The sequence below is a fragment of the Megalobrama amblycephala genome, linkage group LG5 (genome assembly GCF_018812025.1).
Source record: "Megalobrama amblycephala isolate DHTTF-2021 linkage group LG5, ASM1881202v1, whole genome shotgun sequence".
NCBI lineage: Eukaryota > Metazoa > Chordata > Actinopteri > Cypriniformes > Xenocyprididae > Megalobrama > Megalobrama amblycephala.
Window position 1 is genome coordinate 17884428 of NC_063048.1, and position 576716 is coordinate 18461143.

The 576716-nt window shown below is 37.5% G+C and overlaps 24 protein-coding genes and 2 long non-coding RNA genes across 54 annotated transcripts in view; 15 read left to right on the forward strand and 11 right to left on the reverse strand.

Moving 5' to 3' along the window:
- Positions 1-356: 356 nt before the first annotated feature.
- Positions 357-21306, forward strand: fbxo34 (F-box protein 34). 3 transcript variants are annotated; one of them, XM_048190940.1, is made up of 3 exons: positions 359-616; positions 10167-10320; positions 18121-21306. In XM_048190940.1, the coding sequence occupies exons 2-3, from the start codon at positions 10229-10231 to the stop codon at positions 20219-20221; spliced, it is 2193 nt and encodes a 730-aa protein (XP_048046897.1). In that variant the 5' UTR covers positions 359-616; positions 10167-10228; the 3' UTR covers positions 20222-21306. The 3 variants fall into 3 exon arrangements, with proteins under 3 accessions (XP_048046899.1, XP_048046897.1, XP_048046898.1); XM_048190941.1 differs by lacking the exon at positions 359-616 and adding an exon at positions 7366-7518; XM_048190942.1 differs by lacking the exon at positions 10167-10320 and having other exon boundaries at positions 357-616.
- Positions 21307-22228: 922 nt separating this feature from the next.
- atg14 (autophagy related 14) lies at positions 22229-30588 on the reverse strand. The gene is made up of 10 exons (XM_048190943.1): positions 30126-30588; positions 29300-29362; positions 29173-29215; positions 28993-29074; positions 28566-28803; positions 25837-26069; positions 24918-25035; positions 24683-24773; positions 24515-24600; positions 22229-23262 (listed from the first exon to the last, which is right to left on the reverse strand). The coding sequence occupies exons 1-10, from the start codon at positions 30416-30418 to the stop codon at positions 22965-22967; spliced, it is 1545 nt and encodes a 514-aa protein (XP_048046900.1). The 5' UTR covers positions 30419-30588; the 3' UTR covers positions 22229-22964.
- Positions 30589-30911: 323 nt separating this feature from the next.
- On the reverse strand, positions 30912-33685 carry tbpl2 (TATA box binding protein like 2). 2 transcript variants are annotated; one of them, XM_048190949.1, is made up of 7 exons: positions 33396-33685; positions 32649-33004; positions 32283-32370; positions 31965-32056; positions 31652-31819; positions 31450-31544; positions 30912-31342 (listed from the first exon to the last, which is right to left on the reverse strand). In XM_048190949.1, the coding sequence occupies exons 1-7, from the start codon at positions 33441-33443 to the stop codon at positions 31266-31268; spliced, it is 924 nt and encodes a 307-aa protein (XP_048046906.1). In that variant the 5' UTR covers positions 33444-33685; the 3' UTR covers positions 30912-31265. The 2 variants fall into 2 exon arrangements, with proteins under 2 accessions (XP_048046906.1, XP_048046904.1); XM_048190947.1 differs by having other exon boundaries at positions 31652-31822.
- A 62-nt stretch (positions 33686-33747) lies between these two features.
- On the forward strand, positions 33748-50622 carry jmjd7 (jumonji domain containing 7). The gene is made up of 8 exons (XM_048190946.1): positions 33748-34022; positions 35043-35196; positions 35284-35537; positions 35656-35712; positions 36309-36404; positions 36536-36612; positions 36734-36893; positions 49583-50622. Exons 1-8 carry the CDS (start codon positions 33974-33976, stop codon positions 49669-49671), a joined length of 936 nt encoding a protein of 311 aa, XP_048046903.1. The 5' UTR covers positions 33748-33973; the 3' UTR covers positions 49672-50622.
- An 880-nt stretch (positions 50623-51502) lies between these two features.
- On the reverse strand, positions 51503-104223 carry mapkbp1 (mitogen-activated protein kinase binding protein 1). 5 transcript variants are annotated; one of them, XM_048190934.1, is made up of 31 exons: positions 103766-104223; positions 100039-100130; positions 84297-84359; positions 83305-83362; positions 79374-79544; positions 78971-79108; positions 78610-78792; positions 78111-78128; positions 74999-75159; positions 73872-74061; positions 72001-72138; positions 70461-70645; positions 70144-70235; positions 66196-66321; positions 66040-66110; positions 63616-63737; positions 60538-60613; positions 60322-60433; positions 60139-60202; positions 59912-60034; positions 59682-59827; positions 59459-59505; positions 59123-59350; positions 57835-57959; positions 57281-57420; positions 56991-57176; positions 56826-56901; positions 56423-56712; positions 54147-55193; positions 52748-52833; positions 51503-52618 (listed from the first exon to the last, which is right to left on the reverse strand). In XM_048190934.1, the coding sequence occupies exons 1-31, from the start codon at positions 103877-103879 to the stop codon at positions 52364-52366; spliced, it is 4923 nt and encodes a 1640-aa protein (XP_048046891.1). In that variant the 5' UTR covers positions 103880-104223; the 3' UTR covers positions 51503-52363. The 5 variants fall into 5 exon arrangements, with proteins under 5 accessions (XP_048046891.1, XP_048046890.1, XP_048046893.1 ...); XM_048190933.1 differs by having other exon boundaries at positions 59123-59353; XM_048190936.1 differs by having other exon boundaries at positions 54321-55193; positions 59123-59353; positions 103766-104222.
- Positions 104224-104416: 193 nt separating this feature from the next.
- Positions 104417-107324, reverse strand: LOC125268618 (type-1 angiotensin II receptor). Of its 2 annotated transcripts, none has more exons than XM_048190944.1 (2): positions 106942-107324; positions 104417-106768 (listed from the first exon to the last, which is right to left on the reverse strand). In XM_048190944.1, exon 2 carries the CDS (start codon positions 106752-106754, stop codon positions 105639-105641), a length of 1116 nt encoding a protein of 371 aa, XP_048046901.1. In that variant the 5' UTR covers positions 106755-106768; positions 106942-107324; the 3' UTR covers positions 104417-105638. The 2 variants fall into 2 exon arrangements, with proteins under 2 accessions (XP_048046901.1, XP_048046902.1); XM_048190945.1 differs by having other exon boundaries at positions 105971-106109; positions 106231-107324.
- Positions 107325-108042: 718 nt separating this feature from the next.
- mgaa (MAX dimerization protein MGA a) lies at positions 108043-132544 on the reverse strand. Of its 6 annotated transcripts, none has more exons than XM_048190930.1 (25): positions 132363-132544; positions 124028-125180; positions 122049-123876; positions 121457-121529; positions 121247-121357; positions 121023-121142; positions 120833-120925; positions 120075-120709; positions 119628-119922; positions 119239-119429; positions 118932-119036; positions 118808-118844; positions 117638-118056; positions 116874-117096; positions 116417-116725; positions 115282-115602; positions 113952-114739; positions 113683-113843; positions 113446-113485; positions 113178-113297; positions 112980-113091; positions 110375-110902; positions 110155-110280; positions 109938-110060; positions 108043-109817 (listed from the first exon to the last, which is right to left on the reverse strand). In XM_048190930.1, exons 2-25 carry the CDS (start codon positions 125113-125115, stop codon positions 108940-108942), a joined length of 8724 nt encoding a protein of 2907 aa, XP_048046887.1. In that variant the 5' UTR covers positions 125116-125180; positions 132363-132544; the 3' UTR covers positions 108043-108939. The 6 variants fall into 6 exon arrangements, with proteins under 6 accessions (XP_048046887.1, XP_048046886.1, XP_048046888.1 ...); XM_048190929.1 differs by having other exon boundaries at positions 113440-113485; positions 122049-123873; positions 132363-132543; XM_048190931.1 differs by having other exon boundaries at positions 113440-113485; positions 116498-116725; positions 132363-132543.
- A 1029-nt stretch (positions 132545-133573) lies between these two features.
- tyro3 (TYRO3 protein tyrosine kinase) lies at positions 133574-162839 on the reverse strand. The gene is made up of 19 exons (XM_048190938.1): positions 162515-162839; positions 159175-159358; positions 153381-153481; positions 153107-153277; positions 150289-150375; positions 149970-150085; positions 149195-149375; positions 146655-146797; positions 142749-142887; positions 142415-142541; positions 141991-142085; positions 141794-141889; positions 140036-140116; positions 139828-139920; positions 139515-139636; positions 139293-139402; positions 138966-139125; positions 138279-138415; positions 133574-135502 (listed from the first exon to the last, which is right to left on the reverse strand). The coding sequence occupies exons 1-19, from the start codon at positions 162570-162572 to the stop codon at positions 135082-135084; spliced, it is 2622 nt and encodes an 873-aa protein (XP_048046895.1). The 5' UTR covers positions 162573-162839; the 3' UTR covers positions 133574-135081.
- Positions 162840-163313: 474 nt separating this feature from the next.
- On the forward strand, positions 163314-255926 carry mipol1 (mirror-image polydactyly 1). Its single transcript, XM_048190950.1, has 14 exons — positions 163314-163465; positions 173958-174049; positions 192010-192094; positions 192756-192835; positions 197165-197378; positions 198683-198815; positions 201953-202058; positions 206069-206198; positions 210503-210536; positions 215778-215948; positions 220529-220636; positions 232644-232735; positions 247489-247671; positions 255309-255926. The coding sequence occupies exons 2-14, from the start codon at positions 174004-174006 to the stop codon at positions 255373-255375; spliced, it is 1449 nt and encodes a 482-aa protein (XP_048046907.1). The 5' UTR covers positions 163314-163465; positions 173958-174003; the 3' UTR covers positions 255376-255926.
- A 4400-nt stretch (positions 255927-260326) lies between these two features.
- Positions 260327-263030, reverse strand: foxa1 (forkhead box A1). Its single transcript, XM_048190951.1, has 2 exons — positions 262760-263030; positions 260327-261990 (listed from the first exon to the last, which is right to left on the reverse strand). The coding sequence occupies exons 1-2, from the start codon at positions 262829-262831 to the stop codon at positions 260776-260778; spliced, it is 1287 nt and encodes a 428-aa protein (XP_048046908.1). The 5' UTR covers positions 262832-263030; the 3' UTR covers positions 260327-260775.
- A 1880-nt stretch (positions 263031-264910) lies between these two features.
- Positions 264911-315394, forward strand: ttc6 (tetratricopeptide repeat domain 6). Of its 5 annotated transcripts, none has more exons than XM_048190954.1 (32): positions 264911-265042; positions 265589-266490; positions 271817-271999; positions 272167-272297; positions 274994-275173; positions 275368-275527; positions 276862-276966; positions 277485-277592; positions 278053-278142; positions 278418-278809; positions 279056-279521; positions 279739-279868; positions 280897-281072; positions 282309-282445; positions 283536-283705; positions 285173-285293; positions 285546-285699; positions 285864-285946; positions 287386-287462; positions 287691-287848; positions 292135-292269; positions 292511-292660; positions 292771-292911; positions 293015-293128; positions 293314-293433; positions 293914-293987; positions 295518-295728; positions 298868-299020; positions 300621-300794; positions 300906-301131; positions 313652-313778; positions 315194-315394. In XM_048190954.1, exons 2-32 carry the CDS (start codon positions 265768-265770, stop codon positions 315228-315230), a joined length of 5406 nt encoding a protein of 1801 aa, XP_048046911.1. In that variant the 5' UTR covers positions 264911-265042; positions 265589-265767; the 3' UTR covers positions 315231-315394. The 5 variants fall into 5 exon arrangements, with proteins under 5 accessions (XP_048046911.1, XP_048046909.1, XP_048046910.1 ...); XM_048190952.1 differs by having other exon boundaries at positions 264912-265042; positions 292484-292660; XM_048190953.1 differs by having other exon boundaries at positions 264912-265042; positions 285549-285699; positions 292484-292660.
- Positions 315395-318845: 3451 nt separating this feature from the next.
- On the forward strand, positions 318846-320737 carry sstr1a (somatostatin receptor 1a). Its single transcript, XM_048190287.1, has one exon. The coding sequence runs from the start codon at positions 319117-319119 to the stop codon at positions 320341-320343; it is 1227 nt and encodes a 408-aa protein (XP_048046244.1). The 5' UTR covers positions 318846-319116; the 3' UTR covers positions 320344-320737.
- A 4961-nt stretch (positions 320738-325698) lies between these two features.
- clec14a (C-type lectin domain containing 14A) lies at positions 325699-327850 on the reverse strand. The gene has a single exon (XM_048190958.1). The coding sequence runs from the start codon at positions 327497-327499 to the stop codon at positions 326438-326440; it is 1062 nt and encodes a 353-aa protein (XP_048046915.1). The 5' UTR covers positions 327500-327850; the 3' UTR covers positions 325699-326437.
- Positions 327851-386759: 58909 nt separating this feature from the next.
- Positions 386760-420602, reverse strand: sec23a (Sec23 homolog A, coat complex II component). Of its 2 annotated transcripts, none has more exons than XM_048190964.1 (20): positions 420459-420602; positions 419049-419284; positions 418811-418868; positions 417603-417689; positions 417271-417507; positions 417065-417144; positions 413775-413919; positions 412329-412487; positions 411706-411821; positions 411287-411410; positions 411072-411152; positions 410883-410972; positions 398406-398512; positions 396372-396525; positions 396187-396264; positions 395937-396098; positions 393047-393133; positions 392173-392328; positions 387214-387279; positions 386760-387053 (listed from the first exon to the last, which is right to left on the reverse strand). In XM_048190964.1, the coding sequence occupies exons 2-20, from the start codon at positions 419267-419269 to the stop codon at positions 386964-386966; spliced, it is 2298 nt and encodes a 765-aa protein (XP_048046921.1). In that variant the 5' UTR covers positions 419270-419284; positions 420459-420602; the 3' UTR covers positions 386760-386963. The 2 variants fall into 2 exon arrangements, with proteins under 2 accessions (XP_048046921.1, XP_048046922.1); XM_048190965.1 differs by having other exon boundaries at positions 419049-419300; positions 420459-420560.
- Positions 398524-407783, forward strand: LOC125268631 (adenosine receptor A3). Its single transcript, XM_048190972.1, has 3 exons — positions 398524-401797; positions 403699-403852; positions 406979-407783. Exons 1-3 carry the CDS (start codon positions 401104-401106, stop codon positions 407172-407174), a joined length of 1044 nt encoding a protein of 347 aa, XP_048046929.1. The 5' UTR covers positions 398524-401103; the 3' UTR covers positions 407175-407783.
- A 765-nt stretch (positions 420603-421367) lies between the features above and the next one.
- Positions 421368-426705, reverse strand: srp54 (signal recognition particle 54). Of its 3 annotated transcripts, none has more exons than XM_048190966.1 (17): positions 426603-426705; positions 426087-426206; positions 425844-425945; positions 425670-425761; positions 425500-425584; positions 425225-425329; positions 425036-425102; positions 424884-424941; positions 424642-424792; positions 424385-424533; positions 424198-424298; positions 423989-424075; positions 423795-423868; positions 423596-423704; positions 422452-422622; positions 422243-422338; positions 421368-422053 (listed from the first exon to the last, which is right to left on the reverse strand). In XM_048190966.1, exons 3-17 carry the CDS (start codon positions 425919-425921, stop codon positions 421962-421964), a joined length of 1515 nt encoding a protein of 504 aa, XP_048046923.1. In that variant the 5' UTR covers positions 425922-425945; positions 426087-426206; positions 426603-426705; the 3' UTR covers positions 421368-421961. The 3 variants fall into 3 exon arrangements, with proteins under 3 accessions (XP_048046923.1, XP_048046924.1, XP_048046925.1); XM_048190967.1 differs by having other exon boundaries at positions 426087-426202; positions 426603-426703; XM_048190968.1 differs by lacking the exon at positions 426603-426705 and adding an exon at positions 426426-426538.
- A 150-nt stretch (positions 426706-426855) lies between these two features.
- On the forward strand, positions 426856-432042 carry zgc:109986 (uncharacterized protein LOC553566 homolog). The gene is made up of 8 exons (XM_048190969.1): positions 426856-427299; positions 429626-429747; positions 429832-429970; positions 430067-430188; positions 430428-430538; positions 430625-430731; positions 431127-431226; positions 431358-432042. The coding sequence occupies exons 1-8, from the start codon at positions 427203-427205 to the stop codon at positions 431478-431480; spliced, it is 921 nt and encodes a 306-aa protein (XP_048046926.1). The 5' UTR covers positions 426856-427202; the 3' UTR covers positions 431481-432042.
- Positions 432043-432271: 229 nt separating this feature from the next.
- baz1a (bromodomain adjacent to zinc finger domain, 1A) lies at positions 432272-456999 on the forward strand. 4 transcript variants are annotated; one of them, XM_048190960.1, is made up of 28 exons: positions 432272-432386; positions 432825-432966; positions 434466-434744; positions 438605-438757; positions 438885-438986; positions 439121-439208; positions 439352-439486; positions 439660-439720; positions 439842-439996; positions 441233-441328; positions 444743-444881; positions 445026-445172; positions 445463-445558; positions 445658-445882; positions 446090-446255; positions 446340-446444; positions 446553-446644; positions 446811-447356; positions 447527-447690; positions 447816-447958; positions 448062-448210; positions 448436-448516; positions 450278-450525; positions 451152-451342; positions 451462-451796; positions 454390-454562; positions 454757-454844; positions 455968-456999. In XM_048190960.1, the coding sequence occupies exons 1-28, from the start codon at positions 432341-432343 to the stop codon at positions 456138-456140; spliced, it is 4518 nt and encodes a 1505-aa protein (XP_048046917.1). In that variant the 5' UTR covers positions 432272-432340; the 3' UTR covers positions 456141-456999. The 4 variants fall into 4 exon arrangements, with proteins under 4 accessions (XP_048046917.1, XP_048046918.1, XP_048046916.1 ...); XM_048190961.1 differs by having other exon boundaries at positions 438608-438757; positions 454387-454562; XM_048190959.1 differs by having other exon boundaries at positions 432273-432386; positions 454387-454562.
- A 432-nt stretch (positions 457000-457431) lies between these two features.
- Positions 457432-462309, forward strand: cfl2 (cofilin 2 (muscle)). The gene is made up of 4 exons (XM_048190970.1): positions 457432-457590; positions 459312-459619; positions 459968-460044; positions 461303-462309. Exons 1-4 carry the CDS (start codon positions 457588-457590, stop codon positions 461413-461415), a joined length of 501 nt encoding a protein of 166 aa, XP_048046927.1. The 5' UTR covers positions 457432-457587; the 3' UTR covers positions 461416-462309.
- Positions 462310-468690: 6381 nt separating this feature from the next.
- snx6 (sorting nexin 6) lies at positions 468691-482431 on the forward strand. Its single transcript, XM_048190253.1, has 15 exons — positions 468691-468696; positions 470614-470742; positions 470878-470928; positions 472290-472394; positions 472531-472641; positions 473882-474003; positions 474098-474221; positions 474616-474711; positions 475640-475745; positions 476558-476633; positions 476730-476769; positions 477956-478042; positions 478349-478508; positions 481400-481485; positions 481571-482431. The coding sequence occupies exons 1-15, from the start codon at positions 468691-468693 to the stop codon at positions 481622-481624; spliced, it is 1353 nt and encodes a 450-aa protein (XP_048046210.1). The 3' UTR covers positions 481625-482431.
- Positions 482432-482722: 291 nt separating this feature from the next.
- LOC125268632 (e2f-associated phosphoprotein) lies at positions 482723-488110 on the forward strand. 2 transcript variants are annotated; one of them, XM_048190974.1, is made up of 6 exons: positions 482723-482918; positions 483151-483335; positions 483418-483525; positions 487053-487167; positions 487237-487362; positions 487470-488110. In XM_048190974.1, exons 1-6 carry the CDS (start codon positions 482848-482850, stop codon positions 487786-487788), a joined length of 924 nt encoding a protein of 307 aa, XP_048046931.1. In that variant the 5' UTR covers positions 482723-482847; the 3' UTR covers positions 487789-488110. The 2 variants fall into 2 exon arrangements, with proteins under 2 accessions (XP_048046931.1, XP_048046930.1); XM_048190973.1 differs by having other exon boundaries at positions 482724-482918; positions 483412-483525.
- A 269-nt stretch (positions 488111-488379) lies between these two features.
- On the forward strand, positions 488380-490124 carry sptssa (serine palmitoyltransferase, small subunit A). Its single transcript, XM_048190975.1, has 2 exons — positions 488380-488542; positions 489395-490124. The coding sequence occupies exons 1-2, from the start codon at positions 488440-488442 to the stop codon at positions 489496-489498; spliced, it is 207 nt and encodes a 68-aa protein (XP_048046932.1). The 5' UTR covers positions 488380-488439; the 3' UTR covers positions 489499-490124.
- Positions 490125-495180: 5056 nt separating this feature from the next.
- On the forward strand, positions 495181-505131 carry egln3 (egl-9 family hypoxia-inducible factor 3). Of its 2 annotated transcripts, none has more exons than XM_048190976.1 (5): positions 495181-495800; positions 503618-503737; positions 503869-504005; positions 504091-504164; positions 504263-505131. In XM_048190976.1, the coding sequence occupies exons 1-5, from the start codon at positions 495279-495281 to the stop codon at positions 504289-504291; spliced, it is 882 nt and encodes a 293-aa protein (XP_048046933.1). In that variant the 5' UTR covers positions 495181-495278; the 3' UTR covers positions 504292-505131. The 2 variants fall into 2 exon arrangements, with proteins under 2 accessions (XP_048046933.1, XP_048046934.1); XM_048190977.1 differs by lacking the exon at positions 495181-495800 and adding an exon at positions 497854-498933.
- Positions 505132-513740: 8609 nt separating this feature from the next.
- On the forward strand, positions 513741-524831 carry LOC125268635. Of its 2 annotated transcripts, none has more exons than XR_007184937.1 (7): positions 513741-514033; positions 517427-517800; positions 518017-518111; positions 518285-518335; positions 518988-519253; positions 519418-519572; positions 520059-524831. It is a non-coding gene; the product is annotated as an uncharacterized LOC125268635 (long non-coding RNA). The 2 variants fall into 2 exon arrangements; XR_007184938.1 differs by having other exon boundaries at positions 513741-513899.
- A 116-nt stretch (positions 524832-524947) lies between these two features.
- On the forward strand, positions 524948-528046 carry LOC125268638. The gene is made up of 3 exons (XR_007184939.1): positions 524948-526649; positions 526978-527204; positions 527567-528046. It is a non-coding gene; the product is annotated as an uncharacterized LOC125268638 (long non-coding RNA).
- Positions 528047-528605: 559 nt separating this feature from the next.
- LOC125268636 (neuronal PAS domain-containing protein 3) overlaps positions 528606-576716 on the reverse strand; it is a 359515-nt gene continuing 311404 nt past the window's right edge. For 2 of the 3 annotated variants that reach the window (XM_048190978.1, XM_048190980.1), the window contains exons 7-12: positions 545866-545984; positions 541862-542055; positions 540256-540362; positions 534748-534895; positions 534287-534402; positions 528606-533167 (exon numbers count right to left, since the gene is read on the reverse strand). In XM_048190978.1, the coding sequence (XP_048046935.1) occupies positions 531771-533167; positions 534287-534402; positions 534748-534895; positions 540256-540362; positions 541862-542055; positions 545866-545984 (2081 nt within the window). In that variant the 3' untranslated portion in view covers positions 528606-531770. The remainder of the gene's footprint in view (positions 533168-534286; positions 534403-534747; positions 534896-540255; positions 540363-541861; positions 542056-545865; positions 545985-576716) is intronic. The other variant, XM_048190979.1, reaches the window with a different exon arrangement.

Consider the following 576716-nt stretch of genomic DNA (forward strand, 5'->3'; position numbering starts at 1 on the left):
TGGCCAAATAATATGTCCACACAATTTGGCATGTTTCATGCTAACAATATATGTATATATATATGTTTGTACTGTATGCATTTTCTTTTTAATTTTAGCCCAAAATAGTGAAATGGTATGCCTCAATAGTTTATTTTACTATTTTGGGTTACTATTACAATAAAAACGTGTAAGTGATTAAACAAACAATAGCCTACAAATATATTCCAATCTATTCTTGAAAATCAGAATGATTACAAAAATCTTTAAAATCATCCTATTGGACAGAAAAGTTAATGGTAATATGCAAATATGTTATTAACTTAACGCAGTAGAATGTAAAAATGTATAGGCCTACATTGTTGTGCCCATCCCAAGCAGGGTGGGTGCGTGCACGCCCGCTAGCGTGTCTTCATGCGCGTTCTCGTAATATATGAGGCAGTGCCCGCTGCGCGCTCACCTGATCTGATCACACAGAGACATGAAGCGTTGAGTCCTGAAGGACACACGACTTAAAATAATGACAAGATGAGATGAATTCACTCCAGTAAAGACAGAAGAACAAGGCGACGAAGAGTTTCCCCCTCAGCAAGTGAATTCACCTCTCCATTTCGACTTTTATTCTATTTGTCCTCAGGTCAGTTTTTATTCTTCTATTTCTCCATGTTTGGCTTATTGCTCCTACGTGTCAGTCATAAATACCTCTATCTGTGGCGTTGCTAGAGTTTATATGGATTTATTTTGCATCTAAAGTGTTTTAAATGTAGCATTTATTCTGTGTTTTTTCCTGTTGGCTCGGTTTGGCATATGCTGAGCGGAACTAGCATTTAAACACCCCCAAAACAGGACATGCATCCTTAATGGAATCTAAATTACTTATTTTTGATCATTTATCGATTATGCATGTGTATTTAAGTGCATATAATCGTTTAAGTACTCCTATTTTTCTTTCTTTTAGAGAGCAAATGCATGTGATGGCGTTTCTGTCAGTTAGCTTTAGTGCTAATGAGGAAAGACGCAGTAATATCACTTTTATTGTTATGTTATATTTCTATTCTTGTTTATTGAGTTATATGTATTTATTTGTCAGTGCCGTCTTTTTAAAAGGGTGTAAATAAGTGCAAAGTACTCATGTTTATCTCGTGGTCCCTAATGAATAACTTTGTTGACGACTTTTTGTTTTTGGTGCAATGACAAGTTCCTAGTTTAGGTGGTTCTGTTTTCTAGAATATTTATTTTCATTTAACTTTAATGCTTGTTTTTATTGATTTACTTAAGTGTATCTTACGTTTTAGAGCTGTAAGCTAATTCAGATGTACAGAATTACAGTGTTTTTGGTGGATTTCATTCAGTCACATTTGGAATGACTTTATGACACTTGAAGTCTTTCAGATGTCATGCAAATGAGAATTTAGGCAAACATGCTGAACTAGACCCATCATAAGCCCTATTATAAGGGTATAGTCCACACAACAATATGTTAATTGTGAGGATATGATTCTATGACTTCTGAAGAGATCCTTCTCATCTACTTGCTGTCATTTAATCCAGACACAGACATCATGGTGTCCATGTGCATTAGTTGACCTGAGAAAACATGGTAAGTTATTGGATGCGAAGCAGCAAAGAACATATAATGTTTAACTACTTAATTAGCTATCTGAACTTTGCCCCTGTGTAAGGTGTTGATACAAGCATCTCAGTCTTTCTTGATGCAGAAATTGTTTATTCAATTTTACCATATATTTTAAATAAATTAGTTTGCTAATGCATTGTTTGTCTATAAGTAAAAGTTTTTTTTTTTTTTTTTTTTTCTATGTAGGCATTGGTTATCAGGCACTAAGAAATAATCTTTACTGAAACTGGTCAAACAAAAATAATATTGTTCAATTTTTTATTTTTTTTGTAGTTGGTGCAAGTCTGCTTTCCTGAAGACATGCTTGTAGCCAAATTTTGATCTGAAGCCTGGCCTGTTTTTAACAGCTCAGTTGTTCCTAACATTGGGCTGATCTGCAAGCCTTGTTTTTCCATAATGGGGGAGGTGGAATGAGCATTTTGGAGCTCTACAGTTTTGGTAATTGCAGATCAGGAGTGCAAAGAGTGGCTTTTATCTTTTGCTGGTCAGCTGTTATGCGGCATGTCAAAACCAGGCCATACGTCCCGTTATAGACGTGATAAATGTCCTCACAGTTATTTGTCAGATGATGTGGTGACGGTGGGGTAGTTTTGTTTGTGGTCGCAGCAATTTTCTGCTATCATTTTGTTATCTGGAAGACCATGTTTTTCAGATTCACGTGCATTTACTTTTTCAGGTTATTTTATTTTAGATGGATCAGTGAGGTCAAGGTCTCACCAATGTTTTATCTTCTAGAAGGTTTTTAAATCTAGATTTCAGTCATATCTTAGAGAACAACTTGAGTTGCAGAATACCCTGTGAAGTTGTTGTAAAGCAAACATACATTTTTCAATACACAATCCAGAAAGTCCAACACCAACCTGACCTAAATGGCTCTGATGCGTTATTTTGATGCAAAGCACGCCATAATTGTATAGTGGTGACTTGCAAATTAAGTTTTTAATGTTATTTTAGTTATGCCACAGAAATCTAGCATACAGTCTCAGACCACGTCTAATTGAGTAGTTGATTCCCACCAAACCAAACAAGAAGTTGGTTTATTTGGCAAGTAAAAGTATTGATTTAAGCAACTGGTGTCATGTTGAAACATGCAGAATTGCAGCAGTAGCCCTCCTTTGGTGTTTTTCTGTCTGCCTAATGCAATGCAGTGAGAATATACCTAGTTAAGTGAACACTTCATAAAGCACAATTGAGCACAGCCACCTGTTTGAATGCAATGAACCACTTGCAAGGGAAGTCTGACAACTGGACTGCTTACACAGCTTAAGAACCTGTTTGGTCACTTGGCCTGGAGTCATGTGGCATGCTAAAGGGAAGTGTGAAGCAGAAAGGTGTACCTTACCTCACTCTGCAAACCACTGAAGGCTTTTATACAAACCTCTCACAGGGAAGAAATACTCAGCAGGTTGGGACAAGCTTTTGTCTTGAACATAGGCAGGTCTGCAGAATAGTATGTGGTTGTTTCTTTTCGAACTGGGGTTTAGTGTGTTTTTCATCAAGCGTGAAATGCTTTGAAGTATTTGTGTGGCAAAATTTTGAGCTGCGGCCGACACACACTGCATTATTCGGGTGGCACGTGAAATCCAGAGCCTTTGTTTTTCACAATTAATAATGCAGTCTTAATGCATGCAGTTTTCCTGTCTACCTCTGACCAAGTCTTTTTGTTCTTGTTTGACATAACGATTTTGCCTAATGTTTATGGGTGGAAATGAACAATAGGGATGTATAAAATTCAGCTAGTCTGTGGCTTGCCTGAATGACTAATGTACTGAATAATAGGGCAAAGGAAAAAGTCTACTTAAACAAGCTGACCTCACTTGGTTAGTCTTGTAATGGATAATGTTGTATTAGTCATTCAAAATGTATTGGACAGTCACTAGAGATAGAATTTCTATCAGATGGAAATATGATGTATATGCTGATACATTATCATTGAAAAGTTTGTGGCTTTTTTAAAAAGAAATTAATACTTTTATTCCGAAAGCACACATCAGATTTATCAAAAGTGACAGTAAAGACAATAAGAAGATTTCTTTTTCAAAAGTTCTGTTCGTTTGAACTTTCTATTCATCAGTGAATGCTGAAGAAAATGTATTATGTTTTTTTTCTGCAAACATTTGATAATAATCGGAAATGTTTCTTGAGCAGCAAATCAGCATATTAGAATGATTTCTGAAGGATCACGTGACACAGAAGACTGCAGTAATGATGCTGAAAATTCAGCTTTGCCAACACAGGAATAAATTACATTTTAAAATGTGTTAAAATAGAAGTTGTTTTAAATTTGTAATAATATTTCACAACTGTATAGTTTATGTAAAAATAGTCTTATAAAGTTGTCATATTTGACTCATCCTTCATACACAAGCTCACATCAACACAACTTTTCGTGCATGCTGAACTCACATTTCCATTTCACAGGGAGTGACTCAATGCAGATGGTCTGTCGATTTCCACTAAGAACATTAGCGTAGTTGGCACACCTTCTTAATGAGATCATACGGCTGTGTTCACATGTCTGCTCATTACAGACGTTTATGACATCGACTGATTTAATAGGAGAGCGAGAGAGAAGACAGATAGCAGTTATAACGACAACAGATTTGTTTTGGAAAGCCTATTGCACAAGGTGTGCTCAACCTATCAGGTTTCTGCTGGCGAAGAGTTCAAAGGCCTGGTTTTGTCTGAGGTCATGCAGTGGACCTTGTGTATATTGGTGCTGTATTTTTATGCTGCCTGTGCTTGATGGTTACGTTGGGTTGGGCTGTTGATATGCTTGTTGACCTGACCTAACTATTCCTAGTATGGTGTCAGAATAGCAGCGTAGTATTTGGCAACAGGACGCTTCCACATGCACACACCCTTATTGTGGACGGCCCCTCAAAGTGCCACAGAAGCAATTACAGAGCATGTGTGAACTTCTATCAAGATGTGAAATTCAGAGCTGGGGCTGTTGGGTAATCGGAAGCTTTACAGCTAGTTGTTGATGTGTTCATTAGGGACTTTGAGGCAGATTGATGTCTTATTTTTTGTTATCTAGCTGAACAGTATAGATTCAGTATCTTACAATTATATTTCTAAGTATATTGACTGTTGAATGTGGACATACAAGTCTGACTATTGACATCTAACCTAATCATTTATTGAATTTAAACATCAGCATATCAATATATCAACCATATATCTGGATCAGCAGTCAAAACAACAGTGGACCGAGAGGGCAGAGATAATCACAAGCTTGTTTGTGACCCAAGAACGTGCAGGAAGGCAACTTAAGAAGGCAAATCGTTGCACAATAGCACCACAACCCATCTGCAGCTCAGTTATGGGAAAGAAAACTCCCTAGTGCTTTGATCTGAAAGAGGTCCAAATCAAATATTAAAGCAGATTCAGTCTATATGCCAAGTGCATTAAAATATACATTGACTCCCTTTGCTGGATTTGAAATAGAAAACCACAGTTACTTCAATGTTTTTGAAGAAGGGAAGTTGAAGAACTAGAGGGAAGTGAACCTCAGTCTGCTGAAAGTGAAATGTACTTAGATGTGCTAAATCTTAGGACAACAACATCAGTGCACTCTAGTGTTGTCAAAAATATTGATATTTCGATATGTATCAATACTGAAACCATACATTTGACAGTATTTTACAGTAAAATAAAATGTGTGATGTTAAACTGTTAAGTTTTTCACCATACATGCCATGGTAAGGTAACTTAGTTAACCATTAACATGTTTTTGCTGTAGCTGTATTTTTCTGTAAATATTACAAACATTTACAGTGTAGTTTTAAAGACCTCCTGTGGTGAAAATCAAGTTTTTAATGTTGTTCATATTGTCTATGTGGTGTTTTTAATATGCTTTAAGACAAACCATGTGCAAATTCATAAGTCAACACCATTGCAGAGTATTTTCTCTTTAAAACGGCAGTCATCTAAAGACCGCGGGTTTGAAATCGCTGGTGTTTCTGACGTCACAAACTACCTTGTAACCAATTAAGCCAACGTGCCGGCGGGCTTTAGCATATCATTAACTGACCGTGGAAGGGAGTTTTAAAAGGTTATCCCGGTATATATTTTTTTTAATATGAAAAATCGGGTAGATTTAGCAATTTGACGGGTGTATGATGTATATCACCATGTTATGATGAACTATATGCCTTTCTCCACTGACGTTCGGAGTTGTTCAAAGTCAGAAGACAGCTGACTGACTTGTGAATGTGAACATGGTTTGTGTAACATTAGCAACACATTATTAGCCGTTTGATAACATAGTCAAGCAAAACGCTAATCATATTAATTACTGTTATGTGTCCGACTTTGTAAAAAAACGATACCAATGTGCAGTGTTTACCTCAGTAAGTTGAGCGAGTGGATCTCTGAGCTTGTGCGAGTGAGTGGAGGCGGGGCTAATTAGCATATTTATAGATCCTTGTATATTAAATGAGGCAAGGGTATAGAGTTACATTGAAGCTATTTTAAGGTATTAAGAATTTTTTTTGTAGTTTTGGTGATCAAAGATGAGTTTTAAGGGATAAAATTGTCTACGGGGGACTTTAAGTCCTTGCACTTGATTGTTTTGGTTGTTTTTTTAATTAATTTTATAACATTTATTTGTAAGTTTTGAGACAGTGCAGAAAGAATAGTACATTTTTCAATTCATATTTATTTATTTGAATAGAATTGCACTTTTTACAACACTAGTATGTATACTGTGCTTAGTATGTGAATTATCTGTATGCACAGAATCGCTGGATGACTACTTTTGCCTGCATGAAATACTGTATCCCTCAGCGCTCAAGTTGACTATTTAATTTCATGTGTTATGAATGCACTGGAACTATTATCAAGAGCAGTTAAATATCTTGATATTTACTTTGTTTAACCTGCAAAATATTTGTAATTTGGAAATTTTAAAATGATTAAATCGCTAATTTAAGCACGCATTGTAAATGAGGTCATGTTACTCCAGTGTAACATGCTACGGTTTGGAATGTTTAACACTGCATAATGCATACTCTTTTGCATATCATTTTTGAAAAATATTTGGCAGTATATTTTGCAGTGTGCAGTAGTTTAGAGTTGACATGACTATACCATGTACCTTTATCCCTTTTAGTTTGGACTTAATGCTCCAAGACACTTTTGACAAACTCAAAGGCTCCTCTGTTTGAGAGCAGCTGAAAATTCTTGGGTTCATACCATGAGAGGTGCGTGGTTCTTTGATTTATGCTCTTATGTTTTACAGCGTCCGAGATCTGGAAAGATCTATGAAAGCTATTGTAGCAGCTGGTCTGTTTTAGATGGTCTGGAAATGGCATTGTGTAAGCTTAGCAGCCGCCCCACCTCTCCTTTTGAATGAGTGCCATTGTTTTTGGAAAATCTCAGGCAAGTTCAGGTAAAGGAAGTGTGATATGAGAAGTTCTCTGGCCTTTAAAGGACATTGTATGTGCGTTGTGCAGTTATGTGTGTGTGTGTGTGTGTGTGTGTTTTATTTTACTGACTGTTTGTCTTGCATTTTGTTTTACTTGCATCACTGCTTGTAAAGTTTGAGGTGTGTTCACACAGATTCTGCACTCAGTCCCCAATCTTCAGCGAAGATCCAAAAGTATTGATTATCTTTGCCATTTATAGGCATGCAGGGATCTTGAATAGCCCATTGGCTCCTTATCAGACCTGCGTTTATTTCCTTCGGCAGGCGCACACGTGCTTGTAAGCAGAGCCCTCCTGTCCCGGCCAATCACAGCTGCTTAGGTGAAATTCTGGAGGGTGTCAGTCAGACCAATAAAACCACGTGCTGTGCTGAAGACTGTGTACATACTGTCCTCTGTAATGGAATACTGTGCAAATGTCGTACCAGAGGAATTTACAATGCATTGACTTATATTCCAATATCTTGGATGAATGTGAGTAAAACTTTTTTTTTTTTTTTTTTTTTTTTAAATATAAAAAAAATTATACTTAAGAGAGAGACTTCTTGCTATCTGTTAGGCAGTTGCTCATTTTTGGATCTGCCTCAGGAGTTACATGAACATGAGTATTCGGAACACAAGGATAGAAAGAGGAAATGAAGTTATCTCTGCTTTGTTTTGGTTTCTCTATTGAGACTATGTAATCTTGTCCACTGGTGAGCTCAGCCAGTGTCCGTTTTATTAGCCAGTGTTTCGTTGAGGACTTGTGTATGGGACATGGGGATACTGTTTTTCCAGGCTTATCTGCTCTTCATGGGTGAAGTATCTCTTTGAAAACAAACTGCTTGGCTGCTTTTCTAGCCCCTGGAGAGGGAATGGGCACAAGAGATGCGGAGCCATGTGTTCCCTTCAGCATGTTCACGTGCACGTTTCTATGCCATTTTATTTTCTGTTTTCAGATGAGATTGTTCATCACAATCATTAGAACATACTATTATAGGCTTACTGCAGCAAGTATCTATCTGTCTATCTATCTGTCTATTGTAAAATTGTTTTAAATCTGAACAAATTTTTGACAAAATGGTGCTGTGACCCAGTTTTTTACCAATTCAGGTTATTAAAGCTTCTTCCCATCAATTTTCCCTATCTCTTATGTAGGTTTCTGTGTCTCTCTTTGTGATAGCCTAGTTATTTTTGAATTACAGCCTCACAAGTGGTTACTGCACACTGCATAGGTTATTTAACCCCTTAGCGTTCCTGTAAAATTTGCCTAAAATGTCCAAAAAAAGGCATATCCAAAGTAAATTGCATGTTGTTCTTGAACCATTTGGAGTATATGCATGGTTTTGGTCTCTTTTGAAAGGTATGTACCGCGGGTGGTACAGTGGAACACTAACAAGTTAAGGTAAACTGTGGTCACACTAGGCTTTGAGCACAATTACTTCACACAGTCAACAGGTCAATCTGAGATACTTTGATATAGGTTTGTCACGGTACCAATATTTAGTAGTTGGTATCAATAGCAGTCAAATTTCACGGTTCTCTGTACCAATTTTGTTACCATAGCAAAAACTATTGTAACTTTTTAATTTTAATATTAAAATATTAAACATTTTTAAATTTAAGATTTTTTATATTTAACTATTTTCAGTTTAGCTGCAGCTGCTAAAAATCTGCCTATACTGCACAGTAAATGTCTTATTTACATCATCTTCATACTTTGTTGGTTATAACAAAATTACTTGAGAGCAAACTCTGAACAAATTCTGGCAAATTTGAGTGGATTCTGACTAACTTAAACGCCTCTGATTGGCAATTGTGTTCATGCACTCAACAAAAATGTCTGATTGGCTACAATGCACAACGTTGCAGAAATGCATTGTAAATAGAAACTTTTGATGCTCTTCACAGAGCAATCACACAAATGCACACAGGAGCATTTGAAAGCGGATGCCTATCAGCGGGTACCAGATGGACTTGGTACTCTATACTACCAGTACTGCAGAAAGGCTGGTATCATTACTTTTTTCAAATTTAAGTATTGACTTTGTACTGAAGTACCGGTACTTTTACTTCTGGCCTTCGATGACTGTGGCTTAATGCTTTTTGACATTAAATACTCTATAATTGGCTTAAGGCCCCATAATGCATCACAGCCATAACCACTCCATCTCATTGGAATGTATGTTTCATGTTCTGTTGAGGCACAGTATTTGTAGCCATTTCAGGTGGTTAGAATTACCACTACAAAATGGTACTAGAGAACATATAGGGCATGTTTTGTTGACCACTAATCGGTGTGCAGACCTTTTAAAACCTAAAGTGGTCATTTAATGTTTACATGTACAGCATATTGCTGCTAGCTATCAAAAATCAGCTCATAAAAACCACATGATGCAAGAAAACGTGTGCGTCAGATTTTGAAATCGTTAATGTTTTCTCCGATATTGCCATTAAAATAGACAATAAATCAACCCAGGTAATTGACATTAAATCAATGTGTGCAGATTGGGTTTTGCTAAAGCTGTTTATATGACCTACACGGTTAAGAATAATCAGTGTAAGATTATGCATATAAACGCATTTCACGTTGCATTTATATATTTTTTTTTCTTTTTTTTTTTTTTAAAGCAGATGCTAAAAAAAGTGAATTAAGTGACAAATTAGGAATACTACAACAACAGCTTTACAAACCTACAAACAAAAGGACACAATATGAGACATGCTGCACTAAAAGGTTCCAGAACTGCTTAGAAAAGTCCCAAATATGAGCTAGTACAGAGTTGTATGCAAGACACTGAGACCACAGAAAGATAACTGAGAGGGGGTAAACAGTAAGTGTTTTAATAGTTAACAGTGAGTCATGTGCTCACGGAAGAGTCTTTAGAAGCTTCCTGGTAGAGAGTTCTTCAGCTGTTCTAATGGATGCTTTTACAACTGATAGAACTGTGCAAACTAATAAAAAAATATGCAATAAATTAACTATGCAATAAATTAACTATGCAATAAAAAAATTATAGCCTAGTTGGTAGTAAGTTTATACTATAGGGAACTTCAAAACGGTCCTTATATAGACTTTGTACATGTGTATTAAGGTTAAAGACAAGCTGTTCTCAATTTTGTCCATCAATGTTGTTTTGCAGTGAGGCTGGAGTCCTGAGCTCTTCTGTTGGGAGACATCGCTCGTACTGGAGGGAGGAGCCTAATGCCTCAGAAATGTGAAACTATCAGTTACTGCAACCCCACCCCTTACCGGGAACCACGGTTACGAGCCTCCAATCCACCATCAGTCTGGAGGTAATTAGTACTTACTGCACTCAAGTCTATACATGACATCACACATTTTGAGGATAATTTGATGGCAATTCACTCACTTACATTTGTTTAGACAAGTTGAATCCACTTTGGTTTCTGCTGTTCATTTCCAGAAAAACAACATAAACTCTCTTTCATCTTTTCATCATCATCACGGATGTCAACCTCCATCAGGGGCGTTTTTCATTATTTTGTTTGGACACGACAGCCAACATCAGCACTCAGTGAAATGTTTTCATAACAACAACTTTGAAGACGTTTAGAACTTGTAGATTGAATTTTGTGCTGAGCAGTGGCAGAACTGTTAGTACACATTGAGCCATGGTTCTCATGGTGACGATTTCCAGTCCCATTCTCTTCTCATCTGTCTTGCTGTGGCAATCAAGCGTTGCTTTTATCATATTGTGCTGTCCAGAGGGTGGAGAAAAACAAGCTGTCAATTATGCATTTAGCTTCACAAAAAAGTGAGATCCTGTTCGCATTTCACCTATATTTACCTCTCTGTTGTCTGGTCTCGCTAAGCTACGACTACATGAGCTATAGACTGTGGCAACACATGTGGTGAAGTGTGCAGACCCAGATGCTCAGCCTTTTCCTTGGGAAGAACACAGTGTTACAACATAATTGGAGCAAAGTAGTCTTCATAATCGTGACCTCATCCTTGTTCACTTTTTTCCCCTCAATCAGTTGAACAGGCCCTCTGGTAGGCCCATGATAGAGGAAGTCATGAGCGTTTAGAAGAAGAGAGCAAACAAATCTCCTGTTAACTGAAGCAGTGTGCTTATTCCAGTATGAGCTCACGTCATCCTTTTACATTACTCATTCCTCATTCTGATGTTTTGCTTTTCACTAGTGGGTATTTGTTTTCTTTTTACATAATGCTGTTGTGCTTTTTTGCCCTTAAATTATCATTAGCTCACACATGTGTTTTGGCCCATGGTCTTAAGGAAACTCTGAGTTGTGAGTGCGTTGAGGGCAAGGACTGGGCGGCAGCTGTATGTTGTTGCCAGGTTGTGTAATGAGTAAAAATCAGCGTTTGAGCGCCAGATAGGGGCTGGCGTGCCTCCAGAGTAATCATACTCCTGTCCAGCAATGGTGCTGCAGTGTGTTTCAGTGCAAACTGGGAGGTTCTTTGGAGATTTTGAAGTAATCAGTATAGTGCTACAGTCTCTTTTATGTGGTATTTTGTCATCCATCCATCATAAATTCAAATTGGATCTTTAACCTTTATCATTTCATGAACAAAGAGGGGAAGCTAGCTAACAAAATCCATTAGCTTTGTATTTAAATGGTTACATTTAATCAAACTACCTTGTTTTTTTTTTTTTTTTTTTTTTTTTTTTACTTCTGTTCAGATCTGATCTTCCATCTGTTGAATTTTTGTACCTCTAAAGTCAATCTTCTAGATTTGAGCTTTGCTAGATGTGTGTGTGTGTGTGTGTGTGTGTGTGTGTGTGTGTGTATATATATATATATATATATATATATATATATATATATATATATATATATATATATATTAGGGCTGTCAATTGATTAAAAATTTTAATCTAATTAATTACATACTCCTAATTAATCGCATACATAATTTTTTGCTGTGAAAGTATTAAATATTTCAATTCAATTGAATCAATGTTTTTCCTGGGTCAAAAATGGTCTTCGGTGGTGATAGACATGGTCATCCACACAAACAGTAAAAAGTGCCCTACCCACGTGATCTGCGAGCCCGATACTGACAATAAAGTACACGTCACTCTCACTGTAATTCTTTCTTGCCCTCTTTGCAAAAAAAAAAAAGTGAATTTTAAAAAAAAAAAGTGATTTTATAGCTTTGTAAGAGAAGATGCTTTTTTGCTAAACCTGAAAAGTAATAAAAAGTAGCATTTAGAAGTTACATTAACTAATAATATAATTTTCTACCATATACAATTGAATGCACCTAGCTAACAACAACTTGTTTTGTTCTGGTTTCACCTCACTCCAGTCTAAATTAACTGATTTTATAGGTAGGCCTAATTTACTACACATTGTCATTTAAATAACCTGAAAATATTGTGGATTATTAAGGCAAATTTTACTAACCACTCTTGCTAAATGGGGTAAGCACACTTATGTTCTCATTTCAGAGTTGTTCGAGTAAATGATTCATTATAGACAGATCATTATGGACAGATCAGTTGTTGTCATGATTCATTAAAATGAATCTGTTCAAATGAGTCATTAGGTCGCGAATTGAACATTAGCGGGCGTTGACGCGTTGCGTGCGAATCACGACTTATTAGGACATCGCAAAAGATTTGTCAACACAAAACACTTCACCACTGGATAGGATTCTCTTTTTGTTTACTGAAAGTGTGGTTTATGTCAGCTGCACGTGCAGGACGCCTGTCAGAGAAGATGAGGTGACGTTCTTTTGAGCACTATTCACACCCAGCGGTTATTCAGGAAAAACGCCTCGTAAAATATGGATTCGGTCTTACGAACTTTTAGCATTGTGTCAGTTGATTTAGATTATTATGTGTGAGGTAGAGAGAGTGCAAAGACGGTGCTTACTTTGAAGACAAAGAGAGCTTGCGCGCACAAGAACGGCTCCAGGTTCAAAGGTCAATACGGAATGGATTAATCTGCGTTATTTTTTTTAACGCGTTATTTTTTTTCTCAGATTAATTAATCGAAATTAATGCGTTTTGACAGCCCTAAAAAAAAAATAATAATAAATATATATATATATATGCACACAGTGCTAGCAAAGCTCAAATCTAGAAGATTCACTTTAGAAGTACAAAAATTCAACATGAATTTTGAACATTGTATGTGTATGTTTATGTGTATGTATGTATGTGTGTATGTATGTGTGTGTGTATATATATATTTTCAATCACAGGAGCAAGTCTGTGACCAATAGACATCACCAGACTCTTGCTTTCACACTTTGAAATGCTTTTCCAGGCATTTAATAAAACCATTTTCAACGTTGCTTGTTTTAGGGAGTTTCTGCCTTTTTAGTCTTTTTTTCAGCTGGTGAATTGCTTGTTCAATAGGGTTTAAATATGTAGATTTGGCCAATCTAAGACCCAGAATTTCTTTACCATGATAATCTCCTTGATTGAGTTGACAGTACTAGTGTTTTGGGTCATTGTCCTGTTGTCATATGAAGCATTTCCCAGTGAGTCTGGTGGCATTTTCTTGAATACTGGTAGGAAAGATTATTTTATACACTTATCAATTCATTCTTCTGCTGCCATCAAATGAAAATTGAATTTACCTCGGCATAGTTAGAGTTCTGTACATGGAAATTACATACAGTGAGTCTCAAACAGTGAGTCTCTTTCCTCCTCCTTATGTAAATTTGATTTTTGCAAAAGACCTCTGAAGAACAGGCGAATCTCAACATAACACTGACTGTGACTTAACAGTCGGGATCGTTAATATGTACGCCCCTAACTTTTACATATACCATCCATGTTCAAGGCATTAGACAAGCCAGTATTAACGTCTGGAGCTGCACAGCTGAATCATCAGACTAGGTAAGCAAGCAAGAACAATAGCGAAAAATGGCAGACGGAGCAATAACTGACATGATCCATGATATCATGATATTTTTAGTGATATTTGTCTTTCTAAATGTTTCGCTAGCATGTTGCTAATGTACTGTTAAATGTGGTTAAAGTTACCATTGTTTCTTACTGTATTCACGGAGACAATAACCATGTTGTTATTTTCATTTTTTAAACGATTGCAGTCTGTATAATTCATAAACACAACTTCATTCTTTATAAATCTCTCCAACAGTGTGTAATATTAGCTTTAGCCCCGTTAGCATACTATCAAACTCATTCAGAATCAAATGTAAACATCCAAATAAATACTATACTTACATGATCTGATATGCTGCATGATGAACACTTTGTAAAGATCCTTTTTTCAGGGTTATATTAGCTGTGTGAACTTGATTTATGCAATGTATTATAGAGTTGCGAGCTTGGGGGCGGGGAGCGCATTTAAAGGGGACACGCACAGTATCGCCGCATTTTTAATTATGTCCCAAAATAGGCATTTAAAAAATTGAAAAATAAAAAATCTATAGGGTATTTTGAGCTGAAACTTCAGACACATTCAGGGGACACCTTAGACTTACATTACATCTTGTGAAAAATGGTTCTAGGCAGTGTTAATTTTGACAGCAAATTTTGATTTAGTTTTAGTCAGTCTTATGACTAAAATGCCATTTAGTTTTAGTCATCGGAAATTGTTTTAGTTTTAGTCGACTAAATCTACAGTAGATTTGGTCGACTAAAAGATAATTGTTAAATTTTCATGCATTAAGCATTTCTCTAACAATACACAGATCCTGTACACTGATATAGGTACATCTGATATTCTCCAAACTGTTTATGTTCACCCAACTGTACTTTGCTCCCCAAAGTAGGCGGTTTTTGACCGTTCAAGTGCAAAAAGACACAAAAGATCAAAATTCAGTACTTTTCAGGGATTGACACACTTTTCATTGAGGTACTATTATAGTTTTCGTTTAAAATTTTTATTAGATTTGATTTTTAGTTTTTCTGCTTTCATTGTAATTTTAGTTAAAAGTTTTAGTATTTTTTGTGTTTGTCTTTTTAGTTTTTGCTTTTTATTTTAATACCTCAGGTTAAGCTAAAGCTTAGAAACTAGATGAAATAAAATAAGTTTACTTTTTTATATATATTTTTTTTTATTTCAGTTAACATTTGTCAAGTAATTAAGATTTCTTTGGTTTTAGGTTTAGTTAACTATAATAACCCTTATACTTATATTGTAAAATATATTGTATAATGTGTCAGATAATGTTCTTAGTCTTTCCTTCCTGTGACAGAAGATACAGTAGTTTACTATGAATTAAATAGAAATTAAATTAAATACAGTTTGTGTAAACAAAACAACAATAATGTCCAGGAAAAAAAAATTATAAACCATCCCGAAATACACCGTGACTCTTATTCTGAAATGTCTGTAGCAGGCTGCTCATGAGGGTGATAAATATGCATTCTTACAACCTCCTAAAACATACTACCATATACACATTATGTAGTAAACATTGTCATAATTCATCAACATTAGCTTATAAGCAATCGCTTGCCATAAATGTGCCCTATTCATTAATTGCGAAGCAGTCTGAAATGCTGCAGCTGCACGAGCCTCTAGAGCGCGCAACAGCGCCGCGTTCCCCGCGGTTAGATCAGCACATTACACTTTAAATCGTCCACACAGGACAGCAGTCCTGACTGGATATCTTCCCAAATCGTCCCTCTCTTTCATTTTCATCTCGTTTTTATTTGTTGACGAAAATTAGAGTAGATTTTAGTCATTCAAAACGCATTTTTGTTTAGTCGTCATCTCGTTTTCGTCCGTAAAATGTCGTTGACGACAATTATGACGCAAATTATTCATCAACGAAATTAACACTGGTTCTAGGGCACCTTTAAGTCATCAATAAAGATGAATGAGCCTGTTCCAGAGGCAGACATGCATGCCCATGACATGACACTACCTCCACCTTGCTTTCCAGATGAGGTTGTATGCCTTGGGTCATCTGGAGTTTCTTTTTTTTTCTCCAAACTTTTGCTTTCCCACTTTGATAAAGGTTAATATTTGTCTCATCTCACCATAAAACTCTGTGCAAATTCAAATTGGCTCTTATTTTTGGTACTGATCAGATGTTTGCTCTTGCTGTGTAAGCCTCTGTAATTCTTTTGGTGAAGTCTCCTACGAACAGCAGATTGTGAGACCATCAATCCAGCTTTCTGGAGGTTGCTGGTGATTTTTACTAAGTTATTTTAGAGTTTTTTTTTTTTTTTTTTTCTTTTTTTTTCTTCCCTCTCCCCCCTCAAAGCCCTTATCATTTGTCTATCATCAACTGCTGTTGATTTTCTCAGCTGACCTGGTCGTTGTCAGTTGCTGAAGCTTGCCAGTGGTATCTATCTTTATCAGGACATCTCCAGATTGAAATCCTATTGAACAAGCAATTCACCACCTGAAGAGGAGACTAAAGGCAGAAACTCCCCAAAACAATCAATCAATCATTGAAAATGGCTGCATCAAAGGCCTGGAAAAGCATTTCAAAGAGTGAAAGCAAGAGTCTGGTGATGTTTATGGGTCACAGACTCGTTCCTGTGATTGCTTGCAAGGGATTTACAGCTAAATATAAGCTTTTACACTTTTACATTTGCTTTAAGTTAAACCGTCCCAATACTTATGCTCACATTAGGCAGAGGGATGATGCTCTAAAAGTGCTGTACTTCTTAGTTGGTAAAACATTTTGTGTTGAAACAGTCAATAATAAAATGTGACATTCTGTACTTCTGCCTCATATTAATCTTTTAATCATATTTATAGATGTCTTGACACCATAGCTAACAGAGCAATTTTGTCTTTACTGTTCCAATACTTATGGAGGGCACTGTATATTGGTAAGAACAGGAAGTCCAAGACAGGGTTGTACCAGGAAATGTGAGTGTCCTCATATCCATGGACAATCAAAGCCACTCTTGACTTGTTGTCCCACTTTTTATCCAAGACACCAGCTCAACCACATGATCCTGACCTTACAGATTGGCCTCTCCTGCTGTTTTCCACAAAGAAAGGTTGGCACAGGAGGAGATGTGCTGGGCTATGCAAGCTTTCCAAGGACACACCAAAATGGTATTCTCTCTTCTCAGTGGACATGACACTTTCCATGTTTGCCATCCAATAAATGGCTGCAAGTGCAACCCACATACCTCCCCCCTTTTTGAGCAAACCGGCCACCTCCCATTCTCTGGCTCTGAAGTAACTGTCCACACTGTCTGAATGCCATCCCATGTTGTCACGTGAGAAACCCTAGTACCACTTTATCAGGTCTAAATCTGCAGTGGAAGAATGCCTTATATGCACTTGTGTCTTTGAGAGTTCAGTCCTCCCACACATAGATATTGGTGGTGCTGCAGGCTTGTTTGTAGGGCAGCTGTGTCAGCTGAGTGCTTGTGTTAGAGCCCAGCTGTGTCTGGACCTGGGTGGCTCTGCTCCCATTATGTCAGCCTAAGGGCCAGAGGGAACAGCTAGTCCTTGTGCTCATTGTGAAACTACTTCTGCTGGAGAATTTATTTGCCATTTTTGCATGTTTTACACAAATGGGATCATCTGACCCAAACACATTCATAAGAACCTGCTGCACTGACTTTTGAACAAATTTCCTTTTTCTAGAATTATTTTATTTTGCATTATTTTTACAGCTTATGTGCTTGAACGAAATGCACTGTTGTAATGTTATGAATTGGGCACATTAAAATACTTTTTGGTATTGAGTTTGTTTCATTGACTAGAGATATGCATCTTAAAAAAATAGTTCAGTGGTTCCCAACCCTGGTCCTGGAATACCCCCAGTACTGCACATTTTGTATGTCTTCCTAATTAAACACAGAATATGCTGTGTTTTTGTCCATACAGGGAAAACATGTAGTGACCATATACTGTCAAGTCTACCTTAATAGTACCTGACTACCTTAATAGTAGTCTCTTCAACTTGGCCCATACTTTAAGTCTTCTGGATATGATAACTTTTTGTAGTTTGTATGAATGGACTGAAGTTCTACTGGACTGAAATATTCCTTTAAGATTTATGTGCTTCCTTGAAATAGTAAAAAGTATTTTTTTCTTGTTCAAAAGTTTAAGAATTTATCTTTCTTTCCATTTCTCTTTTATCTGCCATTTATTGGAACACCTTGGATTTGTTTTGAAATTCTTTTTTTTATCCTTTTTGTTTAGGTTTACCACTATGCACCTCAAGCCATACCCCAAACCACAAGATAAAGAGATACATCGGGAATCTGTGCACGATGGAACAAGAGGCCTCCATGCCGACCAGCAGGGAGTGCTCAGGAAAGAGTGGGGCATTCGCCAGTCGTGTGGCCTCATGGGCTCACCTGGCAACGGCACAGCCAACCGGTGTCCCCTCAGTGTCATTTCCCCCAACACCCTCCGATGTAACACCAACAGTGGGAGCAATGCGCCAACTAGAGTTAATGGAGCCTGTAAGAGCAGAGCATCCTCTGTCACAACATTTACTAGTTCTTTAGTTCTGCTCTCACATTCGACTGGTTTGGAGAATGAAGGCTCACTTAGGATCTACCAAGGAGAGGATGCAGAGGGATCTTTGGATATATGGGCTGTCATTAAACCTGGGAACACAAAAGAGAAAATTGCCATTTTTGCAGCTCAGAAGTGCAGCAACACTTGCAATAGTGTTATTGATAACACCTCAACACCTCAAGAAACAGAAGCCATTGCTCCAGAGCTGCGGACTGTCTCTGTGAAAAACAAGGGCTGCTGGGATGGTGACTGGTCTGTGGCTAAGCGCAGGAGGAGGTCTGGAAACCCGGACAAATCGAAAAGTGTAGAACCTCCTTTACCAAAACCTGAAATACAGAAAGTGTCTCAACAAGAGGCCCTCAATGAGTACATCAGTCCATGCCATGAAGTTGCAGAGGATGTTGTCAGGATGGAGGGAGAAGAGGATGAAAAGATTCTCTCTGTAGTGGAGATGGTGGCATATTTGGAGCAAAGAGCCAGCGACCTGCAGGTTAGCTCCAAACCCCCATCCTTACGAAGCACCAGCAGCATCACTTTGTCCAAAGTTGGATCCATCCCTCAGCCTGCAGAGCAGCAGTCCAAGGTTGCAGAACAGCTGGAGGTGCAGGAGGAGGAAGGGGAGTCTGTTCGAGTTCTGGATATGGTGGCCAAGTTGGAGTCGCAGTGCCTGAGCAGACAAAGTCTGCGGGAAGGTGGAGGAGACCTCTCTCGAAGCAACAGCTTACAGAGGAAGGTGGGACGTGTCCTTCTAGCAGGGTCAGAACCTTACCCACTGCCATCACAGCCAGTGTCACCTTCTGTCCCTCATGACTGTAGAGCTGAGACTGTCCCACAGGAATTGGGTAGTGATTTAGACAATCTGCATTCCCCATCTAAGACCCTTGAGTCTACAGAGACCTTGCAGTGTGGACTTAATAACTCCGCCCCCAAGGAAGAAGAAAGTTCTTGTATTGCAAGACGGGAAACTAGCACAGCTCTTGAGATGGTAAATAATCTGCAGTCCTTGCCAAAGGATGCCAGTTCAGAGTGCAACGAGGAACCGCTACCAGGCATGTTGTTTTTTGCCAAATCTTCTCCTCCGCCTCAAGAGGACCAGAACCTACCCTCCTCATCTAAGAGCAGATCTCAGAACAAAGAGCCTTCTCACATCAAGGACCTTGAGCCTTCTGTGGGCACTTCAGTGACTTTCAGAGAGGAGAGTAAAGATGGACTTGTGGGTGAGCAAAATCAAAACATTGAGGAGATAAAGGGAGTAGAGACTTTCATAGTTAGTCAGGATCCTGTGCCTTTTCCATCACGCCGCCTAGTGTCTCATGATTTCTTAGAAACTCGCTTCAAGATCCAGCTACTTTTGGAGCCTCAGCAGTACATGGCTTTCCTGCCTCACCACATCATTGTAAAGATCTTCTGTTTGCTGCCTACCGAGAGCTTGGCTGCCCTCAAGTGCACCTGCCATTACTTTAAATTTATCATTGAGAGTTATGGTGTACGGCCAGCAGACTCTCGTTGGGTTAGTGATCCACGCTACAAAGACGATCCTTGCAAGCAGTGCAAGAAGCGGTATGACCGTGGTGATGTTTCGCTCTGCCGTTGGCATCATAAGCCCTACTGCCAGGCACTACCATATGGCCCGGGCTACTGGATGTGCTGCCGCAGATCTCACAAAGACACACCTGGATGCAATGTGGGACTTCATGACAACCGCTGGGTCCCTGCCTTTCATAGCATCAACATGCCAATTTACAAGAAAAACAAGGACACTGACGAGGACTCATAGTGTGCCAGAAAGACACAGGAAGTGTGCATTTATGTGAGAGTAACTAGTTTGAATGGGCTATGTTTTCTGTGCCTGTGTGTTGCCAATGAGCATGTGCGCTTTTGATGTATAGTGCTTACAACCAGGTTGCTGAAACTAACAAGAAATTGCTGGGTCGCTGTACTTCTACTCTGCCAACCAATCAGCAGTTCCCTTGTCTCAAACCCTCCTCAGGTCCTTAATGTTGGTCTGCACTTTAACCTTTTAAGATTGAATTTTGCAGAGTTCTATCTGGGTACTGCTTGATGATTTTTACTTCAAGTAAGCATTAATGACTAACTTATTTTCTCAATCCACCCACCATTCTTTTTCTGTTCTTCATCACACACTCTGGCACTTCCTGCACTGATGTTGACGTAGCCTTGCAATATTAAAAAAATTTGAGCTTTAATCTCCCAGTGTACTTGCAAACATGAACTCATTGGCCAGTAGGGAAACTTTCAGCGAGGTCACAGTGAGTTATTGATATTTGCTCTCTTTCCCCATCTTCCATTATCATCTCTTAGTATCTCTAACAAGTCCTGGGAAATTAGGTGGTGCAATGGCTTCACGACTTGATGGGATTGACTTTTTGAGATTGTTCTGAGCCCAGATGTTTACATTGTACATAGCACAGAATCCTATAAATCATAATGGTGATGAATGATGGCACGAGTGTGACGAAATGCATTTAATCTTAATATGGGGTAAAACGCCTTGTTCATTTTATGCTAACTTTGTGTATATAGATATCTATATGAAATTGTCACTCTTGTTCTGCAGTGGGTCTCTTCTGATAAACTCCTGTGAACAGGTAGTGCATATTCTTCTCAATTTTTAAGTATTGATATGTATGATGTATTGTTTCTTGACTGGAAACATTTGAATGTGGGAAGAGTTTCTCCATCTTGACAGTAACTAACTGAACACCATCTGAAAAAAGAGAAAAATTAATTGCAGTATACTGTTTTCCAAAGTGTGTCAGATTTTTAAAAATTATTAACGACATTGCTGTGCTCTGCCTGTTAAGGCATTTTACTTCAATAAAGTATATCTTGAATTTGTAACCCATTTTCTGCTCTCCTTTTTTTACTTGTATGTTTACACAGTTTGAATCCACAAACTACCTTACGCAGTATGCTTGTATTAGCCAGTTAATTTATGGCTTTCTTTTAGATTAGTGTAAACGCTGATTAATTGGAAGTTGATAGGCATTCCTTATGGACAGATGGTAGAACATGTGAACTTACAGTATATTGCAAATTTTGTACATTAAACTATAAAAATGCACATCAATTTAATTTCCAAACTTTGAATCTATTCTTTACATTTATTAGCTTTCATTTTGGATTTTGCCTTTAAATGCATATTTGTGAGTGAAAGATGATGGACAATAAAAAACCTGCAGATATTTGTTGGTTTTCCATGGAGGAAAAAGTTGGTTAAGCCTTGTATCTTAGTTAGCTGGCAGTAAACTTTGAGTTTGTAAAAATCGCAAATATGGTCTGAATTGGTAATGATGGTACTGGGATTTTTTTTTAAGTGACACATACTTATGCATATTGCTATGAATTGCAGCATCACACTAAAGTTACCAATGCCATATTTGAAATAATCTATGCACAGATATGGTCTCGATACAGTGGCCACTATGAGGGGCTGGCCCATTTATTTGTAGAATAAAACATCAGATGTGACTCGAGTCTTCATATTTTGTGAAAAGTCCATCACGCTTAGTATTTTGTCTAAAGTATTAATTTCTTTAGTATTTGGTGCATCTCTTTCTTCTGTCATTTTTAAATGTATAAATATGTAGATCATTGAAACTATTCAAGGTAAAGAATGTTGTGAAAAGGTTTAAAATGCATTCATTCATACTTTGTCTTTTGCTTTGCATGTCTCGAAGAAGACATTGTACTGAGGCCAAATACATCTGTAACGTATGAAGTTTTCAAAGTCTGTATAAACAGGAATAATGCTTCATTTCTATTGCATTTCAGAGAGGTATTCAGTTTAATAATTGAGGGCATCTGCTAATACAAATAAAACATTTCTAAAATGAAACTGAGTAAATATGCTTTTTTTTTTTACTCAAGATGGTGAAAAAATAAACCTGTACATAAATCCTAAGAGCAAAATAGACAGCCAGCCTCTCCTCCACTGCAACTATGCAAGATATTTATGCCCAATGCAGCTTGCAGTGTTTGAGGAAATTTAAAGAGAAAAAAAAAAACAATTCATAAAATACAATTCCTTTTGTAAATGATCTAATAAAACAAGACACCAATATTTGCCACTCTCTCAGACAAGCAACATTTATACAGTAAGGTTCTTTGAAGAGCTGGTGAGAAGGTGCAATCCATCATTTAAACTCTAAAAGCACAGTCAAGTCTGTCCAACGATGCTTTGAATGTATGATTTTTTTGCACCGATTCACAAAAATATTTGGCAATTTACACTGGATAAAGTTGACTGGTGTATACAGTATGTGAGCTACAAAAGATCAAAAATGTAAAAGTAGTTCCATCCTGCAATAAAACCACACAAAAAAAGTTCTGAGGAACACATGCTTCACTCTGGTTTCTACCACACATTTATTATGAGCAGTCAGATGAAAAATTCCCTTTATTTCCCTCAACAGGCCAGTTGGCATAAGTGAGGGTGACAGTAATGGGGTGTTTGCATAGTTACAGCCCGGTCTAACCACCCCCATATCCACCAGATCTCAGCGCTGCCCGGTGTAGGCGCGGAACCAGGATGTGACGGAGGCGGCCGCGGAGGAGATCATGCCCCCTGCATTGCCAACTGGCTGGGATGCCTGCATGCCGCTCTGCGAAAGATCCATAGGCTGAGAGGGGATGTCACAGAAGCGAGGGCTTGGAACCGTCTCCCAGTCTGTGCCCAAGTCTGTTTCTTCATCTGTCACTGCCTCGTCTCCGCTCTCCTCCACAGGTCCAGCCTCCTCTGGCTCCACAAACTCCATAGAGTCTTCCAAGTCAGCACTCACCTCAAACGGCCCAGTTCTGTGCAGTGAACAAGAGTGAGAAAAGCTGACATACACTCAAACACACAATTTTCAGCAGCCATTACTCCAGTAATTAGTAGCAGTTTTTTCATCCAAAGTTGCGAATTTTACTTGTCGCATGAAACATTTACAAATAAAACAGCGTTTCCATCCCATGTGTTCAAGAGAACAAAATCGGCACTTCCTGAGAAATTGGTGAAAAATTTCTGTAATAAAAACAGAAGTTGTCGCAATTGAGAAACTAGCTCTTTTTTCCTCGATCTTGCGCCTCAGAGGAAGCAGATGAAATGCTGTCATGTTATCTTGTGTTTGGAAATGTAATCATGTGAGGACTTTGACTCAGGCGTTTCAGAATATAAAACCAACATTTGAGATGCCATGTGATGTGATTGGTCTCCTGGTTAGTCCAGTTATCCAATCACATCCTCTGTTGAGAAAGTCACATTGACAGAGTTTTTTGTTGCACATCGAGGGATTTATTCAGTAAATGCGTAGTTTATGCGCATGTCTTACAACCCATTCACACGGATACGCGTTAAGCTGTATACATACAAATTTTCAATCATAACGGCGTTTCATCCAGACGGATCTAGTGTTTTGAGAGCCTGAAACCACTATTTTTTGAAACCGGGTCCCAGAGTAGATAAATCTGAAAACGACACCTTTACGTTTTCATGTGTACAGCCAATCTGTATATTTTGTGAAACGATGATGCCATCACCCCACGTCTTGACCCCTTGACTCGCATGCTCCAAGTCTTCTTCTCTGTTTTTAGTGTATCTCTGTGGCAGAATTACAGCACCACATACTGGTCTGGCATGTATACTACATCGTTTTGAGTTGGTTTCAGTGGTTTCGTGTGTATGCAGACATTTCCTGAGACAAAGCCATGTTTACAGAATTTTTTAGAACAAGGAAGAAAAAAAGAGATTGAATAGGGAAAGCTCTGGCTTTGTGTGGATGTGGCCTTAGTGGATAAAAAAAAAAAAAATGCATCATGTTATTTATGAACAGTTTTAGAATTTATGTGCATCTTGGTATTTCCATCGAGCGGAAAACTTAGTTAAAAAAAAAAAAAAAGTAGTACTGACCCTAAATGTTTAAACAGTAGTGAATAAAAAAAAAAACATTCAGCAGCAAATAATTAGGGTGGGACCTGATTTTATCTATTAGAATTTAATCATGAAATGTGGGCTATAAAATACATGGACATTGTTCTCACTAAGAAAGAGGCCAATGTAATTTCTGACCTGCCGAGGTTCTTGTTTGCTGGAGACACTAGAAACATGATATTCCTCAAAGTGTGGTGAGGATGAAGCAGCTCACTGTCAACGTGCTGAGAAGAGAGTATAAACATGAGGTTTGTGCAGAATATGACTTCTAAGATCATAGTGTTCTCAGTTTGGAGAAGAATTTACCTGTGAGAAGCAGAGGTGCAGGATGTTAGTGTTGAGTTTGTTTACGGCACGGGTGAATCGGTAGCGAGTCAGATTATCGCCGCAGAACTCACTGCAGAGAAAACAAAACAGAATACAGGACTCGTCAGTCATCTCTGAACTGAACAACCCTAAAAAGGAAACGTAAATACTGAAGATTTTCCTGTCACGTTCTTGTATAAAAATACAGGTTTGACAATAAATATGTGGCTGTAACCTGTTGCACAACTTTTTCGGAAGGTTGACGTCCAGAATATGAGACAGGATATTGACGAGCTGTGTAGCATAACAGAGGGCGGCACTGATGGTGTGTGCCGGGTTGATGTGGTCCAGCTCTACAAAAAAAATAAATAAATAAAAGGAAAAACTATAAAAACTAAAACTTACAATTTTTCCTTTCATAAAATAACTTCTATGTCAGATATAAGCATGCCAAAAATAGTGAGTTGACTTATGAGATGAAATAACTGTTTAGCCGCTTACATTTTTATTATTCGAATACTCAAAAGGCTGCGATTCAATTAAATAATTATATGCCCTGCAGGTTTAATATATGTATATGTGCATTAATTATTTACAAGTGTGTAGGCTACGGGCTCTGTACACAGTAAACGTTGTTCCACACTTTTGAACTGTTATCATTTAGGCCTTACATGCGTGGAGCTTATAATGCAATGTGCGCCATTTCATCAAATGTGTAAGGTAAATCATTTATAAACCTACGCCAACACAGGAGAATACATCAATATGTTTCTAAATATGAGAACTGTTCATCGCGACTTCAAAATAAAAGTTTAAACCCTCGCTCTGAGTTTGTATGTTTTGATGCCCACATGTTCTTGTTCAATGCATTTTTTAATGTAATTTTAAAGGCTATTGTTTGCTTAGGTCTATTTTTATTACCACAAAAATACAAAAAAATTGACTGGATTACCAAAATAACCATTAGTGACAGCCCTAATTTGGTTGGTTGGTGTTTTAACACCACACCACCCAAGGAACAAGTTAAAAAGCTGAAGAAAAAAATATATTAAAGTTTGCTTTTGATAAAAACTGTTAAATAGAGCATTGGGATTTCTTCAAAAGTGTTTGTGAAATAACAGAGATGTGACAGTGATGATCTGTGAATTCTGTACCTGGCCCCTGGTTTCCACTCTTCTCCTCCACCCAGCTGTAATAGGCGGAGCAGTCTCCATTACTGGGAAGTGTGACGTGTGGCCCAGTGATACTGATGCTCGTCTCTCCGTTCTGATCGTCCCAGATCCAGCGGCCTGAGTGATAGGTGGTTCGCCTCGCCTCTGCGAGTTCACTGACAGTGCTGGAGGTCAGAGCAAGGTCATACTCGGCCACGACTGGATCTGCTGGGTCCCTGAAGGATACAAACACGTGAGATGATGACATATTCAAAAACTGGCCTGACAAGTTATTTATCTATGTCAAGTGATATTGCTCCAGGGACACTGTAATTAGCTTACTGAGTGAAATAAAGTGTCTGATTCAAATGACACATTCATAAACGAGAAGTCAGTATAATTATTTGAGGTTATGGTGGATAAATCAGGTAGAAACAAATATACACCACTGTTGAAAAGTTTAGGGTCAGTTTTGAGGGCCTAAACATGCACGAAAACTCATGAAACTTGGCACACGTGTCAGAAGTGGTGAAAATTTACGTCTGTTATGGGTCTCTGAATTAGTCAAGGCAAAATGGCTCGATAGCGCCACCTACAAAATTTCAATGAAGTGTCCCTCATGCTATGTTTCACGTACAGGTATGAAATACGGTACACACATCTAACAACTCAATCCCTACAAAATAGTCTGGGGAAAAATCTGAAAACCAACAGGAAGTCAGATATTTTTAATTAACTTTGCAAAATTTGTGTAGTTTTTGCCATTTCCACATGTTGTACTTTAACAAACTCCTCCTAAAGCTTTAATCAGATCAAGATCATATATGGTCAGCCTAATCTAAAGGCCTTTACGACATTAAATTGTGAAGATCTAGAGTTTTCGTTGAAGGGCGTGACCGTGGTGGCCTGAGAAAATCGAATGTTTCGCCAATGAAAGAGAAAGCTGTTATAACTCAGACATACAATGTCCGATCTGCCCCAGACTTCACATGTGTGATAAGAGTCCTGGCCTAAAGACATCTACTTGACAATATTCAGTTAGTCATAGTGCCACCTGCTGGCAACAGGAAATGGCATGCTTTACATTGTAATTCAGTCCCAGAAACACATTTCAATATGCCACAAAGCACCAAACATACTAGAAACGTTAAATCATGAAAAAACATGGCTAAGTGCTAATGTATGCGATTAACGCCATGAAACAGGAAGTTGTTGTTGTAACTCAGACATACAATGTCTGATCTGCCACAAACTTCACATGTGTGATAGTAGTCCTGGCCTGAAGACATCTACATGGCAATATTCAGTTACGGTCAAAGGACCACCTGTTGGCAGCAGGAAGTGTGGCACTTTCATATGACTTTGCCATATTTCTCCTGTATTTACTTGCTTACATGCATGTCGACCACTATTCACTGTTTTGCTAAGGCCACCGAGTGGCGGTGAGCTCGGGTGCGAGGGCCCTTTCATCGCTGCTTGCAGCTTTAATTTTTTAATGTTTCTGAAAAGAGTATCTTGTGCTCACCAAGACTTCATTTATTTGTTTAAAATACAGTAAAAATAGTAAAACTGTGAAATATTAGTACAATTTAAAAGAACTGTTATCTATTTAAATGTTTTAAAATGTCATTTATTCCTGTGATCTCAAAGCATATTTTCAGCATCATTACTCCAGGCTTCAGTGTCACATGATCCTTCAGAAATCATGCTAATATGCTGATATATAAAATATAATTTTTTGTAACAATGTAAATGTCTTTACAGTCACTTTTGAACAATTTATTGCATCCTGGCAGAATAATATTATTTATTTAAATTTAAAGTATTAACTTATTAAAAGTAGTAATTCCTTTAAAAAAATCAAAATCAAACTGACCCCGATTTTTTAAACATTACTGTATTATTTGCTGGTGTTTTGGTGATTGCAATCACAAAACTTTATTCCTAGATGTTCTGCACAGGACACATTTTAAAGCCACCATCAATTAGGGATGTCACGATAAAGAAATGTACACATCGGTATTACCACTTACACCGGCTTTTGAATTCGTGATCACGTGTACTCTGTGTACAGGCCTATAATTTGCGGGCATCAAGGAGCCACTATCAATATGCGGGGTATTGAAATCAATTTTGAATGCGCGTTCGCTATTCTGTGTATAGGGAGCAGCAGTACTGATCGCATATTTTACAAGATAATATATTCACATGCAGGATCAGCTGTGCACCAAATCCTCTGCCATTGTCTTATCACATTAAGAGAGTGAGACTGATAAGTTAAATCTGACTCCTGCTGCACTCTGCAGCTCATGCTGTATGGAGCAGAACAGCTGATTTCAGTTTATATTTGTAAGGTCTAGAGCTGACCTCGACTAAAAATATTTCTTGTTGACTAGTAGTTCCAGAGACCGAGATGGCAGATATCGCATCCTGATTGACAGCAGGGGCGGTGCCATGGTGGCCAAGTAATGTAATCAGTGTATAGCCGAACACTGTGTAACACCGCTAACACCGACTACCGCAGAAAGCCTATCATTAATCTGAAGACTGTAGGCAGCAAAATTATGCTGTCCTACTAGTTTACTTGTTTTGGCCAAAATCTAAGGTAGTATTGACTATTCCAGACTGCACTGCAACAAGCTCAGCTAAAATATTCAACCACACGTATTATATGTTTATGCATATATTTTGATGTTCATTAGGGTATTTGTGCTTATCTGATCTGCTCTGACCTGCTGCCCTGCTTCTCCTCCTGGATGTTGAAGATGTGAGTGGTGAGCTCCAGGATGTGCTCTCTCCGCACCTCAGCCAGGGCCTCCAGCCTACCCTGCAGCTCTTTGGATCTCTTATCCAGGAGATCGCCCAGACGTTGGTTGTGCCGCTTAATTTTGTCCCTCTTTTCCTGATGTCGGCTGGCTCTGCGCTGCAGTCGCTGCCCTTCCTCCTGGGAACGCAACAACAGCTCCCTGCCTGAAGTGACGAAATGGTCACAGAAATGATATCAAACAACACTACCATTTTTTTTAATTTTAAATTATTCTGCTTTTTACTACTTAAAGGACAATCAAGAGAGAACTCACAAATGAGTACCACAGCTCAATGTGATTTATGCATGTTTACACACTTCTATCATGGGATCATTTTTGTTGTGATACTCACCACTCTTGACTTCTTCATTGCTAGTGCAGATGGCCTCTTTGAGTTGTTGGATTTTCATCTTGCATGACATGATTTTCCACCTCTATGATAAACAAAATTCACAGCAATAATGATGAGAAATATCTCAAAAACAGGTTTGTATCTTGTATAATTTTTTAACACATGAACAAAAATACTTACAAGTTGGTCTGCCTCTACTTTTTTGTCCATGGCTTCGATGACTCTAAAAAAAAAAAAAAGGAAAATTCAGACTCAGTATTATCAATGTACAATGTTGATCGTGCATCACATGATGCTGGTATAATACCTCTGCTGAAGATTCTCCTTTTCATTTTTGAGCTTCTGGAGTCTTTCAAGCTTTTCTGAATACCTGTTGGCAGAAATACAATAAATACAGTGAGAACTTGTGAGAATACAGAGTTTTACACAACAGGGAAATTAATCATACACACACACACACACACACACATACATATAGATATATAATGTGTATATATATATATATATATATATATATATATATATATATATATATATATAATGTGTATATATATATATATATATATATATATATATATAATGTGTATATATATATATATATATATATATATATATATATATACACACACACACACACACACATTATATATATACACAATACACATATTGCGCCGCACGCATAAGTTAATGATGATATTGTCAGATTTGGTAACATGACTCAGCTAAACCTAGGTCAACACATTTGGGATGTCAAATATTGCTACAATATTTCTTCACAAAACTTATATAAGCCATGACAACACTTTTAATTATGGATTTAAAACATTTAAATAGCCACGCATTTGAAATCTGACAAGAAATGAAAGAGACAGCTGAAACGTGAACCTCTTTGTTGTCTGATAGTTTGTTTACAAATTAGCAGTTAGCATGTTAGCAAACTAGGGCCATGAATTAGCAAAATACTATCACAAGAATCTTCACAGAACTCATATTAACCCCGAAAACACTTAAAATCAAGGGGGTGTGCTTAAATAAAATAAAAAGATGCGAAACGGATAATACTGAAAAATGCTAGCAAGCTAAACTGTATTAGCAAACAGCGTAAATAAGAGAAAAAACTCATTAAAACACACCTCTCCGGATTTCTCCCGTCAAAATACACGAAATCCCCGTTCTGAATGCAACGGGCGCAGGTCAGTCTGCGTCTGGCGGTGTTGCAGAGCGGACATCTCTCCACGGCAACAAAGAGCCCCTCTGCATCATCCAGCGCCTCCACCATCACCGCGGCAGCAGCGCTGGCGCACGCCGGTTGAAGGTGCCGCTGAGGCGGATGGGGTCGGGCGGGCGCCCGGGCCTCTGATCCAGACTCTGGATACTCTTCACCAGGCCCCGAAGGCCGGGGTTCGCCTGTTAAGGGACAAGCCATGACGATACAGGCTCTATGAAGACCAAACGCCTCTTAGAAACGTTCACTGTGAGATTTACATGATTTGTGGTTGAAAATATTAAAATAAAAAGTAGTTCTGATCCTGAGATCTCTATGACTAGCGGTGTGTGATGGCTGTCTGCCCCTCGCACCATGTGACGTATGTTTGTGTTTGTGCTGTCACGTGTGTGGTGGTGGGTTTCCTTAGAAAAATTTACCATGGTAACCATACTTATCTAAAATGTTTCTTGAGCACAAAAGCAGCACATTAAAATGATTTCTGAAGGATTGTGTGACTGAAGAGTAATGGTGGCTGAAAATTCAGCTTTGTCATCACAAGAATAATTACAATTTAAAATATATTAATAAAGAGCTATTTTAAATTGTAATAATATTTCACAATATTACTATTTTTACTGTATTTTTGATCAAATAAATGCAGCCTCTGTGAGTATAAGATACTCTTTCAAAAACACTAAAATGCACATATGCATAGTATGCAAAAGAGAAATGTTCAAAGTTTATTTACCTGCATCAGCAAGTATCAGTTCAACATGTACAAGAGGGACAAAACATAGTCATAAACGAAGTGGATACTTAGTGTCTCCATTTGAGAATCTGAATTTTAACAAAACATTTACACTTTAGGATGTTCTGTTATCTCAGCAACCCTCACTAATGCAGACATTACAAAGTAAACATAAAGGGAGTAAAAAAAGTGCAATAACAAAAGTTTGATTCAATTATTGCATTCAAACCTTTCAAATACCACTAACACATGGATACAAAGCACATCATTATAGACAAATATTCACATGCAGCAGGTTTCCGTGTAAGTGCGGTGTTTCTACTGCTTCCTGAACCCTTTCAGGATGGGATAAATATTTTCAAAGGCTTCATAGATCTCTGAGCGCTCTTTTGCACCTAAAATCATAACAACATAAGATAGTTTCACAAAATTTCAATGCAATGTTTTTAGGATTGCACTAAGTTAGATTATACTAGAGAATAAGACTATATCTCAACTATACCTGTGAGCACAACTTTTCCTGATACAAAAATCAGCAGCACAATACGTGGCTTCACCATGCGATATATCAAACCAGGAAACAACTCCGGCTCGTAGCTGGAGGGATAAAATAGTTGACAGCGGTTAAAGACGAGGTAGTTAAGTCATATAATATTGTGGACCTGTATCAATCATACTCATTTATGATAGATGCCTGTTCAGACCTGCTGAACTGCTGGTGAGTGAGGACCAGGCCTTCTAAGCGTATAGGAAAGCAGACATCACAACTTCCAACCATGTTTTGGATCTTGAAGTCAAGGAATTTGGCAGGAAAACCAAGTTTCTGTACCACCCGGGCATATTTCCGTGCAGCAAGGCGAGATTGCTCCTCACTGCTTGGAAAGATAAACAAAGGAAAGGCAAATATAGAGTAAAAGACACATGTAAGAATATTTCTGAGCTAAGTTTATCTGTTTTACAGTCGTGCTACCCTAATGCATCATAGTTAAGAGTTTTGAATATATATATTATGTATACCTCTTGGCCCCAGTGCAGACCATTTTTCCAGAGCTGAAAATGAGAGCAGTAGTTCTTGGGTCACGGATCCTCATTATAACTGCAGCAAAGCGCTATATATAGCAAAATTTGGAGTTATGATAGTGAAAATACCAGAGACGGAAATAGTTCACCCAAAAATGAAAATTCTGTCTTTTTTTACCCATCCTTCTGTCAACAGAGTAAACAACGACTTTACAATTTGCAGGAACTATTCCGTTAAGAAAGCTACATAATGTTTGTCTATGATTTAATACAGTTCTATACAGTGTTGTATAAAATTAACCAGTAGAAATGTACCTTTGGGTTGTATTCAGCGTTTCGAGCTTGAAGTGCAATGGATTTGAGATCCAGAGGACAAGCAAGATTCACTGTTGACACAATATTCCTGTGTATAATCAAAAACAGGTTTGGACATATAGACTGGCATGGTCAACAGATGCATTTCTCACAGAAAACTATGATCTGGTTTTTCAGAAGTAATCACTCTTTACTTGTGCAAAGGATTCTATTGAATGGTACAGACATTTGTTTTGGTGAAATTATGGAGTCAAAATAATTTACAGCCTGCAACATTTGGAAAAAGCGCTAGGCCTATATGATGCCGTAAGATGTTACAAAGAATCTCAGATACACACTCCATATTTTCCCTATAAAATATCTTACTGTAATTGTGGGATGATGCCTGAACTCTCTGTCACTGGGGTCATGGGGGTCATAGGAGTCATGGGAGTCATCGGGAGATTGAACTGTGAGGGGTTTTTGGCAGAATTACTGGCGTCAGTATCTGCCTCTGTTGATTCTCTCTGTGGACAGTCGGTGTAAACGCCACTGTCCTCATTAATGCTGACATTCTCAGGCTGTGGCGGCTCATCTTGAGTGCTCAGTTCATCAGGTAAGAAGCTCAGGTCCAAGTCCTCAGTAAGATCTTTCTCCTGAGAAGTTAAAGAGGACAGGAAAGAGGAATCCTGGAGCTGTGGAGCTGGACCCAGATCCCCCTCAAAGATGTAATCAGATGAACCCTTGGGAGAACAAAAACAAGTGAGAAAAAATACATTAATGGCTTCTATAAGGTCCCTATTGTTAGGGAGGACCAACATTCCAATTTTAAAAAATTACAAGGATAGATATTTTTATCACATTTATTAAAACAATATATTAATTACTCAACTTAAATGTATAACTAGCATAGCAATATTTAGTTTGTCTATTTATTTGTGTAGCAACATATCACATGTATTTATTACTGTATTTTTTGTGTCTTTTTCCTTATTTATAATTACCTTATGTATCTTATAAGAGCCTGTGCATTATAATAGACTTGAATGTATCTCGATAATATTGATTTATTGATTTTCAGCTAACAAAGACTCACCTTACACAAGCATTTTAGCATTTCATTTTATAACTTACAACAATAGTCTGGTCAAAGTAATTTTCGAGGGCTGCCTCCTCATCCATGTTCCTTATGGTCCATTGGAAGACAACGGATTTACATGAAGTAAAGTTTCCCAGTGTTTCTGTACCTGTGGATGTGATCTAATTGGCATCAAGTGTGAAGCTACTCAGAGGCGTGACAAATCATGTCATCAAACCAAAGGAGTTCTTTCTAGTATGCTCAAATAAAATATTTTTTGTAATAAAACATACTAATTTGCTGGCCTTTAGCGCTAACAAAATATAACAACTTGAAAATAAAAAAATATTTTCATGCAATGCAGTCTCCGGACAGTAGAGGGAGACAGACACAACGCTGTAAACAGTCACTTACGCGCATGAGCGGAAGACGAATGTTATTATAACAACTGTTAAACATGTGAGGTGTGCACGAGCTGTCACAAATCATTTAATAGTTCAATGTGTAGTTTTTCGTATATAGATACTTTGGCATGCATGGAAGAAAAGTATATTATGAGTATTTTAAGCTGACGGAGACTTGTGAAAAATCAACAGTTAATATATTGGTTCCATAGAAACATGTGGATAGGGTTATGGATGCAGTTAAAGAATGCTTGAGGGATTTTCCTAAAGAAGCTCGGGGTGAGTTCATTGGCTGTCTATTATTGACAACCGAACGCATTTAATATATAGCCATATATATCCATATAATCACGCCGACAGGTAGGTAGATAGATAGATAGATAGATAGATAGATAGATAGATAGATAGATAGATAGATAGATAGATAGATAGATAGATAGATAGATAGATAGATTTACATGCAGTAGAAAATTTACACACTATTCATTTACAGAATATAACGTTACACAAAAATTTTTGTTGCACCAAAATAAATCTTTTTTTTTTACACAGGGCTTTTCAATGCCACTGACCCCAAAATGTGATTATTTGCATGAGGGTCCCCCATCCTAAAATTTTAAATATGGCTATATATATATATATATATATATATATATATATATATATATATATATATATATATATATATAAGTTAGATGCATTTTATTAATGTATTTATTTTTATTAAGATATACATTTATTATTTAAATTTATTATTATTATTATTATTTATTATTTAAATCATATTTCATTCGTTTAAAGCAAGTTTTATTGTAATCTATTTATTTACCAAGTTTAATCTTTTATTTATTTATTTTACATTGATTTTCTTATTTTTATTTATTTAAATGAAATTTTATTTATTTTAATCAAATATTTTGTTTATATAATTATTTATTTTGTTTAAATGAAATCTTATTTAAATTTATTATAGTCAAATGTTTTAATTTATTACTTAAATCCAGTTTTATTTATTTCAATGAATTTATTTTAATCTAATGTATTAATTTATTATTTATTTTACTTAAATAAACTTTTACTTATTTATTTTTATTCATTTTTTACACTGCTTTTCTCTAAACTTTTCTACTCCCTTGTTACCCCCCCAGTTTGAAAACCCCTGATTTAACATAAAAAAAAATTTTGTGCAAAATCAGTTTTTAACCCAGAATACTCCAAAACATAAGCAATAGGCCTACTTCTTTGTTGAAAGGCTTGTAATGACTTATCAGTGATATCGTTATGTCTTTTCTCCCTTAGAGCTTTATCTTAACGATGCAGTGCCATACCTGGATGGGCCCCTCTCCCCACTTCAGTTTTATCGTGACTGGATTGGCCCCAACAAGCCCTGCATCATTCGCAACGCCTTCAGTGATTGGCCAGCTTTATCTAAATGGAACACCACATATCTCAGGTGAGCCAATCAGATGATCAGATCTAACATTTAAACACTATGGCCTGAAAATGTTTCTGTGCAACTTTTCTTTTCATATTTGTGTAGAGAGAAAGTGGGCTCCAAAGTCATCAGTGTGGCCGTCACTCCAAACGGATATGCAGATGCCGTAAACGGGAATCGCTTTGTGATGCCAGAGGAGCGTCAGATGTCCTTCACCTCTCTGCTGGATATCGTAGAAGGGAAGGTGAAGAGCAGTGGTGTGTTTTACGTTCAGAAGCAATGCTCAAATCTGACTGAGGAGTTACCGGAGCTGAAGGGAGATGTAAAGACTCACATTGACTGGATGAGTGAAGCTCTTGGTATGTCCACACATTTTACATTAAGTTTTTACCTGGAGAATGGTTGGAGAATAGCAAAATATTGAAATGTGGATTCTGAAATTATTACTGTTGGGTTTTTTTTTGTTGTTGTTTTCAGGAAAAAGGCCTGATGCTGTAAATTTCTGGCTTGGGGAGGAAAGTGCTGTCACATCAAGTGAGTTTGTCTTCAATTGTTCATAAACATAAAATATTGTAAACTTTAAACCAGTGGTTCTCAACCAGGAGGCCTTAGCAACCTTCTAAACGAGCCTCAGGATGAAATAATTTATATAGATTAAAATAAGACAAACAAGCATTAAAATTTGCCAAAACAATAAATCTTATTTTAATTTACCTCCTCAACAACTGTTCTTGTGTTCCACGGATTTGAAAATACTGGATATACTAATTTTAAAAAGTGTGTTTTCTAGACCTAGAAAAGTCATGTAAATTAATAAGATCTTAAAAATGCCATTGGCATTTTAATAATAAGCTCTAAAATATTTTATCGTGTAGGAATTTTTAAAAATTCTAATCCTTAATCCTTATCCAGTAAATAAGAAAATGACTAGAAAAGTCATGCAAACTCATTGTTTTAAAAGAAGCAGGAACCTTAAAACTTCTGGAATCTTTAAAGAAAAAAAAAAGCTAGGAGAGCCTTTGAATATTGTTGTAGACAGTAAATCTAAGTAAATCTAAATCACTGCTTTAACAATTTAACAATGTATGTACCCTTTTTTGTTAGTGAACACAGTTTTGTTTTATCTGTAGTGCATAAAGATCATTATGAGAATCTATACTGCGTGATCTCTGGGCAGAAAGAGTTTATTTTACTTCCTCCGACTGATAGACCTTTCATACCGTATGGTAAGGAGTCGTTTCTCTATCCCAATCTTTAATTTTGCTTGCTTAGCTTAACATTTCCTTAACATGCTTTAAGGAAATGGCCTCATGGCTCTGCCTCTGTCTATTGGCATTGTTTTATTTTCTCCTTATAGAGCTCTACCAGTCAGCAACATACAGACAGAAAGAAGATAACACCTTTGAAATAGTGGATGAGGAAGATTCAGTCAAAGTATTTAAGATTATTAAAATTAAACTATTAAAATTGAATTCTATATTTTTCTATTAATTTCTATAATTAAAAAATGTATATTTTTTGCAATATTTTTCCACATCTCTTATATCTCTTTCAGGTGCCCTGGATCCCTCTAGACCCCTTGAACCCAGATTATGAGCGATATCCCTCCTACAGGCTGGCTAAACCTCTGCACTGCACTGTGAAAGCTGGAGAAATGCTGTACCTGCCCTCCCTGTGGTTCCACCACGTGCGACAGTCTCACGGCTGCATAGCGGGTTGGTGATGTGACTGCTAACAAGAATAACTTGTAAAGATGTACCAAAATGAAAATTCTGGTCCGAAACCGAAAATTCAGGATGCATTTGGCCGAAAATGAATAATAAATGAATAATCAATAAATTAATCAAACTTATCCAATTATCAATACTCAAATAGCCTTGTAGAAATAGCTTTAGAATTGTTTCTACTCCAGTTTGTTGCTGAAATATTCATATTTAAACTTCAATAAACTGTAATAACTTGTTTTCATTACAGATTTATTCAAATATACATTAAAGGGAACCTATTATGCCCCGTTTTACAAGATGTAAAATAAGTCTCTGAAATAACTCCCGAGAGTGTGTATGTGAAGTTTTAGCTCAAAATACCGGACAGATAATTTTTTATAGTGTGTTAAAATTGCCACTTTTTGGGGTTGAGCAAAAACGCGCCGTTTCAGTGTGGTCCCTTTAAATACAAATGAGTACAACTTAAAAAAATCTGTCATGTCTCATGTAATCGCTCAATGTGTTTCAACCGCGGAAATACGTCAATAAAACAGATTGTAAAAAATGTCACATTTACCATAGTATTTAGCTCAGAAAATCCGTTCAGTGTCCAAAAAATTGTTAGTCAGCTGCAAAAATGAACTTATAGAGGAGCATTTTGCTAAATATATGCACTAGAGGCTATATCCCTTATTTGTACTTAACATGAATGTTTGAATAAATCCATTTTATGACGGCCACCATTTAAATGTTTAAAGGTGCCCTAGAATCAAAAATTGAATTTACCTTGGCATAGTTGAATAACAAGAGTTCAGTACGTGGAAATGACATACAGTGAGTCTCAAACACCATTGTTTCCTCCTTCTTGTGTAAATCTCATTTGTTTAAAAGACCTCCTAAGAACAGGCGAATCTCAACATAACACCGACTGTTACGTAACAGTCGGGCTCATTAATATGTCCGCCCCCAATATTTGCATATGTCAGCCCATGTTCAAGGCATTAGACAAGGGCAGGACGTCTGGATGTGCACAGCTGAATCATCAGACTATAGTTAAGCAAGCAAGAACAATAGCGAAAAATGGCAGATGGAGTGATAATAACTGACATGATCCATGATTACATGATATTTTTAGTGATATTTGTGAATTGTCTTTCTAAATGTTTCGTTAGCATGTTGCTAATGTACTGTTAAATGTGGTTAAAGTTACCATCATTTCTTACTGTATTCACAGAGACAAGAGAGCCGTTGCTATTTTCATTTTTAAACACTTGCAGTCTGTATAATTCATAAACACAACTTCATTCTTTATAAATCTCTCCAACAGTGTGTAATATTTTGTAAAAACTGGTTCTAGGGCATCTTTAATGAAGGGAATGTTAGATGTTTATGAAAGAAAACATTTAGCCTACTTAACCTTATAGGCCCCAATTTAATCAATATTGAATCGAAGGTAATCAAATCAAAATCAAATTGCAAGCTGCTGAATCGAAATCGAATCCAATTGTGAAATTTGTGTCAATGCCCAGCCCTAGTGTCAAAAATATATATATAATATATAAAAATATATAATATAATATATAACATTTTAGTTTGTACACATCACCTTTTTAACCTCTTTTGAGTTTGCAGGTATGTAACCAAAAAAAAAAAAAAAAAATGTTTTTTTGGCTTTAACCCCTGCAAATATATAAAGACCTTATGCCTTTTCGGGTGATGGTTCATAAACTGGTGAACTTTATATCCGTAAATCAACTCCGATTAACTGTAATAAAGTGCTCTCACCTTCATTACTGCCATATCCAGTATCACTCTAGAGACTATAAGCTGGATCACTAACAGTTTACTGATCTATCCTTGAGTAACACATTTTTACTCAACACAACCTCTGTTTTGTATTGTCTATTTGTATTGACATTAGCTCACAAAGCAGTCCGGTGTGAAATGATTCGCGCAGACTTTAGTTGAGGGAGCAGTTTCTTTGAAAACAAAATTAATCCACCTCATCTGGATAAGATTTAGGGAGTAAATGGAGAGAGCTATGTGGATTAATACATCCAGCTATAGAACACCTAAAACACTTGGGAGACATTCTCGTTAGTGCAGTAATGGCGGACTGTGTAAACTCGCTCAGGGCGGTTCTATGTTAAAAAGGCAGTGCCTGTTGTGGTGCTCATGTGTACAGCATCAGTCAATACTGAGTCGGCATTCTGACGTAGAACCCGGAAGTGCTGCACTGTGTTTACAATATAAACAGCATAGGAGATAGCAGGGAAGACAAAAAATTGTTGAATAAAGTTGTTATTTTTGTTTTTTGCGCACAAAGCTTATTCTCATCGCTTCATAACATTAAGGTTGAACCACTGTAGTCACATAGACTATGATGTCTTTACTACCTTTCTGGGCCTTGAAATTGGTTATGACGTTGCTGTCTATAGAGAGGTCAGAAAGCTCTCTGATTTCATCAAAAATATCTTAACTTGTGTTACGAAGATGAACGAAGGTCTTATGGGTTTGGAACGACATGAGGGTGAGTAATTAATGACAGAAATTTCATTTTAGGTGAACTAACCATTTAAGTAAAAATATATATAATATATAAAATGCTCTTCTCTACAGTTATTTTTTTCTAGCTAACTAATGACTTTATGGACATTGAATAGTTTTACTGAGGTAAATGTAAAGTTAAGTTACATATAGCTTGTATAGCCTACAAGATGTTTTATTGACCTCTTTCCCTGGTTGAAACACAGATTGAGCGATTACATGAGACAGGATTCATTTCAGTAAGTTGTACTTTACCTTTTAACAGTCCTTCTGATGTTGATTTATGTTTATTTGGTGCTGTAATTAGTAGTAAAGAAGAAGAGATGATCAGTTCACGTGCCACTTGAACTGAGGTTCTACAGTGGTCTTTCATGCAGTATAAAAAAGCGCCAAAATGTTTGAAATTTGTAATAAATTGACAGAATTTTAGTTGAGACTTTTCTTCATATTAAAAGTTACAAAGCACAAAGATTTCTGCGATTATTGGATGGCAGGCCTGCTAAATGTTTAGTTCTCTCTTAAGTTTTCTTCACGCATCAGCAGAAACGTCTCAGGTTAACCCTGGTTCCTCAGGTTAACGTTCGACGTACGTCAGTAGTGACCGACGAATTGGGATATCGCTAGAGAGCCCCTATCAGCTTCGAGAAAACTAAAACAAGCCAATGGACATTGGTGTGCGATATTTGCATAACGCACCCCTCCCCAAACCGGGGCATATAAAAGGGGGAGGAGATGCAATCGCACTCTGTCTTTCGCTTCGGAGCCAGCGTTGGTGTCCTACGGCTGAGAAGATCTTCAAACAAAAAGAAAACAGCACTCTTACCGTGTTTGGCGCGACGACATTGCAGCGAGTCCACGAGCTTCCGGGTCCGGGCGGCAACATCGGCTGTGAGACAGCGTTCCGCTGTAATTCCAACTGAGTTTGGTCTGCGATTTGGCCGGGTCCCGTGTGTGTTTTCCACACTCTCGTGACACTCCCTGTGTGTCTCATTCACAAAAGAGCTGTGATTCCCCCTCTATCAGACTTTACAGACGAACCCTGCATCTGGGGAGATAGCATTTCGTCTGTGCGCTACTGGATGTGGTCGTTCCCTGGTCCCTGCTGATGGGCACAATCGCTGCATCACGTGCTTGGGCGTTCAGCACGCTGAGGCAGCGTTTGTAGATGGTTCATGTTCTCATTGTGGGAACATGACTATCGCGGTGCTGAGGTCGAGACTTTCGTTCCTTGGTTCTCAGGGAGCGGGGGTCCCCTCCCCTATGCCCCGTGCGGCCGTTTTCTCTGGCCCCGGTCGGAGTGACGGTTCGTCGGCATGTAGGCAGGGTGACTTTAGGATCACGCGGGCCCCTGCCACCTCTTCAGCACCGCAGCCAGTGGTGTTACCGCCGTGCCGGGCCCTTTTCGGAGCGTGCGGTACTGTCCTTCGGTGCACCTGCGGAGGATCAGATGTCGATCACGGTATCGGAAGGCGAGCAGGAGTCCTCGGGAGAGGATGACTCGGCTGAGCCCCCGTCTCAAGGGGCGGCGGCTGTGGCCGAGTCGGATCCTGAGTTGATGGCTGTGCTTTCCCGGGCAGCCGAGAGCGTCGGGCTCGTGTGGAACCCTCCACCCTGTCCCGGCCCCTCTCGGCTTGACGATTGGTACCTCGGGGCGGGCCGCACTGGTCCTCAACGTCCCGCTCCGATGCCTTTCTTCCCGGAGGTGCACGACGAGGTGACCAGGTCTTGGCGGACGCCGTATAGTGTTCGTTCGAGACCAGGGCCCTCGTCCGCCTTCCCCACCCTGGATGGCGGAGAGGCTAAAGGCTATACGGGGATCCCTCCAGTCGAACGGTCTGTAGCGATGCAGTTGTGCCCTACGGCCGCCGGCTGGCGTGGAGAACCGCGCCTTCCGTCCCGAGCCTGTAAGTTTTCTTCCTCTCTGACGGAGAAGGCTTACAGAGCTTGTGGGCAGGCCGCCTCCGCCCTGCATGCCATGGCCCTTTTGCAAGTATACCAAGCAAAAGCGTTATCGGAAATGCCGCAGGGTGGTCTTGACCAACATCTGCTGGGGGAGTTGCGTGCTGCCACCGATCTCACTCTCCGGGCGATTAAAGTGACAGCATGCTCCGTTGGTCAAGCGATGGCTACTATGGTAGTCCAGCAGCGCCATCTATGGCTAAACCTGGCTGACATGAGGGAGACCGATAAATATCGGTTCCTGGACTCCCCCGTGTCCCAGGCTGGCCTTTTCGGCGACGCAGTGGAGAGCTTCGCCCAACAGTTCTCTGCTGCCCAGAAGCAGGCTGAGGCGATAAAACATGTCCTGCCCCGCCGGCGGCGCAACCTCAGCCTGCTCGTCGCCGAGGGTGCCCGCCCGCATCGTCCTCCGCCCCTGCTAAGTTGGCCAAGCAGCAGCCTCCACCAGCCAAACAGCAGGGAGCCGGTGCCGGACGTGGCGCCCTGCCCGCTCAAGCCAAGCCAGGTGGCAAGAGGTCGAGGAAGTCGCGATCCTGAATCTCCTCCACTCCCGGGGGAGGGCCGGGAGAAACTTGTTGTGTCTGACCCGCCGCTGGCTCTCCGGAGTCCAGCGGTACCCACCTTTTCACAGAAAGAGCTGTTTCCCTTCCTTCCTCCAGGTCACAAGAGGGCGCGGTTGTCAGGACCCGGGGTCCTGCCTCGGTGTCCGCAGCCCCCTCTCATTTCGCCAGTGGGGGGCGCCCCGATGGTGCAGGCCGTACCACGTGTACCGTCTCCCATTGGTGCTGTCACCCCGCAGAGTCTGACTCCACTTCGGGCCGCTGTGCCGCCCGAGTCGAGCCTCAGTACTCTGCCTCGCTGCCCCACTCCCGGTGTGCCTGTGGTGCCTTTGGTCCCGCTCGTTCGGTGTCTGGAAGCCTGGCTAGCGCTTCCCAGCCCGTCCCGCTGGCTCATCCGTACTATCAGGCTCGGCTATGCGATTCAGTTCGCCCGCCGTCCCCCGGTGTTCAGAGGTGTCCACTACACTCAGGTGTCACTGGACAGCGCTCCTGTTCTTCGGGCGGAGATTGCTGTCCTCCTGGCGAAGGATGCAATCGAGCCGGTCCCTCCAGCTGATATGAAGTCAGGGTTCTACAGTCCCTACTTCATTGTACCGAAGAAAGGAGGTGGGTTGCGGCCAATCTTGGATCTGCGAGTCCTGAATCGGTCCCTTCACAGGCTGCCGTTCAAGATGTTGACGCAGAAACGCATTTTTCAATGCATCCGTCCCCAAGATTGGTTCGCAGCGATAGACCTGAAGGACGCGTACTTTCATGTCTCGATTCTGCCTCGTCACAGACCCTTCCTATGGTTTGCGTTCGAGGGACGGGCATATCAGTACAAAGTCCTGCCCTTTGGGCTGGCCCTGTCCCCCCGTGTCTTTACGAAGGTTGCGGAGGCGGCCATTGTTCCCCTCAAGGAACAAGGTGTTCGTATTCTCAACTATCTCGACGACTGGCTTATTCTAGCCAGCTCGCGAGAGCAGTTGTGCGAACACAGGGATCTGGTGTTGGCACACCTCAGCCGGTTGGGTCTTCGGGTCAACTGGGACAAGAGCAAACTCTCCCCCGGGCAGAGGATCTCTTATCTCGGTATGGAACTGGACTCGGTCGCCCTGACTGCGCAACTCACCAAGGAGCGCATCCAGTCGGTGTTGAACTGCCTGAGTACGCTCAAGTGCAGGACAGCGGCCCCACTGAAAATGTTTCAGAGGCTCCTGGGGCATATGGCATCCGCAGCCGCAGTCACGCCGCTCGGATTGCTTCATATGAGGCCGCTCCAACACTGGCTCCACGGCCGGGTCCTGAGATGGGCGTGGCAACGCGGCACGTTCCGTGTTCCTGTGACACTGAGCTGCCGCCGTGCCCTCACTCGATGGTCAGACCCCTCGTTCCTGCGGGCGGGAGTTCCCCTCGAACAGGTGTCCAGGCATGCTGTGGTCCACACAGACGCCTCGACCTCAGGGTGGGGCGCCACGTACAACGGGCATGCAGCTTTGGGTCTTTGGACGGGGCCTCAGCTGCATTGGCATATCAATTGCCTCGAGTTGCTGGCAGTTCGTCTTGCGCTGGGCCGCTTCAAGGAGCTGTTGACAGGCAAGCACGTTCTAGTCCGCTCAGACAACATCGCGACCGTAGCGTACATCAACCATCAGGGTGGTCTACGCTCCCGCCGCATGTCGCAACTTGCCCGCCATCTCTTGTTATGGAGTCAGAAGCATCTGAGGTCGCTTCGTGCCATTCATGTCCCAGGTGTGCTCAACCGTGCAGCCGACGAGCTCTCACGGCAGCCTCCACTTGCGGGCGAATGGAGACTCCATCCCCAGGTGGTCCAACTGATTTGGCGTTACTTCGGCGAGGTTCAGATAGATCTGTTTGCCTCCCAGGAGAATGCTCAGTGCCAGTGGTTCTATTCCCTGACCGCAGGTACTCTCGGCACAGATGTGCTGGCACACAGTTGGCCCCGGGGTCTTCGCAAATATGCGTTTTCCCCAGTGAGCCTTCTTGCACAACTCTTGTGCAAAGTCAGGGAGGATGGGGAGCAGGTCTTGTTGGTGGCCCCTTATTGGCCCACCCGGACATGGTTTTCGGACCTGATGCTCCTCATGACAGCCCCTCCTTGGCCGATTCCTCTGAGGAAGGATGTTCTGACTCAGAGAGGGGGCACCCTGTGGCACCCGCGTCCTGACATGTGGAACCTCCACGTGTGGTCCCTGGACGGGATGCGGAGGTTCTAAGTGATCTCCCGCAAGCGGTTGTAGACACTATCACTTCCGCTAGAGCTCCTTCCACTAGGAGCCTCTATGCGTTGAAGTGGAACCTGTTCGTTGAATGGTGTTCTTCTCACCGAGAAGACCCCCGATCATGCTCGGTCAGATCCGTGCTTTCCTTCCTGCAAGAGGGCCTGGAGCGAAGGCTGTCTCCCTCCACCCTCAAAGTGTATGTTGCCGCCATTGCCGCACATCACGATGCAGTTGATGGGAAGTCCTTGGGGAAGCACGATCTGGTCATCAGGTTCCTGAGGGGAGCGAGGAGACTGAATCCGCCTCGTCCCCCCTCCATACCCTCTTGGGATCTCACCTTAGTTCTTTCATCCCTTCGGCGTCATCCCTTCGAGCCCTTGCAATCAGTCGAGTTAAAAGTACTGTCCCTTAAGACCATCCTCCTGGTTGCATTGGCCTCGGTCAAGAGGGTAGGGGACCTGCACGCATTTTCGGTCGACGAATCGTGCCTGGAATTCGGGCCTGGGGATTCTCACGTCATCCTGAGACCTCGGCCTGGATATGTGCCCAAGGTTCCTACCACTCCCTTCAGAGATCAGGTAGTGAACCTGCAAGCGCTGTCTTCGGAGGAGGCAGACCCAGCCCTGGTTTCGCTCTGTCCAGTTCGCGCTCTGCACGTTTACGTGGATAGAACTCGAAGCTTCAGGACCTCAGATCAGCTCTTTGTCTGTTACGGAGGCCAGCAGAAAGGAAAGGCTGTCTCCAAGCAGAGGATGGCCCACTGGATTGTGGATGCCATCGCCCTGGCTTATGATTCCCAGGGCGTGCCTTGCCCGTTCGGGTTGAGAGCCCACTCCACCAGAGGAGTGGCCTTTTCCTGGGCGTTGGCTCATGGCGCCTCGCTGACAGATATCTGTAGAGCTGCGGGCTGGGCGACACCCAACACGTTTGCTAGGTTTTATTGCTTACGTGTGGAACCGGTTTCTTCCCGTGTACTCGCTTCCACTAGCCGGTAGACGCGTTGAACCTGTTCTATGTGTCGGCTTGCAATGCCATTCCCGCCCTCTGGGCTGGATACGTGCATCTTTGACTCCAGTCGTGTTCCCCGATCGGTGAACCCTGTCGAGTTCCTCCGCCTCCCCCTTCGGCTCGGACATTGCGGAGTGTCTGATGCCAGACCAACATCCATCTTCGATGTTGTCTGTTGGTTGGGTTCCATATGTTGCAATCCCTCTAAGTGAGTGATTCCATATGTGTGTTGTCCACGGTTACTCCCTACGGTGAGCCCATGTCTTTCCCTTAGCAGAGTTTCTGCTGTCACCTGTCAGATGAGTCTCCCCCTACTCAGGTGGAGCCATCCCAGGGACTCGTATGCGTTCTGCCCTTTGGGCCAGGCCATATGTTCCACGTAAATTCCTTCCCCACTGGGTGGGTAGTGGCTCCGCAGAGTCCCCTACGGGTTCGCTTCCCCAGTGTAGTCTAGTTTACTTAGTGGGTATATCGGAACAGCAGTAGACTTCCCGGCGTAAGCTCGCCCCCTTCTCCGTCCCCTTGGTGCGACGGGCGGCTAGAGCCTGCGCTGGGCACTGGAAGGGGTTTCGTAACTGTGGCGTTTTATTTGGGATCCCAATTCGTCGGTCACTACTGACGTACGTCGAACGTGACCGACTGAAAGGGAACGTCTCGGTTACGTATGTAACCCTCGTTCCCTGAAGGAGGGAACGGAGACGTACGTCCCGTCGCCACAGTTTCTGTACCCTCGCTGCAGTGCGGACACCAGTTGTCTCCTCAGCAAAAAACAGAGTGCGATTGCATCTCCTCCCTCTTTTATATGCCCCGGTTTGGGGAGGGGTGCGTTATGCAAATATCGCACGCCAATGTCCATTGGCTTGTTTTAGTTTTCTCGAAGCTGATAGGGGCTCTCTAGCGATATCCCAATTCGTCAGTCACTACTGACGTACGTCTCCGTTCCCTCCTTCAGGGAACGAGGGTTACATACGTAACCGAGACGTTCCCTGAGATGGGGAATAAGGCACAGCATCATGGAGTTGACGCTATGGGGATGCCCTCAGTGTCACCGATATCTGAACATATGTAACAAACAAGGCAGTCTTATTGGCTGACGGCAATCCATGACGTATATAAGAGGGCACCTGAAAAATATGTCATCAACTCTTTTGTCTGAAGGAAACGTGCAGGCAAACCCAATGCATGGCAATGAGACACCGTGTCTCTTCCCCTTTCTCAAATAGGGTTCAAGCGTTGGTTAGAAAAATACTATGAAGCCATAAAGCCACATACAAGCCACAGTTTCCTAGTATTTTTATAACCAATGCTAGATCCATAACTAAAAAAATGGATCAACTGAAGCTACAGGTAGCAACGAACATGTTCGTTAAGGAACAGGGTCAATTCCAACGTCAAACAGGGCAATAGGGCTGGGGCAGTCTGACCACTTGTCCCTGCTCCTAATTCCGGCATATCCCAGGATTGTTAAAACATTGCCTGAAGATGCCTCATCAGCTGCAGGATTGTTTTGAAAGTACGAACTGGGATGTTTTTGAACACCAGGACCTGGAGTATACTGCAGCTGTCCTGGGCTACATTAAGTATTACATGGATATTGTCACCGTGGACTGGTCTATCCCAACCGGAAGCCCTGGATGACAGTAGAAGTCCAGTGCCTGCTCAGGGACAGGGACACTGCTTTCAGGTCTGGTGATCAGGCACAATACAGCACTGCCAGAGCCAACTGAAAAGAGGCATCAGAGAGGCCAAAGCTGCTCACAGGAAGAAAAATTGAGGACCACTTTCACAGTAACAACATGAGGCAGGTATGGGAAGGGGCTTCAGCACATTACCAACCACAAATCCAGTAACCTCTCAGTTGCTGACGATGATGCATCACTAGCGGAAGAGTTGAACCATTTCTTTGCCCGTTTTGAGGTGCAGCCTCAAAATCTTCATTGTGGAGGAGCAAGAGGTGACGTGACGTGACGTTGCCAAGTATGGTGTCCCATACTCAGAATTTGTGCTCTGCATTTCGCCCATCCAAATGCACACACACAGTAGTGAACACACACTCGCCGTGAACATACACCCAGAACAGTGGGCAGCTATTTTTTTGCTGTGGCACCCTGGGAACAATTGAAGGTTAGGTGCCTTGCTCAAGGGCACTTCAGTTGTGGGTAATGAGAGTGAAAGAGAGCTCTGTTCATTCACTTTCCCACCTACATTTCCTGCCAGTACTAAGACTCAGACCCACAACCTTCGGATTACAAGTCCGACTCTCTAACCATTAGGCCACAACTGCCAACTGCACAACTGTGAGGCACACACTGAGGGCGGTGAATCCGAGGAAGGCTGCAGGACCCGAGTAACTGGATGGGCCAGCAGGTGGGACAGAGTTCTACCCTGTCTGAAATCCTCATTTATAGTCCCACTGAAAAAAAAGAAAAAAAAAAGGCCAAGTTAGCAGTCTAAATGATTACCGCCCGTTGGCACTGACAACCATTATTATGAAGTGTTTTGAGAAACTGGTCTGGAGTCATTTCTTTGATCACCTTCTACCCATATTCGACACAGACCTGTTTGCATATAGATCAAATAGATCTACAGAGGATGCCATAGCCACAGCTCTTCACACTGCTCTGATCCACCTGGAGCAGCAGGGGAGCTATGTTAGACTTTAGCTCTGCATTTATTACCATCCTCCCCCATAGACTGATGACCAAGCTGGCAGACTTGGTACTATCCCACTCCATTTGCCTCTGGATAAAGGACTTCTTATCAGATCACTCCCATAGGGTCAGAGTAGGCCCTTACATCACCTCAGCCTTAACACTTGCTCCCCTCAGGGATTTGTGCTGAGCCCTCTACTCTACACCCTCTATACTCATGACTGCATTCCCACACACTCCAGCAATGCCATCAAGTTTGCTGATGACATCACTGTTGTGGGATGCATCTCGAAGGGGGATAAGTCTGCATATCAGGACGAGGTGTCTGTGTGGTGTGTAGACAATAACTTGGTCCTTAACACCACCAAGACCAAAGAGCTGATCATAGACTACAGGAGGAATAAAACAGTTATTCAGCCCTTACTCATTAGCGTGGACTGTGTGGAGAGTGTTTCAGACTTTCAGACTTTCATTTTCAGAGGGTTTCTAGGCGTCCACATTGAGAAGGATCTGACCTGGAGTGCTAATACCACATCACTAATAAAGAAGGCAGACTTTACTTCCTTAGGATCCTCAGGAAAGAACCATCTGACAAAAAACTGCTTGTATCTTTTTACTGATGCTCCATAGAGAGCATACTAATATACAGTATATAGTTGTGGTTTAGTAGCTGCAGAGTAGCATTATTAATTTCTTTGTATACAAGAAAACAATGACAAAGGCATTCAGTTAAATTAAATTCGGAGAACCGGGGTTATAGACGTTCCCTATCAAAGTGGAACTTCGATGTGGCGTCATAGAATTGACACTATGGGGAACCAATACCCACTCTGCTATGCTGAGGGAGTGCCTGCCTCGCTAGATTTTAGATTTTCAGACCGTAGTGGACATAAAATAACCTGACTCTACAAATCAATCAGTTAGAGTCAAGGTGGGTCAACCTCCAGGGCGCAAGAAAAAAAAAGTGACTCCTAGACTTAGTGGAGCCACTTCCTAAGCTTAACTTCTCTAATAGCCAGAGAAGTTGTTTCCACTTCCATGCTATCCAAGGAAGTAGCTCGCCTACAAGCTCAGATCTACCACTACTTCTAAGGGGGAGAATATAGCCTTCGCTTCATCTAAGGGATGAAAAGACATGAGGAGCATAGAGCAAAGGCTCTTGCCATCTCAACTCAATCCCTCAGGAAACCGCAAGGGAGCTAAAGCTTACTTTGATGAAAATCTTCTCCAGGATGTACTCTTCGAGACTTTTTATATACTTTAAAGGGTTAGTTCACCCAAAAATGAAAATTCTATCATAAATTACTCACCCTCATGTCATTCCACACCCATCATTAATTACTCACCCTCATGTCATTCCACACCCATAAGACCTTCGTTCCTCTTTGGAACACAAATTAAGATATTTTTGATGAAATCCGAGAAGTATATGACTCGTCCATAGACAGCAATTTAACCACCACTTTCAAGGCCCAGAAAGGTACTAAAGACATTGTGAAAACAGTTGACATGACTGCAGTGGTTTAACCTTAATTTTTAATAATCTTAAGTTTGTGACATCATGGACTGCTGTCAGCCAATAAGATTGCTGTTTCGGTCACTGATTTGGGCTCTCCAAAACCAATTTTCGGTAGCCAAAATTTCGGTGCATCCTTACTTGCATATTCTGTTTTGTACTTTTCTTATGGTTACAAATATGATGTAAATCATGAATGACAATGATTTTTAACATGCTCTTTTTGTCTTGGCAGTGAATTTCTGGTATGACATGGAATTTGATATTAAGTACAATTACTTCCAACTGGTGGAATCCATGACAAAAGCTGTGGGATCACTATGAGACTGTTATCACATATTATGTCCTGTTCAAAGGTGAAGATTTGGTTAATATATTAAAATATCAACAGCTGGTGGCTTTACATGTGAAGATTCAAAGACTTCATGAGATGTGCAAGTATATTTTTTAAGTGATATGGAATAAATATCGCAAGAAACAATGCTATTTCCCATGTAATAAATACAGTTTTATTTGTTTGACTTCTCTGAGAAAGAGATTTCAGTTGATAGATTGTATAAACACTGAGAATAGAAACACTTGACTTCAGTTTGGAGTAAAAGGTAAGACAAAGTCACAAGTTTCCAAAAAGAAACAGAAACTACTGGTCCATCTGTAATCCTAGACTACGTCTTGATCAATTGGCCATATGTTACATGAAAGCAGAGCTGGTCACCACAGAGATAGCGCAAAAAGCTGAAGGTTTGCATGATTGTTCATGAGCAGCAGGTCAAGCATGCAACCATGCGAGCCAACCCTAAATTCTTCCCTAAAAACCGTTCTTCATGCATATGTAGTGTATTCATGCCGATTCTCACATAGTGCTTTTGTAACTGATGCAGTCCTACTGTACGGTTTTCACTTCTGCTATATCACTGAAGCCCTCTAGCTAGCTAAATCAAGTCTGTTTGGGCTTACGTTATCATTTTTATGTCATGCATTTTCAGTCTCTTAAAGCCATAGCACTTATGAGATGGCAAATGAGAGCTTTTGTTGCATACCAAATGGGTTTTAATGAATCTATTTTACTACACGACTGCCAGTGCAATCTGCCGTTGGTAAGATAGGGTGTATATACCTTTTTTTGGTCTACAATGAGTACAAATTTGCATTGTTTTTGTTTAATTGCATTTTGCATCTTTTGTTGTTAATAAATTTGTACCAACAATCCTCAAAAGAATGTGAGAGGGGTGGAACTAAGCAACAAGTCAATAAATAGAATTTATGCATCTCAGACACCAGGCAAGTTGCAGCTGTACTGAACTAGTTGCAGTGTTGATTTAAGCTGGGTGTACACAGTGCAAATTTTTTATCTGTTTTTCTTTCTTTCTTTTTGTCAGACTGTACAGTATGACCCCAGTTAAATCCTGTATAAAAGGCAATGGTGACTGTGACCACCTGTATCTTATGTCATGCTGTATGATATGCATCTTTGGTCATGACTGATGGCATTGACTGGGTGTTTACATTATCAATCATGTCTCATTCTGACATTTTCATTCACAAAGAGCATGTCATGCTAATTGATCATAGATTCAGTTTTGCTCTTCGACAAAAATAATCTTTTTAAGATCCCAAAATTGTACAGTGGGCACCTAGCTTTTGTGTGCAATCTGTTTCAGTAGGAGAACTGGACACAATAAAATATGTGCTGGTCCATCTACAGTATAGAAGTTACAGTACACTTAACATTACAATGCCATAATTTGAATTAAAGGTTTCAATATTATTATGTAAAAGAAGAACTGTTTCTACCAGAGGTAAGAGAGGCAATACCTTAACCTAGTTAGCAAGGGATTGTGGATTACAGAATGTTTTGTTTAGCTCTTGGGGAAATGAGAGCACATCACATGACAATAAAAAATACCTTTAAGAAGTCATCACCGGAAAGCAATATGTAAAATGCATTTCATTTCAGGACAAGGATATTTTCAAAACCAAACTTATGGAAAATCTGTAAACCTTTCTCATAATTTGTGCACAAAAGTACTTTTTCTATATACTTGGCTATTGCATCTCCATTAGTGTCACCAGAATGGTCAATTCAGTTCAGTGCTTTTATGGCAGTTTTGTTTCTGTTACCATTTGCAACCTGGAATGAATCAATCACTGATCATTTTGATATATAACCTGCTTGAATTACAAATGCCGGATTTATTCCTTAAAACAAATTGCTGGTCAAGATTAAGGCACCCGTATCCATGAGAAAGTTACCATTCAAGTACAAAAAAGTCCTGCAAATAATACAAAATCATCCTTCAAATTTCCTCATTTTTTCCTCTGGCACCCATCTGACCCTGCTGGGTATCAGGACATTGACACTGTACAACAAACAAACGTTGAAGAGCCTCTGTGCAACTCATTGACCTATCACATGATAATAATAAATATGCACCCCAAAGTCCCAATTCAACTTTAGAGTATCAGCACAAACACAAAATACAGTATAAAAATCATTCCATAATAAAAGGTAAAAGTGTGACAAATATGCATTGCTAAGACTTCCAGGGATACCGGTCCCTTTGAAGTAGAGCATTGAGAATTTTTTAAAATATCAAGCACTATGTTCAAATACATAATGCTTGCCGGAAATTCCTCACAACAACAGTTAATTTTCTCTGTAACTGTTTTAGTTTAAAATATGACAGAATACTGTATCCATATAAAACTGCTTATTTGTCTTTAAGACGGTGACCAAATTGCTGTACCATGCAGTCAACAAACCATGTAATCAATTACTGTCCTTGATGATGTTTAGGTCTTTCAAAAGTTACCATGGTGAAAACATCGGGATACGTTTTTAGTAGCAGGACACAAAGAGGTGAGAAAAATCAGGGGTGTGTTCCTGCCATAGTAGCATGCTAAACAGGGAGGTAGGATAGTGGCATTTCTTTTCAATCTCTTTATTAAAAGCTCCCCACTATCTAAAACAGTCTCATGGCTTGGTATCCTGTTGCAGCCACGGCGCACAGAGTAGTCAGATTTTGTTGTCCATCCTCTTTTCTACCGCACTGAGCAGCAATTTGGAGTACTGCTCTAGAAGGGCTAATGTCCTGTCGTCGCCCAATGTTGCATTACTGTTAGCCAACATGGGGACTGTGCAAGTGCTAGGCGGTCTTGAAGGAGTGCATGGTGGCAGACAATTCAGCTCATCTCTCATTGCCTGAAATGCTTCGGCCAGCACACATATCATTTCCTGCTGCTCTTCACTGGAGTTGGTGGAGTTGCTTAGCTACAGGAACGCACACACATATGTAAAGTTAGAGTCAAGTCAGCCGCAAAAAACAGTTTAGGCAGACGTGTGGGCTGAAGTGCAGCCTACTCTACAATTACATGTGAATGTGACCTAATGATAACCTACCATTTTGTAGAGGTGGGAGGCTCTTTTAAAACTGCTCTGCAGTTCATTGGCAACCAGCCTACAAGAATCCACACTGAGAGATGTGTCTGCAGAAGAGAAACCGAACTCTGTTAGAGTCATACTGTGTCTTAACATGAGCCTCACAACAAAACAATCCAATATTGACTGAACATACAAAAAAGTGAAACTGAGAAGTATAAAGCATTGATAATGATTTAGAGAAGTGGTACTCAGCACAAAGTGATTTACAGAAGTATGAAATGGATTAACATAATTTGATTTTCCTGGAACAACATTCCGATTATTAACCAACAACAGCCCTAACTCTAACATTAAAACTGGAGGAAAATGATTGATCTTAAGAAAATTGTTGCAGGACCTTATCCTAAAGATCAGAGGTTAATGACTGGTTGGTAGGAATGTTGTTCCAGGTCAAATATTTCTCTAGGAGAGTCACTTTCTTGCAGCTTTTAACTCCAAGTCCAACCTTAATTCTAAAAACCTTGATTAATAGGTTCTGGTGTGTTTAACTAGGGTTGTAGCTAAACACTAAAGGAAGTCCAATCTTGCTCCTGGAGGGCCACTTTCCAACAGAATTTAGGTCTAGCCCTAATTAAACACACCTGAAACAGCTAATCAAAGTCTTCAAGATCCCTAAAAACATCCAGGCATATTTAATAGAGCTAAACTTTGCAGAAAAGTGGCCTTCCAGGAGATTGGATAAACCCTTGTCCTAACCTAATCCTAATTCTACCCTAAAATCAGAGGACAATGATCAGTTGATAGGAATGTTGTTCCTGGCCATAAATATAAAGTCCAACCTTAATTCAAAAGACCTTGATTAACAGGTTCTTGTGTGTTTAACTAGGGTTGTAGCTAAACACTAAAGGAAGTCCAATCTTGTTCCTGGAGGGCCACTTTCCAACAGAATTTAGGACTAGTCCTAATTACACACACCCAATCAAAGTCTTCAAGATCCCGAAAAATGTCCAGGCAGGTTTAATAGAGCTAAACTCTGCAGAAAAGTGGCCTTCCAGGAGATTGGATAAACCCTTATCCTAACCTAATCCTAATTCTACCCTAAAATCAGAGGAAAATGATCAGTTGATAGGAATGTTGTTCCTGGCCATAAATATAAAATCAGAGGGCAATAATTTAGCTGGTAGGAATGTTGTTGCATCAAAGGATGTTAATCCAGGAAGCTTCTACTTGTGTAAATTATGTTAAACCTTTACACTATGAATTACAGTTGATGCTTTAAGGATCATCCATGTATTTGGTTTACTAAAGAATGTTTTACCAAGTAAAATAAATGTGTTAACTTGGCCCATAAACTGGTTGAGTACCACTTGTTTAGAAGATGGATGTTACAGCAAGTGTTAGTAAGGGCATGCCTCACCCTGCAGGTGGTATTGATTAATGGATGGAGAAGGTGAAGAGGAGATGAAAGAAGTGATGGAGGAGGAGGAGGAGGATGAGAGAGGCCAGAGCCCTTTGGTAAACAAGTGTTTAGACAGCCCAAGCCGTAGCAGAATGGAAGATGGAACGAGGGAAGACTGATGTCCCAGCAAACCTGAGTCTTGGGCTCCTGAGGAAGACTGAAGAAGACTTGGGCTGCACTGGCTCATGGGAGAGCCCTCAGCCTCAGGGGTATCCTCTTTTCTTGGCTCTGTGTGCGAGTGAAGTTCCGCTTCTGTTAAGTTCTTGGTCTGGCTGGGAATAAGTACCATATTGAGTTCAATCTGTTCTGGGTTTTCAGATGGGCTCAAACAAACAGCTGTGACCGGCTGTACGATGCTGTTGGGCAGGTGAACTGCTCCAGGAAGCGAAGAGGGAGTTGTTGGGGTTCTACTCAAGGACTCCTTTTCCTTTTGTACAAGTTTGGGGCTCTTGCTGCTTGGCGAGAGGGAAGATAAGAAGGGTTTATCTGGAAGAGGATTGGGAATGTCTATATGGAGAAGGGGTCGAGCACTGCCAGTCAGTTTGATCTGGAGACCTTTAGAGGAAGAGTTTCCAGTTGAGCCAGCACTCAGTGTGGGTACGACTGCTGCATGGGGCATGAAGGGGCCTGGAAATGGGGATGTCGAAGTATTAAAGGAAGACACCTGGGTAACAGGAGTGGTGGGCTTGCTCTGGGAGGAGCTCCGAGGGTTGGAATAGTCAGAACCTGAGCTCCGGCGTGGTTCTGAAGATCCTGTGTCTTCTCCTAGTTCCACATTCAAGTTGTCACCCATGGAAACGGAGCGGGAAATCTTGGCCATGGAGCTAGTGGTAGGACTCATGTACGAACGGGATTTGGACTTGGTAGGTGTAGTGATGTCCTTGGGCAGGGTAGTGGTAGGGCTGGTGAGTGAGACAGAGGGAAGGGAACGCCGTGGTCTTTCAGAGGTCTGGGGCTGTGGGTGGACTTCCTTAGAAGGACGACTGGATGTCTGGACAATGTCAGCTGATCAGAAGAGGGAGGGTGCAGGTGATTAATGTGAGAAAAGAAGAATCTCCAAGTTATTCTTCATTTAGCAGACACTTGAAAAATGATAGCAGTTTCAACTTAAGGCTGAAAAACACTACAAGGCTTTTAAAATTTGAACAGATTTTAAAACACTATGCCACATACACTTGCCGACTTTTTAAATAGTAACAAAGAAAAACTGAGCATCATATACTAAACCACAATATGGCCATGAAAACAATATGGCCTGGTTTCACAGACAGGGTTTAGATTAAGCCAGGATTTAGGCCTTAGCTTAATTAGGACCTTTAAGTAGCTTTTATAGACATGCCTTGGGAAAAAAGTATTACAGGTGTGCATTTTGAGACAAAACAATGGCACTGATATATTTTACGATATGTCAGTGCAAGTTGCTTTCAGTTAAAACAGCTCAAACATGCATTTTAGTCTGGGACTAAGCTTAAACGGGGTCAGGTGTTCTAAAATCTGCTCAAAATAATGCCCATCATACACTGAGATTTTCTGTAAAATCTTTCAACTGCGACTAGAAGTGTTGACTCCTCCAGACTGCAAATAAGGGCAAAAATCTAAGCAAAAGTCTTGCAGGGTTTTCCAGCTTTTAGGGTTATGCACCTTTCTCAAGGGCACAATGGTAGTATGAATATTAGTACTCATTTTTGGTCTAGCTAATAACTTGTTTGGAAATAATTAAGACGTGCACTTTTGGTAATGTAAATTGAAACTTTTCAAAGAGTGTTTCTAAGACCTAGGGCCTCATTTCATTCTAAAAGTGTACATAAAAGTGGATTTTGTGTCCTTAAATGTGTATATCAAATGTGAGTTTAAAATCATTCTATTCACTTAATTACTTTTCTCACACCAGAAAAAAAAGATTTTGTACGTGTTTTCCATACGTTGCGTACATATTTACAGCAAGTTTATTTTTATAAATCCCGATATGTGTATGGAAAATTGCGTATGCATATGCCCATTTTGTGCATACGCAACCATTATAAATGAGGCCCCTGGACCTTTTAAAAGATTTTTCTTTTTTGTGCACACTCTTATATGTCATTAACCAATGAATCACCCAACTAGATTATCTTTAGATTATCTAGATTATCACAAAGCGACTTTCAGTACACTTTTACAGGGACAGATCCCCTTGAGCAACTAATACAAAACAATATTCTATAATCTGTAGCTTAGGTTCATGGATGCTTTACCCTCTGAGGAGATGTTGTGGATAGATTGAGCTTTCCTCATGCCTGCAGAACTGTTGTGACTTGCAGCAGCTTTTGCTACGGGGCTGATCAGTCTGCGGGAGTCCATGATGGGTGTGCGTTTCTTCTGGATTAAACGCTGACCTGTTGTCCTTTCAGAACCCTGGGATTCCTGCTGTTTGCTTGGACTCTTATTCTCCATGAGGGGCCGTACCTCTGAGATAAGGGGCCGCACCACTCCACTGGTGGTTTTACTGTCACTGCATTTGTTTAAGGGGAATAAAAATGGAGTTCTAGAGAAAAAAATAAATAAAAAAAATGGAAGATCAATGTCATGTTTTTCCTCTCAGAAGTCCAAATGTCATAGGGAATAGAAGTCAGGGTTAAAAGAGATTTGTTCACTTACCTGCTAGTGGAGTTCTGAGAAAGGAACTTTGATGACATGCTGTCAGAGATATTTGAAGGTACTCTGGTGGGACTTGCTGCCAAAAAAAAAAAAAAAGTATGAGAACTCATACATACAATAAAAAAAAGTGTGTTAAGCAAATTGTGAACATGACAAACACCCTACCAGGGTTGTTGAGGTCTGAAAGGTTTGCAAAATGCTTCTTGAGAAAGGCCTCCTGGTCTGGGGTCTCAGGTACAGGAGTTTGAACCTCATTCTTCCTCAAGCTGTCCTCCTCTTCCTCATCAAGGTCTTCCATATCCAGTTCTGAAGAGTTTCCATCTACACTCAGTGGCTCAGTGGGCTCAGAGTCTACAACGAACACAAATAAATTTTTGCTCAGTTTTCTTATTAAGGACCCATTGCATCTACTGCATTTAAAAATTAACTGTGCAAGTCTTTTTATTTTTTTCTACCTTCTCCAGGGTGCTCGGGGCTAGAGAGACGACTGCTGGAATACTCCATAGAGCAGGCACTGTCTGGACTCTGCTTCTCAGGACAAGAGTTCACTTTAGCACATCTCACTCCATGGGGCAACTTTTTCACCTGATACTCACTATGTACAAATAAAGAGAAGGGAGCGGACAGACATTTGAGGATCATCTCAACAGGGATGATATGATATATCATCGTATGCATTTGAACTGCACAATTAAAGGAATACGCCACCTAAACATTGAAATTCTGCTATCAGTTATTTACCCTCATGTTGTTTGAAAAATTCGAACTTCGGTAGAACATAAAAGAAGATCTTTTGAGAAATGTCTCAGCATTTTTTTTTTTTTCCATACAATGAGGTGTCAACAGACTCCAATATTTTTGTTTTAAACTTCTTCAAAAAGGAGAAAGAAAGTAATACAGATTTGGAATTACATTATTGAGTAAATGATCGCAGAATTTTCATTTTTGTGTGGAAAAGACTGTGACTCATACAATGGTGAGAATTTTTTTTTTTTTTTTTTAAACTGACCTGCCGGCAAGACTGATTTGATCTTCACATCCCTCAGGATACAGCACCTCTGTCTCTGGAGTTTGAGGAGACAGCTGAATGTAATGAGGATGTGTTTGTCCTCCTGGTCCATTATCTTCAGGTACCTAAAGAAAATATACACAAGTCAAAAAGGTACAGAACAGACAGCTCTGCATTGATAAACACACAAATAAATAGTTTATGGCATTGATTTCAGAGCTGTTTTGATTCTCATTTGACGCATATCTTCTGTGTTGTCTCTAAAACATGTCACAGAGACTATGGCAAAATTCTACTGAGTTTTTACTTTGCTGCATGCCAGTTTATTATTGTTGCATGCAAAAAGTGCACTGTTTTTGGTCATTTTAAATGGCACAGTGGAGCAGTGGAATATATATTTATGCTGATTTATGTCCAAGTCTGGCTCTGTGAGACTATATTGGACATAAAATGGTTAGTTCCTGTCCTTGATTCTGATAGCTGTGTTTTATTCATGATAAAACATGTCTATGACCGCTTCATCCAACGATTCTGTGTATCACTACACAACACCCTTAGCAACCACTCTTAGCAACGTAAACTGTATTTTCTCAATTGATATTGTTCATTGAAACGTACTGTAATATGTAGAGGAGTATTATGAGAAAGAGATTGAGTGAGCGAGTTTATTACCTGCATTTAGATTTAGCATTTTCCTTCAGGTCAGTCCTATGTTCATAATAAAAAATCTGTTTAAATGTCCAATGTATTATCTTGTCCTTTTAACAGTTAAGGGGTTTTCCCGTGACTGACAGCTCTAATCAAAGAATTTGTCAGTTGCATCTTGTTCCGTGTTCACATGTAAAACTTTCAATGTAAACGTCTTCGCTACTGATTGACACATTCATAAACACAGTCTTTGCCATCATCTAATGCCATAATAATTTAAATTCTGTTGCTGTTTACGGTCAGGGACTATTTTTTCGGGCGCAAGGAAGGCTTTTAGTGACAGTTTACTTAATGAAAGTTGCATTGATACATATTTTTAGCTTTAATATCTGTATTGTGTGGTAACCGTTTTATAAAAGCAATAAGGTACTCGAGGTTAGTGCTGTATCGTGAATAAGTCACAGCTAAAGCGGCTGCAGGGGTAACATCACCCTTCAGCCGTGACTTATTCATGATACAGTACAGCCTCGAGTACCTTATTGCTTACTTATATCACATTACAAGATACATGTGTGTATGTTTTGTTTATTTTCATATAAAGCTATAACTAAGGTATTCTTTGAAGACTTCTGTATCTCACCCATGCAGCTAGGGTCTGAAGACTGATGGTGCTGCTCAGTTCCTGGTTCCTAGGCAGTGGAAGATCTTTATGTACATCATGAGTTTTGCTGGGGAAGTGGGGCATGGCAAAAGACTCCAGCTGCCTCAGGTCCAGCATGGACTTCACCTTCAGATCCATACTGCCCATTCGCCTGGACCAGCGCCGCCTTGGTCGCGGACCTGAACCCTCATGTTCACAACTGTTGGATTGCTGAGAAGAGAGAAAAAAGTGTGTTAAAGAACAGCATGGGGAAGAATTAAACCAAATGAGAGAATCAAAGTTAAAATGATATGAACTTGTCATAGACTTTCTTACCTTCTTCATGTGGGAATTGAGAGTATTGCGCTTTTCTTCAGATGATCCTTGTAAGAGAAACAAACAGTAATATTAGAAGCTCTCAAAGCTTAAAATAAACATTAGGAAGAAGTCTCGCCCAATAAAATCACACAACGTGATCCAACCCAACCCAAAAGAGCCGGATATAATGTAACAAGCCAAACCAGTTTAGTACGATGCTGGAGAATGTCAGATGCATTACCTGTCTCTTCGCCAGTACTGCTACCCGATGACATGTGAGGGAACATCTCATCTTCATCCTCAATGCCCTCCTCTTCCTCCACATCTTTGTCACTATCAGATGACATGGTGCCAATGACTGGGGCACTGTGGATTTCTTTCCTTGTGCTGACACAAAAAAGCACATTATAAAATCACAGTTTTGAGTTGTGTAATTGCAAAAACAACTAATGGGTGTGATTTGTTTTATACCTAAGTGTGTGTTGTTTATTTGGAGGGGTCTTCTGAACAGGTTTGCTGTTCTGTTTCAGATCTGAAAGCCGTTGTCTCATTTTGATGGTCAACTCAGGACAGAGACGCCATACAAAGATGCAGCTGAAAACACACACCAACAGACATGTTTAACATTGTAATATGGTGAACAAAATTAAGTCAAAAATGGATTCTTCGTATGAGAAACATAATTTCAGAACACCTACCTGTCTCCTGACACAGATATCAGATGTTTACAGTCATTAGTAAACTTCATTCCTGTTACAATCTCTAAAAGAGGACAATAAACACAATGCTTAGACTTGATTTCAGGGTATAAATGTTATTCTAAAAAGTTTAAAACATTTTAGTTGCATAATCTCACATGCAGCACTTTTGAAGGATCTTACCAGAGTGGCCAAACATGGTGGCTACACATTCTCCAGTGTAGAAGTCAAAGATGCTGATGTTTTTGTCTGAGCAGCTTGTGGCCACATAGAGACCAGAGGGATCTGTCTGAACCTAATAAACACATTCAGATGGATCAATAACTGTATGACTGAGAGCAAAAGCAGCATCTGAACTAATATTAAGCCTAATAATCTCTTAATTCAGGGTCTGCCTACCTTGATAAGGGTCCCGTCCTCCCCCTGGGATCCCTTGTAGACCTTCTTCTGTTTGCCATTGCAGATGTTAAAGATCCTGCAATAAACAAAAATCAGAAACCTTCATGACTGCGACAATCGCCTCAGGGTCAGAAAGAGGGTAAAATGTAAAGGTAAATTACATCAACTACATAACCGTTTAATTTTGGAGTTAGTAGGATTTTTATTTAGGAAATGAATACTTTTTTTTTTTTTTTGGCCTTATGCATTTATTAGATAAAGCCATGTAGGCAAGGCAGGAAGCAATGGGAGGAGGAGAGAGGGGAACAGGATCGGGAAAGGACCTCATGCTGCCTGAAGCGTTACTGCGCTGCATGTTGGAGCCACAAGCATTAAACTGATCAAAAGTGACAGTAAAAACATAACAAAAGATTTCTATTTCAAATAAATGCTATTCTTTTAAACCTTCTATTCATTAAAGAATCCTGAAGAAAAAAAATGCATAACGGTTTTCCCAAAATTTGAAGCAGCAACTGTTTTCAACATTGGTATGGTGACAATAAAAAAAATATTTATTGTGCAGCAAATCAGCATATTAGATTGATTTTTGAAGGATCATGTGACACTGAAGACTGAAGTAATGATTCAGAAAATTCAGCTTTGATCAAAGGAATAAATTATTTATAAAAATAAATTAACTGAAAACAATTTTTTAAAACTGTAACAATATTTACCATATTACGGTTATAAAGGGTTAGTTCACCCAAAAATTAAAATTCAGTCATTAATTACTCACCCTCGTGTTGTTCCACATCCGTAAGACCTTCATTCATCTTCAGAACACAAATTAAGATATTTTTGATGAAATCCGATGGCTCAGTGAGGCCTCCATTGCCAGCAAGTACAGTGGTTCAACTTTATTATTATGAAGCGACGAGAATACTTTTTGTGCACCAAAAAAACAAAATAATGACTTTATTCAACAATATCTAGTGATGGGAGATTTCAAAACACTGCTTCATGAAGCTGTGAAGCTTTACGAATCTTTTGTTTCGAATCAGTGGTTCGGAGCATGTATCAAACTGCCAAAGTCACACGAACCATTGAAATTTTGAAACACTTATGACGTAACGAAGCCTCGTTTGCTGAAATCATGTGACTTTGGCGCTCCAAACCACTGATTCGAAACAAAAGATTTGTAAAGCTTTGAAGTTTCATGAAGCAGTGTTTTGAAATCGACCATCCCTAGATATTGTTGAATAAAGTCGTTATTTTGTTTTTCGGCGCGCAAAAAGTATTCTCATCACTTCATTGAACCACTGTAGTCACATGAACTGTTTTAAATATGTTTAAGTACTTTTCTGGGCATCAGAAAGTGTTAATTATCTTGCTGTCAATGCAGGCCTCACTGAGCCATTGGATTTTATCAAAAATATCTTAATTTGTGTTCTGAAGATGAACGAAGGTCTTACGGGTGTGGAACGACATGAGGGTGAGTAATAAATGACTGAATTTTCATTTTTGGATGAACTAACCATTTAACTGCATTTTTGATCAAATAAATGCAGCCTTGGTGAGCAGAAAACCATTTCAAAAAGCTTACTGATCCCAAGCTTTTGAAAGGTAGTATAATGATTGGATTGGTTGAGATAGTCTTTATTTTCCCCCTTTCTTTCTCAGTCACCTGGGGGCGCTATGGCGTCATGCCTCCTACTGCCATTCCTTACAGCAGTTCAAACAAGGCCCTGCCAGCTTTGGGAGGAGCATAACCAATGAACCCCTTAGGCTTCACATGACTTAAACGAGGGAAAAAAAAGAGTCTGTGCCCATTAGAGGCATTGAAAACCCAGAATGAGCTCCAGTAAACAGCCCTACAGCACTGACTATTGACTCTATTGATATATTTGTATAGGTCAGGCCACCTTCTTTTAAAATCATTCATTGCCACTGCACCAAAACAGCACAGAAAGAAGCTGCTTCCAGTGAGAATGAGACAAAGGCACTAAATGGTCAGCTGTATTAGACACGACATTCCTGGCATTTTTCTTGCCCACAGTGCAGAATGAATTTGCGACCGTAGTTTGAATGAACAAAGGAAAACAGTTGCAAGTCATGCGCTGTGTTGGTTCCTTCCTAATGTTGCCCTTTTGTGTGGGACGGCAAAGTGAGTCTTACAAAACACAATGAGGAAAAGAGTGCCAATGTTGTAGAATAAATTGCAAAATTTGAAAATGACAAAGTCAGCAGTAGGGCAAATCTCACAAAACTGACAAGAACATGTCCGGCTTATTTCTCACACACACAAATAATAATTATATTTATGAATGAGTTCCATATATAAGAAAAAAATTAAATGTAAGAAAATTGCTTTGTATTATTACAAAATGATATTATTAAAATTTAAGAAAAATGAAAATGTAAGAAAATTGTTTTCTATTTTAATATATTTTTACAAAGAAGCCATTACTCCAGTCTTCAGGGTCACATGATCCTTCAGATATGACATAAAATATGACCTGGACATGTTTTTGTGACAGTCGCCCTCTAAAATAATCACAGGATGAGACAATCAGATTGCATCTAATGATTTTGGCAGGTCATGTGTCTCAGACAGTACAGACAGGCTGCCTCAGTGTGTGTTTGTGTGAGTGTGTGTCTGCATGTTTGTGCGCGTCTGCATGTTTGTGCGCACATGGTCTACAACATGCTAAATGCGAGTGGATTAACCAGTCGAGCCTCTAATTCCTTCCTACTGTACAAACACATGAGTGATAATCTGCTAACGCTGTGAGCCTGGCTACAGGTGACTGTAACACCCAGTCAGATGAGGTCCATACAAACATCACACCTGCCTATACAGTCATACCCTCATAAATGAGTCAAAACACGGTGAAAACACAGGAATCAAAACACAGTATTTATAGATACAAAAACACATGGGCGCAGTGATACCAACACATTAGCAAAATAATTTCTTGGAAGACACGCTTAACTAGCAGATGAACAAAAGAACAGGATACTACTATTACTAGTACTATTACCACTACTAATATACAAATTATTGCAAAAAATCAGGAACAGAAATACAAGAAAACAAACCTGATGCTGCGATCCTGACAGCCAATAACAGAATACTTCCTTGTGGGGTCGATGTCCATGTCATACAGGGTAGTCTTCCTCACTATGTGATGAGTACGTGTGAATGCTGTTCCCTCCTCTGTCTGTTTTGGGGTGTTTTATAATTAGTTCAGCAAGGAAAACTGATATAAGCCCTACATATCAGTTGTGTATACACCGCATTCCAAATTATTATGCAAGTGACATATCAGTAAGATTTCAGTAGAATCAACATTCAGATTTTAGTTTTTCTAAGAAAATGTTTGTTTGTTTATTTATCCATGCCTTTTTAGATAACTGGTATCAATCTCAGACAAAATAATTTGCCAGGTCTATGGAAACCCTACTTAGAGGTTGTTCCACATTATTAAGGAAGTCACAGTTCTCATGCAATATGGGGAGGAAGAAAGATCTTTCTGAAGATGAAAAGCATGAAATGGTGCAATGTTGTGCAAAAGGCATGAAAACAACTAATATTGTGTGAAAACTGAATGGAGATTATCGAATTATTATAAGATTTGTGAGTGATTTAGAGCACAGTCGAATTCGGTCAGATAAAGGCTTATTAATGAAAGTTCCTGTCAAAAAAATGTATTGTATTAAAAGGGCAGCTATAAAAAAGCCAGTGTTGAGCAGCAAATAGGTATTTGAAGCTGCTGGTGTCTCTGGAGTCTCAAGAAGCTCTCCATGCAGGCTGGCAGTTGTGCGTAAAAAAAAAAAACACTTTAGAATTCTGTTCTGTTGTTAAAGGTGCCGTAGAATGTCTTTTCAAACGATCTAATATAAGTCTAAGGTGTCCCCTGAATGTGTCTGTGAAGTTTCAGCTCAAAATACCCCATAGATTTTTTTTTTAATTAATTTTTTTAACTGCCTATTTTGGGGCATCATTAACTATGCGCCGATTCAGGCTGCGTGGCCCCTTTAAATCTCTCGCTCCCCACCCCCGAGCGCTCGACTATAAGTAGAGTTATACAGTGCATAAACAAAGTTCACACAGCTAATATAACCCTCAAATGGATCTTTACAAGATGTTCGTCATGCACACTGCATGCATGGATCGCATCATGTGAGTATGGTATTTATTTGGATATTTACATTTGATTCTGAATGAGTTTGATGGTGCTCCGTGGCTAAAGCTAACATTACACACTGATGGAGAGATTTATAAAGAATGAAGTTGTGTTTATGAATTATACAGACTGCAAGTGTTTAAAAAATGAAAATAGCTACGGCTCTTGTCTCCGTGAATACAGTAAGAAACAATGGTAACTTTAACCACATTTAACAGTCATTAGCAACATGCTAACGAAACATTTAGAAAGACAGTTTACAAATATCACTAAAAATATCATGTAATCATGGATCATGTCAGTTAATATTGCTCCATCTGCCATTTTTCGCTATTGTCCTTGCTTGCTTACCTAGTCTGATGATTCTGCTGTGCACAGATCCAGACGTTGATACTGACTGCCCTTGTCTAATACCTTGAACATGAGCTGGCATATGCAAATATTGGGGGCGTACATATTAATGATCCCGACTGTTATGTAACGTTGAGATTCGCCTGTTCTTCTGAGGTCTTTTAAACAAATGAGATTTATATAAGAAAGAGGAAACAATGGAGTTTGAAACTCAATGTATGTCTTTTCCATGTACTGAACTCTTGTTATTCAACTATGCCGAGGTAAATTCAATTTTTGATTCTAGGGCACCTTTAATGAAATCTTACACAGGAACAAATGAGTAATGCAATATTAATACTCTTCTAACTATTATTAACTAACAAGAAATTATGATTATGAAATAAGTAATAGCGCTCAGTTGAATGAGGTCAGAATAAAGTGCTTGTTGTTTAACACTTAATCACTGGCCGTTGGTATCTCATTTGCAGGAGGGTGTTAAGTGCTTGTGTGTCTATTTTAAATCAGGTGTTCTTTGAAACACTGGCAACATTTTCTTTAGGCCTGAGGAATCTGACAGCTTTGACTCAGGACCTTGCTTCATCCTCACTGAAAGATCGGATAAGAACAAAACTTGAACTGAATTGAGCTGAATAATGACATTACTGTCTTCAGCAGAGCTGCTTATCGCTGGACTGAACTTTTTATAATGAATGAACTTTACACAGTTATTGACATGAACTGAATCAACACTGAATTGATCTGAATAATGACACTATTATATTTCTATCAAGTTTACATCATTGATTCTGTTACCTTCCTGTTAATACTGTGAAGCTGCTTTGAAACAATTTCTATTTAAAAAGTGCTATAAAAATAAAGGTGACTTGACTTCTGACCAATGAGGGAAATGGTACTTTTTTAATATTAGAGAAGGCCAATAAAAACAGCAGAATTATTGTAAAGAATAAACATCTAAATATGACCAAATGAGTTTGAATCTCACCTTCTGTGCCGTGCGGAAGTAAATGCTCTTATCTGCACCACAACTGATCATTCTGACTTTCCCTTCGTTAGCTAAAAAACAAGCAAAGATGTCACACATGAACACTCCCAGCATTTGTTGTCAAATAAAACTAAAGCTAACCCATGGCGATCTCACCAGCGAATCGGACAGCAGTGATAGAGGAAGAGTGTTCATCCAGTGTTTGCAGGAGGCCGTAATCCTGATCCGCATCCAGAACGTGGATCAGTCTGTCTCTGCTGGCGGTGGCCAACAGCTTCAGCCCTAAAGACACACAGAGTAAAAGATATTGTTCTAACATGGTACTTTTTTTTTTTTTTTCTACCTTATTTACAGTATCATGTAAATACCATTGTACACTACTGTTCAAAAGTTTGGGGCCAATAAGATTTTTTTTTAAAGAAATTAATACTTTGATTCAGTAAGGATGCAATAAATTGATTAAAAGTGACAATACATCTTTTTTAATGTCACAGATTCTATTCTATTTCATATAAATTATGTTTTTATCAATTTACCATCCATCAGATAATCCTGAAAAAAATGCATCACCGTTTCCACAAAAATATGAAGCAGCTCTACTGTTTTCATCACTGATAATAATAAAAAATGTTTCTAGAGCACCAAATCAGCATATTAGAATGATTTCGGAAGGATCATGTGACACTGAAGACTGGAGTAATGAAGTAATAATAAAATATGTCACAAAAAATAAACAGTTATTTTAAATTGTAATAATATTTCACAATATTACAGTTTTTACTGTATTTTTGATCAAATAAATCCAGTCTTGGTGAACAAAACATTCATAAAATCCTAGTCATGTACATGAACATGGTGTTCATTTAACACCATAAGCCATTATATATCATCTGACACAATCACCAGTATTCCCTCAGTACATTTCTGTAAGAATATACCAGCAGAACCACAATTCTGAAAAAGTTTGAAATCCAGTGAACACTTGTGCTGTGCTTCTGGGTTTGTTCTCACACTTATCACACCACAAGCTGATTCAGTAACACAGCGTGTTCATGTGTGACTTCACACAGCGAAGAAAAGAATGCAAATGCCTCCCAAAGTGTGAGAACAGAACATGATATGTTTCTGCAATGCTAAGCAGAACAAACGAGCCAGATTGTGTCGAAATAAGCGTTCATCTCCATCAAGAGATTCCCTTTCTGAAAGCTCTTAATATTTTAACTGCATCAAAGCAGAAACAAATGATAATGTGATGTTTTTCACAGTAAAAGCTGATCAACTAGTGAGAACTCCAGATCCTCACAGACCATTTAGAACAGAGCAGGTCTCATTTGCTCACCGCTGCAATTTTTTTTTGAAGTGCATGTTGAACAGGTAAAGTAACCAAAAGAGCAAATCTACAGAAGACACAGATAGCCTGATGGAGAGATACTGCATCTGGAATGCAGATTAGGCCATTTATAAGTTTCCTGAAATAACAATGCTAATGTTTAGTGCATTTGCACAATATAAGGTTTCAAATTTGGACTAATATCTCAGAATCCACACAAAAGAAAGATTTCGGCAAAATTCAAGGAGAAGTCTGCACATGCACATTCTTCTATTTGCTTTTCCTAATCACAATTGATTGTTATCACATTTTTGGCTTGTTATAGGCAGTGGGATCAATGGACCTTTAAACAGAGGACCCTATCAGCGTCATGAGAGAGCAGGAGAAGAAAGAAAGTAAGAAGGCGAGATTGTGTACCTCTATGTGTGTTCTAGCAGATGTTCTGTTTCTCATCGAGCTGTACTAATTGTCTGGCCTTGAGCCTGATATAAACCACCAGCTAAGGCAACAAATGCTCAGCACAACTTCACACTGAACTGCACTTAACAGAGCATGATAATAACTCTCAATGTGTCTGCCCTAAACCCCCGGCCCTGAAATAGAGCCTCAAGAGCTTTAAGGAACCAGAGAGAATTACACTATTCTAGTTAGTGGTGGTTAGAGGCAAGGTTTTCAACATAACAGACAAGAATAAGGGTGAAAATTCCCTTGGAGTTACATTAAAGGAGGGACAAAAGCATCAATGTTATTGTTAACTAAAACTATGGCTATTATTTATTGAAATATAGCTAATAATAAACTACCTGAAGTAAAATAAGTTTTAGTCGAAGTATTAAAATTATTAAAACTGATATAACCAAAATTTAGAATTTCTGAAACCTTGAACATTTCATTCATTAATACAGTTTATTCACTATAGTTTAAAAAAATGGTAATAAAATATGACAAGATCTCAGAGTTAAACTGCGTCAGAATTTTTTTTTATCTTTAATCTGTCAGATAACATGTAAAGTAAAAGTTTTTTTTTTTTTTTTTTTGATGATTAGAGTCTTTTATCTGAAAAGAGGACTTTCGACCACTGTTCACTGTCCAGTTCTTTTTCTCCTTAGCCCAGGTAAGATGCTTCTGACGTTGTTTCTGTTTCAGAAGTGGCTTGGTAGTCCTTTTCCTGAAGATGTCTGAGTGTGGTGACTCTTGATGCGCTGACTCCGGCTTCATTCTACTCATTGTGAAGCTCTCCCAAGTGTCTGAATCGGCTTTACTTGACAGTATTCTCAAGCTTGTGGTCATCCCTGTTGCTTGTGCACCTTTGCCTACCAAATTTCTTCCTTCTAGTCAACTTTGCATTTAATATGCTTTGATACATCACTCTGTAAACAGCCACCACATTCAGTAATGACCATCTGTGACTTACTCTCTTTGTGGAGGGTGTCAATGATTGTCTCCTGGACCATTGCCAAGTCAGCAGTCTTCCCCATTAGTGTGGTTTCAAAGAACAAGAGATACCCGGAATTTATACTGTAGGGATGGTCATTTAATGAAACTCAAACGTAAATATTCTAATATTTTGAGATACTGGATTTTGGACTTTCATTAGCTATACACTCTAATCAACAAATAAAAAAAATAAAAAAACTTTACATATAGGGAATCTAGTATAAATGAAAGTTTCATTTTTTTAAATAATTTACAATAAAAAAAAAATGAACTTTTTCACAATATTCTAATTATATGACCAGCACCTGTATAGTGTCCTGCACCCACTAGTAAAAATATACCAAAAATATAAAAAATGTCAGAATAATTTTTGGTTTGACTGTATGTTTTTTAAATAAAAACATTTTAAGTTAAAAAATAAACAAGCTATTTAAAAAAAATAAAAGCACAACAAAATTACTAAAACTAAAATTAAAATGACAACTGAAAACATAAAAATAAAAGCTAAATATTATATTAATAAATACTATTAAAAATACATAATCACAATGGTAATACCATGGTATTCTATTTATACCATATCACTGTACCATGGTACCGCTAGAGTTTTTTGTAAATGCCGGCAGTTTCCAAAGTATATTATCATGTTTTGGATCAACTATTGTTTAGTCAACTATTTATGGTATGTCAATTTCCTCTAACAATGTGACATCAGCATCAACTCTCTTGAATGGCCACCCGTCTTTATTTCCTTTGAAATTTTCTGAAAACAAATATTTTGGGTTATTTAAAACTGAAGCAATATCAAGAGCATCTGTGGCATGTTGTCGATTACCACAGAAAATAGGTGCATTGATAGTTGCATATTTTGAATGTTTACGCACTGTGCTGTTTCCCTGCATACTGCTAATGCATGTTTTTTGTTTTTGTATGAACTGAAGCATGAGAAATTATTTTCTCTGGTAACCGGCAGCATGTCACAGATGCTTAAAGACTGACAGAGCTTAAAGCCGAATTCTGCGTCACTAGCATCGCCAAAGGAATCAAGCTAACAAATGACTTGCTTTTTGTTGTCACTTCACATTAAGTTGGGACAGGAGACGGTATATTAACACAGAAAATATGAATTCAAGTCTTTAAACACTTTAAACACTATCTTTAAAACGCTGCTTGTGGCATATGTGTGAAGTGGTGACTCCAAGGTTACGAAGCATCTGCTGAGCATCTGAGCTGGATCAGCACTTCCTGTTTACTGGGGTATTAAGCAGCACCTTAATGCAGGATCTAATCGGCTACAGACAAATAAAGAAAACACCCTCTGCGTTCTCACCACTCACCGGTCTCAGGTTTGGAGTACTCCAGACACAGGATCTCAGAGTCATGGGCCTGAACATCCATAATTTCCTCCATGCTCTCCAAATCATGGATTCTGGAAGACACAAGTAGTTTAATGAGCGTCTGATTGGCAAAAACATTTTCTGAAGAAAAGTACATTGCAAATATTTTTATACTGCATTATATACAGTCTTCATAGAAAGTGTAACACATTTTTCCCACATGACTGGGGACAAACGCACATTGGATGAATCTCAGAGGATCAATTAACTAAAATCAATTAGTGTAGAAGTGTTAAGCAGACATGTGAAAAACAGACCTCAGTGTTCCATTGCGGTCCCCTGATGCCAGGTGCAACCCGTCTGGGCTCACGCACATGGTCCTAATGCCCGTCCGGTTCTCTGAGGTCTGTGGGTCGACCTTCTCAGAGTTACTGGAGATTGTACAGTCCGTGTCCAGCAGGGTTGAGGTGTTGCTGTCCATATAAATGACCTTCTGAAGGTCCTTTAGTGGTGAAAAAAATGATAATCTGTGACTTGTTCATTTCATTTATACAGATACAGAAACTAGTTCACCCAAACATGAAAATTTTGCCATCATTTACTCACCCTCAAGATGTTCCAAACCTGTATGAGTTTCTTTCATCTGTTGAACGCAAAAGATGATATTTCAAAGAACACAGTTGACGGTAGCCATTGACTTCCAGAGTATTTTCTTTCCTACTATGGAAGTCAATGGCTACCGTTTGATTACCAACATTCTTAAAAATATCTTCTTTTGTGTTCAACAGAACAAAGAAGGGTTTGGAACAACCTAAGGGTGAGTAAATGATGACAGAATTTTCATTTTTTGGGTGAACTATCCCTTTAAGTCACTTGAAATGCATGAATATTGATTGTTATACCAGATCATATACTAAAGTATCTAAGCAAGTGGCATCCCCAAATTTGGTGTCTCAGAACTAAATGAACTTTTCTGTTCTGTTTTTGCAATTATTTTAACCAACTTCCACCAATGTTTGACAATGATAAAGCCATTTTAATTTCGAACAGTATTAAATAAATATGCTTTGAAAAGTGTACTTGTTTTATCTTTCTTTAAAATGAATGCTATTTGAAATGATTTTTTGGTTCACACTTTAGTTTGAGGAACACATATTCACTATTAACTACAGCTTTTGCCTCAGTACACTTCTAATTCACTGCTTATTAATAGTAAGTAAGGTAGTTGTTGTAGTGGTTAAGTTTAGGTATAGGGTCGGATTAAGGGATGTAGAATATGGTCATCCAGAATAAGGCATTAATATGTGTTTTATAAGAACTAATAAACAGCCAATTTGCTAGTAATAAGTAGCAAGCTAATAAGTGACTAGTTAATAGTGAGAATTTGGTCCCCAAACTAAAGTGTTACCATACTTTGCTAACTAATGCAATTTGAAGTGTGGATTAAATGCCTAAATGACTTTTGAGGCTATAGTAGCTAAAGTTTCCATAAGTCAGATGCTTGTTTTTCCAAAGAAAATACAGTATTGGTCAAAAGTTTGGGGCTCATTTGGTGCTCAAGAAACATTTCTTATTATTATCAATGTTGAAATCAGTTGTGCTGCTTAATATTTTGCGGAAACATTTTTTTAGGATTCTTCTATGAATAGAAAGCTCAAAAGAACAGCATTTATCTGAAATAGAAATCCTATTATAAATGTCTTTACTGTCACTTTTCATCAATTTAATGTGTCTGTGCTGAATAAAAGTAATTATTTCTTTCACAAAATAATTGTACCCCAAACTTTTGAACAGTAAGAACATCTAAAAGACACTCTAGGTTAGATTTGTTTCAAGTCTTGAGTTTACAAATCTCACATTGCTGATGACGTTTCGGCTGAGGGTGGTGTTCTGAGCGTCTGTGTTCCATAAACGGATAGTATTGTCAGAAGAACAGCTGAGGAACGATCCGGGACACAAACGCGGCTGCTCTCCATCCCTTGTCTCTGGGTACACCTGCAGGACAAAGTAAGGAGATGTGATTCAACCTGACAAAACATTCAGCAATACAATCACACAAACTCATACATACTGTACAAACACATACAGGTGTGTTTACTCTAGTGTGGCATTCAAAATCATACAAGAAGGATTTTGCACTGGGCGTCATCACAGATCCTCTTTATGCATACAGAGAATTTCCTTCTAAATGACACACAGGCACTATACAGTACATTCTAATATAAGGACAACAGTAATTTGTTTAACAAAATAATGTGTCTTTGATATTTCTATTATGTAACAACTGTTCGTGCAAAAGTAATAAGGCATTTTGCCTCATATTTTGAATATAGTTATGGTTGAAGCCGTCTATCACATATCGTGCATCAAAACCCTTTAACAGACACTATATACACTATATTTCAGTTTCTTGTTGATTGAATATTCAGGCCTGTACTTGTAGACATATTTCAGGAACTTTGATGAGATCACAAAATGCCAGACAACTAAAGACAGACACAACAAACCAAAAGGGAAGTCACTGTCATGAATCTTGTGATCCGATTTGAGCATACAGTCCATGACACCGCTTGAAAATACAGTATACGATGTATGTTGACAAATCCCTCAGGATTTTAAAACGCATGTAGTCTGTCACAATGAACTAAAACTCATTAAAATATTTTTTGTCTGGTACAATAAAAGTGCAAACATATAACACATAAAACAAATGTATAGTGGGTGGGTTTTCATTAATACAATACCTTGTATTCACATCAGGCCACACAAAAATAATACAAAAACATGAGGCTCAAATACAAAAGACCTGCCTCACATTATTTCAGCAGCCAATATGTCAACACACAACACAATCAAAGGAAAAAAAGACAAAAACATGTAACCATACACACCAGTCAGAAGTCTGGATACACTTGACTGAATTTTCTCATAATCATAAAAGCCTTTTGATCTAGTTCTTCTAGTTAAAATGCTTGAAATTAGTTTTGTAGGTAAATATAAATTGCACCTATATATGAATAGTTTTTACAAAACTGAAAACTCTTATTTAATAGTTACTAATACTATTTTGTTTTTGTATTTTATATTTTATTGATTTTATATTTCATTATTTTACCTTATATGTTGTATTTTATATATTATTTTATTTTGTATTTCATTTTATATTTCATTTATCTTATTTTTATTTTATATTTTATTTTTATTTTAAAATATATTTTATATTTTTGATTTTATCTTTTATTTTATATTTTTGATTATTTTATATTTTATTTTATATTTTTGATTATTTTATTTTCTTTTTTATTTGATTATTTTTATTTTTTATTTTATTTTTTTATTTTATATTTTTGTTTATTTTATGTTATATTCTATTTTATATTTTTGATTATTTAATTTTATTTTTATATTTTTGATTATTTAATTGAATTTTATATTTTTGATTATTTAATTGAATTTTATATTTTTGATTATTTAATTGAATTTTATATTTTTGATTATTTAATTGAATTTTATATTTTTGATTATATTATATAATATTCTTAATTTAATTTAATTTAATTTAATTTAATTTAATTTAATTTAATTTAATTTAATTTAATTTAATTTAATTTAATTTAATTTAATTTAATTTAATTTAATTTAATTTAATTTAATTTAATTTAATTTAATTCACCTGATCAGTACTGGCTTTCGGTCACAGCCTTGCATGAATTTATCTTATTCCTCACCTCCACGCTCCATACGCATGCCGAATGGTAGAGGGCTGAGTAAACCTTGCCCACTTTACGAAGATCACGTACATCCCACACATACAGACTGTGATCGTTGTAGACGCAGGACAGCCATCGGTTTGTGGGGTCATAGGATACGGCCACTGCGTCAGGATAGCGGACGTTTTCCTTGTAGGCGAAGAGGTGGCTGTGGAGACATCATGATGGATTAGTGGGACAGTAAAGACAGCTGTACCGCGGGGTCACAAAAGGTCTTCTGGAAGTGTCACGAGAAACTTTTTCCAAGCAGAACCCACACTTAGACCACCGCTATTTATTGCCAATTATAAAGAGACAGCCAGAATGACTGTGTGCATTCTGGGAGTGGTGTGTCTGCTGGAATGCTTTGGTCAGTTTTTTGATGGTACATTTGTTCATGATTGAAGTCATTATTTACACATATGTTAATGAGGGACGCATCAATTTTGTAAACAAGATCAGCATTTCCATCAAGATCAAATGCCCTGCATTTACAGACAAAAAAACCAAAACCTCAGAAAAAAAGTGGTAAGAATTGTTACTAAAAATATTACAGTAGCCTCAAAAAGACAGACACATCTCAGCGTCTTCCTGAACAATATAATATATAATAGAGGTCAACAGCCATGTCTCTGCCTTGCAGCAGTGTCTGCATATTTATGAGCGGTGGACTAAGAGGTCTTGTGTGTGTGTGACAGTTTGGAAGGAAAGCAGGGAATGCTAAACAGATGTCAATGGCTAAGCTGTTTCATCTACACTACATGAATCCACTCTGAATCTTAAAACAGACTGAGATTTCAGGATGGTTTCAGGGTATTTGCATATGTATGATGCTACACACCAGACAGCAGCTCATCCACAATAGAAAAATCTCTGGAGATTTCCAAGTGAAAACATTCATCCTGCTGTTTAACTTTTGACAAAGGGATTTTACAAAGTTATATCCCTAATTCTGAGCAATCACAAAGTATTTTGGTGGTTTCACTGGTATTAGATGTTGATACCATTATACAGTATATGGTACTTCAAGTGTAGTGCAAATATATTGATAAAATTAGACTAATTTTTAGTTATTTAAATGTACTCACTAATGTGGCTCATCTTACCTGGCCTCAGTAACCGTGGCGATGTCTGTGCCCAGGCTGTGAGGGTGAGGCAGCGTACAGATAAAGTGCAGGTCAGTGGGGCTGAACGCTCTCACGGTACCGTCAGCACAACCGCAGAAGATCAAATCCTCGCTGACAGACAGAGATGTGGCCATACTAGTCTGAGAGAGAGAGAAATGAGGAAATTGATTTGAATAACAGTGAAATCCCAGTGAAGCAAGTCATCACTGGGCCCACACAAAATTTATTATTTATTTTTAAATATTTAAATGTATTATTATTACTATTACATTTTTTTGCATTGATTGTGGGGGAAGAAAAAATCTGCAGAAATTATCAAATCTGAAATGATGTGACTATCCAAAGGCATATTTGCCATGTGGGCAAAGTTGCTACCAAGTATGTTTGGAGAATTTTAACATGGGAAAAAATGAGAGCTCTGTGCATTAAATTGAGATGTCTCATTATGTTCCAGTGATAATTGCATGGAAATGCACAGTCCGCAGACCGCAAATAAAAGCTGATGAGACATAAAACATAAAAGTTTTATGAAACAGGCGGCATAAAGAGATGAAAAAAAAAAAAAAGTGTCCCAGAATGCTCATTTGTGTGTTTTTCCATCAGCTGTTAAATGTTCCTGATTAGATAAATCTAATATGGGATTGTAAGAGCCTTTTTCACAGACATATAATTTAATTTACAGAGATAAGGTATGGACAGGGGAGGGTATTTGCTAAAATAAGCTTTACGTCGAGAGAACAAAGTTCATTTTTAGATAATCAAGTCATAACTCGGGGTCTTGTAGTTGATAAACTGCTGGACAGAGAGGCTTTTGTATCCTCTATTATCCTCCCTGTATCCCTTTCTTTCTGGCACTCTTCTGACTCTTTCTTGTTTCTCTGTGCAGTGGGCACAAGGGTCGCCACAAAAGCAGAATTGTGCAGCACCCACCTGCTCTCGCCATGACCCATTTTCACAGTTTCAGAGGAATCAAATTGATCTCATATCAGCTCTAAATCATGTGTTCGCATTCACAACACGACTGCCTAGTTCTCATGGTTTTCTGAAGGTCTTCTGAAATACCAATTTGCCTTTTCTTCTCTTTCATGAGATACAACAGATCTTTTTTCAATAGACATAACTACTTTATCTTATGCGGTTTCATTTTAAGGCAGAGTAATAGAATTAAGTAAATTAAAACAATGGAATGTTGGTACAGTCAAAACAAAATGTATTCAGACACCTTGAACATTTCATTCATTAAAGGTGATAGAGAGGATTTTTTCGTCGACTGAGAATCCAAAGACTGTTACTGAGTTTTTGAAATGAGCGCATGCATAAGAACAACCCCCATCCTTCACAGCTCATTTCAAGAAAACGCCTCCCAAAACTCGTGCACGAGTATCGGAACACGAGTGTTTACCACCGGCATTCGCTGTGTTGTGTTAGTGGATTCATTATGTTGGACTCACCGCAGGTAACTCAATCTGCTGTTGTTATTCCTGTCTCCTGACAAAAACATTGCATGCGTCGCCTGTAGAGTGTGGAAAGTTACTGGAGCGCGCAGCTGTGCGCGTCTCTCACAAGGAACGTCACGGCAGTGATTGACAAGCCAGAGGGCCAATCGTTTACGCGATGATCGCGTAAACGATTGGCTGATGTTTTTAAGGCCCTACCTCGTGCACAGATGATGTATATTAATATTATTACTTTCAGTGCACCTAATAAATAGTCTTTTATCAGTTAGTAAAGACAGTTTCAAGTAATATTGCAAAAATGTATAAAACAAAACATCCTCTTTAACACCTTTAATTCAGTTTATTCACAGTAGTTAAAAAAAAGATCTCAGAGTTAAACTGTGTCAGAAAACATTTATCTTAATTATGTCAGATAACACTTAAGCAAAACATGGTCAGGTCAAAGTGTCTGAATAATTTTTGGTTCCAAATTTTTATCAATTTTAATGGTCGTTGAAGAATTGTTGGGTATTATATTTCACTTACAAAAATGAACTATTGTGTTCTGCACCCACTAGTAAAAATATATCAAAAATGTCTGAATAATTTTTGGATTGACTGTATATTAATATCTTGGGTGATTTATAGTAAATCATATACTGCAAAAAAATATATATAAATATTATTCAATACTCCTTCAAAATACAGTTAAATAAATAATGAATACTAATGACTAATACTTAATTAAAATAATTAAATACATAATTATAACAATTAATATTGATACAACACAATATAAAAACTAATAAAATACAGTAGAGGCCAAAAGTGATGTCCGGCTTAGGAAGAGTAACATCTTCACCCTGTATTCAAGTATTATTAAAAATTGTTAAATATTTTGTAAGCATATTGTGTAGTTGTGCTTGGAATCAATTGTTTTATTTGTGATAACACAATGAAACATGGCAAATTGTGCGGACATAATTTTTGGCCAGGCTTTCATACAAAGAAATTATGAACACATGCAAGAGCGAGAGAGAGCCAACAAAATATTAATAATGGATTATGTTGTAGTCAATGCCTGCTTTTCATGTGAGCTTTTGTTTTTCTACTCTTTTTTTTATTATTATTTTGCATAGTAAATTAAAACCTGTAGCTGTAAATGATTATGTCAGATAAATACTTTAACCAAGTTTAGTCTTTTATTTTTCCTTATATTTAAAATATTTTAAACAAATATTTTAATATATTGATACTGAACCATTATATTTTTATGGTTTAATCGAACTTGTAGGGTCATTAAAAAGAGATCACTTTTGGCCACTACTGTATACTGAAATCAATATATAAAAATATTAAATAATAATTATACACACACACACAAAATATGCAGTGAATATAGCAAATGATGGGTATGTAAAATTCAATAAGTGTTTTGTGAGCAGTGATTCTGTGTGGGCCTGGTCATACATAATGCTTTGAAATGCTTGAAATGCTTTGTCGGAGATTAGAGTGATAACTGGCAAGTGAAGACAAAAGGGTCAAACATTCAATGTACAGGTGAGCATGACTGACAGCAGCACTGTGACATGTCGTTCAATGAGTTTTACAATGAGACGTGACAGCTGAACCCGCAGCACTGATGTGAAACTTACTGCGAAACTGTCATTTTTCTGGACAGTGTGAGAGGAGAAGCAGAACAGACTAATATTAGACGACAACAGCAGCAGAATTGTTAATTAACACACTCTCGCTTAACAACAGAGAGCTTAAAAACACCTTGTGTACACAAGGGCCTTGATATCAGAGAAAGAAAACAGCTTAAAGCGGAAAAAACAAAACACACAGACAAGGAAACCTAAACAAAGTTCATTAAGAGTTAAAAAATGTGCTCATTCCAGAAGCCATTTCAATCAGAAATGTCACAATAGGGAAGAAAAGACTACTGCAGCTTCAGTTTCATGCTGACTTTAAAATGTGAATTTATTTCAAATAAAGTTAGAGATAAAATTGGTAAAAAATCAACTCTTTTAAGAAGATTTTGGATGCCATATATACTTTTTGAACCAAAATATTGAGCTGTATTGCACATACTGACTCATGCATATTTGTGACAGATTACAAAATCAACCAATCAGCATCCTCGTCACTCACCCTGAGCTCCACCCACTTGTCCAGCATTCTTTTGTCGTTGAACTCACAGAGCAGCCCAGAGGAAGTGATACAGAAGGTACTTTTCGCCTTCCGGCCCTTTCCACAGGCCACATCGCTGAAGAAATTATTCCGCAGCTCTCCAAGAAGACCAGAGCGGCCTGATAATGGTACTGTGGCATTCACCTGAGAGAGATGACATTTATGAGACATTCATCTAAGACCTGGCCGATATTTAGTATTGTATGAACTGGGTGATGACAAATTGAGACTTTGAGCTAGAATGGCAGGCAGAAAGAGCTACTGTAACTACTGTATTTGGTAGAGATAAGGCTAGTGGTCATCTGCCAGGTTAGACATGTACCTTGGATGACTTGGTGTGGTCAAGGTACCAGAACTTCACATGTCTGTTCCCAGCTGTAACAAAGTATGAGCTGTCATCTGAGAAAGACACAGCCATGACTTTACTGGACACCTTGTTGGCGGCAACCACAACATTTTTCTGAAAGACAAAAAGACAAATATTCAATTTAAAACAAATTTTATGCTATGATTTATGAATTTTCTATTCTTTTTTTTTAGGAAATTGGTTGATTAAAGTGCAACAATCATAAGGGGAATCAGAGTTTGCAAGGTGGAACTACATTAATACTATTCTTTAACCTTCACGAAAAGCAAATCTAGTTATCCAAACAACAGATATGATATAATAAACTAAATGAAAGCCATCTTGAGTGTTTTATGACTGTATAAATATTGCTAGCCACCTTCCAGGCCCAGACGTTGACGATCATGTCGTGCTGGTAACCCACGCTGACGATATATTTACTATTGGGGGAGAAAGCCACACATGCCACGCCGTATTTATGTTCCTGCAACTCCGCCACCTGTGTCCTCTCTGCCACATCCCAGACACGCACTGCTGGCATATGACCGCTCTAGAGAGAGAGAGAGAGAGATTATAATTTATGAGAGTTGTCAGCAAGTATCACTCTACACAAACTTAAAGGGTTAGTTCACCCAAAAATGAAAAGTCTGTCATTAATTACTCACCCTCATGTTGTTCCACACCCGTTAGACCATTCATGTGAGTACAGTGGTTCAACCTTAATGTTATTAAGCAATGAGAATACTTTTTATGTGCCAAAAAAAAAAAAAAAGGACTTTATTCAACAATATCTAGAGATGGGTGATTTCAAAACACTGCTTCATGAAAAAATATTTAGTTTCGAATCAGTGGTTTTCTGTTTGAAAGTGTAAATTAACTTGCTCTCAATGCAGGCCTCACTGAGCCATTGGATTTCATCAAAAATATCTTAATTTGTTTTCAGAAGATGAACTAAGGTCTTATGGGTGTGGAACGACATGAGGGTGAGTAATAAATGACAGAATTTTAATTTTTGAGTGAACTAACCCTTTAATACAAAAGCAATATATACCAGATGAAGAACCACAAAAATTGTATATTAGAATGCCTTTTAAAAATTTGGGACTAGTACGATTTTTTTAAAGAAATGCATTAAATTGATCAAAAGTGACAGTAAAGACATTTATACGGTTACAAAAAGATTACCATTTCAAATACATTTCAAATAAGTTCTTTTAAACTTTCTACTAAAAGAATCCTAGAAAAAATGTTGCATGGTTTCCACAAAAACGTTAAGCAAATCAGCATATTAGAATGATTTCTGAAGGATCATGTGACTGAAGACTGGAGTAATGATGCTGAAAATTCAGCTTCGCATCACAGGAATAAATTACATTTTAAAATATTTTAAAATAGAAAACAGTTATTTTAAATAGTAATAACATTTCACAATATTACTGCGTTTACAGTATTTTATGATCAAAGCCTTGGTGAGGAGAAGAGACTTCTTTCAATATATAATACATTTCCTTGACTTTTCCAGGCCTGAAAAAACACCACTCCCTGTTTTCTATGACTGGGAACCTTGGATTTTTATTTTGATGTATTGCAAACATGTATTTGAGAGCACCTTTCCATTTTGTGCAATGCTTGTTTGTGCAACACATTAAGAACTCGCTAACAGAGATGTCGAGACAGGTTAGTTTAATCCCACGTTACACAACTCCGATCAAGACAGATCATGCATCGCAAACAAGGAGGAATAAACGAAGAGCCATTCTGATTAATCTTACACAACATCCTGCTTTAATACACAACTGTTCATCAACGTCCGATCAACATTCAGTACTGTTGGAGCTTCAGAGTGAGAATGTGGGGATCAGAGGTCAAACCACAGTTAGCAGACACATTCTGATTCCAGAGTGTTTCTGTATCTTGCTTCAGGCACACTTTCTTTCTCTTTCTCCCTACATGCTCTTTTCTTTGCCCTTTCTTGGCGCTCTCGCTTTCACCTTTTTATGACAGCAGACACAGTCTGTGTGCAGGTTGGCATGGTGCCACCGGTTGCCATGGCAGCCGGTAAGCACAAACTCACATCACTTTCACATGCTGGAGTAAGAAACTCCTCTCAAATGGAAAGGATTACTTTTTTTGCACACACACACACACACACACACACACACACACACACACACACAAAAATGTACTCAAACTACACAAACAAATCACCCGTCCACATGATTTAGTGGATTAGAGAAGCAGACAGGATGTGTGTTCATGTTCAGCCTTCCAAACAAAGTCCAAACAGCTCTGGTCAGCATTCACACTACTGTTTCCATTCATTAGTGTCATGCCAGCTGAGCAAAACTATGGACACTTCATCAATGCACATTATTCTTGAGGGATAGTTCACCCAAAAATTTAAATTCTGTCATAATTTAATCACCTTCATGTCATTTCTTGACTTTCTTTCTTTTGTAGAACATAAAAGAAGATATTTTGCAGAATATCTCAGTGTTTTTTTGTCCATACAGTAGAAGCCAAAGGTCACCAATATTGTTTGGATATTAATGTTCCTCAAAATATCTTCTTTTGTGTTACACAGAAGAAAGAAAGTCAGGAAATGAAGACGGATCCTCATTAGGAAAAAAAAAGTTTTCATAGTGGCTAAAGTAGTATACATGTAAGCAATAAGGTATGAGGCTGTGCTAAGGCAATGAGGAAGGGCGTTGTTAGGCACGACGCGAAGCAATCCTTCAGCCGTGACTTATTCACGATACAGCACTAGCCTCGAGTACCTTATTGCTTTTATAAAACGGTTACCACACAATACAAATATTAAAGCTAAAAATATGTATCAATGCAACTTTCATGAAGTAAACTTTCACTAAAAGCCCTCCTTCCGCCGGAAAAAATAGTCCTTGACCGTGAACAGCAACAGAAGTTACATTATTACACCATTAGATGGCGACAAAGACTGTCTTTATGAGTGTGTCAGTCAGTAGCGAAAACTTTTTTATTGAAAAGACTGAATTGTTGTGAACACGGAACAAGATGCAACTGACAAATGCTTTGACTAGTGCTGTCAGTCACGGGAAAACCCCTTAACTGTTAAAAGGACAAGATAATACATCGGACATTTAAACAGATTTTTTATTATGAACAGGACTGACCTGAAGGACAATGCTAAATCTGAATGCAGGTAATAAATTCACTCGCTCACTCGATCTCTTTCTCACAATACTCTTCTAGTTCTACATAATACTGTAAGCTTCAATTCAGTTTACGTTGCTAAGAGTGGTTGCTAAGGGTGTTGTGTAGTGATACACAGAACCGTTGGGTGAAGCGGTCATAGTCGTGTTTTATCGTGAATAAAACACAGCTATTGACCAATCAGAATCAAGAACAGGACACTAACCGTTTTATAAAGTATAATAATTTTATTATATATTATAGTAAAATAATTTTGAGATTGCATTTACTACAAGATTTTTAGCTGAATAATAAATACTTTACAACTAAAGCAAAACTACAAATATGTACATTGACTAAAGAAATCTTCCTGACTTTTCCATGATTGTTTCAAAGGCCTGGAAAATTACATTTTTGAAATTCCCTGATAAACCTGTAACACACAATTTCATTATATTAAATATTAATATTGATATTAAATATTAATATCAATAATATCAAACCAATTGCCTAAATGATTCAATCAAATCCAAATAGATAAAATCAACATCTACATTTATTCCTTCTAATATTCTGTTTAACTTATTACTATACCAGATTACAGATGTTAAATGTGTTGCCAATTACCTTTGTATGATGTCTTTAAACCAAATAAAGTAATTTTAATACTTTTTCTAAATACTGTTATTATTATGTTATGTTGTGCTTTTTTGCTGTTACTTTTTGTTTCGATTAGTTTTATTCTGAAGGTTGTAATACTTTGTGTCTGTGTTTCATTTCAAGTTGAACATATCTTGCATGCATTTGCATGATATATATTCCAGGCAAGACAACAAATCCCTCCTAATCCAAACGTTAGTGCTGCAGAATTGCGGAAGAGAAAGCAATAGTCATCACATTTGTCTGTTCTTGACTCCACTGTGACAACAGACAAATGACACTGATAGTTAGTCATTAGGATTGCAGCACACTGTACACTTCACAGGCCTGAAGGTGCAAGATACAGACTTTTATTTTCATACAGACCGGCTACATCAGCTTTATCTAAATATGATATACTGCTCCAGAGCTCCTGACTTCCTACTAGATCATGTGATGTAACCACAAAGCACAGATATATTTAGGAACTGAATACTCACCTCGCCTGTGACCACATATTTGCCATCAGGAGAGAAGGAGAGCGTAGTGATGGTCTTCCTGTGAAATGAGAGAGTGGACGGAAGTATTTAAGACAATGTTAAAGTGCATGTATCCTGCTAGTTCAGAGGCTTCCTCTCTGTCTGTTCACCTATTGCTTATTATATGTCTGAGAAGCCCGACCAGCCAGACACTACAACATTTGCTCAACCATGAGCAAAGAGTTTGAGACAAGACTATCTGTTCGGTTGTTGTGTTCATTATTTTACGATGAAATCAAAATGGACAACTGCCATTTTTATGGAATATTGCAGTATTTATTATAAATTATTTATCAATGCACATCATTATTGTTTTCATAATCTTTAATCAAAATAACTTCTTATTGCAGCGACACCTCTTCTCTTCTCTGATGACATGTTTAATGTTGCGAGGGCGGGGCAACCTGTCGCTCACATGAGATCGGCCAATGGCAAACCACAACCATCCAATCAATTCTCCATGGACAAAATCAAGTCCTTCCCTAAATTTTTTCTTGTCCGAGATGCCATTTCACATGGATATTCATCACGATAGGAAAAGAAAAGACTATTGCAACTTCCATTTCACGCTGTTCACACAGAACACGTTTTTCCATTCCACTGCACTTTTCCATTGTTTTTGTTTTTCAACATAAACAGGCGCTAGACAGACGTCTTTAACCATTGCGCTCATGTCTTTTGCGGCATCTTGCGCATTACGCGACATTCTAAAAAATGTGATGCTCAAGCTAAAAGAAGATCAACAAAAAAAAATCTAGACCTTTTTTTCTTTCATTCTACTGACCTGCATCTTGCTGTTTTTCTGTTCTGTGTGAACCAGCCCTTTAAGCACTTTACTATACTTTGATAGACATCGCCGGAATGAATGTGCTAGTACACTAGAGGAGCTAATGAACCATAGAAGGTGACATTTATCCATGTTGTTTTTGGTTACAGAAGTATGAAAGTCTCACCTGGAGCTATTGAGGATATGATGTTGTTTGTTTTTCTTAGGGTTCAGTAGCACCACCACACACCTATAAAACAACACAAAGAAAGAGTCAAATAGTCATTAAATTACACTTTCTAATCCAAAACAATATACTTAACATTTTACAGTGGTGATTGACATGCATTTGAGTCTTACTCAATGACAACCTTTGGGTTAGCAGCTCAGATCTTTGACCACTAACCCAGAAGCATTTTCACTACATATATCAGAGTAGTGTTTTCTACTACCTAAATTCAGAACAAGAAAAAACCTGCATGAGTGCACAAATCAGACTAATTTAAATGATTTTACAAGCCAAAGTGTAACAATCCTAGCATCATATCCGTCTTTTAACTCAGTCAGAGCAGTTACCATGATAGTACCATGGTATTCTTAGAAGTACCTTGGAGTTCTATGTATTGTAAATATCATGGTTTATGTTTCTGTTAAACATTCAGTAGGAGTATTATATGTATCAATGCTCCAAGGTATTACCATCTGATATGTAAGTGTACTATGGTACTTAGTACAGTATTTAATGTGCTTTTTGGGGTTTTGTGTTGGTTGTTGAGCTAGTCCTGTTTGTTTTTCTTCTCCCAAATACAGGAACAATCCTTTTCAAAGAATAAAAAACAAACACAAGCCTTTTGCAAACTTTTAAATAGGAGTACAGTAGAGTTGGTCCTATAAAGACTGTCTGAGACAATGCCAGGTGGGGGAAATGACCTGCTGTATTGCAGACAGAAAAGGAAGGCATTGAGACAAACAGAACACAAAGGAAATACGTCAATGACCACTGCAAAATCCTTAATATTTGGGGAATAGAACACTTTTATGAAGTATATGCTAGCCCTTTGCAGGTCTGTAGTACAGAATAACAAGTAAAAAACTGCAAAGACACACATTTTCTCATAAATAAATAACTAAATAAATAAAATGCTGAAGTCCCTATACTGAAGGTAAAATGCTGATACAGAGACATTAAGTGCTTAAACCAGTTTTCATAAAAATAAAAACACCTGCCACGCATTTCCACGAGACAACCTCCTTCAGATACACTAATTGCAATAAAAAAAAGAAAAATAATAATAAATTATATAAAATGTAACAATGTCAGATTATAATATATAAGTTGTATTAGGTCTGGGTAAAAATATTGATTTCTCAATTTAATCGATTCTCATTTTTACGAACCGATACTGATTTAACATCCTCTCTTCCGCTTTAATACCAGTTACAGCGTGAAATAAACATGAATAAACATCTGAAGGTATGTTAAAAGATACAGTACAACTTACCAAAATCCAGCTTGTAAACAATGTCACGTAAAGTCACATTTACCTCAGAAAAACATATTCAGTGACCATAAACTCATTAGTCAGCTAGAAAAATGAACTCTAGAAAGCAGCATTCTGATAAATATATGCACTGTTAGATATTCATTATATTATATTATATTATATTACAATATTTTATATATTTTTAATGTTCTTCAATATTTAATGCATGTTTGAATAAATCAGTTATGACAGCCACGATTTAAATGTTTATATTTCAAAAAAACGAATTGGAGTAGAAATATGATTATGTAATTCTTAACTTTATTTATTCTAAAAAAAAATCATTGAGTGTAATTTAAGCGTTTGTATATAAATAAGTTAATTTAACCTTTAATATTATTATAGTAGTGACTCCCTGACTCCCATGTGTAGTTTACAGCATTAGTTGAGAGATTTTTTCCTCTAGAAAATTTGCCATGTACTGTATATGATATACTACATCCAAAATAATCGATATTGAATCGAAATCGGAATCGAATTGCAAGCATGTGAATGGAAATCGAATTGTGAAAATTGTGTCAATACCCAGCCCTAATTTTTATATAGCATACATAAATAATTATATATACATTTATTAAATCTTCATATTTTTTATATATATTAGAATTTATACTTACAATGCAGGTTACACACACATTTTTAAGGCTCATGACATTAAACAAGACAGATATTCAAGTGTTTTATTTGAGATACTTAGTAGAACGTAAACAGGATATCCTAAATCACACCTATATTCCGCTTTGTTTTGTCAAAAGTCAAAGTCATATCACAGGGGTTCTTACCAACAGAAATTCCACTTGAATTTCATTATTTTACATTCTTTAACTTTGTTGCCATCAAGAATTTCAGATTCTCCGCTAAACGTCAGCTGACAGTTTCACATGTTGCTCAGGAAGTGGGGGATTCTTAGACAGAATAAACTAATGTGCAAAGCGCTCCAGGCTTTACATCCTTTACATCAAACGTCTGCTGTGGCGAAACTACATCTTTGGAGTAAAGGTCTCTTCCCTGGCTGAGGTCCAGCTCTATAGGTCAATTTAAAAACCACACACACACACACACACAGATCCAAATGCACTGCTAGAGCCTTTCTTTTGATGTCAGTAGCAGAGATGAGCGAGACAAAGCCACACAAGCACTCAGTCTCCCTCGACCACAAGAAGAGCTGCGTTTGGAATCCGTCAAGTCAAAGCCTCCCTGTCGTCCAGCTCTGTGCTTTACGAGAACGTCTAAGAAGAGAGGGACAGAACAGATGAGCTCATGCTTCAATAGCACATTACTCATGTCTCCATAAACCACTGATGCCAGAAGCAGGCAAAAGAGAGAAGGAGCGGACCTTCATTGTTGGCAAGTAATACCATTAATGGATCTCCTACACTATATATAAGCTAAACTGCTGATGGGATTGACAGGGCTCGGATCAATGACTATGCAAGCCTGTTGTAAGAGTCTACGGCTCATCCCATTACAAAGATAAGCTGATATGAATCAGTGCACAATCAGCAAATATGCCTGACCTTGTATTTACACATCATGTGACCACACACACACCATTCACTCATGAACCACACTCAGACCTTTTATTGACCTCAATATTGGCTAAAGTTTTCCAAAACAGCTTTCTGGGAAACATAATTGTTTAGAAAATACCAGGTTGCTGTAAAGAGCACTTCAAAAGGAAGTGCTTTAACAGCATTACTTTTTATTAATCACGTTTAATGGTCTGTTTCTATATACAGTTATACATTTTTTAATTGTATAAATTAGCATGAGTACATGTTTTTAAACACTATATTTTTACAAAATTTCTTAATCTTTTTTAATGGATGGAAAGTCTGAACTATTTTGAGGTACTAGTTTGCTGCACGCTATGAATTATTGTGTTATATTGAGGTCAATTTTATATTTAGCTGCCATAAATGCCACTTCTTCCAAGACTCTTTTCAACAGGGCGAGCAGGATGGTGTTTTTCCACAACACTTGTATTGGAAAACAAGGTTACACTAAGTCGAGCCAGCAAATGAACCTTAACAAGAGAACATCAAATTTAATCTGCTAACACACCACCAAGGCACTGATTTGTGCCTAATAAGTCTTGCGACATGATTCTGTTTTCAGAAATAAACCACAAAAGCACCCAAAGCACAGCCTGTTTTTACAGATATCAGAAGGGAAACTCTAAAAATAATTCAGTGCTTATGTTATGAGATGATGTAGGATAAACATCATTGTTTGAGTTGGTATAAAGAAAGCTTGTATTGAACCGACAGTGTTATTTTGTATTATTTATATACTATTACAGTATTTATTAATATTTTGAATTGATTTATTTTTAAATTTTCATTTTAGTTTAAGTAGTTTTATGTGCTTTTGTCATTTTTTATATATTATTTTAAAATATTTTTATTTAGTTTTAATTTATTTTTCATTTCTGTTTTAATTTTAGTCATTTTTTTGAAAATAGGCTCATTTTCCAACTCCCCTAGAGTTAAACAGTTGAGTTTTACCGTTTTCGAATCCATTCAGCCGATCTCTGGGTCTGGCGGTACCACTTTTAGCATAGCTTAGCATAGTTCATTGAATCTGATTAGACCGTTAGCATCTCGCTCAAAAATGACCAAAGAGTTTCAATATTTTTCCTATTTAAAACTTGACTCTTCTGTAGTTACATCGTGTAATAAGACCGACTGAAAATAAAAAAGTTGCGATTTTTTTGGCCGATATGGCTAGGAACTATACTATAGCGTGCCTTGCAACCATGGAGACATTTGTGAGAGGCGTTGCATAATATCATTGAGCCTGCTGCATCGATGGTACGGCAGCAAAGTTCCTTGATTATTACGCCGGAATGAGAGTACAGTTCCTAGCCATATCGGCCTAGAAAATCGCAACTTTTTATTTTCAGTCGGTCTTAGTACACGATGTAACTACAGAAGAGTCAAGTTTTAAATAGGAAAAATATTGAAACTCTTTGGTCATTTTTGAGCGAGATGCTAACGGTCTAATCAGATTCAATGAACTATGCTAAGCTATGCTAAAAGTGGTACCGCCAGACCCGGAGATCGGCTGAATGGATTCGAAAACGGTAAAACTCAACTGTTTAACTCTAGGGGAGTTGGAAAATTAGCTATTTTCAAAAAAAAGTGGAATGTTCCTTTAAGGCAACATTTATACATTTATTTTATAAACATTTAGAAAGTTTTTCACACTTATATTTTATTTTAAATTCAGCTTTATTTCAACTTTATTTCAGCTTTATATCAATGACCACCTAGTTTAGTTTTAGTTAAAATAAAAACATTAATCCATTGTTCACTCAGTCAAAACTGGTTAAATCTGTACTTTAACCAGAAAACAATCACAATCAATCGATCTTTGAAAGGACATTTTACTCAGTGAGCATCTAGATACATTTTCACCACCAGAATCAACAACTGAAACGAAAACAATATTTGTGTGCCAATTTTTTTTTTTTTTTTTTAATTGTAATGAGAGCTGCATGTTCCCTCTGGCACACATTTCAACACAGACTCTCCTCCAGATCTCCTCCCGAGAGCCTGCATAGGGAAAATCATTGCAGGGCTGAACTAGGATAATAATGCAGTTTCTATCCGGTGAGCAAAGCTAGAGGAGAAATGAGGGCAGAATGCCCAAACTCTCGGTTATCTACTCAAATGTGACAAAGATTCACCACACAGAGCCAATGAGAAGATTCATGTTACTCTATACACAACATGTTCATGTCTCACCACACTATTTACAGTAGATCCATCACTGCACAGTTGATGGATAGAGCTAAACTGAAATTTCTACAGAATGTGAATGTCATTGTATTATTTCAAACATAAAAACTTGACAAACTTCATGAGAACAGCTCTGCAATGAGGAAGTTTACTTGAACCATGAGATAAACAAGCAATCCTCATGCCTCTTACGTGTGCATGTATTGGCTGTTGTGGCACTTGGAAGGGCCCACATGTGCCATCGTGTGCTCTGTGCAGCCCGGAAAAGGCTGATCCAGCTCATTATCTCACCTAGCAGGGAATCAAATAAGCCAAGTCGAGTGTAGCAGTGCATGAATTGAACAAATGATTACACACTCCACTGATGTTAGGCTACCAACCCTCTATAATGCAGTTCTCCATATCATACCTAATCATGATAGAGCAACTTAACATTTTGGTAGCACCGTGTTAATCAATAAAGAGCAAACTACACATGAATATCCAAAATAATTAGATAATATTCAAAGCTTGCTGTTAAGTACTTTAAAACACTGCAATAGAGCAACAACTTATAAAGTAGATGTTTTTAAAGTGGTACTTTCTTAGGCAAAACTCACCATTACTTGGGTATGGTGCAACACTTGGGAGTGTTGCAATGCATTTTTCTAGGCGTTCTGTGTGTTTATTAGTGTGCTGCTAGGCTGTTGCTACAGTGTTTTGGGTGGTTTCTAGGGTGTTGCTTACTGGTCCAAGTTAAAAGTTCCAATTTCTATTGTATTCTGGGGCCAGATTCACAAAAATCTTCTTAAGAAGTTACAACATTTTCAAGAATTTCAACAATTCTAAGAAGTTCACAAGGATGTTCCTAAGTAAAATTCTTAAATTTCTCATATTTTCTAAAGAACACGCATTCTCATTTTTTTTTTTCTTAATTAGAAATTTAAAGGCTTTAGTGTTATCTGATTGGTGGTTCTTGCCGAACTCATGCACACCACTAGTAATATTAGTTTGTATTCTTTGTAGTGTTATGTGGGAATGCTTAATATTTGAAAACAACAACAACAACAACAACTTAAGTTCAAAGTTTTAACTAAATTGTCATATACAATATGCTAGTGCAAGTATATAACAATCAGCACAAACTTTGACCTGTGGAGGGCAGTAATACACTTAGCAGCATCTACACTGCTGTAATTCTAATAGAGAAGAAGAAGAAGAAGAAGAGAGCTAGTTCAAGATGAGCATTTATGGTTAAAATGTATATTTTTTTTCGGGGTTTTTTTTCGAAAATGACAGATCGTTTTGCTAGATAAGACCCTTATTCCTCGTCTGGTATCGTTTAAAGCCCTTTGAAGCTGCACTGAAACTGTAATTTTGACCTTCAACCGTTTGGGGCCAACTGAAGTCCACTATAAGGAGAATATTCCTGGAATGTTTTCATAAAAAAAACCTTCATTACTTTTCGACTGAAGAAAGAAAGACATCTTGGATGACATGGGGGTGAGTAAATTATCAGGAAATTTTTATTTGAAAGTGGACTAATCCTTTAACTCCTTAAGTTAGAATATAAGAACACAGCATGTAAGAAGGATTTTATTCTTAAGAATTTATTGTAAAAACTGGCCCATATATATATATATATATATATATATATATATATATATATATATATATATATATATATATATATATATATATATATATATATATGACAGGTTACAATATATATATATGACAGGTTACAATATATATATATGACAGGTTACAATATATATATATGACAGGTTACAGTACGTGAGGTTTTTAACAAACTCCTAAACGTAAAGAAGAGCAAGCATTACTAACTAGCATTTCAGTTAAAAGACATGTTCAACAGGTTCTAGTGTGCTGATTAAATATCTGAGTCAGCATTACTATGAACAGCATCAAGTCTGATTGGTGGAAAAAACAGCAAAAGACTGTCAACTCATTCAAGCTGTAGTATGGCAGAGGTTAAAGATAAACAGATCTTAAACAGCTTGTGTTATGATCTCTCAGGTTTCACAACTGTTCTGCATGTAGACATTTTTGTGTACGTCTCTCTCTGTGTACATGTGTATGCATGTGTCTTTGTGAGGACTGGTTTGAGTTTTAGACCATAGGAGTTAAGACAAAGAGAGTAAAGCGAGGACATTTTGGCCTTTCTGAGACCCCTTTAAAGGCCTGTTTGAGGGTCAAGGCTTGGTTTTAAGTATATTTTTATAATTAGGTTAAGGGTAGGTTTAGGATAAGGGTTTGGGTTTGACACTTAGTTGTGATGGGTAGGGTTAGGGTAAGGAGCTACAGATTGCAATGCGTCAATGAATGTCCTCACAAAGTGTGTGTTTGTGTGTGTGTGTGCACATATGTGTGTGTACAAGCGTTCAAGACGAGGCAGATCAAATGTTGTGGCCAGTACATAAGGACAGTTGTAGTCTTGCTCCATCTGGTGAGTGGGATAAAACAGAGACAGGTGGTGAGGCACACACACAACATCACTCCCTATCATAATCAAAGACTTCCAGGAGTATTGCTTTCCAAGACCGAGCCCAGCCATAAGTCTGGCTATTAGCAGGACCTCCCCATTGATCCAGGGCTGTTCACTCCTCAGCTCCAGACAGATGGTGACCAAGATGCCCTAATCCTGTGCGTCTGGGCGCAGCAGTCAGCACGCTTTCAGATGGCAGAGGATTATTCACTGTAGGGATGACCTGGTACTATGCTGTGCTTAGGCAACCTTCCTACTTATCTGTTCTGTGCCACCATCGTCACCAACCGGAATTGCAATATTAAGGATAAATAAAACGAACAAATACTGAAATACTTGCAAACAAAAAAAGTTGCATAAATTTCAGTTATATATATATATATATATATATATATATATATATATATATATATATATATATATATATATATATATATATATATATATATATATATAGCCTATGTAGTATAATACATTTTACATACATATAAAATAAAATATATATAGCCATGGCCAAAAGTGATGTCTGGCCTAGAAAACATATTCACCCTTCAAAAATGTGTTATATATAATTTATTGGTAACGCAATGAAAACATGACAAATTGTGTGGACCTCATTTTTGGACAGGAATTATGAATATTTTTTATAGTAACACTTTATATATATATAGTATAGTATAGTATAGTATAGTATAGTATAGTATAGTATAGTATAGTATAGTATAGTAACTCACATATATATTATATATACTGTCAAACCAAAAATTATTCAGACATTTTTTTATATTTTTGGTTTATTTTTACTAGTGGATGCAGGACATTTATGTAAGTGAGAATAGCAAATAAAGTAAACTGTGACATATTATACCCAAAAATTCTTCATACAGTGGACTACCAGTAAAAAAAGATAAAAATTTGGGACCAAAAATTATTCAGACTCTTTGACCTGACCATTTTGCTTAAGTGTTATCTGACATAATTAAGATAATTTTTTTCTGACACAGTTTAGATCTGTGTTTAGATCACAGTTTAGATATTTTAATATTATATTATATATATATATATATATATATATATATATATATATATATATATATATATATATATATATATATATATATATATATAAATGTGTGTATGTGTAATAAATAAATAAATAATAATAATAAAAAAAAAATATATATATATATATATATATATATATATATATATTATATATATATATATATATAAATAAATGTGTGTATGTGTAATAAATAAATAATAATAATAAAAAAAAAAAAATATATTTTTTTTTTGTTTTTTTTTATTATTATTATTTATTTATTTATTACACATACACACATTTTTTTTAAAGTGAAACATTCCTTTATGTTTGCTGTGGTACACTTTTACATCAAATATTGCTTCTTTATGTTGTGTTTAATTTGTAAAAAATAGCCTTCCATAAATAGTCGTTAAAGTGACCATGATCTGTATACGTCACTAACAACCTTGTGGAAGAGACGGGTAGTAAAGGGATTCCACTGTTTGCTTTCGTATAGACTGGTCCTGCAAATAGCATTCCCTTTCCGCAGTGACCTTCAAGGGAGTTAAATTGATGGCTAGAGAGAATGCATTGACTCTATGTGTGTGTGTATGTTGCATATTATGCTTGTACTTTTATGCAAAATATTATGTTCTCTAATGACTTACAGCAGTACGCAAAGAAAATGTGACATAAATTCAGTTCAAATGAATGAATTCAGTTCTCATCTGTACACAAGCAGCCAACAGGGTGTACAACACAACAATGATTTTCAACTATTGTCCACAAAGGCTTTTTCAAGTACATGACAGCAGACTCAGAGTAAAAATGATACTTTTAATCTATCCAAACATGATCTCCAGCATGAGTGGTTTCTACTTGTTTTGTATTCCCGCGGGTGTCTTTAGATTGCGGCTCTCCTCTCGGAGCGCGAGATGTCATTAGAGAGTGTGTGTGTGGAGCAGGAGAGCCTCACGACCGCTGAATACTGCAATGCAGCAGAGAGAAAGACCACACATACCACAGCAATGCTGCTAAACTTACCTCTATTCCTACAACCTTCCTTTATTTTTTCACTCCCCCCATGTCACTCTTTCCTGCTTCCCTTACATCCGTCATTCTCTTTTCTTTCATTTCTCCTCATTGCATTGCTCTGTTCAGCTCTACTGACCCACTTTACCGCAGCGCACAAGGGCGAGAGACTGTGACACACATTTTCATGCATCTATGATTAACACAGAAGGCCGTTTATTCATTACGCTCATATCTATTCTACAGTGACCGCCGCATTACACCAGAACTCATTTATCATTCAAACACTCAAATACAGTTCGCTCATGTTCCTACATGAAGAAATAGATACATTAGCACAGGGTGCCCTATTATTAATAAATGATCTTGCAGATTTGCAATAAATTGTTCTGTTTACTTCAGTACGTGTGTTCCATACATAAACATGATTCTAATCTCATTTGTTTTTGGTTGTGCCTGTGATTACACAGTATTGAAAGCTAAACTGAGAGACTCAATGCATGCTAAAACACAACAGGTGCAACCATAGCTTCCTCTGGATCTCCAAGAAAAATGTTGAGAAATGAAAAAGACGTGTCAGTTAGCTTGCATTGTCTCTTTCTGGTTTTTCCTGTTTTTTTCTGGCTTTGTGACTTTGAAGACTCCATCCTGAAGCACACAAACTATTCACTCACCCCTCAGAATAACACTGACATTATACTGTTCAACAATTCCTAATAAGGAGTTTTACAGTATTTCACCTCAAGACAAAGAGTAAAAACATTGTAAGAATCATGACAATGTTTAAATAGGCTCATGGAATGATTCCATGTGTGTCTTTCTCCCCACAAAGATAGTAATACCAGTACTTTTTGACCTTGTGGGGACATTTTTTGGTCCCCACGATGAAAGCAGCTTATAAATCATGCTACATTTTTTCCTTTTTTCTTTTTTAATGTAAAAACGCAGAACGTTTTCTGTGAGGGTTGTGATTAGGGGTAGTGTTAAGGCCCCGATATACTTCAAACAAAGTTCTTTTTCGTTCTTAGGGGTAAAACAAAGTTCGAAATGTGTGAGCTGCGATATACTGTAATCGAACATCTGACGCCGCCCACACTGCTGAGAGCGACGTTTAGATGAATATGTAAATATGTGCCGTGCACTTTCTTCTCAGTAACAAAATAAACACAACAAAATGAGAAAACAGCAAGCATTTTTTATAGAAAGCATAAGAAAAGCGTCTGAATATAACAACATGGGCATGTTAGCACGAGCTCTGCAAATTAGCACTTTATTCAACAGAATTCGTTTATTCGCTTAAAATTAAGCAGCTTTAGAGTATCAAACAAATTACAACTTCGTTTTGTACTATAAAGCGGCTATCCAGTGTGTTCATGTTTTCACCCGCGGAGATCTTACCTCAACGAACTCAAACACTCGAAATGAGTCAAAGAAGCGTTCCACGTGAGTGAAGGCGGAGCCTCGGTGCACACCTCCTATTACGTTATCGTCACTGACCAATGGTAGTACGAAGGTGTTTTGCAGCTAGAGCGAACTTTTCCTGCAAGTTCGCTTTGGCAAACCGTTTCGAACTTCCAAAAAGAACAGAAAACGAACATCATTTTAGGCCTGATTTTGTTCGAAATTACATCACATCAGTTCGTTCTTCGATTTCGTTTGAAGTATATCGGGGACTTTAGGGTTAGGATATAAAATACACAGTTTTGTACAGTATAAAAATCATTATGTCTATGGAAAGTCTCCACAAAACATGAAAACCCAACACGTGTGTGTGGTCTTGTTAAACCCTACATTATGAGGACAAAATGTTCCCACAAAGATGGCAATATCCAAAATCCTTGTCCTTGTGGGGACATTTTCTGGTCCCCATGAGGAAAAAAGCTTATAAATCATACTAAGTGATGTTTTTTGAAAATGTAAAAACGCATAAAGTTTTCTGTTATGGGTATGATTTAGGGGTTGGGTTATGGTTAGGGGATACAATATACAGTTTGAACAGCATAAAAATCAGCAAGTTTCTAACATTAGATAAAAAAAATAAAATCAGCACATTACCAGTGTGAATTTTCCGAGATCAAACCGAAATCATTCAGGTAGAACCAGAGTGTCCTAAACTAGTCCTCGCACAAATGTGCTCATCTAGGTAAAATTAATGAAAACAGAACAGCTCCCTGCAGAAAGCTTCATCTTTAATTAATTTAAGTTACAGTCCAGATGGAGTTAAATGCTCTTTAGACCTGAAATTACATTCAGATTTCACCATCGGGTTGGTTCCTTTTTATTTACAGGAGCTACATATAAATGTATGTGCACATGCACTCGATTAAACTGCAGCACCATAAAACTCAACCTCAGATAACCTCACATTTGTTTACAGCATCGGCACAGTCTTCAAACAATAAAAACGCATTTCATTCCCATCTTAGAAAACTGGCTTGGTTTCTAATATACATGTGGGGTCTGTCTATCTGTGACAGCTGCATAAGTCTGCGCTAATTTTCCAACCTATAGCAAGCCAAGACATCTGCACCAAATGCTCGCTTGGCTCAATCAAACTGCTGACCTAGCATAGGGTGGAGTTTGTTATGGGAGCTGTGTTAGCCTTAAAAATAAGAAGAGAACTTCTACTTTCCTACTGCAGTCAATTGATTGCAGATAGTAGTACAGTTTGTTCAATATGTTATACTGTCTTAAGGTTATAGCCAGGTCATGTTTAATTTTTCATAACCCATGTTTTTTTTAAACAGGTCATTGACGAATAAGGTTTTTAAAAGTGTAAAAAACATAATGGATATAATTAATTTTGAAGTTTTATTCAGTGTTAACAATGCGATTATGTGGTTTTTATAATCAATTAACACTGCTTTTGTCATTTTTTACAAGATGGACAAAATTTGTCACCAAAAAAGTCATTCGGTTTAACCAAAATTTGGTTTTACCGAATGACACTTTTGGTTATACTGAATTATGATATTTTTTCAAACAATGCTAACAGGCTGATATCTAGATAACTAGCTAGTTAGCTTGCTAGCTAGCAAATAAAAATACAATCAAACCTTTTATATTTAGTACAAGTTTTTAAAATATTACAACATTTTCCATGTTTTATAGTGGTTGTACCGAATGACCTGATGTTTCGGGACATGTGTATGAGCAAGTGAAAACATGAATTTTTCAAATAGTTAAAAGAAAGTTTGTTACTTTGCTTCACCTTTGCAGGTGTCTGAATGATGCCACATCCTTGTCACATGATTTTGACTGCATGACTCGCTCCAAAATGGTCCCTTTATATTGGTTACTCCGAATTACATCAACGAAATTCATTTTTCCGGACATTCTTTCAAAAACAAAGCCACAACTTCTACACAATTTTAATACCATGTTGATATATGATGTTATAAAATCATGCCATTTATTTCATTTTAAGATATTTTAATCACAACTGAAATGGCTGTATTGGCCTATGTTCGGTTAAACCGAATGACCCTTCAAAATCTGTAAAATACCTTTATATGTAGCAAAAAATAATTAAAAACCTTTTGGATTCAATAAAAGAGATCTAGTTGTACCTTACATATTTTGGATGTCATCTCTTTGTTTATTATTATTATTAAGGCCTTTGGACAAAAAAAAAAAAAAAGACCCGTCACATCATTGATGAATTGTATTTTCAATGTTTCATCAGCTGAATGATCAACACCCAGAGATAAAACAATACGACATACTGAATGAATTATACTTCTATCCCTGACAGCCTTGTGAATGAGGCGATGGAAATGTGGTTATGGATATTGAAGATGCATAGCAACAATTTTACCTTGATTCTAGGATTGGCCACCAAATAAACTCTAGAGGCAAAATATGAAATCAAAATGAACAGTATAAATGCATGTTCCTGGTCCTGGGCCCACTAAGACATTTTATGAAGCAAATTTAAACATCATTTCACAACGGTCTATGACGTAAAAGAAAATAATTGATTGTGGCCTTCCAGCTACTAAGAGAATCAATCAAAATTGCCAAACACACTCAGAAATATTGGTATTATAGCTATATGCTACCGTTCAAAATGCTGGAATCTAAGATTTTGTTCAAATTATTCTAATATGATGATTTGGTACTCAGGAAACATTTCTAATTATTATCAATGCTGAAAACAGTTGTACTACATAATAGTTTTGTGGAAACCTTCATATCCGTTTTCCATGAGTCTAAAATAAAAAGTTCGAAAGAACAGCATTTACTTGAAATATAAATCTTTTGTGACAATATAAATGTTTTTACTGTCATCTTTTATTACTTTTGATTTTAATTTCTTTCAAAATAAAAATCTTAACTATAGTGTATACTTATACAGTATATTGATTACTTAATTTCCAAACTTTTCCTCCCCATTAGGAGGAAGACATGTTATGGCAACAGAGAATTAGGAATTTAGTTCAGAGCACTAGAGCTTAACAAGTTAATCAGATTACAAGCACCATGTGATAGGAAGAGGAAGGTTTTTCTCCTTTATATACATAGACAGCATTGCTAAAGTAACACTGACTATAGCTTGGTTGAGTAAAGCTTTGGAACTAGGAAAGCTCAATTATGGCAAAAAACATAATCATGAATTATGTTTGGTCAATATTATTTGAAACAATGTTTGGTGGGCGATATGATAAAAGTTTCGATTATCTTGTTTTCATAATTGTAGGAAGCCAAAAATCGAAAATCAATTACAATTAATCTCACAGCCCTATTTGGACCTGTAAACTATTCTATTTTAATATCAGTTTTATCAGATAGTCTTGATAATGTGTTCTGCCTTTGATGACCTCACAAAAAATACTCTGGAACTGTAAAGTGATTGTATCAAAAGGTAATGGCACTCTTATTCCATGAAACTGTATAAGCCTTATTCATACAACATGGCATTAACATGGTATTTCAAACAATACTGGGGTATTGCTATGGGAAAAAAAATGTCTTTGTGAGTGGAATAATGCCGGTGTGTTTTGCGATAAATCACAAAGCCAGGTGCACATTTCCAGAAAAAAAATCTGCCAAAGGAATTTTTATTTTTGGCCACTGCCCTAATTCAATCCATTTGGAAGGCAAAAAATATCCAAAAATGAAGCTACATTTGTGATTTGGAGAGAGAACTCAGCACCTACAGGATGTTTTGAGAGCTGAATTGTTTCTGTAAAATGCTAGACTAGCCCTCAGTAGATTATAGGCCGTATCTGAAGCACACACTCAAAATCTTCTTTCAGATTCAGAACTTCCTGTTTGTAACCACACCTAATTTCCCTCAGAGAACACTCATTTGTTATCAGACTGTTATCTCTTCCCTGTAGTCTCTTGTTCGCCAACAGGAAATTCCTCCATTAGTCTTCCTGAACGAAGATATTCACATCGAGATCGAGTCAACTAGATCATCCATTGTGAAGGCCTCACCAACACGACAGCCAGTAGCTCAGTTCCTCAACAAACCGTCCATACCGGCGTGATGAATACGATCCTCAACTGGATGGAACTGAAATAAATACTCAGACTTATGATAGCAACCTGATTTGTAACAAAGCACTGTTCGCCAGAGGAGAACTGGCCCCCCGACTAAGCCTGGTTTCTCCCAAGGTTTTTTTCTCCATTTTAACACCTATTTGCCACTTGTTTGCCACCTGATGTCACCTATTGGAGTTTGGGTTCCTTGCCGCTGTCACCTTTGGCTTGCTTAGTTGGGGACACTTGACATTTGACTTGACATTTGTTATTCAACAGTATTCTTGACATTTATTCAACAGTGCTTTGATCTGCCTGCATTGACACTATTCTTTAAGACCTGCTGTGCAGCCAAAATTATGTACCAGTTATCAATGTAAAGCTGCTTTGACACAATCTGCATTGTAAAAAGCGCTACATAAATAAAGGTGACTTGACTTGACATGACTTATTAAGCTCGGTCTTTAGCAATGTGCTAGAAAACTAACCACCTTCATGTGACTACCTCCAAGGTGAGATCTGACTCATCAGAGATCATCATTCTATCGACTACATTCACCTAGTTATTTAAGCATGCGTCACATAAAACTACTAAAAATGTTACTCACCCGGCTGGGTAGGCAAGGAGTCCTGAGTGTGGATCACACGCCAAAGCACGACTCCCAGCGGAAGTGATTCCCAGAACTTTCTCCAACGTCACCTGTGGAATTACATGGACAATGAGGAATAACAAAACTTATGATGTGCACTACAAGATCCTTAAAGTTACAAAGAGTCTTTAATGTCACAAAGTGTGAAATAATAACGCAGTCTCACGGGAACTATTTACGAATTCTAATCATCATTTATTAACCCTCAAATTGTTGATGGGCATCACTGACTTACCTTATAGTATTTTTTTTCCCATACTATGGAAGTCAATGGGGCCCCATCAACTGTTTGGTTACCCATTTTTTCAAAATTTCTTCTTTTTGTTCAGCAGAAGAAGAAATTCACACAAGTTTGGAACAACTTGGGGGTGAGTAAACGATGACAGAATTTTCATTTTTGGGTGAACTGTCCCTTTAAGTAGAGCTGAACTGCTCAAACTCAAAGAAAACATTGATTGAGGCAAAAGAACTAACTCAAATATAAAATGCACAAATCTGCAAACAGGCCATGTATAGTTTCAATAGCATTTCCTAAGGCTGCACGATTGTGTCAAAAATCATAATTGTTGATTATTTCCTTGAAATTGTAATTGTGATTATTAATTACGATTATCATAATTTACATTGAATGATGATTTGAATAGCTTTATACCACTCTTTGAAGCAACTTCATGCCAAATTTTTTATGAAAATAAACTGAAAACACTCTTCCTGAAAAACTTTTATTGCTTTTCTATATAGCATTTAGCCTCAAATGCCAACTGTACATTGGTTTGGTTTCTTTAAATAAAAAAGGTAAAAATATGCATGGTATTATAATGTTATACTAAAATTAAAACTATGGAAAAAAACCCTTAAGATAACCTAGAAAGAAAAAAAAACATCTCAAGCATACAGAATGACGTAAGTGAATTTTTTTTTTTAATTGCGCCTTTGAACAATTACATAATTGTGGTATCCGTAATTGTAATCACGATTAGAAATGTGATTAATTAAGCACCCCTAGCATTTTCATTATACTGTCCAATCTGTCCATGTTACAGTACAACTGCATAAGCACTGAGTCATGTATAACACGTTTAAAATGCAATTATTTGGTGAAACAGCCTGCAATTACACAAAGTTGTTGCTATTGTTATTAAAGATCGCATAATATATATACACACGACGAACACATAATAACATAATTCTAACAAAAAACAATGAGGTACGCACATGTGTTTTCAACATTTTAAGTGCAATACCACATGAAACCCGGCTTACTGAACATCTGTACCTGTCTGTTCAACATCTGATACCTTTATTCTGTGCATTACAATCTTTGTCAGACCAACTCTTCAAAGCAAGCATGGTCACATGATCCAAGCAGAGAACACTCTCTCACATCAATCAAAGGCCACTTTAAGTACAGGTCACTGGAGAAATGAGAGGAACAACACCTGGTTTATGAAGTGGTCTCCTCTAATTCTGCCATTTTAGACCATCTTAGACCACTTCCCCACTATATCGGTGTTCTTTCCATTTATTGATGTTTTATCGCTCAAAAATGCAGGTTTCAAGAAATCCATTAGCCGAAGTTAGCATTTAGACTTCAGATGCTACGCATGTACATTCTTTATCCTGTAAGCTGAATGTAGCCCCTACTACAATTTTTGCTGAACATGCCAATATAAAAACTGTAATTGAGGTTGTTGCTTTGATTTATCATCTTTCCAAAGATGTTTTGACAGACCTCCATATATCCACTGTCTATTGGTGCCTTGGAGTCCTGGAACAACGGAAAAAGAGCTAGTTTTCAAATTCATGCTGTTTCTAAGCCATTTCTCATTCAGCATCTCTCACGGGAATTTCTGAACCAACGGCTGTGTCATGCACTTTTCCAGAAACTTTCTTGCAATCGCTGTATGTAGAATCCTCAGAGAATGGCAAAGTCCTTGAGCCAGAAGTCAATGAACTGCATAGCACCTGGAGGGATGGCTTTGATTTTGATGCAGCAAGTAAACCTTAGAAAACAGAACCTAGTCTAAGAGCTGAACTGATATATAGTCTTAAACAAAGCTTAGATCCCTTTGTCTGGCCCTGTACACCAGAGATTCCTCAACTGCTTTAGGCAGAGAGAGACAGATCTGCTCTTTTATACAGAACAAAGGCACCTTGACAGAGTCTTTTGCATAGCACTTAAATGGTAGTACACGATATTGTCTCTGGAGCAGTGATCACCACACACTTCGACAGTACCAATCCAATTTTTTTAAATATGAATTGCATGAAATGGATGCAAGTAGGGCTGTTAAATTGCGGAGAGTGTCTTCTCTGATCAATGCAATATTAAATTAGTCTTTTTAATATTACAGTGCTTTGCAACCATTCAGTAACCATAAATGCTTAAAATGGCTTATTATATTCTGGTCCTTCAATACACTTCGAGTTCCTCATTTATTTTAAGAGTGTGAGATTTTCTCACAAAATTTATCACTGGCCAAGCAATAAGCATACATCTGATCACTTAGGGAGGTAATAGCACATCTCTCCTCCACAAACCGCACAGTCTGAGGTATTGTTCCATTCTGTAGCACAAACCGTGAAGTTTAATATGTAAGTCAGGGGCATAATTCTAAAGTTGGGCAATAATACTACCTTAGCCAAGACTATGAATACCACAATGCAGACTAGTGAAACATTCCATATAGACATGGATTCGGTTACCGAAAATGTGCTAGTGTGAACATCAGTGTGTAATTTATGAGCAACAAATCATATGCAGCTGAGGTCTTAGAGTTATTCAAGGCAGTTGCAACAATCATACGGTCACAGGGACTCCTGTGTATGAAAGGGAAGTACAGTCACCCAAGGGTCTGCAGCAGTAAACAGGCAATCTGAATGGAATGCAAGAGTCAAGGATGACTACTCTGATACAATAATAGTTACAGTTACAATAACAAGAGCAAAAGAACAGTTCGCAGATTTACAGCAGAACTGCAGGCTGTGAGGCCACATATATCTATACTGCTCTAAATAAGGATGCATGTTTGAAGAATAAAAAATATATCGTATGCATTTCATACTTATATGTAGGAGATGCATGCGTACATACATACAAAGTGTTTTGTTTGAAACAAAGACGTGTTTAGAGTTTGAGTTGGTAAACCTATAAGTATCTAAATCCATTCTATAAACCCTGTTATATCCTATCCTAGTGCATTATATTCACACAACATACAATTTACCATTGCTTGAAAATATGATTATATTATTTAAGAAAGTGGGTCCTAATCTCCAAACTAAAAAAGCAACCAATATTATATTATATAATAGACTGTTTAAAACAGAGTATATCCTAATGCATATTTGTGCAATTTATTACAAATGCTTAAAAATTAATTACTACTACATTATATTATTGTGCATTATATTTTCCTTCCAAGGGATTACAATGATTTGTGACAAGTGGCAAATATAGGTCAGTGCATTTACAGCTTTCTTGCTGTTGCATTGTACCGACAGAGCCACAGTATGCCTTTGTAAAGTTTACATAACAAACCCTGGAAAGAATCTGACATATTAGTATCACTGTCGCCTTGCATTAAACTGCAGAAAATCACAGCGATACATGATGATACATTTACAGGCAACTGCAGATACAGATTCCATACATGCTTCATGTCATACAGTAAATGCACTGTACCTTATTACTGAGATTCTCTTTGTTGTTCCCAGCTTTACTTCTTCTCAATTTGATGGAAGGCGATCGGAGCAGATTTTTAAGCCTACTTTTGATAGTTGTATTTTCCACTGACATCTTGATTTGGTGTGCTGTTGAACCAACGTTTCCAACAAACAAACAAACGGTGGGGGAGCTGAAAGCCCTTCGCTCTACAGTCACAGCTGATAATCAATTAAACGATACGCGTTTAAAGTAAGCCATGGTCTGATCATAGCCTTTTATTTCATATACTAAACCAATCCACCGGAACCGTCATCGCGATGCGCTATAGGAGCTTTAAATCCAGTGCGGTAGTCCTGCCGGTGAGAGACGCGCTCCTCACTAACGTCCATTTGTTAAAATGGACCATGTTTCGTGTCTAGAGTCAGCAGTTTGACGGTCTGAAAGCTCCGCGAATCACCTCCAGCCGTGATACCTTCACCGGTACGGTGTGTATATTTACAAATCCTACTACTGTAAAGGCCAAGCTCATGAATATTAATCACAGAACGCGAGTCTGTTCAGTCACTTTTATGATTGGCTAAAACGCTGACGTCTGGAGGCGGACACTCTAGGCCACTGGCCAATTAACGGCTCCTGCTATGGGGGATTGCTTGACTTCTGAATATTAAAGAGATGACGTGTTGATACCCCGGGAAAACGCGTGCTTGACCTAATTAATATTAAGGTAAGCCTTAGCCATAGTATACATTAAATACACATAATACGCATGGCATGACTACTAGGCGGATTATACTGCACAAATGGGCAGTTGTGTGACACTGCAGTGTTTCTCTAAGGTGTAGACAATTCGTTTACCTAAGGTTACCTAAAGTGTTTATTTTGATGTTTGCAGATAATAGGACAAATATTAGAAAAGAAAATTGTAGCATTATCTTAATATCCCCCAGATGGAAAATCCAGTTTAAGATAACTGCTTTGTGGAACCTGGGCAAGCCCAAATAAACCAGTAACAAACCTACTAACTAACTAACGTGTATCTGCTGGTCATACCATACACCGGGCAGATTTGCATTTTACAGCATTGGTTCCAATGTAAACTCTGCATGACTGCAATTCTCGAGTCTAAACTTAATGTCATTCTGTGATATCAATGTATCTTTCCATGCGTATGTATAAAATCTAATATAATTTTCCATGTAACGTTACTTTGAAAGAAAGACAACCACCCCGGCATGGTGAACAATGAAGGGTATTGGCGACAAATACGATTTATGACGAAGAACAAATTCAGCATGCTGTGCCATTCTGACTGAAAATAGCAGTAATTGAATGACAAAAGCAACTGTTTAAAATTAGATTCATCACTTCATCACCTAAACCTTTGTTGTAAATAAAAAGTATCAAATGTTCACTTAAAGATAATTGGTTAAAGTGTTAACGCATTAATTGGACTGGGATATGGCTGTTGTATACTTTTTTCCCCTACATCAAGTCTGCCATCTAGTGATGCCAAGAAGTACCTTAGGATTTACTTTAGTTCTTTTTCTTTCTTTTTTTTTGCATTCAACTGTAAGCTCAACCTGACTAGCACAATACATGGAGAACTTTAGAACAATTTCAATTTAGGTATAACTCATTTGACATTTGAAACAGTGAGTCAGACATAAGTAGAGACCAGATAGTTGATTTCCTTGCTTTGCCACAAAGTAGTCATAGACCTTTTATTTATAACGAGCTACATCAGTATTAAAGATATCAGACCTACCCCCAATGCTAATGCTGTTACAACACAAGAAACACAAGTTATGGAAGACAATCACATCAAATACATCAACACACAATTGTGCAACTACATATATTTTTCATGTTTTTACTATTTAGCATTTTTTTTTTATGTTCTGTTTTTGGAATCACCATGAAGTTGGATCACACTGGTAGGTTCTTCTGAAGGCCCTCCCAAATCTTGTTTCTTTCCTGCCGGTAAGAACTTTCTAGCCCAGTTTGCCAACACAGCCATAGAAGGCAGTTCACCATGTCTCTGCTGCATGAGGAAAATTAAAGGATCAAGACATGCATTGAGACAGTACAGTATTTGAGAGGCTTCGGAGAGCAGGTTGACCACCCATGCAGCCCAGCAAGCATTTTTGCAGTGATCCAAGTTGAAGAAAATGATACAGGCAATGATGTGAAGCAGCTGCCCTGGCACCCAACACACCAGGAAGTTGGCAATGAAAACGGCAATCAGCCAGATGGTCTTGTCCAGTCCTTGCATGTTGCCTGAGCCCCACTGCTGCCTTGACTGCTTCATCCGGGAAATGATCTTCACATAGGCGGGAATGATGAGAAGCAGTGGGACAGAAACCTGAATGGAATAGTAGGACATGAGATTGTAGGTTGCTTCAGTGGTCCTAAACTTACTGATCACCACCGCTCCACACACATGGATGCCATCTTTCCTGACAGAGTAGAAAATGTTAGGATACCTGAAGTAGATGAGAAGGCCAGTTATGGCCCAGAGTAGAATCGAAACCAGTGCACTGTTCCGAGGGGTGCGGATCATTCGGGACTCCAGAGGAAAGACAATGGCAAGGAAGCGGTCGATGCTTATGGTGCAGATGAACATGGTACTAGATGTCAACCCGACAAAGTATAGGATTTTCACCACAAAGCAGAGCGAACGGCCAATTTTCCAGTGGTAGTCAGAGCTAATGTAGATAGCCCAGGGTCCCATAGAGGCCAAATAGGCAAGGTCACACAGAGCTAGGTTCAGTACACCAACAGACCCAATACTCCAAGGCTGGGACGGCCGCAGGCAAGACCACACGCTCCAGAGATTTCCAATTGTTCCAAGGATGGAAAGCACGTAAAAGACAAGAGGTATGAAGTTGGAGGCATATTTGCGGTTGGTGGGACAGTCCATGTATGGAACCAAAGGAAGGGCCAGATCATCTGAGTAGGTGCAGTTCTTTGTCCAATCCCAGTAAGAACTGTTGTTTATTGCCGACATTTCTTATGCTAGGTCTATATTCCATTTAAAAGAAAGAGGCAAAATTAGTTGTCTGCCACTTGTAAATAATCATTCTTAACTTCCCAGCACCATTTTGGTCTGGATGCTCAACTCAAAAAATACCATTTCAGTCTCATCTCATACAACATGTTAAGCAAATGTACATTAAAGAATGAATAGATCTTACCTTGACAAGGCTGAAAGAGGTTTGATTGCACCTCTTAGTCAACTGCTGTATATCAACCCTGATCCCTCCTGGAAATGGATACGTACTTGCTCTTGGGAGTGGCAAGGTTAAAACCATTAGTTGATAATTATTCTGCAATTCTCAAAAGTCTGTATCAAATGCCAAATTAAATGCTTTGGAGTCTTTAAGGTGTTTTTAGACAAGACACTGATGCTTCGACCTGGGCTGTTTCCCCCAAAAGCGTTGTAAGCCTAAACAGATCATATTAATATTTTGAGATTGCGGGCATTTGCTGATAACCATGCCCATGTGTGTGTATTCTAACTTGAGCATGTTCATTTACATTTCATTTGTATTAAACATCACAATTTTTATAAAAAAAATTTTTTTTTTAATTCTACAAAAAACATTTTTGACTAAGCCATCAAAAAAGAATATACATCTTCAGTTTCTTTAAATGAACGACAATGCCCAGAATCATTCATGTAAATGGAATAATTAAAACGTTCACTTTCACACATTTTGTGCACATTTTTATTGATTGAAAAAAGACTTAAAAAGACATATCCATCTTTTTTTTTTTTTTACAAAGAAGGCAAGAGAACACTGATTTATAGCATATAAAAATACATATTTTAACAGACTGTTCACAGACTAACAGAGGGGATACATTTTTACATATGTACAATAGCCAAGAAATGTTGTACAAGCCAATATACAGACTTTAAACAAGCTAACTAATTTACAAAATAAACCAGTGTAAAATAAAATATACACAAGAAGATACTCAAGGAACAACAAGACATTGCATCTCTTGAATATGAAGCCTTTTAACTTTCCTATGTAGTTTTTCCTTTACCTGTCTTATCTAAAATCTAGAGCAAAACAATTGCATAGTGATAACTAAATATCAAACTGAGGGATCTCTTAAAGTTAACCACCTCACTGGATATGACACAATAGCGTTAAAACCCTTTGAAATGCTTACATTGTTAATTATGTTGCTGTAGAAGTGGGAAATATGGTGAAGTAAGAGTAAGTTCACAACTAAACATTCAAAAGCCATAAACTGACTGTACTCAAACCTCACTGATTACTTTATATTTAAAAAAAAAAAAAGAAAGAAAGAAAAAGAAAAATGGGGGTGGGGTGGGGGAGTACACTATATCCTTTATTTCTAAGTTCCTAATGCTATTGCTATAGGTGTACTATTCCCTAAAACAAGAAACCATTCTACGCCCCAATATGCATATAGAAGAACCTTTTGAAAAGGCACTCAACATATAATCTAGCATTTCTGTAAACAAGAACATAGACTGTTTGTACATCTATTATTGCCTTAACATGCATTCATGTAATATGCCTAATAGACAGTGGTTTAGGTTTCAGTGAGATGCAAAGACAATGACATTTGTGTAATCTCATTAGCAGATAAACTCGCAGATGAAACGGCTTTACTGTTAAAAGTCACTGGGCAGATTTAATTACTCCTAAAAAGGTCACCGGAAAACTGCCCTAATCATCCCACAAAATCCCCAGCGCAAACAATTACAATCAGGTTGACCTTCATGGTGTTAAGGGAGAAACAATCCTATGTTTAAAGATCAAGTAAACTATTTATTTTAATATTTTAATGAACTCCAATGGAAAAGAAACCACATGCTCCAATATGGAGGTTAGGATGAGTTAACAGCATCTTGCACAGCTATTTCCACAAAGAGTGGACACAATTGCTAGCAAAATCAAACAGAGAATCTTACTGGTCAAGTAGGTTGAGTAATGAAAAGCAACAAAAAAAAAAAAAAAAAAAAAAAAAAAAGTCAAATCAACAAAATGTCTTTGGATATACCAGAGGCACAACAGGTGGTGCACACGACAGCAGGACTTACACAGCAAACAAAAAATAAATACATTAAAAAAAACAAACAAAAAAAAACCTTCTGTACATAAACATGTTAAATGTGAGCAGCAACTGTACCTGATTCATTGACTGGTAGATCACATTTGTGGTCCATGAACATCTTGCTCATTTGAGTCCGGTTTGGAAACTGAAGAGCCAGTCACCTTATTCACAACAACATCTTGAGGCTTTAACCCTAGAGGAACCAGTTTAGGCATAGGCCGCCATGCCACATTGGTCCCCTCATTGGTAGATTGACCCGATGCAGCTTCACATGCAGTTTTCATGTGCAAAAGAGGGGGCGGAGTAGGAGCATCATCTTTAACAGTGCACATAGGGGCATTCGGACTCTCAATGTTTGTTGATGGTGCAACTCCAGATTCGGATGAAACCGAAGGTGAATCTGACCCAAAGATGACTTTTACCAAGTCATCCACTTTGGGTGGGATATCAATTTCATCTTTAGAGTCTGGAGACATCAGATCTTCATCCAGAGTTAGGAACAAGGGACTGAGAGCACGTTCATCATCTGCCTGCTTGTCGGAGCATGGCTGTACCTCGCTTGGCATGACAATTTTCTGATCTTCGTCTTCATTACTCAGCTGCTGGCTAAGAAGAACAAGTTCATCAAGCAAAGACAACAGATTTTCATCCTCAGGATCGTTGCTGTCATCTGGACCCTTCTTCTCCAGTCCTTCTTGGGTGGACGAAGTAACAGATGCACTAACCTCATCTCCTTCTTCAAGCTGTTTGGGGAGATCCTTGGTTTGAGGCTCATCAACAACCACCCTTTCCTCCAAATTAGGAATTTCAACTTCAGAGCAATTCTGCTGATTCTCCACAGGTGCAGTGACAAATACTGGTGGTGCCTGGACAAAAGATGTTTGTTCCACAACTTTCTGTGGTATTACCAGATTCTCCACCGGTGGAACCAGAGAAATAACATTGGTGATGTTTGGAAGGTTGGCAGAATCCACTGAAAATTATGCATTGTAAATAAAAAATTATCCATATGAATATCACTGAACAATGTAGGTAACTTGTTAAAAAATTCCGATTCAATATATATGAGACAATATCAGCTGAGGTAACTCACCTTGAGTGTTAATATTAACAGGACTGTTTGTAATTTTGATAAACTGAGGCTGCAATACTGGAAGAGGATTTTTCATTCCAAGCGGGTGAGATATTGCAGGAACTATGGAGACAGATGCTACACCTAGTTAAAAAAAAACAAAAAACACAAATGCTTATCTAATCACTTACTTTCTATATGACATTTTGAAACATCATTGACCTGTTCAGAGACAAACCTGGTGTGGATGATTGCTGTGTCCCTACTGAGGTGATGCCAATCGGTTGAAGTGGGTTGTTTATGGTTATGATTTGATTGCATGGAACCATGGTATTCATCAGAGGGAACACTTGAGGCATACACACTGAACAAAACAAAACAGACATCAAAATTATGAACCTCCAAAAATCAGCTTCATCCAAGTCAAGTTATCATAAATGTTTTCTTCTTGGACTAACCGTTAGTTAAAAGAGGCTCTTTGACCGGAGATCCTTGTATCACCTGGGATGAAGCACGGGACAGAATGTTTGGCCGCATTCTTTCACGTGGTACTAGGGAACGTTTTACAGGACTTGGGACAGAGACAGGTTTCTTTAGTGGACTGGAATTAAGGGATGGCTGAGTAGGTTTAGACATGCTACCTTGCTCTTTAACCTGAGTTTTAAGGGTGTTTTTGCTACTATCAAGGCCTGTAGGTTTTGAGGTTGGTGCGGATTTCAAAACACTTTCAGTCACTTTCAGTTTTTTAATACTTAAGTCTATCGGTTTGGAGGGAGAATTGGTTGGTTTTGGAACATCTTTTACTTTGCTCTGGGGTGACAAACCTTTCCGTTTACTATTAAGATTAACTTTAGGTTTGGGTTTAGATTTGGACGTTGCCTGGTTAAGCTGGGACTTCATCTCTTTTGCTTTAGCTTGGGCCTCCAGGGCTTTTTGTTTAGAAATAATTTCATTAAGCTTCTGGCTGATGGACTCTGTACTCTTGTCTGTGGACAAAAAGAGATACAACCGGTGTTAGCAAAACAGATGTTCACACATTCAAATTATTTCATTTTATATAAAAATCTATCAATGAATCATCCACACAACTCCTTGTATATACTATAAGCATGTGCCTGGGAATAAATAGAAACAAATAGTCTAATGAAAATAAATAGATAAATCCCACTGCAATAGCTTGAAAGTCATATTTTAATGCAACATTTAGGTTATGCGACCTTCATCAGTATGGTTGCATGTATGGCTGTTGAGATAATTAAATAACCACCTGATCAAGGTTATTTGATCTAACCGTGGTTGTCTGCAACAATTGCCGATTATTGCACCCTTTTATACGGCACAAGAGTCATAGACTAAAAGAAATAGACAAGCACCAAATTAGATTTTTGTGCACTAAATTCAAAGTCATTTTGTGCACTAAATTCAAAGTCATCTGAAGCCATTCCATAGCTTAATGTGAGGGACAAAAGAATATTTACATTGTTAAATTAAAGTTCACGGAAACTTGACTTCCCTCCGCTGTGGCCGTCAATCATACTCCGTTTAAGCATTCAACCTGAGCAGCACGTTCAGTTACGACAGTCAGCACTAGTGTCAAAATAATGATATTTCGATATGTATCGATACTGAAATATCTCAAAAGTTCCAATACTCCTTTTCTGCAGTACTGATACACCAATACCAGCTGTATGTTCTCGCTCTCTCTTCTCTCCAATGGCGAATTGACACACAACTGCCTTCTGTAACTCACTCATCTCATTCGCTCAAGTTGAATTGGTGTTAAAGGGTCTGAATTTCAGCATGGGTTTGCGGGTATTGCGCATAATTTTACCCATTCCAAAATATCTGTATGGCAGTATATATGGGAGTTTTCTCCATGGCATCAAAAATGGTATTGAATATTTTTCAACATATCGTATCGAAATTCCAGTATCGTAACAACACTAGTCATATATAATATATATCCCCATTATAATAATTGATCTGTATTATACTATGCCCCTTTATAAACAGCTGAGGATTTGCATAAAATTAATTTATTTTGCTGGAGTTTATTGCTGTTGCTAAACAATGCCATACTCATTACTGTGTCTGTATTATCACACAACAAGGACTACGAATTGGCATCACACACAATATCTAGAATTTAAAACTGTGAAGAAACAAATGGTCAATAAACTGTTGGATAGATACACTAGGATTTTGGCGCTCAACATCTCTTCTCTCTGTGCCGTAATTTTCAATGTGCAGTGTGATTTTCGAGTGCCATTTTTGTCCCATAGCCTATATAACAAATGCAATACTGATTTTATACAACAGTTCAATAAATTATAAGTTAATATTGTGTTATTTTAGACACAATATTGTCTATTTTGTTCAATTTTGCCTAATGAAAATGTAAAGACAAAGCAGAACTGTTCGTCTCCACAAAATGCACACCAGTGTTTCACTCCTGAATATGCATTGTGAACGAACCGAGTGAAACCATGATTCAGTGGACCATTCATAAAAGACTTGTTGGACTTGAAGCGGCACTACACAGACCAATCGGTGTATGACATCAAAGTACAACCATAGCGATTCAAAAACTGTCTGCTCTGTAATCGCTCTCCGTACTTTGATGTCATACAGCGATTGGTCTGTGCAGCACCGCTTCAAGTCCAACAAGCCTGAAGAGAACCATTTAAATTAAAATTCAGTCATCATTTACTCAACCTCATGTTTCAAGTTTTGTTAAAAAAAATTCTATGTTGAATTGAATAAAATATTTCTTTCTGAAGCTACTTTTTGTAATGTCTATTTGATGCTTTACACAATAATGCCTTTAAATCAAATCAAATAAATTAAATTGTGATTAATTAGATTAATTAATCGCCACATCATGTAATTAATCAGATTAAAAATTTTAAGTGCTTGACAGCCCTAATTAAAAATATGATTTGCAAGTGTGTGGGATTATTATATTTAATTAAAACTATGTTGCTGATCTGTATGTATGTATAAAAATGTATATATGCTTGGATGTATAAAAAAATAATTACACAGTCTGAAAGAATGCCTTACCACACAGTAGTGAAAGTGTCTGTAGGTAACGCTCCCTCTTAATTCGCAGCTTCTCTCTACTTATTACTAAGTGGTCCTCCTGCTTAACCAGAGACTCTATCTCTTTTTGAGCCTTGAAATAAGAAAAAGTGTCAGAACAGTAAAACAATATTTTCAGTGCAATTACAAGCATAAACTGTAGCAAAACCAACAACAAACCTTTGTGAGGATGCTCATTCTAGAAGCTTCAAGATTCTCTGAGGTTTTTCCTAGTGTTGCCTGAAGTTTAAGAAACAACTCTTTGAGTGTGTGGCGCCTCTTTCGCTCCAGCCTCACTCTCTGCACAAAGTAGTTATATAATACAATGCATGAAATTTAACAACTATGTTACACATGTATGTTACAAAAATACATAGAAAGGGTTGGGTCAGTCATTTGAAAAAAAAAATTGTACATATGAAATGGAGAGGATAGAACTTACCCTGACCTTCACTTCCAAACTTTCATCATGAATGTGCTTCTGGTTACTGCAAGAGAAAAATGTTTTTAAAAAACAAAAGATTTTGTAGATTTTTGACAGGAACCGGTTAATTTTCTTAGGCAAAGTATATATTTCCAGATGCTTTCATAGTATATATGCAGATCAGATCAAATACCAATACAAAACATCAAATAATGCAAACTAAACTTCCACATAATCAGACATCAACCAGGTGTTTGTTACCTTTTATGTTGATTCCGTCTTATTGCAGATGCCCTAAATTTTGCGATACTGTTTTCCTCTGCAGACTCAACGGTCTCAATATCAACCACCACCTCTGCAAAATCTTTCATCTCAGAGTCCAAACCATCTGTCTCCTCCATCCTCTCCCCTTTATCAGAACCCTGGAATACAGCAAAAATATCTAGCCTGAACAAGCAATACAACAGTTTCATGAGCTACACAAATTCAGTCAGAAAAGGTGAAAAGAATAAATTATATGAAGCCCTTACACTCAAACTATATGTATCGTCTCCGTCATCATCACTGTACAGGTCAGAGTCATCGGTTAATTCTGTTACATCTGAACCAATCTCCTCTTCTTCGGGATCTGGTGCTTTGTCAAAATCTGTTTTTTTCACATTGGGATTATCTCTGTTACCAGTTTCAGCCAAACTTAAATGTTTTAGTGCTCCATGCTCATTATGTGAAGGGGCTGAATCATCTCCAGAAAACTGCCTGCATTTTGGAGAGGTGGCAACAGAAGATAAATGCTCCGATACATTTGGTGTTACGCGTTCAGAATCATCACAGCTATTTTGTTTAGCAGGATCCATCTCAGACTGCTTATGGACCTGACCAATTGGCCCCTCTGTTGAAAGTGAGCTAACAGAAACTGTGGTCTCAGACTTAGTGGAGTCTTTGTTCAGTAGTGTTGAACTTGCATTTTTTAACAATGTACAGCCACTCTGCGAGAGGATGGGGGAGGAAGTTGGATTGATAATTCCAGTGTCTTGGACAGAATTTGGTGAGAGAATTCTTAATGTGCAAGTGCCAGATTGTCCCAGAAAACCTGGGACAACTTTAAGGGTAGAAGGAAGGCTGCCCAATGAGACTGACTTGGATGTAGTGAGTGTGACTGGCTTGCCACTCATAGATGAAGATGTAGAGACTGGTACAGTGACAGTAGGCTTTGTCTGCATTTGTGTTGTTGGGCTGGAAGATGTGACTATGGTGGCGCTGCCACCCTGAGGCTTTTTCAGAGTGACTGAAGCTGGTGCGTGCAAACGAATAAAGGTTGCTGTGGGAAAAACAGAAGCATAATTAATATTTTGTCTTTTAGGGATAAGAACAAATTTGTTTTGCCATTTTTCTAAAGTTTATCAACTCTTCACCAAATCTGAGTAAAATAATCATTAAGACCATGCTGCACAAAAATGACCACATGGAACACTGGTTGCCAGCAAAACACTAATAAAATGAAACTATGAATTTAAATGGTATTTTGACAACACTTGAAAATTGTGTGACCATGCCTTAAGGATCCCTGTGAAGTCTTGGGACTGCACCCCCTATTAGAACACAATGGCTAAATGTGCTCATATGCTGTTTTAAATTCAATGGAATTTAATTTATATCCTTTGTACTAAACATGATACAAAGTAATGTAGATGACATGAATTTCCCAAAGTCAGCCATAATTCTTGTCTGCAACTCTGCTATTTTATCCACTGGGGTGCTCAGCACAAATAAGAAAAGCTAATATATAGTTAGTTATATTTTTTATATCTATATTTATTGGTTTTCCTGAACCAGTTAATATGGTATTCCAGAACCACTTACGCTGGCCTTGAGATAGGAGGTTGGGTTTGATGGCTTTAATTTGACTTAGAGGCACCAACTGCATGAGTTGGCCATTAGGATTACGGTACAATGTGTTTCCATCAGCAGTCTTCACCACCTGAAGAAGCATCTTTTGGCCTGGGGTCTGTGGGGGGCGAGTCTGTGTGACGGGACGAGTCTGTGCGACAGGCTTTGTAATCCGAGGACCACTATTGGGGAGGCCTGTATTACGGGACATAACTGTAATCAAAACAGTCTTTTTCCCCGGAGTAGTCGATCCTGGTGAAGAGACAGTAGTTTTTGGCGTTAGACCAGACCCACCTGAAAATAGGGAAAAGATTCATTATGGCAAATTAATCAATCAACTTAGTGGCTTGGTGAAATAATTCAAGGACAATGTGAAGCATATAAAGCCAATAAACACAAAGCACCAAACTAGCACATAATTAAAGAGAATGATGATGGTGACAGATTATGTTCACAATAGCTAACTGCTAATATTACTATGTAGTATAAGGAACATTCACACTGACATTGATTAAATTGCTGTATTCCCATTGGCAGCTGGCACATTATGTCACTGTGCATTTACTTAAAGTTGAACAATGCTCACCTGCATCGCAAATGGTCTTTGATGCTTATATGGCCACAAATTGCCAGTTCATTTAAAATGTTTGACCTCTGGTTGTTTTGAACATAATTTAATCTGTCTATATTTAACAATTACCATAAATTTTACAAAGCTAAATCCAGAGAAGTCTTCACCACTGTAAACATAGTGTCACACATCTTTACATCTTGGTCTGCAAAAAGGACAGCTCTAACAAAATATAATGTGCAATGTCAAAATCAATGATGGTGAAGCTTATTAAATAATAATTAATAAGCGCATGGAAGATTTACAACCTACAATAATAGCCACAGTCACAAATGATGATAATGGGAAGGGTACACAAAACAGGAAGGTGAAAGTAATTCAGAATCTTTCTTTGAAGCAACAGCAAGCTCTAAAATCACAAGAACAAACCCACATGAAGGCCAAGCATGTTAAATTCACCCAGTAGATGCATGGCCAAGGGTTTGTTGGAGAGGGAAGCACAGACACACAATGGCAAACCAAGGAAGCCAGGCTTACCCAGAGGCAGGCTGGGTGAATTATTGAGAATGGTGATGGCAGGGGCTTGGACTTTTGATACAGTGGGAAAACTGGCGCTACCTGTGGAATCTGAAGGCTCAGACACCTGGGTTATCAAGCCTGCTTTAAGAGGAGAAAGAGCAACCCCAGGAGCACTAGCCTCTCTGCCAATCATCAACATGGAGGAGGGGATGACAATTTTTGGAACAGAAGGCTGTAAGTGCGAGTTGCTAGTGTCGGACTGATTTTGAGAGTTGATGTGGTTGACCACAAACTGGGTGAAGACCTTTCCCACTGGGGGCTTGGTCACTGTGCAAAAAACAAATTAAGGAGCAGGTTAAATCTGCCACTTAAGTTATGCACTGCTTAATAATACACTGGACGTCAGTTATTGGGTTCAATAACCTTGAGAGCAAAAGGTCTGGAGCTGAACACCGCAAACCTTTCCTTGACTTACCTACAGACTTGATGATGGGTGTGGTTGTAGTAGTAGACGTGCTGGTAACTGTGGTTACTGTGGCAACAGTAGAAACTGGAACTGATGTGATAGAGGCTTTTGTAATAGTCGATGTTGTTGGACATATTCTCCCTGTGATGTAAGCTGCTAGTCTGTTGGCAGGATGCAAAGCTCCCATCTGCCCCAGCTCTAACTTGGCTTGTGGGTATGGCTTTCCATTGACCTGTGAGAACAATTGATCACAAGTTTTAAAGGACCTTTCCTAACTTCATTCAAAAATAATCACACCTTAAATAATAAAGACATGTCTTACACAGGCGGCACTTCAAGCACTCTTAAAGTCAACAAAAATGATGTTGGAAACTCATTTTAGTTCTGTATTGTGTTTAATGAAGAAAAAAAAAAAAAAAGTAGGACGAGATTTGTTGAGAATTGATATAACTGAAAAGGGAGCATTCCATTAAGAATGGAGCCCAAACTGAATGCAAGTTACCACTGCATTCAGTTATTATTTACTGCCCATGCAACTGATGTGAAGTCAGATTTAAAAAAAAAAAAAAAAAAAAAAAAAAAAGAGTAATTTCAGGTGGTATAACATTAATAAACCTTGATGAAAACATTAGAATTACATGCACTGATTAAATGTGCAGAAACGTAAATGAAATAGGGTCAATTATCATGTTGAGTTTACTTTAAATTAGTTGTATGATATTTTGTATTCCTAAATACACCTAAATGGTTTCGGCAAGTAATTGCACACATACCATTATTCGTCCTGGGGTATCGGGTGCTTTTTTCTCAGCCTTGAGCAAGCCTGCAGGGCAACACCTGGAGAGGAAGGGCAAACCTTTCACCTCACTCTTCTCTACATGCTTTTTCAGCTCAGCTTCATTTTGCGTAACCTTCTTATCTTCCGTTTTCTTCTCTGCAGGTCTCGATATGGTGACTTTGTATGTATCGACAGAACCATCCTCTGTCTCTTTTAGAGTCTTGGAGACTGGCTCAATAAAGTACTTGCCAATCCAGAAAGGGTGCTTCAAACGATCCTGAGCCATGTGCTCACACACTATGCGCATAATGTAATTTCTGACGTCTGTACTGGCCCAACTGCATTCAGATATGATCTCAAGCCGCTTGGCAGGGCCAGACAAATTAAGAGGTACAAGCTCACCCTCCTCAATATCTGTGAGCAAAAGGGAAAAGATGGGGATTTCAATTAAGGACCAGCTTTATAAAATATTTTAAAGTCCTTTGAACTTGACAATATGTTGTTTAGCAATAAACTATGATTGCACCAGGCATTAAAACCATTCCAAACCCATAAGACTTCTGTTCAACTTCGGAACAAAAATGAAGTTCAGATTTTAATTAAATCTGAGAGCTTTCAGTCCCTCCATTGGCAGCATATGCAACTACCACTTTTAAGACCCAGAAAGGTAGTAAAGACGTCATAAAATTAATCCATGTGACTACAGTGGTTTAACCTCAATTTTATGAAGCGAGGCAAATGAAACAAAAACAAAAAAATAAAAATAACTTACCACTTTATTTACAAAATATTAATCTCCAACATGTTCAAAAGAGCACCACAGCATATGCATGCTGTGTTGTCGCGAGAGCAGATGTTGCGTGAACGCATGCTGGAGATGAGTATTTTGTAAATAAAGTGGTAATTTTTTTTTGTATAAACAAAAGACTCGTGCTGCTTCATAAAATTGTCTTTACTGCCTTTCTGGGTCTTGAAAGTGGTAGTTGCATAGGCTGTCAATGGAGGGACCGAAAGCTCTCAGATTTCATTAAAAATATCTTCATTTGTGTTCCGAAGATGAATGAATGTCTTAAAGGTTTGGAACAACATGAGGGTGAGTAATTAATGACAGAATTTTAATTTTTGGGTAAACCCTATAACTACTGATCAGTAAAGTAAAACTGACCTTGTGTAGAGACCTGTGAGATGTGGTGTTGGTCAACCTGCCAAAAGTAGAAGAATGTACAGTGTAAACTTTGTCACTTTGTCTTAACCAAAAAATATGCCATGCTTCATGTAGGCAATCTCACCGTTTTTTGTTTGTCATGACACCCGGAGTAAAACGGTCGTGAACGGGCACATGTCAGTGTGCTCTCCACATTGTCATTAATCATATTCAAATTTTTCTCTTCCACCTGAATAGAGAGGAAATATTTAAAGATATCCAAGTCTACACATCAATGAATTTATGAAACTACACTGACATGGAACATGACAAGCATTCGATAACGAAAAAAAAAAAAACTTGCACATGCAATAAAAACCCTATTAAAGCATGTTTAATTAACTGTGATTAGATGTTATATCTGCAATGTATTCTAGAACTATGAGTCTCACCATTTTTTGTTTTAAAGGACTTAAAAAGCTTTCCAGGTCATTTTGAAGCTCTTGAGACAAGAGTGCTGGAGATGGAGTTCTTGCAGGAGGAGGAGAGAAAAGAGCCTCTGAATCAGAAACTTCTCTTTTTCGATCCCATAAAGTACTCACACGCTTGGCCGGTTCAGGTGCTGTCTCCGGATCTGTCAGAACTGAAGGAGATGGGCAAGGTAATTCAATTTTATCTTCATAACTCCTTTCTCAATAAAAAATGTTTCAAAGGAGTTTTTCAAGCAATACATGCATATTGGAAAGATACAGTAATATTACAATAAAATAATAATAGTGGTCAAATGCTAGTTATAACAATGGTACAGCTATTGCAATAAATTGCCACTGAATAGACTGACCATAAGTTTTTCTCTTTTTGTTTTTCTTCTTCCATTTGGCCTTGATCTCCTCTGACACTCCCTGAGATTCAGGCTCCTCTGCAATACTTTCTTCCTGTTTGGGGGTCTTCAGCGCAACAACTTTGCGTCGCAAACAGCTACAGCCCAACATGCACTGCGGTTTTCCACAGTGATGATGTCTTCTTAAGTGTACCAGACTGGCACACACGCAGCCAAGCCTACAAAATACATTCAGGCAGGGTGGTGCACGTCGTCTTATAATTCTGATGGCATCAGGGTTTCCTTTTGATACCCCCTTAAAACCAGGAAAAGAGATGAAGAACATAAGATGTCTTAGAGAACATTATCCCATAATTAAATTCTGTTGTTATTGACAATCACTACAAAACCCAATATCTGTCCTAACAAACTAGTGTGTAGTAAGATGATCCTTATTATGACTTGTACCTCAGCAGTCACAAGAGTGGCTAGTGCAATTGCTGCTCTTTCTTCTGTAATATAGGTACGATGTTTGCCTTCCCACACTGCTCCATCTTCCACATCCATCAGCTTTACCAGAGTCTTAGGCAAACCTGTACTACGTCCACCTGTGCAGTTTGATGGTGCAGAGCTAGAATCTTCAACCATGGGACTCTTATTAGAGGTTACCATTGCAGCAGTTTCTACAGCAAGCTTTTCAGGACTCTTGGATTCCTTCTTATTTTTATATTTCTTGCTCTGTTGTGTTTTTTTCAAGGACAAAACAGGTTTGTTCACACTGAACACTGGTTTTATTTGCTTTTTTGTACATGACTTTAAAGGTTTTTTGGATTGATTTCCCTCTTTGGACTTCAATGTTGGCTTGACTTTTTTGGATGTTGTGGATAAGGTAGCAGGTACTTGTTTCTTAAGTACACTATCCAGGGTACGAACATAACTAGTGCTCTTAGTGGGCAGCTCGTATGCTACAGGCGTAGTATCAGTCTGTGATAAGTTAGCAGCTCGTTCGTCAATCAGTTTGCCCTCGCTAGCCAGGTACTCATCCAACATGTCACTACAAAATGCAGAGAGATTCTTTTGCCCTGCATCTGTGCTTGACACGCCTGCAAATAAAATGTAATGCAAAATCACATTCTTTTAGCAGCAGTATCATAACATTTCAAATTACACTTAATATAATATCAAGGATTATATTCTTGAACTGAAATACTGAGAAAATAGTTTACCTTCTGTAAGGGATCCTGATCCAGCAAACTTATCTCTCCAACCTTTAATTTTGGTAAAGTCAGTAGTTTTCCCTGTCCTTGAAACAAACTGGACTACAGAGAAAAAAATGCATTAATTACAATGAAAACCTGAATCATCATTTAGGCATTATGTATATACTTATTGTTTGTAATTATTAAGATCTGTTACCTTGAGATGATGCTGAACTTCCTTCGGGTGAGAGAACAGATGGGGGTATGGGTAACTGCACACCCAGATATTGCAGGTCAATTTCCAGGTTGAGGTCAAGCAGATTCAATTTCAATCCAACTATAAAGAAAAAAAAACATTATTGTAATGTTGTACATTGTATTGTTATATAACTGTCAGATTAATAGAGAATTCAAAAAAAAAAAAAAAAAAAAATCAAAAACCTTCTTGCAGCACTGGATGAATGACCTGTCTGTGCTTCATGACTTTCAGATCACGTAAAAGGGTTTTCTCTAGCACCTCAATATTTTCCAGTATATTTTCATCACTTCCACCTGTTTGGAGCAAATAAATAAATAAATAAATCCACAACACTGTAAGTGATTTTAAAGTGGTTCTTAAACATTAACCATGGTGAGTTGTTCAATTCTTACCATCTGGATTCTGTGTGGTTTTTTGTGCCATCTCCGTTTTGGCATCATCTCCAAGGTGAATCTCAAGAGCTTTCTATTTCAGGATTAAGGTGTTCAGAATGTCACAAGGATGTAATTGTCATAACTATATAGATAGTGTTCTGTAGATGTTACATACACCAGGTCAATAATAAAACAGTTTCAAAAATTTTAAAGTAGTAAAGCAAAGCAAAGCAAATAACACAAAAGTAGTCCATTAATTAAAATGAGCTATAATCTAAATGAGCTAAAATTCTTCTAAAGCCAATCAAAAAATTGTGAGAAGAGCAGACCATTTTTACTGAAAACTTCCCATTCACAGTCAAACCCAAATACATTCAATTATTGAATTCGTATATTCAAATATAGCATATATTGAAGACAAATTCACTTGATGTCAAGAGCAACCATTTACAAGAAAACAGGAGGAAATTACTTAATTGAAATAAAGGTTGGTGTAACCATCATATGGATGTTGTGGAATAAGGGCGAGTAAAAACTAAATTTTAATTTTTTCATTTCCTTCAAAGTTTACTTTCTACATTGTAATGTTACCAGACACGCTTTATGTTACCTTTGACACGAAGGAGACAAACAACTGGCCTTCGACATCCTCCAGGCTGGGCTGCATTGGAACAGGTACAGGTCCTTCAAACACCTCATCATCTTCACTGAACTTCAATTTTCCTATTTTTTTCTGTTTTGCCTTTGACTTCTTGAAAGTGCTTCCATGAAATGATTGTTTAGTTGGTTCAGGAACAATGAGATCAGAAACCGTGGTCTCATAACTAACAGCTGACTGCAAGTCATTAAGAGGCCCTGATCTATCAGAGAATTGACTTTGAGAGAACAAGTCAATTGCTCCTCTGGGATCTTCTGACACATCCAAGACACTTGGTGACAATGATTCTCTAGAAGTTACAATAGCATCCAGTGGGCTTTCTGGAACAAAATCATTGATCTTTCTGTGAGGCACAGGATTGTCATTGAATAGACCTAGTGGGAAAAGATCAGGAGAGGAAGAAGCTGTGCAATTTAACAATCTTTCTGGAAATGAATCAAGGGTCTTTCTAGGAGGTACAGGTCTTTCACAGAATAGACTTGGTGGAAATGGGTCAGGAGAAGAAGGAGCTGGGCTGGGTAAGGAGAAGGCTGGGGAAGATGGGTCATCTAATGGCAAGGAAAGGGATTCTTCATGAGTGCACAGAGTGTGTGGAGGGACTTCTTCAGAAAAAAGCTCAGGACAAGAGCCCTTGGAACTGTTTAGGAGGCTACCAGAAATGGATGCACTCTCAGCAACATCAGGCACTGAGGCAAGTTCCTGATAAGGAACATTGTCATTGTCTGTACTAGATGGTACATCTAAAACAGGTGTAGTAACAGAGGGGACAATTGGTGTGACATCAAAGTCATTGTTAACTCCAGGTGTAGTAGGTGTACAAGTGTCATGTACAGTGTGACATGTAAAGAGAGATGAAATGTCTGACTGAGACCCGAGTGTGTTGTCAAGATCTGGCACAGAAACAGCATTAGGGTTATGGAACACACTAAACATACTGTCAGGTGTTGGGTCAGAATCAGGTCTGGAGGGAGAGGTAGTGTTGGGGGCACTGAATGGATCACTGCCAACTGGGGAAGGTGAAAATCCATCAGATAATTGTGTTTCTGCTGGTACAGGGGATGCAGTTGCTGGAGATAACGCAGTGGCCAGAGATGTAATGTTGACTGCATCTATTGTTGATGTAACTTTTTGGGATAATGAGGCAAGTACTGGATGTGAATCTAAGTTAGTAGTGGTAACACAAGGGGAGGAAGACATCAAGGCAGATGATCTTTCAGGGATTAAGAAAGGTTCACATGACTTTGAGTCTAAGGATGAGCTGGGAGTGTCAGATTTTGGTGTAGTGGGTCTTGTCTTAGACTTTCTTTGTTTAAGAAACTGAGCAAGGAGAGGTAGGGGTACACGTTCAGGCCGCTTATGTGGTAAGGTTTTCTTCGTGTTTGATTCAGACTTGGCCTCAGTGTCCAGAGAAGAAAGGGTCTCCATCCCCTTTTCATTCATGTAAGGTACATTTTGGTCACTGGACAGTAATGTAATCTTGTCAGCTTTGTGTTCATCTATTTCTGATTTAGTCTCATCTGTTTCTAATAACTCGGTTTTTGAGGGTGTGTCTGTGCTTTTACTGTGAATGTCACCTACCACAGTTTCATCTTTACTAACAACTTGTAATAATTTTCCTGTTTTGGATGATATGTCCATCACCTCATTTTGTTCACTTGTGCAAGATGTTTGCAAGACCACACCATTTTTCTTGATATTCTCAAGTGATAACCTTTTGACTTTCACATGAGCACCTTTAATGAAGTCTGAAAATGCCAACGATGATGGGCGTTTCTTGCTGCTGTCAGAAAAAGGATAAGAAAACAGAAAAAATGTTACATTTGTCAAAATTGCCAAATATGTTTGAGTATGTTGCATAGAATTTGTAAATCTAATTCAAACTAAAGCAACATTTTGCTTCTGTTTGGCAAATTTATGTTAACTCTACTTACCAGAAACTTTGAACATCTGTGTCTACATTAGGAGCATCACCATTTACAACTTTCTTTTCTCCATTTGTAGGGCTGGGAATGTTCTGATCCTTATTGACCTTTACAGCAGCATTTCTCTTCATAAACAGAGTTTTCAAATTATTCAAGGTTGTCATCTCCCTGCTTAGCTTGAGTTCACTCTCAGGTTCCTCAGTGGACATTCCATTCTTCGCCTTAGATGACCGGGCATTGACTGCATCCTCCCTGAAACCTTTGGCAAAGGGGTTGTAGTCAATTTTGAGCTGGGTGATGCGAAGGTTTTGATAGGCTGTAACTGCAAAGAACTCTGTCTGTGAAAAACTCAGAGTTGTAACATTGGGTCTGTCAACTTGGATGTCTTCAGCAGCTTTGTCTGCAGGTATGACATGAAGTCGAGGAAGGTATCGGTGCATTGAGTGCAAAATAATATGGTCCTCTTGGTCCAAATTGTTGCAAAGTTTCAGTCTGTAAAATGAAACAGGGTACTGCATCCAGTGTAGGCCAGTAGCAGGGGATTCTGGGTGTACAAATAAACGAGAAACATGAGGCTCAGCCTTCCCATTGGGTTCCCATCCTTTCCCACTCCATTTGTACCTGTGGTTATCAACTGGAACAATATCCATTGCCAGCATGTAACTCTGGAAAGGTTCCATTCCAGAGAGACGAAAGCGGCAATAGGGGAACATTCTACGGCCTTGTTTGGTCAGAATCATCTCAGTCTGACACCTATAAAACTCATTCCACATACTGTTGTTGTCCAGTGTAACAGTGATGCCCTTACATCTAGCATCTGCTGGCAAGTGGTCTGACTGTGAGCTGCTGTTGATGTCTGTAAATGTGGAAGATGACGGATGGATGCCTGTTACAGCAGAGCCGATTGAAGATTTCACCATTTTATTTGCCTCACTAATTGCCATCAGACTGCCCTGGTCTTTCCCGGGATCCCCAGACTGCAACTGTTTCAGGACAACAAAGATGGAAGATGGAGTAGTTGTAGGAGAAGCCAGTGTTGGGGCAGTCATGCCCTCTTCATGAAGCACCATTGCACCCTGCTTCTTTGTTTCTGCCATGGGGGTTAAGAAGTCATCTGGATAGCTTCTGACCCTCTCACCTCAGGGTATTTCAGGTCTACATCCTTAAAAAAACAAGACATACACAACATGGCATGGTCAAATCACGTTTGACAGCTAGCAACTGTAAAGCTTAACATTTAAATATGTTATAAACCGTTTTTGTGTGTTAGTCACTAGATTACTCAACTACTAGTTAGTTGCATCCCTGCGTGGCCTCTATGCATAAACTTGTCAACAATTTAATTCCAGAAATGCTGTCAAACTGTTTACACCTTGCTGGAGAATTGTCTCAATTAGAAGTGTGGTGTGTATGATGCTTTGTGGACTACATACATCAAGTGGTTGTCCATCATAGGCCTCTTAGCATTGCATAAGCCTCAAAGTTATACTTGTGAGGACATCCATGTAAGTCCTAAACAAATTATTTTCTGGACATACTGAATAAGCGGTATTCAACTGTGCTCCTGGAAGGCCACCTTGCAGCACAGTTTAGTCTTAAACTCTTCAAGGCTTCATGAGACTTGAAAATTACAGGCAGGTCAAGGATTGGAACTTTGCATGAAGATGGCCATTCAAGAGCAGTGTTGAGTACCTGTCATAAACAGTCTACCTCCACCTCTGGCACTGTAAAGAACAAATGGTAAATGAAAAGCCTTGGTGTTTGGTTGAACTGTAAACATACGAAGGTACATGCAGAATTTACAAGAAAAATGTCATGGTACCTTGAACACAAGTTACACAAGTACATGGCAACAAAAGAATGACTTGTGTTATCCAATCACAAGTGGTCAGGACTAAATAGAGATGGAAAACTTTTTGTGACTGGATCACTGAAAATATGCGCAAGTAGTCAAAAATGCAGGTGACCACATCTCAATTATAGCGGAAACTCTATCTGTCCTGAATGCATTGTGGATTGCAGTGAAGCACTACCTACTAAAACTAACATGATCAATTTAGGATGCTTTGTGACAAACAAATTGCAGCTGTCCTCATCTTTTTCATTTGCTTTCTTTCCCTCTTGCTCGTAAGCACTGCATTTAAAGCTCCCGCAAAACTGATGCGGAACGCTGTGGGGTGTGTGTCGTGACGAAATCTGAACACAAGTGGTTACAGGAGATGTATCTGAAATGTTAATACCAAGTGGAAATGGTAATGCCTCTCAACCAACCACTTGTGATTAGATCACTGAACATGCATATTAATGGCAGGTGGAAACGGGGCCTTTGAGCAACATTCACAAACAGCATGTCATCCCAAGGGTTCAGTGACTGTATTGTAAAAAAATAAAAAATAAAATAATAATAAATAAATATATATATATATATATATATATATATATATATATATATATATATATATATATATATATATATATATAAATAATAAATATTATTAATGAATTTTTTTTATTTTTTTCTGTTTTGTGTAATACATATAGTAATATATATATAGACGCATATACAAAACATGTAAACCTTTGAATCAAAAATGTCATGACCTTACCCACCCCAAAATTGACTAGTTAAACCAACAATGGTAATAATTTAGTATTTAGTAATTTATAATTAAGTCCTGTGGTCTCTGTTAAGAGTATACATGTGCAATGCACACTGAATAGAAGAGTAGGAGTAATAGGATGTATGCTATAAACAAGGAAACCTTTTTGGAAACAATAATTATTCATAAAATTCCACTTGGCGCCACCAGTCGCATCATCTTAAAAATAAAGCAATAGTATTCTGGGATAAAATGCTTTAATAGTCAGCTATAACAATGTCGTATCTGTATTTTATGTTGTCAACAGTGGAGTTAAAAGAAACAAAAGATAAAATATTAATCAGGTACAAAAGAGTACTATTGGCTTTAATGTATAATGTAATAAAACTGTCTCAAATTAGGAATAAAAAAGCAACTACTACAGTGAAGAGAATTTTTTTGCTTTATTTTTTTGTCTTGGTACGTACCTCGGTTTTGAAGTCACGGTTCGGTACGGGTTCCGTACAGCAGGTGAGGAAAAAACTAAACATAAAATTACTTCTTTTTTATTAAACAGTGGATTACTGAACAAATTTTTGTCTCTGTCTTTAAATATATTAAATTAAAACTAAAAGTTTCTTAAGGATACAAAAATTATCTCTGCTAATGCTATAAACTATGTAGGGAGCCCTTACTTGAACATTATGCTACTATAGTATTTAACAACTGAGCCCAAACTATAATTCAATTGCTTTATTTTTAGATATAATAACACTCAAATGTTGTTGTATGCAAACATGTTGCACATAAGGCAGTTTTTGCATTAACTTCTAAATCTAATTATAAAATTATGTTTTACTCCAATTCGTTGTTGAAATATAATCATTTATACAAAGTGGCTGTCATTTTCACAACATATTTATTTGATTAAATAATCAAGACATCACTAACAGGTTAAGTAAAATATAATGAATATATAGGCTAATATAGTGCATATATTAAGCAAGAGTTCATTTCTCTGGTAAACTAACAAGCTGTGGACACTGATTGGCTTTTCTAAGGTAAATGCTACATGATATTGTTTACAAGCCGCTATATTGCGATTTCTTTCCGCGGTTAAAACACTGATTGAGCAATTACACGAGATATTACCGTTTCAGTAAGTCTTGTATCTTTCAACATACGTTCAGATGTTCAATCTGTAACCACTATTAAAGAGGAAGAGATGACTTGCGCTCCACGTTGACGGATGAACTGAGGCGCCCCTAACAGTGATCTGTCACACCATATCAAAGCACATCAAAACGGCATTTTCTTTGAATTTGAAGGATAACACTTTGTTTCTTATCGAATGTAACCAAACGCAGAGCTTATTGCGATTATTGGTAGTTAATGGTTGTAAGGCTATAATGCTTTATTCGTTGTACTGTTTTCGTCTTATTCACCTGTCTTTGTCCATTGTCGCAATTCATCGGGAAACCGAAGTGTTCCCAAACAGGAGACCTTAATGTTGCAACGTAATGCATTCAGTACACACGTGCACCATACCGAAAGCCCTGTACCGAAACGGTTCGGTAGGACTATGTGAACTGTTACACCTCCAATTAACTGTGGTTTGTAAGTAGTTACTTCAAAGGTAGAAAAATATATGCTATAACTTTTGAGTTTCTAAGCTACTTTAGTGATAAATCACAGGACAGCGTTGATGAGTTTCTACGCTCCTCTCTGTGCGTGCAATATTCACATGATGTGCGAGCTACTGTCTATATGAGTGTGTGCCACAAGGCATCAGAGCATGAGAATGTCCAAACTGGGCAAGCCTTGTGAGGACGCAAGCAAAAGTGATCACACTTTGGGGCACGCGCGCTGTCTGTGTGTTGACTCAGTGTGTGTTGAGTTCGTCTCTGTGTTGCTTCCATGCCACTGACTGGACGGGGTGGAGTCACGTGATTACACATGCAGTAGTATGTTCTTAAAGGGAAAGTATTAACATGATTAAAAAAATGAAATAACTGACATGGGAAAATTATGTTAGTTAGAGGTTCTGAATTTAGGTTTCAATTACATTTCGATTAATCGTCCAGCCCTATCATGTACTACATAGTGCCAAATAGAAAGTGTTAAAAGGTGCATTCACGCCATGTTGTAATTGCCGCAATTACGAAATGTCAACTTGTAAAAAGCATTCACATCTTTGTACAGCTCGTGAGATGGGAATTTTCTGAGCGCTCCTACCTGTACCACGTGACCGCTTTACCACCTGACTGCTGCAGATTCATTTAGGCGTTGATAGTGTTGCCAAAGAAATCCATAATCCCAGGCTGTGTTTAACTCCACTTTTAGACATACAATCACGAACTTCCCCTTCCCCTCAGGGGAATCCCCGCCACCACTTTGAAGTGCAATCAACTTCGTCAAGTGGACGAGGTAAGTTTATTTAGACAGACCCTCGACCCCCTCGATTTTGACAAGGGGAGCGAGTCAACTCAATATGTACACTTCAGGCAGATCCATAGAAAACAACGCAAACATGATGGTGACGTTACAGCAGATTGTGCTTAATTTACCCCCACACCACACAACTCTAGTGTATGATATTGTAGTTATATTGACATTTTACCGCATAATACTTGTAGCTCCTAGCCTGACTTCGTCATACTCATATTCTAGGCAGAATGTGAGTCTGATACTGCTCCATTGCACTTGAATTATGGGGCGTGTCTTAACCGAACCAGTAAAAAAAAAAAACTCTGCACTCAATTGGATAGACCTACAACCAATCAGAGCAACGCTGTAAGTGACGTATGTTGAACTTGTACTTGTACGAATCCCGTTGGAAGGACGGCAAACACATCTTTCCCATTGACAAATGCCTTGATTGCGGTTCTTTTTACGTCTTTTAAAATTAATGCGCTGTCGATTTCTTTTATTACAGACGTGATAGCGGAATCTAAACATCTTACTTCTCCAGCTGCAGTCATCGTTGGTAAAAAAACAATTCAACCCAAGCGCTCTTTGATGACGTGGGTGGTTACGTAACCGCAGATAGCCTGTCCATCATCGATTAAAACCCGCCCTGGCAATTTGATTGGCTCGGCCTTCTGGGAGCCGAGCATAATTACTCCACAATGGATCGAGTCCAGACCGAACTTCCCTTCCAAAAAATGTTGTGGGCGGGGTTCGGGCTGGCATCCAGGCTATGTAGCTCCCTTAAGCTGACTGTTATAGTTTAATGTATTATCATTTTTGTTTTATAATTTCTTATATTTTCTCCAATAACCCAAGCGTACAGCATACATACGAGCCTATGGAATGGTGCGTAAAACATATTCATAAAGGAAAAACAATTTCAAATAATAAATCAGCTTCATCGCTGATTCCAAGCAATCAAGGGCTTTTGCCGTTCCATTTAAACACATTGCAAGGGTTCTGCCAGTAGTGGGCATTCGTGCAACATAAACAATGGCATACCTCAGAGTGAACAAGATGGAGGGAAGTTTGCGAGGGAAGGGTATAAAAGCTGGACTTAAACAGCCCCAATCGGAGGATGTGAACAGCGCTGAATAGAGCATCAAGTGTTGTCATCTTGAGACTACGGTAATTGCGAAATGGCGTGAATGCAGCAAATATTTTCCTTGTCAACTGATCTTAACTCGTGAGACAATACGCTCTATGCAACAAAACACCTTTTATTAGGCTACTTACATGACTCAAATCTTCATCCCATGTGAGCATTATTTAAATATTTTCTATAGAACTCTCCTGAGCGCCTTCCAAGGTTGGCGTCACACTACACGTTACATTTATATGCATACATGGAAAAGCATAAACGCAAGCAAATACAAATTAGTTTCATCTTTTGATGAAACTTCTGTGTATTTGCTTGCATTTATGCTTTTCCGATTCTGCTTTTTAACATTTGGTGCATTATTAAATACATATGATTTACAATTTAACAAATATAAAGTTAAAGCTGCTGTCCGTAACTTTTTTTTGTGTTCAAAATTTACAAAAATTATATGAGAATGTACAACATGAATCCATTTTCCAAACTGTGTTTTTGTCTTACCCTGAATCATTATGGTACATAGGGCTGGGCGGTATATCGCATGCGATTGTCACGCGCATTTCGTCAGTAAAGCCGGTTCCCTGATTACCGCTAAATCGCCATCACCTGCTTTCAAATGGAGCGGCATTTAATAGACAGAGCCGTAGTTCACCGACAAGCTATGCAATATCGCGTTCATTATCGAAGGCGATTCATCTGCGAAATGCGCGTGACAATTGCATGCGATATATCACCCAGCCCTAATGGTACACTTATAATAAGTGTTTATATTCTGACTATTTCAGGCCGCCACAGAGTATCACAGTAACTGCGTGACTCGCAATAGACATACACAGAGAAAAGAAGCTCTGGCTACAATGTTCTTACGCAAGACATGTGCAGTTCTGTTTATTAACCGCTAGAGGGCCAAAAATCGCGGACTGCAGCTTTAATAATAATAAAAGTTTTTATTTATAAACAGGAGCACTAGAATGAGATGACAAGTTCGAAATAATGGTGCGCTTAAGTCCTCCTGGGAAGTTCTTATTTACGACGTAAGGTGCGTTCAAGTCACTTTCATTGGAGTAAGATGGCGGCGTCACATCTCTTAAATAACTACACAAAAATACAGCAAGGTTTTCAACTCTACTTCTAGAAAATGAAGAACACAGAACGTGTATCAGGTATGTTTTGCTTTTTTGTTTTTGATTAATTTGTGAAGCTACTATAAGCTTCATCACATATTATAGTTATATTACAATGCTATAATATATTTTTTGCAGGCAATTAGTTTACTTCGTTGTAAACAGAAAAGCCTGACAATATCACTGCTAAATACCTTTAAGTGTTGTGGTATTCCGCCATGTTTCTCACTGACACGCCCCCAAATCGTAAACATCGGGGCTTAAAGAAAATCGCAAGCCTCCCACTTGTCTTTACGACATTGTGATGGCGTTCATGTGCGTTGAACTCGTAAATACGATCTTTCCGACATGACTTGAACTCACCATAATACCTTATGCTTAAAGACTAGTGTGGCTGCTACATAACAATCTACATAACCCATTACAATAACTCAATTTATGTTCCTACGAAGATGCAATTAAGACACAAAAACAGTTAAATAATTTAGAGTGTTGTTTTTGCAACGTCTAATGCATAAAATAAATATAATAAATAAAAATATGCATGTCAACGCCATGACCACATGCTTTTGAAAAAAAAACAAATATAATCATTAATACACACATACGATGATAATAATAAAAGCTAAATAACTTGAAGAATAACGTCAAACGCATTTGTAACGCGACATGCGCATGAATACCGAAAAGGCTCACAAGCTACTTGTTCACTATAACAACACTACTAGACTGCCTATTTTACCTAATTCACAGGTGAGGAAACGTGGCAACCACCGGCGTGCATAAATGTTATTTGTCCATTCAAAGTCAAGAAATGGAGTTTCAGTCACCTTTTGTGTAACGGGCGTCGAGTTATATTCGTCGATGGCGCATGTCTCTAATAGGCCTGAGACCTAAAAGTTGGCGCGGATGGCGCGTGCACGTCGAAACATCTCGAATGGCGGGCGAATCTGATGAAAGCACGCTGAGAGAGGGTCTGCTCTGGCCACGAAGTAACAACGAAAAACACCCTTGTTCCGCAAAGTTTTTCGATTACTTTAACAAACACAGCTGCATCCGGATTAGACTGTTACCTTTTGTCAATATGTAATGCATATTATGCATATTCTCTCTCCTGTCTTCGTTAATGTTGTTTTTTTCTCTCTCCCTTCTCACATTATTACACCGTGCGTCTCACCCTCCGAGGTTTACGTGCGTGCGGTTACGTCAGCACGTCGCCACTCAAAACATTGCACGCATTCCCTTGTGTGACTTTAGTGCGCAGGCGCAGCTTCTGACTGATGAGGCTCGTTGGTTGTACCGCGCATGCGTTTACTTAACGCCTTTGTTTACGTCATGGGCAATGGCTACCTCGATTCGTGCTGCGTCGGTTTTTATTCGAATGACGTATATCGTAAAGAAAAAAGAGTCGTTGCGTAAAATGCTTTCTTTTGCGTTTGATTTGAAGCGAGGCGGCACGAATGCGATGATTCATCATAGATTCATCAATTTCGAGACAAAGGGAGTTTTGTTCATGGGGATGCCAAACCCTTTCCTTCAGTGCACTGCTGTCAAATCCTTTATTTATTACAATGCTACGTTTGTCTGACGGTACTTGTTTTTCTTTCTCAGTGGAGAGGCAATTGTAAAATGGTTGAAGGGGTTTAACAAAACCCAATAATAACAAGGCATGTTACATGTCCTGTGTCTATTTCTTTTTTGTCTATGTCTCCTGGCTATTTATGTACAGTACATTTTAGGATTTTGCTGACCTGGACAGCTAGTATTTGGTGCATTGCAGCAGGAAAAAGAAAAAAAAAAAAACGTTGCTTATGAAATTTCACTAATACTAATGTGAAAAAGTAACAGTGTCTAATTACTGGACAAACTGACATTCAATTCAGTAGGCTCTGATTAAGATAATTTTCAGTAGCTCCAATTAGAAGTGTTTCCAAAGTATGATTTCATTATTAATAATTTACACTTGCGTAGCATATTTTGCCTTACAGTGGACATGATTCAAAGAGCAATTTTGTAAGGTTACACTTTATTTAAGGTGTCTTTTTTACACTGCAATTATACATTTAAGTACTGAGTAATATTAAGTAACTACATGTACTTACTAAAGGCTTAGCTGCATGTAATTATGCATAATTTATAGTTATTACTGGAATAACTACATGTAACAATGAATAACACTAAAATAAAGAGTTACCTTTTGTAAATATGTAATATTTTTGACATAACATGCTGCTACCTTTCATTTGGTCCTCAGTGAGCCACAATAAACTTCAACTCTGATGAATTTTGGGTCTAGAATATATATTTATTTACAGTTTCTGAAAATGGAATACAATTCTACAAGTTCACAGTTGTAAGCACCACACAAATGATCAACATATAGAACTTAGACATGACTATTTCTGTGCAGCATTCTCACATTACATTAAGGGCATTGTTTGAACTCTGTATGGCTCTAATCATAATAAAACCATTTTAGCATTTTAATCAGTCTCTGATTCTGTTGTAATTAACTGGAATAAAATTTAATCTTCATGGCATGTATTTCATATGCTAACATCATCTTCTTTTCCCTATTTTATTGTTTTGAGATAAGCAGACAGCCCTCTTTACAAGGGTTAATAATACTGAATGATGTGTCAGATTTATCCACAACACATGGCAATATTTGCTACGTGGTCTAGTTTCAGCCATCCACTGATGAAGTAAAATACAAAAGCTACTGATTTAAAAAACAAACACTGAAGATATCATTCAAACAACTCATTAACAGGTTCAAAAACAATTAGCAAAAACAAGCTTTCATTCTGTGCTGCAATGCTTGCTGCTGTCTGGAGAAATCATAACAGCATAAGACAAATGAAACTTGCACATAATAAAACCTAAAGTCCCTTGATATCCCATCTTCAGAATGCTCTAATGAAGGTTTGCTGTACAGGTAAATGTAATATTCTGGTTTAAATGCAACAACTGCAGAAAATAATTTTGACTCACCCCCACAAAACAAAACATGTTGACAGTAACATGCTTATAATGGAGGTTTAATAATACAAATGTTCTATGTAAACTAAGAGTCAAAATTATTATCTATGGCAATTTTGTCTGTATTATTATACAGCAGTGATACTGGCAAATCTTTCAGGGGTTCCCTGCTGCAAAAACACTGCTCCATAAAAATAATTTAGCAATCATACAGCTTGCACAGTTTAATCTGTATTTAACCCGGAACATTCATTTAAGTACAAGTATGAAACCATCAGTCTGAGCTTATGTCATAGTATGCATTATAAATCCAATGGAATTTCTTCATGCAATGTAACAAATGTGCAGAAACTGTTATAAAACAAAGGCACCGCATATGTTGATATGATTGACACTTAACAAGTAAAAAAAAAAAAAACACAAATAATGCCGACAGGATACCAACAAAGACACATATTTGCACAAGGATGTACAATAACATTTTACACTTCATTAATCATAGATCTGACTCTAAACATTGTATTTGTTGAAACACTGGCTTTGCTACAGTCATAATTAATAATTACCATTGAAATAAACTTGTCAAATCATGTTTCTAAAAGTATTAACAGCTGATTGTGTCAACGTCATGCCTCAAGAGTTAGCATAGATAACAGTTCTTTGTGTTAAGTATTATTCCTGGAATTTCACCAGTAAAATGACTCAGGAATGTTTTTACGGACTCATTGTTCTTTTACAAGAGTCTTTACAACTTGTGCAATCATATTACCTACGAGATTATGTAAGCATGGGGAAAAGTAACAACAAAAATCACACATTAATAATGATGTCCTCTTCCTCGTCCCTGATATCTTCCGACAGACCATCATCAGAGTGTCTGCTCTCTTCATCAATACCGCTGGCGTGTGGGCCGATGATGTACCGGTAGTCTCCACCAATAGCAAAAGCAGCTCCTGATGACACCATTAGCCAGTCCTTTTCGTCTTCCTCTATTCCTGCACACTGCCACGGTACGCCCCAAGAGGGATCCTCACTACTACGGGTCCCAACATCAGCCCCTGGCCCAGAGGCCTGTTCTCCATCCTCGTCCTCCAGGTTCACATACAGCAACGGCTCTTTTACAGGAGCTGGATTCAGCTTCGCCCACAAGAGCTCCAATTGGTCAATGAGGTGTTGGAAACTAGGACGACACTTTGGGACAGGAGACCAACAGCTGTGCATGATTTCATAACTGGAAGTGAGAAAAGACGGAAAAGATTTTCAAATAGCAGAATGAATCTTTAAAATTGGTGCGGTTTTAAAGGATTAGTTCACTTCAGAATGAAAATTACCCCAAGCTTTACTTACCCTCAAGCCATCCTAGGTGTATATGACTTTCTTCTTTCTGATGAACACAATCTGAGTTATATTAATAAATATCCTGACGCATCCAAGCTTTACAATGGCAGTGAATGGGACCAACGAGTATGAAGCTCAAGCAAGTGCATCCATCATAAACGTACTCCACACGGCTCCGGAGGGTTAATAAAGGCCTTCTAAAGTGAAGCGATGTGCTTGTGTAAGGAAAATATCCATATTTAACAAGTTATAAAGTAAAATATCTAGCTACCGCCAGACCGCCTTCCATATTCTATATTTTCGAAGAAAGTGTAAAACTCTCGCAGTTCAAAACTACATCCTTCGCCTTTCACATTCATATCACGAAAAATGTTTTTTCATAAGTTGAATAAGGAAGGCAGTCAGGCGGAACTAGATATTTTACTTTATATCTGGATATTTTTCTTACACAAACGCAGCTTTATTTACATATGTTTATGATGGATGGACACACTTTCTTGAGCCTCAAAGTCGATGGTCCCGTTTACTGCCATTACAAAGCTTGGATGCGTCAGGATATTTATTAAAATATCTCCGATTGTGTTCATCAGAAAGAAAGAAAGTCATATACACCTAGGATGGCTTGAGGGTGAGTAAAGCTTGGGGTAATTTTCAATTTGAAGTGAACTAATCCTTTAAAGAGCCTATTGATGCATTAAATCGAACAAAAGTGACAGTAAAGATGTTTAAATTACAAAAGATGTCTATTTTAAATAAATGCTGTTCTTTTGATCTTCCTATTCATCAAAGAATCCTGAAAAACAATATTGATTTTTCAATATTGATAATAATCAGAAATGTTTCTTGAGCAGTAAAACATTAGAATGATTTCTGAAGGATCAGGTGACACTGAAGACTGGAGTAATGATGCTGAAAATTCACCTTTGGCATCACAGGAATAAATTGCATTTTAAAATATACAGTAAATGTCAAAAGTTTGAAAACTACAGTTTTTTAATGTTTTTGAAAGAAACAGACTTGGTGAGCAAAAACAGAAAAAATTAATGTTTCCAAAGTTTTGACATACTGTATTAAATTAAAAAAGTTATTTGAAAAAGACAAATTATAATATTTAACAACTGTACTGTTTTTGCTATATATTTACTGTATTTTCTGTATCAAATTGATGAAATAAAAGCCTTGCATTCTTCTAAATTATTGTATTTAAGAGGTTTTATATTACAAACCCGATTCCAAAAAAGTTGGGCCACTGTACAAATTGTGAATAAAAATAGAATGCAATGATGTGGAAGTTTCAAATTTCAATATTTTATTCAGAATACAACATAGATGACATATCAAATGTTTAAACTGAAAAAAATGTATAATTTTAAGGGAAAAATAAGTTGATTTTAAATTTCATGGCATCAACACATCTCAAAAAAGTTGGGACAAGGCCATGTTTACCACTGTGTGGCATCCCCTCTTCTTTTTATAACAGTCTGCAAACATCTGGGGACTGAGGAGACAAGTTGCTCAAGTTTAGGAATAGGAATGTTCTTCTAGTTGCTCAACTGTCTTATGTCTTCTTTGTCGCATCTTCCTCTTTATGATGTGCCAAATGTTTTCTATGGGTGAAAGGAACTTGGAACTTGGATATACCTTTCAGCATTGATGGTGCCTTTCCAGATGTGTAAGCTGCCCATGCCACACGCACTCATGCAACCCCATACCATCAGAGATGCAGGCTTCTGAACTGAGCGCTGATAACAACTTGGGTTGTCCTTGTCCTCTTTAGTCCGGATGACATGGCATCCCAGTTTTCCAAAAAGAACTTAAAATTTTGATTCGTCTGACCACAGAACAGTTTTCCACTTTGCCACAGTCCATTTTAAATGAGAAAACGCCTGCGCTTCTGGATCATGTTTAGATATGGCTTCTTTTTTGACCTATAGAGTTTTAGCCGGCAACAGCGAATGGCACAGTGGACTGTGTTCACCGACAATGTTTTCTGGAAGTATTCCTGAGCCCATGTTGTGATTTCCATTACAGTAGCATTCTTGTACGTGATGCAGTGCCGTCTAAGGGCCCGAAGATCACGGGCATCCAGTATGGTTTTCCGGCCTTGACCCTTATGCACAGAGATTGTTCCAGATTCTCTGAATCTTTGGATGATATTATGCACTGTAGATGATGATAACTTCAAACTCTTTGCAATTTTTCTCTGAGAAACTCCTTTCTGATTTTGCTCCACTATTTTTCACCGCAGCATTGGGGGAATTGGTGATCCTCTGCCCATCTTGACTTCTGAGAGACACTGCCACTCTGAGAGGCTCTTTTTATACCCAATCATGTTGCCAATTGACCTAATAAGTTGAAAATTGGTCCTCCAGCTGTTCCTTATATGTACATTTCACTTTTCCGGCCCTTTTATTGCTACCTGTCCTAACTTTTTTGGAATGTGTAGCTCTCATGAAATCCAAAATGAGCCAATATTTGGCATGACATTTCAAAATGTCTCACTTTCAACATTTGATATGTTATCTATATTCTATTGTGAATAAAATATAAGTTTATGAGATTTGTAAATTATTGCATTCCTTTTTTATTCACAATTTGTACAGTGTCCCAACTTTTTTTGGAATCGGGTTTGTATATTTTATAAAAACAATACAACAATTAAAACTTACATGTCACCAGGGCAATCCGGAGGCTGCTTGAGTCTTTCTCCTTTGATAAGATATTCGTAGATTTCTGAGTTCTCCACCCCTGGGTAAGGCGTTTGACCTCTAGTCATGATCTCCCACATGGTCACACCAAATGCCCACTTAAAAAACAAACAACCCATCAGTACCAGGCACAGTAAACACCTTACCAGACTATGAAGGGCTATTTACAGTAGTAAACCCAGTAAAGAAATGATAAGCATTTCTGTTTTCAGATATTGTGTGATTTATATGTAGTTCATTATTCCATGACTCTCTGGAATACTAGATTCTGTTTGATCATTTTGTTGTCAAATATTTTTATATAATGACCTCTAAGCTGTCTAACTGACTGTCCCGATTTCAAGAAACTGGTTGTTCCCACATAGCTGTGCTATGTATCTCTATGTATCTTTTGTATCTCTAATTAAACTATGTGGTCTTGTTCTTCTTTCATAATAAAATGATTTCAATTCAAATCAATATGTCACATCAATTTATTTATTGAGTAAATAACCATGTTGCTTCCCAGTGGAGTCTGGCTCACCCTATCAGGGTTTATTCTGCAATAATGATAAGATTAGTGTACATTATCCATTACTTACAGTACATTACATTTTCTCACCAAGTAATATTAAAGAAATAATGTAAAAGACAAATGGTTTTCATTACCACATCACTCTGTGTTGTGTAGACATTGTCTGCAAGGCTTTCTAAAGCGATCCACTTTACAGGCAACTTAGAGACAGACCCTTGTCTATAGTAGTCGCCGCTGTAGATTTTCTTTGAGAGACCAAAATCTGCTACACACACACTCATGTTTTCATTCAGCCTAAAATGAAAGATGCATTTGAGGGGAAATATTTTACTGCTGCTAGAGAGTTTTTGGTCAATTATCAATGTAAAAGGTTATTCATCATTTGTATAGGTTATATGCCCATTTAATATGATGAGTAAATCATGTTTCTTTTTACATAGAGCTGACTGAAAAAAACTCACATGCAGTTGCGAGCAGCCAAATCCCGATGGATGATGTTTTTGTTGCTCAGATACTCCATCCCTCGAGCAATATCCAGCATGAACTGGATAAGAATTTGCTGAGAGAGGGTCTAAAAATAAAATAAGAGACAACTTCAGAACATCTACAAACATTTACATGGAGAAATGGACCAAATAAATCTGAAATACAGTTGCTATGTGAGCGTGTGAAGAAAAACATACAAATGGCTCATCTCCGAAGCGTGACATGAGAAGAAATGTATGTAGATCTCCATGTTTCATAAAGGGCAGGATCACCATAGGAACAGGTAACCGCTGCTGGGCTCTCCTGTGTAGACTCACACCTGTGGGAGTGAATTCACAACCATGCTGAAGTAACATCTTCTAGTGAGTCCTGCTTGATAATATCCATGTCAAAATGGAAAGGACTTTGGTGATTAGCCTTGATGTGAATTTGCCCTATATGTTAAAGCAAATAGATGCTGAATCAAAGGCCCAGCAAGGAAAATTAACCAATTAACCAAGGTCCACTAACCAATAAGCGGAATGACATTGGGATGATGGAAGTCTTTCATATAGGCAGCCTCCTTCAGACATTGCTCAATGTCACTGGATGAGTTAATGTCAGCTGTAGGAGCACATAGAGAGATGCATCAATGCACAGAAACAATGACAACACCAATATCATAGTCTACAAACATCCAACTGCTCATTAAACTATAATCATTTTAGATTATACTTACTTTTTAGGACTTTCACAGCAACCTTCTGCCCAGAGTTATTCTCTGATTTGAGAAAAGCTTCTCTCACAGAGCCAAACTCACCTAGAAAACAATATTCTTATTTTGACAGCAATGAATATAGTTTTTAAACATAAAATCTACATTGCCTGTGACCCCTGCCTACAATGATGAGCCAAAACACCATGGCCAGTTATGGCCAGTTACAGGTGAAGCAAATACCATTGATCATCTCCTAACAAGGCCACATTTTCTGGATAGATTAGATGGTAAGTAAAAAAATCAGTTCTCGTAATCAACGTGTTGGATGCAGATGAAATGGGCAGGAATAAATATCTGAGCAACTTTGACAAGGGCCAAACCGTTATGGCAAGGCGACTAGGTCAGAGTTTCTCTGAAACGACAAGGCTTGTGGATTCCTTCCGGTCAGCAGTGGTGAGAATTGACCAACAGTGGTCCGAAGAGGGACAAACCACAAACCGGTGACAGGGTTTTAGGTGCCCAGAGCTCATCGATGCATGAGGGCAACGAAGGCTATCCTGTCTGGTTTGAACCGACAGAAGGTTTACTGTGTCACACAAAATTTTAATAATGGTTATGGCAAAGACTAAGAATAACACAAGACGCGTCACTCGCCATTCATTATTATGAATGGGAGAAAGTGCAAAGGGCAATATGGCGGAATTATTCCCGCCTTCTAAACAAGAGCCAATCACCAATTGGTAAAGTCATCGCATCACCGCAGTGACCGTTAGAAGCTCCGTTCCTATAGAAACAATCAGACGCGCGCCTCCGAAATGAGACACAAGAGATGTGCATTTAGGACTGCGCATATGTATTAGCTTGATCCAGCCTGGAAAATACATTTTTTTTGTCATGAATCAAGCATTTAGTAACAAAATGTATGTGAGGCAGTTCTTGTCAGATTTCATTGGTGATTTCAAATATGAAATTTAATCGAAAGCTTGGCAAAAAGCTTTGGAGAGTTTGATGTTTCCCCATTCAAAGAGATAGGAGCTGCACTTACATGCCCATGAAGTGTTTCAAAGATGGCCGCCAAGTGAAATGACTGGTCTTAAAGGGACTTTGGTTATGGGAGGAATGAGTCACAACATACAGTGTATCGCACTCTGCTGTGTATGGGGCTGTAGCCGCAGACCAACCAGAGTGCCTGTGATGATCCCCTGTCCACTGCCGAAAGCACCTACAATGGGAGCATCGGAACTGGACCTTGGAAGCAGTGGAACAAGGTTACCTGGTCCGCTGAGTCCTGTTTTCTGGGTCTGGCCATTCATGTGGACGTAAATTTGACACATGCCACCTACCTAAAAATTTGTTACATGACAAATGTGTTCCCTGGTGGAAGTGGCCTTTTTAAGCAGGATAATGCACGTTGCTACACTGAACACATTGTTCAGGAATGGTTGAGGAACAATCCAACTGAGCATCTGTGGGATGTCCTGAACAAGTTTGAACCATGACGATTTCACCTAGTAACCGACGGGACTTTTACAGGACTTAGGATCTAGACACCTTCAAGGGTTTATAGAGTCCATACCTCGGCACTGTTTTGACACGGAGGACCAACAGCATTGGCAGGTGGTCATAATGTTTTGGCTCATCTGTGTGTGTTTGTGTATATATATAAATATATATTTATAAATGAACAGAAATCTCACTGTATCACTGGACCTCTGAAGAGTGAAATAGGTCTTGTCCTAATAAAAAGAGACTAAAATGAGCATCCAAGTCATAATGTACCTTTTCCAAGCATTCGTCCCAGAGTTAAGAGCCTTTCGGAGATGAGAACATCCTGTAACTTGGCCTTCAAATCACTGCTGATTCCTAGACTGTCCACTAGAGGGATACAGAGTCAAAATTCTTCATTTCCTGTAAAACAAGTACTGTAGGATGTCAAAGTTGGTGCAGTCATGCGTGGCAGCAACATGTTCACTTACATGTGGATTCGGGGAGCTCAGGGAACTGCCTGTTGAAGGACCTGGCAGCTGTAAAGGAAACTGGTACTTCTGTCCCTGGAGCTGTGAATGCAGACCTGCAAACGAATCAAAACATGACAAAATTACCCATATTTCACTGTTTTAAAAGACATTTTGGAAATGCATTTTAACCAAACTGCCCAACAAAAGCAAAACGCACAAATTCCATCATGACTGGATCTGAAAAAATGGATTTAAAGTTCTTGGACTATAAACTGGATGTCCAATTTTCTTTGATTTTGAGCATAGTTGATCCAAACTTGTCTGTGAAAGAACAGATTCACAGTCTAAGACACCAGATTTCAGGCTTATTTCAGACACAATGTGTAGTTACTGCATTTTGGACAGCTAATATGGTGTAATAATGTAAAAAGTAAAAACATACCCAAATTGGGTCTCTTTGCCTCTGTTGCGTACCAGTACAATCAAAAGGAGTCCCACTAGGGTGGCCACAAGAAGGCCGAAAAGCAGCCCCACCCACATGTGGCCCCTCTGGGTCTGTGCCTGTGTGGCTGAAAGGACACAACAAGAGTGTTAATCACCACTTCTGCTCAAAAGTGCCTGAAGCTATGCCATTTATGCATAATGAGCAGCAATTGAACACACACTGGCTCTCAGTGTGCTGAACTATGTGAAAATGTAGTCACAAAAAAAGCTGCAGTGACTGCAGAAATCCTGATTTTAAAAGGCAGGTGCACAGACAATGAGAGTGGACAAACCTGACATGGGCATCACAAGAACAGGCTGACTCCATGGGCCACATCCTGTCTTTGTGCACGCTGCAACCTGGAAGGTGGCATTAAAGAATCGCCCTGCACCCGAGAGATGGGCAAAGTTGTCCTTAAACAGTAAGGGATCCTATAGATACAGAAATCAAAATGTGCATGAAGGTTAAGGGTGGGTAGTGCAGCTATTAAATGTCCTGAAAAAGAAGAACCAATGGCCTTTAGCACCATTGACATCAAAACCTGGCACGTATATCCTTTTTTATCATATAAAGTTTTACTATTATCAATAACAAGAAAAAGATGAATAATTATTTATATGATCTAGCATATTTCAAGTCAAACTGCATTTATTTATAAATAAAAAAAAATGCATGTATTCATTCAATACAAATAATTTTAAAGCATCTTCACAGTAATAATCTGGAACTGTTAAAGCCCGTTCACACCAAGGACAATAACTGTAATGATAACAATAACTACGTTTTAATAATCATTCTAATTCTATGAGAATAGTGGGGTCCAAAACACAACTGTAATGATAATGACACAGGAGAAAGATTCAGTTGAAATCACTTTCAAAATGATTTTTATTCCCAGCTGATGGACAATAAAAACATTGACAGCCAATCAGAATCCATCCTGCTTAAAAAAGCTTGAGTTTTTAAAGGTGCCATCGAACGTTTTTTTACAAGATGTAATATAAGTCTAAGGTGTCCCCTGAATGTGTCTGTGAAGTTTCAGCTCAAAATACCCATTAGATTTTTAAAAAAAATTTTAACTGCCTATTTTGGGGCATAATTAGAAATGCGCCGATTCAGGCTGCGGCTCCTTTAATTGCTCGCGCTCTCCACCCCCTCCCGAGCTCTCGACTCTATCATTGCATAAACAAAGTTCACACAGCTAATATAACCCTCAAAATGGATCTTTACAAAGTGTTCGTCATGCATGCTGCATGCATACATCGGATTATGTAAGTATAGTATTTATTTGAATGTTTACATTTGATTCTGAATGAGTTTGAGGCTGTGCTCCGTGGCTAACAGCTAATGCTACACTGTTGGAGAGATTTATAAAGAATGAAGTTGTGTTTATGAATTATACAGACTGTGTTTAATAATGAAAATAGCGATGGCTCTTGTCTCCGTGAATACAGTAAGAAACGATGGTAACTTTAACCACATTTAACAGTACATTAGCAACATGCTAACGAAACATTTAGAAAGACAATTTACAAATATCACTAAAAATATCATGATAACATGGATCATGTCAGTTATTATTGCTCCATCTGCCATTTTTCGCTATTGTTCTTGCTTGCTTACCTAGTCTGATGATTCAGCTGTGCACAGATCCAGACGTTAATACTGCCTGCCCTTGTGTAATGCCTTGAACATGAGCTGGCATTTGCAAATATTGGGGTCATACATATTAATGATCCCGACTGTTACGTAACAGTTGGTGTTATGTTGAGATTCGCCTGTTCTTCGGAGGTCTTTTAAACAAATGAGATTTATATAAGAAGAAGGAAACAATGATGTTTGAGACTCACTGTATGTCATTTCCACAGAGGTGGGTAGAGTATCCAAAAACTGTACTCAAGTAAAAGTACAAGTACTTATAGAAATATTTACTCAAAGTAAAAGTGAAAGTAATAATCCTAATAGTTACTTGAGTAAGAGTAAAAAAGTATCCAATAAAAATCTTACTCAAGTAGCTCGTTACTAGTTACTTTTATTATATATAGGCTATATATATATATATATATATATATATATATATACACAATAGCATGTTATTATTTAATGTTTATTATTTAAATATTTAATTTATTATCATAATTAGATATCTTTGCAACAAACAAACATAGAAGAGATAAGCATTATTTCTAGCATCTGTAACCCTAATGTATCGTTACTATATTAATAACGTATACAGCTAACGTTACATTTTAAAGAAGAGAGAAAACTCTTTACATGTGCTCGTGCTCATATCTGAACATGACACAAACAATGATCAAATACACATTGACGGATCTTCTTCGGTCTGTTCTCCAAAATGTAATCAAATGTATATTTCAGCAGGCGCGTGTAACTCAGTGTTGCCAGACGTACGATAATTATCGTATTTGTACGATAATTTTGACCTCTGTACGATGTACGATCAATAATGAAAAAAATCCCATAATGTACGATAATTTCAGTATTTTGTGACACTTCAAATGATGGTCCTTATAATCGGTTCATTGATCTAGCTGTGTGGATCCTCTACATCATGGTTGTAAGGAGAACGTGAACTTTGTTACGCATGTCTTCCATCTCATCTCATGTTACATCTTCTCGGCCAATAATCGTGGAGAATGACTCTCTCTCACGAGCACAAGTTAACGTTCCTGCCGCGGCGCTTAGGTCAGTTGTTTCTCACTAAGGTACGCCAAATTATTTATGTATTGTGGTAATTTGCAGGTCATGTCAAAAAGTTGTTGGTCTATAGATAAAGCTGTATTCTGTACATTTGACTCGTCATGTCACCTTTATTTATTTATACAGCGCTTTTTACAATGCAGATTGTGTCAAAGTATAGCTTTACAGAGATAAAGGGAACATCATTTTGGTTGTACAGCAGCTAAAATAGTGTGATTGTCCAGCTTAAGTTAGTTCAGTATTGATTCTTTCCGTTATAAAAATCATTAGTTATTAATTTAGTTCATTTACCTATACTAAAAAGTCATGTACGATAATTTTCTTCCAAATACGATAATTTTGAGCTTCTGGTACGATAATTGGACATTTCCAATCTGGCAACACTGGTGTAACTGCTTAACTGTGTCAACGCAAAGCGTTCATTTTCAAGACGAACAGGTCGCTGGCGCCGCCATTGCGCAATAGTATATGTATAAATTAATGTATAAATTAAGATATATGCCCATAAAAACGGTAAAGAAATACTACATACTTTTGTTATAGTGACGTAATAATCTGTTTGGTTGTAAAATGTCGGCTATTGGCTGTATCAAGAAGTAAAATCAAATGAAATCGATAGGCCTACCTGTGGAATTGTTCACAGACAGCATACGCAGCTCAACTAATAATGATCTTCATCGCTGGCAAACAATTGGATGCATTTGCAGATTTGCTTTTAATTGACTGTAGGTCCACTGCCACTTCATCCGCTCCGAGTGAGAAACCGCTTCAAACGATTCAGCGCGTGCAGGAACTGAACAAATCATTCAAACTGATTCGCGAATCAATTTAGACAGCTTTACCAACTTGTTTGATCAAGTCTTTAAACAGAATCGACTCAAAAGAGTGATTCATTTGTGAATGGGGCATCGTTCATGAAAAAAGAGACAGCGCGCATGGAATAAACTACGCATTTCTTAACATTTACAGTATTGAATTAAAATAAAGTAACGAGAGGACCGTTGCCCATTGTAGCGAAGTAAAAGTACAGATTTTTCATTACAAATATACTCAAGTTAAAGTAAAAGTACCCACATTTTAATCTACTCTAAAAAGTACAAATTTTCCAAAAAACTACTCAAGTACATGTAACGAAGTAAATGTACTTCGTTACTACCCACCTCTGCATTTCCATGTACTGAACTCTTGTTATTTAACTATGCCAAGATAAATTCAATTTTTAATTCTAGGGCACCTTTAAAGTTACAGATGACAAATCTGCAGCATGTGCTTAAAATAAACTGAACATTGTTGTTCTTGCTGTGAACAGGCCTTTAAATGTTCCAAAATTCATCAATCAAGAAACAACTTAATTTTCAGCTGTAAAGCAGCTCTACAGAAGACAATAATGTCATTATCCAGCTCAATACAGATTCAGATCAGTACAGTGTCAGTGTTGCAAAATTTTCACTTTGTGTCTTCCTTTATAATGATGTACCTGATTCTCTCCTGCATGGTTCCACTGCACTTTATATGCCAGTAACTTTCCACGAAGCTCCTCCTGTTCCAGTGCCGCCCAGGACAGAGTGAGCTGCTCCTCACTGAGTTCAAAGGTAAAGTTCTTTGGAGCTGCTGATGGTGCTGTGTACGAAAGGTACGAAAGATACGAAAACAGTAAAAAAGGGAGCATACAGGGGGTTAATTGCCACCGTACAGACAAAAGTATGAGTCAAACGCCTCTGCGTGACAATAAATGATGTCATAGCCAGGCCCAGATGGAATTTGTTCACATTTTCTCCACTGATTTGGAGGACAAAAGTCCTCTGGAATTTGTGGAATGGATTTTAAGTGGAAAGGAGAGTAATATACTTTTATTTATAGTGGATAAAAATGAAAAACAAAATGAAGCACCAGTAAATCAAATCCATCTAAAATAGTTCCATTGACTGCTTTGGCCAGTAGGTGGCAGCATATTAGACTCTGTATGTGGCAGCAGTGCATTGATATGGATTGGGGACACGCACAATGGCGCATTGTACCACTCAGCTTGGAATCTACTGGACTGCAGCCAGTGCTACTAGTTTACAAACATGCAAACAAGGTCAACTTCAGAAACCCCTTCTGCTCCTCAAACCCATCCACCAGCTCCTCCCTTTCCAAACCCCCTTGCCCTAGGCATCTGGCCAGAACCAGCTCTCTGGGCTGTTTGTTTACTTCCAACCCACCAAAACGTTGGTTAGAACGGCAAACTGTTTTATTTCCAATGGAATGTTAAAAACGTTAATCACTCATAACTGACCATCTCAGAACTTTGAACTACCACAGTTTGGAATTAAATGTGTCAGCTTCAATTAGCCCTCCTTGATCCAAACCTAGTAATTTAGTGATGTATGCAGCAACCATGTTGTAGAGAACTTTAAGCTTCCTTTGAGATGGATCTGAATTCTACAAACACTTCCTTCCTTCCTTCCTTCCTTCCTCTCTTTTTTGTACCTCAACACTCTTCATACAGACACATAGTATGTGATGACCAGATCAAATTTCACATGAAAATCAAAAGAAAAATAAAGAAAAAATATTGGTAACACCTTATTCCGATAGTCCACTTCACCACATTCTACTAACTACAAGTAACTTTTCAAATGCATGTCAACTACCAGTTGTTAAAGGGTTAGTTCACCCAAAAATGAAAATTCCGTCATTAAGTACTCACCCTCATGTCGTTCAACACCCGTAAGACCTTTGTTCATCTTCCCAACAAAAATTAAGATATTTTTGATGAAATCCGAGAGCTCTATGACTCCTCAATAGACAGTAATTTAACAAACACTGTCAAGGTCCAGAAATTTACTCACCCCCATGTCATCCAAGATGTTCATGTCTTTCTCTCTTCAGTCGAAAAGAAATGAAGGTTTTTCAGGAAAACATTCCAGGATTATTCTCCTTACAGTGGATTTCAATGGCTACCAACAGGTTGAAGGTCAAAATTACAGTTTCAGTGCAGCTTTAAGGGCTTTAAACGATACCAGATGAGTAATAAGGGTCTTATCTAGCAAATCGATCGGTCATTTTCGAAAAAAATACAACCGTTTATGCTTTATAAACAAAATATCGCCTTGAACGTACTTTCCGCTTCCGCATTCTTCATAACGCTTACGCTGAATGTCCTACGCCTTCCCTATTCAAGTTACGGAAAAAAACGAAACTGGCGCCAAGGCGATATTTTGTTTATAAAGCATAAACGGTTGTATTTTTTACGAAAATGACCGATCGATTCGCTAGATAAGACCCTTATTACTCATCTGGTATCGTTTAAAGCCCTTGAAGCTGCACTGAAACTGTAATTTTGACCTTCAATCTGTTGGTAGCCATTGAAATCCACTGTAAGGAGAAAAATTCTGGAATGTTTTCCTCAAAAACCTTCATTTCTTTTCGACTGAAGAGAGAAAGACATGAACATCTTGGATGACATGGGGGTGAGTAAATTTATCAGGAAAAGTGTATTTAAAAGTGGACTAATCTAATGCCAGAATATTCATTTTTGGGTGAACAAACTCTTTAAAGTATTAGTAGACTGTCTGCTTAATATCTGCTAACTACTTATTTTGATGCTCCCCAACAGACATTCTACTGACTATAAGTAACTTTGCAAGTACATGCCAACTAATTCTACTCTCCAAGAAATATTTTAATAATTAAAAAACATTTTGATCAAATTCCCTGATATTTCCAGGTTTTCAATGTCTGTGGGTACCTTACCATTCTGTAACTCAAACAGTAAAGCATGAAACTAGTTATGCCAAGGTCGTGGGTTCGATTCCCAGAGAATGCAAGAGCTGATAAAATGTTTACTTTGAATACAATGTAAGCTGCTTTGGATAGAAGTGTCTGCATGAATGCAAATGCAAGCGTCTGTAATTTCTTCAGCAGAAATGCTGTTCGAGCTAAAAAGCCATTTATGTTAATTTGACTAATTTAACATTAGAAAGAAACAGCATGCATGTATAACATCATTATCTTATCTAATGTTTCACATACCTGCCTCTGGAGTGTGAAAGTCCACCCAGGGAGAGAAGGGGGATGAGCCCACCTCATTATCACACCGGATTCTCACACTGTAATTCGAGTAACTGCTGAGCCCACCAAACACATGCTGGAAGGGAGGAACTACAACATCCAGATCAGGAAGTTTTAACTTCTTTCCAGATCCCTTTGACACCTAGAAATGGATTAAAGTGAGATATTAATTTACATGATTGATTAATTAAGTTTATATATATTATATGTATATTTTTCTATGTATATTGTGTAATATACAGCTATGGAAAAAATTAAGAGACCACTTAACATTGATTTCTGAACTTGGACTATAACTATATAGATAGATAGATATAGATATCTATATATACCTACATAGACACATATATATATATATATATACACATTACAATTATTATACACATATCCACACACATTATTTACACATATAATACTTGCTCGAAAGGGAGTGGAAAGAAGTAAAACTTACTTAATCCCACCACCATGCAAAATGTTATCTCAAGAGAGAAGTGAGACTGGTTTGTTTTTACAGATGGTCTGTCTAAAAGTAGTTCATACAACTTTCTGTTATGTTACACAGGAAGAGGAAAGTCATACGGGTTTGGAATGACAAGAGGGTGAACAAATGATTTTCATTTTGGGGTGAACTATTCCTCTAACAACCAAGCACAAAGACTGTACGGCCATAGGAAGAACATGAGGACATGAACAGAAAAAGGCATGCGATAATGTCAAACACTATGGTATACTCTACCTGTATAGTGCAGGTGGAAAGCTGTGAGTGCCCAGTGAAACCTGGATTCCATGTTACGGTTATATTAGGATCAGACACATGATGTACCTTGACATCCCGGGGGGAATCGGGACGTACTGCGCATAACAATCACATTTAAAGAAAAACATTAGAACAACAACATATATTTATATTCTCTCTGCAAGCAGCCTTTTATGTTTGTATTTGAATGGATGCCTGTTTATGATGGAATACTGCCAAAACAAAAAGCAACAATTAATTTTGAATTTTGTATGCAATTACACTGAAAGTAATAAAAAAACACTGCGGTATGTCTCACCTTTAATGTGGACTGTGCCTGTGCGTGACACGGAGATGCCTCGAGTGTTCTTGGCCTCACAGTAAAACTTTATACTGTCATTTACACCTGGTTGAGCAAATGGGAAATCATTCACTGAATCACTGTTGTCAGGTACTGAATATCTCAAAATATGTTTGCAAAAATGCATATTAAATGGGTGTCAAGAACATGACTCATTCCTCATGTCTCAACTCGTCTCATGATCAAGGACATGGCAGCTGTGACATTGTTGTACATAATGACAGAGCTATCTGTCCTCTGTAAACTGCTCGGAACGAACCACGGCCCAGTTTCAACTCTGAGTGAGTCACAAACTCGTTTTTGCTAAAGGTGCAAGTGGCTGATAATAGTCTTACACAAACATAATGACTAAATGATTTCTAAGCATAGGCTGTTAAAATGGAAAGTTTACTTTACTGGGCTTTACCACACTAGCGGTATTGATTACTATAATGCATTCCCTCACAGAGCAATAGATCCAGTTACAAAATGTAAAGGCAGGGTGGGAAACTGGCCTTGACATTATCCACTAACAGGAGGCTTTTTCTCCACAAGAACATGAGAAATTTAAACATATCAGACACCTCTTACATATCAAAATGTATTTTCTTTAAAAAGGTATTTTGTTGGTTCTGTCAAAAAAATGTAAAAGTTTAAGAAAATCACTATATATGAGAGCTACCAAAAATATTCACAAAGTCACCATGTTGCTAAAAGTCTCTCACAACTTTGTAAAATGTAATATTACACTATATTTACATGTAAGCACAAACTTGCCCCACTGGAAACATTACGTAGTTCACTGATTTACAAAGTCGCTAAACCCACTGAATGCAACCAGTGACTCTGTTCTAAATTTTATCTGCCTAATCTCACAGAAGATCTGAAAGAGGATATATGAATCTTAGATGTTTCACATGATGTTTCATAATGTGATTAATATATTACTGAATCATTAAAGGGTTAGTTCACCCAAAAATGAAAATTCTGTCATTTATTACTCACGCTCATGCCGTTCCACACCCGTAAGACCTTCATTAATCTTCGGAACACAAATTAAGATATTTTAGTTGAAATCCGATAGCTCCGTGAGGCCTCCATAGGGAGCAATGACACTTCCTCTCTCAAGATCCATAAAGGTACTAAACACATATTTAAATCGGTTCATGTGAGTACAGTGGTTCAATATTAATGTTATAAAGCGTCGAGAATATTTTTGGTGCGAGAGAGGAAGTGTCATTGCTCCCTATGGAGGCATCACGGAGCCATCGGATTTCAACTAAAATGTCTTAATTTGTGTTCTGAAGATTAACGAAGGTCTTACGGGTGTGGAATGACATGAGGGTGAGTAATAAATGACAGAATTTTCATTTTTGGGTGAACTAATCCTTTAACTGTCTGGTGTTATGAGCAAACACACTTTCATGGAATATGCAAAATACTGTAGGAGAGTTTTCAGAGCACTATTGGGGAGTAACTGGAAAAGCTCGAAACGTTTTAGACCCTGTTAATACCTGCATTGGTCTGGTCCACTTGTGCATCTTATGCATCAAATGTGTATACAGGGCCTTCTAAAACATGTATATGTATTAGCTGGACTAAAAATACCTAAACCTAAATATTTTAGCCTGATTTGAGCAATTGATTTAAACATACAGTATGCTTTATGATGCAACAGAAATGGTAAACAGTTTTGAAGATTTTAGGAGCTGCATGACTAGAAAGGCTACCTTGTGGGTGTTGACCCTAAAAAATTTACATAAACCCTGCCCCCGAGTACATGCAACAAAGGGGGTGAGGCCATGTTGAGCTGCTTTAGAGAAGAGGAAGAGTTGTTGTAGTAGAGTGTTGTTGCCATGCCATCATTTTACACTGGACTGCTTCACAAATGAGGGTCAATTCAATGCTGGATTTGCACAAAAGATTAACATGTTGTCACATGCTAGTCGATGAGTTGAATCAACTCCACAGCAACTACATAAATTTATCCATTAACAATTCAGAAACATCCAGATGCATTCTAAAAGTTGTAACTTCTTCCTGAGTTTCTCCATCAGTGTCCCACTCCGGTTTGAACATGTAAGGCTGAACACCGTTACTGACAATCCTCGTTTTGGCTGTGAGATTGTTTAGCAACCAAAGCATAAGCTGTTAAAGCTCCGCCCTCTTCTGGAAAGGGGGCCGGGAACAGCAGCTCATTTGCATTTAAAGGGACACACAGTGTGTTTTTGCTCACACCCAAATAGGGGCAAATTTGACAAGCTATAATAAATGATCTGTGGGTTATTTTAAGCTGAAACTACACAGACACATTCTGGGAACACCAGAGACTTATATTACATCTTGTAAAAGGAGCATTACATAACACATTAGGTCAGTAGGCGGAGAGTAGGCGGTCTGTTTGGCAGTTCGAACATATTCGACCACATGAGCATATACACTATGAAAACAATCTGGTCAAATGCGTTTTCGACTACCTCTGGAAGTAGTCGAAAGTGGTCAAGCTCAAAATGTTTAAGACCCCATGTACATCGGTATTTAGCATTGTCCACTTGTGATTCGATCGACCAAAACAGATCTTAATACCAGGTGTAAACAGGGCTTTACATTCCTGGCATCTTTACAACACTATGTTGTGTGTCCCACCGGTTAATCAAAAGTTCTATGCACACTTGAGGTCTTCACATCCACTTGAACACTTGGGCCAAATACTGGAAATATGTCATGTAAGTAGACAAGTGGTCAAGTACAAAGACCGCAAGTGTGAGTATTGGGACAGGCCCTTGGTGTCTCTCACCTTTAACAAAGAGAACTGAGGGGGAGGGTGTGAAATCACCCTTCTGTTCGTCTCCCAGCCACCACAACACCTCCACAGGTTCTGGAGGACCTGAGGCAGCACACGTCAGGTTGAAGGGTTCCCCTGCAAATGTAGCTACATCCTCGGGTTCCACCACAAAATGAGGCACACCTAAAAAATATGAGCAGTAAAAGGCAAAAAGGAACATTAAAGGAATAAGATATAATCTGAGAAATACAGTACTTGAAGGATTCAGAAGATGTAAATGACATACCTTCCACTGTAATCCAAGCAGGCTCAGAGGAAATGATTGTGCCGTGATATTCAACTTCACACCAGTACTTCCCGGCATCTTGTTGCTGCACAGATTTAACACTGAAGACAAACACTCAGATTAGACACTCTTCAAAGGGTTAAATCAACCACAAATGAAAATTGTGTCATTTACACATCATGTTGACGGAAACCAAAATAACATTTATTCACCGACAGTGTTGAGGGTAATGCATTACAAGTAACATAAGTTACATAATCAGATTTTTTTCAAGTAACTAGTAAAGTAACACATCACTTTTAAATCAACAAAATACCTCACATCTGTCCTGTTTAACTCCTGGATGATGAGCTCCTTAAATGCCCTGATCTTTAATGGGGAGTGTTGCTCAACTCGTCTCTACAGAATCCCCCACAGGCACTCAAGAGTGTTAATTGATTGAGTGCAATACATGTCCACAGAAGGTTTTTCACCTCGGGAGAATGCATATCCTCATTGTCATGTTGAAAAAATGCCCAACAATGCAGGGAATGAAGAAAGGGAAACATCTTCTGTTTCAAGTTTTATATTAAATTACACAGTGGTGTGGGGATTCATGACAGCACTGATAAAGCACAACTCCCTCACACCTTCAGCACTCATACATTCCTATATAAGAGCTTTACTACCACTGAACTTTACTGTGGGAACCAGGCACTTCTCACTGTACTCCTCCTCTAGCAACACCATAACATTTTGGATGCTGTTAGATCCAAAATGATTGATTTGGTCTCATAAGACCAGAGTATTGATTCCCAGAATCTATATTTTGTAAATATGGGCTTTGGAAATGGCTAACTGACTTTATTGTGCTTTGGCTACAGTAGGTAGTTCCAGTGAGAACAACAACCATGCATGTCATTTCTGCAGGCTGCATCTTACTCTGTGAGATAAACAGTCACTCTTTTCATAGCTTTTGCTGGCTCTGAGACACTCTCTTGGTATTTCCCCTGCTCTTTGTGTAGCAAAAAAAAATCCCTCATCACTAAATGAAAGCTTAAAATGAAGGCCTGATTATTTCGGGGGCCTTGTCACAAGTCCATTGTTTTTGAATTTCTGTGTTACTTTTGCTATATTTTCACACTTAAAACAATGATTTGGATTTGGTAATCCTCTTGTACCACTGTCCTCTTTTGTGCTAAGAAATAAGTCTCCTGACAGTTCTCTCCCAAGTGCTTTCATTGTTGTCAGCATTAAGTCTGAGAATGATTCAGTGGGCTATATAACACTATTTGTCAAGAAATGACTTCTCTTTAAATGTGTTGGTCCAACATACTTACCTGTTGAACAAACATTGCCTTAAACTTACACCAGAACATTTTTTTTTTTTCGTTTTATTTAGTAACTTAAGAGGGTTTACTCATTTTTGCTACAAAACATTTTATCACCTTGATAAGAAAATCTTATTTTCCTGAATAATTTTGACATGCTTCTTTGGTAATTGATTAAGCAGACTTACAATTGATTAAGCAGACCCTAACATGTCTTCTAAGTAATTGAGTAATTGCTGACTTTCAGAAGTTTCAGAGGGGGTGTACTCATTTATGCTGTGCACTGTACATTCGCAACATTCACATTGTTACTGAATTAAACTGAGCTGAATAATGATGATTGTCTTTTTAGAGCTGAAATTTTAGTGCTTTCAAAACTGAAAAACCTTACAACATTATTACTGTGATTTTCCTGTTTATTACCGTGGTGCTGCTTTGAAACACTCTGTATTTGTATAAAGTGCTATATAAACAAATGTGATTTGACTTGACATGACAGACTTAGAAAAGTAGCAAATCCCACAACTTTGTCTAATAATGATCATGGAATAATGCCACATCAGTCTCAAAGTTTTACAACTAGAGAGCCAGTCAGTCTAAGAGTGCTGAGATTTATGTAGACAAAGGTCAATTGCGCAAACAACGGCATGAATTGCATTCACATAAAAGAAAAGCATGACGTATACATTTGTTTACAACTATGACACGCACCAAGGGAAACTAGACATTTATAGATTATGCTGGCAGAATGGCATTCAGCAAGGAAACGTGACATCTATAATTCACTAAGCCAGTTTCTCGCTCTACTGTTTGTTATCCTCTTTAGCCTAATCTTACAGCAAGCAGCACTTTCAAATTTCCATCCAAACTGTGTTTAGTCTAAAACTGGCCTAAATCTGCATCTAGGAAACAGGCAACTGGACTGCGTCATGACACGTGCAAAAGATTATCAGCCCTGACAGCATTCAGTAAAGCAAGCTCATGTTACTAATATCTGCATTATTGCATTACCTGCAGCTGCAGCAGTAAATGATCTCCAAAGGTTGCTATATTATCACACTGTTTGTGAGCTTTAGTTTTATATATTTTGATTTATATTGCCTGTATTTATCTGTATTTATGTATCGTGACCTTTATGTAAATGCAGTTTTAAGTGTCTTTACTGTCACTTTTGATCAAATTAATGCATCCCTGTTGAATAAAGCATTTTTACTGCCCCCAAACTTTTGAATGGTATCCTAAACTATCCTGGTTAAGTTCAGGAATAGAAAAACAAGAGCCTGGCACACTGTTTGCTCACAAAACATAGTATTCTCAACCAATTTCATATTGTGCTCAAGAATGAACTTATAAATGTTTGAAAATAATCTTGTATAACTCTGAAGGTCAGAGATTGGCTACAGTAACAGACATCTTAGACTTGATAAAAAAGTCCTTGATAAAGTGTATTCATCTTTCTTTGTGTCTTTTACCATACAGACAGTAATGAACGTGATAATATGATTTTGGAGTTACAGTGGTATCCAACAAAAAAGCACAAACAACTGTTCTGGTGTTCTAGCTCTGCGCCCACACTGTGATAATAAAAAATTATACTGATGGAGACAATGGCCTCAAGGCCACATTCTTGTGACAACTGGACAAACTCCCTTTTAGACAAAAAGTGTAAAAGACAAAGATTTTTTGTTTACTTGCCCGAGCCAAAATATTCTACCCACAAATCTCTTATGATATCATGTGTCTATATGGCTCCAGCCCCTACTTTAAATGTATGGTAGGCAATTTTTTTATAAACACTTTTTTGTTATAATGGTTGAAACTCTCTTCACATCCTGAGAGCAATCAATAATAGAAGTGGTCTAAATATTAAAACATTTACATACGGTGCCCTCCACAGATATTGGCACACTTAGTAAATATGTGCAAAGGCGGCTGTGAAAATAAATCTTCATTGTTTATCCTTTTGATCTTTCATTCAAAAAATGCAAAAAATTCTAACCTTTCATTAAAGTAAAACAATTGAAAGTGGGGGGAAACTCACATTATGAAATAAATGATTTTCTCCAATACACATCGGCCACAATTATTGGCACCCCAAGAAATTCTTATGAGTAAAATATATCTGAAGTATATTCCCATTTTATACATTCCCATATATTAAAATTTTTTAGCACACCAGGGTGACTAGGAGCATGAAATTGTCCAGCCATGACTTCCTGTTCCACAGGAATATAAAAATGAGGAAACACAAAGGCCAAATTCCCGTAATCATTCATCACAATGAGTAAAACCAAAGAATATAGCTCTGATGTGCAAAAGATTGTTGAGCTTCACAAAATAGAAAATGGCTATAAGAAAAAAGCTAAAGCATTGAAAATCCCCATTTCCACTATCAGGGCAATAATTAAGAAGTTCCAATCAACTAAAGATGTTACAAATCTGCCTGGAAGAGGACACGTCTAAATCGTCCTAATGCGCGGTGAGGAGGAGAGTTTGAGTGGCCAAAGACTCTCCAAGGATCACAGCTGGAGAATTGCAGAGATTAGTTGAGTCTTGAGTCTCAGAAAGCCAAAAAATAATAATTAAACAGCACCTACATCCCCACAAGTTGTTCGGGAGGGTTTCAAGAACAATCCTCTTCGCTCATCCAGAAACAATCTCCAGCATATTCAGCTGTCAGACAAGACTGGAACTTCAAATGGGACTGGCTTCTATGGTCAGATGAAACTAAAAAAAGAGCTTTTTGGCAGCAAACCCACCAGATGGATTTGGTGCACACATGGATAAAAAGTACCCCATGGCCACAGTTAAATACACTGCTGGATCTTTAATGTTGTGGGCCTATTTTTTCTGCTGGAGGTCCTGGACATCTTGTTCAGATACATGGCATCATGGATTCTATCAAATACCAACAGATAAAAAAACAAAACCTGATTGCTTCTGCTAGAAATCGTATAATGGATTGGATCTTCCATCAGGACAATGATCCAAAACAAACATCAAAACCAACACAAAAATGTGTCACTGAGCACAAAATGAAGCTTCTGCCATTGCCATCCCAGTCCCCTGACCTGAACCCTAAAGAAAATGAGTGGAGTGAACTGAAGAGAAGCACCACCAACATGGAGCTGGAATCTGAAGGATCTGGAGAGATTCTGCATGAAGGAATGGTCTCTGATCTCTTGTCAGGTGTTCTCCAAACTCATCAGGCATTATAGAAGAAGACTTAGAGCTGTTATCTTGGGAAAGGGACATTGCAATAATTGGGTGCCAATAATTGTGGCCAGTCTGAACTAGAGAAAAACATTTATTTCATAATGTGAGTTTCCCCCCCACTTTCAATTGTTTTACTTTAATGAAAGGTTAGAATTTTGTGAATTTTTGAATGAAAGATCAAAAGGATAAACAATGAAGATTTATTTTCACAGCCACCCTTGTTCATATTTACTAAGGATGCCAATATTTGTGGAGGGCACCGTATATCTTCTGTGGAAGTCTCAGGACAAAAAATGCTTCGTCCAATCATTGCATTCGGTCCGAATACGATGTTCTACCTGCCTGTCAGCATAAGTATTTCCATACCTCTGCGCACCCTACTCGCACAGACATCACACGTCATCAGCTTGTTCTGTAAGGCTATGCAGAAATGTGGACAGTCACCGAGCGCCGCAAACGAACAGCAGACACTTTTTACAGTTCCTTCTTAACCAAAACAACAAGTTTATGCTGCGTTCACACCATGTAGTAACCATAGTTACAAGATGGCAATATGTGACATTCTACCCAGAGCTGTTCATGTCCTCAGACTCGGATGCATTTCTGTCAACACTATCAACGCCCAAATGAATCTGCAGCAGTCAGGTGGTATAAGTAAGAGCTCTGCAAGTTGTTCACATTTATTAATATTATAATGTTAAGTGCTTTGAGACATGAGGTAATTTAATGCTGTCGCTCACCTTGTGACACTTTGCAGACTCTGCTGTGTGCGGTCAAAAGTTTTGGAGGAGGTGTGGCTTTGGAAAGCGCTCTGAAGGGAGGGGGATCTCATGCTTTCAAAGCTAGCTTGCTATTGCTAGCCTCTTTGAAATTGCCTACCCTACCTTTAATGTACATCTATGGGATTTTTAATCTGTTTTATTGCCTGCCTGGCATGAAAAGCCTGACCACTTGGCTGTTGGCACACCTTACCTCAACAAGACATACATTATGTGTGTTATGTGTTTAGCTCCCTAACACTACTTTGAGAAACAGTAGTAAAAATGGCGCTTGCCTCAGTAAACAACCTTGATAATTGCTATCAAATCTGAGATTTGGCATATCATATGAATATGTTCAAATCAGTTTCAACATCCCCTTCATATTGTCTGATGTCTCAGTTCTTTCCTGCAAACAGTTTTGTTTCATTTCTGACCACTGACAAAAACAACGCTGAACAACATCAGGGACAGGGATCAGGGTTCAGTTCCAGGTTCACACCATCCTACCTGTGGAAGGTCTCCCAGTGATGTGCATCTAGTGTGATGTACATCTGATCAGCACTGTAGATCTTCTCTCCATCCTTCATCCAGATGATCTCTGGTTCACTCAAACCCTCAAAGGCACAGCCCAGACGAGCCATGTTACCCTGAGTCACCGTTTGGTTGGAAGGGTTTTTGGTGAACCGTACCCCTAGAGAACACACAGTTTGACCAGGGTGACCACATGGTAATTGCTCTGTTGCAGGACAGTGAATGTGATTTTGCAGGACAATTGAGGACACTTGTGAGAGATAAATTTATTACTATTATACTATGTAAATATTGATTTACATTAGTTGGAAAGCCTATTTGCCATCACGGTGGATGATAATGTTTTAAATGGTCAATAAGCTTTGTTTGTGTAGCTGTTCTTAATGAATTTCCACACTGGTTCTTGTGCTCCATTCACACAGTCGGCATCAGTAGGAAAATCCTAAAAATCCTTTAAGAATGCGTTGGTTGGTTATTTTTCCCGCTCTAGCCGTCTCATGATGGCTGTGCAAATGTGTTTTTAAACAGCAATTACATTTTTAGTATTATATTTCCTATTTTGGTATTGTAATTTCAGGGAAGAATATAAATTGAAATGCCGGACACTGCTTATGCGATGCGAGACAACGCTCCTAATTTCGGTGGTCATCCTAAGATATAAGAGTCTAACAGTTTGTTATGGGTCATTCTGTGAACTTCTTGTGTTTTTTGTTTAAGTTTGCATGCCTGTAACTCAAGTATTTAAAGGGATAGTTCACCCAAAAATGAAAATTAAGTCATTTACTCACCCTCAAGTTGTTCCAAACCTGTATTCAATTCTTTGTTCTGCTGTACACAAAGAAAGATTTTTGGAAGAATGTTTTTAACCGAGCAGATTTCGCCCACCATTGACTAGCGTAGTAAAAAATAAAAAATACTATGGCAGTCAATGGTGGGCGAGATCTGCTTGGTTACAAACATTCTTCCAAATATCTTTCTTTGTGTACATACAGCAGAACAAAGGAATGTATACAGGTTTGGAACAACTTGAGGGTGAGTAAATGATGACTGAATTTTCATTTTTGGGTGAACTATCCCTTTAAGGGCCTGTTTACACCTGATCACTTCCTGCGGCTTCTCTGATCGACTACCTATCCGATCGTGACAAGACCAGGTATAAATGCACTCGGAAACGAAAATTTAAATCCAATTACTCAAATCACTTTAGGACCTGGTCTGAGACTAGAATAAATGCATCTGGTTGTTGAAACCACATATGTACATTTTTATCCTCCCAAAATGTAAAAAAATAACATAAATGTATGAGAGTGTGTTATAGGCAATATGACGTTATAGCTAGATATGACAGCCCTACTGTAACACATCGCTGCAGATGAGAAGCTGAGTATCTCTTCAGCAAGCCAACGTGCAAAATGCCACAAATGAAACTTGCAAGTAAGTCGCAGATGCTCAAAACACAATCACCTTCATAAAAGTAGTGAGACTAAATGATCTTATCAGTGCTGATGCCGCTCTCTCTCCTATAGTGGTCTTTGATCTTGAAATTATCTGATGACAGGTCAAAACCCAAATGTGGGTAATTTTGCATACAGCTGATACTGTATTCTTTTCAAGAATATCTGAAGAACAAATAATGTTGAAACTACAAATGTATCTCATTTTTCTATCAACACTATTGCCAATTGAATGGAACATTCCTGTCTGAGTGCCATAAATAATTTATTTTTCCAAAGTTTGCATGCGTGCATATCTAAAAGTATTAAAGATATTTAATATTGATATCCTTTAAAAATAAATATATCCTTCTAGATTGTCAGTCTTAAAAAACTGTCCTTTTGGCATCTTCATTTTCTTCTTATCTTTTTTTTATGGCCCTATATGGTTCAATCCCATAGATATGGTGATCACAATGCGGTAACGTAGTTACGATACTGCGTATTTCAACAGCTTTAGAAGCTGTTAAAAATAACAAAATCTCTTCTTCTAAATATCCCTGAAACTGACTCAAATATAAATTCTTATACAAACACTTTTGAGAGCAAGTTAATGTGCCTCAGCTTGACCACTTCAGTGGATTTTTGGTACTCAGACAGGTATGGTCTAGGGCTAGGCAATTGTTTTGAGACAGGGAAAAATATACATGTCTAGTTTCAACATTATTTGTTCTTCAGCGGTTCCTCTTTGAAAGAAAAAAAAAAGTATCAGCTGTATGAAAAGTAACCCACGTTTGATTTGTGACCACTGCAAATGTGTACAATTTACTCTGAGAGTCATACTGAGATCCCAATATCTCTGGAATTGAATGAGCCATATAGGCAGGGCAATACATTAACTTTTTTTTGCACACAGCACTGGTGCTAGAGGTTGAAAGTTTTGTAGCACAGGCCACACAACTGTAGCACAAGTATAAGACATCTGTTACCATCTATGAAAACAATATATGAATTATGCATCTCTAAAATCACTATCAGACATTTGGACAAAAAAAAATTGGAAAAAGTTTCATATTTTCATTCAACGAGCTTTTGTGCCCTTTTCTAAGACATCTATTGTACTGGGACCATTTCTGGCATCTCTGTCAGTGTGGCGCTCTGATTGTGGACAGCAGACGTCATGCATGCTGCAGATGCCTGAAAGATCTACTGTGACACACAGCTGGCCAGAACATCTGCATCAAACATCACATTCATTTCCTAGGAAAGAGGTAAATGAGGAAACGACAGTGTCCTGTTTATGATGTAACTCAACCATCAATAAAGTAGCATATCTATCTATCTATCTATCACAAATGACAGTGATTCAATCAGCAGTAACAGACTAATAGAGGCTCATAATGGCTGCTTGTTTAGCAGTTATTTTAATGAAAGTCTAAAAGTTTCTTTGGTTAACTAAGCTTACAATACAATACCTCTTTAATTTAACTGAAAAGAAGTTTTCAAATTCTTTCTCTGCCCACAATCCAGTGGTTAGAATATTAAAACAACATTATTTTATCACACTCGACCACAATAACAAAACCAGAGGTGCTGAACTGGTTTAAACACGTTCAGGCAATACGTTACAGGTTTTTACTCTATAATGACAAATCCCGTCAATCCTCAGCATTTCATAAAAATTAGGTCTTAGGTTATAAAAGTGTATTATTAGAACTTTCTGCTTCTGTTAATAGTAAACGTCCCATATATTTACATTTACACCGGTGTTTATCTTGAAACATTGTGTCCACGTCACATTAGCACTGATGAGTTTAATGAATCCCTGCGTTTAGCACCGAGATTAAATCACAACCTCTGCGATTACAATTAAATAAACTTACCGTGAATTCCCTCACTGAAGTGTAGTAAAAAGAGCAGAATCCACAGAAAAAAACCCATTATAACATCTTCTGTTAAAGAGTTATCTCCTTCACCTTAGGCAAGTTTGACCAGCGGTGATTAATAAATTAACTAGGTGTTCGTAAATCCCATTTTATTCATAGACTTCACAGGAGCTTCAACTTCAGAATCACCCTCTTGCATTTACTTCATCATATTTCCATAGTTAAACCGGTAAAAGTGGCATTCATCTCATTGTTTTGATAAATCCTCACGGAGTTCGTGAGAACGCGGCGATCATCGCTCAAGTAGCTCGATTCAGAAAAACAGTAGCAAACAGCTGAGGAGTCCTAGAGTCGGGAATAAGCGCCCCCTGTAGGTCACGTGGCGCAACTACACTTTATTTCAGCACAAAACCTCACATTGTAATTTACAGCAGGGGGTTTCAAACTTTTTTTTAAGCTAAATGCATGTATTTACATGTATATTATATTATATTATAAATATGGCATGCTTTTTGTTAAATAATTGTTTTTTTATACTGACTATTTTTATATTAGTATTTTACGTATTGTAGTAAAAGCTAAATAAATAAATAAACGGATAGATAGATAGATAGATAGATAGATAGATAGATAGATAGATAGATAGATAGATAGATAGATAGATAGATAGATAGATAGATAGATAGATAGATAGATAGATAGATAGATAGATAGATAGATAGATAGATAGATAGATAGATTAAAGTTAAAGTTCCATAAAGGTATCATGGTTTATGTTAAGCAGCGGTGAGTGGCCTCTAGTGGTCAAACGCAGCACTGTCTGTCACGGTGGGCCGGAATGAAGCTTGACTGCGCACACTGTAGTAGGAAGTTCCCCTCCAAAACTTTTAGGAAACATTCCTGTTCGACCAGCACCAAATGAATGCCCACCCTATAACGCTTATCATGGTAAGTCCGAAGACGGTCCATCTTTCAATGACAACTCCTATCGATGTCTCATTGCATTATTATTTATTCTTTCACTGAATGACTAATGAAGTTGAACATAAAGCCAATGTTTGTGTTTTGACGCGAGTTTAGGAGGTATTTAGAAAGCAAGGTGAAGGCACTACGCTTGACTAGTTACAGTACGTCTTGCCTTTTCTTGAGATGGTAGTTTGAAAGACACCGGTTTTAGTCAAGTGTTAGCCTACGTTGTTACAAGTATAGGCTACTCGTGCGTTGCAGTTTTGATGGATTTAAGGGCTGTGTATCAACACTTAGTGCGCTGCCTAACTAGACAGCAGTTTTCGGCACTTGCTTGGTAATATTATTGTATTGTTCTTTGTATGGGTCAGTGACATGGAACTCATTTTGTCTGAATTAAAAAAAAATATATATATATATATATATATATTGTATATTTTTTATTTATTTGTAAATAAAATGCAATTATTTAAAATATATATTTTGTAAAATATGAATGTAATTTTGTTTAATTTATTATTTATATAAATATACTGAACATATTTCATTTAAAAATATTATTTGAAAATCCTTTATCCACTAAATCAATCTCACTGTGATCATTGTTACACCTTTATGACCATGCCAAGGTTTTAATACCACATTTTTATGAAAATGGCACATTGAGAAATGTTTCAAAAGTTAAAAAAGCAGTCTCAGACATCCTTGTTTATCATTGACCCAAGTAACCAAATGATTATCATCATAAATTAATACACCATGCATGGTATTTATTTAGATGGTTCATTGATGTCCTTCAAATAACACCATGACATTAACATGCTAAATGAAGTATGGTGTAGGGCCTCTTTTTGTGGTCAATACACCATCAGTTTGTCTTGGGAATGACAGATTAAAGTCCTGCACAGTGGCCAGCGGGATTTTGAGCCATTCCTCTTCCAGAACAGTGCCAGGTCACTATGTGATGCTGGTGGAGGAAAACTTTCTGACTTGCTCCTCCATAACACCCCAAAATGGCTCAAAAATATTTAGAACTGGTGACTTTGAAGGCCATTGGAGATGAACTTCTCTTTCATGTTCATCAAACCATTCTGTCACAAGTCTTGCTGTGTGTATTGGTGCATTATCACGCTGATACATGGCACCCCCTTCAGGGTACAATGTTTGAACCATTAGGTGCTCATGGTCCTCCAGAATGGTTTGGTAGTCCTTGGCAGTGGCACACCCATCAAGTGCAGTAGGGAGTGCCATGATATTGCAGCCCAAACCATCATTGATCCACCCCTGCGCTTCACGCAGGGCAGCAACAGTCTGGGTGTTAAGCCTCTTTGGGGCTTCTCCACACCGTAACTCCCACATATGTGGGGAAGACAGTGAAAGTGGACTTATCAGAGACAGTACATGTTTCACATTGTCCACAGCCCAAGATTTGCTCTGTTGGCACCATTGAAACCAACATTTTGCCACCTTAGAATAATAAAGTTCTTTCTGCATTCTGAGCAGTTTCGAGATATTGAGCTTCAAAGTTTTTGCTTTCCATTCGACTTTGTAGATAGAACCTTTTTGTTTTCTAAATAAAAAGTCCCAAAATGTACACAACTTTAAAATAAAATCATATAATGTGAATAAATTGTCAAAAAATAAGAATATGTGAATAACTCAATTTTGTAAAATGTCAGATAGAACATTATAATTCCAAGGTGCTGATTCAGCATTGGCACAAGTGACTAAAGGTTTGACTATATAGCAGCCCGACCGTGACTGTTGACTCTGCGAAGTTTTTGAAGGTGCACATTTAATTCTGCAGTGAATTGGGCAGCTGTGGTTTTGTAAATTTTTTGGATATAATCTGGGTTAGTACCTGGACATCCCTTTCAGACAGCTTCTTCTTGCATCGACAGTTACTCCTGTTGGATGTGGTTTTTAGACACAGCCATTGTCTTCTCACATGGATCATGTTGCATGTGCATGCATGGGATGTGCAAGCTGAGATGAAGTATACGGTGTCCTGTCAGAAAACGCCGGCTTTCTACACACACTAACACATACATGAATATCAGAAGCATGGCACGGGATGTTCAGTGTGCACTTCAGAGGGCAAAACACAAAATATCATCTTTGGAGAATGAGCTGTCTATAAAGTGAGTATGATGGCATATCAGTTATTAACCAGTTACATTGATGGATGTGCATAGTGACACATAGCGCAAATATCTGTGAGGTGGCAGAAACGTATTGCTCCTGGGGTTTAGATTTTATTTTAGTACATTTATTGTGCATTTAGCAAGGTGTCTGTAGTGTATGGAACAATGTTAGTTGACAGAAATTGAATGCCACACTTTGTTAATGTCAGCTGATAGCCACTGTCTTGTCTCCTATACCTCTTTGTAACATTTAGGTTTGTCAGGTAGACAGTTAAAAGTTAAAAGACAGTTTTATTTGTTTGTGTATGCTTTCTTCAGATGAATTTATAATGTTTAGGTGGTTGTAAGAAAGTCTTCCTAAATCTGGTTAAGGAAAACAGTGGTACAATTTGAACTGTGACTATTTTATTAGATATAAAATATCAAAAATCAAACAAATGGAGTCTACAAACAACTGATGCTAGAGCTTTCTTCTCTTCACATTCACACAGGTGTCCTAGCAGAGTATCCACAGATGTAGTTTATAACATTAACTGTGTGCTTGTGCTATCTTTCTTTAAGGCCATACACCACAGGTGAACAGGGTAAACATTTTAACTATGACCATACTTTCCCCAAATGATTAATTAATAATTAAATAAAATAAAATAATTATGGAACATTAAGACATTTGTTTTGCATTACAAGTTTTTTTTAAATGTTGTGTTTAAATACGCAAATGTGGCATTGTTTCATTAAATATGCACCAATTTGCATAAATGTCCATTACAGAAATATTCAAAGTTCTTGTTTCATTTTGTTGACACACTATATGTACAAAAGTATTAGGACATACCTCTTAATTATTGAATTCAGGTGTTTCAATCAGGCCCATCGCCATAGGTGTATAAAATCAAGCACCTACCCATGCAGTCTGCATTACATTTTTGTGGGAACAAAATGGGTTGTTCTGAAGAGTTCAGTGTATTTAAGCATAGTACTGTGATAGGATGCCACCTTTGCAATAAGTGTGTCTATAATAATAAGTTTGTGAAATTTAATCTCTGCTAGATATTGCACTATCAACTGTATGTGGTATTATTGGAAAGTGGAAATGTTTAGGAACAGCAGCAACTCAGCCCTGAAGCAGAAGATTACTTAAAGTCACAGAGCCGGGTCACCAAGTGCTGAGGCGCAAGGTGCTTTAAAGTTGCCAACACTCTGCTGATTCCATAGCTGAAGTGTTTCAAACTTCCTCTGGCATTAATAAGCACAAAAACTGTGTGGCAGGAACTTTATGGAATAGGTTTTCATGGCTGAGCAGCTGCATGCAAGCCTCACAGTGTTGTAGAGCACGTCCGTTTCGCCCAGTGCCTAATTATATGAGACCTGACACCTAGTTGTTTTTCCTGAGACCTGAAGCCTTTGGCTGTGTCTGAAATCACCCCCTATACCCTCATTCACAATTCTCTACACTAGTCCACTTGAGGGAGTGAATGAAAATGAGTGAGCAAATTCGGGTACTGAGTGCGCCAGAAGGGCTGCCACTTTTGCATAGTTTGGCAGCTCCAGTAGTAAGATGAAAAGATTTATCTTGAACTCTGTCATGGAATCTATGTATAAACCAAAATTAAACAATTAAAAAGGAATTTTTAACCGTATGATATTACACTGTAGCCACATTGGACCAGTGGTTTGGAGGTGGGATGGATGGGTGGATGGATGGATGGATAGATGGATGGATGGAGAGCTACATTGGATCAGCGGTTTGGAGAATGGATGGATGGATGATTCAGCTGTGGGTGCCATCTTCTGGTCAGATTATTATACAAAGAAAATGGAAGCAATCAATGTCTTCAGGAGAGGGCCTGGCCAAAACAACAAACACTAACTTCTAAGAGGGGAACTAAATGACCTATACATGCAAAAGAAAAGAAATCAACAACAAAGGTTTCCCTCTACTTCCTAACTAATCAAAAAACAGGGATAGTTTTTCAAAAGAAAATGGCACCCTCTCCCTACAGCTTCCAGTAAAACAATTAACATATGATAGATAAGCTGACAAGTGTCGGGCCAAATGGTTTTCATTGCGTAACCGTTCCATTAGGTGTCGATCCGGGCCAGCTGGTACGGTAACGGTTTCATTTTCCACTCTGGGGCTGATAACAGCCGCTCTTTGAAATGTAATACAAAAGCATCAGTTGTTGCCTTAGTAACGCAACGCTTTACTGATGATATGAGATGTAAATAACGACGCGTTATGGAGGATGATCAGATATTTCTTTTTATTTTATTATTAATTTGTGTTTACTTCACTCAAATAGAGCGCTTAGCCAGCTACAGAGAAACTGGTAGCCAGGCAACGTGGCGACGTCACTTCACGGATTCTACTAGCATGATTCAGAACCGTGCTGAGAATTCCAAGCCCACTTTGTAATTGCAACGTGCCATGCAAGGCTCCAGTGGAAACACAACTGGAACCGTTCCTTACCATTCTAAGAAACATTCAGCCAGATGGTGGAAAAACGGCTATAGATACAATACCTTTTACTACCATAATAATAGTCAAAAGAAGTATTACTATACCTGATTGAAAATACTACAGCACTGTTTAGCCACACTCCTTACAAGCATCAGCTGTAGTAGAGACAGAAAGCACATGGCAAAAAACACATCAACACAGGGTAAAATACTCATCCCAAAACATATATGCATATTATAAGTCCCCAGGACGTAACACCCCCACCACTAAGAATACAAACTAGGGTTTGTAGTAAAATACTTTTACGCTTACCATTTAGGCTACATTAGGAAAGAAAGGTACAAGGGACAAAGAGAGAACACCTTCTCTTTATACTCTAGAGTCTAGAGAGCATCCGCCATAACATTTTCAGTGCCCTTCTTGTGTCAAATATCCAGATTATATTCCTGGACAGTGAGAGACATCTGTAACAATCGCTGATTGGAACCTGACATTCAGGAAAGGAATACCAAAGGGTTATGGTCAGTGTACCAATTATAGGATTAGACCTACTCCCCAAGTACACATCAGAATTTTGAAGCACAAGCAACAGTGCCATGATGTTCAATATGGTACTCATCCTCCTGAAGTAGAACCGTGCAGCTCTCTTAGCGCGTCAACTTGTAGTCTGAAAGGCATTTTATAATTTGGAGCAGAGAGAACAGGAGCATGGCAGAGGCAGTTGGCAGCATCAAATGCTAGTTAACAGTCATTGGTCCATAAAAACCTTCTATTTGTACTAAGGAGGTCTGTAAGAGGAGAGACTAGGGCAGAAGAATTGAGACAGACACCTTGATAATACCCACTCACACCTAGGAAACATCTAAATTCTCGCTTGTTACAGGGTACAGGGAATTCATGGCTGAAATGACATGGCTGAAATTTTAGCCTCAACAGGTTTAACCACTCCCTGACCTACCTGCTTATCTAAGTATGTAACAACTCATTTTGCAAACTCACATTTGGCAAGATTTAATGTCAAGGAAGGAGCAGTTAGGCATTTCAAAACCTTTTCAAGGGTCTTCACGTGATCTGTCCAGTTATCTGAAAATACCACAATATCATTCACAGTTTGGCACATACAACAGTTTCTTATGCATCATACGCTGAAAATTAGCAGGCCGTTTTGCATCCCAAAAGCTAAAGGACCTTATTGTGTAGGAAGCTATAGGGGGTGACAAACGCAGAAATTTCAGATGCATGTTGGGTGAGGGGCACCTGCCAAAAACCCTTTAGCAGATCTAATTTTATAACATACTTCCTAAAACCAATTGTATCTGCGTAGTCCTCCATTCTGGGAAGGTGGAAAGAGTCAGGTTTCATTATATTGTTGACCTTCCAATAATCAGTGCTAAACCGATAGGTATTATCAGGTTTTATGGACAAGCAAGCAGGTCCAAGGACTCTGGTGCCACATATGCTCAACCTCTTTCTACATTATCACATGCTTCTGTGGATTCACCAACATCAATGTCATGAATGCACAGTTGTTCTACTTGGCACATCACTAAATAAGGTAGTGAAAGCACAGAGTAAGCTGGTTAAGCCTTTAGACTGTTCATTAGTCAGATGAGAAAGAAAATGTGGCAGATCTTGCAGTATAACAGAATTAGGGTAGAAAAAAATGGAACATCTCTGCTCATCAAGCCATCTTCCTCTAGGGGGTCTGCATCCACTTTGGAGTGAGATCTGTCTACATAGGCCTTAAGACTGTTTACATGACATACAAAGCTTTTACATTTTCGGTCAAAAGTAATGACAAGAAAGTTTGACATTTAACTTTGTTTTGATCCAATAAGGAAAATTTTGCATGTGTAATATAGAACCAGGAGTCGGAAGAACCAAGACAATTTCCAGGACGAAAGTCTTTTTACAGACTTTTTATTGAAATGACCCTTCATCTATGTCTGAGCAGTAGACAGATGTGATGTAATTATCGACAGGTACGGGTTTAGAATTCTGATTCAGTAATTGTTTACTTAGCAGATTTAGTGGGCCATGAACTGTGTGGTCAACACAAGTTCAGCAGGGCTTAGGACGAGGGATTCTTGCACAGACTCTATTATTGCAAACATCAGGAAAGGAGGACCCAGTCTTTCGCAGTTTCCACACAGTAGCGATGCAGCAAGGTTTTGAGAGTTTGATGGAATCGAGTGCACCTTGGCATTCAGGGTGATATCCAGAATTTGAGCAGTTCCTTTACCACAACCTCAGCTTTCAACATGCATAATGGAACAGCCTCAGGGAAACAAGTCACAGTGCTCATGATGGTCAAAATGTATTGGTGTCCTGATTTAGCCTTGGGCAACACAATCAACAATTAAAGGGATAATTCACACAAAAATAAAATTTGCTGGTCATTTGCTCACCCTCAGGCCATCCAAGATGTAGGTGTCTTTTTTTCTTCAGTTCTTTTTCTAAAGAAGATTTTTAGCTGAAACTGTAGTCCTTTATATAATTCAAATCAATGGCTACCGTCACTTTGAGGGCCTAAAAAAACCTGTCAAAACAAAATTAATACCCGTGGCTCCTGACGACTCATTGAGGTCTTATGAAACGAAATGATCGTTCTGTGCAAGAAACTGATCTTTATTTACAACATTATTACCTGTAATCTACAGCCTCGGCAAACTGTCCTGACCGTGTTCCACTGTAAATAATGTTCAGTTTCTTGCACAAACCAATCATTTAGCTTTATAAGCCCTCACTGTACCATCATAAGCCATGGGAATTCATTTTGTTTTGTCTGTACATGTTTTTTTTTTTTTTTTTTGACTCTCAAAGTGATGATAGCGATTGACTTGCATTATATGAATCAGCAAGGACCACAGTTTCAGCCAACTGCCAACAACCAACTGACAATCGTGTATGACACTGCTGACTTAAGACCAGGCCAAAAAAGTATTTAGTAATGTGGTGGTAGGTTTTTGTTATACCAACATGTCCACATAATGCATTTTCATGGTCAAGTTTTAAGACACCGCTGACTTAAGACCAGGCCAAAAAAGTACTTAGTAATGTGGTGGTAGGTTTTTGTTATACCAACATGTCCACATAATGCATTTTCATGGTCAAGTTTTAAGACTTGTTGTTGATAGCCAGCAGGCAAGACAATCTGCTGCAATTCCTGCCATCCTAACTCTTCTTGGGGTTAGAATGGGGGGACTCTCACAGTGCATTATGGGTATTCTCTAGCCGTTGAGCATACATCAGTTATACTCTCTCTATTGCGGTGCATTGTGGGATTGAATGAGTGCACTCGATAACATCCTCTATGGTTTCGGACACCACTACAAATGGCTGTTCCCTCAAATAGTGCCCCTATTTAAAGGATTAGTTCACTTCTGAATGAACATTTCCGGATAATTTACTCACCCCCTTGTCATCAAAGATGTTTCTTTCTTTCTTCAGCTGAAAAGAAATTAAGTTTCAGTGCCGCTTCAAAGGCGATCCCAGACGAGGAATAAGGGTCTTGTCTAGCGAAACAATCGGCCATTTTTAGAAAAATATATAAAAATCTATATATTTTTTAACCACAGATGCTCATCTTGCACTGCTCTGCGATGCGCCACACATTACGTTGAAAGGTCACGCATGATGTAGGCTGAAGTACCGCGGTAGGGCGAAAAACTTCAAAATCGTCCGATATCATTGTTTTGCCCTTTTTTTTTGTAAAGAGCGTTTGGCTTAATCTTTGCACGTTTGCTTTGTAGACACTGGATCGGTACTTCCGCCTACATCGTGCATGACCTTTGTAATGTGATTACGTCATACATGCGGATCACAGAGCTAGTGCAAGATGAGCATTTGTGGTTAAAAAGTATATAAATTTTGTTGTTTTTTAGAAAATGACCAATCGTTTCACTAGTTAAAACCCTTATTCCTAGTCTGGGATTGTGTACAGCCCTTTGAAGCTGCACTGAAACTGCAATTTGGACCTTCTACCCGGTGAACCCCACTGAAGTCCACTATATGGAGAAGAATCCTGGAATGTTTTTCTCAAAAACCTTAATTTCTTTTCAACTGAAGAGAGAAAGACATAAACATCTTGGATGACATGGGGACGAGTAAATTATCAGGAAATTTTCACTCAGAAGTGAACTAATCCTTTAAGGGTATAGGGGGCTATTTCATACACAGCCTTTCAGTCTGAGGTGCCATTTCATCAATGGCCAAAGCCTTTTAGTCTGAGGCATGATGCCTTTTTGTCATATGACTGAGGTCTGAGGATGTACTAAAACGTACACAGGACAGATGGCATGTTGAAAGAACTTATCGAAATCTGGTGTTTCAAGTGCAGAAAGACATCAATAAAACAGCTTGTAAACAATGTCACGAAACATTACATTTACTTTGGAAAGTCATTCAGTGTCCATAAATTCGATAGTTAGCAAGAAAAATGAACTATAGAGAGGAGTGTTTTGCTAAATATATGCACTATATTGTATATTCATTGTATATGATTGACAGTTAGCATACGGTTTGGATCGGTTTGGTATGGTTCTGTTCTGGGCAAGAACTCCCTGTGCATCCATGCAGCCTAGCATGGATACGAGCAGGGAGAGCAGCAATAACACCCCTAGTGTAAACCAAATAGAGCCAACATAATGTATTGCAATTTGCAGATATCATTAATGTTCAATAATTAATGTATACATAATTTGAGAAATTAGTCTGATTCAAATGGGAATAGGAAGGCCAAATCCTGACTGGACAAGAGGAGGAGCTGGGGATGGAGGAGGGTAATTAGCTCCTGAGTAACGCGATAACTGCTGATAATATTGATGGACCTTATATATAGATGCTGTGATAGGCGTTTTATTCCTATAGATGTGAATCAGCTGAGAATCAGCTGATGCGAGCTTGACTGACATGACCTGCCAGAACTAACGCTACACTTGATTGTATTTTACAGTAGAAACATAATTGTCATTTTTAATAACATAATTGTTAAAAAGTTATTACTAAACACATTATTATAAAAAATGTCCTTATGTTCCTTAAATAGCCTATACATGTCCATTAATTTTAACCATTAATATTATAGTAACTGGGAATACATACTTCAATTAATCAATATAGAATAGAACTGAATCGAAATCAGAATTTAATTGAAACACAAGCTTGTGGAATCGAAATCAAAATCTAATCGAATCATGAAATTTGTGTCAATACCCAACCCTAACTTCCATATACATAAATGTATGTATTTAATACCCCTCCGCCTACGTTATACACAAGACCTAGAAATAAAAGGAAATCATAGGAACTCTAATCTGTGGTATTAGACTTGTTTTATTAGTCATTGCTTTTTTTAAGTAAGGTTTACTTACTGGATTTTACAGTGTGGGTATGTTTTGTTTGGACATGGGCTGTTTTCACAGTCCTGTTTTGTCAGGGTCTTTGTGTATTTTTGCCAATTTCCAGCTTATCTGCATAAATAACTGCATGCTAAGACACACATTGAAACCCATGCCATCATATTTCTGATCATATAAGGTCACTGTAGTAATCATCACACAGTAACCCTGTGCTTTGGAGAAATAACATCAGAGTTGTAGAAACTCCATTCATTATGAATAGCAGTTACTTTGATGTTTTTGCAGTAAGGAAAGTAATTGTTGGGTTGGTCATACACACATGCACACACACACACAGCTTTTGGTGTGTAATCCCTGAGCTCATGAGGACATTGCAGAAAAGATTAGTCTAACCCACACTGAGAACTTGTAAACATATGACCAGAACCCACTCAACAGTGATCTCAAGTACTTGATTTGAAGAATAACAGTAAAGAGTTATTGATACATGTCCTCTGTTCGTTTTAAAGGGAGAGCTGCTCAGAGAGTGAGGAGGAGCTGCATCAGCTGTCATGGATGCATAAACAAGAACTGAAGGATTCACTGGTTGATATGTACAAAGGTGAGTAACAGAATGCTGTCCTTTGTGTGACTTTTTGGTTTTTGTTGTGGTTGAATCTCAGTAATTGACTGAATTTGAGAATATAATGGAACAAATTCTTTATTTGTTTTTGATAAGTTAACTATAAAATTGGGAGACCAATATATTCACACCACTGGAGGACAGTGCGTTCTTAACTCTGGGCACTAGAGGGCATCCTTATCATATCAGATGGTCGTGAACAGTGTCTTCACTGCTTAGTGCTGTGGTGTTTATTCATTATATTAGCCTTAAATATTGCAATTAGTATTTATTGACAAGTATCAAAGTCTCCTAAGAAATACATATATTTGGATGGTCAACTTTAAAAAGCTTTAAAATTTTAAGTAAAGCCTGCAAATTACAGGCAATATGATGCTTTTTTTTTTTTTTTTTGCCTTATTCATATTTGCATGATACATGATAAATACTATATACTGTATTAACATGGTACCCTGTATGAAGAACGTTTTGATTTTTGTTGTTGATTCTTGCATGCATATGAACATCTACATCACTTTGTACATGGTTCTACACTACTGTTCAAAAGTTAGGGGTCAGTAATATTTTTTTTAAATAAGTTAATGTTTCTATTCAGCAAAGACGCATTAAATTGATTTATAATGTTAAAAAAGATTTTTTAAATGTGTTCTTTTGAAATGTCTTATTATCAAAGAATCCTGAAAAAATGGCTCGCAAAAACATCAAGAAATGTTTTTGAGCAGCAAATCAACATATTAGAATGATTTCTGAAGGATCATGTGACACTGAAGATGATGATTCAGCTTTGTCATCACAGGAATAAATTACATTTTTAAATACCTTAACTGTCACCCTTCTTTTTTAGCATAGACTTGAAGATGCACTATCCAAACTTAAATGGTTGTAATTCACGAATGCTTCATGAATAAGGACCTATGGTCTCTTTTAAAAAAAAAGACACTCAGCAGATTATTGCTGAAAGCACTAAAAAGAAAGTAAAGTGTAAAAAAGTTATACAAGTTTAAAGCAAAATGTAAAATACAGAAGTATAAAGCAAATGTTCTGTACTAAAACACATTTTTATTTTATACAAAATATATTTTACAAAATGATCTTTACTCTTAAAAAAAAAAAAAAATCAAAGCCATTATGTCTACCCAAGTTGTGTTCCAAATTTGAAGTCGATATCACAAAAATGTAAGTTTCTATGAGATTTTGTTTAGGCGCTGTATAAAATAGCCACCAGGTGTCACCCACATTCCATTGGATATTTTAATGCATTCTCCTGTTAAAAATTAATACATTTCTGTCACAATATAACTTCTGTCTACACACACACACAAAAACAAAATCACCAAATACAGAACATTGAGTCTCAGACCTTTCCAACAATAGATTTAACTGTCAAGATTAGAAAAACGTTTGATTAAAAACAGTGCAGTAAATTTTGTAATATGAAACATGACACCGCCCACTAGGGGGAGCCCGCTAAAAGGAATTTAAATACCGTTTCCATTTTAAGGAAGTGTCTGTTTTCAAAATTTTCACAGAATGAATACTGAGGGTGTAAGCTTTCAAAAATGATTCCTAATTTATGATGAATAATAAAATATGTTATGAGGGAAAAAGGGCAAACACAAAAAGCATCACTAGCTAGCTGGATACTGACAGTTGAGGGGTTAAAATAGAAAACAGTTGTTTGAAAATGTAATAATATTTCAGAATATTGCCGTTTTTACTGTATTTTTGATCAAATAAATGCAGCCTTGGTGAGTTTAAGAGATTTCTTTCAAAAACATTTAAAAATCATGCCAACCCCAAACTTTTGAATGTCGATGGAAATGTTATACTTTGTATGTATATGGTTATGATAAGGTTATGATATGGTTATGATAAGGCTCATTTGTTATGTAGTGACATTGCTTCCTTTTTATGTTTTGCATTGGTCCTGTCTAGTCTCTGTCTGTATAGTCTAATCTATTTATATATGGTGGAGATCTTTCACCGATGCTCTTATGAGCATAAGTCACTCACTCTCAAACACTGTAAAGGCTGCCAATGAGGTTCGATCATTTATAGCATGACCTCTGCGTGGCTTGTTTGTTTTTTAGAGTTAATGCCAGGCTAGCTGTTTCTCTGATGTGCTGACACATCCTGCCGTAGAAGAGCCCAACCCAAAGCGTTACATCCTAGTAATGGGTGGAGGCCAAGACCTGGAACAGGATCTACTTAGCATGTATCCTGATATCTCAGACACCAAGTGTGTGTACATGTTCGCCTGTGGGTATATGGCTGCATGCCTGATTTTATGGGTTGTGTGTTTTTTGTTCACAGCCATTATGTCTGCCAATCACAAATACAAGCACATATTATACAATCATTAATATGATCTGTCGGGGGGTTTTTTGTGTGAAGTTTTGCATTGCAATCACTTGTGTTGAAGCCATTTACTTCCTTTTCAGTGTCAGAAAAGCATGAAGCATTGAACACACACAATGTATGCTTTCAGCTAGCTTAAATGTTTGTTTATTTTAAGGTTATTATCCTTTACAACAGAGAAAGTGTGTCCACCGGAGATCCAAGTGGCGGTTAGCCGACATCAACATGACAATGTGCATGTCTCTCTAAAACAAGAAGCACATTGCTGATTCAATTCCATTTACATAAGTGTTTATGACACTTAATATGACACTTAAGTATATTTCAATCATGAATATGAACATGATTAGCAATATCAGTACTGTTTATTATAGCATGTTTGTGAGAGTAGTATTGCTTTTAGAGAATAGAACAGTTCTATAAGAGTCAACAAATTATGTAAAAATGTATCATCTTTTATTGGAAAATTAAACAACACTTTATTAAACTTTGATAATTGGCTTAATCTTTTAAACTGAGAACTTACATAAGCATATGAGAGTTAAATTAGATAACAGACAGGGACTCGTCTCAAGATCACTCATTTAACAATTTATTTATTGCCAAAAGTATGAAAAGAAAAAGATCAGTCGAGAATAGAAAGTTACTGAAAATATTCAAATCAGGAATGTCAGAATCAGAATGCGTAATTCGTACATAAAAATGTCCATCAAAACCAACACTTGACAAGATTTTCACTAACCTGGTGAAGTTTTTCCCTGATTATTATGATTCAGTTTCAACGAGTGAAGAGCAAATTTAAGCTCACATGCGTTATGCATTATGCACGTTATTTTCTCTGACAGGCAGCATGTTGAAGCCGCTCAGGCCGCCATTTTCTCCGTCTTACCGCGATAATCAAAACATCCGGTAGTGTGGGTTTTCCAGGTGATGCGTGCACTTGTTGGACCTCTGCTTTTCGTAAATGACCATGTATTGTGCGTGTTATGTTTGACAGACATCTATGTTGTGATATTCAAATGATGTGGATTTAAAAACGGATGGATTGTAGGGTAATAATTATTTACTTAGCTGACAAGTTTTCAGTGAAGTGATTAATGGCCATGACTGTGTCCATGTTTATAGTTCTAATATTCCAACCGACAGCCAGTCTAAGATTTTTAACGTGTGTGAGGGATGAACTATGTTCGATTTTTGGGGTAATTATAAAACGTGCTGGAGACATTCAAAATGCTTTTTGAAAAAGGTAATATAAGGATATTTTGCTAATTTTTGCTCTGCCAGTGAAAGTAACGTTATGTTGTGAATTATAAAATTGTAATTATTTTTAGTGAACACTGACAATCGGAGTGGGACAAATAGGAAGGACTAAATATGTGAAAGCCATCAATCCAATTATTTTTTAAATTGTCATTAAATAAACGTTAATATTGGTTTGTAAACGTGATATTTCTTTAGAAGGACTATCAGACTCAGGTAGATTTGATGTATTGTAGCAGACTGGGTTAAAAACAACCCAAGTTGGGTTGAAAATGAACAAACCCAGTGAATGGGTTGTTTTAACCCAGCGGTTGGGTTAAATGTTTGCCCAACCTGCTGGGTAGTTTTATTTAACTCAACTATTGTTTAAAAAGTACTGTATTGCTTGCTTAAAATGAACCCAAAATAAGTTGGAAATTAACATTTATTAATATGTTTAATAAATGAACATTTATTAATTAAGTTTAATGAATAATAATTAAACAATAAACATTTATTAAATTGCTTATTAATAAATGTTCACCTTTTGATTATTACTGCTGCCTCTAGTTATATGTCTGATTTTTAATTTCCAACCTATTTTGGGTTCATATTTTGGGTTTAAGCCAGCCATATAATAATTTTTAAATAATAGTTGGGGTTAAATTAAACTGCCCAGCACGTTGGTCAAACATTTAACCCTATCACTGGGTTTGTCTATTTTCAACCCAACTTGGGTTATTTTTAACCCAGCATTTTTAAGAGTGTAGTTTAAGAGTGCCCAAATATTAAATAATTTTAAACAGGCTTATTTATTTACTATTTTTACATTAATTGGATGGATATGCAAGATGATTATAATAAGTGTTATGCATGGCTTCTTGAGAAGTTTTGACATTTTTCATGGCCAATAATTTTTTCAAATGTCAACAATTGTATACATCTTATTTGCCATAATTTCTCTATCAGTATCAGCCATTGAATATATGATAGTTGTTCAAATTTCTGATTGTTTTTATAGTGGCGTGGAACAGCAATATAAGGGTGAATGCACATCTTTGACCCTAAATTGAATTTAACGCCAGTGAGACGGTGTTTCTCTTGTGTCTGTTTCCCTGCTGATTTTATTTGTCTGTCGTAGTTTGGGATAAGCTGACTGCTGTAGGCTGGGTCGTGTTATTACAACTGAGATGGTGGATTGTTTTCTTGCATGGGTAAACTGTCCTTTTGCAGTCCAAATTCAAAGCACACACGCCAAGTCCATCATAACAAACACGCTAAGTTCCCTATGGAGTTGAATTGGCCTTCCCTACAAGAGCAGAAATAGTCTCAACAAGCTTTGTTCTTAGCAGGTGGATCGACCTTTGACATAACCCGTCACGCCGCCCTCCCCCTATGCGTCCGTCCAGGCAGGAAACATACTATTTGGTCCCATCAACTCAGCTCTGTTTACGGCGGTACAGTGTGGTCCTCCTCGGCTTTTCCGACAGCCACCCACCCTGATATCACGTCTCACTCCCTCTCCGCCGTGCTTGGCTTCACGGTGAGCAGGAGGCGCTTTGGCGACCCCTTTGCGGCTTCCTTGTGGGTCCCATTGAAGTTCAAAATCCCTAGAATGGAGTGCCGTGTGGCCTAACAGGCTTGTCTGCTCCCTAAGTGGGTGGTCCACCAGTGACAGAGGGATTCCTCAGGGCTCTGTCCTCCTCTTTTGTGTCTCTGTGTTGGTTTAAGGAATAGACCTAGGATGGGCACTGCTTAACTGTGGAAGCCTGGTTACTGTGATCTGAAACCAAACAAACCTAGTAGAAAGGCCAACGCACTCACAAACATACAAAGACTCAAGCTATAAAACCCAACGAGAGGTTGGCATCTCTTGAAAGGTTCGCGAAATGAGGAATTTTCGTAGATGTTTGGGTCAATTTAATGAAAACATGTCCAGGTCATATTTTACTTCAAAATCAAAAGATAAAATATGAAATAATATTTTGCATGAAGACCATTAGAATTGTTTGCATTGTGACTTAATAAGCAAGTCTTATAATTGTTAAAATTCTTTCAAAATTCCCTATAATGTAATAGATGTAAACATTTTATCTATTTATTTATTGTCATCTTCATTACATTCTCATTGTAGTATATTAAATAATAGGGCTGTAACGATACTCTCATGTCACGATTCGATACATATCACGATATGATATTGTGATACTTCAAGACATATGGTAAAAGGTTAACAAAAAAATGGATTGTTGATTAAAATGCTAAATTCGGTCTTACATTGGGGGTGGAAATTAATAGGCTTGGTCTTGGTGCTGGTAATCCAAAGCACAGGACCATGTTGATACCAGAATAAAAATATTCATGATTCTAAATCTGAAAATACAGAATTATTTTAGACAAATATGCAAAGTAAATAAAGTAAAGGGTTAGGGTTAGGCATTTGGCATTTGGCATTTTCAGGACCCACAAATATTCCCCAATTGCATTATTATACATTATATTCAACATTATATATAGTTTAATGTAGTACTGACACTAAAACTCTGTAAACTTGATTTTTTTTCTCACACAGTAATTTTCATTTTGTGTGAACTATACACAATACAGATTGTCACTATCCAAGATTGTTGCATTTTTGTGTTGCGATATATTGTGAAAATATATTGTTACATCCCTAGTAAATAGTAAATACTGTAAAAATGGCTGTAAGAAAAGTATTTTTTATTTAAATCAGCATAAATTGCTCTATAACAATGTCATAATGTAAAAATGCTTGACAATTTACATAATATATAATTGTAGTTTTGTATTACAGTTTGGGAGAAAATGTGCTTATCTGTCATTAAATGTCACAAAGCAAAAGAATTAATGGTCATTTTCTTTATACTAAACATATTTTCTTTTTTGATTTTATTCTTAGATAATATATTTTCTTATTTTTTACTTTTGATTTGGGGGAGAGAAATACGTCAGATCTCAAATCTGTTCTCAACAGATTTTGTGAGATTCTTCCATTTGTGTGTGTGTGTGTGTGTGTGTGTGTGTGCGTGTGTGTGTGTGTGTTCAATGATTTTATACTATCCCTTCAAGATTGTATTGCACTTGATTTACTTGCATGTCAAAACATTTTAAACTGTTAAAGAAACTGTTAAAATCTCTATAGAAATGAAATAGTTTTAACATTTATAACAAGTTTTTGCTGAATTTGAATTTTAATATGAAGATCGTCAGGCTTATTTGAACTTTTATAATCTGCGTTACCTCTGGTATCTGTTTTATAATCTGTGTCGGCAAGTAAATATTTTGGCCCCTCATTTTAAAGTCTTATTTATGAAATAATCTAATTATGTTAGGGGCTCTGATGATCCATAAACTCTTAAGAGTTGTACTGATTTCAGACTGACGCTCGTATGTTGCTAACACTCCTACCACCCAGTTGCGAGCAGGATTCCAGACGACCTAGTGATGGCCCATGAAGCAGAGAGGAAAACAAACAAGGCTTACTTTGCTGTGAACCACAGATGCTTGGGAACTGTTTGAACAGGGAGCAATTTAAACGGTCACTCCTGTGGCCTGTGTTCAAACATCAAGTGGTAATGAGGACGGAGTGCCTGGTCCTGTTGCCCTGGCCTCCCCTCGGCTTTTCAACACATTCACGCTCTCAAAAGAGGCCGACCGAACAATGACGGGACACTTTCACAGACTGGCATTTTTACTGCTTTTTTACGCACTTGTATTTTGGGAATGTTTAGACAAACCTGTGACAAATACTCAGTGGGCATATGATTGGCACTTGGAGAATTTATTAAGAGAGCGGGACCAGTGGATTGAAATTCTTTTGAATAGTTCACCCAAAAATGAAAATTCTGTCATCATTTACTCACCCTCAAGTTGTTCCAAACCTGTATGAATTTCTTGCTTTTGCTGAAGACAAAAGATGATGTTTTGAAGAATATAGGTAACCAAACAGTTTATGGGACTACTATGAAAGTCAGTGGGGCCCATCAACTTTTTGGTTACTGACATTCTTCAAAATATCTTCTTTTGTGTTCAGCAGAAGAAAGAAACTCATACAGGTTTGGAACAACTTGAGGGTGAGTAAATGATGACAGAATTTTCATTTTTGGGTGAACTATCCTGCTTTAAATCTAAAATTGCTTTGCTCCCCTATACTCTCTCGCAGATTTCTGAAGAATTACGAGGCCTGTCGTTAACATAATTCTTTATTTCTTGCATGTTTGTCTATTCATTATTTAGTCAAATTTGATAATATTTTCAGCTGCTAATAAGAGTATAGAGCTCTGACTAATTTTCCCTCAAGATCAGCACAGAAAAGGTCAAAAATACACATTCCATGTGGGCCTAGCCGTGGGTTAGTGAAGCATATTCCTCTTTGTGCTAAGTTCTTAATAACTCGTTCGTTAGAGAAGAGCATCATTGGCGTAGATTTGATCTAAGCACATGTACGTGAGCATGTATTCGAGAAGAGACAGTCATGTGATTCCTCTATTGTACATCAGCTGCTCTGTAAATATTTGCAGTGATGTACATCCCTGAACACACAATACCTCCCACAAGCCTCTCCGCATGTGTCCCACAGTAGCACCGACGTCGCCCAAGTGCCTGTGATATCCGAATATCACTCATTTATATGAACTTTGTTTGTTCCCCAATGTCCTCCAGTTAGAAAAGAACCCTGGAATGTCCTGGAGTGTTTTCTCACTTCAGTCTCCCGCTGTTTAAAGCCGGTTTGTTTGAAGGACAGGTCGAAACCGCGAGCATCACTCATCCTTAAGGGTGAAAAAAAGAGAAAGGCTGTGTTTGGATTTGACGCTTCTGCATTGCCCAAAGTTGAGCTTTGCAGTTCGTGTTGGAGAAAGGATTTCCTGAACAAAGGAAGATGTGTTTGTTGAGGATCCTCGAACCACTAGCTATGTGTGTGTTTTAGCGCCGGGCGCTGAGGTGACATGCACAGCAATCACAACGGATTTTGTAGCCCTTTCAATGTTGCTTTGAAAAAGCAGGGTTAAATTTTGACTTAATAGGAACATTTTTTTCATTGATGGATGTTTAGGGAAATTATGGGAATATTTGTGATGTCATTAAAAGGATAGAAGCATCTGAGTAGTTTGCCAGAACTTGTTAACAAAAATTACAATGGAAAAGCTTCCACTAAAACATCTAGTTACTATAGCTATTTTTACTAATGTTTAGCCACGATGACTTAATATTGATCTCCTGCAAACAATCTAAGAAACTTTTTACAGTGCTAATAATAGCCTATGAGCTTTTTAATAGCAAATGCTACATATTGAAGGTTAGCATTTCTGTTAGTATGTCCAAGCAGATATGATTATTGGCCAATATGTGACCCTGGACCACAAAACCAGTCATAAGTCGCACGGGTATATTTGTAGCGGGAGCCAACAATACATTGTATGGGTCAAAATTATTGATTTTTCATTTATGCCAAAAATCATTAGGATATTAGATAAAGATCATGTTCCATGAAGATATTTTGTAAATTTCGGACCGTAAATATATCAAAAATTTATTTTTGTGAGTGGATATGCATTGCTAAGTACTTCATTTGGACAACTTTTAAGGTGATTTTCTCAATATTTAGATTGTTTTGCACCCTCAGATTCCAGATTTTCAATAGTTGCATCTCGGCCAAATATTGTCATATCCTAACATAACCATACATCAGTGGAAAGCTTATTTATTCAGATGATGTATAAATTTAAATTTCAAAAAAGTGACCCTTATGACTGGTTTTGTGGTCCAGGGTCACATATGATAACTTAAAAGAAGCAAAATATGATCTTATTTATCCATCTGACTGGTTTATTAGCTCATAATACTATTATATTTTGGTGGATGTATGGTTAACAAGGTAAATTAAATGCCTTGATAGTGAAGCCATTATGTACTTCAGCATTAGTTTAAGTTGAAAACATTGATAAAAGTAAAAAATATCTCCTAGTTAATAAAAATTCTGTCTGTAACTGTAGATATGGATGATATATAGATATTGTAGCGCATAATGTGCAAAACATGCAAAACTTGCAAAAAAGGAATATATAACAGGTTATTACTTTTTTTAATTATTATTTATCCAGTGTTATTATTCATAGCAATTGTATTCATTCTAAGGAGACAGTAACAAATGTACAAAGACAAGCTGTCCCATCTATTCATTTTTATTGGAGAATGGCTGTAAGATAATGAGTCGAAACTTGCGCAGCTTTCAGTAGAAACGACACGGAGTCGAGAAGGCGAAACACTTGGCCGGAATGTCTTTCATAAGACAGCTGACCTTGAGTTGACTCTTTCCCTGAGCCCCACCTCTCCTGTTTGGCGTCTCTTCGATGAGTAATAACAGCTTCACGGCTGGTGACGCCACCTTGCACTAGTTTCACAATCTTTCATGCCACAATAAGGCATTGTTTTCTTTATGTTTCTGTGCCCAAGTTAAAATGCTTTTAAACTCGTATGTGGAAAGGAATGCAGTTGAAGTGTTTTGTTTTGTTTTGATCGGCGCATGAGCAAGGGTGGTGACAAATGAAATATTAATATTTTTATCATGACACACAGAACACCTCTGCAGGAAAGACATGCATCCTTTCTTCAGATCTTTGATTTCAAAGAAATATTGAGGGAAAACATCAGTTAAAAAACGTGAATTGAGTTGCCTTTTTGTGCTCCAGAACTGTGAGTGTGTAACAGTGTTTGAAATATGAGCGAAACCTTCCTTTGCTCGCATATCGACTGCATTAAGCTCATCCTTAAATAACTCTGTTCTCCCTCCCAAATGTTAGCCAATGCAAATCTCAGCTTAGTCCATATTTACACAGCCAATTTTGAGGTTACATTCAGCAGATGAATTATCCAATCGCTGAAATATTCACTCTTGACATCGAATTGTAGAATTGAAATAAAATGTGCTGTTTGTCTAAGTGCTTACAAATACAGACCTTTTAAAATTAATTTTTGATGAATAACTGTGACAACCTTACTTTGTCAGCAAATCATGCTGTCGAAAGCTGCAAAATTTGCTCCAGGTGGATTGAAATGAATCATTTTCTAAATAATGAAAGCATTGGCGTAAAACCAATGTTTAAGAGAAGTACTGGTACAAATATTTAATCTTACGCTGAGTTTAGTGAACCCCTGAACTTTTGGTTGTTTGAAATATAGGAATTAAATTAAGAGGTTATTGGTAGTGGTAGTACAACTGAGACAAAACCAGCATTCTGTGGTGTGAGTGGGTGATTGAGGTTGGAGGTCAAGGGTCAGTTCGTGAATATAAAGCATGCATGAAAGTAAATTTTCACTATTTCCAAATTTGATATGAATAATACAACTTTGATTTCCTTTTCTAACTCATTCTTTTGTTAACATGATATGAGCAATAACACTGCATTCACCATTGCAATGCACAGAATTGTAGGATGAAACCTATAAGAGATGATATTTTAACACTATTTTTAAGAAGTCTTCAATGACGGAATATATAAAATAGTCTTTTATTCAAATGAAAGTCATAAAATGCAAAAGAATCCAGGTGCATTTTGAAACGTTTTAACTAATCATCTTGTAATGAATGTCACTTCAGTTCTACTTTCTGAGTATGAATTATCATATCCAGTAAAAGACAGAACAATATAATGCAAGTGCTGTGAAAGGCTTTGCCACAAACTCGCTGATATCGCAAATTAGCTTTTCACCTCAAAGAGAAAAATTGTCACGTTTTAATATTGTATTTTTTTCAGTGTATCTTATGCAATGATTGCAAATAGTATTTGAGTGAAGCCTTGATGCTAAATTGAATTGTTTTTGGCGTGAATCATATCGCTCGTGTCATAACTGATAATTGACAGGATCAATCACACAATACAGAGCATTCAGGGTTTATCCTCTTGCACATCTTGGGGGGCATTTTGCCCGCTTTTATTCATTCAAAAGCAGTGCTGGCTGTTTAAAGGCACTTTTGGGGTGGGGGACGCGCTTTCTTTATTCCTAGCATGGCTCACGCTTCTCTCGCACCCAAATTAGCTGGATATGGGGAAATTGAGGCACTCATCCTGGCAGATTTGGAGGGTCATTTCTCCTCCCCCGTTAATGCAGGAGGATCAGTGAATCGCGGCCTGATAGACGCCGCCGAGGACGGATCCATCAGAGAGATCTGAGATGCTAGCGCTAGCTCATTCCCACAGGCTCAATTCAATTATCACTGCGTCTGCTCTGAGAATGAGCTTTACGCCCGTCCTGCTTCACAGATCCCACTCTCCCTGCTAGACGTCTTCATCATCTAAGAAACATAAGGCCTACCTGGAGAATTTTCAAGTAATGCGAGGAATTATGCTTTGATTTGAGAGACTGTGTAATTATAGACCTTCAATAAAGTGACATTGATGGTCCTGTAGGATTTTTAATGTGTTATTTTGATGAGTTAATCTTTTAACTCACCACCTGGCAGTAGATTGTTCAGAGGGAATAGTTTTACAAAACTATTATATACATATCTCCAGTAAAATCTGGATGGGTTGACAAAGTCTCATTCATTTTTTTGAACTAAAATGTTTTGTTTTTGTCGCCGGAGGTGATGATGTAACTGAATACAAGTAACCTTTCCAAGTAGGGCACAATCTTTTTGATTTATAGCCCATTTGAGTGGGTTTGTTTGCTGAAGGTCCAACAAGCTCAGTCTAAACCCCCTCAAGTTTTATCTTTGATCAGTATTGGTTAATCATCTACTTGAGCCAATCAATATTTTTAGTTAAGAGTTCCACAAGTTAAGAATTGTTGAGTAATTTTTATTTTGGGATTTCAGCTAAATATGAAATCAGAGTACAAAGTTGGTTTTTGTTAACTTCACTCTCAGCATCCAGCAGGTGCATTTGAAGAATCATTAACTTTTATTTGTACTGTCTGAATTGTAAATATATAGTTATGATTTGTATAGTGTATTTGTATTATGGTCTTGGTCTAGATTCAAAGACTGACATTCTGCAAATAGATAAAAATGACTATTAAGTATAAATAAACATTTTTTTTTATATATATATATATATATATATATATATATATATATATATATATATATATATATATATATATTACAGCAGGGTTCAGAAGTCTGAGACCACACTGAAAAGCAGCCATTAAAAAATATAATTTTTAACAAAAAAAAACAAAGACATAAAATAATTGTTGAGTTTGTGTTTAACTCTAATGCAATATTCCTAATACTAAGACGTTCTTAAAATCATGTTAATTTTTTCAACACAACTTTTCACCCAAATGTTTATGCTAATTTTATTCTGAAAAAAAAAGCCTTTTTATTATTTGTTAAATGAAAGCATTTTCAGTTGTGGCCTCAGATTGGCCTTTTGAATCCCAATTCGTATAGTTTGACTTATAAGTTTAACTTTATACGTTTTAAAAATGAAGTCGTTTTTTTTGTCTCCATTCCCGTTCGCTCAGTTGCAGATATGTTTGAGTCAGAAACAGTTTTCACTAATCGGCATGAACAGTTGGAAAATGGAAAATAAACGCCAGCCCTCCAGTGAGATAGAATCAGTCTACAGTACATGTAACTGATTGACAAAAAACAGTTTCTATTGTTAATATCTGTCAGCGAGTCAATAAAATCTTTTGATCCAGGAAAAGTCAAGACCATTCAAAGCTTCACGACAGCCCATGACAATCACATTACACGACGGGGTGCTCCCAGGTGCTTGTGCACACCTCCCCATATAAAAGAGCCTGTTTATCCATATCAAATCAGTTCATGTCTGCCTTTTTCATGCTGTACAATTAAACCTGCTTTAAGACTCTCTCCACATTAATGTCCGTATCAAAATTCATAAAGAATCGGTAAGACGAGAATCCTGAGCTCGTAGATTCGCAGGGATTTCGCATGAAGCCCGTTTAATCAGGATAACACTGTTATTAATATTCATAAAGTCAGCTGGAATACAAATGACAGCCTGAAGAATCTGGAAACTTTTTGCGGAGGAAATGCATTAAATGCAGCTTAAAAAATTAATGGAATTTAGTTTATATTAGAGGGAAACGCCAACCCCCCCTCATCGAGCGATTGAAATTGGGCTTAGACATTTCTTTTTGAAGAATTCCATCTTTGACAGACATCAAAGGCATTTTCAATGAATGCGACGCATGAATGGTCATTTAAAAGGATTTAAAGACATTACACTGCAATAATTGTACATGAATAATAAGTAGCCCACCGAGGCAATTAGCTTAAAGTCTACAAGACAGGAAAATGAAGATCACTGAGCGACAGCAAAGGACAAATTGAAATGAGAAAAGTTTGAAGGAAGGATAAAGTGGCTTTAAGTGGCAAATGCTGTTTTGTAAGATTTGAGCCGTCTTTTACATTTGATGCCTGCCTCTAACCTATTAATGTTTCTTTATTTACTCATGTTTTATCCCTGTGAAGGAATATTGATGAAATATTACGTTATCTGAAGGAAACGATAGTCCTCTTTTGTATCTTTTTCACGTTTCTAGAGAGTTGACTGATATGTTTTTAAACTACTCTAATGGGCACACAGTCATAGACTATTACATTGTATTTGACACAGACACACACACAGACACACGTGTTGGGTTTCCATGTTTTATACGGTCTTTCCACAAACATAATGATACTGTTCAAACTGTATATTCTATCCCTCAACCCTAACCATACCCCTACACACAGAATGCATTTTTAAAAAAACATAATTTTGTCTGATTATAAGGTGTTTTCCTCATGGGGACCAAAAAAAAGTCCATTTTATTCCCATAACAGAGGGAATACCAGGACTACACACACACACATATATAATATTTTTAAGCTGAATCGTTTATTTATCCACTTTTATCATCACAAAATAGAATTGCAGAAATAATCTTCCTCTATAAACACTCACTATGTCTGCTGCCATTGGCCCCGCCCTAACCTCACACCATTGGTTTACTTGAGACAGTGATACAGTGTGCCACAGTATTTACATTTTTTAGTTTCTGTAATATTTTAACATTCAAAAAATCACCCAAATTCAATCAGTGGCCTTAAACTCAGCTTTGGCTACTTTTAACTGTTTAACCATATCAAGTTTGTGATTTGGTAATCATTTGAGCTTGTTGAAATAGCATCTTTATTCAGAGGCATAAACTATCATTTGATTTGTATCAGATCCTCATCTAGCCGTAGTGCCACTGTTTATACACAATGACTGGATATTGGCTTCATTGTAGCACGTTAAACTCTGCAAGATTTGGCGTGAATGTAATTTTCGGCACTGCCCTGTGAGCACCAAGGCTAATAGCTCATTAATCTATCATGAAACTCCTGCAGATTATGTAGAAAATGTAGATGCGATGCTAATTCACCATCTGGAGCGTCAGCCGCAAAGAAACAGGCCTCCTATTGCACTCAGCACAATTCAAACTTTCATTAAGCCGGAACGAGCTCTTCCCTGTTTTTCAATATCGGATTATTGGATAGTATCAGTTTCATTAAGTTTCTTGGGGGTGATTCTCTCAGGGAATGGTGTCAATCAATGAATCGGTCCAAATTTATTTGGTAAAGTGATCTTTTCGGAGAACTGTTTAACGTGTCTCGCTGAAAATTACGTGAACATCAAAAGGTCAGGTTTGTATGCTTTGTGTTGTTTTTTTCTCCTTTCTGTCTTTTCCAAAGCTGCTTTCTCTTGTTAGTGTTAAAGGATTACCAGGCGTCTTAGCCATACCTACTATCTTTAGTCTTTCTTCATCCTCGTCCTCCTCTCTTTCTCTGTGAAAGTGCGGTGCGCGGGGCCAGCTCCCGCTCAGAGTCTATCACTGAGATTAATGGAGCCCTGTGGTGTTTGGCACAAAAAGCCAGTTGTCCGTTCACGCCTGACTGTGTCTGAGCTGAATAGCGTGTGAGCGGTGTGAGCTGTGTGTGCTGGCTTACAGCGCGGGGATAACGTTCCACTGGCATCTGCCCCAGGGGTCACCCCCACCCGCCTCGCGCACAACCTCCCAAGAGCACTCACTTTTTATGTCTTCTTAGCTCTCTTCTGCCAACTTTCTCTCATGCTGTCCGTCATCCGCTATATCGTTTTCGTGACCTTCTTTTCCTTTTCCCAAGAAACTGATCATCGTTTGTCTTGTGCTATACCATCTTTAAAGGTTCCAGGAAATAAAATCGCTAGATTTGTGGATTTCTTTTGTGTTCATTTATATGCTTTGATAGTGTACTCTTAAACGTTGATAAAGTGAACCTTTTGCCGTGTACTCTTGGAAAAAAAAGGTTCAGTGGGGTTCTATATAGAACACCAGGGTTCTTAACTCAATTTTAAAGAACGCTTTATGCCAAAAAGTTTCTATATAAAGAGAAATGTATTAAATGATTGTATAATACGTTCATTTTGTATTTTCTAGTGATAAAGTATGATTACAACTGCTTAATTCAGACTTTAATTTATTAAAACTAAATCCATAAAATGATTATACTTCAAGCACTTGACAGAATTTTTTTCCCTTTAGTGGCAGTGTTTCTCTTCCAGGAAAACAGTCCAAAAATATTAAACCTGCACTCATGGGCATGTCCAAATTTTTGTCTAATCTTGTCCAAGTTGCTTTCAATATAGCAAGTATAGTAAATCATGGTTCACTGATACGATGTAAACTAAAGCCTGTTGGGCATTTTAAAAAGCATATTTCGAGATGTGTTTTGCCACCACTTGCCATCAACCACACAGTAAAATTGTGAAATATTATTACAGTTTAGTCCTGTGACCAAAGCTGAATTTTCAGCATCATTGCTCCAGTCTTCAGTGTCACACGATCCTTCAGAAATCATTCTAATATGCTGATTTGGTGCTCAAGAAACATTCATTATTATTATCAATGTTGAAAACTGTGATACATTTTTTTTTTCAGGATTCTTTGATGAAAAGTAAGATTAAAAAAAGAGCAGCATTTATTTGAAATAGAAATCGTTGTATTATCAAAGTCTTTAATGTCACTTTTGATCTATTTAATGTGTCCTTGTTGAATAAAATTATGAATTTCTTTAAACATAAAAGATCTTACTAAACCCAAAGGTAGTGTGCATCAAAACAGGAAACAAAAACAGTGTCCATCAAGTTATTTCCTAAGCTCTTTTAGTAAGACATTATGAGAGCAGATGTGTGGAGTACAAAATGTTTCGATCCAGAATTTCTAACAATCTTTCCAAGCCAAGATGCAGGATTCCAATTGAAAATATTAGGTAATTTTTACATTTCATTGGATATGGTAAATGTCTGGGAAACTGATTTTTTTTGGTAGGTTATGTTAAGCTCGAAAATATTGCTTTGGCTAGAAATTGCTCTTTGTGAGTGTTTTTTATTTTATTTTATGTATATATTTATTTTTTGTTTGTGGAAAATCCTAGTGTTTTGGGAAGTTGGAACCCTTGAGAATACATTTGTTTTCCTTACCTTTTCTACAAAGTTATTCCCAAAAAATAACCAACCAGGAAACGTACAGTAACACAAGGGAAACATTCTGCATTTTGCTGGGTTCAGTCCAACTGTTTCTTGAAGATGTTCTGCACTCATTTGGTTTGTAAATGTGACGCCACAAAGCACCTGCGGTTGACAGAAGTGAAATTGTTAGTGTTAACGTCTGTAAGCCCTCGGTGTGTGTGTTGTGTTAAGAAGTTCTTGTCTCAGATGCTCCACCACTAGAGGGTAGCTCTCCACCACGGCTCCTACCGCCAGCGAGCAACAGGCTCTGCCGTTTGAATGTCAGCGTTCCTGCTAATTGCCTCCTGTCTGTTTGTTGCTTGCTTATGAATTAGCTTCCGTTCACGGAACTAAATTATCCACCATTATTTAATTACACCTGAGTAGATGACGCTTTAATTGGCGGTTCCTGACTAGGATCTGATATGGCTTGAGCTGTATTAAATGGCTGTTTACTTTTCTGATAGCGAAAAGCATTAAAACGATTGCATGGTGGGATTACGCTTTGTTAATTGCCCGCGTTCATTAGTCCTCCATAAACTGCGAGGTAAAGCACTGGTACACAGTGGATGAGATAAAGACAAAGTCTTAAAGCATAATTTCACACGGCAAATTAAAAGCCGCCTGTCTTGTTTTGCTGCCTCTACTCCAGAGGTTATTAAAGATTGCTCTCCACCAAGCACCCCGAGATCATATTGACAGGCTGTAATTAATACTAACCTTTCTAAGTCTAATGGAAAAGAAGTGAGCTCGAGCCTGTGATGAAAAGCATTTTTTTTTTTTTTTTTTTTCAGCAGTGAAATTAATCATATCCCTTCTATATATTTCCAGCTAATCCTAAAGTCAATGAAGAACTGAAACAAAGGCTGCCGTCCCCTGTAAAGCACCATTGTTCAGAGACCACACCACAACTTGGGTAAAGATGCCTTCCTCGGCTCATTTTACAGTGTTTGTCAATGGCTTTCTTCCACATGTTACAATTAAGGACGATTTTTTAATATGTGCGAAATGTTTATCAGTGTACATTGCAGGCGATGATTACACGCTGTAATATCTTTGCAGAGATGTGTTTTCTAAATCCAAAACGGTGTTACAATATTTAAAAATCGGCTGCTACTTTAGTTTGTTCATCTTTAGTGCAACACAAATGTAAATTGATTACAGGTGCAATGTTTGCAAGTTTAATGTGCATTGGAAGATTTTATGTTAATTATTTTAAAGCAATTCAGTACTGAATTGGCTCTCGTGTTTAAGTTTATGGCTGTGTTTGTAAAACTTGACTTGTAAAAAGAGTTAACTCTGTCCTCTTTGGAGTCAGAACTCTTGAAGGTCTTTGATATTTGCTTCATGTCCTAGCTTTACTCAGCGCTTTGAAACAAAACATGCAGGTCCTTCAAAGCAGTGTCATTGATGTACAGTTTGTCAATATCCTGTACCTGTCTTCACCTGAGAGTGTCAGACAAAGCGTCACACAATGCACTGCTGTTACAGTAGATATTCAAGGAGACGAGCAAAAAAAAGTGGGTTGATTTTATATATTTGTTTTGCATGTTCATCATTTTCACATCTGTTTTCAGATCCTCTATAGGAGAAACTACCTCAGCTACATCCCAATGTCAGAGTTTATCAAAAGCCCTGGAAGAAAAACTCATACAAGGTAATACATTATAATTGGTGTACATGATAATTGCATTTCAATCACAAGTCATAACAAAAATAAATCACATTGTCATTTCGCTGTTATAAGACTCTTTGTAAATGCCAATATCTTGCTTTGTCTGTTTACTATGTAGATATTAGTGTCACAACCATTTCTTGTCAGACTGTGTCTGTTTTCATGACTAAAGGCTTTCCGAGGCCTAAATGCTCTATACAATGCATTAACGGTTTATATGTTATTTATTTATTTATCTACGTAAACATTTATTTACATTATTCTATAATGCCGGGCCGCTGCATAATAACTTTACCTAGGCCATAACGCTGTGGAAGAGCCACTATTTAGATAGACTGGTTGGAATGACAATGAGAGATAAACAGAGTATTTACCAACCCTTCACCAGACGCTCCTGATATGCAAATTTATTCTGCCTCACTGCTCAAATATACATTTGGGCTGTTGGTGAAACACTTCAATCTTTTTGCAGGCGGTTAATCAGCCTGTGTTTGATTATTAGTGACAGACATTAGTAAGATGGCACGAGACTGTTGGAAGTTGTATTCTTTAATCAGGAGTGAATGGAGCAAATGGCCATACAAGTGTTCTCTCCTCCTGTCTGGTCATTTTTTTTGCCCCATTTATCACGTAAAATGTATTTTTATAGTGTTGTGCACAATTCAGAATTGAGTTGAGAATACCTTTTAAATTGCAATTATGTTTCTGAACTTGAATTGAGGCAGTAAGCAGGAAGCAGAATTCAAATTTGCATTTAAGCAAGTAGAATTACATTTTTTAAAACATAATTCATTTTTTAGTCAATGTTAATTGATTTTTAATTATTGATTTATTTCATTAACATTTATTTTATGGTCCCCTGCAACTGGAAAAATGCTCCAATTTACCCCAAAGTCTTTAAAATGGAGGCAAAAATCTTATAAGATGGAACAGCCAAGATATCTGTTCTTGCCCATTTTGTTGTAATTTGGGACAAATGTACATAATTTGTTGTATGGCTATATTGCGATATTGGTATATTACAATTCAGTAAATTCCTCTTTCTGTCATTCCAGTTCAGCCTCATTTGGCCAATTCAAATTCACGCTCGTGAATCGTATGGGAGCCGGTTCTTCAGTTCTGAATTTGCTCTTAGTGTTGAGTTTAAAACGAGAGTCCTTTCTCACTTGGTTCCCATAGGAAATGGGCCTTTACTTTGCACGCTTAGATTAAAAGCCCCGCTCACCCCATTTGTGAGGGAAATGGCGCTTTAAACACACATTCTCAGGGGCAGTTACCTTTGTGAGAGACACCCAGAGAGGGAGATAAAATTAAAGAAGTAACCCAGGTTAGGGAACAATGTATCCAAAAGTCGCATATTTGCAGTGTGACAAAGGGCTCCTATAAGTGTGTTTGGCGTTATTATTCATGGTTTGAATTTGGTGTTTGCACGGGTGAGTCTTACGGGGAATACTAATAACTGTCTCCAGCAATCCTGAGAGCAGAGCCCTAGCAACAAAGCCATGAGGCAGACCTCCCTGATCTCGACTTCAAAACCTGACCTTTCGCTAAATAATTGTGGCGGCTAAGCTGGAGCTTTTTGGACATCGTGGTCGCAAGACTCGAGCATCACAACGCATTTATTAACACAGAATGATTTCCCCCTTTTTTGATGCTTTTGATTTAACCGCTCCGTGTTTGAGTTTTGCTCAATTTGAATTGCATTGATGTTGAACTGATTTATGTATATTTTATAATCGCAGGACAGCCACACTGCTTTTTTTGTGTAGCACTTGACCCTGTGCATGCATACTATCTGTTTAATTTGCTTGTACTGTGTAATTTTTTTTCATGCTATAATGAAACCATTTGTTGGTCGATTCCGCTAAAGTGTAAACATTTTGGCTTTGTGGCGTTATCAAAACATTGTTCTGTTTGTTGAACATCCCGACCAGCCCAACCCAGCAACACTGACTCAACCAATGGCGTGAGTTTGGGGGCTGTTTGGCAGACCAATGGCAGACATGGGGTGTGTTCAGGAAACCTGTTTGAAAGACATTATTATTTGTACATAATGCAAATTGATGCAGAAATTACACATTTCACCTTTTGATGTAACACCCTCTGCTTCTCACATTACAATTTCAAGTCTGTATCTTGACCAGTTTTGCCTTCACAAATTTGCACTCGTTTAAAATGTCTCCGATACAAGGGCCGTCGCTCTTCAGTTTTGATCACAAACAACCCGGGGTACATACAGCTTTCCCTGAGGAGCAGAGCCCCGCTTCAGAAAAGCTGCCAAAGAGACAGGCCTCTGTGTTTGCCTCTCTGCCTGCATCTCTGGCCCTGAGCGCTACAGAAACATTGACAGAAGACCTCGTTTCCCCCTCCTGCCAGTCACTCGGCATGGATCGCCACATTCCCTCATGAAAGACGGCCAGACCTAGTTTCCTTTTCAGAGAGCTGACGCAAACCAACCAACAGAGCTGCCTTTCAAACCGTCAGACTGTAATCTCACAGCAGAAGAATGGAAGTCTTATATGTTATGGTTGCAACGTCTTTCTTGTGGGTTTTCCTTTTCGTTTAGCTTCTAAAGCTTTTTCTGGATGCTAAAATAATTTTTTCTTTAATATGCAGAGTCAGATGATTTCTCTGAATGGTGTGTTTTGAGCATCCAATCATTGATTCAACCAATAGCATTAGTTTGGGCCGGGATTATCTGTTTTGTCCACCAATGACAAGTGGAAACCTGTTTGAAAACAATCACTATTTTTGCACTAGGTTGTAATTGTGTTGGATATAAGAAGTGTTGGAAGGAATTGTTCTCCCAAAAATGAAAATTCTACTATTATTTACTTGCCTTGTTCCAAATCTCTGCTCTTTTCCTCACAATGAAAGTCAGTAGTCACCAGAGTCTGTTAAGATCCAAAAATAAATAAAAGCTCCATAATATCTAAGTCATTTGTTTGAGAAAAAGCTGAAATTTAAGTAGATTTCTTTTCTCATTGATAAACACGCATGTTTGTGTATTCAAATATAGCGAGTCAAAAATGATCACACCAGATTTGAAGTCATAGACCCCAAATGTCATTTGTTCTCATGTGTCTCAACCAATCACAGCATGCCGTATTTAAATCTGTGAATTAAAGTGTTAGTTCACCCAAAAATGAAAATTCTGTCATTAATTACTCACCCTCATGTCGTTCCACACCCTTAAGACCTTCGTTCATCTTCGGAACACAAATTAAAATATTTTTGATTAAAATTCAATGGCTCAGTGAGGCCTGTATTGCCAGCAAGATCATTTCAATGCCCAGAAAGGTACTAAAGACATATTTAAAACAGTTCATGTGACTACAGTGGTTCAACCTTAATATTATAAAGCGATGAGAATATTTTTTGTGTGCCAAAAAAAATAAAATAACAACTTTATTCAACAATATCTAGTGATGGGTGATCTTAAAATACTGCTTCATGAAGCTTCGCGGCTTTACGAATCTTTTGTTTCGAATCAGTGGTTCGGAGCGCATATCAAACTGCCAAAGTCACGTGAAATATTGAAATTTCGAAACACTTATGACGTAACGTTTACTGAAATCACGTGATTTTGGTGCTTCGAAACAAATGATTCGTAAAGCTTCATGAAACAGTGTTTTGAAATTGCCTATCACTTGATATTGTTGAAGTCGTTATTTTGTTTTTTTGCCGCACGGAAAGTATTCTCGTCGCTTTATAAAATTAAGGTTGAACCACTGTAGTCACATGAACTGTTTTAAAAAAGTCTTTAATAGCTTTCTGGGCATTGAAAAAGGAAATGATCTTGCTGGTAATGCAAGCCTCACTGAGCCATCGGATTTTATCAAAAATATCATTTGTGTTCTGAAGATGTATGGAACGACATGAGGGTGAGTAATTAATGACAGAATTTTCATTTTTGGGTGAACTAACCCTTTAATAAATAAGCAAACAAGGTTTGAGAGCAATGGCAGTAGTGAAGATTTTCAGTGAATGACGACTTAAATTTCAAATTCTTTATAAATGTTGCATTATAAATCAAATGCACTTATATTATCTACTTTTCATTGCAGAAATGAAAAATGTTAAAACAAAATAATCAGTTAGAAATGAAGACATACTTTGCATCCCTCTTTGCATCCTCCTGTGATATTACATAGCACGCCAAATCAATAGTCATCACAGTCCAAATTTGGTAATAATATGGTGCAATAGTCTAGTGGACTACTTTAATGATGCATTACAGCACCTGCTGGTATTACTAAAGTTATTACTCTGTGCTGTTGTGGTTCTTTCTTACTCTGTTTTTCTGTGCAGTATCTAAGACTCCCAGGCCCAGAGAAGGTTTGACGCCCAGACCCCCTCCACCTCCACCCGTGCCAGGCCCAGTTGCAGCTGAAGTGAGAATCATGGAGGAGGAGAGACGGTCTCCTCAGAGACCTGCAGCACAGCAGGAGCAGGATATTAACGAGACAGCCAGCAATCCGGTCCACGCACCTCACGTCAGCAGGGCAGGGTCTGCCACGCTCAGGTCAGGAGAAGAGAGAGACTGTAGCTGTCATGTGTACACACACGAGCACAGTCGGTTACACTGAAGCGTAATCTAAATCGAATTATTTGCACTGAAAAGTTCATTCTTAGTTTAGTTTGCTGCTTTCTCATCCTCAGCCTTTGTTTTTTTACTTTTTACATTTTTTTAAAACTGTTTTCTTGAGTTGATTTTATTTTTTTCTGTTGGATTGAAACAATTCTCCAATGGCTACAATTGGCTATGTTCAGAAATACTATGCAGTATTTGTTTTTTTGTTTTTGTTTTTTTTTAATATTTGTAAAACAGAATGCAATAATAAATGTTGTCATGTGATCTCACTACTTTTAATATTTAATTCTAGTAATAAATAGTTATAAATAAATTATGTATACAATTAATAAAATAGTATTGCATATGTAAAGCGCTTTGAGTACCCAGAAAAGCGCTATATAAATGTAACAAATTATTATTATAATTATAATTATTATTCTATTTATTATAACAGTTTTTTATAACAGTATATATATATATATATATATATATTTGCATATTTATTTCTTATTTTAATATTTACAAGTTATTTTTATTCTATTTTATGTAAAAATGCCTTCACTTTTGGCAAGCTATTCAAATAATAAGTTTAGACATGAAAAAAAATTGTCATTCTTGAAATTGTCAAATGACGTACATGGCATTTTGGGACACATTACACCATGTAGTGTGTTCTTCTGTATTGCACACATTTTTACAAAAGTAGTAGGTCATCGAACTGTTCCATGTGTGCAAAAAATATGTATTCATGCACAGTATTTTTATTGTATGTTCATATCTTTTAAAATAGTTGGTAGCATCCATTGCAAACATATCCTCTATGCAACAGTTTTGAGTACTGTTGAGAAGGCCTTTATAGAATGTGTATATAGCAGTAATATTCACTTTTAGCACTGTTGTCCATTATAAGATGATTTTAATTATGTCACAGCGTGAATCGTCCTGTGATAAATATAGATTTCAATGCATTTTCTTCGCCTCCTTAATAAGAACTGAATCGAATTCCTGGCTACAAGAGGGAAGTAATTTACCCTGCAACACAGTGCAGTAATACTTTAATATTACCTTAAAGGTCAACTGTATGATTTGACTAATATCTCAAAGTAAATAAGTCACAGTAATATTCTTGAAAGTGGGAGACCGCATCCCTTGTGTATTTGATAATTGCATGTCAGAATGTGATTCATTTTTTTGTTGCCCGTTTGGGAGTCTAATATAAGAGCGTTTCTAATGAACTTTTGTCTTTTCTGAAGGCATGCTCATGAGGACCAGGGAAATTCCAAAGTTACCAGTGACTCCAAAAAGCCAGTGCCAGTTCTTGATAAAGAGAAAAACATTGCCTTCCTCTTGAAGGAGCTGGATTCTCTTAGAGTCCTCAATAAGAAGGTGAATTCACACATTAAGAAGTTCTTAAAGTCAGTCACTCTGTGCCTAAATAGTGCTTCACCAAGGCTGAATTTTTACTTGAGTTGATTTGGAAACTGTTTTGTAATTTGCTCGTCCATTTAGAGACAAGACTAGCTGTCCTTCTTTGATTGGTGGCATTTGCTTCACGATTGTAGGTAGTGCAGTACTTGAAAAATGATTAATGAAAGTGTTTAATAACCAAATTCCCAGTGGAGTTAGTGCTTACTTCTATATTGCAATGGCAGGACTTGATTTAATCCATCAGGAATTGATTGCATTGTAAAAAGTTCTTGCTATATGTCAGGTGACCATGGTTGGAGGGGAAGCTAAAAGGGCAGAAGACCTCTAGTAAACTGCATTTTATTCTGCATTATATTCTTGCTGCATCATTGTCCTTTCAGAAACATCAGCAATAGGGCTAGAGCCATGAAATGTTATTAGTGTCTGTGGCATGTCTGCACCCATCTGGAGTTTGAGGGGCCGGAGAGGGGGGAGACCCTCTTAAACAGCTGTAATTGATGTCCCTGGTTTGCAAGTAGTTGTGACTCCTGACAGAGGGGCAGGAACATGTCCCAAGAGTGTGTTTTTGCTGGCAGTGATCTGAGAGAGCCCTTTGAGGACTCTGGCCTAACCCCATCATGTTTTCAGAGTCCGGGAGGACAAAAACAATCGGGATGAAAATATTTAAGACAGGAGGTTAAATCTATCATTCAGATGCTCGTAAAATATCACTCACCAATCCAGATTTACAGCCAAGACGCAAGAGTTCCTCTTTTTTTTTATTTAAGACATCCTGAATTATATGATGTAGTGGTACAAATACAAAAGCTTGACAGTGGTTATGAAGTTGTGGTTGACTGATATTAGCTTTTCAATAAATGCTGGGTGGCCAGTGGGTGAAACAGTGCATATATATATATATATATATATATATATATATATATATATATATATATATATATATATAGGGCTTGACATTAACTTTTTGCTCACCAGCCACTGTGGCTAGTGGTTTCCCAATGTTACTAGCCACTAAGCATTTTTACTGGCCACAATTTTGACATCAAAACCATTGGGCAAACTGCCATATAGATATTTGTAATATTTTCTCACAATTTGGCAGCAGGTATATTAGGCTGCTGTCACTTTAAAATATAATGTATTTCTGTGATGCAAAGCGTCTGAACATTCCTACCTCTAGGGCATTTCATATAGGCTACTATATTTGTTATATTATAGAGCCTAAATGTTAATGTGCAGTTGACAAACTATACATCATTAACCCTCAGGGGTCTGAGGATTTTTGGGGCCCTGGAGAAGTTTTGACATGCCCTGACATTTGTGCTTTTTTCAGTTTTTCATAAACATATTAATGACAAAAGTGTCATTACACTGTATTCAGCACAAACTAGGCTACAATAATATGTGAGGAACATGTATGTACATGTTTGTGTTTTTGAAGGAATAACGTTTATGCGTGGTTATTGAAAAAACAAAAAACTCACTGAGTCACTGAAATAAGGCCAAAAAAAATATATTAAAACTGTGTTCACAAGACTTCTGGGTATTAGAGGTTGTAGACTAGAGTTTTTGCTTCAGAATGAAAACAATAGAGAGATTTAAATTTTCGAAGACACTTTTTGTCAAGAAACACAGTATGCGTGGAGGCGTGAATAATCATGAATAATGGGTGATTCTCACCTGAGAAGACAAAAGAATCGCATAATAATGACCTGAAATGACTTGCATATTAATGAGGCCTTTCAGTCAGGTAAGCTGTGAAAAAACCCTCTGTGATCATGCTAATAACAGGATTAAAGTCCACTCAGGACAAAAAAAAAAACATGATTTTTGTGATCTCATGCATGCACGTATTATTGCACATGATATGAAGAAAATTTTGTATAGGCCTATGTTAAATTAAAGTACCAGTCAAAAAATTTAACACATTGCCATTTTAATGTTTTTAAAAGAAGTCTCAAGTCTCTAACCAAATAATGGTTTTCTATTTTAATATACTTTAAACAGTTAAATACACACAAAATAATTTCAAAATGCCGGTCTTGGCGAGTATTCATGTAAAAACAGTGAGTTATATTTTAAATGAACACAAACAGTTGAGAAATAAAACGCATTTGTAACAGTATAATGGATCCATGCTTCAGGTCTTAAGAACAAGAAGCAGTGAAAAATAATTCAATTTATTCCTGAAACAGGGGAGCTTACTATATATATATATATATTATTCTGTCTAAATGTTACAATTTTTTTTGTTTCATTTTTAAAGCGTACATTTTGTTTTTTCAAATTCTGCCATAACATATACTTACATTTATTTGATAAATGTAATAGATGTAAATGTAATAGTTCACAATATATAAGTGGGCTTTATTTCCTCTGCCATTCTAAAGTTTGTGGCCAGTGTTTTGAAGAAATTAATACTTTTTTTAATTCAGCAAGGATGGATTAAATTGATCAAATGTGACAGTAAAATATTTACATTATTACAAAAGTTTTGTGTTTTAAATGAATGCTGTTCTTTTGAACTTGCCATTCATCAATTTGTAATTCACTATGGATAAAAGCATCTGCAAAATGAACAAATGTAAATGTAATAAATGTCATCAAAGAATCTTGGGGGGAAAAAAAACTGACAGTTTCCACAAAGATGTTAAGCAACACAACTTTTTCAACATTGATAATAATACGAAATGTTTCTTGAGCATCAAATCATCATATTACAATTATTTCTGAAGAACCATGTGACTCTGAAGACTGGAGTAATGATGCTGAAAATTCTGCTTATAAATAGAAAACTTTTTCAACAACAACCAAAAAAAAACTAAAATAACTTGCCAATCCCAGACTTTTGAACAGTGGTATATGTTTTAATTTCAGGGTAAGATATGACCTGAAATGTTCTGCAGTTTCATTATTATTACTATTTTTATTTTTTATTTTTTTTATTTTTTTTGGTAAACACAAACAAAACTGCAATTTCTGATTACCTACTAAGCAGGTACATTGTTTGTTTATTTTGGTTGACCTCATAAATGGGACAAGGCTAAACTCAGACACATGTGACTCAGTTATCCTGTTTTTTTGTGTATCTTTAGCTCCAGGACAAGTTGGCGCTGAAGGAGAAAGAGTTGGAAACCAAGCTACTGGACTCTCAGCTACAGGAGGCCGAGCTGGAGGCACGAGCCAGCGAGAGAGCAGCAGGTAGGATGAAGAGATGGATAGATGACTGGTTGGAGGGAATAAAGAATAAGTAGACTTGTTTAATATGGCAGACAATCAAACCTTTTTATGTGAGGTTTTACATTGCATAGATCTCAAAAAGCAAATGTCTGACCTTCCAACATAGTCGAAAGATAAACACTTTTAATTAATTAGTTAGTACATGTCAGGAGAACCCGAGAAAAGCACACTTTGACATTTGTAAACATAAACCAATATGTCTAACATAAAGCGCCCTCATTAGGAGTGATCATTCCTCTCTCTAACTGATTATTTTGTCAATGAAATCTACACGCTCCTCACCTTTGCTGAACAAATATTTAAATTTAGCCGATATTCACTTTTCGTTTGATCTTAACTAGCTAAAAAGCGCCATTTCACAGTTTGTTAATTAAATGAAAATACTTGACACGTGACATATATGACACAATTAGGCAGCCAAATTGTTTGTTTAATAAGGCGATGATAATGCATGTATTCGCCACACTCATTTCAATATGATTTGTATGGTTCGGGTTGGAGATGTTTAATCAGCAAATTCTAGCAATATTGATTTGCTTTGTGAACTTTGTAGTGGCTTAGTGTGGGAATGACTGTTTATCGTGCAGGAAAAAATTGATGCGATTTGATGGATAACAGTGCCGCTTTCGGTGGGATTAGAGATGGTGGTAAGGACCGTTTGGTAATGCCAAAATCCTGTGGATTTTACCAAATTGTCTCCTTGATTCTTAAATTTGGTGCAGGTCAGGTTGGCTGCGTGAATTAAAATCAGAGGTTTGATTAAACCTCTCTCATTTGGAGACTACTGTGTTTTTTTCATTAGTTTGTAAATTCCTTCATTTATTAATTTCTTTGTACCTTCATTGTTTGTTCGTTTGTTATTGTGATCATTCCTATATGTGTCCTCTGTCCATTTTAATTCATTAATTCCTTTGTTTGTTCATCCATTTAGTCATTTATATTCGCAATATTGCTTTGAAAATTGGCTCATGCATCATTATGTTTGTTAGTTCATTTCATTTATGTTATTTGCACATTTATTCTTTCGTTCATTGTGTTTGTTCGTATATTTGCTAGTTGTCTTTGTTCATAATAATGCTTTGGAAATGCTCATGGATCATTTTGCTCATTAGTTCACATTTGTTCATCCATTTGTTTGTTTGTTTGTTCGATTAGTCATTTAGATTTGTTAGCAGTCAGTATTGCTTTGACAGGTCTATTCATTCATTCATTCATTCATTCATTGTGTGTTTCATTCATTCATTCATTCATTCATTCATTCATTCATTCATTCATTCATCATACGTTCCATTCATTCATTCATTCGGTTTTTTATTTTGTTCATTCATTCATTCATTCATTCATTCAGTCATTCATTAGTTTTGTTTATTCATTCATTCATTCATTTGTGGTGTGTTCATTCATTCACTCACTCATTCACTGTGTTCGTTCATTCATTCATTCATTAGTTTTGTTCATTCATTCTTTCATTCATTAGTTTTGTTCATTCATTCCTTCATTTGTTGTGTTCGTTCATTCATTCATTTGTGATGTATTCATTCATTCATTCATTTGGTGTGTTCATTCATTCATTCGTTACGTGTTCATTCATTCATTCGTGGTTTTCATTCATTCGCTGTGTGTTCGTTCGTTTGTTTTTTATTCATTCATTCATTCGTGGTGTGTTCATTCATTCATTCATTCATTCATTCGCTGTGAGTTCGTTCGTTCATTCATTTGTTCGTTGTCTTCATTCATACATTCATTCATTCGTGGTGTGTTCATTCATTCATTCATTCATTCGCTGTGAGTTCGTTCGTTCATTCATTTGTTCGTTGTCTTCATTCATACATTCATTCATTCATTCGTGGTGTGTTCATTCATTCATTCATTCATTCGCTGTGAGTTCGTTCGTTCATTAATTCGTTTTTTGTCTTTGAACGAAATTTAGTCATTTATTCATTTCAGTTATATTTGCTAGCGATCTTTGTCTCTATTGCTGCTTGGAGATTCTGCCATCAGTATGCCCTTGGACCTTTTTTGTTCGTTCATCGTTCATTCGTGGTGTGTTCATTCATTCATTCATTCATTTGCTGTCTGTGTGTTTATTTCTTCATTCATTCATTATGTTCATTCATTCTTTCATTCATTTGCTGTGTGTTCGTTCATTCATTCGTTACGTGTTCATTCATTCATTCATTCATTCATTCATTCGTGGTGTTTATTCATTCATCTCACTGTGAGTTCATTCGTTCATTAATTCGTTCCTTGTCTTCATTCATACATTCATTCATTCATTAATTCGTGGTGTGTTCATTCATTCATTCATTCGCTGTGTGTTCGTTCGTTCATTCATTCATTCATTAATTCGTTACGTGTTCATTCATTTATTCGTGGTGTGTTCATTCATTCATTCGCTGTGAGTTTGTTCGTTCGTTCATTCATTCGTTCCTTGTCTTCATTCATACATTCATTCATTCGTTACGTGTTCATTCATTCATTCGTGGTGTGTTCATTCATTCATTCATTCGCTGTGTGTTCGTTCATTCATTCATTCATTCATTCGTTACGTGTACATTCATTCATTCGTTGTGTGTTCGTTCGTTCGTTTTTTCATTCATTCATTCATTCATTCATTCATTCATTCATTCGTGGTGTGTTCATTCATTCATTCGCTGTGAGTTCATTCGTTCATTCATTCGTTCCTTGTCTTCATTCATACATTCATTCAATAATTTGTGGTGAGTTTATTCATTCATTCATTCATTTGCTGTGAGTTTGTTCGTTCATTCGTTCGTTGTCTTCATTCATTCATTCATTCGTGGTGTGTTCATTCATTCATTCATTCATTCACTGTGTGTTTGTTTGTTTGTTCATTCATTTATGTTCATTCATTCTTTCATTCATTTGCTGTGTGTTCGTTCATTCATTCATTCATTCATTCGTGGTGTGTTCATTCATTCATTTATTCATTCACTGTGTGTTTGTTTGTTTGTTCATTCATTCGTTATGTTCATTCATTCTTTCATTCATTTGCTGTGTGTTCGTTAATTCATTCATTCATTCGTGATGTGTTCATTCATTCATTCATTCGCTGTGTGTTCGTTTGTTTGTTCATTTATTGGTTATGTTCATTCATTCTTTCATTCATTTGCTGTGTGTTCATTCATTCATTCATTTATTCATTCATTTTGTGTTCATTTATTCATTCAATCATGCATTCAATCATTCATTAATTCATTCATTGGTTGTAACTTGTGTGCGTGTGTTCGTTTATTCATTCAGTCAGTCATTTATTCATTTCAGTTATATTTGCTAGCGATCTTTGTCTCTATTGCTGCTTGGAGATTCTGCCGTCAGTATGCCTTGGACCTTTTTTGTTCGTTCATCGTTAGTTCATTCATATTTTCGTTCATTTGCTTGTTTGTTCGTTCATTAGTTCATTCATACATTCACTAGGGGCCTTCATTTCCAATATTGTTTTGGAAATGCATATGTCAGCACGCATGTGGACCCTCTGAGGCCTGCAGGTCAAACACAGTCATGTTTGTCCTCCTATATGAGGATATTTTTCTGATGGTTTCTGACATCCATGAGCCTGGCGTAATTGCTCACTGTTCCCGTACAATGTTGATAAACCAGAGTGTTTCCATGCTGAAATTTCATAAATAAAATGTCTCCACAGTCTCCAAGAGCCTGGAACTCTGACTTCAGGGTGTTGCTGCTGTTTTTATTGCTCTGGGCACTCATGCACACATACACACACACACACACACACACACACACACACATACACACACACACACCTCCCCAGGGGAAACTGTCTTCTCAAAATAAGGCTCACTTAGAGTTATTAATACTTATGCCATAGTGTTTCAACTGCAATAACCTCTTTCCCGAGGAGCTTAGCCTTGTTATTGTGCAGCTGGAGCTCTGGAGTGCAATACCAGAATAATAACCTCTCTCTCTCTCTCTCTTTCTCTCTCTCTCAGCGTTAGTCGAGGAAATCTATAAGGCTCAGAGGGAGAGAGACCAGGCTGTGATGGCCAGACTGCGTCTGGCTAACGAGGAGAGGGATGAAGCTTTACTTCGGGCCAAGAAGCTTCAGGAGGCGACGCTGGAGTATGTGTTGTTCAAACCTCTTCCAAAACAGAGCCTTAGTTCAAACTACACACATGCTACTCTAATCATTCCTGTTCTCTCAAAGGAGCTCCTCACATAATGAAAATCGATAATTTCGATTTGCAATTTCACACGGTCACGTGCCATCATACTCAAATTAGGCAGATATCTCATTGGGCCTTATTTATATAACACAAGCAGAATGAATTGCTGTGTAAATTGTTTGTGAAAATGAGTCTTTTCACTTTGACGTGAATATTATATATGTAAAAATGTTTTTGTTTTTTTACAAACAATTTACAGACATATTTGTTATGTGAATGAAACCTATTATTTGTTAAAGCCATGGCCTAGTGGTCTAGACATGTTGAGGTCTGGTGCTTAATAGGGCTGGGCATAATGTTTATTGACATTTTTCAGCTAATATTCTATATGTCTTCATACCGTTCAAAAGTTTGGGATAAGTACGTTTTTTTTTTTGTTTTTTTTTTGTTTTTTAGAATTTAATACTTTTATTCTACAAGTACACATTAAATCAACTGTAAAGACTTTTACATTGTTTCAGAAATGTTTCTTGAACATCAAATCAGCATATTAGAATGATTTTCAAAGGAACATGTGTCACTAAAGACTGTCACTGATGCAGAAAATTCAACTTTGCATCACAGTGATAAATTACATTTTAAAATATATTCAAATAGAAAACATTTATTTTAAATTGTAATAATACTTCACAATATTACAGTTTTTACTGTATTTTTGATCAAATAGATGCAGCCTTGATCAACATAAGACACTTTAAAAAAACAACAAAAAAAAAACAACAACAACATAAAGACCCCAAATTTTTGAATGGTAGTGTAAAAGCATGTAATTTGCATTTATGTATTTGTCTGGCACTTATACACAAAGTGACTTTCATTGCATTCAAGGTAAACATTTTATCAGTTCATCCATTCCTTGGTAATTGATCCCATGACCTGGTGTTGCTAGCGCTATGCTTTACTGTTTGAAAGCTATTTTGAATGGTGACATAAACAATTTTTTAACCAGTTCAGTGAAAATGATACTGTACTTTGAAAATCTTATACTGAAAATAAATGAAACCTCACAAAGTTTTAATTACAATTAAAATATCTATTGTAGTGCTTTCCTAATGACAGACAAAAGGTGTGGTATTTAAAAAATGTAATGCCTGTGAAATCTTTGCAAAATTGTACGGTGTCAGAATGAAATAATATTGAATATATTACCCAGCCCTAGTGCTATACAGTCAGTTTGATATATCTCGACGCATCTGATTTTTCCTCTTATTGCTCTCTCTTTGGTATCTATTTATAAAAGTAATGAAAAGGCATTATATTTGGTGACATTATGATAATACAGAAAAGTAGTATGCCTGCTAAACTTTTTTTAATTACATATTTTCAACTCATCAATGATAAATAACTCAAAAGCATACATTTTATGATCCAGAAGTTTCCATGAGGTGATAAACGGACAGCCTCAGGTTTTGTTTCCACACATCTTTCTTTTAAAGGCAGTGGATTTAAGGGTTTGAGAAGCATGCGAGGCATGCGGCTTTACTAACCATTGCGATGGGAAGCTGCTTTGTTCTTCCTGCTAGAGGACAAGCTGAATGAACAGACAAGGGTTTGAGGGGAAATCAAATATCGACTGGTTTGGAAATATATCAGAGAGGTGTGACATTTCTTAAGAGTCCTAGTTCTGGCTTGTCAGTCAGAAGTTCCACTGTATAGGAAATCAATCCTGTGCTTTAGACCTGCGGATGTTTACCGTTTACCACCCCGCCTGCTGGGTTATAATTAATATGATCTTCTTCCTTGTATGTTTAACTGCTGCTGTTGTTTGATAATAGGCCTTTCAAAGCGAATATTGCCCTGTGCCCTCCAGGGGATGGGAGAAATTATGTCCTGTTTAATACCGGTTGTGCTTTTAAAAAAATAGCTTTGTTGACGTCAATGTTTATGAGTACCTAACAACTAGTATTTTTTACATTTATTTACCAATGAATTTTTGTACTTCTTTATTGCTTGACGTCCTTTTCCAGAGGTATTCGTCACCTTACACCCTGTTTAATATTTCAGTCGGCCTCATGATTTATTGATAGTTCTCTCAAACAAACCGCAATTATTGAAAGGCATGAAATGCATTTTCCGGATCTCTTCAAAATCTAATTATAAAATCGCGTCCCTCTCTTAGCTGCTTTCAAGGGCTCCATTCTGGCCCCTCTCTCAAAAAAAATGATAATTGATAGCCAAGTGGAATCCCATTATCTTTTGGAGAATATGGACGCACGTGTTCTAAGCCCTTATTTTCGGAGGTCACTCTTGGGTCCATTGTGTGAATGAGTATGTACCTTTATAATGGATGGAGATCCATGTAATGCCTTTGTAAATGAGTTGAGGGGTTGTTGTTTTTTTCTGCCTGGTGGCTGAGGGAGGAATTTGATTTGCTCTTAAAGGAGCATCGCACCAGTGGGGTCTGCAAGAGTAGGAAGAACGGATTTCTGTAGTTCGTCTGCTTTCTTTCTCAATACACCTACTGAAACTATGACTGTACGAATATACAGTGCGACCTATTTTGTATTTACATATACCATTCCAAAATTTCGGGTCATTATGATTTTTTATTTTTTTTATTAATACATGGATGTATTACATTGATTAAAAGTGACAGTAAAGAAATTTATAATGTTACAAAATATTCTGTTTTTAAATTCATGTGATCCATGTTGGCAAAATGAGTCGGAATGCGCACAGGCTAATTACGAGCTACAGGCAAATCGAGTCACGTTTTTTGAGATGAGTACCTTTCCTTTGACCATGAAAAATGCACGTTTTTCTCTGCTCGCTTCACCACTCGCGCTTCCCCTCAGCACAAGTTTGGCATTGTTTTAAAGTGCAGCATTCCAACTTTGTAGATGTCGCGTGATCCCGATATGCACATATAAACAGAATTACATCAGCTACTTCAAAATATTGAAGTAAAATATTGAAAGGTTGAATACATATTTTTCCTAGATATTTGGTTTTGACAAGGTGTGTTTGCCAAATTAGGTGTTATTAACTGGAATTTTAAGGTATGGTAGGTGATTTTGTTTTGGAACCTTGAGAAAACTCGATTTTTCTCAAAATTGACTTTGCTGACTCTTTCGACTTCAAACAGGTGTAGCTCATTCATTTGTTCTCTGATTCCAACAACATTTTGAAAGTTTTTTAATAGATTGTGAAAATAACATTAACTCATTTTTGAACATTTGCTCATTGCGACTCATTTTGCATACACAGGTCACAAATGCTGTTTCTTTTCAACTTTCTATTCATCAAATAATTTTAAATAAAGGTATTATGGTTTCCAAAAAATATTAAGCAATGATGCTGAAAATTCAGTTTGGCCAACACAGGAATAAATTACATTTTAATATATATTAAAATAGAAAGTAGTTATTTTAAATTATAATAATATTTAACAATATTATTGTTTTACTGTATTTTTAATCAAATACATGCAGCCTTAATGAGCATAAAAAGCATTAAATATTTTCAAAAACTTACTGAGCATTGAATGGTAGTGTATATATACTTAATTTGTTTATTATTATATTTAGAGTTTTTCTAATTAAATGTTTAATTTTAAACATTTAAAATCCTACAGCTTTTTGTTTATTTCCAGATTTTAATGTGTGATCTCAGACCTTTGGAACTCACAGTATATATTTCATACATTTATTGCAAAACCTCAAGATTTTACTTGCCATGCCATTGATCTACATTAGCCATGAGCAAATCTTTGTGACTGTGCATTTGTTATAGAGGTCCATATGAAAAACCTTCAAAATCATAAATATTTCCACCAGTTTGTGACCCATGTGTCTCCAGGCTTTTGGCTCCATAATTATTGTTGTCTTTGCCTTTATAAAGATGCTCATGGCAGGTGTGGCACAAAAGGTTCAGGCCTAATCCGCCTCTCCGTTTCCCCACACATATGAACAATTGATCCCAATAGTCATATAAAGTAGTAAACATTAATAACTTAACAATTCGCTGTCAGTTTTGAGCAGAATGGGCATTACAGTGGAATAACAGCACAAGCGGGTGGCACTTTTAATATCTCTGAGTGTGTCTTCTGCTTTCATACCAAAACCCACAGAATGCAATTACTGGATTTGGGAAGTGATCTCATTTTGCAGAGTGACATAAAGGAAACTCAAGGAAGCTCACTACATTTCATTTCTCTATTTCTCTCACACACATTTTTTCTCTCTCTCCATCTCTCTCTAGGCTGGAGAATATTAAACCTGAAGAAAGTGATGTGGTAAGCCTTCCTCACTGGAGAATTTCATCTCTGATTGTTCTGTGTACCCTTTTTGTCCGACTGTCTTAAATGAAAAAACAGCCACAGGAAAGGCTTGTTTTGATGCTTACTCTGATTTCTTAATTTTTGGCACATCTATTGCACATTAACATGAATGATACCTTAAATCATGTGGCTTAAGAGTGGTTTTCTAGTACTTTTCTAAGCAATGAGACGTACAGACGTGGATAAAATTGTTGATACCCTTGATAAATATGAACAAAACAAAAAAATGAAAATAAATCTGTTCGTTAATCCTTTTAGATTTTTTTTTTTAAATTCACAAAATTCTAACCTTTCATTGAAGTATAATCATTTATAATGAGGGTAAATCTCATTATGAAATAAATGTTTTTCTCTAATACACGTTGGACACAATTAACGGTACCCTCAATACTTTTTGCAACCTCCTTTTGCCAAGATAAAAGCTCTGAGTCTATAATGCCTGATGAGTTTGGAGAACACCTGACAAGAGATCAGAGACCATTCCTTCATGCAGAATCTCTCCAGATCCTTCAGATTCCAGCTCCATGTTGGTGCTTCTTCTCTTCAGTTCAGTTCAGTTCACATTTTGTGTTCAGTGACACATTTTTGTGTTGGTTTTGATGTTTGTTTTGGATCATTGTCCTGATGGAAGATCCTAATAGAAGCGGTCAGGTTTTGATTTTTTATCTGTTGGTATTTGATAGAATCCATGATGCCATGTATCTGAACAAGATGTCCAGGACCTCCAGTAGAAAAATAGGCCCACAACATTAAAGATCCAGCAGTATATTTAACCGTGGGCATGGGGTGTTTTTTATCCATGTGTGCACCAAACCCATCTGGTGGGTTTGCTGCCAAAAAGCTCTTTTTTTTTAGTTTTTAGACCATAGAAGCCGGTCCAGTTTGAAGTTCCTGTCGTGTCTGACAGCTGAATATGCTGGAGATTGTTTCTGGATGAGAGCAGAGGATTTTTCTTGAAATCCTCCTGAACAACTTGTGGGGATGTAGGTGCTGTTTAATTATTTTTTTAGGCTTTCTGAGACTCAAGACTCAACTAATCTCTGCAATTCTCCAGCTGTGATCCTTGGAGAGTCTTTGGCCACTCAAACTCTCCTCCTCACCGCGCATTAGGACGATTTAGACGTGTCCTCTTCCAGGCAGATTTGTAACATTTTTAGTTGATTGAAACTTCTTAATTATTGCCTTGATAGTGGAAATGTGGATTTTCAATGCTTTAGCTATTTTCTTACAGCCATTTTCTATTTTGTTAAGCTCAACAATCTTTTACTCATTGTGATGAATGATTAAGGGAATTTGGCCTTTGTGTTTCCTCATGTTTATACTCCTGTAGAACAGGAAGTCATGGCTGGACAATTTCATGTTTATGATCACCCTGGTGTGATAAAAATGTAAATATGGATGGGAATATACTTCAGAGGTATTTTACTTGAGTATTTCTAAGGGTACCTTTAATTGTGTCCAACGTGTATGAGAGGAAAACATTTATTTCATAATGAAATTTACCCATTTTAAATTCTTATACTTTAATGAAAATGATAGATTTTTGTGAGTTTTTGAAATAAAAGATCTACAGGATTAACGATGAACATTTATTTTCACAGGCTTTTTTGTTCATATTTACCAAGGGTTCCAACAATTTTGTCCACGTCTGTATGATATTTACCTGGTGGACAGTAAAATGATCAAAACATACATTGAAATGTGCTTCTATTGACAGTGCTTTACTAACAACTGCTCAACGTTAACATTTCCAGTCACTGATAACTAATGGACATGAAAATAGCGAATAAGCCGTTATTGCTATCTGTTTCTTGTTCACAGTTGTGAGATTGCAAAACATTGCTGTAGTTATTACTATGTCAACCATTGCGATTTCAGAGTTGTGATTCACTGTACCGCATAAGACACCCCAGGTAAACAGGGTAAAAAATTAACTAATAGATATCACTATACTTCCCCAGTTGATTGATTATATTAAGAATTGCAACCATTTTTTATATTACAAGTTTTCTGAAATGTAATGTTTAAATATGCAAATGAGGCATTATCTGATTAAATATGTACTAATTTGTATACATCAACTCTCAACATTGGATAAAGCCAGGTTCAAAATTCTTCTTTTCTTTTTTTCGACATATTAGAGTCAAAAATTTTTACTGAGGGGATTTTGGATATCTCTATTTATCACTCCATAAATTAAAAAATACTGTCAACAGCCAGAAAAAAAAAATATATATATATATATATATATATATGTATATATAAAATCAGGCAAATTATATATGAACAAACCCCTCTGTAAAAACTTCAGATAATAGATAAGAATAAAACTATAAAGTTTGGTGTAGGAAAAAAACAGCGTTTTTGCCTGTAGTGTCTCACCTTTAACCCAGTAAAGCCTACTGTATTATATTTGATACGCACATTTTTGCTAACATTTTACAATAAGTTCTATTTTTTTTAACGTTACTTAATGCATTAACTAACATAAACTAACAATGAACAATATATTTATTAACCTTTGTTAATGTTAGTTAATGAAAATGTTAATGATCATGTTAGTTCACACACAGTGCATTAACTAATGTGAACAGATACAGTTAACAGAACTTAGGATAATAAAAATCAGAAATGTTGAGATTAACATTAACTAAGATTAATAAATGCTGTAGAAGTATTGTTCATTCTTAGTTCATGGTAACTAATGTAGTTAACACATAAAACCTTATTATAAAGTGTTCAAATTTCTAAGATCTCAAAATCAACATGATCAAAACTTTGATGTAAAGCCTGTTGTGCACAATCTACTACATGCCTTCTGTCGTCTGATTGATAGTTTATACTTATATTTATACTAATTTTACTAATTTAGTAAAATTAGTAAAATTCAAAAACATCCCCTATAAGGTTTAACGTGACTTTCTGCTGCAAAATCTTTACTGATTTTTATAAAATAAAAAATAAATAATAAAGAATAAAGTAAAGAATAATTTTAATATTGTTAGTAATTATCTAGCTATTATCTTTTTTTTTTTTTTCTTTTTTTTTTTTAGAAAAATCATGTTAAATGTATCAACAGAGCTGGGTAGATTTACTTACAAATTGTAGTCAGTTACTGATTGTAGTTAGTAATGTAATCCATTACATTACACATTACATTATATTAAGGTATAAATTACATTATAAGGTAATGGGTAATATAATTCAATCAAATATTTTTGATTACTTTTTTGAAAATAAAAACAATAAAAATAAAACTCTTACTAAAAAAGAAAAAAATTATTTGTTTACCTGCATGTCATGTGACCATTAACCAACATCAGAGTACTGTGAACTTAATCTATTCATTCATTCATTCATTCATTCATTCATATTGACCTGCCTTATTAGCTTAAATACATCAAGTAAATATATTAGGTCAAAGATGTTCAGCTGACAAAAATTTGGTGGAATCCCTGCATTGCATGTAAATACGAATTGACATGAATTTTAATGTGTTTGAAAGACAAAAGCCTTCCAAAGGCAGTAATGCATAGCGATATGACTTGCTGAATGATGTTTTGTCAGGAGATGATTAGATATGCACTGTTGCAATGTTGCGAAACCACTTTTTAAAAGTGAAATGATTTGTGTAAATCCAGTGATAAAAATGCTGTGTGTCTCTCAGTTTTCATTGACAGGCACATCAGTGAAGTATGAATAAATTAGTGCCATTGTGAGAATAAAATGTAATCAATAAAAAAGTAACTGTAGTCAGTATTTTAAAACATAATACAATCTAATTACAAGTCATTCATTTTTGGAATCTGATTACGTAATCCAGATTACATGTAATCAGTTACTATCCAGCACTGTATATTAAATATGAGCCATCAGGCTTGTATTGCATTGCATTACAAATCCTTCATGGCGAAAGATTCGGAAAGGAAGACTGCCATCGGTAATGATAAAGTCAACGAGGGTGCTAGTAGTTCTCAAACTCAATTACAGCAGCAGACTCTGACATTATGCTTCCAAAAATCTGAGGTTTGGCCAACAAATTCAAATGAACATATGTTTGTTGAGACTGGCATGTCCACTAGACTGTGTGATTCGATAGCCTTTAAAAGTTTTAATGCTGCTCTAGACCGCAGATTCATCACTCCCAGTGCTGAACGGATCAATTCCTTAATTACTGAGGAATACTGAGAGAGACCTGCAAAGTCACTATATGTGTAGATGGATGGAGCAAAAAAGGTTTGACTGCTTCGTTTTTTGGGTATCTCTGCATGTTTTTACAATTGCCCATCGAATCAATCGCAGCATGCTTTGCTAAATTTGCGTCGCATTTGCCATCCACACACCGGAGAAGAAATAGCCAATTGTATCAAAAGCACCCTGGACAAATAGGGTATACCAGAGAGCAAAATATTGCTCATTGTAACGGATAATGGCTCAAACATGATCAAAGCCGTGGAGCTTCTAAAAAAAGCACACAGCGACAGCACAGAAGTGGCACAGTATGATGCTTCGGATAACGTGGATTCTGCTGAATATGACTCAGACTCAAACCCTTGTTATTTTTATCAAGAGTTAACTGTAAACTGTGCAAACATTACATTTTGCTGAAAATAAATGTCTTGCTTTGCTTTCTTTGGTCGACACTGGAAGTGTTCTGTTAGCTGCTAATCTATAATTACTAAAACTATAACTGAAACTAAATAAAATAAAAACTAAATAGAAATGTGTTTGCAAAATAAAAACTAAACTAAAACTAACAAAACCATTCATGAAACTAACTAAAACTAAACTTAAATTTAAAGCAAAATTGAAAACGATATTAAAATAAAAACTAATTTAAAAAAGCAAAACTATAATAACCTTGGTGTGAACTTTGTTTATGCTGTTTAAGGTAAGCGCGAGCTCGGGGGCGGGGAGTACGAGAATTTAAAGGGGCCGCAGCCTGAATCGGCGCATATTTAATGATGCCCCAAAATAGGCAGTTAAAAAAATTAATAAAAATAAATCTAGGGGGTATTTTGAGCTGAAACTTCACAGACACATTCAGGGGACACCTTAGACTTATATTACATCTTTTGAAAACGCGTTCTACGGCACCTTTAAGTGATAAAATTATTGACTACAGGGGAACTTTAATTTGCAATCAAATGATATTTAAAAATGCTATTTGTGATTTTATTTGTATGTTCTGGTCAGGACCTGGAAGAGCTATTGAACAGGGTTAACAGTGCGGACTCTGCCCTCGCTATCGAACAGAGCGGGGCGGCCATCATCGAACAGATCCAGAGGGCCAGAGAGCGTCGCTCCCAGATCACCTCCGAGGAGATGAAAGCCGTCATAGAGGAAAGAGACACTGCTTTAACCAGGGTACAAACCTACGACACACACAGTACATGCTAAGGGTCAATCCTAACACACACCAGCCCTAAACACTCCACTCACAGTAGTTGTGTACCAAGCCAGAAACCTTTACACCATAGAAAAAAATCAAATACAACTCTCTAAATATTGACTATCTCTCCTCCTCCTGCGTTTTAACTCCTCTGCAAGATGACTTTGATTATTGGTCTATTAAAGCACATACATCAGTGTTTATTCACAGATCCTGCACTGATTTAAGAATCAACACACCAGCTACCTAATTCACATGTAGGGACAAATATTGCTGCATAACCTCAAATATTTGGTATATCGTTCCTACACACATAATTCAATCAAATGAAAACAAACAAGCAGGTAGCTAAATATTGACATCCAGATATTCAGCTTCATCATAGAGTTCAAGTGTGGGGCAGTGGATGTATTTGCTGGGATTTCTTTGTTGATAAATGCTGCCTACATTTCATAATTGCAGTTATATAATGTGCTTGAGTTCATTATTTGCACACGAAATTGTATCTAATGGTCATTCCCGGTGTTGTTTTGGGTCATTGGGTACTGTGTGTTGTAACTTTAATCAGGTGTGATGGTACAGGTCATCGAGGCCTTTCTGACTATTTGATTTCCCAGACTTGTGACACTCAGAAATGACTGTAATCAGTCTTAATGGATATGAGGTGGTTTTTGGAAAGTGATAACACTCTTTTATTTTGTCAAAAATAAGGGTGATTCTGGCAATAAAGAAAAAAAATTCAGTGTAGATAAGCGTAAAGAGTAAAGATGGAAACTCTTCATGTGATTGAAAATTCATCTGTGTAGGTGGTTGCAAGGTATAATCTGCTCTAATATTTCTATGATTCTTTTTCATGATTCTTTGATGGATAAAAGGTTCCAAAAAATGTTCTTATTTGAAATAGAATCTTTTGTAACATTATAAATGTCTTTACTGTCACTTTTGATCTATTTAATGCATCCTTGATAAATTAACTTCTTACAGACTTATAGACCTTAAAGGGTTAGTTCTCCCAAAAATTAAAATTCTGTCATTAATTACTCACCCTCATGTCGTTCCACACCCGTAAGACCTTCTTTCATCTTTAGAACACAAATTAAGGTATTTTTGATAAAATCCGACGGCTCAGTGAGGCCTCCATTGCCAGCAAGATGATGCCCAGAAAGCTACTACAGTTATATTTAAAACAGTTCGTGTGACTACAGTGGTTCAACCTTAATGTTATGAAGCGACGAGAATACTTTTAGTGCAGCAAAAAAACTAAATAACGACTTTATTCAACAATATCTAGTGATGGGTGATTTCAAAACACTGCTTCATGAATCTTTACGAATCTTTTGTTTCGAATCAGTGGTTTGGAGCGTGTATCAAAAGGTATCAAATTGCCAAAGTCACATGTTTTCAGTAAACGAGGCTAATAAACAATAAACAGTAAATTTCAAAACACTTATGATGTGACGAAGCCTTGTTTACTGAAATCATGTGACTTTGGCAGTTTGATACATACTCCGAACCTCTTATTCGTAACAAAAGATTCGTAAAGCTTTTTTGAAATCAACCATCACTAGATATTGTTGAATAAAGTCGTTATTTCGTTTTTTTTGGCACACAAAAAACATTTTTTGTTCATATTGTAAATGTACTTGTATAGCTCAGATTCTTCTGATCGACTGAGTGCTTTATTGTAGGTAGGCCAGATTCATAAAATAAATCCTGTCGTGCAGATAAATGCAGCTGGAAAGCCAGTGAAAGCTCGACCATGACAACCTGTGTCAACTTCTCTGAAATGAACAGAAGGTCAGGTGTCACTCTTCTAACTCCACCCAAAACCCACCAGAACATGGCTGCGAAACGTCTCCTAGAAGGTTTTTCATTGGGGCCAAAAACCTGAATCTGTGGGGCAATTTCAGAAGTAAGTTGCAAACCCACGCCTAATCCCTTTGAGACGGGAATGGGTCCTCTCTCTATCCTCAAGGATATCTCCCTCCCCTGCCGTTCCACCCATCTCTCTCCTCATCTCGTAGGGATTAGAGCCCGGCTGCAGGCAGAGGGCCGCCACATCCCTTTGGCCTGCCAGAATATGAAAAGCTGGATAAGTGCTGGAGGAAATAAATCTTATTCTTACTTCCTTCCTCTCCTCACAGTTAACGCAGAGAATAAGATCTGCTTCGTTATGTCCCTGTGCTGGGCGCTTATTGAATTTCTCTTGATCTTGATAGAGTGCTGATGTTAAAGTGAGAGAGGAAATTGAGTCGCATCTCGTGGTGAATTAGGGTTGGCTGATTGTCTTGAGAGACCTTATTCCGCTGAATTTTTTTTTTCTTTTTCACTCGTAGAACATACTATCACGTGGTTCAGACCTCTTATTTCTACTCTTGTGTTGTTGTGCTGTTTAATATTATCGTCTGAGACTTTGATTGGTGGATTAAAAAGTTAAAATAGGTTAATGTGTCTGTTCCTACGCACCATTTCGCCTCGGTTATTTTTGGGCCGCTGACGGCAATGTTGGCCTTTTGCGTCACCGCAGAGGTGCATTCTGATTAAAATACGTTTCCCCCTAAAAGACATCTGCTGCCCGAGAACCATAACTCAGGCTGACACTAAAGAGAAGCTGTGTGTTTTGTCTGGACGGCAGCGGTATTATTTTAGTCTGCAGAGGAAAGAGACGGGAGTGGGGTCGGTGGCTGAGAGGCTTGTTTGCGCGGGCGCTACTCTTTGAGACTGCTGAATGTTGAAACATTGGGTCTTGTCAGGCCGTGAGGATGGTTTACATTCCTGGTAAGTGTCCGTCGATCCTGGAATGTGCACATGGAGAGGAGCACATATGGACTGGTAGAAAACAAGCCTGCCTACAATAATACCCACCAGAGAGCTGGTCACTTCGGTGTATGTTTAAAGCGCCTGTCTGTCTCTCAGTATGTCTGTCTGAAAGTCAGCCGGAGATTCTTGTGTATGGGAAAATGAGGAGAGGACATGGGCTTTGTGGATAGGGAATTATGTATTGGCACTATTTATAATAGTATTTGTAATAGTTTTAGAATTTAATTGTATTTGAGAGCAAAGTGTACCATTACCACTAGTTGAGCCACTTTACCCCAAATTATGTTAAACCATTTTTTTATATAAAAAGCCTCTTAAAAACAAAAATAAATAAAATTGTGTGTGTACTTCATATACACACAAACACACACACACACACACACACACACACACATATGTATGTATGTATGTGTATTTTTAAATTTTTTTTATATAAATTTGTTTTAACATTAATTTTAATTGTATAACCATTTCTTTTGGTATGTTTACTATGTTGAGCCACTGACACAGTTTACCCCCAAGCCCTGTAGCTGTTATTTTTGGGAAAATGCATAATTTAATAATTTCTTAGACAAATAATAATTAACATGGTTATAAATATTATTTTTGATTATTCGTTTATGTAAATTATAATTATTTACATTCATTTAATTTATTATTTTTAATTATTTTTTTTTTAGATTATCTTTACTTTGTTACATTTACTATTAGCAGAAAAAATGCTCAATTTAACTTTTTTTTTTTACATTTCAAAATTAGCTTAACATTTTTGTAGTTTATTTATTATTTTTTTATTTTTTGCTAAATTTGTTTGACTTATAATTAATTTTACCTGTATAACATTTACTTTGATTTGCAAAAATAAATAAATAAATAAATAAATAAATAATGGGGAGAAAAAAAAAAGAAAAAAAAACTTTTTTTGGCATTTCTCAAACACAAGCAGTCATTGTGATGGAAATTTTCCAAATATATGAATGCTATTGAGTTACTGAAGTGGCTGAAACTACTTCTCTTTTCACTGTATGGACGATCCACAGCGCACATATTTTTCTTCATAAAAGAAAGTGATTTTATATTTGAAATATACCACAAATGAGTCTGTCCCTCCAGGGATCACAGACACAAACGGAGAGTAATATCAGCAAGTGTGTGCTGAGGTTCTTACAGTAAATATAGTCATAACTGTGAATGTAGGTTTATACCCTGCAGAGATTTCACCTCTCATCGAACAGGCTTACATACACATTATTTTTTCTTGTTGCAGTGCAGCTGGTTTTCACAGGGTTCTTGAGCCAACTTTAATGCAAATATTGTTTAAACGCTTTCAAAAACATTATAATCATATTTGTGCACCAGTGTTTGCACTTTAAATGATTTTGTCAATGAAATGACCCCTATTCCTCATAAAACAATTAAATATATACCATAAGATTGTAAGAATGTAAATTACAGTCAGTTGTTTGGAATGTAAACATAATATACTATAATGCATCGAGGAAATTTCTGGGAGACATCTGATTTTCATGTGTAGATGTGTTTAAACCTACAGTACAGAAACAGAACAGTGAAAGTGACCGGGTAGGATCACCATTTGCATATTTGACATAGTTTTGGCTTGTTTGGTTAATGCAAGAACCAAATGTAAAAGCAGGCATCTTATTGCTGGTCTAATCATCTGGAAAATTGTGATTTAATGCATTCAAGTGATCCCGCTTCTTTCTCTCTTCCCCAGTGCAAGCGTCTGGAACAAGAACTTCTTCGTGTGAAAGAGCCATGCCTTAATTCTGAAAACAGCACCCGCCACCTGGCCGCCCCAAACAACCGGGAACGAGCGAGCAAGGTAAAGCGCACACACACCTCCCACGTGGAAAAAAGCCTCTGGAAATGAATGACACAAGCCCTCGGGTTAGCCCGCGCTAGCTTTCACAGAAAGCACACATTTTCTGAAACACACTAGGGGTGTTTGCCAACAACACCATCCTCGAATCCGTCCTTCACCGTATGTGCAGTCCCCCGTACATGCACACGGATGCCCCCGGACCCTTTATCAGCCCGTCATTACACTCTCCACTGTATCATTCATTAACTTCTATTTGCTCTCTGCTGCTCTTGTTTTCCAGCGATTTGCAGCGATAGACTGGCGGCCGCAGGTGTCTGTTTGACAGGGTTTTAGGATGACACAGGCTGGTCAGTGTGCTGCGATGCCTCGCTGCGGGTCTGTCAGGGAGACGCAGGGCAAACACGGGCCTATTTGATTTGCTGTATTTATCTGATGCAGCCAGAGCCCTTGAGTTTAATGCAGAGTGCTGTAAAAGGGCCGTCATTAGATAGAGCTAAGTAAACATGCACTGAGAGAGACTTGGGCGAGCAGGGGGACTGATTTCAGCAGGGGTGCTGAGTCAGGGTCAGACCTTTACGATACAAACACACTGACTAACCTGCATCTTAACTGAATATATTAACGCACTAACTGTGTTTGTTGTAATCATCCACTTAACCTCATTACCCAGTGCAGTTGTCAAATATAAATGCACACACAATCAAACTATCAAAAAAGGTTACATCACATTTAATTGTCTAACAACTGATGTTTGAATTAGTTATTGTTGTTGCTTGTATTATTTTATGAATTACTTAATTTATTCCTAAAGATAAAAGTTAAATTACCTTTAACCTTTAATTACCTTTAAAAAAAAAAAAAAAAAAAAAATCAGCCCTGATTTTAAAAAGTGGTTCATGGAAATGTTTCAAATACTTATTTATTTAGGCTTTTTCTAGGCCAGTAATCACTTTCTTTGATGGTGTAGTCATATGATCAACATTTGCTGTCGGATTCACAGAAACAAACCAATGTTGAGGGGCAAAACTGATGATAATGATACTCCAGTTTCATGATATCATAGTTGTGAGGAGTAACAAATAGATACTGGATTGTTTGTATTTAGATGTGATGATGTGGATTGATTCAACTGTGCCACATGGCAACGATTACCATTAGATAAGAAAGAGAATGATTATTTATAATTTGGTTAAAAAGTCCAGTCTGTCTCCAGGCAAAGCTTTCTGACGATTTCAAAAAAATTATATTTCACATTTAAGATGGTTCGGCTGATGGCTTATTAAGAAATATATTAAATTTTGTTATTAATGTAGCACTTGGTTTTTCTATAAATCCCCTTAATTATAGATTGACTCCTGGGATTATAGAGCGGGGTTTTTAATTTAAAACGAAATGGGAACAGCTGTCGTAAAATTAGTCAACAGTGCCAGGAACATATCCACAAAACAATTTAAAAATGAACAGGACTTCCACTTATCGATTGACATTTTACTTTTAAGAAAGCCGGAGAAAATCTTCAGGGTGAAAAAAGAGTTGAGTTTAAGATGATGAGCAAAGACGTTTCCTTCTGAAATCTTTATATTTAGCTTTTAGCTCACACTAACTTTCAGGGATTTCATTTGGATGATTAATTTCTAGGTTTTTAATCGACAGACTCTTTAGAGAACGTTAACCAGTGTGCTTTTTATCATGGAAGATAATGATGAAAGATAGGCCAGTTGTTTTTCTTTTTCTTTTCCTTTTCAATTAAGATGGAAATTAGGGGCGTATTTAGAGTTTGTTGTCATTTCATCATCATATTTCACCAGAATAGCAAAGCACCTGCAAAGTGTTTTTTGGCTCATGACTTTTGTCAGTTGACAGCACCCCGGGCTATTCCTTATCCTATCTCTTCAGTCTCTTCTCATTTTCACCTCAGCATATGTAAAAGAACCTGTCCAACGACCATCTAAGAGCTTTATTGTGGGTCAGGCTTTGCTGTCTTTGTGGTCACCAATTGCCCGCAGTAAAAAATGAACTACAATACAGCCCCTATAACAAAAACAGACTAAAAAATGTCTAATAAAATTATAATGCAGACAGAAGGTGTGTATAAGGGTGTGTATGTTTAAGGTGCAATAATTATCAAGCACACATTTAATCTGTTTGCATCCTTACCCCTTGTATGTGTATTTACTAGTTACTTTATCTAATTTGACTATCACATCGCATTTTACTGTTTAAATCTATTCTGCAGAACTCCTCAGATTCTTCCCTCTAAATTTGGCATATGACATGCAAAATATGTCTGTCAACCCCATCTGGACCCTTCGTTTAAGAAGAATACAGTGGGTACGGAAAGTATTCAGACCCCCTTAAATTTTTCACTCTTTGTTATATTGCAGAATATTGCTAAAATCATTTAAGTTCATTTTTTTTCCTCATTAATGTACACACAGCACCCCATATTGACAGAAAAACCCAGAATTGTTGACATTTTTGCAGATTTATTAAAAAAGAAAAACTGAAATATCACATGGTCCTAAGTATTTAGACCCTTTGCTGTGACACTCATATATTTAACTCAGGTGCTGTCCATTTCTTCTGATCATCCTTGAGATGGTTCTACACCTTCATTTGAGTCCAGCTGTGTTTGATTATACTGATTGGACTTGATTAGGAAAGCCACACACCTGTCTATAACGGTCTTAACTTTACAGCTCACAGTGCATGTCAGAGCCTGCCTGAAGAGCTCAATGACAGAATTGTGGCAAGGCACAGATCTGGCCAATGTTGGTGAGAAATAAGATTCTCTGGTCTGATGAGACCAAGACAGAACTTTTTGGCCTTAATTCTAAGCGGTATGTGTGGAGAAAACCAGGCACTGCTCATCACCTGTCCAATACAGTCCCAACAGTGAAGCATGGTGGTGGCAGCATCATGCTGTGGGGGTGTTTTTCAGCTGCAGGGACAGGACGACTGGTTGCAATCGAGGGAAAGATGAATGCGGTCAAGTACAGGGATATCCTGGACGAAAACCTTCTCCAGAGTGCTTAGGACCTCAGACTGGGCCGAAGGTTTACCTTCCAACAAGATAATGACCCTAAGCACAGCTAAAATAACGAAGGAGTGGCTTCACAACAACTCCATGACTGTTCTTGAATGGCCCAGCCAGAGCCCTGACTTAAACCCAATTGAGCATTTCTGGAGAGACCTAAAAATGGCTGTCCACCAACGTTTACCATCCAACCTGACAGAACTGGAGAGGATCTGCAAGGAGTAATGGCAGAGGATCCCCAAATCTAGGTGTGAAAAACTTGTTGCATCTTTCCCAAAAAGACTCATGGCTGTATTAGATCAAAAGGGTGCTTCTACTAAATACTGAGTAAAGGGTCTGAATACTTAGGACCATGTGATATTTCAGTTTTTCTTTTTTAATAAATCTGCAAAAATGTCAACAATTCTGTGTTTTTCTGTCAATATGTGGTGCTGTGTGTACATTAATGAGGGAAAAAAATGAACTTAAATTATTTTAGCAAATGGCTGCAATATAACAAAGAGTGAAAAATTTAAGGGGGTCTGAATACTTTCCGTACCCACTGTATGTTAATGGGAAATCTTGACTATAATGTAAAATGTGTGTGAAAGCAGGTTTGTGTGAAACAATTTTATTATAATTTCATGAGAAGAAAAGCAAAACCTTTTTGGGAATGTCCTGATAGGAAACAAGGTTAATTTAAGGGACAAAGACTGTTAAACATTTCAGTTAGTCTGCAATATTTTTAAAATAAGCTTACATTAAAATAATAGAGATGCATGTATATGTGCGTTTGTTGGCTGGTTTTAATTTGAAGCATGCAAGTCCCTCTAAATGCTGAGTGGGGGATGTGGACGGGATCACGGGGGCCGTTGTGGAGAGCTCTGCCCTTGCTCTGAACCACCTGTGTTTGCTCTGCAGCTTTTCTCTATGCATTGACAGCAGCGAAGTGATCTCACACGCCTGCTCCTGCCCCCATCACTCTTTTGGCCTTCATTGTTTTATCCAGACCTCACCTTTAACTTCTTCTGCAGGGCCCATGCTGATTTCATCTCAGGGTTGTTATTTTTCCATATTTGTACTAGTGCTGTCAAATCGATTAATCGCAATTAATCGCATCTAACATAAAAGTTTGTGCTTACATAATATATGTGTATATATATATTATTTTATTTACATATATTTTATATGTCTTGTGTGTGTATATACATATACACATATATTGATACACATGTATATACACACACTCGGATTATGTAAACACAAACTTATATGTTAGATGCAATTAATCGTGAGTAATCGATTTGACAGCACTATTCGACCCACATGAACCAACGGATTGCTTCTGGCGGCCCTGCACGAGCTCACGGTGTCATCTGTGGGCCAGGGATCATGTTAGCCAGGGTTCAAAGCCTCAAATGCGTTAAAACGGTGTTACACTGCAGTTGCCTGGTAACTTTTTTTATGAATTTTGACAATGCATTGTTGTGAGAATGTGATATGGCATAGTGCAATATTAGTCCATCTTTCCACATTTGTAATGTCAACAAAGAGAAGCGTTTAAAGGTTAGTTCACCCAAAAATTAAAATTTGTTACTCACCCTCACGTAGTTTCACACCTGTAAGACCTTCGTTCATCTTCAGAACACAAATTAAGATATTTTTGATGAAATTCGAGAGCTTTCTGACTCTTCCATATACAGCAATTTAACCACCACATTCAAGGTCCAGAAAGGTACTAAAGACATCGTTAAATAGTCCATGTGACTGCAGTGGTTCAACCTTAATTTTATGAAGCAACGAGAATACTTTTTGTGCACAAAAACAAGACAAAAAGAATTTCTTCAACAATTTCTTCTCTCCCATGTCGGTCTCCTACGCAGTTGATGTAGTGAACGCAGTGAAGGCTTCCGTGTTTACGACTGAACGCAGGCTCAGTATTGGCTGACGCTGCGCATGTGAGCATCACGACGCATGTGTGTGATGCTGACGCAGGAGCCGGCGAATAATGAGTCTGCATTCTGACATAGAACACGGAAGTTCTGCACTGCGTTCACTGCATCAACTGCGTAGGAGCCTGACATGGGAGAGAAGAAATTTCTTAATTTCTTAAAATATCTTAATATGTGTTCTGAAGATGAACAAAGGTCTTACGGGTTTGGAATGACATGAGGGTGAGTACTTAATGACAGAATTTTCATTTTGTTCTGTAAAATGAAATAATAATGATTAATAACTAACCCATAAGCAGATCATATGGAAACGTACACATGACATTGGACAAATTCATACTGATTAGTCACCAATTCGCCAAAATGTAAAATAGTTTTGGCATGAGAGTGTGTTGGGCCCTCGTATATAAGCTGATATGTGCCTCTTTTATGATTCTTTTATGGTGCTTTTTTGACTTTGCTAGTCAATATTTATTGTACACTTTCGTCCTTTTGAAAAGTTCTGCAACATTCTGCAAAAATTTCCTTTTGTGTTCCACAGAAGAAATAAATTAATTCCATTTTGGAATGAGATGAGGATGAGTAAATGACAAAATTTTCCTTAAAATGTTCCTTCAACTGATTTTCTGATTTAGGAGCCATGGCCTAACAGCACACAAGTTGTAGACACATTGAGCCTTGGTGCTCATGCATTAAAATCTGACCTGCATCATGTCCTGATTCTGTTCCACCTCTAATAAATGATGGTGGGTCCTCATAAAGATTGCATAACATTTCTTTCAGGGTGTCCAATCCTTTGGGTTTGGGTTTTAGTTGTACAAGGTGTGAGTCTTACTGGCGATTTAAAGCCAGGGGCATCAGCTCTGCTGTTTTGTGCTGTGTGAGAGATTTATGAGTGTGTTCTGCGGAGGAGGGATCTCATGTATTTGGGCTTTTTGTTGTCAATGCGAGGAGTCTTTTGTCTCTGACCTGTAGAGCTGAATATGTTTGACCAAACATAATCGGGTGAAACAGGCCCGGAAATAGAAAAGGGGTGCGTGCATTTCACTGGATTAGTCCATATAATGAAATGGCTGTTGAGTCCAGTTCACATTTGTGTTACATGGGAAAAGAGTTTAATCTTTCACAACAATTAAATGTTTGCTTAACAGTTTAGCAGGAACTTTTATGCATTAATTAGATGTTAGTCAGAAAAGTGAATTCTAGAGATGTGATTATAATCTGACAGCAAACAGAAGAGTATATTTTACACAAGTGTTCTTAAAGAAGTACACTTTAGCATACATTTAAAAAGATTACTTATTACTGAAATAATATGCTTTAAAAGAATATAAGTGTGAACTAACTAACAACTCTATTGTAAACTGAAATATACTTTAATGTAGTTTTTATTGAAACTTGTATGTCATGTATTTAAATATATTTGTAACTCCACGTTTGTAATGATGAAGTTGCAACTTAGTACATTTAAAATATATTAACTTTATATATAATATCAAACAGCACACAGATAAGGTCCATTCACACCAAGGACTAACTATATAGTTCTAATTGTATAGTTAAAATTGTTCTGAATATAAAAGAATAGCAGAGTCCACACCACAACTATAACGATAACAGCACAGAGAAATTATATTGTTATATTGCTTATCTTTATAGTTATTGTTCTTGGTGTAAACGGGCCTTTATAATCAAGTTATCGAACTGTTATAATTAAGTACTTTAGTACTTTAACCCTCTGGGGTCTTAGGCTGATTTGGGGTCCTGGAGTAGTTTTGACATGCCCTGACATTTGTGCTTTTTTCAGTTGCTTATAAACATATTAATGACAAAAGTGTCATTACACTGTATTCAGCAGAAACTAGGCTACAATAATATGAAATCAACAAGTATATACATGTTTGTATTTTTGAGAGAATTATGTATATGCTTGTTTTTTTTTAAAAACTAAAAAAATAAGTCACTGAAATAAGGCCTAAAAACACATACTAAACATTTTTGCACATAATCTTTCATATAATTGTGCTTTAATATATTAGTCACCAATCAAAATACAGTAAGTGTACTTCTTTAAAGCATGACAAATTTAAAATTTACTTAAAAGTAAAACTTTTAATTTGAAATTATTACAAAGTGCAGTTTTTAATAGTGTACTTAAGTGTGTTAAGAGGCACAGTGTGAAAGTGTCTCTTTAAGTACATCTAGTGGCCTTTTCATTAGTATTATTTTTAGGGATATATATCAGCCACAATATCGGTATCGGCCGATATATGTTCATTTTTAAAGTTATCGTTATCGATCCAAATTTGGCCAATACTGTATATATTAAAGCCAATAAATAATGGATTAGTTCCTTCAGCTGAGACACTTCAGATGCGCACTGTTCGCAATGTTGATTTTGAATTGCTTGAAATATAATTGAAATCACTTAAAAAAGAAAGTGCAAGTCTGTCATAAAGGCTACATAAAATTATAACAAGAACATTGTGTGCTTGGGACATGGCTTTTAATGGTGAGACTTTTGTTTTTGTAATCAGGCTGTCAAAAATTATATAAAAATTTGGATTTACATTTATCGGCCAATATATCGGTTATCGGCTTTCAAATATAAAGAATTATCGTATCGGCCAAAATTTTCATATCGGTGCATCCCTAATTATATTTTCTACAAATAATACTTCCGTTTTTCAAAAAATCTACTTTTAAGATTTGAATTACACTACAAGTGCACATTCAGTACAGTTAAGTGCACTTCTTTTTCACATGTTGTTACTGTACCTTTAAGACTGTACATTTTATATTGAAAATAGTGGTATAGTTCACATTGTTGTCCATCAGGGCAGGCCGCCGATGTGCTGAATACAGACTTGGGTTTAAAATGTAAATTTGGGCGGTCATATGTTAATGTGATTATTGCCATGTTGTCATAACCATGATGATTTAACCCATTTTTGCAGCTTAGATTTCATAAATGGTCTGAATAGACTGCTTTGTGAATCTTATAGAATATTTATTTCAATAAAGCAAGAAAAATCCTGTTTTCTAACATTTTGCACAACCACTTAGAAGAGCCAGCGTTCTGTGACCTCTGACATGATACGGGCCGTGATGCTTTAAATGAGCTTCAGTCAGCGACGGAGCGGACTGTGACACCGCTGATAACCTCCATCACATCCTCCTCTCCCCACTGGGTCAGAAAGGCCACGACCAGCCCACCTCTGCCCCACCAAACGCTCGCTCATAAAGGTCAAGGCTGCGACCCTCCTTTGCAGGGCTTAATCTCAACAGGTTAACACGTTACTCTGGGAACCTAATTTGGATAATATTGTAATGAATGCTGATAAAATACATAAGATTAAAAGAATTGCGCTTTGAAGTCGAGCTCCCCTCCCTGTTGGAGAAAAGTACATATTGACTTTAGAGGTTTGAGGCTTTTTGATGTTCTCTTTGACTTGTGAGACCTGCACTCCAGTAATTAGAATGATTGGGGCCGCACCAGCGGAAGCTGCATGTGCTTATGGGTAAAAGTGTTTTGGGGATTTAAATGCATCGGCGTTTGAGTCATAGGCTGGTTTCCGTTGCAGCCATGTGTCGTGGTAAGAAAGCACGCAGACATATCTATAGCATGCAAAGATTTTATTTGCATTTGCGTCTTTAGCCTGCAGTTGAAGATTTTTTATCGCAGCCCGCATCAGAGGCGTATAACGGTTCACTGTGCCCACGTTGCATTGAAGCATTGCTGGTTGATCTTAGTATAAAAGAAACTACCATCCAGTGCATCTTGATAAGATTCTGCTCGATGTCAAATAGGTGCCTCATAGAAGCATTCAGTAAGATGAAACCTTTAAAACTTTATCACAGTTTCCGATACACCCCAAAGATAAGGCACGGACAGCATTCCTGTGTTTCTGAAGTAAACTGTTGAAATTTCAAGCCTATCAACGACACACCTCATTTAACATACCCCAGAATATAGCAAAAGTCAATCATCTCTAGAGCTTATGATAACTCCAAATCTTGCATTCATTTAAATGAATAGTTCAACAAAGAAATATAAATATTGTAATTATTTACTCACCATTATGTCATTCCAAACCTGCATGTCTTTATTCTGTCAAACACAAAAGGAGACTCTTTGATGAATGTGCTCTATATTTCAGGTTTTCTGAAGTTGTCTGAAGAACAGACCATAATTTACCTCAAAATCTAAGGGGGGCAGGATAATACGGGTGAGGGGGCGAATTTTAATGAGGAAATAGAGTGGACTATTTTTTTTTTTTCTTTTTTTTAAATCACAATTGCCAAGTGCATAGGCTTTCTAGCATTAATATTAGGCTGCTATAGAACATTTATAATTGGCACATTTCACATATTAACCTACAAACTTCCCCTGCCACAAAGTAGTAGGCTAAATGTATGATGATTTTTTTTTTTTCATGTTTGAAGGGCTAGATAGATTGGTCATAGTTATTTGATTATTTTAGTGTATTGTTATTGTTTGTCAACAGTTGTTCTGGATGTTCAAACTTACCATAAAGTTATGCATCTGTTAAACCAGTCACAATAAGTGTGTTACGTTACTTAGTTAAGCTGTCGCAATGAGCGTGTGTTTTATAGTAGAGCAGACGCAAGCAATTACTTTTGGTGGTGGTGATGGTATCATGGTAACTTGTCTGTATTCATGGTAAAACTGCTGATATTGTGTATCTAAGACATATAATATCTGGTGATCTAAAACATATTTCATGATATCAATGAGTCGAATTTTCAAATATGTTGGCCTTTTGTTGTTTTATGTAAAATTATTCACTGCTCAGTATTTGCTCAGTAGCTTTTAGTTCCATAATTGTATGGTTTGTTTATGGTCCGACAAATACATGAATTGGGCACGTAATTGAAATCAGTGTTGGGGAAAGTTGCTTTTAAAAGTAATGCATTACAATATTGAGTTACTCCCTAAAAAGGTAACTAATTGTGTTACTTAGTTACTTTTTATGAAAAGTAATACGATACATTACTTTTACGTTACTTTTTCTCACCTGGGCTGGGCTTGCTTGTTTGTTTTTTAATAACAGCAAAAAAGTTCTATTTTTGGCTAATGTAAATGCCCTTTTACACCAAAAGTGAAATGAATAAGCCTCAGGCTGAAAGAAAAGCATATTTACGGCTGTACAGTAGAGGCCGCAGCTCAAACAAACCTTTCAGCTGCCATTCTGGATCACAGAAGAATAAGATACAGGAGATTAAAGTTCAACACTTATTTCTAAATCTAATCTACAGTAATTTTTGCTTATTAGTATGGTTAAATTAGATTATTGAAGGTCAGCAGCAAAGACATTGGTTAATAAAGTGAGATTAAATACATAAAGTATATTTGTGTCATTTAATATAGTTAATTATTACAGGTTTGCCTAAAATTCTGAGATTGTATTTCAATGTTTTTATTCATTTTGAGGAATACTGAATGTTTTCGTGCAAGTGAGATGAGTAAATGCACGTTCACATTTGGTCTAGAACTACAATAACCATTATGTTCACACAGCGCACACAACTCCTCTGCACTTTATTTCTCTCAACATGGGGACAGGAGAGCTGTCAGTCAATAAATGTGAAAAAGTAACTTGCATTATTTATTTGAAAAAGTAGATATTTTGTTGTAAAATGACAAAGTAATGTGTTAATGAGTTACTTGAAAAAGTAATCTGATTACATAACTCAAGTTACTTGTAATGGGTTATCCCAACACTGGTTGAAATTGTTAGTAAATTTAAAAAACAATTATGAAATAAAATTACAAAGAAACAGCAAGTAACACATTAAATTAAACATGAACTATTGAAGTATAAAAACTGTAATAGTGTTTTCTTGTAAAAAAGTACTCCAATAATCTTTTATTTACAACTTTGAAAAATCATTTTTGCGTGAACAGTTTCTTTAAAAAAGGGCATGTTGAACCTTCATCATTCTCTTTTAAACCACTCTTTTCCTCTCTGTTTATCTCTCCCCAACTCTCCCTGTCTTTGTCCTCTGTCTGTCTCTCGGGAGTATATTGCAGGACTTTACAGTAGCGCAGGTTGTCATGTTTGTTTAGACAGTCTCCATTGTGTCTGTCTCCTTACCCAGCTGTTGAAAGGATGAGCCCATCAATACATCTGTTTCAACGGCAGGTCATTAGCAAGGGCTTTATTGTGCCACAGGTTTAGGCACTGAGAGGTAGGGGACCGTGTTTACCCGCCCTTCCCCGCACCCACCGGCTCAGGGATCCCTCGGTCTTATGACACACCGCTGCTGAGTAGGTGCTGAGTTAGAAGACAATAGAGTCAATTGGATCCCCCTCAGAGTGAGTTTCTCCTTGTGTGCACACAAACTAATAAATGAAGTTCAGTTGGAGTTCAGATGGTTATCTGTCTGACATTGGCGATAAATAAAAGCTCATTAAATCTTTAGACCTGTAAGCTCTACATAAAAGTAGAAGGAAGACCTTATACTGTAGAAGAAGACCATTTATGTTAATGTTCACCATAGAGCTCGCATGGCAATACTGTTATGAATTGCATTTCAGACACAGTTTGTGTGGAATTGAGCTTGCATAGCTTGCTTTCGCTCTCACATACTGATGAAAGCACAGTGCATGTGCCATTTTCTGTTTATCTGGTTTGATTCCTTGCTGTTAAAACAATTTAGTGTTTTTTTTTTTTTTTTTTTTTTATCAGCCAGGTCAATAACTTGTCAAATATTCAGACGTTTTTTGGACTCAGCACTGGCAAAAAAATTGTTCACTTGGCTAATTAATTTTAATAGTTTCCTAGTTTTACTAGTTTTACTAAAATATTTTTTGTGAATAATTATGTATTAAATTATTTTTGTTGTCTTTTCATTTTTTTTATTAGTATTTCTATTGTTGTTTTTTATTTTTATTTTTAAATTTAGTTATTATCTCCTCGTGGAATTATTTGTGCTTCTTGGAGGTTCCATACATGAACAGTGTGTTGTAAGAGAGCTTTATATGATCTGACATGCATTTCTTCAATCTCTACAGCTTGAGGAGGAGCTTCAGGAAGCCCAGAGAGAACGAGATAAAGCCCTGGTGCTCAGTCACACACTGGAAGAAGAGCTACAAACCTTACGCAGGTATCACAAGTGAACCACCTCACCTTACACTTCACAGTAACAACTCCTTAAATGACTCATTTGATGCATTTTACAGTTTGAGTTGTGGAGGAGCATGAACTTGCTTTGACATGCCTTAAGTGTTTAGTGAACTTGCAGATAAACAGAGGTGCAAGACGAGGTGTTCTGAAGTATTGTAATAATTCAGGTTATGGATAATATGTTGATGTCAGTGCAGGAATTAAGGGAAAACCTTTGCATTACATTCCAATGAGGCAGGCTTTGTATTAGAGGTGGTCCAGTCCATCAACACTGGATTCTGGAGGTTTATGCATGTCACAAAACCGTAGTTTCATATAGCCAGACCAGTTTATTCCCAGAAGTGTTCATTGTTGCAGCCTGGGATCTTATAAAGGTTTTGCAGACTTTGAAGCTACTTGTACCGTTGTTCTCCTAGGCACATTAGTCAGTAGTATAAAAACCATGATATACTCACAGACAAGTTCTTTTTCCTTCTTCACTTAGGGGTAAAAAGATGTTTGAAATACCTGAGCAGCAGTATACTGTTATCGAACATCCTGACACTGTCCACGCTGCTGAGAATGGCATTTAGATGAATATGTAAATATGTGCTGCATGCTTTCCTCTCAATAACAAAATTTAAAAAACAACAAAAAATATAGCTACGAGCAGCAATTATCAGGGTTCAAGCACATTTAGGGCCAGGTTTACTAAACGGGGCAAATTAGCATGAAAGCGCAATTCCACAAATGCACCGATGGGAGTGGCAAGTTTTGCGTGCAATCTACTTTTTCTCCTTAGCCCAGGTAAGACACTTCTGACGTTGTCTTTGGTTCAGAAGTGGCTTGGAACGTGGAATGTGACAGTTGTAGTCCATTTCCTGAAGACGTCTGTGTGTGGTGGCTCTTGATGCACTGACTCCAGCTTCAATCCACTCCTTTTTAAGCTCTCCTAAGTTCTTAAATCGGCTTTGCCTGACAATCTTCTCAAGCCTGCGGTCATTCCTTTCACTTGTACACCTTCTCCTACCACACTTTTTCCTCCCAGTCAACTTTCCATGAATATGTTTTGGCACAGCACTCTGCGAACAGTCAGCTCTTTCAGCAGTGACCCTCTGTGGCTTACCCTCATTGTAGAGGGTCTTGATGATCGTCTTCTGGACAACTGTCAAGTCAGCAGACTTCCCCATGACTGCTGTTGGGATTACTGACCTAAACCCAGTATTTATACCCTGAGAATGGTAATTTAATAGAACTTGAAATTAAATATTCTAATAATTTGAGATACTGATTTTTTGATTTTGATGAGCAGCAAGCTGTAATCATCAAAATGAAAACAAAAAAGCCTGGAAATATTTTGCTTTGTCTAATAAATCTACAATATATTTAAGGTTTATTTTTTGAATTAAATTACAGAAGAAAAAATTTTTTTTTCATGATATTCTAATTTATTTAGATGCACCTGTAGGCCTAATATCATTTGCCAAGCCATGTTGACCTCTGTGTGTGTGTGTGTGTGTGTGTGTGTGTGTGTGTGTGTGTGTGTGTGTGTGTGTGTGTGTGTGTATATATATGTGCTAACAAATGATATGTTCAGATAATGTCTTCCTCTGGCATTCCAAAGAAGTTAATATGAGTGGAAAATATATTCTCCCTTCTGCCACATACTCTCTGTGCCACGCAGCCATGTCGCAAAATGGGTTAAGACATGCTTTTTTTGGGCGTTAAATAATGGCACAAATACCAGTAAATTGACGAGCGCAAAGATTAGTAAATCACATTGCGTGATTCATTTAAATACTCTCCTCCCATAAATTTTGCGTCTGAAAGAGAAACTCCTACAAATGCATATGCTGTAAGGTCAGCCGCAAAAACAACTCAGCCCATGCCTTTTCAGCACTAATTTTGCACTGCGTGTCTTTAGTAAATCCCGACAGTAGTTTTTTAACTCCAAAAGAGGGTTTGCGCTGGTGCAAGCTGTTAGTAAATCTGGCCCTAAGGCCTTTACGCACATGCATAAAAAGGTATTATGTTTTAATTAGCAAGCATGTAACCATCTTGATCATAGATGTAAAAGACCATTTACAGCAAATACAGGCAATTTACCATAGAAAATATATAGTTTTTAAAGGATTAGTCCACTTTCAAATAAAGTGTTCCTGATAATTTACTCACCCCCATGTCATCCAACATGTTCATGTCTTTCTTTCTTCAGTCGAAAAGAAATTAAGGTTTTTGATGAAAACATTCCAGAATAATCTTCTTATAGTGGACTTCAATGGGCTCCAAATGGTTGAAGGTCAAAATTAGTTTCAGTGCAGCTTCAAAGGGCTTTAAACGATACCAGACAAGGAATAACGATCGGTCATTTTCTAAAAAAAATACAAATGTATATGCTTTATAAACACAAATGATCGCCTTGCAAGTGCTTCCACTTTCCGTGTTCTTAAGCTGTATGTCCTACTCCTTCCCTATTCAACTTACGGAACGAACGTGGCACCAGTTCCGTTTTTTCCGTAAGTAGAATAGGAAAGCGTCAGACATACAGCGTAATCTTTTTGAATAATACGGAAAGCGGAAGCACTTGCAAGGCGATCATTTGTGTTTTGTGTCAGATATTATATGTGCGTACCCAAACTTTGTCCTCCTGCATGTGCACTCGTGAATTTAGAATTGTCTTCTGTCAAGGATGTAATATTGCCAGAAGCACAACATTATAGTGTGGGCAGTGGGCACCCACCGGCAGAAAAAAAATAATCTACCAAGTTTGCCAGCGAATGTAAATCAGTATTCACATAGCATAATAGTAGTAAATTTATCTGTCTCACACATGTCCCGCATTGTCCCGCAAAAACACATCTATTGTCCTGCAACAGATCAATAGCCAGGTGGTCACCCTACCGATCGTTGGCGAACATGTTTTTTGACTGGACATGTGTCAGTGTCCTCATAGACAGTCATGGCACCTTGGACGAAGACACTGCATGACAGTTTTCAAGTCGATCGGACTAACGGTGAAGTTCCTGTTATAGTGCCACCAAGTGGCCAGTCGCCTCATCCTTTTTCACAAGACCACGGAATGAGCTCTTACATAGGTGTGCTGAGTTTGGTGAAAATATCTCATTCCGTTCATGAGTTATAGCCATTAAAAGTGGCTCCACCCACTTTGAACGTTTTTTGATAACTATTGACAATCAGACTCCAGAGAATCTTGCTGCACTGGTTTGGTTCCAATCGGGTCAAAAAATTCAAAATACCTGAAAATTTCACCAACACCTAATGGTTTAGGAGTTATGAACAATTTGTACTTTTGACCGCTGTAGTGCCCCTGCCAGGCCGATCTGGGCAAGACTTGGTGACAAGGCATGCCCCACTCTGCGCTTGAACCCCTAACGACAGCGGTGAGAAAACAGCAGTTAAGAAAGCATCTCATCATAGTAATGTGGGAATGTTTGCACAAGCTCTGCAATTCAGCCCTCCCCTCATGTCACATTTATTTATATAGCACTTTATACAGTAGATTGCTTTAAATCAAGCAGTCGTACACAATAAAACATGAAAAACAGTGTCAGTTAGAAGTACAAATTCAGTTTCTAGTAAAAAGCAATTCTCCAATGTGTTCATGTTCATACTCATGTCTGACTTCGACGGACTGAACAAAAGAAACCGAGGAATATTTCCATGTCTAAGAAGGCAGAGCCTTAGAGCCACACACCCACCTATTATGTCATTACCATGGACCAATGGTAGTATGAAAGTATTCACCACCCCAAATGAACTTCGTTTTGGCCTGATTTTGTTGAAAATGATGTCATACCTGTTTGTTCTTTGATTTTGCTTGAGGTATATCAGGGCCTTAAAACTTCTTTTACCTGTTGAACTCCTTCTTTTGGTTGTTTATTTGAGAATTAGCTGTAGAATGGCTGGAATGTTGATGAGGTGGTTTTTAATCGCAAAACTTGCATAATTAAAAAAGATCCTTTTTGCATGTCACTCTTCAAACTTAACATCTTGTGCTTCTGATTGAAGCAGAAAGCATGCATCGTGCATGTCCATCTTACACATTATGAACATTGAAACTGGCTTTTATGTGTTTTGTTTGCTTTGTCCAGGGAAAAATAAATCGCTCGAGTTGAGTGCAGTGAGTCATTAGATTACCACAAACTCATGTTCTCAAGGATTGGAGCGTTCGTGTAGTTATGATCTCGAGCCATGTCTCCTGCAGACGCTGTCAGAGGTCTGTCCACATTGAGACTCTCGTAGCTGTTTTGCTAGAGCGCAAAAGCCTCCAGAGTTACCGACCACAAACGTTTCAGCACCACCTAACATCTGATTGTTTTGGCCTGTGAGTTGAACTCTGTGCTTATTTAAGGTTTTATTCAAAATGATAGTCAGGGTCTTAAATAACCAAACCAAACTGTTCCCAGTGGTCGTGATGGACTACCGCAGACCCGCCCTCCCCGGTTCTTGTCTTCCTGCCAGAGGGCTTGTTTGCTTTACTTGGGGTTTATCTGTCAGTGAGGACGGCTTTGATAGATGATATGGAGTAAATACATTTGGCTCATAAACTGGTCGTGCTGGTTAAGTGAGCTGCGTCCGGTTTCATCGAGATGTACATCCGTGTGTATCAAGTACTTTCCATTTGCATTTGTCACATCTTATTAGATCCCCTTCGCATCTCATTGTGCATGATTTCATGTTTGTGTTTCACTCCAAAAGGGTTTTACCCCCTGATCATGCCGTAGGAGAACTTTCAGCAGCAATTTAAAAAAAGGTTCACGTAGGTTTAGTTCATTACAGCATTTATTAATCTAACTTAATGTTAATTAATACATATACATTTTTAACATTCAAATAAATTAACATTAGTCAATGTTTTATGGACAAACATGAATTACCAATGATCAATTGTAGATTTCTGTTTAAAAGTTTAGATTTGTTAAGATTTTTAATGTTGTCTCTTCTGCTCACCAAGGCTGCGTTTATGTAATGAAAGATACAGTAAAAAAGTAATATTGTAAAATATTTTTACAATTTAAACAATACATTTTCTAGTTTAATACATTTTAATACATTTTCAAGAAAAAAATCTTCTTATTATCAATGTTGAAAACAGTTGTGCTGCTTAATAATTGTGTGGAAACCGGATTAATTGAGAAATAGAAAGCATTAGCTTGAAATGGAAATCGTTTTTAACATTATAAATGTCTTTACTGTCATTTTTATTGAATTTAATGCATCCTTGCTGAATAAAAGAATTAAATTCTTTATAAAATCTACAAAATATATAAATACTGTATTGTTTATTGCTAATTCATGATACCTAATGCATTAACTAACATGAACAAAATGAACCATAAAGTGCTACCAAATGTTTTTAAGGTCCACAAAGAACTATTCTCTAATTCTTTAGAAATTATCCGGAAACTAATTTGCTTATCTGAATAATCTGTTAATGTTCTGAGGAACTTTTTAATCTCCAAAGAATCAAACATACCGCGTTTGGTGTGTATATGGTGCTCAACTACGGGATCTACAAACCTTTCTCAGTTTGGTGCTATACACTCCCAAACTCACTTCATCTGAGAAGAGAGTTCTCACTCTTGTAGTCTTTTCTGTCTGTCCCAGCAGGAGAAGGAGAAGGAACACATTGTATTTCCCCAGACAATCTGCATTGTGTGAGCATCAGGGTGTCCAGTGCTGGTCTGCAGCCCCTGCCAATGTGGTTTCAGCGCTGAACCTTTAAAAGGAGAATCCTCCAGGCCCAACAAAGGCCAGAGTATGGCTGCGTGTGTTTGCTCTCAGGATTGCCCGACCACCTCCATTGTGTCTTTTAGGATAACAGACAGTCTATGTCACATGAAAGGGCAGTGAACAGATGAGAGAGAGAGAATGGGGTGGTAGAAAAAAAATGTCTGCGGTGTGAACCTCGGGCTCTGATAGAACAGGCTCCGAATAGTGCAACGCTCCCTGCTGATAAAGAGAAACACTTAGGCAATTTTGTTCACTTGGGGTGGGTTGTTTTAATAGGTTATCATTGGCCGGCCGGTGAAGGAGAGGTTAGACTGTGAGTTTAAGGTGCTTTGTTTGAGCGTCAGCCAGGAAGGAGGCAGCGCTGTATAGACGTGTATTAACACCACAGGTCCCCATACGACCCAACTCCCCAGTGATCGCTCATTATCACACATGCTAACAGCTCGACCTGTCAACAGCTCAATAGTCATTAGCAGATACAACGTACACATACATGAGCTCTCTTTTCCAATACTATACTTCAAGCCAAAGAGCTCAAATCCAATTTTTTTTTTTTTTTTGGGAGGTTGTTCACATGACCTTTTAAATGTGACCCACTGGTCTGAATAGCCAAATGAATGGTCCTAAACTGACCTGTATACATAAAAACAACTTACTTTGATATGTTCATCAAAACATCAACACAAAAATCAACACATTTCATAATATCATTTAATATGATATATTATTTATGAAGTTAGAAGAAATTCATAAATCAATCTTACATCTATGGATTTGCATTAACATGAACATTACCTCCTATTGTTAATGCAAATATGTATTACATTATATACTTTTATATGGTCATATATTATAAAATATTTTTATAGTGTATTTTATATTTTCTTGTATATTTTGTAGCATTTTTTATCATTAAAAATTATAAATATTTATTACAAATATATATAAGTGTTTACATATATATATATATATATATATATATATATATGTATGTATATGTATGTGTGTAATGTTTGTAATTTATTCCTATGATAGCTAAGGGGAATTTTCAGCATCAGATCCTTCAGAAATCATTCTATGCTGATTTGCTAAATATTAGAAACCTTTTTATTATCATTATCAGTGTTGAAAACGGTTAATATTAACTTAATTATACTTAATATTACTTAAAGGTGCCCTAGAATGAAAAATTGAATTTATCTTGGCATAGTTAAATAACAAGAGTTCAGTACATGGAAATGACATACAGTGAGTCTCAAACTCCATTGTTTCCTCCTTCTTATATAAATCTCATTTGTTTAAAAGACCTCCGGAAAACAGGCGAATCTCAGTCGAGATCATTAATATGTACGACCCCAATATTTGCATATGCCAGCTCATGTTCAAGGCATTACACAAGGGCAGCCAGTAACGTCTGGATCTGTGCACAGCTGAATCATCAGACTAGGTAAGCCAGCAAGGACAATAGCAAAAAATAGCAGATGGAGCAATAATAACTGACATGATCCATGATAACATGATATTTTTAGTGATATTTGTAAATTGTCTTTCTAAATGTTTCGTTAGCATGTTGCTAATGCACTGTTAAATGTGGTTAAAGTTACCATTGTTTATTACTGTATTCACGGAGACAAGACTGTCATTATTTTTCATTTTTAAACACTTGCAGTCTGTATAATGCATAAACACTAAACTTCATTCTTTATAAATCTCTCCATCAGTGTGTAATGTTAGCTTTAGCCACGGAGCACCATCAAACTCATTCAGAATCAAATGTAAACATCCAAATAAATACTATACTCACATGATCCGACACATGCATGCAGCATGCATGACGAACATCTTGTAAAGATCCATTTGAGGGTTATATTAGCTGTGTGAACTTTGTTTATGCACTGTATTATAGTCGAGAGCTTGCGGGGTGGGAGCGTGAGATTTAAAGGGGCCGCACCCTGAATTGGTGCATAGGTAATGATGCCCCAAAATAGGCAGTTAAAAAAATTTATTTAAAATAATCTATGGAGTATTTTGAGCTGAAACTTCACAGACACATTCAGGGGACACCTTAGACTTATATTATATCTTGTGAAAGAACGTTCTACGGCACCTTTAATGTTTTTGTGGAAACACTAATATTTTTTTCAGGATGATTTGATGAATAGAAAGTTAAAAAAAACAGCGTTTATTTGAAATAGAATTCATAAATTTACAGTCTTTACAGTCTTTTTGATCAATTTAATCCTTCACTGCAGAATACAAGTATTAATTTATTTTAAAAAAAGAAAAACTGTCCCCAAACATTTGAACGGTGTACGTACATGTATAAAAAATGATTTGTGCCACATTCTACTGCGGAGTCTCTCTTTCATTTTGTTATTTGATATTTATGTTTATTATTAACTTTATATACTGTATGAGGTAACATAGTAGCAAGTTGTCTGATCTTTACAGAGATTTCTAATCATTCATCTCTCAGCAAACTGATTATTTATCAGTGGCATTTATTTCCATTCTTCTTATGTTTTCCCCCTTTTCATTCAAACCCCCGCCGATTGGGCTGAAATTACTTATTTCTAAGAAATCCTTGGATGTTGATAACACCAGTAGTTATGCCACATTGCTAGATGGAAACTTTGAATTTATGTGATATTTATAACGCCTGTGGCATTAACAGACTTTATCCCCAAAACAGAGCAAACTGCAGCCGCTGCATTAGCCGTCTTCGCCGTTCTGTGCAGCAAAATACATTTTGTAGATTGCATAGAACCCCTCCTGGCAAGCAGTGGCTCCTTTATCCAAACGCACAGCAGCGTTCCTGCCCAGGCTCAGTGCAAGAAATTCTCTTTTTTCATTAAGGAATGATCACAACTTTGGTGTTTTTGTTCTCCATTGGGTGTGGTCTCATATTTTTGTATTCTATTGAAGGAACAAGAGGTGTAGAAACTACCAAGGCCTTTATCAGCAGCTGTCAGCATGAGTGATTGGTGTAAGGAATGGTTGACGGTGGGATGTGGTCGGTAGTTAGTTTATATCCACTACAGGTTGCCATAGACACCTGTCAGTAGAATGTCTGTCTCTGTCTTGGCTGCGGTCTCTATGTACTTTTTTGCCTGTAGATAAATGCTCTTTATTAAAAGGGTATTTTACATTTCCCATCTGATAGCATTTTGTGGCAGTGTTAATGTTTAACTGGCCTGTAGAGTTAGAGGACAGGTTCGTTGGGATCCCTCCCCTGTGATCAGGTATCTTACGGTTCTGGTTAATGTTTAACATTACTGCTCGGATTGCCTGTCTGGCGGCCTTTATAACTAGAGCAACACACACTGTGTTAAACGAGCAGCATACTGTGTTTGGTTGAATAAATTGAATAGATTTTAATGGAATTTACAAGTATTTATTTGATTAGTCACTATTACTTTTGCTCATACACTGTAAAAAAAAAAAAAGAAGTTGTTTGTTAAAGTTGTTAATAAAACAAAGATTACTTAAGTACATTTTACAATTTCAGTCTTTTTACTTCATAATTTCATGTTTAATTCAATGTGTTACTTGCCATTTGTTTATAAATAATTGATTTAAATTTGTAAAAAATACTAGCAATTTTTGAGCGAAACTTTTTCTGCACCATTCTTTTAGTGTACTTAAGATTTCTGATATAAACAAACCCCTAACCTTGTGAATGAAAACTCAAAATTGTGACTTATTCAGACTGATTTTCACCGGACAGTAAAACAACTAAAAAATAATCTTAAATTGAAGGTGTGATCTGATCCATTTCATTGAGACTTTTGATTTGAGGCAATAAACAACCACGTAGAATTGGCCTAGCAACCACCTACACCACCTTACCTACTACAGAGCAACACCCTAGCAACCACCCTCAATATTCTAGAATCATGGCGGTGAGTAGAGCTGCTCGATTCTAGATAAAATGAGAATCACGATTTTTTTGGTTTCATATAGAGATCACGATTCTCCCACAATTCTGAATATAAAGCTAAACAAAAATAACATGTAATGTACTATATAGGTTCTGACAAAATATGAATTGCTGGACTCTAATTGCTGGAAAAATGTTTAATTAATTTGAATGAATTATTTAAAAAAATAAAAGGTTTTGAATGAATTAAATGACTCATTAATACTTGTTTCATTACTGGATGAATCAGTGTTTTTTGAACGAATCTTTTGAATGAATGATTCAATGACAAATGCATTTTTTAACAGTCACTTATCGCCACCTGGCGTAAGATGTAATTGATACAACTGATGTAATTGTTATTTGAAGCGCCAAGTTCGTTTCAAAAGGTAGTTTGCTCTATTTTGATCACTAGACATCAGTGTTTATATCCTAACTTTAAACTTATATTTCAGTACTTATGTGATAATTTGAATATTTGTAACAGAAATAACTACTGCTCTCTCTGGCTCAGCGGTAGCACGAACACAGATTTGAATGTTCCGGTATGATTTTGTCAACGGTTTAAAAGACGGCGGATTAATCATTGTCATTGTTAAAATAAGATTGCATGGGTGTTTGAATCGAGATCGCGATCTTTTTCCGATTAATCGTGCAGCTCTTACGGCGAGTTCTGCATGTGCAAGCAACACACATTTTTTGGTACTTTGGAAGTATTTCAGTTTTATTGAACTTCTTGTAGGAAGGCTGACTCTTATCAACAGACGGCCCTTGAGTTGTGTTTTTAACTAATATAACAAGTGTTGGGAGTAACGCATTACAAGTAATGTGAGTTGCGAAATAAGATTATTTTTTTCAAGAAACAAGTAAAGTAACATGTTACTTTTAAATTTACAGTAAAATATTTGAGTTACTTTTTCAAATAAGTAACGCAAGTTACTTTGTTTCACAGCTCTCCTGTCCCTATGATGAGAGAAATGATGCTGATGTGCGCTGTGTAAACATGATGCTTATTGTAGTTCTAAAAATGTGAGCATGAATTTACTCATCTCACTTGCACAACAACAGATTCAAAGTTCCACAAAATGAAGAAAAACAGTGAAATGCAAACTCAGAATATTATGTAAACCTGTAATAATTAAATTTGTTCAATAACACAAATATACTTTATGTATTTAATCTCACTTTATTAACCAATGTCTTTGCTGCTCACCTTCGATGATTCAGTTCAACCATATACAATAAGCAAAAATGACTTCAGATAAACATCACATTTGTGTTTCAAGTAAGAGTGTGAACTTTCTTCTCCTATGTCATATCACTTTTAGTGTGAAAGGGCCTGTTTTTGTCATTATAAAACAAACAAGCAAGCCCAGCCCAGGTGGAAAAAGAGTTAATGCAAAAGTACCATAACGCTTTACTCGAGTAACTCAATATTGAATATAACAAAGTAAAAGGCATGTTGTATCATCACACATAATTTCACACATCCATCACACCTTCTATTCAGTAAACTGAGACAGGTTGAGTTTATGTGGTTATTTATGGAACTCCATCATACTGGCATCTCAGTTCCTCTGATCGGGGCAGGAACGTCATATATCCAACTATAATGATTCTCATAAAGTGGTGGACAGGATGGAAAGCCGTGTAGCGGAGAACCGGTTGTGTGTGTGAAGGGGTAGGCGGGCTCAGATAAGATAATCCATAGTGTGGCAATGCTTCTCTGCCCTTGTTTGTCACTGTCATTGGACCTTTGTACCCAATATGTTTGCATTTAATTAAACAAAGCACACAACTTTACATCACTTTCTCGACCATCAATAACGCATCAGAATTGATTACCTCCTGCCTTAAAAACAGAAAGAAAAAAAATAAAGGAAGAACCTGACATGGAAGAACTAATTAGCAAGACTGAATGAGTAATATGACTGTAGGGCAACAGCACACACGCACATTGGCTAAGCTAAAAGACAAAAGCTACTGCCAATCAATCATGATGTCTCTGTCACTACAGCATATGCCGGCATGCGAGCCAGACAGACGTTTTGTTCTGTCGGCTAATCGGGGCATTGTACCAAAAGCATTGTTTCCCTAGCTAATATGAATGCCCACTTAATAGCGCTGTGGTTTTCTGTATGTCTGTGGTCGCAGGTGAGCGCGGTGTACCTGTCTGCATTATAAAAGCCATTCATCTTGTTTCTGCTTGAATGAAAAGGGGAGCAGGTGTCATTATTTAGACCTGATATTGACATCCCCCTGCTCTCCGTGTCATATTAAAGCATATTATTCCTCTGCAGTTTGTTGACAGCTGTTTTTAAGCACAGAAAATTATATCTGTCTTGCGACTTGTGGAGGCGAGGCGAAATTACTTTTCGTTTGACGGACAATCAAATCTCCTAGATGTACAGTAGCAGCCAAGGAAGTCTATAATACCTGGAGAAAGTTGTCTGGTAGCATTTCCATTCATCACAATGGCAATTGTTTGGCTGGCAAATGCAGCTCTGAAAGCACACAACCCGCATGCTGCCATCTTTGGCGTAAAAGTTCTGGGCATTTTTTTTGGTGTGTGTTTATGTGTGCACAATCACCTGAACCATAAATGATATGGCGGGCAACAATCTACCTTTGTGGTGGCATTGTTTTGCACAGGCAAGCACCGTTATATTTTCATTAGGTAATGTTTATTCCTCAAAACGTCTCTCTTCTCAAGAAGTTGGTTTGTTTTTATGTTAGCTTAATGTGGCATTTCAATATTGACAGGTTTGTGGGAGCTCAGGGTTTCCTTGGCACAATCTACACTCATGTCTGTTAGCTAGACTGATTTGTATCTCTCATCCTCTACCTCCACCCCTCCGTTTTTAGTTTGACCTTCGTTATTTCACGCCTTGTTGAAAAACACCTGTCTGAATTTCACCTCCAGTTGGATGCAGCGCTGTGAGAGCGCTAATGTATTCCGCTGACATTCCGAGGAATTATTAGCCCCAGATATTGTTTCTTGTACTGACATTCCGTTTTGAATATTAGATGTGTCTGTTGATATAGAGTTAGGATTCCACACCTCCAGGTAAACTGCTTTCTGTGTCTGGGTCAAGTTTCATGCTTGTGTTAGAAATTTGACCATTGGCATTTCTTCTCCTGCTTTATGAAACATGAGCTTGATGCTACACCGTCACTCAGCCGTTATATTGTTCTTGTAATTTTGATGATTGTCTTTCCCGAAGAACTATTGAAGTTTGTGATGGATAACAAAGATATGTAGTTATTTCTTTTTTATATGGATTAAAATTGTTATTACCTGGAAGTAAACACTCGCAAATTCAGTTAATATTAGTTAACTTAATATTATTTAATGCATAAACAATCAAACTATTTTGCCCCTGCATTTGTAAGAATGTTTGTTTTGTTGATAAAATGTAGATGAATCATTTATTTTACTGTTTATGGTTTAAGTTAAAGCTTGGCCTATGCATAATCTGTGCACTTTTTCACATTTTTTACACTAAGTGCAGGGGAAATTGTGCAGAATTCTGCTTAAAGGGATAGTTCACCCCAAAATGAAAATTACCCCATGATTTACTCACCCTCAAGCCATCCTAGGTGTATATGACTATCTTCTTTCAAACACAATCGGAGATATATTTAAAAATATCCTTAGTCCTCCAAGGTTCATAATGGCTGTGAATTGGGGCCCAAATTTTGAAGACAAAAAAATGCACCCATTCATGAAAAAATTAATCCATACGACTCCAGGGGGTTAATAAAGGCCTTCTGAAGTGAACCGATTGTGTTTGTCTGAAAGAAGATAGTCATATACACCTAGGATGGCTTGAGGGTGAGGAAATCATGGGATAATTTTCATTTTTGAGTGAACTATCCCTTTAAAGGGGCTATACTGTGTGTAGGAACCAGAAACCCTTGTTATTAGCGACACCGGTGGCCATTAATTGAACTGCAGCCAGCAGCTTATTGCTCGTGCTCGCACTCATGAACGCGTAAGGACTGAACGTGATTCAGTGCCCCTATATGCTCACTTTTCTGTTCTTCGCTTAGTAAAAAGAAGTTAGAAATACCTTTGATGTACAACCCAACACCATCCACGCTGCTGAGAGCGACGTTTAGATGAAAATGTAAATATGTGCTGCGCATTTCCTTTTCAATAACATAAAATCTGATCATAGTGTATGATCAGATGCTTTCTTACCTGCTGTTTTCTCACCTCTGTGTGTATATATATATATATATATATATATACTAAAGTTAAAAAAGTGAAATCATAATGAACCACCTCTTTAACTATTGAACAGAAAAATATCTTTTTTATATATACAGTGAAAATTAAAATTATTATATACAGTGGCTTCTACTGCAGCAACTTCCATTTTTCTTAGTGATATTTAGCGCCAGTTTATGAGGAAGTGATGATTTTGTTCTCTTCGACTCACTGGATGGAAACAGTGCTTTATTCGGAAATGTTTTATGCGTTATTTCAAATTTGCACACAAGTTAAATTAGCAACTTTGGATGGATATTTTTGATTATAAAGTATATTTGAGACTATAGACTATATAAATCTGGCTATGTGAGACTTTGAATTAACCCCTTTTCTTTGCATGACACATTGACATTACAGTACAGAATGGCTCTTTCAGCATTTTCCTGAACATTGTATAAGCATTCGTTTCATGTGTCAGGTGTAAACGTTACATCCTTTTGATTTTCCTGGCAAAAAAATCCAGAGTCCTTAAACATAAAAGTCAGTCTACAGGCTTTCATAGACAACCTAGGAAATCGGAGAAGGTTTTGTTTTTTAAGTTTCATTACAAGCTGTACACACATTGGCAATACAAAAAGCATTTAATACATGAAATTTCTTACATTTAGCCCCTTTAATGTATTTAAATATGATATACTGTTATTAATAAGTAAAAGCAAATAAGCCATTTTATATTGTTATGAAGCAGCAAAAATGTTTCGAAATGCAATTATGATAATAAAAAACAAATATTCAAATTATTTTTTTTCAATACTGACATAAAGTGTGCTAATTACATTTGTCAAAACTGTTTTTGTGTTTTCAGTGTGCTGCAGCATCAGGCTGATGAGACCTGTACGGACAGTCCAGCCACTTCAAACCAAAGCCAGAGTCAGATTCAGCCCCTGCTGTACCGTCTGCAGCAGCTGACATCAGAGCATCAGAGCACTCAGACCCAACTGTGTCTGGCGCAGGAGAGAGAGAAGGAGGCCAATGAGAAAGTTCAGAGGTACAGACATGTGCACTGCTGGTCACAAGGTTTATATATATATAAATGATATTCTTTGTATTCTATTCTCTGAATTTTTTTTAATTGTAATAATATTTCCCAATATTACCGTTTTAATTAATTTTTGATCAAATAAAAGCCTTAATTATTCCTAAAATCTTTTTTTAATTGATTTATTTTGATTTGGGTTCTTCACTCAAGAATTTTGTACTAACCCTTTATTAGTTCCAAGTTCCAAACTTGTATGACTTTCTTTTGTGAAACAGAAAAAGAGATGTTATGCAGTATGTTCATGCTGCTCTTTTCCACAGTGACAGTGAATAAAGAGATGCTGTCAAATGACAAAAAAAAGTTCCATAAAAGGATTACAAAAATAGTCTATAAGAGTCATGCTATGTCCAAAGTCCACATGACTCATTTGGGCTTGTTTATGGTACTTCTTTTATTCTTTTTGGTCATCTTTTGGCAAGGCCATAACCATGTCTTGAACATTTGGGGCGGGCCAAAGTTTTGTTGTTGTTGTTGTTGTTATTTTGAGGGGGGGGGGGGGTAAATATGTCAAAAATGTAAATTAAAAAAAATCTTGTGTCGTCGCATTCTGTTATCAATGACATCATTTAATGTTAGCATACTTTCAATTCAGAATGGAGAAATTCAAAAAAAAAAGTTGAGTAGTTTGCATCACTTTATGTTACTGTGGGTCGTTAAGCATATCCATCATAAAACAGTTGTCATATATTAAATGTTTAGCTACATATATCTTAACACTGTAAAAACTACAAGCATCGCATTGGAATTCACACTTGTCTTCAGTGAACTGTAAGCCCCGCCTGCTTTGATCTGATTGGCTATCATTTTGACACTGAAGAGTGCTGTTAGACCGCTGTTATATACAAGTATAAAAACTGGTTGTCTGGTAGATATTCTCTCTCTCTCTCTCCCTCTTGTCTCACTCACATGGGGGGCTCCCCACGCAAAGCAAACACAAGCCGGCCTGCTGATCTATTTACATGATGAATTAACCAAATGGGGGTGGAGATGCTGAGCTGAGGGGGTGCTCAAAACACAGAGAGAACCCCCCACCACCCCATCACAATGAGAGAACTTTAGTGCACTGTTTACACATGCCGCTCTGAAGGGTTTCCATTTTCAGAGGAAAGATCACACAGCCTCTGCTGCATGACATGAAACTCCAAATACCACAATGCACTTTGCTTTGACCTGTGCTACTGTCCTCGCCTAGACAGCAAGTGTGTGTCAGGGTAGCTTGTTTGTGTATATCCCTGACCAAGTGGCATCCACAGTGCAAGGTTCAGCAGTGTGAGTCACTACTGAGTACAGCATTGAGTCGAACTGCTCATTTCACCCCTGTGCAGGGCTACTGGAAGAGTCTCTGTGTAGTATTACTGGAAGTTAACAAGTTCCCTGTATTCTGAGAATCGGCATGTTATTTATTGCTTGAGGCCCTGACTTAGTGCCAAATCATTTCTTAAAGGAATAGTTCACCCAAAAATGAACTTTCTTTCATCATTTATTCACCCTCATGACTTTATTTCTTCTGTGGAACACAAAAGAAGATATTTTGAAGAATGTTGGACCCCATTGACTTTAATTGCATGGGCAAAAACATTTTTCTTTTTAGTAGTTAAAGGGGTGGTTTATTATGATTTCACTTTTTTTTAACTTTAGTTAGTGTGTAATGTTGCTGTTTGAGCACAAACAACATCTGCAAAGTTACAACACTCAAAGTTCAAAGCAAAGGGAGATATTTTCTTTTAAAGAATTCTCTGTTTAAGGACTACAACAAACGGCTGGTAGGGACTACAATGAGCTTCTTACCCGGGTTAGTGACATCATTAACCCTAAAATTTACATAAACCCTGCCCCTGAGAACACGCAACAAATGGGTGAGGCCATGTTATTGCAATACAGTATGTAACACAAATGCAATAGCATGTCATAAAAGCAAGATGCAAACATAAGTTATAACCGTAATTAAACTCAACTATACCTGTTCTGTCTTCATGCAGCATATATTCTCTGGCTCTGCAAGCATCTTGCAACAGTTCCCACATGAGCGATTTATAGATTATCATGACAGAATATGCTAATCAATGACTTTAAGATAGTTAACTCCACATCAGCTTCATAAATTCATCAACTAACCATTCAGAAACGTCCTGTTGCATTCTATGAGTTGTCACTTCTTCTTGAGTCTCTCCATCATTGTCCGACTCCGGTTTGAACATAAAAGGCTGAACAGTTCCTGACATTTTCATTGAGTCTGCGTGAGCTAATCGGCGCTGCTAACACTATGTGCTAACACAGCTCTTGAAACCCCGCCCTCTTCTTAAGAGCAGCAGCTCATTTGCATTTAAAGGGACACACACAAAAATGGAGCGTTTTTGCTCACCCTCAAAAAGTGACAAATTTAACATGCTATAAAAATTATCTGTGGGGTATTTTGAGCTAAAACTTCACATAAACACTCTGGGGACATCAGAGACTTATTTTACATCTTGTAAAAATGGCATTATACCACCCCTTGAAACAGCTTTTTGAACTACATGAGAGTGAGTAAATGACAGAATTTTCATTTTTGGTTGAACCGTCCATTATTTTCTCCACCCCCTGTTGTTTCAAAACTGTATAGGCTACCGTTGTTTTTGTATTGGATATACAATATTTATATATTATATAGGAAACTGTTTTTGTACAAGTGCAGTTTAAAGTGACCATCACTGTAAAGCTCCAAAAACAGCATCATAAAAGTAGTCCATATGACTTGTGTGCCATATTCCAAGACTCTTCTGCAGCTATGCAATAATATTTTTTATTAGCAACTGAAAGAAAATGAAGCATTATTTTTTTCAGAGTGAAAAAAAAAAATCACGGACATTGAAATGCCATTGGTTCTCACGTGTGTCACAAACAAAAACAGCATTTCTGAATATGAGCAATGGAGAAGAAGATTTGAGAGCTTCAGCATTAAAGGTGCTAAAGAGGATGTTTTGTTTTATACATTTTTGCAGTATTACTTGAAACTGTCTTTAATAACTGATAAAAGAATATTTATTAGGTGCACTGAAAGGAATAATATTAAAGGTCCCGTTTTTAATGTTTTTTTGAAGCTTTGATTGTGTTTATAGTGTGCAATATAACATGTGTTCATGTTTCGCGTGTAAAAAAAACACAGTATTTTTCACATAATTTACTTATCTGTATACCGCTGTTTCCACTGTCATAAAAACGGGCTGATGACTTCCTTGTTCTATGAAGTCCCTCCTTCAGAAATACGTAACGTGTTCTGATTGTGCCAGCGGTTCCTGTGTTGTGATTCGACAGCAGTTTAGCGCTCCTTGCCCGGAAAGGTCACGCCTCTTACCATAACGTGGAGATGCACGCGCTCAGTGTTATTGTAAACATGTCTTTAATTTTACCCTATCAATTTGAGCCGGAATCAGACCCGGTGATTGGACTGCGGGATGAAAATAACAGCGTTTCGATGACATGGCGACAAACACACTCTACAAACGCAACTCTTGTGTATTCCTGTGGGCGGAGGTTAGTCAAAAAACTGTTTTAGTGACGTCATTAAAGAAGGAAGTAGAGGGATGTAGTCCAAACTGGCCATTCGATGTAGGCGACTTCTGTTAAATAAAATATCTCGCTTGGCATTGAACTTTGAGCTTTAAAATTTTACAGATTTTATTTATACTCTAACAACAACATTACACACTAACTAAAGTTTGAAACATGGGATCACAAAGAACGGGACCTTTAATATACATCATCTGTGCACGAGGTAGGGCCTTAAAAACATCAGCCAATCGTTTACGCTATCATCGCGTAAGCGATTGGCCCTCTGGCTTGTTAATCACTGCCATTACGTTCCTTGTGCGAGACGTGCGCGGCTGCGCGCTCCAGTAACTTTCCACACTCCACAGGCGCCGCATGCAATGTTTTTGTCAGGAGACAGGAGTAACAACTGCACATTGAGTTACCTGCGCTGAGTCCGACATAATGAATCCACTAACACGACACAGCGAGTGCCGGTGGTAAACACTCGTGTTCCAATACTCGTGCACGAGTTTTGGGAGGCGTTCCCTCGAAATGAGCTGTGAAGGAGGGGGGTTGTTCTTACGCATGCGCTCATTTCAAAAACTCACTAACAGTCTTTGGTTTCTCAGTCGACGAAAAGATCCTCTTTAGCACCTTTAAGCAAGGTTTTAACATCAAGAATTCAGTCCGTTCATCACACAAAGCTATCATATGACTCCAAAACACTTTCAATTTTAGCGTACAAATCGTGTGGACTATTTTTCTGATGCTTTCTGGTGGTTTTTGTCTATCTAAGAGCTTGATAGCTATGTACACTGTCAGAAAAAAAATGTGCAAAATATTGCTGTTGAACAGCTTGGCACTGAGGCAGTATCTTTAAACGGACAACTTTGTACCTTATCTACCCCTAAAAGGTGCATATTATTACATTAGAGTAGTAATATATACCCTTATGGTACTACAGTGAACCATTTAGAGGAACATAAGGTACAAAGATGTCCCTTTGAGGGTACTGCTCCAGTTACAAGCCCTAAAGGTACAATATTTGCACATTTTTTCTGAAAGTGTATGACTTGTTGTATATAAAACAATATGAAGATTATTCATTATTCATTAAGTCCTCCTTTTGAGTTCCAAGACAAAAAAAAGTATAATTAAATTTATGGGGTGAGTAAATGTGACAGAATTTGGAATCCTCGCAAGGTGATGGTTAGGTCAAGGTGACTGCTATTTTTTCTTATAGAGCAAAGGATAACATGAGTGTGAGCATCTACGTGCGTGCATGACGGGGATTGTCCGCAGTAGGTCGGTCACACCTGACCGCTAGCTGACATTCAGATGGATGCCCTGCACTCACCAGGCTCCGGGCGGCCTGTGGGAAGCCGTTCTGACGTGGGCCTCGTCGCATGGCTGTGAGAAGAATGCAGGGGTGATGCGATCGGCCTCCAGGCTCCCACAGCGCGGCGAACCGGGGAGGAGGAAGCCCAGCGCCGGCCCAGAATGTGGCACCTGAGTGCCGTTCCTGCAGGCCCATTGACGGAGGAGCTGAGCTGAATGTCTAATGACCTGCTGAATCAAATTTGGCCATGAGAAGCACACAAAGGACCTTTTCATTGGCCCGACGGCCCACAAATGGGCTGCGGCTTGTGTGTCCCATCATGCTGCAGTCTCGCAGGCTCTTCTGTCTGGCACAGCGAGGGCTGACCCTCCTCAGCGGCCTTTTTTTTTTTTTTGTGCCGTTCTGCTTCCTGTGCAATCTATAGTTGCTGGAGTTTTACGCGAGATCTTATAGTGTTTTGTGTTAGGGTTTTTGTCAGGCATTGTCACGGGATAATTATAGATTATAAACAGGATCTTCTTTTGCATTGAAACATGAATATGTTGTCGTGCCATACATAAAACGTGCTGTTGTTTAGAATTTATGCACGGCTGCTGTTTACTCTGTGTTATTTGAGCTGGAATTGTTGGTTTTGCGACTCCGTGAATTCTTAATCGGGATTTGCGCTTTTGCCGGCTCTTCCCTCGCGTGTATGTTTGGGTTTACGGCCACTCTCTGCAAACAGTGTTCACCAAATCCTCCCCAGCCCGCAGGCACACCTTGGAGATCCTGCCACGGAAAGGCAGACCTGTTAATTGTGCAAACATGACAGGGAGGCTAATGAATATATTTAAAACGCTAAAAATTTGCACACAAGGGGGAAAGGTGTTTCCGTGCATGTTTATGGAGGCGAGAGAGAGAGAGAGACAGTCTTGTGGTGTCTGTCTGCATGTTTGTGTGTTTTGGGGGGAAGTGGGTTGCGTGTGTGTGATATGAAGGCTGTTTGCTTGTATATGTTTATATGCTCGTGTGCGTGGCCTGTTCATTTAGCAACAATGACCTTTTATAAATATTAGTCTGCTGTTTTGAACCATCCCCTCCCCCTCGTCTTCCCCCCTTTCCCTCCAACGTGACGCATTTCTCTCGGCCACAGAGCGCCTCTGAGAAATACATATGGTCCTGCGGCTGCTCTTCAATCTCTCTGTACGGGAAAACAGGTGGAGACTTCGGCAGGAGCAAGGCTTGGGTCAGACCACTCCCATATGCTCACTTGATAAGACTGAGAAACCTCAGTAGACAATACTAGCACTGGGTATGCCAAGCACATCTTATCAGCAATGCTGTGAAAGCTCTGATAGAGCTGGGCTGTTTTTAGTGCCCGCTTTGTTGCTGTAAGCCTGCTTGAACTCAATTTTATTGTGAATACCTAACTCTTTTTTATTTGAAAATGCTTGGATTTAACAATCCTGAGCTCTCTACAACCTACTACTATTGTCGTGCATGATGTTTATTTATTTAATTAATTAATTTCATTTTTAACTTCCAAGTCTGATTTTCAGATCACTGAGTAAATACTGAAAAATTGGCTCTGAATATTATTGAGAATAGAAAAAAGAGAATGTAAAAAATCGAGTTAATTTATGCTTTGTACAAAATAAATTGGCGAAATTGAAAATCATGCATTCAGTTTTCATTTTGTCTGTCACTTTTAATTTGAGATTTGCTTACATGTAAATGATTTTTAAAGCATTTTAATCATATATATATATATATATATATATATATATATATATATATATATATATATATATATATATATATATATATATAGAAGTATATGATTTTTTTATAATACTCAAGCTACATGAAATAATTTTTTAATCAACTTAATATATATATATATATAATTATAAATTAAAAGTTGATCTAATCATTTTGAGAAATGTAACCGAGTTTCAATTTATTATTATTTAAATGAAAAGCTCTGATTTCATTTATTATTATCATTATTATTATTATTATTACAACACAAAAACAAACAAACACACACACAGACACACACACACACACACACACACACACACACACACACACACATATATATATATATATATATATATATATAATGTGATTTTTTTAGAATACTCCAGATACATGAAATAATTTAAAAATCAACTTTTATTTATATATATTTTTATATCTTAAATTAAAAGTTAATTTAAGTATATAAATTAAAAGGTCTGATTTAATTTATTATTATTATTAACACATAATTTTCCCATATTATCACATCATTTTAAGCAATGTCAAAGATTCTGAAGAGTGTCTTTTTGGAGCAGAACCAGCATTTGTTTGGCTGGAGAGAAGCAGGTCTGCTTTCATTCCCCATTATTCATTTGCTCCCAAAGAATCCCTTCACCCATCTAGATCTCCCTCCATTTCCACAGAGTCTCTGGGATCATCACCCTCATAAGCACAGGTTTACTCACCCCGACCAATCACATGACACCACACATGGGCTTCTGTTTGCCGGAGTAAAGGCAGGCGGATATTTGGAGGATTTGGGCATTGACACCAGCATGGATGTCTCACCCACTTTAAGAAGTGTCTACATCCATTCTCCGTATTTTCCGTTCCTCCAAGAGCACCCTTGTGTGAGGAGAAAACAGCTAAGAGCTGGCCTGCATTTGTCTTGCTCTTCTTTCATTTACACAATCACTTATTTTTGCTTTCCCTCTCTCTGTTTTTCCTTTCTCAGGTTGGAGCGGTTGGTGGAAGTGTTACGGAAGAAAGTGGGCACTGGCAGTGTCCGAAAAGTCATCTGACTGGCCGTCGGGCGACCCGAGCAGACGGCCACATCTGGTGACCAGGCTGCAGCGTTTAACTCTGAGCAAACAGCCGAAGCCTGGCCTGGGCAAACAGAAGGCTGGAAGTGGCGTTCTTTCTCTCAGCCCTGTTCTCATTCCAGCCCATGCTCAGAAACGGCATCGTAAATGTTTAACCACTTTCTCTCTGCAGTCACCAATGAAACTACTGCTGCCAGTAGTTTTTCTACTACTCCAAAGGTTTTCTTTCTTCTCCTCTTACTTACAGTATGACGCTAAGTCTGGTTAAACAAGGGAAATTTGATTGGACAATTACTTTGTGAGGAACTGAGACTTTTTTTTTCCTCCATATAAAGCCAGCTATTTTTGGACCAAGCTGGGATTTTTTTTTTTATTATTGAATTTGTTGACAGACTATATATTTTACATTTTCCCAAATTAATAAAGGGAGTTAAAACAACATACAGTGTATCAGTCAACACAATCTGTATTTATGTTCATGAAAGCTTGTTCAGTGTTATTTAATAATAAATTGCTTTTGTGCTTATCAATTAGTGGTTTTAGATATATTGAACATAGAAAGTATCAAATAAAACCCTAAAATGTATTAAAAATAATCAAATCAAGCTGTGCAGAATATGTGACCCTGCACCACAAAACCAGTCATAAGTCGCACAGGTATATTTGTAGCAATAGCCAACAATACATTTTATGGGTCAAAATTAACGATTTTTCTTTTATGCCAAAAATCATTAGGATATTAAGAAAAGATCATGTTCCATGAAGATATTTTGTAAATTTCCAACCGTAAATATAGCAAAAATGTATTTTTGTGAGTGGATATGCATTGCTAAGGACTTCATCTGGATAAATTTAAAGGTGATTTTCTCAATATTTAGATTTTTTTTTTTTTTTGCACCTTCAGATTACAGATTTTGTATGTCGGCCAAATATTGTCATATCCTAACAAACCATACATCAATGGAAAGCTTATCCAACTTTCAGATGATGTATAAATCTCAATTTAAAAAAAAAAAGTACCCTTATGACTGGTTTTGTGGTCACTAATTATTAATAATTATTAAAATTAATAATTTAAAACACCCTTATTTATTTAATTTTTTATTCTTTAATTGAATTCATTTGAAACGAGTCTCTTTTGACAAATATCAGTCTAAACTGTTTTTTTTGTTTTTTTCATATTAAAACTACATAATCATGTCTAAACATAACTATTTAATCAAACCTGTAAATAATGCTCTTTTTAATTCAAGCTGAATATCCTAAATGTTTTTGAACATTTGGAGTTATTTTTTACTTTTAATACTTTTTAATATGTTCTTTGTTTATTGTAAACACCAATTCAATTCATAGCCTGACATTTTTTTGTATAAAAAAAAACAACACCACAAAAATACACAAAATCAGATATATTGTGGGGATTTCAGGTATACTTAAATGTAATGTATATTTAAAAACTATATACTAAAATACCTACATATATTTTTATTTTAAAAAAGCCTGATGATTCTTTGAATTCTTAAAAAAGTGTTGTGAGTGTTTAATGGGGAGTGCTTTGCATGCTGATAATTTACAAACATAAAATGGGCCAAAGAGATCTGTCGACCTTTACCAACGACTAGATACCCCAAACAATTATATAAGCATGGTTTATGTTGCCTTTCCCTGTCCGTCCTTCAGCAGAGCTGTTCTTCAAGCCTGATCGATTATGTACTCAGAAATATGTTAGATGCAGCAGTGAATAAAGAAAGGGCTGTTTAGGCCAGACGTGCCGCTGAGTGTCCCTCCCCTCAAATAAACGCCCGACACCAGGACAAGCTTGTCGATTTTCCTCCTATAGGTTACCGTGGAGATGGCACAACCTGGGTGTCCCCACACACATCCCTATGGAAAACACTTGCCCTTTGATGCTGCAACTTTTTTTTCTCGAGACGAAAACTTTTGTTTTGAGATGTGCATTCTTAAATGATTTGTTTGAGGTGTGCATGTTTTAAATGACTTGTTTGATATGTGGGTGTGGAGGCTCGAGTCTGTGTTTATCGTGGCATGTGGAGTGAAATACCCCATTACCACCCCCAAATTCAGTGTGCGTGATCATCGACTTACAAAAAAACTTTTATACGCTTTAATTAAAACCGTGTTTCGGCTGCACATATTGAATGACCCTCAGAGAAAAGCACCACTGATCCGGTTGCTATAACGACACCAAATATTTCAAGCTCTTTCTTTTTCTCTGTCTCTGCTTCTAGTCTTTTCATAGTAGCTGTTTATTTATACAAATATAGTTAGTTTCTATGGGACATTTTTATTTTTCCCATGCAGGTTCTAATCAAGCTGATAAACGTGTGTTGGGTTTACTGTTAAAACGATGCATTATTGAATTGGATAACCTTCAAATTGACTATGCTAAATAACTTTGTGGTTAATAATATATAAATATTCATTTAGGCCAGTGTGCGATTTCATAATACCCCAATTAATCTTCTTATTTGCTATCATAATCCTTTTAAGTGAAATTGCAAATGAAAGCTTTTTCTTTTTGCATTATTCGTTCAATTTTGTTTATTCTTAAAACTTTTAAATGCCCTTCGAATAATACTTAATATAGGCTATATATAAACATAAACAAGAAATGCATTATTGCGTCCGCCCAGTGAAACTCCAAAGAAACCAACTGGCTGTTTCTCTCCAAATCCCCTGCTGTAGAATAATGAAGACACAAAACACGGAACACCGCGCGAGGGGAGCGCGAGACCACCAACCTGACATGGTCGATGCATATTAGAGGGGCACAAAGCTCTAATAAACTTCTCCCGTATCATTTTTAATGGAAAAGCAGCTGCTTCTAAAGCTGATGTCGGATAGAGATCTCTCCCTCTTCTCTCTCGCCCTTTGAAAGCCCCTTTCTTTCGTGTGTGTGTGATTCTGAAGGGGTATTGCTTTGCTCTTTTCGTTGGCCAAGCACAATTGTGTTATTGGAGATAATTAATTCAATCCCCATCAGAAGGTATTAGGAGCGCCTTGGCCCTGTAGTGCTTTTCCAAACTCAGAATGAAAAGAGGGAGAAGAAAGGTCTACGGGTAGACCCGCTGATGGGCGCTTTGAACTAAAGGGCCGTGCGTATTGTTGTCGAAATTTTGCTCCATAAGGCTGAAGAAAGCGCCAGAGCTTTTGATGGGGCAACGAGAAATGCCACATAAGTTTGAACACTGCCTGCTGATCGCATATGTTATGCCTTCGTGAAGTCTGGCTCGTTTAAAGACGTGCACTAATTGTGTTATATAGAAATAAAACCTGCGAATGTAATCGCCCTCTACAATCACCGCGCCAATTACAAACAATAAAATTCCCAGGCAAATATCTGAATTAGCCTATACATGTCAATATTTAAAATATATGATTATATGAGAAATAAATGAGCAGTTCGAATGCATTCGTTAGGAGGTTTTCTCACAAAACGTGTTAAATATTTGTAAACAATTGGTTTGTTCTTGGATTGTCAAGACCGCACAATTAACGACGCTTCAGTTTCATTATCATCAGCTTTTTGTTGACGTAAGTCGACCATTTCGAGTCATAAAGATTTATAAAATATTTAAACAAAACAATGTTTCCGATAAAGCATTTGATTGAGAACCAAATATACATAATCAGATTTCACCTGGTGTAACGGCTGCGACATTTGAACTCGATAATGGCGCGAAGTTTCTTTAAATGATGTAGATCATCAAGCATAATGAGTTCAATAAAATTATTAGAATGAATTGTATAATGTTTTACATTTGTATTTTATTTAGGCTATAGTTTTATGTGAATTTGTATTTCAGTTAATCAAGCCCATAAACCCCACATGTTTTATTTGTTATGTGTAAGCAGGTAAACTCTGTTAGATATTTACACATTTTTTTTTAGTTAATAGCTTAAAATATTAAGCACTCAGTTTTATAATGCACTTATCGTGCGCATGAGAGAATATAATTTAGATTATATCATAAACATGCTATTAAATCTGATTCTTTCTTTTTTTTCATCGCAAAATATTGGATCGTTCCCATGCATGAAAAAATATTTTATTTTCTAATGCATATATTAGGCTACAAATTTCAGTATCGATTATTGCAGTTATTTACTTTACCATCTTTTATTAGGCTAAATATCTTTATCGCGAGCTGTAATTCAATATCAGATAAATCGACCGCGTCGGACCTTAATTTTAGAAAAACAATGTGGTCTTAATTTTTTTTAATTCGAATTAAAAATAAAAGGCGCAAATATAAGCTATATAACTTTCTTTTATATAGGCTGCACATATCGAGATTTCTCAAGCCTGAAGTCAATTATCCATTTTATTTACGCATCGGGGGGGAATTACAAGATAATTAAATGAATTTCACGGCTACTCAGCCAAAATGCGTGTATACAAAATACCATGATCAAAGTCAAATCTGTTCAGGTTCACGTGCCCATCATGTAGGTTACGCTCCACAAAAAGATGATTTGGCCTCTCTATGATATTGTTTAAAATCCCATTTAAAACGAGATCGGATCTTTTATGAAGCGAGTCTTTGAGGCTGCGCGTGTGTTAGACTTGGATTTTCTCTTGGTCTTTTACCAACATCAAGTCAAAACCAGACGGGCTCAGCCAAAAGCTGGCTTTGAGAGCAGACAGCCTATATTAAAGAATTTAATTCGATTAAAAATCGCATCTATTTCTATTTTATTTCAGGTTCTATTGAAGTTATTTAGCATTATTCTTGCTTGGACATAAAATAATGCAAAGAAAAAATGAAAATAATGAAATAAATCTGGTATTCTTACATAGCTATATAAATCTAGATTTAATCAATAGTCTTTGAATAATTGCAAATAATGTCACTAAGAAAAATGCATACATGAACCTCTTTGTATAAAAATGTCACAAACGTTTTGCTTGATTAAGAAATACATATTTTATTCACAATGCATTTCCACCTTGGATTAATTTATTTCAATACAAGATTGGGAAGTGTTTTTTGTCAAAACGAGGTAAGTAAACCCCAAAAATAATGAGTAAAATGACAACATTCAAATACATCTGCAACAGACAGGGGCTTCGCTTTTATACCAGCAACAAGACCAAAGTTGACCTTCATTCGTGCACGTTGTAACACAATGGGGAACTACAAGTTTGGGGGATCACAACAAGTATTTTACAAGCTCAAAATGATTTAAATACACTAGCAATGATTTATAACTGGGATATACAATAATTGGAAACACTTTACAATATTTTATTATACACATACACATTTTGTTATATTTTAAAGTAACAGTTCTTTTGCACCAGGTGCATGCAAAAAATAAAATAAAGTTTTTTTAATCCCCCCAGTCGGCAACTGACTAAGATGTATTAAGAACAGGCCTGGAATACACACCTTGGTAGTAAGAGGCCTCTAAAGCCGAAGGGTCCATGCTGGCTCTCCCGGCCATGGGCAAGCTGGAAGACATCCCTGAGCCATAGGAGGAATATTGCAACGCTTGTTCATAGGCTTTCAATTCCAGTTTATGCTGTTGCTCTGAAGAGGACATTAAATTATTAATGGAAAACGGGTGGTTGAAGGAGTAATGGGGGTCTCCTTTGAGGTGCAGCTGGGGTTCGTGGGCCATAGAGTGCAGCGAGGACAGGGACGTGGACACGGGGTGCACCTGTGGGCCGGTGCTCTTCAGTTCAGAGTTGGCGGTGCTACCGCTCCTGTGGTCCAAACTGGGAGGACTGGACGACTGGTTCGAGGAGGTTATGGAGCTGGAGTCCATATGCACTGGTTTGCTGCTGGTGCTGTCGCTGGCCGGTGAGCCAGAGCCGCTCGACTGGTCTCTCTTTCCGTCTGACCTCTTTCCATCGGGCAACTTTTTGTCGCATTTAAAGCGCTTCTGTCTTCGCAGGTAACAGCCATTCTCAAACATATTCCCAGAATCAGGATGCAGAGTCCAGTAGGAGCCTTTTCCCGGCTTATCGGGTGACCTGGACACTTTGACGAAGCAGTCATTGAAAGACAACGAGTGTCTGATGGAGTTCTGCCACCTTTGCTGGTTCTGACGGTAGTAGGGGAACAGGTCCATTATCCACTGGTAAATCTCACTTAAGGTAAGCATTTTGCTGGGTGCCTGCTGGATAGCCATTGTGATGAGGGAGATGTAGGAGTAGGGTGGTTTGGCGTGCGGGTAACTTCTCCTGAAAGTCTTGTTGTCTCTAGCCCGGTTCAGGTTGGGCTGCGCGTATGTCATGGAGCTCATGGTGGGGCTCATGCTGGAGTACGGGTTCAGCGCGTTCATGGAGCTGTGCTGAGCCGTCATGGCGTTCAGGTTGGACGGGCTGAGCGCGGTGCCCATGGTCGACACGCCGCCGCTCATCCCGTTCATGGCGCCGGTGGCGCCCGGGGGCATCCCGGCCATGGTGCCCGGGCTCAGTCCGGCACTCAGCGCTGGGTTCGCATAAGACATGTTAAAAGAACTGGAAGTCATATTCCCACTGGTGGACATGCTCATGTAACTGTTCATATTATTCATGGAGCTCAGCCCAGCGTTCATGCTGCTGTTCGTCATGGGAGAATAGACCTGAAAGAAAGAAATCCTGGCTTTTAGTGCTGTAATATATCTGTATTCAGCACTTTTATTAACATAGAATGTCATTTTGCATATTTTCTCCAAGATAATAATGTATTTTTTTTAAAATCGTTATAGTTATGTTAGTTATCGTTAACCGATTTAGTATTAAATTTCAGGTAAGACCATTAAAAATTGTGAAAACATACATTTTATTTTTTTTAATCTAGATGTAGCCTACTGCAACTAGTAATGTTTTTTTTTTAAATAACGAAATATTTAATGTGCATTTGCTGATGCACGTGACAGTAGAAATAGAAACGAACAGTTTTATTGCGTTTCATTTAATTAAATGTAAGTTTGCAATATTGAACGAGACAAAACAGAGAATCTTGAAATGGAAATATGTGACATATATACATAATCGATAATAAATTGAATAAGTTATATTCAATTAATAATAAATCAAATAGTTATATTATTTATAAACGAATAAAATTAGTATATTTCATAAACACTTACAATATCAGACTATTGTGACTATTGTCACTTGCAGTGGCATCACTACTGCCACCAAGTGGGTTAATCAATGGCTGATATTTTTATCAGCTTCAGACACAATTCTGTAGAATACATATTTTACATTTAATTCCTCCATTTTAAAAGTGGTTTGTAGCGTAAGCCTCGTTTTCAATCTGTTGATGCATCATTCACGTGCATGCAGCTACAAACTTTCTGACTATTCCCGCAGCTCAGAGTGGCAGTAATAATTGTCTCTCACCTCTTGTGCATCATTATAGTAGCTGCTCCAGTCTGGAGTTTCGTGTCCTTCCATTTTCACTGCGCCCAACATTATGGTGGAAATCCGCAGCTCGTGCACATGCAGTTCGCAGACTCACAGCGCGTGTGTGTGAGTGTGTATGTGTGTGTGTGTGTGTGTCCTGGCACCGCGCGCAGTCACTGGTGGGATGTTGTGCGTGGCTTTGGGTAAAGTGAGGAAATGTTGGGACCGAACTCGAGATCTTCCCCTGCCTGTTACGTAGAACACGGTACAGCCCACTTTCTATGTCTCATTTGCCTGGATCTCTCTCCTTCTTCCAGGAACACGTCTACTCTGCTGTTTTTAAATAGGAATGACCCGTGTGTTTTATTGCACAATACTATTATCAGTAAAAAGGTTAAAAAACGAATAATATTTTCATTTTAACACTATTGGAATAAACACATAATATTGAATATCCGAAACATTTTTGGCACATTGTATTTTTTTTTTTTTTTTTAATGTATTTTGATTTTAAATCTAAACATTTTAAATTATTTAAGCATTTTTATTAAATTATTATATATATATTTTTCAAAATAAGGGTACTTTATAGCTTTAATTAAGGAATCCAGCATTATAATGTTATATAATTTAAGACACAAGTGTACTTTAATTATGAATTCAGATGAAGTAACACGTTTCAGGACATTTGAACTCATAAGAAAATATAATACAATACAGTATAATGTATGTTAAGGTAATATAGTATATTAGATGTATAAAACTTGTAAAACATTAAGTTTATAATAGGTACTTTATAAGCTAATATATTTCAATAATTTTAGAAAACATTATAATGTTAACATCATGTTCATACAAAACATATGAATCATGACATTTAGGCCTATTTGAATATACATAAATCCATAATGATCTGTTGTAACATTAATTTATGTTATTCATGAGCGTTAGTAATAGTGAGTTGCAATGCGTTTACATTTAAAGTAATTACATTTTAACAATACATTTATTCATTATAATCCATAGAATGTTCTTACAAAATTCTTACCAAAAGAATGGGTGTGTGTATATTTAAATATCTGAAAAAATATGAATTCTAACATAACTAGGCCTGTTTAAATAGTTTATAAATACTTCATCAAATCATGTAATGTGTTACAATGTATGTTTGTATAGGAAAAGTGGTACCAAAACAACACAAGCTTCACAGGATAGCAGATGAAATATTTCTAACTTAATAACTTTGGAGCCTATTAATTTTGGCACTGAATCCATGGTGTTTAGGAAGGAAGTGGAAACCCCACCATCTCCCTCCTTTTATTTCTCAGATGAACAAGAGATCAGATTTCCCACTGTACACCTGCTAATGAGCGAATGACAGCCCTGATCATCCACTTACAGCGGATTATCTCCAGTGATCTCTCACACCATTAGAGCACAGATCGATTCCTCACAGGACGGAATGAAATGGCCCTTGAAGCGAAGAACATTAGACCATGTCAAAGCCCCCATGAGACAGACAGAGAGAGAGAGAGAGAGGGAGGGAGCGAGAGGAGCATGACTGTCTTGTCAGTAGTAATGCGTGCTTTATAAAATAATATGTAATGCTTGATTTAACAAAGTGCATTGCATTAGATATTAAATGTTATGCTATAGGCATAAATCCTTTTTTTGTGCAGCAATTTTGTGTTCTTATTAAAAGAATAAGGCATGGTTCTTTGGAGATAACAGGTATGATCAAATATGTCTTTCTTAAGAATTAGAGAATAAAAAGTACTTTTGGGGATTTTAAAAGGTTTTTATGTAATCAGAATGTAAAACCATTTTGATTCTAATTGGAACCTTTATTTTGAATGTACATTTAATCTGTTAAATCCTTTTTTTCCTGTCTGTTCTGTGATTTTGTGTAAATAGAAAGGCATCTTTGCATCATAGCTCACCATTTCAGTTTTTGTTCTGCAAATCTGAACATTTGAGTGGTTGAAGGGTGTTTATTGGCGTTCTGGCAGCCAGTCAGTGCTATATGCGTAAAAATGCATGCATGGAAAAAATAATAATTATTAACATCAAGATAATAATCTACTTGATCATGATCTTCTTATTTCTATGTGCAGATTTTCACTGGCAGCTCTGGCACGCGCATAGGGACGGCCGGTTGCTAGGAGACGCTGCTTGGCGTTTCCCTGTTTGAGTTTCTGAGGTAAAAAGCTGCAGTTATTTTTCAGCAAAGACCACTTTTAGTTGAAGTGGATTTTCAGGCGCGAATACATTAATGAAAAGGTAAGATACTTTTAAAGAATACTTTTTAAATGATTTATTAAGATTTGTTGTGTCACAGCACGAAAAAAGCAACTTTTGAGCAAGCAGGCTAGCTGGCTAACTATAGTATAGCGTTTATAGCTTTTTGAACTGTAAAACTGCAGTTTCTATTTCTTCGAAACTATTATTTATACATTGTTGTTTTCATAAGTAGCGCAAGCTTGTGAAGAGAATGTATATTGATTATTTCATGGAAGTGAGAAAAGAAAATGAGGATAAATAATAAAACATTACAAAATTAAATTAACCTATTGCATAGCTAGAACTGAACAAAGACTGTTGAACAAAATCATGTAAAAACTATTTTGAAAAATATTTTGCAGATATAACGTTAGCTCTTTTACCAGTCCTCACACAAATGTTATTGTTACATTTTATGAAATTAGACAAAACGTGTTTATTAAACAATATGAAACACATTTGTTTAAAAAAAATCATATAATATGATTTCTGTCTATTTAATAAATGTAATTGTTCATCATCCTTTTTGTTTTCCAATATGTAAAGCGCCCGTGAATCCAATCAGGACACAAGACTTCTTCCTTACCTTGCCAGGTGAGCCCTGTCATCACAGATTTACCTCCCATCTTGACAGAACCCAGCTGTGTTGAGTCTCAAATAGACTTTCACTTTCCTCTCCTCTGCAAACTGCCCCCTAAATCCATGTCTCAACAAAGACCAACAAAATGAGCCGGGGTCAGAGCGCAAGCCCAAACATTTCCTCCATAGACAACTCAGTGAACACAATGGCTCTTCCAAAACTTAAAGCCAGGCATGGGATTGTCAGAAAGCCCGTCATAGCCTCTCTCGCAGGGACCACCAAAGCAGTATCCTTGTCCCAAAGGCCACAACCTCCTGCTAAGCCCAGATCAGAGCGGCCCTTATCAGCAGGTGGATCTTACAAACTTTGCACACTTGCTCAGCAGGTCTCAGGTGAGGAGAAGAAAACCTCCAGCACTCATCAGTGCACTATCTTTGGAGGACAGAACCGGCTGGACTCGGGCAGCTCTAATGGCAATGAGGCATCAAGCTCTGTGAATTCAACACAGAATGGGCATAGAAGAGTGCAGAGAGGAAAGACTGAAAAAGTCTGGGAGCCGCATAAGCATCAAACTCTCTCCAAACACAGCAGCTCCCAGAGTTACACCAGCAGCGCTGGCTCCAGCACCATCCAAAGTGTTAAATCCACCTCTGAGCTGCTGGAGGAAGCCAGACTTATTGCTGGACTCGAGCAGCCAGATGAGGTTGACCAGCAGAGGGCACCAAATAAGAGCTTGGCAGACACATTAGTGATGGAAAGTGGGCACATACCTGTTGTTGAGGATGACAGTAGTGCAACTTTCTTTGACCAAGCAATGATACATTCTATGGAAAGAGAACCTGGAAACAACTGCAGCTCTGATGATGAGGTTAGCTTTTTATTTTATTTTATTTTATTTTATTTTATTTTGAATATTAGACAGCTGATGATGAGGTTAGTGGTTCATTTTATATTTTATTTTATTTTATTAGTTTATTATTTTTATTTTATTGTATATTTAATTTTATTTGTTTATTAGTATTTTATTTTATATGAAAAGAGAAGTTGGACACAGCTGCTTTATTATTTTCTTTTATTAGTTTATTATTTGGGCAAAGCAATGAAGGTGCGTAGGCACCTATTTTATCAGTTAGTCATCTTTGTCTTCAACATCATCTTCTTCTTCTGCTCTTGAGTCTATGGCAGCCCATAGAACCGCTTGTGGGAAAATGATTAAATTTGGCACACAGATAGAGGACACTCTGAACATTAACCACAGCAAAATGAACTCCACCAACAGTCCTAACTGGCACTTACATTTATGCTAATAACTTTTCAACCGTATGAGCTATAAACATTATTTTTCCCTCAAGACGATTCGATTGCACCCTCTGACGTAATTTTCTGTCATGAAAATTTTTCCGCCATTTTGAATTTTCCAAAAAACCTACTTTTTCAAACTCGTCCTAGATGGTTTGTCCGATTTTCACCAAAATTGGTTCAGATCATCTTCAGACCATGGTGGCAAAAAGTTCTCAAAAGATTTTTGATAAACCTTCTTGAGTAACAAGTGAATGAATTTGACTGGCATGTCAAATCGGATGCAAGTCCATATCTCCACAACACTTTAGCGTATCGAGACGAGTCTTGGTACATGTCATCACAAGCATGACTTTAGGCAATTTGCAGTGTTTTGGCACAGTGCCACCAGGAGATATGAAAATGGCTATTTTTGCTTATAACTTATGAACAATTTGCCCAAAAACCATTAAAATTGGTCTCTTTTGATTCAGTGCAGCATACAGAGTTGAACAATACCCAATTTTTCCATATCTGCCCTTTTGGGTGTCATCCATTTTGAGTCTTGTTATAAAATGCTGTATTAGAGTATTGCTATGAAACTCAGTATGGGTCATCGGGATCATACCCTGAATGTACTCAAAGGGCCCTATCATATACCCGGCGCAATGTGACGCCAGGCATGACGCAAGTGTTTTTCCTACTTTCAGCCCGATGCAGTTATCATGTTGTTTAAACAGCAAATGCATTTGCGCCCATTTGTGTGCCCATGGGCCTGCTGTGCTGAAAACAAGGTGTGTTCAGGCGCATTGTTGGCACGTTGCTATTTTGAGCCAACTGAAACCTGGTCTAAAGTCAATGGCGCAATATTTTATTTATTTATTTTTTTAAGGAGCACGTTAGTAATATGCGGCTATAGGCGGGTGCACAATGCGCGTACACTCTGCTTATTACACACACAAACATGCCACATATTAAAAATAAAAGGATTACAATGTAAAATATTATTATTGTGTGCATAAAGATAAAAATGCTTTGGTGGAATCTGACTTGTCCTGTAAATGGTCTGCTTGTGCCTCGCGCACGAGCAGATCCGTTTCCTCGCTAGAGAAGCATTCAGTTTTTCCACTTGCAAATTCCACCATGTAAATAGCGAATCCGCCATGGCGCGAATGAAACTGGTTTTAAAGGGAATGGGAGATGAGACTCTGATTATGGTTTATTTCACGTTATGCTCAAAAAACACCCATTACTCATTAAGAGAATAGGGAAAACCCTTATAGACCATTTTAGCCTGGCGCGCCGACCATTTTCCCTGTCGTTAAAGTGTCATGAAACCCCAAAACACTTTTTTTGAGATGTAAACAGATTTGTATAGGCTGCACATCATTGAAAACACTAAAGGTACTCATTAATGTTATTCATAAGTGAAAAATAGTTATTTTTGCATTTTTCAGAGCCATTTCTGTCTTTCCGGTTTGAAAAGCTGAGTCAGAGCAACGTCACAAAATCTGACGTCATCGTGTACTTTCGGCCCAAGTATGGGCATGGTCGAACATGCTGACGTAGACCGTTTCGAGCGATTCTCGACTTATATTTATGACATAAAGCTCATTTAATCCAATCACTGCGCTGTAGTATGCATAAGATTATAATTGCGGTATTATGCATGAGGAAGTATCACTTCTCTCACCTAGGTCTCTTGTCATTCAGAGACATATTGTTGGTGTTCGTTTCCTCAGTGCTACAACACAATGTGTTTTCCTGCGAAGCGACCAGAGCAGAGGTTTGTGTGCATGTGGATTGTTTTGCTGTAATCTACTAATGGAAAATATGTTCGCATGAAACCGCATTACAGCAGAGAATTCAAATGTCACAAAAGTGCGGCTCATTCACCTCTGCCTGCTCTAGCTGCATTCACGCGAGCCATGTGTATGTTTCCCTCAGCACAGTAAGCACATGAGTGTTGTTTGTATTTTGCTCGCGATGCAGTCAGAACTGGAGTTTGAATACGAACACATGAAAAATACGTTATGCTATACACGCGGAGCGCGCATATGATCGGTTTCAGCGCGGAGCTTCGCGTTGTTTAACAACACTAGCCTCGTGCCACATAGCTCATATCTGTGTTTAAAGTTTTTATTTCACCCATTCTCCTGCACCAAACATGAACCAGCACGGTGTATGCACACATATTTCATCAAGTCTTCTTCAAATGAATTATATGTGCAAACTGGACACTGATACAGTGGTATAGCATCTGAACGCGACGACACGTTTATTCTAATAGACAAAAGACTGATTTTGAGACTGCAGTGCTCGTAAACGTAATCAAAGTAGCCTATTATTAGCCCTATTAAATATTCTTTCGCATTTCTCCCTTGTGCTTGGGAGTTTGTTGTCATTTTCTCAGTGCTCATATATTCATTATTCTGTATAATGAGTGTGTTCTTTGTCTTTGCTTCATTGGTTGTTCTCTCCCCTCTTCTCTCCCTCTACACTCCCAATTTTCCAGAGCTTTACACGCCCGTTTTAACGGACTATTCTGAGCTTTGAGGTGTGAACGACCAGGGTAAAACGGGGGTTTCATGACCCTTTAAACTAGCAAAAGTGGACAAGCCCTAAGTGTGTTTGTGCCGTGCGCTTAAGACCATGTGCTTAGATTGTTAAAGGGTTAGTTCACCCAAAAATGAAAATGGCTGATTTCTAAACACTGCGAATCATGATTCAGATCACGTGTCAAACTGCCAAACTGCCAAACTGCTGAAATCATGTGACTTTGGCGCTCCGAACCGCTGATTCAACACACTGATTCATAACGCTCCGAAGCTTCATGAAGCAGTGTTTTGAAATCGGCCATCGCTGTATAAGTCCTTATTTTGTTTTTTGTGCCACACCAAAAATTTCCTCGTCGCTTTATAATATTAATATTGAACCACTGTACTCACATGAACTGATTTAAATATGTTTTTAGTACATTAATGGATCTTGAGAGAGGAAATGTCATTGCTGGCTATGCAGGCCTCGCTGAGCCATTGGATTTCAACAAAAATCTTAATCTTAAGATCTTAATTTGCGTTCTGAAGATTAACAAAGGTCTTATGGGTGTGGAACGGCATGAGGGTGAGTAATAAATGACATTATTTTCATTTTTTGGTGAACTAACCCTTTAAAATAGGGGCCAAAAAGTTTTGAGACACCTTGTGGTCAAAAATTATAATGAAATTTAAAAAAAAATGCTAATAGCTTTTAATTAATTTTGCCTATTTTAATGAAACTAGTCTTGATAGATTCCTCGGGTCATACAGAGAACAATACCAATTGTGCCATATTCAGTAGAAATTTTGTCCGGCATTTTGCATTTAGTTGAAAAAGCAACTTTTTCGAACTCCTCCTAGACTGCTGGTCTGAATTTTACCAAAACCGGCCATCATGAGACCAAGTTGGCAAAATGTTATTAAAAGCTTTTTAATTGACCAAACGGTTCTCAAATATGGCATGATTTTGAGGCTGTAATTCTGCAATGCTTTGGCATATTGGCACTAAACTTTGTACAGTATGTGTCATTGTCACCTTAAATCCAAAGTATACTTCATTCGTACATGCACAGTTGAACGCATAGGCGTTCAACGCATGTGCAGTTTTGAGCAATCTCTTCATGAGTTACAACCCATGTAAACATCTTTGTATTCTTTCATGCTAGAGTTGTACAAATGAGGGTACTTTCTAACCTCTATGCACAATCTCTCATCTATGTAGGCGTCCAGTTGTCGCTGTAGCTTGCATGTGTTCCAGTCTGTTCTGATTATGCAGTTTTTCTTTGACTACCTTGTGAATCGACGCCCCCCAGGGCACGGCTACCATCTTGTGGATAACAAATGTGCACATGTGACCTGTGCGAACAAAGTACACGCAGTTACAAAAATCCAGCGGTGCGGGTACAGTATGCGCGTATTCTTCTGATGATGAAATTCGCGTCACGTGAAGTATACTTTGGGCTTTACTCTGACCACACCACATCAATTTGGTGACAGCACCACTTATTGGTCAAAAGTGATAAGCAATTAAATCATATTACTAGTGATCAGCCGTTTTGACTAAAATCAGCTAAAAATGTCTTGAATTACTTATTGTTGCAGTTGGACTGATGCTCCCAGCCATGACTCATCATGCCATTTTTGTGCTTGGCCCCTTAATTGCTGCTTGCAGCTATAGTTTTATATTATATTATTTATTTATTGTTGTTATTTATGTGTTATTTTATCTTATTATATATAGAAAGAGAAACTGGACAGCTCTGGTGATGAGGTTAGCTGTTTTTTATGTTTTATTTAAATGTGTAATATAATGACATTGCCAAACAAATTAAATTCAGAAATAACTAAATTTCAGTTGTTGGTTCCCCTTTCAACTTTAACTATAAACATACCTTTTCACATCCACAAAGTGTAACAGTATTTTTTGCCTTCATTCTGAACAGCATATTTTGTGTCTAATGAAATAACATTCATACATTTTTAAATGTGGCTTAAGTGTCCAAATACTTCTTGGGGACACTGCATGCAATATGTCAATGTACAGAGATATACTATGCAAGATTACCCAAACTGCTTAAGGACAGTGTCAGTTTGCAAAGCATAAATCTTTCATATGAATCACTGTGATTAAAGCACAACAAGTATAACATAACAGTAAAAAATTCTAAGGGTAGCTGTCTGCTTCAGAAACCCTGAGGGCAACAAAAGAGTAACACAATTGTTTGCTTTTCAAGGTGAGCTTGTGGCGACAATATTTTGTTAATCTCGTTGCAGTGGGGAAATTTTTTAGCATTTCCTGTTTGTACATTTTGATGGGTAAAGTGATAGGCTTGGAATGACAACGGTCTTAACTGAATGCTCATGTGTATTTTCCTTCAGGGGCCAACTCAAAGGGAAACCTCTGTACAACACGTCTGTGTGCCAAAAGAGAAATGTTCCTCAAGACCAATGTGCCATCCACCTGTGTCATCTGGTGTCTACAAGATGGCTGAGTCAGTTTTACAGAAGGATTCTGAGTTTGGCTCCAATGGTCGAGGTTCACTCAATGATCTGTTATCCCAGGTAAACTTACTACACACTACTAGATAAAAGTTTGCTTTCAAAGAACTTTTTGACAATTATGCATGAGCAAAAGTACTGATGTTTAATGTATTAGATTAAATACATTAAATTTTCCTACAATTCTTTTAATAGAAACTAATTTGTATTTTTATATATATATTTTTAAGGTGACCAAAGAAGATATAATAATGGCCCGTGGACATAGCTTGACTCCGATTCAGAGAGCGGAAAGGACATCCCATCAGACCAAAACCATTCAAGGCCTTTCACTACTTGCAACCTGGACACCTAAAAAAGAGTAGCCTATAAAAAATCTTAAATATTTTGTGATATACAGTGGCCTAAAAAGTATTTGGACACTCAAGCCATACTTAAATTGTATGCATTTAAATGCATTAAATAACAAATTGTCAAAACAAAACAAAAAAAGCCCACGATTTTTAGTGTATTTATGAAGTCAGTTTCACATATTCAAACATATTCCACTAACATTTCACAAACACAAAGTGTCCAAGACTTTTTTGTTCTATATTGCATCTTTTCACACCTAACAAGTTTATTTTTTGTGAAAGTGTGTTTATGCTATCCCTTGCGAAAAAGATGTACACTTTAGTATACTTTTAAGAAGAGTACTTGTTTCAGAAATATTATACTTTTATATTCGGTTCACACAAAGTACATTATATTAATATTTTCTGACCCTTAATAGCATGTTATATGCCATTAAATGAAAATGTGTTATAGTTAAAATTTATATTAAATGCAATTAGTTGACCTAAATAATGCTGTTAATCAACACATTTAAATAAGCATACTTCTTTAAAGCACGAAAAAAGATTATACACTTTAAAGTAAAATTTTTAATCTTTAATGCACTTTTAAAGTAAAACAAATTGAAAGTAAACTTTTTTTGCAGTTTTTAGAATCAATCAATCATGAAAGTGTACTCTCTTTAAGTACACTTAAGTGGAATTCTATTTCATTAACATTATAATATGTAAGTATACTTTTTAAAAATATATAAGTGCACATTCAATACAATTAAGCACACTTCTTTTTTTTTATATTTTGACACTTCAGGTTTGCTCTGTTTTGTATCTAATGCAATGACATTCAGACATTTTTAAGTAAGGCGTCAATGTCCAAATACTTTTGAGGCTGCTGTATACTTCATTTTATGAATTATGCCACTAAGGTTCACTAATCTATGTGTTGATATATTGGCATGTTCCACTTGCTATCAGCATGTCAATCTTTCAACGCGTCACTAGTGGAAGGGCGCAGAGGGTGGCCTTGGACGCAAATGATCATCTAGTTTCACACTACCTGAGAAGAGCGTCCAAAGCTTGTCATCAGCTTCCCCTCAGCCCTATTTAGGGAGCAGTAACACAGCGAGTAATTGCCCGTCACTTACTCAACTCATCTGTGCTGCGGGTCTGTCTGGAGCCAGCGCACCCACGCATCCCTCCTCCCAACCTCTCCAGCACTCACCTGAGAGCTGATAACGCAAGATTTACTACCTGTGCGGCTGGACCTGCGCCACTCCCTCACTCTTGAAAAAGGGCCTTTTAATTACTAGCTTTTTCCAGTCACGAGGGTCACTGAAAGGTTCCTGTTGGATGCGGTTGAGAGGGTTTATATGAGAGCCGCCTGCCTACGGGGCAGATGGATAGCGGGGCAGGTTGAAGGTTCCTCCTTACGGTTCAGGAATGTTTCTTTTCAGTGCAGGCAGGGCCAGTGACTTTGGTGTGACCTTCGAAGTCTTTCGATGAGGCTTAACCGTGCCAGAGTGGGGTGATAAATCTAGCTTGTCACAGGCCATAGTGAACGAAACGTACGCAATAAATTGGCGCTGTCAGTGGAGCCGTGGGGACGTGGGTGGCGGAGGGCCTCTCCTGCCTGTCTGCAGTTTGGGGAACATAAAGGGCCCACACACAAAGTCAGTTCTGAGGTCGTTTCTCCCGCTGTCTACAGTTCAAACAGTGGTGTGAAGTTATGGCAGAGACGATCTGTGCAAATAGACTGACTCGTCATCTTTTTATGGCAGAACATAGGGCCCATATCACATTGAGTTGGCACCCAAAATGGTTTAAGTTTAAGGTCCAAGAAATGTTCCCGTGAGACCCTAATATTAGATTGAATGACGTTTCAGTAATGAAAATGAATTTATTTATATTGGGTCATGGAACAAAATATCAGGCCTTTAAATACATATTGGAACCTTGAAACCATTAATTACACTGAGACTTTTGAGCAAGCAAGCATCATTTGATATATACAATGGTGTCTAAAATTCTGAGACCACTAATGGAAATGCGTATATTTTGTTTTTTTTTTTTTTTTTTTTTTTTTTTTTTTTTTAATTATTTGGATACAGAAACCATAAGATGCCATGCAATATTAATGTCTGTCTTGTTTTCTTCTAATCACATGATCATGATTCTCATGATCTCAACACTCAAGTGTACATAACTCACTATTCTCTCGTCAGCCACAAACCATGATATATGTTCGGGGTCTGTAAGATATTTTTCTGCTTTTGAAAAGTATCTAATGCTTACCAATAAGTCTCTTATGCTTATTTGACCAAAAATACAGCAAAAATGGTAATGTTATGAATTTTTGTTTTACAATTTAAAGTTACTGTTTTCTATTTGAATATATCTTAAAATGCAATTTATTCCTGTGATGGCAAAGCTGAATTTTCAGCATCATTGCTCCAGTCTTCAGTCACAATGTCCTTCAGAAATCATTCTAATATGATGATTTGGTGCAGAAAAAAACCTTTCTTATTATTACCATTATCAATGTTGAAAACACCGTTTCTTAATATTTAAATATAAATATCTTTATTGTCACTTCAACTGAATGCATCCCTGCTGAAAAAAAAATATATTTAAAAAATACAGTAGTAAAGCATGGCCTCTTAGGGTTTCTGTATTTTGAAGAAAATCAAATAATTGTTTCCACTCTACTTGTTTGTTCTGTCCACAGTGCTGAAGGGTATAAAACCATCCACCATTTGTGTACCACTCCTGCCAGTCAAGTCGTGCCTGTTGAGCTCCAGCTTGCTTCTAGAATCTGTCACACTCAAAACCCGATCACTGCAACAGCACAGTTTAACCAGCAGAGGGCAGCACTTGGACATATATCTGTACATCCTGACGTACAGAGGTATAATCTGCCTGGCTCTTGATGTTTCTTTTAGAGTGATTCTTATTAAAGCTCATTGATTATAAATTCAGGTCACCATTCATGACTCTTTCAAGCTCTCTACCTGTCTGAGTCACTCTAAAGATATATTTCCATTCCTAATATGATATTTTCAGATGTGATGACACATCATTAATGCTGTATACTCATTGTAGGCTGGTGTGTGAAGGTGTTTCTGTTGATTCTACTGGGGTTTCAGCACAGACAGACTGTGTTTCCCACATTCCTAAACAGACGTCAGATACTCTGGAGGACTGGCAGAGAATAGCGGAGTATTACGTGGAGAGACCAAGGATTATGATGTGTGGACATGCTGTAAGAAAGATCTTTTGTTTTATGACTCACTGTCGGTGACGTTCAATAAAGTGACTAATGCGTGACACTGACAACTAGATCTGGTTAAAACCAGAGCTGTGTTTTTAAGGAAGTTCATGCAAAACATATGCTGTGGTTTATGATTTATGAAAGATATTTATTATATTTATCACATTATTAAATATGTAATAAATGTTTAGTTAAAACTGACTTTTTAAGTCTTCAACCTTCCTTGGATAGTTTTTATATAAAACTATAAAACGGTTTTAAACAGTTGTTTATGTTCTTTCAAACTTATTAGAAGATATTAAAGGGTTAGTTCACCCAAAAATCATTTATTACTTACCCTCATGCCGTTCCACACCCGTAAGACCTTCGTTAATCTTTGGAACACAAATTAAGATATTTTAGTTGAAATCCGATGGCTCCGTGAGGCCTTCATAGAGAGCAATGACACTTCCTCTCTCAAGATCCATAAAGGTACTAAAAACAAATTTAAATCGGTTCATGTGAGTACAGTGGTTCAATATTAATATTATAAAGCGACGAGAATATTTTTGGAGCGCCAAAAAAAAACTAAATAACGACTTATTTAGTGATGATGGCCGATTTCAAAACACTGCTTCAGGAAGCATCGGAGCACAAATGAATCAGTGTATCGAATCATGATTCAGATCGCGTGTCAAATTGCCAATGGCTGAAATCACGTGACTTCGGCGCTCCGAACAGCAGATTCGATACACTGATTAATTTGTGCTCTGAATCTTCCTGAAGCAGTGTTTTGAAATAGTCCATCACTAAATAAGTCGTTATTTTGTTTTTTTTGGCGCTCCAAAAATATTCTCGTCACTTAATAATATTAATATTGAGCCACTGTACTCACATGAACCGATTTAAATATGTTTTTAGTACCTTTATGGATCTTGAGAGAGGAAATGTCATTGCTCCCTATGGAGGCCTCACGGAGCCATTGGATTTCAACTAAAATATCTTAATTTGTGCTCTGAAGATTAACGAAGGTCTTACAGGTGTGGAATGGCATGAGGGTAAGTAATAAATAACAGAATTTTCATTTTTGGGTGAACTAACCCTTTAAAATCAAATTATACCCAATTTATCCCAGGGTACTGGAAATATTCTGTCACTAGATGGCATTAGACACACATTATTTTTAGAATTAACAGATGAATTAAAGGTTTTTGTATTTTTTATTGTTCAAGCTCTAATTTGTCCTGGGTTATTAAATGTAGACTGTTGTATAAATTTCACATTAGTCCCTTGAATTATTTGATTTTAAACAGCCCCTTCCAACATCCAATTATTTTTTCTCATAGGCAACACTGTGTCCCAGTGAGCTCAGAATGTTCTGGAACCCTGCACCTCCTAAATTCATCTGTGCCCCCTGTGTTATGAAAGACACACTTTTCCCCAAATACCAGGTACAGCAGCACCATTAACAGATGTATGTGTGCTTTCTTGTCAGTATGCTGGGACTTTTAACAGCACCTTTTTTCTGAGAAATCACTGTATGCCTCCCCCTATCCGCTTCCTGCATTTACACTGTAGGCTTCTGTATTCAGAGAAGATCCCAGAGCAGCTCTGTCTGTACACTAACAACGATACATGCTTTCTCTGTTATTATCTTAGATTTGTATACAGTTCTTGTAAGTGCATAATATAAGAGAAATGAGCTAAAGCGCTTGAGCCTTGTCAAGAGTTTAAGTAAAATTATGAGCACGACTTGCATAGTAATGCCTGTAATTCACATGAATTAGCTATTAATACTATCTCAAAGATATTTCCTTTGAGCTTGCTCATGCTGGGAATATTAAATTCCTTATGTTACCTTCTGATCTGGAAAAATACTAGCATAAAAGTGAGTTCCAATGTGATACAGTTTTATGCTATTAAGTCAGTACTGTAGCCCCCATTTTCTTATTACATTTTGTGTCCTCAGATAACTCAGCCAGACCTGTGCAAAGAGAATCTGTTGAATCTGATGGACGAGCATAATGTGGTCAAGTCAGTTAGCCATGTGATGAATGCAGAAAAGGTTACTTCTAAGGTCTGTTTATTTAAATAATCTTAAATTACTTCGTCTAAGGTTTGTCCTATTCCTGTATTTTGCAATACTTATATCTGTGATAAAACAACATATCCATGAAGCTCTTTATGAACATGTTATTCTGAAAAATATATACAGTATCTATTTTATTATAGTGTTTCTGTGTATTATTATAATGCATGCATAATATTTAGCAAATGCATACATAATTTTATATACATAATGCATACATAAGAATTAGAAAAATATTTAAATTAGTTTTTAATGCAGTATAGAAGGTCACACTGCATAACGCTGCTGTCTGCTTGAAATGTCAATGCTTCATATTTATCTTCTTACATACTAAAAAGGAAAGAAGTTGTTACTTTGCATTCATGTCACTTACTCCAGTGAGTTCTCAAGAGAGTTTTATGAATAAAATTGTGTTAGACATTGTCTAAAAATTTGGCCTTGTCCCCAGGAAAATGTCTCGCCTATTAAGTGTAAGTCTGTGGCAGACTTCAGATCAACAGCCTCACCAACTCCCTCTGGGTTCATCTCAACAGAACAGGTTAAAAACCTTTTCCAGTTTTTTTGTTGGAGAGTTATTATGAATTCCTAGTACTTTTTATTGGTTAGCCTTTTCTATTTTAATGTAAAGCTAGAGTCTCTTTTTGGACTAATGCAAATTTCAGTTTCTACTTGTAACAGAACCTTTTTAAAGTTTTGTTCTGTGTGTATATTATTTAAAGTACCTAAAACAGTTCAGTCTTTTAACTGTAATAATTGCATACAGAAACCAGTGCAACCAGAATTTCACCTCTTGTAATATCTTGTCTCCCCTAGGGGTTTCAGACCAGACGGCCCCATTCTGCCCCGCACTTAACCCCAGATCTTGAGCCCTGTCTTCAGCTTCTGTCTGACTTCACCAGCCTTTCCCAGGAGCTGGAGCATGTGTGGTGGCAGTGGCCGCAGAACACAATCTGTGCAGCTCTGGCCGGAGAATTCCCATCCAATGCCAAACAGGCAAAGCCCCAGGAGGTTCACACAGTGCCCAACTCATCAGAGCAGCCCCGCCAGATCCCAAAAGTTCACAGGAGGAACCCACACAAAGGCAAAAATAGGGCAAGCGTGTCCTGTTCCAAACGTAGGGTCATGAAGAGAGGAAAGACACACAGCTCTGTCAAGACAGCATACGTTTGGAAAAAACTGAGAGAGCCACCACAGACACTAACAAGGTTTTGTTATTTTTGTTATTGAAGCATATTTTTAAATGAATAGAATTCCGAAACAAGACCAAAACATGAAATTGCATTTAAACCAATGATAAAATAGTCTTTCACAGCATTTTGTGATGCAATGCATCTTGTGTCTCATAAATATTCTAGAAGGAACAGTTTTGTACATCATCTTTCTTGACCTTTTTAAGTCTGTTGTGTTGTTTGCATTAATAATGTGTTTATCTTTCTTTTATTTTCTAAAAGGAGTGAGTCTCTGTGTCAGTTACCATGTGAGTACAAAACTTCTAAAGGGCAAGTTTCACCCTTCCTCTGCCTCAGTCTGCCTATGCTCCTAGATTTTGAGAGCTTTGCCACAGATCGTGGTGGAATACCTGACATCACATCACCCAGAGAGTGGGTTAGAGACATATGGGGCACCTGGTTTGACGAGGTCTTTCCTCCTCTGGAAAATGTCCAGAGTACAGGCTCTCTCCCTGCTGGTCTGGAGGAGAACCGGCTTCCACAAGACAAGATCCAGGATCTGGACAAAGTGGATGTGTCTGAGGTTTTGGATGAAGGTCTCACTTTAGGGAATGTGAAGCTTGAAGTGGCCAAGCTGACCCAAACTTTGACTGAACTTGGAAACCACGGTGCCTTTGACCTGTGTCGACGTGGAGCACTTTATATCAAACTTGGTTATCTCAACCAGGCCCTTGAAGATCTCAATGCTGTAAGACTTTTTTTTTTTGCTTTTTTATTAGCAATACATGCTAAGGTAAACATCACTAATACTGTTGCTTATAAGATATTATTCAGTGTTTGTTCATTATGGTTCATTTCAGAAATCATTATCCAAATCAGAACAGAACATTCTACAAATGCAACCTGATTTTCTGCTTAGTTTATTGTGTGCTAATGATTGATCTGTTGTTTTTCTGTTTTTAAAGGCCATCTCCCTGGAGCCCCATTTACTGGATGCCTACTGGCACAGACACAGCATCTACCTGCAGAGAAACGACCCCGATAGAGCTCTGGACGATCTAAACGTCATCGTTAAGAACAACAAGAATCATGCAGGTGTGTGCATGAGTCCACTTTCATTACCAGACAGCAGGAGAGACAAGATACTGATGCAATACTCGTGAATGCTGTCTGACCTCTGTATTGGGCAAAACAGAACCTGTACGGCTGAAGGGCACATATCAAAACAAGATAATAATAATAATATGGCTACATTCACATTGTCAGCTTTTGGAATTCACAACCGCATTTACTTGCAGGTGAGTCTTGAAAAGCTCTGTTAACATAGCAACTTACAGTAGCGTCTCAAATGCTGTCTGTGTCAACGTGCAATGGGATTCAAATCTGTATTCTCTTACCAGTAACCATAACGACAGTGACCAAAGATCAAAGATGGCGATGTCCATGAAACTGAAAAGTTTTAGCACATTTGACACATCCAATTGAGCCACCAGTTTATCCATCAAATCTTCATTAAACAACAGCAGTTTTTATATCAGCATAGAACACAGAACTGACGGGACCAGCTCTTTTGGAGAACAATGACTAGACCTAAAACTGTCAGGTTACACACAGCTTATATCTCCATTACTGTAAGTTACCGAAACCACACAGGAAAACCCACAAAATACAGTAAGACATGTGTTTGTGTAACACAGAGTGGCTTTCTTTCACTGTATGAGGTGACAGACAACTAGTTGTCCAGTCTGGTTCCATTCACACAGCATGGGTTCACCGATAATTTGGTTGTAAGACCTGATGATTTACAGGTATGATTTAGATTATAGAATGCAGTTGTCACTTCCGTAAATAACTGAACTGTGTGTGAACGTAACCGTATTAAGGACTCAAATACAGGACTGACAGTCGTATTCTGCTGCTTTGTGAACATGGCCTATAAATGAGCATTAATAGAAATGCTTGTTCAGTAGCAAAAGCCTACAATTAGTCAATCTGTTTAATAGTAAAGGTCAGAAAGGGGATGTAAAATGGCCATGTAAAAGTAAATTATTATATTTGTGGTGCACAAAACTTTCTTCAGAACAAAGTGTAGAAGTTAATGACTAATGCCAATTGTGTTCCAGACGCCTTCATGTCTAGAGCAGAAATCTACAAACAAAGAGGGGAAACTGCACTGGCTGCATTCAGCTACACCCAAGCTATCAAAGTCAAGCCAGATGATGCAGAGATCTACTTTAAAAGGGCAAAGATGTATGAGAAGATGGGCGAGATACTGCTGGCCATGGAGGACTACTCCAAAGTGAGCCCTATGAAACAATACAAATATATTTTAATTTACTGAAAGAAAAATCAGCGCTTGCAAGGTGATGATAATAGACCAATCGCAATTAAGTATGCAAATATTACTGACATTATTTACTTCCAGGAATATTAATCAAAGGGGTCATCTAATGAGGAATTACATTTTCCTTGATCTTCAGAGATAAGAGTTTATTTATGAAAATATACTGTAACTTTCAAAAGTCAAAACTTCTCTAAACTCTCCTAAGACCACGTATTGAAAAACAACAATGAATCGGAGTTTCAGGTTTTTTTTTTTTTATGTTTTATTAATTATTTTTTTTATTTGTTATGCTTTTTATTTTCTGACATGTAAAGCACATACAGTATTTAAAAGGTACTGTACAAATTAAATATATCAAATAATAACTATTATTATTATCATTATTATTATTAACATGTATTATCATATCATTCTCAAGCATCAGAAGAAATACAGCTAAGAGTTAATGTTGAACAGTTGTTCCTGGCTGTGTGTAGCACCTGCATATCCTTTTTGCAGTTGGATTTTGCCAGTTTATGCAGCACAAATTTCAGCATGAATTGTTTTGTGAACCTGACAAAAAGTGATACATGCTTCGCAAAAAAACTGTTTTTGAAGGATGGGAGAGTTAATAATCATTCTGTGCGAGAGAACTGCAAAGTTCAGCTTCTCATTTCACATGTGAAGGGGATGTTTCTTAAAAGCACAGCAGCAAAAATAAGCTGCTTAATGGTCCATTTAATTCTAGGGTTCAGAGAGAAGGTGGGAAATGGTTTTTAAAAAACTGAACTGACTTCTTTTTGGCTAAAAAAAAAAGCATTTGAATGGACTGCACATTATTTGTGTTTCAGGCGCTGTAAGAAGGCTTTCTTAATTATTGTATGCACATTTTAGGGGCTATAATTGTCTTGTTTTAGTTTTGGTGAACAAAATTAGTCAGTTTTATAGTCAGCAGGTGCATCATGCACTCTAAATATAATATATATATATATATATATATTTATTATATATATTAATATTCTATATATATATATATATATATATATATATATATATATATATATATATATATATATACAAGAGATTTGTTTGAATTCACAAATGAGTGCTGACAATGTGGATTATAGAAAATAGCTGCATAATTATTGCCTCAATGATTGCAGTATACATGGCACATGTAAGATTTCAAAATAAATCCTTTTTGACCACCAGACCTTCACCATCGACTCAACAAGGACAGATGCAATGATGGCTCATGGAATACAGTATTTCAACAGCTCCAAATGGATGGTGGCCCTGGAAGACTTCACCTTAATACTAAAGCAAGAACCTGGGAATGCTATAGCAAGGTCAGTAAAATTATGAGGATTATATACCCCATTCAGTATGCTCAAAGTGTAAGTTCACCGATTTTCACAAGTTTCATTTCGAAGGTTCATCCCCCGGAGGTCGCATTCGAAGGTTGCATACACCACAGCTCATCAAGCATTACCCAAAATAAAACAAATACATTTTCTTTTCAAATTACTTTCCAAATTTATAAATAATTTTCTTTCATTTAACTATTGTGAGAGCGCAACGACGCTGCCGTGAACTTGTTGGCATAGCAACGTGATACTTCCTGTTTCCTTTCCTGCCCGTGTATCCTACGAAGGACGTCTCTTTTAATTCTGGTTAAGGACACTCCGTATACCACATCCTTCACTGGATGCGTCCTCTGGAGGATGCAGCCTTCAATATTAAATGAAATGAGACACTGCTAAAGTACAAGTTTGGCACCGCAGTGCAGACCAAGGTTTCATAACCCTGGATAAAAAGCGATACTATCCTCGCTTCTGAATTACAAGTGTGAAACGTTCCTTTACCCAGGGTTTAAAGCAGTTGTTTAGAATGACGATAACGCAGGATTAAGCACAGTGTGAAAAGCCATAATGGTTTTTCAGATTGTACGTTGTGGTATTCTCTTCATATTTATGATTCTTTGCAGCCTTTATCCACTGCCTACAATGCACTGAAAACCAAAAGTAACTCACTCCCACTAAACGTTAACTCTTTGAATTCTTGCACTTGGGAACAAGACAGGTCAACACCATTGTGACTAAAAGTTTACTAAGAAGTATTTTGTGAGCAGACTGGGAGTGGCCTTAGTTGGCAACATGCCCAGTGCATTATGGGTGTTGAAGTTTTCCTACCTATTTGGAAAATAGAAAGACAACAGCCCTTTTTCTCTCTTTTCCCTAGTCAGGTAGCACTGATTTCATTTTTTTTTTAAATCTTTTTTTTTTGGCCTTTCTACCACATAGGCAGCCAAGTTAAATTAAAAACCCATTTTGCCAGTGGTTAATTACCCCTTTAATGTTTGTTTTCCACTAAATATAATTAGCTACAATACATCTATGTTGATTTGTAAATCCAATTATATTTTTTCACTCAATGCAGAACATACAGAGGAAGGATCTATTCCAAGCTGGGTCAGTTTGAGAAGTCTATTGAGGACTTTTCTCTGGCTGTGCACTGGGATCCCAGTGATTGGTTGGCGTTTTACCACAGAGGCTGTCTGCTGAGGGAGATAATGCCTGAGATGGCCTTAAAGGATCTCAGCACATCTGGTAATGCACATGCTTGATATAACACATGAAAATTTTAGTTCTTTCACAGTTTCTCTATATAAAGATACCTTGCCAACATGAGAGCCTTGATGAAAACTGACATCCATAGGCATTTTTAAGTAAACTGCTGAGGTCTGACACTTTATGTTGAGAACACAGTAGGAAAGGCAATATTACAAATAGTACACTTTACTGATGTTACACATGGGTGTTTTTCTTTATTTTTTGTTTTTTTAGGAAGCCCATAGGAAAGAAAAAGTCAGAAACAAGATCTCTCAGTTGTTTCTTCTAAACAGCAATGAGATTGTGTCTGCTTCTCAGTATCTTCTCAGTAATTTCATGTAACTTCTAGAACTGCAAAACAAAATGTCTCAAAATGTGCTCAGATTTGGCGTGATATGAAGTTTGCATTCAAAAGTCAGAGATTTTAATACGAACATAAACATTTCACACCACAGTTTTCTGAACTATGCCATTCAGATCAATTTTATATTGCTGAACTCATACTGTATGTCAACAGTTTGTTTCCTAAGGCCTTTTTTTAGCTTAGATTTCATAAATAGTCCGGGGAGGGAAATCCTGTTTTTTATGTCTTTAATCTAAATCTTTAAATGAAACCGTTCTGCACACAATTAAACATGATCAGTGTGGCCATCTCATCACAGACAGCTGCATCTGTTGAATCAGGTAATATGAGGATGTTAATATCACTACTCAGCCAGGAGAACAAATAAGAGCCATCCAATCTTATCTTGTATGATTTTGGCAACTGTAATCTGCTGCTTTGATCTCTGAAGCTTACAGGAATATTTTCTCACTATTGTCTCCTACAAACTGAACAGCTTCATCAGTAAAGACTTTCACACTGCCCACCTAAGCACCATGGTGCAGTGTAACAGGAGCGTAGGCATGACTAGAGTTTCGGCACCAAGCCTACTTTTGCGACACATACCATGCAGAAAATACTTTGCAGAAAATGCACTTTAAGTCAATTTATCAACATATTCTTTTGCAGTATATGAAGCAATATAAAATATTGGAGCAAACCAGTCAACCAGTCAACCAGTTCCACATGTTGACAAACTTTGGATTCCATTCCATGTGGATTAATGACCATTTTAAAGTAAATGCAATTTTAATGTAATGTTCATTAAGCTTGTAATAAATTGCAATGTAAAACTCCAGAACTATTTCATATTTTATTGCAGTTATTAAAAGAAATACTCAAAGACTTTTTTTGTGTATAGAGCCATGCAGCACTCAATTCAGCACTTTGAAATACTGTATTACAATAACTACACTGCAATTTATTGGCAGACACTTTGAAAGATAATGAATGCGGTACATTTGAGATCCTCAGAGACCATATGGCTCCATATATATGCCAGAACTTTATGCTAAGAAGTCAGAAAAAATCCAGATCATCTCATTAGCCATGTTTTATCTATATATGTATGTGTGTCATAGTTCTGATCAATGACAGCGCAGAAAACCTGAGTGCGTTCCTGCACCGCGGTCTGGTCTACACGGCACTCCGGGACTGGCGGCAGGCTATGGCTGACTTTGAAGTTGTGATTAAACTTGACAGGTGATGTCCCAGCCTCCTCCACTCTGCGACGAAAAGACCTTCATTTTCTTTTGTTGAACGAGTGTACCAAAGGCAGGCCATAGTTGAGGATAAGTTTACTGAAGCTTGAAACTCTTTGAAACTCACTTTTCAAAAGATTTTTTCTTTGTAAAATGTGACAGTCTCTGAGCAGCCATGAGTTAAGCTAAAATCAATGAAATTGTATCTGAGTCATCATCTCTCCTCTCTGTGTGCACCTCTCTAATGTCACAGCAGAACTGCGGCTGTTGCCCATGTCAGTTTGGGACTGATCTGCATGCTGAAGATGAACCGAAATTATGAGGCCATCAAAAGATTCAGTAATGCATTGAAAGCAGACCCCACCCATGTAAAAGCCTATGTATGCCGAGCCAGAGCCTATTACAACGTAAGGGGATGTTGAATGATTTGAAGTGCCACATAAAAAAGATGAATAAATGTTTTATCAGTGTATTCATTTTAAAATAAAAAAGCATCACTGTTACTATTGTGCATAGTTGTGGTTATAGCCCTAGTAATTTTGTAAACTAGTAAACTTGTATTTTTCCACAGGTGAATAATCTGAGTAGAGCGGTGAAGGATTTGACTCAAGCCATACATATGAAGCCAGATGCTTATGATCTGCACATCATGAGGTTATTTGGACAGGTTATTTTGCAAAACTTTGCATGACCTTGAATATTTTATTTCTCTTAGTTCTTGAGTTTGCTGCTTGGTTCTTAGAGATTAAAAACCTAATATGCTTCCTCTCTAGGTCTTAATTAATCTAATGCAAGGATGTGAAGGATAGAAATACAATTTGTTCAATAGGCTGTAATGTTAACTGATAATGTCTTTTCAAAAAAATACAAAAATAAAAAGGAAACCATGGGCTGTGGAAATTAGACATGAAAACCTTCTGTCCCTCAAAACCTTGTTTCCTTTTGTGTCAATTTAAAAATCTAACATTGACTTGGTCCATGGCAACAGGCCCTTATTGCTTTTAAATATCTGGGTAACACTTTATTTTACAGTGTCTTTGCTACACATGTTACATGGACTTGCAGTAAAAAGAATAAATCATACATAATTAAAAGCAACTAACTCTAAACCAAACCCTATTCCTGACCCTAACCCTATAGTAAGTACGTTGTTAATTAATATTTGTCAGTGCTTAACTGGGTGAGACTTTAGACATTCTATTATCTATAAGTAACTTTGTGACTACATGCCAATTTAAGCCGGGTGCACACTGTGCGATTTTGGCTACAATTTGGTCATCTGAGACAAATTTTGAGAATCCTAAAAGATTCCTGTAATCCTAGGCTAAAATCTGTAGTCTTTCATTGCTAGTTTGACATGTTCACCGACAGCCGAAAATTAAACAAATTTTTCCTCCAACGAAATTTGGCACACAGTCCTGCAGTGTGACTTTTCCTACAACAAACATCAAAATGTCTTCGTTTTTCAAAACAAGCCGTGATCAAAATTAACGCTAGAGATGTCTTTGTTAGCCACCATTTCAGTCCTGTGTGTAATGCAGCTCACAGTCACCGAACATGCGTGGGTTGATGATGCAAAACTCCGGACGAGTTTTCATGTGCTTTTCCGTTTTTTTGACTGTCGTACTGTCTGACATAAATGACAGCTTAGATCCCACAGTGTGACATGAGGATCATGTTCATACAGTCTGACAAGCAACAATCGTAAAGGACTGTTATAAATCACACAGTGTGCACCCGGCTTTACTCTCAGTATTAGTTATAAAGTATTAGTTGACTGTCTGCTTAATATCTGCTTGCTTAATATCTGTCTGCTTAATATCTACTTTATTTTGATGGTCCCCAACAGTACATCAACTTATTCTGGTAACCTGAACCCTAACACCTAACCCTAACCTAACAGTCTACTACAGTCTACAAATACTCTAATGAGAGTTAGTTGACATGTAGTTGCAAAGTTACTTTTCAGTAGAATGTCTAAAGTGGACCATCGAAATAAAGTGTACCCCTTAATTGTATAATTACACTGTAATAAAGTGTAGACAATATCTGATATAGAGAAAAGATGTTTACTCTTTTCTATCCTTTTTTAGAGGAAAGTACTTGTATGAAATGAATCAATTTGACCTGGCTACCCTCTGCATAAGGTATGCAGCGGAAATGAAAACAGGTAATGATGATCTTATGTTAATTTCACTCTAAAGCAAATTGCAAGCATACTTTAAGTTCCTGAAATATCTCAGCTCTTATCTCTGCCCATCATTTAATGAGCATCATTAAATCATGTTAGGCCACCTGGCTCAACTGAGGGTGAAGTAAACCTTGCAGGGAAATGTGGTTTATGTTGCCATAACAACAACTAGACCAAGCTGTAAACCTCTCCTCCTTTCCTTCACAGCTCTGGTTTTATCACCGGTCCAGCAAGCTGCCATCCAATCGTTCCTGGGGAATGATGCCAATGCCATTGTCTGTCTCGAGGAAGCGGTCGATACATGCCCTTCTCTTCCACACCTCATTCTTCTAGGGAGGATGCTGATGAGGGAATACAGGTTCACAGTGAGTCAGAGACCTGTGCAGGGTGTATCTCAGTCATGGCAGAACTAAGCCAGCAAAACATCAAACAAACTTCTCCAAAGACACCAACACTCAAGTGATTATTAATAATACTATTTTTAGCAATTTTAGAAGTACACTAAAGGCTCCCGTATACTTCAAACAAAGTTCTTTTTTGTTCTTCTTTTAGGGGTAAAACGAAGTTCGAAATGTGTGACCAGCGATGTACTGTAAACGAACATCTGACGCCACCCACACTGCTGAGATCGACGGTTAGATGAATTTGTAAATATGTGCCATGCACTTCCTTCTCAGTAACAAAATAAACACAACAAAAATGAGAAAACAGCATGCATTTTTTATAAAAGGCATCAGAAAAGCGTCTGATCATAACAGCATGGGCATTTTAGCACGAGCTCTGCAAATTAGCACTCCAGACACGTCACGTCTTCATATAGCACTTTATTCAATAGATTGATTAAAATCAAGCAGCTTTACAGTATTAAACATGAAAAACAGTGTTAGTGCCTCATTTTTTTACAAGCACAACTTCATTTTGTACTATAAAGCGGCTATCCAGTGTGTTCATGTTTTCACCTGCGGAGCTCTTACCTCGACGAACTCAAACACACGAAATGAGTTAAAGACACGTTCCACACGAGTGAAGGCGGAGCCTCAGCACACACCTCCTATTACGTTATCGTCACTGACCAATGGTAGTACGAAGGTGTTTTGCAGCTGGAGCGAACTTTTCCTGAAAGTTCGCTTTGGCAAGCCGTTTCGAACTTCCAAAAAGAACACAAAACGAACTTCATTTTGGCCTGATTTTGTTCGAAAAGACGTCACATCAGTTCGTTCTTCGATTTCGTTTGAAGTATACCGGGGCCTTAAAGTGATAAACTAGAGGCTGTGCATTATAGTTATATACAATACCATTCAAACTTTTGGAGTCAGTTCAAATTTTTTTATGCTCACCAAGGCTGCATATATTTGATGAGAAATACTGTAAAACAGTAATTTTGTGAAATATCATTGCAATTTAAAATAACTGATTTATTCCTGTGATGGGAAACTGAATTCAGCATCATTACTCCAGACTTCAGTGTCACATGATCCTTCAGAAATCATTTTAATATGCTGGATTGCTGTCTCATGTGTTTGGGTTGTACCTATGCTGAGTCAGCTTTCGTGGATGGTGCATGTTCTCATTGCGAGAACATGACCATGGGGATGTTGTGGTCACACTTTCTTTCTTATATAGGGAGAAAGTCACCTCAGTTGCTCCTTGTCCTGATCCTTCTGTCACTGGCAGCAAGCACTGAAGGTGATCTGGGGATGACAATGGAAGCATTCCCCCCAGGTGAATCCCCACAAGCCTCCCATTCCTTGGCACGTTTCTTCTGCCTGGCCAAGTTTCCAGATGAGTTTGATGGCTCACGTGAGGGTGAGCTTAATTTCTCATTCGGGGCTCGAGAGGATGATGAGTTCTCAATCGCAGCATTGGAGGGTGGTCTTATGCCTTCTGATTCTGAAGACTCAGCTGGGTCCCCGCCATCTGGTATGGTTGCCCAGTTTGAGGCTGATGCTGAGTTGGCAGCCATGCTTGCCCAGTACGCCGCGGACATTGGACTTGAGTGGATCCCTTCACCGTGCCTTGAATGCTTGCGGTTGAATGATTGGTTCCTGGGCTTGGAGTGCAGTTCACAGCCTTCCTGGAAGTGCATAAGTAGCTCACAGAGGCGTGGAAGGCACTACATGGTGACGGTGGTGTATATAAACCGCCAACCACCAAAATTTGCTCCCTTGTGCAAATATGCATTTCTCTCAGTGAGCCTGATTACACAGATACTGTGCAAGGTCAGGAAGGATGGAGAACAAGTCTTACTTGTTGCACTGTACTGGCCTCTCAGAGCGCACTCTCCTCATACAAGCCATTACCTGGTGGATTCCCCTGAGATAGGACCTTCTTTCTCAGGGACAGGGCAGAATTTGGCACCCGCGCCTGGTCCCTTTGGGACCATAGCGGCACATCACAATCCATTGGACAGTAAGTCCCTAAGGAAGCACAAGCTGATTATCAGTTTCCTCAGAGGCGCAGGGAGAGAAAAATCCTCAAGGTTATGCCTTATTCCCTCTTGGGATCTTTCTGTAGTTTTGCTGGGCCTACATAGAGCCCCTTTTGAGCCCCTAGAGTCAGCTGAGTTTAGTGCCCTCTCTTTGAAGACAGTCCTACTGACTGCACTCACTTCCATCGAGAAGGGTTAGGAACCTGCAGGCATTCTCTGTTAGTAAAACGTACCTTGAGTTCTTTCCAGCATGCTCTCACGTAATCCCAGACCTAATCGAGACCCAGGCCGGGCTACAGTATGTGCCCAAAGTTCCCACTACTCCATTTAGGGATCAATTGGTGAACTTGCAAGCGCTGCCTTGTGACAAGGCAGACCCAGCCTTATCGTTGCTGTGTCCAGTGAGCCCTGTGTGTTTACTTGGACCACATAGAGAGCTTCAGGTGCTCTGAGCAGCTCTTTGTCTACTTTGGATGATGGAAGGGGAAGGCTGTCTCTGAACAGAGGATTGCTCATTGGATTGTGGATGCAATTTCTTTGGCATTCCAGGCCCAGGATGTGCTGTGCCCCCCAGGACTGCAAGCACACTCCACCAGGAGTGTTGCATCCTCCTGGGCATTAGCGAACAGTGCCTGTCTAGCAGACATCTGTAGAGCAGCAGGCTAGGCTACACCCATTACCTTTGCAATGTTTTACAACCTCTGGGTTGAACCAGTTTCGTCCTGTGTGTTGAGTACGAACAGATAAACTACAGGCAGCTGGCTGGGTATATTGCTTGCACAAAGTCCCTTTCCTCTCCTTGAGGTGATAATGTGCACTTATTGGTCCATATGAGTTCCCCACTCTCAGTAAACCCTGGACGCCCTTCTAGCCTTCAGCATTTATCAAGTCAAAGTCGGCGGAGGAGTTCGCTACCAGACCCAGTATTCCTGGTATGCCCCTTTTCAGATGAGCCCTTGTACTTGGGCTAAGTGCTTCATATGTGCTGATTGCCTGATGATAATCCCATATGATGTATTCTCCACTGTTCAGTTTCCCCGTTGGTAAACCCTTTGTCTTCCCCTAGAAAGAACCTTGCTCCACAAGTCACTATGCTGCTTACATGGGGCACTGGGAGGGTAACGACATAGCGAGTGCACTTGTAACCAGACACACAGTAGCTAGCCAACATCTGCACTGCCAAACCTCGTAAAACAGTTCAGTCAGTTGTGGCATTTTCCATAGGGGACCCCTAGTTTCATCAGATTGACACAATTTCAAAGTGACTGACATATAGTCTTGGTTACTAACCTCCGTTTCCTTTATGGATGGAACAAGACATTGTGTCCCTCCTGCCACAATGCTGAACTACCTGCTGAAATGGCCAGGAGACTGTCTCTGCTCCTCAGCACAAACCTGAATGAGTGGACGCCCACCATCTCCTTTTATACCCATATGCCTGGGGGAGTGGCATTTGCAAATTTCACTCGCCAGTTTTCATTGGCATTTTCTGTAATATCAGAGGTGTTTTGGGGCTCCCAACTGCGACCTCTAGTGCCATCACATCAACACAATGTCTCATTCCCTCTATCAGGGAACAGAGGTTACAAAAAAAAACAAGACGTTTTTTGTTTGTTTGTTTTTTACAATAAAAACATATTTTGTAAGATTATAAATGTCTTTACGGTCACTTTTCATCAGATTAGATTAACTACTGAATATTTTAATTTATTTTATGAAAAAATATGTATTTTATGAAAAAAAAATGTTTTTTAATGTTGTCTCTTGCCTAGCTGTTTCCTGTTTACAGTTGCCAAGCAATATTTCTATTTTATTGCTTTATAGCAACTTGTCATATTAGAGAATTTAAAAGAAATGCGGTGTGTGTGCAATAGCTATTTCATCTTTTGTCTTGCTGAACTATTTTAAAATTGAATGTGTAAGCTCATTATTCCTGTAGCTCAAACACTCGAGCATGGCACTAGCAATGCCAACGTCATCAGTTCAATTCTACTGGAATGCATGAAATTATAAAATGTATACCTTGAATGCAGTGCAAGTCGCTTTTGCATAAAAGCGTTTGCTAAATGCATACAGTAAATGTAAATGCAAAAGTCAGTATTATCTTTCAGCATTCTATAACTTCCATTACCTCTGATGAAGTATCTTTTTGTCCCTTAGTAGGCAGTATTGTAATCTTTCAATGCTGCAAGTTTTCCAGGGTTTATATTGTGTCATACACAGGAAGCAGTAGAGAGTTTCAGAAAGGCCCTGTCGCTTCTGGGTACCAATAAAACTAAACTCAAAACTGCACAAGAGGCTGCGGAGGTCTTCTATCATATCGGCGTGTGCTACATGACACAAATGCTTTTGTTACAGGTAATAAATTGAACAATAAAATCAACATTAAAACAATTAAAAAATGTACCCTATTCACTTTCTTAATACACATTATTATCTGTGATTCCCATCCAAAAACAATAACGGAGAAGTAGCATTTCATCAGATTCTAAAGATGTGATCATTACAAACGAAACAGATGGAATCACAACCATGTCTGTCACTATTCTCTCATCACCTTTTTTTAATGTAGGAGAGTGAAGACTCTCTCCTCCTCCAGGCTTTGGATGCTTTTAACAGTGCTGTGAGAATGAACCCAGACCATGCTGAGGCTCTCCATCAGAGAGGCCTGTGCCGCGTGCATCTACGAGACTTCACAGGTGTTCAGGACTTTAACAGAGCACTCCAAATCAACCCCAACCTCTATCAGGTACACCTTGATTCAAGCTTAATGCTTGGTCTGTCTGAACTGATAATGCATCATCATATTCCAATGTTCAGATTTAAAACATGTTTTTTTCTTTTCTGTTTTTCTCCAAGGTGCATCTAAGCCGAGCTGCCCTTTATGGGGCTGAAGGACGATATGCAAAGGCTGTACTCGACTGTAATGAAGCTATCAGGATCCAGCCCAAGTGTGTCAGAGCATACTTGTATAAAGGAGCTCTTAAATTCTATTTGAAAGTTAGTAAAAATAGTACGATTTTGAGCGTAATTATCTCTCGCTTGAGGCTGATGCTCTCTGTGAAATTTGAGAGAAATGTTGCACATTTATCATCTTTTTTAGGCATACAAGAGTGCAGTGGAGGATCTGACAATGGCAATCCATGTTGACAGTACCTGTTCATTTGCTTATTACAACCGCGCCGTATGTTTTCAGGAGCTGCGGGATTATGAGCTGGTGACGTTGTTTCTTTTCATGTCCCTACTTTTCATCTGCTTTTTCAAATCAGCATTGTATGCGGGATCATATATACAGAAACGTATACAAATGCAGGATGTCTTTTCATCACAATTGCACTTCTGCATTTGCATTTTCTGCATATTTATTCTCGTCCTCCGCATTACTTCTCTTTAATCTTCAAGGCTCTCAGAGACTACAGCATTACGCTGCTCTTGGACTATAAGAAGGAGCTTGAGCTCAGAGTGTTGATAAACCGTGGCCTTCTCTATGTGGAGCTGAATGACTATAGCAGTGCCCTTCAGGTAGGTCAGAGTTATAAAGAAAAAGAAGCATTGATTGCATCAGGCCTCTGAATCTCAATAATCTGTTTGTCTGAAGGATTTTGAAAGCACAGTCAATGAATCATGTGTGAGGTTTTTCTTATTTCTGTATTTCTTTTCAAAGCCAACATGAAATACCATTTGCAACATATTTTTATATCTATAATTAGAATATTTTCAAATGAAACAAAAAAAAGTATGGCAGGACATGATTTTATCCACTGGGAATTGGATTGTCAGAGTATGAAGCGGTGGTTGGAGAGGATAATTTGGAATAATATGGACTGTTGAACAATAAGACCAAGAATAGGTTTTAATAAAGGAATTAGAGTACATTTTGTGTTATATTGACTTTAATAACATTATCATTGAAGCATTAGTAGTAATATAATATTAGTAGTAGTATTATATTTTATAGTGTGTGAAAAATGCTTTAGTAAACATTATTGTGTTTTGTTGTAGGATTTTAAGGCAGCAGCACAGAACCGACCAGAGGATGTAATAATTCACCAAGCACTAGGAGTTATTCACCACAGGTGTGCATTTATTTTTTAGTTATTATTGAGTATGATATTCACAATGCTAAATTGCCAAGCTTAAGTTGAGAACCATTTTCACTCAGCAGTCAGATTATAATATCTGCTCCACAGCATGTTAAACGTCTATTGTGTTTAAAATAAAAAATCAAGGTTTTGAGCCCTCTGAGACTCCATCATGGCAGTTCATGTGGTTTTCTTCACTGAGAATTTCTGAGAACTAACAATTCATTGAATTTAGATAAGTTGTTATTCTGCTCTTTATAGTGAGATGTTGAATGCACCACTGTAAAGAGGTGATTTATATAGTATTGATCTGTATGCGGTCATATTGTGGAAAATCAATTTTTTGACTTTAAAATTATGTTAATGTAAACTTGCAAAAAGGCACAACTGAAAGTATGGCTAAATTATGGCAGCTTTTGACACAAGAAGCTTGGAATATACACACTAACATTCAAAAGTTTGGGGTCAGTAAGATTTGTTAATGTTTTGTGTGGAAAAACAAGTGTGAAATGTGAAAGACGTCTTTTTTGCTCAACAAGGCTGCATTTATTTCAAATATTTAAATCCCAAATACAGTGAAAAAAGTGATATTGCGATATACAGTGATAACTAAGTTAGTTCTATTTAAATATATTTTAAAACGTAATTTATTCCTGTGATGCAAAGCTGAATTTTCAGCATCATTACTCCAGTCTTCAGTGTCACATGATCCTTCAGAAATCATTCTAATATGCTGATTTAGTGCTCAAGAAACATTTTTATTATCATAATTAAAAATAGTTCTTTAAATAAAATCTTATGGGCCCCAAACTGTGGAACAGTAGTGTATAAGAGGAAAATGATACAAATGTACTATATGACCCCTTTATTATTAAATCAAAAGAACTTGTCAGATGAGAAAAAAAATATTTTTCTTCTCATTGCATTTGAGTGGAAGAACACTCTAAGTACTACAACATTTATTGGTGTCCTGAAACCTCATATATTTATGAATAGTTATTGATGCTCTCTGTGAACTCTTCCAGTTATTGTGCAGATCTGCTTTTAAATGGTGCATTCAGAGCATTATTGTTATTGATTAACACTCAAAAGTTGCAGTGCTTCCAGAAAGCATTTAGACCTACTTTTATCAGAGTAACAGCCTATGACAGATAGGACATCTCATCTCTCTACAGGGACTATAAAATATAAAATATCTTAGTAGCTCACTGACAAGACACAGTGCTCTCTGAACTGTCATTTACAAAAGAACTGAATGTTTTCAGATCCATAGGAGTCAACATTTGCTCATTTTCATTGACTTAAAGAAGCACTCTCTAATAAATGGCTTATCAGAAGATCACTACAGAAAAGTGATCTCTTTTAAGGTGTGACTTCTGGTGAATTCAAGCTATTAGCAAGGTCATTTTTACAGACTGTTCAAGACAAAGTTCTTATTTAAACAGACAACTAATGTTCATGTGCAAACAGAATTAGGACACATCATTAAAGTGTAATAATCTACTTCCTTTCTCTGTTTTTAAGGCTCGGCCAGTTACAAGAAGCTGTGGATGCTTACAGCGAAGCTATAAGACTTGATCCCCTCCTGCAGGATTCTCATGTGGGTAGAGGCAAAGTTTTCATGGATTATGGGCACAATCACACCAGGAAACAAGCCCAGAGGGACTTCCTCTCAGCCCTGCATCTCAATCCACTCTGCTTGAGTGCCCGCATTAGCCTGGCATACAACTTACAGGTAGCATAAAAATAATTGCCTTGTTTCTTTTTATTTCTCACAGGTTGATTTTTCATAGCTTAACTGACTTAAACTCAGAAGTTCCCAACTGTTTCATTTAAGTATCTAGTTTTATTCAGCCTCCCCCTTAACATCCTTAGGAGAAATAAAAAAGTAAAATAAAAAAATAAAAATGAACTTGGATAGCATAGCTTTGATAATTTGGTCTTGGGAGAATTTGTGATCACTGAATTTTGACTGCAGACTTTCATATCCTGGCATATCTGAGCACAGTTGTAATCTCCTCTGAATCTTTAGAGGAGACACATGCAAGATTACTGTTTTTTCCATCAGGAGAAACATCTAAGAAGCAGGAGATTTAAAGGTGCCCTAGAACATTTTTTACAAGATGTAATATAAGTCTAAGGTGTCCCCTGAATGTGTCTGTGAAGTTTCAGTTCAAAATACCCCATAGATTTTTTTTTATTAATTCTTTTAACTGCAGATTTCGGGGCATTATTAGAAATGCGCCGAATCAGGCTGCTGCCCCTTTAATTGCTCGCGCTCCCCACCCCCGAGCTCTCGACTCTATATACATTGCATAAACAAAGTTCACACAGCTAATATAACCCTCAAAATGGATCTTTACAAAGTGTTCGTCATGCATGCTGCATGCATGCATCGGATCATGTAAGTATAGTATTTATTTGGATGTTTACATTTGATTCTGAACGAGTTTGAGGCTGTGCTCAGTGACTAACGGCTAAAGCTAACATTACACACTGTTGGAGAGATTTATAAAGAATGAAGTTGTGTTTATGAATTATACAGACTGTGTTTAATAATGAAAATAGCGATGGCTCTCTTGTCTCCATGAATACAGTAATAAATGATGGTAACTTTAACCACATTTAACAATACATTAGCAACATGCTAACGAAACATTTAGAAAGACAATTTACAAATATCACTAAAAATATCATGTTATCATGGATCATGTCAGTTATTATTGCTCCATCTGCCATTTTTCGCTATTGTCTGCTTGCTTACCTAGTCTGATGATTCAGCTGTGCACAGATCCAGACGTTAATACTGGCTGCCCTTGTGTAATGCCTTGAACATGAGCTGGCATATGCAAATATTGGGGGCGTACATATTAATGATCCCTACTGTTACATAACAGTCGGTGTTATGTTGAGATTCGCCTGTTTTTTCGGAGGTCTTTTAAACAAATGAGATTTATATAAGAAGGAGGAAACAATGGAGTTTGAGACTCACTGTATGTCATTTCCATGTACTGAACTCTTGTTATTCAACTATGCCAAGGTCAATTCAATTTTCCATTCTACGGCACCTTTGAGCAGTCTCCTTTTAGCCTCATTGATGTCTATGTGACACAACTGAGATAGTAGAAGGATTTTATTTGTTATTCTTGTTTCCTGTGGGCAACATAAAACATTTGCATGGTGCTGCTAATGCATCATAAAATGCATATGTTGCAGCTGTATTTAGTTGTGTGCAAAGATCAGGCATTAATATTTGAAGAGTTCATTTGCAAAAACTGTTAACTCCATTTTTATTAATTCTCACAAATCATGTTTTTTTTTATTATGCATTCCAAGTAATATCAATCAAACTGCAGTTGGGTTGTTTTGATTAAGTAATAGTAACTCAAAAAATACAGGTAAATTAAAAAATTAAATTTCATTGAAAGTATGTTTTTATATATATGAAAGGTTTGTTTTTTAGCAAAAGCAGATAACTCCTCATTTCATGTTTCAGACTTAAACAAAATCCAAGTAATTGCTTTGTAATTGCATTTAAAACACACTCAAACACACGTTTGCCCACACACACTAATAGATCCACACACACACACGCATCCACTTACTGTGCGCACACACACTCACACACACACACGCATCCACACACGCAAAAGGACAACCAAGGTTTCAACATGTAAGTCGTGTATGGTGTACAAGGACTTACAGGAGTCGAAAGTATAAATCCTCAATCACTTTTAGTCAGCTTTGACAAAACTTCACTCAGCTTGAAGTGACTAGAAGCCTTGTCACCTGACCTTAATACTGTGTGCTGATTCGCTAAAACGGACTTATCAGTTCCTGTACAAAAACAACAAGGGCGCTTGTCTGTTTCTACTGTAAAACGTGAATTTGCGATGCCTGACAGTGGACAATACCGGCTTTTCTGACAAAACGGATTTAGGGTTCAGAACGTGTTATATATGTGGAGAATAACGCACAGCAGTATATAGTTATAGTTTTTTTTAAAAAGTGGCGTTTATCGGTTTTTGCAAATAAACTCTTCATTTGTAATCTCAGATGCAGCGATATCCTCTACTCACCAATTATTATGATGGATGACATGGGCATGTCATGTTATCTTATGTTTCTGAAACTGAAATCTTGGTCTGTTCTGTCTGTTGCCTATTTTAATTTCACGTCATTCATAAATCACTTTATTATAAAATGTTGGCTCGTAATACACTTAATAATTTCAGTGGGCAACCGGTGGGTCCAAAATATGCCTATTATAAGAAGAAAACTGAATCACAAGAAAGTAATCATAACTGACAATACTTTTTGTTGTTGTTGTTGTTGTTGTTGTTTTGTTTTTGTTTTTTTTACAAAACCATTAGTTATTTTTAAAATGTATTAGTTGCAGAACTATTCAAATATTTTGCACAATCATTCTTGTTGGTCTATGGTTGCTTGGTAAATGCTAACATCTGTAACCTTGGAAATCTTAATCTCTACAAGTCTCCTGGGGCACAGCTTCACTTCTATTCAATTTCACACAAAAGAATAATTTTGTTTGACTTATCTGGCATGTTTGGTATCTTTAATCTGTATGCACTGTCTCTGACTTTGTTGTTCAATTCTTGTTTTAAAAGCAAACCTTTCTCTTTTAAATGTGGAAGTACTAATGGCTGATGCCCAGAGACAAACCACAGAACAGTAGGTTAACATTAGGAAATAAACAAGGATATATCTGATTCCTTTTGGTATTCATCCTAGCCCTCATTATCTGTGTCTCTCCCTCCGAGAGAGAGAGTGAACGGTATCTTGCAGACAGCCTGTTGCCGCTTGAGTCTATTGATTTTCACTAAGCCATGTCAATATCTTGTCCTCTGTGGCAGGTTTTGGGATTCTTCCAGAGAGCCTGGAATCAGTTCACTGTGGCTATAGAGGTGAACCCTAAAAACTGGGCTGCGTATGAAGGCAGAGCTGTCACCTGCCTACAGATGGACAACATGTTTGCAGCCCTGCAGGATATAAACTGTGCTATAAAGGTTGTTTTGGAAAATGGTTTATTCCTCTTCTTAATTTTTTAATTCTTTTATATATATATATATATATATATATATATATATATATATATCTTTTCATTATCTTCACATGAAAAGATATAATAAAATACTTACAAAAATGTGAGGGGTGTACTCACTTCTGTGAGATACTATATATATATATATATATATATATATATATCTCACAGAAGTGAGTACACCCCTCGCATTTTTGTAAATATTTTATTATATCTTTTCATGTGACAACACTGAAGAAATGACACTTTGCTACAATGTAAAGTAGTGACTGTACAGCTTGTATAACATTGTAAATTTGTTGTCCCCTCAAAATAACTCAACACACAACCATTAATGTCTAAACCGCTAGCCACAAAAGTGAGTACACCCCTAAGTGAAAATGTCCAAATTGGGCCCAAAGTGTCAATATTTTGTGTGGCCACCATTATTTTACAGCACTGCCTTAACCCTCTTGGGCATGGAGTTCATCAGAGCTTCACAGTTTGCCACTGGAGTCCTCTTCCACTCCTCCATGACGACATCACAGAGTTGGTGGATATTAGAGATCTTGCGCTCCTCCACCTTCCGTTTGAGGATGCCCCACAGATGCTCAATAGGGTTTAGATCTGGAGACATGCTTGGCCAGTCCATCACCTTTACCCTCAGCTTCTTTAGCAAGGCAGTGGTCGTCTTGGAGGTGTGTTTGGGGTCGTTATCATGTTGGAATACTGCCCTGCGGCTTCAGTATGTCACAGTACATGTTGGCATTCATGGTTCCCTCAATGAACTGTAGCTCCCCAGTGCCGGCAGCACTCATGCAGCCCCAGACCATGACACTCACACCACCATGCTTGACTGTATGCAAGACACATTTGTCTTTGTACTCCTCACCTGGTTGCCGCCACACACACTTGACACCATCTGAACCAAATAAGTTTATCTTGGTCTCATCAGACCACAGGACATGGTTCCAGTAATCCTCTGCAGCAATGCTGGCAGCACTCATACATCTATTTCCCAAACACAACCTCTGGATATGACGCTGAGTATGTGCACTCAACTTCTTTGGTCGACCATGCCGAGGCCTGTTCTGAGTGGAACCTGTCCTGTTAAACCACTGTATAGTCTTGGCCACCATGCTGCAGCTCAGTTTCAGGGTCTTGGCAATCTTCTTATAGCCTACGCCATCTTTATGTAGAGCAACAATTCTTTTTTTCAGATCCTCAGAGAGTTCTTTGCCATGAGGTGCCATGTTGAACTTCCAGTGACCAGTATTAGAGAGTGAGAGTGATAACACCAAATTTAACACACATGCTCCCCATTCACACCTGAGACCTTGTAACACTAACAAGTCACATGACACCGGGGAGAGAAAATGGCTAATTGAGCCCAATTTGGACATTTTCACTTAGGGGTGTACTCACTTTTGTGGTCAGCGGTTTAGACATTAATGGCTGTGTGTTGAGTTATTTTGAGGGGACAGCAAATATATATATATATATATATATATATATATATATATATATATAGGGTATATATTTATTTCTTTAATACTTTCCTTTTTTTTTTTTTTTTACATTTTTAGTGTAACCCTCTCGCAGAACAGCTCTTCACAAACCGAGGTCTGATCCAACAGTTCATAGGGGATAAATCTAGTGCCATGAAGGACTACCAGACCGCTATCAGTCTCAACCCGGGATATGCCCTTGCTTACTTCAATGCTGCCAACCTGTTCTTTTACAACGGACAGTTTGAGAAGGTAAAACCAGAGGCAGTTCACTACTGACACACTATTCTCTCTAGACTTTAGGCGAGAGCTACTAAGATATTTAGTGAGACTGTTTTGTTTCATTTTCTTTCTGGGACACAGGCATGTGAGTTTTATAGCCGAGCTTTTGAGCTGGACCCCTCAGATGAGTCTGCCATCCTGAACCGAGCCATCACTCACGCTCTGCTGCGAAAGGTCCCGGAATCCCTGCAGGATTTTAATGAGGCTCTCTGCCTCAACCCGTTGTCTGCACATGCCTACTTTAACAGAGCCAACCTGTACTGCTCTCTCCAACAGTTCCAATCAGCCGAGAGGGACCTTACACAAGGTGAGCTGTAGGAGGTTGAATTCACTGCCACTTTTTATTAAAGGGGCCATATTCTACAATCCTACACCATTATGTACCCTGAAGTACACTTAATGCTCTGATATAGGCCTACTTCAAGTGAAATTGAAGAATGAACTGGTGTGATAGTTTCAAACAAAAGGGCAAAACTAAGTTTGTTTAGTTAGAAACAGCTTTCCAAAGTAAACTTTCAGGAAAAGTTCGCTACAGATGGTAAACACCTTCGATTGCAATTACATAATTGGTAGGTGTGGCTCTGAGGCTCCACCTTCTTTCACTTGGAAATCTTATCCAGTTCAGTTCTTATGTTCAGTCGAGGTCAAATGCAAGTAAAAATGCAAGTCAAAACATGAACACACTGGAGAGCCTCTTTATTGTAACATTAATGTTTTGTCCCACTCCTGCCCACAAAAGCCCGCATATAAAAGTATGCATTGGTTTTTTTCAATACATTCCATGAAATAGTTTCCAGTTAGGCCGCCTAGCAACAACCTGCACATCCCAGTTTAATTGCTCCCAATAAATTATTTGTTATTAAAACATCTACATTCACAAACCACTGTTAATTTTAAAGGTCCCGTTCTTTGTGATCCCATGTTTCAAACTTTAGTTAGTGTGTAATGTTGTTGTTAGAGTATAAATAAAATCTGTAAAATTTTAAAGCTCAAAGTTCAATGCCAAGCGAGATATTTTATTTAACAGAAGTCGCCTACATCGAACAGCCAGTTTGGACTACATCCCTCTACTTCCTTCTTTAATGACGTCACTAAAACAGTTTTTTGACTAACCTCCGCCCACAGGAATACACAAGAGTTGCGTTTGTAGAGTGCGTTTGTCGCCATGTCGTCGAAACGCTGTTATTTTCATCCCGCAGTCCAATCACCGGGTCTGATTCCGGCTCAAATTGATAGGGTAAAATAAAAGACATGTTTACAATAACACTGAGCGCGTGCATCTCCACGTTATGGTAAGAGGCGTGACCTTTCCGGGCAAGATCCGCTAAACTGCTGTCGAATCACAACACAGGAACCGCTGGCACAATCAGAACTCGTTACGTATTTCTGAAGGAGGGACTTCATTGAACAAGGAAGTCATCAGCCCGTTTTTATGACAGTGGAAACAGCGGTATACAGATAAGTAAATTATGTGAAAAATACTGTGTTTTTTTTACACGCGAAACATGAACACATGTTATATTGCACACTATAAACACAATCAGAGCTTCAAAAAAAACACGAAAAACGGGACCTTTAAAAGAAAAGCAAGCATTGGTACTGTATGCGTGATTTGGCATGGCATACAGTGTGCACAGAATGCTCCCTTTATAAACACAAAAAAGCTGTCACTCATTTTAGTTAATTGCGATCTCAAAAAGCTACAATATAATATGAAGCTGTCTACACGTTCAAGAAATCAACATATATGTTCGTGATTGGCTACATTGTTCAATGCTACAAAAAACCTTTGATGGTCTCCAGAGTGCAAACACAGACACGTACTGGATTGCTTGCTAAATGTTTCGCCAGTATGCTATTATTACAGAGAAAACTGATCCTAGACCAGCAGTTATGGGCAGATTTTCCCTCTAAAAGCAATCAGAAGCAGGAGGCAGGGGAAGGCTAGCTTACACATGCTCTGCCTATGCTTGTGCTTGTAATTTGTTTTTATTTTATTTTAGTTCTTGTTGCTTTGTGCAATAGATGAATAACAATTTATTTGTTTGCTATCTTCATTTCATTCTCCCGCAACCCGCACATACGACTGTCTTACTGCCCATGCCCGCACTCGGCCAAATCTTGTCTGCACTGCACTCCGTTGTATCGAGTCCCGCTGTAGTCCTGCAGGAGTGCAGGTGTTTACTTTATAGTAGAAATTGAAGTTGTAATTAAAAATTGAAAGCGACATTGACACTTTTTTCATGTTTAATACTGTAAAAGGTGCTTGTTTATATAAATAAACGTGACATGACTTGAACTAAATGTTGAATTGCAGAGCTTGTGCAAACATATCCACATGGTTATGATCAGATTCTTTCTTAATTGCTGTCTTTTTTGCTGTGTTTATTTTGTTACTGAGAGGAAAGCGTGCAGCACATATTTACATATTCATCTAAATGCCACTTTCAGCAGCGTGGGCAGGATGTTCACTAACAGTATACTGCTGCTGTGAGTATATCGGGGCCTTTATAATGTCAGAAAAGGATTCTTACACCAAAAACTAGTTTCACATTACAATTTTCCATGCATTTTTGACCAATAGTATGAAACAGAACATTTCTTTGCAGAGACAAAAAATAATCCAACTTATAAAATTTATTTAGGCTTATGTTTTTAATCATATTTTATTTGTATTTCAAACTGACTTGGAAATGGTAACCTTATACCAACTAACTAGTTCACAGATATCGCTGTGCTGGGTGTTTCTCATTACTCCATGAATACTGAAGGTCACATTAATCTTGTAGCATGTCAAGAGAAAGTGGGTCCAAAAGCTAAACTACAGCATATCTTGTGTTTCGTTATACTTTATTTTAAGGTGTCATTGTTACAGTGTAATTATATATTTATGTACAGGGTAATATTAAATAACAACATGTACTTACTATAAGGTTAGGGTAGGATAAGGATTTGGTTGAGGTTTAGTAGCATGTAATTATGCATCATTTACTGTTATTACTACATGTTACATATGTAACAAGGACACTGTAAAATAAAGTATTACCTGTGTTTCTTGATTTTCTTGATGTATGTGGAAAAATACAATTATGTTCCAACTTTGAAACGTCCTGAAATGAATATGCCAATAATGATTCATCGCTTTACAGGGAGATTTTTACATCAGGCCACATTTCAAAGTCATCTGCACTTAATTACTTTTGATAACACAGACTGATATCTCTGTGGAGGGCTTTTGTCAAGATGATGAATGGAGGGCTGGTGTAAAGATAGCAAAGTCGTCTTTATCCTCAACTAATCCAGACAATCATACACGTGCTAGTCTCAGTCTCGTACAGCACACCATCAGACCTCCCACATGTCTGTTTGATGCAAATTGCACACAAAAAAAACAAGTGCTGACTGACATTGTCAGCTGTAGTTTGATTGGCTGGCTTTACTAATATATACAGTAGTGGCCAAAAGTGATGTCCTGAAGGGAATGTTTACACAATATTTGCTTTTAATGACACTTCAGGTTCTATTAAACAATCAAAATATGAGAAGTATGTTATTGGGAAGAAGAACACACTACATTTGGTTAAGGTATTAAAATGACAAAATTATTTGACAAAAAAGGGCAAATTTCAGCATAATCATTTATGGGTTTTATTGTATTTGTCATGATTGATCACGGGAAGCAAATGCGAGTTAACATGTTTTATTAACAAGAAGAGAGATGGAACACAGTCACTGAATGGGCAGGCCTCTGGTGACGCAGGGATTGAGATGATCGGCTGGTGGTGCGTGGTGGTGACGAGGAGTGTTGATGAGAAGTAAATCCAAGGTCCGGACATGGAACTGGAGACGACACGACTGGAACTCCGAGCAGGAACAGGACGAGACAACACAGCACAGGACACCAAACAACAATCTGACAGGGAAGATGAGAATGAGGTGAGCTTATAAAGGGTAAGTGAATGAGCAGCAGCTGGTGAAGTGATGAGTGGCAGCTGGATCCACTGATGAGCCACGTGGCCTGGACACACCTACAAACACACACACACATACACGCCCACCGCTGTCACAACACAGAACACGCGACAAGAGGGAAACAATGCCTCTGCGAACCGTGACAGTACCCCTCCTCCTAGGAACGCCTCCTGGCGTTCCCCGACTCCCTTACCTGTCGATTGTAATCATCGATAAGGGTGTGATCCAGAATGTCTCTGGCAGGTACCCAACTCCTCTCCTCCGGACCGTAACCTTCCCAGTCCACCAAGTACTGGAATCCGCGTCCCCTCCGCCTTGAGTCCAGAGTACGGTTGACCGAATAAGATGGTTCCCCATCTACAAGTCGCGGCGGTGGGGGAACCGGGACTGGCGGATTAATATTGGAATGAAACACGGGCTTAATTTTAGAAACATGGAAGACGGGATGAATCCTCCTGTACGCCGGAGGAAGTTTGAGGCGGACTGCCACCGGACTAATGATCTTGGTGACGGTAAACAGACCAATAAATTTGGGAGCAAGTTTATTAGAGACGGATCGGAGAGGAATATTCTTGGTAGAAAGCCACACTTTTTGACCAACAACGTATACGGGAGGCTTTGACCGGTGGCGATCGGCCTTGGCCTTGGTGCGCTCCCTCACTTGGAGAAGAGTCTCTCGGGCTCTCGCCCAAGTGCGGTGACACCTCTGGACAAAGGCGTGAGCAGAGGGGACCGCAACCTCGGATTCCAGACTAGGAAAAATAGATGGCTGGTAACCTACACTACACTCAAACGGTGATAGGCCCGTGGACGACACTGGTAATGTATTGTGGGCGTACTCCACCATTGAAAGTTGCTGGCTCCAGGAGGAAGGATTCTTAGAGACTAAACATCGCAATGTTCGCTCCAAATCTTGATTGGCTCTCTCAGTTTGACCATTGCTCTGGGGATGAAACCCTGAGGATAAACTGACAGTCGCCCCCAGCAATCTACAAAACTCTTGCCAAAATTTTGACACAAATTGGGGTCCCCTGTCGGAAACCATGTCCATCGGGAGGCCATGAAGCCGAAAGACGTGGTCAACGACTATAACCGCTGTCTCCTTGGCTGATGGTAATTTGGGCAAGGGGATGAAATGAGCCGCCTTCGAGAATCGGTCCACTACGGTCAAAACAACCGTGTACCCCTGGGAGGGTGGGAGGGCGGTGATAAAATCTAGCGAGATGTGGGACCAGGGTCTCGAAGGGACTGGCAGTGTTTGGAGCAACCCATCCGGGGAACGATTGGAAGTCTTACCAACGGCACAAACTGAGCAAGCCAACACAAGATCACGGACGTCCTGAGCCATAAGAGGCCACCAGAATCGTTGCTTGACTAGAAATTTAGTGCGTTTAACTCCTGGATGACACGCTACATTAGAACAATGACCCCACTGGATGACCATGGACCGTAATCCCTCCGGCACAAATAAGCGGTTTGGTGGACACCTGGGCGGGGGCGTTACCCCTTCTAAGGCCGTCTTGACCCTCGATTCGACCTCCCATGTGAGTGTGGAGACCACTAATGTCTCCGGTAAAATGCACTCGGGAGTAGACGGGCGTTCTGAATGATCAAAAATGCGTGATAAAGAATTGGGTTTGATGTTTTTAGAACCCGGGCGATACGAGAGAGTAAAGTCAAAACGTCCGAAAAAAAGTGCCCACCGAGCCTGCCTGGAGTTCAATCTTTTGGCAGTCCTAATATATTCCAAATTCTTATGATCGGTCCATACAATAAAAGGCACCCCTGAACCCTCTAACCAGTGGCGCCATTCCTCTAAGGCCAACTTGACTGCCAGCAACTCCTAGTTCCCAATGTCGTAGTTACGTTCGGCAGGAGATAAACTATGGGAAAAAAAACGTGCACGGGTGCATCTTATCATCTGCGGGAGAACGCTGGGATAACACTGCACCTACCCCCACCTCTGATGCGTCGACCTCCACCACAAACTGCCGTGATGGATCAGGGGCAACGAGAATGGGCGCTGAAACGAAGCAACCCTTCAGTTTGGCAAACACAGCCTCAGCTGTGTCTGACCACCTGAACGTAGTTTTGGGGGAGGTCAAGGCAATCAGAGGCACGGCTAGTTGGCTGAAATTGCAAATGAAACGCCGGTAAAAATTGGCGAACCCCAGAAACCTCTGTAGGGCCTTACGGGAATCTGGACTTGGCCAATCCACCATAGCCTTAACCTTCTCAGGATCCATGCGCACTCCCTCAGTCGACACGATGTACCCTAGGAAAGGAAAAGACTGTGCATGAAAAACGCATTTCTCCGCCTTGACAAAAAGCCCATTCACTAGCAACCTCTGAAGCACTCGTCGAACGTGCTGCACATGCTCCTGGAGAGATGAAGAAAAAATCAATATGTCGTCCAGGTAGACATATATGAATTGATCGACCATATCTCGCAGCACGTCGTTGACGAGTGCCTGGAAGACCGCTGGGGAGTTGGAAAGCCCGAACGGCATAACCAAATATTCAAAGTGCCCCCTAGGGGTGTTAAAAGCAGTCTTCCATTCATCCCCCTCCCTGATGCGGACCAAATGATAAGCTTTCCTTAAATCCAATTTTGTGAAAATAGATGCTCCCTGCAACCTCTCGAAAGCTGAAGACATTAACGGCAAAGGATATGTATTCTTTACCGTTATGTTGTTCAACCCCCGGTAGTCAATACAAGGTCGCAGAGATCCATCCTTCTTACCCACAAAAAAGAATCCCGCCCCCGCTGGAGAAGAGGAAGGGCGGATGAACCCCGTTGCCAGTGAATCAGAAATATATTTCTCCATAGCCTCCCTTTCCGGAACAGAAAGTGAATATAACTTGCCTTTAGGCGGAGATTTACCTGTCAATAAGTCTATGGCACAGTCATAGGGATGGTGCGGAGGGAGAGAAGCAGCCCTAGACTTACTGAACACCTCCTTCAGGTCAAGGTACTCAGCGGGCACGTTAGACAGATCCACTGCTTCCTCCTGTAAAACAGAACCAGAAACAGACAAACATGCAGAGACAAGACAAGACTCATGACACTCCTTGCTCCAGGCCACAATGGAATTCTGGATCCAGTCTACCCGGGGGTTGTGTTTGGTGAGCCAGGGGTGACCAAGGACGATGGGTGTGAGGGGAGAATCAAAAATCAGGAAAGAGGTGAGTTCAGAGTGGTTTCCGGAGGTGATGAGTGTGATGTCTTCGGTGCTGTATGAGATGGTGGGAGACTCTGTCCGTTGAGGGCGTGCACAGCAATTCTGTTGGTGAGTGGCTTGAAGGGGATGTGGAGTTTTATTGCAAGTGATTTGTCCAGAAAATTACCTTCAGCCCCGGAGTCCAACAGTGCTCTGCAGTCGTGCGTGTGGTTCGACCATCTCAATCTAACCGGGAGGAGCGTAGATGTTGATGAGGTCTTCTCGGCGGAGATCCCACCCGACAGTAGCCTCATACTTACTGTCGGGCTTGCCCTTTTACGGGCAGTTGTACGCAAAATGGCCAGCTCCGCCACAATATAAACAAAGTCCCTGGGATCTCCGCCTTTCCCTCTCCTCCCGGGAAAGCCGAGCTCGACCCACCTGCATGGGCTCGTGATCTTGGACCGGGCTGACCGTGTCCCCGCCGCTGGATCGCGGACCTTCCATTCCGCTAACGCCTCTATGGGCAGGAATCCTCTGCTTGACCCCAAATCGATAAGTCCGTTGAGTGTAGTCGGAAGATCCAGCACGTAGATTTCCCTCTGGACACGGTCAGCCAACCCATGCAGGAACATGTTCCACTGTGCCTCCTCGTTCCAGTGACACTCAGCCGCTAACGTGCGAAATTCGATGGAAAAGTCAGACACCGACTTCTCTCCTTGACGTAATTCCGCCAGTAACCTGGCGGCTTCTCTCCCAGCGACCGACCGGTCGAATACCTGTTTCATCTCCGCGGAGAGTGACTGGAATGAGGCGCAGCATGGATCTTGATTCTCCCACACCGCCGTCCCCCAAAGAGAAGCCTTCCCAGTGAGTAGGGTGAGTACGAACGCCACCTTGCTTCGCTCTGTATTGAAAGTTCGAGGCTGTAATGCAAAATGCATAGCACATCGAGTTAGAAAAGCTCTGCAAAAGTTTGGTTCACCTGAGTATGATTCAGGCACCGGAAGACGAGGTTAGGGACTGGCTGCGTCCTCAGATGTAGGGGGAAGGACGGCCGGTGTGGGCGGCGCAGCGGGACCCTGAAGAAGCTGGAACTGCTGGGTGAGCTCGGACACCTGCGCCACCAAAGCCTGAACCGCTCGCCCGGTCTCGTTCAAATTCTTCTCCTGAGAATCCATTCTGTGAATACTACTGTTGATAAATTCCTCCAACGCTGTATGCAGGCTGCTCGCTGCTTCCATACCTTGGTCAGATCGTTCTGTCATGATTGATCACAGGAAGCAAATGCAAGTTAACACGTTTTATTAACAAGAAGAGAGATGGAACACAGTCACTGAACGGGCAGGCCTCTGGTGACGCAGGGATTGAGATGATCGGCTGGTGGTTCGTGGTGGTGACGAGGAGTGTTGATGAGAAGTAAATCCAAGGTCCGGACATAGAACGAGAACACGAAGAAAACCGAACTGGAACTGGAGACGACACGACTGGAACTCCGAGCAGGAACAGGACGAGACAACACAGCACAGGACACCAAACAACGATCTGACAGGGAAGATGAGAATGAGGTGAGCTTATAAAGGGTAAGTGAATGAGCAGCAGCTGGTGAAGTGATGAGTGGCAGCTGGATCCACTGATGAGCCACGTGGCCTGGACACACCTACAAACACACACACATACACGCCCACCGCTGTCACAACACAGAACACGCGACAAGAAGGAAACAATGCCTCCGCGAACCGTGACAGTATTATGCAAAAAAGGAAAACAAAAAGTTCACATAGAAAAACAAGAAGTTCACAGGAAATAAAGAATACATTGACTGTAATGTAATCATTTTTTAATATGTTGTTGGTTCTCCCTTGTTTTTGATTTCAGCAGCTTTTCTCCTGGACATTGATTCAGTAAACTTTGCTCATGTGTCATGCTTAACTTCTTTTCAATCCTCCTTACATTCTTACCAAAGTTGAGCTTCATTGGAAGACCTGCATGACTGTCACAATTCAGGTTTATAATTTCACAAAAGTTTTCAGTGGCTTTATTGTCAGGGAACTGAGGAGTCCACTTAAAGACTTCAAATGCTGAGCATGAACATTGTGTGCAACTTTGTTGCATGCGCGGTGTGTTTGGGATTGTTATAATGTTGGAAAATACACATTTGATCTCCAATACTTGGCTATATTTTGTTTAGCAGGATATTGGTCCAGTTTCAATGTGCCAGAAACTTTGAGGTTCTTCCAATACCTGCTGAAGACATGTGTCCCAATACCATTATGTTTCCCCTGCTGTGCTTAATGGCACAATGCATGCATTTGATATTAAAACACTCCAGCTGTCTCCTACGAACATACCTGAGACCATCCAGTGCTAGGATGTTAAATGGCAAGCTTTAGCTTTTTTCTTATAGCCATTTTCTATTTTGTGAAGCTCAACAATCTTTTGCTGCACATCAGAACTATATTCTTTTTACTTATATTCGTTTACTCATTGTGATGAATGATTAAGGGAATTTGGCCTTTGTGTTTATCCATATTTGTAATCCTGTGGAACAGGAAGTCATGGCTGCACAATTTCATGCTCCTAGTCACACAATTATTGGCACCCAATTTACACCAGGTGCTAAAAAATTTAAATATGAATGGGAATATACTAGGGCTGGGCGATATATCGCATGCGATTGTCACGTGCATTTCGTCAGTAAAGCCGGTTCCCTGATTACCGCTAAATCGCCATCACCTGCTTTCAAATGGAGCACCATTTAATAGACAGAGCCGTAGTTCACTGACAAGCTACGCAATATTGCGTTCATTATCGAAGGTGATTCATCTGCGATATTGCGTAGCTTGTCAGTGATCTACGGTTCTGTCTATTAAATGGCGTTCCATTTGAAAGCAGGTGATGGCGATTTAGCCATAAACAACATTAAAAACTTGATTTTCAGACAGAAGACAGTTTTCCCAGGTTGGACATCAGTTTTGGCCGCTACTGTATATATATATTGGGTAAAGCCAGCCAATCAGACTACTGTAACACCTGTACAATATCCGTCTTAGTCAACCAACTTTGGAATTTTCAGAATGCTTTTAGCCTGCTGAACTGTGCATGTAAATCACGTATCGGCTCCAGCCGGTCTAAGAGAGATGGGCACTTTGGCATTTTTGTGGACCTGCTGAGGTTAAACAGAGAACCCAAGTCCCCCGTTATGGGGACTTCAAAAGCATCACCCCCTTGTGTATTAAGGACCATGCGGCCCCAGGCATTCCAGCCAAACCCCAATATACATCACACATGCACACACAGAGACACACTCACAAATATGCTTATAGATTGTATGTACAGTTATTCTCAAAATATGACTGTGCCAGAATGTACCGTCGTGTATGTCAAGTGCATGTATGTATCCCTAGTGTAGTCGACTGTAGTCGTGCTAGTGTTATTTCTAACGATAAAACTTATAAAAAAAGCTATAACTTCTCTTGTGTGCCTTTCCCACCTGACAAGTTTGGTTTCTTTGTAAAGCTCTCTTTATGCCTTATTCGACAATGTATGTCACATTACTGTAAAATGCATTGTTCTATTTTTAATGGTACTTTGGAGAAAATACACTCCGATCTGAGGCTTCATAAATTATGCAAATCGAGCCACAAGACAAGACAAAGAAAGTTTTGCCCGGCAGGATTGCCCACGGATCTATTGGCTGTTTCACCCAAGGAGGCGTGTTGGCTTGTTTTTCCATAAAAGACAACAACACGGAATTTTTCCTTTGTCTCTCTCGATTGTCTCTCGATTGTCCCTGAATTGTCCATCACCCTCTCGTGCACAGACGTCTCAGGCGACCGCGCTTCCATCACGCGCTCATCTTCTTTCGGGATCACCATCTCCGGCTAAACGAACTTTCAAGTCCTCAGTTCAAATCTTCCCGCGGAAATGGAAGAAGCCAACGAACAGCAGCAGCACTGAACCATCACCTGTATCTTTTGAAACTCAGCACATACAAATGCAAGGACCGTTTCTCGCGATACATCTAACACGATCTAATGAAACTGATTTCTCTGCTGGCTCTCAAGGACTGTTAGTAAGTTTTGCTACTTGTCTTCTCTCTTTCCCTTTCTTTACTTTCGCTTCTGTATATATGTATATCCTCTGTGTATATTTAGCCGTATAACCTGTCGATCCGGCACCATTGCTTTACACTTTGATGCTATAATAGGAGTTTATTCTCATGCCCAGAGAATAACATTCCTTTTATAATAGTCTGTGAGAAAACTAACAGTTTGCCGGACAAACTTGGATAGTTTCTCTAAACAACTATTAAACTAGAACTGATCATATATGTAATTGATTATAATTCATTGTAATTGATTCACAATATATGTGCATAATTCCCTCTTGGGTCGATATATGTATCATAATTAATCATAAGGCTTTATGATTTATTATATTCATATATTTCACCCATAAATGGATTAAATACTTGTAATATTGCTAGAGATTCGTTACACTACATCTGATGATGCAGGCAGTGTGTGTGTGTGTGTGTGTGTGTGTGTGTGTTTGTTTGTGCGTGCACTTGTGTTTGTATATGCACATATACCGTTTCAAAGTTTGGTGATGTTCAAAAGTTTAGGGAATAATATCTTTTCCCATCAGTCACTGTGGAAAAAAACAAAGCAAACAGTGGCTGGTCAGTTAGACCAGGCAGTTATTGGCCTAAACAAGCTGTATTGTAGAACAGACTTTAGTGAAAGTCCAAAGACTCACTACATGACACTGTATGTGTGCAATCATTACTCACTCTGAGAGTATGTGTGTGAGGCAGATGGATGCTTTCAGCACACACCTTCACACATGAGAGGACCAGAGCAGGATGGGTTTGACCACATGGCTGCCTGAGGGAAAAAAAACAAAAAAAAACAATGAAAACAAATGCAGCAACCCTGTCCCTTTACTTCTGTATAACAAGAGACAGGTGGTTACTATGGTTACAGTGTAAACCAATTATAGATTTTCTCTTGGCAGGCTGCATATTTATGATGTCGAACGCAAGGATGTGCAAGCATTTCTGATATGAAAAACCAGAGGTTCTTAGAGTCCGTTCCTAATTCCCTCTGCCTGCGGCTGAAGCAGGTGGGATATTAGGAAACAGATGGCCCTTGGTATCTAATGAGTATGTTTTCTGTGAATGGAGTAATCACTTGCTATTCCTGCGTCCTGTTTCAAACAATCTAATTTACTTAGCTGTAAATAGACACATTGAACACTTATCACGTAAGCCCTAAAAATGAGTTTTTATAGATTATCTCACTCGAATCAAGGCCTTTGAAGCAAAAGAACATCTGTAAAGGTACCAGCCGAGTGATGGTAATTTATTCAAATGAAGATGGAAAATTGCTCGCAAATTGTCCCTCTTGTGTGAACTAAAAAGTAGATGTCCTCTTATTTGCTCTCTTTTGCTCTCGCAGCCTGATGTTTCAGTCTTGAATAAGCACTGTGTGTTGTTTGTTAGCCTAATATTAATGTCAGTCTCTGCATGAGAAGAATAAAGCTGAGAGACAGTGAACAAAGCTGTTGTGGTGAAGACAACACAAAAAATGGTACACCTCAGTATAAATAGGAGACAGATTGATAAATGCCGGAGAAGGTGAGAGTGACATTTTGCTCTAACACATATGTGTATGTGTGTGTTTCTTGAAGCTCTGATGCTGCAGCCTGGAGATGCTCTTCTCTATAAACTTAGGGCTGATATCCGGGGTCGTCTGGGGTGGACAGAGCAGGCGCTGGAGGACTACAGGACTGCAGTGGAGCTTCAGGACTCGGAATCGTAAATTCTTAGTTTATTCAAATGAGCTAAAGAAACACATGTATGGTCTTAATTTAATTGCATGCAATCAGTTTAAATTTGTAAAATGAGAATTTGTTGAAACTACATGAAATAATATTGGCCCTAACTGAATGTGTAGAAATCCATCATCCAGCCATATTATAATACTCTGCTACATTAAAACATAATTCTTTCTTTCTTTCTTTCTTTCTTTTGTACTCCAGAGAAATATCAATAGTAAATGTTAGGTAAAAAGACAAAATAATAGTAATGTTTTAATTTTTTTTTTTTTTGGTATGAAATTAATTTAATAATTTAATTTGTAGCTGATTTCAAGTATAAGACAACATCATGTTTTTGTTGAATAGGCTTATTTTCATTGCATTAAAAATATTACCCAATTTCATAAATATTTTACTTTTTTGAGTTAATAAGGCATTTACATTTATTGCTGCAGAAAATAGAACTTTAACCCCAGTTTTATGCAGAAAATATGCAGAAAATAGAAATCTCTTATGCAAGGTTGCATTTATTTGATCAAAAATTCAGTAAAAAATTATAATATTCTGAAATAGTCTTCAGTGTCACATGATCCTTCAGAAATCATTCTAATATATTGATTTGGTGCTCAAGAAAAGTATTAATTATGCTTAACCTCGGGTTATCATCGTTCTAAACACCACTAGTAACTACTAGTAACCACTAGTAGCATCACTTTTTACCCGGGGTTATTAGCACCGCTTTTGCAGTGTTAACCCCGCATTGCAGTGCCAAACTTGTACAGTGTACAGTGTGAAATGATACAGTGTTAGAATGTTACAGCCAGACACTTAGCACTGTGTTCTCATATTTGCCTGCTTTGGACAGTCACAGAAACTGCGCATTATGTAAACAGTAAATTCAGTGTTTGTGAGGAAAAATGTCAAATGCTACAGAAAATGCAACAATTTAAGGGAAGAAGAGACCGTTTCATTCTTACCTTTATAGTCCGCAATGTCCATTCAGTATAAACTCAATAGTACAGTCAGCAATATGAAGATGAGCAATGCTAACGCTATGTAAACAGATCGCATTCTGCGTTTATCCAAATAAGAACGTTAACCCGGGGTTTGGGAATGTACAATGCGAAACTTATGAATATCCAGGATTAATTGTTAACCCTGGGTAAATTATAAGCAGTGTGAAACGTGAAGCGAGATAAACCAGGATTCCATTTACCCGGGGTTTAGAATGACCCAGGGTTAACTATTTAAACTGTGAAAAGCCTTATTTATTATTAAGTATTCATTTCTTTAAAAAAAAATCTTTTGAGTGGTAGTGTATGCATTTCCTGATGGCATAAAAATAATATTGTTGTAAGATGTATGTAAGCTTAGGTTTTAGACTGCTTTTCATTTTGTTTTCTGTCAACCAAGGACTAAAGTACCTGCAGATTCTCATTCACCTCAGTAGCAGATGGCCAGCTGGTTCATGCAGCTCAGATGTACACCTTCATGGACTTCATGCAGTTCTGGTCACTGGTGAAACATCTACTATAATATAATGATTTTTTTGGTGATTTATACGTTTTTTGCGAATACTTTCATTTAATCAGAATACATGCTATTTTGAATGATCATCAATGGAGTGAGAAGCTTTTTTCCTTCAAGAGTTTGAGTGGAGTATGTACATTCAGAAGTTTGACTAAATTGATAGCAGAAGTTTAATACTTTCTGTTTAGAACAAACTCTAACTAGAATTCTACATATTTATTAAGTGACAAACAATGCGAAACAATGAATAATCAGTTGATTTAATTCACTAACTATAGTTAAATCAAAGTTCTAACTAATTAATGTCCTGACAGCCAGAGCCCAAACAGCTGTATTTATTTACCTGAATTCTGAAATCCTATTTGAAGCATTCAGGTCACCTTAAATGACACTCAGCAGAAACACTGGTCTTAACTAGATGGAAAGAAAGAAACACCTGCTGAATGATCTGGCTCCTCTCCAGTTCAGAGAGAGAGAGATCGAGAGTGGCTCAGAGAGAAGAGTGTGAAGACAGCCATCTGCTCTTCACATGTTGTGCTCTGACTGGGCTCATTACATTTCAAGGACAACACAAGTCTCCATCTGTGAGGAAAAAAATTGGGTATCACTCAAATTCTGACAAGTGTTTCAGATTTTTGCTATTCTTGTATCCTATTTTCAAGGTATGAGCATTTTGAAATGGAGCGTCCTGGGGGTGAAGAGGGTAAAATTGAAGCGTGAAATGGTTATTTAGGTCTGACATATCTTAACGGGTGTCTTGCTTTATGAATAGAATCTAGTCGACCATTTTACTTTCAAGCAGCATCAATGTTTTCTTACAGATCAGACAGGTGACAAATTATGTTCCTCATTTGTAAGTCACTTTGGATAAAAGCATCTACTAAATTAGTAAATATAAATGTTTACTCACAGCTGATTATTAAACATTATCCTACCATTGAAAAATTGACTAGCTCCTCTTAAAGTTAGCTCCACCAAATTAGGCATCTTTAATGCAATGCAAACATTATTGTTTTCAAGGACTAAAAGCTTGTTTATGCAAATATACACCATCGGCTTACCTTCTTCCCATAGTGCATCCTGGTGCCATGTGTTACCCAGGTAAGCCACACACACACACCCGGCCATCCATGTGATGTAAAAGAATATGTGATTCATCAGACCAGGCCACCTTCTTCCATTGCTCCATGGTACAGTTCTGATGCTCACGTGCCCACTGTTGCCACTTTTGGCAGTGGACATGGTGGACTGACTGGTCTGCGGCTATGCAGCCCCATACGCCACAAACTGTGAAGCACTGTGTATTCCGACACTTTTCTGTCAGAATCAGAATTTGAGCTACAGTAGCTCGTCTGTTGGATCGGACCACACGGGCCAGCCTTCGCTCCCCACGTGCATCAATGAGCCTTGGCCGCCCATGACCCTGTCGCTGGTTCACCACGGTTCCTTCCTTGGACCACTTTTGATAGTTACGGACCACTGCAGACTAGGAACACCCCACAAGAGCTGCAGTTTTGGAGATGCTCTGACCCAGTCGTCTAGCCATCAAAATTTGGCCCTTGTCAAACTCGCTCAAATCCTTACGCTTGCCAATTTTTCACATTTCTAACACATTAACTTTGAGGACAAAATCTTCACTTGCTGCCTAATATATCCCACCCACTAACAGGTGCCGTGATGAAGAGATTAATCAGTGTTATTCCCTTCACCTGTCAGTGCTCAAAATGTTATGCCTGATTGGTATATAATCACATGACAGCAACTCAATGCATTTAGACATGTAAACATGGTCAAGACAATCATGCTGAATTTCAAACTGAGCATCAGAATGGGAAAGAAAGGTGATTTAAGTGACTTTGAACATGGCATGGTTGTTGGTGCCATGCAGGCTGGTCGGAGTATTTCAGAAATTACTGATCTACTGGGATTTCCATGCACAACCATCTGTTTACACAGAATGGTATGAAAAAAAGTGCTAGAGGTCAGAGGAGAATGGCCAGATTGGTTCGAGCTGATAGAAAGGCAACAGTAACTCAAATAACCACTCCTTTACAACCGGGTATGCAGAAAGAAGAACATCTCTGAACTCACAACATGTCGAACCTTGAAGCAGATGGGCTCCAGCAGCAGACAGAAGACCACACCAGGTGCCACTCCTGTCAGCTAAGAACAGGAAACTGAAGCTACAGTTTGCACAGGCACACCAAAATTGGACAGAAAGATTGGAAAATGCTGCCTGGTCTAATGTGTCGATTTCTGTTGTGACATTCAGGTGGTGGGGTCAGAATTTGCTTTGTATCAATGTTTCAGGCTGGTGGTGGAGGTGTAATAGTGTGGGGGATATTTTCTTGGCACACTTTGGGCCTCTTAGTACCAATTGAGCAATGTTTAAGTGTCACAGCCTACCTGAATATTGTTGCTGACCATGTCCATCCCGACAGTGTACCCATCTACTTCCAGCAGAATAACACGCCATGTTACAAAGCTCAAATAATTTTAAACTGGTTTCTTGAACATGACAATGAGTTCATTATACTCAAATGGCCTCCACAGTCACCAGATCTCAGTCCAATAGAGCAACTTTGGGATGTGGTGGAATGGGAGATTCGCAATGTGTCAATGTGGACCAAAACCTCTGAAGAATGTTTCCAGCATATTGTTGAATCTATGCCACCAAGAATTAGGGCAGTTCTGAAGACAAAAGAGGGTCCAACCCAGTACTAGCAAGGTGTACCTGATAAAGTGGTTAGTTGAGTGTATGTGTGGTGTGTATTATAACTATATATATATTGGAATGTTTGTTTAAATAAAAGTGTCATATATTTAATACTTCTAAATGTAATATGGATCTGAAACCTGTTTTCCCCCTATAGTTCCTCTAAAGCATTCGATTTTGCTGCAGCTGGATTACTTTCTTTAGGTTTGGATCTATCACTAGGTGGTGCCAGAAATAAGCACAGATAAGCTTCCTCTTCACACTCATGGTTGCTTTGTTGTTATTGTAAGGCATTGTGCAGTATAGGAAAAGTACATGTATAGACTATGGCAACAATCACAAAAGACGCCCATATCAGGGTTCACTTGAATAACTCCAGACTCAAAATACTGAGCCTTTCAATTGTTCAGTGGACATTTTGCAAAACCTCTTTCTTTGTCATAGCATGAACATGTTTTATTCAATTTTGGAAGAAAAAGGCATGAAGACAAGCTATGAATTTTAAACAACTTTGTGTGGAAACTAAGCCTTCCTGTTTTCTTGACACCTTAGACTGCAGTAAATGTTCTGTTTGTCTGTGTGACTGTATATGCACAGTTTGGTTTCTAATAAATATTATCCTAAACATAAATATACACAATTATTTCTAGAGTTCTCTTAGCAGTTCCATTACATTGTTGAGGACATGACAAGTCAAGAGATCTCCTTCTCAGACCAAAAAGGTCAGTTTCATGTTTTATTTTTTCCACATTTGGGGAAAAAAACAACAACAACGCAAGAAAATAAAAGAACAAAAGTTCTTCCCAAATATACTAATAAGCGTTCACGATATCAGAGTGCTGTTTTAAGTCAACATATGCAACAGGCAAGACCAAAGATGGTTTGAATTGCTTTATTTGATAGACCTATTGAAAGTGATTGTTTTTTTATCATTTTGTAATTATATGGACATTGAAAAGAAGGTCTAGATGTCGTCAGGAAACTATTTTTGTTTCTCAGACACGCTCTCAAACAAATTAGGACCCGATGGCGTCATGTTTCACGTGTGACGTCTGTGAATGTGATGCATGTGGATGTGGAGTAACTGTCCATGGTGCTGAAACCGCCGCAGCGTCGGGATGCGCGTTCCGGAGTCGCGAAGCATCAATGTGCGCATCTTTTGAGCTCGTATTTCTATACTTTCTATCCAGAGCAGACTCAAAACTGTGTCGGAATGCTGCCCAACGACACCTTCAAGAACCTGGAGGATGGTTTATATCTGTTAAACTCCTCTAGCAACGAGACGCATAACGGGGATTCTCACGGCAGCAGCGCGATCTTCATCTCCTTCATCTATTCCGTGGTGTGTCTGATTGGACTCTGTGGGAACTCGATGGTGATTTATGTGATCTTTAGGTATGCAAAGATGAAAACTGCGACGAACATCTACATTTTGAACTTGGCAATTGCGGATGAGTTACTCATGTTAAGTGTGCCCTTTTTGGTTACCTCTTCTTTACTTCACCACTGGCCCTTTGGTTCGCTTCTGTGTCGTTTGGTTTTAAGTGTTGATGCCATTAACATGTTCACCAGCATCTATTGTCTCACCGTGTTGAGTATTGATCGCTACATCTCCGTGGTGCATCCCATCAAAGCTGCCCGGTACCGGAGACCCACCATCGCCAAAATGGTCAACTTAGGGGTCTGGATGTTCTCCATCCTGGTCATCCTACCCATCATAATCTTCTCCACCACTGCACCCAACTCTGACGGATCGGTGGCTTGCAACATGCAGATGCCTGAGCCCGAGCGTCAGTGGATGGCTGTATTTGTGATATACGCCTTTCTGATGGGCTTTCTCTTTCCTGTCATTGCCATATGCATGTGCTACATCCTCATCATAGTGAAGATGCGGGTGGTCGCGTTGAAAGCGGGCTGGCAGCAGCGCAAAAAGTCCGAGAGGAAGATCACACTGATGGTGATGATGGTGGTGACAGTGTTTGTGATCTGCTGGATGCCTTTTCACATAGTGCAGCTGGTTAGCGTGTTCGTCCAGCAGCACAACGCCACTCTAAGTCAGCTGGCTGTGATTTTGGGATATGCCAACAGCTGTGCCAACCCCATCCTTTACGGATTCCTGTCGGACAACTTCAGACGCTCCTTCCAGAGGATTTTGTGCCTCCGATGGTGGGAAAACGCCACGGAGGAGCCCATAGATTACTATGCCACGGCTCTGAAGAGTCGAGGATACAGCGTGGATGACTTTCAGCCGGACAATCTGGAATCGGACAGCACGTACAGGAATGGCACATGCACATCCAGAACTACAACTATGTAGGACTTGATATTGCAGCATAAAACTTTCGTTATCTGTTGTCATTGCTGTATGTGTTTGTTTGCTGAGATGTGTTGGTTAGACTTTATAATAACTTTCATTATGGATTAATAGATCGTATAATGCTTAATCAGAAGTTAATGTGCATTCGACTAGTCACATTTGTTGCCTAAATATGAATGCGCATGAAATTTCTGTTAAACATTATATGAATTTTAAATAACTTATTAATGAAAGATATTAGAAAGTGTGTCGATATCGAAGTAATGTGTGACGTTAAAGGGTTAGTTCACCCAAAAATGAAAATGCTGCCATTAATTACTCACCCTCAAGTTTCACACATCTTCGGAACACAAATTAAGTTATTTTTGATGAAATACGAGATGTATATGACTCGTCCACAGACAGGAATATCATCAACACTTTCAAGGTGCAGAAAGGTACTAAAGACATCGTTAAAACAGTCTACGTGACTACAGTGGTTCAACCTTAATTTTATGAAGCGATGAAAATACTTTTTTGTGCGCAAAAACAAACAAAAGTAACGACTTTATTCAACAATATCTTCTCTTCTGTGTCATTCTCATTTGTTGTTTATGTCCAGCGCCTCTAGGTTCTGCGTCAGAATGAGTACCTCAGGGTTTATGAGTTAGCATTTTAGGACTTCCGGTTTCTTCGCCCCAAAGTCTATGGGTTTTTTGAATGGGTTTTTGCTAAATCGCCTGAAATAAGGTCTGTGGTTAACAAAGCCTCTAAATATTTTCATGTTTTGATCTATGACATAAAACACACTGGTTATAACCCGCTTGTGATTTTTTAAAACTTTTATTGTGTCTTAAAAACGCTAACAAATTGCTAAAAGGGACTACTTCCTTTGGTGGGAACTTTAGACATCATGACAAACAGGACATTTGGACAGCATTTCTCATGAAAAAGTGGATAAGTATTCATACACAGCACAGATCATAATCAGCGAGTATGTTTTTAAATAAAGTTGTTTTTAAATACAGTTTGAGGAAGCTTGGTGGTGGTGACGTTGATCCACAACCATGATGTGCTGTAGTCCGTTTATAGCCTACTGTTAGCTTTTTATATCTGACGACTTTATTTAGGGTTCAAAATGTATAAATGTTGTGTTAACTTGTAAAGATTATCTTGATAGACAAAACGTGTAAGTGCCATAACCCTTTGTTAAACACAGAGCTTATTTTCTGCGAATTTCCAAAAGTCTTTGGGAAAAATGCATAGGCTTTCAACCGCTAACTTCCGGGTTGGCCTACAAAATCACATCATCTATGAGGTACTCTATTGGCCGGCACCTGCGTCAACATCACATGAATGCGTCGTGCTGCTCATGTGATCAGCTTTGGCCAATACTGAGCCAGCATTCAGATGTAAACACGGAAGCCTTCGCTGTGCTTACTGCATCACCTGCACAAGGATAATGACAGGGAAGAGAAGAGATTGTTGAATAATATCATTATTTTTGTTTTGTTTTTGCTCAAAAATATTCTTGTCGCTTTATAAAATTAAGGTTGAACCACTGTAGTAACGTAATTAATGACAGAATTAATTATTTTTGGGATTAACTAACCCTTTAAGATTAAAAGAAAGAACAGAAAGAACAAAACAAAACAAAAAAGAAAAGAAATATCCACAGCCAAATATTTAATGTTATTTTTAAATAGAATAAAACGGGGGGAAATTTTTTCACTCTCAGTGTATTGTGCTAAAAACCTGATTTGTATTTTCTGAAAGATACTTGTGTTCGCAAAACAGGAACAAAAAAATGCTAGAGTTTTCTGTTTTTCTGTTTTGGTTCTGTGAAATTAAATGAAATCAGATCCGCTTCGCTTTGTCATGACTCTCAGCCAAATTACGTATGCAAATATATGAAAGAAAGAAGATCAATCAAAATACAGTATGTAAAAATGACGCCACCGCAGTCAGTGAAGTTTTGAGTGGCACAGTCAGTGTTGGTCAGTGAATGTTTTTCAACATTTAATGTTAATTTTTTTGTTACATAAGTGTTGTTACCAAAAAAAAATGAGTCTGAACTTTTTTATATGGCACAGGTTGAATTAATTGAAGAAATTCAATTCTATTTCAAGTGAAAGCGTTGTGTGAGAAGGTTTTGAAAGTTCATTAAATCTAAATGTTATGTGTTTGACTGTAAGCCTGATCCTGACAGATGAAGGTGAGATATCAATCTGATCTGAAGCCAGTGATAAACGTTTTCATTGACTGCTGTACTTCTGTGTTTGTGCCTCTGAAGGGAATATGTCTAATACAAGGCTGATCTATGGCTAATCCATTCATTTCACCCAGAATGTGTATATTTATTCATTTATACTTTTGAATTGTGAAATATTAACAAAAACTCTTACACAATCATATTTTATGCAAAAAGGTGATATACTTAAACATGTTTCGGTAACACTTTACAATACGGGTGCACTAATGTGCATTAATTCATGCTTAACTAATGCACAGATAATCATGTGTTAATGTATGACTCACTAAACCATTAATTAATGATTACTGCATCAGCAACTAATAAAGAGTCTATCTGATTAATAGATTAAGTAATATATGAATTGTTATTAATTAAATGTGTCATAATTTATTAATTCCTTAATAACATATTTTATTAACTAATAGTCTAAGTTAATGTGTTAATTACCACCATAATGGGTTGAAGCCATGTATTTCAACTTCAAATTATCTGCTTTAATTAATCATTAGCTAATGATTTGCAAATGCATCATTATGTTATGACTTTACTTGTTGAGGCACATGACTATTAGCTAATTAAGTAATATGTCATTATGGTTTTGACATCCACACTAAGCCATGGATTTCAATTTCCAACCATCTACAACCGTGATTCCACTGTACCAGATGAACTGCTGATTCAAAGGCAGAACACTGAGAACATGCAGCCAGGCACTGCTATTTCAAAACAACGTTTCAAGGCCAGACGAAGAGAATAGAAACCATTATAATCAGTAATAGTGATACTACACTGGATACAGGACGACGCTACATGACAAACAAAATGCTACTTCTGTTATGAAGGACAAATGGACTTGCAATGGTCTGTCACATGACTCGATAATGATCGTGTCCAGTTTAAACACAGTGTAACAGTGGTCAGTAGTTCAGATTCTGGTGTGCTGATATTTGTGTGCAGCCCAACCCATCCTTTAAACACGTTATCTGACATTATACTCACTGCATGTGCAACTGTCAAAACCTATTAATTACATATTACTTAACAATTAGTTAATAGTCATGTGCCTCAACAAGTAAAGTCATAACATAATGATACATTTTCAAATCATTAGTTAATGATTAAAGCAGACAACTGAAAGTTGAAGTATATGGCTTCAACCCATTGGGGTAGTTAACACATTAATTTACACTATTAGTTAATAAAATATGTTAAGAAATTAATACATTATGACACATTTAATTAATAACAATTCATTTATTACTTAATATATTAATCAGATAGACCAGGGGTCTCAAACTCAAATTGGCGGAGGGCCGTTGCTGTGATTGACACCTCATAGGAGGGCCATATTAACATTCAAGCGTAAGAAAGCGCAACATTTCAGAAAATTTACTTTCCTTTGCATTATTTCTCATTTACTTCAAATTTCATTAGGCCTACTAAAATATTTTTATACCTATACTATAAATATTGTATTTACCATACTAAATGTAAACAGCAGTGTCTCTCTCATTGTTACAGAGTGTAATATAATTATATAATACTATTACTAATATAATACTGCTAATATACTAATATAATACTATTAATTGCAATAGTCTGGTGCAACTTCTCACATCCAACAAGGTGCATGGAATAAAAAAATTAGTAATTTAGGAACAAAACCAGCAACACTTGTGGCGTGGAGGGGTCAGAAATAAACAAAAAACTGGAGCTATATATCAACTTTATTTTGCCAAAAAATAAAAATCTCTCATTGTTACATGCATTATTAGTTTTTAACATCTAGTGGAAGTATTTTCCCTTACTTTATGTTAGCTTAAATAACATTAAAATCTTGCACTGAACAATACTGTACTGAACAAATACAATCCCTGAATACATTTGTACACTTCTGTTTCTTGACAGACACCTGCAGCGCTTCTGCTCACACAGCTGAGACACATTTTATCAAGATGCCGTTTGAGCATCGGTAACGTTTAATAGTTGCATCGGACGCATTTCGGTGGTTTAAATCGACGCTCGTGACTTAAAGTCGAGTGCTTTTACCGTAATTTAAGCCGCGCACACACTTATTAGGCAAACGCGCTCATAATAGAAGCGATGAGGTTGAGAACGCAGCTCATGGTTGCATAGCAACGACAGACGCCACTGGAGCGAAAGCGCTTTGGAAAGGAGGAGAACGCGGCGCGGCCGCTTATGTGAATGCCCCCATAGAACGGCGACTTTTTCTTTGCATATCAGACAGGTAGCAGCTAGAGAATAATCATAATAATTTAGCGGCCGGATTATGTTTTATTTTTGAGATCAGTTGCGGGCCGGGTAGAGGGGGAGGGCGGGCCATAACTAGACTCTTTATTAGTTGCTGATGCAGTATTCATTAATTAATGGTTTAGTTCTTCATGAGTCATACATTAACACATGATTATCTGTGCATTAGTTAAGCATGAATTATTGCATATTAGTGCACCCGTATTGTAAAGTGTTACCCATGTTTCACCTTTTCAAAAATCTGAATTATTGTAGCCTATTTTCTTGTTCAAGTTGCACTCAATATTTTTTAAAAAATAATTATAAAATATATTTTAAATTATTTAAAAATACTTTTGCATGATGACAAAAAAATTAAAAAAAATGTGTGTGTGTGTGTGTGTGTGTATATATATATATATATATATATATATATCAAATATCAAAGTTGTCCTAAGAAGTTGTCCTAACAAGGTTTTAGGACAACTTTGATTAACTTTTTTGATTTGACAACATTTGACTACTATATATATATATATATATATATATATATATATATATATATATATATATATATATATATATATATTACACACACACATACACTGGGTGCTCATTTAAAGCTGCTGTAATTGATTTCACAGCCCCTAGCGGCACTAAACGGAATTGGAAATAGTAACTTGACTGAGCTGAACTCACACCAGAGGCACGCCAGGGGACGGATTCTTTTTTTTTTTTTTTTTTTTTTTTTTTTTGCCGTTTACAGGCAGTCACAGAAAACATGTGATCTCTCAGGACACCTATTTCAGTGATATCTATCAGGTAATAGAGACACTTACGTGTGGTATTCAAAAAAAAAAAGAAGACATCCATTTACAGCAGCTTAAACATCCGTCTTTATGTACAGTATATAACTCTTAAAAAGGTACATAAAACTTTCATGTTGTGAAACAACAGAAATATTTAATTAGAAAACAAATCCAATGACAGTTTTATCACAATATCTTCGGTAACACTTAAAAGTTTCCATTTGTTGACCTGACAAATACTTCTAAAGCATTTATTCATCGTGGTTAATGTTAATTTTAACATTTAAAATCCAAAGTTGTATTTGTTGAATTTTTTTCAATGAACCTGGGCTAACATGAACTAACAACAAATTTTTTATTAACTAACATTAACAAACCTATAAATACTGGAACAAATGTATTGCTCATCTTTAGTTCAAGTTAGTTAACACGTTAACTAATGTTACTAATAGGACCTCATTGTAAAGTGTTACCACATCTTCTACAGTTCTAACATCTCCACATAGGTACTAAATATCAGCAAAGAAAGAGTAAACAATACGCTTCTCGATCTAATTACATACGATTTGGCCTAGATAGGATTTTCAAAACCACATCGGCATAAAGACCCTGATTTCAACCATGAGAGTAAAACAGACAAATGACAAATGAAATTCAAAGGCAGTAATAATTACACAGCGCTCCTGTGACTCTAGACCTCACACTCGAAAGTTCTGAGAGAAGAATATCATCCAGTAAGCACCCTCTGTAGTCTGGATGTGTCACATTGAATTATCTCTCACATTTGCACAGTCTCTCCCAGTTAGGTTTCCTCTTTTTCATTCACTTTCTCCATGGAGCTGGATCCATTCAGAGCCACAGCCTCCGCCTTCCTCTGGGCCAGATTTCTGGACCTCCTCCTTAGGCAGCCTTTCACGATGGCCGCTACGATCACCAGCAGAACGATGAAAATCAGCAGCGCTATAATCGCAGGTACTATGATATTTGAAACGTCTCCAGCGCTCTCTTCAATGTGTACATCTGTATCATTCATTCTGACATCATCAGGCAGAGACGTAGGTTTAGTTAGCACAGATTTGCCTGTGTTAACGTTTGGTTTAACAGGGGTAAGATCAGTGGTGGGTGGCTTTGATCCATCACATGGTTTGGATTCTTCACATTTGTTTACAACCACACAGTTTCCGGACGAGTCTCTCCTGTAGCCTTTTTTGCACTCCTGGCAGAGTTGCGATATATTCATGTTTTCGTTGCCGACCACAGTCCAAACTAGATCTTTTGAGCATGTCAAAGTGAAATTGGCACCAGAACTGCAAACAATTTCACATGTGAACGGATCATTGAATTGCTGGAATATGTCATGTGTGCCAGATATGTTTGGTCGAGGGCACTTCGCCTCAACGTTTCGTTTGCAAATGAAAGGATGTTTCTGTGTGCAGCTGGAATCCATAAACCCACTGCTTGTTACACCAGAGGCACCATATTCCACTGAAAGCAGCCCACAACGAGCGCTTGTGCAAGTTTGTGAAGGCTCTGTCTTCCACTTAGTAACGTCAGACTGAATGGTGTTGTCCACCGTCCATTTGAATCCTTTAAGAGGCAAATCTGGTTGAACACAGGTACCTATATCCTTCTTTAGTCCAATCCAGAATGAATTGGCAGTTTTGTTATTCTTGTCCCAGATTGTTTTCAGAATCTTTTCCATTTCCTCTGCATTCGGAATGTTGGTCAGGAAACTTCCAGGTAGGCAATCATTCTCAGCATCTATGAATGAGCGTTTGTTCAAATGAACAGTGTAGGATGATTCAGGCAAGCAACATGCCATGTTGAGAAAGCTCAGAAGATATAATCCTGTCCAGAATTCCATGTCTAGCTCTCCCTGTGCTCTGCCTGAATGCTTGCTGGCTGGAACTAAATGACAATGTCTGCTTTTTTCCCTGGCTTTCTTAGCTGCCCCCGTGAGGTCCTCCCAAGACAACAAGCACAGGAAGTCTGTTCAGCCTTGATACAGCCATTTACTTCCTCTTGGGTGGTGGTGCTGCCGAAGCAAAACAATCGCAACTATGAACAAAATCGGTTGCTGGTGAAACTAAAGCTTCCATAATACTCAATCCCACTGCCAAACTCCCACAGCAGAGTGATAGATGAGCTCAGACCAACAGGAAAAATCTATGTTCCTTGGCACAAGTCTGATAAACCGTTCATTCATCCACACCCATCACCATCCTGAGGGTTTTCGGTTTCAATACCTTGGAAACATCTTTGCTGTTTGTGCCACATAAAGATAAGTTTAACATTGGACAAGGACTTTTCCCATTTGTTTTACTTGTTTATTGTGTCTGAAACAGGATCCTTTAACAAAACAAAAAAAAACAAAAAATTCCCGGAAGCATTGCTCATTGCATTAGGGAATGCTCTTTACAGTAGTACTATACCTTTGTTTACATGTCACACTCAACACTTTCATATTCAAATGTGTGTTGATTGACCTCAGCGTGTGTTTTCATGGGCTCACATGGGACTAATGCTGTGTTGAATGTCCCATGACTAATACTGTATTATTCTGTCCTTCTAACAAGCCGCTTCATGAGAGACCAGCAGATGCTTCCTGGAGGAAATGTCAATGAATAGCAGGAAGTGAGGTTGCAGGAGCACTTGATTTTCTGTTACCAGTATTCCAAGACAGAGCAAAGAACAAGAAGTTGAAATAAAGGTGATACAGGTGTTTTGGGGGGGCCAATGAGATATGAGAAGGGGCCAAGCACCACAGAGGCAGAATGAGAAGCTAAAAATCAAGGCAGGGAGCATCAGACCAACAGCAAAAATGAGTAAAATCATTTTAAGCAAAATTGTTGAAAGCTCATAAATCACTTGTAATGTGGCATAATTGATTATTACTTTTTACCAATACATTTTACTAAAATGTCAAATCGTTTCAGAGATACAGCCTCAGATGCAGTTTGCCGGTTTTGTCTATTGACACTAAATCCATAATTATTTTCCATCATGGGCTGAAGATGATCTATTATAATAATTTTTATTATAATAGGCATGCTGCACCAAATCTAAAGAGACCAGTCTCGTGATTTTTGGTCAAAACTGTTCAAAAGTTATAAGCAAAAGTTAGAAAAAGTAGTTTTTTTAAGAAAATCTAAATGGCGGACAGGAAGTTTGACTGACTATGGCAAAATTGGTATCTATGTTCTCGGCATGACTCTATCAAGTTTTCCATGGTGGAAAGTGGCATTGGCTTGTTCACACACAGAATGCGTTTTTGCTTTGAAAAACGCAAAACACGGGCAGGAATGGGGAAAAAATGCAAGGTCTCGAGACACATTTTTTAACAGTTGAACTGATTATAACTTGAGCACCGCGTTTTTAGAATGGCGTGCCATGCGTGAAACGCTGCGAAAGACGCGAGTGCAACGTTCACACACATCTGTCCATGTGTTTACATAGAAAAACAATGGAAAAGTAACACATTCAAGTGGAAAAATGTGTTCTGTGTGAACGGCCCCATAGGGAGCCAAGGAGTTATTAGCATAAATGTGAGTGCAAATTTGGACAGTTGGTGGCGCTAGATGGATCGAGTTATAGACTCCAAAATTGCTGTGGTTAATGATGAGACTGTCCGCTATCTGTGTGCCAAATTTCTCAACTTTTTACCATACCATGGGCTGTCATAGATTCAAGAGTGGAATAATAATAATAATAACACTAACAGATACAATAGGAGCCTATGCACCTTCTGTGCTTGGCCCATTTAAATAATAACAATAATTTATCTCAATAATAATAATAATAATAATAAAACTAAAATTATACATTTATATACAGTACAGTCCAAAAGTTTGGAACCATTAAGATTTTTAATGTTTTTAAAAGAAGTTTTGTCTGTTCACCAAGGCTACATTTATTTAATTAAAAATACAGTAAAAAACAGTAATATTGTGAAATATTATTACAATTTAAAATAACTGTTTTCTATTTGAATATATTTCATTAAGTAATTTATTCCTGTGATGGCAAAGCTGAATTTTCAGCATCATTACTCCAGTCTTCAGTGTCACATGATCCTTCAGAAATCATTCTAATATGCTGATCTGCTGCTCAAGAAACATTTAATGTGTACAATTGTACAAAATATTTGTGTACATTATTTTTTTCAGGATTATTTGATGAATAGAAAGTTCAAAAGAACAGTGTTTATCTGAAATCTAATCTTTTGTAACATTATAAATGTCTTTACTGCCACTTTTGATTGATTTAATGCATCCTTGCTGAATAAAAGTATTCATTTCTTTAATTTCTTTTCAAAAAAATAAAAATAAAAATTCTTACTGACCCCAAACTTTTGAACGGTAGTGTATAATGCTACAGAAGCTTTGTATTTCAGATAAATGCTGTTCTTTTGAACTTTCTATTCATCAAGGAATCCTGAAAAAAAAAGTACACAACTGTTTTCAACATTGAAAATAATCATAAATGTTTATTGAGCAGCAAATCAGCATATTAGAATGATTTCTGAAGGATCATGTGACACTGAAGACTGGAGTAACGATGCTGAAAATTACTTTGTCAAATATATTTAAATAGTACACAGTTATTTTAAATTGTAATACTATTTCACAATATTACTGTTTTTTACTGTATTTTTAATTAAATAAATGTAGCCTTGGTGAGCAGACGAAACTTCTTTTAGAAACATTAAAAATCTTAGTGGTTCCAAACTTTTGGACTGTACTGTATATATATTCATTCATATTTATTTTTCGAATTTCTTAAGATCATAGTTCTGAGTTATTCTTGATATTTTTTTCTATTCATATTTTTTTAAACTTAGTCTCAGCCTAACAATGTTCTCACAGAAAATTTGTTATACAATACAGCACTGTTCTTTAGTAGGTGGTATGTGTGTATTTATAAAAACATAAATTTCACATGCTCTAGTACTGAATTCCTCCTACGGCACATCTTGAAGGAAGACAGCTAGTGAGTCATGATTTAAATAAAAGTGGGTTTGAAAGATACAGCCCATGGCAATATTGAATGCCAAGAAATGCTAAACTGTTAACTAAAAAAAAGATGCTTGAACTTCATCAGCTCCAGACAGCTTACATCACAACAACCTTGCAGACATGAACAACTTAGTTTTCATTGCTGGTTAGCACTGACCTATTTGGTGGATCAGCATTGCCATGCTGTTAAACAGCTGGTGAGGCTATCACTCTGCTATAAGCAGTCCAGCACCAAAAACACAACTCATGCTGTTCTTTTGAACAGGAAACTGCCTCCTACATCAGCTAATACAAGCACCTGACCTGATTGACTTGACCGGTCTAATTCATCTCACCAGAAGCACATACGTAATCAAGCACATGAATAATGCTGATATGCTGTATAGAAAGATGTCAGCGTGACACATATTGTAGGTAGGACAAAATAGCTGACTTAGTCATTGCATATTTTAGATACAGACTGTCTACTATCTTGTGTACAATCTCAGTGGCAAGTCAGCCCTGTGCCCATATGCAAATTTATTTTTAACTGGCCCGAAACAACAGGTGCAACGAAGAGGCATTTATAGATGTTCAGTGAAGCATATCAGGAAAGTACCACAAACACATTGCTTCGCAAAGCACATTTATATCCCATTATTTTCATCCAAGTAGCCTGATAAATACATATTCTCTGTCAAATAACAGGCCGTCTTTCCTTCGCATTCAAATCTTTGTACAATACATTCTGCGGGTCATACAGAATTTTATGTTTTTCCACCTCAACGATGAGACGAGTGTCATCCATGTCACCTTGTTTTTGAATAGGTTGGTTTAGGTCCGCCTGTCACGTCATTGCCTGCTGGGATGCGAGTTTCCCTCCAACGATGGGGAAAAACATATCTTGATCGCATTATGCAAGTAAACACTGTTCATTTTTTTTAAATAAAATAATTGTTTTGAAATGATACAACTGAACTGTGAAATTGAAATGTTTCCTTTTGGCATGAATAAAGCTTGTTGCTGGCATGGCATTAAATCTTTGAAAAAAAAATTAATAATAATTCTTTATGTAATGTACTAAATATACAAAGTAGTTTAAATGTGCATAATTTCCTTTTTTTTTTTTTACAATTTCAGGTCAATCCGTGTTCATTTTGCCCACACACAATTGCAGCACAGCAAAAATAGACTCGGTACGTAAACGATCGCTGCACTGCTGCAGACGCACCACTCCTGGAACGCAATGACGGACCGCAACCGCGTGCAGTGTGAGCGCTCTAATCCGTTAACATGTGTGCATAAAAAAATACGCAACGCATACGCACTGCAGACGGATTATGCGTGAAACAGGCGTAACGACAGAGGGAAACGACGCATAGCAACGACATGGAAGACGACACATAGTCATGACACATGCAGCATTGACACGCAAGACGACAAAGTCAAACGACAAGGACCGATGACAGGAGTAAGCGGAGACGACACATAGCATAGACGGACAGCATGTCGACATAATTTTGGCACAAATGGAACCTCATAGCCGTCCACATCCAACCCAAGAGCAGTTATCGCCGGGAGTTTGATTGACAAGCGATCAAACCAATCATAACACAGAATCCGCAATTTTGTCCGACAAAGCAGTCAGGAGTTGGAAGATAACCTCAGTGGACTTGAACTTGAAAAATGGTGTGTATTGATGTCTTTCCGCGTTTGAAACAACATTCCTTCTCATGTTCATTCATGTTTATTTGTTGCTATTAATTAACCAGTAGGAAGAGATGATCGGTTCACGAGCCGCTTGAGCTGAGGCGTTACAGCATCTGTTGCGACACATTTAAGAGCCACAAAATGGCTTTTATTCTTCGAATTTCTTAAAAAATTACACAATTTGAAAGCTGGGACTTTGTTTATGATAAGTAACCTGCTCTGTCTTGTCTGTCGACGTGTTGTCAGTGTCCTCTTTGCTCGGCAATGTATTATTTGCTCGGTCATCTATTATTACTTCTTATATGTTCACATTTGGTTATTTCTAGCATGAAAAACATTGTAAAAAAAATATTGTAACACCTGAGACTGTAGCTTCATGATCGTAATTCTGCACTGCTCTTGATTTTAAAGGCTGTTTAAGACTCATCGTGTTTATTGTATCAGCTCTGTGTGAGAATTAGATCAGTGTTCTCACAGAAAATCTGTTACACAATACAGCACTGTTCAGTAGTAGGAGGGAAAAGAGCCAGTTTAGTCACTGCACAATTACACAAGCTGTCTACCTCCAATGTGTGCAATGTCAGGCCAAGACCACGAAAAATCCAGAAACTCTATGTAAGTACTTGCATGCAAATGCACAGCCAGCGCTTTGCAGGCATGTAGTCCTGTTGTACATTCTATGTTCTTTTGTTTTATGAGCAGTAACACACCTTAACAGTCAACTGACCGCAGAAGAGTTTGCATTCATGCCAGGTCTAGTGCCTACGGAAGCCCTAAACGGCCATGGATTTTTTTTTTCCTATCTTGTTTTCTCGTGATCTCGAGATAACAAAAGTTGTTTTCTAGTGATCACGACTTAATTTTCTCGTGATCTCGAGATAACAATAGTTGTTTTCTCGTGATCACGACTTATTTTTCTCGTGATCTCGAGATAACAATAGTTGTTTTCTCGTGATCACGACTTAATTTTCTCGTGATCTCGAGATAACAAAAGTTTTGTCGTGATCACGACTTAAATCTCTGCTCTAAATTACACAAATATGCCAACAGGCGGCAGTATATTACCAAATATAACTGGTGATGCGCTGTAAATATCCACTTTACTGTATTAGTTCATATTGACTCAGATTGTATGAGTTTCGGACAGAGATAGTTTTCGTGATCGCTTTATTTTGTGCAGTATTGTGCCTTAAGTGATTAACTTAACTGTTAAATGACTGATTATAATTATTTTGCTTGAAAGTGTATCTGTTATCGTTCTGACTAGTTGCATGACTCACCACAGTTTCACAACCGCTATAGTTCGGTGTGATACTAAACTTATTGCTTATTAAAACTAATTTTGATGTCACCGTATAGCCTATTCTGTTTGAACCTTATTGTGTATCTTTAAGACGCTATTTGAATCATCACAGTTTCAGTGTTCGTTTACCTAAATATGTCACTCAGTGTATATTGATAAGAAATATGATTTATAGCCTTTTCATTTAATTCAGTGATAGTGTGTAACCTATTGTATTTTCTACATTTCTTTGTAGGAAACAACACACATACACATAAACACGCTTCTCAAACAGCATCCCAATAATGTTTTAGCCTATATCAACTGGATTAAAGTTTTTTTGTTTTGTTTTTTGGAAATCTGGAGTATGCACCTCTTTTTAATGGAAGATAGGTGGAAGACAGTTTAACGCACATGATATCACAGCCTATCCTACATGACGAATAAAAATAACAAACACATTATGTAATATATATATTTTTTAAATGAGTACGGAAAATAAAGTTGGTTTAATCTAAAAGGTTTTAGAATTATAGAATAATCTGGCATCTTTCTGAAGGCACTCTGCCTGCGCTTGAGATGCTCTGTTGAATATTATGTTAATTACACAAACAATATGTTCAGCATACATTGATTGAACAGTGATTGATTAGCCTATATGTATTTATTTATTGTAAACTTTATTATTAAGTGAAGTAAACATTTAGCTCAGCTGAAATATCCGCAAGATATAAGAGCGCATGATTTATCCGTCGATCAGATGCGCGTCAAAGTTGTGTTCGTTACTATAGCAACAGTAGAATCCGGGTACAGTGTGTTTCAGAATCAATCATTGTAAAAAGAACTTTTATGTCATGATCACGACAAAACACCTTTTGTTATCTCGAGATCACGAGAAAATTAAGTCGTGATCACGAGAAAACAACTTTTGTTATCTCGAGATCACGAGAAAAATAAGTCGTGATCACGAGAAAACAACTTTTGTTATCTCAAGATCACGAGAAAATAAGTCGTGATCACGAGAAAATAAGTCGTGATCACGAGAAAACAAGATAGAAAAAAAATAATAATCCATGGCCGTTTAGGGCTTTCGTAAGTGCCCCATATGGCAGGACTAAGAATGCAGTGCATTATAAATTCTGACAATTTTTAATATTAAATAAAATAGAGTACGCAACATTCTGCCTGTGTGCACTAAAATGTGAAGCACTAATGTGAGACTAGTCTATAGCAATTCTCTTTCATTTGAGCAATTAAACAATTGCAGCACTCCTAATGGACTGACTAATAACTTTTCTTTAAAATGCATTCAACCACTTTGAGTTTTAATGTCAAAAGCTTTTACAAGCAGATTTACAAGTTAGATGAGGGCATCTTAGGAAGCCAGTACAGTGCAGCACTAATCTTTGGCAATTTAGAGCTGTCACTCAAACACATTTCCTTCATGATTCAAAAACAGCTTTTTAAATAGTCCCACTGGACATACACAGCTTGTTTTAATGGTTCCATGTAAAAGAGTCTTAAAGGTGGCATAGAACGTCTTTTCAAAAGATGTAATATAAGTCTAAGGTGTCCCCTGAATGTGTCTGTGAAGTTTCAGCTCAAAATACCCCATAGATTTTTTTTTTATTAATTTTTTTAACTGCCTATTTTGGGGCATCATTAACTATGCGCCGATTCAGACTGCGCGGCACCTTTAAATCTCTCGCTCCCTGCCCCCTGAGCTCTCGACTATAAGTGCAGATATACAGTGCATAAACAAAGTTCACACAGCTAATATAACCCCCAAATGGATCTTTACAAGATGTTCGCCATGCATGCTGCAAGCATGGATCGGATCATGTGAGTATAGTATTTATTTGGATGTTTACATTTGATTCTGAATGAGTTTGATAGTGCTCCGTGGCTAAAGCTAACATTACACACTGTTGGAGAGATTTATAAAGAATGAAGATGTGTTTATGAATTATACAGACTGCAAGTGTTTAAAAATGAAAATAACGACAGTCTTGTCTCCGTGAATACAGTAATAAATGATGGTAACTTTAACCACATTTAACAGTACATAAGCAACATGCTAACGAAACATTTAGAAAGACAATTTACAAATATCACTAAAAATATCATGATAACATGGATCATGTCAGTTATTATTGCTCCTTCTACCATTTTTCGCTATTGTTCTTGCTTGCTTACCTAGTCTGTTGATTCAGCTGTGCACAGATCCAGACGTTAATACTGGCTGCCCTTGTGTAATGCCTTGAACATGGGCTGGCATATGCAAATATTGGGGGCGTACATATTAATGAGCCTGACTGTTACGTAACAGTCGATGTTATGTTGAGATTCACCTGTTTTCAGGAGGTCTTTTAAACAAATGAGATTTACATAAGGAGGAATCTATGGAATTATGCAGACCAAGATAAAGATGTGCTTTAGTTTCTTTTAAAGATGGAAATCAAAAGCAAATTTGTGTATCATGATACACCTTCACTGGTGAAACCCTGTGGTCTCATTATAGGTCCACCAAAATCCCTTCCAAGGTTTGATGTTTGATCAGCTGAACGGCCTTGCATTTCACTGTTTTCTAGTTAGACTGGGAAAAAGACTAACATTTCCAAGACAGAATTTGATTTCTGAGCTTCAACAGGATTCAGGCACATGTAGGTAAGAAAAGAAAAAAAGAAAACACAAATAGATATTTCTCCTAAATTGACCATTCACCGGGAGTTTGATTGACAAGCGATCTAACCAATCAGAAAGCCGAATCCGCCATTTTGTCCGACAAAGCAGTCAGGAGTTAGAAGAATAACCTCGGTGGACTTGAACTTGAAAAACGGTGTGTACTGATGTCTTTCCGCGTTTGAAACAACATTCCTTCTCATGTTCATTCATGTTTTTTTGATGCTATTAATTAACTAGTAAGAAGAGATGATCGGTTTACGAGCCTCTTGAGCTGAGGCGTTACAGCAATCTGTCAGGACTACGGTCACGACACATTAAAGAGCCACAAAACGGTTTTTATTGTTTGAATTTCTTAAAAAAAACCGACACAGTTTAAAAGCTGGAACTTTGTTTAATATCATAAGTAACCTGCTTTGTCTTGTCTGTCGACATGTTGTCAGTGTCACTGACTTTGCTCTGCAATGTATTTTTCACTGCGTGTGGCGTGACAGCGCCATGGCTTGTCGGACAAAGCAACAGTAACTAAGGGGGGGCGGGTCTTTGTGAAGGGTCAATTGCATTGAATTACATTAAAAGTAAATTAGTATAGAGTTTATAATCTCACGTCTTTTCTAGCGTTTCATAATATCTCAAAATGTTCTCAGAAATGCGTAGATAAAGTCTGCAATTAATAGTCAGAGATCTCAATATATGAACACATTTTATCACCTAGTTCTAGCTATAATTTTTACTTACTGTGTGTTATCAGTTTACACATTTTAGTCAAATATCCATATCTCACAAGGGTTTTCCCCAGTCTATTCTATTCTATTCTATTCTATTCTATTCTATTCTATTCTATTCTATTATGTTTTTCTTTGTAATTCTTTTTTACTTGTTTGTTTGTTTTTTGTTTATATATACATTTTTAAAATGTTCTATTTTATTTATTATGCATCATATTTATAAAATTATTTTATCCCTTCTATTTTTTTTTTCTTTTGATATGTTAATGTATGGTCATTTCTATAACCTGTAAATCAAACAGCATGAGATTGTTGCTTCATGAACAATTCTGAATTGCTCTTGATGCCTGATGATTGTGGGATCTTAGACACAGTTGGTAGTTCACTAAATCATAACTGAAAAAATCCATAAACTTGCCTTAAGGCACCCACCCACTACAAGATAATCAGTTTTCCCCTATAGTTTTAAGGGTTAGTTCACCCAAAAATTAAAATTCTGTCATTAATTACTCACCCTCATGTCGTTCTACACATGTAAGACCTTCGTTCATCTTCGGAACACAAATTAAGATATTTTTGATGAAATCCGATGGCTCAGTGAGGCTTCCGAGCAATGTCACCGAGCCTCTCAAGATCCAGAAAGCTACTAAAAACATATTTAAAACAGTTCATGTGACAACAGTGGTTCAACTTTAATATTATAAAGTTACGAGAATACTGTTTGTGTGCCAAAAAAAACTAAATAATGACTTTTCAACAATATCTAATGATGGCCGATTTCAAAACACTGCTTTGAATTTTTTGTTTCGAATCAGTGGTTCAGAGCGCCAAAGTCACATGATTTCAGACTCACTGACTCACATGAACTGTTTTAAATATGTTTTTATTAGCTTTCTGGATCTTAAGAGGTTCGGTGACATTGCTGGCAATGGAGGCCTTTATTTTATTTTTGGGTGAACTAACGCTTCATGTACTCACCCTCATGTTGTCCCAAACCCGTAAGAGCTTCGTTCATCTTTGGAACACAAATTAAGATATTTTTGATGAAATCCTAGGGTTTCTGAAGCACACATAGGCAGCAACGTCATTGCACTTTCTGAGATCCAGGAAGGTATTAAAACATAGCTAAAATAGTCAATGTGACTACAGTGGTTTAATCTTAATGTTATGAAGTGACAAGAATACTTTTTGTGCAGTTGACGTAGTAAACGCAGTTGAATGCTTCCGTGTTTATGTCAGAACGCGACATCAATAAAAAAAGTTATTTTTTTTTTTTATTTTATCTTTTACATCCTTCAAACTTTGCTTCTGAATATCAGTAGTAAACATATTAAACTTCAATGTGGAATAGCTAATCACCACTCATTTATTCTTTATTATGTTTGAAATGGCCCTGTAATTGGCTCAGCTTGTACAGGCAACAGCGTCCAGTTGCGCGTCTGTGAAGATGTGAATCTATGAGTCTTGACCCGCCTGAGTTAATTAAAGCAATATCCAAGCTAATGGGAGACCACACTGTCAGTTCATATTATCATAACACATGAATAAAATATGGTGACATTTACTGACCTCACCACAAGAGAGAAAAGCATTGAATAAACAGACACATTGTCACCAGACTTCATGAAATAGTGTGTATTGCATGTAACTAGTGCAAACACACTCCAGTGGTAGAGCAGAGTGAGAAGCAATTGCGACTTAAGGTCCTGTCTGGTTTGTCATTATAAGTGTTTTTGTCTTACAGGAGTGTTTTGGTTCCTCAGGAGCATCTATGTTCACCCTTTTATGGATTTAAAGATTTTATTTAGCAATCTGTATGATTAAAATCATTCATGTCTCCCTTTTCTTCTTTTGAAGCAAGAGAGGTTGACAGCCCTAACACTAAGTGATTGACAGCAATGTATTGATACTAGCTTCAGTGATAGACAGCAAAGCGTACGCTTCTGTCATCCTTGCCAAGTACATTGACAACCAGTTGTCGATTGTGGTTCAGTTCAGCGCGTAACCAAAAAGACCTTTTTAAAATTCAGAAAGGAAAGTTCAACACTCTTTCTTAAAGCTGCAGTCTGTAAGTTTTGCCTCTTTATCGCCATCTCTGTTTGAAACCTGCAATTGCAGTTAGTTGCAGAATTATCAACTTTACGTGGGTTGTGCATCGGCACGACTCCTCAGCGTGGATTAATCTAATGTTTTGAGGTGAATATGTGGCTGTCAGTCAACACACCAGTGTGGATATTCACTGTATGTCCAAAATAATGAGTTTCACCGGAAAATGTCATCTCATCTGAACAAGTAAGTAACATGTCTACCACATTTGTTCTGACCAAAAAAGAGTTTTACTTAGCTCATATCTCGTGAAACTGTGCGAATCATTATTATTGTTATACTTTGTTCTCAGATTGTTAATGTTAACAACATTGCGTCACTATGTGTATTTAGTATGTACTTTTCAAATGTCTGAACTATTCAAATGTCTTACCTGTCCAGCAGAAAAAAAGCAATCTCTGCATCCGTTTTAAACCTGTTCAAAACACAAAGTTCATGCCACCTTTCAAAAGCCCTGCGGATATTTATTCTTGCATTCAGATGTAGAACCTGGAAGTGCTGGACAACGTTGCAGAATGGCACAGAACAGAAGTGATTGTTGAAAAAAATCATTATTTTTGTTTTGTTTTGTTTTTGCGCACAAAAAGTATTCTCGTCGCTTCATAGAATTAAGGCTGAACCACTGCAGTCACGTCAACCATTTTAACAATGTTTTTAGTACCTTTCTGGACCTTGAATGTTGTTAAATTGCTACTGAAGAGTCATACAGCTATCAGATTTTATCAAAAATATCTTAATTTGTGTTCCAAAGATGAACAAAGGTCTTATGGGTGTGGGATGCGATGAGGGTGAGTAATTAATGACAGAATTGAACCACTTCATTTACAGATGATTACAGTGAATTTCAGTTTTCAGTGTGCAATTTAAAAGGAAAAGGAAAAATAAAATTGAATAGTTCAGAGAGATAAATGAACTTTGTTTTCTCATGCAGAAAGACCAACAACTTGGACAGCGGAAGATTTGATACAAAATCTTGCAGATAATTCATGAGCCATCCCTGACATCTTTCCCACAGAGGTTTGTGGATTTAATTTGTTGTTTTCTCTGTGAAGTCTGTGTCTTATCTCAGCATGCTAAGTGATGATTTGTTTCTGCACCAGAATTTGTTTTTACGAATTGCTTCTCACTGCATAAACGTTACTTTGTTCTGCAGCTGTGAAGCTTGTGTTCAGGTTGTGCTGATTGTTTTGATATTTGAGGGAAGTGGGAAATTTCCTGACCCTGGCCAGGGTGTAGATCCTGCTGTTTATCCGAACAAACCTTGTCTCCTCGTGGCAAATTGCAACTATAATTGCAGCGGAAGAGATAACAAATCTGAGCTTCAATAAATCTTAATGCTTGCATGTTAAAGGGCCACAGGAAAAGTGTTCAAGCCCAGGGGCTTGATATTTCCACTTAATGCAAAGGAACCTCCACTGCCACTGAGATCACTAGCTTCCGTGTAACCGAAAAGTCTGCAAAATGCACAGTTTTGAAATACCGCTATTTATAGCATCTCAACTCCACAAGGATTAAGGCTGCTTATTTAATTAAAGTTCAGTGCCTTGCTTCTTTCCCTCTGAGTCAGTGTTTGCTAGGTGAACAGAGGGCTAGATGAGATGATGGAGTAGCGCCATAAACCATTATCAGAGCACAGAATCTTGATATTTACTTTGATTAACATCCTCCTTCAAAATCCCATCTCGTTGCAATTTATTGTCCCAATCTTCTGATTTCAGTGGAGGATGTGGGTCAAAGCGGAAATGAATGTCAAAAACTGTAATAATGAAGGTATAGAGAGGAAACTGATTTTGTCTCGCTCTCTTTTGAAAGGCTTTTGCTGATTTTGCTTTCAGTGTTTTTCACACATGCTTCAAAGCAGATTCATGTATGCCAATGGCAATAAACAACCTTTATTTATAAAAGGTTAGTTCACCCAAAAATGAAAAGTCTGTCATTAATTACTCACCCTCATGTCGTTCCAAACCCGTAAGACTTTCGTTCATCTTCGGAACACAAATTAAGATATTTTTGATGAAATCCGAGAGGTACTTGACTTGTTCATAGACAGCAATATAACCGACACTTTCAGTGCCCAGAAAGGTACTAAAGATATTAAAACAGTTCATGTGACTGCAGTGGTTCAACCTTAATTTTATGAAGCGACAAGAATACTTTTTGTGCGCAAAAACAAAACAAAAATTACAACTTTATTCAATAATATCTTCTCTTCTGTGTCATTCTCATACGTTGTTTACGTCCAGCAGTTCTAGGTTCTGACTCATTATTGGCCGGCTCCTGCATCAGCATCACATGAATGTGTTGTGCTGCTCACGAGGATTCCGGAAGAGAATACAATGCTGAATTAAAGCTGCAAGCAGCGATGAAAGGGCCCTCGCACCCGGGCTCACCGCCACCCTTTGGCCTCAGGAAAACAGTGAACAGTGGGCAACATGCATGTAAGCGAGTGAATACAGGAGAATTATGCCAAAGTCATTTCGAAATGCCACACTTCCTGCTGTCAACAGATGGCGCTTTGACCGTAACTGAATATTGCTATGTTGATGTCTTCAGGCCAGGACTTTTATCGAACATGTGAAGTTTGGAGCAGATTGGACATTGTATGCCTGAGTTACAACAACTTCCTGTTTCTTTAGTGACGTTAATCGCATAAATTAGCACTCAGCCAAGTGCTGCATGATTTAACGTGTTTCTAGCATGTTTGGTACTTCGTGGCATAATGAAATGTGAATCTGGTAGTGAATTACAGTGTAAAGCATGTTATTTCCTGTTGCCAGCAGGTGGTGCTATGGCTAACTGAATATTGGCATATAGATGTCTTTAGGCCAGGACGCTTATCACACATGTGAAGTTTGGAGCAGATCAGACATAGTATGCCTGAGTTACAACAGCTTCCTCTTTCATGGCGAAACATCAGACTTTGTCAGGCCACCACGGACACGCCCTTCACCGAAAACTCAAGATCTTTGATATTTATCATTGCTAAGGTCTTAAGATTAGACATTTGATGTTGATCTGGTTAAATCTCTATGAGGAGTTAATCACAGTGTAAAACATGTCATTTCCTGTTGCCTGCAGGTGGCGCTATGATTGTAACTGAATATTGTTATGAAGATGTCTTCAGGTCAGGACTCTAATAAAACATGTGAAGTTTGGGGCAGATCAGACATTGTATGCCCGAGTTACAACAACTTCCTGTTTCATGGTGAAACATCGAACTTTGCCAGGCCGCCACGGACACGCCTTTCAGCGAAAACTCTAGATCTTCGCAATTTAACGTCACAATGGCCTTTAGATTAGACTGACCAAATATGATGTTGATCTGATTAAAGCTCTAGGAGGAGTTCATTAAAATACAACGTCTGGAAATGGCAAAAACTGCACAAATTTTGCAAAGAAAATTCAAAATATCTGACTTCCTGTTGGTTTTCAGATTTCACTCCAAGAGACTTTTTTGTAGGTATTGGGCTGTTAGATGTGTGTACCAAATTTCATACCTGTACTTGAAACGTAGTTTTAGGGCACTTCCTTGAACTTTTTTAGGTGGCGCTATCGAGCCATTTTGCCACACTTAATTCTGAAACCCATATCAGACGTACATTTTCACCACTTCTGACGCATCTGCAAAGTTTCATGAGTTTTCGAGTATGTTTCGGCCCTCAAAAAAGTGATTCACCTTACATGGCGAAACATCAGACTTTGTCGGTCACCACGGACACGCCCTTCAACGAAAACTCAAGATCTTTGCAATTTAACATCTCAAAGGCCTTAAGATTAGACTGGCCATATATGATGTTGATCTGGTTTAATCTCTATGAGGAGTTAATCACAGTGTAAAACATGTCATTTCCTGTTGCCCCCAGGTGGCGCTATGACTGTAACTGAATATTGTCATATAGATGTCTTCAGGTCAGGACTTTGCCAGGCTGCCACGAACACGCCTTTCAGCGAAAACTCTAGATCTTCGCAATTTAACATCTCAAAGGCCTTTAGATTAGACTGACCAAATATGATGTTGATCTGATTAAAGCTCTAGGAGGAGTTCGTTAAAGTACAACATGTGGAAATGGCAAAAACTGCCAAAATTTTGTAGAGAAAATTCAAAATATCTCACTTCCTGTTGGGTTTACAAACTTTGCACCCAGGGACTTTTTTGTAGGTATTGGGCTGTTACATCTGTCTACCGAATTTCATAACTGTACGTGAAACGTAGCACGAAGGGCGCTTATTTGAAATTTTGTAGGTGGCGCTATCGAGCCATTTTGCCACACCTAATTCTGAAACCCATATCAGATGTAAATTTTCACCACTTCTGACACGTGTGCAAAGTTTCATGAGTTTTTGAGAACGTTTAGGCCCTCAAAAATGCGATTCATTTTGGAGAAGAAGAATAATTGGCTGAGCAATTCCAATAGGGTCCTCACACCATCGGTGCTCGGGCCCTAATAAAGTCATAGTTTTTGTTATTTTTGGACCAAAATGTATTTTCGATGCTTCAAAAACTTCTAACTAACCCACTGATGTCACATGGACTACTTTGATGATGTTTGTGTTACCTTTCTGGACATGGACAGTGCACCGTACATACATTTTCAATGGAGGGACAGAAAGCTCTCGGACTAAATCTAAAATATCTTAAACTGTGTTCCGAAGATAAACGAAGGTCTTACGGGTTTGGAACGACATGAGGGTGAGTCATTAATGACATCATTTTCATTTTTGGGTGAACTAACCCTTTAAACTATCATTTTAGCTTTTTGGGTGTGAATGAAAGCATTGAATAGTTAAACTCTGCAAGGAAACCTTGAAAACCCATTTTCAGTGCTGCTCAACAAGAAAATGGCACATTTTGACTGAAAATATGTTTCACTTGAGGTTCAGACACATTCATTTTTGATTTATTTAATAATCTTACATTTCTTTGTGCAGTTGTTTTACTGCATTTTAAAAGCACAGCAGTGTACTACATTACCATGAACCTGATGGACATAATTAGTGTGTCGTCCTGTAAATGTCACTCATTTCAACTATTGTTTAATTTCAGTATTATACTCTAAAACCTCTTAATCTTTGTGTTTAACTCGTCAGTCCTGAGTACAGGTTGGTAAGGTTTCTATAAAGAAAGGTATTCAGGCTCTTGAAAGGATAGGAATGTTTTAACAGGTAAATGGCAGGTTAAAAGTGACTCTATGATAGAGACATTTTATTATAAAATTCGCTTTTAATATGTCTGTGTTTGTGCACCCTTGTGCATGAAACATCTGCATTTGCGTTCAGTCAGCAAATGACACAAACAAAAGAGAAAAATAGTTATGTATTAAGAGAATTGTATCTTCAAAGTGGAAAAATGTTCATGATTAAAGAGCAATAAATAAATAAACTGTCAAATTTACTAAAATAAAATAAAATTGGCAGCTCTTGTGAATCTTGTTGCACATTCTTTGGCTTTCATGAGTTCTTTTTCCTAGTCCATCAAAAACTAATTTAGACAAATCTTAATATGCTGATATTACATTTGCATAGACAGAATTGGTTTTCATGACTAGTTTTGTATTTCATAATTGTTTTGCTGTTTACTTCTTGCAGATAAACTCTGAAGTGGCTGGTGACACTCCCCCCCCAGTGCAATAAGGGTGGAAATGTAATGAGAAAGATGATAAATGGAAACATTAAAGGGATTTTGTTCTGCTGAACACAAAGGAAGATATTTTAAAGAATGTCAGATCAGTAGGAAAAAAAATTACTATGGTAGTTAATGAAGGGGTGAGATCTGACATTCTTTCAAATATCTTCCTTTGTGTTCAGCAGAACAAAGAAATTTTACCAGTTTGGAACAACTTGAGGGTGGTTAAATGATGACAAAATTTTCATTTTTGCGTGAACTATCCTTTAACTTTGTATTATGTTACTTTTTGTTGCTTCATATGGGTTTGAGAGCAAGGACAGATGCTGCAAAAGAAATGTGACAATGACATTTAAACATTATTTGGTTAAAGGTAATGCATTCAAGCAAATGGGAAAAAGAGATGAGGAAAATATGCATGTATGAATTTTGTGCAATTGCATAACTGTCATTCTTAAAACGAACTGCAAAAGGTGAACTTTTTAGTCTGTGAGCAAATGTTTCTTTTGTTCCTCTGTGAAACATCCTCATTACGTTGTCAGACAACTGTGCAACTGCTAGGAAAAAAAAGCTATTCCTTTGTGTAGTACAGATGTTTAATTGACCTCAGGCATTTAAAGGACTGAATTCTCGTGATCATTTATATATATTTAAAGCTTGTCCTGCATAATTAAGAATGGTTGTGTTTGTAAATGAACTGCTGATGTGAGACTACAAGTTGATAACAATGAAGAATAATCCAGTATCCCTGCAGCCTCAAGTGCTTCCCATCTGCATACATTTGACCTCCTGCACTCACACACACACACACACACACACACACACGAAAACAAATTAACAAAGGAATGCAGTAAATTAATGCTTAAAGCAATTGCAATTTCAAATGAATTAACTGGTGACCAAACGGAAGCAAGTGACAATATTGTTGTGACAATATTTAGTGCATTTGTGTGTGAGAGGAATGGCTGTAGGCAAAAGTGGATGTTGTTACTATTCTGAAGTTAATGAGAAAATAAACAGTTTGTCAAATATAATCTGTGGCATCTCTGCTCAATTAAACACTGCAGATCATTATTTCATCATAAATGTAACTAAATATTGTGAGGTTTTTGCTTAAAAAAATAAACTCAAGGTACATTTATAGACAGTACTGTACGTGTGTGTGTGTGTGTGTAATATATATATATATATATATATATATATATATATATATATATATATATATATATATATATATATATATATATATATTATACATAATACAGTACAGTCCAAAAGTTTGGAACCACTAAGATTTTTAATGTTTTTAAAAGAAGTTTCGTCTGCTCACCAAGGCTACATTTATTTAATTAAAAATACAGTAAAAAACAGTAATATTGTGAAATATTATTACAATTTAAAATAACTGTGTACTATTTAAATATATTTGACAAAGTAATTTATTCCTGTGATGCAAAGCTGAATTTTCAGCATCGTTACTCCAGTCTTCAGTGTCACATGATCCTTCAGAAATCATTCTAATATGCTGATTTGCTGCTCAATAAACATTTATGATTATTTTCAATGTTGAAAACAGTTGTGTACTTTTTTTTTCAGGATTCCTTGATGAATAGAAAGTTCAAAAGAACAGCATTTATCTGAAATACAAAGCTTCTGTAGCATTATACACTACCGTTCAAAAGTTTGGGGTCAGTAAGAATTTTTATTTTTATTTTTTTGAAAAGAAATTAAAGAAATGAATACTTTTATTCAGCAAGGATGCATTAAATCAATCAAAAGTGGCAGTAAAGACATTTATAATGTTACAAAAGATTAGATTTCAGATAAACACTGTTCTTTTGAACTTTCTATTCATCAAATAATCCTGAAAAAAAAAGTACACAACTGTTTTCAACATTGAAAATAATCATAAATGTTTATTGAGCAGCAAATCAGCAGAAGCATCATTAGAATGATTTCTGAAGGATCATGTGACACTGAAGACTGGAGTAACGATGCTGAAAATATATATAATATATAATATATATCTTATGCTCTCGATACTTTATTTGATAAAATAATACTGTATTACAATGTTGTGAAATATTAAAATAACTGTGTTCTATATTTGAAATGTATTTGAAATGTATTTTAAAATGTAATTTATTCCTTTGATGGCAAAGCTGAATCATTATTCCATTCTTCAGTCACATTATCCTTCAGAAATCATTCTAATATGCTGATTTGATAAAATAGAAAACAGTTTAAAAAAAATAAATAAAAAAATGTAATAATATCTCTCAATATTATCACAATAACCTCTCCCTCTCAGTATTGATCAGTCCTTTTCTCCAAGTGATGCTAATGGATTTTCTTGCCTTTTAAGTCTGCTTAATGGTAACTTCATTCATTGCGCTCCATCTCAAGGTAAATCAGACCTGATCCTCATGCTGAAGCTTCTATTCTTCTGGAAGTTTGGATGAGAAGAAATGGACTACTCTTTTATTAAAACGCTGCTTTTGGATTAATCATATGGATTTTCCTCAAGTTATTCAGCGCTGTCATATAGGCCTACCTAAAATGCTGGTCCTTTTCAGCAGCAGAATAAAACAAAGAACACGACTGGAGCAAAATAATAAATATTGGTTTTTCAGATCCTAGAGAAAGAGAGAGAAAAAGCTGCTCTTTCATTACCATAAGACTTAATTGAGTTCTGGCTGCAAATTTGTTTCATGTCATTTTGGATATCAACTTAGTTTCAGGTGTTTCTCCAAAATTCTTTGGGAGAAATAAAAAAATAATACTGACACAAATAATGAGTTAAAGATAAACAGTCAAAACAATTAAGTACTGAACAATATAAATTGTTGCAACGCTATCTCGCGACCAATTCATATGTATTTTAAGAGGTGGCTAATTCGTACAAATTCATATGATTTGTCTAAACCCCAGTGACGGGTAGGTTTAGGGGCGGAGTTAGGGGTAGGTCATTTGTATGAATTCATACGAATTTAAAATACATACGAAAAGTTTTTTTGCTAAATCGTACTTAGCCACCTCGCAAAATACATACGAATTGGTCATGATATAGCATTACAACAACAATTTATATTGTTCAGTACTTAGATAATTGTTATGACTCTTTATCTTTAACTCATTATTTGTGTTTGTATATGTGCAGCCACCTTGTAAAATACATATGAATTTTGGTAAGATTGGGTTGGTTGTTCAGCATGTTCTCAGAAGATTCAGTTGACATACTGTAAAAGTATAAAGTATGAGTATGGAAAATGAATATGCATGCAGCTCTGATCATTTGTGATTTGTAAAGAAGTGCTCATATTAAGATCTTTGACTTCTGATTGGTGACTTTGGTAACTTTGCAAATGTGAGCACGTTTTGAGACAATAATGACTGTTGAAATTTCTTCTGAAACTCTAGAGGAGACACATTTCTGGAGACTTTTTCTCTGGAAATTATTTATATAAGAGGCTAAAAGTCTTCATTTGCTCCTGTGAAACTGTTGGGATATTAAAAAGTCTCTGTTGTTTTTCATTTCCTACTGGTCATGAATCTGAAACACCCCCTTCCATTCGGCTCTTGTGTTCCTTGAGTGCTCCAGCTTTAATGGCAGATGTCATGGTTGATAAGACTTATCTCTAAAGTGCTTCTGTCAGCCACTGTTGCTCCAGTCACATTCTGGATGCTATTTTCCTTTACGATTATTAAATTAAAGCAGAAATTACTGGTGTTGTGGTGTGGTTGAACGGGTGGCTGGAGGCACTAAATGTCACTAAACAACTTTGCAAGAAGTAATTTTCTAAGGCAGAAGAACCTTGACTTGAGCCTCAACTTAAAATACATGCTATTTGTATAGGAAAATTAATTGTAAAGTATTGCTGTAACTATGCAGATAAGGATTATTTAAACCTGAATTCAGGATATTATTACCATGTTAGTTAATGCCTAAAATAAGTTTTTTTATTATTATTATTATTGGTTATTACATTTAAATGTGAATTCTTATTTCCCCTATTTACATCCATATACCTTTAACATAACGTAAAACACTTTTAAATAGCCAAAATACTTCTGAAATAAATCTTGAGTCAAACTTTATTAATTCAGGGTCACTTAGAATGAAAATGATGCTTAAAATTATTGATTGGCTCTAGTTTTCAAGATATGCTACTGGCTCATTATACAACCCTTGACTTGGAAATGGAGGATAAGTTAGTAATACAGGGAATGGGATCTCAATTCAAACCAGAAATGGCTAAAATACATCTTTGACTGGATCTATGAATAAATCTGGGTTAGGACACTACTTGGTTTTTAGGCAAAACAATGAATGATGCAATCTGAAGCTGGTACTGTGTCATAATTACATCGTGATATTCCTAATAGCCATGGATGATGCAATTATAATGAAGCTTACATCACTTTGCTGAACAAACTGCCCTATATCAGCTTTAGAAATCATACAGCAGGGGTGCAAAACTCAGTCCCTGGAGAGCCACAGCCCTGCAGAGTTTAGTTCCAACCTGCTTCAACACACATACCTGTAGTTTTCAAATAAGCCTGATTAGCTGGATCCGGTGTGTTTCATTACGGTTGAAGCTAAACTCTGCAGGGCAGTGGCCCTCCAGGAACCGAGTTTTGCACCCGATGTGCAAACTGCTGCAAATGAAACAAAGCTCAGAGTTACATCCAACACACATTGGTCTTCATTAAAAGTTGTGACACTAAATGATCTTACCAGCGCTGATGCCGCTCTCGCTCTAGTTGCAGTCTTTGATCTTGAAATTTGCAGATGATAAACAAAATGAAGCTCATATCTTTCACTGATGTGAACTCTGTTAAATTTGCATATAGCGTGGGAATTAAAGATTATATTTATATCTGTTTACATAGGCCAAGCTATATCCAATCAGTAAAAACGCATGAAAGGTTTAAAATAGGCCCATTGGAAATCTGTTCTTCAAAGTCTAATTTAAACCTGAAAACAAACAAATTAAAGAATTTTGACACACTTAAAACAAATTTGATGAAAAATTGCTTCAGAAATATGTAAGGTTCTACTTATATGTTGGCCATTGTCAATATTTAAAATATGTTTGAGTATTTATACAGTACAAGCCTAAAAATGGCACTTCATGACAAAAAGGTTGCTGACCCCTGATCTACACAATATACATTAAATATCTTGGAAACAGTAGCCAATCAGTTGTTTTAATTGTCATATTTGAATTCAGAACATTAATATACATAAGAAATAACACATTTTATCTCTGAAGCAGACAGCTTCTAAAAAAACAAAAAAAAACACTGCAGACCAGTGTAATTTAATAACACTGTTAAATATAATCTTTAGTAAATCTTTTAATAAATGTCTTCTTTTTTTTAATACTGTACATTATAACATTTTTGTGATAATTACATTTAATGATTTTATTTTTTATCTATTGTGACAAAATAATACGAATACATTTTCAGCCATTTATCAGTTATTGGCCATAACATGAGAGTAATTATTGATTTATGGATTTTAATATCAGTGCATCCCTATAAATCATCTTTTCTCAACACTTCCAGTGTGGAACTTGTTTTGCATGATTGGTCAGTTTAGTAAATATTTTGGCAGATTTGTTTGACGTCTTCACCTTGTTCGTGTACAAAAAGCTGCATCATTGGTGTTGAATCAGCAGAAAACGCTCACACACATCTATTACCAAGGTGACTCTGTGCTTTAGGGCCTTGTATCTGTGTCCACTGGGCAGTAATGAAGGCCATAACTCCAAATTACCCCCAAAGGTCATCTGTCAGGTGACCGGCAGAAGTGCTTTCACACAGCTCAAAGCTCTTCACTCTGTCCACTGATCAATACTGAGTCAATTCTGTCCCAATGTCTGAATGAGTGTGTTCAGAATGTATTATGAACAATATCCCACCCTTTACTGACTGCACTTAGCTGGGCCAGTAACCCAGTGCTGGGTTTTACAAGATGTTTTATTAAAGGTGACACTCCATGAATATTAATACGATGTGACTTTGGCAGAACTAGTATAGGAGAAATGGGATAGGAGGAAAAGGCAGATAAAATGAAGGATGATGTATTACACAGTGCCAGCGTCCATTCACCACCATGGCACAGAGAGAGGCTGGACCGTCCCACCCTTCCATTTATCCCGATTAAAATCCTTCCACCTTCCCTGTCCTTTTATCTGTCACCTTTGTTGATTGCACTGGGCTTCGAATGCTAATGTGATCCGTATTTGGAATGCTGATGTAATCCATATGTTAGCCGCTGCAACACTGCAGTGTACGCCTTTGCTGTTAAGTAATGCAGTGTAAAGCAGTGTGTCTTTGCATGAGTCTCTGGGGGGGCTCAATAAATCTGGCCCACTGAATCAGCTCTATTACATTTGGTATTTACGAAGTCAATCTTTAATCTGGAGAAATGCTCATTTATTTTCTCCACATAGGCATTTTCTTCAGTAAAGAGCTCTGAGAGGAATCACATTACTTTTGAAGCAAAAAGTTTCCAGGGTTTCCAGGGATTCTAGGGCTCAAAGTTTCCAGAGAAAAATGTCCAAGGTAAAGGATTATGTATTGAACCAATTATGTATCTGAATCTTAAATTATGATACTGTAACAAAGTTCATTGATAAGGGAAGAAGGAGGCGGGAACCGGTGAACATTAAGCATAACTTTTGATGACAAAATAAACAAACAACAAAACGAAAATGAAGCAGCAGTCCCTCACAGACGACTGATGGAGAAACTAAAACAAAAACAACAAAGTCCAGGCCTGGTCCTCTGTTTTCTTGCACTGTCGTCACTCCTCCGTTTATCCTTCTGGAGCTCCTCTGTGGGACTTGAGACTGGTGTATCAAGCAGGTGATGCTCATTAACACTCACGCCGCCGGCCTCGCTCCGTTCCCAAGACTGCTTGCCACATAACCCTATCGCACTTCGCAGGCCAGGGGACATCCACGAGACTGCGCTCTAGAGATGAGCAGAGTCCTGCACGAGTCCTGTTTGATGACCTGAACCTGCACCCACAGTAATTACAAACCTGATTCCAAAAAAGTTGGGACACTGTACAAATTGTGAATAAAAACAGAATGCAATGATGTGGAAGTTTTAAATTTCAATATTTTAATCAGAATACAACATATATGACATATCAAATGTTTAAACTGAGAAAATGTATAATTTTAAAGGCAACATAAGTTGATTTTAAATTTCATGGCTTCAACACGTCTCAAAAAAGTTGGGACAAGGCCATGTTTACCACTGTGTGGCATCCCCTCTTCTTTTTATAACAGTCTGCAAACGTCTGGGGACTGAGGAGACAAGTTGCTCAAATTTAGGAATAGGAATGTTGTCCCATTCTTGTCAAATACAGGCTTCTAGTTGCTCAACTGTCTTAGGTCTTCTTTGTCGTATCTTCCTCTTTATGATGCGCCAAATGTTTTCTTTGGGTGAAAGATCTGGACTGCAGGCTGGCCATTTCAGTGCCCGGATCCTTCTTCTACGCAGCCATGATGTTGTAATTGATGCAGTATGTGGTCTGGCATTGTAATATTGGAAAATGCAAGGTCTTCCCTGAAAGAGACGACGTCTGGATGGGAGCATATGTTGTTCTAGAACTTGGATATACCTTTCAGCATTGATGGTGCCTTTCCAGATGTGTAAGCTGCCCATGCCACACGCACTCATGCAACCCCATACCATCAGAGATGCAGGCTTCTGAACTGAGCGCTGATAACAACTTGGGTTGTCCTTGTCCTCTTTAGTACGGATGACATGGCGTCCCAGTTTTCCAAAAAGAACTTCATATTTTGATTCGTCTGACCACAGAACAGTTTTCCACTTTGCCACAGTCCATTTTAAATGAGCCTTGGCCCAGAGAAAATGCCTGCGCTTCTGGATCATGTTTAGATATGGCTTCTTTTTTGACCTATAGAGTTTCAGCCTGCAACTGCGAATGGCACGGTGGATTGTGTTCACCGACAATGTTTTCTGAAAGTATTCCTAAGCCCATTTTGTGATTTCCATTACAGTAGCATTCCTGTATGTGATGCAGTGCCGTCTAAGGACCCGAAGATCACAGGCATCCAGTATGGTTTTCCGGCCTTGACCCTTACGCACAGAGATTGTTCCAGATTCTCTGAATCTTTGGATGATATTATGCATTGTAGATGATGATAACTTCAAACTCTTTGCAATTTTTCTCTGAGAAACTCCTTTCTGATATTGCTCCACTATTTTTCGCCGCAGCATTGGGGGAATTGGTGATCATCTTGACTTCTGAGAGACACTGCCACTCTGAGAGGCTCTTTTTATACCCAATCATGTTGCCAGTTGACCTAATAAGTTGCAAATTGGTCCTCCAGCTGTTCCTTATATGTACATTTAACTTTTCCGGTCTCTTATTGCTACCTGTCCCAACTTTTTTGGAATGTGTAGCTCTCATGAAATCCAAAATGAGCCAATATTTGGCATGACATTTCAAATTGTCTAACTTTCAACATTTGATATGTTATCTATATTCTATTGTGAATAAAATATAAGTTTATGAGATTCGTAAATTATTGCATTCCTTTTTTATTCACAATTTGTATAGTGTCCCAACTTTTTTGGAATCGGGTTTGTAACACCCGACCTGATATCCGACAGAAACACTAATTTTAGTCCGTGACCGACCTGACCTGACCCGACCCGACCCGTTTGACGTATAAACCGTGATCCGAACTGCACCCGCATTAAACGTCCTACATGAGGTAAACAAAAATCTTTTTCTCATGTAGCCTTACACAAGCAATAAAACCAACATTAGGCATTCTGAATCAATGCAATTAATTAAACATTGCATTAAACAACACAAGTAAATTAATAGAACAAATAATGTTTTAGTAGGCCTAATTAACTGTACGCTTAAAGCTAGTAAATATTTTAGCAGATTCACTCTGCATTTAAACACGGTTGTCTCTTCTGAAACTCAGCAGTGTTTACCGGGCCACTGGTCCTTTTGGCAGCAGCACGAAAAATAGGCTGAAACTTTTTTTCAAATTGTGAATATATTAAATACATAAAGCAAGCAAAGCACGCTCCCTTTAATATAATCACTATAGCTTTCAATCAGATGCAGCACAATTGGCTACAATACTCAGCGCTGCAAATCTTGCTGTAATTAGAAGCCTTTAATGGTCTTCATAAAAACGGGACCATTTGAAAACAGCTGTCAAACGCACAGAATTTAGTTGAAATAGTCTTGGCTATTGGACCCGCAGTCTGGCCGTGCCTACTGCGTGTCCGACCCGGACCACATCCGGCACGTAAATATTTTTCCACCTGTTACAACAAATATTAGCGGGTCACCTGACGGTTCGCTCCTTACTCCTCCACCTCCTGGCAGACAATGATGGCTCCTTCGGCTATGGGTGCCTGGCAGCGAGCTCCCCATTCCCTCGCTCTGCCTGCTCTTCCCCATCATGGCAGATGACAGCAAGTCTGGCCTCCAGCGAATGGCGGCAACTCCTCCGTCCTCCCTCCTCCCTCCAGCCACCCCTCCTCGACCCAGGAGCACAGCAGCAAGCTCTCCGCCCCACCTGTTGCTAAATCACTCCAGCACGGGCAGTCACTGGCGGACACGCTCCTCCGTGTTGCCCGACCTCCTCAGCACCGTGATCTCCCTCAGCCACGAGGGCTCTGTGACAGCAAGTCACTCCTTTCTCCAGGGTTTCGGCACCAATGTAACATAGTTTGTGTTCAGGGAAGAAGGAGGCAGGAACCGGCAAATATTCATAGTAACATTTAATGACAAAATAAACAAACAACAAAATGAAGAGTATAGTGGCAGCCCCTCACAGACAACTGCCACATATAAACATAATAAAACACAACATAAAGTCTAGGCCTGGTCCTCTTTCATCTTCCACTGTCGTCGCTCCTACTTTTATCCCTCCGGAACTCCTCTGTGGGACTCGAGACCGGTGTGCTGTGCAGGTAAAGCCATTACCATACACATCAGCACAGGTGGCAGAACTAATGGCACTCATGTGAGCTTGTGAACTCTCAAAAGGTAAAATTGTGACAATTTACACTAATAAAGTGTAACTAATAAACACTAATACACTAATAAACCAATAACCCATTCTGATCTGATAGGGGCTTTAATTAATGCTGTGCAGCTGCCGAGCAATGTGGCCATAGACAAAGTGAAAGGGTATGCAAAAGAAGATTAAGAGGAAGTAAGAGGTAATCAATTGTAAAGGAAGCTGCTAAAAATCATGCATGAAGACAATTGAACATGGGAAGTTGCTGTGATGGCACATGTGACTAATTTGCCTGATATTGATATCAAAATATTGCTGAGTTAACCTACAGAGGCTGACTTAAAATATTCGGCCTTAGAAGGCTGTCAGCCAGACAAACGGAATTATCACACACTCTGAATGGAAGGTGGCCTTGCCAAAAATAATGCTTGTGCTGCTTATACGTCGTTATTATGGTCTCTCACATACAAGTGCTGCAAGGACAGCACAAGCAATCAATGCTTTATACTGTATAGCAGATGTGCACAAGACAACCAAATTAGTCTTAAACTCATGTTTAATCTGTGCAAAGACTAACATCCATCGACCCATTCAGCCTTACCATTTCCAGAGGCTCCATTCCAACATCTACAATTAGATTTTATGCACATGCTGCCTGTTCAAAATAGTAAATATTTTTTAGTGATTGTTGACAGATTCACAAAGCAACACCCAGATTAACTAGCAGAGCAGACATATCGGGGGTAAAGGAGCTGGTTGCATTACCTTCATACACTATATTGCCAAAAGTATTGGGACACCCCTCCAAATCATTGAATTCAGGTGTTACAATCACTTCCATGGCCACAGGTGTACAAAATCTCAGTGAATTCAAGCATGGTACCGTGATAGGTTGCCACCTGTGCAATAAGTCCATTCATGAAATTTCCTCACTACTAAATATTCCACGCTAAACTGTTAGTGGTATCATAACAAAGTGAAAGCCATTGGGAACAACAGCAACTCAGCCACGAAGTGGTAGGCCACGTAATATCACAGAGCGGGGTCAGCACATGCTGAGGCACACATTGTGCAGAAGTCGCCAACTTTCTGCAGAGTCAATATCTACAGACCTCCAAACTTTGTGTGGCCTTCAGAGTAGCTCAAGAACAGTGCATAGAGAGTTTCCATGGCCGAGCAGCTGCATCCAAGCCTTACATCACCAAGTGCAATGCAAAGCCACTGGACTCTAGAGCAGTGGAGACGTGTTCTCTGCAGTGATGAATCACACTTCTCTGTCTGGCAATCCGATGGACGAGTCTGGGTTTGGCGGTTGCCAGGAGAACGGTACTTGCCTGACTGCATTGTACCAAGTGTAAAGTTTGGTGAAGGGGGATTATGGTGTGGGGTTGTTTTTCAGGGGTTGGGCTTGTCCCCTTAGATCCAGTGAAAGGAACTCTTAATGCTTCAGCATACCAAGACATTTTGGACAATTTCATGCTCCCAACTTTGTGGGAACAGTTTTGGGATGGCCCCTTCCTGTTCCAACATGACTGGGCACCAGTGCACAAAGCAAGGTCCATAAAGACATGGATGAGCGAGTTTGGTGTGGAGGAACTTGACTGGCCTGCACAGTGTCCTGACCTCATCCCGATAGAACACCTTTGGGATGAATTAGAGCGGAGACTGTGAGCCAGACCTTCTTGCCAACATCACTGCCTGACCTCACAAATGCACTTCTAGAAGAATGGTCATAAAAATTCCCATGAACACACTCCTAAACCTTGTGGAAAGCCATCCCAGAAGAGTTGAGGCTGTTATAGCTGCAAAGGATGGGCCAACTCCATATTAAACCCTACAGATTAAGAATGGGATGTCATTAAAGTTCATGTGCACGTAAAGGCAGGTGTCCCAAAACTTTTGGCAATATAGTGTATGTGAGCTGATTAGTTGATCTGGACCAAGACAATGACACCATTGAGGAGATTACGAAACCAAGGAAAGGCTCAAAATAAAGAATGGTTAAAAACACTTAAAATACAGCCATAGCAAATTTTCATTGTGTAACTTCTGTGGCCTTGTATAATTTCTTTACATTATGTTGGACACACCCATAGACAAAACAAGAACTATTCCTTGGACACACAAAAACACTCACATGCAAACAGGAACTCAAGACGCGCACATACATTTGTGTCACGGAATGTAGTTTTAAGAGTTTTTAGGTGAGAATGATTTCAGTGCCGGTTACATTGTATATATATCCAATGTATCCAATATCCAATATAACCAATGGAACAAAATTCACCGAATGTTGAACTTCTTAAGAGTGCGCTGTTACAGCTTGTGAGGATGATAATTCGCTGCTCTAGTAAGCTGCACTTGCCTTAGTCCTTAGTCAATTGAGAAAACGAAAGAGACTGAATGCTGATCTGATGTTGCTATTACTCTCGAGACTCAGCCTACGTCACTATGTGACTTTTTTGGTAGCCTATATTATCTCAACCTATCTAGCTGGCACAGTGATAATCCAAAAGTGCTTAAGCACCATTTCTGGCAGTAAGGAGGAATGAAACAGAACATTAATTCTGTCAGTTTATTCAAAAATGCTGATTCATTCAGGAATGAAACAAGTTTTTAAACAAGTAAAAAACAAGTAAAGTAACAAGCAGCTAAACCGACATGCAATGTGGCGCTGTGTGTTGATGCCAAATCTGATTCTTAACTTCATATAGATCAGTGCATTGACCAGCGCCGATGCCTATCATGAAGTCCCCTTGAAAGGATGTTACGACAAAGATATCACTTTCATCAGTGGATGTGGACATGGCAAACTGATTCATGTTCACGTTCACAAATTTATGACTTGACCTAGGGAATGAAAGCTATAACAGATGCAGGCATTGCACAAGCTTTCTCTCTCTCTCTCTCTCTCTCTCTCTCTCTCTCTCAATTCAATTCAATTCAATTCAATTGAGCTTTATTGGCATGACTGTGGGATGGCACAATGTAACAAACATGTAACAAGTTATACAGGTATAGATAAATAAATAAAAATCTCTCTCTCTTTCTCTCTCTCTCTCTCTCTCTCTCTCTCATAATACTCTCCTCAGTAATGATCTATTAACAGTAATACTGTAATTACTAAGTAAAACAGTAATAACTTCACTGAAGCAGCTCAAGGCATTGTTGCTAGTTCTAAAGCAACGTTTTAGAATTAGTAACAGAGGCTTGTACACATCTGTTTAACTATCAACGGCAGCTTTGAATTAGTTTTTTTTAAGATTCTGTGGTTGATTCTTTTTTAGCAGCCTTCAAACTGTTGTGTATAAGCATTATTACACTCGCTGTCTTGTGATATGGTTCTATATCAGCACGGCTGTAATATACAGTCATCTCTCACTCCTCTATGATTTTGCATACTGAAACGTTTAATTTGGATGTTCGTCTGACATTTCTTTTAAATGTTATTGTTTCAGAATTTCCAGAGAACATTCAAAAGTAACGTTTCCATAATGTTTGTGATAAAATGGAATGTTCCCTTAAAAGAGTGGTTGATTATGTTTTCACTTTTTTAACTTAGTGTGTAATGTTGCTTTTAGAGCATAAACAACATCTGCAAAGTTAGGACGGTCAAAGCTCAAAACAAAGGGAGATATTTTCTTTTAAAGAAATAGTTTTTTAAGGACTACAACGACTGACATCACTAACCCAAAAATTTACATATACCCTTCCCCCAAGAACACGCAACAAAGGGGTGAGGCCAACACAAATGCAATAGCATGTCATAAAAGCATGATGACAACAAGTTATAACCATAATTAAATTAAACTATACCTGTTCTCTCTTCATGCAACATATATTCTCTGGCTCTACAGGGATTTTACAACAGTTCCCACAACAGCGATTTATAGATTATCATGACAGAATATGCTAATCAATGACTTTAAGATAGTTAACTCCACATCAGCTTCATAAATTCATCAACTAACCATTCAGAAACGTCCTGTTGCATTCTATGAGTTGTCACTTCTTCTTGAGTCTCTCCATCATTGTCCGACTCCGGTTTGAACATAAAAGGCTGAACAGTTTCTGACATTTTCAGTGAGTCTGCGTGAGGTAATCGGAGCTGCTAACATTCTTGAAACCCCGCCCTCTTCTTGGGAGCATTTGCATTTAAAGGGACACACACAAAAACATTTTTGCTCACCCTCAAAAAGTGACAAATTTAACATGCTATTAAAAAATTATCTATGGGGTATTTTGAGCTAAAATGTCACATACACACTCTGGGGACATCAGAGACTTATTTTATCTTGTAAAAGTAGCATTATATGAACCATTTAACATTTTTAAAACTTTTTAAAAAACTGGACATAGCACATTTGGAATTAACGTTATCCTAACTTAATGGAGCATTATCACAACGTTACGATGTTAGCTGGGCACTCGACTTTTCTTTGAAATCATTTGTGAAATTTATTAGCATTTTCTATATATAATGTGATAACATTGTAAACCAAAACCACTCACAATCCATATAACCAAGCACCAAATGTGCTAAAATAGCACAGCCTATTTACACAGGTGAGGTTTATTATGAGAGACTATACCAAACTATATGGTAATACAACATTTTTTATGCAAAAGAGATGTTTGTGTACATAGCCTAGTGACCGTGGAAGCAGTAATTCATCAAATGATGATTAAGGAAGGAACAGAATAAGTTTTTCCTGTAATAGGGTTCATAATCTGCTTTGCATTTATGCTGCTGATGATCTTGGGATGTTAGTGCACAACATTCTTTTTTTTTTTTTTTTTTTCTTTTCCTGTGTCCTCGTAATCTTTAATCAAAGTAACTCCCCTCCTGCTTGCAACGACATCTCTTCTTTACTCTGATGACACGTTTACTGGCCTGAGGGCAGGACAACCTGTCACTCACATGAGATCGACCAATAGCAAACCATAACCATTTAATCAATTCCAGACAGACTAAAGTCCCGCCCTTCAGTTTTCCTTGTTCGAGAAGCTGTTTCACTCATATATACATCACAATTGTGAAGAAAAGGCTATTGCAACTTTCATTTTATGGCGTCTTTAAAATACTGTCTAGTCAAGATAGGCAGCTCACTAGATTTGGGAAGCTATGAAACGTTCATTTTCAGCTATCAGCACTGAATCATATATATAATCATGCTGGCTTTTGACAGTTTCTTTCATGCACCGCACAATTAAGAGACAAAAGAACATCCAGACATTATTCCTACAAAAGGGTGACAGCAACGGTCTAGAAAAAAAAAAAAAAAACTGGCACATCTATCAATATAATTAACATAAGGTGCTCCTCTACACAGTCAACATTGTCTTTAGAAGGATATGCTAGACAGAGTTGTAGACTTGTGGCACTTGATGCTGCAAGGTGATGGTTTTGCCATCATGTCATTCCTGTTAAATGTGGATAATTAACTGAAGTTCATGTTTGCTGCTCAGCCTGTCATTAGTTCATTAACCTCACACTATATTTGGAATATAGTTCAGCAGTGATTGACAGTTATAGCTGAGCTCTGCTGCCCTAATTGCATTTCCAGCAATGGCAAATAACTCACCTGTCCTCAGAGAGCATTGTACAAAGAACCAAAGGCACAAGATTAAGACTCTGTCTTTATAGTCTCTCATTGTAATTTACTTGTTTAGGCTGGGGAACTGGGTTTTTTTTATTAGTAAAAAAATCTCTTGCACATCAGTGACAAATAAACACAACCCTTCTTAAATCTCCAGCTCTAAACTCTGCATGAAGTAAACAGGTTTGTGGGGATATAAAGCAATAAGCCACAAGAGACTACGTGTTACTGTGATTTCACCACGGTTAAGGGCTGTTGTTAGGCACCATGTGAAGCAGAACACCTTCTTAACTAGTAAAATCACAGTAGCGCACAGCCTCTCACGACCTAGCAATAGCAATAAACAATTCAACTGATTAAGTGTTTTCAGCAAGCAATATAGTTCATTAGCGTAACTATATTCTGTTTACGATTTCCAAGCAAATTTAATTTAGATCTGGAACGATCCGTTTGTGATCTGTTTTTATCACCACACGAATGTGTTTCTGTGACCTTCATGCAACATTGCCATAGCGTGTTTAGTTAAAGGGACAGTCCTCTTTTAGAATCATTGGGTTAAAGGAGTTAACCCAAAGTTTATTTGATTTCAGCATTTTTTCAGTTAACAATAACAACACTGAAACAGGCTGTGAGCATCATGAGTTGATGCCGACAATCTTATGGTTATCACCTCAAATCTTTAAACGCTATATACACTATACCCAGTTCACTAAATAAGACATATTCAACATATTCCATGTCATATTCCATGTCTTTTTATGATCTTTCTGTCATGTCCTGAAGAGTGTTTCAACACACAGGTAAACACTCCCTTCCCCCAGTGGTTTATCAGCCTAGCGATGAACTCTACACCCCTCGTCGTCCTTCACACCCTCACATTTACACACACTCACACCCACACACTCAGAATAAAGGCTTGTCGACTGCGTTCACACACACAGACTGCTGAGAGGTATAGTGTGGATTAATGCTCACTCAGTAATGTTAGCATCCCACAACTGATCGTAATCACATTTGGCATGTGTGAAATTTCAGTTGCCTGGTTAACCGCCCACATAGTCTCTCCCAAAATGATTTGTCATGGAGCACATATGAAAAACACTGCCTGTGGAAAAACAACAAATATAAGGCAGAAGATTCAACTGCTTTTGTATTGAAGTCTCTATTGTAAGAAGAATCTGAAACGGAACAAAAATAAATAAATGTATTCATTTAAATAATTTAGTTGCAGTCATCACTATTACTATTGCTTGTTTCTTTACTATTGCTTTGTTTTATTGCTGCCTTCTTACTTATAAGCCTTCTTTCTTTTACTGTTATTCACTGTCTATTACAGTACAGTGACTACAGCTTGAAAGGGCATCATCAATATTGATGACATTTTAGCAACAGGGTGCCAATGTTAAATTATTACTTATTGCTCTGATGAACTTCCATTTTAGAAGTTTTTTCATAACTGTCTATTTTGGTTTACTTGATTTTGGCCCTCTGCTGTGCATGAAATTATCTATTAGCAGATAAAAAAAACATTTCGGCGAAAATTCATTATATTAATCAAAGCAATAGTAAAGACTTTTGTAATGTTACAAAAGATTTGTATTTCAAATAAGTGCTGTTCTTTTCAACTTTCTATTCATCAAAGAATCCTGAAAAAATGTATCATGGTTTCCACAAAAATATTAAGCAGCACAGCTGTTTTAAACATTGATAATAAAAATGTTTCTTGAGCAGCAAATCAACATATTAGAATGATTTCTGAAGGACTTCTTTAAAAAAACATTTAAAAATCATATGAACGTGTCGGTGTGTGTTTAAAATGTCAATATGAGTAAATAATGATAGAATTTTGATGTTTTAGTAAACCATTTTTTTTACCAAGCAAAATCATCAGATGCATATTGCTGTTCTATCTAGAGCATACTGAAAACTGGGAATATAAGCCATCCCTCAGATCCAGACTGTGATCATTTTTCTGCCAGATTATTTATAGACACTGACTCAGGGTTTCCAAAATAAGATGGAATGGGTTGATAAAACCTCATCATTACACTAAACAGTACTGTGGAAGTATCTAATGGTAACACCATGGTATCTTGATATTTACCATGGTATTGAATGATTCTTTTAGTCATGTATTGTGATATTTAAAATACATGGTACTCTAAAGTATTTCAGATGAACATAGTAATACCATGGTACTTTTTATGGCTTTTTGTGCTAATGAGCTTGTGCAATGCATGTTATCTGATATGAAACAGTAGAAGTAGAAACCTACAATGTCATTTTGATCTTCTCAAATAACATTCTCATAACATTATTGATGTCCATCTATTTCCGGTGAAGAAAGAAATGATTTGTTACTGCAGCAGTAAATAATGATTTGTCCCAATGGCTGTAGGAATGTACGACACCAGAATGACCCCTGAACTGAGGCCATATTTTTAATGACAATTTTCACCATTGGATTCAGAGAAACTGTGAGTAGTTAACAGAGAAAAACACTGGATCTTTGGAATTAATTGCCATATCTTTTGTAGTTAACGGTCAGCCAGATTAGAGTATCTGTAAATTAGATGTGTTGCTTTATATCTGTAGCTGATTGCAGAGGGTTTTTCTGTGAATATGCAAGAGCAATGTTTCTGGGTGTTTTCATATAAGCATTTCCTTCGATAACAATAATAAAGGTGACATCCTTGCATGAGGTCTTGGCACTCTGAAACACTCTTTGAAAACTTTAAATTGCATCGCCATGCTCGATTTCTTGATGTCCAATCAAGTGCTTTCCTTTGGCCGATGCATTCAAGACTTTCTTTGCCTGATTTTATTTGTGCTGTCAGGTCAGGCTTCCAATTGCCTCCAGCTAAACCGTTGGCTTAACACGTTTCTGAATGGTGTCGTAACACTTGTGGTGTTATTTTTGATTTGTGTTAGATCAACTGAGTAGGAGATGTGTTATTGCTCTTAGTCTGAGCAAACAAAAATGTGAGGCTCTTTATGGATTTTTGCTTATTATTAGATGTCAGTTTAGGTTTTTCGCTGTAAACCTTGAGTTGAATTAACTCAAAACATTTGAGGAAACATGTTCCTCTAAATTCAGAGTGTTTTGTCATCAGGTTCACCTAATGAGATCATCTTTAGACATTTAAGTTATCTTTTAAAGTTAGAAAATTTGTAATTAAAAACTAAAACATTAGTTATGTTTCCATCCATCTATTTTTATGCACATTTTGGGATATCACATGTAAAACCCTGGATGGAAATGCCAAGATGGTCATAAATTCTAAAAATGCACATAAAAAAACCTATGTGCTGTAACACTGGTTTTGTTCATGTCTTTTCATGTCCACCATGCCAGAGTCTCGTCATGTCATGCTTGTCACATCATGCCTCTCACGTCAGAGCTAGGCCATTCACAAACTGTTTATGCCCCATGTCATGGCCACTGAGGCCAGTCATGGGCTTTCTATGCCAGAAGGACTGCACTGGTGGTTCCCATCTCCATTGGCCCCACCACAGCCACCTGATCATCCATGGTGTGATCCTTCACCCCATGGCCCAGGTCTGCAATTGCTTCATGGTCCAGGCCTGCCATTTCTCCATGATTCAGGCCTGCTACCGGTCCATTATCCAGGTCCACCACTGTTCCAAGGTCCAGGTCTACCACTGTTCCATGGTCCAGGTCCTCCACTGTTTCACAGTCCAGGTCCACCACTGATCCATGGTCCAGGTGTGCCAGTGTTCCACAGTAAAGGTCCACCACTGTTCCACGGTCCAGGTCCACCACTGTTCCACGGTCCAGGTCTACCACTGTTCCACGGTCCAGGTCCACCACTGCTCCATGGTCCAGGTGTGCCACTGTTCCATGGTAAAGGTCCACCACTGTTCCACGGTCCAGGTCCACCACTGTTCCACTGTCCAGGTCCACCACTACTCCACGGTCCAGGTCCACCACTGTTCCACGGTCCAGGTCTACCACTGCTCCACGGTCCAGGTCTACCAATGTTCCAAGGTCTAGGTCTACCACTGTTCCATGGTCCCGTCCACCACTGTTCCATGGTCCAGGTCCACCACTACTCCACGGTCCAGGCCCACCACTGCTCCATGGTCCAGGTCCTCCACTGTTCCACGGTCCAGGTCTACCACTACTCCACAGTCCCGTCCACCACTGTTCCATGGTCCAGGTCCACCACTAATCCACGGTCCAGGTCCACCACTGTTTCACAGTCCAGGTCCACCACTGATCCATGGTCCATGTGTGCCACTGTTACATGGTAAAGGTCCACCACTGTTCCATGGTAAAGGTCTACCACTGCTCCACAGTCCAGGTCCACCACTCTTCTATGGTCCAGGCCCGCCACTGTTCCATGTTCCAGTCCTGTCAATGCTCCACAGTCCAGGCCTCACTGTGCTCATTGATCCAGGCTATGATCCTGGTTCTAGTCCTCTGCATGGACCTGGTCCTCCATCCCTCCCCCTGGACCACCTCTGCTCCACCACCCTCCTAGTCTCTTGTTGTGTTTTTGTTTTTCAGTGGGTGCTCTTGTGGGGCATCTAGAATAATGTTGGTTTTGGGCTTTATGTGTTCATGTCTTTTATTTTGTAATTCATGCTTACAGTCTTAGTTCCTGGTTATGTCATTTGATTCCCTGTTCCCCTCATGTGCTTCCCTTGTTTATGTGTCATGTTCTGATTGGTTCCTTTGTTTCATGTGTCACATTCTCATTGGTTCCTCTTTCATCAGATCTGTCTTGTCATTGGTTTATCATCTTGATGTCTTTGTGTATATATAGCCCTCATGTTTTCATTGTTTTTTGTCTCTGCTTTTGTTTTGTGTATCCTGCTGTTCTGTGACTTTTCATGTCAAGCCATGTCATGTCATGTCATATCATATCATATCATATCATGTCAAGCTAAGACATGCTCTGCCAAGTCTTTTGTTTATTTTATGTTTGTTTTATGGATCATGTGTTGTAAATATGATGGAAACATAGCTATTGTTGTCACTTAATCATTTCAATTGATTAATCTCAAAATTGTAGCGCATGATAATTAATTTTACCCAGTACTTTTTAATACACTTAAAACTGTAACAGTGACGCAAAACTATCCCAAAACCACATCAACATTATTCTCAAGAAATTAAACTGTATTAACCTATAATAAAATCTATTATGTATTCCCATTCTTCTTCCTGTTTTAACAAGCATGCATAATTCAAATTTTTAAGCACAAGAGCATATGGGTATTCATAGCATCAGTTTTATTCTTAATTATTTTGTGTTAGGGTTAGTTAAAATCTTCATTTATGGATTTTGAATACAGGTAAGGAGCATTGATATTTAGGTAATTTGACTCCAATATGTGTCAATTAATGTTAAATTATGACCTGTTTTTTTTTTTTTAATGACAACATTAGGGTTTACAGTGTTCTTTGTTTTGCTGGGAGAGAATTTTTTGGTAGAACCTATTTAAGAAGTAAGAAACTACAGCTTTCCTCTTATTCTGAAAGGCAGATGAGATGTTACAATATTTTCTGTCTCACCTCTGTCTGTGTCAGTAAATCAAGAGTTTACGCTGCAGTGTTTGCAGAGGCTTTGTGTTTGCGTGAGATATGGGAGCTGTCTTTGTGACTTCTCAATGCTCCATTTCTGCTGATTAGAATGTTAAACACAGCCATTGTTTCATGCAGTTGCTGCACATAACTCAAAGTATCAAAGGTGCCTTGTAACAGGCATTGCCATAGAGACGGCTGAAGCTCACGCTAAAAGTGGAAAGGGTCTCTGTTTTGCATATGTTTTGGTTGATGGAAGAATGGGTTTACTATGGCAACAGACACAGAAAAGGTGGAGGTGATGTATTAGCCCATGATAACAGCGCTCACTCGAATAACGTTGTGTTCTGCCTGCAGTGTGCTCTTAAACTACACTGCATGCATTAATCTTTCAATTTGAAAAAAAAAATGTTTTGTCAGCTAAGCTAAAAATGTGCTTCATATGGTAACAGCTAAATTAATATCCATTATTCAAGTCAAGAATATTTCTTAATGCTTTCAAATCATGTAAACAGTTACTTTAGGGCAAGCTGTCACATATTTTATATAATTGTATCCAACTCACTGCTGTTTCATTAATTGTTTTATTATTTTTTTCCAAAAAGCCATTAAGTAGACTGTATTGCATGCTGTGAAGATTTAATTTATTTAATCATGTTAGCTTTTCATATTACACACACACACACGTGCGCACAAAAGTATTCTGTAGATTTACAATCAAATATTTGCATATACATCACCTCAGATTTCATGTCAGTGTTTTTGGTCACATGATTCACAGGAACCAATGCCATTTCATGTCCAGCCTGATGCAGCACCATTTGATTTGAGAGCTATTGTTGTGGGGAAGGTTTTCAGTTGATAACTTTTGAAATTTAATTCTGTTCACCAAGTAGGCTTATTAGAAGACATGGAATATAGCATACAAGTCATAATGACTACTTTTATGGTGTGTTTTTGTACTTTTTGGTGATTGGTAGATGACACTATGTCACTACAGGAAAATACACACAACATTTTTTTTTTTAAATAAATACAACAATAAATAGTGACGAATTACAGTTTTTATTTTGGGATGAACTGTACCTTTAAAAGTTGGCTGAAAGGAGAGTAAAATCATCTGTAGAGGGTCATTCTGTTACATCATATAATGTTTTTGTTTTTTTCATTATCAGTGATATGAACCCTGTTATATAAGTTGGCCTGTTGCTCATTTCCAACCTGGATGTGCTTAGATATTGTTCTATGCTCCCTTGAGTCCAATATAGGCAGAAATGATTACACTGCTAGGTTGGGGGTGAGAGGTAAATATTCATGCCTAGAGTACAGAATGCATTGCCCTTTGGGTTTCCACGGATCAAACTTTAATTTCAACAAGCTGGATCAACAACAGCAACAGAGAAGCCACCTGGGATGCCACAAAACAAATTAACTTCAACCTTTATTCTAAAAATTTTTCATGCTCTATTCATTTCCCCCACTTTAAGACCAATGTCATGAATAATGTATTAGCTCTCAGCACACAGACTCCGTTAGAGCCTTTCCACTGCCTGTTGGGAAGGATAATGGACAGATCAAACGCTGAGAATTCCAGCACTATGTGTCAATGAGTCCCAAGTGATTGATGTTCATTCTGCAAAACATTCCGAAATTAAAGGAAGTGACACCATTGTCCTGCCCATCTCTTACAGGGGAGACAGGGGAAAGGCTGCAGGAGAGAGTCTGTCATAGTTACCAAAGGAAATCTTCATATTCTCCCATCTGATTGGCACATTATGTTAAGTTCCTCTTGCAGCTCTTACAACAAGCTGCTGCTGCCAGTTTGAGTTTGCTGCCAGTTTGGCTTCCTTCCAAGAGGAAAGAGAAAAACCTCATCACAAGTAGCGACTGTAACACAGAGCGCTGGGGGCACAGATTAATGCAGCGTTGATTAGTTTGTGGATTGCGGAAAGACTTCAGAGCTGCATGAGTTTCATAGTTTCCCTCATGTTCTGGCACTACAAAAACAGACCTTTCAACATCAATATAAAGACTTCCGCTTTGCTTTAAAAGAGTGGAGACAGGAGCTATTTGTCACAATTTTTACTCTAATGAAAATTTCTGAGAACCATTTCCTACCTTGAAGCCTGACTATTTACTAAACCTTTTTTTTTATTTTTTTTTAAAGCTGCAGTCCGTAACTCTTTTTGGTTAAAATCATCCAAAATCAATTTTTGAGCAAGTACATAACCAGCCAGTGTTCAAAACTATCTCCTTACTTTAGCCCGATTCACAACGGTAAACATGTAATAATGTTTTATAATTTGGGTGGTACTGGTGGGTTTCCGTGGGAAATTCGAGCATAAACATCTGTTTACATAAAGAAGGAGTCCCAGCTAGTAGGCAATATGGCATGTGAGGATGTTTCTGGTGACGGATCATTTATAGCCTTTTCTCACAGCAGCTGGAATAATTAAATTTATCATCTTGATGGCGGATTATAATCCAGAAAGGTCCAAATGTCAATCATCAGTGACAACTGGAGATTCATCCTGAGTAAAAAGCAAAAGATTTCGGACTGCGGAGTGGCTACAGAAATTGTAATATACAGGTAACGCTAATACACACTAAATACAAATAGTCACGCAATGCTGATGTTGTTAACATTAACAATTTGAGAACAAAGTATAACAACAATTTGCACGGCTTGACGTGATCCGAGCTAAGCGATCGTTAGATTTAATCACCATTGGCAGTGCGATTTATTGTGGGCTAATGCTTTTTTCTCAGTTGGTCAGAACAAAAGTGGCAGATTTGTTACACTTGTTGACATTTTCTGGTGAAAATTCTTATTTTGGTCATACTTCCAAGATGTAGAATCTGTGATTCCTAAGTACAGTATCCACACCGGTGTGGTGACTGGCAGCAAACATTAGATTCATCCACGCTGAGGAGCCGTGGCGATGCACAACCCACGTAAAGATGAGAATTCTGCAAACAACTGCAATTGCAGGTTTCAAACAGAGATGGCGACAAAGAGGCAAAACTTACGGACTGCAGCCTTAAACTATAAAAAGCTAATATTTTTACTTTTATTGTCCAGGAAAATCAGTTCAATTACAGTTCATTGACTATATTGAGGCATTATAGTTGTCAATAAACATTGAATTATGAATACTTTTTTAACTCTATCTATTCTAAAGTAAAAAATAAAAAAAATGTCTATGAAACATACCCTTGTATTCCAGTGTTTATTAATATTTTGAATTAGTTTTTATATTTATATTTTCAATTTTCATTTTAATTTTAGTTTAGTTTTAGTACTTTTGTTATGTGCTTTTGTCATTTTATTACATTTTTAAAAAAATGTTTCTATGAAGCTTTCATTTATTTTTATTTCAGTTTTAGTCATTTTAGTACTTAAACTTATTTCAATCATGACAACTCTCGAAATAGTTTTAGCACGTTATTGAATATGGCAATGTCTGAGGATTTTGGGGGCTCTGGAGAAGTTTTGACATGCCCTGACATTTGTGCCTTTTTCAGTTGTTCATAAACATATTAATGACAAAAGTGTCATTACACTGTATTCAGCACAAACTAGGCTACAATAATATGTGAGAAACATGTATGTACATGTTTGTGTTTTTGAAGGAATAACGTTTATGCGTGGTTATTGAAAAAACAAAAAAACTTAGTCACTGAAATAAGGCCAAAAAAAATAAAAATTAAATCTGTGTTCACACGACTTCTGGGTATTGGAGGTTGTAGACTAGAGTTTTTGCTTCAAAATGATGTAAAAATTATCCTGCCTACTCATTCATATAAAACAATAGAGAGATTTACATTTTCTAAGACATTTTTTTGTCAAGAAACACAGTATGTGTGGAGGTGTGAATCATCATGAATAATGCTGTGAGAACCTGAGAAGACAAAAGATTTGCATAATGAGCTGCATAATGAGCTCCTTCAGTCAGGTAGGCTGTGAAAAAACCCTCTGTGATCATGCTGATAAGAGGATTAATGTCCACTCTTGACAAAAAAAGCATGATTTTTGTGATCTCATGCATGCATGTATTATTGCACATCATGTGAAGAAAATTTTGTATAGGCCTATGTTAAATTACAGTACCAGTCAAAAGACTGGACACATTTTTTAAAAGAAGTCTTAAGTCTCTAACCAAATAATGGTTTTCTATTTTAATATACTTTAAAATATAATGTATTTCTGTGATGCACAGCGTCTGAACATTCCTACCTCTATGGCATTTCATGTAGGCTAATATATTTGTTATATTATATAGCCTAAATGTTAATGTGCAGTTGACAAACTATACATCATTAAAAAGATCTAAGACTCAAGCTTCACATTTTGACTTTTAAAATCTTATATTGATCGTAATTTATTAATATGCTTAAAAGCATGCACATTTTGAGAAATATTGATGGATTCTCATATGTTTATGTCAATTTTCTATACAGAGGAGTGATATTTATTCAATATTTATTGTCATCACTGTTAGCACTGGATACTGTGTTTTCAATTCATACTTGCAGCTGGAGGGCGCTCTGTGCACCTTTAGTCCACAAAAGAGGCATATCATGTGACATTCCAGGAACTAACAGAGGCTTCCAGAGATCGCTATAACATGCAGATAAACACTTTTAAAGACAATAAATACACGATTGAGATGATGTATACATGTATTGCCTCAGAATTTGCGTCTGAATAGCGCTCACTCCGTGGGTGTGGCCGCATTAGCGGATAATGAGCTGAATCACGGGCGTCTGACATGTCTCTTTTCATACAGATTACATAAACAGAACATTTTTGTTTTCGATTTGACTTACGATTTAAAAACTGACATTTCAACGTTTCTTTAGACATAAGTCTAATTTTTTGTGATTAGTATTCACTAAGTTACAGTTCATTTTCTGAGAACTATCAGATTGGACTTCGTTCAGAGGGAGACGACAGATCACGCATCATGTTTGTTTTCTTTATTTTACAAAAAGCACAACATTTTGTTTTTACTCTGAGTGTACACAAATAAAAGAAGATATTCAACAGATTAAAATGGTGTGTAACTTAATTGTATGTGCAACATTGACTGAGTATTTTGAGTCTCTTTCACACTTGTAAGAAAAAAACCGAGGTGGTATCGCCAGCGATAACTCAGACTCCAGAGTGTTAATGTATTTGGTCTTGGCGGACTAGATCTGCTATGCTGCTGCCGTTGCTTCAGAGCAGGTATGGACTTGATACTGCTAAGAGATACACAGACATGCTGCTGTGAGCATGTAAGATATGCTGCTGCATAAATAGACATAAATCCCGTAAGCAGTAGGCAGGTGGAGCTGGGGGAGGTAGAGAGTTTCAGAGGAACTAATTTGTGCGCTGCAGGACTATAGTCTACACCAAATTCTGAACCAGACTATTTAAATGTTCAGCAAGCAATCTCATTGATCTGCAGGATCAGAAGAGGCCAATCAGCATGTGACATTCGGTAATGATGTGACTGCTTGCAGACTGCATGTAAAGGAGCTATCAGCCTGCGCCCTCTAGAGTTTTATAACTGAACTAGATATTTATTTCAGTTAGTTGCCAAGGTTTCCCATTTCAAGTTTGTTTTATATCTAAAATCTATATTTTATTTCTGCTTTATTTCAACTAAAAAGATTGTATTACCATATTTAACAAGTCTTCACACAAACTACTCATATTTATATATGTATTATTTTGTAAATATTGCTATTCATCTGTAATTCTGTGTTTGTATCTAACTCGTAGTTAGTGATATGAAATGACAACTAGCCCAAATTTTCCCTATATAATACAATTTGAGAATGTACTGCTAGTTAGAGAACTTAAGAGAAAATGTATGTGATTTTAGACTGTGCAGAACTTTAAAGTGTGTTATCTATTAGTGGGTCTGAAAGAAGGAAATGTGTCTAATATGTTTAATGTTAAAAAACAACAACAAAAAAACAGTTCACTTATGGTTACAGGGTCACTTTGTCCCAGCTGAAAATGGAAGTGAGCTAAAATGACTGGTAATCATCAGTACTGAAGAGGAGACAGTCATCAGAGTCATTTAGCTTCAGCAGCCAAACACACCAGCCCATCATTACCCAACAGAAACCATTATGATATAACTCCAAAAAGACCACTAACACAGTGCAATTCCACCAGCCGAGTGTAAACGCATGTACACGTTATAGAAAAGTGAAGTCAAAGCCTAATTTTAGAGTATGGTGTGTGTTTAAGACAAACACACACAACTGTTCAGTGATGTGCAGAATGTTGGAGCGCACTGGTAGACTGTGAATCTGTATAAAGCTGTCTAAGCTTATTCCTGTGTGGGGTGTGAAATGTGAGGCTGTTAGTCGAGCGCCACATTTTGTGATTAAAATGACCTACTACTGTTAAAGGATGGTGAGAGAGCAGTGCAGCTGGACTCAGGGGCACAATCACTGACAGTTCACACATCATTAACTCGGTCTAATGTCAGAATAACCTGCAGAGAGGCCTTCACATGTGCTTGCATTACAGAACAGCCAGTGTAGGCACTTAGTATAAAGCCAACACTGCTTTTATGTTTTTAAATGATTATTATATATATATATTTTTTATCTTTCGCTTATTTTTTAAATGTATTTGAGCTGATTTTTTTTTTTTTTTAATATTCTGCATTCAAAACTGTTTAAGCTTGTGGCATGTCGAATACAAAAAGTAATTTGGAGTTCATTTTATAAAAATCTAATGCACTTGCAATGGAATTCAAGACATTGCACTGGAAACCTTAAAATGAGTATTAATTTCATTATAAGCTACACTACCAGTCAAAAGTTTGGCTGCATTTATTTCGTAAGAAATACAGAAAAAAACAATAATATTGTGAAATATTATTACAATTTAAAATTATGGTTTTCTATTTTAATATACTTTAAAATATAATTTATTTCTGTGATGCAAAGCTGAATTTTCAGCATCATTACTCCAGTCTTCAGTGTCACATGATCCTTCAGAAATCATTGTAATGCTGATTTATTATCAATGTTGGAAACAGTTGTGCTGCTTAATATTATTTTATAACCTGTGATACTTTTTCAGGATTCTTTGATGAATAAAAAATGATGAAAAATTGAAAAAAAAAAAAAAAAAAAAAAAAAATCATCATTTATTTAAAAGAAATCTTTTGTAACAATATACAGTTTGGGGTCAGTATTTTTGTTTTCTTTCTTTTTTTTTTTGAAAGAAATTAATACTTGTATTCAGCACGGATGTGTTAAATTGATAAAAAAAAGTGATAGTAAAGATTTATATTGTTAGAAAAGATTTATATTTTGAATAAATGCTGTTCTTTTTAACCTTTTTATTCATCAATGAATCCTGAAAAAAGTATCACAGGTTCCAAAAAAATATTAAGCAACACAACTGTTTTCAACATTGATAATAACGGAGTATCAAATCATCATATTAGAATGATTGCTGAAGGATCATGTGACACTGAAGACTGGAGTAATGATGCTGACAATTCAGCTTTGCCATCACAGAAACAAATTATATTTTAAAGTATATTAATATTGATGATTTTAATGTTGATTTTAAATTGTAATAATATTTCACAATATTATTGTTTTTTCTGTATTTATTATGAAATAAATGCAGCCTTAATGAGCATAATAGACTTCATTCAAAAACATTAAAAATAGTAATGTTTCCAAACTTTTGACTGATAGTGTACATTATTTTGTATTTTATACCATAATATAACCAGAAAATAAGGAATTATATATCCAGCTGCACTACTGTTCAAATGTTTAGGGTCAGTAAGATTTTTTTAAAAAATATATATTTTTGCAAGAATTCTCTTATTTTCTTTTTCTTTCTTTCTTTCTTTCTTTCTTTCTTTCTTTCTTTCTTTCTTTCTTTCTTTCTTTCTTTCTTTCTTTCTTTCTTTCTTTCTTTCTTTCTTTCTTTCTTTCTCATAAATGATATTAAACTTTTTAACGAGGCAGGTTTCTGGTAAATGCACACCTGATTCTAGATCAGTTTGAGTAGTAGTAGCTAGTGGAATTGTTTGGAGATCTGCTTAATCTCCAGTTCCTCTTTGCATGCCCTTTTCCTGCCTCAGTCTGACTAATGTGGTGATCATTGTTATCAGCTGTGCTGGCAGAGTATAAAGCCTGTGTAAAGAGTTGAGCAGATGCAGTAATATAATTTCTTCACTTTGTGTATGTCCATTTCTCATGATTTGTTTTTACTCTCTAGGTGTCCTATTTGACTCTTCATTGGGTGTCGTGAAGCCAGGACACCTTTCTTTATATTTTATTTGTTTTCTTTAATCTCTTGTTGAGTTCCATCTGGGAGACTGCAGTATGGATCGTAACAAGATTTCTACATTTCATTGAAGAGGAGCTTATTAGGAAGTAATTTGATTTTTGACAGCCCAATATGCGTTCAAAAAGCAAGTAATAGAAGATTAAGTTTTTCCAATGAGAAATCTTCCTCTCTGATTGTCATGCTGAAGTGCTGGTTGACCTTTGAAAGTGTGATGATTCACTATTCATGTAAATGCTCTCAGTGTGGAAAAGTAATTCCTGACTAATCACCTGCTTTAGTGACAGCTCATGTTAGAGACTGACAGGCACATCCAGAATTCATTGTCTGTGCATAGCATTTTTGGAAAAGCTTTCATACTATTCCTGCAGTATGTTGACACAGAATGTAAATGTATACATTGGTGCTTACAACCCCTTGAACTATTTGACCTGGATGCTGCCGTCTTTTCTTTTTAGGCTCCATAGTTCAATGCCATTTGATTGATCTCTATATAAGAATGTCTTTGAGTAGACAAGGAAAAACACAATGTTTTAAAGAGCTCTCTAAAAACAACTGCAATCATTTTCTGTAATATAATAAAGGCTATGCTTGAATGACAGTGTAGTAAATAAGTCAAAAGCAATATCAGCTGTGATTTTTAGCACATTTTATATAATCAGACTGTCATAATTAGACATTTCTTCACAAAATTACAAAAATGTTAAATAACTTTATTTCTGATTAATTAAACATGTAACACAATTAGGTTGTGTCTCAACAATTTTAGCATAGTATTTCACATACTACTAATAAAATAGTACACTCTTAGAAATAAAGTTGTTTTTTATTGAAATCTATGATTTTAACATCCATGGAACATGGTCATTCCACAAAAGGTTCTTTATCAGGGAAAAAGGGGCCTCATTTATGAAATGTTGTGCAGAAACCGTCCTAAATTTGATCTTACGATCATTTCTCAGATGTGCATGTACGTGTGATTCATAAAACCTCTCTTTTAGATGTGAAATCTATAAATCGCAAAAGATCTTGAACTTTCGTTCAGCTGAATGGTTTTCGTTCTCCGCGTCATAAACGACGCATAATTAATGTCATTTACATATAAAAGATCACCAGTCATTGTCCAAATCCTTAGCGAACTGCAAGAATAGCTTAGATTTCCAAGAACCTGCAGTTATCTGACCAGGAAAAGTGTGTACGTCTGCTCAGACCCTGACGTGGCTCTAAGCACTTTCCCACATCAAAGACCGTTTCTATAAATATGAGCGCTGGCGTGGATTTAAGTGTATGCACGCTCTAAGATCAAATTTGTGCGTACGCACACTTTATAAATGAGGCCCCTGGTTCTTTAGATTTTTAAAATGCTCTTAACACAAAGAAAAAAAATTAACTGGAACTGTTCAATGAAAGGTCCTTTGGGGATCCAAAAAGTGTTCTTCTATGGCATTGCTGTGAAAACACACTTAAGAGTGTAGGCAGTATATAGTGAGCAGCAAGCAAAATGTTAGTATTCCATTCTGAACACAGTCCAGGGTTTGTGTTTGAAAGTGTCATGATGAAGTAGTAACACCAAAATCATGCTTGGCCGCATCTTTATCGACTGTAGTTCTTTATTGTTGCAGCCTTTAAATCAATTCCCTGCAGGGGTCATCTTTATATTAGGAGATTATTTGCTGTTCAGTGAAATTAATCAGTGCTGCAGGTACAGATATAGATAAACAGGATGAAAACCACGTTTAGCTCACAGCGCTCCATATGGCAACATAAATAATTAACAGCGCACACACATTTACTCTTGACAAAAGCACAGCATCAAATCCGTGTTATTATTATAGGTTGTGTGAGTGTTGATGCAGATATGACAAATCAGTGCCTAGTGGCTAATCAAAAAATAACAAACTATATTTAGCCACATTTCAAGCTGCCATGAAAGGAAAAACAGCATAACTCAAATAAGATGAATTCCTAAATGAAGGGCACATTTTGAGACATTGCTGAAAACTTTTCTGAAACTCTAGTAAGACAAATGAAAAATGATTGGGGCCTTTGTTTCAAGAGATAAATCTGAGAAGCAGGAGTTTCTTTCGATTTAATCTCATTGGTAGAAATTTTGGTTCCCTGAGATAACTGTCTCTGATACTTATGGGAAAAACTCAGTTTTGTGATTGGTTCACCTCAGTGCACCTGCACCAAATGGCTTTTCAAGCCAAGCTTTCCAAAGCAGGCGGGGCCGACTGCCTACTTAAATCACGCTGAAAGCCATTTTCGTCAGAATTTTTCAACTGAGGAGTGGTAGTGTCGATTCACGCGTAGGCGTAGTAGCACGGCAAGTTACACAATGCTTTTTCCCATTATCTCAGGGAACCAAGGTTATGTTAGGAACCAGAACATTCCCTTTTGGTGTGGCATCTGCTCACTTTTAGTGGAGGGGAAAGCAGAGCATAATAACCTGTCCTCTAAAGGGCGTAGAAAGCACCATAGGCACTCTGGCCTAAGGACAATTTCACTATCATTGGGCACAAACTCGAGGCAGGAAGTGTCCACTGAGCCTGCAAATCACCAACTCGTTTGGTATGCTGCAATAGCTGCCACATATAAGTTGAGTGTGAATTTATTATCCATGCCCTTTTCAAGCATAACTTTTAAACTTTTGCTGAGTAAATTGGCAAAGGAAGACCTACACTAGAGCTTAATTTTGTGAAGAAAGCCAAAGCTTTTTAAAGCATTTCAACCACAGCAATTAAGTAATAGCCTATCCCTGGATGACAGCAACAATCAGACGGAGCCACAGGCCAGTCCCCCATAGGGTGCCTCAACCCGTCTTGGAGGCGTCCATCATGACTACTATTCTTCTGCAAACTGAGCCCAGTTCTACCCACAACTAATACAGATGGGGAGATTTCCAGGGGATCAGAGCTTTGGTGCAGCTGTGGGTCACCCTGAGAATGAGACGGCCCTCATGCCACACTCAAGGTGGGACGCGGGCCTTCAACCAGTGTTGCAGTGGCCGCATATGTAACAGACCCAAAGGGACTACTGAGGAGGCTACTACCATGAGGCCCTGTAGCTTCTGAAATTATTTTAGGGGGAGGCTGTCCCCGATTTTGAATGCCGCCGTTAGCATCTGAATTTTCAGAAAATGCTCCCGTGAAATCCAGGTCAAATTGGATCAAATCGAAGACTGCCCCCAGGAACGAGATGCATTGACTGGGGTACAGTGAGCTTTTACTTAGATTGATCCTGAACCCCAGACTTTCCAAGTGGCTGAGGAGCAGAGATCTGTGCGCAGATAGTTCCTCCTTCTATTGGGCTAAGGGCAGCCAATCGTCAAAGTAATTCAGTGTGTGTACTTCCATCTGAATCAGGGCGAGAGGGCAGCATCCATGCATTTTGTAAAGGTACACGGAACTAGGGACAGTCCGAATGGTAGGCAGTAAATTGGTAAGCCACCTCTTTAAAGGCGAATCTCAAGAAAAATATGTATCTTTCAGATCCACTGATAAAAACCAATCCCCTGGGCAAATCTGCAATAGGATTTGTTTCAAAGTTAGCATTTTGAACATCTGTCTTATCAGAGCGTGGTTCAGACATATCAAATCGAGGATGGGCCTGAGGCTGCCATACTCAGAGCATGTACTTCGGTTTGGAGGATGTGAGCATCAGCCTCCGAGACTGAAGTGTGAATGGGTCTGCGAGAGAACTATAGCGAATAACCCTGTTTGATTATTTCTAAAACCCAATTCAGCACACCAGGAATGGCTTCCCAAGTCTGGCTCTGGACAGCGAGGAGTTGCAGAGTCACATGTGGCAACTCGCCACACTGTGGCAGGAGACTAATGCCTGTGATAGGGTAGTGAAGATGAGGAATGCTTTTCTTGTGAAGGTGAAGGTTTTTATTTGACTCGCTATAACAGTGGAAGGAGGTCTCAGGCACTTACCACTGGTGGGGTGGACCCAGTACTGACAAGAAACACAGCGCCTCCAATGCCCGGAAATGAACAGGGGGTCAGGAGGTGAACACATGGTTGCTATGGGGATGGTCTGGTTTGGCAGGACTCCTCCTCCTCCCCCTTGTGCCCAAAACATCAGGGCTGCTTGGGCTGCTCAGTATTCAGCACTAACTTAGGATGGGGTCCCTGCCGTTTGGGAAACTGGTAGCGCTTAGCTGGTCGAAAGCTCTGCTTCACCTTGGGCTCCACCTTGGGCTGAGTGGACACAAGAGCTGGCTTGGTGTGCTGCTGAGTCAGCTTAGGGCAACTGGAAGCAGCAGAAGAACTAGCCTGCTTCGGTAGGAAGTGGAGCATAGCCTGTGACGACTTCTGGGCCGTTGTGAAACACTCAGAAAAGCCGTCCACTGCAGAACCAAATAGACCCAGGGGACAGATGGGGGAGTCAAGGAGGGCTGTCTTGTCGGTGTCCTTGATCTCCGTCAAAGACATTGTGTTGTCAAAACCCTCCTTGGAGCCGCCAAATGAAACCATGCTGCTCGCACCAGATGAGGGGCGCTGGTCATCGCAGGTGAAGAGCACTGGTGATTGAGCATGCTGAGGGGAGAGAGAGGCACGCGGGCACTGGGCCAACGTGAGCTCGCTGCAGCCTTGATACTCCAAACTGTGGCTCCGCAGTTTCTTCAGTCTCAGCACATTCGTGATGTGCATTTTTATACAAGTTTACTAAGGGTGTAATCACAACCAAGCCCGAGCTCGATTGTCCCAGACCCGTTATAAACCCAAAAACACTCGAATCACATTAATTGAAGTGTACTATCCCAAGTAGTAATAAAGAGGTTTGCCATTGTTATGATGACAGTAGCGCATACAAAAGTAGTAACTGTTCCGTGCTCCGGCACGGTTAGCGTTCACACTACATGTGTACTGCGCCCGATCCCAACTGAACTGTGCTCTGGCCCACCTCTTCCAAGCAGGCCAGGGACATCTAAACGAAACGCACCCAGGCATGGTATGGAGCAAACACACTAGTCAAACGAACCGGGCTTTGGGGGTCAAACACACTCGGGCACAGTTCAAAGCTCCTAGTTTGAGTACACCCTAAGACAGGGGTGTCCAAACACGGTACTAGAGGGCCACTGTCCTGCAGAGTTTAGCTCCAACCCTAATTAAACACACCTGAACCAGCTAATCAAGGTCTAACTAGGCATACTAGAAACTTACAGGCAGATTTTTCAAAGCTGGTTGGAGCGAAACTCTGCAGGACAGTGGTACTGAGTCTGAACACCTCTGCCCTAAGACAAGGGCTGCATCCAAAATAACATACTTCCCTACTATATAACATGTCAGTATGTTCAAATTCCCAGTGTTCATAAAATAGAAGACTTATTCAAAAGAAGTACATACTCTGAGAGTATGCAATTTCGAATGCAGCCAAGATCAATTCTCTTCTCTAAGATCTCAAAGATCTGACTGAAATAGAACTGTCAATCGCACAGGAGAGCGATCTATCAGTAAAGTCCCAAAATGAGAGTTCAGTGAGACTGCAGCACTGTGTATTGGAGAAATCATGCTCATTCATTGGAACACTTGTCTCTGGACCTCTGAGAATTGCGGGACATCTGGGACCGTCCTCTGAGATATATGATAATTACTGATGTGCAGTAGACTAAGGCAAATGCAGTATACTCAAATGAATGGGCATTAGTTACTTGGCAACATAGGACAAAGAAACATACTGCAAATATAAAATTACATATGAGTCAGCTATTAAGGGGCAACTATAAAGTTCTTTAAAGCAATGACATGCAATTATATTTCACACCTCATAATTCATCTTAATATACACACTTGCTAACAACAGGAAACAGAACTAAACCTGACTTGTGTAATATTCTCAACATGATATTGTTTCTCATAGTTCAGAGGATAACTTAGCTTGGATAGTTAGTTTAAAAATTTCCATGTAACCATAGTTTCCACTCAACATCAAAGCTGGTAATTTTGTATTAGCCACCACTGTCATTCACAAAAGAAATTAAAATAACAAAAAACTGTGGCAGATGCTATGGATACTCTTGGCAAAAATTCATATAGGTTACATCCTCATATTGCATACACTGTGATAACGTCATTTAATAATACATTTCCATAATCTTTTTATCTTTTTCTTTTTAATAATAAGTAAATAAAAGTAAATAAATATGAATGCACATTTTCTTTTTTTGAATATATGAATGCACCTCTGTGAAGGTTTTATTATAACACCCTTATCATGAAGCAGTGAATGTCATGTAATAATGTGAAGTCATGGTCATGTAAAGCTGAAATTTTAAGTTTACATGACAATGATGTATTGAATACAGAAATGTTTTTCCCATTTCCTTTTTTTTCGCGTACATACGACAATGTTGTCAAAATGATTCATGTTCACACAGACCCACAAAAATGACTAAAACAGTGTATTAATCATGCCAGGACAGTAGTTGGCGATGTCACTTTGTAAAGAAAAACTATGTGCCTATAGACTGAACATGTAATACACATGCACACGACGTCACCGTTTTCACAAATTCACATTTTTGTAGTTTACATGGAGACAATAACGGTACCATTTTTTAAAAACTTGTTGCTCTTTGAAACCAGTTTTTAAGTTTGCATTTTCAGGCCCCCAAAACACCATTGTCGTGTAATTGAACGGATAAAACACTTTCCGTTTTTAGTTGAAAAGGATGTCATGTAAAGTCCCCTTAGTGTCAGCCAGTTTCACAGGTGAATATTTGACCCCAAGTGACTATACTAGTAATTGCTCAGTTAACTGTTTAATTCTCTGATAACAAACAGTAAGTATTTAAATCTAAATTTAGCTTGTCATCTCTTTTGTCTTTGGAGTGACAGTGTAAAAGTAAAGTCTTTGCTGTCATTTCTGGATGAAATTCTCTCAGATAATTTATATGCTGAAAAAATAACAGGAGATGCATGGTTGTCATGGAAACATGAACCGCAATTTAATGCCATACAAGCAAGCATCTGTTTTTTTTTTTTATCAAATTAAGCAAAACCTTTGAATAACACAAGCCAGAGCTCAAAGTTAAAGGCACACTGAAGTGTCTTGGAACGTGCAGCATTATTCAATGTGTTGACGTAATTTCAACTGAAACAGGAAGACAGATATATATCGAACAGCCCCGCCCCCTTTTTTTAATAGCCAATAGCGTTTTGTTTATGTTACAGCTCGGCCAGAGCCATTAGACTCAGTAAAACCTCTGTTTCCTTCTAATCTCTAACCGTTTCTCCTCATAATGTCCTATATATCGATTATATACAGCATTCTGTGCAGAATTCAAATGGGTCCGATACCTTTTGTGGTCTGAGCCGACTCGCGCATATAATCTGCTCTGTGCTCTCGTGTCTCTGGACCGGAGCAGACTGCTCGTGTTGCGGCAGTTCATGTGACACTAACGCGAAAACGGACTTCATTCGCGTCAAAGGAAAGCATATTTACACTGACTGAATCTTTCCCTATTATCTAAATAGTGCACTATGTGCCATTCACCATGTAGAAACTAGTAAATGTGTGAACAAATGACCGATTTCAGCCGAGGCTTCAGCGTCTTCAGTGTAGGAGGTGGCGGGACTTCAGATTCTAGAGAGCATTTGATTGGACCGAAGATTTGACGAGAAACTGAAGTGTGATGTGATGTCAGGAAAATCCGTGATCCATTTTAGCCGAAGTGAGAGACTGTAAGTTTTGAATGCTTATATCTCCTAAATGCAAATTTTGTCATTGTTTTGGAACACACCAGCTTATTCATGACCTTCAGGCTAACATATTCATACTAAAAGCTAAAAAACTAAAATTTTGATTTCAGGGGGACATTAACATGCAGGCATGTTTTCTTTGAAAGCACACTTAGCAGATTTGATTTTAATGCAGTTTAATGTAACTGTATGTAAGGTGTGTAATGTAAGCTGCTGATAAAAATGAGTTTTGAGAAAAAGGTAACTTCTGAGGCGATTGTGGTGAATTTAACAGTAGTGCTTAGGTTTAGGGATATGAACAAACCGCTAACCCTAAGTAGGCTATTAAACTTATCAAGTAATTCTCTTTCACATTTGTGAAAAAATTTATATGGTATCTACTGTGAATAAGGTCCATTATTATCACCATAGCAACCTACTAACAACCACTCAAACCATCTTTGCAACTGCATAGCAATACTGTAGCATCTTATGGATGGAGAGTGAGTTGATGGATGGATGGATGGATGGAGAGTGAGTTGATGGATGGATGGATGGATGGATGGATGGATGGATGGATGGATGGATGGATGGATGGATGGATGGATGGATGGATGGATGGATGGATGGATGGATGGATGAGTGGGTGGATGGATGGATGAGTGAGTGAGTGGGTGGGTGGATGGATGGATGAGTGAGTAGGTGGGTGAGTGGGTGGGTGAGTGGATGGATGGATGGATGGATGGATGAGTGGGTGGATGAGTGGATGGATGGGTAAGTGGATGGATGAGTGGATGGATGGATGAGAAAGAGGATGAGTGGATGGATAAGTGGATGAGTGGATGGATGGATGAGTAAGTGGAGGGATGCGTGAGTGGGTGGGTGGGTGTATGAGTGGATGGATGGATGGATGGATGGATGGATGAGTGGATGGATGGGTAAGTGGATGGATGAGTGGATGGATGGATGAGTAAGAGGATGAGTGGATGGATAAGTGGATGAGTGGATGGATGGATGAGTAAGTGGAGGGATGCGTGAGTGGGTGGGTGGGTGGATGAGTGGATGGATGGATGGATGAGTGGGTGGATGAGTGGATGGATGGGTAAGTGGATGGATGAGTGGATGGATGAGTAAGAGGATGAGTGGATGGATGGGTGAGTAAGTAGATGGATGGATGAGTGGGTGGATGAGTGGATGGATGGATGGGTGGATAAAGATGAACTGACTCAGAATGTAGTTTTTTCTGTCATTGTCCTTAATGAAATACAGGTTGTTTTTTATTGTAATTTTAAGTTTAATCTGTTAAATTTAAAATGTTTCTTTCATATTTTTAAAGATGGCAATCACAGCTGCTATTTTTTTTTCTATTATAATTTTTTTTTACCAACTTTTTTTTGGGATACTGCAGGGATACAAACTCTTTAAAAAAAAGCAACAGCTTTAGTACATTTTTCAAATAACCCGACAGAAAACACTTGATGGCGGTGTATAGTTTCAGCATGTCCTCTGGATTCATTTCTGACTCACAGATACTCTCTGTCACTGTCTTTTGTGATATTACCGTACTAATAGAGTCACAGATAAACTATGTGCTCATCCTCTTGCACAGCATAATTCAATCTAGACTCTAAAGCAACCTGCTTAAAAGACAGTTGTCCTGATTACAAGGACAAAGGACAAAACGTGTGGTTCATGTGATGTGTGCATTGAAATATGCCTGAATGAATCTGCCTTGAGTTAGTTAATTGAACAAACAAACTCAATCTAGGGAGAGATATTTTGAGAATTTCAATCAGCAAGGCGTACCTTCATTTTGTGTAAAGAGTAAATTTTCACCATCTGTGAGAGGCCAGTATCGTGTGGGTTAATTATCTAGATCTATCATGCCTAATGAATTGGAAAAGTGAAACACATTGACCCAACATCTGTAGCATTCTTCCAATGAGTCACGGAGATTTTATCATCAAATCTAATTCATAATTAAAGTGCATATTTTGCACCAAAATGCAGCCAATCTCTTTCAATAATTAATGGAGCCTTTCTGGCAGGAGATCAGATCATTCTCAACCTCTCTGGAGGTTGCTACAAGACAGTGAGTTTAACAACACTGTTTTTTTGTAGAGACATAATGTATGTCTTAATTTGTCTTAACAAGCTTAAAATTTCATATTTTTCTGCCCCTTGGCAGTGATCTAAGTAAAAGATTTTCGAAGATCACGTCAGTCAAATCAACGAGACTGTTCTAGAACCACAGCAATAAAGTTATGAATATTGTTTTGTAGTAATATGCTCTGTGCCCACCCTCAGTGTCTGCAACCTGCTTACATTCTACACTGCAGTGCTTGTAAAATGCATCAGGACACTCCAGCTAACCATCGCTACAAATGCTCAGCCCTCAAATACACATTGATTTGAATTGTATGTTACAATTGCAATAAGAGACCACAAAGTCACGGTATGCAACTACTCTCGTCTCAAAAACATGTTCTTCAGACACAATTCTTTAACATTTGTTATGCAACTTGGAACGTGTTGACAAAGAGGTAAATATTACCAAATGTAAGAAAATAATATAGGAGGCTACAGGAGGACTTTACAATTGTAGTTACAGGCTTTCACAGCCACTGAGTTGAAATAGTGTGAAAAGATTCAGAATGCATTAGATGACACATTGGCACATTACATCGTGCTCAGGAGGTCTAAGTAATATCCTTTCCATACCGGCCTATTGCAGTGTTGAATTTATTAATTTAATAAGCATGAAAATCTAGGCATGCTATGATCCATAAAAGTATGGTTAGGGAGGCTGATGAAAAACCTTAACATGGTGAGCTCTGAAATAATGAACACTGAAGGCATGTATCAGTTATCGTCTTTCCATAAAACTTGGATGTAAAAAAAATCTGGATTGACTGCCATGAGATTAATCATATACACATGGCATTTAAAAGAACTTTTGACTTCTCCAATAATCGCAGTTGAACCGGCGCTCTCTTAGTTAATTGCTGCTCCCATGTGGCCATCAGTGAAAACAACCATACAAATACTGTAAATAGGCAAGCAATTTTTTTTAAAGCAAATCCCTGAGTCTTTGTGCTGGATGTTGAATGTGCAATCATATGTCATGATGGTGTAATGCAACTCATTATTATGCCCACCAACCCAATCTCTTACTTGAGGAACATGCAATAGTTGCGCTCTGTTAAAGGAATATTTTCCCCTCATATCAATCAAAGCCTGTTTGGAAAAGACCAACTCAGAGATGATACAAAATTTGTGCATTCCACAGAAGAAAGAACGTCATGCAGTTTGGAATGAAATGAGGATGACAGAGCTTTCAGCTATTCTTTAAACGAAAACAGTGATGCACACATAGGCTTCGGTGTCCTTTGAGACTCACAGGATGCTGACTTGAAAGGCAAGAGTGATAAAAAAAAAAAAAAAAAAAAACATAATAATTTTCAGTTTCCAAAATTCAAAATCTGAACACTGCAGACCAGCTGGGATCATGAAGCCGGTTTTATTAGAAACAAAACATACAATACTGCTAGAAATGGCTCATAAATATCAGAGCGACAGACAGAGAGGCAGCTTACAAATTCTGCAAGTCTGTTTGGAAAGGGGCACTCAACCTTGCGCTGAAACACAAACCATCAACAGCAACGAGACGAGGGATGCGCACAGGTTTTAAAAATAAGCCATTGTTCTGCGCTGTTGACTGGAGGCGGCGTTCGAACGCTCATGCTTAATTGGCTACATTGGCACTGCTTTCACCTTCCTTGACTAGGCAAACAAAAGAATCTGCTGCAGGTATGCTAAAACGAGCTAGTTTCCTCCCTCCGTTCAACATGAGGTCTCATCACAGAGCTTTATACGCGTAAACATCAGATTTGAAGCAACAGTTCAGGCAAAAAATAAATGTTCAGTCATTTACTTACCCTTATGTTGTTCCAAACCCGTATGCTGTTATTTTTTGCCGTAAAACACAAATAGCTTTCAAATAATTGTTTCTTGCTACAAGAAAAAAGCACAATAAAAATAATTGAAATGACTTGTGCACTAAATTCCAGGTTTTCTGAAGACATATAATAGCTTTGTATGTGAAGCGTAAAATCCATCAACTAAAAACGGCATTGGTTTGTGTTTGCGTAGTAAGCGAAATGCCATTTTTGAATTTTGGAGGCAAATGTAGACTAGACAGTGAAAGTTATCATATGGCTTCAAAAGAATTTTTGTCTAAATAACAATTCAGTTTGTGTCCAAGTACAAAAAAAGGCAGCATATGGGTTTGGAATGCATAAAAACGAGTAAATAATGACTGAATTGTCATTTTTGTGTAAACTATTTCTTAAACCATGTAGCCACTTCACTCACATAGCTAAATTAATTCATTCTGATTAAAACAGCAGCAAATATCTTGTCCTGATGTATACTCAACATGTAGTGTTATGAGGATGCAGCATTTGCCATTTTTTAATCATAATTGAACATTAAAGAATGACGCTGCCATTTAACGATTGACTCAATCTAGGGCTGGGCGATATATCGCATGCGATCGTCACACGCATTTCGTCAGTAAAGCCGGTTCCCTGATTACCGCTAAATCGCCATCACCTGCTTTCAAATGGAGCGGCATTTAATAGACAGAGCCGTAGATCACTGACAAGCTACGCAATATTGCGTTCATTATCGAAGGCGATTCATCTGCGATTTGAACGCGATATTGCGTGGCTTGTCAGTGATCTACGGCTCTGTCTATTAAATGCCGCTCCATTTGAAAGCAGGTGATGGCGATTTAGCGGTAATCAGGGAACCGGCTTTACTGACGAAATGCGCGTGACGATCGCATGTGATATATCGCCCAGCCCTAACTCAATCTCTCTTTTCAAAGGTCTGGGCTCTACATATGCATGATATAAATGGGAAAAACTGAGAGCAGTGCCAATGTGATCCTGCTGGCTATGTGTTATTGAGAAAAAGATTGACGACTGAAGGCTCTTAGGCAGCGCTGGACACTGCCAGCTTTTTCAGATGATCCATAAACACCTGAAGACTCACGTCGTCTGTGAGAATGGGTGCGCCAGACTCCTACACAAACACAGGAAATGTGATTCAATCAGCGGCAGTGAATATTAGAAAAAGCCGAAATATGTTTATATAGTTGTATAACAACAGCTCGTTACAGTAGACTAATCAATATTCCTCAAAAAGGAAATGCGCGTGTGTTGGTGAGATATACAGCACTCACCTGACCCCATGCATACATGTTGTTGTGAGTCTGAGAAGGATTAACTTTGGAGAGGAGGAACCGAGCCTGGAGGGGGGAGAAAAATGAATAAATCTTGGTGAAATTTCAGACCCTAAAAACAGTGTATTAATATGCAGAACAGCAGCCAAGTCTCAATAACCCATTACAGTCATTTATTCACAAGCAGCGTTTAAAAATCCTCGAGGGCGAGTTTCTCAAGTGTAGAAACTGACTGAAGAGCTGTCAGAAGAACCGTTTTCAAAGTAGCACCTTCCATTTAAGCTGTCATTAATCAAGGTTAGAGAAAATGGAGGTGGTTTTGTGAAAGCAAATTATAAATATTTTGCACTTACTCTAAAATTACTGATTCAAGCAACTGTTGTTCGCCATTTAACAACATGGTTCTTTGAAATCAAATCTATTATTTAAAAGAACAGATAGATCTGGCTGTAAAAATCAGTTTTAACATAGTTGGTAGATCTACATACCCACACATGTTGGGTTTTCATATTTTATGGGGACATTTCATAATCATAATGATTTTAATACTGTTGAAACGTAGGGTTTACCAAGAACACACACACACAAACAAATCTGTGACCAAACATCAGCTGAATTCCATTTTCAAGAGCCAATTGCACTTAAATGTTGGCTGCAACACAGAATGATCTTTGATTTGTTATGCTGCTTGGCAACCATAAACTGCCATCAGGCTAATGAACTACATTACTTGGCAGAAGAACTGCTTGTTTGTTTGGGTTTTCTAATTATAATGAATCTATTTAACGGTTTATTGAAAATTGCCATATTTTAACTTTCTTCCATTCCATTTAAAAAAAAAAGCAATAAATAACCATGTTACTGTGATTTTTAGCATAATTAAGAGGGTTCTATTAGCTGCCCCTGCCCACCTAGACAGCAATTTAAGGCATCATTGGTGTGTGCTCCCAATATGAACACTATGTCAAAAAAGAGGCAGAGACATTATGCTGACTAAAATCTTAGGCATTAAGAGGGGAAACCGAAAATGCATTGTGGTGAGATGAGCGAAAACATTGGTTATACTCTATTTTGATGGTGCACTTTAGACAACATACTAACTTTTTTGACCAAAGAGCCTTTTTTTTTTTTTTTTGGTTAATGCATTTTTCTAAAAGAGCCACAGCAAAAAATAATATAATATTATAAAAACATGTTTTTTTTTCATCATAGTTATTATTATTCTAAACTTTTTATTAACTTCGGTAGGTTATATAACAAAAGGAATTGTAATTGGCTGCTTTTTCTGCAGTTTCTGCACATTGCTAGTGATGTGTCTAATTTTTTATCGATTATTTGTTGGTAAAGGCTGAGAGACCTGATTTTTGTCAGAGCCATTTGTAGCTCGCAAGCCATAGGTTTCCAACCACTGAACTAAACTATTAGGTTAGGGTTAGTAGAATATATTGACATGTACTTGAAAAGATACTTTAAGTCAGTAGAATGTCTGGTGCGGGACCATCAAAATGAAGTGTTAGCAGATATTAAAGGATTAGTTCACTTCAGAATTTAAATTTCCTGATAATTTACTCATCCCAATGTCATCCAAGATGTTTATGTCTTTCTTTCTTCAGTTGAAAAGAAATTAAGTTTTTGAGGAAAACATTCCAGTATTTTTCTCCATATAGTGGACTTCACTGGGGTACAACGGGTTGAAGGTGCAAATTGCAGTTTCAGTGCAGCTTCAAAAGGCTCTACACGATCCCAGTCGAGGAATAAGGAAACGCATTACGTAATCACGTTGGAAAGGTCACACGTGGCGTAGGCGAAAAACTCCATATCATTTTCTCCTCTGACATTGTTGTTTTACCTTTTTTTGTAAAGGCCGTTTGACTCTGTCTTTGCATGTTCGCTTTGTAAACACAGGATCGTTACTTTCTCCTACGTCACGCATGACCTTTCCAATGTGATTACGTAATGCGTGGAGCATTGCAGAGCTAGTGCAAGAAGAGCATTTCTGGATAAAAAGTATATAAATTTTAATTTCTTTATAGAAAATGACCAATCGTTTCGCTAGACAAGACCCTTATTCCTCGGTTGAGATCATGTAGAGCCCTTTAAAGCAGCACTGAAACTGTAATTTGGACCTTCAACCCGATGTACCCCAGTGAAGTCTACTACATGGAGAAAAATCCTGGAATGTTTTCCTCAAAAACCAAAATTTCTTTTTGACTGAAGAAAGAAAATGAGTAAATTATCAGGAAATTTTAATTCTGAAATGAACTAACCATTTAAAGTCCCCATGAACCGGAAGTTGCAACTTTACTTCAGTGTTGTGACGTATTTCCAAGTGAAATGGAATATTGAATAGAGGGCAAGTTTTTATTTTAGCGCACCTCCTCTCCATCTCTTGCCCATAGCAGACTAACGGTAGGAGGGGAGTGGTTAAGGATATTCATCCAAAGCCATCAAACTGACGTCATCAGAGAAGGAATGCCATTCCAGAGTGGATGCAAATTTTCAGATTTTGATTAAAGATTAACACAACAAACAATTTTCATGATGACTTTAAGCAGACTTCTACTAATACTCTAATACTCTAGAGAAGTGGTTCTCAAACTTTTTAGCATGGAGTACCCCCTGAAGGGATTCCCATCCTTCTGCGTACCCCCTCTCTTCCACTTTGACTGCAGTCACACCTTTTCCATTAAGGGACAATATTTGCCCCCTAAATTGATTTTCCAGTGCATATTTTTACGTTTATGAATAACTTTATATAAAAAATGTTTAATAGAGAAATATGCAATGATGGTAAAACGAAGTGATACTTTTAAATATTAAACTAAAACCGCCAGTAGGTGGCAGCAAGTCACTGTTTTTATGAGTGAGTCATCGAGTCATTCATTCAGTAACGAAGCAAGTGGCTGTGAATGAATCATTGAATCATTGACTCTCACGATTCGTTCAAAGCCGCATTCGTGTGTTGTAGTTCTGCTCTGGTTTTCGTTAGAAATATGTTTTCGTTGCAAAATAGAGTAAATACTGACAGTACTGTGCTTAAAATGTACGTTTTGTTTTTTGACCTGTTGTATAACAATGCACGTTTGCAGTCATGTGGATATTTGGGTACAACTGCATTCTTCCTCGTTATCAACATTAAATACAAGAACTCACACAAGGTATGTTTTTGTATCGAAGAAAGTTTGAGTCTTAAATTGATATAAATCCACTATCTGTGTCTGTATTTGTTCTTCATGCAAGTGCTAAATCCCCACTTTTACAAAGGTGCATTGTCGAGAACAGCAGTAATTTAGCGCATCATATGCATGCTGCTTGTGTGGATACAGTCATTTTTGACTGCAAACGATAAGGTAATTTGATTAAATGTACTGGATTTACGACATTTTGCCAATTAGAAATACATGCTCGGTTTTAATATTATTTTAAGGTATGGTAGAGTTAAATTAACTACTCCGCATTTTGTTCGCATACCCCCTTTTGTCACCTCGCGTACCCCAGTTTGAGAAACACTGCTCTAGAGTTAGTAAACTTGTAGTTGCAAAGCAACTTATAGTTAGTAGAATGTGTAAATTGGACCATCGGAAATGTGTTACTGAAACGTTTAATCCAGTTGAGAGAAATGTGTATTTGATTAAATGCCTAAAAGTATTGACAAAAATCAAATTCAATCTAATGAAACTCTTTTTTTCTCTATTTTACCAAAAACTGTGCTTAAAAGATTATTGCTTAGCAACATGCTAAAATCAGATTTCATTGGAATCAACTAAGTCAAGTCTCTCATGTGTTTCATGTGAGTAGTGCAGAGCTGCTCCTGCCAAGTAGTATTCGAAATCTGTCACTTTTCAGGCTTTGTTTCTGTTAGAAGGCACTTTACAAGGTAGCTGCCCGTGTAGAAGGTTTTAACAACAAAGCTCATACAGCTCAGAGAATATTAAAGGATTTGTTCACCCAAAAATGGAAATACTGTCATCATGTACTCACCCTCATGTTGTTCCAAATCCATTACATTTTTATCCATCTTCAGAGCACAAATGAAGATATTTTTAATTAAATCTGAGAGAGACGATGGCTTTATATGACGCACAAGAACAAACCTCACGGGTACTTGCGGAAGCTCAAAGGTGTGGCGTGACATGCGAGAATGAACCTCATTGGTTCTCGCTTGTCAAGCAAGCATGCTTGAGTTAACGTTTACCAAAATTGAATGCTGTAAACATCGTTTGCTGATTAATGTTTATATTTGAATAAAAGCCTAAATTACATCTGTTCATCATAAAATGCGATTGTGTCTCTAGTGAAGATTTGGATTAAACCACTCGATTCATATGGATTTATTTTACGACCGTTTTGAAGCGTCAGAGTTTAGGGCCAATAGACTTTCATAGGAGGAACAGAAATCTATGAAAAAATGTTTATTTGTGTTCTGAAGAGACAAAAGTTATTTGAAATGACTTTAACATAGCATGAGCATAGTTGTAATGTTTCCTCTGAAGCTGAGAGGAATCCAGTCAAGTCATGTCATGTTTATTTATAGCCTAACATTTTATTTTATAAATTATTCCTTTAAAGCCACAAATATCATAATTGTTATCTATAGGCCTACTGTAAAAGAAATTTAAAAATACAAAGACGTATAGTAGAGAGAAATTTTATGTCAGAGCAGGATTTAAGCGAACGTCATTTAACCGGTGAGCGTGAGTGTTTGCTTGAGGCGTGAGCGACTGAACGGAGCGCACCGGCATAGAGTGGAATATTAAGCGGAGCATCAAACCGCTCCACTTCGCTCACATGCTCTGCCCTTTAATGACCTTTACTTTTGAATCATGAATATTAATGACCTTTATTATTACTTCACTAAACTCTCCAATAATCTTAGACTAAATCAGTGTTTAGTATGAGTGCATCATAAAAATCCAGAAAAGCATTCTGAAAGAAACTATGTCATCACATCATCTGTACCTGACTGCCACCGTGCTCTGTGTCTATGTAGCGTGGCATGGGGAAACGAGTGTGTAGAAGCTCTTGGGCGTCATCCACGGGAGCCTGCAGCAGGTGGCGGAAGTTCTCATACTCTGGCATGTCCTGGTACCCGGCTTTACGCCACTGAGACACCGTCTAAATGAGGGAAAATATATCTGTCAGAAGTCATACTACAACATGATAAATCTGAAAACCTATTTATGTGCTAGTAAATGTATTTTTTGAGCTGTGACTCCATGGGAACATCTAACTCTATTCGTTTTTTAAATTTCACTTCATTAGCATGTGCTTCAGCGAGACACCTACAAGTGCTTAATCAGGAAATGTCTGTCGCTGAAACGCAGCCAAGTTTAAAATTGTTTCAGTGTAAAACTGGCTCTGATATCTTGTGCGCAGATTATTGAACAGTTCAGACCGAGACCAAGAAAACAGACTGCATTCTTAATTATTGAAAACATGAAAAAGACTACCCAGTCACGGGGAAAAATAAAAAATAAAAAACACAGGCAGACTGCGAGCTGTGATTTTTACGGTAATGTCTTATTTCGATAGTCCACTTTAGACATCCTATTAACTATAAGTACCTTTGCATCTAGACGTCAACTACCATTTATTAAGAGTATTAGAAGACTGCTAGATCTGCTAACACTTTATTTTGATGTTCCCCCAACAGACATTCTACTGATTATAAGCAACTTCGCAAGTACTTGTCTTTCTACTAACTCTACTAATCCTAACAGTCTATAAATACTCTAAAGAGAGTTAGTTGACATGTAGTTGCAAAATTATTTATAATAAGTAAAATGTCTAAAGTGGACTATCGAAATAAAGTGTAACCATTTTTACATCTTACCTCTCCGTGGTAAATCAGAATCTGGAAGAAGGTGTCCATGAGGAGGATGCGGTCAGGCAAGATACTGCTGCTGTCCAGCAACACGGGCTACAACAACAGGAAACAAGGCCCGTTATTGGACTGTCACTGTCAATTAGATACTTTGATAAACATCTTTCCTGAAACTTCCCCCTTCAGTTCCCAGTGTCAGGGGAAAAACAGAAAGTGACATAAAGCCCTCCATTAAAAGCAGATTAGAATACACACACGTCAGTTTGAGTTGCTCATTGTATAATCATCCTGATGTTGTTTAACTCACTCAGTCCTACAAAAGAACAAGTACAACTGACCATCAGATCATTATGTAGAGTTTATACTCTACAGAATTATACAACATTTGCCTGCTTGCTTTCTCCCTCTCCCTCTACAAGCGTGTTAAAATGCATGCAACCTTCAGGCTCCTGGGTACAAACGATACCATACCTTTGCAAAAAGATTTAAAGAAAATAATATGAGCTTAAACAAAAATAAGAACAAAAGATCTCAGCGCACTAATTAAACATTTTAATCTTTTGAGTCAGGGGACATCAAGTGCACAGTCACCATGACATTGCACTTCAGAATCAACGTGAGTCATGACACGTGATTTACTCATTAAGCTTACTGAATTAATACTGATACTTAAAGAACACTTTTACAAAATTATTAAGCCAGTTTCACTTTCTATACACTACTGTTTAAAAGTTTGGAGTCTGAAAAGAAATCAATACTTGCAAGGCTTTTATTTGTGCAATAAATTGAAGATTTATGTTACATAAGATTTCTATTTCAAATAAATGCGGTTCTCTTGAACCTTTCATCAAAGAATCCTGGGGAAAAAAAGTATCACAGTTTCCACACAACTATTAAGCAGCACAATTGTTTTCAATATTGATAATCATATTAGATTTATTTCTGAAAGATCATGTGACTGAAAACTGGAGTAATGATACTGAAAATTCAGCTTTGCCATCAAAGGAATAAATTACATTTTAAAATATATTAAAATATAAAAGCTATTTTAATAATATTGTAATAATATTATATATATTAGAATAAGTGAAAATAAGTGGTGAGGAGAAGAGACTTCTTTCAAAAACATTAAAGAGTTAGTTCATCCAAAAATGAAAATTCTGTCATTAATTACGCACCCTCATGTCGCTCCACAGCGTAAGACCTTCGTTCATCTTCGGAACACAAATTAAGATATTTTTGATGAAATCTGAGAGGTATATGACTTGTCCATAGACAGCAATATAATCAACACTTTCAAGGACCAGAAAGGTACTAAAGACATCGTTAAAACAGTCGACGAGAATACTTTTTGTGCGCACGAAAAATTTCTTCTCTTCTGTGTCATTTTCATTACGTTCAGCGTTTCCAGGTTCTACATAAGAACACGGGATCAGTATTGGCAAAGGCTGTTCAAGTGAGTGGCACGATGCCTTCGTGTGATGCTGACGCAGGAGCCGGCCAATAATAAGTCAGCGTTCTGACGTAGAACCTGGAAGCGCTGAACGTAAACAGCATATGAGAATGACAAAGAAGAGAAGATATTGTTGAATAAATTTGTTTTTGTTTTGTTTTATGTACAAAAAGTATTCTCGTTGCTTTATAAAATTAAAGGTCCCGTTCTTCGTGATCCCATGTTTCAAACTTTAGTTAGTGTGTAATGTTGTTGTTAGAGTATAAATAAAATCTGTAAAATTTTAAAGCTCAAAGTTCAATGCCAAGCGAGATATTTTATTTAACAGAAGTCGCCTACATCGAACGGCCAGTTTGGACTACATCCCTCTACTTCCTTCTTTAATGACGTCACTAAAACAGTTTTTTGACTAACCTCCGCCCACAGGAATACACAAGAGTTGTGTTTGTAGAGTGTGTTTGTCGCCATGTCGTCGAAACGCTGTTATTTTCATCCCGCAGTCCAATCACCGGGTCTGATTCCGGCTCAAATTGATAGGGTAAAATTAAAGACATGTTTACAATAACACTGAGCGCGTGCATCTCCACGTTATGGTAAGAGGCGTGACCTTTCCGGGCAAGGTTCGCTAAGCTGCTGTCGAATCACAACACAGAAACCACTGGCACAATCAGAACTCGTTACGTATTTCTGAAGGAGGGACTTCATAGAACAAGGAAGTCATCAGCCCGTTTTTATGACAGTGGAAACAGCGGTATACAGATAAGTAAATTATGTGAAAAATACTGTGTTTTTTTACACGCGAAACATGAACACATGTTATATTGCACACTATAAACACAATCAAAGCTTCAAAAAAACATGAAAAACGGGACCTTTAAGGTTGAACCGCTGCAGTCACGTCAACTGTTTTAACAATGTCTTTAGTACCTTTCTGGACCTTGAAAGAGGTGGTTATATCGCTGTCTATGGACGAGTCATCATACCTCTCTGATTTCATCAAAAATATCTTAATTTGTATTCCAAAGATGAACGAAGGTCTTATGGGTATGGAACAACATGAGGGTGAGTGATTAATGACAGAATTTTAATTTTTGGGTGAACTAACCCTTTAACAAGCCCAAACTTTTGAACAGAACATATTTTTATCAAAGTCTTTATATTATTAGTACTTCTAAATTAACAGTAAATGAGCTGTAAAAAATGCATTAAGGTACAAGAGTCTATGCTCTATGTTGAATATAGACATTGCCAAATTTTTTTTACATAGCTTATATATAAATTGATTACTACCAATTTGGGAAAAAAAAAAAAAAAAAAATTAAAAGTGTTTAACGTGTGCAAGTTGAAGAACATGCATGAACATAGCATCTACCATCTATGAAGTCACTCGTTTGGTCACCTGAAAATTGTGCAAAATGTTCAATGGGAGAAATTCTGCATGTTTACCTCTGGTGGCCCGTTGAACGAGTATGCATAGAGGATGGGCTGTATCATTATCAGAGACTGGGTCAGGTCCTGCCTCATAAACTGGTGTCTGTAATAGGTGCTTTCATCAGGACTGTTGTTAAACACTTGCAGAAATGAAGACCTCCTCAGATGGAACATAAACTGCCAAAAACAATGCAAGATCTCATTTTCACTTTGCAATTAAGTAAGATTCAGTGCTGTCATAGAGAGCTGGACAGGAGGCAAGTACCTGAGGGTACAACGAAAACGTCTCGGAGAAACGGAATGAGTTGGGATCGTCTTTATGATAATCTCCAAATTTCTGGCACTGCAAATTGAAGATAATAATTAGAGAAGTTATTGTGCATCCCTAATACTAAATGACTGATTATACTCAGAATGGGAAACGGAAAGAAGAAAGGCTGTAAGACTCACCAAGCGGATGAGTTGTCGGTCCAGCCAGCGCAGAACGTCCGGGCCCTCCTCCGTCTCAGCCCTGTAGACGGCCAAGCGGGCCATGAGGATGGCGGCGGCCTCCTGGTCAAAAGATGCAGCGATGCTCTGGATCTGAGTCTGAGCATCAGCCCAGCTGAAGAGGAGGAAAAGGAGAACACGTTATAGCACAGTGACCTTCTGACACAAGCTTGTGCATCATCAGTCTGACTCACATGGATTCATCCTCAATGTCTGGATATAAAAAAAAAAATCCAAGAGGTATATTCAAAAAGCGTCAGAATAGTCTTTTAGGCATTTTAAGTATGTTTGAAAGCTACAAACAGCGTAGTCTTTGTCGAAGACTGAATGTACTCTTTCAAGGTGCATCGATTCGGATTCTGACAAATGCAACGTTCTAAAAGTGGAATCTTTTGATTTCTTTTTCATATCGTCATGGAAACTGGATGTGGTTGTCGAGGATAACACATGGATGATGTGCAGACATAAAGTCCAAACCGGGAGGCATTCATGAAAGGACGAGAATCAATCTAAGGACAATCTACAATTATGATGTTGTGCCCAAGATTTTTTTCTTTAGTTCCTGGTGTTGTATGTACCATTACCAGGGTTCCCACTCTAAGCCAAATGTCAAATTCCCTGACTTTTCCCTGACTTTCACAGACTAAAAAGCTGAATTGCCATGACCTATAATGAATGGAAAAACTGTTGTGATGAGTACTGAGCAGACAAAAATCAGCCACAGACAGTATTTTAAATCCATCCATTTGAAAGCTTTATTTATTTGTTCACAGACGTTTTTAGTACAAAACTAAGTTAAAACACTCAAACACACTACTTTTTTGTGCTTTTACCCATTAAATGCACTTTTTTATTTTTCTGTGAAATTAATTTCTAGAGAAATTAGTTTATAGTTTTTATGCTTTCAGGGGTTAAACGCATTAGAGTATGTTCTGTTTCTCATCAAGTTCATCATTCAATCTTTTGATTTCTTCACATTTAGGTTTTTTAGGCCGCCTTAGACTGTTTGACACTAGGCTATTTCTGTAAATGGTTGCTATGATTATTTAAGTCCGAAATAAATAATTAATAACTATTAAATAATTAAGTCCCATAATATTTTTCCTTCAGAAGTAATGTTGGTAGTTTATCCAATGTGCATTTATTAATTTATTCATATTTATTCATTCTACTATGGTGAATAAACGAAGGTAATGGCTACGCACGACCAATTTGAAAATTCTGTGCGACTGCCACTAGGGGGCGAAATGCGACAATCGTGCAGTGAAAAGGTGGCTTACTGTATCCTAACCATAGAACAGGGCTCTTCAAGTAGTTTCATTCGAGGGCCGGATTATCAAATCAAAAAGTTGAGATGGGCTGGGAGGAGGGAGGGGGGGCGGGGGGTCTTATTGGTAAAAATGATTTTTTTAATTATTAGGCTTAAATGAAAATATTCTCACAGGAATACTGGAAACTAAATGGAAACTAAAATTTAAAGCGACAAAAAAAAAATCCCTGATATTCCATGACTTGGACAAAAAAAAAACAAAAAAAAAAGAATTCCCTGACTTTCAATGTCTGGAATAGACCTTTTAAAATTCCATGATATTCCAGAAATTCCATGACCCGTGGGAACACTGTATTACTCAAATAGGTAGAGAACACAGTGGACACTTTGGGGACTGTATCGGTTCTTGTGTCCCACAAAAGAAAATTAGGGACATTTATGATTGAAAGACAATCAATCAATGCTGAAACAATTACGCTGCTTAAATTTTTTGTGGAAAATTATTTTTCTTCCATCTTTGATGAATAGAAAGTTCAAAAGAACAGCAATTATTTGAAATAGAAATTCTCTGTAATAGTATTAATGTCTTTACTGTCACTAACAATTGAAAAAAAAAAAAAAAAAAGAATTAATTTCTATAAAAAGAAAAATCTTACTAACCCTTAACTTTGAAATGGTAGTGTATGTAGCAATCAATGATGGTTAAAAATGGACAAACGACTTACTTCCTTGCAATTGTGGTCACTCTGATGCGTCTCTGTCCGCTAGAATGCTGATACTGTGTTACGTACTGTATGGCTCCACGTCCACCCTGTGGGATAGGAGCGTTGTGCTGAAGAAAAAAAAAAGAAGAAAAAAAAAAGAATGAATACTGCCTAATATTTTGTTCAACAATTTAAGATGAACCCCTCAAATGGTATGGCAAAAATAAAGGATTACTTTTAAGCAGGTTTCCCAAACCTTCCCACCACCCTGGCACCAATCTACTATTGGTTTGGACACACTTGTTATAGGAAGTCTCACCCAAAGTCACAACTATTAGTTGAGCAAGAATTTTACATTTTGGATATTTGATCAAAATTACAGTAAAAGTGATAATTTTTGTCATTATTTTTGTCAACATTTTTTTACAGACAAAAATGAGACGATAACTAAATAAAAACCAGTTTTGAATGACAAAAACTATGATGAAAATCTATTTTCTTCAACTAATAAAAATTTGATTTTTTGAATTGCAACGTCCTGATGTATATGGCAGAGCATAAGTTGGCATACAATTGCGTCTCAAAAAACATTCAAAAATGTAAACGAGATACATATGGATAGATCAGAAAAAGCATGAAAACACATAAGAGAGCTCTATTCGGTATGGTTTTCTGTGCGCACACCTGAAGCTCGCAGCCACGTACACAGAAAGCTACTCACAACATTAAGTCAAAATGTCTGTTTTGGAGAGTATTCACATAAACACAGTCGGTTATGTCTTAAAAAAAAAAAGTAAACAGTTGTTAGAATATCGGATATGCATCAGTGTACTGGATCCCAGCATTGAGCCATAAAGTGACAGCAGCCTAATAAACCTGCTGCTGTCTGTGCCCTTAATATTAATCAAACGACAAAAGAAAAAGAGGAAAGCATTCACTGCTAATTAAATTAATAAGGATTAATTATATTTAATTTATACAAATAAATATGTCTGCTTGAAAGCATAAAGAATAATGTATGCAAGTTGTTATAAAGAATGCATTTTTCATTCAATGAAAAGAAGACTAGAGTTGGTATTGAAATTTTAAAAATGTGACGCTTTGAGCGCTGTTGAGTGGATACGTAAACACCTCTGGTCTGCAATAGATGCCCGCTTTCAAACGTTCCTGTGTGTTTCTGTGCAAGCACTCAGTGAAGAGCGTCATTGATGACTATTTACAATGTTTTTGAAGCGTTGATCATTGAAGCCAATCACAGTGGCCACAATGGCCAAACAGAGCCGTTTACGAATCCGCTCAATAGTCCTCAAAGCGTCACATTTTTAAAATTTCAGTACCAACTAGGTACTGAAGTCGGTCCATTTGACGACTCTGAAGAAGACCATATATTCTTCTTTAGGATAAGTAGTTTTATTTAATTTTAAGATAAATAAAAACATGTTATATGTCAGAGCAGTTAAATGTGTCTGTATTGCATGTTTAAACTTTAATATTCATATTAAAAGGGTAATGGATGTTTTCTTCTGGAGTATATAATGGGTTTGGACACTTTAGATAAATTCTTAAAATGATGCATCACAATTTAACTAAACCCACTCAATTTTAGTCAACTAAATCTACTGTAAGACTAAAACTAAAACAATTCAGATGACTAAAATATGACTAAAACTAAATGGCATTTTAGTAATAAGACTATGAATAGAATGAAATCAAAATTCAAAAACAGATTATTACTGTTTTTACTGTATTTTTGAGAATGAGACCTCTTTAAAACAATTAAAAAATCTTTAAAAAAAACGTATGACCAGTAAGTGTAGTTGTCTCTCCACATTCAACTAGGATATAAAGCATAAACTGAAAAAAATCTCACTGTAACCCAACTTTCTCTAAAATATAAATATCCCATTAAAAGCTCTAGTATGTATCTCAATCACTGATCATAAGTGCTCAACATGTCTATAAACCGACTGCAATTGTGAAATTATTACGTTTTAATACATCTATTTGACTAAATTCCATCTAGGTAAGGTACTGCAAAGATAGCTTGTGCAATACCACCAAAAAAAAAAAAAAAAAAAACCTGTAATCCAAAAACTGTATGAAATGACACATGTAACAGGATATAACTGATATAACTGGAAAGAAGGCTTAAGCTCTAGGTAAAGGCACTGAAGCCTTAATTAATGATTATGGCTTAAACCGAATTAGGGTCATGCTTCTCGCCAATTATACTAAAAAAACAGTAGGGTACGAAACGGCTCATAAAGTCGGCAACAGAGGATATTGAATCTCATGCGCCGTGTTTGCAGAGCAGTGCAGCTCCAGCCTCCCCATGCGCCCTGTGTCCACAGAAACGTGCTCTTTAAATGTTAGATGCTTTATTTACCTCGCTACATGTGATTGTAGCCGTTCACATAGTTTTGCCTCTCAAGGCAACATGTTTGCCATTTTCGAACCGGCTGAGGCAGGTGCTGATAGTAAAGACGGAGGGGGGTTTGACTACACTCCCCAAAGAGATCATTGCTTGGTGAAGTGCGCTAGATCTTCTACTCCTAAAGATCAGCATGAGGTACACTCCTCCCATACAGCAACACCTTCCCTGGTGGTTTGGCACTGAAAACGTGACCTCCTCTTTCCACAGCTTTCATTGTGATCTCTGTCATCGAATGAGTGTTTGTATTTTCACTGTAAATGTCTGCATTTGAACACCCATGTAAACATGCAGTGGACTTCGGTGGTTTATGCAGTGTTGATGATTGGTTCCAGTACCTGTTCCATTTTGGGGAACTTGGTACTACTGTTGGTGGTGTTACTCAACCAGAACTTGCAAACGGACACCTGGATTCTCACACTGAGCTTCTGCCTATGTGATCTGGCGTTGGGCGTCTCCACCATTCCTTTTGGTATCCATAACAGTCTTTTCCAAGTGAAGAGCTACCCCAGCAAGAGCGCCACCTGCAAGGGCAGCGCCTTTCTGTTTTTGTTGCTCCAGCTCGCCTCCATCCATTCCCTCACCTGGGCCACTGTCGACAAGTTCACAGAGATCTGCTTCGCCCTCAGCTACCCGGTGATCTTTACAGCGCACAGGGCCAAAATCATCCTCGCGATGGTGTGGGTCTACAGCATCCTCAACGCAGCTCTGCCACTCTTCGGTTTTGGCAGTTACGTCTACAGCGAGACAAAGTTCCTCTGCGTTCCCAGCTTCAAACCATCCTGCATTGCCTTCAACATGCTCTTCATGGTGTTGGGAATAATCATACCTATTGTACTGATGTGCTCCATGTATGGATATATAGTGTATATAGCCAGGAACCAGGTGCGACGAGGGACGTTTGTTTGCAACGAAGACCATTGTTTCTACGTGCCAGCCTATAATTACTTCAAAAGCTCCATAGTAATGGTGACAACCATCGGTAAGCATAATTAAAAAAGGGGGCATAAAGCAGTTTTATTGTCTTTGATTTTCCCACAATGTTTTGAACGTTCATTAAGTGCTTATCTTTCTGACATCATTCTGTTGATACGTTTATTTTACCTTGGCATATAGAGATTTGTTTCCTGCTTAATACAAACACAGAACAACGTCAGCATCTACGTACACAATGATTCAAAAGTTTGGAATTAGTAATATTTTTACTAATGTTTTTGAAAGAATTTTTATGGTTCACCAAGGCTGCATTTCTTTGTTATTCAGACACCTTATACATTTCATTCATTAATTCAGTTTATTCACTATAGTTTAAAAAAAAGGTAATACAATATGACAAGATCTCAGAGTTAAACTGTGTCAGAAAATATTAATCTTAATTATGTCAGATAACACTTAAGCAAAACATGGTCAGGTCAAAGTGTCTGAATAATTTTGGGTTTTTAAATCAATTTTACTGGTAGTCTACTGTATGAAGAATTTTTGGGTATAATATGTCACAGCTTACTTTATTTTGCTATCCTCACTTACATAAATGAACTATAGTTTCCTGCACCCACTAGTAAAAATATATCAAAAACGTCTGAATAATTTTTAGTTTGACTGTATATTTATATATATTTTTTTTTCAACAGCCATTACTCCAGTCTTTATTGTCACATGATCCTTCAGAAATCATTCTAACATGTGATTTGCTGCTCAAGAAACATTTCTTATTACTACCAATGTTGAAAACAGTTGTGCAGCTTTAATATTTTTATGGAAACCATAATACAACTTTTTTCACAATTCTCACAATAAAAAGTTCAAAAGAACAGCATTTATTTGAAATATAAATATTTTCTAATATTATAAATGTCTTTACTGTCACTTTTGATTAACTTAATGTGTTCTTGCTGAATGAAAGAATGAATGAATAATTTCAAATTTTATAGACCCCAAACTTTTAAACCGTAGTATGCAGTAATTCTAGAGCTATAAAGAGATAATTTGTCTGATGTGATGAGAAATGTTTGAGTTCATATTGTGACATATGAGACATTGAGGGATTTTTTTTTTTTTTTCTTATAGAAAAGACACATTTGAGATTACTGGAGTCTTTTTCTCAGAAGAAAACAATGTCTTCTTTTTTCTCTCCATTAAATCTAATACTGCCCAAGAGAAACAATAGAGATATTAAAGAAACCTTATTTGTGAGAGGATAGTTGTCGGTTAGTGCCGATGACCCCAAAGAAAATGCACAATGATTCAAAAGTTTAGACACTTCATTTACTTTCTCATGACCTTAAAAACATTTCAATATAAAGGCTTTAAATTAGTTTTGCAGACAAAAAATGTCTATGTATGCATTTTATTCTAAAACGAAAACTTTAATTTGTTTAATGGAAGATTTGGACTGGAGAGAAAGGAAAAACAGCCAACAAGTGTCCCGCAAATTACTTCAGTGCTGTTTAATGTTTTGCCCCTTAAGGAAATAATAAAGAATGAATAGGTGTGTCCAATCTTTTGACTAGTTATGCAAATCAGAGAATAATATATACAGTAGATTGCCAAAGTCTTGGACAGTCCAACAAGCTTGACTACAAAATCAATTGCTGTAAATTAATTATGATTTAACTCATTGTGATTTAATTTATGTGATTTAAATTTTATATCAATTGACAACCTAATTATTTAAAATGTATGATGTTTATTCCTCTGTCTTTGGTAACTGAGAAGAAAACAGCAAGGGTCCAGGTAGATTATGAAGAAACTAATTAGCAAAATACATCACACAAGCAACACAACCTCGAGGCAGTGCAAGTCAATATTCTTGTTGAGCTAATGAAATAAGCTTGTCTAAAAAATCTTTAACCACGTCATGTGATTTGTGTGTGTTGTTGACAGTGTGCCTACTTGTTTGCTGGCTGCCATACATCGTTATCTGCTTCTATGAGACACTGACGGGAAAAGAGAGCCCGCAGCCTGCCTCGGCTGTTGCCACATGGCTTGTCCTCTTCACTTCAGCCCTCAACCCATGGATCAACTCCATGACTCAAACGTAAGCAACTAAGTACACCAGTTTGATGACTGTATATCATGTGGAATTAGGGTTTAATGGTAGGTATGTTTCTTACAATGCATATAGGGCTGGGCAGTATGCCGATATATTCAGCGTGACGACAGAAACACTCGTCAACCAGTACAGATTCTGCTATACTGTTTATGTTGTACTTTACTGCTATATCATAGCACTCTGGTGGTCAGTCAACCTTGGAGAAACATAAAGAACTATCAAATTTAAATAATTTGGGAGAATCTTTTGCAAGAAGCAACAACTTTTCAGGTTCCAAATTAAAAGACGATTTAATCAAATTAAATAAAGTACAATATTGATCAAAAGTTTAGGGTTAGTACAAAGATTTTTTTAAGTAATTAATACTTTTATTTAGCAAGGACGCATTAAATTGACCAAAAGTACATTTTCAAATGCTGTTCTTTTGAACTTCCTATCATCAAATGCAGCACAACTGTTTTCAGCATTAATAATTGATAATAGCTACTGAAAATTAAGCTTTACATCACAGGAATAAGTTACATTTTAAAATATAATTTAAAATTATTTCACAATATTACGGTTTTATTGTATTTTTGATTAATAAAAATAAATAAATAAATGAATAACTCTTACAGATCCCACATTTTTGAACGGAAGTCCAACTTTCATTTGTAAAACATTTAAAGGATTAGTTCACTTCAGAATGAAAACGTCCTGATAATTTACTCACCCCCATATCATCCAAGATGTTTATGTCTTTCTTTCTTCAACCGAAAAGAAATTATGTTTTTTTAGGGAAAACTTTCCAGGGTTTTACTCCATATAGTGGACTTCAATGGCTACCAACGGGTTGAAGGTCCAAATTCAAAAAGATTCAATGCAGCTTCAAAGGGCTCTACACAATCTCAGACCAGGAATAAGGGTCTTGTCTAGCAAACAAGCTGGAAAGGTCACGCGTGACGTAGGCAGAAGTACCGAGCAAGTGTTTACAAAGCGAACTTGCAAAGACTAAGTCAAACAAAGAAAACATTTTTTTAAAAAAAAGGTAAAAACAACGATATCAGACCATTTTGAAGTTGGAGGAGAAAGTGAGATTTTTTTGCCCCAGCCTGGTACTTGCACCTATGTCATGTGTGACCTTTCCAACGTGATCATTAGGGGTGGGAGAAGGGAAGGGGAGAGAGAGGGGGAAAAAAAAATAAATAAATAAATAAATAAATAAATATCGATCCATCAATGCATCGCAATTCTCTCTCCAACGATTATGGATAATTCTGAGCTTAGTTTTTAACCAGATGCACCATGACGGCGAGTTTGATTTAGAAACACCTGAATTCTGCTTGCTTTTAATTCCTCACACACCACTCAAACCTTGAAAACTTTCATGAAGTTCGGAAAGGTTGAAGCGAATTACAAGGACATTCGCAGGCTTCATTGCACAGGATGCGCTCATTGCTCATTTTGTTTGACGTTCCACTTGCAGTGCGTGGTCTTGCCCGGCGGTATTTCCCTTACAAATGCTCTATGAAGGCATAATTTATATCATTTGGAATGCAGTGGACTTATATATTTATAATATGAAACTCACAAACAGAAGGTTGTTTTCAATTTCAAATGCTGACGAGCGCTTTGTTTGTGAAGAGTGCTTGCGCATGCGTCTGTGCACGACTGTGTAAGTGGTTTAAGGTTGTGTCTCAAAATGGTTTTATGACGCAAAATTAAAGTAAACGCGAAATGGACAGCACAAACTGCATTACTTCTTATATTTCCATGCGTGAACGCAGCTTATGAGATCACCTGCTGTCTATGATGACATAGTAAAAATCAAACAACAGGAGAAAAAAAAAAAAAAAAAAAAAAAAAAAAAAAAAAAATCACTCAAAGTTCTTGAATGGAAAACATTCAGATAATCTTAAATACTGAAAGCACTCATTGTTTATTGCTTGTAGTATGTTTCTTTGCTCCTTTTTATTATTTGCTACTTGCTTATATGTTTTGAAGTTATATTAGTTTAAAATTCTTAACATAGGCCTACAATTGTTTTAATTTAATTTTTATATTTGTAATTATTTTAAAAAGTACTTATAATTACTTATGCAAGGATATGTAAGTGTAAGGATTTTAAGATTTTCAAGTCGTTAAACTAATTAATTAATTAAAAAAAATTTAAAAAGATCAAGAATCGTTTTGGAATCGGATCGTGACTCCCAGAATCGGAATCGGATCAGATCGTGAGGTGACTAAGGATTCCCACCCCTTGTGATCATAATATGTGGCGCATCGCAAAGCTAGTGCAAGACGAGCATTTGTGGTTAAAAAGTATATACATTTTATTTTATTCGTTTCGCTAGATTAGACCCTTATTCCTCGGCTGGGATCATGTAGAGCCCTTTGAAGCTGCACTGAAATTGCAATTTGGACCTTCAACATGTTGGTAGCCATTGAAGTCCACTATATGGAGAAAAATCCTGGAATGTTTTCCTCAAAAACCTTAATTTCTTTTCAACTGAAAAAAGAAAGACAAACATCTTGGATGACATGAGAGTGAGTAAATTATCAGGAAAGTTTAACTGAACTTAATTCAGTGGACTATCCACCATGCATTTATATATTATAATATATAAACTATTTTATGGTTGAATTTAAAGAGGAAAAAACTATACTGTGATACATCATCAATACTAATATGTATAAGACTTTGGTAATACAGCCCATCCCTAAATGTCATGATAGATAGAAGACAGACAGGAAGATCCATAAGACACATTCTCCCAGAAAATAAGCTCTCTATTTTGGGAAATGTAATCATGGATAGACATTACCTTTTTATTGTTGATTAAGACTTTACTGGCCTTTTAACTATCAGATGTGGCAGCTCATATTAATACCTGCCACATTCAATAATGTTTTGTTAATACAATGTGGCAGGAATTGAATGTGGAGCAGGATTGAAAAAGAAAGGTGGAGGTAAAAACCTGCTGATGAAAAACTCAATGGCCAATTCGGGCAACATCTATAAAGAGAACATGTATAGCTATGAATCATGGTATTGATATGTGGCTGTTATTTAAATTCTAAGAGCATACGAGTATGTGGGAGGTTTACTGTGACCTTGTTTGTATCTCTCAGGAGGTACAGAGCTGCGTTGCGCAAAAGCCTGAATAAAATCCGACAGATGTTTGAGTATCCTTGTAAAAACTCCCTCTCCCAGTGCACAACCATACAGCCACGCCGCGAGAGCAACAGCTTCTCTTCGCCAGCTCCCAGTGTACCTCCGGCACTACAAACAAACAACCAACCCCAACAGGACCTCACGCTGGTTTGAGCATGGCCCTTACTGACCTTTGCTGGACTGAATAGTGTAGAAATAATCATGACTTAAGGAAGCATCTACAGCAACGTTTCACCTCAGCAAAAGAGGACACTGGGTTGGCGGAGCCAACCAGAAGCAATTTCACTGCTTATGATGTAAACAGACTTCATACAGACAGAAGAAACCACAAAACCAAGAAAACGATATTCTACAAGGCATAATCAAATATTGTTTTCTTTTATGACTTTAGCAGAAACAATGATTCATTTTTTTTTCTAAAGGAATGCTCAAAGGACAATGCAATGTGATTGTGAAAAAAGCTCTCTCTAAAACTGCCAATCATATTTCAATTGTTTTCAGAAACTTGAAAACTGCATTAATGATTGTCTTCAATAGCAACTTGTATAATTTTGATTGCACAGTCTGATCTGATGTATATAATTGGTTATGCAAATATAGTTTTCTTAACATAAAAGCTCACACCAACCTCAAAACTGTAAACTCACTGGAAAGCATTACAGGGTTAGTTCACCCAAAAATGAAAATAATGTCATTTATTGTGACCCTCATGCCGTTTCACACCCGTAAGACCTTTGTTAATCTTCACAATGCAAATTAAGATATTTGTTGAAATCTGAAGGCCTGCATAGCCAGCAATGACACTTCCTCTCTCAAGATCCATAAAGGTACTAAAAACATATTTAAATCAGTTCATGTGAGTACAGTGGTTCAATATTAATATTATAAAGCGACAAGAATATTTTTGGTGCGCCAAAAAAACAAAATAACGACTTATATAGTGATGGCCGATTTCAAAACACTGCTTCATTAAGCTTCGGAGCGTTATGAATCTTTTGTGTCGAATCATGATTCGGATCGCATGTCAAACCGCCAAACCGCTGATTCGACACAAAAGATTCATAACGCTCCGAAGCTTCCTGAAGCAGTGTTTTGAAATCGGCCATCATTATATAAGTCGTTATTTTGGGTTTTTTTGGTGCACAAAAAAAATTCTTGTCACTTTATAAAATTAATATTGAACCACTGTACTCACATGAACTGATTTAAATATGTTTTTAGTACATTAGTGGATCTTGAAAGAGGAAGTGTCATTGCTGGCTATGCAGGCCTCACTGAGCCATCGGATTTCAACAAAAATATCTTCATTTGTGTTCCGAAGATGAATGAAGGTCTTACGGGTGTAGAACGGCATGAGGGTGAGTAATTAATGACATTATTTTCATTTTTGGGTGAACTAACCCTTTAAAGGTGCAATATGTAAGAATTTTGCAGTAAAATATCCAAAAACCACTAGGCCAGTGTTAAATATTTTGTTCACTTGAGTACTTACAATATCCCAAATGTTAGCAAATATTTGTAAATCGTGAGAAAATTGCAATTTTAACCAAGGCTCCGGGACGTGTGAGGAGTCGCCTGTCATACCCGCGTTACCCTCGGTTTCCGGTTTTATTTTGTAGAAACCATGGAAACACCAAAGATGCTTTAATATTTACATGTTTTAATAGACAAGGGAACAACTGTTTTGATATATTTATAGACGGAAAACTAATTGTTTTTGTATATAGCTTTAGTCTTATAGTTTAAATCTAATTTTCTTTTTGCGAGTACCATGCTTTACCATGGCTCAGAGAAAAACACTATTTTGTCAAGTAGCTAACAGCATAATCAGATGCAGCTTTATTTTTAGTAACAGTAATACAATTTCTCAATCATACAATACGTTTTAAAATGAATTGCATGCCATTTATCAACACAAGCCATCCAGCATTTATTATTATATTATAAAACAGATCTAGTTTACTGCAGTGTAAAACAGTGTCTCACAGCAGCCGCTGAGCGAACACACAGAGTAACGTTACAACATCATTTTCAACACACGCAAATGTATCTAATATGATAAACAGAGCTGCGTTACCTCATACTCATGACCGGAAAAGCAGAAGCGGCGCCGGTGACTGTGACATAATAAAAGTTTCTCTGCTCGTGAGGCGTGTGTTGCACAATAGCTCCAGCGGCCTCGTTCAGCTCCCACAACACTCGGTCCTGCACGGCTTCATACTGCAGTAACGTTAATAACCACATCCATGAACATGATTTCTTCTCGAGTCCTATCCCAATTCTTTTCCACCGCCTATGTCCCAAGATTCCACGATCAAACTTGGCGTCATCAAGCTACGCTTTTGTTTTGAATAGGCCTCTAGCGACAGAAAATATTACATATTGCACCTTTAAGACCATGCATACTCCAAATATTCTCATCCAAGCTCTTGATCTATCCAGACTGGACTATTGTAATGCTCTCTTAACAGGCCTTCCAGCATGCACTGTCAAACCTCTACAACTAATCCAGAATGCGGCAGCAAGAGTGGTTTTTAATGAGCCAAAGTGAGCACAACTCACACCTCTCTATATCAGTTTGCACTGGCTGCCAATGGCCGCTCGCAAATTCAAGGCTCTGATGTTTGCCTACAAGACAACCACTGGCTCTGCGCCACTATTTCTAAACTCACTACATAAGACCTATGCGCCCTCCAGAAGAAGTGAACGACGCTTTGTTGAGCCATCCCAAAGAAGCACAAAGTCACTCTCAAGACCTTTTCCTTGTCTGTTCCCTGCTGGTGGAATGACCTGCCTATCTTAATCTGAATAGCTGAGTCTTTAGCTATTTTTTAAAAAACTGCTAAAGACATCTTTTTCGTCAACACTTGACCCAGTAATATTAGCACTTACTTTTTTCTATTTCTATTCTCTCCATTTACTTAAAAAAAAAAAAAAAAAAAAAATCCTTGTTACATGCACTTTGCTGGAATTACTGGGACTTGACACAGCACTTGCGTTCTGTTGCACTCAAGTTGATTTGATTGCTTCTATTGTTCTCATTTGTAAGTCACTTTGAAGAAAAGCATCTGCTAAATGATTCAATGTAAATGTATATATTCTCAATATAAAAAGAGTAACTAACTTCAAATGATTGATCTCTATAAAAATGTCATATTGAGGAACATGACATGTATTTTGCAACATTTGGAATAGTTTATGTGAATCACTAAAAGCTAAGACAGGTAACTACTGCACTGAAGTAATGCTTCAAATTAAAATGCAGTAAAAAAATAAATAAATAAATTAACATCCTATGTATGATGAAAGTTTGCCCTCTAGTGGACTAGCTGCAAATAAGGTGGAAATCTACATGAGCCTGAAATTGTCACAACTGCTGCAACAACAGTCTCTGTGACTGACTCTCTGTGAACCTGATTTCAACAAGTACAACATGTTCTTGGATCAACATCTTTGTTTATCTTGGAACAACATTCCAATCGACCAATCAGTTTGAATTATTAGGGGACAGGTTTAGAGTTAATGTTATTTTTAGGCTTAAAACCAGGGTTAGGTGCTTCTACATCAGTGTTATTTACCACTTCCCTCTGATTTTTGGGATAACTTATGGGTAGGGTTAGGACTAAATTTTCAGACAGGTATGTTGATCCAGGAACATGTCAAAATCATGGTGACCATGTGGGACTGTCAGCAAGTGTAATACTGTGAAGGCAGTTTTTGCTTGTTTTTTTGCAAACTGAACACATGTCAAAAAGATTTTTCTGTGATGGTTTTCCAAAACCATCTGTGGCAATGTTAACTTGTAAACATGCATATCAAGGGTTATTGTAAGCAGATCAAACAAAGTTTACTCGCATGTACCTGATTCACAACCTCAAAGTAGAATGCAAGAGTGGTATTTGGGTCCAGTCCACAAATTTTCCACTGACTTGTGCCGCCAGTTCCTATTTCCTACAAGTAGAGGTCAAAAAGAACATCAGTATGTTCTCTGCATTGCCAAAGACAACAAGAGAAAACACTATCACTATTTGATTTAGATGAGCTACATACATTTTCTGACACACAGGGACCTTTGGCATTCAGGGAGACACACGGGCCAATTGCTCCAGAAATCTTTATTTCTCTTGAAGTCTGAAATAATAATTTAATAACATTAAAAAGGAAAGCCACATATAGCACAATTAAATAATAAAGTAATTAATTAAAATAGCCAAGACAAGACAATTAGAAATTAAAAATTATGTAAAAAAGAAAAAGCAAGCCACCTTAATTTCCAGAGTCCCTGCAAGTGCCATCTTAAAGGAACCTTGCACGTCTTTAGTGAAAACTCTCTGGAAAGTTTGCTTGAACAGAGATGTGTTGAAAGAGTCCGCCATGACCATATAACCCCTGCCATTTAAGGAAAAGCAGAAAGGTGCATTGTATGTAAGTCCAAAGACTGTCTTCAAGAATACAAGTACACAATCAGTTTGGTAGCACAATGGCAAAGGCAGAGAGTTTCACACATTTTTGAATAAGTGTTCGCTCATACTGAAAATCTTGGGATAGAAATATGTCTACATTTGTTTTCCTGACTCTCAACATGCATTAATATGCACCATAGTCACCTCAAATCTCTAATCATACGCAGTCAGCATGCTGAAATGTAAAAAAAGAAAACTGAGCCACTTTTTGAGCCACTTACCCTGTATAGTTGGTGCAGCACTTCATTTCCAGTAATCCTGTCTGATCCAGAGCACACGCATAAATATCAACGATGTGTCCATTGGCGGCAGCACGATTGGCCAAGGCTTCATAGTGCTACAAGGGAATGATACTATTTTAAATGTGTATAAAAACTTTAAACTAATTTGGGAATGCTTTCCTGTAGCCCACACAGTGGAGCATGGCATTATCTATGCCAAGGTCATGGGCTTGGAAAGCAAGTACTTGGGTCTCGTAAGTGTGTCAAATGCATAAATGTAACCTCAATTCCAGTAATAATTATGAGAATCACTTTTTAAGACCAGCTAATTGCCAGTTTTCACATGTATGTTCTATGAAAAAAAATATATGCAGATGTTTTTCCAGATAATAACACTCAGATATTACTGTGTTCTGCTCTGAAATGTCAAATAGCAAAGAATGCAGACATCAGTTTGAATGTGAACTTTCCAATGTACCTCTGTGACATTACAATTTTAAAACCCATCAGTCAACAGTACAGCCACCTGAAGAGACTTCACCTTCATGAAAGCATTGGTACCACCAGGATGTTGGTACTTCTACCAAGCCAATCATACAGACAACAAATACGGGAAAACTCACTTTAGTGGCTTTCTTCATGAACTTGGCATTGTCCTTCTCGATGTCGTGCCAGGATCTAATCGGTGTTTTCAGTTCATCTCCAACCACCATGCCTGGACCCTGAGTGGCAGGTCCACCGATGAAAGCCATGATGCGAGCGCCAGTGTTAGGGTAAGTGCACTACAAGAGGGAAGTAAATGGAGGGGAAAAAATAACAAGCACAAAGCTAGTGTAAGACAACCAATTTAATTTAATTTTAATTGATGCATTTCATAATCTTAAAAACATTTTGAGATAAAGGCTTAGTACAAATATAAATATAATGCAACTATAAATTGTGCCTACATATGAAGTTTTTAGAGAACTATATTTTTCATTACAAAATATGCATTTCTGAGCAGAATAGTGAAAAAAGCAGTCAGCAATTACTCAACATATATGGGAACTTCTTCAACATTTTGTTTTAAATAGAGATCATGATTCTCCTATGATTCTGAATATACAACTAAACACAATAAGGTCATTTACTAGAGGTTCTGACAAAATGTTAATTGCTGCAGTCTATTTAAAAAACAATTAAAAAAAATCATTTTGAATGAATGACTTGAATCAAGACTTCACTTGTTTCATTACTGTTTTGGAACCAATCTCTTGAATTAATGTTTTTAAGAGTTGCATTCCTCCCCCTACTGGTGTAATGATGTAACTGACACAATCTATATTTGAAGTGTCCAGTTACTTTCAAAAGGTGATTTACTATATTTTGATCACTACTGTAGACATCAGTGTTCATATCCAAACTATAATCTTTGGTAACACTTTGATATGGGGAACACATATTCACTATTAACTATGACTTTAGCCTCAAACTCTTAACTTACTGCTTATTAATAGTTAGTAAGGTGGTTATAGTGTTTAAGTTTAGATATAGGGTAGGATTTAGGGATGTAGAATATGGTCATGGCATTAATATGTGCTTTATAAGTACTAATAAACAGCCAATATCCAAGCTAATAAACAACTAGTTAAAAGTGAGAATTGTTTCCCATACTAAAGTGTTACTTGAACTTTTATGCCAGTACTTGTGTGATAATTTGAATTATTGTAACAGAAATAATGATACTGCGTGGTTAAAAAGACTGTGAAGATGTTTCATATATAAATGGCAACTGCTCTCTCTGGGTCAGCTGGAGTGCAAACACAGATTTTAATGTTCTGCTGTGATCATATCTGTCAAACGTTTAATACACATAGCTGAATCATTTTTATTTAGGAATAAAAATTGTGTGGGTGTATGAATCAGTATTGCAATGTTTTAACAATAATCGTGTAGCTCTACTCAAAAGTGTGGATAACAGTAATAAAGATTGAAAAGGTGTGTCCAAACTGGTGGTGTTAACTTATAATTTTGTAACTGCGGCTGGCAAACCATCACAACAAGATAATAACATAAATCCTGTCAGTCACCTCTAACAGACCAACAGCAATGGAAAGAGCCACTCCGAGTGATCTCAGTGGTCGTTTGCCTTGAGTGACGGGCCAGGGGTCTCTCTGCAGCTCTCCCAGCAAATCCGTCAGATTCATATCTATCTTCTGTACTGGTTGAAGAAACCTGAGCACATATACAATCAGTGACCACCATATTCCAACACAACTCCAAAGATATGTTAAAGGGGTCATGACATGGATTTTTTTTATTTTATTTTAATATGTTCCTTGAGTTTCACTTATAACGTTAATACAGTTTTTTTGCAAAAACAAACAAATATATAGTTCAAAAAACTATTATTTTCAACCTTCATTCTGACCCTCTGATCCCTTGTAATTCCATTTTAAGAGGCGGCTCCTTTAAGGCCATTATTATGATTGGCTAACGTCCTTGCATAGGACAGTATCAACAACCATTATCTTTTGCACGTAAGTGTTTTGAAAACATTATCCATATTAAACCATCATTTACATACAAAACATTATGAAATCACTTACTTACAGTTTGTGATGCAGCTACTGTCAGATCCGATACCGTTGGCTGCTTCATATTTTTAACAAAAGTTTCTTTGCGAACTCTCCATAACAAACATAATCCTTCGACACGATCTGGGACAGCATTAAAATAAACCACCCACTTGTTTCTGATGCTGCGATCCTTGTAAAGTTTGTAAAGAGATGCAAACGAGCTGTTTAAACTGAACGAGTCAAAGTGAACATTCTTTCACTCTTCCATTTGTCCTGTTGTCGACAGACTCAAGCACGTCAGAGTACGTCAGAAACTGAATGTGCATCTGTATACTGTATCCAGTGTAGACAGCCTCAGTGATTATAAAGGGTTCTATTTTCTTTTGACACAACGCTCACATCCAGTGTAGGTAAATGTCAGCCGTTAAGTGACTGAATGGTGCAATGATGTAAAACTATTCATCAGTGTCTTGCTCTGGAGGCAGTCATATGCCCATGTGACGTCACAGATCCCGCAATATCAAAAAGAGCCATTTTTGGAGCTTGATTAAGGGTATGTTTACATAACATTGATATACAGTGCACAGCATAAATGAGTACACCCCGTCTGAAACTTCTAAAATTCAGCAATTACTCAATTACTTAGAAGACATGTTAGGGTTCTTTAGAGATATAATGTTCCAGCAAGTCTGCTTAATCAATTACCAAAGAAACTTGTCAAAATTATTCAGGAAAATAAGATTTTCTTATCAAGGTGATAAAATGTTGTGTAGCAAAAATGAGTACACCCTCCTAGAAGTTACTAAATAAAATGGAATAAAAATGTTCTGGTGTAAGTTTAAGGCAATGTTTGATCAACAGGTAAGTATGTTGAACCAACACATTTAAAGAGAAGTAATTTCTTGACATTTAAAAGTGTTATATAGCCCACTGAATCATTCTCAGACTTAATGCTGACAACAATGGAAGCACTTGGGAGAGAACTGTCAGGAGACTTATTTCTTAGCACAAAAGAGGACAGTGCTACAAGAGGAATACCAAATCATTGTTTTAAGTGTGAAAATATAGCAAAAGTAACACAGAAATTCAAAAACAATGGCCTTGACAAGGCCTCTGAAATAATCAGGCCTTCATTTTAAGCTTTCATTTAGTGATGAGGGATTTTTTTGCTAGACAAAGAGCAGGAGAAATACTAAGCGAGTGTCTCAGAGCCAGCAAAAGCTATGAAAAGAGTGACTGTTTATCTCACAGAGTAAGATGCAGCCTGCAGAAATGACATGCATGGTTGTTGTTTTCATTGGAACTACCTACTATAACCAAAGCACAATTAAGCCATTTCCAAAGCCCATATTTACAAAATATAGATTCTGGGAATCAATACTCTGGTCTCATGAGACCAAATCAATCATTTTGGATCTAACAGCATCCAAAATGTTATGGTGTTGCTAGAGGAGGAGTACAGTGAGAAGTGCCTGGTTCCCACAGTAAAGTTCAGTGGTAGTAAAGCTCTTATATAGGGATGAATGAGTGCTGAAGGTATGAGGGAGTTGTGCTTTATCAATGCTGTCATGAATTCCCACACCACTGTGTAATTTAATACACAAAATTGAAACAGAAGATGTTACCCTTTCCTCATTCCCTGCATTGTTGGGCATTTTTTCAACATGAAAATGAGGATATGCATTCTTCCAAGGTGAAAAAACTTCTGTGGATATGTTTTGCACTCAATCTTATCACTCTTGAGCACCTGTGGGGGATTCTGTAGTGATGAGTGGAGCAACACTCCACATTAATGATCAGGGCATTTAAGGAGCTCATCATCCAGGAGTTAAACAGGACAGATGTGATAATTTGTCATGAGCTTGTACACTCCGTGCCAAGAAGGGTCAGAGCAGTATATTCAAAATTATGGAGGGCATACTAAGTGCTAGAATATTATACATTTGTTGAATTAAATCTAGGGTGTACTCATTTCTGCAATCCTTAATTTAAACAAAATTGGTTAATTTACTTATTTTTTGGCTATTAATGACATATATTTCTCAGTTTTTATGATGTATATGTTTAATAGATTTTAGTTTTGCCATCTTTCCATGAATTGTATTAGTGATCATAAAGAAAATACATCTTTTGTATTTGTTCAGAGGGGGTGTACTCATTTATGCTGTACACTGTACTACAAACAGAGTTTTTTCTTTGCATTTTTCACGTACAGATGACAATGTTGTCAAAATAATCCCCGTTCACACAGTTTTGTGAAAACGACTAAAAATGCTGTATTATTCATGCCAGGCCAGTAGTTGGCATTGTCATAGACTGAACACATAATACGCGTGCACATGACATTACCAATTTCACAAATTCGCGTTTTTGTAGTTTACACTGTGAAAATAAATGGTATCGTTTTCAAAAACGTGCACTTTGAAAAACTTTTCCAAAATTTTTCAGGTGCCCAAATCACTGATGTGGTGTAAATTAATGGCCAAAATGCATATAAAGTGTTCTGTTTTTAGTTGAAAATGGTGTAGTGTAAATGGCCCCTAAATAAATGCTTTGTTTATAAGGAGGAGGACGTTTTAAGCTATGAAACTTGCAGAATGCTTTAAATGGTACAAAGACCTCTTATATATCAAAAGATCAAGGCAAATTTGATTTCTCATATCATGACCCCTTTAAATATATAGAAGAAAACAGAAGTTGCCCTGTGAACAGTTGTCAAGATTCTTGAGAGCATCAATTTGATTATGCAATTTAATTATTCATCTATATCGCCTGAAGAGTTAAAGTTGAATTTAGCTCACCTGTTTGAAGGAGGAACCTGAGGCTGTTGTGGACCTCGGCCTGCCTGTGCTGCAGCTGGTTTACTTAATCCAAGCATCTCCTGTACACAAGATTCATGAAATTAAAATATTGCATATTAAGAGAAATTTTTGCCGACTAGTTCAGTCAAACTCTTTAAATTAGTTTCTCATGCAAATCCATTTGGCAGCAGGACAATATTCTTCACCTGGAGCTGTTTAGCACTGAGGTCTTTGGTGCCCCTGAAGACGTAGCTCTTAGAGATGCCTTCACAGCCCAGCTCGTGAACTTGGACCATGCGTCCAAATGTAATGAGGCCCACCAGAGCAGTGGGAGGCAGCAGGCTTAGGGACATCTGAAGTGACTCTTTCAGCGCCTGCAGATCATCATCTTCCATACATGTGTCCACCACATACAGGAAGTTCAGGGGCATCTGTGGACCACGCTACAGAAAAGAAACAGAATGAGTTGCTATTCATGAATCCAGTTCTAGTGTTCAGTATTTATATGACAAAGAAAGGTAGTTATTTGAGGGGTTACCTGGACAACATATTCAATAGTGGAGAACTGTGGGAGAAGCTCAGCAGGTTGGTTGACCTCTGATATTCCAGCATAAGTTGGTGGGAACTATGACAGGACATGGATATTGTTTATGCCAATAATTAAATTACACTTTTAAAAATGCAATGCACTTTTCCAGGGATGCAACAACTAATCGATAAAGTCGATAATGAAAATAATCAAGAACGAATTTGATTATTGATTAGTCACGTAATTGCACAGAGCCTTTGGTATATACATTCACATATAAAAAAAATGACAAAAAGACTGAGTAGCAGCATTGGTTTACATCGTGAATGCACACACAATGCACAAAACACATCTAAAACAGGAAAGAGCTGTGCAATTGATTGTACAGATAGATTTGACTAGAAAACTGAGGTATATTTTTACAGACTGCCGAAAGCCACAGAAAAGAGAAGCAAATGGATCACTGCAATTTACAGAAACAACTGGACTCCAGGCAGAGAAAAGTGGATTAGCAGTTATCATTTTGTCTCAAATTTTGAAGTAAAATTATGCTCTATATATTGTATTGTTATATATTGTGTTGATAACTCATCAATTAAATGTTTAGCATTTTATATTCTGCATAATTGGATGTTTTTCAATAAACACTGACAAAAACTATACAAGTTTTAGGACTGGGTGATATATATAATATTGATATAAGTGATCCCCTGGATTTAGACTTATCTATATTGTATTTATATAAAGTGTTCACAGGCAAATTTGATCTATGCATTTCCCCGGTGTCGAAATCAGGCACATGAATGTCAGGAAACATGATTCCTGGCTGCATGTCAGTATCCATGGATCACTGGATCTTTGGTAAGTTGTAAGGAACACTATATCAAGTCCAACCTTTAGTTTAAACGGATAATCATTTGTTTTACTCTTGTTTTCACAGTTTCTCCTATTAAATCCAGTCAAGCAGCAGGCTCTTTTACCACTCAGTCCAGCTGAGGGGGCGTGTTTGGGCAGGAAAGTGACGTCATTGCATACCCTCTATACATTCACTATATTTACATTGCCTTCAAATTGCATTATATTTTGAGGACAAGGATGTGGGTAGGATGTGGAATAACAATTTTGTAAATAATGGATTCTTAACTGAAATGTTTTTTTTTTATTTTCAAAATTTGTTAGCTTCAGCCCTATACCTTTTAAAACTGCAATGACTTTACCTGATTTCTCTGATAACAGAAGTTGCACGCCCAGAGTTTTGCTCTGTAATCCACTTGACTGATTGTGTAAACAATGGAAAAAGAAAAAAACCAGAAGCATAATTATATTAGAGCATCGCATATAATGTATCCAGCTTTCATAATAAATGTGTTTATTTGGAAATTATTGCAATGGATAAGAAGTAGATCCTCCATCTGTGAACTCATTATGCTGTCTGCTCTGACTTAGCCGACTTACCACAGAGGATTGAGCACAGCTCTGCACGTGGCCCGGCTGCACAGCACCGGCTCGTACTGAATCGGGGGAAGATCCGGCCGCTCTTTCAACGGGGTGAACAGGGAGGCCACCGGAACCACCATACGCGTGGCTTCCAGACGACTGGACGGCCAAACGTTCCAACTGAAACGGACACCATCGCGGTCCTCGTTCTGCTGGATGAACTCCTGGAAGGTCGCCATAGCACCCTCTGGAATCTACGAGTTATACAGTCTTTACAGATAAACCAATGGAGCACTATTGATTTCCCTGTAATGGTGTCTTAATTGAGGAACAACTAAAAGATCAAGTAATTCAACAGTCACTACAGACACAGTGATGTATTCAAATAAGACATGCAATCTGATCTGTGTGTAAATTACAGAGACAGGCCAACCCAGTCTTATTCATCATTACCCTTTGGACACAGGGCAAACTATAATGTCTCATCACACACCATTAAAAGCTGTAATGAGATAAGAGATAGAAAGCATCTATGATGCCAAATGCCATCTAGGTAGGCATTTCACTTTGATGCACAAAAATGTTGTCTACTAGGTGGAAGCAGGTTTTGAAGCATAAACAAAGGTTTTCAAACTTTTTGACGCAGAGGTCATCAATATACGATAAACTTTGTAAGGAACCCCCTTCCTAAAATATAATAGATAAAAGACCCCAGTTTAAAACACTTCACAGACCATAACTACAGATAAGCACCAACAAAATGCCACATGTGCAGATGAGAAGAACACAAACCAATGAAGGAAAACACACATTCAAAACAGCCAAATGTGCAAATTACAACAGTTTTGGAGAAAAAATAGGATACAGAATAGTAATAATTAAACAACAAACAAACAATGCAAAAGTCTGCCGAGTTTTTAAATAAGTGACTATTCTAACATTACAAAGCTAATAGCAAAAGTAGGAAGATATGTATATTTCTCGCAAGGAAAGACACAACTATAGTTAGCTATACTGACACATCCTACTTTGCTACATAAGTTTAGTTTATTTTTGTTTAGTTTACTTGAACTATATGGATCCACTGGGGGCGTCAGCCCACCCTCCAGAATTAGCCACAGAAAGCTAGTTCGATAGCTTAGGGAATATTAATCAGCTCACATCAACAATAAAGCAACTTGAGTGCTACAACTACATCTTGAAGACCTGATTAAACATTTCACTAAACATACCCTGTGATGACCTGCTTGTTGATGTAGACATGTTGATGCTTCCATTCAACATCGACTTCAAGCTAAATGCCCTTTAAACGCTCGGTTTCTTGAGCTACAGTCCATTTAACGCTTTACAATAGTCATCAATGATCGAATCATTATCGTAATGGAAATAATCATCTAGTTGTAAAGGGTAAGTTGTGTTTTGACGTACCTGTAGCCTTGATTTTGTGTCTCCTCGGAGACTCTCAGTCAGTGACAGCGCGCTCACGGGCTCGAGCGAGCTCTCGGGCTGATGACGTAGCAACTCAACATGGAGTCGGTGCCACGTCAAGAGCCCCTCATTTCATGATGCATTTCAAGAGTTGGATTATACACTTTATTTTTGAGCACATGCATTATATTCAAGATAATTTTACAAGGAAAAAATAATTTACTTCAATTAAAATAATTTTACATGTTTACCAATGTATTATTAATATTAATTAAGTAGGCCTAGTGATGTATTTTATCTATTTTTAACACTCATTTTACTCACTTTTTATGATTACCATTATTTTCATGCAATGAAAATATTGTAAACTTGATTTTGTAGTTGTTCAATATAAAAACGTTTTATATAATTATATTAGAAGGAAAATCGGTTTCCCACATGGAATTAATTGGATCAATATGTATTCAATTTTAACTGTAATGAATACAATTTAAGTATTAAAGACGACTTTTAACAAACAATAAAATCTTTTTACAAACATTTAATGTATATTTCATGATGCATCATTATATTTAATTTGCAGTTTCCTTAGTTTTATTTTAGCATTAAAAGTAATACAAATTTTAAAATGTGAACAATTTACACTCACTGAAAGAATTTACAATTTAAATACATTTTTGTAATTTCCAATTTTTTTTAGCCAATTACAATCATTTAACCAGGGATACAACAAACATATTACCAACTAATCTCTGTGCATATTTGACTAGCTATTGCTTTGTAAAGTCTGGATTACAAATGTACATAATAAACAGTGCAAGTAGTATAGTCAGCCTGTTAAAAAAAACAAGTAAAATATTTGACAACATAACTACAGCATAATCAAAGAGGATAATAAGACAACTGCTGTTAAAATGTTGCCATATAAATTTTATTATAACATTATGACAAAATATTGCCACATACTCTTTTCCAACTACTTTATCTCTGATACAAAGCCAAAGCTTTTCTATGGCAAATCAAGAAATCAAAAACAGTCAATTATACAATAAACCATGATTTCTACTCACGAAAATCTTATGCTATGAAGATGGTCATAGCAATTACTGTAAAATCATATAACCTTTCGGCTTTAACTTTAAACCAGTTTAGAGATAGTGAAAGTGGTCAGTTGTCAGTTAGCCTGACAATATTGTGAAGCACTCAGATGTCCGTGTGTATATTTGCCAAGACGAGCACGCTCTGACATCACAAGACATTTTAAACAATCGCTGGACTTGATCTCAGGAAGCAGAAGTTCTTCTAACAGTCCACATGATCAATTCTGCTCCAGAAACACTGGGCTTTACATGTAAATGAGCTTTTATTAAATGTTTTACACCTTTTAAAGAATTAAATTATGTGTGGCAAGACACAGAAATCAAACCATCTTCATATACCCAGGTCTTGTTCGCTAAAACCATCAGAGTCTTTTGCATCCTCTGTTTGCAGGAGTTTAGGGGTTCACATATTGTTAAATCCCATCATGCCTTTCATGTTGCCAGCAGCTCCCTGCTGAAACTGCCTCATCATGGACTGCAGTCCGGCCATGCCACCTTGCAAGAAACAAAAGATAGTTGTCATTAAGTAAGGCTTCTACAACCGTAATCAATATTCAAAAATAGTTTTAAGGTTAGGTCTTTTTAAGCAGATTCTTGCATGCAACAACTGCCCCATCTTTAGTGAAGGTAAATCAATAGGCTAGCAAAAACTAAAGAATGTTAGGGTATTAATTGAGCTCATACCCATGTGATGAAGGACTCTGGGATCCATCATTTTAGCCATCTGCTGGTTCAGTTTCGCCATCTGTGATGGGTTGACATTCTTGGACATGTCCCCTCCTTCAAATCAACGATACCATGAGTCACTGATTTTAAATGCTTAATGAAACTAAAACAATTTGAAATATATCATGTTCAGTTTGTTCACAAGTATTGGATAAAATTCACTCAACCTTTAAACAAGCCTTTAATGCCTCCCATCTTCTTGACCATCTGAGCAAACTTTGTGTACTGTGTGAGCAACTCTTGTACATCCCTGGTAGCCACTCCAGATCCCCGGGCCACTCGCTGGATGCGGTTAGGCTGCTTACTGAAGAGCTTGGCACCATCTTTGTTGTCAAGTTCTGAGTTGAAAAACCACAATACGTTAACTGAACCGGTCTAGTTCAAAACTATGCCTGAAACTTTCCAATAGAGTGCTGTGGTGACGTCAAAACCCGGAAGTCTAATTCGCCAGTGATTCCCTCAAGATTTTCCTATATATATATATATATATATATATATATATATATATATATATATATATATATATATATTTTTTTTTTTTTTTTTTTTTTTTTTTTTTAAATGTATGAATAAAATAAGGTCTTTGGTAAACAACTTGACGTGTTGTTTTTTCCTACAACATAAATTACACACACCCGAAAACACAAATTTTGAAACTGGTTTGTTAAGCACGTTTGAGGTGTGAGTGTGTGCAGATTACACTGTAGAACAGAGTGTCTAAAGCCTAAAGTATACTTTGTTTTATTCACACATACGCTAGCGTTACCGTACAGTCAAATGCATAGTCTTTCAAAGTATACTGCATTTGATATCGTGTGCAAACGCTGACGCTCTACAAAGTTTCATCTTTGTCCAGTGTCTGCACTATTTTTCTCCAGAAGTTATGACCGATAAAAATGCCTTTGTATTCTTATAAACTAAAGTTGAGGCCATCTCACAACCCATCACACAAGCACTTGTCAATGCGGGCGTTTGTTGCAGTCTCTGGAAATTTGTTGTTGTTCCGTTTCTTTAGTTTTAGTCTACTGTGAAACAACGCCCAGGGCCAGTGTCGCCACCTTCTGGAACAATTGATTAGTGTAAACAACATTCAATGCACATTTGCAACTTGTGTGTACAGAGAAAAGTTAAAAAGAAGAAAAAAAAGGTAACAAAACCCATTTAAAAACCAATAGGAAAATCTCGAGGGAAGCACTAGCAAATTTCTTCCAGAATTTTGGGGTTTGACATCACGCCGGCAGCACTCTATTTAGTCTAGTCAATGCATTATTTCTTATAAGACAGTATTAGAAGAATTTAAAAAGCACATACCCTGGTCATTCATACTATCCATTATTGTCATGAGTTTCTTTAGTCTGGCCATAGACTCCTGCTCATTTCCTTTGCTCATGAAATCTGTTCCAAAGCCTGGGATCATGCCCTAAAGACAAAGAAAAACAAAAATTGTGAGAAAAGAACTACTCAGTGGATAATCATAATTAGATATTCTTTCAGTTAAGGTTGGCATTACCATGATCTGACCAAAAGGTCCCATTTTCATGATGTTCTGAAACTGTTCATACATGTCCCTGAGTGTAAACTGACCTAAAAGAAATAAATATCACATCTGTTAGTGAAAAAAACACACTAGAAAATATCCTTTTGCCAAAAAAATGGCACTTACACAAAAAATACACATTCTTATAGAAATAATATTATAGTTACCATGTTTGAGCTTGTCAATTAGCTCCTCGTTGTCATCGAGCTTTAGTTCGTTTACTTTGTCAATCAGTCCCTCAATATCTCCCATACCTAGAGGAAAAATAAGAATTGTAGCATAAATAGCACAGTTCCAACATCCAACAACAATCAAATGTTTGTTTAAAGCTTTCACCTAAAAGTTTTAAAAGCAGCTCAATATATTCAAACCTCACCAAGCAGTTTGCTTATGAAGGGCTGAGTCTTGAAAGGCTCGAAGTCGTCAATGTGCTCGCCTGTGCCGATAAAAATGATGGGACTCTTTGTGGCCGCCACACTGTAAACATACATTTTTCTGTCAGCTCTTTCATTTATTTACTTACAGTAATTGCTGAAAGTACAAAGCATAAAGTGTGTACTTACGCACTGAGTGCACCACCACCCTTGGCATGGCCGTCCAGTTTGGTGACAATAACAGAAGCCACATCTACCTTGTCTTTGAAGGCCTTAGCCTGAGCCTCACAAGCCTGACCAATGGAGGCGTCCATCACATACACTATGTTGTCAGGTTGCTGTGGGAATGGACAATAACGGTCACGAAGCATCACGCTTATATCACTTATATTTTACCATCTTATTGCTGCTTGATATTATCAAAACAGAGGAAGCCTTTCACTTACCACAGCATTTGACACTTGAAGCATTTCTTCAAAAAGTGAGTCTTCCTGTTTATGTCTACCACTAGTGTCCACAATGATTATTTCAAAGTTTTCTGTCTTGAATTTTTCCACACCCTCTGAAGCTATGATCACGGGATCCATCTCTGTGTAACTATTAATTCACACCAATATGAATCAATGATTAGATTTGACAAGCAAATACAACTGTAACTGTTGGGTATGGGAAATAATGCTTTTATTACCTGCCATAAAAGGGTATTCTGGCTTTTGTTGCGTTTTGCTTGAGTTGGTCGAAGGCACCTTTAAAAAAAACAAGCAAAACAATTTGACTTTTTCCCCTGAAGTACAGAAAGTATTAGTGTGCAAATACATGTAAAGACAGAGCCAACTTTACCTGCTCTGAATGTGTCGGCACAAATCAAACATGTTTTCCATCCTTTTCTTTGGTAGTAGTATGCCAACTAATAAAAAGGGGAAAAAAGAGATTCTTGCTTGTGCGATTAACTGTATAAAAAGAGGTGTATAAACTAAAAGGTCTGTAAAAGGTCTATAAAATCTGGGCAAATACCCAAAAATTCCTTACCTTAGAACATGTTGTGGTTTTCCCACTGCCCTGCAGACCCACAAACATGATAACGTTGTTCTTTCCCTTTGTGGGAGTCCAGGCTTTGACTCCAGGATCCACCAGCTGCAATAAAAGCACTCAGTATTCATCTTTTAGAATAAAGTCCTATCATCTAGCAGTCCATTCAATTCGGTTTAATGTTATTTCTCTCCTCCCAGATAAAATAGAGATCTCCTGAGATACACATAAAGGACTCCATATAAAGAGACAAAATTTAAAAAAAAACAATTTACCTTGACAAGCTCCTTGAAAACAGAATGCTGGATCATTCTTCTCTTGTTCAGCCCAGAGGCCATCTCCTCCAGATCAATGGCTGCCCTGAAATCATAGAGTGGTTATAGAGCAAACACACATTCTATAATAGGGAATTTACCACAAAATGACAAAAACTCTTGTTACATACTTGACATTTTCTCTAAGCTGCTTCACCAACTTGATATTCACATCAGCCTCCAGCAGGGCAGCACAGACTTCCTTGAGCATAGCATTTAATACCTAAGGAAGATTGTAAACATGTTAACATTTTATGATGGACCACAATGCTTAACAAGCCCAAATTGCATTATTTTCACTGTACCTCCTCGTTGATGATGGTGGCATTGCTGAGAGACCTCAAAGCTGAGGTTATTTTCCTCCCCAGATCAGCTAAAACCATTTTTGCTGTTAAAGAGCTGTCAACCTGCAGCAGGGGTGGTTACATCAGCCAGCCAAGATAAAAAAGAAAGATTTTACAGATGACCAGCTTCCAGTCACAAAGGCATTGAGTAAGACTTGAGTGATGACATTAAAACTGTGATTGGTCTAATGTATATTTCCTTACTTGTTATGTGATTGAGCCTTTCCAATGAGGTGGGGTTTCCCCCAAAACAACCCTCCTGTCACCGCTCACTCTGAACCTCAAGACTTCAGTGGAACCAGCGCAATGACGTTTTCAACCTTTCTAAGCAAACACAAATCAGAAAACGTTAAACAAAAACATCGCGGATGAGCTGTTATGTTATTACCAGCTATGGAGTATGGACTGTACGATTTGGACGAATCTGAAACATTTTAAGCCATGTATCGTAACTACATAAAAACACAAATGTTAGCACACACATGAGTATTTAAACTATTATGAAATCATCATAGTTTTAGATCATATATTTGAAAGTTCGACCCAGTTAAAGCTCTATCCTGAAAAGAGGCCAGACAGCCGTTGTAACCCGCTCAACCGTTGTCGATTTACTTAAATACAGGATTTAATTCATGTTTAAGTCAAATCGATGTCAATTTAAAATGTTCGATAGCCGATATATTACGATAAAGAGATAGGTTTCGATTAAATATTACTTACCTAAACTCGTAGCAGCTGTTTTTCGGTGAGTAGAAAGCGACTACAAACGTCATCTAACCCCCAACTTCCCGTGACGTAACTTTACTTCCGTTTAAAACAAAAGTTCGACTTTTTATTTTTTTTATGAAAACATATTATTTATAGTTTAGATTCGTTTTCATTCACTGTTCATTTAACTTGCGTACAATATTAATATACCTCTCTATATGAATTCGAATATAAGTTTATATTTTTAAATATTCTTTATTTTAGAGATGTTGGTCATGAGGTAAAATTATGGAAGTTTGTTTAAGGTGGAACAGCAGTAGATAAAATTGATTCCAACTTAAAAAAAAAAAGTTACATTTTTACCATTAAAAATCATTGAAATCTAAATAAGCCGTATAATAAAAAATAATAAAAATTTTTTTTACCATATGGAGTATTTTATCAGGTTGATGTCTAAACAAGCGTACAGTTCTACCTTAAAATATGACCACGCTCTTCCCACTGATACTACCCATGTGTTGCTCAGTAGTATACTTACAACCATAGACTGTATAGAACAGCCTTCAACCGAGATTGTGTTTGGCGTAAAATAAGTATCAAGAGCTTGAATCAATGAATTTTAACGACGCGAAGAATGAAATTCTACAGGTGTTGTCAAAGACGGAGAGACAACATCTTCCAAAGCTGCTAGAATGGTTGAAAACGTCAGGTAAAATCAGAAACTTTTGTTATTGTCTTGTTAGCTAAATATTAGATTATGTGCAAGATGTGAGCATGTGTTCTTATTAGAATGAAAGCAAAACACTTAATGCAAATCATTGTTTTTTCATGCACTTGTCAATTTTGAGATTTTGGGCTATTTTGCTTCCATAACTGGTCTTCGATCAGGCTAGTGGGAAGAAGAAAACAGCCAAAATACACATTTACGTGTTTATTTGTATTTGCCGCTGTAATTACAATGCAAAGACCCATTTTTAATTTTTAACAATACATATCTTTATGTAGTCATTTCTCAAAATGAGTATTTTCTCGAATGCACTGGGTCTCCACGCAAGTATCACTTGCATACACCAAACTTTCCAGGTTTATTCCTATCCTGAAATTTTTTTACAGGGGGGGTTAATATATAATTCGCCTGATTTCTGTAACATTTTATTCCTAAATACAACAAAATGTCAACAAAATGAAACCAGTGATTCTGGTTTTATGTAATGTTTAGATATCTGTTTTTAATATTTAATTAGAAAATGCCTCATATGCATATTTAGACATAACATTATTTACTTATATAAACAATTTTGCAATTGTTAATGTAACTTAAAGGTGCCCTAGAATTGAAAATTGAATTTACCTCGGCGTAGTTAAATAATTAGAGTTCAGTAAATGACATACAGTGAGTCTCAAACACCATTGTTTCCTCCTCCTTATGTAAATCTCATTTGTTTAAAAGACCTCTGAAGAACAGCTGAATCTTAACATAACACTGACTGTTACGTAACTGTCGGGATCATTAATATGTACGCCCCCAAATTTTGCATATGCCAGCCCATGTTCAAGGCATTAGACAAGGGCAGCCAGTATTAACGTCTGGAGCAACACAGCCGAATCAACAGACTTTATGCAGGTAAGCAAGCAAGGACAATAGCGAAAAATGGCAGATGGGGCAATAATAACTGACATGATCCATGATATGATATTTTTAGTGATATTTGTAAATTGTCTTTCTAAATGTTTCGTTAGCATGTTGCTAATGTACTGTTAAATGTGGTTAAAGTTACCATCGTTTCTTACTGTATTCACGGAGAAAAGAGCCGTCATTATTTTCATTTTTAAACACTTGCAGTCTGTATAATTCATAAACTCAACTTCACTCTTTATAAATCTCTCCAACAGTGTGTAACGTTAGCTTTAGCCACGGAGCATACTATCAAAAAGGGGAAAAGGGACGCACGCTGAATCGGCGCATTTATAATTATGCCCCAAAATAGGCAGTTCAAAAACTGAAAAAAAAAATCTATGGGGTATTTTAAGCTGGAACTTCACAGACACATTCAAGGGACACCTTAGACTTATATTACATCTTGTGAAAAAGCGTTCTATGGCACCTTTAAGTAATCAGCTGGGGATAGGGTGACCACCCGTCCCGCTTTGCTTTGTACCGCACAGCATTTTGACACCGTGTCCCGCACGTCGCATATTGAGAAAATGTCCCGTATTTTCATCAGTCTGTTGGTTTTTAATTATAATATTAAGAAAACATGCATGCTTTCTTTTGCCCTTTTAAGTGAAAATTAAAATATTAAAATTAATGTTAAAAAATATTTGTTAAATGCTGTAAAATATTTATCTTCTAACGTTTATGTTGTTTCGTTTTTGTAATGTAATGTGCTTTTGTAAAGTCATAATAATGTTAGAATTATTGTTTTGAACTGCTTTTACATTGGTTCATTAATCATGTAAAAGTTTTTTTTGGTGAATTGAATTAAAAACAGAGCAAAAATCCTAATAACAAAACTAAATCATAATTATTAATGTTGTAATAGCCTATAAGGAACCCATAACAATTAAAAACAAAAACATTCAAAAATGTATTGTACCTGTTTTTTTTAAATAGATAACAAATGAGATTTTGGTGATATTTTGACCATCTGCATGATGCCTGCTGCCTTTAGGGTCAATGATATTTAACTTAATTTAAATTACATGTAAAATAAAGACATGTTATGTTACATTGTGATGTAATGGTGTTTTCTGGAAGGGACTAAAGAACAAAGTATTTTTATCAGCTGAAAGGCAGAGGACAAATGTTTTTATTAAGTTAGATAGACATTATATAACAGCTTCAGGTTGTGTTTTAGTGTTTTTTAACATGTCCCACATTGTCCCACACACACTTAGTAATCGTCCCACATTTGGTTTGATTGATGGTGGTCACCCTAGCTGGGGAAGTATATAGTGTTATCTATTAGTTAAAATGTTTACCCTAATTATCCTGTGGTGTCTGCCTTAAGTGAGTTTTTCATCTACATTTTTAGATGATCTGGATGATTTCCTGGTGGATAACCAAAGTGTTATTCTTCAAAGTATTGCAGAGGACCTAAGGGCTTGCCTTCCACTTGAGGCTATGGCTCCCTCAGAGACTATGGCTATTCAGAAGGTTTGTGTATTAGATGTTCAGCATTGTACTAGATCCAAAGCATACTTCAGTATTGTAGATCCTAAAGAATATTTAAACTTTTAGACTCAACAGAAACATCATCCCACTGTGCATGTAGATGCATTCTTGTATGATGAGGAAACTGTGGATTCATTGTGTGAGGAGGGAAAAATAAGTCGCAACTACTGCCTCAACTGTGGATCGCACAGAACAGCACCATTGGGCAAGTGTTTGCATGGACACTAGTTATGTATGTACATTACAACTCGTGCAATTAAAAAAAGCAACATCGTAATATGCAATTAATAATTTTTCACAGAGTTCATCTCACATTCATTCTCAATCCCGGAGCTCCAGTTCCTATTCCACAATGTTCTTCCAGACCTCACTGGAAAACTGGTGGTGGATGTGGGATCTAGACTAGGAGCTGTGCTGTTTGGGGTAAATAGCTGATAATGGTTTGTTTAACTAAGCACACATAAACTCATGAATTAGCTGATGTTTATTGTGTACTTAAAATGGAAACAATTGCCCTGCCTTGCCCTACTGGGTTTAAACCTGCAACCTTTTATGTACCAACCCAGATCTGTAGCCACTAGGCTACATCTTTTATCTTTCTTTTTAAAACATGGTCTGATGATGCATCTATATTATTCCCTCTTATTTATTTCTCTTCTCAGGGCTACCTTTACAGCGCGGCATCTCAGCTTGTCGGGGTTGAAATAAGTTCCGAGTTTGTCAAGCTTCAAACAATGGCTGTAGAGAAATATGGCTTCAGTGACAGAATTCAGGCAATTTATCATCATTTTTTTTCTTGTATGGTCATTGTTTTGTCTGGATACCATATTTACAGATATGTTCAATGTGCCCTGCATAGGTGATTCATGCAGATATCTGCTCTCAGGCGGCCTTAGTTCAAAATACAGATGTTCTGATCATGAACAACGTTTTTGAATTCTTCATGGAACCAAGTGATCAAATGCAGTAAGTGCCAAACTGTGATTGCACTTAAGAACATGCAGAGATCTTATTTGAATAATGCATAAATAAATGTTTTTCTTTATAATAAACAAATGATATATAGTACGTGCATAATTATGCAAGTCGATAAAAATATTATATATTTTGCGATACTATAGAAATTGCAAAATTAAGGTGTGGCCTTTGGACTGTTAACAATAATAAATTATATGCCTGTTAACTAATAAATTATGATATACAAAATTAATAGTTATTAAGATTGATGTGGTTTGAAATTGGTAAAATGTACTTGGAAAAAGATATAATCAGAATATCGACTTGCATAATAATTATGTTTATTATAGTAATTGTGTCTTAAATAAGGTTTACACTAAAATGACCCATTTTTTCTTTTTCAGAGCTTGGCTATTCATTAATCAAAATTTCCGAAAGAAAGGTGCTCTGCTGGTAACTGTACCCAGCATTCAAGAAGCCCTAACTTTACTTCAGGATGCTGTTGTAAGAAGCTTTTCTCTGTCTCTGATATTACTGCATTTGTCTCCTAATTGTGATTGGCAGTATAATTCAATACATCAGTCTTTTATCAAGATTTCATGAAATAATTCTAATGTTTTTTTTTTCTTTCCCAGTTCCTAGAGACATTAGCACTCAGCCAATGGATAGAGGAAGTACAAATTGATTACACAGTTTATCAAAAAAATGACACAGATCCAGATTCTCTCAAGCAAATCCATCTTTATAGAGTACTTTGACCCTTAGAAGAGAAAGCTCTGGACTCTTCTGATACAGTACAACAATGAATATGATTAGCCTCAGTGAGGTGCTTAACAGGACAAATGATAGAAATAGATGTAATTTACCATACAACATCCTGATTTAGGTTAACTTTTTTTTATTTAAAGTTGAGTTGAATTATAGAGTTGTACTTAAAACTGTCTATGTATTGGAACTAGCAATGCATGTCAGAGAATCTCTTTATGTCATGTTATGTTTGCATTGCTGCATTTTAAAGCATTTCTTCTTCTTTTTCATCTTCTTATTATTATGTTTTCCTGTAAGTGCCCTCTTCCTTGGTTTGGTTTTGGTTTTTCTTATGCATTTCTGTGTCCCACTCTTTCTGTTGAAACAGGAAGTTGGGGATGTGTGCATATATACACGTGTACATTACTTTGAATGTCTATATCTGTAAAAGTTCTTTTGTCAACTCTTAAATGTATACTATCATATAGATCAAAACTAACAGACACGGATGAAAAGGCCAAGCTTCGATTTTCATTTCATGGGGGTATGAAGAAATAAACTTAGTACCTTTTATGATTGTGATGATTGTACATTTGTTCACAAAACCTGCTTCTAATCATATGAGAAACTAGACTTTTTGGTTGGGAAATTTGTCACAAAGATGGTGTTACAATTATCTGTGTTTATTTCCAGCCACAGGATAGCTGTCTTCAAGTCGCATCAACGCCTATTCAAATATATATTAACCTAAAATTGTCATTCAAAGTACAAGAAGCTTCTGTGGTGGAAAAAAGAGAAAAACCACTATTTCCACTTTTGCCTCCTACTATTGGCTGCGGATGCGTGATTGGCGCTCAAACCGCCCAATGCGATGACAGAATTGTCGTGGAAGTTCCACCCCGAGCGCTACCCGGTGGGTAAGTGAACTAGAGCGGATCAAAACTTGTCGTCAACACGCTTAATATCCCCGCTCGGAGAAGTGGGACATACCCTGATACTCTTGTGTTTTTCTTTTCCTTCCGGAGCCGATTATCTTTTTTACATCATAGATTTGGTAAATATCATCTTTAGTCGTCTATGTATCGGACTCATTTGATATATAGGAACCAAGCGTGTGCTTTATATTCGGTTTGAATTAAACGGCGAAACATGTGGGCTGGATTTTGAACGTCACCCGGGAAGCGCGTGTCATTAACAAAGACTGAAGATATCGTTATTTTTTTTACATTTTAAATCCTAACGGTTTTGTTTCAACCGGTTTCGACAAATTTCACAGTCTGACTTTTAATGGATTTTCATTAATTTGACATCATTTCACTTTCTAATTGTCGTTTTGTGTGTGTTGTTTTTGAAAGTCTCCGAGAAAGATAAAGAGAAAGAAAAGATGCCGCTTCTCCACAAAAAGCCGTTCGTGAGGCAGAAACCGCCCGCGGATCTCAGACCCGATGAAGAAGTCTTCCTCTGTAAAGTCACACATGAAATCTTCAGAACCTATGAGTAAGCGATTTTTATTTTATTCCTATTTGTACATTGTATCAACTTCCCCTTTGACGCCAGCCAACAACAGAAGCACAAGAAACTAACAACAGAAGTGACAGCCCGCTTTAAAGTTTTATTTTTCATAATTAAAACAACTACCAACCAACATTTCATCTTAGTTTGCTCATTTAAACCATCTTTACGTATAACCCACCACCCCTGAAGTGAAATAACCTTGTATTTATAAAGAGTTCAGGTTTTTCCCTCTTCATAGTAGTACACCCGGCAGGTGTCAGTTGGAGGCCTTCGCTAACAGAGTTGGCTGCTAGTTAGTTAGCTTAGTTTAGCCAACTAAACCACGATATAAAGACCAGACTGAGGGAAATCATTATTAAAACTGTCTGTCGGTTTGTTTTAAGGGCTTACGTAGTGTCATATCGCGAGTGGGATGTCCCCGGGAAGCCCCTGGTCGGGTGTTTTTGGGGTCTTTAGCGGGGATGGAGCAGATCTCATCCACACAGGATGTTGTTGCTTGAAACGTGGTCGCTGCTATTGTTGGTGGATTTGGCCATTAGAGGCAGGAGTTTTACTCTTTTTCCCATTATTATGTTGATGTCACTTGTTATCAGGCCTGGGGGAATGGGAAAGATTATTATGACCAGGTAGTACTTAGTTGCCAACTATTTGGACTGGTCTAAGATGGTGTCCTTAGGTCTTGGTCTTGAAGGCAAACATGTCATCTGTCATCAGCTTTCGGAAAGTTGTCATTCGTCTTGGTCTGTGGTCAGGTGGGGCTGATGTAGGGAAGTAGGATGCAGATTATCATTTAATATCAACTATCATTAGGTCTGTTTACTGAGTTATGACTACTAACTACTTTGAGACAAATTCTAAGGCAAGATATTGGCAGAAATTGCTTTTTAAGACCAGCTGTCCAATAACTTGATACACACACTATTTTTAGTTTATTTATTATTACTTATTTATGCCATTGTATTTATATTTTGAAATATAAGTGGTCTGTATAAATGGTATATTCAAGCTTTTGCAGCTGTAAATAACTATCAGTAAGTTATGATTAACTGTTCATAAATAAGCCAAAATACTTGCATTGTGCCAATTTCAAGTAAATAAACTTGAAGTGAATAAAAATGAATGTGTATTTTAGAAGAGATAAAATAGTTGCTGATGATGGGAAGTCATAAATTATAAGTTTAGTGTGTGTGTGTATTAAATGTGTGTTATTGTGCTTATATTATTACCTCATTTTGATGACAACAGTTATTACTAATGACAGGTTTAATCATGAATAACGTTTTATATTAAAAACTTTTTAGATGATGTGATGGTCAACAACTCAATGTATTTTGGGTGAAATCTTGACTCTGTTTTGCCCAAAACATGAACTTTTTGTCAAGGTTGATTAGTCAGTTGTGAGCCGTGTGTTTATATCTGTGTAAACAGTAAAGGTGTCAGGCTAGTTAGTAATATTACATATTGTGGTTTTGTTTTAACAGTGAGTTCTTTGAAAGGACCATTCTGTGTAACAGTCTGGTGTGGAGCTGTGCGGTGACAGGGAAGCCTGGCCTGACCTACCAGGAGGCTCTGGACAGCGAGAGGAAAGCCAGACTCAATCTTCAGAACTTTCCCAATGCACTGATCATCCCCCTCCTGCACCTGACAGCACTTACGCACCGTTCACGCCTGCATGAGATATGTGATGATGTCTATGCCTATGTCAAAGAGCGCTTCTTTCCCGGAGAGATAGTAGATGTTGTCAGTCGCTCTGGTACCTGGTAAGATGTTGTCAATTATAACTCAACATGAATCACACGCTGTAGTGTTTCTGTTTTGGTGGAAATCGTTCTACAATCAGCTTAGGCTTACGATGCTTTTGGGAAACGCAACCAAGTTAGATATGATATTGATTTCGATTTTGCAAACCGTAGGGTATGTTTACACGACAACGATGTACTAAAAACGGAAAAGTTTTTTGTTTGTACAGATGAACACGTTATCAAAACTATCCCCGTTCACACAGATCCGCGAAAATGACTAAAAACACTGTATTATGCATGCCGGACAAGTTGGCGATATCACTTTGTAAAGTAAGACTACGCACCTGCGCATACGCATTCTTTCACAGAGCACTCGCGACAAACGCGCATGCCTATCCACCTTGTTTTTTACAGTTTACTTTGATATTATTCTCATCATTTCCTTGTATCGGCTAATAAATCGTAAGTCTTGCACATTCACAGAAAACACATTGGAAAAATAAGGTGGATAGACTTAACGTGTAATACGCATGTGCATAACGTCGCGGTTTTCACAAATTCACATTTTGCAGTTTACACAGAGATGACAACGGTATCCTTTTCAAAAACGTGCACTTTGAAACCTGTTTTCAAAAGTTTGCGTTTTCATGCCACCAAAACGCCATTGTCGTGTGAATGAACGGCCAAAACGCATGAAAAGTTTTCCCTGTTTAGTTGAAAACGGTGTTGTGTACAAAACTTGCTCCATTTCGAGCTCGATATCATTGGAAATAATGATAAATTGCTGTTCTGTGAGTAAGATGTTGATTCATTTAGTTAATTTAGTGAAGGGTTTGTCAGACGAGTTCAGATCTGTTTAAGGGATAGTGCACCCAAAAATGAAAATTTGATGTTTATCTGCTTACCCCCAGGGCATTCAAGATTTAGCTGACTTTGTTTCTTCAGTAGAACACAAATGATGATTTTTAACTCCAACCGTTGCAGTCTGTCAGTCATATAATGCATGTCATTGGGAACACAATCTATAAGAGTCAAAAAAACATGAACAGACAAATCCAAATTAAACGCTGCGGCTCGTGACAACACATTGATGTCCTAAGAAATTAAACGATCGGTTCTATCATTTTTTTTTTTTTTTTTTTTACCTTTAAAATGGCACTATGCCATGCGCATCCAGTTGTTAAGGTCTGAAAACGCGTTCTGATGATGGAAGTGATTTCTCCTGCTTTGCTTCAATGAGTGCGAGACGTCACTTCCGTCATCAGAATGTGTTTTCTGACCTCACTAACTGGATGCGCATGGCAGTTGGACATAGTGGTGTTTTATAAAGCCCATTCAATCTGATTTTAGATTCAGAACTGTCCATTTTAGGGGTGGGAGAAAAAAAATCGATTCTCTCTTCAACGATTTTGAATCTATTCGCTTTTAACCGCAGGTGCGCGATATGGCACTCTGTATGCTCAAGAAACAGCCATATTCTGCTTGCTTCCAATTCCACTCACACATGGACATAAAGTACTTATACATTTTATAAGTACAAATACATTTTAGATGTAAAGTCAATAAACTAATTAATAAGAAAAAAAAATTAGATCAATAATTGTTTTGGAATCGAATCGGATCTGATCAGATTGTGGGTGCCTGAAGATTTCCACTTCTAATTGTCACAGTGAGAAAAAAAGAAATCTTGTATAAAAAAAAAAGATGCATCATCACATCGGCGCTTATAAAATCGGAATCGAATCGAATCCTGAGGTGCCTAGAGATTCCCACCCCTAGTCTGTCTTTTGAATTGCACAATAATTTTAGGACAACAATTGATTTCAATGTTTTGTTTTTCCTGGAGGAAAACAACCATTATGCAGATGAGCCACAATTGTCGAAGGGAAAGTATGTGAATGGTGATGAACAATAGACCTCTATAAAGTACTGTTTAGAACAGACCATAGCTTAACAGAAGAGAAACACCCAGATGTTGATCAATATGTCTCCACCCTTGCCTGCCTCTTCTAGACAAAGCTTATTTGGACCTCTGAAATTCATTGCCAGCTCTATATGCAGTACATTATCCAGTCTTGGAAAAGAAGTATGCCAATCCTGCACAATTATGAGTCCAGAGATAATAACATAGACTGCACTGTAAGCCTGATCCTGAAGGAAACTCGCCTGTTAAAGAAAGTGTATTGGAGCACTGTCCTTCTAGGAGAGGATCAGAGTCAGCCATCATGAGCTGACCTTGCTATTTGGAGATAACATTAAGTGAATGGGTGGAGCTAAGAGAACCCTTCCGATTGGCTGAACTGGTGCAAGGAGTTTCCCTAGACAACATCAGAGCTTGCAGAGACAGCCAGACGTGAGGCAGAATGGAGCCCCACTGGTAGACAGGGGGTGGAGGGGGATTTTTTTTTTTTTTTTTTTTTTTTTTTTTGGAAGATAAGTAGGAAGACTGCTGTCTGTGTCTGGCTGAGTCTTGCTGTCTCATCCAGTCAGTCAAATAGATCACACCCAAATAGCCTACTTGATCCTGTATTGGTGATTGGTGGAGTTTATCTATATTGAAAGTGATCTTAAAGATCAGCTATATATTGCCCTGCAAGTAGTGATGTTTTCTACATTTAAGATAACTATAATATTTACATTGTAAGAAAGGAAGAAATATATAAATTGCTATTTTGTGTGAGATAGGGCCTCACTTTTTCACATTTTTTTATGAACTACTCTTTAAAGTAGATTTTAACTTTTTTTTTTTTTTTTTGATAGAATTCTGGTTCTCAGGCTAAGGCAAACATTTAGTCCTTTTTCATTCTAGTTATTCTTTTTCAGATCACATAGTTAAAGGTGCCCTAGATTAAAAAAATTTATTTACCTCAGCATAGTTAAATAACAAGAGTTCAGTACATGGAAAAGACATACATTGAGTCTCAAACTCCATTGTTTCCTCCTTCTTATATAAATCTCATTTGTTTAAAAGACCTCTGGAAAACAGGCGAATCTCAACATAACACCGACTGTTACGTAACAGTCGGGGTGAACGCCCCAATATTTGCATAATGCCAGCCCATGTTCCCAACATTATAGAAGGCATTAGACAAGAGCAGCCAGTAACGTCTGGATCTATACACAGGTGAATCAACAGACTAGGTAAGCAAGCAAGAACAATAGCAAAAAATGGCAGATGGAGCAATAATAACTGACATGATCCATGATAACATGATATTTTTAGTGATATTTGTAAATTGTCTTTCTAAATGTTTCGTTAGCATGTTGCTAATGTACTGTTAAACGAGGTTAAAGTTACCATCGTTTCTTACTGTATTCACGGAGACAAGAGCCATCGCTATTTTCATTTTTAAACACTTGCAGTCTGTATAATTCATAAACACAACTTCATTCTTTATAAATCTCTCCAACAGTGTGTAATGTTAGCTTTAGCCACAGAGGACAGCCTCAAATTCACTCAGAATAAAACGTTAACATCCAAATAAATACTTTACTCACATAATTCGAAGCATGCATACAGCATGCATGACGAACATCTTGTAAAGATCCATTTGAGGGTTATATTAGCTGTGTGAACTTTGTAAATGCGCTGTAATATAGTCGACAGCTCATGTGGCAGGGAGCACGCGAATCAAAGGGGCTGCGCTGCCTAAATCAGTGCATTGTTAATGATGCCCCAAAATAGGCAGTTAAAAAAATTAATTCAAAAAAATCTATGGGGTATTTTGAGCTGAAACTTCACAGACACATTCAGGAGACACCTTAGACTTATATTACATCTTGTGAAAAAGCATTCTTGGGCACCTTTAATAGTTCACACTTTTCCATTTGGAAAATTTGCATGCAGATTTGTTTTATTATAATGTTTCCATGTTCAGCAGGCAACCCTGCAAAATATTAGAGGTCACACCTCCCCATTCCAATGGCACAGTCAATGGCCATGTCAAACATCGCATAGAGGGTGATTCAATTGTGATCAGCGACAGTGATGAGGAGCCCACGGTCACTTCTCCCAAAACACCATCTAGTGGGTCAGTGTTCAGAACTGCCTTTCTATTAAATGCTTCATATGTGTATTCTTGAACTCATTTTCAATTAAATTGTATTTTAAAATAAATCAATTAAATTCAAATAAAATGTTTTATGCTTTGTCTAAAGCAAAAAGAAGAAAGCCACCAGTCCATCTTCATTTAAATACAGAGTTCAACCTGTCAGCCCAGAGGGTTGTGAACCATTAGTAGTAAAACCTGCTCAGATTAAGTGAGTTACACATTCATTTTTTTTACTAGAGATAAATTCATGAATAAACTCTCTTCTGTCTGTTTCTCTTGCTTGTTAAAGTAATTGAAAAAAAGTACATTTCAAATTTTTTTCTCTGCTGTTCCATCCTATAGTCGGAAGAAGAACATTTTTAGTCGAGACAGATTGAAGCTTCTTCTTAAACAGCACTGTGAACCAATGAATGGGACCATTAGATTGAAGGTAAAATCAAAATGTAGTGTTTTTTTTTTTTTTTTTTTTTTTTTTTTTTTTTGGACTGCAGTTGTCCATTTTGCCTGATTTTAATTATTTCAATTTTTAATGTTGTCTTTTTTTCCCTCTCTGGATACTGTTATTCTTTCCAGCCATCTACAGTTGTAAAATATAAGTTAGCTGAACACGATTTCACCTACTTCTTCCCGGACGAGCCCCCAGTGTTTGCCTTCAGTCCACCAGGGAAGGGCAAAGGTCGCCGTCCAAATGATGCCTCTCCAACAGAGGTCTGTGCTATTGTAGGCTTACATGTCTGTTTAGAATTAGATGTAATGTTTGCAACTTGGCCTTTTTGATTCAGGCTATTACAAGCATGACATGCCATTTAAGGAAAAAAAATTCAGAACATATGCAGCTTTAAATACTGTTTCTCTGAAGAGGATTTGTTTTCCAATTTTAGATGAATTATGTTGAGGAGAAGTTAAAATTGATGCAGCAGAAAGAACAAATGATGTCCATCGGTGAGTTTGAAATGCAAAATGCATGTTACACACTAAAAAAAAAATTTAATCTAGTAGTCATGAGGTAAATTACATAATGCACCTTCTTAAATTGGTTTCTTTTTTGGCTTGCATTGTCAAGAAAAATTCAAGAAAGAAAGAGAAGATCTAATAGAGGCCAAAAAGAAAGAAAGAGAGGACAAGGAGAAAAAGAGAGAAGAGATGAAAAGGATAGTAGAAGAGGAGAAACAAAGACGGAAAGAGGCAAAGGAGCGAATGAAGGTCGAGAAAGAGAGGGTGAGTTGGAAGTTTTTATTTTTATTAATTTTTTATTATTATATATGTAAATCTCCCCCCCCCCTCTCCAGTCTTTAACACATGCCTGCTTTTTGGTCCTACATATCTTATAAATGTTTATCTTTTGTTGTATGCTGTTAATTACTGCATCTGTTATACTTTTTATAATTTGTTTACTGTAAATCTAATTCCATAATCATTAGGGGTGTGACGAGATCTCGTGGTACGAGATCTCGCGAGACTAATATGTGACGAGATTTCTCGTCGAGGCGAAAAGTAGTCTTGTGATGTTGTTGCCATGACAGTGTTAGGATGATTAGGAAAGAATATGCCACCGCTACGTTTACATTATGCCTCCACTGTCGTTTTGCTTTGTATTTAAATAAAAAAACAGTTGAAAAGTTGGATAGCGGTCGCCACCGCTCCATATTTACAGAGTTACTCGCGATCGCTAAAAGTGAAAGTAAACGCGAGCGCGCATTCAAACGCGATTTCAATACCTCGCATTTTGAAAGCGGCTCCCTGATGAATGCAAATATCTCTCAATATGAAAGCTATTTTAGGCTGGGCAGTGTAGTTGTAACCATCTCTTAGCTCTGTATCAAAGAAAAATTTGGTCTTATTTGCACTTTGAATATTGAGAGAGTGTGATTATGGTTGCACTTATTGTAAAGTGTTACCATAAAAACAAATAACAGTTTTCTCTTAATCTTATTAAGCACAAACAATAAGGTTTCATTTGTTAACATTAGTTAATGCACTGTGAACTATCATGAACTAACAATGAATGACTATTTTTATTAACTAACATAAACAAAGATGAATAAATACTGTAGCAAAGTTATTGCTCATTGTTAGTTGATGTTGGTTAATACATTTATGTTAATAAATGAGACCTTATTGTAAAATGTTAACATTTTTATTTATACTGTTTTTATTTCTATGATCAGTTTGTGGAAAGGAGTTCAGTTAGCAGTCTTTTACTGCATATGATAATTCATACTAAGAAAGTAGAACTGAAATGACATTCATTACGAGATGATTAGTTAAAACATTTCAAATACACCTGCAGAATATTTTTTTCTAGTCATGTATTTCGCCATTGAGGATTTCTTAAAAATAGTGTGTAAAAATCTTGTCTCGTCTCGTGAACTCAATCTCAAGTCTCGTCTCGTCTCGTGAGATACCCGTCTCGTCACACCCCTAATAATCATATCTTTATGTGATGCACTTTAGGAAAGAGAGAAGCTAAAGGAGGAAAAGAAAAAATATGCAGAACGACTGAAGATGTGGAGCAAACCTCGAGAGGACATGGAGTGTGATGACCTTAAGGTAAGCATTCTCCCTGAGACATCTCTGGCCCTGTTTACACCTGGTATTAAAGGTGCAGTAAGCGATTTCTGGTAAATGCTGTTGATATTTGATTCAGAAACATGCTTGCATGGAATATTTCAAAATGTATCACCTGAATGTATTTTAGATTTTCTATCTTATGTAAAGTTGAAATGTTAATGTAAACTTTATGGATATTGACCTTTGTGTTTGCCATTTAAATAGCCATGATGCTAACTAGGGATGTCCCGATCAGGTTTTTTTGCCCTCGAGTCCGAGTCCGAGTCATTTGATTTTGAGTATCTGCCGATACCGAGTCCCGATCCGATACTTCTATAATACAACCAAAAAAGAATAAAGAAGAGCGAAAAAAAAAAAAAAAAAACAGATCCAGGACGTTCCTTATTTTTTATTTAATTACAAACAGAGCACTTCTGTGAGGTAGCTTGAACAATCAAGTAATAAATAACAAATTGTTCTCTTCACTTCACTTTAGTGCAACAGTAAATATAAAAAAGGCTAATATAAAAACAAATATATTTGGTTTGATTTGGGTATGCTGCAGTCTGTGTAATAACTAAAATAATGTTTATATATATCATATTTTCTGGCTAGTTTAGTTTTTTATAATACACCATACTTTAACCTAAACTGAATAATAAAAAAACAAGTTTAAATGGGTAAATCTTCTATTATTATTTTTGATTCTTAATTTTCTTTTCTGTCATACTCAAATTCTTGTTAAAACACATTAGACATGCGTATTGTGTGCATTTTGAACACTTTTTGTGTGAAATTATATTTATTTTGTCCATCAAAAGTGTGCTTTCACTTTAATTACGCGTCAGCAGCGTGTGTCTCAATCAGCTCCCTAGTTCAGTAGTCAGGGCACTGATCAGGGTATCAGCCACATTCTATTTCATTATATACTGATTCACGATCTAGGGAGCTAGGGAGCTGATTGAGACACAGGGATAGACTCGGTGCCGAGACGATCGCGGCACTGCTGCTTACGCGACGCTCCTGCCTGACGCTTTACGAGCTGCTCCTGCTGCCTGTGTGAATGCATCCGTTGGTTGACATGCACGCTGAAAAAATGCGCTACTCACGCGCCGCTTACGCTTGCAGTGTGAAGCAGGCCTAACTCTGTGCCACCGCATCACTATAGATGTATTAAAAATAATGAGAATATATATAGCCTACATATATATCCGAGTCCTGATCGGGAGGTAACGTCCGATTCCGATCGAGTCTGAAACCACATGATCGGGCCCGATTTCCGATCACGTGATCGGATCTGGACATCCCTAATGCTAACATGGCGTAAAAACGTAATAAACAAACAAACTGATGATATTTGAAATCATAAACATGGCCCTACCCAAAAGGATCACACCCCTAACTTGGTGCCTCTGCCCCCACATTCACATACTTGTTATGCAACGCAGGCAAGGACTATCTGCTGTGCCTGCCACCTGAGGGTATGATGTCATCAATAAGTGAAAGCAATTTGTGATGATTCAGGTTGAATGTCTAATTGTTATTTAGCTCCCCTACTCCTTCGATGGCAAAGTCCCTTTCATCTCAAAAAACAAACACAGTTTTCATGAACAGCTCCCTACATAACACAATTCAAGTCCAAGTAACTAATTACAAATGTGACAAGATTAAGGAGTTACAGCAATCACTAAAAGGGGAACCAAAAGAAAAATAGGAGTATGTTATCTCACTTTTCAGACACACTTTGGGAGCCAATGATTGAAATGGGCAGATGTTCCAGGCTTATAATTAGTGTTGTCAAAAGTACCGGTATTTCGGTAACAAGTCGGTACTGAAATTTTGAAAATGTGACGATACCAGCAATTTTTATATATATATATATATATATATATATATATATTATATTATATTAATATATATATATATATATATATATATATATATATATATATATATATATATATATATATATATATATAATATATATATATATATAATTTTTTATTTTTTATTTTTATTTTTTATAATATTTAACTTTCTTATTATTTAGGTTACAATTATTTACCGATATTTATTTCATAGTTTTACAGGCTGAGTGTGTTGTTTCACTGATGGAATTTCAAAATTTATTTCATTCAGGTAGCCTATATATACACACACACAAACATACACGCACACTCCAAATCATATTTAATGTTTTTAAAATAGGCTATATAAAATAGTAAATTAGTTCCAACAGATTTTGCCGTGGTACCGAAATTGGTACCGAGAACCGTAAAATTTTCATGGTATCGGTACCGACTACTGGAATTTTGGTACTGTGACAACACTACATATAATAATAATAATAATAATAATAATGCAAATGAACAAACAAGTGAAGATGACACATGAGTATATTCAAGCAAAATACAGCATATCTTAGGTCTGTGTAACACAGTAAAACCAACATTACTTGCATATCAAGAAGAAATAAAGCAGCCTCAACATCTGTTTTCAGGCCTTCCTGCTCAGGTCTCTCCAGCGCTGGAAAGCTTCTCTGATATTAACACACGTCCTACCTCTTGCCTGATCACAACCCTTTTTATTTAAGTTATATTCCCCTGGCCTTTTCCACTTTTTTTGTATTTTCTCTGACCTCTCTCTCTTTCTATAGTCGTGTGCACTGAGCTTTCTCTGCTTCCCTGTCGTGAGTGTATACAACCCTTACCGCTGATTGGCTACAAGTGTTTTTGTGCTCATTCTGATCCACTTTTTTTAATGCACTTTTTAAGATGCATTTTGATCGACTGAGTCACAAGTGGACAGCGCTAAATACAGGTGTAAACGGGGTCTAGAACGTTTTGAACTTGTCCACTTTCGAACACTTCCAAAGGTAGTCAAAAATGCATTCGACCAGATTGCTTTTGTATTGTAAATGCTGATGTGGTCGAATGTGTTTGAACAGCTACAAAAGCCTGCCTACTCTCCGCCTATTGACTTAATGTGTAAACGTTATAAAAACCACACTAGCCAGACAGGATTTAAACTTTGTCTTAAGTTTGGTTTGAAGACGAAAAACGTACCAAGCACAATGTTCTCTCACCATTCCTGATTTCTAACACACACTCACAGCGTTCTGCATATGCTCTATTAGATTGAAAGATCTAAAAAAAAAAAAAAAAAAAAAAAAAAAAAAAAAAAAACACATTTACCCACCCATAAATCCTCCCCTCCAAGAATTCAAGACAGAAGTCATTGAAATTGGACAAAAGAGGTGGATTAAAACACCAGACTAAATGGGTATGTGTCTGTCTCATCTACTTGTGATCCGATCGACCAAAACGCATCTTAATACCTGGTGTAAACGGCCTTTGTGTTGGCGTATACATAAGCAGCAGACTAAACACTGTTTTTCAATTTGTCTGTCTTCAGGAGCTGCCAAAACCACTCACAGTGAAGACACGTCTTCCTCCAGAGCTTTTTGGAGATGCTCTGATGGTTCTAGAGTTTCTGCATGCATTTGGAGAACTGTTTGATCTAAATGATGAATTCCCTGATGGTGTAACACTTGGTAAGATACATACCAGCTGCTCACTGATAAATCTTGCCCAAGCATCCTAATATTATTCTTGCTTAAAAATTACAAATTTTATTTTACAGTGTATTTTAACAATACGTTTTGAATGTTCCTTATGAGGGTTGTTTCTGTTTACAGAGGTTCTGGAGGAGGCCATAGTGGGCTGTGATCCTGAGGGTCCGCTCTGTGAATTGCTCTTCTTCTTTCTTTCGGCCATATTCCAGGCTCTGGCAGAGGAACAGGAGGAAGTGGCTAAAGACCAAGTAGCAGAAACAGACACCAAAGGTCAGAGTGGCAGAGGTTACAACTTAATTATAATAGAGACTACACAAGCTACATTGTGAAAAATGTATTTCATCAAATGAAGTCTAATAGACAGATATACTTCACTGATTTCAGGGTGGAAATTAAAGTCCACTGTGTACTTAATATTTGGGGGGGGAAATGAGAGCTCAAATTACAGAGAAAGTTTCAGAATTCGGTTAGTCCAGTATGAGCACTGTATGTGCCAAATTACAGCTAATTAGTTTGTTGATTTTGGTGAGCCAGATGTTTTTGACTTTTCTCATTTTCAGACCTGAGTGAAGCTCTGGAGGATGATGCTGACCCCACACAGTCTGCCATCAGTGCTGTGGCATCTCTTGCTGCTGCCTGGCCACAGCTGCACCAAGGTCAGACAATGTGCAATGTTTGTACTGACAGTTATAATTTATACTTGCAGTGAATTCAAACATCCAGTGAAACTTTGTTTCTTCCGTTTCTCTGCACAGGCTGTAGTCTGAAGCAGTTGGATCTGGACAGCTGTACGCTCTCAGAGATTCTGAGGCTGCACATCCTGGCCTCGGGGGCAGACTGCAGCTCAACCAGTGCAAAGTTCCGCTACCAGAAACAGGGTGGGTTTGGCTCCACAGATGACCCCTGTGTGGAACTGCGTATGTCCAACCAGTGCCTTCTCAAAAAGCTCTCCTGCACTGCTGTCTATGACCTGCTGCCTGGTGAGTGTTTTTTTTTTTTTTATAAAATTAGATTTTAGTTTTTTCATAACATACATTGAGGTCCAAAAGTCTGACAATCTAGGATTTAAAATCTAAATTGTACCTGAACAAAAATATAACCAGTATGATGTCAAATGAATTAAAAAAAATAGGTCACCATATTCTGATTTTGCACCATGTATAATTTTGTTAAAAATGTCTGTTCAGGAGAGAAACTAAAGATCCTCCATTGTCTGTGTGGGAAGCTGTTGACTTTGGTTTCCACAAGAGACTTTATAGAAGACAATGCTGACGAGCAGAGATCTGCCAAACAGGAACTGCGAGAACTTAAAGCTGAACAGCATCGCAGAGAGCGAGAGGAAGCTGCAGAGAGGTACAGCGTTACATAGACCTGCACCTACCTATCGGCACGAAAGATTTTTATGCTCAGAAATTAAGTTGCATCTCCATATTCCAGGGTTCGAAAAAGAAAGGAGGAGAAGCTGAGGGAACAGGAGCAGAAATTGAAAGAAAAACATGAAAAACTCAAAGAGGAGGCAAAAAATGGAGGCCATGTGGCAGGGTAAGCTGAATAATAAAACTATAATCCATTCTTAATCCCTGGGTTTTGAGACACCGCTTACATTCCAGTCCACATGCTTGATTTAAACTTTCTGTTTGTTGGTTGTAGAGAAGAGATGGACACCAGTACAGAGAGTCAGGACGGTCACGCTGAACAACACACAGAGGATGAGGAGGAGCAACCAGCAAAATCCAAAAAAGGTACCAGCTCTTAAAATTAGCAATTAGCAAATTAGCTAAAATATTTAATTTAAAAAAAAAACATTCAAGTGGTCTGTTAAATGTGAAATCTAAAGAATTTCAAAATTCTTTTTTAAATTCTGTAGCATATATTAATAGTATTTCTATATTCTTTTTAATTTTCCAGTAAAGAAAACAAATGGCAGCCCAAATCAGAAACAAGTTGGTGAGGTTGAAATGAAAGACAGTCTGAGCCCAGAGGAGTTACACCAACAGCAGCTCAAAGAGAAGGAACTCCTGGAGCGCATTCAGAGGGCTATGGCCTGCACCTACATCCTACCTCTTGGGCGAGACCGCTTTTATCGTCGCTACTGGATTTTCCCTTCTGCTGGGGCACTGTTTGTTGAGGATGACTTCTTTGGCCTAACAGAAGACATGCTAGAGCCCCGCCCTACTCCCGAAGCCAAAATGGAAGAGCATTCCTCAGCTGAGAGCGCCGTTAAGACAGATGCCACCACTGAGGAGCCGGTGCTGGTCCAGAGCACCTCACCCCCAGTCAACCGGCCCAATCAATGGTACTTCTACACCATGCCTGAGGAGGTGGAGCAACTCATAGAGGCTTTGAACCCTCGTGGACACAGAGAGAGCAGCCTCAAAGAGACTCTGCTGCAGGAGAAGGAACGCATCACTCAACTGATGAATATCAACGCTGCTCAGCGTTACCATCACTCAGGTACTGTGGGATTTTTGGAGCAAGGTTCCTAAATAATGTTTTGTTTTATTTTATTTTTTAAATAAAGTTTGATGCCTGTGACTTTTTTTTTAATAGTGATGTTTGTTGCAGATAGCATTAACATACTGTACTATGATTTATATATGAAGTTTATATGATTTATTGGGCAGATGAATCCCTGCCAGAGACCAAAGGCACTACTGTAAAGCCAAAAATTGGCCCCTCTTACCCACAAAGCACTGTACCTGCTGAGCGCTTCATGGAGAACCGTCTCAGAGATCTACTACTGGATATCGAGGACCGCATCTATCAGGGAACTCTGGGGGCAATTAAAGTATGTTGATTCCACAGTTGTAAATATTGTCATTCTTACAGCCTGCTGTGATTTGATCTGGACCTTTTTTTTTAATGGCAACCTGTCTTTTTCCTGCTTTATTTTCACCTCTCATCCCTAAAAAGGTGATGGACAGAAACTCATGGAGAGCTGCACTGGAAAATGGGAGCTATGAACTGCTAAACCCTGAGTCCAAAGAGAACGGGCTGATCAATGGAGAAGAGGAGCCGATGGAGATGGATGAGAATCCCGTCAGAGTCAAAGACAGGTTATTTTACTGTAATATCTGTTAGCTGTGTATATTTACTAAGTTCAAATGCTGCTGCAGAGTCTGTTTGCGAATGGGGCAACTGATGGTGTCTTATGTTTAGGTTGCATGAATTGAAGGCAGAGGGTCAGAGTGCCATGTCCACTAGTGTGAGCACACCACAGCCTGTCAGTAACATTGTCCACTACTTGGCACAGGCCCTGGCACAGATAGAGCAGGGCATAGAGCGCAAGTTCCTGAAAGCTCCACTAGGTAAGATTTGTTTAGCTTTGGCATCCATTGAAACTTTTGAGGGTTTTGTATATTTATTTGTATAAGGGTGTGTTCCTGAAGATTATTGCTTCCTGAAGGGTGTGTTCCTGTATGGATGATTGCTTTGTTTTTAAGATGATGTTTTGTTTGTTTGTTTTTTTTTTTTTTTTTATTTAATATTCCACTACCATTTCTGATTTTTCTTTTTCTTTATTTTGTAATCAGGTGACGAGGAATCCAAGAAAGACCAAAAGCTGAAGAAAAAGGACAAAAAGAAAGATGACGACCAGTCCAGCGAGAAAGATGGTAAGTTTTAATGTGGAGGTCGACCAATGGTGGATTTTACTGAAACCTAGTTATCGTTATCGGTAGGAACACGCTGGCTGATAACCGATTAATCAACCGATAGCTTTTAAAATGGTAATGAATGAAAACAAACATAATGCATAAAAAGTGCCGAATCTTAATACAAAAATAAAAAAATGTACCGAACCATGAAAATGTACTGAACCTTTTTAAATATAAATATTAATATATTAATTATAGGGCTGCACAATTTATCGTGATAAAATCGCACACGAGATGGCAAAGGCTGCGATTATTTAATGCGTGGCTTGTCAGAGCTGTACGGCTCTGTGATCAGTAGTAAATGCTTCTCCATCTGAAAGCCAGAGGGCGCTCTTGCACAGAAACTCAAAATATGCCCTGCAGCAGAAGAAGATAACACGCATCATATCGCTGTAGCTGAATAAACAGAAGATTGAAATGCTTTGATTAATTAAACATGACCAATAAACACACGACTGCCTTATTCTGTGTAAGAAGCACATCATCTCACAGAAGGATGCTCAACTGTCATTATGAAGTGAGTTTGGAGTAAAAACATGTTATTAAATGTTGTCTTTTTTTGGACAAGATGTTCATAAATACTTCTCGTGTCTGAAAAGAAGTTTGACGCATGTTGCTTTTTCAAATGTACATTATAAGCGACTCAAACTCGCAGTGCTTTCAGATAGATTAGCATTTAGAGCCATACTTCATTGACAAGCCGCGCATAAAAAACAATCGCAGCCTTTGCGATTTCATAATCGCACTAAGAATCGCGTTTAAGCGATAATCGCGTTCAAGTTCAATGTTATTTTTCGTATCGCGCGATATATCGTGCAGCCCTAATTAATTATACCCTTATCATTCATGTTAGTTCAGAGTGCATTAACTGATGTTAAGAGATATAACTTTAAATTGTAAAACTGTATTAGTAAATGTTGAAATTAAAAAAATTACAATAGTTTTATTAACCTTAGTTAATAATACAAATGGTACAAATGATACAAACATTTCATAAAAATCCAAACAGTCGTGCTTAAAGATGACCATCTTTAAACATATATACAAAGGCCATAGCGTTGAAATTAGACATAGGTGTATATTGTATGTGTACTGTTATTTGCTTCTATTTTAGAGCACTTGATGCATCTAAATATGTATTACACACTGACGATAAAAAACAACTGAAATTGGATGTGTTTCTCATTTAATGTTTATCTTGGCTGCATGACCATATCAATTTTCTTTCTCACATCACTAGCTTTAAATATGCAGCTTCACTGGATAATGATGTTAGCGTCTTCTCTGCCTTGACGGCAAACATACTGCTGTTCTCTCTAATGCAGCATATAGTCAACAAATTAATAACTTTATAATGATATGAGAGCATGTACTGTATACATACCATTTCGTTGTCTCGGTTTTAAATCCGTATCTAAAGTCTCGCGTGATAAACAAACTCCACGATGCATCAGTGATTTCACCTCTAGAGGCCACTCTCATACTGTAACATGACAGCAGACCAGTCTCAGTCACTCCAGCAATGGACGCAACACGGAAAAACTGTCGGCATGGATTTTTGATGATTAATAGGCAAAACCGATCAATCAGTCAACCTCTGATTCCTTGTTTACCAATTTTCACCAGCCATTTGATTAAAAAGTGTTTATTTTCCATTTTAGCACATGTTGGTTTAAATGATCAATGCTAAACCCATTTTCCTTTGTTTGCTCTCAACAGATGGCAGTGAAAGTGGGCGGCAGGTTAAGACCGTGCAAGAACGCTGGCGTGAGTCTCTGTTAGCCTGCTCCAGCCTGTCACAGGTTTTCCTGCATCTCTCCACACTTGAGCGCAGCGTAGTCTGGGCCAAATCCATCCTCAATGCCCGCTGTAAGGTTTGCCGTAGGAAAGGAGATGCTGAGAACATGCTTCTCTGTGACGCCTGTGAGAGAGGCTATCACATTTTCTGTGTTCGGCCAAAACTAAAGGTAAGAACTATAGTTTTTGGAAGGTTTGATTTAGTGGACACTGTTAACTGTTCTTTGTCATAAACCCTAACTTGCCATGTAGGGCTGTGTTCAGTACTTTAAGACAATGTCACATAGAATGAGTACATTACAATATAAATTTATTATAATTTGTACCTTAGTATTTATGTGCTTAGAAAACAAGAAAACAATCATAATATTGTACATGGCCCAATGTTTACATGAAACCTGCACCATTACCTATGTTGTTATACAGAGCTACAGAGGCCCTTCATAATGCAGAGGGTGACTGCCTGCTCTGCCTATAGTTAGCAATGGCCCTATAGTATGCAGTGTTTAATAAACAGCTGCTATACTAAATTCTGCTGAGGTGGAATATAGTGCAGACCTGTATTGTGGCCTTTGTATCGGGATACGTATTGTATTGTGACTTTGTTGCTGATACACTGCCCTATTGCCATGTAGTCAAAAGGTGTGTGTATACATAAACACATGCAGCCAAGGACAAAATAGATGCATATCAGAAATCTAGGCCTATTTATAAATCTTTTTATATTTTGTGTAATTAGAACATCTTTTAAACTTCTAAGTTCTGAATAAAGTTTTGATACTCCTTTGTTCTACAGGCTGTTCCTTCTGAAGACTGGTTCTGCCCCGAGTGCCGCCCCAAACAACGCCTCCATAGAATCAATTCCCGTCAGCGCTCCTCCGTTGACTCAGAAGAAGAAATGGAAGATGAGGAGGAGTCTGAACAAGAGGAAGAAGAATCAGAAGAGGAAGAAGAAGATTCAGAAGAGGAAGAGTCTGAGGAAGAAGAGTTAGTGGACTTTGTTTTTTGTTTTTCTTGATTTTGATTGTTTTTCTTTTCAATTTCCTGAATTTATGCAGAAAGATCAGAAGTGTCATGAAAGTTTTCTTTTTTCATTTATTTAACAGTGTGTCCAAAAAGGATGCCATCAAACTTCCTCTCCAGAGCAACAAAGGAGGACGCTTGAACGCCAAATCTAAACAAGCTGAATCAGGTCATTCCACGCCTCGCTCACAGCAGAGCACACCCAAACAGAGCCAGTCTGCTAATAAAGGAGGCTCCAAAAACTCAGGGAAAAAATCCATCCCAGTGTCCAATGGCAAACCCCCACCCCGGACAGGAAGCCGCTCCAGTGCTCGTCTTAGTCTAGAGGTGCTCGCCACTAATGGTACAACAGCCAAATCCAGCAACCAGCCCAGTCCTGCTGCAGAGAATACAGACTCCAGGAAGAGACCTATTACTGGTAAGGAGTAGGCTGGCTGCGATAGTCGGTGTTGACGGTGTTCAGCCACAACACCAGTTATCAGGGTTCCTACACGGTTTGGAAAAGTATGGAATTTGATTTGAGTAATTTCCAGGTCTGGAAAAGTATGGAAAAAAGAAATCAGAGTATGGAAAAATATTTGTGTTTCCAGACTATTGTCTCTCTTCAGTTTTCTAATTTATTATACCTGCAAACTAGACACTTTACAGCGAAATTAGCTCTTTTGAATCAAAATACATAATTTATGTGAATCGTGTAGATCCGAAGAGGTTTTTTTCAGGGCGAGTGCGTGTCTCAGGATTCTCACAAGAATCGAAAATGGGCTTCTTTCCCATAGACTGGAGTAAGTCGTGATCTTTCTTGGTGCTCTGTGGCATGATAGATCGCTGTAGCGCTAGTGAACCGACCATCTCTTCTGCTTTACTAGTTACGGCACAAAATAAACATGATTGAACATCCGAAGGTATGTTGAAAGATAAAGTACAACTTACTGAATTCTGTATCACATGCAATCAATCAATCATTGTTTCAACTGCAGAAAGGCATCAATAAAACAGCATGTAAAAATATCACATTTAGCCTACCTCAGAAAAGCTGTTCAATGGCCAAAAACTCATTATTCAGCTACAAAAATGAACTTCAAGAGGAGCATTTTGCTAAATATATGCACTATAGGCTATTGCATATTCATTGTATTTGTACTTAACATGTGCTTCGATATTAAATGTATCTGTTTTTGGCCATTGAACGGCTTTTCTGAGGTAGGCTACCATTTAAATGTTTAGGCCTAGATAAAAAAAAAAAAAAAGAGTAGAAAAATAATTGTCATTAAAAATTTATATAAACTTCCTTATGTGTAATATAGCCTATATGAAAGTAGCTTGCAAATCAGTTTTAACCTAATATTATAATGATGTACCAGCTGTGGTTCCTTGTATAATTTACAGCATTAGTTGAGAGAATTTTTTTTTTCTTTGAGGAATTTTGCCATGTACCTGATAGGCCCCAAATGAATCAATATTGAATCGAAGGTAATCAAATCAAAATCAAAATTTTCAAAATCAAGCAAGCTTCTGAATCAAAATCGCATTCAATTGTGAAATTTGTGTCAATTCTCAGCCCTACTGTCAATAATTTATTATTTTTAGTTATTTTTATTTTTTTTACTTGAAGCAAATGTTGGTTTTCCCATTTATTTTCTTGTCAGAGTGCACCAGAATGCTTCATTTACATGTTAAAATCACAAAAATCTTCTCCTGGGGGAGGATGTCCCCAGACCCCCCTACACATCACCTTTTACACCTCTTTTTACTTTGCAGATGTTTGTAAACTTATGAATTTCTAAAATATTACGGAAACTGATACTGCGCTTTTGTAGGCTACTCGTACTCATAGGCTACTCTATAGAAATGTTTTGATACCAACAAATACTGACAACAGAACAGAATGGATAAATCAGAGAAGGATGTCTATGAAGTAAATGTGTTGAATTATTAGAATGTTAAACAAATTAAATATTTACGCCTATGTAGCGAGTGGTATGGTCAGAAAGGGAAACACCCCTTTTAAACAGGGAATATATTAGTACTTGTAGATTAATCCCCAACAGAAGTCACACAGGAATGTAGTTTTAAGAAGAGAAGGGCCTAGACGTGAATACTAAATACAAAACTTTATTTCAACAATCAAACACTGATTTAAAAATCACTAAAAGACTGTAAGACCCCTACTACAAACATGAAGCAGAGAAAACATAGAAAAGGAGACTGAGGCTTACCAATGGCAGAAAATCGTTTGGAAGGAGGTCTGGAAATTTGAGTCTGGAAAAGTATGGAATTTTGAAATGGAAAATGTGTAGGAACCCTGAGTTATGTAGTTATGTCACTTGCCCACCGGCACCGCAGTACCGCCCCCCACCATAGTTTTTTTTTTTTTTTTTTTTTTTTAATAAAATTCATTTAGTTCAGTTAGAAAACACACTACAATTAAAAACTGACTGCAATACAGTGTGAGCCGAACGAGAGTCTCGGCACAGACCAGCAGCAGGAGTCCGATTTCATTTATCACGAGAGTGAGGAGCTGACTGGCAAGATGATTGCGGAAGATTTTTGCAATATTTTGGATTTAATCCCAGTGTTAATAGGGAACCTGCAAAGTTGTGTTTTTCTAGTTGTGTTTTTCATTAAGAATAATAATCCACCATTCAAGCAATTGCCCCAAATTGGCGCTAATTTGAAAGTGAAATCTGCACGGCATTCATAGTCTTTTGGCGTGGAGCGTTTTCAGTTCATTCCTATGGAAGTATGCCCATGCGAATTTTACTTTAGCTTTATCTCGAATAAGTGATTTAAAAGAGAGGTGCAAAAGAGGGTAACAGATCGGCTGACCCCGTTTTTTGTTGTTTTGTTTTTTTTTACTCCGGGCCCTCCAGTTTAGGAACTACTGCACTAAAGGTGGTTAAACATGTAAAAAAAAAAAAAAAGCATAATAGGACCTCTTTAAGTGTTGTTTCACCTCCTTTAAGACTTGTTCACATCTCATGTATTGTGGTTTGATGGTGTTTCTCCAGCAGAGGTCTCCCCAAAAGCCAAGATTGTCTTGGCTCCCACCACCACTTCTTCCAACCGTCGAAGCTCAGGGAGAAACCTAGGGGTCCATGAGTTGTCAGCCTGTGAGCTGCTCACTGTGGACCTGGTCAGACATGAGGACAGTTGGCCCTTCAAAAAACTGGTGTCCAGAACTCAGGTAGTGCATTTAGAAGTTCACACTTTTATCCCTCTGTAACAGGGTCATAAAATTCCCTTTCTTGGTCCATTTACAACTAGTGTGACTCTTAAAAAATCTATGCAATTGTTATGTATGACATCTCCCTATCCCGTTTTACACTGACATTATTTTCATGGATTTAATGACTACTTTTAATGTACATATTTTTTTAGGTGCCCGATTACTATGACATAATCAAGAAACCCATCGCCTTGAGCACAATCAGGGAAAAGGTCAATAACTGTGAATACCAAACTGTTGGTAAGTTAACTTTTATTTATTTATTTGTGGCGGGAAGGTTTAAATTTAAATAATCTAAGTAATTTTGTAGAGTCAGGCTAGCTGTCACAAGGGCAATATTTAACTATTAAATGATTAGTCCACATTTAAATAAACTTTTCCTGATAATTTACTCACCCCCATGTCCTCCAAGATGTTCATGTCTTTCAAAACGCTCGCTCTGTATGTCCTCCGCCTTTCCTATTCTACTTACGGAACGAACGCAGCAGTTTCGTTTTTTTCCGTAATTAGAATAAGGAAGGTGTAGGTGTAGTCTAGTTTATTATTTAGTTGTTCTTTAGGATGCTGATTTTTGTTCATGGAATTCAGCTGTAGCATAAAGTTTAGCAAAAATACTTAATAAATACGGGACACAAGCAGGACAGAGACCATCTCTTGTCTGATATCTTCATATGTCTTCACTCGGTGTTCCAAAGCAACTGACACTTTGCAAAAGGTCTGAAGAGCAAATTTCATCATCCGCAGGTGTGAGACGGGATATGTTTGCAAGGTTGCAAGTAAAACCAAAGGGTGTGAATATGTTTATTAAAAGTGAATGAAAGGAGAAAAAAAACATTTATAAAAAAAAAGGTTGAGACGTTAGTGGAAATTTGGGAAAAGAAACAAGATTCCAGTGGACTAGATCGCAAAGCCAACAAATGTTTTAATTTCTCATTCATCACAAATCCATGGTTGTGATGTAACATTTAATTGCTATCCTATTATCTCTTTTGTGTGTGTGTATATATATATATAAGGCCACCATGGAGGGGTGGTTGTCATATTTACCAGCACAGCCCTACCATTGTGAAAAACTTTACCCTAAACAATGTAACATTCTGCTATTGAGGCATGTTATCACAAAATGTGAATCTTTTTTTTTCCTGGGCAATACTGAAATATCCAGTGGCTTTTTGTAACCAATAATTAAAGGTTTTGTTTCTACACAAATTGACAACAGAAATATCCACTTGAGTAAATAGTGCCAACAAGCCCCAGACTCCACTATACCAAAATGTAAATAACCTTATCCAACTCTCCTTAACAGTCGCACAACATAAGTCACTGCTGTTTTTAATTCCTTATTGTGTTTTTATTCTTACAGCGGAGTATATAGAGGATGTGGAGCTCATGTTTTCCAACTGTCTGGAGTACAACCCACGTAACACCAATGAAGCAAAAGCCGGTCTACGGCTCCAGGCCTTCTTCCATTCTGAGCTTCAGAGACTCGGCCTGGCGGACCGCATGACCCCTCCACAGAAACGGCCACGGATGTAAACAAAACCCAGTCTTCCACACAGACACACCAACTGGCCAAGACTGAAATCCGGTTCATAATCCGCTGTCTAATTATGTAGTTCCATGGCATTTGTGGAATGTTCATGAACATTCCAGTTTGGTTCAACTCAATAAAAATTCTACCTAGGCCTTGTGCACAAGAACATGTATTTGCAAAGTGCAGTGTGCAAACAAAATGGCATGCTGAAGGATATCAAGCGGCATTTATCTTCACAGCTAGTGACAGGAGTAGAAATCGGCCTTTAATCCTATGGAGCAAAATGGAGCAAGGAAAGGGAAAACAACTGTGCTGTGAAGAAAAAAATATTTGCACTGTTTACTGATAAGTTTTTTGTTTTTTTTTGTTTTTTTTTTGCGTTCATATTAACTCAGGACAAAATGCATTGTGTTTTTGTCTGTAATTTCAAAATGGTGCATTTTGTTTTTTTTGTACGTCAACTGCATTTGTAGACTACTATTTTGTATAGATTTTTACAGACCCGAGTCTCTGTTCCGACTATTAATAAAGTCAAAGGAACAAATAGTTTTGTAGTTGAATAGTTGTAAAGATAAACTCAGTTCTTTCAGTCAGGTCCCTATAGCTTGCATAAACACTACATAGGAACCAGACCATCCCGTTTTGTTTTCCTTTTCAGTTTTTGGATATTTATTTAGATTTGGGTATAATTTGCTTGCTTTATTTATAAAATTGTTGTTATAGATTTTTTGTCTTTTTTTTTTTTTTTTTTCCTCAGAAAGCTTGATGAATCAGTTTTCCTCTCATGGATCTTAAGATTCATTTTACCTGCTGTAATTTTTTTTCTGTATGTAAAATAAATTTTGTTAATATTCAGCTTGGCCACTTGTCAGTCATCCCTGATTTTCATATTTGCACAAAATTGTATATGTTTCTGTGTTCAGCAGAAGCCTCAGATGCACTGAAGATTGCCCAGTAGAACTTAAATTTGCACATTAGGTTATTTTAAAATTTATAACAGACCATCAGTTAATGTGCCTTCAATTACTGACAATAATAATGGAGGAAATTTAGTCATAAAAGGTTTTCTAGTGAATACATTTTTTTTTTTTCTAGTCTATAATGTAATTTACTAGATATTAATCTTGTCTTATATAATGTTCATGATGTAAAAGTTGTAAAAAAGTGTAAACAATTCACATTGTATTTTCATTAGGCTATATTTAAATGATTGCTGTAATTCAAATTTATGATGTCTCTTGCCAACTGTCCCGAAGACAGTGAATGACACTGCATATGCTCGAGCAGCCCTTCACTGCGGCTGTGCAGTGATGTCTCTGTCTCTCTCTCTCTCTCTCTCTCACACACACACACACATACACACACACTCTCATACTGTCTCGGTTGTTCACATTCCCTGATAGAAGTACCAAGAAAATAATCGTTCATTGATTCATCGCATCGGACAGCATGGTAAGGACGGGCTTTTTTTCTCACACGTAGATAATTCTTAATTCAAAACGGATGTTATAATGTTATTTTGAAACTCTTTCTATCAAAACTTTTGATCAGCAACTGTCACGTTTTCATCTCCGGCAGGATCTGTATTGCGGCGCTGTGGCGCTCTAGCGGATCCGTGATTGTATGCGCTCCGCTTTAAGAATATAATGCTTTATTCGGCTCTAAATTTATTTTGTGATTATTGAAATCAGTTATGATTTGCTATAAATCTATATCCCAGGCCTATAGCCAGAGGCGGCCATTTTAAGCTAATTTTAGCCGGTGCTTTAATCACTCTGAGCGCATGCCTCTCCAACTTTTACTCACGGACGCTGGAGAAATAAATGATAGGGACTATATTGATGGACCCAAACGCTCATAATCAGATCAGAATTAGCTGTTTCACGCCGTGATATGACTATTGTGTGTCCGGGGGAGTGAATTAGGCTACTTGCTTATGATTCAAAAGGATTTAGTAGCCATAGTGTGTGTGAGAGAGAGAAAAAGAGAGAGGGAGTCGGACCTCTACACCAGCTGCTCAGAGCGCGTCTGTGCGCATGCGCCGCTAGTGGTTTAGATACTTGTAACTATTACAATACTTGATAGTACTTATTTATTAAATATTAAATAGATTTAAAATAATTATAATAATAATAGTTACTAGTAAATGTGGAACAGGAACTACTTGATATCTAATTGACAGAACTCCATAGCACTTAACTGCATATTTTTTTAATAAAAACAATTGCTGCAAAAAAAATATTTTCTTACCCCGCTACCAGATCAAAAACTTACTTAATTTTGGTAATTGTTTCAGAAAACAAGACTTAACCTCTTAAGTCATTTTGCACCTCATATCTTGATTTAAGAATGTTTAGGTACTGAAAAAAATAGATAAATACTAAGAAAAACCTTTTTTTTCATTGCATTGCAATTGGAATAGTTAATGGTATATCCAAAGAATAAGTAGTACTAGTATCTCTCTAAGTTATGATAATTATTTGAACCTATAGTAATCACCATTGCTTACTAATATCTGATTTTAAAAGATTTTATAGTCCTGTAATAATATCTAATAAGTACTATAATCAATAATTACCAGTAAATCTAGATAGTCAGTATAAGAATAGTTGCTTGCAGATAAAAAATACATGGTAATGATAAGTTATTTACCAGTAAGTATTGAGGAATAGGTCTTAAAACGGCAAGTGGAGAGATGTTCATTAATGTCAAGCACTGGTTTGTTTCAATGGATTAATTCAACCTTCCAAGGGCCTCATTTGTTTTGAGAGTGAAGTATCATTGATCATGAATCCAAATCACTTTAAAAAAGTCCCAGGAGGAGCTTTCATAGTTGTATCGTGGCCCAGGCACCCCACTATGACTTGGCCTTCCAGTCCATTTTCGAAGGGGAGTGAGAGATTTGAACTGTGGTGACAGACCAGCTGGCTATGCGCAGCACGTACGTGAGTCAGGGTTTGTGAGGAGCACTGGATCAGTCAATGCCAGTGAGGTGATCCAAATCTGACGGCTTGTTACTTCTAATATTGCCCCACAGTTATTTTTTACTATGGATATGTTTGCTGGTTATTCTGCCACTGGAATACAGAGTTTAGACATCCAAGTATGGACTTGTAGAATTGCTGATTTAGTCTCAACCATCTGTATTCACCTCAGTCTCATTCCCATCACAGGCCTCTGGTGTCACAGTCAATGATGAAGTCATTAAAGTCTTCAATGACATGAAAGTACGGAAGTCCTCGTCCTCAGACGAGGTGAAAAAGCGCAAAAAGGCAGTGCTGTTCTGCCTCAGCGATGACAAGAAGAAGATTGTCGTTGAGGAGGGCAAGCAGATCTTAGTAGGAGACATTGGAGACACTGTTGACGACCCCTACGCCTGCTTTGTGAAGCTCTTACCTCTTAATGACTGCAGATATGGCTTATATGATGCCACTTATGAAACTAAAGAGTCTAAGAAAGAAGACTTGGTATTTATATTTTGGTATGTAGTCTGTCTGAAAAGGTTATTATAGTTTAGAAAAAATTCTCATTATTATTAATGCATATTTAGTTAGTTTGAAATAGTTTTTATTAAATTTTAAATTTGTATCTTTGGAAAAGCTTTGGTTAGTATTAGTTTTAGTTTTTTTTTATCCCTTATACCTTGTTTGATCTCAAAATGTACTTCATCACTAAAATTCAACAAGCGAATTGCAATTTTATATGGGTTTTTTTGTTTGTTTTTTTGTTTAGTTTTTGACAGAATACACTGGTTTTTGCACGAAGTCAATGATTTTATTTTTATTTTTTGGTTAGCATGCATACTGAACATTGCTATTTTTGATTTAAGGGCTCCTGAAGGTGCACCGTTAAAAAGCAAGATGATATATGCTAGCTCAAAAGATGCCATTAAGAAGAAGTTTACAGGTGAGTACTGTCATATTCGCTAAGAATACCAATAATCTTTACAAAACAGATCCTGGGTTCCACATGCTGATACAATACAGTCTTCCCATATATATATATATATATATACACACACACATAGATGCCTCATTAATGTCTGTTCTATGGGCTGCTATACATAAGCCGTCCGCCATATTGGAATGGTCAAATCCGGTTCGTGATCACTCGAGAGCAAGCTGACTGTGATATCTGCAATAGACATTAGCAGATAATTTGGTTACACCTTATTTTCTTACTTCCTATAGGGTTTGGGTTAGGATTAGGGTGTGGTTTAGGGTTAGTTGCATGTAATTATGCATAATTTATAGTAATTACTATTTTGACTACATATAATATGTAACAAGGATACTGTAAAATGGCTGCCTCCAAAATCGCAAACTTCCCTACTATATAGTTGGCGAAAAACAATATGTGACAAAAGAAGTATGTCCAAATTTTCAGCACTCATAAAAGAGTAGCCAGAAAGTACCCAGATGACCTACTACTCTCGGCGAGATTCTGAAGTGTGCATACGATGGACACTTCACTATCCCACAAGAGAGGATTTGTGAATGGCAGTGAACCGACACTGGTAGGTCACCTGATTATGACAACATGGCGAATGTAGTATGTCTGGATTACATTCATACTACATACACTCATACTATATAGAACATATTTTTGTAGCGATCATGAACTAATTACTTATTCAAAATAAGTACCTACTCAAGAGAGTATGTGATTTCGGACGCAGCCATTGTCTAGGTGGTGTGTATTTCGCTCAAATATTATTTCTACCATTTAAATATATATAAAACTTTGTAACTAAAACAATGCTTTAATCAAAATTTGTGTCCTTTAGATTTTTTACATCTTGTAGCCATGACTTTCTTTCCCAGTTTACACAGTGACTAAGAAGTAAGTCATTTGTAGCTTGATTTTGCGACAACACTGTGGCACTTTTTTAAGAACATTGCAGTGTCTGTTGAAGAATCCCAAACAGCCGGACACAATAACAATGGGTCAAACAAGTCATGCGAGTTATTGCATTTTGATGAAAGATTATGAAGATAATCTGAAGAATCATTCTCAATAAGACCAGAAACAAAGCATGAACACAGAAGCCAATATTCACATAAAACACTACAATGGGAATAACCGAGTTATTTCTAGAATGAAAATAGTAGAATAAAATGTTTTTATGAATACATACTCATTCTTAATTCTTTTTTTTTTTCAGGTATCAAACACGAATGGCAGGTTAATGGTTTAGACGACATTCAGGACCGCTCAACCCTGGCAGAAAAGTTGGGAGGAAGTGTGGTTGTATCGCTGGAGGGGAGACCATTGTAAACTAAACAGCCATGTGCCATCTGGATTCCACACGCTTTCATCTTAGCAGCTGTCTCTATCATTTGATCCTGAAGGAATAGTCCTAGTTTGTTCCCTTTTTCTTTATTTTTTTTTAAGTTTTTTTTTTTTTTTCAACATTAAGGAGATCTCATTAACATATGACATTAAGAAAAACATTAACATACACACACACACACACACACACAAATCTACCAGCTGAATGCCAGCTTACTTTTGCAGTTTGTGGTAATTTTTGTACGTCCCCGAAGAACGTTCTGTCTCCCTCTGCGTGTTTTGCCAAACAGTAGAAAGCTCTGATGATCACATATATTAACCAGCAAAAAAAAAGATATCTTTATGATGTATTTTCAGAGATATTCTATTATGCTGTAAGAGAACTTATATGAGAATGCCGTTTGTTAATGCCTCACAGCAATGCATTAACCAGTGACAAGCACTTTACAAGTCTGAAACTATTTATTTGAACTCTTCTACCTAATCTGGCTCATTTGACATGGAAAACACGTTAATTTTATGCAGATAAACAAAGCACTTTTCGTTTTTACACCATCAGTTGAAGGAGGACTTTCTGTCTGGAATTTCTGTGTCTGTCAACCCGGAATAGAAGTTACCACAGCTTTCATTCCTGTTACGCATATGGACATAAACAGATGGTTTGAACTGTTCCATTGCAGCCTTTGATTCAAATGCACCACAGAACATGAAGGCCGAGCTGCTTGGAATGTGTTTTTTTTTTTTTTTCTATTATTTTTTTTTAACACTACATGAAAATACAATATTATCTGTAATGATGGCAATAATTGCAGCCTGAAGTGAAACTTTGTTTTTGAGATCGAGGAAGGTGCCACTTTGAAATAAAATCTTGTGGCAGAATTCTTGGATGGATTTCTTGGCTCTATTAAATGGTCTGATTTCATTAGGGTGTCACCTCAATGACGTGTGATATGCTTGACCGGTGTGTGTTTAGTCATCAGAATGGCCTAATTGAATGGGCTATTAAATGAAAAATATTTTTTATTTGCATTATTTTATGAATTCATATTTCATAAAACATTATTTTTTAATGTTCAATGTCAAGGATAACCTGTGAAGACCGTTAATCAAAGACTATTGTTCTGTTTATCGTTCTGTCTATCCATCTATCTATCTATCCTCTATCGGTCATTCTGTCCATCCATGCATCCATCCATCCATCCATCTATCTATCTATCTATCTATCTATCTATCTATCTATCTATCTATCTATCTATCTATCTATCTATCTATCTATCTATCTATCTATCTATCTATCATGTCATTCTATCTGTCTATCGTTCTGTCTGTCTCTATCGTTTGTTTGTTTGTTCGTCCATCCATCCATCCATCCATTCATCTATCTATCTATCTATCTATCTCTATCTATTATGTCATTCTATCTGTCTATCGTTCTGTCTGTCTCTATCGTTTGTTCGCCCGTCCGTCCATCCATCCATCTATCTGTCTATCGTTCTGTCTGTCTCTATCGTTTGTTTGTTTGTTTGTTCGTCCGTCCATCCATCCATCCATCCATCCATTCATCTATCTATCTATCTATCTATCTATCTATCTATCTATCTATCTATCTATCTATCTATCTATCTCTATCTATTATGTCATTCTATCTGTCTATCGTTCTGTCTGTCTCTATCGTTTGTTCGCCCGTCCATCCATCCATCCGTCCATCCATCCATCCATCCATCCATCTGTCTATCGTTCTGTCTGTCTCTATCATTTGTTTGTTTGTTCGTCCGTCCATCCATCCATCTATCTATCTATCTATGCTGTCATTCTATCCATCTCTCTGTCTATCATTCTGTCTGTCTCTGTCTGTCTGTATCTATCTATCTATCATTCATTCTATTATTCTGTCCATTATTTCATCCATGCATCCATCCATCTTTGTTTATTCTGTCTCCATCTCATATCAGTTCTATCATTCTATCATCTATCGTTCTGTCTGTCTATCTATCTATCTATCTATCTATCTATCTATCTATCTATCATTCATTCGCTCTATCTCCATCTATCTATTCTATCATTCTATTGTTCTGTCATTTCATCCATCCATCCATCCATCCATCCTTCCGTCCATCCATCCATCCCTTAATGCTGTAGATATAAAAGTATTGAAAGTACATAAAGCCAATACAAACTTAAAGACTTAAAACTTAAATATGCTTTAAGCAATATTTGGAGTTTTCTTGACAATCCTTCCTTTTCTAGTTCTTGAACTGTTTTTTTTTTTTTTTTTTTTTTTTTTTTGTAGTATTTGATTAAGTTTGGATTTGGGATTCTGATTCTTTCATACAAGCTTGTAAAGGGTTGAACTCACTAGGAGAAAATCAGAAACCTATATCTGAGGAAGCCAATGTATGACTTTAAGCATTTAATAAAGTTTAAATGAACAGCCCAACCTCCTTTAACTACTTCTTACAGGCCAAGCGGTTTCTATGAGCATGGTCTTGCAGTAGATCTGGGCTTGAGGCCAGTGGCTGCTTTTCCCTTTGGAGAATTTGATCCGCAGGCAGGGAGCAATCCTCTGCTGCTCTGCGCTATTTATGGCCAGCATGCTTTTGTGTCTTGTCATCGTTGTCCACAAATGGCAAAACTGAACATGCTTTCAAAGAGCTACAAAAGGGACATTGGTGAACAGGCTGGGCAGCGGTTATAAAATGTATTAAAAAGAGTTCCTCACTCTTGTGTTATAAAGAGTGTTTCTCACTCTTGAATGAAATAGCACGAATGAAAGGGTGCTCTCAGTTTCACTGAAAAACTGCTCTCAAATATCACACAATCAAAAAAAAAACAAAAAACACACAATGTTAGATTGTTACAAATCTAACCCATGAAATCCCCATTGTATAAAAGCTTTCAGAGAAGGAAAGTACTGGCCTTCATCTGTGCCGTTGATTATAGTTCAGTTATGAACACATGTCCACACTGTTGTCTCCTCTGGGAACTTTCTAGTAGTGGTTATGAAACTAGTTCTCTGTAGTTCTCAAGTAAGCACATATTGTGGGGGTGCAAACCTGGACATGACTGATCTGTTTGTATAGAGTTCAACTGATACAAGTTTTCCAATGGACAATGACAGTATCTAGAGAGAAGGAAGACTGATGGCTGATATAAAGCCAATATATTCGTAATACAGTTCAGTGATAGCAAATGATGTGTACACAAAATAAACACATATTTTACAAAATATTTATATAATTATTTATATAGTGTTTATGTTTATTATTATTTTGGAACTGATGCACAGGTTATCAATGCAACAGTCTCAATATCAGACAGATAACTGGCCTGGCTGATATACTGATCTGTATCAGAAATCAGAAAATGGTTTAATTAATAAATTCTTACACAAAAGCTTAAGCTACACTATTGTTGAAAAGATTGTGTTTGGTTAGATTTTGAAATAATTTTTGAAAGTCTCTTATACTCACTATGGTTGCATTTATTTCATCAAATACAGTAAAAATAGCAATATTGTGAGAGATAAGATTACAATTTAAAATAACCGTTTTATATGTAATTTATTCCTGTGATGTAAAGCTGAATTTTCAGCATCATTACGCCAGTCTTCAGTGTCACATGATCCTTCAGAAATCATTATAATACGCTGTTTTGCTGCTCAAGAAATATTTCTTTTTATTATCAATGTTGAAACCAGCTTAATATTTTTGTAGAAACAAGGATACATTTTATTCCAGTTCAGTTTAATGAATAGAATCTTTTGATCAATTTAATGCATCCTTTCTGAACAAAAGTATTACATTGAAAGCAAACACAAATAAATACTGACCCCAAACTTTTGAATGTTGTTGTCCCAGTTGGTTGCAGCAAGTAAGAATAGTTGAGGCAGGACCTAGAGGCAGCAGTCACTAACAATAAAAAACATGCAGGAGCACAGCCGGAGATGTAAAGAGTACCAGAAAACCATTCTTGAGTAAAAGTATGATATATAATATCTTATTGTAAATCCATTACAAGTTACAAGTCACAAATTCCAATATGACTTGAGTAAAAGTCTTACTCCCATTTTCAGAGACAAGGATTAGTCCCAGACTAAAACGTATGTTTGAGCTGTTTTAACTGAAAGCAACTGTTTTGTCTTAAGTTGCAAACCAGTAATGTTTTTTTCTATAAAAGCTGTCCGTGAAACTCATATTGAAATAAAATGCTGCAGAAAAAGTCATATGCAATGAGTAATCAGTAGTGTCGGTGTAACACATTACAAGTAACTTGAGTTATGTAATCAGATTACTTTTTCAAGTAACTAGTAAAGTAGTGCATTACTTTTTCAATTTACAACAAAATATCTAAGTTACTTTTTTTCAAATAAGTCATGCAAGTTACTTTTTCACATTTATTGACTGACAGCCCTCCTGTCCCCATGTTGAGAGAAATAAAGTGCAGTGCTGTGTGAACATGATAGTTATTGTAGTTCTAGTCCAAATGTGAACATGCATTAACTCAACTCACTTTCACAAAAACATTCAGTATTCCTCAAAATGAATAAAAATGTGAAATGCAATCTCAGAATTTTAAGCAACCTGTAATAATTAACTACATTATATTAAATTACACAAATATACTTTATGTATTTAATCTCACTTTATTAACCAATGTTTTTGCTGCTGACCTTCAATGATCTAATTCAACCATACTATTAAGCGAAAATTACTTTAGATTAGATTTAGAAATAAGAGTGTTGAACTTTCATCTCCTGTATCCTATTCTTCTTTAATCCAGATTGGCAGCACAGTTGAAAGGTTTCTTTGAGTTGCGCCCTCTACTGTACAGTCATAAATATACATTTCCTTCAGCCTGAGGCTTATTCATTTCACTTTTGGTGTGAAAGGGCCTTTACATTAACCAAAAAATATAACTTTTTTTTGTTATTAAAAACAAACAAGCAAGCCCAGCCTAGCCCAGGTAAGAAAAAGTAACACAAAAGTGATGTAACACATTACTTTTCATAAAAAGTAACTAAGTAACACAATATTGTAATGCATTACTTTCCCCAAAACTGGTAATCAGATTACTCATCACAAATGTATTGGAGTAAAGAGTACATATGCACTTATTCAAAAATGTAGTCAAGCAGAGAGTAAAAGTTGCTAATATCTTTGACACTCAAACTACAAAGTAGCTGAAAAGAGGCTTACATACAGTATCTAATTACATTTAAATACATAGAAACACAAGAAAATCACAACCAACTAAAAGTAAACGTGAACAGACAAAGAAAGAGTCAAACTGAGGGCTATAAATACACAGAGTAACTACAGAGCTAAACAAAGAGCAGGTGGATACAATCAATGAAACAATGAGTAACCATAGCAACAAACAAAAACAAGATAAGAAACAATGGAAACAGAAAGGAAACAAAATGATCTACAAACTTTACATTTTATCTTTGAAACTTCAAACTTTAAATGAAAATTTTGTCCTAATCCTAACCCTACCCATAAGTTATCCCTAAAATCAGAGGGAAATGATGGGTGAATAACACTGATGTAGAAGCACCTAACCCTTGATGTGAGCCTAAACTTGACATAAACTCTAAATCTGATCAGTTGACTGGAATGTTGTTCCAGGATCAACAAGGTGTTTGATCAAGGAACATGTTGTTGGCGAAATCACGTTCACCAGTAGGGTACTCAAAATTCACTAAAATTATAATTAAAGCAAAATTTGAAAAGGATGCATATGCAGATCTCTACCCTCAACTAACACACCATGCAGACAGCAAGAAAATCACAAGTTTATTTAACTGCCATCTTAAGAGTTGCTCACGTAGCCAACTTATATGTCAGAGCTTTTATATCCACCACTGCACGAAAACAAAGTGCCTTTCATGTAAGCCCTGAATCTCTGTGTCTGGACAAGTGAGCTGAAAATAAACAAATGACCTCTCCTTGCTCTCCAGCAGGTTCTGTGCTCTGAAAGGGTGTGTGCACCGCGCACTAAGTATTGATAGCTTGCTGCTGCAAAGCATGTGAGAATGTGCATCATGTTAAAAATATTTCATGATTACTGTCAACTGGATTGGCTGTTCCTTCTGCTTTAAACAGAATGTCTGTGAGTTTAAAGGATGGAGGAATTTGAGAAGAGAGGAGGTGCGATCTTGAGTTACTTAGAATGTGGTTTCTCAGAATAAAGAGAAAAAGACATTGACCTTCAGGTTTGCAGTGTTTCTGGGGAGATTTTGGATTGTTACTATGTCATGATTTACTCTAACAGTAGCTGAAATTCACCGATAAACATTTTATGGGCATTTTAGTTAACTGAACAGTTTGATCAGTTGTTTTGCAATGCATTTGTTGTGTCTATTGCAGTGCAACATGACCTGTTGAGGGCATATCAATGTTATTGCATGTTGCGGGTCACAAGATTTCACTTCAGGACAAAGTTACTCAATGTGTTATTATGAATGCTCACGTCTGTGATGTTGAAGCCTGTATGTATTTCTCAACAGCCTATGTTTTGATTTCATCCTGAGCTTGAGTTTTAACAAAAAAAAAGAAATATATAAGGTCAATTCAGGGTGATTAGGACACTTTTTGCCATTGAGATGACTTGAAAAAAGTGTCCCAATCAACCCGAATTCACCCTACTCTTTATACTAGCATATATATTGTTAACTTAACACTCGTACATGCTGCTTTTACATTAACATTATGCAGCACCGGTGTACAGTAGGCCTATGCAGCAGCAAAACAGGTTAAAAATTAAAACTATTTTGTACATGGTTCAGAAACAATTAAATAAATAAGCATACATTACAAATTGCAATGAATTAAATGACTTTAGCACACCACAATTATTTTGAGGTTATCTGGTTTTATACATGTAAATATGCTCTTTAACCTTATAATTACAAGTATTTAGTGTACAGAAATCATTATTTACTGTATTATGATGGTTATGACTGGCAGTGATCTATTAGTGGGGTATTAAGGCAATAAAGGAGACAATCACAGCATCACACTCCACCAGCAGGTGAAGATAAGCAGTTGTTTTCTCCATGGTTAAAGTGAGTTTGTCGCCCCCTTGCGGTGAATGATCACATTAACACACAATCGTGTAATAAATCAGTCAGAATTGTTGAAGTGACCCCTATTCTGTGCAGATTATATTTATTTAGAATATTTCATTCGTATAACTGTAATGAAATGTGTTTATGGGTCATTGAAGAATAAGATTTTTTTTTAAAGTGTAAAAAACATAATGGAGGTATAATTAATTTGGAAATTTTATGAAGTGTTTACAGTGAGATTTGTCACCAAAAAAATAATTCGGTTTAACCAAAATTTGGGTTTTACCGAATTACACTTTTGGTTATACCGAATGACGATATTTTCAAACAGGCTGATATCTAGCTGGCTAGCAAAAGGACAATCAAACATTTTATATTTAGTACAAGTTTTCAAAATATTACAACATTTTCCGTGCTTTATAGCGGTTGTACCGAATGACCTTCGGGACATGCGTATGAGCAAGACAGTGGAAACATGAATTTTTCAAATAGATAAAAAAGAGAGTTAGTTACTTTGCTTCATGACCATGTGGTCCATATTGACCGGATCACTTGATCCAAAATGGTCCCTTTATATTGGTTACTCCAAATGACATTAATGAAATTCATTTTTCCGGATATTCTTTCTCATAGCAAAGCAACTTCGACTTCTAAACATAACTTTAATACCATTTTGCACTATGTTGATGATATATGATGTTATAAAATCATGCCAGAATAATATATATATATATATATATTTATTACATTTTAAGATATTTTAATCACAAATGAAATGGCGGTATTGGCCTTTGGATGGTTAAACCGAATGACCATTTGACACTTCAAAATCTTTAAAATACCTTTATATGTAGAAAAATATAATTAAAACCTTTTGGATTCAATAAAAGAGATCTAGTTGTACTACCTTACATATTTTGGATGTCATATCTTTGTTTTTTATTATTATTAAGGCCTTTGGCCAAAAAAATTACCTGTCACATCACTGACCCATATAATATTCTTCTTATGCACTTAAATAATAATAATTTATTATTAAATATAATTTATTTAAAACCAAAGACGCTTTAATATTTACATGTTTTAATAGACAAGGGAACAACGGTTTTGACATATTTATAGACAGAAAACGAATTATTGTTATATAGCTAAACATGTTTAATCTTATTGTTTAAATCTAATTTTCTTGATTTTTTGCGAGTACCATGCTTTACCATGCCTCAGAGAAAAACACTATTTTGTCAAGTAGCTAACATAGCATAATCAGATGCAACTTTATTTTTAGTAACAGTAATACAGCATTTTCTCAATCATACAATACGTTTTAAAATGAATTGCATGCCATTTATCAACACAAGACATCCAATATTTAATATGATATTCTAAAATCGATCTAGTTTACTGCAGTGTGCAACAGTGTCTCACAGCAGCCGCCGAGCAAACGCACAGTTATCATTTTCAACACACTCAAATGTATCTAATATAATAAACAGAGCTGTGTTACCTCATACTCATGACCGGAAAAGCGGAAGCAGCGCCGGCGACTGTGGCATAATAAAAGTTCTGTTGCTCGTGAGGCGTGTGTTGCTCAATAGCTCCAGCGGCCTCGTTCAGCTCCCACAACACTCGCTCCTGCTCTGCTTCATACTACAGTAACGTTAATAATCGCATCCATGAACATGATTTCTTCCTGAGTCCTATCCCATTTTTTTTCCACCGGTCGTTGAGGTGAAGAACACATGTCCCAAGATTTCGCTCTCAAACTTGGCGTCATCAAGCTACGCCTTTGTTTTGAATAGGCCTCTAGCAACAGAAAATATTACATATTGTACCTTTAACGTTTTTTATTCATATAATAAAAACAGTGTTTACAAAGTGATTTACAAGGAATATATTTTGCCTATATGTATATATAGATACAAATAAACATATTTAATAAGATAAATTAAGGGTAAAGCCGAACCTATAATATATTATTATAATTAATTTACTATTATTAATAAAAACAATAAATAATAATAATTATTATTATTATTATTAACAACAATAATAATAATGTCTAGTAAAATGAGAACAAAAAAGTAGAGTACATACAAAACAAATCAATAAAAAAGCTAAAAGTCAAAAGCTTGCTCAGTTTGTTTGCACTTGAACACTTGAAGGCTCCTCCTCTCAGATCTCCTGCCCCACTGACGTCACGCACACTCCGCCACATTCATACTCCACCCGCAGCAGCCATGATGGTGGGTGCTTTTCTCTCTTACTCCCTCCACCTTCATCATTTACACCTACAATTCTCCGATGCATCGAGTAATAACGAGCATCGGTCGCCTTTGTATTCCGATCGTCCGTTCTGATATGTCTGTGTTTCTCCACAGCAAGAAGGGCTGGACGATGGTCCCGATTTCCTCTCGGAAGAGGACAGAGGAGTAAGTTTTTTTCCTTTTCTGTTTTCTATTCTCTCTCTGTTCTCCCGCTGTTTGTTGTGTGTGTTTGTAGTCGTGTAAAGGGCGTGTGTATTACTGCTGGTGTCACTGTGGCCCAGTATGTGTGTGTCCTATTTGAGTCCGTCCGTTCACTTCCTCCTGACAAACCTCACACACACAAACCCATGTATGCACAATGACTCTCTAGTCGGATGGCAATGCCAGAAACTAGGACAAGAAGCCACAAACCACATCATGCCATTAACCATAAACTAATCTAGCTGGTTAAATAAGCCTGTTGAAGTTGAGGAATAAGCGGTCAGTGTGTCAGTCTCAGACATCGAGCTGCAGGTAACGTTACTCTTTATACCTTTGCTTTTGTGCAGATTCTCTGGTGAATATTACTTTGCAAAAACGGTTACTTTATTCAAGTAATGTGACATTCTTATGTGTATAAAATTGATTTATTACTTAATAATGTAACGTTAAATTGAACAATGTTGCTCTATAATGTAACGTCAAGTGTTACAATGTTATTCTGCAATGTAACCGTTTGGATGATTCCTTTATTTAGATATTCCTTGCAAAAAATACTGTACTGTAGCAGTACCATGGTACTTTGATATATATACCGTGCTACTGTGCATAGTACTAAAGGTATTTCTGTAAACACCCTGGTACTATCATGGTATATGTCATGAAACCATTGTCAGTTTTGTGGAGAATATGGCTGTAGAAAACAACCCTGTGGGTTGCATAATAATCAGTATTAAAATAGCAAATATGAATTAAAATAGCGTTACTATTTGTGAATTCACAAACATAATAACCATTGTTTCTGCCAAAATACTATATTTATTACAGATATTGTAACTGCAGAAGAGATCCAATTAAATATTAAATATAATATTATAGTTTTACTGTCAAAGGAATAACTTTCTTTTAATTTTGTTTGAGGTTTAACAATTATAGTTGTTGACGAATATGAATAGTTAATGTATTTATTTGTATAAGCGAAAGCATATATTTTAGAAGCTGTAACTGGCTACAATTCCTTTGAGGTTTTTCTTCATTGTTAACTATGAATATTACGAATATTCTAGGTTTCTTGTGGATAAATGTTGTTTTGGATTGAGCATGGCACTGCTGTCACTGCTTGACATGTCATTCTTCTACCTAAATGCAACAATATGTATTGTAAATGTTTTGTAATTAGATTGAACTTAATAGTTTTTGTGTAATATTAAAAAACGGATAAAGTATGATTGTAGTAGTTTCCATCTCCTGTGATCCTCATTGATTAATATGAACCTCTTTTATATTATAATAACTGCACTGTATTTATTGTTGAATAATTTTAATAGCCCAGGGCAGTGAATGTGGATCTTCAAACTGATGCCACACTACAGGTGGACATCTCAGACGCTCTGAGTGAGAGAGACAAGGTCAAGTTCACCGTCCACACCAAGGTACACAACATCAATGAATAAAAACTCCCAGGATTGTGTTTGTGATTTCAGCCCTGCCTTCAAAATCTGCTTGACCTTATGCGCATGCCGTTTACTGCATTCATTCATTAAATGATTATTTATTTATTTTTTCCAGAGCACTCTACCTAATTTCAAGCAGAATGAATTTTCTGTGGTCAGACAGCATGAAGAATTTATCTGGCTCCACGACTCGTTCGTGGAAAACGAAGAATACGCAGGTTATATTGTAAGTACCGTCGAGTGTTTTGCATATTATAATATATGCTTGATTAGTGATGCAATCACAGGCCTGTAATTCTTTCATTTGCTTTCCACTGGACGCTTGTTTGAACTGTCTGGTTCATACTCGCTTTTAAACACTACTTCATTATTTGTGTTTGAGAGCAAACGTTCCATCAGCTCTTGCCAAGCCTGAAATCATTGCTTGTCCTTTTATAGCCCTGGTGTACATAAAAAGATCTGTTGTCACATGACCCATGTCATTTTGCTGTAGTTCAGGTGCAAGAAAAAAGGGATATGATCTTTGATACAGTTTCCTTTGTGGATATTGTTTGAAGCTATTGTTACAGTGAAAGAGTAAGATATTTTGGGGGACGTGTGATGTGCTTTACTATTTTTCCAGGTTGTATTATGTGTACCGTTCAAAAGTTTCTGGTCATTAAGATTTATTATTTTATTTTTTTTAAAGAAATTAATACTTTTATTCAGTGAGGACACATTAAAATTGATCAATTATAATATTACAACATATTTTTTTATTTAAATTAAAAACTGTTCTTTTCAACTTTTTGTCAGTCATGAAAAAGAAGTGGTTTCATAACTATTTTCAACACTGATAATAATAAGATATATTTTTTGAGCAGCAAATCATCATATAAAATGATTTCTGAAGGATCATGTGACACTGAAGAGTAATGATGCAGAAAATTTAGCTTCGCAACACAGAAACAAATTACATATTAAAACATTTTTAAATAACTGTAATATTACTGTGGGAAAAAAAAATATGTAAATGCTGCCCTGGTGAGAATATGAGATTATGCTTTAAAAAATCTTACTGACCTCAGACTTTTGAATGGTAGTGTATGTTATTCAATGACAAATCCAGTCATTAGAAATGGACAGGACCTGCCATCCTATTATGTATTTTCATTGGCTTATTTTCTGCATTATTTTAAGTACAAATAGGTCTGTCATTTCTATCTGATTTAATGAAGTTTCTTCTGGGATACTCAGATTAATACTCCACAAAGAACGAGCCATTGCTCCGTCTGCCATTTACAATATCATCAAAGCTGGCCTGAATTATTTATAGCATTTTGCATTAGGCACAGCAGTGTGAGCAATTGCGTTTTTCATTCAGTGACTGATGATATTACGAATCCCAGAGTTTCATTACCAACGCCGAAACCGTTTTGGGAATCATAATGCCACTTGAATAGCTAACGGAAGGACTTTCCATGTAGATTCCGCCTGCTCCTCCGAGACCGGATTTCGATGCGTCACGGGAGAAACTTCAGAAGCTGGGTGAAGGTGAAGGATCTATGACCAAGGAGGAGTTCACTAAGATGAAACAGGAACTGGAGGCGTGAGTTGATTTGTCTTCATATCCGATTGTTACCGTGTTGTTTGTTGCACGACTTCATAAATAATAATAATAATAATATGAAAATTTGTTGCAGTGAATATCTGGCCATCTTCAAGAAGACCGTGGCAATGCACGAGGTCTTTCTGTGCCGTGTCGCTGCCCATCCCGTCCTGCGCAAAGACTTGAACTTTCATGTTTTCTTAGAGTACAACCAAGACGTAAGTGTGACATTTTTTTTTTTAACACTGACATTATTTTCCTAAAATGTTTGGAAAATTGTTTAAAAAAGTTATTGGAATTAATATTTTTTTTTTAACTACTTTTATTATTGACTACTGTTGTGAAACGTTTTTTTAAGTTAAAGTTTTAAGTTTTAAGTTAAATGTTACTTAATCTCTTTTATTTTTCTCTTTTCATTTGAAACTTGATGCATACAAACCAAAAGATCAGATTATTCATAACAAATGCGCAAGTGCAAAACGGCTTCAGTTGAAGTTGTGCAAAGCAGTTTTGTAAGCAAAACAAAAACTTTATAGAAATGCAAGTTTCATTCTCAGTAGGCAAAACATATTTTTGTTCATTTGTCATTGGATTTGCCACTTGAAATTACAGCTGAGTGTACGAGGGAAAAACAAGAAGGAAAGGCTGGAGGATTTCTTCAAAAACGTGGTGAAGTCTGCAGATGGGGTTCTTGTGGCAGGAGTGAAGGTCAGTTCAGTCAGTGGCTTTCTTCTCATGTCATGTGACTGTTTTATGTGACTCTGCTTTAGAAATTAGGGGGAGGAGAGGGAGGCCACGACGACAACCACCTTTCTCAGAAATTATTTACTCAGGCTCATGCTTCTTTGTGTTCAACTGTGGGTTGAATGATGATTTATGACTCTCTGGTGAATGCTTCACTAGTAGTGGAATGCATGATGGCCAAAACCTTCTTGAAAAATATAGTCAAAAATAGAGTTGTTGCAATACCAAAATTCCAGTAGTTTGTACCAAAACCAGTAAAATTTCATTGTTCGTAGTACCAATGTCGGTACCATGTAGCAAAAACTATTAGAACTATTTTATTTGACTATTCAAATGAAACTTACTTAAGTTTATTATTAAAAAGATAATAATTATAAGTAAATAATACATGTAAACAGCATGTAGACTTCAGATGTTTGTAAGTAAACATTGTTTTAAAAAGATCCTATTTTCTAATTTTGGATATTTTAAAATGTAATTTATTCTTGTGATGGCAAATATTAATATTTTAGCATCATTACTCCAGTCTTCAGTGTCACATGATCCTTCAGACATAATCCTAATATGCCGATTTTCTGCTTAAGAAACATTTCATATTATGAGCTTTAAAAACTGGTTTTGCTTTTTAGAAACAGTTATGCATTTTTCCAGTATTCTTTGATGAACAGAAAGTTCAAAAGAATAGCATTTATTTGAAATAGAAATCTTTTGTAACATTATAAATACCTTTACTGTCACTGAATAAAAGTATTCATCTCTGCTAAAAATAATCGTACTTACTTGCGTTTAAATGGTAGTGTATGTTTTAAGTAAGAAGAATCTCACAAAACTTATAATTTATTAGTTTTTTTGCATTTTATTAAATTGTATATTTATTTCTATTTTATCACAGGACGTTGATGATTTCTTTGAACACGAGAAGACATTCCTATTAGAGTACCACAACCGTGTCAAAGACGCGTCTGCCAAATCTGATCGAATGATCAGGTCTCACAAAAGTACGTTTCTCTTTTCATCACACATTTATAGATGCACTGTGTATTGTCAAGGATACAGCAAGGTCAAAGTTCTCCAGTCACAGGAAGTGTGTGTTATAGAGATAAATGCCAACCGATACTTTTGCCAATAGCATTTCAGATGTATGCTCAAAAATTTGTTTTAGTGCTTGTATCCCTTAAAGTTTTTGAAACTGTCAAAACCAGAAACTGTCATTCAGTGTCAAATCTATGAACTATTCATTCACCCATATCATGTGTGGATATAGACGTTTCCTTATTTTAAAATGTTTAGTTCTGTTTGTGTCCAACATTAATTTGCCTGCAGCTATGGACACTGAAAAGGTTGGTCTTCTCTGTTATGTAGCATTAACAGGAATTTGAAGCCGGTACTTAGTGCTGCTTAGTGAGAAAACATGTCATTTGTCAGGAAGCCAGCAAATGTTAGTGTTAAAAGGCCATTTGAGTCACCTGACAAGTAATTCTCCCTGAGGAAAAGTTCTGTCAAATGATCAGATTAATGTTTAAACAAAGCTTTTGTTTTAGAGATTTGAATGCATCACCTTCTATTAATACAAATTTATCGTGAAATCTGTTTTTCTTATCATTTCTTGTGTCATGTGTCTTTCCAATTCTGAGCCAAATGTTTTGGATTTCCTTGTGTGCCGTGAGTCTTGTTGGCACAACATTGAAATATGATCTGGTAAAGCAGAATGCTGCGAAACAGTGTTAAGTGCTGCACCACTGAGTCAATGAATGTGTGAAACACTAACAGCATTGCCTCATCTAGAGATCTAACTGGACATGCGTTTCAGGTGCGGCGGATGATATCAACAGAATCGCCTCCACGCTGTACACCTTAGGAACCCAAGACTCCACAGATCTGTGCAAGTACGACATCGATTTCCCCATGTAGATCCACAAACCACAATTAAATGTTATAGAATCTTTTTTGACTTGCTTTTTGTTTTGGTCACTTCTAAACAGATTTTTCCTGAAAGTATCTGAGCTTTTTGAGAAAACACGGGTAAGCATTTCCAGTTTTATAACATAATTTGAATATAGATGCATTTTTAAAGTACAGTGGTGCCATAGTTTACGCCCTCCTTTAATCCTGGAAATATATATTGTTTTAATCATACAATATTTAAAACAATGAATAAGAAATGTTGTTAACACCTCACAATATAATAATACATTGATCAATGAGCAATAAACCTTTATAATTGTTTACATTTTTCATTCAATATTTTATTTTACTTCAGCTACAACAGAAAATGATTTTTCATTGTTTCAGTTTTACTTAACAATAATGACACTGTACTTAACTAATGTTAATAAATGAGACCTTATTGTAAAGTGTCACCAAAATATTTAATATTCTGCACTATTACTAGGGCACTAATCAAATGTAAGTAAATTTGTGATATTGAGTTCTTACAAAAGAAAAAAAAGCCTCTCTGCTCTGCTCTGATTGGTCTACCGCTTACAGTGCCTTTCGAAAATGAAACTCCCATTACCATATCTGAATTTCAGCTCCAGAAGCTTCCTCAGCACTTCCATACACAGTGATACGAACAGTAATGAAATCCATTTGATCCTCGTCCATTTGAAATGCATGCAAACTGGATTTGCAACACTGAAAACGGCGTCTTCTCGACATGTCGATGATACGAATCAAACTCTTCCAGTCCTCAGCTACACCTAGTGTTTTAGGGGCAGGTCAAAGTAGACGTTCGCGGGCAGCCAATGAAGACCCTATGCTGGCATTATGCTAATTTGTTACATTGTTATGTAGGTATTTTACAGGAAGTGAGACTGGGATTGCTGACGACTCGTTTCAGCAGTTGAGAATCGATTCTTTCTTTTAGGAGACAATAACTTCATTTGTCGTGCACTTTGATCTTTAAAATTTCGCAGACCTTTTACATTCACAAACAGCTATTTTACACACTGACCACATTAAAGGAAATATTCGAAAAGCATAATAGGGGTACTTTAATTGTTCACAATAAAATCAATAATGGAATATATAAGCAGATTGCAAAAAAAAAAAAAGGGTCTTTTTTTAAATATATTTTGTGACTGTCTTTCAGTTTGAGGTAAAGAAAAGTTAATTTGGTCATTTGGTGTGTTTCTAACCTCAGCAGTTTTAGGGACTGTAAAGTCACACACTTCTTCTCACTTGTTTTCAAACTCTGTTTCCTGTGCAGAAAATTGAAGCGCGCGTAGCGGCCGATGAGGATTTGAAACTTGCCGACTTGTTGAAGTACTACCTCAGAGAGTCGCAAGCTGCTAAGGTAGAGACATGTGGTCAGCATGTTGAACTGACAGCTGCTCATTAGAGGTCGTTCCTACATTAGTGAGTGATTTGTTAACCTAGCCAAGCCCTGGGATACAATGTAATTGAGCTACAATTGTGATTTTGACTATTAATTTTAGGCAAAACAGTTAACCTATTGGACCATAAGATTAAGTTTTATACAGAATTGATTGTTGCTCAGGATTGATCTTCTGCTATTCTTAGTTGTTGCTTGATGAAACCATTTAAAATGCTTTTAGATTATATGAGTTTCTTTAGATGTAAACAGCATTATCCTCAACAGGACCTCCTGTACAGACGAGGAAGGGCATTAGTTGATTATGAGAATGCAAATAAAGCTCTGGACAAAGCCAGAGCTAAGAACAAGGACGTCCTCCAAGCAGAAACCACACAGCAAGTGTGCTGTCAGAAGTTTGAGAAAATCTCTGAATCTGCAAAACAAGGTACTATAATCTCATTCAATATATATATCATTCAAACATTGACTTCAGCACAAAACTACTTGATGGTTTTACACCGTTGCCTAACCAGCTGCAGCATAATAAAATCATCTCTTCCTTGTAAACCCACATAGGCATAAACCATAGATCCAAAACCCGGCTTCACAGATCTGCACATTTTAAAGATCACTTGTTCTGATTGTGTCAGTTCACATTAGGGCTGCATGAATAATATAAATCAGTTCAAAATTTGGAGTAGTTCTATTATCAAATTGCAAAGGCTACACTCTGTATATTAAATATACAGGGGTTAGTTAGACAATGAAACTGAAACACCTAGTTTTAGACCACAATAATTTGTTAATATGGTGTAGGGCCTCCTTTTGTGGCCAATACTGCATCAATTCATCTTGGGAATGACAGATACAAGTCCTGCACAGTGGCCAGCGGGATTTTGAGACATTCCTCTTCCAGAACAGTAGTCAGGTCACTATGTGATGCTGGTGGAGGAAAACTTTTTCTGACTTGCTCTTCCAAAATGCCCCAAAGTGGCTCAAAAATATCTGTCACAAGTCTTGCTGTGTGTATTGGTGCATTATCATGCTCAAAACATGGCATGACCCTCTTCAGGGTACAATGTTTGAACCATTAGGTGCAGCACATGGTCCTCCAGAATGGTTTGGTAGTCCTTAGCTGTAACATGTCCATCAAGTGCAGTAGGGAATGCCATGATATTGCAGCCCAAACCATCACTGATCCACCCCTGCGCTTCACTCTGGGCAGCAACAGTCCCGGGTGTTAAGACTCTTTGGGGTTCCTCCACACTGTAACTCACACAGATGAGGGGAAGTGAAGGTGGACTCATCAGAGAACAATACATGTTTCAGATTGTCCACAGCCCAAGATTTGCACTGTTTGCACCAATGAAACCGACATTTGGCATTGGCACGTTACCAAAGGTGTGGCTATAGCAGCCTGACCACGGACATTGACTCTGTGAAGCTCCCGACAAACAGTTTTGGTGGAAACAGGAGAGTTGAAGTGCACATGTAATTCTGCAGTGTGTTGGGCAGCTGTGTTTTTATGTTTTTTGTTTTGTTTGTTTTTGTTTTTGTTTTTTTTGGGATACAATCCAGGTTAGTAGGTGGACGGTAGCGTGCATCTGTTCATTTACACAGGTGCTGCTCATGATCTGGTGTTTTCAGAGTCTCAGAGTGCTTATAAGGTGGCTGTTTTCAACAAAAGAGAATATTTAAAGTTGTGATAAACTGAAAGTAACAACAGATATTTTCTTTTGTACTGTGGCATTCATCTGAGTGAAACAGGTTGTTATTAAGAAAGAAAAAATGTAGGGCGGAGACTTGGTTGTATGCATCGGTTGTTGATTGGATTTTGAATTGTGGATGTTTCACTCAAAAGTGGAATTAATTGTTTTAATTAAACAATTCATCCATGCATTCATAACAAGACCTATAATATCCATTTAGGTTGAATTTTATTTCATGCTGAATTTAAGAGGTCCCTGCTGTTTTCCACCAAAATAAAAACTTTAAAACTTTTTTATAACTTTTTAAAGTGTATTGTAAAAAAAAATGATTATTATTACTTTTCTGAAATATACGGAAGAGGATTAGGGCCAAGCAATAATAAAAAAATAAAATCATCTCGAGATTAAAAAAACTCGTTGAGAATAAACTTGTTAAATTACGAGAAAAAAATCGTTAAATTTCGAGAAAAAGGTCAAGATAAAATGTTGAGAATAAACTCATTAAATTACGAGAAAAAAAACTTGTTAAATTTTGAGAAAAAAGTTGAGATAAAATGTTGAGGATAAACTCATTAAATTACGAGAATAAACTCATTAAGTACAAGAAAAAAGTCGTTAAATTACGAGAACAAATTCATTAAATTACAAGAATAAATTCGTTAATTTACTGACTTTATTCTCAACATTTTATCTCGACTATTTTCTCGAAATTTAACTACATTTTTCTCATAATTTAACGAATTTGTTCTTGTAATTTAACGACTTTTTTCTCGTAATTTAATGACTTTATTCTCAACATTTTATCTCGACTTTTTTCTCGAAATTTAACGAGTTTTTTTCTCGTAATTTAACGAGTTTATTCTCAACATTAATGAGTTTATTCTCAACATTTTATCTCGACTTTTTTTCTCAAAATGTAATGAGTTTTTTCTCGAAATTTAACAACTTTAATCTCGAGATGGTTTTATTTTTTTTATTATTGCTTGACCCTAATCCTCTTCCGTAGAAACACTATTTATTTTGTATTTTTTGTAAAACTTTACAATATTTTATTTTGTTTAATGTTTTTAGTAGAGATAATAATATCAATATACATAATAATAATAAAATATTACTAATAATAAATAATTGTTATTGGTAACAATTATTAGTAGTAGTAGTATTATTTTATTATTATTATTATTATTATTATTATTATTATTATTGTTTTTAAAAAATTTACTATTATAATAGTTTAATGTAAAAAAAAAAAAAATGAGTATTTAAAAATATATATATTCAAAATTTGTAGTCATGTTGATATATAATGACAAAATTTGTGCATTTTTTGCAGATATTTTCCCCAAATCATGCAGCCCTACTTCACACAGAAGTTTTACATTTATTTTGGACAGAGAAAATTGTTTTGACATGGTGTTGTGGAAATTAGTTTTTAAAAATAACATCAGTATTAAATTGTTCTCATGTAGCAAACCGCTATTAACCTAAGATTGCATCTATTAAGATTGCACCTATTATTATTTTCTATTAAGGTTACGGGAAGTTACTTTGGATAAAAGCGTCTGCTAAATGGCTATTTGCTTACTGAATATTAATGCTTGTTGGCCTATGCTTGTTTTCCATTTAGAATTGATAGATTTCAAGACACGACGAGTAGCAGCATTCAGAAAGAACTTGGTGGAACTGGCCGAGCTGGAACTCAAACATGCCAAGGTTTCCATAAACTTCATACTGTGACTCTTCAGTGATTTCAGATCCATGGATTATTTATTGATGATATGCCCTGATCTCTCTCCAGGGGAATCTACAATTGCTGCAGAGCTGTTTGGGGGTCCTGAAAGGGGACACTTAGGTCCTTGAACCAGGTTCTTTGTATAGGGCTTTCCCTGCTTTGGTCTCGTCTTCATTCGGAAGATGGAGGAGAGAACATACCTGGGGTCAGTTTGTCTAAAGAGACGTCTGTACTTACCACTACCAGAGACACCATACTCCCTCCACAACCCCCCCTAAAAGTGAGGCAGTCCACTGTGGAAGATCAACCGATCCACACAGCACAAGATATACGACTTCATTTAATCACGCATTTTTAACTTTTAATTGTTAATTGTTTTTCGCTACATCACTCTCGTTTCTGTAATTTTTGTCCAGTTTGTTTTTCTGTTACGTTTCGCTTGTTTTTGTTTTTCCTGTTGTAATCTTTAAAGTTAGTTTTGGTGATCTGTGTGTGGATGCTGCTCAGATATCTTGTTCAAGTTGAGCTGATTGTTATTACAATTAAAGTGTATGGTCACTCAAAGCCTTGTACATGTGTAAGTTTTCATCGTATAGCAATGGATCATTGTAATCAGACTAATTTTCTGCAGAGCAGTTTATTCCTCTTTTTTCATTCATAACAAATAATATGCTTCAGTATGTTTGCCTTAAAACGTAGATTAATATGATATTGTTAAAAAATCATACATGGATGCATTTTTTTTTTCTCCAGATTTTTTTTTAATTGCACTGTATATGAATGTTGTTTTCTTATTCACAATATGTGACCAAAGCTTCCATTTATTCAGATGGAGGAATGCTGACATAAACTCTGATGATAACAATGATAAAATGACCATGAAAAAAAAACAAAAAAAAAAACAATAAATGATGCTGTTTACTTTAAGTGAGATTTTTTTTAATGTGAACTGAAAAAAACTGATGGTTTGAATTAACGGTGGAAAAAAAATAAAGGCAGTTTTCACTTACTAGCCAGATTTTGTGATCATATACAATGGTTTTTCTTTAATACAATCCAGTTGCCACCTACAAATCCTTGGTGTGGGAGAACTTTAAATAGCCTATAACTACTTATTAAATGTGGAAATTACTAAATTAAAATACATTTACAGCAACTTACAGCCCTAATAATGGTAATTGTTAATTAACAATATTTTTTTAATGACTTTTATTTTGACAGCTTTATTTTGAAGGTAAAAAGCGTGACCCGGAAATAGTCTATAACTTGCTTTCCCGTGTTGGAAGTGTTAGTAAAGCAAAAACACGTTTTATTTCTGTTGTGTTTTAATCGAAATAGGAAAAATGAACCGAAAAGATGATTATGATTCATATGAGATTGAAGAGCCAAGTGACGAGGAAAGAGCCGCAAGCAGGTACATAACAATGAACTCTTATGTGCACACATGTAAACAAACATATGTGAACTTCAATTGGATTATATAAAGAAAATACTATATGTTAGTAAAGCACATTGTTATTAGCATACGTGGTATTTAATCGAATAGCTATTTCCTTTTGAGTCGTATATTTTGTCAACATGGTTTTTAACAGAGATGAGATTGAGAGACAGATCAGTAATTCAGTGTTTTCTACTTGTTTTCTCAGTTCTGAGGATGAGCTGGATATTCTTCTCAACGGGACCCCGGATCAGAAGAAGAAGCTGATCAGAGAGTATCTGACGGGGGAGAGCGAGTCCTCCAGTGGAGATGAGTTTGAGAAGGAGATGGAGGCAGAGCTCAGCAGCACCATGAAGAGCCTGGAGTACAGCTGGACAGCTTCTTCAACGCAAGGTTTCACAAACACGCATGCATTTTGTAAATTAAATTCAACAATTACCACAGTAAATTAACTCAAATTTTATTTAAGTTGTAGGTCAAACATCTGGGTCCAGTGACAGCACTTCCACAGCAAACAAACCACCGATTCAGGAGTATGACAGTATTTACTTTGACTCAGACTCTGATGAAGATGACAAAGCTGGTAATGTGTTTTATTATTATTCACCTATTATACAATAAGAATAACCATTGTTAATATTACTTAATCATTAAGTTTTCAAATCACTAATTACAAAAGGTTTTATTGCAGAGGTTTTCAAAAATGGACACTATCAAAGTTACTAGATATTTTTCATTTCCTTTGTTACCTAAAATGAAAGACGTTCACTTCGGAACAATTTAAGTGTTAGTTCACCCAAATATTTATGCATGTGTAATTGTAATATTGTTTTACACAAATGTAGATTTATTAAGGTTGCTCCAAGTTTTGTGAAAGTTTTATTTAATTCCTTAAAACAGTTGAAAAAGAGGAATGCTTTAAAACTTATATGCCTTAAAAGCAGTGTTGGGCTCATTACTCAAATTTAATTTATTACTTGTTACTCCCTTCAAAAGTAGTATAATTACTTATTATTCCTGGCAACAGTAATTAGTTACACTACTAGTTATATAACTTTTCCTTCATGTCCCAAAGAAGTTTTAGTAATTGTGTATCTTCCCCATTAAATTCTTCTAAAATGTTACTAACAACATTTCTGCCTTAGCATTTGACCAAAATCCACATTAAATCACAGTCAGAAGTTACTACAAACACTCAATGGTAATTCATAGTGACTTTTAAGTAAAAGTATTGTATTAATCACATTAATTGTAATGCGTAGCTTGAAGCTAATTGTAACTATAATTTCTCTGTTACCCATATACGATTATATTTCATGATGTATTTTATCAAAATAAATCATATAAGTTTGTTAGAAAATGTTTTGTTTTCCAAAAAGATTTTTATTTATAGTAATATAATTTATATCGGGATCAGAGGAATGTGGGAGGGCAAGCCATGTAATGCCAGAGTAAAGTAATGACACAACTTACATAATGCCACAATTTACACAATGGTATTCAGATCATCTTTTCTCCTGACAAAATGAATGTAATGGCAATATTTCCATCCACTGAATGTAAGCTTTCCCATATTCCAAGCTTGCCTGCTGCACTGGTGACTTCATGTGCCTGTGTGAGTCGTGAAAATATTATGAAAATAAATCTAGGAATTATTGGGTTGTTGGATGTCAAATCAGTAGGGGTTAAGGCATCAAAAGTTACTAAGTAACAAGCTGTTTTATGGATGGTAGCTGTAATATTATTACTGAAATCTTATTAGTAATTACACTGATCAAAATTATAAAACGCAACACTTTTGTTTTTGCCCCCATTTTTCATGAGCTGAACTCAGAGATCTAAGACTTTTTCTATGTACACAAAAGGCCTGTTTCTCTCAAATATTGTTCACAAATCTGTCTAAATCTGTGTTAGTGAGCACTTCTCCTTTGCCGAGATAATCCATCCTCCTCACAGGTGTGGCATATCAAGATGCTGATTAGACAGCATGATTATTGCACAGGTGTGCCTTAGGCTGGCCACAATACAAGACCACTCTAAAATGTGCAGTTTTACTGTATTGGGGGGGGTCCGAAAACCAGTCAGTATCTGGTGTGACCACCATTTGCCTCACGCAGTGCAACACCTCTCCTTTGCATAGAGGTGATCAGGTTGTTGATTGTGGCCTGTGGAATGTTGGTCCACTCCTCTTCAATGGCTGTGCGAAGTTGCTGGATATTGGCAGGAACTGGAACACGCTGTCGTATACGCCGATCCAGAGCATCCCAAACATGCTCAAGGGGTGACATGTCCAGTGAGTATGCTGGCCATGCAAGAACTGGGATGTTTTCATCTTCCAGGAATTGTGTACAGATCCTTGCAACATGGGGCCGTGCATTATCATGCTGCAACATGAGGTGATGGTCGTGGATGAGTGGCACAACAGTGGGCCTCAGGATCTCGTCACGGTATCTCTGTGCATTCAAAATGCCATCAATAAAATGCACCTGTGTTCATTGTCCATAACATACACCTGTGTTCATTGTCCATAACATACACCTGCCCATACCATAACCCCACCGCCACCATGGGCCACTCGATCCACAACGTTGACATCAGCAAACCGCTCACCCACATGACGCCATACATGCTGTCTGCCATCTGCCCTGTACAGTGAAAACCGGGATTCATCCATGAAGAGAACACCTCTCCAAAGTGCCAGATGCCATCGAATGTGAGCATTTGCTTACTCAAGTCGGTTACGACGACTAACTGCAGTCAGGTCGAGACCCCGATGAGGACGACGAGCGTGCAGATGAGCTTCCCTGAGACCGTTTCTGACAGTTTGTGCAGAAATTCTTTGGTTATGCAAACCAATTGTTGCAGCAGCTGTCCGGGTGGCTGGTCTCAGATGATCTTGGAGGTGAAGATGCTGGATGTGGAGGTCCGGGGCTGGTGTGGTTACACGTGGTCTGCGGTTGAGGCCGGTTGGATGTACTGCCAAATTCTCTGAAACCCCTTTAGAGACGGCTTATGGTAGAGAAATGAACATTCAATTCACGGGCAACAGCTCTGCAAGCCAATTGCACGCTCCTTCAAAACTTGCGACATCTGTGGCATTGTGCTGTGTGATAAAACTGCACATTTTAGAGTGGCCTTTTATTGTGGCCAGCCTAAGGCACACCTGTGCAATCAGCATCTTGATATGCCACACCTGTGAGGAGAATGGATTATTAGGGGTGTTCGATTCCAGGTTTTTTGGAGTCAACTCCGACTCCCACTGTAGGAGTCGATTGGAATCGACTCCTTGACTCCAATTACTGTACATCAAAACAGGGTCATAAATAAGCCAAGATGGCAGTCCTTACACACTTAATTTATTTTTCCCCGACGTGAAGCCTTAAAATCCCCTCATTAAAACACGCGTTTAGCGAGACTTTCCAAATTAGTTCAATTTAGAGACTTGATGAGTAGATCAATGTTGCTAATTGCCGATACCTAATTTTACACAGAGAAATGTCACGAAAAACATCTGTGATCGAATATTATGTCCGAATTAAATAAACGAGAAAGCAGGGATTTTTAAATGAATTCATCTCATTATAATGGTCGGCGGATGGCGCTAAACGCACATGATCATTGTCTTAAAAGTGCTTGGACACGAGAGTTAAAGATACTAAAATTAATACAATACATAAAAAATGCATACGATAATGTACACTTATTAATGTGTTTATTGTTGATGTGAGTTTTGGAGTCGACTCCCCATCACTATGGATTATCTTGGTAAAGGAGAAGTGCTCACTAACACAGATTTAGACAGATTTGTGAACAATATTTGAGAGAAATAGGCCTTTTGTGTACATAGAAAAAGTCTTAGATCTTTGAGTTCAGCTCATGAAAAATGGGGGCAAAAAAAAGTGTTGCGTTTATAATATTGTTCAGTGTAGTTACACTACTAGTTACTGCAAAAAACTAGTTATTAGTAACTAGTTACTGCCCACCACTGCTTAAAAGTAATATAAGTATATAAAATTTAATTTATGCTGCTTGGATTTATTGTTTAACAATGATAAAGCCTGTTTGTTATTCAAAGAGGTTTAATAAATGGAATATGGTCTCCTGTAATAGGCAGCTCTCAGGGTCTAAGGAGAAAGCAGCGCTCTATACTCACAAATGACGAGCTGTTATACGACCCAGATGAGGATGATCGGGACCAGGCTTGGGTGGATGCAAAAAGAAAATCGTGAGTTTTACCTGCTAAAAATTGACAAATGTTTGTGATGTTCAAAGCTTATTTGCATTTTTGATACAGATACAGACATCAGAGACGGTTGCCCCCATCAGCAAACAGAAAAAACAAAGCCCAGGCTCTTCCAAGCAGTGATGCCGTGCTCAACTGTCCCGCCTGCATGACCACCCTGTGCCTGGACTGTCAGAGGTACGGCCACTTTCATTTCATATTGCACTGTGAGCATCTGTGAAGATTATTTTATATTATTTAACAACTATCACAGAGGAAACAATAAAAGACTTTTCAACCTGCAGGCATGAGAAATATCGGACACAATACAGAGCAATGTTTGTGATGAACTGCACTGTCAACAAAGAGGAAGTGCTGCGCTATAAAACCACCAATAAGAGAAAGGAGAAGCGGCACAGGAAGAAAGCCCGTCAGGAGTCCACGTCCTCATCAGCAGAGGCTGAAATGGAGTCAGATGCTGGTCTGACTGATGCACGTTTGGCAGGAATGAATGAAGAAGAGATTTATCACCCGGTCAAGTGCACAGAATGCTCCACTGAAGTGGCTGTGTATGATAAAGATGAGGTGTACCATTTCTTCAACACCCTAGCAAGTCACTGCTAAGGCCACATTTTCTGGACTGGATATCCCAAACCACAGGTTTTGTTTGGTTTGATGTAGTGCATCACCAGGCAACTTTACTGTAAAGTGATTATAGAAAAAGATATAATTTTTTTTCCAGGTAAAGAATGTGGTTAGACATGATTTTATTTATAGGGTTTTTACTTGATTTATATGTTGTAAATTGTAAACACTTCATGTAAATTACATTTCATATTTCCATAAAATATGTAATAGTTGTTCTATTCCTCCCTTTTATTAAGTTGTATTTTTATACACAGTAGAGGGCATGAAATTGGATCAAATTAAACAGAAGTTAAACATATGACTTGAATATGTTTTTAATCTTTTTACAATGCTGAAGAAGCATTTAGGTAAGCATTCAAATAAATGTTTTTATCTTGATTATATGGAATATTAAATTCCTAAAAATATGACGGCATCTTATATATATATATATATATATATATATATATATATAAAGTTATACTTTTTCACGGATCCGTGTTATCTCGCTCTCTTTTATGTGTGTATGGAGGCTTTTATTTTGTTGCTCTGTAAACTGCCAGCATTTTTTTTTCACCACACGACTTTTATTTTGTTACGATCTGGACCGGAAGGGAGCGGTGGGACCAATACGAGCTGAGTGAAAACATGGCGTTAGGAGATGCCTGGAAACAATTATCGTGGTTTTATTACCAATATTTGCTCGTAACAGCTCTGTACATGTTGGAGCCTTGGGAGAGAACCATCTTCAGTATCCTTTTTCTATAAAATATAGAGTTTTATATGTGTAATGGATAATTTCAGGAGAGCTCTTACCTCCACGCAAGGTATCAGGTTGTTTCCTTACTATTCAAGTGTGTCGTTACTTGCTTGTGTCGTACGATTAACTAATTCGTTGAAGGAACTACATTATTTTAATATTTCATAAAAAATATTTGATGTATATTCATTACCGACTAAATTCATCTGACTTTTCATACATATAATTTTCAAGAGGAATCATGTGTTTCATAAGCAGATGATAATTTACGATCAGCAGACTAACCCTTCTAGAGGAAGTTGTAAACGTACTTCTTGTGGGTGTGACGTTTAGCCATTAAATTACTGACATAACATGACCTGATTTTCAGGTCTCAATTCTGGGAACATGAGAGCTTAAGTTTACTGTAACCAGTTTCATTTGCTACGCCTTTTCTGTACTGAGAAATATGATTTAATGAGGTCGTGTGAGGAATGTCAGCTGACACTTATAGTTTGAGTGGTGTTAACTTTTAGTGTTATAATTGTATGAAATATCTAGCAAAACATAAGTACTAGTCAAAAGTTTGGACAACTTTTAACCACTTTTTTTCTCATCAAGCTTATATTTAAATGCTTAAGTCTTTGTTGACTAATATAAATTGTGCCTGTGTATTTAGAAAGCCCAATGGGTCATATGAAAAAGCAGGTAACATTTTGTAATTGTTTGTAATGTCATTGCTCCATTTTAAAGCAAATAACCTCTAGTATGTGTACTGTGAGGTGCTTTAGGTGCTAAATGCCAAACATATATTAACAAAAGTAACGTGAGTCTGCAGAATAGTTTCCTTAATAAGAACACCAGATTCTCTCCTGATCACAGTGGCAGCTATGGCCGTCTACACTGGTTATGTGTTCATGCCCCAGCACATAATGGCGATTTTACACTATTTTGAAGTGGTCCAATGACGTCATCTCCCGTCATCATCAGGATGCTCGCCACCTCCCCCTGGTGGCCGGAAAACGAACTGCTCTAGAACTGTTCACCACGATGTGATGATGGCTGTGATTGCTTCAAACAAGGACACTTGTGTGTGTTGAAGGAGACCACCATTGAGGAGTGTGTAATTATGTGTGTGTGGCCGTGTAGCCTCATATACGAGCACAGTCTGCAACTGCAAAAGCACACACTGCCCTGTCTATAAATGTACCCTTTTTATATATATATATGGAGACGTTTTTCTTTTTTTTTTTAAATAATGCTTTAGTTTTGTTTCATGGCAGTGGTTTGTTCAGATGATAACTATTTTTTCATATAAATGTGTATATTTAATTGTATACATATTTGTAAAGTTTTATAGAGATTTATTTTGGCTGACCTTAAATGTTTTGGTTTGCCATCGTGGACTGATGAATTATTGATACTGTCACCAACGGAAATCTATTTTTATCAGACCCTTGTGAGTCATGCGATAAATCATTACCTACACTGATGTATGATGTCATTGTTGACACTTTACAACTGGTCGCTCAGGTTATAAACCAGAGGAGGGGAGGGGGGGGGAAACGCTTAATAAACCCTTTCTTTAAAGGTGCTACAGAGGATGTTTTGTTTTATACATTTTTGCAATATTACTTGAAACTGTCTTTACTATCTGATAAAAGACTATTTATTAGGTGCACTGAAAGGAATAATAATAATATACATCATCTGTGCACGAGGTTGGGCCATAAAAACATAAGTCAATCGTTTGCGCGATCATCACATAAACGATTGGCCCTCTGGCTTGTCAATCACTGCTATGACATTCCTTGTGAGAGACGTACGTGCTCCAGTAACTTTCCACAGGCGCCGCATGCAGTGTTTTTGTCAGGAGTAACAACTGCAGATTATGAGTTACCTGCGGTGAGTCCGACATAATGAATCCATTAACACGACACAGCGAATGCCGGTGGTAAACACTCGTGTTCCAATACTCGTGCACGAGTTTTGGGAGGCGTTCCCTCTAAATGAGCTGTGAAGGAGGGGGTTGTTCTTACGCATGTGCTCATTTCAAAAAGTCACAGTCTTTGGTTTCTCAGTCGACGAAAAGATCCTCTGTAGCACCTTTAATTGACTTGGGACACTTATTCAGCATGTTTCAGAGTGAGAAAAAGTGTTTCGCTTTTTGCGGAATTTTAAATTTATTTTTCTGTTTTAAAAACTTACTAATTTGGATGTTCATTTTTTTTCTGTTATATCCAAAATTTTGATGCCTTTGACTGTAAATTTGTGTATATTTGATCAGTAGATGAACATTAACATGCTAATGCTGTCACTCGCAGCTACCATATTATCATACCTGTGAGGTCATTAGTTATGATATACAACACTTGAAATAGAAATTGTATTAAAAAATTGAGTCTTATAAATGAACATTATTTATTTTAACCGTTTCTGACTTATCAGCTGATCATCATAGTTTTGTAATAAAGAATTAACTCATATCAAAATGTTTGTTCCAGTTGTGCTTTAAATACTTTCCCAAACTAAAATATTTAATGAATATTTTTTGCTTTTACTAAGTGTTAAAGCAATGAAAGTTTTTCGAGAAACAGTATACACCATTAGGCATAACATTATAACCACTGACAGGTAAAGTCAATAACACTGATTATCTGGGTGGGTGGGATATATTAGGCAGCAAGTCAAAATTGTGTCCTCAAAGTTGGTGCGTTAGAAGCAGGAAAAATGGGCAAACGTAGGGATTTGAGCGAGTTTGACAAGGGCCAAATTGTGATGGCTAGACGACTGGGTCAGAGCATCTCCAAAACTGCAGGTCTTGTGGCGTGTTCCCAGTCTGCAGTGGTCAGAATCTATCAAAAGTGGTGCAAGGAAGGAACCGTGGTGAACTGGCAACAGGGTCATGGGCGGCCTAGACTCATTGATGCACGTGGGGAGCAAAGGCCCATGTGGTCCAATCCAACAGACGAGCTACTGTAGCTCAAATTGTTCAAGAAGTTCATTCTGGTTCTGATAGAAAGGTGTCAGAATACACAGTGCATCACATTTTATTGCGTTTGGGGCTGCATAGCCGCAGACCAGTCAGGGTGCCCATGCTGACCCCTGTTGATACGTACCACCTACCTACAGTGTTGGGGGTAACGCATTACAAGTAACTTGCGTTACGTAATCAGATTACTTTTTCAAGTAACTAGTAAAGTAACGCATTACTTTTTCAATTTACAACAAAATATCTAAGTTACTTTTTCAAATGAGTAACGCAAGTTACTTTTTCACATTTATTGACTGACATGTTGTCCCCATGTTGTGAGAAATAAAGTGCAGAGATATTGTGTGCGCTGTGTAAGCATGATGGTTATTGTAGTTCTAGACTAAATGTGAACATGCATTTACTCATCTCACTTGCACAAAAACATTCAGTATTCCTCAAAATGAATAAAAACAGTGAAATGCAATCTCAGAATTTTTGCAAACCTGTAATAATTCACTATATTAAATTACACAAATATACCTTATGTATTTAATCTCAATTATTAACCAATGTCTCTGCTGCTGACCTTCAATATATCTAATTCAGCCATACTAATAAGCAGAAATACTTTAGATTAGATTTAGAAATAAGAACTAGAACTTCCTTCTCCTGTATCCTATTCTTCTTAAATCCAGAACGGCAGCACATCTGAAAGGTTTGTTTGAGCTGCGCCCTCTACTGTACAGGTGTAAATATGCTTTTCCTTCAGCCTGAGGCTTATTCATTTCACTTTTGGTGTGAAAGGGCCTTTTTTGCCAAAAATAGAACTTTTTTGTTGTTATTAAAAAACAAACAAACAAGCAAGCCCAGCCCCGGTGAGAAAAAGTAACGCAAAAGAAAAGTAACGCATTACTTTTCATAAAAAGTAACGAAGTAACGTAATTAGTTACTTTTTTAGGGAGTAACGCAATATTGTAATGCATTACTTTTAAAAGTAACTTTCCCCAACACTGCCTACCTAAGCATTGTTGCAGACCATGTAGATCCTTTCATGGAAACGGTATTCCCTGGTGGCCAGCAGGTTAATGCACCCTGCCACAAAGCAAAAATGGTTGAGGAATGGTTTGAAGTGTTGACTTGGCCTTCAAATTCCCCAGATCTCAATCCAATCGAACATCTGTGGGATGTGCTGAACAAACAAGTCCGATCCATGGAGGAAACCTCGCAACTTACAGGACTTAAAGGATCTGCTGCTAACATCTTGGTGCCAAATACCACAGCACACCTTCAGGGGTCTAGAGGAGTCCATGCCTCGACAGGTCAGGGCTGTTTTGGCAGCAAAAGGGGGACCAACACAATATTAGGAAGGTGGTCATAATGTTATGCCTGATCGGTGTATTTACAAGGCCAATTGTAATAATGAATTAAAAAGTCTACTAAAAAAAAGCTCTGTCAATGTAATTTTTAAATGGCTATTACTATTGGCAAATATAAAAATTTCTTATGCCAAATGGTTGTTCCCATTTTCTCCAACTTGATACATGTATGCTTTAAATATTTTAAATATATTTATATATGAGCTGGTACAGCATGATCCAATGTGTGCATGTTTTGAGACTACGTGTCTCAACACGTCAAACCACATTTCAATAGGGGGATAACATTTATCAGTTGTGTAGAGTAGATATAGATATCTGTGTTCAGTACACATTACAGTATTTTTCTTTCATACAGTTTTTTTTTGTTTGTTTTCCTCACCAAGTTGATCTATATAGATCTTTGTCAAACAGGTGGAACTGAAGATATGGATGAATCAGTTTAGTTTACAGTCAGCTTTCACACAGCAACCAACGATATCATGTCCAGCTCCCAGTTTCATATCACTCGCATGAGCTCAAAATGAAAATAGCAGCTGGTTACACTTTAAACTACATGATGAGGGTGTTCTCACGTACGCCGCTGTGGGTTGTCTGGAGTTTGCACTCTATATGTACAGCAATGTCCTGCCAGAGTTGCAATTCTAAGAAAGTCTGTTGGGCAAGGCAGCGCTTCAGCTGTTTAGCAAAGTGTTGGTACATTCTCATCCATCCAAACAAATATGGCACTTTAACCTCTTAATGTTAAACACAAATCAGGAAACACATTGTTAGTCAGACTCAAACGGACATCAGGTGCTGGTTTGACTGCATGCTTTGTATTTTTACTGAAAACACACCATGCACATATTTTACCTAATGTATCCCAACTTACATGGAAAAACTATGGTGAACTGATGCATTTTGTAACATTTGAAAAAGTAGTTTACATCACAACAGCATATCATAGTCCATTGTGCAACATGTCAGTTCCCTCTGACCTTTCTCGCTGCTGAAACTAAAGCCAGCAGATAGATGTCATTTGGGTCAGTACGGACGTCACGTCTGTGATATGGCTTTAATTATTTCCGTGCTATTTTTAGCAAATCAACGTGCATTCTATGGTGTTTCAGGCCATTTCAAAGCCACAGCAAAAGATTTAACCCCTTGTGCTTTGCACAGTGAGGACTATATAAAAAAAGATGGTAACACTTTACAATAAGGTCTCATTTGTTCATGTATTAACTAACACGAACTAACAACGAACAATGCATTTGTTACAGTATTCATTAATCTTTGTTAATGTTAGTTAATACAAATCCTGCTGTTCATTGATTGTTCATGTTAGTTCACAGTACATTAACTAATGTTAACAAAATTACAACATTTGATTTTAATAATGTATTAGTAAATCTTAAAATAAGCATGGACTAAGATTAATAAATGCTGTAGAATTATTGTTAATTCTTAGTTTGTGTTAACAGAAGTAGTTAATGAAACCTTATTGTGAAGTGTTACCAAAAACGTTAACATTACTGTAAATGGAAGTGAAAGTAGACTTTCAGGTACAAAAATGATTTAACACAGTTGACATTTGATGAGAAACTAACTGACCAACTGGGGTGTGTGCATTTGAAGATGAATGACTTCTGGGAAATTTGTTTAGATATAAGCAGGGTTATTATAGTTCACTAAAACTAAAAAACAAACAAAACAACAACAAAAAATTTGTTTCTTGAAACAAAATTACTTTTAACTGAAATAAAATAAAATATACCTAAACTTACCATACTCGTTTAGTTTAACTTGATGTAATAAAATACATAAAACTAAAACTGAAATAAAAAATAATAAAAACTATATAGACATAACAAAAAATGACAAAAACAACATTTCTAAAACTTCAACTAAAATGAATATGAAAATTGAAAACATAAAAATAAAAACTGTTTCAAAATATTCATAAAAACTATAATAGTGTCTCAAAGATAGGCTACTAAAATAATATTTAAAGAAGAAATATTAAGATTCTGCACTATTTCGATCAAATAATTTGTCACTGATCGTATGAACTGTACAGAAGGTCAAATTTTCTTAATAATAATAATAATAATAAAAACATTATTATTAAATAAATTGTTTTTATTATTATTATAACAGCATTTTAATGGCTGAATGACACTCATTGACACTAATGAATTTACAGTAATGATTGTTATTGACATTCACATTTAGGCTATGCTTTTTGCCCCTATAATATAAGATGTAATTGTATTTCGTCAGTAAACATCTTTTCTGCCCAGGCTTGTGTGAGCTCTAAATAAGGCTTTGACACATGTGATGGTGTTCACGTAGCTCAGTCTCTCCCCTCTCATCTGACATCAAGAGCGCGCTCTGCACTTCTGCTGCACTGGACTCAATGGCAGAAAAGCAAGAAAACCAAGGAAATCAGGCGGCTGAACAGATCCCTGAAGACCAAACGATCAGAATAGATCGTCAAGGGCAGAAACAGCAGCAAAGATGTCCAGATGAAACCCGTGGACGCATGGAGCTGCCCAGAGAGCTCAGGAACCCCCGCAGTAACCGGGCAAAATCTAATGATCGCAAGCGCATGCACACACACAAACTAGTCTTGCAATACATAGTTCCGTGCATGAACTCCTACGGTTTGTGTATAGTTGATAATTTTCTAGGGGTCAAAATCGGAGAGCGCGTTCTGCAGGAGGTGAGGCGCATTCATCAGAGTGGCAATATGCAGGATGGACAGTTAGTGAGCCAAAAACTGGACAAAAGCAAAGCTATACGAGGGGACAAGATTGCATGGGTCGATGGCACCGAAAGCAGCTGCCTAAACATTGGCTATCTGCTGACCCGAATGGACAAAGTCATCACGTGCGCGGACGGCAGACTGGACAAGTTCAAAATCAGAGGGAGGCATAAGGTGAGTGAGTTACTCGTGCTCTTTAACCTCACCGAATAGCACTTGAAGTGCCTTAAGCATCCTAAAACTCTGTAGGCCTATATACTTTGGAAGTATAAGTCGCATGCTTTAATTTGCAATTGCAACACAACCGATTTGGCATATAAGACAATCAAGTGTTGTAATGCAAAGTTTGGAAGTTGATCGAGAGAGAGAAGCAGGTGCAAGTTGTTTTTATGTATGCGTTTTCATTTTATAGTTTATAAAAAGCACATAAAGAGGTCACTGAAGAGCTTTGTTCTCATGCGCTTGATGAAAAACGCCCCCTTCATATTTTTTTGAGATTTGTGCGCGTACATGCGGCTGTTCGGCTCCTCAATGGCGGTCAGACTCAGGCATGACCATAAAATGAGCTCATTATAGCCATCTTATGATGGTCTAATCACGCGGTCGTTGAGATAAAAGCAATGCTAACTATTTTACATTAATTTAATCTTTTTTCTTCACGATTTTTTTTTTTTTTTTTTGCCATGTAAAACATACACGAGATCAGTCGCGTGTGCCTTGTGTGGCCTGACTCTGCTTGGCACTACAGACGGGTAAATCAGCACAGTAGGGCTGAACTCATAGAAATACAACACGACGGTAGGATGGCATCCTGCTTCATACAGGATTCTTAAATGGGCGGGGCTTAGACCAAATACTGAAACATACAAAATAAACATAACTAATGATAAAATACGTTACATTTTTTAATATAAAATTTCTTGTTTTTGTATTTATTCTGATATATTTGTTGCTATAGTATTATTTGTTTTATTTTTAATTTGCATAGTTTTTTTTTTTTTTTACATTTATTTAGTTTTACATTTAGTTTTTAAACATTTACATTTATTATTTTTTTTTTTTAAAAAACGACTTACAATAGAGTCATAAGATATTCGTCACAGAGCCCTATATTAATAGTAGCCTACAGTAAAGTACAGTGCCAGATTGAAAGCTAGATTATGAATATTCTACAGTAGAGGTGAAGTGCAAAGTCGAGGAATAAATTGTGTGTCGTTTAAGGTTTTATTTATTTATTTATTTATTCATTTCTGCAATCATTTTGTAACTTTATCTAACATTTAGGCATATTTATCTCTAATATAGGCTAATATTGGGGGATGTTACTTTATCCTTATTGGTTGATCGTCACAGAATGTGTAGTTTTAAAGGTGCCCTAGAATTAAAAATTGAATTTACTTTGGCATAGTTGAAGAGTTCAGTACATGGAAATGACATACAGTGAATCTCAAACACCATTGTTTCCTCCTTATATAAATCTCATTTGTTAAAAGACCTCCGAAGAACAGGCGAATCTCAACATAACACCGACTGTTACGTAACAGTTGGGATCATTAATATGTACGTCCCCAATATTTGCATATGCCAGCCCATGTTCAAGGCATTACACAAGGGCAGGACGTCTGGATCTGTGCACAGCTGAATATTCAGACTAGGTAAGCAAGCAAGGACAATAGTGAAAAATGGCAGATGGAGCGATAATAACTGACATGATCCATGATATCATGATATTTTTAGTGATATTTGTAAATTGTCTTTCTAAATGTTTCGTTAACATGTTGCTAATGTACTGTTAAATTCTGTTAAATTTCTTACTGTATTCATGGAGACAAGACTGTCGTTATTTTCATTTTTTAAACGCTTGCAGTCTGTATAATGCATAAACACAACTTCATTCTTTATAAATCTCTCCAACAGTGTGTAATGTTAGCTTTAGCCACGGAGCATACTATCAAACTCATTCAGAATCAAATGTAAACATCCAAATAAACACCATACTTACACGATTAGACATGCTGCATGACGAACACTTTGTAAAGATCCATTTTGAGGGTTATATTAGCTGTGTGAACTTTGTTTATGCTCTTTAAGGCAAGCACGAGCTCCGGGGGTGGGGAGCACGAGAATTTAAAGGGTCTATTTAATGATGCCCCAAAAAAGGCAGTTAAAAAAATAAATTAAAAAAAAACATCTATGGGGTATTTTGAGCTGAAACTTCACAGACACATTCAGGGGACACCTTAGACTTATATTACATCTTTTAAAAAGATGTTCTACGGCACCTTTAACAACTGACCATGTATTTACAATTCAATAGATAAAGTTTCTCAGTGTCATTGTTCATATTTAAATTATCTTCCAGAGTACTGCTGAAGTAACACGTAGGCGGTGTTATCACGTGATATCCCTTCCTCTTATCAGCGCTGTTCAGGATGGTTTCATTAGGACTCATTTTATAGCAATTTCAGTGAAAGATTTTCATTTGTATGTCAGGTTCCAATCTATGAAATTGCCATTTTTTTTAAAAATATTATACTTTAAAGTAAACAAAAGTACTCATATAAGACAAAAATATCCTGATGTTTGAACGCGACTGAATGGCGGATTCGGCGCTCTGAGCCGTCGAGCGCCCCCTGAAGAAAGATATCTGTAGTGTCGTAGTAAACATGTATTGTCCAGCCCAATTTAAAGCGAACTGAATGGGGTTTTCGTTTGAATACCCGCCCACTGAAGCGCGACACACATTCTGCACGTTCCACATGCGCTACAGGTGCGCTGCGCTCTGATCCTCTCGCGCTCATGGACCGATTATAAGAGCAGATCAGAGCCCACCGACAGCCCCTGTCTACTGCATGTGGCATCATTTATCCGTCTTTTGAAGGACGAGGCTGTGTTAGATATCACTTTAAAAAAACTTTAGCTGATTTGAATGCACCAAGCTCAGGATAAAATGCCATTTCTTCAGCTTGCACTGGACTCGCAGTTGGAGACTTTGGCTGTCAAGCAGGTAGTGCCAGCTCTGTTGGACCGAGGCTTCTTTTACGTGGATAATTTTCTGGGGGACATCGCGGGACATATGGTTTTGGGTCAGGTCAAACGCATGCATTACTGTGGGATTCTCAACGACGGGCAGCTGGCCAGGCGAAGCAGTGGAGTTTGCAGGACAAACATCAGAGGGGATAAAATAACATGGGTTAACGGGACCGAGAGGGGCACGGAGGCTATCAATTTCTTATTAACACTCATAGACAAACTCATTTCTCTGTGTGTGGGTCAACTGGGCAAAAGCATTCATGCAAGGTCAAAGGTAAGCGTTAAGTGCTTTTAAACTAAGAATGTGTCCGCTGAAAATGTTTCATATGTATTTGATTGATATAATTGATTACATACACTTATAGTAACTTTCATTAATAACACTAACAATTCTTATATGATAAACTTATTTTCAATTAGAAATGTTATGAAAATTTGATTCATATTTAAATGTACAACATGAGCATACTTATATGAATTACATAACTGATATGTAACACACATAGTAGCCTAACTTTCCTTTAAACATTAATTTATATTCACATAGTTAGACATGTATTTAAATTATGATTCAAAGATGTGTATATTCATTAATATTTAAAAATATAATAAGCTTCCTTAAAAGTAAATAAGTAATGTACAGACAATTAATATACATTAAAATAGTTAGAAATTGGTTTAGGAATGTACATGAAGTACCAATCATTAAAATGTCTGCTATGACTTTAAAATTACATTAATTTAGCAAATAATATTAGACTGAAATAAATGTCATACCATTATTTGGTTAATTTATTTATATATATATATATATATATATATATATATATATATATATATATATATATATATATATATATATATATATATATATATACACACACACACACTACCATTCAAAAGTTTGGGGTCGGCAAGTTCTCTTTAAAAGAAATATTATTACAATTTTAAAAAACTCAATTTTCTATGTTTATATATTGTAATATGTGATGTCAAAGCTGAATTTTCAGCATCATTACTCCAGTCTTCAGTGTCACATGATATGCTGATTTGCTGTTCAAGAATAATTTCTTAAATAATTTCTTTTGAAACAGATTTTTTGTAACATTGTAAAAGTCTTTACTGTCACCTTGAACAATAAAAATGAAGTATTCATTTCTTAAAAAACCAAAAAAACTGACCACCAACTTTTGAACGGTAGTGTGTGCACAAGCATAAATTGTGATTATTACAACTTGTTGATTAATTAAGTGTTTTTAATTATTTTGACATAGGTTGTTTGTTCATCTGGGTGAATACAGGTTCTGATTCATTAGTTTCTGTCTTTGTTTAGCTCTTTGTCTACAGTAGAGTGCTTTTGGCACACACTGCCTTCACTGTGCTTGGTAATGAATGGCAAAGATAGGCTTTCAGTTTGTGTTGTTGTGAACAGTACGTGACTTCTCTCACTGGTGTTCGCTGAACTACAAGAGGCCCCGAATGAAGCAACAGGATGTTTAAGAGCCACTTTTCAGCTGTGGATACAAGAGGTTTACTTGCTCAAAAGTAGTTCTAAAAGAAATAGAGAATTTTCTGTTTTTAATTCCTCGCTTCTCCTCATTTGTAAGTCTGAATGAAAATATTACGCAGAAATAACATTAACTAACTATCTATGAGCAATACATTTGTTACAGTATTTATTAATCTTTAAAGTTACTTCACATTAGCTCAGGTCCAATATACAGTATAATAATAAACAGTTCAGAGTTCATGTTTACAAATGACACCTCATTGTAAAGTGGTACCTAAAATGCTTTAAACAGGGTTAGTGCAATTACTCTCCTTTAGTAAGAGGAAATAGAATATTAATATTTCTCAAATGAGTGTTTTGAAATGGTTTCATATTGACTGAGCATGTGGGCGTCAATGGTGCTGAATCAGAGCTCTGGATTGTGTATGGTAGTTGTACGTTGCAGCTGAAGTCTGTTTAGTGCTGTAGGCTCACGCTCAACACGTAGCACTGTCATTAAACCCTCAGCGCATTGGCTGCTGGCCAAGCTTGCTCTCTTTACCCATGTATACACACACACTCTGGTGCACGCACACACTTCCTCCTACTCTCTTTGCTGCTACATATTTATATTTTGCTATGACGGCAAACTTGCGTGTGCACTCTTATTGTGGGAACATGATCATGATAAAGACTTGTCTGCAGAAATGTAAACATGGGCACTGGTGACTGCTGCCCCCATTGTGTATGTATTTGTGAGGGCTAACCATTTTGCATTCATAAATAATCATTCCAAGATGGAGCAGATGTTATATTAAAGCATCAGCTTTTGATAATTTACCATGTAAAGGCTGGCCCACTCTAAAAGATATTTAAAATCTTAACAGATTTTCAAAATGTGAGAGAAAACAAACATGACAATTAAACAATCATTGATTTAACAATTTTGTTCCTGTAGTGTGCGGAGTGCCGCGATGTGACTCAAACGACAGCAACACTAACAGATTCTATTTACAACTGACTGTAAACTCAGTCAAATGTGACTTTAGGTAAAACAAACATGGCGGACGACGGGCAAGAAGAAACAAAGTCCCTTTAAGACAAATCATTTCGCTCAGCGGCCATCTTTGAAACGCCTCCCGTTTCAAATTCTCTAAAGCTGTTCGCCAAGCTTTCGATTATATTTCATATTTGAAATCACCAATGAAATCTGACAACAACTGTATCATAAATTCTGTTTCTAAATGCTCAAATCATGACAAAAAATGGTATTTTTCAGGCTGGATCAAGCTAATGCGCATGCGCAGTCCTAAGTGCGTGTCTCTATAGGAAGCGCGCGTCTGACTGTTTCTATAGGAACCGGAGCTTCTAATGGTCGCTGCAGTGACGCGATGACTTTAACAATCGGCGATTGGCTCTTATTTAGAAGGCGGGACTCATTCAAAACAATACGAGTGACCCATCTTGTGTTATTCTATAGTCTTTGGAAGAAATGGCGATAATAGCAAAGACTATAGAAAGACAATTCACTCCTATTAGTAATGAATGGGAGAAACTAAACCCAATAAGGTGGAATCGCCAATTGGTAAATTCATTTCAAACAATAAAATCTGACATGAACTGCCCCATAAATGTTGTTTCTTATGCTCAATTAGCGTTAAAGTTTATTTTTCAGGCTAGACAAGCCAATGCGCATGTGTGGACCTAAGTGTGGGTCTCAGGTTTCTATGGGAACCGGAGCTTCTAACTGTCACTGCAGTGACTGTTATCTTCTTCTGCTGCAGGGCATATTTTGAGTTTCTGCGCAAGAGCGCCCTCTGGCTTTCAGATTGAGAAGCATTTACTACTGATCACAGAACCGTACAGCTCTGACAAGCCACGCATTAAATAATCGCAGCCTTTGCCATATCGCGTGCGATTTTATTGCGATAAATCGTGCAGCCCTACTTTGGTGCATCTCAATCAGCTCCCTAGTTCAGTAGTCAGGGCACTGATAAAGATGCCATTTTAATGACTATCTTAATCGCAAAATCCTTGCAATGCACTGGAAGTTCACTCTCTAAAAATTCCTACAATGCACCACAGAAAAGGGGAGCATCATTGATGCTCACTATGCTACCTTACTGGAAATTACTTCACATTTCTGAAGCACAAAACATAAAACGCACAAGTCAACTCAATAGCTCTATAAAGACAATTGTTAGAAAAGTTTTTTTTCTTAAATTACATTTCAGCATAAACACACATTGCTAGACAGGTAGTGTACACATTTAGTTAACATTTTATAATTAATGTTGAGCTAAAATATAAGGATATGTAACAGAACAACGTTACAATGTTTCTACACAGCATAACAAATAAAAAAAGGAAAAAGCTTTGGATGAAGTCGTGATATGCTTCCGTTTTCCGTCAGCTCGCTTCCTGATTGGATATTGTTTCGTTCCATGTGAGAGTGCATTGCGTTCGCATTTGTCCTCGGGGTCCCCCCCCCCCCACACACAACAGGATTTCTGATCGTAAATATTCAACACGTTTGGCCGCCTACGTTATTCCGAGCAGATTAAGTGACTCTTAATACACATCACACTACAAGAAAATCTGATAAGATAATCTGTAGAACCATCAAGATAATCGGGACTTTACCTAGGATTGTCGGAATGGGAGAATTGGGCCCAAAATCAGGCTGATTATCTTGTAGTGTGTGGGTGCCTTAAGTTCATCTCTCAAAAAACAGCCCATCTAGTCCAAAAATATGCACCAAGTTTAATTTAATAGTGTTTTTCTTTTAAACTAAACATATGTTGTTTAGACTTTCATGAAAACTACATCGATTTATATTTGTGATTGGTATATTATTATGTTTACAAGATAATATTGTTTAAACTTTAGAAACCATTTCGCTCTTAGAAGAAAAAGGTTCTATATAGAACCTCAACGGGTTCTGTCACTTAGTTCATATGGATTTAGTTTTAATGAATTATTTTTAATTCATTTCCAATTTTAATTAAATTGTATGAATTAAGCAGCTCGTAAACATACTTTATCACTCGATTAAATTTAAAAGTCCATGGCCTTTTGTTATACTTCCCGTTTTGTTTTTTGTCCGCCATCTTTGTAGGCCTTTTGTAGTTTTTCATGTTGATTGTCTCCCCCAGCTGTGTGTTGTTACCTTGTTGTCTTGTTAAGATTGTTATATGTAACATGTGTATATAGCCCAGTGTTGCCTAGTCCCCGGTTTTCCCGCAGAATTGGGCTACTTTTAGACTATTGCCACAGGTTGTTTTTTTAGACCATGGATTTTGAATAGCAATTGGGCTGGGTTTGATACACAAACTTGGCAACTCAACAAAATATTTTAATGACCTGATTAATTAATTGTTAGCATATTTACCTAGAAATAGGCTTGGCTGGGATTTGTTGTAATGTACAACTGTCTATCAAGCTTAGTTTGATCTGTCTTCTTTTTCAGGCAATGGTGGCTTGTTATCCAGGAAATGGAGCAGGATACGTGAAACATGTAGATAACCCTAATGCAGATGGCCGCTGCGTCACCTGTATTTACTATCTAAATAAAAACTGGAATGCCAAGGTATACATTTAGTTGTCATGTTTTTTAAAAAAAATACGATGTAATTTTCAAAATATTTATTGGATGATGATGATGATGATGATGATGATGATGATGATGATAATTAATCAAATGTCACTGTATGTTATTAGGAGCATGGGGGATTGCTAAGGATCTTTCCTGAAGGGAAATCTTACGTAGCTGACATCGAGCCTTTGTTTGATCGACTTCTGCTTTTCTGGTCAGATCGTAGGAACCCTCATGAAGTTCAACCGTCATATGCTACAAGGTTAGTGCATGTGCTAGCTTTCATGTTATAGAACTATTTCAAGATGATTTCGGCATCATGCTTAAGTGTCTATTTTGTTTCACAGGTATGCAATCACTGTGTGGTACTTTGATTCAGAGGAAAGAGCTGAAGCAAAAAGAAAATTTAGAGATCTGACAGGTTGGTTCAGCTAAAATCATCAGTATCGGTGGTGTTTTTTTTGTTTTTTTTTGAAGTCTGATTCTAAATATCTAATTGTTTAAACTTTTGTATTTCAGCCACCTCACAGAAAGATTCATCATCTTAACGTATAAATACACTGGCCTGTCTCCTCTGGGAGGATTTCTTGCGTCTATCATCTTATTTCTTAGCTTTTTTTTTTTTTTTCCTATTTTTGAATTGCTTATTGTACTAATGGTACCTCTCCCTCCAATTTGTATATGTGATTTACTTTGTTTGAATCTGGTCCTTACAATCGGTGAAGAGACTATTGAATAACACGCTGCTAATGTAAAGACAATTTTGTGAAAAAAAAAAAAAAAAGTGATAATCTTAATATCGATTAATGTACTATTAGATGTTTATTTTAATTAAATTGTTCTTTAAAAAACCTTTTGAAAGCTATTTAAAAAAAAAAAACAACAAATTAATAGATGAGATAAGAAATATAACACTAGTTGTTGTTTGTTTTAGAAATGGCAACAAGCATTATAAATGTTTCTTTTCATGCTTGTCCCTTTTTATATGCTGTTATTTGCTGTTATGTTTTTGGCACATATTTTATTGTTCTTTGCTTAATGAGCACCTCAACAGAAAGAGAATTTGAAACTTGTTATTTGTCTTGAAGTTGTGTATGTACAGATGCTTTATTGCTTTTGAATGACAGTTTGATGTTGAATGAGACTTTTAAATTAGAGATGTTTATAAAAGTCATTCTGTGTTCACAAAAAGGTTTTTTGAAAAGCACTTGGTCATGATATTTTTGTCCAATCCTAGTGTGGCTTAGTGTTTGAGAGAATTTAATCAGCTTGCATGCAGGTCAGCAATGCTGCTCAGCCACATCCTTGGATCAATATTTGACCGTTGTTTAATAAAATTTACAGCTTTATAAAATGTTTCTTTAATAAAAGTTGTTCTGGAAAATAAACTCAATGTGTGAAGAGTTTGTTAATGTAGCTACTGTACACAAATTGAGACTTTCAACTATTTGAAATGGTAAAATTAAACAATATGAAATTGTATAACATTTTGTTCCGATAATAAAGTTTTTTCTTTGGCCATAATTTAAATGGGTGTCGCTGTGTTGTTGTTGCTACCATAGACAAAATTACAGGGTGTCGTTTGTAAAATAAATTGTGTAATAATAACTGGTCAAATTCTGTTGGATTTAGCTACAAAAACAGATAAATTTTGCAATATTTACCTAATTAAGCTTTATGCAATTAAATTACTTAAAATACATAAAATATCAAAGTTAAATCTAAGTGTTTTATGTAAATCTAAACCTTCTATTTAAATCTAAATGTGTTAATTCTAAATATAAATGTGAATCCTCTCTATATATTTTATATATGCTCAACAATCTCACTTAACATTTAGATTTAGATATAGCCCTAAATCTAAATGTTGAGCTAAACATTTAAACTTTAGTTTACAGAACATGCAAATTCATGCTTGACGACAAACCAGCGATACTGCGAAGGCAGAGTACCCCAGTGATGACGTGTTTTTGTCGGCCAACCCGGAAGTTAGCGGCGCACGGGTTCCCTCGATTGAAAGCCTATGCATTTTTCCCATAGACTTTTGGAAAATCGCAGAAAATAAGCTCTGTGTTTAACAAAGGGTTATGACACTTACACATTTTGTCTATCAAGATAATCTTTACAAGTTAACACAACATTTATAGATTTTGAAGCCTAAATAAAGTCGTCAGATATAAAAGGCTAACAGTAGGCTATAAACGGACTATGGTCGCGGATCAACGTTGTCACCACCAATCTTCCTCAAACTGTATTTAAAAAACAACTTTATTTATAAACATGCTTGCTGATTATGATCTGTGCTGTTATGAATACTTATCCACTTTTTCATGAGAAATGCTGTCCAAATGTCCCGTTTTTAATGATGACGTCTAAAGTCCCCGCCAAAGGAAGTAGTCCCTTTTAGCAATTTGTTAGCAACCGCCGATTTTAAGACACAGTAAAAGTTTAAAAAATCACAAGTGGGTTATAACTGGTGTGTTTTATGTCATAGATCAAAACGTGAAAGTATTTAGAGGCTTTGTTAACCACAGACCTTATTTCAAGCGATTTAGCAAAAACCCATTCAAAAAACCCATAGACTTTACGGCGTTGGAACCGGAAGTCCTAAAATGCTAACTCGCTTCGGGGTTTTGCCTACAAAAATGCGTCATCCCTGACATCAAATTTTCATTTTTGGGAGAACTATTGCTTTAAAGGGCTTCAGAGAAGCTGGACCATCACCTTCGACATCTGGGGCGACTTCAACTCCAATCCGACCAGTCAGTGTTTTTTTTAAGAATGTACAAGTTATATTATTTATTGTTAAAGTCAGTTTTTTTTCTTGTGATGGAAATCTGCATAATCCAGTTGCATCGTACTATGCATTGCAATCCATAAACTTTTTTTGAGGATGGTTAAATTTATCAATATTTAAACAAATCTAATTGAACAACGAATCTTAAACTGGCGGGACAAATGTGTTGGTGCACCCTTCCCCCCACCCTTCCGAAATGTATTTTTAAAAAGAACTTACTGGTCGGATTGGAGTTGATGTCGAAGGTGACGGTCCAGGTTCTCTAAAGCCCTTTAAAGGGGTCATATAATAGTACATGCACTTTTACAAGTTGCTTGTACTGAAATGTGTGTTGGAAGTGCCTGTAAACAACCATCCTATAATGATAAAAATCCATCCAGTGTTTTTTTTAAATCTCCTTATATGTTTTCCACTGTCTCAAATCGAGCTGTCTGACCATGTGACGTCACACAGTCGGACGCCCCTCCCACGACTGTTAATTGACAGCAGCGTTTAAACACAGACCCGCCCTGAGCGAGCTGTCATCATAGTCCGCCATTGTTGATACGCTGGAGCAGAATGGCATCTAAGCGATTGTGGTGTTCTGTTCTTGGGTGTAATAACAAACACCGCAGTCATTTTGATGTTCCTAAATCCAAACCGCTGAAGACGCAGTGGCTGAGTTTTGTTTTCAAAGGGAATATTCCCCCCGATCAACGTCAATGCTTTCATGTTTGCGCGAATCATTTCTCACCAGACTGCTTTATAAACGAGGGTCAGTATAAAGCAGGTTTTGCTAAGAAGCTGCTCCTGAAAAAAGGATCGGTACCAACTTTCTTGTTCCTGCTGTACCTCCAGAAGAAGTGAGTGTAACATTTTATTAACTTTAGCCTACATTTAACGCAAAAAAGTTTTTCATGACCATTAGCTGTAACATCAATCTGTCAATGAACTAACGTATACATCAGTAAACACATAGCATTCTTATCTCACTTCGCTAAGATAGATCAAAGTGACATTACGTTAACCAACCATTCAGAAACGTCCTGTTCGAGCCTTAATTGTCAAACTTTGTCGGGGCCATCATCTTGTTCCGGGTCCGACTCCGGTTCAAATTTATACGGTTGCACAGATGTGTCCTCAGAGACTCCCGCTGCCATTCTTTCTCCAAAATATAACCTCAGCTGTTGTCAAGGCAACACTCCACGTGTGTTGTGTCAAAACGCCCCACAGAACAGAGGGGCGGGGTGAGCAAAGCTCATTATCATTTAAAGACACACACATGTATATATATAAGTGGCGAGCAGTGACTTTTTTTAACCAGGTATGCTGGGTGGAGCGTCATGTAAAAAAATGTGGCCGATGCAGTTACGTTTGAATGGGTTTATAGCTAATATGCGAGACGCTCGCATTCTCAGTGTTAGTTTACTCATTTGCTTGCTCATGACAAATAGCAACACAGTGAAAAGTATTTCTAATATGTTGAACCTTTTATTGAGAGTAGCCTATATTTACCTGTTGAGACGTGCCTTCACAAGCACCTGTAAGAGCTTTTGTGATGTTTGAGCCGACGGAGGCGCGACATGCGAAAGGTGCTTTTGCAAAATATGCTGTATTTTTGTAATCCGCTAGGTGCCGCTAGTGTCACACAAACTACATACTTCACCTTTAAACACATCAGTTTAGGACACAGATCTAAACCAGAGACTGATCTAAATCAGACACGACAAATAAAACATGCACCATGGTGTCAATTTAAATGTATGCCAGGAGTACTTTTTGAATTAATAATAAGAATAACATAATTAGTATTAGCAGCCCATTATAAATAAAAAATAAAATGTAATTATAATTTAAATAAAAATATCAGTATTCTTTAAAAAATAAGTTGAAATTATGCAAACTGATGACTTTAATAAACGCAAAGACTATCGATTAACATCCTCCGATAGGCCTAGTTATAGTAGGACTGTCTTAAACAATTTATTAAGTTTTCATAAAAAAATTACCTATGGAGAAAATTAAATACTATGAAAATAGTTTTAGTTATGATTTTTTCCCCATTTGATTTAGTCTAGTTAGTTTTTGTATCAAATACAATGTGATTTTCGGTGATTGAGATCTGGCAGCAGCTCATTTTTCCTTTTGAGAGAGCGATCCGCTCACAGCTTATCCTGCCATGAAATCCCCCATAGGCCAGCAACCCAATGAGAACACGGGACAATGATGATGCTCCATGACAAAAGCGTGAAGGCGCAAAAGCTGCTGTAGATCAGCTTACCCAGAAAGCTCTGTAACTGGCAGATTTGTTTGGAAAATAAATAAATTACGGACAGTTACATACGTATTACCAATCATAGGCTTTATGGTACACCTCAAACAAGGGATTTAATAGTAATTTATAATGTTAATATTTGTTGCCGAGTCCACGAATGGCTTGGGTATGCAGAACATTTGCAGTTTATATGGACCCCACGCCACTGATATATATATTAGGGATGCACCGAAGATCACACAATATTCTTGACTAAATAACTTTTGTAACTTTCATAAGTGTAGCAGACTCCATCCGAATGATGACCAAACCTTTACTGATGTTTTATAAAGTTTATTGCGTCTGTTTTCACTCCAAACAAGTCACCACAAAAGAAAACATTACAGAGCACAAGAAGTGCGCATTAAACTCTCTCTCTCCATTGCATTATCATCAACATACAGTGAATTACTCAAAACACTTATTACAACAAACAGTTAACAAATATATACAGATCTTATGCCTTTTCGGGGGATATATATATATATATATATATATATATATATATCAGGGGCGTTTCCTCCGGGTAGGCAAGGGAGGCAGTGCCTCCTCAAAAAAAATAGGATGAGAAAATAATCCATATTACATATAAAACAACACAAATATTACAAATTATGACATTAAAAAGAGCGCAAGTCACGCGTATTTCTTAAGGAACACTGCCCAACAGCGACACCCGCAGGTAAAGTTACACAGAGGAGTCATGCTTTACAGTCTATGGAGTCGTGCCTCCCTTTCCTCTCATAGGAAACCATATAAAATCATCAGACCCCCGGCGTGCGGTGGGTTTTGTGGGGGGTAATTGAGAATGAATGGGGGAAAGTCACGTGAGAGGAGGCAACTCCATCGCGCTATGATTGGATGTAATTGGCTATGATTGGATATGATTGGTTTGTGCGATAAATACTGTCAGTTTGAATGAACAAATGATGGCGTCAACCGGAAGAATAATCGAAAAGTAAGTAAATCACCAGGTTAGAAATCACTGCTTTATGTCACGTCAAAATCAAACTTGAAATGGACTGAAAGCATGATGACTGCGGGTTTTTTTTTAGTGCAATCAGCTTGGTGAAATTAAAAATACAATTCGTGTCTGTGACAGACGGTTTACGGAGCATGACTGATGATCCAAAATATCCTAGATTGACAATTAAAAAGAAAAACCTCAATACACAAATAAAATATATTGTTTAAATTATTATTGCCTTTAGTTATTATTTTGGAATGAATGTAGAAATGCTTAAAACACTAACTTGATGAGACTGACTTGGTTTTGATAAATAGAACATTACATTGTTAATGTAAAATTACAAAATAGAATTGTATTTGGTTTCTTTTTTTTCATTTTTTATGTACTGTAATGTTCATTTAACAAGGAAGATTTACATAGGCCTATAGACCACTTTGGAGCAGACGTCACAATTACGTCACTTGCAGCTGCGCGCGCATACTGGTTGCAGAAAAATAGCGGTAGCAATTGAAGGAAAATGTGCAAAATCCACAGAATAAGAGAAAAATGTTTTGTTGTGCCTCTGGATGTTGGAATCGGAATGCAAAAAATCTAGTCTTCATTTTTAAAGAAAACCATCGTTGAAAACGTCCTTTGAAGCTAAACGGAGACGTTTCACAGACTGGACTGATGACACCTGCAAGGATTAGTCTACTATTAAAGCAGGAATTTGATGTAAACAGTAAGTCTACATAATATTCACATATGCAGTTCAGAGGACATACATACATAGCAGTTACAGCATGAAATAATTATAATTAAAATAATTTAAACCTATAATATTTTACATAGATAACTTTTAAACATAATAATTTTTATTTCACAATTCTGACTTTTTTTTTCTTGCATTTGCGTGTTTATTACTCCCAGTTCGGACTTTATAACTCGCAATTGTGAGTTTATTTCACAATTCTGAGGGGGAAAAAGTCAGAATTGCGGGATAAATTGCAATTCAGAAAAGACATAATAACGAGTATATCTCACAATTCTGTTTTTCTTTGTAAGAAATGTGAGATGTAAACTCAGATTTGCGAGAAATAAAAGTCAGAATTGTGAGATATAAACTCAAAATTAACTTTTTATTCTTTTATTTCGTGGCTTCCATAGACTTCTACTGCTCAACTGTCATTTTCTGCAACCAGCTAGGCTCCGCCCACAAAAAACGTCATCGCTGTTTGCAAACACCAAATTGGTCTATAGGATTCACATTTATAGAATTTGGATTTAACATTTACATAACACTTTTAGATTTAAATAGAAGGTTTAGATTTACATAAAACACTTAGTTTTAACTTTTGATATTGCATGTATGCTCAGCACGAATTAAGATATCTTGGGATTCAAGTTACTGCTAAATTCATGGATCTTTATCGCGCTAATTTCATTACTCTTCTGTCTCAAGTACAAAGTAGCTTTAATCGTTGGTCAGTGCTGAACTTATCTCTAGCAGCTCGGATTAATAGTATTAAGATGAATGTCCTTCCCAGGTTTCTATACTTGTTTCAGTGTGTACCAATTTTCCTTCCGCAAACCTTTTTTCGTAAATTAGACGCCATTATTTCGGATTTTGTTTGGAGTGGGAGGCCACCAAGATTACGAAAACAATATTTACAGAGCCCAAAGAAGCTAGGGGGAATGGCCCTACCCAACTTTAAGTTTTATTACTGGGCGGCTCATCTCAAAATAATTCAGTTTTGGTTACATTCTGGTTTACAGTTATTATCGTCAGTTTGGTTGGGAATGGAGCATTTTTCCTGCAAACCTGTTTCACTCTCAGCTTTGGCTCATTCACCTATTAAATCACCTATAAAAAATTACACTAAAAATGTCATTATTAAGACAACTGTAAAGATTTGGAATCAGTTTAGACGTTCCTTTGGCCTTCAAACATATTCTACTTTGGCACCAATAACAGCTAATCACTCCTTTCCTCCATCGTTAATTGATCGTGCATTTGAGATTTGGTCTAATATGGGCATTAAAATATTTAAAGATCTCTACATTGATAACACTTTCGCCTCATTTGAACAGTTGTCCAAAAAATTTTCCCTCCCAAATCAACACTTTTTTAGGTACTTGCAGATTCGTAATTTTGTTTCTCATAGGTTCCCTCAGTTTCCTTCTATGCCCTCTGACACATCCCTTGATATTTTTTAAAACCAGCGCCCGCTTTGAAGGGTATGATTTCATTTATTTATGCTCAGATCCACTCACTTAGATTTGTTTCTTTGTCGTCAATTAAAGCGCTATGGGAGGAGGATCTGGGGATTGCATTTAGTGATGATATGTGGGGGAATGTTCTTGACAAGGTACACCACTCCTCGGTTTGCGCCAAACATGGACTGATCCAATGTAAAATTTTACACCGTACTCATTTAACTAAAACCAGGCTCGCTAAGATGTTTAATAACATTGACCCGACTTGTGAACGATGTCACCAGGCAGCAGCAACACATATACATATGTTTTGTTCTTGCCCTGTTTTAACAACCTATTGGCAAAATATTTTTGATTCTTTGAGTGAGGTCACAGGGAAGAGAATAGTGCCTGATGCTATCACTGCACTTTTCGGGGTAACTCCGGTCACAATACCGTTGTCTGCAGAGTTCAAGATGTTCATAGCCTTTGTTAGTTTGTTAGCAAGGCGTTTGATACTTTTGAATTGGAAGTCTCCTACACCTCCATCGCATATTCACTGGATTAGGGATGTTCTGTACTTCGCCAAACTCGAAAACATTAGACATTTGTTAAGGGGCTCTCAAGGAAATTTTTTTAAGACGTGGGACCCCTTTTTTGAATATGTTGGGAAGTTGACCTTTCCAGATAATCCTCAGTAAACTTAGTGACCCGCATTTTTGCTGCAAATGAATGGGCAGTAGCCCTTTGGACCGTTACTCACAGCTAAAGGTTTTTTTTATTTTTTATTTTTTTTATTATGTTGTCTGTCATTGTTTTTTTATGTTGATTCTTGATGTTTTGGTCTTTGTATTATTATTATTATTATTATTATATATTCTTTTCTTTTTTATATATATATGTGTGAAGGGGAGTTTTGTTTGTTCTATTTCATGTTAAAATTCAATAAAGAGATTGATGGATATTGCATGTATTTATATATTTAATTTAAGTAATTTAATTGCATGAAGCTTATTTAGGTAAACATCGCAAAATGTATCTGTTTTTGTAGCTAAATCCAACAGAATTTGACCAGTTTTTCTTACAAAATCTATTTTACATACGCGCCCCATATAAAATTGTATATGGTTGCTACTGTCTTAGAAGCTATTGGACTTTTACCGTCCGATATATATATATATATATATATATATATATATATATATATATATATATATATATATATATATGTATATACATATTCCTCTTAAAAAAATCGGAAGGCACCTTGTTTATTTATAAGTTTTTTTTGTTCTGTCGTTAGCCTAATGGCTAATTTTATCTCGAGCAAAACAAATGTTAACTTAGGCTATCCGGTTGTTAAGTCTGACGTCACACGGCAGCGCTTCCGGGTCCTAACGCTCTATCTCATACCACAAGAAAACAACAAATGGTGCTAATATACATACACGATGTGGTGTAATACTAGAAAAAAATATATAATTATAACCTTTATCTCCATACCAAAATTCCAGATGGCCAGACAATGGTTCATCTTTTATAATTCGTTAAAATATTAATATCTGTGACGCTGTGAGCACGGAGACTGTTGTATAGACTGTAAGTATTTAAAATGTTTAAGTTTTTAAAATGATTGATGTTTAAAATGAATAAATAGCGCTCATAAACGGCCGTTGATGGCATTCTCAAGTGAAACGAGTCGAGGCTTGGACCCGGAAACGGCGTTCCTTACGTCACGACTTAACAAGCGGATTATATTGTAGCTCCGCCTCTTTCCACATTTGGCGCCAACATACAGTTAATTAGCAACAGTTAGCAAAAATCGCTCACAAAAATGGTTTAGTTAAAATGCTTCGAGTAAAACTGTCCACTATTACTCAACTTCGTGGAAATGTGAAGGAACATTTCACTAAAAGAGAAGGTAGGAGCAATAACAGTGAAATTCTCATAAAAGGTGTCTAAATACAGAATAAGTGATAAACATAAAATACAAAGAAAAAGACGGGACGGGAGATCTTCGAGGCTTGAGTGCGTGCGCGACTGATGGTGTGAAAAGTAAGTTAATGCCGAATTTTAGGATTTATTATTGGAAATGAAAATCATATTTAGGTCACGACTGCCAGTTGTTTGAGAACTGCTGTAAAAGGGTGAGCTGTTTAGGCCTTTATGACATTCTTGGACATGTCCACATTTCAGGGGCGGTTTCTTCATTAGGGCGATAGTGCAACGCACCACCAAAGTGCGAAAGGGAAGGACTTTTTTTAATCACATTCAACCACATTGTTACTTCAGCTGTCACTAGAGTACTGCCTCTGGTCTGGCTATAGTCCAATCAGCGTCGAGTCACGTTATGTGGAGTACCGCCTCTTTGGGCGATTTCAGTCTGGCCGAGAATCGCCCAGAGTGCTCTCATAGACTTCCATTCAAAGAACTTTTTTTTTGGAACTGCAGGCGAACTTTCAAACTTTTCCCCCACAAAATATGTGTTGTAGCCTAGTATAACTGTCAAGACAGCAGTGGCGTGTGAACTAAATTTGGTAACAGTACAGTGTATTACAGTGAAATTATTAAATATTTTTCATAATAAAAAAATCATAAAAATTAAGACATTTTTCCAAAATAAGTGTTGTAATATAACTATCAGGACATCAGTGATGTGTGAACTGAATTTGGTGACAGTACAGTGTATTACAGTGAAGTTATTGAATATATGTTAATAGTCAAGTTATTGAATATTTCTCATAATAAAAAAATCATAAAAATTATACAAAAGACATTTTTCCAAAATAGGTTTTGTAGTATAACTATCAGGACAGCAGTGATGTGTGAACTGAATTTGGTGACAGTAGTGAAGTTATTAAATATTTTTCATTATAAAAAACCGTATGAAAAATTATAAAAAACATATTTTTCCAAAATAAGTGTTGTAGTATTACCAGCAGGACAGCAGTGGTGTGTGAAATAAATTTGGTGACTGTACAGTGTATTACAGTGAAGTTATTAAATATTTTTCAATATAGAAAATCATACGAATTATGCAAAAATACATTTTATATTTCCAATATAAGTGTTGTAGTATAAGCAGGCCAACAGTGGTGTATGAAATAAATTTGGTGATACTACAGTGTGTAACACTGAAGTTATTGACAGTATCTGTAGTAACACACTTCAGGTTTTGCACTTTGCAGACGGTCCCTTTGGATCTGTCTCTCATAGAGATCAATGTATTTTGTCCACAGCAGAGGAAAGCTGATTTTGAGGAAAATTAGGTTGTAGCTGCTTCTCTACATTACTACGATTGAAAAGAGGTGTTATTTGAGTTATTGATCCTGGAAATTCGAATCTGTGAATATGCGGCCAACTTTACTTAAGTCTGAAACAGGGTAGGTTTTTGGTAAAAAAACAAACAAACAAAAAAACAACAAAGTTGGCCATACCTCTTCCCCACTGCCGTAGAAGTTTCAAATGATGTAAAACTAATATGTTTGCCTAGTGTTCTTAAATTGTTACGTTTTGCCCTATGCTACGTCTGTTTTTATATTGAATGTTTATAGCTATTTGTTAACACACATCTGCACACATTTTATTCCTCATTTCTATATATACTACTGTATTTGGTATATTTTGTTATTTTCATTTGCTTGCACACTTGAATTATCAGTAATTATCAGTAGTGTATCAGTGTATAAGTTTGAATAATAATTTTTATTGAATAATAAAAATGTTTTCTTGCAGATCAATTAATTTGTGTCTGCAATCTGCATAATCTTTCTTGACTAATGCTGGCTATTTGAAAAATCACAGTTCATAAAGATGTCAAACTGAGCTGTAACCCATTTAAGCTGTATGTCTAGTATTTTGAGCAGTAGAGTCTATAAAATTGCAAAATAAATAAACATTCATCAATCAGTAATTTTTACTTTTAATATGTACAGTAAAGATCAAGTACTTTTGTACTTTTACTCAAGTAAAATTGAAAAGGAGTTTAGGGTTCCTACACAGTTTGTATGGAATTTGATTTGAGTATTTTCCAAGTCTGGAAAAGTATGGAAAAAAGAAAACAGAGTATGAAAAAATATTTGTGTTTCCAGACTATTTCCCCTATTCAGTTTTCTGAAATATAAAATTAAGAATTTCTAAAAGAAATCATATAAGCAGAGTGACTTCATGGCAAAAGTTTAGTGATTGTCAAACATGACTGAATGAATTCAAGGCACACATATTAATTTTAAAGAATTCACACATTCCACAGAATTTACACAGTACTGTCAAGCTAGCTTATTGTGCCCTCAACTTATCATGCCAATAGCATTTATAGCCCCACATTCCAGAACATTATCACCTGTCCCTCATGCAGAAATTTGGGCAAAACAGGACCAGTTGTTTTATGTTTTATAAATGATAAAATACAGATAATTTCAAATATTGCTGCACAAATACTTTCAAATTCTCAAAGAAATAATTTATTCCTTAATTCAACTTGAACTTATTTAATAATTAAATTTAGAAAAAAAACCCTCAAAATTGTAACAAAGAAGACATTTAAAAGTTGTGATTGATCAAAAACATTGTTTCTATTAGTATTTCTTTGACACGGAACAGGTGAGAAGTAAAATTCATGTAATGTGCAAGGTGCACAGGCAAATTTTGCTACGCCTTTCACCTAGTGTAAAATTACAACATAGACATTACAAGCTCACATCTAATATGATTAAAGCATTCAACAGTACCTTAATATCTACATGATCTAAACATATTACTAATCACATAAAAAATATTTTGGGCATTTTACTTGCTTGAATGTTGATTTATCCAGTCCAGTAAAACATGATGATATGATTCAAGTCAAGTTTGCATGTTGCGTGAGTTCATGGTGAACAGGTGAACAGGCCTAGTCACAAAATATCCCATCCAATAGCATTGCAAGGCTGAACAATAGGACCTATTGGTTGTGTAAATGTGGTCTTAGAGAGAAAAAATATCTGCAGGTTTATTTTAGAAGAGCTAAAATTGACCTGGCCCTACAGGGTTAAAAGCAAAGTGTAAATATGCAAACCTGCGTGAACTAGAAGACAGACTGAAATTATTTGAAAGATTCAAAGACTTTTGCTTATGCTAAAATCAAGAGAGTTAACTGATTATAGTAAAAATGATCCTGTATAACTTTGAATATGGAAGACAATGGACAAAATCAAGACTTCTGATAAAGGTTTACTATATCTTATAGCTCAAAGGAGCAAGAGTGAAATTGTAGACGATTTTTGTCTGCTGTTATGCACTTCAAAGTAAAATAAATCCAGTTTTTACTCTAAATACTTTAATTTCCATTCAATATTACTGTTCTGCAATTTAAAGTATAATGCATTGAGGGGACATCCTGACTTTGCTTAGGGACCCCAAAATGGTAAACCCACCCCTGATTGTGTGTCCTCCCTAACTGCTGTACAGGAGGTTAACGAAGACATTCCCGAAGTTGAACAGAACAGCAGCACTGACAACACTTCAGTGTCCAGCTGTGTGTCTTCTCGCACCGCTGTGCAGGATGTTAATGAAGACATTCCCAAAGTTGAACAGAACAGAGACACTGATAAAACTTCAATGTACAGCTGGCACAACTGTGTGTCTTCCCTCACCGCTGTGCAGGATGTTGATAAAGACATTCCCAGTGAAAAGCAAGGGGGCATCAGCAATCACAACATCAGTACTTCTCCAACTGTGCCTATGGTTTATGACTGAGGAGAACAACAGCACTGCTTCGTCATCAGACATTTTCTGGAAGACTGAGGAGGAAATTTTCCATTTAAGTTTAAAGGGAAATACAGGTCAGTATACTACCACAAGCTTCAACATGACTCAAAATTTTTTAACGTCTTCTGGACAAAATCTTTTTTTCATCCTAATGAAAGTGTGGACTGAGGATCAAGGATTGTTTGTCTGAGGCACCACAGTAATGTTTCCATTCTAAGGCAATCTTTAATCAGCATTTCTTTATGGTTTATATTGTACATTTTCTGTATACCTCATTTTTTTATTAACAGGGGACATCTTCCAGCACTATGAAATTGGTGGAATGCAGGGTAAAGGATCATACGGAAAAGTCTTTGAAGAAACCCGTTTGTCTGATTCATGAAAGGTTTGTTTCATTACTTGCTAACAAAAGGATTTTGTACTCTCTTGGAATTTAAACTCATGAAAAGTTACATTAAGGTTCTTGTATGGAATCATGTGACGCATGTGCACACATAATTGATTGTAACCCATTCTCACAAAAAAAAAAAAAAATGTTTTTCTTCCCTTGGTAAACAGGTGGCAATCAAATATGTGGTGAAGACAGAAGACATGGAAAATGTCAGTATTGTAAGTAGGCTGCTTCTCTCTTTGTTTTCTTACTATGATCACATGATAGATAGGCTATTTTAACAAAATTTTACCAGAAAAAAGGTCCATTGTCAATAGTGCATGAATTTCACACCAAGCAGCTTTCTGTATGTCAGCACTAAAAATTTGCGTGACCGACATGAACAAGTGAAATGTCCATATGGAACTTTTTCAGGTAACACTTTATTTTAAGGTGACATAGTTACACATTACCACATGTACTTACTATAGTAACAACAGTAAATTATGCATAATTACAACTAACTAATCCTAATCCTAACCATAACTCTATAGCAAGTAAATGTATTACTTATTATTAATATTACTCATTACTTATTTGAGCAAGTACAATATAACTACATCACCTTACAATAAAGCGTAACCCTTTTTCGCTCTCACACAAAACTGAGCATGTGGATTCCGGTTAAAATGACCAAATTTTAACCTGCAAAATTTCGCAGATCAACAGTAAATGTGACCACAACATCAGTTACTATTTACATTCGAATTTGTTTAAATTACAAGTCCTCAAACCTACTTACCCAAATGCAGGACATAATTCTGTTGTAGAAATTCAGATAAATTAAACCACGTCCCCTAATCATTTTACTTTGTTCCTCAAATAATAAAGGTGCTGGACTGGTTGGAGACACCAGATGAATACATACTGGTCTTAGAGTGGCCCATGACGTGAAGATATGCCGCGTTTTGTACTGCACAATGTTAGTAGAATCAGGGAGTCGACAGCACGAGTGGTGATGCATCAGGTTGTCACTACTGCAAGAATATGCTGTGAAAGGGATGTCTTCCACAGCAACCAAAACATCTTGCAGGTCAAATTAGTAGACTTCGGCTGTAGTAGACGCTTGAAGAAGTCTGCCTATTCAACATACAGTGGTATGTATTATTATTCTACAAATCTATGATGGCAAGTTATAATGAGCCTTTCAGACAGAGCCAGTAAGAACAGTAGATCATTTATAGTATTTGTAGTATCAATAGACAAAAGCTGTGGAAATACAACTTAATGGCAATGGACAAAATATTGTTATTTCTTCCAGGCACAAGAGTGCCTGTCTTAGAAGGTACCACAGCAAGCCTGCAACAGTGTATTATTTAGGCGCACTGTTGTTCATGATGGTATGAGGGCAGTCCCCTTTCAAGCAGCTTGCTAAGATCGTTGCCAGACACTGATACACAAAATAACTTTTCAAAGGTGAGAGCATGTGGATGGATCATACAGGAACATTTACATCACGTTCCAAATTATTATGCAAGTGACATATCAGTAAGATTTCAGTAGAATAAACATTTAGATTTTCTAAGAGCAATAAAACTGTAAAAATATTAGTTGTTTTCATGCCTTTTGCACACCATTGGACCATTTCATGCTTTTCATCTTCAGAAAGATCTTTCTTCCTCTCCATATTGCATGAGAACTGTGACTTGCTTAATAATGTGGAACAACCTCTAAGTAGGGTTTCCATAGACCTGACAAATTATTTTGTCTGAGATAAATAAACAAACATACATTTTCTTAGAAAAACTAAAATCTGAATGTTTATTCTACTGAAATCTTACTGATATGTCACTTGCATAATAATTTGGAATGCGGTGTATTACTGTTAAAAATAATGTGATCAGTTACACCAAGTACAGATCTTTATCAGGTATAAAATGTATATCTCCCGTTTCTTCACAGAATGCATAGATCTGATCTGTTGCCTGGAAAGTGATCCATTCAAGCGGGTTGATTTTGAGAAGATCCTCCTCCATAACTTGTTCCAGTTAATGATCCTGAACTAAAAATGTTTGAAAATATGACTCCGTCATGACCCGATAGAGAAAAATAGACCAGTAGATAAAGAAAAACACTAATATGCCTAAAAAGAAAAAAAGCAACGAGAGGTAGAAAAACATGCATATAAAAAATCCAAAAAGTGATTTGTCTGGTCTCCAATGTGGAACATAATGAGAGATGTTGGTGTGGTGGCTTAAAAGATGCTGATTCTGTCCTGTATGTGCATGGAGCTTAACCAGCATCAGTTTGATAAATATTAGACTCTCTATGTGTATGAAACATGGGGCAAACAGAATCCGATGACTTCAGTCAAGCCAGCGGAATCCGTTCCCCCACCCCCCTGATGAGAGATGTTGATATAGTGGCTTAAAAGATGCTGATTCTATCTTGTGTATGCATGGAGCTTACCGAGCATCAGTTTGATAAATAATGTGTAAGAAACATGGAGGGAACAGAATCCAATGACTACAGTCCAGCCGTTAGAATCAGTTCTCCCACCCCCCTGATTCTTTTTTTTTTTTTTTTTGTAGTGTGAGTTTGGTGGTGTAATAAAACAAACATCATCACGTGTGTACCTTATTCCCACCACTGCTTCCTGATGGTTTAAAGAACAATTACTCCTAGTTGCCCATCGTTTTAAAGAATAATACAACAGAGAGAGTGTCAAGTATAAACCCCTCGTCCGTTCAACAGTATGCGTGCGCAGTCAGGGGAGGCGCGTGGTGCGGAGCCAGGCAAAAGTAAAGTATACTTTATACTTTACCTCAGCCTCCACTGACTGCACTCACATCTCCCCAAACGGATGAGGCGTTTATACTTAAATCATCAATCAAAAGCCTTCTTTTTTTCTTTATGGGAAGGTCTAGGCTTGTGTTAATTTGTGCCTCACTCGCAATATATAGTCACATTACATTGTACAACACTTTATGACATTATCTTATCAAAAATGCTGCTACCCCAAATACTACACAACAAATAAAAATGCTGGCGGAGGCTGGCAACTTAAAAAGAAAAAAGAAAAAAGTTGGTGAGGAAAGAGTTGACATGAGCTGTGAAATCCACAGTGTGCCAAGAGTGACATCTAGTAGTTAAAATCAGTAATTACACCCGAAGAGCTTTGTTTTTGTTTTTTTATACAGGGATCTTCTGTATACTTCTGAGTTGAGAAATGGAAAACTCTTGTGAATGGCAGAAAAATATTTTGTATTTTTCACACTTTGCATTATTGGTCCAATGTGTAAACCATATGTAAGCAATATGATTTAGGCACTAAATCCAGCATAAACTCAATCTGCATATTTTTAAACTCCCCAGGACAGAGGTCACTGTCATTTTCCTGCCAAACCTGCATTTAGTTGTTAGATTAAACAATATGATTATGTCTCAGAAAAGTATGAGTATGAGACTTATGAGAGATCCTGACATTCACAAGAGCAGGGGCATTGCTAGGATCAGAAGAAATCTCTCCTTAGTTGTTTTCACAGCAATATTTTTCTTTTCTGTCTCTACGTGCTATAAACACATGTAATGTCTTCAGTTAATGTCTGTAGACACTATGGGAAAAACTCCTTTTTCTCTGAATGTTGAAGCCTTATTGAATCACGCAGTGAAACTGCACAAGCCATATCAGTGCAGGAATCTGCACGAACCCACTGGCTGAGCAGTGTAATCTGCATGAACCTATGGGGTTTCTGCGGATCTGCGTGAACCAACTGAAACAGGCGCTGCAGCCCGCCAGAATGGGTGGAGCATCCGTCTATATAACAGGCTCGTCTCGCTATAGGATTCAGATTAACTCGAATGAAGTGATGAATAGCACGGCCAGCTACATAATACTCGTTTCCGTTATCTCAGGGAACAGGATATATTAGTAACCGTTGTATATTCCCTTTCGATATGGTTCACTTGTATTGTGTCATTAGATGCTATGGGAACACAGTCAAATCACATAATTCTATGATTGCAGAACGACAAACGTTCTAAGGCCCTAGCCTAAGACACTTAAGATAAAGGCCTCAAAGGCAGTAGGGCTAAGTAAGGTCGAGGTACTCTCCCGACACTAAAAAAAAGGGTTCAGACCATGGGTCGGAGCCTCAAGGGAAGGTAGTGGGTTGAGCTCATACAGAGGTCAAAGCCCAAATAAATGGAGAGGACTTGTGCTTGTAGTGCAGGAACATCCAAGTTGTAAAACCTGGTGAAGGTGGACGGCAAGGACCAGCTGGCCACCGCACAGATGTCACCAATGGATACTCCACTGGACCACACCCAGGGAGAGGCCATTCCTCTGGCGGATTGTGCTCTTACATTGATGGGGCACTGGAGACCCATCGCAGTGTAAGCCAACGCAACAGCGTCCACTATCCAGCGGGATAATCTTTGCTTCGCGACCGGGTGCCCTTTGGTGTGGCTTCCAAAGCACACGAAGAGCTACTCTGACTGTCTGAATTGTGCAGAATGCTCAATATAAACTCTTAAGACCTGGACGGCAGAGTAAGTGTAATTCTTGGTTGTCTTCTGAAATGGGAAGAGTGGTCAGCGTGAAAACCTATGCTGTGAATGGAGCAGAGAGCACATTAGGCACGTAGTCATGCCTTGGTTTGAGTACAAATTTGCAGTCTTTAGGCCCAAACTTAAGACAAGATGCACTCACAGAGAGGGCTTGCAAGTCAGCCATCTGCTTGACCAGTGCTAGTGCTAGCAGGAGGGTGGCCTTAAGTGAAAGTGGCCATACCTCGGCCGACTGCAGCGGCTCTAAGGGGAGTCTTTTGGGGGCCCTAAGGACTGTCGACAGGTCCCATGTTGGGATGGTAAGAAGATGAGGCGGGTTCAGCCTTATGGCCCCCTTCAGAAAATGAACAACCAGGTTGTTCCTGCCTAGAGACTGCCTGGCCACAGGAGTGTGGTATACTGCCATGGCCGCCATGTAGACTTTGAGCGTGGAAGGGGTGCACCCTGTGTCCATCAGCTCTTGTAGAAATGACAGTATGTTACATAAAGTAGGGTCTTCATTCCAGACTGCACACCAGTCAGAGAAAACAGACCACTTAAGGGCGTAGAGACGTCTAGTGGTTGGGAATCTAGCCTCAGAAATGGTGTTTAGGACTCTCGCTGGGAGGTCAGTGAGTTCCCATCGAGGGGCCATACATGGTTAAGGGTGCCAAATCTTTCCCTTCGCCTGGGAAAGGAGGTCCTTCCTCAGGGGAATTGGCCATGGAGCTGCTGCTAGCAGCTGCATCAACTGAACAGAAAAACTCAGGTAGATATGTAGCTGCTTTTCCGTGCTCGACCAGGAGCCTGAAATCGGCCTGCCCTTACATAGAGCTCCCTAACCTGTGTTGGAAGCATATGTCAAGACCACCTTCTTCCTGGAGACCATCCCCATTGCAAGGTTCTGAGAGGGGGGAAGCCCCTAATCTGAACAATGCTGCGAGCTGCTGAATTGACCGAGTGCACTCGGGTGTGAGCCTAGCCCTGGGCCGAGTTGAGAACTGCTTCAAGGAAGGCGATTTGCTGGCTGGAAGATGGTGAGCTCTTGGCTAAGTTGATCCTGAGTCTCAGGCATTCCAAATGACTGAGGACTGACCCAGGCTGTCCAAATTCCAGCTCAACACTCTGGGGATGGCCTGCCATGCCTCAAGTTGAGTGTCAAATGGTTGAAGTGTTACAGGATGCAACTCATGCTAAGGCGGGAGGACAGCACCTGATACAGCATTGAGGGGAAATAGGTAGCATTTCGTCGAGTGGAGCCGTGGCTTGACTTCCGCTTTGGGTGGCGCTGAGGCCGGCCTGGGTCACTGCTGAGCCAAGTACCGGCAGTGAGGCGAGGGCATCAGTCTTTGATGAATGTGGCTTGGCTTGGCGTGAAGACAATAAACATGACTGTGACAATATGTGGTCTATCTGTGTTCTTCAAGCCATCTTGGATATTTTCAAAAAAAAAAGTTAATTTATAATGCAATGCTAATCGACAGCATTACAGTAGAATATATAAAATTCATATTTTCAGCCTCATTCTATGATAAAGAAGCCACATCAGATCACAAAAGGAAGTTATTTCAAACACTCGACTGACGTTATGAAGTGAGTTTGTAGTAAAAATATGTTGTTAAATGTGTATTTTGTTGGACAACATGTTTACAAATGCTTCTTATTACACTGCAGTGTGCATGAACTCACTGTCAGAGAGAAGACAGTGAAAAGGCACAGCTGGTATCAGTGTATCGATACTGCGAAAAAACAGTATTGAAATAGTTTTAGTTAGATATTTCAGCATCGAAAAGCATTGAAAAATCTATATTTTTGACAACACTACTGAGGTGTAGTAAGCTAGCCAACCATCTCTGATTTTACTACTAGTTATATAGCTTGTTCAATTAGGAACTGACTTGACAAACACTAGATAACATTACAGTAACAGATGTTTATCAGTTACCTGTCACACATAGTTTTAGTTTTGTTCATGTTTCATGTTTCCTGGTTTGCCATGTGCTCCAATGTCATGTCATTTGCTTATCCTCATGTCATGTGCTTCCCTAGCCTCATGTGTTGTATTGTTATTGGTTCATTGGTTTGATTGTGCACAGGTGTCCCTTGTTTTGTCATTAGTCCCTGTGTATACATTGACCTCATGTTTCCGCAGACTTTGTCAAGTATTGTAAGACCGTCGGGTCCCGACCTGGCTTGGGCCAATATATATATACATATATATATATATATATATATATATATATATATATATATATATTTTTTTTTTTTTTTACAGATTGGGCTCGGGTAGGACTCGGGCTCATTTAGCTTCTCTCCTTTCATTGTGCCCATATATATACGCACAGAGCACACATAGGCTACTGTATGAAATACAGACAGATAGTTGAGTATCTCTTAAGCAATTTATTTTATACAGCCCCCCACCCAGAAGATCCCTGTTAAAAACAAAGCAGCTCATCAGGTGTTATTACTTACTGTAACCACTAGATGTCACTCTTGCCACACTGTGGATTTCACAGCTCAAGTTAAAAGCATCTGTGGCTCTAAGATGTAGCTAAATAAAAAAAACTAAAAAAAACATAAATCTACTATACCCGTACTCACATATCTAATATGTAAAGTAATCATATATGAAAATCTATCCATCCATTCCTGGCTGTATTTCTATCTGCAATGTGTGTAAAACCATGCCTGTCTCTGCTCAAACAAATTAAACACCTGCTTTTGATCAGTGTATGACTAGACCTCTGTAGATGAGAGACCGTTCATATTTCATATTCATATATGTGTTGAAGGTTCTATGTACCTGTAGCTGCCCTAATAAGAGCCTCTTAGCTATATAAAGTTCAATAACGACTGTATGGGGGAGATGGACAGCTCCTAATCATTAGGGAGGATTCAGGTTTGGGCTTTTTCACCTCCTCCTCTCTCTTTCTCCATCTCTCTCCTGTGATCTATCATTCATGGGCTTCATTTAAAATTGCGTAAAATATTTAAAGTTGGTTGGATTTCTTCAGTGGGCTTCAGCAGTGACCTCCCCCTCAGTGCCTGAAGTCAGTGGAGAAAGATATGCAGTGGGGAGAAGGGAGAGAACAAGAGAGAAAAACAGGGCAAAGAGGAAAGGTGTATAAAAGTAGGAGAGACAGAGACAGAGACAGTGAAGGGAAAAATGCAGAGCAAGTTACAGTGTTACTTAGCATTGAACAAAAGCTGTGTTCGGAGGAGAATACTTGCTTACTAAGTAACGAATAATGCACAGTATACATTATATACGGGTCTACACTTTTTAAATAAAAAATCTTAAGTGAAATGGTATTATTCCACTGTAAATGTTTCAAACATTATGTTGTTGTCATATGATCTCATGATATTGCATGTAAGTGGCATATAATTATCTTGGAAATTGAACATTTGAAAAAATACTTCCAGTTTATTCAACATACTACGTGCATCCCAATTTGCAAACGTATGCATGATTTTTTGTAGTGCAAGTAGCAGAGGTGGAACAAAGTACATTTACTTGAGTAGGCCTGCTGTACTTAAAGGTGCCATAGGTACTTCTCTACAGAAACATTTTTTGTTATACTGGTTGAAAGTCTCTTCATATCCTGATAGCAATCACTATCGTCTATGGAAGGAGTAGGACCATAAAATGTTCACCCAATCATTATATTCGGTCCGAATGAAAAAATGTGATGTCCTACCTACCTGTCAATGTATGTTTTTACATACCCTCGTGCACCCTGTTCACGCAGACATCATATGTCATCAGCGTGTTTCATGCTTTGCAGAGTTTATGTAGACAGACCTCAGTCACGGAGCACTGCGAACAAACAGCAGCCACCTTTTACAGGTCCTACTGAATCAAAACAACAAGCTTATGCTGCGTTCACGCCATAACTACTGTAATTAAGAGATGGCAACCTGTGAAGTTCTAACCAGCGCCGTTCAAGTCCTCAGACTCTGTCAACAGCATCAACACCGAAATGAATCTGCAGCAGTCAGGTACAAGCTCTCTAAGTTTTTTACGTTCATTATTATTATTGTAATGTTATGTGCTTTGAGACATGAGGTAGTTTAACGCAGTCCCTTGTGATGCTTTGCAGAGAGCATCTGTATGTGTGTGTTCATGAGTTTTGGAGGGGGCTTTGCTTTGGAGAATGCTCTATGACATATGACCTTAACTTCACTAGATTTGAAAGACAAATATCATACTTTTCACTCCACTACATTTTTATCAAGGTCCTTGGAAGTCGTTACTATGTAGCAGCTTTGAACGTCAGTGGATGAACTTGTTCTTCTCTATAATGTGATTTTTTTTTTTTTTTTGCAGGTGACAGACAGCCAATCAGTAATCGCTCTTGTAGGGTCACTTGAAGTTCTATGATTTCCCACAATTTTTTTTAGCATATTGAGGTATGTTAACTTTTAATTTCTGGTGAAAGCTTGAAATGGAAATTGTCTGTGATTTCAGAGCTAAAGTTTCAGTAAGAAGTCAAACGGTTTATGGATTTGCCCACCTGGTTACCATAGCCTTGTGGATACACAACTAACGCATAGGTAAGGTTCGACTAGGACGTTAATTAGCATGGAAAAATGTAGTTGGGCTAATAACATTAACTGAAGTCTTTTCATAAATATGTTTTAGCTTAATCTTGTCAAATAACCACAATGTAGAAACCTTTCTTTTCTATTATGATTTCGACTTGGAAGAGTTTTGTAACTTTTAAACAAGTATTTAAATGAGTTCAAGATGGTCTCAGTGTCGGATGGAGCACCACTGACTAGTTTAATGATGACACAGTATGCGGAACACATTCATTTTTAAATAATGATGTGAACAGATGAAGCATTTATAACAACTAATATATAAAAAATAAGAATTGGCCTTTTTGATTTCATGGTGACTTTAACTGTCACAGCTTTCCCTAAGTACCAGAGGGGGAGGGACTATCAGACTCCGCTGCTGAATGACAATGGAGGTCAATTCTAGCATATTGCATTGTGGAACGTGAACGTTACTGTGCACAGTATGCTACAGTATGTGCTGGAGGAATAGTATGAATAATCGTAACAGTAATCTTTCTTGTTCTCTGAGACAAATGTTTCATAAAGTTGACATGAAACCAAAACTGATGCTATTGACCTTCTTGTGTGTTTTTGATCTTATTGTGAACAATATATTGGTGCATGATATTCCAAATAAATAAATTTAAAGAAATAAATATCTTCATAACCTATCATAAACTAAAAAAATAAATAACTCGTTCTGCCACTGAAACAACTACTTTGTTTTTACCCTTCTTCACCAACACTGACCACTTTGCACTTCCTAATGGATTAAATAAAACCCCTGGACTCAACTTTTCTTTTTCACTTGGAAATGCATCATATTACAGAAATAATGGGCTTTAAATGGTGTTTCAACAACCTCTAAATAAAGTCATGACCTAACATTGTGGAAAAAAACATCTAAAGTAAAACACTTTTAAAAGGAAGCATTTTTTCCCCTTTTATTTAGCTTTGCCGTAGGAAGTTACAGTGAGATCAGTATAATAGAAGACACAGATTGAAATATTCCTGCTAATTGAAAACCTGGTGAAGATATACCGTGAGGTGGAAAAACATATCAGAAATACCCGTGAGAATCTGTCCAACGTAAAGGAGACACTCAGCCACTGCTAAAACATGTTGGCCCAGGTGCACTGGATTGCCATTTATTGTGTGTGGAAGCAAAAGTCAGCAGGGCTGCATGGGAATATTTTGATATTCCCTTACCTGAAACCTGTAAGTGATTAAAAAAGGCTTCGACTACATTAACCAAAACTAAAGACCGAGAGAAAAACATAGGAGGAAAAGAACAAACATAAAGAGGCCGGAAAGTAGGAACGCAAATAATAATCACTGATGTTCGGCATTCACTTATGATGAACAGAATGTAAAAGAAATGATGCCAGATAGTAACAAATCCAAGAAAAGTTTATTATGAATATGGCACCTGTAAGATGGTAAAAAAACTGTGTTACAGAAAGACAACCATGTATGACATGTCGCTTTAACTGATGAAAACCTACAAAAGTATAAAATAACCCTGTTGTAAAATGAAGTATGTACATTTTTGAATTGCAGCATTATTCATGGTAAATGAACAAAAATGTGTTTCCAAAAAAATAAGCCAGGCACTCAAAGTTAGCTTTAGTTAGTTGTTTTTTGTCTTTTTTTCTCTGAAAACAAAAAACAAAATCAAAATGTACCATAGTTTTCTCTTTTTAATATTTTAATTTGTTTGTACTTAGAATTTATAACACTGTTAACACTGATACTAAGAGAATCCCCTTTCTCCCATATTCTTCTACTTGGCACCAAGTTCCTCATAAAAGAATCTGTATAATTGTACAAGAAATAGTTAAAAACACAGACACAGTCTTCACAGGTAATGAAGTGATTTCTCATATTGTAATTTTAAACACTATTTATCTGACAGCAGCTGAGATTAGTTTAAGATTAAATCACCAGCAATCATTTTGACACAACACAGATACATTGAGACAGCTCGCCCGGCTGTTCTGTTAGTAACATATGGGTGTATTTCCTGGTCCACAGTGTCTGTTTTTGGAGCTGCCCCCAAACCCCCGTCCTGACCACTTCTGCTCTACATACAAAATACTAAAATCTAGGATCCCGTTAACCTGCAGCAGTGACGGCAAGTTCTCCTGCAACAGTTCCGACAGCGAGTCCCGTTATTGTCATCTTTAAAAACATTAATATCATGACCTGGGTTTGAGTAACAACACGTCTTCACAGAAACCACAGACACAAGTTTCCTGATGTCGGGGGGAAGCCTGATTCAGGTAAAAAGACGAAGGCCCCCCTTCCCTTTGCTGGACAGACTAAAAAACACTAAACATCGACAAAGCCGCTGGACCGAACAAAATCAAGTAAACCAAACAATCAACTTAGTAAACATGCATTTCCAAAACACCTATAAAAATAGATTTTATAGTGCGAAATACTTTTTTCATCTCTTTAGAAATCTTTAAAATTGTTTATTGTCCTGAAATACTACCGTCATCTTTTTTTTTCATTATGATTATTTCCTGTGAGTTGCAGGGTCCTTGAAGTCAACAGGTTTGGTGGAAACCAATGAAATACACCCAATGCACAAGAGAAGCACAAGGGACTCTGGGAATGTTTCACATCTGAGGCTTTTGAGGTTCCAGTCTGCTAAATGCTACTTCAGTTTTTTTATTCCTCATCACGTTTGAGCTGGAAACTGCAATCCCAGAATACCTCAGTGGCAAAAAAATGGCTCCTTAAACCTTTGAGCTAGTTTAGAGTCTTTTATCTCTGAGAAGAGAGAGAGGTCTGTAGACTACACAACAGCAAAGCAATAGCAGAAACAGAAAAAAGTAATACATACAAAAAGGAAGCAGCAAAAAAGGTGACACTACATTGGAAGGCCACCACACAAAATCCACTAACCTCCACTGGTTCACTAAGACTGCAAGGGGGCTGGAAGGAGAACAAATGTTTCCCCGACCAAGCCCGGACTAGCACAGAGAGGACAAAGGACAAAACAGCTACATTAGCTCAGTATATACTGCATATAGTAACACACACTTAAGTTGCTATGGAGACTGACAGCCAATGACACTTACACATTGTACAAGTTTACGGTTATCACGCTGCATAATAGATGACTTGATGGACGGCTGCCAAAGGATGAAGTGACAGTTTTCTTCCGTTTTATTACTTTCGTTTTTTTTTTTTTAAACATCAAATCACAGTGTTTTAACACCGAACTGTGAGAGTAAAGTTTTTTTTTGGCAACAGTGGATAAAAATTAGGAATGTGGATTTTCAAAACACATTTTTTGATTGAAAATGCATGTCCTTATTACAATCTCCGTTTGATATGTGATTTTGAGAGAGAGAGTTTAAGGGGTAAGGGATGAAGGGGAACTGATTTCGGAAAGGAAACCAGGCTTGTAAGCTAAAGAGGGAGTGTAAACAATTAAGCCAAACATTTATTTAAAAAAAAAAAAAAAAAAATCCCCAAAACAATTAAGAATAGCTCTGACCAAAGCCTGTTGGACTTTAACATTCATCTTCAAGTTTGCAATGCAAAATTAGCCTCAGTTGCACTGAGATAGAGAAAGGAATTCAATGTTAAAAAGAAAATTCTAACTTTTGCGCATCCCTCTCAGGACTCAATTAGATTGAGTTAAAATACTCTCCCGTGCTCACGGGTAAGTGATGAACATAATAATAATAATTAAAAAAAAATCAATCAAAACAAAAGAAGTCTGTTAGATGTTTGACTTTTCTGTAAAAAAAAGCTCTGAAGCCGCCATATGTCTGGACTTCCGGAACAGTACCTACATCAGCCAGCTGAGTGAGGGTAACTCAATGATAGCACCATGGATCTGCAAAAAGAAGATGGAACTGGAGAAATCTCACACTGACCTGTTCCATGTCCTGGGATTTTATAGTAACATTCTATTCACAGGCCAATACCCGGCTAAAATTGCTTTTTTAAATGCATGATTTGCAAGTTGAGCTATAAAAAAACGAAGAAAAAGCATTATTTCTAAAATACTATTCCCCCTTTAGAAAGAACCTTAAAACCCTTTGAAATACATCAAATAGGGTAACATCCTTTTATCAGCATCAATCTCGATTACATCAAGATACCGTTAGAAACATGAACAGTTTCTTTTCTTGTCAATTTTCTTTTTCTAATACCTTTTAAAACATCCTAATGAGGATGTTAGATACTCTGGACAAATATTTCACCCCAGAGAAAACATACGCTACAGTGCTATGAATTCCCTGTGGCTCAGAAGGAATTCTTTACAATAGAGATGAGTCTGTTTAGTCCGTTTAGAGAAACCGTCATCAAGAACTTGTGTGAGGAGGCGAGAAAGAAGAAAGAGAAAGTCGAAGAGATAGAAAGACAGAAAGACACAGGAAGAGAAACCATTCATTTCAGTTACACAAGTTCAATTGCTCAAAATTCAAAGTGCTAGAACATCTCACTTTTCCCCAACTTTGATACACAGTCTTTTGCCTCAGAAGAGTCTTTTTAACACAGTTGAACACAGTAATATGGTCTCAATGTTTTGCTTCAATCCTCCTTGCGCTCCAGAGTCTGTGTGTTGTGGATGCCGTTGCTGTAGACGGGAAACGGAAGCGTGGAAAAGAGTCCCTCTGCTGTGGTGAAGACGTTAGCAGCAGGCATCTGCGTGAGTCCAGCTCCGCTGACTGCGGCCCCAAAGGGGGTGGACATGTTGAGCCGGTGAACGTGATGGTAAAGCATCTCCATGGGTGTCTTGGGGTCTATGCCAAAGCCAGGCCCATCCACAAAGTTCACAGCAGTGTGGGCATTAGGCAGGAGGTTTCCCTGCATGGCCAGGCTGACATCTGCCGGGGCGTATCGGATTGTTCCAGTGGTGTAGACTCGCGGGGAAGCCGTGCTGGTGGCGGCAAGCGTGCCTGTGACTCTGTGCACCAGTGGAAGCACCACGTTCCCCGCTTGTAACCTCTGCAGGGCTTCCAGATCACTGGTGTAGAGCAGAGAACCGGAGGAGGTGGGCGTACCCTGCTGCTTGTCCCGCGGCGAGGCAGACAGAGGTGGGGAGAGCGGGTCAGCGGTGGTGGAACTGGAAGGAGGAACCAAGCTGCCTGGAGTTGCGCTGGAGACGGAAGTGGGGGCGCTGTTATTGTTGCCACTGCTACTGTTGCCACTGAAGTTGGGCTTTCTGCTGCCTCCTCCACCCTCGGCCCCAGGTGGAGTAAGGACGGAGTCGGGGATGGACACCTGCAGGCCGGCAGGCGGAGGGGAAGGGAAGGTGTCATGGGGTTTTGTCATGCTGTAGGGAGACTCGTTACGGGAGATCTCTCGATTGGGTGGATAGTTCCAGATGCTGCTGTCGTTGTCGAAGTTTATAGGTTCCGACATCTCAGTCTTGATCTTCAGCACAGAGGAACTGGTCGGGGAGGGTGGAAGCAGAAGGGGAGGCTGGTCTCCGAGGGTGGGGTCCAGGCTGCCAGGGCTGGGGGTGGCAGCAGCCGAGGGAGACAGACGGAGACGTTGCCGGCTACCATCCCATTTCTGCTTTTTCCTCCTCTTCTTTCTCTTCTGGTGTTTACTCATTGCCGGCCCACTCAGCTCTCGTCCACTGTTGCAGTCCTTCACAATATCTTCTGCATCATCCTCTTCTTCTGAGGAGCAAGAGGAGGGCGAGTCCTGCAATTCCTCCACCTCGCCGTCGCCATAATGCTCTACCTTTATGTGTAGACCACCCAGGCGGCCCTCCTTGTGGTCAGTTTCACAGTCAGAAGGTTCCAGACTATCATCACTGTCCTGACTTTCTGGATTGCTGGAACTGTCTCCTTCCTCCTGTCGTCTCATTTCTTGCTCTGGCGGCCGGCCCGTCTGTTTCTTACTGTCCGACTCTGGATCTTCACTGTTCTCGGAAGACTGATTCCCCTTCCCATCTGACTTGGAGTTTTCGTTGTCTTCTGGGAGAAAGAAAAAGTTTAGAGGACAAGTTTCCATACACACCATCATAGTTTATTAGACAAAGGTAAGGTTCCTCATAGTTCACTAAACATGATCAGGAGTTTAACATTAAGGTTTTTCATTTAAAGCTTAGATAGTTCGAAGTGCTCCAGTTGGATATATATTATGCTTCTAAAGTACAGGACACAATTGCACTGGGGACATAAACTGTTCTTTGACGTTCTTTGTTTTGGCTACAGCATTAGCCACTATTGACTTATATATGATGTGATGTATCATTAGTCATTTGTTTTGTCATGAAAATTCTGTTCAGTGACCTTGATGGGGATGGGGATGGGGATAGGGATGGGATTCGGAAATTCTGGCCTTAGGAAAAACATGTCTGCATTGGAAGAAAACAGTGAGAGAGACAGAGAGATAAAGAGACAGAGAAAGACAGAAGGAGAAGGCGGGGTGTAGAGATGGGTAGGGAGTCTGAGAGGAGAAGAGGGCATGGTTTGGTCCAGCTGCAGCTGGCACAGTCTGTAACCTTTGTGATGAAGGCTGGCAAGAGGCTCGGCAGGCAGAGATGCTCAGGGGCCAATATGTTGGCACTTTCCCCAGACTGTCAACCGGCCTTGTTCATTCACAGCCTCCACCATCTCTGGAATCTCACTTCATCTTCTTTTGGAATGTATAATTAATATTTCCAACTGGCTGTGGAGTTTTAATTGACTATTTACACCAGTTTTAGGGACATGTCGAAAGCACCACATTTCCTTGTCCTACATAATTTCCAGTAATTACTAGAATGAAGATATTTTACACAGTAAGAGCCCTCAGATGAGACATTTGGTTAAAAGAAAAGTGTGTTGTATGTAGTGTTATTTTACAAGGGTACTTGATTTATAATTTATTTAAAATATATAATCTGATGTCACCAGGAACAGTTTCATGAACAGGGACAAAAACCATGGAGCAAAAACAACTAACTTTAATTCTACTGCTCAAGGGCATAATAATGGGTTTATGGCTTGCTCCATGTAGGGATCAAACCAGCAACCTTCCACTTGTTCTGAACTGTTTTGTAGCAAATAGTATCATATTCGCAATGGAATGTGACGAGAGTGGTACGCTACCAGAGTTCTCCTTGGAGTCGGATTCAGAATCAGATGTTTCCGAGGACTCTGATGCTTTCTCTGGCAGGTTAGGCAGCTGTGCGATATCCATAGGTGTGTCTTTGTACTCAGGATTACTGCCCATTAAAAAAGAAACCACAAAAAAAGGCACATTTAGAAGATAGAAGTTATTCACTTTGCCAGCTGAGAATCATTCACAGCTGTGTGAAACATCCTTCACTCCCTTCTCTAGAATCCTGATTGATTCACTGCGGCTCAAACCACAGAGCATTCTAATGATCTCTAAGCCCGTACACAGACCCAAAAGCACTTTGGTGAAGATTGGTGTGTTTAGCCTTCGTCATCTTACAAAAAAAGAGACTCTCTCGAATGGGAAATACTTTCATCTTGTTACAGTGCCGTATGGAACAAATCTAAATCTAAAGATATGGCATTTTCATCAAAGTAAAAGACTCATATACCTCAGTACATAGTTGACCCAGATGATGTTTTTTTCATTGGCGTTCTTGGCGTTGATTGCAATAGTGGCACTGGACTGAATCCAGATATAACCTCCATTCTTCTGAATCCAGCGGTAATACTTTGTCACACATTGACCTTTATTCATCACTATAGAAAGAGGAGAGGATACAAGAAAGGAAAGGAAGGAAAATAGAAGAGGAATAAACCGGTGAACAATTTAATATATGAAATGAGATTGCTTGAGTCAAAAGTTTACAGTAATGCGTATACTCGGGTTTAATTACAACAACGATTATTAATAATCATAATATTTGCATTTAGTGCACCCAGGTAAAGCTCAACCCTATCCATTATTTCATGCTGTGTTAACATCTTGAACATTATTAATCTCCAAGGCCCAGCAGAGGGCGCTGTGACTGTTTGCTAAGGGCTCTGTAATTGTGTCCTTGTCTGAGGCTACTCATGTGAAGACACTGTGGCAGTTGCCATAATTTTGGCTAAATTAAGCGCTAAATGGCGATCTCAAATAATATGAATTTGCATTAATCATTGTTCTGCAAAACAGAAACAGTCTGAATCCAAGCACGGCCGTAAATTCAGATTCTGGGTTTAATTACAGCTACAAATAGCCCTTTCCATAAAAAGAGTCCATTGAGAAGAATGATTTATATAAGAATAAGTCTAGTAATTAAAATCATTACAGACTAATAGCATTGTTTAAGAGCCCGTCCCAAAGGCTCTGATAATTGACTTTAGTTCACAGAATGCTTTCTGTACCAATAAATGTAAAACTAAGCTGTAACTCCAGAAAATTGAGACAAAAAGCCATGAGTTGTTTATCTGACTTGTTCGCTGTGGCCAGTGAGCATGCCCTTGACTCACCTTCATTCTCTTCAACAGAGTTTACATGCTACTGAGTGTCTATGGAAGGGTTCAGTATACATGGAATGTATCTAAGCAAAAGTGCTGTAAAACATATTTTGCATGTGAAATGACAGAACTGATGATAAAAAAAAACTGCCATGGTAGATATTCCCTAAAACCAACTTCAACTGTACTAATTTCAGAAGAGATGAAAATTTTAACTTTTTCTTTTGAAAAATCTCACTGTTATATTTAGATAGATAGCTAGATAGATAAAGTACATTAAATTGAAACTGAATGTAAGAGAGGATAAGTAGTGTACAGCTTCAATATATTTAATAATGTCATACATATACAGCATATACCCCCCCCCCTCTATCTGTGAATACACGAGTCTGAGCGGTCCCTTTAAACCCTCATTACTGTCTACAAGTTTCCAGGACATTTTTTCCCTCTGCCTTTAAACCTGATCTCATCTGCATTGCATTTGATGTGCTGGCCCTCTCGGCTCCGCCCGGCACCACGTCTGTACAGGTGAGGCTTATTTTTTAACCCCCTTTCAGTTACGCTGCCATTAAATCAATCAGGGGCTGCTTGAGTTATTGATTTAGTGGTAATGAAGCCACCCCCCTTTCTCTCTCCCCCTCCTCGCTCTTCACTTTCTGTATCCCTTTTTTTTCCGGTGCAGGAGTCGTTGGCTGCTTTTGGAGGCTTTAAAAGGAATACGGCCTCTTTAATCTGCCTGCCTTCTCCTGGAGCCTCGGGCAAGCCTGCAGGACGATATCTCTCTCTCTCTCTCTCTGTCTCTTTCCCTCTCTACTTCCGTTCTTTCTCATTCTATCTCTCTCGCTCTCTCTGCGCCAGGGCCTCTGTCCTTCAGTTCTGTTAAATCACTTGGATCCCTTCCATAATAGCAGCTACCTTTCAGATACCCTTTACCCAGCGTGGCCTCACTTCCAGCAGGAGGGGTAGAGGGTGTCACTGTCATATAAAAGTAAGTAATTTACACCCGTGAAATTGCTTTATGGAAAAGTCCTTGCAGTCCACTAGGGTATTATTGTAAAGACAAGCCTTTTATGAATGAGAGAGCAGACATGCAGATCTGCGGCACCTAGGCAGGGTTTGGCTGGACGAGTGAATTGGAGGATTCTAACATGTATTCTTTGGATCAAATGGCGAAACTTCACCAGCAGAGGAAGTCAACATGTTGGCCAATATATCAATCAATATTTTCAAAACATTATCACAGTTTCAAGGCATTTAGAATAGCTACAAGTAAAGATGCAATCATCTGGTGGTTTTAAAGATGTCCTAGTGTTGTAAATTCCAGATAAATCCATTTTCGAACTCGTCAAAGCTTGCTGTTTATGGCCATGCACTGGTTGAGAAGCCCAGCCAATGGGACAGAAGTCAGACTAGTTAGAGCTGGTTGACAACTTTGGCTAAACCTTACGTTAACATTACATTACAACAACAACACATTCAAATGAATCGCTGCCGACGTAAATACAGTATATCCATGGATACAGAAACATCTATTTCATATTTACTCTGAATGCATTATGGAAGAAACCTGAAGAAACATTGTCAACGGTACATGCGATGGGTGTTAGAGCAGGTGTATTTTTCCGCAGCTGTGGAGTCTATCTTCAAGCACAATAAGGAGTGAAGGGAGTTTTTCATTAAAGTCAGTTTGAACTACTCTTCAGAGACCAGCTCTTGTAGTCTGCCTTCAGGCACAGAGCTTCAGTCTCCTGGGGTTTCTCCACACTTCTGTGAGCCATCGTTTCCCACCTCTGTCTCTCTCTCGCTCTCTTTCTCAGCTGGTAAAAACACACACACACGCGGAGCATTTATGCGGTGAGTATTATACGTAGTCGTGTAACACAGTGTCTTTTATTAATTTAAGCCGTGTTGGTCCTGTTCTGAAGCTGACACAGGTGAGGTCAGAGCTGTCACAATGCATTTCTGCCCATATAAAACACCTGCTCTCAAATGCTTCATGAGCACCACAGTTGGCTTTCTAATTTTCCTTCAGTAAACTAGAGCTAATTTTTATCCAGCTCAAATGAAGACGTTAAACAAATAGATGACAGTTCATGTTTCAGCATGTCCTAAAAGTAGTAAAAAGGCCACGAGAGGCTGTGCAGTACAGTGAGTTTACCTTGACTGTAGTTAAAACCACTGTTATGGACAACCTTGAATGCTTTATCGCTTTTATAAAATGGAAGTAACAGCAAAAGGAATTAAATTAATATTAATGATCAATAAACAATTCTTCTGCCAATTAATAAAGTTCATAAGCCAAACTGTAGGTTGTTTATGGTTGTCAAGTAACTTTATTTAATTTAATTTAACAGGACTTTTTAACCACTTCAGAATCTTGTCTGAACTTCACATTTTATAAAGGAGGATTAACAACTCTTTAAGCAACTGTAGGTGGTCAAGGTGCTCAATTTGAACAGATCTGCTCTGTCAAGCCCTTAAACACTTGAGCAGTGGCCTGTGAACTCTCCAATATGCATCAGTAATATATCATACATCCCAACGCATTTAGAACACGATCACATGCACTCAAGCCAAAGGAAACATCTTCTCTGCGCCGCACACGTCATTGCATCTGCAGCACAGATCTGCCGAGAGGTTTGACCAGACTGACATCATCCCTCTTATCCCGGGCTCTAACCAATCTGATGGCCCTGTGTGATCTGATATCAGTGTCTGATTAGCAATCAGCGGGAGATCGGTATATCTGCTTCTTAGTCACGCACGTCTTGTTCATGCAGACACCTGAAGATCTGGCTTTGATAGAAGCTGAGATGACACACACGTCATCATAATGCATTTAGCTGTGCTAGGATAACCTGTCTTTCTGTAACCCGTGTTGGGAAGTAAAACTACAAGCAGCAAGTAGTAGTGTGACAGCAGGAATAATTAGCAATAATCAAACACTCTCTTAAACTGTGCTCTCTGCTCAAATTGAGATTGAGTTCAATTAGATTCAACAAGGATGCTGACAACTATTAAAATATGATTGTTCCTAAAACAAAAAGATGTAACAAAAACCAAAAAGTTCACATTAGATGTGAAATTAGGTTTTTCTAACAAAACAAAATCTAGGTTTGCTCATCATTATTTGCATAAAGTGTTTGACTTTTACCAGGTAAAAGGAAACTTTAATGCATTTACATGACCTTAAATGTTGCCAGGTTATTCAGAATAATCAATGTAAGATTGTGCATGTGCATGTACATTGCCTCATGAATAGATTCATTGTCACTGCATGGTAGCTTAATTGTTTTTTAAAAAAAGCATCACTTGACTGTAGTTGAACTTCTTTAAATTATGAGTAGATTACAGCTTGGGAAGCAAATTTTCAAACACATTTTATCATATGGAGCATAAACGTACAAAGTAAAATGCAGGAACGGCATCCCTATCCACTCTCTACTGCAGCGACATGACCGGCCATTCGCAGTGCGGCTAGATTTATGTTGATTGCCGCCACGCTAATGCGTAATAGATGGTTAGAAACCAGGGGTAGCTGGGGATGTGCAGTTCTCTCTTAGTGTCTATTCCTCTCTCTCCTTTCACACCATCTCTTTCTCTCTCTCTGCTATCAATGCAATCCAGGGCTTCAGTCCTCTCTCCTCTGCCTCCGCTGTGTTTCAAATCAAGGTCTAATGGACCCAATCTGGTGGCTTTTTAAGGCAAAGGGACAGTGCAATACAGTGGTAATTGCGCTCTAATTCAGTTGAACTCCCAATATCTAATCAGACAGCTCCAAATTCCCTTGCCAGCCCCAAGGACACCCGCCCTCCTCTGCAAACACCTAATAAAACGAGGGATTTATCCCCCTCCTCCTCTTCTTTCTGTGCCTCAACCCTCACTACTTAAATAATGGCAAGCTGCCTGCTGTAGAGCAGCACACACATTTACTGTATGAAACGCTACGCCGCTCTCAATGACGCTTTGAATTTCTGCCATGGTGGTGGAGGGGAGCGGAAAAGGTGTGCTGCCAAAACACACTTAACAGATGATTTAGGATATTCAAAAAGCATGAACGTTCCTCCAGACGGTCAGCGGCCCTCCTGCCGAGCGCAATGAAAGCAGCGCGTGCAAAAGGTTGAGGAACCTTCAAAGAGCTCTGCGGCGGTGGATCGGGCCAGATGAATACTACATGACATAAAAATGCACTCGAAATGTGGCGTCTGTACATTGAGAGGAGCGACTTAATCTGAAAGGAGGAGTGAAATGTGTAAGACTGTCAAACGAACAGAGATTCTCAGCCGCGTTCTGTGCCTCGCGAGCGATACGGGGCTTGTTTGGAAGACGTGCGCTTGCCTACCCGTCTGGCAGAGGGAAATGGTTCTTCATGGACAGTTATAAGAAGAACCGCTAGCATGGATAATCTTGCCTGTCACACTGCTGTCCCATTACGCTGAAGTGCTGCAGTGAACACATTACACCAGCTTTGGCACGTAACACAGTGTGCTCTCAGGATGTCATTGACCAATGATCAATGAGTCCCGCTAAAGCATGTAAGGACACTGAATCTTGCTCTTTAACAACCATCCTGTAGTTTTTGGCACTGTTGGGTGGCTGCACAGATTGATTGGATGGATTTCTGAGTAGATACTCACAGTCTAAATGGCTTTGCCGAATGCCTTCCACGTCCTCTGCATGAATGAAGTGATAACATCTCTTCCCTACGATGTCGACAGGTGTCAGGTCCATGTAGTCGCTGATTCTAGAAAGAATTATTTCAACATAAAATCAAAACTGACACCATTTTGTTTTTTCCACTATTTTAAAGCAGTTTGATCAAGTAGTCACTCAAATCAAGACTCTTGATACATCTTTTTTTGTCCATTGAAAATCTTGTGAACACAGTGTTGTGATTGACTTCAATATTCACCCACAATGTAATCAACCATTAGCTTTAGCAGCAGCAAATTATAGCTATTTATAAGAACCAATTATATTTCTGCACTGTTCTGATCCAATAAAGCCAACATCAATATGCAAAGTGGAGCAGTCCACTTACTGTGGGTTATCATCTCCTCCCAGTCAATGACAGATCAAAATAGGGCAACGACATGGGCTGCGTTTCCCAAAAGCATTGTGAGCCAAGTTGATCATAGAGACCATTGGTGGCAATGGTTCTACAATCCACTTTGGCTTATGATGCTTTTGGGAAACGTGGCCCTGATTGGTTTCGAGTCAACCTCACTGATAAGGAGATTCTGATTTCCCAGCCCTTCTGTAAGCTAAATATAAAGTGCACCAGATTTTATTCATTAAAAAGGTTTCCATCTGTGATGGCAAGCTGTCAGCCTGTTTTCATTATAGACGTAATATTTTCTGACCTACTGTAGCTTTACCAACTGCTTGCTAAATCTAAAAGCAATTATCACTGAAGTATTGAAAATTTGATAAAAACAGGTGGTTAAAACCATAAAAAATGCCTTTCAGTTGGGCAAATACTATTAGCAGCGTATTTTAAGACATTATTTGACTCTAACCTGCAGTCCTTCTCTACACGGATCAGAGAACATGGCCAGTATAAAAAAAAAAAATGGCCAACCAATCTTTATCCACCTCCATTTTAAAGCAGGCTTTTGCTGTGATGATAACTCCGCTATAGACTTGGCCCGATTCCATTCTCTCATAAATATGTTAAGTGCAGGGGAGTGGTAAAAATTTTAGCAGACGCTGGGATGACTTCAATCCCAGAGATATAAATAAAACTAATAAAACTAATATGATATTTCCTTTCAAGCCAGGCCAAATTAAGATGTTCTCATTTTATGGGGCAGCAGTGGAACCACAGATGTTTTGTAAGTACAAAAGAGGGTTTTTTCTTGGCCGGCTTTTCAAACGAGCGATAGATGTTGAAACAAGGTCATTCTGGGATTGCGTTTAAGCAGAACTCATCACTATCAGCTCTATAATGAACTGCATATGAACATTACTGTGTGGCTGATTATACACTCTAGCAAAACACATTTTCACCCGCTGATGCTTCAGTTCTACAATAATGTCAGATTTTGAACTCTTAAGCAGCTGAAATTGAAATTCTTTTTGCACCATTTATCATTCTTTAGGGCAGATAAAAAATCTCTTCATTCAGTCCTAGGCAATGCATATAAGCTTTGCAAAATAAGGACAATGTGAAACTGTTGCCCTCTTAGAGATTAACATTAGTCAAGTAAAACTGGACTGAACATATTACATAAAGAGTATTACCTGTTTTCACAGTAGACAATGTTGAGATCCATATTGACCCGTGTAACAAACATCTGGCAGTCGATCCGAACCTCGTTGATGGTCGGCGGAGGAAGTGCGTGTGCCACCACGACCATGCCCATGATTTGATTGGGTACCGAACGACTGTGCGTTAATGCCATTCTTATCCGCAGCCTGCCGGTAACGTGGATAACCTTGAAGAGGACACAAAGCGGAAAATTATGAACAGATCAGATGCAATTGTCCCCTCAATTACACGAAAACCCTTTAGTAAGTATCAAACCACAGTATAAAGATAAAAGAAAATAAACCAGATGAAGTCAAATAACCTCTGTGCAGTCCTTCTCTACACGGATCAGAGAACACGGCCAGTATAAAAAAACGGCCAACCGATCTTTATCCACCTCCATTTTAAAGCAGGCTGAACTCAGAAAACAGACAAAGCTCTTTGATAATCCAGTATATGTACTCTGTGCACTTGACCAAGATCCAAACCAAGATTCTCAGGTTCTTGTACCAGTTATATACATAAAATATTAAAAAAACACAAAAAGCACAATTTCTTTCTGAAATAATCAAGAGATAACAAAGGCAGAGGAACTAATTACTTTTTGCCTGGCTTTAAAGTTTGTAATGCTTTAAAGTCTTTTGTAGCTCGTTTTGCCCAGAGGATGCATTGACTAGATCGGTAACAAAGTTCTTTTTTGGATCCATCTATTTTAATCACCAAGGGAAACCTGGAGGGGATTGTTTTTGTAGTGTTTTAAACTTCTGACACTATCCTTTCATTGGTTCACCTCAGAGATTGGTGAGATGCTATTAGCATCATTCATATAGACAGTCTCGGCCCCGAAGTCACCGAGTGCTCAGACCGGTGGGGCTCTTTGATGCTTTGTACGTTTCCGCTGAGGGACAAGCAAACCCAAACCCTAGGAACGACGGACTGCCACAGTCAATAAAAAAGAGTGATTCTCCTGGTTTAGAGTTGAGAGAATTTGTTGAACTTCACACAATTCAAAAGCCATCTCAAATCAGGGGCCAATTAAAGACGACTGTAAAGTTCAATGATGTCGTATTCAGTGAGAAAATCCTCATTTTTCAAGCACGGTTTACTTTGGGCTTATATTTTATATTTTTTTATTTTAACAGCAAAAAGAATATTTTCTGGAATGTGCATGCTTGATTTTTTTTTCCCTCTCTAAAGTTCTCCAGAATTAGTAGTTGAGTAGCTGACAAATAACAGTCATGACCTTTTATTTTCTAGAATTTAGGTGGTTTAAAGGTGGTAGTTGAGGAGAATCCCCATGTTTCCAACCATTTTTCATTTCACAAATATTTCATGTAATATTTCAACTAATAACTGTTAATAAAAGCAGCATGCAACAGCATTGAAACTGGTTGAATAGGTATTCTTAGAGAAATGAAAGTTGGCAAAAAATGTTTGTTTCTGTTGAATGACTGTATTCAACGCGCATCAGACAGATAAACTAAGGCAAACGCACTTGATGCGGCTGTTGCCGAGCTTCAATAAGACATCACAGCACACTGCGATCAGAAGGTGATGTCCAATTACGGCCCATATCAAACCCATGCACGGATTCTCGTAAACAGAGCGGCACACCAGAGAGTGCCAGCCCACACAAAACACACGCTGCCTCCAGAATACACATCCATCTCCACATATCTCTGTAACAGCGAGTCTTTCAATAAATAAACACTGAGTCATATTAAAAGCATACAAAATGGAAATGATTCTACTGAAGCCCAAAGCGAGGGGCATCAAAAGTTGGTTGGAAAATAAAACTTTTGAAGTAATTGCCACAAAGAGAGTCTCGTTGGTGAATTGCTGCAGGAGTGCTCTTGGCAAGAACATCATAAGCTCTGGCAAAACATTAAATATGCTCAGGCTGCTAAATGCAAACTGACATGGCAAGGGTTCACCGCGGCCGCAGCGAGAGGCAGCCGCATAGCATATCTCAATTTAATACAAGCCAACATAACAAAGGGATCAATTTTTATAATTCATGGTTCAGCACACAATGCTCTCTCTCTTTCTTTCCCCCGCCCGTCACCGCGTCGGTGAATATAGAATAGGTATACATAAGAAATAAGATTCATCTGTTCCTAGGGATTCTCTGGAGTGCTTTTGAAATGCGATACGGCACAAGTAATGATAGAGAGCTTTTACATGAGTGCATTAACTGAGCCGGGGGCCGAGACGCCTTGGCAAAAAAAGAAAAGACAGCTTTAAGCTGGAGAAGGATTCACTTTGATTTGACCTCCAGAGTGAAGAGGAGATATAAACAGCCATGATGCGCACCTATCACCTAATGCCGGCGCGCCGTATGCAAAATTCATACTTTTGTATTATGTAACAACACAAATATTGACTTAATTTGGAGTAAATGCAATAAGAAGTGTCCTTGTCTGGCTGGTAATATATGCGAATGTGCATGTGTGAATATTTATGCTATGGGTTAGTGAGCTCCCCGACTTCACGCTTATTTGCATCCAATCTATGTCCAGATGGATGCAGCAGGGGGGTTTGGATCTCAGTCGTTCACTCAAAAACACATCCAAACAATCATCTACTTCTCTATTTACAATCTGATTGACACTAAAGTATAGCCTTCGGTGATCTGCTTTATCGGTAGTATTAGCTAGTACTAAGTGCAAAAGGTGCATCTAATCACTGGTCCTGGGTTCATTATTGCAGTAGTACACAATTATAAATCATGGCAACAAACATTAAAGGTGCCCTAGAATTAAAAATTGAATTTATCTTGGCATAGTTAAATAACAACAGTTCAGTACATGGAAATGACATACAGTGAGTCTCAAACACCGTTGTTTCCTCCTTCTTATATAAATCTCATTTGTTTAAAAGACCTCAGACGAACAGGCGAATCACAACATAACACTGACTGTTACGTTACAGTCGGGGTGTACGCCCCCAATATTTGCATATGCCAGCTCATGTTCAAGCATTAGACAAGGGCAGGACGTCTGGATGTGCACAGCTGAATCATCAGACTAGGTAAGCAAGCAAGGACAATAGCGAAAAATGGCAGATGGAGCGATAATAACTGACATGATTCATGATAACATGATATTTTTAGTGATATTTGTAAATTGTCTTTCTAAATGTTTCGTTAGCATGTTGCCAATGTACTGTTAAATGTGGTTAAAGTTACCATCGTTTCTTACTGTATTCACAGAGACAAGACTGTCGTTATTTTCATTATTAAACACTTGCAGTCTGTATAATTCATAAACACAACTTCATTCTTTATAAATCTCTCCAACAGTGTGTAACGTTAGCTTTAGCCACGGAGCATAGCCTCAAACTCATTCAGAATCAAATGTAAACATCCAAATAAATACAATACTTATGCGATTAGACATGCTGAACACTTTGTAAAGATCCATTTTGAGGGTTATATCAGCTGTGTGAACTTTGTTTATGCTGTTAAAGGCAAGCGCGAGCTCCTTGGGCGGGGAGCATGAGCATTTAAAGGGGCCTCAGCCTAAATCGGCTCATATTTAATGATGCCCCAAAATAGGCAGTTCAAAAAATTAATAAAAAAAAATCTATGGGGTATTTTGAGCTGAAACTTCACAGACACATTCAGGGGACACCTTAGACTTATATTACATCTTTTAAAAAGACGTTTTACAGCACCTTTAACGTTCAAAAGTTTGGGGTCGCTAATATATATATTTTTTTAATGTTTTACACCATTACTCAAGACTTCAGTGTCACATGATCCTTTAGAAATCATACTAATATGCTGATTTGCTGCTCATTTCTTATTATTATCAATGCTGAAAACATAATAATAATAATACAATATCAAAACGTCAAATACTGGCCAAATTTTTTTGCCTGGCCATGACACATATATAATTCCACCACTAACTATGACACCTGATATAATGCAAGACTGAAGTGAGTTTTCATTTTTTTTAGAACATGCCGACAATCATCCACGTCCCAGTTTTACCTTGTATCCAGAGGACTTGATGTGGACGCCTCTCTTGGTGAGTGTGGACTTCATACGGACAAAGAAGGAACGTTCTAGAGAGTTATCCGGCGACAGAAGACTAGGGCTGCTCGACTCCACTGCGGAAACAAACAACAAACATCCTATTACAACTCTAAAACAAAACACAACTCACAGAGACGCATCAGACTGCTTTAGTGAGTATGATGTGCAATAACTTCTCATTGAGTTTCTATCACCTCTTGGTAGACAGTTAATGAAACAACACAACCTGATAAGGGGGAAGGTGCTAATCAAACTTTGACAATGTTTTAATTGTATTTACTAACAGCATGAAGCGGAGCCTTGACAAACATAATTGCTTTAAACACTACATAGCAAATGAATAAACCTCCCCAAGCTGGTGTTAGACGTATTTGCCTTCAAAGGAATGTGTAAATTAGGAAATGGGAAAATTAAGAAGAGAGCACTTTAACAAACTTGGTTTATTAAGGAATCACCCAGGAAGAAAGAAATCACCCTAGCTATGCATGTGCAAACACCACTCACATTTGCTTCACAAAACATAAAACTGTAATTACAATATAATATATATTTAAATATTATTAATGACAGCCAACAAAATAATATATTTCTTATACTATAATGCAACTGATACCAGATGAGAAAGAAAAAAATGATTTCTAGCCTTGATCTTAACACAAGGACACTCGACGAACAACGGAGGTTCTGCTAATTTGCCGTAACACGCTTGATTAGAGCCTAATTAATTGCAAATTTTAACTTGTCTTGACATTTAACATGTTACAAACAGGCATCAGAGGAGGTGTAGTGTCCACCTCTGACAAAATAAACTCTATTAAGACAAACTTTTCACACTCTCACTAGTTATATTTACAGTATCTGTCAAAAATTTGGAAACATAATTTTATGTATTTAAAAAAAAATGTTTCTTTCTGCTCACCAAAACTGCATTTATTTAAAGAATATTTTAACTGTTTTTTTTTTTTTTAAATATATATTTTAAAATGTAATATATTCCTGTGTATTAAAATGTAATATATTCTTTTTTAAGCATCATTATTCCAGTCTTCAGTGTCACATGATCCTTCAGAAATCATTTTAATATGATGATTTTCTGCTCAGGAACATTTCTTCTTATTATCAAGGATTCTCTGATGAATAGAAAGTTCAACGAATAGCATTTATTTGCATTTATTAACTTGTTTATTACAGTTATTAAAGCATTTATAAAACAGAAATCTTTTGTAGCATTATAAATGTCTTCACTGTCACTTATGATCAATGTAATACATCATTAATGAATAAAAATATTATAATTTTTTTTTTTTTAAGTTTTACCACAAATGTTTGAATGGTATCATTGTTTCCACAAAATTTTTTAGCAAAAAACTGTTTTCAACATTGATAATTATAATAATAAACGTTTCTTGAGCATCAAATCAGCATATTAGAATGATTTCTGAAGGATCATGTGACACTGAAGACTGGAGTAATGATGCTGAAAATTCACCTTTGTCATTACAGGAATTTTTTTTTTTTAATTTATTAAAATTGAAACCAGTTTTTCTAAATTGTAATAATGTTTCATAATATTAGTATTTACTGTTTTTCTGATTAAATAAATGCAGCCTCTTAGGAGCATAAGAAACTTCTTTCAAAAACAAACTTTTGACAGGTATTGTATATACTTATATATTATACTAGTTATATTTTTTCAAATCAGTCATAGTAATAAAATTTACTAATATTTTATGATGAATTTTTCATAATTCAAGATTGAAAGTTGGACAAGAATAAAATCTATATATAAAAGGCATTTGGATTGAAAGTAACAAAAACAAATGAAGGTGCAATTAAAACAAAAGTTTTTTAGTGAACTTTTGTTAAGTGGACAAAAAACAAAATCCGTTTTAATAAAGTCGACCCCTGGGACATAAAAGTATAGTTGAAGACACTCTAAAATGGTTGTGGGTTTGGACTGCTATATTTCCCATTTCTCTCTCGCTCTCTCTCTCTCTCTGAGAACATGAATTAAATGTCATTTAAAATCTAACTAGTCCTTTATCACTCTGGGGAAAAGGCAGAGCCATGTTATATTTAGTCATTTCATTTCTTCTGATTAAATATGAATTACTATGAAATTTTTCTCATCATCTAACACACAAGAATATGCCAACAGCTTTTTAATACACTATATAAGCACAAACTTCAGCTCTAAGAGTTTAATTCGCCTCTCTAATCCAATCACATCAACCTTATTTCTCTTATCAGAGATTCCCATTTTGAATTAAATGAGCTCATTAGTTTTAATCAAAGGCAGAGAGATCAAAACTTGCACTTAAATGCTTTAGATCAGAGCTGTCAGTCAAGCGTAGAGTTCTATTTGACTAAAACACAAGATCAGAGGCCGCTGCAACTCACCGTTTTCATCAAGAATGAGACAAGCTTAAAGTTACGCCGTCCTTTTTTTACACATGCGGAGCTCGGACGGAGAGAGGTCACTTATCACGTGCCCTTTGCGACCTCGCTTTGCTGATAAGGACTGGAATATGAATTATACAGTAAAACCTTTACGACAGACACTCGCACTCCTGCCTGAACAATATGCTAAATTTCAGGATTTCCCTCATGCCACTGAACAATAACAAAGAATGGGAAGAATGAGATGAAGTAAATTGATATATATTTCATCAGCTGTGATTAATTTGAGAAATTAATTAGCATATCCCAGTCCTAAAATGTTCATCTAGCACATTAAAAAAAAAAAAAAAAAAGGAATTCTTTTGCTTTGCCAGCTGTGAATGAGTGCATCGTTTAGAAAGCATGATGTTTTATTGTAAACATTTGATAAACTTTGCCGACAAATGCTATTAACTCTAAGTGTAATTGCAGTATATTATAAAACTCTGCAATAATAACAACATATTCAGTGTATTTCATTATATTTATTAAAATCATAAATGGATGCTGGCTTATTGGAACATTACTTATCCCTAAAGCCCTTCTAACCCTACCCTTTAAACACTTTAGTCCCACTATTAAATATACATTAGGCATTTATTTACACTTTTTAAACAATGAAAGTAAATGCCTCTCCAAAATAATATGTGATGGGGAAAAAGGAGAAAAATTAGTTTGGAAAAAGGCCGATTTGAACTCAGGTCGGTGATGTCAAAAGCTAATGCCACCCGCCTTATTCTCCACGCCACTGATCCTGTTATCAGCAGGATTTCTTTTGTAATTATGTCAGTCAGACACTGGTGGGCGGAGTTAGTTTAAATAGCCTGTGCCAACAAGGTGGGCTATTTGAACTTGGTGTAAATAGACACAGTCAAAAAATGTCCTATTGAATGTTGTTTTAATATCAATTGCATTTAAAAAAATGCTCTTAAATCGATGTCGACATCATATATACACATTTTGGCAATACTGTTTTCTGTAAATAATTTTTTCCTCAGCACCTAATCTATTACGACAACAATAATAATAATACTTTTTTTCTGTCCAGTGGGCATGAGATCAGGATTCAGGTGTCTGATACATTGTCTACCAGTTTAAAGTGTAAATGCATTTACTGTGCCACCTCTGTGCTGGATAAAAAAGGCTGTTAGAAAGCAGCATGTGGAAACACTTCAAAAGAAGATTTTCTGTATGTCAAAAACGTGTTGTTTTGTACACATATGAGTTTCCAGTGCTGCCATGTCTGCAGTCCAGCAGAGCCCCCTGTGACTGTTGGAAAGTGGGCAGATCTGCTAAATCATCAATATCACCCAATCCATGAGATTAAGGGAATCTGCAGTGTGTTGAGAGAGTCTTATGTGTTCGACTTAAACCTACATCCCCACAATGCACCTGTGTTTCAGCAACAGCACAACACTCCACACTCTTGAACTTTTGTGTTTGTGTATGTGAACTACCTTACACTTGCAATCCAAGTGAGACAATAACACACACACACAAAAACAAACAATCTAGAAAAAAAAAAAAAATCTAGAAAGTTCCACAGACATCATCTTCAACCTTTTGTGGAGTTTAAAGGTACACTATTTAACTTTTTTGTTCAAAATGAACACAATTTAAATAATGAGTCAATACATAATCAGTCCATCTTCCATCTTCCATCTTCCAAAGAACGTTTTATCTTACTCTTATTACACTATGGTACCTGTCGGGGGGGTGGGGGCTGGGGTTTACGAGAAATTGCGTACATACATCACTTGCCTGTGTGTGTCTCCTCATATCTGTAAATAAAGAAAAATTCCTCCGGCTACTTTGATGCATGTGGGAGTGGCATAGGTTAGTTGTCACAACGAGCGAGAATGACTGACATGGAACACGCCAAATTTTGAACATCCAGGGAATCACCCGTTTAAAAAGAGAATGCGACATAGCTTGTAATAAAACAAGAATCAACACAGGCTTTGCTTTTCGAAGAAAATTGTAAAAGTGATGAGGAGATGGGGTTATTACTCAGCACGTCAGTGAGGTATCTTACTGAATAGAAAAATTGCCATATGTAGCTCACTAAAGGCCCGTTAACACCAAGAACTATAACTATAAACACAACAATAAAGATATAGTTCTAAAAATCGTTATAAATATAAAATTGCACTGTCCAACGATATAGAGAAATGATATAGTTGAGATTACTTTCAGAACGATTTTTTTCCAGCTGTTGAACGATAAAACACTGACAGCCAATCACAATCCATTCTAATCCTGCGTTCACACCGAACGCGTCTGGGGCGTCAAATTCGTGCCAGACGCGTTTATTTGGACGCTTGAACATTTTGAAGTCAGACGCTTCAGATGCGCGTAAAATTCGCTCAATTCGCGCGTCTAAACAAAGTGTGTTCAGACGTGAATTCGCGTCATGGGAGGGGCTTTCATCTCTTTCTGCACAGATCCTCTGAATAAACACATAATCTCGTCAGTTGGAAACCTGTAGCGGCAATTTAACTCTGTTATGCCGGCCGACTTTTGCTAGCTAGAAGGTGGGCTAGTATCAACGGCTAAAATCATGCAAAAAGTTTTACAACTAACCAGATTGTCCGATTTCTTCGCTTATTCTCTTCCAGGTAAGGTCCTTTTTATTCCTGTCTCGATAAAAAATATAATGACACATCATAGAGCTCAGGGTGGCCACACACAGCGACATCTTTGTTCTGGTCTCCACCACTGATCACATCATGAACACGTTACTACCAAAGCAGAGTCCCTGATTGGTTAACGTGCCGCGAATTTACGCCAAAGTTCAGATTCTGACGAGTTTGGGCGTCAGACGCTCAATTCGTGCGTCAGCCGCGTGAACGCTCAATTCGCGCCGCGCCATTCGCGCCGCAGGACACCTAGACGCGCGTTTACATTGACTTAACATGTAAATCAGACGCCTCAGACGCCCCAGACGCGTTCGGTGTGAACGCAGCATTAGAAGTTCATCAGTGAGGTCCAGAAAAAGCCACCACTTTTTGACAAGTCAACCCCCCTTTTCAAGGATACTTTAAAGAAAATGGATATATGGAAAATAATTGGTCATACCCTTGGAATAAATGGTGAGAAGTATTAACGACGAGATCATTATGCCCATCAAACACTGTAACATAAAAATTACCTCAGGTATCCAGCGCTAGCTTCGACAACATTGTCTTGCTTTGAAGTTGAAGTAAAAAAGACTAGGTGTTGTTTTTATTCCACTATATTGACTTTGTCAGCTAAATTCATTGTTAGATTAGATCGATTACAATAGCTATTCACTCGAAACATAGCATGCTGAGGACATCTGCTGGTTAAAGCTGTGTAAATGCAACAAGAACAGCAAAAACATGTTGTACACACTTTGAAACCGCAGTGTGTGAGCTTAGAATAAACAGAATGTTATCGTTCATTGGTGAGGATAGTTATCGTTATAGTTATCATTCTTAGTGTGAACGGGCCTTAACAGAGTTCATTGTAAAGCATTATCTATTGTGAAGGGTCATTTCATTATGGTTGTTGTAGCACTGTGCTAGAATTTATTTTCAAGGAAGTACCGTGTCTATTAATGGGTATAGCTACAGTAACATCTTCAGGTAGTCAGCTTGAGATCCGTCTAAACTGGTTATATCTCTTAAGCCTAGTAGTGAATGATTTATGAGCAGTAGGATATTCTTCCACACAGTCACACAGAGCCAAAGCACAACCAAAACAATGTTTTTCTGCAAAATGCATTCAGTTTTGTTTTTTACTCGCTTGAGAGCCAAAAGTTACATAAGTGTAGCTTTAAAAATAAAACCTCTTACGCCATTTATAACGCTTTAAAATCGCCTCCTTGTATAAAACTCACAATATCTGAGATGACTGAAGGAAAATATTTGTGTTGGTGGGGGTAAATTTATGATCTGAAAGGCCTTGGGATTAATTTTCTTGATGAAACCTTTGGGAATGAATGTGTCTGGGAGTAAATGATGAGATTTTAAAAGTATTACACTCCTCACCGAGAGTGTTGACCATCAATAACCACCTGGCAGGTCTGGAGGTCCTCGTCCGCTGTTGGCTCACCGCAATCCTCACGGTACACAGACCACACGTACACGACACGCTCGGTGCATGACTTATAGGCCCATAGGAAAGCTGAAGTACTCTGGCTAATATTCCTCAATTTACATTTATATAAATATTAGTACCAATTCAGGATGTCAGGCGTTTACTGTACGAATAAATCAAGATTAAGCAAGTGGGCTGCTGGTCTCTCAGGCTTTACCACCATCTCAAGACTGGTGTGAGGAACAAGGTCTTCCTGGCCTGAGTCTGACATATGAAGGCTTTGCTCTATACATTAATAATGATGTATAATTCAAACAGCTCTAATTGGACCACTGGATGGATCCATATATCCCATTAACTGTGATTTTGATAAGTTAACTAGCATATCATGAAATTAATTAATTTTAACACACTTGAAGTCCTAATATCTTCATCTAACCCATGTAAAAGTGCAAAGTGATTTTTAAAATCGTTCTGAAGTAAATAATTTCGAGTTTCTGTGATGCATTCCTTCGAGACAGTGCTCACAATGCATTATACACAAGTCGCTGTTACAGACACTTAAATCTGTGATCAATATTTAATCCTGCAATAATGAAAAAGGATTCCTCGGCAAGAAGAGCTTGGACGCGGGTCTGAGATGTCACTACGCTGAATGGTGAAACAAATGACACTTACACTAAAGTAAACGCAGCAAATCTCTGCAGAAAATATTGGAATATGTTTGGGGAAAAACAGCCTGAATAATTTCAGATCACGTTGGATTTTGAGGCCAATCCTGAAGAAAAATCATGCAAAAAATAAATAAATGGCAAAAGAAAACAATTACACACACACAAACAATGAAACAGAGGCCATATGTGCTCTCCAACAGGAAAAGGAAATGCACAAGGAAGCATACGGACGCAGAACTGCCCTTGTGATAAATGGGGTGCAGTAAAACTTTACATTGTACTATTTGTCTTTTGAATATTCCACGACAGAGACGATCCCAGACTTCACTGAGTAAGAGCTTGTTTCTTCTCTCTTTCGTCTGCAAATAAACTTCGAATACACAATGGGTCTGTACAGTAAGTCAGCTGTGAATGGTTTGTCAGCACTTGCATTGCCTTGTCTGTTTTCTGATTGCTTTATGAGGAATCAGATGCATGTTTGGACGCTACAGTTGTATATCGCGACTGCAATTTCTCTTTAGAGGCAGATTAAAATCCAGAGGCTCCAGACGTGGATCACTGGATCATGAAAAGCACCCATGACTACAATAAAAACAAGCTGTACTAAGCAGTTCTGTGTGTGAGGTTTTACATGGTTTGATAGGGACGATTGTAGATTAAAACTAGATTTTTGAGTGGTGAATGCTTGCAAGCTTAAGTGAAAATTGTAAGTTTGATAACTCAATAAGTAACATGATTTAGGTATAGCATAAACAGTGCAGTTAAACACTTTCAAATCTCTAAGCCTAAGTATGAGCCTTAGCAAGCACCACTAATAAACCTTTTGCAATTAAAGGGATAGTTCCCCCTTATAGGCGCCGTTTCTGTATGTGCTCGGTGGCTCGAGCACCCACGGAAATGGTCAAGCAACCACAGAAAAACACAAGATATTCTCCATCCATTTTAGCCAAAATACAAAAACAATTGCAGCTTTCAGACACGACTTTCATCTCATTTTATAGTTCATTTGAGGCCGTTTCTATGGCGTTATTTTAATGACGCGAGCGCATTATTGTAACGCAAGAGTGCATCCATGGAACGAATCTCTCTGTTTGCAGGCAGATTTCTTTCACTCTAGCACAAAACTGAATACGTACTTTCAAATATAGTGGTCCCATGGTTCTGCTCTAGATCAGATTTAATGCGTGTGCTCGCAAACTTTGTCCTGTGCACTCGTGAATCTCTACTCTTTCTCTATAATTGTCTTCTCTCCTGGATATAACGTTTCCAGCAGCTTTCAACCACCAGACTTTAATGATTGACTGATAAAATAACACAGTGTGCCTTTAACTTGTAAATAAATTATGGATTCACCTTTGTTTCATTGGGTAGCATTTTAAAATGATGTTAGTTCTCAAGTTATTTTATTATTTAATAGTTATTTTTGAGTCAAGTGCTTATTGTAAATAGGTATTCATTGAATTTTATTTAGTGAAATGCTACTGATCATCCAGAATAGGCTATATATAGGCAACTCGCAACAACACTCATGGATAGAATGTGCTTTTGTTTGGTTGGTAGGCCTAATTTATTTGCAGTCCGTGCGTTTCTCTTCATGTTACATGAATACCTTTTGTGTAGGCTAATTCATTCATCAAGTGCACCATAGAATGGAAAAAAACTACAGTAACCTAGGGCTGGGCGATATATCGCATGCGACTGTCACACGCATTTCGTCAGTAAAGCCGGTTCCCTGATCACCGCTAAATCACCATCACCTGCTTTCAAATGGAGCGGCATTTAATAGACAGAGCCATAGTTCACTGACAAGCTGAGCAATATCGCGTTCATTATCGAAGGTGATTCATCTGCGATATGAACGCGATATTGCGCAGCTTGTCAGTGATCTACGGTTCTGTCTATTAAATGGTGCTCCATTTGAAAGCAGGTGATGGCGATTTCGCGGTAATCAGGGAACCGGCTTTACTGACGAAATGCGCGTGACAATCTCATGCGATATATCGCCCAGCCCTACAGTAACCTACTCTTGGGGGTTGGGGGTTGTATGGAGTGTGGGCACCGGGCACCCACCGGCAGAAACAAAAATCGGCGCCTATGGTTCACCAAAAAATAAAAATTTGCTGGTCATTTGCTCACCCTCAGTCTGTGCAAGAAACTGAACATTATTGACAACATTATTACCTGTAATCCACAGCCTCTGCAAATGGTCCTGATTGCATTCAGAGCAGTCTGGAACGTGAGCTTCTTGTCACATAATGACATATGCGCAGGAGCTCAAACATTGAAAATATGTGAAAAGTCAATCTTCCCGAATGAGACTGCGCATGCAAATGTAAACTGAACCTTTTATATAGGTTGAGGCATCCAGGATGAGCACAAGTAAGTACCACTTTGATGAACAATATAACATGTGCGTCCTCTCTTTCTGTTGTAAAGAAACGGTGACAGCTCATGTGCGAGTTTGCTCTAATGCATACATGTCAACAAGAATCCATGAACGCTTCATAAGACCTCAATGAATCTTCAGGAACCATGGGTATTAATTTATGCTTTTTTGACTCTCAAAGTGACGGTAGCCATTGAGTTGCATTGTATGAATCGCCAAGGACCACAGTTTCAGCTAAAAACTTCTTTACTGCTGTACTGAAGAAAAAAAAAGACACCTACATCTTGACTGGCCTGAGGGTAAGTAAACTAACAGCAAATTTTTAATTTTTGGGTGAATTATTCATTTAAAATTCAATTAATATTCTATTGGAACATAAATCCTCAATTAATTCCTAAATTATTATCACTCAAACTAAGAAACAGAAATGTGCCTATGAAATAATCCAAAACAAGCATTCATTTAAAACTAAATTAAGCATTAACTGATTTAAAAATGATTTCCATGCATTTCAGAGACCCTCTTTGATCTGAACCCCTGATACAGAAAAAGAGAAACAAGCTGTAGAAAGGAGAAGAGGTGAAGATCAGTGCATCTGGACCTCTTGGTAGACAGTCATGGAGTGAAAGATCATCTTTACAATGAACACGGTACATTCCAACAAGCAAGGAGTTTGGGAGAAGACTGTTGAGGTCACAGGAACATCACAAGAAATGCATGGGATCTCTCCAGATTACAGATAAACAGACTGCTCATGGGCCAACATATTGCCAAGTAAACTAACAAACAGACTGAGGAGATGTGGCAGAACTGCCATTAGAATGACAGGAAGAGAAGTGGCGTGTTTAAACAGAAGGAAATGAAGCACCTGCCAGATGTCCCAGCACCCATTAGCAGCTAGAGGTGCAGATGTCAGTGGCCTATGGCTCTCAGAAGACCGTCACCCTGACTGACCCCTGCACCCTACACACTAAGAAAGCAAGTACACAGGAGTCAGGAGGGAGCAGACAGTCTTGACAGGTACACTTCACCTGGGCGACTTCTTTGTGAGTCAAACCAAACATATCAGGTGGTTATGCTTAGATGCTAAAACTGATTGCTAGAAGTCCAAGAGAGTTTAAAAACAAACTAAAAAAAAGCAGATTTTTACACTTTCTGAAGAAAAAGGTTAATCCACAATTCTAGGCTGTTGTTTGTAGTTGCTATACTGGTTCATTTCTAGCTTGTTCACTTATAAAAGTACTTAGGGTAAGTGGTTTGATCACATTCCTACATATAAGAAATAGAAAACAATATTTGTGAGAACATATTGATTAACGTGACAAGTCTACTTTTGAGGCATAAAATAAGTTGGAAATTACTATCTGTTATGTGCTGTGCATGTGTATTTATGTGATGTGCTTCAAAGCACCAAAACTCATTTGTTCAATTATAAATATACAGCTGTGGCTGAAACAAACTGTTTTCTGTGAGACTGTGGAGGACATCTTAAACCGAAGGTATAAAAGGTTTGTTGTTTGTAGGCACTGAAGGACCACTGCCTCAAATTTCAAGTTCTATCGATTCGACACAGTTGTGCTCTCCTCTGAAGTCATCTGAGAGTTGTATTCTTCAACACTCTTTTTTTTTTTCCACTGCTATACATCAATAACAGATTTACTCACAAACAGCTTTAAAAATTAATGTATGTAGCTTGAAAGACTGAAAATATAGGCTAGGCCTATTTGTTTGTTTAAACACATTAGAAAAGAGATGCTAATACATACACACACAAACAAACGTTTCGCCGGCAAACTGTATGGTCTGTAAACATCTTTCAGGAGTTGTATCCTCAGCAGGCCTTCAGGATATACCTCTATAGCCACCGTAGTGTAGATATGTGTGTAATGTCCCTGTTTCCATAGCAACCCCATTTTTAACATTCACTATAATACGCAGCTGACATCCATTCACACAATGCAACAATATATCTCCGCAAAAGAGGCAAAGCAGCAGCAAAACACAAGACCTGAACCTTTCAAATCCACATAAATATATTAAATACATAAAATAGACAGAGTTTTTGTGGGATATGAAATGTAGAGGTGGTTGGTTTGACCAAAGTATCATATATTTCACATTTTTCTAACAGTATATATCCTGATTAAGTTATGTTTGGTGGAAATTCAGCCCAATAATGTTTTATATATTTTTTAAAAATCACATTTTTTGATAACCATGTAATATGATTTTTTTTTCTTTTTTAATATGGACTTTTGTTGTATTATAACATGGCATCAATGCAAAAACATATACATATTATTTAAAGGTGCCCTAGAACTTTAAAAAAAAAGATGTAATATAAGTCTAAGGTGTCCCCTGAATTTGTCTGTGAAGTTTCAGCTCAAAATACCCCATAGATTTTTTTTAATTCATTTTTTAACTGCCTATTTTGGGGCATCACTATAAATGAGCCGATTCAGGGCTACTGGCCCTTTAATTCTAGTGCTACACGCCCACGGAGCTCGTGCTTGCCTTGAACAGTGCATAAACAAAGTTTACACAGCTAATATAACCCTCAAATGGATCTTTACAAAGTGTTCGGCATGCATGCGGCATGCATGCGTCGGATTATGTGAGTATTGTATACTGTTATATTGTTTACATTGATTCTGAAAGAATTTGAGGCTGTGCTCCGTGGCTAACGGCTAATGCTACACTGTTGGAGAGATTTATAAAAAATGAAGTTGTGTTTATGAATTATACAGACTGCAAGTGTTTAATAATGAAAATAGTGACGGCTCTTGTCTCCGTGAATACAGTAAGAAACTATGGTAACTTTAACCACATTTAACAGTACATTAGCAACATGCTAACGAAACATTTAGAAAGACAATTTACAAATATCACTAAAAATATCATGATATCATGGATCATGTCAGTTATTATTGCTCCATCTGCCATTTTCACTATTGTTCTTGCTTGCTTACCTAGTCTGTTGATTCAGCTGTGCAGATCCAGACGTTAATACTGGCTGCCCTTGTCTAATGCCTTTCATAATGTTGGGAACATGAGCTGGCATATGCAAATATTCGGGCGTACACCCCGACTGTTACGTAACAGTCGGTGTTATGTTGAGATTCGCCTGTTCTTCGGAGGTCTTTTAAACAAATGAAATTTATATAAGAAGGAGGAAACAATGGAGTTTGAGACTCACTGTATGTCATTTCCATGTACTGAACTCTTGTTATTTGACTATGCGAAGATAAATTAAATTTTTCATTCGAGGGCACCTTTAATAATTTGAGTTAAATCAACTGAAAACAGTAATACACTATAAATATAACTCTCTTGAGTCCCATCTGAAAAGCCGATATGTGAATTTTTGGAAATAATTAGCATTATCCACCCCTACTGATTTTTACCATCACACTGCCGAATCCTGCAATATTGTGTCATGAACAAAATAAAGAATCAACTTAAACAAGATGCTAAAATATGCAATACAAGACTAGGCTAATGCAAAATGCAACAGAACAAGTTTTCCGCAAAGGCAGTAAATATCTCGTCAGGACAGGCCTGTGTGTCAAACATGCAGAGGTTTAATTGCAGCCTTGATGAAGTTGTGCATTTATCACTCAATGACGACATGACACCGCAGTGATAACCATAAACACGGGATATCAATTAGCTGCTGTTAACACTGTTTTAATTATTCCTTCATCTGAAAAAGTCAGGCAATAATCAAATTTGGGCTTGTAAATGAATTTCAAAGTGCTGTAATTGAAGCACTCTTTTCCCCTCAAATGAACGTACACATGTAGGCGTAGGAATTTAGTTTAAAGAGCAAATCAAAAAATGGATGTAGGGTCGTGTTTACCCGTGGTAATGGATTGCGTGAATTTTCACCACCACAAATGATGAGAGAAAGCAACAACTTTAGGATTATTTTATTAACCAATAAGTGCAATGTTATTTGAAAAAACATGGTTACATAATGCATTGTTTTATTATTTATTTTTTCCCTGGCCTGAGGTCCACTTATAATGTTAGTAAAGTTTTTTTTTTGCACCACAAATGCATCATAATTATTTTGTTCCTAACAACCTGTCTGACCTTTAGAATGAAATACTCTGTGCTGTGGCTTTAAGAAGCATCCATTCACATGTGAAATATGCAACAGAGCCACTAACACAGACTGCAGGCTTTCTGTAAGGTCTATTATAGTTTTTTTTAACTGCACAGCCTCTTTGTGAAGTGCATCACTGTGGCAAGTTCACCAAAAATCTACATTTCAAATGTGCCAAACTGCTAAGATCAGACTGAAATGATCAAGGGCTTTATTAAAGGGAAAGCTCAGTCAAAAAGGAATATTCTGACATCATTTATTTACAGTCATGAATTTCTTTCTTCCGTGCAACACGAAAAACATTTTTAGGAATGTTTTACTTTTTTGTCCATACAATGAAAGTCAACAGGATCCAAAACAATATAAACCCTTTAAAAAAATCTTCTTTTGTATTTCACAGAAGAAAGAAATTCATGCATGCTTGGAACAACATAAAGGTGAGCAAATGATGACAGAATTTTTATTTTTGGGTGAATTATCCATTTAAACATGGCTTTATGATATGCTGATTGACTACTGCACTGTACTATAAAGAAGCAAAATGCCATACATTATATTTATACTGCTGTAAATTTTGATGAGATTCATTTTATGTAAACTTGGCATCAATAAAAAAACAACCTAATATTATATAACAACTTAAAACAGTAATACATTAAAAAAAAACTCTCTGAAACCATTAAAGCCAATATATATGACGCTTTGTATATATTAATATACACCTTTGTAAGCAACATTAAATGGATAGATCACACAAAAATGAAAATTATCCCATGATTTACTCACCCTCAAGCCTAGGTGTATATGACTATCCTCTTTCAGACGAACACAATCTGAGATATATTTAAAAATATATTGGCTCTTCCAAGCTTTAGTGAAGGGGGCGTGTTTTGAATCCAAAATTAAAAGGATCCATCCATCATAAATATAATCCACACGGCTCCAGGGGGTTAATAAAGGCCTTCTGAAGTGAAGCGATGGGTTTTTGTAAGAAAAACATCCATATTTAAAACTTTATAAAGTAAAATAATTAGCCTCCGCCAGAAGACCGTACGCATTCTCCGCAAGTCGACTTGCGGCAAAAGCGATGTATGATGCAGGATGTAGGAATATCGTAAGCTTAAACGCCTCTCGCCGGTTCAAACAAATAAGGCTGTGCAACAAACTCAAGCTCCTTTTCTCTTATATCCAAAACCTCCAACATTTCTCTTTCAAATTTCTCATTTTAGACTACTAATTCGTGACTCTTGTTTTGTTTTGCTCTATCCTCTGAGCTTCCACCTTCGTCAGTATGTCACGCGTCAGGTCAGAGGTTATTCTTCCGCTGCAAAAAGATGTGTATGGCTGTCTGCTAGTTATTGTACTTTATAAAGTTTAAAATATGGATATTTTTCTTACAAAAACCATAGCTTTGCTTCAGAAGGCCTTTATTTACACCCTGGAGCTGTATGTATTATTTTTTTATGATGGATGGATGCCTTTTTTTTTTTTTAGGCTTCAAAACAGGCTCCCTGTTCACTATCATTAAATATCTTGGCTCTCTTATTTTTTTTTTTTTTTTAATATATCTGTGTTCATCTGAAAGAAGATACACCTAGGATGACTTGAGTGTGAGTAAATCATGGGATAATTTTCATTTTTGGGTGAACTATCCCTTTAATACATATATTATGTGTAGTTACGACGTCTACCAGCAGAGGCTATGCCAACCAGTCAAACCTTGACCCTTTGCGTGTGACACATAAATACTGAAACTCAAGCTGCCAAATATTATGGAGGAAGACATGAAAAAGTGTATACACAGCAATTTTCACAGGCTTCAGTGACATTACAGTTTGATTTTATTATGACAGCTCGAGGGAAGATGAATTCTGTGTCTGCAGACAGTATTATTGACACCAAACAATAATCAACTTGCCACAAAGTCTTAATGGCACAGGATGAAAAAAAAAAAAGAATATCCATCACAGACTACCAATCATTATCTAAAGCCAAATTAGAGATTTTCACATAAAACGTAGGTGTGTTTAAAATAGTCATAATTGGTGGACCTACACATTAATTCAGCACTAGGAAGTTTGGTACTCTTTTCAAGTTGCATTGTGGGATGTAATACTACCACCTGAAGATGATTTTATTGTCCATTCTGTGTTTGGATCTTCTCACTGCAGGACAGAGGAAGTGGTCAGATAACCTCTGCCCTCCGCTACAGCTTCATCCACCGGGTCTTTGCTGGGGAATGCTGGGATAAAGCACTCATCTATTATTAATATGGTAATGAGAGTGAACCGGTGACAAGCCGGGCAGTTTTTATCAGTCTTGGGGTCGGTTCGGTCCCTCCGTTGGAAGAAGTGCGCTCACCCACCCGGGAGTGCAGTCAACACCAGAGAAATACACAACGAACAACAACAAAACTCACACTATCTGTCTACCACAGTGAACCGCTGGAAGTGTTTTAATTCTCCGTGTGGACACTCTTAAACATACCGTAGTCATGGATGAATCCGTGCAAGAGAGAGAGAAGCTGATCATGGCAAGTGTCATCTGGAGTGAAGGGTTCTGTGGCAAACAGGTGTTGCAGTAATAATACTTGTCACAAAGACAATTTCAGTCAAACCTAATGAGTTGTGAACCCAGGGGATTGTTCACATCAGAGAAGCACATGGCAGTGTGCTCAACCTGCAGCCTTTAAAATCAGGTTGAATCTGAATGCTGCTTGAGTGTTAGTTTAAAGCCAAATATTACAGCAGGGTTTATGCAGGTTTCAGTAAGTCAAATTTAAGACCTTTTTAAGACATTTTAAGACCATAAAGATTGAAATTTAAGACCTACACGATCAAATCAAAGAAATTCTGAAAAAATCATTTTATTTCAATGAATTCAATCATTGAAAAAGCATTAATTTAATTTACAGATAAAGCAATCACATTAGTAACCTTCCACACACATCAATGTGCCAAATGCCCAAAACCTTAGGCCCAAAATGAAAATAGGCTAAAACAAACTTGCCCTCAAATAGAATAGATTTCATCTCATATTTATTTACATTACAAAACAGCATATTAATAGCCTAATAAAGATTGAACAGGCTACTCCAACCCATGTAACAACCAATGTAGCACACACACACACACACACTCACACCAGATAATCCCATTTTAGATAGATAGATACTTACCTCGGGATAATTAGAGTATCTATCTAACATGGATTATCTGATATATGTATGTGTATGTATGTGTGTGTGTGTGTGTGTGTGTGTGTGTGTTTGTGTATGTGTGTGTCCCGCACTGTCCCATGAACTGTGAGCCCAGGTACCTCGACTTAACAATTCCATTGTTCCAGAACAATGGCCTGGTGGTCTGATTTTGGCTTTCATTGAACGTTACGACATACGGCCCGGTAAGAGTACGAATCAATTCCCTCTTTATAAACTCCCCCAATCCAAATCTCGCCATAAGCGATCTTGTTGGGCCCGCAAGAGAACGGCTTCGCGATTACTGAATCAGGGAACATCACTTGGAAGAGATCGCTAATCTCACTGTTGCTATTAAATGAGTAGTGTTTGTTTAGTCACCGTGTGTAGTATACAAATCACCTCGGCTTTCGATGTGTCAGTCGCTCCAAAAGTACCCCGAAGGTTGTTCGACGGAGCTGTGATGATATTGCGCTGGAGACCGGAGGAACCAGGCATTGAGGAGGACGACGGCAGTGGTGAGGCTAATTGGCCGAGTCCGCTGAAGGGATTTTGCGGCTAGCTTGTGTTTCTCCGCTCTGGCGTGAGACTCCAGCGCCTTTACACCGCTTCACACCCAGACTCTCTAATTGATTTTTTTTTTTTTTTTTTTGCAAAGTTTGCAGTGAGCCTCGTACCTGGAGCTGGGTATCGCTTGTAACCAACAGCAGAAATCGCTGTGATCTAGCCATGTCTGGTTGAAAGTACACTTTCCCATTTTCCACACGTAGCCGAACTTTAACAAACTCTGAGGAGACGCAGACGTATTTCGCGGGCAGGTATTGCATTTATCACGGGATTTGTAGTTTTATCACCGCGTATACCAACACCAATATACCCCAGAAAGAACTACGACTCGCTACTTTTTTGCTACTTTGTAATAACTTTCAGCAGGTAGCGTTTCTGGAAATGGGTAAAAAAATTTAAGACCTGACTAAATGAAATTTAAGACCTCGGATGAAAATCTGGCCGTTTTTAAGACTTTTTAAGGCCTTAAATTTAAAGTTCAGAATTTTAGACTTTTTAAGACCCCGCGGAAACCCTGTACAGTAACATATGATTTATCTATATAATAAAATAAATCTGTCAATATACAGTATATATGGAAATTAGATGTTGTTGATTTTGTTCCAAAATCAGTAAGATTTAAAAAAAAAAAAAAAAAAGAAGAAATTAATACTTTTATTCATGAGGATGCATAAAATTGATTAAAAGTGACAGTAAAGAAATTCTGTCAAATAAACGCCATTCTTTTGAACGTTCTATTCATTAAAGAATCCTGGAAAAACATGTATCTCAAAAATTCTGCTTTGACATCACAGGAATCGATTACAATATATTAAAATAGAAATTTTAAATTGTAATAATATTTCACAATATTACAGTTTTTACTGTATTTTTGATCAAATAAATATAGCCTTGGTGAGAATAAGACTTCTGAGCAGTAGTGTAATTTTGAGTAAATAATGTGTAAAATAAGAGTTAATTGTATTATGTATTATATATTTATCTGCAATATATCAGTCATTTCGAGACATAAGTGGTTAATAAATATGGGTTTTTCAGTATCAGCTATATTTAACAACCGCTAATAATAAGAGTAATATATATAATTCATTCATATTCAAGTGGTGTAATTCTAAAGATTCTGATTTTTTCTTTTTTTTATATTATTGTACTATACAGTATTTGTGTTTCCAGTTGAGATAAACACAGACAAACGAGAAAAGGCCTGCAACCCATCAGTGTCAGGACATGCTATTAGACTCATGCACAAAATATTAATGAATGTAAAACGCTTCACTTATTGACCGAGGCAGGCAAAACTACAGGCGCAAAAGGTCACACAGCTTACATGAGAGGAAAAAATACAGAAGAGGAACATGAAAATGCACTTTATAAATCAAAAGCCTCTAATGGCATTCTAATTTAGGAGAGAGCCCTCAATGGAAGTTGATAGAATTTGGCATGTCATTTTAGCCCCGGCCGCACTTTTCCTTTAATCAAGTAGCACGAAACGGAGAGATGGGGAGGGGGAAACGAGCAAAAAGAAAGAGAACGAAAGATTGAGCGATTGAGTATGCGACGCGAGTTTGTGTGCCTGTGTACGAGGAAAAGAGAGAGAGAGAGGTTGCAGCTGGCTGCTTTACGCCACGACGTTCAAGCATGACTGACCTATTTCATCAGGTCTGTCAAAACCTTGCACTGATACATGTTGACAACATTTAATCTTAAAAATTGAAAGAAATGAATTAATATGCAAATTCCATCAGCTTTGTAATAAAAATGTCCTTGAAAAAAACAGAGAACACCACCCCAGAGGAACGGTGCGAATTATCCGAGCTCCGTTGTTCCTCAAGTTAGTCGGAGGTACACAAGTCCACCAGGAAATCAGTGCGGATCTGACTTGGAAATAATTATGATGGAGAAACAAAGCCCTAGCAGGTTGAATAAATGGAACGGCATGGGGAAAAAAGAGGCAGGCTGCTTTGTTATTCACTTTGAATTAATAGGATTACTTTGAGATCCATATACACCTAAAATCAACACCTCGCTATCAATGCTCACAGAACGAGAGGTTGGGGTGGGGGTGGGGATGGGGGGGGAGCTTCCCGCATTACAAATTCAAGTAACAGTGGGACACTACAGGGAAAAACAGCGGCGTTTCCTCATTCTTCACGAGACGGAACAATTCTACGGGGACGGAATCTTACAAGACAAAGATTAGCCGTCCAAAAGGAGCAGGTGGCTAGCATGAGCTCTCCTGTGGAATTAACTGAACTATGGGGCCTAATTATCTGTGGAGAGAGCGTGGCGAGGAGAGAAACTTCACTGTTTGAAGGACAAATGATTAATTAAAAAGAACAGCTCACCTCCGCTCTGATCTTTGGACAAAACAACATGCATGAAACCCCTGTCAGAACAAAACCTCAAACTTGAGAATGGCAGATGACCAACAGCCAAAGACTGCAGGGCTAAAATAGGACAATCTGCTGATTTTATGCACAGTTCAACTAAACATGAAATTCTGTATCGAGACTTTGGGCATTATTTACATGTTTCTACATACAGTACGTTCGCTCAATCATACGTTTGGTTGTTCACACACGGTGCATTCATTTGTGAATTTGTTTGTTCTTTCTTGTTTACATTATCGACAGCATGCACTAAATTAACATTCGATTTAGAAGAGCTTGAACTAATCAAATAAAATTGCAAATGAAAAAAAAAAAAACCTGAAATTTCGTATCAAGGTTTGTTCATTCGAACATAGGCTACCATTCAAAAGTTTGGGGTCAGTAACATTTTTAAAAAATAAATTAATACTATTATTCTGCATGGATGTATTAAATTGATCAAAAGTGACAGTAAAGACATTTATAATGTTACAAAAGAATAATTACAAATATATGCTGCTTTAAACTTGCTATTCATCAGATAATCCACAAAAATATTGAATTGAATTTCTTTATTATTGTATGCATACAACTTTCATTGTAACCGCCAATGAAATTTCACATGCAAATTCCACACTAGATGCAATTAATAAATTATTAAAATAAATTAATAAAAATATTTATATTTATAATCAATGAAGACATACTTAAAGGATTAGTCCCCTTTCAAATAAAATTTTACTCACCCCCATGTCCCCCAATATGGAAGGCGGAAAGGCAGAACCACTTGCAAGGCGATCATTTGTGTTTATAAAGCATATACAGTTGTATTTTGTTTTTATATAAGACCCTTATTCCTCGTCTGGTATCGTTTAAAGCCCTTTGAAGCTGCACTGAAACTGTAATTTTGACCTTCAACAGTGGAGTCCATTGAAGTCCACTATAAGGAGAATAATCATGGAATGTTTTCATCAAAAACCTTTTTCTTTTCGACTGAAGAAAGAAAGACATAAACATCTTGGATGACATAGGGGTGAGTAAATTATCAGGAAATTTTCATTCAGAAGTGAACTAATCCTTTAATAAACAGTACTAGGGTTGTCAAAAGTACTGACTTTGGTTCCAATTTCATTTTCTGTACAACATGACGTCACATTGTTCAGGCCTACGACTGCTGACAGACTCTGCTGAATTAGCATAGATTTTTCCCTGAGCGAGTTGTACACAGTCTGCCATTTTCTCAACGGCGGAGCAGATGTAGCAACAAGAATGTCCCGTAAGCGAATGAGGTGTTTTGTAGTTGGATGTAAGAGTGAACATAACAATCTTCATTTACTCCTGACATCTGAAGACAAAGATTAGTTTTGTTTTTGCGGGATATATCTAATATACACATGCAATTTCTGCCACTGCTGTTTACGTTCACAGACATAACTGACTGTGTTTGTGAACTTTGTGTGTTTTTGACATAACCTTGTGTGTATTTGACAGTTTAAACACAATAGGACATGAAAGAGAAGTTACTTTAATACTCACGAGAGTGCATGTGCTTTAGATGCGTGTTGTCAGAAAGTGCTATTAGAACTTTAAATTGATATACCTTTAAAACGCATGCAAATAATAAACATTCATGATGAAGAAGAACTGCAATGTCTGTGAGCATGATCGCAATATAGATGATAATCAGAGTATCCAATGCAGGCCAGAGCTGAAGGAAGTGATTTCCTGGAAAGGGGGCGGGGAGCAGCAGCTCATTTGCATTTAAAGACACATGCACGAAAACAGCATGTTTTTGCATGCACTTAAAAAATGGGTATTATGGTATAATAAATGATCTATGAGGTATTTTGAGCTGAAAATTCTGGGGACAAAAGTAAATAGGGTCCATGCTTGATTTCTGCATTCATTCATTCTTACATTACATAGAGTAAGTGAACGAACAAGAGTAAGATTTCAGATAAACATATCAATACAAATAATATCAATGGGTTGATCCTCAAAGTTTTGTGAACAATTTCTTTGGTTCAGAAAACTTAAGAAGTATGTGACTATATGAAGAGCCACAAAGTTTTACTTTATGATAAAAACAAGACTCTTTCTTTCTGGTATCTCTATCGTCTCCTCTTTCCTTTTAGCAGGGTTTAGTCAACGCCACATGCAACACAAACTCTCTATCCTCTTCCCTCTTTCTCTCTTTCTCCACTCACCAGCATTCCTAACAGATCAGAATGGGCTGTAAAATCATGAAAAATGTGCAGTCCTTACGGGGCAGTGCTCGCACACATATATGTCCACCCAGACATTCATCACTCGGCAGGTATTGTCAGTGAAAGTTTAATTGCATAAACACTCCGTTACTGTCCTGTCATATTTCTTGTCAGGCTGGATTCTCTCTCTGGGTTCACTATCGCACAAAACTATAATTGAATTGCTAGCGAATCGCACCGGTGCCAAGGGGAGTGCGGCTTTATGAATAGAATTTGTTTTCTATCAGCAAGTCTGACAAATTGTGTCACGAGGAGGCGCGGGGCCGATAATTTCCCCCGTTTATTGGGCAAAGACCTGTTAGCTGCTCGCCCCTTATCTCTGCAGCGTTGTAAGGCCCTACTAAACAAACGTGTATATATATTTGAAATTTGGCAATGAAAGCATTTCACTTCTGCATAGGGGGTGATGTCTAAACGCCACAGAAAACTGTGAAAAAGAGCATTTTGTTGTTCATCCACTCATCAGAGACATGGACTTTGGGGTCAAGTGGACTGGATAATCTGTTCAGAGGAAAAACACTTCATATATAGAGTGATGCACACTGAACAATTAAGATTCCCATCAAAATGTAAAACCATTCTCGAAAATTAAAACTGTAATGCCTTGTAACATATTATGCCTGATTTAAGAATATAGATTGCATTCTTGCAGTGCATGATGGACCAAAATGACACACACACACACTGAAGCTGAATTTTCAGCATCATTACTCCAGTCTTCAGTGTCACATGATCCTTCAGAAATCATTTTAATATGCCGATTTGCTGCTCAAGAAACATTTCTGATTATTAATGTTGAAAACAATTGTGCTGCTAAATAATTTTGTGGAAACTATGAAACTTTTTTTTTTCAGGATTCTTTGATGAAGAAATGTTCAAACAAACAGCATTTATTGAAATAGATTTTATTTGTAAGATTATAAATAGCTTTACTGTCACATTTAATCAATTTAATGCATCCTTGCTTAATAAAAGTTTAATATTTCTTTAAAAAAATCTTACTGACCTCAAAATTTTGAACAGTAGTGTACATTTGTAACTTTGTTCAATTATTTATGTTCAATTGTTTGTTGGTTTGTCCGTCCATCCATCCATCATATTTACTTTATTTACACAAAAATGCTTTTCCATTTGAGGAAATGTTTTCCAAATGGAGTTTTTGTCACATTTAATTCACTTCTGAGGATAATTTAATATGAAAATGTGAAAAAAAAAAACAATAAAAACATAGCAATTACTAGCAATATTTGCTTATACTGCAAAAGTAAACCTACCCATCGTGTTTATGGAGCTGTTGTGTAGCATTTAGCACATATTCTCCAGATGATGCAGGCTCGAGTCTCTTCACTATGTTACTAATCTAATAAGTACATAAAAGTCAAAGGTAAACCTAGGTATGCTTTTGCTACTTCAAAAACATTTATAGCCAAAACCCATCGTAGCCAAACAAACAAATCTGACCGGTCCAAAACAAGAACTTCAGCCCACTAACACAAACCAAACCAAACCAAACACACAAGCCTGATGATGTACTACAAACACAAAATCCATAAAACACATAAAACAAAAGATGATCTCGGGGTTCAGTCCTAACTGCCCTCTCATCCTGTAGGAGCCGAGCTCAAATTGGGCTTTTCCTGTGTGAAAGCGCCAAGCAGCTTTACGGAAAGACTTTCCCACCGCGCGACTCGCCGCGCACTCACTGCCTGGGAACGGAGGCGTAATGCTCGCCGCCTACTCCTCTCGCCTGATAAAAAGCCCTTTCTGACAACCTTATCAGCCAAATAAGCTTAAATAAAACTGGCTTCTAATAGTCTGGAGACCGCTTGATCCCGCCTTTGTCTTTCAAAGCTCCGAAGCCTTCCTCCTCCAGTGATCTTGCGCTTTCCTCGTGACAGAATTCTCAATCTTTTAGGCCGGCTAAGCTGTCATTAGTTTCTTTGTTCCTCTCGTAGGATTGTTTTGCATGTTTCTGTATGGTTTGATACTGAAGGGCTCATGATGGCTGAAGCACTATAGACATTTGAAAAGCTTGATAATGCCCTTTAATAATAGCTGAGATGAGAGGCATCAGCATGTGACTCCTCTGTCCTCAGTGCCGTCACTGAGAATAAAAGAGGCTCAGAATGCAGAAGTACGCCACAAGCCATGAACTCAATTCATTAAAACTAGGGCTGATGATCGATTAACTGGATGATATGCCAATCGATTCATCACATATATATGAATGAAGATAACTGAAAGGCATTACATGATTGTGACAGACAAAGCACTGAACAGACGTTACAACAAAAGGCTTTAGAAGTCATATTGTCTCATGCAAAAGTGGCATGTTTACAAGATTCCATGTCAAGTTAATTTTAAACGTTTTTTAACATGTTAATGTGTTATATTGTCGGCTCTAGGTAAAGTGAAAACATGAAAATGCAATCAATCCAGATCAAATCAAATAAATGATACATTAAAAGTCCATTAAAACAAACATAAAACAAAAAGGTAAATAATGAGATGACTAATTTTCATATTCCTATAAAAATGTTTTGAAAATAAGCATGAAAGGCACTTTGGACTAAAGAAGATTTGAATTATGTTGTTTGATGTCATTAGTCACTTAATATGACACATCTAACAACCTTTAAGAAAAATAAAACTAAACAATAATAAAATGAAAAGACAACAGGTAGCAGAAGTCCCAGTTTTTTTTTTACACAGAGCTTTTTGTTGTATAGCTTGATACCTGATCACTTTCTTCTGTAGAACGCAAATTAGATGTTTTGAAGAATGTTCAAACTGATCAAAAAAGTCTTCTGAAGTTATATGATAGATTACTTTCATTACTCTGATTACTATGATAGATTACATTTCAAACTCCAAACTCCTTTTGTGATCCACTGCATTTTCCCACCTACCTTTAAGTGAGTTTTTAGACAAGAGAAAAGGACGAATAAAGATCAACACACTTCCTCTGAGCATTTTGTCCTCATAAAGACTGTCCAGGATTGATGGGCATTTCTAAATCAAGTTATGTTCTAGCAAGAGTCTTAATTTAAGGCTAAACTTAGGGCTTGGGATAAATGAACACATCAGATGATTAAAAACATTTGTCTTAGCAAGCAGGCCAGTCCAGTTATTTATGGTGGCTAGTTCATCACGACGCCCAGCTCTGAGCTTTTGACAGTGAATCTATCTGATGAAGCGATAGCGATAGGCACTTTCATAATTACGGAGTAAGTTATGACGTTTTCCCTCAAGCACGCAAAATTAACAAGCATTATGTCTTTAACTTACAACTAACAGGATCGTTACGGCACCAGTGCTGTAAAAGCTACAGAGCTGCCTACAAGTTCACTTCACTAACACAGGAGATATACAGTGTGACACAAAGTTAATGTACACTAGGCCGAGGCAAAAATGCCTCCAAAAGAGACAAAAATTTCAAATGTAGAGGAATGCACTGCATTTTTTTTTCAATGCAAAAGGAGATATTTTCTTTCAAAGAATTCTTTGTTTAAGGACTACAACAAATGGCTCGTAGGAACTACAACGTGTTTCTTCCCGGGTTAATGACATCACTAACTCTAAAATTTACATAAACCCTGCCCCCAAGAACACGCAAAAAAGGGGTGAGGCCATGTTGGGCTGTTTTAGAGAAGAGGAAGAGTTGTTGTAGTAGAGTGTTGTTACCATGCCGTCATTTTACGCCGGACTGCTTCACAAACAAAGGTCAATTCAACGCTGGATTTGCACAAAAGATTAACATGACGGCACATGCTAGTCGATGAGTTGAATCAACATAAATGTATCCACTAACTATTCAGAAATGTCCAGTTGTATTCTATAAGCTGTAACTTCTTCCTGAGTCTCTCCATCAGTGTCCCACTCCGGTTTACTGACAATTGTCATTTTGGCTGTGTGAGATTCTCCAGCTTTGTTGTTTTTGAGCAACTGAAGCGCAAGCTGTTAAAGCTCTGCCCTCTTTTGAAAAGCGGGCCGGGAGCAGCAGCTCATTTGCATTTAAAGGGAAACACAAAAACGCTGTGTTTTTGCTTATACCCAAATAGGGGCAAATTTGACAAGCTATAAAATATGATCTATGGGGTATTTTGAGCTGAAACTTCACAAACGCATTCTGGGGACACCAGAGACTTATATTACATCTCGTAAAAGGGGCATTATAGGTCCCCTTTACATTTTTTTTTAAATCACTTTATTATTGTTTGAACTCCAGTCTTGAATCTGCATCACTCACTTCAGCAATATCACCGTGCCCCAGATCTGACCATCTAAAAACCAACAGATTTGTTTATAATTACCAAACAAACAAACATAGATTTCTTAATATTATGTCATTATCTTGACAAAAAAAAAGGCAGTTGAAGACAGAGTGTGTGTGTGTTTCATATGTCTGTGACTCATCCTGTAGGATTCCCATGAGTCAAAAAACAACAACAGTAACACACATTGGACGGAGCTCAACACACCATCTCCTGCTCATCTCCACAGCAGCTACGGCAAAAAAAAAAAAAAAAAAAAAAAAAATCCCCATCTGCCATCTGTGATTGGAGACCGCCACTGAAAAAATCTCTGAATCTGCGTCCCAGTCATGCCTCACGTAATAGACGCTACTGGAAAACAAATACTCACAGTAGCCACCTGCACTGCCGTTAGTATTTACAGCTGAGACGAGGAGACAACCTGAGTGTCTGATTTGGCCTGATTCGGTCTATAGATAAGACGACAAAACATCACAGCAGACACTCATGTTTGTTTTAATTAAATGCACTACTTCACTGACAGAAACGCAGATGGACAAAAGAATCGGATTTGCATTCTTAATCAAAATGAGGCGTGCGAAAGAATAAACAGATCTGACGCTTTGCGGGAAAACAAACTCAAGCTGTGGCCGAGCTTTAATTGTCAGAAAATGCATCTATAGTATAGCTGAAATCCTGAAACTTATTCTTCCTCTTTGAGTTCATTACATAGCAGGCCATTTTGTGTATCTGCAGACGTGTGGTTTTGAAACCTGCTCTGTTTGGATGGAGGCCAGACGGGATGTTTTGGCTGGGCAGTATTAAACGTGTAAGCGTAAGATCTCTGAGCTCCTGTGGCTCTAGACAGATCAGACACGAGCAGCTTTAGTTAAACACTAGCCCTGTTCCAAACCCTAACAGCTTCACTGCTGCTTACTGTCTACATAGGCAGCATTTTCTTAATGAAATGCAACTGATTTTAATTGCTTGGGAAGCAACTCCATTAAAATCATGTGACGTGCACATCTACAGCCTCAAACACTCTATTCAGATATGCAGATGTGAATTTCATTTTTAAAGTGCATTAATGTGTTACGCTGTTAGTCAACCTTAAGGGGGCGATAAAGTTTTCTTCATATTATAACTAATTCTTGCTAAACTCAAAACAGGGTTTCACATGTTACTATCAGTTAATGCAATATATAACATGAACTAATCTGAAGTTGTTAAAATATCATTTTGAAATGTATCGTAAAGAATTTCCAATCATTTAATAAACACACACACATACAAAAACAAAAAACAAAAACAAAAAAAAAACAGCACAATAGCATTTGTTGATGAATCATGCACATTAAGAGCATAACAAACTGTAATGAATTTAAAGGTGCCCTTGATTCAAAAATTTTATTTACCTTGGCATAGTTAAATAACAAGAGTTCAGTACATGGAAATGACATACAGTGAGTCTCAAACTCCATTGTTTCCTCCTTCTTATATAAATCTCATTTGTTTAAAAGACCTCAGAAAAACAGGCGAATCTCAACATAACAGTTGTTACGTAACAGTTACGTAACAGTCAGGGTGTACGCCCCCAATATTTGCATATGCCAGCCCATGTTCAAGGCATTAGACAAGGGCAGAACATCTGGATGTGCACAGCCGAATCAACAGACTAGGTAAGCAAGCAATAACAACAGCGAAAAATGGCAGATGGAGCAATAATAACTGACATGATCCATGATAACATTGCTAATGTACTGTTAAATGTGGTTAAAGTTACCATCGTTTCTTACTGTATTCACGGAGACAAGAGCCGTCGCTATTTTCATTTTTAAACACTTGCAGTCTGTATAATTCATAAACACAACTGTGTTGTAATGTTAGCCGTTAGCCACGGAGCACAATCAAACTCATTCATAACCAAATGTAAACATTCAAATAAACACTGTACTTACGCGATTAGACATGCTACATGACGAACACTTTGTAAAGATCCATTTTGAGGGTTATATTAGCTGTGTGAACTTTTTTTATGTTGTTTAAGGCAAGTCCGAGCTCCGTGGGCGGAGAGCACGAGCAATTAAAGGGCCAGCAGCCCTGAATCGGCTCATTTATAATGATGCCCCAAAATAGGCAGTTAAAAAAATGAATTAAAAAAAATCTATGGGGTATTTTGAGCTGAAACTTCACGGACACATTCAGGGGACACCTTAGACTTATATTACATCTTTAAAAAAAAAAGTTCTAGGGCACCTTTAAATCCACATTTGTCACATGATGCAAGAGACAAATTATATTAGGCATTCTTCCTAGCCTTGCTCGGGAAGCAGACACACTCTGTCAGTTTAAATCTAGACTAAAAACACATCTCTTTAACCTGGCATACACATAACATATCGCATTTCTATAATTCACATCCGTTATAGAATTGTTTGGCTGCATAAATTAGGTCAAACTGAACTGAGAACACTTCCTATAACACCCGATGTACTTACAGTATTACATCATAAGAAGAATAGCATCTATGCTATAGATGTATTAGACTCTCTGTTTATCCCGAGGTTACCATAGTCAGCTGTTTACCGCTCCATATCCAGATCAGATGGTGGACTTGCACCTAGACACGACCACAATGCAGCCCTGAATGTCAGCAGAGATCCTGTCAACTGAACAATCCCCTGTGAAGGCCTCATCAATATGACTACCATCGGCACAGATCCTCAGCAAAGACCACAAGAAAGTCCTCTGCACAGACCTATGACCAGCTTCTCCATACTGGTGTGATGAATATGATCTTCAAGCATAAGGAACTGGATGAAATATTTAAACGCTACCGATCCACAATCTGATTTCTGACTTGTGATGCAACCTGAATCATAATCACACCGTGTTTGTTGGTTGGCCAGAGGAGAACTGGTGCCCTGACTGAGCTTGTTTTTTTCTCCATTCTGTCACCTGCTGGAGTTTGGGTTTCTTGCCACTATTGCCTCTGGCGTGCTTAGATGGGAAAACTTAATATTCAACATTAATTATTACTGATTTGACACAGCAATGACACTATTTGATGAGAACTGAACTGAGCTGGACGATGACATCACTGTCTTTCTGCAGAACCGCTTTATAGATGAAATTAACCAATTTAATAATTGATGATCTTTACAATGACTCAACACTGAACTGACTTCAACTGAACAATGACACTATTTTCTTTTAGAGCTGCTGTAGAGCCAAAATGAACCGTTTGCATCACTGAATCTTTTTCCTGTTGTCACTGTATTAAAATTTGTATTATATATAGCGCTATATAAATAAAGATGACTTAATTTAATGGTTCTTATACTGTACAAAGTGTATATTCTATCCTCTAACCATACCCCTAAACACAACCCTCACAGAAAACTTTCTCCATTCTTACATTTTCAAAAAACATAATTTAGTGTGATTTATAAGCTGTTTTCCTTGAGGGTTTCCAAGGACCACACAACCACACACACACACACACACACACACACACACACACCTATTGCCTCTCTGAAGGGTGAAGTAGTGGGGCTCTGGAAGTGAGATGAATTGAAGAAATGTCAGATGGGTTCAAACGTGACCCCATTGGCTGGGTCAGCCCGAATAAAATCAATATGTTTGAGCCGCAGACCTCAGGAACTTCAGATTTCAATTAAAACTCTTCCAATAGTTTTGGTCATGTGATCACTCCTGACCCCATTGATATCCCATTTTCTGAGAACCCAGGTGTTTGTGTGACTACGTGGACTACATTTTAACAGGTCTAGCATCATTTGTTTGCAAATGCCACTTGGTTTGATATTGCGATGACATTCATACATTTCTAAGAGCAACCTGAGTTTCCAAATATTGTACGAAGGATCAAAAAGCCATAATAGTGTATACTACCTCCCACACACATACAAAATCTAAACTACATAAGTATCTAAAACTGTGTTTGAAACCAACAAGAAACACAATGCTTCACAGGTATGTTAGGCTAATGTGTGCCGTCCATGAGCACTAATCCCATTATTTGTATTCTGAGCCAGTGCTAACTGCTTGTGTGACCCCAACTCTTCTCAAGGACACTCTATATGTGCCAAACACCTACAATGGAGCAGGATTTACCTGGGAGAATTCTGGGTAATGCAGACCACAGAATCCCCTAATGACCCAGACAGTGGACAGCAGCCGTTGAGGTCAGTGACCTCGGCTAGATGCCTCTGGTGTCCTGAGAGCCCTGCAGCTGAATTAAACTCAACACATTTCACAGCAGAACAAGTGTGTAAAAAATAATCATTATATAACTATGGTATATATATATATATATATATATATATATATATATATATATATATATATATATATATATATATATATATATATATATATACAAAACTGTCCATAGAGATTTCATGCCTTCAAATACAGACCACTAATATCTCATCAAAGACAGTATTTTATACAGTAAATATTTTA

What these genes read in the sequence shown, in the direction of transcription:
- fbxo34 (XM_048190940.1), top strand. Translation starts at nt 10,229, where the DNA reads ATGCCTCAGAAATGTGAAACTATCAGTTACTGCAACCCCACCCCTTAC. An exon ending in AATCCACCATCAGTCTGGAG is followed by an intron (nt 10,321 to 18,120) that starts GTAATTAGTACT and finishes CTTTTTGTTTAG; the next exon opens with GTTTACCACTATGCACCTCA.
- atg14 (XM_048190943.1), bottom strand. Translation starts at nt 30,418, where the DNA reads ATGGCTTGTCCCTTAACAGGCGAACCCCGGCCTTCGGGGCCTGGTGAA. An exon ending in AAGTAGAGGCAGACCAACTT is followed by an intron (nt 29,075 to 29,172) that starts GTAAGTATTTTT and finishes TGTTTATCATAG; the next exon opens with AGGTGGAAAATCATGTCATG. An exon ending in CAATGAAGAAGTCAAGAGTG is followed by an intron (nt 28,804 to 28,992) that starts GTGAGTATCACA and finishes TCGTCACTTCAG; the next exon opens with GCAGGGAGCTGTTGTTGCGT.
- tbpl2 (XM_048190947.1), bottom strand. Translation starts at nt 33,443, where the DNA reads ATGGATGAGGAGGCAGCCCTCGAAAATTACTTTGACCAGACTATTGTT. An exon ending in GGCATCATCCCACAATTACA is followed by an intron (nt 32,371 to 32,648) that starts GTAAGATATTTT and finishes GATTATACACAG; the next exon opens with GAATATTGTGTCAACAGTGA. An exon ending in AGGAAAAGTTGTGCTCACAG is followed by an intron (nt 31,343 to 31,449) that starts GTATAGTTGAGA and finishes TTATGATTTTAG; the next exon opens with GTGCAAAAGAGCGCTCAGAG.
- jmjd7 (XM_048190946.1), top strand. Translation starts at nt 33,974, where the DNA reads ATGGATGCAGTTAAAGAATGCTTGAGGGATTTTCCTAAAGAAGCTCGG. An exon ending in TGGAACACCACATATCTCAG is followed by an intron (nt 35,197 to 35,283) that starts GTGAGCCAATCA and finishes ATATTTGTGTAG; the next exon opens with AGAGAAAGTGGGCTCCAAAG. An exon ending in GGAAAGTGCTGTCACATCAA is followed by an intron (nt 35,713 to 36,308) that starts GTGAGTTTGTCT and finishes TTTTATCTGTAG; the next exon opens with TGCATAAAGATCATTATGAG.
- mapkbp1 (XM_048190933.1), bottom strand. Translation starts at nt 103,879, where the DNA reads ATGTCAGTGGAAAATACAACTATCAAAAGTAGGCTTAAAAATCTGCTC. An exon ending in CACCATGTTTGGCCACTCTG is followed by an intron (nt 60,203 to 60,321) that starts GTAAGATCCTTC and finishes GTCCTCTTTTAG; the next exon opens with AGATTGTAACAGGAATGAAG. An exon ending in TCAATTCCCACATGAAGAAG is followed by an intron (nt 59,354 to 59,458) that starts GTAAGAAAGTCT and finishes CTCTCTTCTCAG; the next exon opens with CAATCCAACAGTTGTGAACA.
- LOC125268618 (XM_048190944.1), bottom strand. Translation starts at nt 106,754, where the DNA reads ATGTCGGCAATAAACAACAGTTCTTACTGGGATTGGACAAAGAACTGC.
- mgaa (XM_048190927.1), bottom strand. Translation starts at nt 125,115, where the DNA reads ATGGCAGAAACAAAGAAGCAGGGTGCAATGGTGCTTCATGAAGAGGGC. An exon ending in CTCACAGGTCTCTACACAAG is followed by an intron (nt 118,057 to 118,807) that starts GTCAGTTTTACT and finishes TTTTGCTCACAG; the next exon opens with ATATTGAGGAGGGTGAGCTT. An exon ending in ACCCATCATCAAGTCTGTAG is followed by an intron (nt 116,726 to 116,873) that starts GTAAGTCAAGGA and finishes TTTTTTGCACAG; the next exon opens with TGACCAAGCCCCCAGTGGGA.
- tyro3 (XM_048190938.1), bottom strand. Translation starts at nt 162,572, where the DNA reads ATGGGTTTTTTTCTGTGGATTCTGCTCTTTTTACTACACTTCAGTGAG. An exon ending in TTTCCACCTGCACTATACAG is followed by an intron (nt 149,376 to 149,969) that starts GTAGAGTATACC and finishes ATCCATTTCTAG; the next exon opens with GTGTCAAAGGGATCTGGAAA. An exon ending in TGCTGTGAAAGTCCTAAAAA is followed by an intron (nt 139,921 to 140,035) that starts GTAAGTATAATC and finishes GTGCTCCTACAG; the next exon opens with CTGACATTAACTCATCCAGT.
- mipol1 (XM_048190950.1), top strand. Translation starts at nt 174,004, where the DNA reads ATGCATAAACAAGAACTGAAGGATTCACTGGTTGATATGTACAAAG. An exon ending in ACTGGTTGATATGTACAAAG is followed by an intron (nt 174,050 to 192,009) that starts GTGAGTAACAGA and finishes ATATATTTCCAG; the next exon opens with CTAATCCTAAAGTCAATGAA. An exon ending in GCAGGGTCTGCCACGCTCAG is followed by an intron (nt 197,379 to 198,682) that starts GTCAGGAGAAGA and finishes TCTTTTCTGAAG; the next exon opens with GCATGCTCATGAGGACCAGG.
- foxa1 (XM_048190951.1), bottom strand. Translation starts at nt 262,831, where the DNA reads ATGTTGGGCGCAGTGAAAATGGAAGGACACGAAACTCCAGACTGGAGC. An exon ending in ACTATAATGATGCACAAGAG is followed by an intron (nt 261,991 to 262,759) that starts GTGAGAGACAAT and finishes TCTTTCTTTCAG; the next exon opens with GTCTATTCTCCCATGACGAA.
- ttc6 (XM_048190952.1), top strand. Translation starts at nt 265,768, where the DNA reads ATGAGCCGGGGTCAGAGCGCAAGCCCAAACATTTCCTCCATAGACAAC. An exon ending in CCCTTGAAGATCTCAATGCT is followed by an intron (nt 279,522 to 279,738) that starts GTAAGACTTTTT and finishes CTGTTTTTAAAG; the next exon opens with GCCATCTCCCTGGAGCCCCA. An exon ending in GTTGTGATTAAACTTGACAG is followed by an intron (nt 285,294 to 285,545) that starts GTGATGTCCCAG and finishes CTAATGTCACAG; the next exon opens with CAGAACTGCGGCTGTTGCCC.
- sstr1a (XM_048190287.1), top strand. Translation starts at nt 319,117, where the DNA reads ATGGTGCTGAAACCGCCGCAGCGTCGGGATGCGCGTTCCGGAGTCGCG.
- clec14a (XM_048190958.1), bottom strand. Translation starts at nt 327,499, where the DNA reads ATGGAATTCTGGACAGGATTATATCTTCTGAGCTTTCTCAACATGGCA.
- LOC125268631 (XM_048190972.1), top strand. Translation starts at nt 401,104, where the DNA reads ATGCAGTGGACTTCGGTGGTTTATGCAGTGTTGATGATTGGTTCCAGT. An exon ending in AGTAATGGTGACAACCATCG is followed by an intron (nt 401,798 to 403,698) that starts GTAAGCATAATT and finishes TGTTGTTGACAG; the next exon opens with TGTGCCTACTTGTTTGCTGG. An exon ending in ATCAACTCCATGACTCAAAC is followed by an intron (nt 403,853 to 406,978) that starts GTAAGCAACTAA and finishes TGTATCTCTCAG; the next exon opens with GAGGTACAGAGCTGCGTTGC.
- sec23a (XM_048190964.1), bottom strand. Translation starts at nt 419,269, where the DNA reads ATGGCGACCTTCCAGGAGTTCATCCAGCAGAACGAGGACCGCGATGGT. An exon ending in GCTGTGCTCAATCCTCTGTG is followed by an intron (nt 418,869 to 419,048) that starts GTAAGTCGGCTA and finishes TTACACAATCAG; the next exon opens with TCAAGTGGATTACAGAGCAA. An exon ending in CTATTGAATATGTTGTCCAG is followed by an intron (nt 417,508 to 417,602) that starts GTAACCCCTCAA and finishes TCTTTTCTGTAG; the next exon opens with CGTGGTCCACAGATGCCCCT.
- srp54 (XM_048190966.1), bottom strand. Translation starts at nt 425,921, where the DNA reads ATGGTTTTAGCTGATCTGGGGAGGAAAATAACCTCAGCTTTGAGGTCT. An exon ending in CAGCTTAGAGAAAATGTCAA is followed by an intron (nt 425,585 to 425,669) that starts GTATGTAACAAG and finishes CTATGATTTCAG; the next exon opens with GGCAGCCATTGATCTGGAGG. An exon ending in AAACCACAACATGTTCTAAG is followed by an intron (nt 425,103 to 425,224) that starts GTAAGGAATTTT and finishes CCTTTTTATTAG; the next exon opens with TTGGCATACTACTACCAAAG.
- zgc:109986 (XM_048190969.1), top strand. Translation starts at nt 427,203, where the DNA reads ATGAATTTTAACGACGCGAAGAATGAAATTCTACAGGTGTTGTCAAAG. An exon ending in AGAATGGTTGAAAACGTCAG is followed by an intron (nt 427,300 to 429,625) that starts GTAAAATCAGAA and finishes CTACATTTTTAG; the next exon opens with ATGATCTGGATGATTTCCTG. An exon ending in TAGGAGCTGTGCTGTTTGGG is followed by an intron (nt 430,189 to 430,427) that starts GTAAATAGCTGA and finishes TTCTCTTCTCAG; the next exon opens with GGCTACCTTTACAGCGCGGC.
- baz1a (XM_048190959.1), top strand. Translation starts at nt 432,341, where the DNA reads ATGACAGAATTGTCGTGGAAGTTCCACCCCGAGCGCTACCCGGTGG. An exon ending in TGTCTATGACCTGCTGCCTG is followed by an intron (nt 445,883 to 446,089) that starts GTGAGTGTTTTT and finishes ATGTCTGTTCAG; the next exon opens with GAGAGAAACTAAAGATCCTC. An exon ending in ACCAGCAAAATCCAAAAAAG is followed by an intron (nt 446,645 to 446,810) that starts GTACCAGCTCTT and finishes TTAATTTTCCAG; the next exon opens with TAAAGAAAACAAATGGCAGC.
- cfl2 (XM_048190970.1), top strand. An exon ending in GACTTGGTATTTATATTTTG is followed by an intron (nt 459,620 to 459,967) that starts GTATGTAGTCTG and finishes TTTTGATTTAAG; the next exon opens with GGCTCCTGAAGGTGCACCGT. An exon ending in CATTAAGAAGAAGTTTACAG is followed by an intron (nt 460,045 to 461,302) that starts GTGAGTACTGTC and finishes TTTTTTTTTCAG; the next exon opens with GTATCAAACACGAATGGCAG.
- snx6 (XM_048190253.1), top strand. An exon ending in AGCTTTTTGAGAAAACACGG is followed by an intron (nt 476,770 to 477,955) that starts GTAAGCATTTCC and finishes TTTCCTGTGCAG; the next exon opens with AAAATTGAAGCGCGCGTAGC. An exon ending in GAGAGTCGCAAGCTGCTAAG is followed by an intron (nt 478,043 to 478,348) that starts GTAGAGACATGT and finishes TATCCTCAACAG; the next exon opens with GACCTCCTGTACAGACGAGG.
- LOC125268632 (XM_048190973.1), top strand. Translation starts at nt 482,848, where the DNA reads ATGAACCGAAAAGATGATTATGATTCATATGAGATTGAAGAGCCAAGT. An exon ending in TGATGAAGATGACAAAGCTG is followed by an intron (nt 483,526 to 487,052) that starts GTAATGTGTTTT and finishes CTCCTGTAATAG; the next exon opens with GCAGCTCTCAGGGTCTAAGG. An exon ending in CTGTGCCTGGACTGTCAGAG is followed by an intron (nt 487,363 to 487,469) that starts GTACGGCCACTT and finishes TTCAACCTGCAG; the next exon opens with GCATGAGAAATATCGGACAC.
- sptssa (XM_048190975.1), top strand. Translation starts at nt 488,440, where the DNA reads ATGGCGTTAGGAGATGCCTGGAAACAATTATCGTGGTTTTATTACCAA. An exon ending in TTGGGAGAGAACCATCTTCA is followed by an intron (nt 488,543 to 489,394) that starts GTATCCTTTTTC and finishes TAAGAACACCAG; the next exon opens with ATTCTCTCCTGATCACAGTG.
- egln3 (XM_048190976.1), top strand. Translation starts at nt 495,279, where the DNA reads ATGGCAGAAAAGCAAGAAAACCAAGGAAATCAGGCGGCTGAACAGATC. An exon ending in AAATCAGAGGGAGGCATAAG is followed by an intron (nt 495,801 to 503,617) that starts GTGAGTGAGTTA and finishes CTTCTTTTTCAG; the next exon opens with GCAATGGTGGCTTGTTATCC. An exon ending in AAAATTTAGAGATCTGACAG is followed by an intron (nt 504,165 to 504,262) that starts GTTGGTTCAGCT and finishes TTTGTATTTCAG; the next exon opens with CCACCTCACAGAAAGATTCA.